General features: G+C 40.3%; 10 protein-coding genes, 1 long non-coding RNA gene and 6 pseudogenes across 34 annotated transcripts; 7 read left to right on the forward strand and 10 right to left on the reverse strand.

Moving 5' to 3' along the window:
- Positions 1 to 2,631: 2,631 nt before the first annotated feature.
- On the forward strand, positions 2,632 to 39,740 carry RIMKLB (ribosomal modification protein rimK like family member B). Of its 6 annotated transcripts, XR_009451150.1 has the most exons (11): positions 2,658 to 3,029; positions 18,954 to 19,185; positions 24,464 to 24,694; positions 26,738 to 26,824; positions 28,325 to 28,528; positions 31,327 to 31,472; positions 35,674 to 35,888; positions 37,356 to 37,483; positions 38,012 to 38,089; positions 38,773 to 38,932; positions 39,563 to 39,740. XR_009451150.1 is itself a non-coding variant. In XM_059682149.1 (7 exons), the coding sequence occupies exons 2-6, from the start codon at positions 19,011 to 19,013 to the stop codon at positions 31,788 to 31,790; spliced, it is 1,161 nt and encodes a 386-aa protein (XP_059538132.1). In that variant the 5' UTR covers positions 2,632 to 3,029; positions 18,954 to 19,010; the 3' UTR covers positions 31,791 to 31,798; positions 35,674 to 35,810. The 6 variants fall into 6 exon arrangements, 2 of the variants coding, with proteins under 2 accessions (XP_059538132.1, XP_059538131.1); XR_009451148.1 differs by lacking the exon at positions 37,356 to 37,483 and having other exon boundaries at positions 2,659 to 3,029; XR_009451151.1 differs by lacking the exons at positions 37,356 to 37,483; positions 39,563 to 39,740 and adding an exon at positions 39,212 to 39,387 and having other exon boundaries at positions 2,659 to 3,029.
- A 22,047-nt stretch (positions 39,741 to 61,787) lies between these two features.
- A2ML1 (alpha-2-macroglobulin like 1) lies at positions 61,788 to 100,617 on the forward strand. Of its 3 annotated transcripts, none has more exons than XM_059682151.1 (36): positions 61,788 to 61,985; positions 62,443 to 62,626; positions 62,995 to 63,157; positions 63,717 to 63,769; positions 69,446 to 69,466; positions 70,238 to 70,397; positions 70,932 to 71,016; positions 71,706 to 71,832; positions 72,295 to 72,409; positions 72,726 to 72,835; positions 74,178 to 74,345; positions 75,903 to 76,130; positions 76,989 to 77,049; positions 77,564 to 77,709; positions 78,132 to 78,281; positions 78,929 to 79,123; positions 80,392 to 80,485; positions 80,786 to 80,912; positions 81,519 to 81,747; positions 82,186 to 82,312; positions 83,933 to 84,054; positions 84,710 to 84,761; positions 85,125 to 85,208; positions 86,664 to 86,840; positions 87,005 to 87,086; positions 87,967 to 88,123; positions 90,304 to 90,378; positions 90,559 to 90,721; positions 91,431 to 91,645; positions 94,031 to 94,246; positions 94,429 to 94,556; positions 94,713 to 94,803; positions 95,904 to 95,972; positions 97,439 to 97,541; positions 99,745 to 99,786; positions 100,195 to 100,617. In XM_059682151.1, exons 1-35 carry the CDS (start codon positions 61,840 to 61,842, stop codon positions 99,783 to 99,785), a joined length of 4,464 nt encoding a protein of 1,487 aa, XP_059538134.1. In that variant the 5' UTR covers positions 61,788 to 61,839; the 3' UTR covers position 99,786; positions 100,195 to 100,617. The 3 variants fall into 3 exon arrangements, with proteins under 3 accessions (XP_059538134.1, XP_059538135.1, XP_059538133.1); XM_059682150.1 differs by having other exon boundaries at positions 61,789 to 61,985; positions 100,190 to 100,617; XM_059682152.1 differs by lacking the exons at positions 94,429 to 94,556; positions 94,713 to 94,803 and having other exon boundaries at positions 100,190 to 100,617.
- A 21,083-nt stretch (positions 100,618 to 121,700) lies between these two features.
- On the reverse strand, positions 121,701 to 126,865 carry LOC132227256 (uncharacterized). Of its 3 annotated transcripts, none has more exons than XR_009451153.1 (2): positions 126,401 to 126,865; positions 121,701 to 122,431 (listed from the first exon to the last, which is right to left on the reverse strand). It is a non-coding gene; the product is annotated as an uncharacterized LOC132227256 (long non-coding RNA). The 3 variants fall into 3 exon arrangements; XR_009451152.1 differs by having other exon boundaries at positions 121,701 to 122,435; positions 126,401 to 126,829; XR_009451154.1 differs by lacking the exon at positions 126,401 to 126,865 and adding an exon at positions 123,290 to 125,884 and having other exon boundaries at positions 121,701 to 122,435.
- Positions 125,384 to 150,240, forward strand: PHC1 (polyhomeotic homolog 1). Of its 6 annotated transcripts, none has more exons than XM_059682156.1 (15): positions 125,384 to 125,404; positions 129,144 to 129,301; positions 130,377 to 130,487; positions 131,439 to 131,519; positions 132,035 to 132,184; positions 132,774 to 132,929; positions 138,750 to 139,245; positions 140,895 to 141,679; positions 142,422 to 142,569; positions 143,040 to 143,251; positions 144,055 to 144,169; positions 146,309 to 146,417; positions 146,632 to 146,782; positions 147,183 to 147,414; positions 148,204 to 150,240. In XM_059682156.1, exons 2-15 carry the CDS (start codon positions 129,188 to 129,190, stop codon positions 148,356 to 148,358), a joined length of 3,015 nt encoding a protein of 1,004 aa, XP_059538139.1. In that variant the 5' UTR covers positions 125,384 to 125,404; positions 129,144 to 129,187; the 3' UTR covers positions 148,359 to 150,240. The 6 variants fall into 6 exon arrangements, with proteins under 6 accessions (XP_059538139.1, XP_059538137.1, XP_059538138.1 ...); XM_059682154.1 differs by lacking the exon at positions 125,384 to 125,404 and adding an exon at positions 126,031 to 126,256; XM_059682155.1 differs by lacking the exon at positions 125,384 to 125,404 and adding an exon at positions 126,819 to 126,939.
- M6PR (mannose-6-phosphate receptor, cation dependent) lies at positions 149,387 to 161,678 on the reverse strand. Of its 8 annotated transcripts, none has more exons than XM_059682162.1 (9): positions 161,457 to 161,671; positions 160,461 to 160,525; positions 156,533 to 156,734; positions 155,127 to 155,293; positions 153,421 to 153,530; positions 153,025 to 153,155; positions 151,184 to 151,310; positions 150,600 to 150,718; positions 149,387 to 149,602 (listed from the first exon to the last, which is right to left on the reverse strand). In XM_059682162.1, the coding sequence occupies exons 3-9, from the start codon at positions 156,709 to 156,711 to the stop codon at positions 149,566 to 149,568; spliced, it is 870 nt and encodes a 289-aa protein (XP_059538145.1). In that variant the 5' UTR covers positions 156,712 to 156,734; positions 160,461 to 160,525; positions 161,457 to 161,671; the 3' UTR covers positions 149,387 to 149,565. The 8 variants fall into 8 exon arrangements, with proteins under 8 accessions (XP_059538145.1, XP_059538143.1, XP_059538142.1 ...); XM_059682160.1 differs by lacking the exon at positions 160,461 to 160,525 and adding an exon at positions 157,058 to 157,230 and having other exon boundaries at positions 161,457 to 161,670; XM_059682159.1 differs by lacking the exon at positions 160,461 to 160,525 and adding an exon at positions 157,058 to 157,233 and having other exon boundaries at positions 161,457 to 161,670.
- A 385-nt stretch (positions 161,679 to 162,063) lies between these two features.
- Positions 162,064 to 178,055, forward strand: LOC132227258 (small ribosomal subunit protein eS24-like; annotated as a pseudogene).
- On the reverse strand, positions 171,747 to 380,149 carry LOC132227257 (alpha-2-macroglobulin-like). 3 transcript variants are annotated; one of them, XR_009451155.1, is made up of 37 exons: positions 380,017 to 380,149; positions 302,314 to 302,497; positions 301,015 to 301,174; positions 300,801 to 300,853; positions 299,881 to 299,901; positions 299,437 to 299,605; positions 298,925 to 299,009; positions 298,274 to 298,394; positions 297,371 to 297,485; positions 297,114 to 297,223; positions 294,723 to 294,884; positions 292,379 to 292,606; positions 291,851 to 291,914; positions 290,351 to 290,493; positions 289,371 to 289,520; positions 287,702 to 287,866; positions 285,768 to 285,882; positions 283,958 to 284,084; positions 282,742 to 282,970; positions 281,586 to 281,712; positions 281,107 to 281,228; positions 280,653 to 280,704; positions 276,240 to 276,323; positions 275,608 to 275,784; positions 275,199 to 275,286; positions 274,234 to 274,390; positions 273,885 to 273,959; positions 273,212 to 273,392; positions 270,904 to 271,127; positions 266,950 to 267,168; positions 266,660 to 266,787; positions 264,589 to 264,679; positions 263,494 to 263,562; positions 261,844 to 261,946; positions 261,315 to 261,356; positions 260,886 to 260,973; positions 171,747 to 171,884 (listed from the first exon to the last, which is right to left on the reverse strand). XR_009451155.1 is itself a non-coding variant. In XM_059682167.1 (36 exons), exons 1-36 carry the CDS (start codon positions 380,100 to 380,102, stop codon positions 260,957 to 260,959), a joined length of 4,443 nt encoding a protein of 1,480 aa, XP_059538150.1. In that variant the 5' UTR covers positions 380,103 to 380,149; the 3' UTR covers positions 260,747 to 260,956. The 3 variants fall into 3 exon arrangements, 2 of the variants coding, with proteins under 2 accessions (XP_059538150.1, XP_059538151.1); XM_059682167.1 differs by lacking the exon at positions 171,747 to 171,884 and having other exon boundaries at positions 260,747 to 260,973; XM_059682168.1 differs by lacking the exons at positions 171,747 to 171,884; positions 380,017 to 380,149 and adding an exon at positions 305,517 to 305,672 and having other exon boundaries at positions 260,747 to 260,973.
- Positions 171,832 to 237,197, reverse strand: LOC132227261 (alpha-2-macroglobulin-like). Its single transcript, XM_059682169.1, has 36 exons — positions 237,021 to 237,197; positions 231,632 to 231,815; positions 230,659 to 230,818; positions 230,445 to 230,497; positions 229,483 to 229,503; positions 229,039 to 229,207; positions 228,526 to 228,610; positions 227,874 to 227,994; positions 227,012 to 227,126; positions 226,752 to 226,861; positions 224,152 to 224,313; positions 220,489 to 220,716; positions 219,969 to 220,032; positions 212,435 to 212,577; positions 211,451 to 211,600; positions 209,804 to 209,968; positions 207,411 to 207,525; positions 205,028 to 205,166; positions 203,780 to 204,008; positions 202,628 to 202,754; positions 202,149 to 202,270; positions 200,926 to 200,977; positions 196,770 to 196,853; positions 196,140 to 196,316; positions 195,731 to 195,818; positions 194,271 to 194,427; positions 193,918 to 193,992; positions 190,837 to 191,017; positions 187,747 to 187,970; positions 178,699 to 178,917; positions 178,409 to 178,536; positions 176,291 to 176,381; positions 175,549 to 175,617; positions 173,904 to 174,006; positions 172,316 to 172,357; positions 171,832 to 171,973 (listed from the first exon to the last, which is right to left on the reverse strand). Exons 1-36 carry the CDS (start codon positions 237,101 to 237,103, stop codon positions 171,957 to 171,959), a joined length of 4,452 nt encoding a protein of 1,483 aa, XP_059538152.1. The 5' UTR covers positions 237,104 to 237,197; the 3' UTR covers positions 171,832 to 171,956.
- LOC132227259 (small ribosomal subunit protein uS8-like) lies at positions 176,388 to 266,653 on the reverse strand (annotated as a pseudogene).
- Positions 244,016 to 245,236, forward strand: LOC132225964 (eukaryotic initiation factor 4A-III-like; annotated as a pseudogene).
- Positions 264,687 to 265,620, reverse strand: LOC132227260 (small ribosomal subunit protein uS8-like; annotated as a pseudogene).
- Positions 380,150 to 398,688: 18,539 nt separating the features above from the next.
- On the reverse strand, positions 398,689 to 437,628 carry LOC132226022 (ovostatin homolog 2-like). The gene is made up of 36 exons (XM_059680923.1): positions 437,481 to 437,628; positions 437,020 to 437,203; positions 436,343 to 436,499; positions 435,071 to 435,123; positions 434,672 to 434,692; positions 433,901 to 434,069; positions 433,322 to 433,406; positions 429,368 to 429,485; positions 428,265 to 428,376; positions 427,705 to 427,814; positions 427,211 to 427,369; positions 425,707 to 425,934; positions 424,645 to 424,699; positions 424,061 to 424,206; positions 423,567 to 423,716; positions 420,672 to 420,842; positions 419,751 to 419,895; positions 416,758 to 416,854; positions 416,083 to 416,311; positions 415,568 to 415,697; positions 413,407 to 413,522; positions 412,764 to 412,815; positions 411,893 to 411,976; positions 410,989 to 411,165; positions 410,067 to 410,148; positions 409,303 to 409,459; positions 407,364 to 407,438; positions 406,360 to 406,525; positions 404,735 to 404,946; positions 403,387 to 403,596; positions 402,816 to 402,940; positions 401,409 to 401,499; positions 400,969 to 401,037; positions 400,247 to 400,349; positions 399,210 to 399,283; positions 398,689 to 398,820 (listed from the first exon to the last, which is right to left on the reverse strand). Exons 1-35 carry the CDS (start codon positions 437,543 to 437,545, stop codon positions 399,231 to 399,233), a joined length of 4,356 nt encoding a protein of 1,451 aa, XP_059536906.1. The 5' UTR covers positions 437,546 to 437,628; the 3' UTR covers positions 398,689 to 398,820; positions 399,210 to 399,230.
- A 33,467-nt stretch (positions 437,629 to 471,095) lies between these two features.
- LOC132225966 (zinc finger and BTB domain-containing protein 10-like) lies at positions 471,096 to 473,080 on the reverse strand (annotated as a pseudogene).
- Positions 473,081 to 477,260: 4,180 nt separating this feature from the next.
- LOC132226024 (killer cell lectin-like receptor subfamily F member 2) lies at positions 477,261 to 492,817 on the forward strand. Its single transcript, XM_059680924.1, has 7 exons — positions 477,261 to 477,412; positions 478,309 to 478,407; positions 483,854 to 483,919; positions 489,175 to 489,329; positions 490,148 to 490,260; positions 490,914 to 491,057; positions 492,716 to 492,817. Exons 1-6 carry the CDS (start codon positions 477,274 to 477,276, stop codon positions 491,044 to 491,046), a joined length of 705 nt encoding a protein of 234 aa, XP_059536907.1. The 5' UTR covers positions 477,261 to 477,273; the 3' UTR covers positions 491,047 to 491,057; positions 492,716 to 492,817.
- A 4,692-nt stretch (positions 492,818 to 497,509) lies between these two features.
- LOC132226025 (C-type lectin domain family 2 member D-like) lies at positions 497,510 to 510,337 on the reverse strand. The gene is made up of 5 exons (XM_059680925.1): positions 510,205 to 510,337; positions 506,239 to 506,382; positions 504,623 to 504,786; positions 501,216 to 501,319; positions 497,510 to 497,809 (listed from the first exon to the last, which is right to left on the reverse strand). The coding sequence occupies exons 2-5, from the start codon at positions 506,321 to 506,323 to the stop codon at positions 497,686 to 497,688; spliced, it is 477 nt and encodes a 158-aa protein (XP_059536908.1). The 5' UTR covers positions 506,324 to 506,382; positions 510,205 to 510,337; the 3' UTR covers positions 497,510 to 497,685.
- Positions 510,338 to 518,830: 8,493 nt separating this feature from the next.
- LOC132225967 (tripartite motif-containing protein 75-like) lies at positions 518,831 to 523,356 on the forward strand (annotated as a pseudogene).
- Positions 523,357 to 533,682: 10,326 nt separating this feature from the next.
- On the reverse strand, positions 533,683 to 541,893 carry CD69 (CD69 molecule). Its single transcript, XM_059682170.1, has 5 exons — positions 541,681 to 541,893; positions 537,814 to 537,936; positions 536,313 to 536,512; positions 535,861 to 535,964; positions 533,683 to 534,724 (listed from the first exon to the last, which is right to left on the reverse strand). The coding sequence occupies exons 1-5, from the start codon at positions 541,736 to 541,738 to the stop codon at positions 534,613 to 534,615; spliced, it is 597 nt and encodes a 198-aa protein (XP_059538153.1). The 5' UTR covers positions 541,739 to 541,893; the 3' UTR covers positions 533,683 to 534,612.
- Positions 541,894 to 548,539: the final 6,646 nt, after the last annotated feature.

Genomic DNA, 548,539 nt, shown 5'->3' on the forward strand with positions numbered 1-548,539 from the left:
CTCTTTACACTATCTTAACTTTTTTTTTTTTTTTTCTGATTTGATTCTCAGCTTCATCTACTCTACTGTTGATTTCCTGTAAATTCTTCATTTCAGTTAGTGTATCCTTCGTTTCTGACTGGTTATTTTTTATGTTTCTGAAGTTCTCACTAAGCTCATTGAGCATCCTTATAACCAGGGTTTTAAACTCTGTAGCTAGTAGATTACTTGTCTCCATTTTGTTTAGTTCTTTTTCTGGAGTTTTGTTCTATTTTTCATTTAGAACATGTTTCTTTGTCTCTTCATTTTGGCAGCTTCCTTGTGTCTTTCCTATGTATTCGGTAGAGCTGTTACGTCTCCCAGGCTTGGTGGAGTGGCCTAATATAGTAGGTGTCCTGTGCGGTCGAGTGGCACATCCTCCCTGATCACCCCACGTGGGCACTCAAGGTGCACCCCCTACAGCCCTGTGTGAGCTGTGTACACCCTCCTCTTGTAGTTGAGCTTTGGTTGCTGTTGGCATGGCAATGGGAAGGATTTACCCCCAGGTGGATCACCTGCAAGGACTGGCTGTGACCTCTGTGGAGGATCAATTGTGCTGGGGCCCACCCTACAGAGCAAGATGGACTTCAGCAGTGCCTGTTGAGCCCGCCCTGTGAGTGTGTTGCTTGTGGATGTGGTTAGTGATGATGCTTTGACATGGTCTGAAGTTGTCCACTGGGTGTGCTGGCTCTAAGGCCTCCTGGGAGGTGCAGGCCATGGTCAGCCATTGCGTGAGTTCTGCCTGGGACCACCCATCATGAGCTACAAAGTGATCTGCAGAAGGCAGCTAATTGTGCTAAGCTTGGAGGTGCCCAAGCTGTCAACCCAAGCTGGCTGTTGCTAGTACCCGGCCTGGAGCCACTTAGTGAGAGGTATGAGAGGCTTGGGGCATGTTGAGGCCAGATGCTTCTTGTTTGAGGAATTTTAGGAGAATCTGAAGCATGAGCCAAGTCAGGCCATTTGTATGGAAAAGCCACTGGAAACAGTTTGGGTGAGCCCTCAAGTTGTGTGGGGGCAGGGCCTCAGGGAATCACCAGGGTGGGGCAAACAGTGTGAGCCAGGTTGATGTAATCTCAGATATGGTGCTGGCCTTGATGTTCCAGGAGACTGAATATCAGGGTGGAAGCAAATAGCAACAATTTAGTTTTGTCTACTTTCCCCACTTTCTTCTGAAGGTAGTACATTGTACATTCCCCCCTCTAAGCATGTCCTTTGTGCAAATCATTAACCATCCTAGGTTACTCTCAATGGCATAACATAGCAGCAGTGAACACATAGTAGTGCTTGCTTTGTGCCAGGCAGGAAGTGCTACATACTCTAACTCGTTTACCCCTTATAACAACTCAGTGAAGCAGGTAACTATTTGTATAAAGTGTTTTTACAGTGAACTTTTGCAGTTGAGCAGGTTAAGATTCAGAGAAGTTACGTCAGAAGATCACAGAGGTTAAGTGGAACTTGACATCTGATGCAGTCCAAAAGTTTCACCCGAGGTCCCTCGAGGAAAATCATCAGAAAAAGCAGACCCAAACGACCGTGAAAGGAGCGCTGAAGAATGCATTGGCTAAGATGACTGCGAAGGGAGACGTGACCTGCAAGAAGGCAACATGGCTAGGGCGTTCTTTCTATAGCTGGGATCTCTGGCGGTAATAAATGACGACGGGCTATTTGGAAACGAATCCCCTTGCGAAGCAGGACAGCCCTCGGTTGCCTTTGATTTTATTCTGTATGACCCAGAAATGTGGTAATGTAGTTGAACATATTCATACTCTTAGCCTCCTTTTATGTTCATATAGTTTGAGAATTTACACAATGCTCTTACATAGGTTATCTCGCTTCATTCTCGCATCTTTTCGAGGCTCAGAGGAAGTTAAGTGGCTAATTTGCCCAAGGCGTCTAAGCTGGCTGTACCACATGACCCTGCCTGCATCTGTAAACCGTGCCTCGTGCGAGCTCCGAGAACAGACGGTGATGTAGTTAAAACTTCGCCTCACCATATGCAGAGGCCTTGTCCTGGCTCCGTCCAGGGCAAAGGACATTAGGGCTATTGACGATCTTTGTCCCCAAATCTTTGCCTCTGGATTCCAGGCGGAGGCCGGCGGAGGGGATGAGCGGGAGGTTGGGCGGGGAGGCGGAGGCGGGGACCCTGCGTCCGAGAGGCTTGGGGTGCACAGGGCGGATGAACGCGGCCGGAGAAGGGACCGTCCAGGCGGGGAGGGTGTACAACGGAAGGGATTCATCTCGCGGTTTCCAGCCGGGAACAAACCTCGCTCCCCCACCCGTTTCCCTTCCTCGGTGAGGACCGTTTGGGGCGGGTGGGGAAAGCGCGTCCTCGAACCGCTCTCGCGCGCGCGCTCCCGGTCAGGGCGCGCGCCCCCTCGCCTCGCCACATCCCCCAGAGGCCGGCGATGGCGGCCCCGTGGGGACCGGGAGCCCCGAGGGCGGGTCCCGGCGCAGGTGTGAGGCCGGCGGAGGCGGGTTCGGCCCGCCGGCCTGGCCTCCTGCCCCGCGGCCGCCAGCCGCGCCGCCGCGCAGCCGCGCCAGGAGGGCGGGGCCCGGGCGCGCGCGGGGGGCTCTGCGCGGCTCCGCGGTCCGGGGCGGCGCGGGGCGGCCTCGCCGGCGTCGTGCGCGCCGAGTGAGCGGGGCCGCGCGCGCGCGGACGCCGGGCGAGTGAGGGCGAGGGGAGCGGCTGGGTGTGAGTGCGTGTGTGTGTGTGTGTGAGTGTGAGTGTGTGAGTGTGAGTGAGTGGGGGCGGGCGGGCGGGAGCGCGTGGGCGTGGGAGTGGGGGTGAGGGCGAGCCGCCGCGACCTGCGAGGCTGCGAGAGGGCGGGCGAGTGCTCGAGGGCGCCCGGCCTGGCTGCGGGAGCCGCGGCGGCGGCGGCGGAGAAAAGAGGCGGCTCCCGACCCCCTCCCCCTTCCCCTCGGACCTTCATCCCGCCCGGCAGCCCGCGCTTCTCCTCAGAGGCCCAGCCCCGCTCCGCCGGTCAGGATCCAGGGAGGAGCCGCCGAGCCAGGTGAGCAGCCCCGGCGCTTCCCTCCCCTGCCTCTCCCGGGGTCGGGGTCGGGGTCGGGGATGAGGTGGAGGCGCGCCCGCCCCGCGTCCGGCTGCCTCCGTGGGCGAGTTGGGCCGAATGGGCTCGGCGACCAGCTGAGGGCGGGAGGGTCGGCCCGGGCGGGTCGGCCTGGGGAGGGGACCGGGCCGTGCGCGCCCGCGGGGGGCCCGGGGTGGCTGGGGGCCGGGGTGGATCCGGAGCCTGAGGCGTGGGGAGCGGGGTGGAGCCGGGGTTGGGGTGCTGGGCGGGGGTCCGGGATGCTGTGTGCGAGGCGCGACCTCGGGTGGGTCCCCCGTGGCGAGGGGGTGTGGTAGCCCCGGGGACGCGCCGCCGCCGGGCCCCCTGCCTCCGCCGGGGACTCCTGCGCCGGGACCCGAGGAGGAGGAGGAGGGTGGGGGCTTCCTCCTGCAGCCTCGTGTGCTTCGTGCCCTGTTCTTCCTTTCGTGTGGATTTTAGGGAGTGTGACAGGCACTCCTCTTCGGGAGCCCTCGTGTAGGAATGGGGTGACTAAATAGTTGCTTGGTTGTTGGGTGTTGTTGTTTTTTTTTGGTGTTTTGGGGTGGTTTTTTTGTTGTTTTTTACTGTCATGCAATTCTTTCCTCCCCCTGATCCCTTAAAAAAAAAAAAAAGCCCAAAACGGGGTCATTTCAGATTCACTTTCCTGCGTCTGCTAGCAGGTTTGTATTTATGAATAGAGACGGGACGTTGATTCTCTTCTGTGCGTGGGGTTATGCTAACCGTGGTGAACGTAACTTGGGTGTAAACTCGGTGCTGTTAATTTTCCCATGATTATGAGATTGTGCCCACATCTCTGTGGAGTTGGGTGAAACTGTAAATCTGTGCGGAAAGTATATGGGCATCTTAGTAGGGAAGGCAGTTCTTTTTGTGTGTGCGTGTGGGCTTGACATTCTTCTAATATTTATGGGTGTTTTTAATAACTGTAGCCATTAAGACTTAAATGCTGTTTAAATCTCATTTTAAGTCTTTTACAACATTGGGTAAATTTTCCCTGTGTTTTTTTTTTTGTTTGTTTGTTTTTTTCTTAAACAATTCATGGTCAAAATAAAGACATGACAAGATACTCATTTGGAATAAAACACGGTCTGAAATTTCCCAGGCTTTTAGCATGAAAACCTCTAATTTCCAAAATTAAAGTTATAGTCAAATTTTTTCCTCATGGTTGCTGTGATTTGGTTGGCGTGTCCAAGGGGAGGAGGTCTGTGTTGTTTTAAGGTGACCTTTTTGTGTATTGTTTTCTATGTAGGTTATGGCTATTAATTTCCTTCTTTCATGTCATAGGGTTTGTTGTGAGTTTGGCAACGTGGCTGTTGATGTTTTTATCATTTTCTGTCTCCCTTTTCCCCCCTCTGTCTTCGCTTACCCCCCCAGGTGCTGGGGTCTGTCTGCTGGTCGGGAGGGGGGGGGGCGGGGCAGTCCCATTCTGAGAACAGTCACATGCAGTTCTCCCCTCGGTCCGGAGCCGCCGGTCCTTCCCACCTTGTCACATGCAGTTCTCCCCTCGGTCCGGAGCCGCTGTTCCTTCCCACCTTTCCCCCTGCAGCGGGCCAGGATCTGCATATCTAACCTTCAGGCTTTGGGCTCCCAGCTAAAATTCCACTTTTCTTAGTGTCCTTGGAGATAGCTTTAACAGATTTTCTCATGTTTCCTTGGAGCCCCACATGATAGCCTCTGGGGTGGTAGGGGACAGTGAACTCAAGGCTATCCTTTTTTCCCCTTTTCTCTTCTCATTCGGTTCCTTTTTCCTCTCCAGAGGGAGATTACCAGCAACATCTTAGAAATTCTCTACCCTTTTCAGCTGTGTCATGAGGAAACATACTAAAGTGAACACTCGCCCCCCCCCCCCCCTTTGGCCAATGAATACCAATGAAGCTTCAGGCATTAGTTTGTTGGGGCACAGGATGAGCCAACTCATTTAAAATACCTCGTAAGCCCTCCTTGGCTCAGTGTATATCCACCTGGGATTTGCTACTGGGGTAACACTGATTTCTCAAAACTTCTGCCCATCCTGTGAGCTGAGAGGCCCAACACCAGGGGGATGGATGGGGACGGAGCAGAGTGAGTTGCTCCCCACTTCTGGAAGGAGCTTTTGTCATGTTCCCTTGGGGAGCAGGCGTAGAGACCTAAACTGAGTGAAAATGGCTGGAGGAAGAACTTCTGTACCCACGAACAACATGTGAAGAGTGAGAGAAAACCAAACCTAAAGTAAGGAGGGTGAGTTTTTGTTGCATGTTGCTTGCTGTTTTGCGGGTTACTTTACTGATGTAGACTTGTAGAGAACTTATGGCAGGTTTGTTTAAAAAGAGTATTCTCTGCAGGTGGTGCTGGAAGCCGGTCCACCCTTGCTGCTTGACACAGTCGCTGCAGGGAAGAAACATCAGCACAGCTTATGTTTCAAGGGACCTGGCGTCTATGGCATACTGTTCTTAATATGTTTGCTCCCCTTCTTGCCGCTATGTGTTTTAACCAAGGTCACCTCTCCGAGAAAGGTTGTTTCCCCAGGTAGGGGTTTTTCCCTGGAGTTAGGGAGGGAATAAAACCCCTTAACTAAGTGCCAGGCGGGCAATTAATCACTTTAACTACGAACAATCATGCTTAAGCTACGTAATCTTTATTTAGAATAATCTCCTTCAGTTACTCCCTTGTAGCTTAATAGAACAATAGAGAGTAACCTTGGGATGGAGATAAGAAACGCCCTAACCTTTGGAATAGAATGGATAGGATTAAAATCAACTGGTATAAATTCAGATGTAACAGGACAATAAAGATGAAACCTGGCTATGATGATCAACTGAATGCAGCCTCCGTGTCATTCCTTCTTCGCCAACTCTGTCCACACCTTTCGGAACCCCTGGACCTGCTGGGGTTGGACCCCAACAAGGTGGGATTAAGTTATAAGTGTATGAGACAAGGGCCTTTAGAAGCTAATAGTTACATTATTTTAAAATCTGAGTGAGTAGATTGTGATAGGAACAATGAAAAAAAGTATTATTTTTAAATGCTAGCTGTCCTAGCATGTACAGTTGTTTCAAGAGAAGTTGAATAGGGGAGATTAGATACAGATGTTGGGGCAGTTGCCTTTCATTATTTGGGAATTTTCCTGTTTGTCTTATTAAGGGTTGTTAAGAAATCTTAAAGTACCTCCAAAAATATCTGTACATAACGTATTTTAGATTCATGTGCCATATGCATCTGTGAACATGTTAGGTCTGCAAAAGAGAAGTAATGACTTTCTGGCTTCATAGTAACTAATGAACCAATGTCACGGTGTTATTTTCAATGTTTGTTTGTTTTTTTTCCTTTTAAAATTGGCTTGGAGGACAAAAGCCACAGAGCTCCGCAGTTCTCCTTCCTTAGAGCCTGGGTCTGCATGGAACCCATCTGCTTATATCTTTTTTCTTACTCTTACTGAAATTGCCCCCCCTCCCCAAACTTTAATTGTTAACAGTGCTAATTATTTCAGTTGTATAATGATGATGGAAAGTAGCATTAGGCTTGCATTTCTTTGTTTTGAGAAATGTCAGTTGGGGTACATATTTGCAAGGTATTTAATATTGAAAATACCGCTGGTTTTTTGAGATCCCTTCATAATTCAATTTAGCAAACAGCTTTAAAATATCTTCTAACCTCCTGGTATATGAGGTTCTGTGTTGCCCACTGGGGATAACAGCAGAGAATAAAACAGAAATTCTGTATTTATGGAGATTACAGTCCAGTTTCATGATCCCTGTACTTTTCATCTGTCATTCAGTTCCCCCAGCAATGTCTGGAGGAGTCTACTACATTCTTACGTAAAATGTGTACCAATTTGTGAATTGAAGTGTAAACACTGATATGCCTGATTCATTTAGAAAGTGGCAACACAGAACCAGGCAAACAAACAAACCTTCTCCTTACTTAAATGTCTTTAATCTATTCAGCCCCTTACATATTTCATTCTCCCTCTCCCCTATCCCCTTCTGATATTTGCTCTTGGCTTCATGTTCTTAGTAATAAGATCTCCAAAATGGAATATGAATTTGCTATATAAGATGAGACCAGTTCTCTGTTATTGACTTGCTGTTCTATGTTGGATAAGTCTTGAAAGCTACATGTTAAAACTTCATGCAGATTTGCCCAAAAAGCAATTTTGGAATTCCCTGATGCTTTGGAGTTATCAGTTATTAGCCATATCTGGAAAGCCTTCAGCTTGAATATATTCATAGCTTTCCAACTCCTTTTTCAAAGTAATGTCCAAATGTTCAAAGAAAATTTGGCCCAACATGTAACATGTCAAATGTAATGAACTTGAAGCTACACTGCATTGTGTCTCAGGAATGTTTTTCAAATCTTGTGCCATGTTCCAGAGATACTTTGATAAAACATTCCTCTGTTAAGTGAAATCATTATAAATTTTATTTGCATTCCAGAGAAAACTACTTTTTTTTTTTTAAGTTTAACATATTTTATATACCACAGACTGTTTTGGGAATTTTAGTAACTAAGGTACAGGTAATTAAGTAATACTTTTCTCACCCTTTGTGAAAATCTGCTTGTTAATGTGCTTATATCATTTTTATTTTCTTTTCCAATTTTCCTTTTATTATGGTAAAATACACACAAGATAAAATTTAACATCTTAACAGTTTTTAAAGTTCACAGGTTAGTGGTTAAGTACATTTGTATTGTTGTGCAACCATCACCATATCCATCTCTGGAACTCTTTTCTTTGCAAAACTGAAAAAACATTAGTTCCTTATTCCCCCCAAACCCCCAGCCCCTACTTTTTGTCTCTGAATTTGACTATGTTAGATACCAGATCATAATGTCCTCAGGGTTCATCATGCTGTAGCATGTATCAGAACTTAACTTCTTTTTAAGGCATAGTAAGTATATATTGCATTTTGCTTATTTATTCATCTATTGATGGACACCTGGGTTGCTTTCACCTTTTAGCTGTTGTGAATAATGCTACTATGAACATGTGTGTACAGATACCTCTTTGAGACTCTGCTTTCAGTTCTTTTGTGTATATACCTAAAAGTGGATTTGCTGGATCATATGGTAATTCTATTTTTAATTTTTTGAGACACTGCCGTACTGTTTGCTATAGCAGCTGCACCATTTTATTGCATTCCCACGGACTTTTTGCAAGGCTTCCAGTTTCTCCATATCCTTCCCAATACTTATTTTCTGTTTTGTTTTGTTTTTTGATAGTGGCCATCCTACTATTGTGAAGTAGTTTCATCATTTTGATTTGCATTTTCCTAATGTTCAGTGATGTTGAGCATTTTTTCTTTCTCATGATGTAACATCAGATAATTTTTAGCTTTGTGAGAGCTGGGTCTGTTTCTGTTTTGTTTACCATGGTATTTTTAGATACAGTGCATTGTAAGCACTGAAATGTGTTTTTTTTTTAAATTTAAATTCTTTATTGTTTAAAGTATTAAATATGTATCCTTTTTCCCCCATTGACCTCTCCCTGGCCACTCCCACCCCCCAGCACATGCCCACACCCCTCTACTGTCAGTGTCCATTGGTTATGCTTATATGCATGCATACAAATCCTTTGGTTGATCTCTTACCTCCCACCCTCCCCTGCCTGGGCACTCTGATATTAATTGAAGGTATTACTTAATTGAATACTTAGTTTTATATGTTTACAACTACTTTTTGACTTTGAATACTTTTTTGGGGCGGAGAGGGGAGAAGTATAGAAATACTTCTAGGAATGTTGTGAAAAGGAGTATAAAAGTAAAATGAGCCCATCCGGCATGACTCAGTGGTTGAACGTTGACCTATGAACCAGAGGTCAGGTTTCGATTCCCAGTCAGTGCACATGCCGGGTTGTGGGCTCAATCCCCAGTGAAGGGCATGCAGGAGGCAGCGATCAATGATTCTCTCTCATCATTGATGTTTCTCTCTCTCCCTCTCCCTTCCTCTCTGAAATCAATAAAAATATATTAAAAAAACAAAATGATCAAATGTAAAATGATCTTAAGTGTAAAAAGCAAGTTCCACTTAGAAAAGTACCACTGCTTGCTGACATACACAAGCTTTTGATGTCAAGGTAATAATTTTCTTTAGCTTTTGAGCAAGGTATGGTAGAGTATATTTGTTAAGGTAAGGTTTAGTGGCCTATAATAAAGAATCCCCAAAGATCAATGACATAAATAGGGGGATAGCAGTTTATTTCTCATGCAAAAGAGTAAGTAGTCAGTCAGTGCAAGGCCATGACATACACAGTTGTTAGGGATTCAGGCTCTTCTAACATGTTGTGCTTTTCCAAGGTTGACTCCTGTCCTCATGGTCCAGATGATTGTTAGGTTCGTAGCCATAACATCCACATTCCGGGTAGCAGGATGGAGCAAGGACCAAGGAAGAGCACTCCTCTTAAGTAGGCTTTCTGGAAGCTTAAGTGCAGTATTTTTCTCTTAGCTCTCCTTTTTGTTTAATCATAATCATGTATACATAGGTGAAGATGTAGCTAATCTGACCACATCTACTTTCAGGAAAGCCTACGGAATACAGTCGTTAGTTACATGGCATTGTACGCAGCTTCATATCAGATATCTTATTACGAAGGAAAGTAGAAAATGGAAGCAAGTGGGAATCTCTGCCATAGAGTATATGAAATTTGAAGCATTCTGGGTTCTACCACTTTCTAGTTGTGTGAATTTAGACACCTTAACTAACATCTCCGCTAGAATAGCTTCACTTGCCAAGTGAAGACAATGAAGTGTCAAAGGGATGATTGTGAGAATTAAATGAGAAGATACAAGTAAACTGCCTAATGCACGCAGTATGACTGGTGAGTATGAACATATACTCACTCAAAATGTCGATTTATTTTCTTATCTAAACTCCCTATGATATCTTTAGGTATAGTGGAAAAGAGTACAAAGAGACCAGAAAACCTGACTCTGTCCTGCCTCTCCTATTATGATATCGTAGACAGGCCAGTTTTTTTTTTTTTTTAAATGGGACAGGATATGTCTGTATGCCTCACAGCATTTATGTGAGATTAAATGAGAAATATATGTGGAAGGTATTTTGTGAGCCATAAATGGAGACTATTCAACCTTATCTGTATGCATTGTTTTGCCTTTGTCCTGCACATATTTTTTTTTGTATGAAGAAAGGGAATTTATAGGTACTTATATACATTGTTCAAAGTGTTGCCTTCTGTACCTTCAGTGCTTTTTTTGTTTCTGTGTAAACATTCAGGTTTTACGATTATTTTTCTTTAATCATCTGATAAAGAACCATCTTGAGTTTAGTTAGGAAAATTATTATCCTCCCATTTTTTTTTTTTTTTTTGCATTAGACCAACAGCTTTATTAAAAAAATTAAGACAGGGACAACATAATTTAAGGAGATAAATAAGAAAGAGGACAGCGAAGTCTCCCTACTGCCACGATCCTGGCGGCGTCAGCCTCAGTTGGGGCATCCGGGAGCCCTGCAGCCGGAGCTATCCTCCCATTTTTTTAATTCATAATCATGTATACGTGGGTGAAAGTGCTATAAGAAGGAGAAATATGAGAGAATGTGTCATAAATTTTGGGAAATTAGATGTTCTCTTTTTGAGATAATACTCTTTCGAGTATAAGGGGGGTATCATGGGGACTGTCATATCTTTTCTGTCACTGGTAAAGTCAATTTTGATTAATATCTAGTCTCCTGTCCTACTTTCACAGCATTTCAGTCTACCTTCAAGTTAAGGTAGTAAAGAATATGACATTTTATGAACTCAGAACACATAACCAGTGATATTATTTTATAACTAGAGGCCCAGTGCATGAAATTTGTACACTGTTGAGGTGGGGGGTGGTTTTCCTCAGCCTGGCCTGCGCCTTCTCTCAGTCCAGGAGCCCTTGGGGTATGTCCGACTGATGGCTTAGGCTGCTGTGGAGGTGGGAGAGGCTACTGCCACCGTCACTGCTCTAGCCAGCTGTGAGCCTGGCTTCTGGCTGAGTGGCACTCCCCCTGTGGGAGCACACTGACCATCAGGGGGCAGCTCCTGTGTTGAGTGTCTGCCCCCTGGTGGTCAGTGCGCATCATAGCAACTGGTCATTCCGCCATTCGGTCGATTTGCATATTAGCTTTTTATTAAATAGGGTAAGTGGCATCTTAGCTAAAGAATGCTATTATATACTAGTAGAAAATACCTAGTTTCAAGCAGACATTCTTTTGTGATCATTTATTGATGAACATTATTAGTGAGTAATGGGGTAACTGGACTAACACTATTTGGTAGGTATTTCTGAGACTCTTCTGAGCTTTTCATCTTATTTATTTATTTTCTGTACCTTTAATATCTTAAAAAAAAAAACCCATCCCCCTCCCCAAACAGGGTGGTTCTCCTTTTCCCCATCCTTTTTTTTTTAAAATTCTTTATTGTTGAAAGTATTATATATGTTTCCTTTTTCCCCCATTGACCTCTCCCTGCCCACTTCCACACCCCAGCACAGGCCCTCATCCCTCTACTGTCTGTGTCCATTGGTTATACTTTTATGCATGCATACAACTCCTTTGGTTGATCTCTTACCGCCCCCACCACCCCACCCCCACCTTCCCTCTGAGGTTTGATGGTGTGTTCGATGTTTCTGTGTCTTTGGATCTGTTTTTGTTTATCAATTTATGTTGTTCATTATATTCCACAAATGAATGAGATCATGTATAATTTATCTTTCTCTGACTGGCTTATTTTGCTTAGCATAATCCTCTCCAGGTCCATCAATGCTGTTACAAATGGTAAGAGTTCTTTTTTACAGCAGCCTAGTATTCCATTGTGTGGAAGTACCAGTTTTTAATCCACTCATCTGCTGATGGGCACTTAGGCAGTTTCCAAATCTTAGCTATTTGTAAATAGTGCTGCTATGAACATAGGGGTGCATATATTCATTCTGATTGGTGTTTCTGATTTCTTGGGATATATTCCTAGAAGTGGGATTACTGGGTCAAATGGGAGTTCCATTTATATTTTTTTGCATTTGTGTTTTTATTTCCATTCTTTCTCATTTCTATGAGCAATTCAGATCTACTTCTGATGGTCTGTTGGAGGGAGGGGAGGGGAGGGGAGGGGAAGGGAGGGGAGGGGAGGGGAGGGGAGGGGAGGGGAGGGGAGGGACGGGACTCAACTCGTGCATGTACCCTGACCCGGAATTGAACCGTGACCTCCTGGTTTATAGGGCGATGTTCAACCACTGTGCCACACTGGTTGAGCAAGCTGGTAACGTTTTATATATATATTCCAAATTGTTTTTTATTTGAGGCAGATTGAAAGAATTGGGGACATTAAAACTCATTGAGAGAAAAAGCCTTGATAAACAACAGCTCTTTGGTTAAAACCTGGGACATCACAAAGTTGGCATTAAAAGGTACTATTTTATTAAATAACATGACAGATAAAAATAGAGAGGGAGAGAGAGAGAGATATTAATTTTAAGGAACTGGCTCATGTGATTGTGGAACTGGCCAATTCACAATCTGTGGGGCTGTAAACAGGATGGTTGTAGTCTTGACGCAGTTTCTCTGGGAAATCTCAGTTTCTCTTTTTAGCCCTTCCTCTGGTTGGATGAGACCTACCCACATCATGATTGTAATCTCCTTTACTCAAAGTCAGCTGATTGTAGATGTTAATCACATTTACAAAATACCTTGACAGCAACATGTAGAGTAGTGTTTGACCAAATAATTGCACACCATTGCCTGGTTGGAGAGAGATTTAATAGGTCAATGATATATTTGAGTTTCAGTGGTAATAGTTGAAACCTGGCTGAGGATGACATTTCTAGAGAAAGGAGAGAAGAGTTTAAGAAGCCCAGAGAGGGTTGCAAAAGTAGAGCTGAGAGGAAAAAAGGGTCACAGAAAAAGAGACTATGAAGAAGTGCCTGCAACTCAAGATACACATACTAGTATTTGTTATTTTTCTCTATAACCTGATCCAATTTCAAATCCAAGACAGAATGATGTCATTGAAAGCACATCTGTAGTAATTGCCAAATGGAGTAAATTTTAGTTTGTATATTAGAATTCATTTTTTTCTTCTCTAATTTTACTCTTAGTCTTTTGATTCTGGGTTTATATACTATGTCTTATCTAGAATAAAGAATTTTCCTAATAATGGTAAGCGATGCCTTAATGTGTTCAAATGATAGATTGTGATTTTGCTTTTTTCCTCCCAGAATAATTACCATTGGGAAGGGACCTCACAAGAAAAATGAATCAACCGCTTTATTTATGATTCTCTGTTAATTAGCTTTGTCTAGACTTGTGGTTGGCATACCGCGGCTCGCGAGCCACTTGCGGCTCTTTGGCCCCTTGAGTGTGGCTCTTCCACAAAATACCACGTGCAGGCACGCACGTACAGTGTGATTGAAACTTCGTGGCCCATGCGCAGAAATCGATATTTTGTGGAAGAGCCGGTATTTTGTGGAAGAGCCACACTCAAGGGGCCAAAGAGCCGCATGTGGCTTGGAAGCCGCGGTTTGCCGAGCTGCAATTTGCCGACCACTGGTCTAGACTGTTTGAAGATGACAGTGATTTGTTAAAAACGGTGTGCCCATCAGAAGTTTACATGGGAATACTGGCTCTAATATAAAAGTAAATTCTTTTTGAATTTCTTTTTATTTCAAAACTCTTTTAGCAGTTTATTAGTAGCATTTATTTGCTATTGATATATACATTGTTTTTCTTGATACTCTGAGAGAAATAAAGAAATAGAGTATGGAAACTATTTCATCCGAGTTTATATTCTAAGAGGAGAGATTATATTCTTGTGTATATATATGAACATTTGCAAATGTTGGAGAGTAAACTCTTAGAGATATCTTATTGGGTCACTAAACTTACTCCTTTAAATGTCAGAGGGAAAAAAAAACACCCACTTTATTTTATAGACTCTTTTCTGTGTTTAAAAATAGTGGATATAATTTGAACTTTTTTTAAAAAAAGACTTGGGACTATAATTTTTTGTGTGTATAGATTTGGGCTTCTGGACTGTTCACTGTTATGCTTTTGACTTATTCTTTTTTTTTTTTTTTTTTTGCATATAAACAACAGTAATTATTTTCACACAGTTCTCAAATCTGGAAGTCCAAGATCATGGTGCCAGCCTGGTCAGATTTTGGCCAGAATCCTCTTCCAGGTTGCAGACTGTCAGTTTCTCGTTGTATCTTCACATGGCAGAATCTGCTTTTCACTTCTTACAAGCTTTTTTGTGTTTTCTTTTTCCTTGATGGTAGTGGATGGGAAAAATAGAAAAGTAGATGTTTTAAAATAATGGTTAGGGCAGTGGTTCTCAACCTTCTGGCCCTTTAAAACAGTTCCTCATGTTGTGACCCCCAACCATAAAATTATTTTCGTTGCTACTTCATAACTGTAATGTTGCTACTGTAATGAATGTAATGTAAATATCTGATATGCAGGATGGTCTTTGGCGACCCCTGTGAAAGGGTCGTTCGACCCCCAAAGGGGTCGTGACCCACAGGTTGAGAACCGCTGGGTCAGGGGGAGAAGGCCATCAGAGGAGGTGCCACCTATTGGTCTCTTTCTGGGCCACAGGAAGGCATTGTTGCCAGGCCATGGGGGTGGGGGTGGGGGTTGGGATGATGAGCCTCTGCTGTTGGGGCTGGAGAGTTTCACCTGAGAATATTTTGGGTCTGGTTAGGTGTGAATCACAGTGGAATAGTCTTAAAAAGGCAAGCAGCCTCCTCAGCAGCAGCCCTGAGCGCCAAGGATGGCCAGCCTCTCATCCTCTGGAAACAGGAGTGGGCCATTGGGTGGAGGAGAGGTTGTTCCCTTTCATTTCCTGCCAATAAACTGGTCTCAGGAGATCACTAAAATTATAGTGGATTAAAAAATCTGGACAGGTGTCACTTAAAGATACCAGTACCAATGAAACAATAATTAGCAAGCCGAAGGTTGTTAAGTAGTAGTTGTGTCCTGTACAGACTGAGGATGTCATCTACTTGGTGTACAGAAATAGAGAGTTGGAACACACTGTTGCATACCTCTACGAATCTTTACATGAAAATTAAGGTATAACGCAAGCATCTTTTGAAGCTGATAAAGAAAATGTATTCCACATGACCAAAGATACCTCAGTTCCCAGTTCCTGCCATTTTCGCCTACCATTTAGGCAGGCTTTGAGAAACCACAGCCGTTGACACTGATGTCAGACCTCTTCAATGCAGCCTCTACTTCTTTCACAGAGTTTCCTTCTGTAGGGAGAGAGCATCCTTTCAGTTCCAGATTCTGGGGTGCAGGCATCCCTTCTGAAAGGATGTATTCCCGTTGTAGCAAGTGAAATGATACCTTCAGCTTTGCTTCACTTCTCAAAGACAGGGAGGGAACATCATTTTCTTTGTTTGAACCCTAGGATCAAGAGACTTTGAGCCCATTAAAAAGAAAATGAAAGCCTAGCTGGTTTGACTCAGTGGAGAGAGCATTGGACTGTGGACTGGAAGGTTCTGGGTTCGATTCCGGGCAAGGGCACTGTTGTAACGTACCCCGCGAAACACAGAAGGACGCCTCAAGAAGTTGAATTAAAGAGTCACATTTATTGCAATCCGGGACTATGAGGGGTCATTTCCCAAATCTCATAGTAACAAGATGGTTGCAGCTCCAGGGTTATATAAGCAAAAAATCACAAAGGTATTGATTACATCCCAGGGTTTGGAATGAGGAACCTGGCTCGCAAAAACAATTTACAGAGGCAGAATTAAGCATGTTAATTATAGATTTGGGTCTCGGAGTCACTGAATTGACAGAAATACATTATCTAGAGCCCTTGGGTAACTTGGGTTAAACTTAGGCATGTTATCTAAATTACAGTTTTGGGTCTAGAGCCCTCTGACCTTGGGATAATTGTGCTGTCCTTCCCAGGTGAAGGAAAAATGTGCTTTCTAAGACCAGTATGACCACAACCCATGGGGTATTCACATTACAATCAATAAGGCATTTAATCGAATGGGATGATTTATATAATTCAGAAAATCAAAATAATTTGTCCATTGTTAAAGCAAATAGGTACATAAGCCAAACAGCAGGGTTAAAGTTAAACTATAATTTCTACCTGAGATGGTTGCTACCATACTTCACACATGCTTGGATTGTGGGCTTGACCCCCCAGTAGGGGGCGTGCAGGAGGCAGCTGAACAATGATGCTTCTGTCTCATCATTGATGTTTCTCTATCTCTCCCCCTCTCACTTCCTCTCTGAAATCAATAAAAATATATTTTTTTAAAAAAGAAAATGAAAGGAGATAGAGAGCCTAATCTGGACCTGCAGTTGTTTGTTGCATACCAGTATAGAAACACCCAAACCTTATGTGGCCATGAAGTCAGACAAGATGGGATGCTCATGTGCATCATCTGTCGGGATTGCTGCACAGCAGTGTGAGGTTGCAGTCTTGGAGTGCTTTTATTGTATGACTAGAATCACTGAAAATACCATGGGTGTTACTGTTGCAGCCTGGGCATTTTCTGAGAGCTGACATGTAAGTATCGGCAGAATGTTCCTGCTTTCCAGTTGCCCGTGGCTGTAACATCTCATCCTGATTTCTCTTGGGGCTATAATGGCTGTGCAGTTTATACAATGAAATTCAACCATTGGTGAACAGATGATGTTCAAGAACTAAATGTCAGGGGAGGCACAGACATAGCTTTGGAGTTTTGGAAGTCAAGGACAGGGTGTTTCTAAAACTACCCAATACAAACTTTTTTTTTTTTTACGTTTTCTTTTTTTATTATTATTATTAGTTAAGGTATTACAAATGTGTCCTCATCCCCCCCCCCCCCATTAACCCCCAACCTCCCTCCAGCCCCCCCCGCCAATATAAACTTTTTAAGAGCATTCTTATAGTTTATCTCTCAAGGGCAACTGGGATCTCTATATTGGGTACTCTGGTGTGACTTTTGTGGGTCTTTTTCTCCTGAGTGAGACCCTTCCTAGTGGCCTGGAAGGCTCTGTAAGGCCACATCCTGTCTTCCCAGTGTGCAAGTTGAGTTATTACCATATCTTACCTAGGACCCTAGTGGGTATGTTCTTGATCACAGCTATGGAAAAAGGGTACAGCGAGCCAAGAGGCTCGGCGTGAGGCATCCTCTTTGCTGGTTACTTGGGTCTTGGCCTGATGTGTCACCACAGCTGAGAGCTCCTCCCTCCCTTGTGTTTCCATAGCTACAAGCCCTCTCTCTTCTGTGTATCTCCCACATTATTTCTTCCCTGCTTTCCAGTGACTGATGCCTTTGAGGCCATAGGTCATGGGGCAGGCATGGCAGGTCAAGGGGTGTGTGTGTGTGTGTGTGTGTGTGTGTGTGTGTGTGTGTGTGTGTGTGTGTGTCTGTCTCTGTCTTTCCCACCATGTTCTGGTCTTAATCATGTGCGCATCTCTGGTCTTAATCATGTGCGCATCTGTGGAGCAGGCCCTTCTGGCTGAGACCCTGGAGAGGGTGTGAATGGTGCGTGAGGAACCAGTTTCAGCTGCGGGAATGCTGGAGGCCATCCATTTGTATGGCCATTGTTGCCTCTAATCCTTGCCCTTGTTCTTTCCTTCTGTGTTAGGTTTGCCTATCATCTGGAATAGTACTGGAAAAGAAAGTTTTCTTTTGTTATGTTTGTTAGTAAAGCTTACAAGTTTTCATTTCTCAGAAAATGATTTTCAACTGCTGTCTTGCTCATGATATAAACTCTGAGAAGCAAAACTCTACTTGCAGAAGAAGTCCTTTTTTTTTGTTCTAGTAAACAAGCTGTGTTTACTTTTAAGAATTCTATTTAAAGAAAGAATAAAAACACTGAGTAAAAGCATGCTTCCTGATTGAAATAAACAAATTTTAGTGAATGGACTTTGGCATTTATTTTGTTTTTTAAAGTTTTTTTTCCTACATTCTCAAATTAGTCGATTAAAGTTGCTGTGTAAAATTACTTCAGTGTTGATGCTCATCCAGCAATGTTGGTGCTACTATCTCATTTTTTAAAATGTCTATAAAAATGTTTATAATAAAATATACATATAACCAAATAAGGAAAGAAAATTCAATAAACTACAGATACATGAATATATATGACAGGAACTTACAGTGATGGGAGAGCTATGGGAATATATTATTGATAATTGCAGTCTCTATTTTGTATCAAGAAGGGACTTGCATTTCGGGGGAGGGGATAAATCAGTAGGTGATCAGAGTATATCCTGGACCCATGGTTGGCAAACTGCGGCTCGCGAGCCACATGCAGCTCTTTGGCCCCTTGAGACTGGCTCTTCCTAAGCCTTAGAAGTAACCTAATTAAGTTAATAATGTACCTACCTATATAGTTTAAGTTTAAAAAATTTGGCCCTCAAAAGAAATTTCAATTGTACTGTTGATATTTGGCTCTGTTGACTAATGAATTTGCTGACCACTGTCCTAAACAATATATAATATTAGAGGCCTGGTGCATGAAATTCATGCCCGGGGGGGGGGGCAGTCCCTCAGCCGGCCTGCAATGACGCCAGACACCCCTCCCTCCACACGCCTGTCCGCCCCCCCAGCCCCCGCCACTATGGGCGCCACCATCTTTGTCATGGAGTGATGGTTAATTTGCATATTACTCTTTTATTAGGATAGGGGATGGCATTGAAAGTTTCTGATAAGTGACCTGTTGTAATTATATAACTACAGTGCTAGCTTCCCCAGTGGGAAATGGAGAAATCTTATTTCAGGGGAGGTTATCAGTTTCCATATTTCTAGTGGTACAAATATTTTTAATTTGAATGAAAGGGGAAAAGTCATATTACCCTATTAACCTGCTTGTGTAGTTAGTATGAATCACAGCATTTATTGGCTGAAAGCCAGAAATTAAGTAGACTTCTTGATTTGTATGTTTATTTTCTCTTCCATCTAGAAAGAGTTTACATCCAGGAAGAAATAATCCAGGAAAAGGAAGAATAAGCAGGTCAAGATGTGTAGCTCCGTGGCTGCCAAGTTGTGGTTTTTGACAGATCGTCGAATCAGGGAAGACTATCCACAAAAAGAGATCTTACGAGCATTAAAGGCCAAATGTTGTGAGGAGGAACTGGACTTTAGGGCCGTGGTGATGGATGAGGTAGTGCTGACAATCGAGCAAGGAAACCTGGGTAAGTCTTTAAGTAATTTTGTAGATTTTTACTTGGAATATGGTGACACTGCATGTTTCAGGAATAATTATGACAGAGGCATATTTAAGAGCCTTCGCATACTAAGTATTACCTAATCTTGACTCTAGCATATGTTCTGGAAGAAATGGAAACACCAGTATTTATTAAATCCCTTATTGTATTATTTAGGAAAATAGTTGGGAGGGAAATTAAAGATAACCTACTAGTTTCCTTCTGTTATTACTGACTTTTAGTTTTAAAATACCTTATAATCCATGGGGGGGGGGGTGTCCTTGTAGTAAATTAAAAATCCATGTGTGATTCACTTTTTATTTAATATTTTTATTGGTTTTTAGAGAGGGGGAAGAGAGAGGGATAGAGAGAAATATCAGTGAGAGAGGACCATCATCAATAGGCTGACTCCTGCAGGGCTCCCACTGGGGACTGAGCATACTGGTTTGGTGGTAATGAACTCCTTTAGCTTTTTCTTGTTTGTGAAGCTCTTTATCTGACCTTCCATTCAAAATGATAGCTTTGCTGGGTAGAGTAATCTTGATTGCAGGTCCTTGCTATTCATCATTTTGAATATTTCTTGCCACTCCCTTCTGGCCTGCAAAGTTTGTGTTGAGAAATAAGCTGACAGTTGCATGGGTGCTCCCTTTAGGTAACTAACTGCTCTTCTCTTGCTGCTTTTAAGATTCTCTCTTTGTCTTTAACCCTTGGCATTTTAATTATGATGTGTCTTGGTATGGGCCTCTTTGGGTTCCTCTTGTTTGGGACTCTCTGTGCTTCCTGGACTTATACTAGTAAGTCTGTTATTTCACCAGGTAGGGGAAGCTTTTTGTCATTATTTCTTCAAATAGGTTTTCAATATGTTGCACTCCCTCTTCTCCTTCTGGCGCCCCCATAATGCAAATTATGGTATGCTTGACATTGTGTGTCCCAAGGGCTCCTTACACTATATTCATATTTTTCTTTTTGCTCTTCTGATTGGGTGTTTTTGCTTCCTCATATTCCAAATCCTTGATTTGATTCTTGGAATCCTCTACTCTACTGTTGAATCCCTGTAAATTATTCTTTATTTCAGTTAGTGTATGCTTAATTTCTGACTGGTCTTTTTTTTGTCTTTGACATTCTCATCCTTGAAATTCTCACCAAGTCCCTTGAAGCTCTTATTAAGTCCCTTGAAGCTCTCATTAAGATCCTTGAGTAACCTTATAACCATTGTTTTGAACTCTGTATCCAGTAGTTTGCTTTTTTCCATTTCTTTCATTTGTAACATGTTTTTTTTGTCTCCGCATTTTGACTGCTTCCCTGTGTTTGTTTCTATGTATTAGGCAGAGCTGTTACTAGTATGTTGCCTGGAATTGGTAGAGTGGCCTTGTGTAATTAATAGATGTCCTTTAGAGCCTAGTGGCTAAGCCTCCCCAGTCACCCGAGTTGGGCACTCTAGGTGCGCCTCTGTGTGGGCTGTGTGCTGCAAAGTTTTGTTGTAGTTGAGCCTTGATTGGTGTCACTGGGAGGAATTGGCCTCCAGGCCAATTGGCTGTGAGGACCAGCTGCATCTACAGTGGAGGAGACACCCCTATGGAGCAGGACTTGCTTAGAGTCTACCTCTTGAGTGTGTCACTTGTGGATGCATAGAGTTGTAATCTGGTATGGTCTGAAGCTGTCCACCAGATGCCCTGGCTCGGGTCTCCAGGGAGGTGAAAAATCAGCCACTGCCTGGAGCCACTGGATATGAGCTACAGAGAGATCTACAGATGGCTGCTATTTGTATTGGGCTAGGAAGTGCCCAGGTGAGGCCCAGCTGTGAGGCAAGGCAGGCTGGTGCTAGTGCAGGGTCTTGGGCCTTTTATTGATCGGTTTGGGTCATGCTGGCTCCAGCTGCTGCTTGTTCAAGAGATTTTTTAGCAAAGTTTGAAGCCTGAGCCAGGACAGGCCACTCATAAAGAAAAGCAGCTGCAAACAGCTTTGGTGGGGCTGCAAATTGGATGGGGTGAGTTCTCAGGGAATCACCAGGGCAGAGTGAACAGTGTGGGGCACACTGATGGAAACTCAGATGTGCCTGCCAGTCAGCTCTGCGATGGGAGAGGTCCAGCACAAGAATGATAACTCCTGTGAGTATCCTTGTCTGGGAGAAAGCTGCCCCCGAGTTCCTGCCCCAATGCCAGACAGTCCAGTTCTTCCCTGTATGTCCCTGGATTCCCCCAAAGCCACTGCCTGGCACTGGACTGTAAAGGAATGGACACTGTGTAAGTTTCGTCCGTGGGCCTTTTAAGAGGAACACCTGGGGCTCCAGCAGTCTCACTCAGCCACAGTCCCTACTGGTTTTTATAGCTAGAAGTTATGGGGACTTCTCTTCCCCGTCTGGAACTCTGGTCTGGGGGGGGTCTGGTGTAGGGATAGGACCCCCTGCTTCTCATGGGAGGCCTTGGACATATCCCTCCTGATTAAAGAAATGTGGGTATTGGACCAGCCTGTTTGGCACGCCTCTGCCCCTCCTACCTGTCTCAATACGCTTTCTTCTTTACTGTTAATTGTTGTAGGACTTCCATTCAGCCAGATTTCGGGTGGTTCTGATGATGGTGGTTCTGTATTTTAGTTGTAATTTTGATGTGGTTGTGGGAGGCAGCCAGTGCTTACCTGTGCCACCACCTTGGTTCTCTTTTTCAGTCTCTTTTAGTAATACTTTGTAGTTTTTAGTCTATAGGTCTTTCATATCCTTTGATAATTTTATTCCCAGGTATTTTATATTTTTAATTATTTTTTTTTTCTTCATTTCTTTTTCTAAATTTTTGTTGTTAGTGTACAGGAAGACTGGATTTTTGTATATTGATTTTTGTATCTTATCAAATGCTTTTTCTGTATCGTTGATAAGATCATATGACTTTTATCCTTCCTTTTGGTAATGTGGTATATTACATTGACTGAACTATCCTCGTACCCCTGGAATGACCCCCTTCCCCTTGGTTGTGATGTATTTTCTTTTTGATGAATTGTATTCGATTTGTTAGTATTTTGTTTATGGAACAGTCTCTCCTCCACAGGATAGTACCTTGTTGCCTTATTTACCAATCTATTACCAACTTATAGACAAGCATTTGACACGTGGTCATTGCTTAGTATTAATTGAATGAATGAGTGTCCATAAGTAAGGGATGGGTCATCTGGCATATTTATAAAATATAATTCCATTCAGTCCCCTTAAAAAAAGAAGCAGATAAAACTATATATGCACTGATATAGAGAGATGTGTATAGTTTTAAGTAATGAGAGAAAGTGACACAAAGTAATACAAAACACTTCATTTTTCTAAAAATTTTGTATATATTAGTCTGTGTTAAGATTAACAGTCAGGAAAATAAAATACATACTGTTACCACTAAGTACCTATAATGTTGGATGGGAAATGAATATTTTATATACTATTTTTGTATTTGAACGTTATAAATAAGTATATGTACTGGTTTTTCTTTTTAAAATTTATCTTTATTGTTGAAAGTATTACATGTCCCCCTTTCCCCCTCAGTGACCGCCCCTCCCTGTTTTTTTAAATGTTATTATATTATTAGTATTTTGTTTTTATTGATTATTAGAGAGAGAGGAAAGGATAGAGAGATAGAAACATCAATCGGCTGCCTCCTGCATGCCCCCTACTGGGGATTGAGCCCACAACCTGGATATGTGCCCTGACCAGGAATTGAACCAGTGACCTCTTGGTTCATAGGTTGATGCTCAACCACTGAGCATATAGACCGGGCTGTTTTTGTTTTGCTTTTTTTAAAAATAAAAATAGGTTTTAAGGAGAAACTTAAATATTTTGTTTTATTACTTGGGACCTCATTTGTTTTATTATATGGTATTGGATAAAATTCAAGATTCTTCTCTTTAAAATTTTTTTTCTCAATATAAAAGCACTAGTGTTCCAGTGCATGGATTCGTGCACATTAAAAGGAAATTAATTAGAAGAAATATTTTAATATTGCTTTTCACGTCTTGCTAATGAAAAGAAAATAGGATTCTACCGAGTCTCCTACCTACCTACTCCAGGACTTCTGTGAGGATCCAATGAGATTAGGCGCGGAAAACACTTCACAAACATTTGGTTAAACTGTGAAATGTTTGCACCTAGCTATAATGCAAGTCGGGTTCCTGGGCTGAAGAAACTCCAAGGAGGCTAGTCGCTAGGGAGAGGAAGCCAGGCGTTGCTATGTGACGTCATTACCCGGCGCCCACAGTGATTGTTTCAGGCTGGGCTGAGCTCTGGGCCGAGTTTTGCACCATGGGGCCTTGGCAGCGTTGGCTGCGATTTGGTGGGCTGTTACTCCGGGGTGGTGGTGGGGCCTGTGTCCCACTTGGGGGAAGCCGAGTGTTGGTTTGTCGGCGCCGTTTATTTTTAAACGGCCAGTGCGTGTCATGGCAGCTCCTGCATTGAGCGTCTGCCCCCAGGTGGTCAGTGCGTGTCATAGCTACTGGTCAGACAGACACTTAGACTTTTATATATATAGATATGTCATCACTTTAAAAAGAACATAAAGAATACTATACAGAGAATTACGTGGAGCAAAATGTTCAAGTTCCCTATTCCACCTTCCTCTTCCTGCCTTGCCATCCACTCACAGGCAGAGATAGCCATTTATATCATTTATCCTTTCATACATTTCCTATGCATATGCAAACACAGATAAAACTTATTCTCAGATTTGCTTTTTTAAAAAAAAGTTCAGCATCTGGAAATTTTCTATTTTTGAACATGATTATAACATTGTTTTTAATGGCTATGTTGTATTTGTTTGTTTGTTTGTTTATTTATTTATTTATTTGTTTGTTTGTTTGTTTGTTTGTTTGTTAATCCTCATCCAAGGATATTTTTCCATTGATTTTTAGAGAGTGAAAGGGAGCAGGAGAGACAGAGAGAGAGATATCAGTGTAAGAGACACATCGATTGGTTGCCTCACACACACACACCAACCAGGGCTGGGAATTGAGCCAGCAACTGAGGTACGTGCCTTTGACTGGAATCGAACTTGTGACCCTTCAGTCCTGGCTTGGGCATATTTCTTTGTATTGAATCCTGCAATTATTTATTTAACCAGTGAAGTTTTTCTCATTAAATTTTCTTTTTCTTAGAAAGAAATAGAATTGAAGGTGGGATGTCTCTTTGTCCCAATGATATATTAACAACATAGTACATTTAGTTTTGTGACTCGAGCTGTTCCTGTATTTTATTGTATATTTCATTTTCACGGTTTTGATCTGTTCCTGTATATTTCAGGTTTGCGGATCAATGGAGAGCTAATTACTGCCTATCCCCAGGTGGTGGTAGTGAGAGTACCAACCCCTTGGGTGCAAAGTGATAGTGACATCACTGTTTTACGCCATTTAGAGAAGATGGGATGCCGGTTGATGAACCGACCTCAGGCCATCCTGAACTGTGTTAATAAGTTCTGGACCTTTCAAGAGTTGGCCGGCCATGGTGTTCCTCTGCCCGATACTTTCTCTTATGGTGAGTTCACTAATAAGAATTTATAGCCTTAAGTTTTAGAGAACTGATAGTTTTGAAAGCCATATTAAACTAACAGGGTTATGTGATATAAGGAAATATGTAAACATGAGAGAACTTATAGAAGTTTTTATAAGTTAGTTTCATGATGTGGGTAGAACAAATTCAGAAAACTTTGCTTGGAAAGGGCCAGATAGTCAATATGTGACCCTCAGTAATGCTGTATGAGTGTGAAAGTTGCTATAGGAAATGCCTAAACAAACAAGCGTAGCTGTGTTCTAATAAGACTTGATTATAAAAAAAGGCAGTGGGTCATATCTGTCCCATAGGCTCTAGTTTGCCAGCCTTTGTGGTAAAAGGTAATAGACTTTGATGACATCTCTGTTTAATTTCTGTTTATCTTAATTACCATTTTCATGGTAATTCTTCATAAATATTTTCTTTTTTCTTAAGAAAATGACACTACACCAGGTATGCTTTAAACTAGTGCTTCTAAAACTATCCGTGGTAAAGGATCTTTTTTGTTCTTTTAAAGACCAGTTTGCTGTGTATCAATACCCTTACAAAGTACAATAAAAATCTCACAGCAATGCCAGATTTCTATAAAAGCTTCTAGTGCTTACTCTTTTTGTATTTATCTGGTCACCTATCAATAGCAAAGAAGTCAGAAGTTGGGCACAGGTTACTAGACTGCACTGTGAATAAGCACTGCTATAAACAATATTGTTAATATATTTTCTTTCTTTCCTGTTCTTCTAGTTTGGAAAGGGTAAATCAGTATAGTTTTTCATTAAGATTATTTCTCCAAATAAATGTCCAGTAGAATGGCAGGAGAGTTAATGAGGCTTTAAAAAGAAAGCCCTTTCCTCTTCTTATTTTTAATATTTTAAAGAAGGAAACTCTTCAAGTCTATATGATATGTGATACAGTTGCTGTTTTTAGCAGTTGCACGAGAAGAGTCAAAATGAATAGTTTGAGAATTCTGTCTTCCTGATGTTTATATCATGGCTCTATAATTCTGATTTTAAGAGAGTGGAAAGAAGGAAAGGGTTAACCAACTGAAATATTACCGATGCTCTGATGTTGAAGGCTTCATATTTGGGCATGGATCATCTTTCTCTAAGCTGCTAATTTATGATATTGCAGTTAATAAACTTTTTCCTGTTTTAGTTTTTCTATATCATCATGTTATTTTTTTACAACTTCAACCCATTTTTTGTGCTTTAATTTTGCTGCTATATCATTTGTTCCTTGGCAATATGAACAGTAAGAAGCACGACTTAGCACATTGGTACTGAGTAGTGTAGAAAGAACTCTGATTAATTAATAAGAGGTAAGAAAAATTAATTTGTGTGTTTGAGACAGAAAGTGTGTGTACATATGCATACACCATCTTCAACCTTGGATAAGTCTTCTCAACTAACTCATTTTTCTGTTTCTTAATCCAAACAGGGAACTGCATATACTAAAGTAGGTCTTGAGGTTTCAGTTATTTGTATGGTGGAAAAATAAGGGATACAGATATGAAAAGCCCTAACCGGCGTGGCTCAGTGGATAGAGCATCAGCCTGTGGACTGAAGGGTCCCAGGTTTGATTCTGGTTAAGGGCATGTACCTTGGTTGCAGTCACATCCCCAGGAGGGGGTGTGCAGGAGGCAGCTGATTGATATTTCTCTCTCATTGATGTTTCTAACTGTATCCCTGTCCCTTCCTCTCTGTGAAAAATCAATAAAATATAATTTAAAAAAATGTGAAAAATGGTATAGAATTAGGAAACATTGTTTTAACTAAAGTATACTTAATTTCTTTAGGTTGGATATTAGAATATTTATAGTTTAAGATAGCTCTTACCCATTTTAAAACGTGTGGTTGTTTTAAACAGATATTTAACTGTATTTTCAACTTTTATTACTTTCTCCAAGAAAAATAAAATTTAGTCATGAGGTTCTTAACTTCTACCTTCCGTGTGTTGACATTAATATAGATAAAATTTGTCACACTCTACCTCTATTGATGTTGTTTTTAAAATTTTTTGTGCTCAAATCAGGTGGTCATGAAAATTTTTCTAAGATGATTGATGAAGCAGAAGTACTGGAGTTCCCAATGGTAGTGAAGAATACACGAGGTCATAGAGGTGTGTATGAGTTGTTGCTATGGTAACATAATTTTGACATTTACTTTTGATAATAAGGGTGATTGATTATACAGAATAGATTTTTTTCTTAATTATATCTAAGCAATCATTTTCTTTGTCTTTGTTCATGGTTATTGACTAGGTAGTAGCTTTTGAAGCAGGGCTTCTGAAGAAAAATTAGAGGGAAATTATTAGGTGCATGGTACCTCAAACTTATAGAGGGCTACTGTGAGTTGTTCAGCTTGGCTTGAAGCTATTTCTATTCATTTACTGATTATCCTAGAGGATTTAAGACACATACTTAATTAGATTGAGTCCCAAGTTCATACCTTTGACTTATTCAAGAGTTCAGGGACTTTCACCGACTCCAATCATTCTCCTTCCCAATTTATGTAGTTTGAAGACTTAAATGTATAAGGCAAAAATATACAGCTTTAGAAGACAGTGCATACAAACATCTTAATGGCTTTAGGTTAAGAAAAGATTTCTTAAGGCATAAAATGATTCATAAAATCCAAGTACTTCACAAGGGTGAGTGCCTTGACAGGGATAGCTGGATAGAGGTCAGCTGGGACTCTTGACTGCAATACTCAGTGTGGCAGCCAGGAAATCTGTGGCTCTTACAGTGGATGCCCCAAAGAAGTGGCATGAGCTTTTATGACCCGGCCTCAAAAGTCAGATAGAATTGCTTCTGCTGTATTCTGTTGGTTGAAGCAATCACAAGCCCTCCTAGATTCAGAGGGATGGGACATAGATTCCCCCTCTTCTTCTTTTTTTTTTTTTTTAATTGTTTTATTGCTTAAAGTATTACAAAGAATATTACATATGTCTCCTTTTTTTTTTTTTTTTTTTTTTTTTTTTTTTTTTTTTACCTCCCTTGACAATCCTCTGGCCTCCCCTACCCCTATGTTTTCAAAAATTTGCAAATCAATGGAATGGACTAGAGAATTTAGAAACCAGAGTTAAGTATGTTGTGACATACTGCTGTTTTAATATACAAAGTGAGCAAAGTAGGTTTGAGTTCATGAAACACAGTTAATAAAGATATTGTAATAATCATAACCTGCATATCTTTTTCCATACGAACAACAATTAGCCTACTTTTGCACACACCTGTATACAAATGAAGTATATTAATATATTGTACAAATTAATGACATGTTTTAACTTAGAGGGAAATGTTTTGCTAATAAGTGAGTGGCAGTATTGGCTAATCTGGAGGAACACAAATTTTATATCTCTACCTCACAATATATACTGAAATAAATTCTAGATTACTGTAAGAGTTTGGATGGAGATTGAGAGACTCATGGACGGTGATTATTAACTTTTTTATGTACAATTATTGCATTGTCTTACTAATTGTAACTCTATTACTTTGGTTAAAAAGTAATTGGATCTAAAAGAACAGACTGGGACACAAGAAGATGGAGGCAGTGGATATCAACCTACCCACAGATTGACGACTTACACATATTTTTTATTCTTTTTCAATCACAGGCAAAGCTGTTTTCTTGGCTCGAGATAAGCACCATTTGGCTGATCTAAGCCATCTTATTCGCCATGAAGCTCCATACCTGTTCCAGAAGTATGTTAAAGAGTCTCATGGACGGGATGTACGTGTCATTGTTGTGGGAGGCCGTGTGGTTGGCACCATGTTACGCTGTTCAACAGATGGGAGGATGCAAAGCAACTGCTCACTAGGTAAAAATGATGACGGTGTCCTTCTAGTATATAAAGTAATATTTCAGCATGTCCAATGAGTATTTGTACATAACTACAGATTTTTACTTAATAAGTTGAAAAACACATTATCTTTAACATCTAAATATGATTAATAGACTATGACTATACTACATATACTTTTGAGGTTGTTCTTTTTTTTCAGTAATGAAATTGGATTTCTCTGAATCATGAATTTATTTTCACTCAGGCTCAATTTGTAACTCAATGCATACATGTATGAAATGTGTGATTAGATTTAAAGATACCCTCTTTGTTGATATACTTACTTTGTTTATAACTGGAATTCATTTAAGATAGATGTGTCCTAACTCCATTGTTCCAAATAAGATTGCTGATTTTGATTTATCTAAATGTGTATTTTCTGAGATCTCTTACTGTTGAAATGCCACAGAACTTAGTCTGGGTTTTTTCTCTGTTTATTTCACTTTCTTGGTAATTTTATCTCACTCCTGGCTTTAGATACTATCTATATGTTAATATTCTCAAGTTTATATCTCTATTTTAGGCTTTCTCCTTGAACTCCAGGCACATATAAATAACTGCTTACTCAGTATCTCCGTGTAGATGTCTAATGGATATTTATTTTATTTTATTTATTTTTAAGCCTTGTTGAAACAAGGCCACCAAAAATTTTGGTTGCCTCCAAAAAAATTGGGAGAGAGAGATTATAGACATTTATTTTTAACATGTCCACAACTGATCTAAGTCCCCCTCTTACTTGTGTTCCATATCCAGTTATCACTTAATGGCAATTCCACCTTTGCAGTTTATACCAATATCTTTAGAGTCACCTTGTTCGCTCTCTTCTCCCTTTTTCTGTTTTCCGAATGAATAATTGGTTGTCCCAGAACTCTTTATTAAATAGTCTGTTTATTACTGATTTGTAATGCCATCTATTTTATGTATTAAATTTCCATATATGTATTGGTTTGTTTAAGGACCCTCTTTTCAGATGCTGTTCTTTTCCTGTGTGAATGAATATCAATCTTAATTCCTTTGGCATTATGCCTAGGTATCTGATAGAGCAAGAGCCCTTCTATCTTGTTCTTCAGAATTGAGTGCCCTTATTATTTTATCCCCAGAGAGGCCTTTTTTATGATGAATATTCTCTCATATTCAGTATGAACTGTTGTAGCAGCATTTTGTATATAGCAATGAAAAAACAGATAAAAATCCCTGCTTTCACGGGCTTTGTGTTCCAGTATTTTGCTGAAACATTTAATAGTTTTAGTCATAGTCTATATTAGAATTTCTCTTGTTTCAAAATCCTTATATAGTATTTACATGCTCTATTCCTAGGTAGTCTTTTTAAAAAAACAAACCATTTAGAGTTGGTTGTACCTATATTGCAAGAATCATTACTCACCACTGTGTACTCCCCAGCTTTAACTTCCCATATCTTGAGGTCTCTCTTCTTAGTCATTTTCTTATGTTAGTATTGTTTCTTGATTATTTTCCCTGGTAGGGGGTGTGAGTGATAGGTATATCCCCTCTTATGTTTTTCTTTTTTTATTGTTTGAGATTGGATTCTTAGGTTACAAGAGTCAATTTTCAATTCTACTGCTTTATAGGTTACATTGTTACAGTTGAATGGCCAAATTGTCTTTTATTTTTTTGGTAAATCATTTATTCTTTCTAAGTCTTGTCTTTTCTTTTTAGCTCAGATTTTTTCAGGATTTATTTATTTATTGTTAATCCTCACCCAAGGATATTTCTCCATTGATTTTTAGAGAGAGGGGAAGGGACAGAGAGAGAAACATGGATGTGAGAGAGACAAATCGATTGGTTGCCTCCTACACACACCCCAACCAAGGATTGAACCTGGGACCTCTCCCATGCATGGGGCATTGCTCAACCAACCGAGCCACACTGGCCAGGGTAATAGCTTGTTAATTTTTTTGGTTGTTGTCTCATCATGGCTCTGCTTTGGTTGTTTGGAGAAGCAGTCATTTAATTCATGGGCTAATGTGCCAGGCTCCTACTGAGGTACTTTAAAGAAGCCTTTCTGTTTCCTGGACTCCCCTCCCTACTCTTTCAGCTTCAGTGATAGGAAGGTCTCAGCTCACCTATACAGTTGCTTTTTGACCTCTTTGGGATCAAAGACATTAGGCATATTCATGTACTGCTGATGTCAGTTTTCCTCTTGTGGATACACAGAGATATTTGAGCCAAGCTCTCCTCAAAATTCTTTGCTGTCTAGTCCTTATGTCAGAGCTTCCTGAAGCTAGTCTCCAAGTGAGAGAGTCTAATTCTAATTCCTTTCTCTCAGATACCAGCAAACTTTAAGACTTCACCTATATTCAGTCAGCTCCCTTATGCCCCGAATCCTTTTGGCTGAGGAATGAGTACTATAGAAGAAAAGTGCCATGTTTAGGTTCCTTTTGTTATAAGATTTTATCCTATCCTCCATCCATATTATGCATCCCTGTTATTTTTGTCGTAATTGTAGTTATGCAAGAGTTCTACTTGGTCTATATTATTGCTAGTAAGGTAGGCTTCCGTGAAAGTTGAATGTCTTCTTCAGAATAAATAGCATATTGAAAAAGTATGAAATTAGGAATTCTCTGAGAGACTGGGTTGGAAAGGGATTCCCTAATGAAGGAAACTTAGATTTCATAAGTTCCAATTTTACATGAGAATAGCACCTTTGTTTTCACTACTCATTTATAAGAAAGGGCTAGCCTTAGAGGCCAGCTTTATTTTACTCCAGAAATTTATCATTTTGGTAACTTCTTATTTTTTTTCTCTTTTGCCAGGTGGTGTGGGGATGATGTGCTCTTTGAGTGAGCAGGGGAAGCAGCTAGCTGTCCAGGTGTCTAATATCCTGGGGATGGATGTGTGTGGCATTGACCTGTTGATGAAAGACGACGGCTCCTTCTGTGTCTGCGAGGCCAATGCAAATGTAGGTTTCATCGCCTTTGATAAGGCTTGTAATCTAGATGTAGCTGGTATCATAGCGGACTATGCCGCCTCCCTTCTGCCCTCTGGCCGGCTCACCCGGCGTATGTCCCTGCTCTCCGTGGTGTCCACGGCCAGTGAGACTAGTGAGCCGGAGCTGGGTCCCCCAGCCAGCACTGCTGTCGACAACATGAGCGCAAGTTCCAGCTCTGTTGACAGCGACCCTGAAAGCACCGAGCGAGAACTGCTCACCAAGCTCCCAGGGGGCCTATTCAACATGAACCAGCTGCTAGCCAATGAAATTGAACTCCTGGTGGAGTGACTCCACTGGTAAATAATTAACCAACAAAACCCTGTAAAACTTGCTTTTTCTTTTTTTCTTCTTATTTTTTTAACCAACTTGCAATGCTGTTCATGGAATATGCTCAGGAAGATGAGAGAAAATTGAGTAGGATTAGTTAGAAGAGAAGAAAGAGGGAGATAGACAAGACCTCTGCTAGTAAGATGTTACTGTCTTGCATTTACCGATGATACAGATAGGCTAGGCAGAAGAGGTGAGATACAGAAAAATGTCAGGTTCTCATAGTTACCCTTTTAATTACTCAAAAATGTGCGTGTTCTCAGGCCATAAAGAACATACAAAATTTTTTCATGATTCCTTGCTTTTGTTTTTGTACAGTTGGTATAAATTTCAGAGTAGCATAACTTTACATTGTGTGGCAAAGATTTATAATGGGTTTAGGAAAACATCTATCTAAATTATAGGAATTTTTTTATACAAATCTGAAAATTCTGCCTTTACCATATTAACTAGCAGCTTTATATTCATAGTTTATGATGTCTTGAGGGGGCTCTTATTGGGATTTATTATTTCTGTTTTTAGTTTTTCCCTTAATTTGAGTGGGAGGGCAATGTGAATATGACCCAATAAAGGTTTTTTAAATGACAAAATTGGCATGTTTGCATGATAAGGGGAAATGAACAGTATTGCAATGTCTGGTACACAAAATATCATTTACTCCAATGTAGATAAAATTACACTAGTTTAAAATATGTGCATTGACTTGTATTTGTTAGTGTTTTAGTCTTTTTTGAAAGATATATACTCTGTTAATGTTGCATTTTTTAAAACACCCTAATCTAACATTCCCTAATCTATACCTGCATCTTTAACAATGGCCAAAGTGAAGAAAATGCTACCTTTTTTGTTAATAAGACACTGACTTCAGACATGCACATTGAAAGCCTTTTATTTTTGTTCCCCTTTTTTCTTTTAGTGGTTGGGCATTTAAAGAATTAGGACAAGGAAAAATATTTTGGGTGGCAAATCAAAGGCCTATTAGTTCTTAAGCATAAGCTGAAGTGATTTCTAATTTTTCAGCATTATATTGCATTTTTCACATTTTAAGAGGGAGTATATATGTGTGTGTGTGCACGCATGCATGTGTATGTGTTTTGCTTTTTGTTTACACCAACCAGTCAAAAAGGATAGATTCTAGAAAATGGAGCATGATGGGAAACACTTTTTAAAAAAACTTTAAAAGCAGATTAGCTGTTTTCATAACTGTACTCCACTGGGGTAGAGGTACTCACCTAAAAACATAAGGAAAATAGATGCTTCTTAGGTTTTTTGTGTATATGTTGTTTGTTTGTTTGTTTTTCTTTGTTTCTGGACTGTTCAGTGTATGATTTATTCAAGGCTACATGCTTTTTTCTTCAGTGCTTCTGACTCTGTTTCCTCCTGTTTACACATAGGTTTTGGGGTGGGGTAGACTGGGCGTTTTTGTTTGGGGACTTAGCAGTATTGAGTCTCTTGTAGCCCTACTCTGAAACCTTCAGTACTCTCCACCGTTTATATTCCTTTACTTTCTGGATTTATAAAAGCCCCAAAACTGCATATAATATGAGCCTTTACAACCTGGGTAAAACTATGCCAGTGATGGTTTTGAAGGAGTGTTAAGAAATGGAGGTGCTCCAGAGCTCAACGTAATTTTTTTTTAAACGGCAAGTTCCATCTCCCTACAATCCTCTGAAGCTTTCACCCAAGTCCTTTCTTGCCTCTCCAGTGCTTTTTTCCTTCAGATGGACCTTAAACTTAATTTCTTGGACACTACTAGAAAGACTTCGAGGCAATAATAAAGATCAGTATTAACCAGCTCTAATGATCTAACAGAGGTTTGATCATGCTTACTTGTACAGTTTTCCCCCATTTTAAAAAGGAATGTAATAAAATTTTTTTCCATAGAACTAAATAATATTGAAATTGAGTGAAAGGTTGATTGTTGACAAATAGAATAGTACTTCTACTCTGTGCAGTGTTTCATTTCACCTGAAAAATATATACATAAGAGGAGTTTCTAATTTATTTTAGGATATTCTCATCTCATCTAGAAGAATTTGACTTGCACAGGGTTATTTTGGGACTTACATATATAAGTACCCCTGACTCATTAACAGAAAGAAGTACTCGGTACTTCTTTCACTGAATGACCATACTTTGGAGGATGTATCATATTTGGGATAAAGAAATAAATGAGGGAGAAAGAACTGTTTAATCATCATTCATATGTTTGTGTAGAGACCATCTGGTTGCCACCTAAATTAGGTTACACATATTTTAAGTAGTTATATATTCACATGTATATAGATTAATTAATTTTAAAACACAAATACCCTCTCTATTTGATGAAGAACTCAAGGTTTATGTTGGGTGGGATAAGGCACCAGGAAAAATGTAGGTATCTTTTTTAAAAATTTTACCAAATTAACCAAGAATAAGAAATAATCAGATTATTTCATCTTTGGTTTTATTCAGTATTCATCTTTTGTGCATTCACATTATATTAAAACATAGCTTTACCAACCTATTTCTAGATCACATACTCTCATGTTAGAATGAAAAGGGAAGAAATGATCATCTTAGACTTTAAAAACATGAATATTTTATTGAATTTCTTCAAAAATTAAGGTAAAAGATATGAACAAATTATTCTGGAAGAACCCAAATGAAAACAGCCCAAATATTTAAGTGAAAGTTAAATATATTTTCATATTGTTTAATAAATTTTGTTTATTAATCTTTATTGCTATTATGAGAGGTAAAAATGTATTTATTAAATATGTATAATCATCATGCCAAAATTTGGATTACTGTAAAATTATTGTATATTATTAAAATTGTAATTCTGAATTGTATTTTAAAAGTAATTCTTATATTGTTTTTATGTTACTCATGATGAAAACTGGACTATATATATATACATATATATATATATTTACACATATATAAACATGAACTATTCCATTTAAAATTTTAATAGTTTTTTTTTGTGCCTAAAATTAATTGGTCATTTCTGCTGGCTTTTACTCCACTGAACTTTAAAACTTTTCTGTATGTGCTATCAATAAGAAAATATCCTGGGACATCATAAAAATCCATCAAGAGACTTGCTTTCATCAAGCACTTTATCAGACTTTTGAGAAATGATTGGAGGCATTGAAAGAAGTAATTGACTTTCAAAATCATCTCTTCTTTTTCTCAAGAAGAAAATGGAAAAACAAATTCTCTTCATTCAGTGAGTCCCCAGTTTGGGGTCTGGGAGCCTAGAGACATTGTGAAATCAAATCTTATTTTCTCCTGGCTCACTCTTTTTGAGAAGGTTAATGGGCTATATGGCTGGTGAGACACGATCCCCTCCTAAGAAAATGTAGGTGCTCAGACAGGTAACCTCTGCTGCTACTGTTTTTTTATTTGTTTGTTTGTTTGTTTAATTTCATTTAAAATTTGTTTTTGTTGTACTAGGATATTTTTAAATGTAATATATCGCAGGATTTATAACCAGGTTTATTGCTTTCTTTCTTTTTATTAAAAAAACAAAAAGTTTCATTTAAGATACATTTAGGCGCCTTTTAAGCTTGGATTTTGGAATGTTTCAGTAGTGGACAGAAATCTGGTGTTGGAATCTTCTAGTCCTCCAGGTTTAATTTGAAGTTTTTAGTTTTGTTTTGAATTTTTGTGTGGTATTTTATTTCCTTTATATCAATGCCCTTTAGCCATGATGTTTTGGGGTGGCTGCCTAACTCTAGTGAAAATTCTTTTTATATTAACGAAAATTTGGTGTTTGAAATTCCTTAATGTTTTGCATTTTTTAAATTGTTTTTAAAGAAATATTCTAACTGCTTTTACTGTTACTGTTCTTTGCCAGCCTTTTCAGGAGCCAAAAATAACAAAAACAAACAAACAAAAAATATACCCAGAGAAAAAACTTTCCTTCTTCCCCCTTCCTGATGATGAGTGAGAAGTATTGAGAACTTTCGGGGTCAGTGCCCTTCTAAACTCCCCTTCCCCCAATAATGCAGCTGTATAATGAATGCTAAATGCAGCGGTTTGGATTCAGGCACAGCCCCAGCCTGCTTACAGGTAATTTGACTCTTTATCCTTTCTTTTCCATCATGAGGCTAACTACTTTCCTTTTAAAAAATTTCTTTATGTGCTTTCAAGCTAACCATGGGTTTGTAATAGCTCTCATTAAAAAAAAAAAAAAAAAAAAGCGTTACTATATCTAGCAAATAATTTGATTAAAGAAGAACATTTGGGAATAAAATTGGAATTGGTTGGGATGAACTCAGGACTTTGATTGGGGATGTGCTTAAATTGTATAGATAAATCCATTCCTTGCATATATGTCTATGATTACTTCAGCGTGTGACTTTTTGGCTTTGTTTTTTGTTCTGGGTTTGTTTGTTTCTTCCGTTGTGCTACTCTGGCTTAAGCTTTTTCAGGGGTTGGTGTTCCGAGTGCACAGTGAGCTCACAGTATAAAGACATCAATTAGGAGTTGACAGGTATGGAAAACTAGAGTTTTGAAAAGGTAAACTTAGGTTCTAGATTATATATATGGTAAAAATTCACCAAAGCGTTTAGTTGACTTTAGTGCTTCTCTTTCTGTGACATCATAAAAATGAAAGGGAATGATGAGACAAAGGTGGCAGAAAGAATTGTAAGAGCAGCATGACTTCAGAACTAGTTATCATTTCAGACACCAGTGCTAACAAAAATAGATGTAGATGTAACTTGAGATTATCATAAAACGATGGTTCAAACATTTAAAAATTACAGGTTTGAACAGATTGGAGGACATTTCTGAAGCACAAGGTTGTTAAACAGATAAAGGCCATAAAGTTAGTCGCAGGAATGGGAATACAACTTGTCCTTTCTATTTTTTAATATACTATCCCCTTCTCTGTGTACCCTAATCCAACATACGAGTTATTTTGGGAGATAATCCTCTTTCTTATAGGTGAAATTTTAGTGACAGTAGTCAGGACCTTTTCAAGACAATACTTCTACGTAATTTTATCCTGTGGCTTTAGATGTCCTATTCAAAGAGACTGTCCAATAAATCACTAGTTAGTGAGTTGGAAATCATGGCTCATAATGCTGTTTCTACAGCTGAAGGTATAAAATAAATCGTTAACCTGTTGTGCTGTATTTCACTCATATAAAATAAGAACAGAAACTTTCATAAGCATTTTAAGACAAAAATACTTAATCTGTGAACAGAAGTTTACTAATGAAAGAATCCCAGCTGCACTCCTGTAGAAATTTATGATGTATGCTAAAAAAAGGCTTGTATAGGAGAAACTTGTTCTCTTGTTAATAAGAATGGCCAGCTTTAGAATGTGTGGAATATGATTGCACGGGGCATGTAGAATTTAGCAGCCTTCGTTCTGCTGCCTCCATGAAGATCACTGACTTGATAAGAATGATCTCGCTTTTTAGGTTTTACCATAATCACTTATTAGGTGGGCCTTTTATAGCATATATGCCTGGCTGCTATTGTGGGGTTTGGGAACATGAGGGGTGGGGTGAATTGTTGTTGTTTTAGGTTTCAGTCAGACAGACATCCCTGTGCCCCAGTTCCCAGAAGCACAGCAGGCCTCTAGGATCATCCGTGGGAACGGCGCAGTCCTGACATCACCAACTCTCCTGCTCAGGCTCATCCCATATACAGAGGTCAAAAGGGTGGGGTTTGAGATGGGGGAAGGAATAGAAAGTAGAAACTGTCACGGTAGTGCTACTGTTGGCTAGCCTTTGGTGCTTATGTCAGTGTTTTATTTTTTTAAGTTAGTAAAACTACATATTTTTATGTTGGGGTAAAGGTAGTGGGAGGTTGGAACAATAACAAGCCTTTACTAGTATTACTAGTTCATTATTGAATACTGTTCTTTAGTAGCTAATACAAAGTAAATTTGAAAACTAGACCCACAGTGACAAAGAGAATGGGAATAGAAATGAATTTCAGGATTTTAACAAACAGAAAACATTCATGTGGTGTTAATTTCCAGTTCTACAACTGCTATTACATTTGTTATTCTGTCATGCTTTTTTTTGCCCTAATTCTTTTATGTATGTATACAGTTTGAGGAAATGTGCACTTGTGGTCAGTTCTTTTAAAAGGACTTAATGCATTTATTACTCTTTTGTAAAAAATATTCCCAATGCTTATATGGGCATACAAATGCTACCCTATTTTAAATGTAGGTGGCGTATGTGTTCGTGTTTTAATGTATTCAGAGCCATTGGGCAATAAGCAGTCCAGAACATTGAAAACTCAAGCAGGTAAAGTACCTAACACCCTTAGTGTCTAGAATTACTTTTAAAAAATCCTTTATAGTTGCATCTGCCACAATTCTTTTGGTAGCCTCTGAACTGAAAATTTGCAGGAGTTGTAGACTAGTTAGAATGTTAAGTTATGCATTTATTCATAAAATTATAGGGATAGATGAAGGAGGAAAGAAAGGGCTCCTTTTTTTTTTTTTTACAAACATATCTAGCTTTATTGAGTTATAATTGACATACAATAAATTGTACATATATAAGGCGTATAACTAGATAAATTTTCACACATGCACACATACGTATAAAAACATTATCATATCAATATAATGAACATATCCATTATCTCTAAAAGTTTCCTTGTGTCCCTTAGTAGTCCCTCCTTTCTTATAGTCCCTGTTTAAGAAAGGGCTCCTTGAGACGGCAACTGTTGTGTTTAAATCTTTGCACCTTTTTAATTGTTTTATTTTTATTTTCCCAGCTTAGCATGAATGAACATTGATCATACATTGTTTGGTTTTCAGTGATTGGGATTTTTTGTTGTCTTGGAATTTGGCGGGGAGGTCTTGGGGGAAACAATGAGGAAGTTTGTGCACATGTGAAATTATGAAATGTTTAATAAAGGAATTTTTCTGTCTAATCTGAATAATAAGCAAGAACTTTTTCTGTATACCCTTCTGCTGCAGTAGAGAAATAACTGTTAGGTGGCAGCAGAAGAAGGAATTCTTCAGATTGATGGCTACTGACAAAATCTGCATAAAAGAGATAGAGCATATTATACCAAGTGAAGTAAAGTTGGCAAAAAAATGGAAACTGGATTAAGATTTCTAGATTCAGCTCTAAATGGTAAGTTATTTTCAATTAAGAATGTATTTTCAGTACCGGTGTTATAAGTCACTGTGATGTGTAATCATAAATGCCAATAGGTCCTTGCCTTAGGATGAATTTCTTCTACTTTGAAAAAAATTGAGCTTTATATAAAATTAGGGACTTATCTCTAGTTAATATATGTAAACCCTGTTTTCAGCTTTAAGTAAAATTGATGGATAAATTTTTAATATATTTAAAGAAGAGGGGGAAGAGAGAGAAGCATCCATCAGTTGCCTCCTGCATTCGTCCTTACAGGATCAAACCCACAACCTGGGTATGTGCTCTGATTGGGAATCAAACCTGCCATCTTTTGGTGTATGGGACAATACTCCGACAAACTGAGCCACACTGGCCAGTGCACGCTTTTAGTTTTTAATGATAAGAACATTAAATATCTTCCATCTCAGAATCAGAGTATATCTTTTCCAGCTGAGGTCACCAAGGTAAAGTGAGGTAATAAAAAAAAAAGTTGTGATTTTTTTTTTGTGTGTAATCTAAACAATTTGTAATATTGTGATGTTAGTTAATTTTTTATCTTTACTTTTTTTCTCATCCAAAGACTGTTTAAATCTAAGTTAAGTGGGTTGTCTGTGTTTTCCCCCCTAGGTTCTTTTGAAGTAACCAGTGGTATTTTTTGCTTATTACTTCATTCACAGAATGGATGAAGATACGTTCAACTGTGTTTTTTTCAAATGGAGGATAATATACAGTACAAGGAAGCAATAGCTCTAACCTGTTGATTCATTGTGTTTTCAAAAATAAAAACACCGGAACTGGAAATGAAGTAGCATGGAGTACGATTTGTTTTTTTGGCAGCTGTTTCTACCCACTCCATCTCATATGCATTCACTTCAGTGCATATATCTACACTTGAAGTCTAGTTCCACATATATCATTTTCAGTATTCTTTTCTTCACTTTTTAAAGATGAAACTGCTTTGGTTTTTGATAGACTAATCTCTCTACAATGTATTCTAAAACACTCCTTTTGGCGCACAGATATGTATCACATGTTTTAGAGCTTCCGTGGGTACTACATGCTGCTCTCAGCCCACAACAGCTGCCGGGTTCAAAATGCCATGGCCCATTACAGAGAACTGCCAGGAGCTACGGAGGAACTGCCAGGTAGTCTTCCTAGTAAGAGGCATATTTGAAAAAAAAAAGGAGATCTGACATTATGGAAGATGGTTGAGTCAAGAACATAGATTTTTCTCCTTACACAAAGAAAGCTCTAAACCTTTTCTACTGCAAAGATAGAAAACGTGGTGGAAGGCACACACAAGGAATTAGAAGGACCTTTGGGATTCATTTGTGTTCTCTCCTGTTTTTACTTACACTGTATAACTCATCTCTAGAATGTCAAAGGAAAGAGATTTTTTTTAATTCAATTATATTGGTAGGCAGACAAGTACTTTTAGAAAAAATTATAGCTACTTGATTTTCTTTTAATTAAGAATGATGGTATTGAAACAGTTCTGGAGATGGAAAGTGATAATGGTTATACAACAGTGTGAATGTCCTTAATGCCACTGAACTATACACTTGAAAATGCTTAAAAGGAGAAATTTTGTTATGTATGTTTTACTACAGTTTTTTAAAAAATTAAACATTTGCAACACAGTTCTACCATTTAGTTTATAAGGTGCCAATTTCATCACATCTTTCATCAGCATTAAAAATCTTGACAAATTAATTTTAAAAAAGAATGATGGTATTCTATCGCAATTCTCATAGGAATTCTAACACGAATAATATTTTCCGAGTGCATATCCAAACTCCTGGAGTCCTGTTATTAGACATTTTTGTCCTTTGAAATCATGTTTTTGAGGCATTTCAGGCCGAGCTTAATATCAGGTCCTGCTTCCCACAGTTTGAGTCACTTGATCCCCATTTCAGCCCAACCTCTAAGTTAAATTCTGGTCTTTGGTAAAACACATCAAATATCTCTTGTCCAACAATAACACTTGGCATCAAATGACTTTTGTTACTGGCAAGATTCTGATACTATACTCCATTTTTGGTAATTCGATTTCTGTTTTGTCTCCTATGGCTGAGTGCCTGTTTTTGTAACCTTCCCTATATCCTAAATGCTCTGTGATTAAACTCAGACTTTCACTTAAGGGTATTTTAAGGGTCTACTATGTCCATGCACACTTTTAGGTGCTGGGGTTAAATCAGCGATTAACATAATCTTTGCCATCATTTACTTTACAGTAAGTTAGGGGAAACAGACAGCAAATTATAAATGTTACTAAGCTGGAAGTGTGCCTGGAATGTTTGAGGAACAGCAATGAGGCCAGTATGTGTGGAACATTGAGAGCAATAGTAGAGCAGAGAGGTAATGAAGGGTCAGGTCAAACAGAGCCTTAAAATAACTGCCTTAAAAAAACGTTCTATTTTGAAAAAAATTGAGAGGCATTGGACAGTTTTGAGCAGAAAAGTAATATGATCTAACAACATTTTAAAGGGATCATTTTAGCCCTAACCGGTTTGGCTCAGTGGATAGAGCGTTGGCCTGCGGACTCAAGGGTCCCAGGTTCGATTCGGTCAAGGGCATGTACCTTGCTTGCGGGCACATAACCCAGTAGGGAGTGTGCAGGAGGCAGCTGATCGATGTTTCTCTCTCATCAATGTCTCTAACTATCCCTCTCCCTTCCTCTCTGTAAAAAAATCAATAAAATATATTTAAAAAATAAAGGGATCATTTTAGCTATATTGTTGAAAACATGCTCTGAACAGTCAGAGAAACAGGGAGACTTCTGTAGTAATACCCGCAAGAGGACTTCTGCTACTGGCCAAGATGAAATAACTGAAGAGACTGAATTTATCCTGGCATCTGAAACAATGAAAAAGTAGGACATGATTTATGAAACAATGGTTTTCAAATATTGGACATCAGTTAGCACAAGGTGTATTTCTTAGAGGTGGACAACAACTAGGGTGAACCCTGTGATTGCCCCAGGTTACTACCAGGGGAATTTTGAGGCCACAGTGCAGAAGAAGGCAATCTAACAGGAACGTAGTGGTCTCAATGAGTTGAAGAAATGGAGTTGAGAATTAGAGGGCCAGCATAGCTAGAACTCTCAGAGCAGAGTGCCAGAGAGGAAGGAGAGGCACACGGAGTGAATACAGAGATCTGCAGAGGTTCTCCCTGAGTGTTTGGGTGAGTACTGAGCACTTGGATATAAAGAAACTGCCCAAGGGCAGAGGAAAAAGAAGAAAAAACAAAAACACCTGAAATTATCAGTGGGAAGTCCCTGGAGCTCACAAAAGGACAGGAATAGTTTGTATTCCCACCAGCCAGAGTGGAAACACTAAGTATATCATGGGACAAAAAGTAGGGAACTCAGTGAACTTTCCATTTCAGTTATTTTACTTTTCAACTCCAGAATCTATTTGAGTCCTTTTAAAAATGTCTGCCCTTTTTTGCTCAGCCGGCATGGCTCAGTGGTTGAGCTTTGACCTAAGAACTCGGAGGTCACTGTTCAATTCCCGGTCAGAGCATACGCTTGGGTTGCGGCCAGTCCCTCAGTGTGGGGTGTGCAGGAAGCAGCTGATCAATGATTCCCTCTCATCATTGATGTTTCTATCTCCCTCTCCCTTTCTGAAATCAATAAAAAAATATATTTAAAAAATTTCTACCTTTTTATTGATATGCTTTATTTGGTTAGACATTGTTCTCATGCTGTCTTTTTATTCTGTAGACATGGTTTCCTTTAGCTCTTTGAATATATTTAAAATAATTTATTTAAAGTATTAGTAAGTACAACATCTGGGCTTCTTCAGGGACTGCTTCTCTTGATTTCTCTTTATGTGCACAAGTCATACTTGTTTCTTGTAATTTTTTTGTTGAAATCTAAATATCTCAAGTAATGTGACATCTCTGGAAATCAGATTTTCCTGCCTATTTTGCTGCTTGTAGTAACTTATGGGTTCAGTGACTTTTGGACTAATTCCATAGAATTTTTAATGTCAGAGTTTTTCAAAGTCCCTATGGATATCTCATTCTGCAACTTTTCATTTTAAGCTTTTTGGTTAGTCTGTTTGTGTCCTCATCTCAGACAGCTGTGGTGTTTAAACCTAGCAGACAGTTCAAATAATGACATTTCTTAGGAAATAAGATCCTCTCTGCTCCCCCCAGGATTAGGAATGCAGGCTGTTATTTCTCAAGGCTACAGTAGAAGTGGGGAATGGGGGATAGACTAAGGTAAATTAAAATGCCACAAAGCTCACTGCTCTCACCAAGATCCAGCTGTTTTTCTTAACTAAATGTCCCTTTGGTTGCTGCAAGCATATGGTTAATTTTGAGTTCTAAAGCTGATTCTGACCATTTGTTTTTTATTTTTTAATCCTCGCCCAAGGATCTGTTATTTTTTTAAATTATTTTAATATACTTTTTTTATTGATTTCAGGGAGGAAGGGAGAGGGAGAAAGAAACATTAATGATGAGATAGAATGATTGATCAGCTGCCTCTTGCACCCCCACCCCCACCCCACCCCCGTCCCCTCTTTGGGGATTGAGCCTGCAACCCAGGCATGTGCCCTGACCAGGACTCAAACCATGATCTATTGATTCATAGGTCGATGCTCGATTACTGAGCCACATTGGCAGGGCGAGAGGGAGAAGGAGAGAGAGAAACATCAAGAGAATACATCAATTAGTTGCCTCCCTTACATGCCTCATCTGAGGATTGAACCCGCAACCTAAGTATGTGCCCTGACTGGGAATGGTACCCAAAACCTTTTGATGCTCTAACAGTCGCACAAGCCAGCACCTGACCATTTTTTGCCAGGCTTTTTTTCTTTTATGTAGGGATAAACTTTTGGAAGTCTTTACTGTATGATTTTTTGCTGAGATCTTTTGCTTTCATTTTTCATTAATTTATATTAAATACCTACCATTGCCAGATACTGTTGTTTTTAAAAAAATATATTTTATTTTTTATAGAGAGGAAGGGAGAGGGATAGAGAGCTAGAAACATTGATCAGCTGCCTCCTGCACACCCCCTACTGGGGATGTGCCTGCAACCAAGGTACATGCCCTTGACCGGAATCAAACCTGGGACCCTTAAGTCCACAGGCCGACGCTCTATCCACTGAGCCAAACCGGTCAGGGCCGCCAGATACTGTTTTAAATGGGCTGAGAGGATACAGCATGTTCTCTGGGCTCACATGTTATATAACCACAGTAATAAAATAGTGGCTTGTGGTATAATGTAATATTAACTAATATCTGCTATGAAGAGTTTGTAGCCTACTTGTTCTTCCCCTTTTTAAAAGAGTTTTATTATTAACTAGAGGCCTGGTGCATGAAAATTCGTGCACCGGGGGGAGGGTCACTTAGCCCAGCCTACGCCCTCTCACAGTTCAGGAGTCCTCAGGAGATGTCCTACTGATGGCTTAGGCCCGCTCCCCATGGGGAGCGGGCCTAAGCCGCAGTCTGGCCTCCCTCTGTGGGAGGCGAGGACAGGGATCAGTGGACAGTGCCACCCCCATCACCCTGCTATTGCCGCCCAGCTTCCCTCTGCAGGAGGTAACCGGACAAGCCATCAGGGGACAGCACAGCCCCCATCACCCCACTGCTGCTGCTGCCCGGCCTCCCTCTGCAGGAAGTTACTGAACGGGCGATCGGGATGGTGCCAGCACCCCTCCCCCCATCGCCCCTCCACCGCCACTGGTTGTGTGTCCCTCCCCATCCCCCCATCACCGTTCCCTCCCTCTGTCTGCTGGCATATGCCTTGGCTGGCCTGGCACCGCCTGCTTGCCAGCACCACCCCCCTCCGTTTGGTCAATTTGCATATTATGCTTTTATTATATAGGATTTTTTGTTTTCATGTAGCTAAGCAAGTATTTTGCTTCCTTGGAAATACTTATTTCAAGTTAAACCATTCCTTTTATACCTACCAATTCCCCAAGCAACTCTATTTCATTAAATGTATTTTAAATTTCTTTATGAAAAACCAGAGGCCCGGTGCACAAAAATTTGTGCACTCGGGGGAAATGGGGGTCCCTCAGCCCGGCCTGTACCCTCTCGCAGTCTGGGACCCCTCGGGAGATAACCTGCTGGCTTAGGCCTGTTCCTGGGTGACAGAGGGCAGGCCCAATCCCTAGGTGCAGCCCCTGGTTGGGCTCAGAGCAGGGCCGATTGGGGAGTTGGGGCGCCGCCCCTGTCACACTCAAGGCAGGGTCAATGGTGAGGTTGTGGTGCCACCCCCTGTCACGCACAGAGCAGGGCCAATCCGTGGGTTGGGGCGCTGCCCCGTCACGCACAGAGCAGGGCCCATCAGGGGGGGTTGGGGCTCCTTACCCTGTCACGCACAGAGCAGGGTCGATCAGGGGGTTGGGGAGCTCCCCCCTGTCACGCACAGAGCAGGGCCCATCAGGGGGTTGCGGAGCTCCCCCCTGTCACTCACAGAGTAGGGCCGATAGGGGAGTTGGGGCACTGCCACTCTCACACTCAGGGCAGGGCCGATGGGGAGGTTATGGCTCTACCCTGTCACACACAGAGCAGGGCCGATCAGGGGGTTGGGGAGCTCTCCCATATCAGGCACAGAGCAGGGCTGATCAGGAGGTTGGGGCGCCTTCCCCTGTCATGAACAGCAGGGCGGATAGGGAGGTTGTGGCCCCGCCCCCTGTCACACACAGAGCCGCAGAGCGATCATGGGGTTTGGGCACTGCCCCCTGTCACGCTGGTCCCGGTGCCGGGAGGCCTCTTGGCTCCGCTGATCCCGGTGCAGGGAGGCCTTGCGGCTCCACTGATCCCGGTGCTGGGAGGCATATTACCCTTTTACTATATAGGATAGAGACCTGGTGCATGGGTGGGGCTGGCTGGTTTGCCCTGAAGGGTGTCCTGGATCAGGGTGGGGGTCCCCACTGGGGTGCCTGGCCAGTCTGGGTGAGGGGCTGAGGGCTGAAGCTCCCAACTGCTCCTTTTTTTCTTTTTTTTTTTTATTCTGGGCCAGCTTTAGCTCTGAGGCTCTAGCTCTGAGGCCTCTGCTGCTGAAAGCAGGTATCTGGTTTGTTTGGGTTCTATAATTGAAACAATGTATAACTCCAGCTCTGAGATCCAGGCTGGCTGAAAGCAGGTTTCTGGGGTTTTGTTTAGCTTCTATATTTGTAACAATGTTTCAAACTGCAAGCTCAGAGGCCAGCAAGGCAGGTGGGGAACGTTGGTTTCCTCCATCACTGAAGCAAGCAAGCCTCATGTTAGTTTCAAGCTGCCTGGCTGCCGACCGCCATCTTGGCTGGCAGTTAATTTGCATATCGCCCTGATTAGCCAATGGGAAGGGTAGCGGTCATACGCTAATTACCATCTTTTTTTTTTAAGATATATTTTATTGTTTTTTTACAGAGAGGAAGGGAGAGAGATAGATAGAAAGCTAGAAACATCGAGGAGAGAGAAACATTGATCAGCTGCCTCCTGCACATCTCCTACTGGGGATGTGCCTGCAACCCAGGTACATGCCCTTGACCGGAATCGAACCTGGGACCTTTCAGTCCGCAGGCCGACGCTCTATCCACTGAGCCAAACCGGTTTCGGCCCATGTTTCTCTTTTATTAGCTAGGATATTAAGTCAACAAGAACAAATTTTTGTTTTGCTTTACTCTTTGCAGGAAAAAAAAAGTGCTATTTGTAATAATATTCATTTTTTAAGATTACTATTTTTATAGTCATTTAACTAAAAACCAAAAACTATGTTTTAAGTTAATACTGAAAAGTTTGGCCTATGTTGAATTTATAGATTTAACCTACTTGTTTTTTTAAGCAGCCAGTGAAAATGTACTGAATGCTTCCCAAAATACTAGTTTAAAAGTGTACCATGTAAGTGAATTCAGAACTATTAAGGAAATGTCTCATTTCCCATTTGGCTTTTAGGATTTATGTGTACAGATCCTCAAATTTCAAGTAACAGACATTTACTAAATAGCAATAAAAGTTCAAAAACAGCCGAAACCGGTTTGGCTCAGTGGATAGAGCGTCGGCCTACAGACTGAAAGGTCCCGGGTTCGATTCCGGTCAAGGGCATGTGCCTGGGTTGCGGGCACGTCCCCGGTGGGGGATGTGCAGGAGGCAACTGGTTGATGTTTCTCTCTCATCAATGTTTCTAACTATCTCTCTCCCTTCCTCTCTGTGGAGAATCAATAAAATATATTTAAAAAAAAAAAAGTTCAAAAACAATAAATAATCTATGAGGTATGTGGGCTATGCTTAATTATCAGATTTATGAGCATTTGAATACCAAAGTTTTGTTTTTATTTTTAATTTATTGACTTATGCTTCTGTCTGTTCCAAAAAGGATTTGTGGTCACTCTAAGTATTTTGATACTTCTCTCCTATAAAAGTTTAGAGCAGGTAGTACAAGGAATGCGATTCCTTCCAGATTGCCACTTTGCCATCTCTAGAGAATGGCCTCATCCCCATAGTTTAAAATGGTGACTTATTCTAAGTAGTAGGATGAGAAAGGAATTAAGTCAATAAAGGGTCCAAAGGGCATGCACTGGCGGACATTCAGTAATGTGCACTGAAGCTGCTCTGAAACACTCTACTTCTCTGTTCAGAGGTTTGATTCTTAGTCATGTGGTCACACTGTGCTGATAGGGAGCCTGAGAAATGCATCTTTTATGATGAGTGGCTATGTGTCTACCTAAACATTGATGCCTATGGAATGAGAAGCCTTAAAGAGTGGAATGGAAGGGCTGCTAGAAGTCTCAGCTATGTTGGGCATAAAGGAATATTCAATATGATTATTTTTTTGTAAAAATGGCATCATCTTGCCCTAGCTGGTTTTGCCCAGTGAATAGAGCATCAGCCTGGGGCCTGAAGGGTCCTGGGTTGGATTCCAGTCAAGGGGCATGCCCAGGTTGTGGGCTTGATCCCCAGTAGGGGATGTGCAGGAGGCAGCTGATCAATGATTCTCATCATCAATGTTTCTATCTCTCCCTTTCCCTTCCTCTCTGAAATCAATAAAAATATTTTTAATAAATGGCATAATCTTAATGTATTTATTACTATCTTTTAAAAAAGGAATTGTTTTAGGATAAGGCATGTGAAAGCTATGGGAAGTCACACAAATTATTTGTTTAATTTATGCCCAATTTTTTTCCAATTTAGTATTTTGGTTGGGATTGAAGAAAACAGTACTAAAAGACATTGGATTTTCCTATTGCAGATATTTAAATAAATATTTTGGAAATTAAAAAAAAAAAAAAAAAGAAAAGAAAATGTACTGAATGCTTCCTATGTGTCCAACATTGCTGAGATTCTAGGAAACCTTAGCTCCCCTCTCCCATCAACCCCTTATAGTCTCCTTTTGCAGAAGAAAGTCTATACTTTACAGGAAGCACTTCTATCTGTTTTCCACTTCCTCGCCTCAAAATAGAACGGTTAAATTCCGAAAGGGTGGTTTGATAGTAATTAGCAAGTATCTTGTACGGGGAATGCTATGATTGGGACTGAGGGGGAAGGGCTTATCTTTCACAAAGGAGTTTTTTTTGTTTTGTTTTTTAATTTGGGAAAATTTAAAGTTATAACGTAAGAGTAAAAACATAATGAAAACCTAGATTAAAGAGGTTCATTGAGGCTTCTCAGTTACATACCATACTCCATTGAATTTTTCCTTATAACTCTAACCCACCCACAGATCTGTCTTCTACGAATAATATTTATCATCAGTAGCACACTTTAGGTACAAAATCGTATGCTGTTCTGTGGCATTTCTTTAGTATTTTTTGTTTGTTATTGCACTTTTCATATGGGAAATATATATATTTTTAAATACATTTTTATTGATTTCAGAGAGGGAGAGGGGGAGGGAGATAGAAACATCAGTGATGAAAGAGAATCATTGGTTGGCTGCCTCCTGCACACCCCACACTGGGGATCGAGTCCACAACCTGGGCATGTGCCCCAATAGGGAATCGAACTGTGACCTCCTGGTTCATAGGTTGATGCTTAACCACTGAGCAACACCAGCCAGGCCATATGGGAATATCTTATGTTTTGAAATATTTTCCTTGAAGTTAAATAAAAGGTCTTCAAATATATTCTCTATTTCTAATCGTGTCCAATATTTTAAAAGTAATATATATTATATATAGAGAGAGATATAGAGAGATTTATAATTGGCTCACATATTTGAGGAGGCTGTCAAGTCCAAAATCATAGAGGAGGTTGGGGCAACTGGACCCTATCTCCAAATACAGACACATTCTCAGACATGGAAAGTTAAGACTTCAATATATGAATTTTGAGGGGACACAATTCAGCCCATAACAGTGATCAATATTTGTTGAAAAAGTCCTTCTTCCTAAGTGTAATCTGAGCATGTGATCTCTATGATTCTCCTTTGCCTCTTTGAATGTGAACTTTTAGTTTTTTGTTTTTTAAAACTAATTTTGTACTTTTGGAAACAAAATTATTCATTTTCTTTCTGGGTTTGGATGTGGTTGGGTGGCAACTTCACTGAACTTTGACACATTGCATAGTTCACGGGAATGAATTTGGAAAAGGAAATGTGAAGCCTATAATTAGTAGAGAAGGGTGGAGGAAACACTGAGGCAAGCAAGGAGTGGCCCTAGCTTCAGCTGGAGTCATCACACTGGTTCCTCCCTCCCTTTTCTCCAAAACTATTACTTGCATTGATTAGCCCCTGCTCTACGCAGGTAGAGCCCCAGATCATCCGTTCTGGAGTGGGACAGAAACAGGCCCCTCTCTTCTGACCTCTGGTATGAGGAGAGCAGGAAGCTGACTTGTTGAGAATATCATCTCCTAGGGCAGTGATGGCGAACCTTTTGAGCTCGGCGTGTCAGCATTTTGAAAAACCCTAACTTAACTCTGGTGCTGTGTCACATATAGAAATTTTTTGATATTTGCAACCATAGTAAAACAAAGACTTATATTTTTGATATTTACTTTATATATTTAAATGCCATTTAACAAAGAAAAATCAACTAAGAAAATGGTTCGCCATCACTGTCCTAGGGAATAGTGCCGAGGTATTTCCCAGGAACTTACCAAGCCAAGTAGCTTTTGGAGAGCAAAGTATTAAAAGAAAATGTTAGCAGATGGAAGACTAAAAACTATATGTGAAAAAGTAGAAATAATCTAGAAATGAGAAAATAACATCTTTGGGTAGAATGATGCGACTAAAAATAGCTAATCTAATAAAAGACAAACATGCAAATTGACTGCACCTCCGCTATGCCCCAAGCCACGCCCACCAGCCAATCAGAGCGACTATATGCAAATTAGCCCAACCAAGATGGCGGCCGGCAGCCTCGGAGCTGGAGCAAGCAGGAGGCTTGGTTGCCCCGGCGATGGAGGAAGCCAAGCTTCCCTCCTGCCCTGCCAGCCCTGAGCTCCGCTCAAGGCAACAAAGTTTCAATTATAGAAGATAAATAAATCCCAGATACCTGCTTCCAGCCAGCCTCCACTGGGAACTTGGGTGGATTTGGGCCATTGCCAGCCTGCAAACAGTCATCAGCCCCTCACTCAGGATGGCCAGGCACCCCAGCAGGACCCCCCACCCTGATCCGAGATACCCTTCAGGGCAAACCAGCTGGCTCCCACCCATGCACCAGGCCTCTATCCTATATAATAAAAGGGTAATATGCAAACTGACCCTGACAGCAGAACCACTGGGAATGACTGGTCACTATGACACACACTGACCACCAGGGAGCAGATGCTCAGTGCAGGAGCTGCCCCCTGGTGGTCAGCGCACTCCTACAGGGGAGCTCTGCTCAGCCACAAGTCAGGCTGATGGCTGCCAGTACAGCAGTGGTGGTGTGAGCCTCTCCCGCCTCAGCAGCACTAAGGATGTCTGACTGCAGCTTAGGCCTGCTCCCCACTGGCAAGTGGACATCCCCCGAGGGCTCCTGGGCTGCCAGAGGAATGTCTGACTGTCAGCTTAGTTCCGATCCCCCAGGGAGCGGGCCTAAGCCAGCAGGTGTTTATCCACCGAGGGGTCCCAGACTGCGAGAGGGCACAGGCCAGGCTGAGGGACGCCCCCCCTCCCCAGTGCACAAATTTTTGTGCACCGGGCCTCTAGTAAATTATATAAAAAAGGATCAGGGAAACTGGAATTATATAAAAAAGAACTCCACACATACCAGAACATTTTTAGCTATACTGATGAGTGCTTCTCATCACTAATTTTTTTGTAGATAAATTGGAAATTTATGAGTACTTCTGAATAACTATTATATACATACACATATAGTTATGCCTAAGATAATAAATAGCATAAAATAAGCTATTATAATATTTAATTAAAATATAATTGGTATAATTCTTACTCCAGAAATACTTTTATTGTTTACAAGAAAGGTCCACATGCAAGAAGGATTCTGATACACAGAACAAAACTCAATGAGCTTAACGCTTTACAGAATCACTAACATGGCTATTTTATCTGTATGTGCCACATGATATGCCAGGAATAGGTTTTATGCAGCCTAAATTTTGGAGGTTATTAAATCCTTCACATTCCCCCCACCAAATTCCAGGCAGATTATCAGGCTGACAGCTAGATTAAATGGATTTTAAAGTGGATCAGAAGAGATAAAAATAATTGGTGGGCCAATTTGACTGACGGAAGAGCAGTTAGCCTCCTAACAGAGGAGTTGGTGTCATTGGAGCCGAGTGAGTCCCCTTATCCAGAGAGCAGAAACAGAGTGCAGAGACAAGACTTGGCTAAAATGAAGCTTATATTCTGGGCCTTTGAATGCTAACTAACTACTCCAGGGTGGAGATTAAATTTTACATTCATGGTTTCCCTTATGCATCAATGCTTCTATGGAAGTATTTTTTTTAAAAAAAAAAATTATAGATGATAAAACAGAGGCAACCTCTCATATTTTCTGAGCAACTCATCAAGGGACAGTTCATCTGGATTCATTCCACAGAGAGCTCATTATTGTTGGCATCTTATTTCTTCTACCCCATATGGCTACTATTTTCATTTTACTCCTGGTAGCGGAATGCCAAATTAAAATTGCTAACAATAAGCTCAGAGAAGTCCTGGGAGGAACAGACTTCAAAAGAGAAAGGATGAAGAGAGAAAGGAAGACAGTTTCATGGCCTCTTTCTATTGGACATTGGTGAGAGAAATGCAGAAGAGAGGTTGACATTCTGCACCTTTATTATCAGAATCGTGCTCCACACTCCAGGAAGGTGTTCTGCTTAACTGCTCTCAGATCCAGCCTTACAGCAGCAGTTCTCAAAGTGTGGTCCCTGGGCCAGCAGATCAGCATCACTGGGGAACTTGTTCAAAATGCAAATTCTCAGGCCCCACCACAGATGGAGGAATCAAAAACTCTGGGACAGGGGCCCAGCAAAATGTGTTTCGACAAACATTTGGTCATGTTTTCCATATATTTTTTAAATGCCTTCCTTATTAATAAATCAATTGAGACTGTATGTCATGTTAGCTGCAGAAAATAATTAATTAATGATTCCACTAATCATAAAAATCATGATAAACAAGAGCCTCAAATAGGGAAGGAACACTGAAGGAGTTTAGATCAGGAGCAGAGGGGACTAATGTGTAGGAGTTAAGAGATGGATGGGATGTGGGATCATCTTTGCCCTTGGCTCCTCACTTATGCATTCATACTGAGTACCTAGACTGGGAGAAGATGGATAACCTTTAATTGTCACTCTGAAGAGTTTCACAGTATGGGTGGGAAAAAAGAATTCAAATGAAGAGTGACAAGACGGCTAACGCTGTGGTCATGCTCACTAAGTCCCGAAGTTTGGGGCACAGAAGAAAGAGGAATTAGTTCTATCTGGAGCAGTGGAGAATATGAGCTGAGTTAGAAATGCCGTCATGGAGTTTCTAGCTGCATCCGAAGGACAATGAGAAATTCTCCAGGTAGAAAAGGAGAAACGGCAATCCAGGTAAAGGGAATGGATGGCATGGACAAGAGCACATGTATGAAGCAGCTGTCTTTCAGGGTTTTTCTGTCTGCTTTGCTGTGTTTCTCTGTGCCTTCTGCAGATCATGTGGAACCCTCAGTGCACCCTAACAGGAGCAAACATCTGTCCATAAATCTCTTTTTTAAAAAAAATATATTTTATTGATTTTTTTACAGAGAGGAAGGGAGAAGGATAGAGTTAGAAACATCGATGAGAGAGAAACATCTATCAGCTGCCTCCTGTACACTCCCCACTGTGGATGTGCCCGCAACCAAGGTACGTGCCCTTGACCAGAATCGAACCTGGGACCCTTGAGTCCTCAGGCCGACGCTCTATCCACTGAGCTAAACCAGTTAGGGCCATAAATCTCTTTTTTTTTTTTCCTTTTTATTTTTATTTTTTTTTAATTTTTAATTAAATCTTTATTGTTCAGATTATTACATTTGTTCCTTCCCCCCCCCCCATAACTCCCCTCCTCCCAGTTCCCGCCCCACCCTCCACCCTCACTCCCCACCCACTGTCCTCATCCATAGGTGCACGATTTTTGTCCAGTCTCTTCCCACATCTCCCACCCCCCTTTCCCCCCCAAGAATAGTCAGTCCATTCCCTTTCTATGTCCCTGATTCTATTATAATCAACAGTTCATTCTGTTCATCAGATTATTTATTCACTTGATTCTTAGATTCACTTGTTGATAGATGCATATTTGTTGTTCATAATTTGTATCTTTACCTTTTTCTTCCTCTTCCTCTTCTTAAAGGATACCGTTCAGCATTTCATATAATCCTGGTTTGGTGGTGATGAACTCCTTTAGCTTTTCCTTATCTGTGAAGCTCTTTATCTGACCTTCAATTCTGAATGATAGCTTTGCTGGATAAAGTAATCTTGGTTGTAGGTTCTTGGTATTCATCACTTTGAATATTTCTTGCCACTCCCTTCTGGCCTGCAAAGTTTCTGTTGAGAAATCAGCTGACAGTCGTATGGGTATGCCCTTGTAGGTAACTGAGTTACTTTCTCTTGCTGTTTTTAAGATTCTCTCTTTATCTTTTGCTCTTGGCATTTTAATTATGATGTGTCTTGGTGTGGTCCTCTTTGGATTCCTTTTGTTTGGGGTTCTCCGCGCTTCTTGGACCTGTAAGTCCATTTCTTTCACCAGGTGGGGGAAGTTTTCTGTCATTATTTCTTCAAATAGGTTTTCAATATCTTGCTCTCTCTCATCTTCTGGCACCCCTATAATTCTGATGTTGGTACGCTTGAAGCTGTCCCAGAGGCTCCTTACACTATCCTCGCATTTTTGGATTCTTTTTTCATTTTGCTTTTCCGGTTGGATGGTTTTTGCTTCCTCGCATTTCAAATCATTGACTTGATTCTTGCGCTCCTCTGGTCTGCTGTCGGGCGTCTGTATAATATTCGTTATTTCAGTCTGTGTGTGCTTAATTTCTAGTTGGTTCCCCAATATAAGATCGAGGGTCTTATTAGTTTTCGTGTAGATCTCATTAAGTTTATCGGCAGCTTCTAAACAGTTCTTGAGAGACCTTAAAAGTGTGGTTCTGAACTCTATTTCTTCCATTGACAATTTTGTCCTGTTTCTTTGTCTCCGCATTTTGTTATGCTTCCTTGGTGCACCCCCTAGTGGTCTTTGTTCGCAGTCTTATAGATAAATCTTGATTGTTGTAGCTAATTCCAGGGAGGGTTTGACCTCCAGGCCAAGTGGCTATGAGAATCAGCTGTGTCAGCAGTGAGCGAACTTCTGTCCTCTAGGGAGGTGCTAATCTAGCCTTTGCCTGAGGCTATCCGGCAAATGCCTCTGTGCAGGGCTTGGGCGGGGCGGGTTGCACAGGATCAACAGGGTGGGCTGGAGAGAGCAGTTATGGCGGCTCTCAGTCCTGTCCCCAAGGGCTCTGCCTGTCTGAGTCCCAGCACCCGCTGCAAAGCTCGGAGAGAAAGCTGCCCTCGCTCTGACCAAAGCCAGACAGTCCCGCTTCTCCCGTTTGAGTCTGAGTCCCTAAAGACTCGCCCGGATCTGGTGCTCAGAGTCTGCGACTCCCTCCCGATTGAAAACAACAACCGCGCCCTCCGCCGCCAGCCCGCTCCGCGCACTCCGCACCTCAGAATTTGAGTTCAGCACTGCGCCTCCTCTGAGTGTCCGTGTGCGTTTCTCTTTCCTCCTAGTTGTAGGACTTCCACTCAGCCAGCGTTCCTGTGGTTCTGGGTGATGTCCCTTCCGTTTTTTGGTTTCAGTTTTGAAGTAGTTGTTCAAAGCAGCAAACTCCGGCGTTAACCTATGCCGCCATCTTGGTTCTCCATAAATCTCTTTTTAATGAAAGTTACAAGCTTTTAAAATGTAAGAAATACGAGAACTAATTGACTTTGTACTATTTTTACCGCCCTCAAGATCTTTCTTTATTGTTATTTTAATTGTGGTAAAAAGTACATAATATAAAATTTACAGAAGCACAGAGAGGTTAATAACTTATCATGGGTCACATAGCTAATAAATGGCATTCCCTGTACAGAGTCCTTGCACCATTATCTCTCTTCCGTAAGAATAGTGTCATCTGGTTGCCAGAGCAGTAAACAGCTGTTTTAAATCTCCCTCAGCAGTAATGCTGACTTCCTAGAAATACAAGCTAAATACATTTACTGCAAATAAGCACCTCTCCCTAGCTCAGGCATTACTGTTGTTCCATTGCAATGGCTAATATATTACCGGACATATAGATATCCCCATAGTTAGAACCATACCAGTCTCCATTCTAGCTTCTCTCTTACTAGTAGATCCACAGGATTAGAAAATGTTCAATAGAATCCCAAAGTTAACAAATCTTATCTGATGGAATGAAAGGGCAAGGGTAAATTTACGGCTGGAGAGAATAAAGACATCTTTCCTGGGATTTTAGAAAAGCTGAGAGAACTAGACATGTGTAATGGTGGCCCTGAACAAGTTAAAAAGAAAAGAAGGGAGAAAAATTTAGAGTTAGAAAATTAAAAATAGGAGATAAGGAAAATGTGCCAAAGGAATTATGCTAACATTCTACAGTGTCTCTTTATTTTTAATTCCCTTTGTCTTGACTTTTTTAAAAAAATCCTCACTCCTGCATTATAACTCAGAATGAACTATTTATTTATTTATTTATTTTGCTTTAGGCAGCCATTTATCTTTTAAAGTGATTAAAGTTGGTTTTCAATGTATTTGATATTTATTTTATTTGATAGCATTTCCAGGTATCTTAATTGGTTATTCCTTAAGTCTACTATAGTAGCACAAAAACAAACGAGTGTTACTGTGCTCCAATAAACCTCTACATTCAAAACCTATGGCAGGATGAATTTGACCTGCAGGCCATAGTTTGTCACCTTGAGTCATATCTTTTTCCTTAAGAACTCCCTTTAATATTCTTTGTTTTTTTAATAGTATGTATAGGATCCTATCATTTTTCAGGGTTCGGCAAACTTTTTTTTTCTTTCAAATCCTCACCTGAGGATATTTTTCCATTGATTTTTAGAGAGAGTGGAAGAGAGAGGGAAAGACACAGGGAAATGTCCATTGTGAGAGAAACACATTGATTGATTGACTCCCGCACATGCCCAACCACGGCTCAGGCCGGGGAGGAGCCTGGAACCCAGGTATATGCCCTTGACCAGAATCGAACCTGGGAACCTTCAGTCTGCAGGCCAATGCTCTATCCACTGAGCCAAATCGGCTAGGGCAGCAAACTTCTTTAAAAAGTATGTTTTTATTGATTTAAGAGAGAGGAAAGGAGAAGGATAGGAACATCAATGATGAGAGAGAATCATTAATCAGCTGCCTCCTGCACGGGGATTGAGCCCACAACCTGGGAATGTGCCCTGACCTGGAATCGAACTACAACCTCCTGGTTCATGAGTTGATGATCAACCACTAAGCCACACGGGCCAGGCAAGAACTCTCTTTAATATTGTTGGTAACACAGATCTGCTGATAATAAATTCTCTCAGCTTTTGTTTGTCTGAAAAAGTATTTTCCCCCTTCATTATTATTTTTTAAGCATATTTTTTAATTGATTTCAAAGAGGAAGGGAGAGAGAGCTAGAAACATCAATGATGAGAGAGAATTATTGATTGGCCGCCTCCTGCACGTCCCACACTGGGGACTGAGCCCGCAACCCAGGCATATGCCCTGACCGGGAATCAAACAGCGACCTCCTAGTTCTTAGGTCAAAGCTCAACCACCAGAGCCATACTGACAGGGCTCCCCCTTCACTATTGAAAGGTATTTCTGTTGGATACAGAATGCTGGATTTTCTTTTACTATTTTAAAGTTGTCAATCCATTGTCTTCTGGCTAACATTGGAGAATTCACTATAATTCTCATCTTTGTTCTATATATAATGTGTCTTTTCTCTCTGGCTATCTTTAAGACCCCCTCTGATTTTCAGCAGTTTGAATATGATGCTATTAGGTGTACTTTATTTTGGTATTTTTTTCTTACTTGGAATTCTCTGTGATTCTTGGATTTGTTATCTCTTCTCTTTTTGATGATGTCCATTTTCCCCCTTTTTTGTGTTTCAGTTTGGATCATTTTTTTTTCTTTTCTTTTTTTAAATTAATCTTTATTATTGAGATTATTGCAGATGTCCCTCTTTTTTCCTCTGATAGCACCCCTCCACCGGTACCCTCCCCACCCCAGGCCCTCACCACTCTATTGTCTGTGTCCATAGGTAATGCATACTAGTATATGTATATAAGATCTTTGTCTATTTCTTCCCACACCCCCCCAACCCTCCCTTCCCTCTGAGAATCATCAGTCTGTTCCATTTCCATGCCCCTGATTCTATTCCATTCACCAGTTTATTCTGTTCATCAGATTTTGTATTCATTTGATTTTTAGATTCACTTGTTGATAGATATGTATTTGTTGTCACTTTGTTGTTCATATTTTTTATCTTTACCTTTTTCTTCTTCTTCCTCTTCTTAAAGAATATCCTTCAGCATCCTATATAATAAAAGCCCAATATGCAAGTTAACTGAACAGTGGAACGACGGCGGTACAACGGGTCGCTATTACGTGCACGCTCAATGCAGGGAGCTGCCCCCAGCCTGCAGGCCCCAGGCCAGCCAAGGTGGGTGCCAGTAGGGCCCCCTGATCGCCCTGCCGGTCGTCCCACAGATCGGCCCTGATTGACAGCCAGGGAGGGCTAGGGGCCCTTCCTGTGCACGAATTTCGTGCATCAGGCCTCTAGTTTCATATAGTACTGGTTTTGTGGTGATGAACTCCTTTAGCTTTTTCTTGTCTGTGAAGCACTTTATCTGACCTTCAATTCTAAATGATAGTTTTGCTGGGTAGAGTGTTCTTGGTTGTAGGTTCTTGCTTTTCATCCCTTTGAATATTTCTTTCCACTCCCTTCTTTCTGCCTGCAAAGTTTCTGTTGAGAAATCAGCTGACAGTCATGTGGGCACTCGCTTGTAGGTAACTAACTGTTTTTTCTCTTGCTGCTTTTAAGATTCTCTCTTTGTCTTTTGCCCTTGGCATTTTAATTATGATGTGTCTTGGTGTGGTCTTCTTTGGATTTCTCTTGTTTGATATTCTCTGTACTTCCTGGACTTGCAAGTCTATTTCTTTCACCAGGTAGGGGAAGTTTTCTGTCATTATTTCTTCAAATAGGTTTTCAGTATCTTGCTCTATTCTTCTGGCAACCTCCTAATTCAGATGTTGGTATGTTTGAAGTTGTCCCAGAGGCTCCTTACACTGTCTTCATATTTTTTTTTTAATTCTTTTTTCTTTTTTCTCTTCTGGTTGGGTGTTTTTTTCTTATTCATATTTCAAATAATTGATTTGATTCTCAGGACCCTCTAATCAACTGTTGAATACCTGTATATTATTCTTTATTTCAGTCAGTGTATGCTTAATTTCTCACTGATCCTTTTCCATTTTTTTGTCATTCTCACTAAGATCCTTGGAAGACTCACTAAATTTCTCTGAGGTTTCTAGAAGATTCTTGAGTAATCTTATAACCATGGTTTTGAACTCTATATCCAGTAGTTTGCTTTCTTCCATTTCTTTCATTTGTGACATGTCTCTTTGTCTCCGCATTTTGGCTGCTTCCCTGTGTTTGTTTCTATGTATTGGGTAGCTACTAAGTCTCCTTGAGTTGATAGAGTGGCCTTGTGTAGTAGATGTCCTATAGGGCCCAGTGGCTCAGCCTCCCCAATCACCTGAGGTGGACACTCTAGGGGCACCCCTTTGTGGGCTGTGTGCACAGTTTTGTTGTAGTTGAGCCTTGATTGCTGTTGGTGTCACTGGGAGGAATTGACCTCTAGGCCAGTTGGCTGTGGGGACCAGTTGTGACTACAGTGGGAGAGCTTCTGTGCAGGAGACACCCTTATAGGGCAGAACTTGCTTCAGTGGGGCTTTGGTGCTCACTGAATCTGCCCCTTGAGTGTGTCACTTGTGGATGTGAAGTGTTGTAATCTGGATGGTCTCACACTGACCACTGGTACACTGGCTCTTGGGTCTCCAGGGAGGTGCAAAGTCAGCCATTGCCTGGGGCCACCCAGCAGGAGCTACAGAGAGATCTGCAGATTCCTCCTCTTTGTATTGGGTTTGGAAGTGCCCAGACAAGGCCCAGCTGTGAAGCAAGGCAGGCTGGTGCTGGTGCTGATTTGGGGGCCTTTAATTGACAGGTTTGGGTCTCCCTGACCCAGCTGTAGCTTGTTTAACAGAGTTTTAGGCTGAGAATGGACAGGCCATTCATATGCAAAAGCTGCTGTGCACAGCTGGGTGGGGTTGTAAATTGGTAGGGCGGGGTCTCAGAGAATCACCAGGGCAGAGCAAACATAAATAACTGCCAGTCAGCCCTGCACTGGGGAAGTCCCAGCACAGGAACAATGACCTCTGGGAGCACCTCCCTCTGGAAGAAAGCCGCCTCCGCATTCCTGCCCCAATGCCAGACCATTCAGTTTCTCCCCGTAGGAGTCTGAATCCCCCAGAGCCTCAGCTGGCGCTGGAGCTCAGAGGAAGTGGGCGCTTGTAAATTCAGTTCATGGTGTCATCCTTTTAAGAGGAGCAGCTAGGTCTCCAGCAGCCTGTGTGTCACTCAGCCCCAATCCGCACTGGTTTTTACAGTCCATAGTTCTTATGGCCTCTAGTTCTTTCCCCAGCTCTGGGACCCTGGACTGGGAGTCTGGTGTGGGGCTGGGACTCCCTGCTCCTCCAGGTGGCCTCTGCAGAGGCGATCTCTCTCCCAATTAAAAAAGCGGCACACCTGGGTACCAGACCAGCCCGTTCTGTGCCTCCACACCTCCTACCAGTCTCAATGAGCTTTCTTCTTTACCTCTCTTAGTTGTAGTACTTCCACTCAGCCAGCTTTCCTGTGGTTATGGATGATAGTTGTTCTGTATTTTGGTTGTAGTTTTGATGTGGTTGTGGGAGGCAGTAAGTACAGGCATTTACCTATGCTGCCATTTGGTTGTCTGCACTTATTTTAGTTTGGATCATTTTTATTGATCTGTCTTTAAGATAGATATTGACTGATTTTTCCTCAGCTCTGTCAAGTTTACTTACGAGCCTGAAGAAGAAGCTGCTCATTCTAATAGCATAACGTTTCTACAGAGCCAAAGCAGCCCTCCCCAGTCTCTCCCCTATTGTTTTCTATCGTAGGCCCTTCGTTGTTTCACTGCCCCAGCTTTAATACATGTACTCTCAAAATCACCTGGATTCCTCTTGTGAAATCTTTTCTGCACAGAGCCAAGAACCCACACACCACTGGCCAGCCCTAGGCATTCCCGCTCCTGGCTTGGTCCCCTTACTGGTAACGGTAAGAGACAAGCAAATAATGTTACCGGAAAGGGACCAGGATTGAGGCACAGTGTGGAATGTGTAAAACACTTGTTCCTTAGTTAAGGAAGATAAGATCTTGTGACATTATCTGGCTGTAAGTTACTCAGCCCTTTAACTACCGGTCTCAATTTCCTCGTGCCAAGGAATTTTCCTCGCTTTTTTCCGACAGCATCAAGTCTCTAGTTCTAGACCATAAAGTCTTCAGAATTTCTGTTTCCTTCAGTTCTTTCTTCATATCTTATCCACCCCAGTTACTAAAAACTCTTTTTTGTTCATATTGGTTTTAGGTGGTTTGGTCATTGGTCCAGAAAGTATTCTCACTGATTTATACTCTAGGCCAGTGATGGCGAACATTTTGAGCTCGGCGTGCCAGCATTTTGAAAAACCTTAACTCTGGTGCCGTGTCACATACAGAATTTTTTTTTTTGATATTTGCAACCATAATAAAACAAAGATTTATATTTTTGATATTTATTTTATATATTTAAATGCCATTTAACAAAGAAAAATCAACCAGAAAAATGAGTTCGCGTGTCACCTCTGACACGCGTGTCATAGGTTCACCATCACTGCTCTAGGCGGCTTTTAAGTCTTGCATTGTAACGAGCACTACAAAGAAACTCAATGTAGATTCATTTTCTTTTTTGCATGTATGCATGTTCTCTTTTCTCATGAATAAGCATTTCCATAGGAGTTGCTGGGTCAAAGAATATGCAAATCTGAAAAGCTTTTGATGCTCAGTGTGAAATTGCCTTCAGAAAGTTTTGGATCATTTTTATTGACACACTATTGAGTAGTGTTAATTTTTTAAAATTCCCAATTAGATAAGAGGTATCCTGGTTTCCTATGGGTACTGCTCCCATACCTGTGATCCCAAATACGTCTTAATAGAATAATAAAAAAGGTGGAAAGATCAAATGGGTATGAGAATTTGGAATGAAACCAGAAATAAAGGGCGGAGTCCAACATTTGTTCTGTGAACATCACCACTGTGAATTCTTAGCTCTGGCGTTTCCCAAACAGGTATGGACTGGCTGAGCCAGTATGAACGTTTCAGGGAGAAATTAACTTAAGGAAGTGAATAGAAGCCTTACCCTCATTTACCACCTTCACCTGAGGCCCCAGTAGGTGATTGGCTGGGGCTTCAATGGTAGCTCCACTCCCAGCCTGGGGAGTTAAAATATATGCTCCGGACGGGGAGCAGACCTCATCCGCGTTACCCACAACAATGTGGGCTCAACTCCTGCTGGGAATATTGGCTCTATCACCAGCTATTGCAGAACAACTCCTTCCGTAAGTGTTTGAAGTCAGAGCTTCTTTGTCTACCTTTCTCAAACCTAAATATGGGGGGAGGAGATAACCTTTGGTTTATTGTAATTTCTTTCTCATCTTTTCCCTTCTTAGTTGCATTTCTCCTTTACCCAGAGAGAAAAGTTGAGGCCTAAGAGGAAGTTAAAAAAAATATATTAAAATTCAGTAGGGTCCCTGTACTCTGTTCTCTGTCATAGAACTAATTTCCTCCTTGGTATACTAAGCATAGACCCTCAGTGATGGCTTCCTGATTGTGGGAGGTTTAAAGGCTGTGCACTGAGTTATTTGTCCTCTTCTTCTTTATAGGAAATAAGGTTTATGGAGGCAGGGGCTCAGTCTGTTTAATTCACTGCTATATGCTGAGTGTTTGTGAAAGGGCTTAATTGCCCACTGAATGGATGAATCATTAAGTCCTCAAACCCTTTTGCTTCTTTAACAGAAACTACCTGGTGACATTACCAGCCCAACTTCACTTTCCCTCTACTCAGAAGGTTTGTTTGGATCTGAGCCCTGGGTACTATGATGCAAAATTCACTGTTACTCTGGAGACCAAGAACAAGGCCCAGAAGTTGCTAGAACACCGTGGAATGAGGAAGAGGCACTTACACTGCATGTCCTTTTTGGTAAGCACAGAGTTAGCCCCAACTCTAATCCCATACTTGCCTATTCTCCTCCCTAGATACTCACCATAATCTAACTTTGTTATCTTACGTTTGTCAAGGCCCTTAAACCTATCTCCCCTAAACCCGACTTCAATTCCTGGCCATCACTCATCCATAATTTCCCTGACCTTGCATTTCTTCTTTTTGTTCCCGATCTTAACCTCTGACTATTGTTCCCCTTTCCCCTGGCAACCTGTTTTGTGGCTCTACCCTTGCTGCTCCCATCTGACTCAGTCCTTTCCTTTTACCCTCCCATTCTTGGGTTTGCAACCAGAAGATTCTGTGCCTCCGTCTCCTCCTCCTCCTCAGAGCTCCCCTCTCTTGGCCAGGTACCACCTCCTGCAGGTGGCACAGAAGAAGTGGCTACAGTCCGGGTGTCAGGAACTGGAAAGAACATCAGCTTTGAGGAAAAGAAAACGGTTTTAATTCAGAGGCAGGGGCATGGCACCTTTGTGCAAACTGACAAACCCATCTACAAGCCGGGGCAGCGAGGTAAGAGGCACACATACGGGGTTGGGCAAAAGGCTGGGGACACCGCGGCGGGTATCCTTCAACAGGCGCTTTGTGATTTGGCGGCAGGCCTATGGAATAATGAGCGCAGAAGCGGGGAAGGTCTGGGGTGGGGATGCTGGGTTCCACAAGCCAAAGGGTAGTGGGTGGAGTGGCTCCTGTGTGTGTGTTTCTAAAACAGGCGAGAACGTTCTTCTGGAATAAAATTTGTAAGTATAACTGGATTGCTGGGTCCTTCCGCGAGCTGCTTGTATGTGAAGTATGCAAATACACATTTGGCTTGAGCTCCTGTCGTTGGTGTTTGCTGCTTCTTACTTCGAGGGGCATTCCACCCTGAGGTTTCAGAGTCCGCAGTGGTGAAGAGAAATCGTTTGAGGGCTTCATTTTTTCTCGGACTAGGTTTATTTAAATAATAATAGTAATAAAAAAACGACGGGGTTTTGCTGACTCAGAAGTATGTGTGAGGAAGTAGAAGGGTGGAAGGAAGAAAGGCCTGAAAGAGGAAATCTCCCCTGTGCTAATGACGCCTGTTTCCTTCCAGTGCACTTCCGCATCGTCACCCTGGACAGCAACTTTGTTCCCGTGAATGACAAGGTGAGAGTTTAGTTGGGAAGAAGGGAAGGGAAAGGGGTAGGACAGGCTGAGAGAACAGGGGAGAGAAGAGGTTCTTTCCAAGGGTGTGAGGAGGCGAGGCCCTCTGAGGTGCAGCGTGCAGGTGGGAACTGAGGTGCCAGCCTAAGACCTCCTAGCCCCTGTCTGCCTGAACACAAGCAGATGCGTCTAGCTCTCGGGTCCAGGAGCCGAGCGCATCAGTGGGGTTACATTCCCGAGCGAGGGTTACATTCCCTGCTGTTTTAAAAAATCGTTTTTGCAAACTTCAAGACTTTTGAGGGATTACAACACGATGCTTTGCAGTTCAAATCTGAAGACATAATTCAGGAGTGTGTTTAACAAAAGGAAGAGATGAGTATATTCAACCCCCCCACACACACCTTTTTTTTTTTTTTTTTTTTTTTTACTATGAGGCAAGGTAATTTATAACTTAGACAATTCTCTTAAGGCAACATTTAAAAATACCAAATTATAAAATAGACAGTTCTCTGAAGGCAACATGTAAAAAGTGCCAAAGGTAAAAAAATATGGTAACATTTGGTGAATGCTTAAATTTTCCTTGAACAGCTCAACTGCTAGAATCATAAGTCTTATGAGGGGTATGATCTCAATTCAGAGCTTGTGTTGTTTCTACATGCTTGTGAAATACTTTGCTCTAACACACTCCTGCAGTCTTCTTTCGCCTTCAGACACAGGCCATGATTTCAAAAGACACGTTTAATGATAATTATAGGGAGAGCATTATTTTTATGTCCCTCTCCATGTTCTCAGAGCTTCTGTTTCCTTTCCCTGTGTACAGGAGGCTATGGGCTTATGATCAGTAGCCTCCCCCACCACTGCTTTCTTTCCCAATTTAGAATTCTTTTTAGTTTCTCCTTCCCATCACCTGTATCCTTTCTTTATCAAAAGTTTGGTAGAGCCCTAGCTGGTTTGGCTCAGTGGATAGAGCGTTGGCCTGCGGACAAAAGGGTCCCAGGTTCCACTCCGGTCAAAGGCACATGCCCAGGTTGTGGGGCTCGATCCCCAGTAGGGGGCGTGCAGGAGGCAGCCAATCATTGTTTCTCATTATTGATGTTTCTATCTCTATCTCCCTTCCTCTCTAAAGTCAATAAAAATAAATTTTAAAAAAGTTGGGTAGAATATTGAATCGCTATTGTTTAACAAACTGTTGATTCCAGAGCTAAAAAGAGGACATGCTAAGGTGAAAGTGTAGCCACAGCCAAAGTTATCTCAGACTCTACTGCCTTCAAGGTTGATCTCATTAAGCACCCCTGTTATATTATCTTTCCTGTGATCATTTCCTGAGAGGTGCTCTGATTTCTACAGTGATGCTCTGTTTCTGATGTAAAATTACTCCTTCCTCTCCACTCCATTTCTCTAGCCAGCACCCCCATCCCAAGTTCCAGTTTGAACATTGAAAATTTGAAATGCTTAATTTGAAACACTGAAACTACCCAAAGGAATTTTACTAAGAAACGGGGAGTATACAGAGCACAGGGTTTTAGCCTCAGGCAACTAAAATATACTTGAGATGAACTGACCCTGACTACTTTGGTTGCTACATCCATTCATTCAGAAACCTCAGGCAGCTTCCAGTTGGAAACGCTATCATCCTAGTTCAGTGGTCTGCAAACCGCGGCTCGCGAGCCACATGCGGCTCTTTGGCCCCTTGAGTGTGGCTCTTCCACAAAATACCACGTGCGGGCGCACACGTACAGTGCGATTGAAACTTTGTGGCCCATGTGCAGAAGTCGGTTTTCGGCCTGGGCGAGTCTATTTTGCAGAAGTGGCGTTAGAAGAAGTGGGGCTACGTTCGCCAAGGTCGACCCCTCAGGTTGAGGACTTTTTTAAATTTTATTTTATTGATTTTTTACAGAGAGGAAGGGAGAGGAATAGAGAGTTAGAAACATCAGTGAGAGAGAAACATCGATCAGCTGCCTCCTACACACCCCCTACTGGGGTTGTGCCCGCAACCAAGGTACATGCCCCTGACTGGATCGAACCTGGGACCTTTCAGTCTTCAGGCTGATGCTCTATCCACTGAGCCAAACCAGTCAGGGCGAGGACGTTTTTAACAAAGGCCAGCTTAGGAGTACCCTAATTAAGTTAATAACAATGTACCTACCTATAGAGTTTAAGTTTAAAAAATTTGACTCTCAAAAGAAATTTCAATCGTTGTACTGTTGATATTTGGCTGACCACTGTCCTAGTTGAACACTTGTTTCCTTTGAGAGGAAAGCAAACTGGTAACTGGTGTCCTCCCTCCCTCTTGACTCCCTGTGTGAGAAAAATACTTTGTTATCTGAGGAAGTGTTCTTTTTCTGGAATTTATAGGATTCCATAATAATCTCAGTGATAGTTGCCTCCTTATCGCCTATGTAGCCCTGGTTTGTGGAAGCCCTGTCCTTCTTTGACCCGGAACTAGAGCAGAGTAGGCCACCCCAAAATGTGCTGCTGTATCATGGGGGCTATTTTGAGCTGAAGGCAGTTAAGACTCTGCAGCCCTAGCCAGTTTGGGTAGAGCATTGGCCCTTGGACTATAGAGTCCTTGGTTTGATTTCAGTCAAGGGCACGTACCTTGGTTGCAGGTTTGATCCCCAACCCTGGTCAGGGTGTGTGTGGGAGGCAACCAATTGATGTGTCTCTCTCACATCCATGTTCCTCTCTCTCTGTCTCTTCCTCTCCCTTCTACTCTTTCTATAAAAATAAATAAATAAATAAATAAATAAATAAATAAATAAATAAATAAATAAATGGAAAATATCCTCAGGTGAGGATTAACAAACAAAACAAAAGACTACAGACTCAAGAAAAAGTTTATTTCTCCCTTAACTGGCTGAAAGAGTTCAGATGGGGAGCCTGTACCAGAGAGAGCTATTATCAGAGATGACTTTTTGTAGAAAAAAAGCCTGAAAGACTTACCTGCATGCCAGGGCAAACATCTGGTTACCAAACATCTGCTTTTCTTCTCTTCCTGTGAATTGCCCTCCTCTGCTTGGAAGCCCCAGACCCCTATTCCATTCCTTAGCTCAGGGTGGCATCTCAGCCTCAATTGCCTGGCTCCTTTTCAGTCTCATTGTCTTTGTGGTGCTCCTATATGGATGTAATTAAATTTGTTTTTTTCACTATTAACCTGTCTTAGGTCAATTTAATTATTAGACTAGCCAAAGAGCCTAGAAGGGAAGAAGGGAAAAATTTTCCATCCCTACAATCTTTATCTCTCATTTCTGGCTTTATTGAGGAATTGCCATTATCCTTGATATCAAGGCTGATGTTTGTATTTAATGACACTCTGCTTCTTCACTGGTCAGCATCACATGGTACTTAGAGAAAGAATCAAAGGCAAGCACCAACTAGGTTCCATTCCATCTCCCTTCCAAGTGAGATCCAAACTTGTACCCTCTCTAAGACCTCCATATCTAAATTCAGCTTTCAATCTCATTTAGTTGTAAGTCCTTTTAAAAGTGTGTAATATTGCCCAGCTGGCATGGCCCAATGGTTGAGTGTAGACCTATGAACCAGGAGGTCACAGTTTGATTCCGTGGTCAGGGCATATACCCATGTTGTGGGCTCGATCCCCAGTGTGGGGCATGCAAGAGGCAGCCAATCAATGATTCTCTCTCATCATTGATGTTTCTATCTCTCTCTTCCTCTCTGAAATCAATAACAATACATATTTTTAAAAAGTGTGTAATACTAACTGGAAAGTCCTGAGTCCAGAAAATGTATAGTCTCTAACCAGATTTTTAATTATATTCACACCCTAGATGTTGTAATTATCTACTTCCATGGCCATGATTTTGTAAAATCCTAACAATTACAGTTAAAGAATTAAAACATCTCACACAAACAAAAACAATACAGTAAAAAAGATAATTCTCTCATAAGAAAATTAACTTGAGCCCTAGCCGGTTTGGCTCAGTGGATAGAGCATCGGCCTGAGAACTGAAGAGTCCCAGGTTCGATTCTGGTCAAGGGCATGTACCTTAGTTGCGGGCACATCCCCCGTTGGGGGGTGTGCAGGAGGCAGCTGATTGATGTTTCTCTCTCATCGATGTTTGTAGCTCTCTGTCCCTCTCCCTTCCTCTCTTTAAAAAATCAATAAAATATTTAAAAATAAAATAAAAAAAAGAAAAATAAAATTATCTTGAGCTGTCATTTTGTTTTCAACTTTTAATTATTAGAATTTTCAAACATAACACCAAGGTTCAATATTTTTTATTTTGCTACATTTGTTTTAATATATTATTTTTTTAATATATTATTTTTTGCTAAATAATTTAAAAGTAAGCTTCAGACATCATAACATGTTACTTGTAAATACTTTAGCATATATCTTCTAAAAAGAATGTCTTTAAAAATCATAATGTCATTACCACATCTAATAAAATTAATAATTATTATTTAGTATGCAGCCCTAAATCTGTTTTTTTCAAATTTTCAAAGTAGGAGCCAAAAAAACAAATTTATGTATTACATTTAATTATTATGTTTTAAATTTTTCTTAATATAAAATAATCTCTCTTATTTTTTTTATTATATTGACTTTTTTTGCGAGAGAAAGAGATCAGGTTAGATAGCTTTTAAAATGTCCTCGTTTTGAAATATGACACTGATCTTAAGGAAGCCTACTTGTCTTACAGAATATTTGACATTCTTAATTTGTCTGATTATTTCTCCTATTGTGTAATCTAACTTGTTCCTCTGTCTTCTGGAAGTAGGTGTGAGGTCTTAATTAGATTTAAGCTAAACATTCTTGGCAAAAATACTTGGTAGGTAATGCAGTAAACCTCAAATGTGTCTCTTCAGGAAGGAAGCACATGACGTCTCTTTCCCACGATTAGTGATGATGAGTTTGATTACTGGTGAAGGTGGTGACAGCTTAATTTCCCCAATGGAAAGCTATGTCTTTTTTCCGTTTGAAATTGGCAAGCACTTTTGGGGTGATACACCTAGCACAACGACCTGTTCCCCACCAACTTAATGGTCTTAGCATCCATTTTCTTGAGGAAACTATACATAATCCTTCAATGGAACACTTTTAAACATTTTTGTTAATATATTTTATTGATTTTTTACAGAGAGGAAGGGAGAGAGATAGAGAGTTAGAAACACCGATGGGAGAGAAACATCAATCAGCCGCCTCCTGCACATCTCCTACTGGGGATGTGCCCGCAACCCAGGTACATGCCCTTGACCGGAATCGAACCTGGGACCTTTCAGTCCTCAGGCTGACGCTCTACCCACTGAGCCAAACCGGTTTCGGCTAAACATTTTTTTTTTTTTTAGAAATTGTTTTTCAATGCTTGAAAATAAGGTTCCCACCCAGTGGCATTCAAATAGCAGAGGAGGGGGTGGAATATAGTTGGCTCCAAGAAGAGCTCGGTCGTAGAGCACCGAGGGATGCTGAAGTGTCTGAAGCTCCATTTCTTTAACTATTTTGGAGACCAGCAACCCCTCTGAGGAAATCCCTTCTCTCTCCTCCACTAGCCAATAAGCGTTTGCCCCATTGTTAATCTAATCAGAGCAGCACAGAGCCATCTGAAAGGAAGGAGTGGGCAATGGCGAAAGAAAGGCGCCTTTGTGAACTTGCTTTCAACAAACCTAACCTTGTTGCGTATCCTGCTTTAACCCACATTATCTGGTTTTCCTTTGCAGTATTCTATGGTGGAACTGCAGGTAAGTAGAAGTTTCTTTTGCTTTTCTGTCAGTGGTGGAGAAGGAGAAGTGAGAGTTTGGTGCTAAACTTGGAAGCCAGACAGAACTCTGAGATCTTGGCCCAGTGCCTGGGACTGCCCAGCACTGAGTGCCCACAATTCCACCTACGCTGTGCCTGTTCTCTGGCCTCTGCCCGCCCCCGTCCTCTCAGCCCCAAACCTCTGTAAGGAAAGTCACCAACCTCTGCTGGGACTAACCCTTCCACTCTGGTTCCTGTAACTTCTTTGTGCCGCACCAATTCACCTGGCTCCACACTCCTCTTCATTTTCAGTGATGAGCTCTTGTCATAGACACTCGACAGCTGACTATGACATGAATGCCTGTGAGAAGCGTTAAGGAGAAAAGGGCCTAGGAGTGCAAATTCCCCAGAGCATCCCCTCCATTTCTCTGTTAGATTACCTATCTCTCATGTATCTTACAATCAATCCCTTCAGCGTTGTCCCTTAATAGACACCAAGAGTAGAGTAAACATTCTTTGTAAAGGACATCCTAAATCCCTTTCTGAAGCTGGTCATAACACCTTAGAAGACTCAGTCTGATTATTTGAAGGACCCTTTTCTTCCCAAATGGGGGCTGAGCCTATCTCGTGCAGTAATGAAGAGAATAATAAATAAGCCAGGTGCGGTTTGGACATGGGGAGGCCATGGGGAGAATCCTGTACCCGCTCGTTGCAGTGCAAAGTGGAAGCCAGACAGACAGGTACATCAAGAGGTTTCTTTTCCATGGACACAGGATCCAAATAGCAACAGGATTGCACAGTGGCTGGAAGTGGTGCCCGAGCAAGGCATTGTGCAGCTATCCTTCCAACTGGCACCAGAGGCAACGCTGGGCACCTACACCGTGGCAGTGGCTGAGGGCAAGACCTTTGGCACCTTCAGTGTGGAAGAATATGGTAGGTGGGAGAACGATGAGCTCACAGTGTTGGATGTAATCTGGTTACAAAATCACCAATAGTAAAGTAAAAACCTGCCATTGGGAGGGGTGTTTATTCATTTTTTTTTTTAAAGATATTTTACTGATTTTTTACCGAGAGGAAGGGAGAGGGATAGAGAGTTAGAAACATTGATGGGAGAGAAACATCGATCAGCTGCCTCTTGCACACCCCCTACTGGGGATGTGCCCGCAACCAAGGTACATGCCCTTGGCCGGAATCGAACCTGGGACCCCTCAGTCCGCAGGCCGACGCTCTATCCACTGAACCAAACCGGTTAGGGCTATTCATTTTTGAATCAGTGCTAAACCAGCTAATAACTTCAGGAGTATTTCACCTTAATAAAGCCCCCTCTTGATTAATTAATTAATTAGTTAGTTATTTAATTAATCAATCAATCAATTAATTAATTACTGTTTTTATACCCCACTGTTCACTACCATATGGTTAAGTTCTTCTCCTATTCCGTTTCCATTTTCTTTCCACTCTCTCCAGTGCTACCTAAGTTCAAGGTGGAAGTGGTCGAGCCCAGGCAGTTATCAACCATGGAGGAATCTTTCTTAGTAAAAATTTGTTGTAGGTAAGAATACGGCTCTAGATCTGGTGGAGATTAAAGCTACATCGAGAAGTATGCTGAGGAGTGTTATGGAGAAATGGAGGTGGTGGTTAAAACTTGGGATTTTTAAAAAATATATTTTATTGATTTTTTTACAGAGAAGGGAGAGGGATAGAGAGTTAGAAACATCGATGAGAGAGAAACATCAATCAGCTGCCTCCTGCACACCCCCTACTGGGGATGTGCCTGCAACCAAAGTACATGCCCCTGACCGGAATCGAACCTGGGACCCTTCAGTCTGCAGGCCGATGCTCTATCCACTGAGCCAAACTGGTTAGGGCAACTTGGGATTTTTTATTTAGTCTAGGGTCAGCACTTCTCCAAGAACACATTTTCTAATTGTGTTTCTGCTCTTACTTCCCACTGCTCACTCAGTCAGCATTAGGGATTTTGAGTCTACTCTGTGCTGAACGGAATGTTGAATCTCATGGAGAAATAGGAGTAAGGAAAAAGAAAGCTGCTGTTCTGTCCTTTGGATGGTACTTACTGTGTAATGGCAGTACTCTACGGCTTTGAGTAAAGCAGGGAAGTGAATGCCAGAGTACCTGCAGAGGCTGGAGTGTGGGAAAGAAGGAAAGTGGTGTTTTGGGGGATGAAGGTTGGCCCTCAAGTGGAATTTCCTAACTCTGACTCCACGTGCTTCTCTGGTTTAGGTACACCTATGGAAAACCTATGCTAGGGGCAGTGCAAGTATCAGTGTGTCAAAAGGCACATAATTACTGGTTTGGAGAGGCAGAAAGGAAACAGCTACCTGACAAATGCAGGAACCTCTCTGGACAGGTGAGTAAATGGTATTTAGAAAAGGCACCTTATTTACATGTCCTAAAGAGTAAATAAGCAGCAATATAGAAAAGTGCTAAAAGCCCAGAGTAGAAAACATTTCACACAATTGTTATCCAAGTTCCAAAGAGCAAAGGGGTCATTTTATCCAAAATAGATAAAGTCTTTTAGAATCTGCCTTGTAATCAAGAAATGAACTTAAACCCTTGGGAGATAAAGTTTTCCCATTCTACAGTTGGCTCTTCTCATCTTCTCATATTTTGTAGCTTCAAAGTCATTTCATGATTATATATGTGTAGGTATATACTCTATGTTATAGGAGAGTTTTTCTATCTTAAGGATGGAGAAACTAAAGCATGAAGATAAGAAATTATTTCCTTCTATGGTACATTATGAAATGGAAGTTGGGATCAGATTATTCATCCTCTATTTCTCCCTCCCTCTCTCTAATTGACTCATTAGACGGACAAAGCAGGATGCTTCTCAGCTTCTGTGCACATGTCCACCTTCAACCTCACTGGCTATATGTACAGACACAGCATCAATATTGTGACTACTGTGGTGGAGGAAGGGACAGGTAAGTGGATACTTCTTGGTTCATTAAGAAAAAAGAAAGGAAAGGGACTGTTTCAGGGATACACCTACTCAGAGGATTCAAGACCTACCTTCATTAGTGTTTGGGAGTGACTTCTGGTTCACGGAGGGAAATGCCAGATTCCAATCTGCCATCTAGTACCTATTTCCTCCAAACATTTGGGGAAGAGGAGTTGGTTTGGATCTTTGGCTAGAAATATATTAAGCTTTATACTTCATCCTTTCAGAGATTTTGTATTTAACATGAAAATGAAGATTTCAGGCATTTAGATTAATGTACATCTGGTTTCCCTCCGCAGGCGTGGAGGCCAATGGCACTCAGGAAATCTACATTTCTTCACAAATAGGATCAATGACCTTTGAAGACACCAATAATTATTATTACCCCAATTTTCCCTTCAGTGGGAAGGTATGTTGTAGTCTGTCTCTGCACAGACAAAAATAAATGCTTAACTACTGCCTCCTTTCTGTAGACATATCAAAATAAAACTACCAGCATTGTTCTAAGTACTCTATGGCTATTCACTTATTCAATCTTTACACCAATCCTATGGGATAAACACTATTATTGGTCCCATCTAACAGATAAGGAGACTGAAGCAAGAGAGGTTAAGTGATTTTTTCAAGGTTATATAACCAGTAAGTAGTAACTATGATAAAAACTAGGCAGCCTGCGTTCAGAATATATACTCTGAACTCCTTATGTTGTGCTGCCCTTAATCTCACATGAGATATATCTTTTTAAAAAATATATTTTATTGATTTTTTACAGAGAGGAAGGGAGAGAGATAGAGAGTTAGAAACATCGATGAAAGAGAAATATCGATCAGCTGCCTCCTGCACATCTCCCACTGGGGATATGCCCGCAACCCAGGTACATGCCCTTGACCAGAATCGAACCTGGGACCCTTCAGTCCGCAGGCCAACGCTCTATCCACTGAGCCAAACTGGTTTCGGCGAGATATATCTTGAATATTGATGTGACTTCAGTGCCCTTCCTAATGCCAAAGGCTCATATTGTAATATTCAAATATTTGAATTTTAGAGCTGTAAGGTATTTGGAGAAATCATCTAGTCTGAGCTCCTGCATCTAGGCAAGGTTAATATCAGGCTTTCCTTGATAGAAAGCCATTTATAGATCCTTAAGCATTTTTTAAAGAAAGTTTAAAATTTTCTTTGTTAATGTCTTCTGTCTAATACCTAAAATCTACCCCTCTCTCTAGCGTATTCTTCTGCATTCCTAGAACAACTGGTCAACACAATAATGTACATATTTAGATCCATTTATTCCTTAGTCATCTTTTCTCTAGATCAAGAGCAGATCCAGATTTTCTTAGAGTCTAATGTTATATAATTTGGGAGTGGGAGAGGTTAAATCATCTGTAAAATAGGGCCAATAATAGTGTCTATCCCATACGATTGCTGTAAAGATTAAGAAAAAGAAAGCAAAAAAAAAATTTTAATAATAATAAAAAGAAAAGGAAAGCAAAATATTCTACAGAGCCTTAGGAAGAGCCTGTGTATCTAATGAAGGGCCCTCATGCTTCATGGCAAATATACTTCTGCTCCAGGCTAAGCTGCTTCTGTTTGTTTCTCAATTCCTTGTAGATCCTAGTTTGCAAATCTTGAATACATTTAGCTTTTTCTGGACTCTTTTCTGAAATGTATTCTTAAGGGTTTCTGTTATCACGTCACTTTACCTCATACTTGAACCTACTCCAAACCTAACTCTAATGACCTTTGCCACTCAGATAAGAGTTAAGGGCCATGATGGGTCCCTTCTCAAGAATCGTGAAGTGTTTCTGATGATTTTGGGCATAAATGCAACCATCAACCATACCTTAGTTACTGACAACGATGGCCTCGCTTCCTTCAAGCTGGATACGGTTCGTTGGAATGGAACAGACATTTCTCTGCAGGTAAGCACTGGAGTGGGCCAGCTTCCCAGCAAGGAAGACTTCCTGAAGGAAAAACTTCAAAATGTTTCTATTTCTTTTCTTCCTCTACCACCCCATTTGTAATTCCATCACTTGCCAATTCTGCTGCCCATTTGGCAAAAACTTTTTCTCTTTGCTTTTAATATTAATTAAATAAATGACTCTTCAGATCAAAATTGCTCTTTATACTAATTCATCTTATAACTTATTCCCATATTCTAATTTGAAATCAGAATAGGGAGGCAAAAATGGTCCAGAGTTGTCTTCTTCCTCCTGTCCCCTTACTCATCCTATATAATAAAAACCTAATATGCAAATTGCCCCCTCGACTGGGAGTTCAATCGGGAGTTCAACCAGGAGTTCGACCAGGGGGCGGGGCCGGTGGCAGTGGCAGCGGCAGTGGCAGGCGGCCGGCAGAAGGGTCTCTCCAGCCGGCAGCCGCTAGGGACCCTACCTGCGCACGAATTTCGTGCACCGGGCCTCTAGTTCAGCCGTGGGCAAACTACGGCCTGCGGGCCGGATCTGGCCTGTTTGAAATGAATAAAACTAAAAAAAAAAAAAAAAGACCGTACCCTTTTATGTAATGATGTTTACTTTGAATTTATATTAGTTCACACAAACACTCCATCCATGCTTTTGTTCCGGCCCTCCGGTCCAGTTTAAGAACCCATTGTGGCCCTCGAGTCAAAAAGTTTGCCCACCCCTGCTCTAGCTACTCATAAAAATGGCGAAGAAGAGAACTATAGATTTTGATACTTATAAGGAAGACTACTTGTATCAATTATCAACTGACACAATGCTGCTTAACAAACAACTTTAAATTTTAGCATTATGCAATAAAAAGCATGTATTGTTTGTGCATCTGGGGTAGTAAGTTAGGCAGCACAAAGTATATTCTCATGTCAACAATGAGATGCAAGAGCAAAAGTGGACATGCGAGTGCTTTTTCAAGCCTCTGCTTATCTTGCATATGCTAACGTCTATTTCCAACAAATCACCTGGGGGCCCACTGTAATATTACACAGTAAATGATGTTGATGCAAGGAGAGATGAAAAATTAAAGCCATTAATGCAATCATTTAGCTACACTACTTAAGCAAACATATGCTATTTGTCTGTGGCTAATAGGACTATTTTTTTTCAGGCATCCCTTGATCACTCTACACAGAAATAATTATTTTCAATCCTATTATCCTCTATACCTCGTTTTTATGTCCCTGGGATATAGTCTCTAATTTCTCTATAATCTTAGTCATGCTTACCTATTCCCTAGGCATCAATCTGTAAAAGTATTTCCCATTACTTGACAATTATAATTCAGTCCTTGTTTCTCTCTCCTACATAATAAAATGCTGCTGCACATAGCCCCTATTATGGATTCCTCAAATATCTTTGGCTGGACTTACACTGAAATATCTACATGCCATTCTTACACAGTGAAGATTTGAGAGAGAACTATTTGAAAATCATAACAAATGACTGTGGCTAAATATGGTTAGGGTACATGCCAAAAGAGCTTCTTTTCCCTCTCTTTCTCAGGGCAGGTTCCAAATGGAAGATTCAGTATATAATCCAGAACAGGTGCCTCGATACTATCAGGATGCCTACCTGCACCTGCAACCCTTCTACAATACAACACACAGCTTCCTCAGAATCAACCGGCTAAATGGCACCTTGCAATGTGGGCAGCCCCAGGAAGTGCTGGTGGAGTATGACATTAATCCAGCTGATGCAAACCCTGACCAGGAAATCAGCTTCTCCTACTATGTGAGACTGGGAAGTGAGGGTTGGTGAAAATGTGTCAAGAAGGAAAGGGAATGGGGAGAGTGAACTGGAGAAATTGGATAGACTATCCAAGTAGAGAGAATGCAAGCAACATAGGTAATTTCAAAAAATTTAAAAGCCACACTAAAAGAAATGGAAAGAACAAGCAAAACTCAATTTTTAAAATATATTTTATATGATTAGTGTAGGTGTAAAGGAAGGGGGAAATGAGGAATAAAGAGATTGTGAGCAGGATCCCAGGGAAACTGTGCGGGGAAATAAGATGAGGAATGAACAAGAAAATGTTGCTGGCCAGGGATGAAAGGGAACTGGGTACGTGGGTGGGAGGGAGGGTGAGAAGAGGCCGAGACTCAGAATAAAATTCATTCTGTGTTTTATTGACCAATATTTTACAGTAGATGATACAGGGTTAAAATTAACATTGATAACCTTGTTGGAGAAATAAAAGCACAACTTGGAGCCTGAAGGAAGTATATAAAGATAAGTAGCTTTATTGGTCATCTCGGTGATAGTGAGGATTAGATTCCTGTAAAGCTCAGGTTTGATGGTACAGAGTCTCTTCATTCACTTATCATCCCCTTAAAGTTTCTGAGAGACTTTCTCCCTACTGAATCATCCTAGTATCTTCTATCATCCCCATGGGCTCATTAAGCTAAAACAATCATCCTGACACAACAGAATAAGGAGGATTAGGTGGAAAATAACAAGTATTGAGTCAGGCTCTGGAACTATGAAAGGAGACTCTCCTTATAGAGAGATGCAGGGATGTTCCAGAAATAGGGTCAAGATTAATCTCCCATAACATTTATGTTATTGATGATTTTTTTTTCTCTTTTGTAGTTAATAGGGAAAGGACGTTTGGAGATGGAAGGGCAGAAACACATGAACTCCAAAAAGAAAGGTGAGTGTTCATGCTTGTTTTGTTTTGTTTTGTTTTGTTTTGTTTGTTAATCCTCACCCAAGAATATTTTTCCATTGAATTTTTAGAGAGAGTGGGAGAGAGAGGTAAAGACAGAGACAATGTGAGAGAAACACATTGATTGGTTGCCTCCTGCATATGCTTCTACCAGGACCCAGGCTGGGGAGGAGCTTGCAACCAAGGAACATGCCCTTGACCAGAATTGAACCTGGGACCCTTTGGTCCACAGGCCAATGCTCTATCCACTGAGCCAAACTGGCTAGGGCCATGCTTCTTTTGGAAGAGAAAACAGTATTTTAAACTTTCAGGAAACAGTTCTTATCCATAGAAGCAATGAGAACAGAACAGTAATAATAACCATAGAAGAATAGGAAAATGAGAAGTTACTTGCACCATAAGGCTTGCTGCTGGCCCAATGGGAAATGCAAACATATGGTTGGATGTCATGGGTAGGTGAGTACACTCTCATCCCTGTGTATGTCCTCTTCTCTTTCAGGATTGAAAGGCTCCTTCTCTCTCTCACTGACCATCAATTCCAGGCTTGCCCCTGATGCTTCTTTGGTGGTCTATGCCATTTTCTCCAGTGGAGGTGTTGTAGCTGACAAAATTCAGTTCTCAGTAGAGATGTGCTTTGACAATAAGGTAAAATGGCAGTTGAGGAGGGTGAAGAAAAAAATCTGGGAATAGAGAGAAATCTTGTGTATGCTAGGGTTGAGATAAGGCAGGGGCTGGGAAATAAGATAAGATGCCATATTGTATTTATACCTTTAGTATATTTCATTGAAAAAGTCATGTTGGGAATCACATATATAGCTATTCTAAATATAGCTATTCCATATGCGTTCTTAAGTTTTAAACATCTATATCATTCTGCTGTGCTGCTCACTTTTCTCAACTCTATCATAAGACACTGGTTCTCAAGGACTAGACTTTACAAAGGAAAATCAGTATAAAAGTGAAAGAGTGGGCTGGATACCATAGTTAAAGCTGATGATCCAAGTGATATTTTTGTCTTGTCCTCTCCAGGCCTAACTGATTCCCAAGTTATATTTGTCCTTCTTCAGGTTTCCCTTGGCTTCTCACCTTCCCAGCAGCTTCCAGGATCAGATGTGGACCTACAGCTGCAGGCAGCTCCAGGGTCCCTTTGTGCCATCCGAGCTGTGGATGAGAGTGTCTTACTACTTAGGCCAGAGAGAGAGCTGAGTAACCACTCTGTGAGTAGTCGGCTAATAAGGTGGGAAGAGGGAGTTAACGGGGAAGACAATCTGGGTCCGTTAGAACAGAGGATAAATTTCAGGGAGTGGGAAAGAAAGTCTTAGGAAAATAGTGCACCACTATAAGGTAGTAGAAAAGCGGGTATGAAAATAAAGGTGGAAATAATGGGAAGAGAAGAGCGTGGTTAATATGGACATAGAGATAAAGAAAGAAAATGAGCCCAGCTGGTATGGTTCAGTGGTTGAGTGTCGACCCATGAACTAGGAGGTTGCGGGTTCAATTCCTGGTCAGGGCACATGCCCAGGTTGTGAGATCAGTCAATCCCCAGTAGGAGGCATGCAGGAGGTAGCCAATGGATGTTTCTCTCTCATTGGTGATTCTATTTCTCTCTTCCTGTCTTTCTAAAATAAATAAAAAAGAAAGGATGAAAATGAAATAGAAGATAAGTGTGATAGACTATGAAAAAGGTGAGATAGAGGTTAAAATTTAAAAAGTAAAGGAAGAGGTTGTGATGAAATAAATATAGGAAGAATTCTGGAGTAATGAAGATAAATAATATGGGAGCTGTGGCACCAAAATCTGAGAGAAGTTTCTCAACTGATTACACTGTGTCAATACTTTATTTCTTTTTCCCCTTTTATTTCAGGTCTATGGGATGTTCCCATTCTGGTATGGTTACTACCCCTATCAGGTGGATGAATATGATGAGTGTCCAGTGTCTGGCCCAACGGACCTTCCTCAGCCCCTCACTGTCCCTGTGCCTGAAGAGCGTTGGAGCAGGCGTTCAGTTATGCCGAGATATTGGTTCTCTAGAGGCATGGACCTTTTCAGGTTTTTTCAGGTAGATGGTCTTATCTATTTTGTTTTTATAAAACAATGGTAGTGGGAGGGGGGAAGGAAAGTCCATATTTTTAAAAATGTTGTGTTTTTTTTTACTGATTTCAGAGAGAGGAAGGGAAAGGGAGAGAAGGATAGAAACATCAATGATGTTAGAGAATTATTGATCAGCTGCCTCTTGCACACCCCTTACTGGGGATCAAGCCCACAACCTGGACATGTGCCCTGACTGGGAATCAAACCCGCAACCTCCTGGTTCATGGGTTGACCCTCAACCACCGAGCCACAACAGCCGGACTGAAAGTCCATATCTTAAAAAGCAGAGAGAATCATGTGTGCAGTGGCAGGGATAAAATCTTGAAAAAACCTCCTGATATCTAAGGCAGCCTCTCTTAGTTCTTATGCTTGAAGAAGTTGCCCTGTTTCATTGGAAGAGAACCACCATGAGAGGCTGAACACCTAGTCTTCTCAATTGGTGGTCCCCAAAGATTGATTTTCATGGATCAGTCAAGAAGGAAAATGAGAGCCCTAACCGGTTTGGCTCAGTGGATGGAGCATCAGCCTGCGGACTGAGGGGTCCCGGGTTTGATTCCGGCCAAGGGCATGTACCTTGGTTGCGGGCACATCCCTGGTGGGAGGTGTGCAGGAGGCAGCTGATCGATGTTCCTTTCTCATCGATGTTTCTAACTCACTATCTCTCTCCCTTCCTCTCTGTGAAAAATCAATAAAATATATACATATATATAAAAAAAGAAGGAAAATGAGGAAAGGCAGACCAGCAGTGTCTTTTTATTATTATTATGTAAAAAAAATTGCACCTATTTTATGAACAGAAGTTGAGATGCTATGGCCCAAGTCTGACCAGGAGGCCTCTGACAGGAGCCATGTCTTGTTGATCTTTAAAGCATGCTCTCTAATGCCTGATCCTTCATAATGCTCAATGTATGTTTGTTGAATTGATTGAGCTAATATGGTCCCTGGCCTCTGAAAGTTCAGAGTCTAAATCAAATAATAATATTTTTGACTAATATTTGAAAGAAGCATTAAACATATCTAACAATGAAGTAAGTTTACTTGAAAGCCTTTCACCCTAGGCTGGAACAGAAGTGAACCAATTTTGGCTAAGTATTGGGTAATCATCACCAGTCTCACCCTTAATAGGACACAAATGTCTTGGCTGAGTCCTTTGAAGGTACAATTCCTAGGCAGCGGCCCTTGTATTAAGGCAGAGTACTTAACATTTTATTCTCTCCTCTCTTTTGTGCCTATCAGAACATGGGACTGAAAATACTGTCCAACGCCAAAGTCAAGAAGCCAGTTGATTGCAGTCACCATTCTCCAGAATACAGCAAAGTAGCTGGTGGAAGTAAGCTACCTTTGTGACTTGTGCCGTCACTGAGATGTTTGGAATCATGGAGCTCTGAAAGCTCCCTCTTTGCCTCTGGTCCTTATCCTGAGCCTCTAGCCTCAGAATAATGGTTGTGAGTCATAGATGTAGGCAGTCTCCCAAGGATATCTCTGTCTGGGGAGGGCTTTTGAAATCTGAAGGCCTTATCTATTCATTCCCTGGCCAAATGTCCATGTCTGTCACTGGCCTTGTGACTGGTAGTCCCTTCAGATAAGTTTATCTCACAACAGAAGTCTTCTAACATTCCCCTGTTCTTAGGCTCCTTAGAAAGTGATCGGAATACTCCACTGGCTTTTGGGTCCTCATCTTCATCAATTCCATCAGAGGATTCTCAGGTTCGCCAGTACTTCCCAGAGACGTGGCTCTGGGATCTGCTTCCTATTGGGTAAGTGATGCCTCAATGGTACAGCAAGATAATACAGTGTGGACTCAACAGAAAACTCAAGATAAAATAATTTTTATGAATATAACTCTAAAGCTAAGAAAAATTGAATGGGAATATGAGAATGTATTTCTTTCCTGAATTCTTATACAATTATATACAATCACTCAAAAGAAATTCACATTTTCACAGTACAGATAGTGCATTTTCACTTCAGATCCACAAAATCTGAAAGGGACATATTGGCATTAGTTTAGTTCTTGCTCACTGCTTATCTGCTCATTTCGATAAGTGATAAGAACATGTGCCTTCATAGACTCAGAGGGCAGTGGCCTCTCTTTCAGATACATTTGCACACACACACACGTCCACCCACACATACAACCTCCAACATACTCAGGCATCCCGCTTCTCCCATATTTGTGCATCTTCATTCACCTGAGGATTCACACTCTGAGATTCACATGGTCCCCCAATTCTGTTGCCTCTTTGCTTTTCCACCCAGGCACAACATTAGCAAATTCACTTCTCAGCTGACTTTGTAACTTAATTCTCAAATGCTCTCTTTCATTTACTGTCTGCCTCATCTGGGTTCTTGTTTTCTCACAGTAACTCGGGGAAGGAGGCTCTCCACCTCACTGTTCCTGATACCATCACCAAGTGGAAGGCCATGACTTTTTGTACCTCCCAGTCCAGTGGCTTTGGTCTTTCACCCACTGTTGGACTAACTGCATTCAAGCCGTTCTTTGTAGATCTGACTCTCCCTTACTCAGTAGTTCGTGGGGAATCCTTTCGTCTTACTGCCACCATCTTCAATTATCTAAAGGATTGCATCACGGTAAGAATGGGGGGTACAGCTCTAGCCGGTTTGGCTCAGTGGATGGAGCATCATCCTGCGAAATGAAAGGTCCCAGGTTCGATTCTGGTCAAGGACACATGCCCGGGTTGTGGGCTCGATCCCCAGTGGGGGACTTGCAGGAGGCAGCCGATCCATGATTCTCTCTCATCATGGATGTTTCTATCTCTCGCTCCCTCTTCCTTCCTCTCTGAAATCAATAAAAAATATATTTTTTAAAAAAGAATGGGGGGGGGGTACAGGAAACAGGTACCAGCCTAGGAACCACAGCCCCAACTGTAAGTTTCCCCTAAATTGGAAGCGTACCAGTTTTCCCTGGGAAAGAGATGCGATGGCGGTGTCTCAGCCCGCATGTTTTCCCAAGTCTCTGTGTTCTGTCTCCTTTACTTGTACCCTTTATCTCTTAAACATCCTCTTCAGGTTCAGACAAACCTGGCCAAATCCGAGGAGTACCAGGTGGAATCACGGGCAGATTCTCATGCTTCCAGCTGTCTCTGTGCTGATGAAGCGAAAACCTATCACTGGAATATCACAGCTATCAAACTGGGTAAGAGAAGGATGAGAACGCCATCTTTTCCTCCACTGCATTTTCTTTGTTTCCTCTTTCCTTTTTTCCCCATTTTCCTAGCCTCTTTTTTCCTCCTTCCTACATCTCTGTTATAAATAAATAAGCAAGTACCCTTTGATAGATAACCTAAAGAATTATCCAAACTGGGTTATTTTGAGTGTGAAAGGGGGAACTTTTTAATATTTATGCTACAAAAAAAATGTATGCCAGGACAAGGGATATATGGTCATGTTGCTAATCTGGACCAGACATTACTCAACTGCTCTACATGTGGTAAGTCACTTAATCACCACACTAATTCTAGGAGATGTCTTTTGCTCATGGATTAAATCCTTGCAACTCAAAGTATAGTTTTCCAATAACTAATACTAGTTATCTATTGCTGCTCAACAAATCACCCTACAATTTTGTGGCTTAAAAGAACAAGCATTATTACACAGTTTCTGTGGGTCAGTAATCTGGGTGCAGCTTAGCTGAGTGCCTGTGGCTTAAGGTCTCTTGTGAAGTGCCAGTCAAGCTGTCAGTCAGGGCTGTGTTCTCATCTGAAAACTTGACTAGGAGGCGATCCATTTCTAAGCTCATTCCACACTCTGTTCCTCACAAGCTGCTAGACTGAAGGGTACGGTGCTCTCCTAAGTTGTTGGCTAGTGGTCTCCATCAGCTTCTCATCACATGAATCTGCCTACTGGGTGCCTCATGACATGACAGCTGGTTTTCTCCAGAGCAAGGGGTTCAAGAGAAAGGGTGCACCCAAAACAGAAGCTGCAGTCTTTTTAAAAATGGAATCTCATTACTTCTGCCCTGTCTTCTGAATTAGAAGTGAGTCACTAAATCCAGCTCACATGTAATGAGAGGGCATTACACAACAGTGTAAATATGAGGATGTACAGCCCTAGCTGGTTTGGCTCAGTGGATAAAGCATCAACTTCTGGAATGAAGGGCCCCAGGTTCGATTTTGGTCAAGGGCACATGCCCGGGTTGCGGGCTCAATCCCCCAGGAGGGGCATGCAGGAGGCAGCAGATCAATGATACTTTCTCTCTCTCTCTCTCTCATCATTGATGTTTCTATCTCTCTCCCTTCATCTCTGAAATCAATAAAAAAATATTTTTAAAAATACGAGTATGCACAGATCATTGGGGGCCCTTAAAGGCTGCCTACCACACTGCACCAGCATCATTGATGTCACCTGGAAGCTAGTTGGGAATGTAGAATACAGGCCTCTACCCCAGATCTACTAAATCAGTGGTTCTCAACCTTCTGGCCCTTTAAATACAGTTCCTCATGTTGTGACCCAACCATAAAATTATTTTCGTTGCTACTTCATAACTGTAATGTTGCTACTGTTATGAATCGTAATGTAAATATCTGATATGCAGGATGGTCTTAGGCGACCCCTGTGAAAGGGTTGTTTGACCGCCAAAAGGGTCGCGACCCACAGGTTGAGAACCACTGTACTAAATCAAAGTTTGTAGCATAACAAGATCCCCAGGTGATTTGTATGCCATTAGGTTTAAGAGCACTGGTCTAGAGGGGAAGAGACCTCATTGGTACCTCTGGCAATAGGTATAATGCTTTCCTTTATCCTTCTTTCTTCTCAGGTCATGTAAACTTTACTATCAGTACTAAGATTCTGGACAGCAACGAACTCTGTGGGGGCCAGAAAGGGTTTGTTCCAGCAAAGGGCCGGAGGGACACACTCATCAAACCAGTTCTGGTCAAGGTGTGTTTTCTGCAGGCCTAGCTTCAGAGGTACAGATAGCCATCAACCCAGGGATGTTCAGTATGTGCCTAACATACCAGTGAGTCTCTCACAGCAGCCTTATTCCAACTCTAATCAGTTAGCTCACCTTTCTTCTTCCCTGGTCCCTTTCTACTGTTAATGATTTGCTTAACCCACACCAATGGTCTAGGAAAAAGCCTAATGCACTTTACTAGTGCCTGGTACTTCATAGTCACTCAATAAATGCTGGTTTCTCCTATTAAAATCACTAAAGTTATCATTAGCTACTTTTTTTTATCCTATCATGAACCCCCATGTAATTCTGCTTCTTAGAAGTAAACTTCTCAGTTTACTTAGAAGTCCCACATTCTAAGTTTACTTAGAAGTAAACTTCTAAGAAGCAGAATTACATGGGGGTTCATGATGTCCTTAGGTCTTGTCCTTGCCCAGAAAGAATTTTACTGAGATGCCCATCCCTGGGTTGAAGTGGAGTCCTCCTGAGCTACAAAGAGTAGCTCCAGCTCTGATAGAAGCCCGGAGGGCACAGGGAGGACCTCTCCTCCCCATTTCCCTTTCCCTGCCTGTACCTTCAGTGCCACCTGCCCTGACATTCATCCTCATCGTATTTACTCATCTACGTTTCTTTTTATGTCAGCCTGAGGGAGTCCTTGTGGAGAAGACACACAGTTCCTTGCTGTGCCCCAAAGGTGGGTGAACTCAGAGAGGGGTTGGTGGTGAGGATTCCCTTAGGCAAGAGATTTTCTTAGGCAAAAGGAGGAATATACAGGACAAAAAGGTATAGCAGCATCCAGGGGGTGCCATCCTCAAAGGGGCCAATTAGCTGGGAGGCAGGAGGAGGAAGAGAAAATGTACAACACAACCATGACTCTCTTTGGAATATATTTTCAGCAAGAATCACTATGAATAGATTTAAAAATCTGTCTCCATCCAACAGAAAGCCCTGGATCCAGGAAACTCTTCTGAAAAGTTTTTCTATGGTCTGGGCTTGAGAACCCCACCATTTCCACCTTCTACCTTCTATTGTTTCACCTTTTTGTTGTCTCTCACAGGAAAAGTGGCTGCAGAATCCATCTCCCTGGAACTCCCTGTGGATGTTGTTCCTGATTCAACCAAGGCTTATGTTGCCGTTCTGGGTAAGCAGTTAGAGTTTCTTGGCTCAAAACAGAAAGGAGGCTGCCAAGGAGTGGAGTGGGGTGGGGCATGTGAACCTACCTGAAGGAAGGTGTGGTGGATTAGAAGTGATGAAGGAAGAAGAACTTATTTTATATAGTGGGGAATATGGCCAGGTACAGCCAGATTGGACAGCCATAGACTCTAGTTAAAAACAGAAAAGAATCTGGGCAGAAGGAAGTTGAAGGTCTTTGAAGCTTGATATGTATTTAGGTTTAGGTGATCTATCAATTGGGTGGAGGGGAGACAAACTGTTCACAGCAACCATTTAAAAAATGAGCACTTGGTCTAGGTGAGTATAGTTTGGGAAAGGTTCAACCATATTTACATAGGCAGGACACTTCACTCCTTTGGGCAAGAAGAGGGAGTGAGTAGAAAAGCATGATCTTGGAAAATCATATCAAACTGAGTTAGGATCTCAGTTGTGCCATTTAACAGCCATGTGACCTTGAATAAGTGAGTGAACAATTCCAATCCTCCTTTTCTCTCAGGAAGGCAGTGATAATAACCTATCTCTCAGGATTGGTGTAGATTCAATACAAAGTTCCCAGCATATCTAGCTTATAATAGAAACCCCTAAAATGGTAGGTTCTTTCTTTACTCTCACCCCCTTTCAAGATCCCTTCCAGGTTAAGATTTGCCCATTTTGACTGTATTTGGTTCATATCTCCGGGATAGCACTCACAATGCTATAATTGAATTACAGCTCACTGCCTGTCTTCTACAGTGCACTGTGAACTCCTTGAGGACAAGGGCCATGTCTTTTTTATTTCTGTTCCTAGTACATTTCCTACAACATAGTTGACATTCAGTACATATTTATGCATTTGAGTTGTATTCCACAGCTCAAATGCAGATAGATGTTCATGAGTCATTTAGTTCAGGCTTCCTGGCTTATGAAGTATATGGAGTGGTCAATAGATATAACTTGGAAAGCAGTATCAGGATTGTGTATATTTGGGAAGGATATGGTGATTTGGAGGGTGGTGTACATATATATAGTGGAGGAACTTAGAGATTGAGTCTAAGTATTGCCAGTTTTGTTACATCACTCACATCTCCAGTGACCTGTTTTTTTTTTAAAGCCCAAAACTCCCTCAGGTGGCCTATGTACCTCTCCATATACTACAGTACCTTGTACATTCCCAATATTGTACTACTATATACATTGTACTACTATATTATACTACTATATTGTATTACTATATTGTTTACAATGATTTATAATTGCAATGTATTGTAATTTTTTGCCTCTCTGATTATGAGCTCTTTGAAGTAGAGACATGTTTGACTTACTGTGATCTCCAAGATCACCAAGTAGATACTGAATGACAGATAATAATGTTAAGTGAATGATATAAACTTTTATGGGTTCCTTCTTCTACCACCACCTTCTTTCTCTCTCCTTTGGATCCCAGGAGACATTATGGGAACAGCCCTGCAGAACCTAGACAATCTGGTGCAGATGCCAAGCGGCTGTGGGGAGCAGAACATGGTGTTGTTTGCTCCCATCATCTATGTCTTGCAGTATCTGGAGAAGTCAGGGCTGCTGACCAAGGAAATCAGGTCCCGGGCAGTAGGTTTCCTGGAGATAGGTGAGTTGGTTTAATATTTCTTCTTGGTCACCTTGTCTAGGGCCGATGATAGCTTGATAAGATACAGGGAAGTTCAGTCGCTGAAATGTCCCACATCCTTGAAAGCTATAGGGGGTGTTTTTTGAAGTTGTCACTGTGATCTAAAACTATATCTGGCTTCCCAGGGTACCAGAAGGAGCTAATGTACAAACACAGCAATGGCTCATACAGTGCCTTTGGGGAGAAGGATGGAAATGGAAACACATGGTAATATGTCCCAATTATCAATTCACCAGATGCCTGGTGCACGAATTCATGCACAGGTGGGGTCCGGCTGGCCCGCCCTGATTGGGGCTGATTGGGCACCCCTGATCGGGGTGGGAGGGCTGGTCAGGGGCAGGGCCAGCCAGGGGGAAGGGCCGTGGGCAGTTGGCTGGCCAGACACACCCCCAATTGGGGTGGGAGGGCTGTTCGGGAAGGGGCTGGCCGGGGGAGGGGCCATGGTGGTTGGCTGGCCAGCCCTGCTCCCTGGTCAAACTCCTGGTTGAACTCTGGTGGAGGGGACAATTTTCATATTAGCCTTTTATTATATAGGATTCTATACCCTAAGAGCATAATTTCTTTTTTTTTTTTTAAATATATTTTATTGATTTTTTTACAGAGAGAAAGGGAGAGAGATAGAGAGCTAGAAACATCAATGATGAGAGAAACATCGATCAACTGCCTCCTGCACATCTCCCATTAGGGATGTGCCCGCAACCCAGGTACATGCCCTTGACTGGAATCAAACCTGGGACCTTTCAGTCCACAGGCCGATGCTCTATCCACTGAGCCAAACCGGTTTCGGCCATAATTTCTGAATGGAACTATTCCTCTACCTGTCCCCTTAATGCCATTCCTTCTTGCTCTATCCTCTACCTCTTTCATTCTGTTTATTTCAGCCACTTGTATGGTCTTCTCCCTGACCTTATGCCTCCCCAGTTCTTGTCCTCATTAATGCCTATAAATGCCCCCCTTTTCCAGGCCTTCTAGGGCATTATATTTCCTCAACTTCCCTCTGGAACCATGCACCATAATAAACTATAGAACTATGGCACCTTCACCTAGAGATCCCCCTTCACGCCATGCTTCCCTCTTTACCCAATAGGCTGACAGCCTTTGTCACCAAATGCTTTGGCCAAGCTCAGGAATTCATCTTCATTGATGGCAAGAACATCCAGGATGCTCTCAAGTGGATGGCGGGAAATCAGCTCCCCAGCGGCTGCTATGCCAATGTGGGAAAGCTCATGCACACAGCTATGAAGGTACAGATCTGCCCAGGCCCTGCCCCCACACTGTTTCTGGGAGGTACTTGTACCTCTGACTGAGCTGAATCAGAAGAGCACTGGCCTGGGGACTGGTGCTGTCAGGTCTCAGTCTAGCCTCTTGGTGACTTGGTCAATATACTTAGCCAGTCTGAGCCTCAGCTTCCGTGTCTATAAAATGAGAGTATGAACTAGAGCATGGTTCTCAAAGTGTGGTTCCAGAACAACAGCATCAGCATCACCTAAGAACTTGTTTGAAATACAAATTCCAGCCCTGGCCCCAGAGCTACTCTGAGAAACCCTGGGGGTGTGGGCCAGCAATTTGTGTTTTGAGAAGCCCTCATGACTCTGATACTTGCTACAGTGTTGGGCTTTTTTTTTCTCTCAAGGTTTGATTATTTTTATTATTTAAAATATTTTTTTTTTTTACTTTTCAATGCATTAGTCTCAGGTGTGTAGCACAGTGGTTAGACATTTATATAACTCTTCCCCCCATAAGTCTTGTATATAGTCATTACAATATCATTGACTGTGTTTCCTAAGCTGTACTTTACACCCGCATGACTATTTTGATACTTGCTAATGTTCGATAACCAGTGGGCTAGAAGATCCCTGAGCCTTTTATTATATCTCTAAATCTGAAGCGAAGTGATTTGCTTTGGTGGGCGCTATTAGGCAGCCCAGTCATTTGTAAGGGGTTTTACTCTCTGTGGGGCCCTGTTCTTAAGTACTTTATTTATTTGATATATTTTAATGTTCACAACAAATCATTGAGCTAGGCACTGGTATGCCCTCTTAATCACATTTTACAGATGAAGACACTAAGGCTCAGAGATTAAATAAATTGCTCAAGGTGAATGCTAAAGAGTGGTAGGACTAACTTGGACCCAGCAACTGGACTCCAGAGACACTGCTCCTGCCCATTACTCCATTGTCTGTCCCTCCCAAACACAGGGGAGGTGCTGATGTGCAGGATAACTTGTTCAATTCAGAACATGCCAGTGAAAGAAAGATTTGCATGAATTTTCCTAAAGGAATTATTTACAGTGCTGTTGAAGGACCTGGATTAAAAATCTGGAGCATTGAAAAAAATCTCAGTATAAGATTTGTTAGTATTCCTTATGCTGAATGTTGTCTGTACTTCCCAAGTCTCTTCCTTCTCTTATGCCCTGTGTGATATATACCTGGGAGTTGTACATGCCGGAAATTGAACAAGATCTCAGAGGTTTTGGTCCTCCTTTCTGATTAGAGCTACCGGCCTGTTGACTATCATATGTACAGTCAATTTTAGTGATTTGCATAGGAGCTCCAGAGTTAAACTCCCCGGATTCAAATCCCAGTCCTGCTTACTAGCTGTGCAATCTTGAACAAGCTATTTAAATACCTCTGTAAGTGTTTTTCCTTTTATCTCTAAAATGAGAAAAATAATTCAGATGAAATATTTTTTAAAATTTGTTAAATCTTTCTGTGAAAGACGTGAAACAGGGAAGGTGTCACTTACGCTCCCCTGGAGAAGAGGCTGGGCTTTGTGCTACTTGAGGGGACATCCATTTGAGGAGGCTCAGATTCCATAAGAATCCGAGAATAAGAAGTCTCTTTTTACCACCCCCCTCTTTTTTTAATCTCTCTTTGTTTCTTGGGTTTCCTCAATACCCTCTCAGAGCTGAAGACCTCCTGTTACCTCCCACAGGCTACTGTTTAAGGCTGTGCAGTGGTTGAACTCCGCCCAGTTCTCCCCCATTGTGTGTCCTGGAGTCAGCCTGTGGAAAGGAGTGCTTTTGTTTTCTTCTCTTTTCAAAGATATTTTTATTGATTTTTAGAGAGAGAGAGAGAGAGAGAGAGAAACATCGATGTGATAGCAAAATGTCGATGGGCTGCCTCCTGCATGCCCCCTACTGGGTATCAAGCCCATAACCCAGGCATGTGCCCTGACTGGGAATCAAACAGGTGACCTTTGGTGCATGGAACAACGCTCAACCAACTGAGCCACACCAGCCAGCGCTTTTTTTTTTTCTTTTTCTTTTTTAAATAATTCAACCATTTGGATGGGGGAGGGGGCAGTGGCAGGTAGGTAGACACTTTGAAAAAAATTTTTTTTCTTTATTGATTAAGGTATTACATATACAATTCTTGCATGTGCTGGCTGCCCCCTGACTTACTGTCTCCCTGTTTCCCTTTAGGGTGGTGTTGACGATGAGATCTCCTTGACGGCATATATCACAGCTGCATTGCTGGAGATGAAAAAGACCACAGATGTGCGTTTCTCTGGCTCCTCTTCTTTATATTCTTCTTATCTCGCCTATGTCTAGATAAATTCACCTATTTTTTGTCCCTACTCAGCCTTTTAAACTCAAAGACAATACGATGATTTCCTCATCCCTTCCCATTTTACAAGAAATGCCTTATAAATTCAGTTCTTCACTTTCACTTTTTAGGACCCAATGGTGAGTCGGGGACTACAGTGTCTCAGGAATTCTGTCTCCTCCACCACCAACCTCTACACACAGGCCCTACTAGCTTATACTTTCTCTCTGGCTGGGGCGATGGACATCAGAGACACTCTTCTGGAACAGTTAGAGCAGCAGGCTATTATCTCAGGTGTGCTGGCCATGTTAAGAATTTTTGGAAATTGTGAAAATATGCTGTGAGTTATCTATAATTTCCCCTCGTCTCCATAGTCCCACATATATTCAATTCTAGGATTCATTTTATTAAAAGTTATTGTCATAAAATCATTGTTGAGAGTTTTGTGGGAAAGCCCATGTAAGTCCTCAAAGGCATTGCTATACTTTTAACAGGAAGAGGAGATAGATGGTATGAGCTAGTCGGAAAACTTCCTGGCATTGTAACATTACCCTTTTGCAGGTATGAAACAATTCTTTGGTGTAAGATCACTCTGATTAAGTAAAAAAAAAAAAAATGCTGAAAATTAATAAAATTTTATTAGCCAAAAACATGCCCCAAATGTGTAAGATTCTTTTAGGAAGTTTCTACCTACGTATCTCTGTTAGAATTAGAATTTATAGGGCTGTTTTCATATAATTGCTAGAGGCATTTACTTTGGGGAATTATGTGTGAGTGTACACACACACACACACACACATACACACACACACACACACACATACACACATACCTGCATATATATTAGGGCCAATAAATCAGAAGATCTTGAGAAATAATTTTTTGTAACTCATAATTAATTTTTGTTGGTATTTTATCTGCTTTAAGGTGTGGCATTTACGAAGTGAATATGGGAAAGTCATTTCCTCCCAAGACCTTCCTAATTATGCTTCTTCCCCCATAGGAGAGTCCATTCACTGGAGCCAAAAACCTACTCAGCCATCGGATGCCAGTCCTTGGTCTAAGCTGGAGGCTGTAGATGTGGAACTTACGGCATATGTATTGCTGGCTTGGCTTAGCAAAGCCAATCTGACTCAAAAGGAAATAGCCAAAGCCACTGGTATAGTGGCTTGGTTGGCCAAGCAACGTAATGCATATGGGGGCTTCTCTTCCACTCAGGTAAATAGCCTGCTCTCCACTGCCACTTATCAGGTAGGATGAGATCCCATGTGGAGATGGAGGAGAAACTATTGCTCTTGTCCTCTAGGTCCAGGCACTTATAATTCTATAGAGAGGGAGAAAAAGCATGTAAAATATATAGAAGGAGTCATAAATTGGGTCTTGTGAATCATAATAGTGCTATCTGCATTTAATGCTCGCTCTTTGCAGAGTATAAAGCATCATGAGATTCATATTTTATATGTAAAGAGGACATGTATAAGTATGGATAAATTTATATATTAAATTAGAAAGCCAATTATGGGAGCTGTAAGCATAAAAGCCAGCTTTACCTCTTTCTATAATTTCCTAGTAAGATATATCGGTAGTCCAAAAAGGTTACAACCTAGAAAGAAAGCTAGGAAAAGTTCTATATATTACAAAGCAGGGTTTGGTTATATAACATAAGAAAGATACAAAAGGTATAAATATTGAATTTCAAAAAGGAGAGGGAGCTCTCATCAGCTTGAGGGATAAGAAATGTCTTCACAGGGGAATTGCATTTGAGGTAGATCTAAAAGGATATGTAAACTTTTGGTAGGCAGCTACTGAAAGGAAGAGGAATTTGCAAAAGTATAGTGTTTGTTGTGAAAAACTGATTTGGCTGAAACCCAATGGGACTTAGGTTGGAAAGGTAGGGTAGGTTCATATTACTGGTATGAAGAGCCTTACATATTAGACTCAAGATTTTGCCTAATTCTGAGGAGCTATTAAATTTTTTAACTTTGTTTCAGAAAGATTAATCTGTTACTTGGTGTATGGGATGATTTAGAGGTGGGAAATACTGGATTTGAAGAGATCAGGAGATTATTTCATTTATTTAGATTAAGGGTTAGGAGAAATTGAATTAGTGGGGTAGCAATTGGGGAAAAAGTTATGATAAATTTAAATAATGTCATAAAATGATCAGATGATCACAAAGAAAGTCATCATTAATGTATTTGTTCTACAAATGTTATTAAAACATACCATGTCCAGGTTACCGAAGATACAAAAGTAAATAAGAAAACACATTTCTTGTCCACATAGAGATTATATTATTTTTGATATTAGGGCCATTTTCATTGAAGTTATGACATGTAAATTATGCATGGAAGAATGAACAGATTTTAACAGGTAGAGTGTCTGGTAAAGATGTTAAGTGCACTGAGCTTGAGTATGGTAATAATTTAATTGGAATTTTAAAATATTATATGGTACACTGCCTCCTTATTTCAGGGAAATTCTTGGCCAAAGATCAGGAAAGACTTCCTTCTTCTTGTTGAGCCCTAAATAACTACAATATATAATTTTAAAAAGCAGTGCATCAAGTCTTTAGAATTCTCAGTGACAGATGTATGCCAGAATTGTTTTTTACTATAACCCTTGGCTATTCTACGAAGTCATGTATCACCCACATCAGTTTTTGAGCTGATGTGTGGTCCCATTACTTGAATTGTTTCACATGTGCAAGCAATAAAGCCCTCCTTGGTCCTAGTTCACAGAGGGTAGACAAAAAGTAGTTTGTCGATTGTCAAGCTGCAAAAGAATGACTTGTTCACAGCTTCCCCAGGAGGGTGACATGTCTTCTTCTTTTTATGTGACAGTGTAATATCTAAATACGACCGTTGTCTTTCATTTGGGACAGGAGGAAGTGGGTTCCTTTATTCAGTAATAGCTATCGTATTAAGTGTTGAGAATGTAGAAATTCTCATAACACAGAGTCAGAGAGGACAGTACTCATTCTCCCTCGCCTCCCATCCCCTCGCAGTTGAAATTTATATAAATAAAGAGAAAATGTTTTCAGACTGGAAAGGTTCAAGCTACATGATGCCAGGTCCTCTTGGTGACAGATGACCTGTCTCATTCCCAGATGAGAAAAGAGGGTTGTCACATGGCATAATGGCCAAGAATCCTTGGCCTGCGAGGAGGGATTTCCCAATGCTCTCTCCAACTGTGCCATAGAAGATTATTACACAGTTAAATAACTGAAAAATGTGCACTATCTAGGGCTATCAACTTGCTGCTGTTTCTTCCTCAAATAAGGAAACTGCAAAATATATACTGTTATCCACTTGCTTCTAACAGTAGTTCTGAAGCTAGGTTTCATTGCTGAATATGAATATATGAGATTAGCTAGTGACTTATGGATGTGCAATAATAACTCAATTGAGATTTCATATACAGGTGAGATATTATGATTTCTATGTCAGCTTCCCCAGTGTAGGTGAATGTGGTTCTTAGATACATAGAAGATATATCAACTAAGCTAGCACACCACCACCAGCTGTAGAGGTTCTAGGGTTGTTTGAGGTTAATTCCAATGCCTCACAAAATGGTAAGCATATGCTTGATTGTTTTCCTCAGGACACTGTAGTTGCTCTCCAAGCTCTGGCCAAATATGCCACCACTGCCTACGTGCCATCTGAGGAGGTCAACCTGGCTGTAAAGTCCACTGAGAATTTCCAGCGCACTTTCAGTGTTCAGGCTGCCAACCGGTTGGTATTCCAGCAAGAGACTCTGCCCAATGTCCCTGGGGTGTACACCTTGGAGGCCACAGGCCAGGGCTGTGTCTATGTGCAGGTAAGCAGCGATCCATGTGAGAACAAGTGTGTCTTGGGAAGGTGGCTCTGAGGGCATCTTCACCTCCAGTGAGAACAGTCCCTCTCTATCTGTCTACCTTGTTTGTAAGGAAAATAATTTAACTCTGCAATATCTAAAGTTCTTCTCAACTCAAATTTGGTTATCTTGTTTCTTCACACTAGACAGTGCTGAGATACAATATTTTCCCTCCTAAAAATGTGGAGACCTTTAGTCTTAGTGTGGAAATGGGAAAAGCTAGATGTGATCAACCAACTTCACCTCGATCCTTGACTCTCACTATCCGCACAAGGTGAGGAAGGCGGAAGTTGTGGTGGGGGCACCTGGATCATAGAAGCTGAGTTGAGATTGTGTGTGTGTGTGTGTGTGTGTGTGTGTGTGTGTACTGGGGACAGTATGCCGAGAGGGAAAATCATGGGCTCACACACTTGCTTCTTTCTGCCCTCAGTTATGTGGGCAGTCGCAGCTCTTCCAATATGGCCATTGTGGAAGTGAAGATGCTTTCTGGGTTCAATCCCATGGAGGGCACCGATCAGTTAGTAAGTCACTTCTCTTTTCTTCATTTACTAGCCCCCAGGGGACCTAACTTTATCATAAAAAGCTGGTGAGCCCTAGCTGGTTTGGCTCAGTGGATAAAGCATCAGACTACTGACTGAAGGGTCCCAGGTTCGATTCTGGTCAAGGGCACATGCCTGGAATGCAGGCTCGATCCCCAGTATGGGGCATGCAGGAGGCAGCTGATCAATGATTCTCTCTCATCATTAATGTTTCTATCTCTCTTTCCCTCTCTTTCTCTGAAATCAATAAAAATATATATATTTTTAAAAAGCTGGTGAGCCCTAGCCAGTTTTGCTCAGTAGTTAGATCAGCCGTGGGCAAACTACGGCCCGCGGGCCGGATCCAGCCCGTTTAAAATGAATAAAACTAAAAAAAAAAAAAAAAAAAAAAAAGACCGTACCCTTTTATGTAATGATGTTTACTTTGAATTTATATTAGTTCACACAAACACTCCATCCATGCTTTTGTTCCGGCCCTCCGGTCCAGTTTAAGAATCCATTGTGGCCCTTGAGTCAAAAAGTTTGCCCACCCCTGAGTTAGAGCATTGGCCTGCAGACTGAAGAGGTGTGGGTTTGATTCTGGTCAAGGGCATGCACCTTGGTTGCAGACTCAACCCCTGGCCCTGGTTGGGGCACGTGTGGGAGTCAACTAGTCTCTCTCACAATGTGTCTCTCTCACATCGATGTTTCTCTCTCTGTGTCTCTCCCCCTCCCTTCCATTCTTTTTGAAAAAAAAAAATGCTGTTGAAATGGGCATTTTACTAGTGTGTGTGTGTATATATATATAATATATATATAATATATATAATATATATTATATATATTATATATATTATATATATTATATATATTATATATATATTATATATATATACACACACACACAACTCATGATTGTAATATTTAAATGGCTGCAAAGGTGCATCAGATATATGACATGGAACCTGTAATAGGTTTGTTCCTTCTCTTACCTTTTCCACCGAATACATTGTTTCCTTGACCATGACAGAGCTTTGGAAGCTTTCCCTAGGGGACAGGGAAGGCTCTGGCTCTTAAACTCTTTTTTCTCCTTTCTTATTCAGCTTCTCCAGCAACCACTGGTAAAGAAGATTGAATCTGGAACTGACACACTTAACATTTACTTGGAAGAGGTAGGTAGCCAAGAACTGAAACAACTATATTTTCTACAACAAAAAAATAGTAAGAAGAATGTCAGATTGTTTTACATTTTTGCTTTGCCATCTGGCTTCATTGAAGAGAATGAAGTTCTATCTGAATCTGTAGTCAATCCGCTGCATTATCACACATCAAATAGCCCCTGTACACATGAACATCAAAGAGAATGAGAGTCGATAAAAGCATTATTCCAAAAATAATCCTGATCTCGCAGAACCCTAGATATAGTCTTGGGGTTCCCTGAGACTTCCTGGACCACGTTTTGAGAGGCACTATACCTTAAAAAATTCCTTTTGGAAATCTCTTCCTATTAGGCATTTGTAATTCCATATCTAAATGTACAACACGAATCTTATTTTCTGATTATATTAGATTAATTTATACAATTATCTTAAATTCTCCATTTATTCACATATTTAACAAATATTTATTGAGCAACCAATCTATGCCAGACACTCTTCAATGTGATGGAGATGCAGCAGTAAAAATAACAGACATGATCCCTGTCCTCATGGAGTTAATATCCTAGTGAGAGACAAAGGATGCAAATTAAAAAATACATATATATGTGTTCACACACATTCAGTAGTAATTTCGATAGTAAGTGCTATGAAGGATAAGGGGATAGAGTGATGGTGGGAGTAGACCAGGATGTGACTATTTTAAAATAAGGTAGTCAGGAAAGGCCTCCTGAGGATGTCATTTGATCAGAGACCTGAATAAATAGAGAAAGAAAGAAAGAAAGAAAGAAAGAAAGAAAGAAAGAAAGAAAGAAAGAAAGAAAGAAAGAAAGAAAGAAAGAAAGAAAGAAAAGGAAGGAAGGAAGGAAGGAAGGAAGGAAGGAAGGAAGGAAGGAAGAGGGAGGGAGGGAGGGAGGGAGGAAGGAAGGAAGGAAGGAAGGAAGGAAGGAAGGAAGGAAGGAAGGAAGGAAGGAAGGAAGGAAGGAAGGAAGAGGGAGGGAGGGTGGGAGGGAGGAAGGAAGGAAGGAAGGAAGGAAGGAAGAAGAAGAAAGAAAGAAAGAAAGAAAGAAAGAAAGAAGAAAGAAAGAAAGAAAGAAAGAAAGAAAGAAAGAAAGAAAGAAAGAAAGAAAGAAAGAAAGAAAGAAAGAAAGAAAGGAAGAAAGAAAGAAAGGTAGGGAAAGCTGTTGGAGAAATATCTGTTTCTTTGCCACGTCAGTTAATTTAGTGGAGGAGTCATAGGTTAAAGTAGACCGAGGACGGAGGGAACCATTTTACAGAAGGGCCAGGAAGCTGTAAGATCCTGAGAAGAAAGAGCCAGACAGTCAGCAGGAGGCAGTACCTTTCAGCCTGGCGTAGGTCAGAAGGGACAGATAGAAGAGTTTCAGAAAATCTGTGTGAAGAAAAAAATCTTTTAACCTCCACATTACATAGATTATTTCCATTTTAATTTTAATGTAACATGGTGTCCATCTTCCCCATAGCTCAGTAAGAAGACTCAGACCTATACCTTCACCATCAGCCAGAGTGTGTTAGTCACCAACCTGAAACCAGCAACGATCAGAGTCTATGATTACTACCTACCAGGTGAGGGCTGAGCTTCACCTGCATCTCCCAACAGAATTCTCCTCATTCTTTAAAATATCTTTCCTGCCCTGGCTGGTGTGGCTCAATTGGTTGGAGTGTCAGGTCACTCCAAAGGGTTGCAGGTTAGATTCCCAGTCAGGCACAAGCCTGGGTTGCAGGTTCAATCCCAGTCGGGGTGTGTGCGGGAAGTAGCCAATCATTTTCTCTTTGCATCCATGATTTTTTCTCTCTCTCCTCTCCCTCGCCCTTCCTCTCTCTTTAAAATCAATAAAAACATATCCTCAGGTGAGGATTTAAAAAAATACTAATAAACTAAAATATCTCTCCTAATTTTACAAATATTCCTTTCCACGGCAAGTATCATATAATTATACTAGAGGCCTGGTGCACGGATTCATGTACCAGTGGGGTCCCTTGGCCTGGCCTGCAGGGATTGGGCCGAAACCGGCTCTCTGACATCCCCTGAGGGATCCCGGATTGTGAGAGGGCACAGGCCAGGCCAAGGGTCCCCACCGGTGCACGGGGGCCGGGGAGGGACGGCGGGAGGACTCCAGGGCATGTCTGGCCCGTCTCGCCCAGTCCCGATCCTGGTCAGCCGGACCCAGCAGCAAGCTAACCTACCGGTCGGAGAGTCTGTCCCCTGGTGGTCAGTGCACATCATAGCAACTGGTTGGACAGTGGGAAGGACACTTAGCATATTAGCCTTTTATATAGATTATCTGATCTCTTAAGATACTTTAATTTAATTATATGCCATTTAAAAAAGTCTTCGGCATTAGAGATATTTTGTAGGATGTGGTCAACAGACCAAAAGAAAAATGTGGACCATTGTTCTCTAAGGGCTAACTGTTAATATTCTTGCTGTGATTAATAATTTACCATAAAAGTGCAAATATTAGTGTTTGGAACCTTCCTGTAATTCTGACTATAACCTGTAGGGATCCTTTGAGAAGGACTAAAACAATAGCTTTTATGAAATACTAGAGGCCCGGTGCACAAAAATTTGTGCACTCGGGGGGGGGGAGGGGGGGTCCCTCAGCCTGGCCTGTGCCCTCTCGCAGTCTGGGACCCCTAGGGAGATAACGACCTGCTGGCTTAGGCCTGCTCCCGGGTGGCAGAGGGCAGGCCCAATCCCTAGGTGCAGCCCCTGGTCGGGCTCAGAGCAGGGCCGATTGGGGAGTTGGGGCGCCGCCCCCTGTCACACTCAAGGCAGGGTCGATGGGGAGGTTGTGGAGCAACCCCCTGTCACACACAGAGCAGGGCCCATCAGGGGGGTTGGGGCTCTGTACCCTGTCACGCACAGAGCAGGGCCCATCAGGGGGTTGGGGTGCTACCCTCTATCACCCACAGAGCAGGACGGATCAGGGGGTTGGGGCGCCGCCACTCTCACACTCAGGGCAGGGCCGAGGGGGAGGTTATGGCTCTACCCCGTCACACACAGAGCAGGGCCAGGGGCGGGGGGGGAGCTCCCCCCTATCAGGCACAGAGCAGGGTGGATAGGGAGGTTGTGGCCCCGCCCCCTGTCACACACAGAGCCGCAGGGCGATCAGGGGGTTTGGGCGCTGCCCCCGTCACGCTGATCCCGGTTCTGGGAGGCATATTACCCTTTTACTATATAGGATTGAGGCCTGGTGCACGGGTGGGGCCGGCTGGTTTGCCCTAAAGGGTGTCCTGGATCAGGGTGGGGGTCCCCAATGGGGTGCCTGGCCAGTCTGGGTGAGGGGCTGAGGGCTGTTTTCAGGTTGGGGGTGACTGAACTCCCAAGCGCTCCTTTTTTCCTTTTTTCATTTTTTTTTTTTTTTTTTTTTAAATTCTGGGCCAGCTTTAGCTTGAGGCTTGGCTCCAGCTCTTCGGCCTCCGGCTGAAAGTAGGTTTCTGGCCTTTGCTTACAATGTTGGGAATCTGCTGGCTGAAGTTGGGCGTATTTGTTACAGAGTTTCTTAAACTGCCAGCTCAGAGGCAGCGGCAGGCGGGGAACGTTGGTTTCCTCTGTCACTGGGGCAACCAAGCCTCATGTTAGTTTCAAGCTGCCTGGCTGCTGGCCGCCATCTTGGCTGACAGTTAATTTGCATATCTCGCTGATTAGCCAATGAAAAGGGTATCGGTCGTACGCCAATTACCATGTTTCTCTTTTATTAGATAGGATTTTCTTTCTAATGTGTGAAGCCTGCAATGTAATAAAATACGTCATTTCATTTCACAGATGAACAAGCAATAATTCAGTATTCTGATCCCTGTGAATGAGGTAAGCCCAGAAGAGAGAAGAATGGGTTTGGGGGTAGTGTGGAAATATTCAGAAGTTAAGGGGACCTTCTTCTGAGTTACTGTTATTGTCTTTTGGAAGCTTATTTTTGATAGAAAGTGGGCTTTTCTTTTTTTGTCCTAAACTCTTGAAGAGGGAGTAATAATCTCCATAGCTCACATCATAGAAAGTTAATAATGCCATTTGTATGAGGGGTTCTATGTGATTTTTAAAAAACAACATGTTTTTATCTGATTGGAAATGAATGCATTTTTCTAATTATGTAAACACATTATATATTTTTGTGCATTTGTGAGGTTTTTTTCAAATAGGGAAACGCTCCTTTATAACTGTAAAGACTTTCTGAGGAACATGTTCTTCCATTTTTGTTTTTGTTTCCCCCTAGGACAGAAGTTGGGAAGAAACTGCATCAATCCTCTGTGACATTATTGGATAGCATTCTTCTGCCTCCTAAACCAGAACTCATTCCATCAGATAATTGGATTTCTCTGATTGTCTAGTGAGTGGGTAACAGATGAGCCCGCCTGGAGCTCAGCTACTTCTGACTACTTCACCGATACTTAGATGCCAAAATAAAGGGTTGGGGGAGAAGGGCTAGGAATGGTCACACGAAGTAGCAATCACAGAGGAAAGATTGCTGGGGGAGATGTGGTTTAGCCAGTTAGGGGGCGCTCCAGAGAGGAGATGGTGGTAGAGAGTGGTACAGGGAGGATAAGGATGTCTTCCTAGAGGTGAAATCTAAGGGAAGATGTAATTTAGGGTTTTGGGAGTAGACTAAATAAATAAATAAATCTTCTTTTCTTGAAAAGAAAATCTGTGTACTTGTATCTGTGAATATTTCTGTGGATACCAAAACTCACATTTTGGTGTTTTTTTTTAAACCTTTTGACCCATCCCAGGCCAGTGTGGCTCAGTGGTTGAGCATTGACCTATAAACCAGGGGGTCATGGTTCGATTGCCCATTAGGGCACATGCCTGGATTGCAGGCTTAATCCCCAGTTGAGGGGGTGTGGTTGTGCCAGAGGCAGCCAATCAATGATTCTCTCATCATTGTTGTTTCTATCTCTCTCTCCCTTTCCCTTCCTCTCTGAAATCAATCTATATAAAAAGCCAGTGAATGGAGCACTGTAATGACCAGAATGACCGGTTGCTATGACACCCACTGTGGCCAGCAAACTGGCCCAATCTGGGGTAGGGCTGACTAGCCAACCTCCTGTGGCCCCTCCCCCGGCTGGCCCTGCTCCCAATTGGCCTCTCCCACCCCATCAAGGGTTGGGAAGCTGCTCAACCACCCATATAGCCCTTCCCCCTGGCTGGTCCCATCCCTGATTGCCCCCCTATCCCAGTTGGGGGTGGGACCCACCAGCCAATAGCCCACGGCCCCTCCCCCTGGCCCTGATTGGGCCCTGATCAGGGCCGGGCCAGCCAGACCCCAACTATGCACGAATTCATGCACTGGACCTCTAGTAAAAATATATTTCAAAAAACTATAACCAAATCCTTTTGACTCACACTTCTCAAAGGATCATGTTAAAGATTCAGGGAGGAGTCAGAGTAGAGAATCCTAGTTGAGCAGCTGCATACAGTAGTGGCTGTCACTGTAGGGCATACAGTGATTGATATTTCTGCATGACCCCCCAGTGCTAACACACATGGGAAACCATCGTTGTATAAGCTCTTCCTTGGTGCAATGGTTTTATTTTGGAAACAGGTTTGGAGGCAAAGGGATGGGGGAAATATGGGTGATATTTAAACAGAGAAGATTCTCTAAATAATTACACTCTTTACCCTAGATATCCACCCTCTAATATTGCTCTTGAAGACAATATACTCTGAATGACAGAGTCAGGGAAACATAAGTCCATGATGTAGAGATATCTTCCTGTGCCCAGGGCCTCATAGACTATTCATTCCCTGTCTCCTCCACCCAAGACTCTGCCCAGGTCCTCCTAGGAGTTCCCGAAGTGAGAAGAGAAGGGGGACACACCTAAGCAGGCCACCCCAAAGCTTGCCTTACCCCTCAGGTATCACAGAAAGAGAACAGAGATAACTCTAAAGAACACTTGGTATTATAGTACTTATAGTAAGTACTCAACACATACATTTACTTATGCCAGGTACTTTATCAGGCCTGGTAATGCAAAGATAAATAAAATGAGGTTTTTATCCTCAAGGAGCTCACAAACTGTGGAGGGCAAAAATAAACAAATTAAGTTAAAATGCAGTGTGCCAAAATATTGGGTGTCTCAAAATAATGTATATACATACTTTGACTAATTATAAAGGCAGTGTTTATTAAAATACATTTTGTCTTCAAAATTGAGCTATCAGCTGTTAAGTGTATAAATATATTTTGGGGACACCCTGTATATTGATAGAAGAAAGTACAAAAAACTATGGGAGTATATAGGCCTCATCTCCAAATGCAATCATATTGAGGATTAGAGTCAACATATGAATTTGGGAGGAACACAATAGAGTCCATAACACATCTTCAAGGAGATTTTGGACTGACTAATCAGAACCACCAATTTTGTTTTCCGTGAAGCAAACATGAGAAAAAACATGAACTTTACACATTTTTTTAAAATTGCAGATCTCCTAAAAGAACATTTTAAAAGCATGCATTCCCTTGAGTACTTTCAACATCAAGAATTTCCATCTTAAATTTAAATAGTTGAAAGGATTTGATTTCTGGATATTATAATGTTGGGAATAATAAAACTGTTACATCACTTAAGAAATGTTATCCAATGTAATGTAAAGCCCATACAACTTGATACCCACTAGCCATGAAAAAATTACACAAATAAGTTCAATAGTCAGAATTTTGACATTGTTCCTTTTTCCCCTTCAATTTATATTTCCATCCATTTCATGATGGAATTTTCTTTCTTTCTTTCTTTCTTTCTTTCTTTCTTTCTTTCTTTCTTTCTTTCTTTCTTTTTTTTTTTTTTGTTTCATTCTACTACATTGGTATTACCTTTTTTTTTTTTTTTACTTCAGCTTTTCATTCTTTATTTTATTTTATTTTATTTTATTTTATTTTATTTTATTTTATTTTATTTTATTTTATTTTATTGCTTACAGTCTTACAAAGGGTATTACATATGTGTCCCCTTTTTTCACCCGCCCTTGACAATCCCCGGGCCTCCCCTACCCTCCAGTGTCTTATGTCCATTGGTTATGCTTATATGCATGCATACAAGTCCTTTGGTTGATCTCTTACTCCCCTCCCTCCTGCTCCCACCCCTCCCCGGCCTTCCCGCTGCAGTTTGACAATCTGTTTGAGGCTGCTCTGCCTCTGTATCTATTATTGTTCAAAAGTTTATAATGGTCTCTATTATCCATGAATGAGTGAGATCATGTGGGGAATTTTCTTTCTAATATATTTTATGCTTAAAAGTTTTATTGATTCCCTATCAAATGTTCTGTAACAAAAATACATACATAACTTGAAGTAGCAAAGAGTTTATTTGTATTTTATAAGACTCAAAGATATTCAAGAATTCTCATGGATTGTCTTAACAATAGAATTATTAAGAAACATAATGAGCCCTACCTGGTTTGGCTCAGTGGATAAAGCATCATCGGCCTGTGGATCTAAGGGTCCCAGGTTCGATTCCGATCAGGGGCACATGCCTGGGTGGCAGGCTTGGTCCAGTGTGCAGAGGAGGCAACCAATCAATGATTCCCTCTCATCATTGATGTTTCTATCTCTCTCTTCCTCTCCCTTCCTCTCTGAAATCAATAAAAATATATTTAAAAAAAAGAAAATAAAAGAAACACAATGAATCAGAACAGAACAACTTTTGCCTGGTCGGTGTGGCTCAGTGGTTGAGTGTTGACCCATGAACCAGAAAGTCCTGGCTTAATTTCCTGTCAGGGCACATGCCTGGGTGATGGGCTCAATCCCCAGTAGTGGGTATGCAGGAGGCAGCCGATTGATGTTTCTTTCTCATCTATGTTTCTATCTATCCCTCTCCCATCTTCTCTGTAAAATCAATAAAAATATATTTTAAAAATAGCTACACTAATAAAAGAGAAACATGCAAATTGGTGTCACTCCACTATGCCCACTAGCCAATCAGAGCAACTATGCAAATTAACCCAATAAAGATGGCAGTTAATTTGCATACGCAGGTGCAGAGTGAAGAACGAAGGCTCTGGCCAGCCAGAGTGAAGACTGAAGACTGAAGCCGCAGCGGAGAAGCCACACCTCGCTGCAGCCGGAGGGGAGAAGCCAAGCCTCACTGCAGCTGCAGCGGAGAAGTCTAGCCTCAAGGCTTGGCTTCTCCGCTGTGGCCGGACCAAAGGCCTGGGTCCCCGGTGCCGGAGGAAAACCGGTGCCAGCAGCCAGGGGAAGGAAGGCCTATTGCATGAATCTTTGTGCAACGGGCTTCTAGTCTATCTAATAATAGGGTAATATGCAAATTGGTTGGGACACCATCATGTAATGACCTATCAGCAGGCTGCATGCGCAGCAGGGGTGGGTGGGCGGAGACTTGCAGGGACGGGGGCGGGGGAGGCGGGGCCGGCGGAGGGCGGCCTGTACTTCCCACATGGCGGCAGCGGCTGTGAGTGCTCCCAATGGCCACTGCCACATGCCCAGAAGGACAATAGGTTCCCTCTGCCAAGTGGCAGCAGAGCCACTCTGCTGGGAAACCTCCGCATTGGCAGTGAAGGCTGGTGAGCGAGGGAAAGTCCAAGCTCCACAGCTAAGAGCTCCTGGACCAGCCACGACCCACCTTGGCCTCTGGCACCACAGGTCAGGGGTTCTGAGAAAGGCAGCTCCTTCCTGCAGCTCCTCAAACTCCCAGGCCGCCTCCATCGCCCTCAGCGCCCCTCGGGTCAGGGTTGGGAATCGGTGGAGGCCTCTAGGTGTCCAGGCAACCAATGTAGGGAATTTCCTCTAGCAGCTGGACCCAGTGACCCAGGGCCCGAGGGAGACCTGTACCCTCCCCTGCAGCCAGGAGAACCCTGGAAGACGCAGTCTGCCCATCACTGGATGAGCACACCTGATTGGTTAAGCACAGGGAAGTTTGTGGCCAATGGCCACTGCCACTTTCCCAGGGCCAGCCCGGGGCTCCGGCAAGATACCAATGGCCACTGCTGCTGCACAGGCCCAAGGCTCAGGCAATGAGGCCCAGGTGAGCCTCAGGCAAGTCGCAGTGGCTGCGATGGCCAAGGCTCAGGCAGCCTGCGGCTGGCAGTGGCAGCAGCAGAGGCATGATGGTGGCATTACCTTCCCCTGATCGCTGAGTTGCCTCCTGCAGAGGGAGGCCAGAGGCAGCAGCAGCAAGGGGGTGATGGGGGCGGTGCCTTCCCCTGATTGGCTGGTTGCCTCCCGCAGAGGTGACATCCCCTGAGGGCTCCCGGACTGTGAGAAGGGGCAGGCGAGGCTGAGGGACCACCCCCTCCCAGTGCACAAATTTGGTGCAGAGGGCCTCTAATATGCAACTTGTTTGGGACAACCTCACTGTTAAGCAAGCTGTGTTCCCGCTCCCTACACCAGCCCAGAGGCATGAGGCTTGCATCCCTGCCCCTGGCAACAGGCCCAGGATGTGAGCCTTATGTCCCCACCCCCTGCGTCAGCCCGGGGACTTGAGACTTGTGTCCCCAACCCCAGCAATGGGTCTAGGGATGTGAGGCTTGCATCCCTGCCCCCCTGTGCTGGCCCGGGGGTTCACAGGCACGTGGAGAGGCCCTTCCGCTGCAGGCTTGGCCAGGGGTCCACAGGTGTGCGGAGGTCCACAGGCCTCCGCCGTGGCCCGGCTTGGGTTCTCTCTCTCTCTCTCTCTCTCTCTGTCCCTTCCTCTCTCTCTGTCAAATTAATACATTTTTAAAAATTAAAAAATAAAGCTTATCTATCCCTAGCTGGTTTGCTTCAGTGGATAGAGTGTTGGCCTGTGGACTGAAGGGTCCTGGGTTCAATTCCAATCAAGGGCACGTACCTTTTTGCAGGCTCTTCCCCGACTCAGGGCCCTGGTCAGGGCTCGTGCAGGAGGCAACCAACCAATGTGTTTCTCTCACATCGATGTTTCTCTCTGTCTTTCCCTCTCTTTCCACTCTCCCCAAAAATCAATGGAGAAGTATCCTTGGGTGAGGATTAAGAAAAAATAAAAATAAAAAATAAATAATAAAACTTATCTATAAGGAGGGAGGATAGTTAATATGACACTAATTTTAGAAAGACATTTAAAAAAATATTATTTGGCATTTAGAAAGTATTCCATAAGTATTACGTGTTTTTGTGAGGCAAGATCCTGGGCATTCTTTCCAGGAGTTAACATTTTCATTCTCATTTAGGTCCTCTGCTTTGTCACTGAGGCCCTCCTGTCATCCCTTTCCCCAGTCCAGAGTGAGCTCAGATGGAGGCAGCTTACACCTAGGCAAGGAATGATACATTTAGGCCCGAGAGGAGAGTACACAGTGGTGTCTTCTGCATTTTTTGTTTACGTGTTTAAATTTTGTTCTGTTCTATCATTTATGTTGGAATAGATAAGACATACCAATGTAAAGATTCAATGGTACAAAAGAACATCTTTCACATCTTTTCTTTCCATTCCCTCTTCAGAAGTAACCTCTATTAGTTTTGTGAAAACACTGCCCAAACACCCACTGGATAAAGCGGGGTTTATTCAAACCGTAGTGAGGGAGGACACTGCATTGAAGGAGCCTTGGTAATGTCTGGGAGGGGAGGATGAAGTCAGGATATTTATGCAGTTTTGGGGACTGGTTTAAAGGGGGTGTCTTTCAGTGTAGGGGTTTGATTAAGACTGGGTGAGAATCATGGTTAAGTTTGTGGACATAGTAAGGTGAGGGTTTTGAAAAGTCTTAGAGAATAATTATTTGATAACTGTCTATTGAAAAGCTAGTTTTTCTGGATGTTTCTGAAATGAACAATACAATTATTTGCAACTTCTATCTTCTGAGCAGGAGTTTCCAGGAATATTAAAGTCCTGTTGATGAAGACAGTGGAAAAGTAAATGCAGACTGTGTGGGTGTCAATGGTTCTCAGTTTCTTGTATATGTTTTCAGAAATATCCTGTGCATATTCACTTTTACATGTGCAAATTTAAGAATCTTTTACCTTATAATGGTTGTTGTAGAAATCCAGAAATTGAGTATGAGATAGTCCTTAAATAATTGCTATCCAATAGCATTTGCTTCGCAGTTATATGCAATGTACTTTTTTCAGAGCATGCATATTTTAAGCATTTGCATTGAATAGAATTACTGTTTGAAGTATTCTAATACTATTTCCCCCCTCAGCAATTTATTTAACAGATTATGGTTTTGGCAAAACCACTGGGGCACTCTAGCTAATTCTTGGTTTCTTCTTTCCCATCATAAAGTGTAGTTACAGGGCGGTGTGTCAGGGGAGAGAAATATTATTCCACAGCACTGAACTAGAAAGGCAACCGGAGAGGCCTTCATGAAACATATTAGTTGGGCACTGACTGAATGCCAGGTACCGTGCCAGGCACAAGATGAACATAACTATACTTTCTGCCCTTGAAGGGCTTGGAGCTTAGTGAGGAAGGTGAATACCGAATGTATAGCTATGAGTAGAATGAATGTAGCTAAGGGCAGGGCTTATGGGAAACTAACCTAATCTCAGGGCTGAAGTCAGGATTCTTAGAAGTGATTCTTGCTCTGCAGGCTGAAGGATAAGCAGGAATGACATAGGGATAGCGGTGAGGTATGGAAGGACTGTTCCAGACAGAGCAAATACCTTACGCATCCTCTGGAAATTGAGGTTGTTTTCCTGTTTTCTGCATCAGGCATTTGTTCTATGCATCTTGTGATAGTGCTTCTAAATATTTTGAAGGGAAGTAAGTGTACACATAAAATTTCCCAGGTCCAAATCATCATCCTGAATACATGAGAATCTATCCTGTGACTAAAGTCCCTCATCAGTGTAAGCCTTTCATGTTAGCGGTCTTAAGGGAGAGCCAACTCTGGACTATTTCTCAGTTTTCAAGAGATGCAATGAAGATCATTGTCCGAATCCTGGATAAAGTTCAAGAACTGCCCTCTATGGGCAGAAAAGAGAATTACAATTTTTTTTTTTTTTTTTACAATTTTTAAAAATTAAAAGTTTGCCCAGCATGTATGGCTCAGTGGTTGAGCGTTGACCCACATGCTTGGGTTGCAAACTTGGTCCCCAGTAGAGGGAGGGCAGGAGGCAGCAGATCTATGTTTCTTTCTCATTGATGTTTCTCTCTCTTTTTCCTTTCTCTCTCTCTGAAAATCATTAAAAAATATTTTTAAAAAAATAAAAGTTTTGCCGAAACTGGTTTGGCTCAGTGGATAGAGCGTCGGCCTGCGGACTGAAAGGTCCCAGGTTCGATTCTGGCCAAGGGCACATGCCTGGGTTGCGGGCTCAATCCCCGGTTGGGGGCGTGCAGGAGGCAGCCAATCAATGATTCTCTCGCAGCATTGATGTTTCTCTCTCTCCCTCTCCATTTCTCTCTAAAATCAATAAAATACATTTTTTAAAAAATAAAAGTTTCTTTAGAAATCACCTAGAAAGATCTCTTCAACTGAAAAAATCAGGAAACTGAGACCCAGAGTGCAGACTTCTTTATGATACTCAAGCAACACAGGAAATCTGAGGGGTACAGACATTGAACAGGTTACAAACTCACAGAAGATCTGATGTGCTGGTAGGTCTCCCCAGCAATTAGCTATTTGCAAAGTGTGGGAAATAGAGACGATTTAAAATAAAGGATAAGGTATCCTCGGCACCTGGTTATCTACTTACTTATTTACTTTTTTAACCAGAAAAAAAATGTTACTCTGGAGACATTCTAAACCAATGCCCAGAGGTCTTTTACCTAGGGGATGGGGCGTTTCTTTAATTAGGTCCCAATGTTGTTCCCTTGGAGGGACTCCCAGTTCATGTTCTCTGTGATTATGGCTGCCCCCTATGGGAGCTCTGTTTTTCCCTTTATCCTTCTTGGCCACGTCTGGAGATGGCTTTGGATTACTGAGCAGGTTTTATAACTTGGCTCGTTGCCTGCAGAAGATTAAGAATCCAGGAGTCATTTATCAGTGACAATTTTCTTACCCCACATTCATGGTTTCAAAATTTAGTTAGCTTCTTATCTATTTTACGATTGCCAGCTCCATGTGTCCGTAGATGCATTTATAATTCTTTCTTTCAAAACTTAACTCTTTCTCAACTTAACTGTGAGTACTTTAAACCTATTAAGCTTTGGTGGAGAACTAAACACTAAGCCATTTTTTTTTCTAACTGAAAGGATTTGCTGGGTAATACATTAATCCATCTGAGGTTTTAACAACTAATATGACTACCATACTTTGATTTGATCTTTGCCATACAACTAAGGTCTAGTTGGCCTGCCTTTATCAAAAGCTTTCCTATGGGAGTGAAGGCATGTGCTGGGCATTGGGAACAGCCAGGGAGAGGTCAATGGGGGAAAAAGGAGACATATGTAATACTTTAAACCAGTGGTTCTCAACCTTCTGGCCCTTTAAATACAGTTCCTCATGTTGTGACCCAACCATAAAATTATTTTCGTTGCTACTTCATAACTGTAATGTTGCCACTGTTATGAATCGTAATGTAAATATCTGATATGCAGGATGGTCTTAGGCGACCCCTGTGAAAGGGTCGTTTGACCGCCAAAGGGGTTGCGACCCACAGGTTGAGAACCACTGCTTTAAACAATAAAGAATTTAAAAAAAAAAAAAAAAGCTTTCCTATGAAGTTGCCTCTTCCAAGCTCATAAGTCTTCAAACTTATAGACTTGTTCTTGCCCCTACTATTCCTGATTGAAAACTGGCCAGTTCTTTGTTATGGTAATCTTCTGTAGTGCCTTGTCAAATTTATTTAAATGAAGTAACCAATACATGCTACTGACATTCTATTTTCCAACTTCTAGAGCTAAAAGATCATTAAACAGCTGATCTGACTTTCAAGTTATTGTAGAAAAAATAAGAACATATCATCCCAGACTTTTGGTTTCCACTAAATTTCTTCATCATCTGCTGACTGGTCCTTCAGCGAAAGTTACATATTTTAGGAATTTAATGAGAACAGCACCTTTGTTTTAGTACCAGAGTAAGGACTGGTTAGGTTGCCAAAATGAACAACCTCAAAACTTAGCCCTTAAAGTAAAAGTACTTATTCCTCATTTACGTGTCCACTGAGGGTTGGATAGTGCCTATGTTCTTCGTTCCAATAACCGAGGCGATTGAACAGCTGCTATGGTGAATGTTGCTCTATATTGTGGCCGAAGGAAAGAGAGAACAAGGTTAATCCTGTGCACTGGCTCTTGAGACTTCTGCCCAGATGTGATGCATATCATATCCACTCATATTCACAAGCCACATGGCCATATATGACTTCAGGTGGGCAGGGAAGTATAATCCTACCATATGCCTGGAAGGAGAAAAATCTGGAACTTTTGTGACCAATCTTAAAGACTTCTTCAATATGGTATAAACAGTAAGAGATTTAGAATTTGATATTAGGGTTTTGACCCCTGTTCTTATATTTATGTTATCATCACAAGTCATTTTGCATATCAATTTCGGTAACCTCATTTAAAAAATTAGAGAAAGTAGTCCTTAATTCAATGAATGCTTGAGAGGATTAAATAAGATATCACATGTAAAATTACTTAGCCCAATAAGTAATTTCCTTCTTTTCTTCCACTTACTGCCCAGAGATAATGTATCATATGGTTCTAATACTTTTAGTAAAGAAAAATTTGTATGTATTGGTTGGCTGCTTCAACTTACATCAGTAATTTCCTTCTACCCTACCATATTATAAGCTTTTTGAGAACAGGGTCAATGTTTTAGAGTTCTTCTGCACCTCTTACACTGCCTCGCACAATGTCAAAAACATAATATGTATTAAAATTACACGTGTTGATTATTTGCTCCTGAAAAGTGTCTTACTTCAGTGGGTTAACTCTTAAATAAAGTCTTCAATAAATTTTAATTTTCTCTCCTAGAACTTTTGTTTCATAGCCTTTTCCAATTAATTATTTTATTTTATAATTACAATATCATGGTGACACAAATGATCTTACACTTATTCACAGTAAAAAAATTGAAATAAGGGGAGCTTTTGTGGATTCATTTTACATTTAACCTTTTGACAAAAAGAACCTCAGAGGCCTACAACCTAAGAAACCACTGACATGCTTTTCCCATGGTTGCCAAGGGACAAGGAGGGTCAGTCAGTGGGAAGGTGCTGCTTATCTACAGTGGTTCTTCTTTGGATCTGGCTCCTCCCTAAGGCCTTCCAGGAAACCAATCAGAGGCAGAGTTTGAATACAGGCTCACTAATAACTCCCCAAACATAGATGAGACACTGTAATGATGACCTCTCAGGATCAATGAGAAATGAAATGGATAACAAGTAAAAGTCATCTAGCATAGTTAATTAATGTAAATATCTGTTGAAGTTGTCATTTGGCCAGTTTGATCAAGAGATAGGATTCTTAAAGATTGTCCCTCTGATTCCTTCACATTCTGACCAAATCCTACTTCAAACATTATTTTTCTCTTTTTTTTCCCCCCTCTCTTTCTCCCTTTTGCTAACCAGATGGGGACATGGCATTCTTGAGTAAGTATAATCTTCTTATAGAGCTCTTAACACCATCTGCTTGCACTGTAGTTGTTAATATCAACAATCAATTATATTGAATGCTTTCCAAGGACAATCAGTGGACTAAATGAATTCTGTGTAGCATTCACTTAATTCTCATAACAACCCTGAAAAGGTAGGCAGGCCCTTCATTTTACAGATAAGAAGAATGAGATTTACAGAAGTTATGTTACTTGCCCATGACCATGTAAATGGCAGAATTAGTAAGTAAGGAGCAGAGTCAGGGTCCAAAACCAGAACTCAAAGTTTGTGCTGTTGGTCACATGAAGCAATATATACACTTGACTTTGTTTTCTAATTATATTAAGTTACTTGAAAGGAGTGAACATTTTTTTCATTTTATTGATTTTAAAAATTTTTTAGAGAGACAAATGTGGGTGGTGGTGGGGGAGAGAGAGAACATGGACTGGCTGCCTACCGTACACACCCCGACCAGGCACCAAACCCAAAACCCAGGAATGTGCCCTGACCTGGAATTGAACCGACTGCCTATTGGTGCACAGAAAAATGCTCCAACCAACTGAACCACGCCAGGCAGGGCAGGAGTGAATATTTTTGTGTATCTTAGTATGTTTACAAAACCTAGCACAATACTTTGAACAAAGGGAATAATTAAATCATGGGCGATATTTACTAATTCTCGAAAGGGTGTTATGTTTGTGCAGAGAATAATAGATTCAGGTATATGAATTTAGGTTTTCTGAGTGGTACATTTGACGGGTATCAGAATATGCTACTCCAAAACGTGCCACATTGGCATAAAGATCATATTGAGCTGAAGGCAACTGAGAAACAACAGATGCAAGAAAAGCTCTCTATCGCCTGCTGTCTGCCAAAAATCAGGGCATAAATGTCCCTTGGTAAAGGTGTCCCCCTTCCCCTCACCATACCAGGAAGAAGAGAACAACTGATTCTGGGGAGACAATAAGGGGAAGATGGCACTTAAATGGGTCTGCACAAATAAACCTTCTTAAGGTAATTCTTATTTTCCATTTGTTTCTCCCATATATTTACCTTCTCACAATTTACTGCACCTAGAAGCCCAATAAATTTGTGGGAAAGTGCTTTTCTTTGTCTTAGCACTTTCCCACAAATTTATTGCCCTTGTGAAAATGATAATATAAGCTCCCAGGCCTAACTGCTTTTTGGAATTTTGGGTTTTTTTTTCCCCCATGTGCATACAAAATAAAAACGTTCCTCCTATTAATCTTTTTGTCAGCCCAATTTGCAGGCCCTAGCTATAGAACCTAAGAGGGGAGAGGAAAGATTACTTTTTCCTCTCCTACATACTCAAAGCTAAGAAATCAGACTGTTTTTGTGACTCTCAGACAGTGAAAAAATCACCTTTAGCAGGACTACAGAGCCATTAGGTCCAGAAGCCATTTCCCGGCTGGGGTCAATGTTGTTGCTTTCTCTACTTGAGTCATCATTATACGTTGTTCCCAAGACAAAAATGAGCGACACGCTGGCCATTCATGTGATCTTACAGTTGATACTTCAAAAATCTAAACTTGTCTTCATCTATATACATGTCAAGTTTGAATGTATTGGGGAAATGGTTGAATTATAAAGTGTAGAATTACTAACACTGAGCACATCTATACAGACCCTGGGGCAATACTCTCAAACTTCACACTAATACTCTTTTAATTTTTAAAAGTATTTTTTATAGTATATATATATATATATATTAATATATTTTATTGATTTTTTACAGAGAGGAAGGGAGAGAGATAGAGAGTTAGAAACATCGATGAGAGAGAAACATCGATCAGCTGCCTCCTGCACATCTCCTACTGGGGATGTGCCCGCAACCCAGGTACATGCCCTTGACCGGAATCGAACCTGGGACCTTTCAGTCCGCAAGCCGACGCTCTATCCACTGAGCCAAACCGGTTTCGGCTTATAGTATATATTTTTATTGATTTCAGAGAGGAAGGATGAGGGAGAGAGAGAGAAACATCGATGATGAAAGAGAATCACTGATAGGATGCCTCCTGCATGCCCCCTACTGGGGATGGAGCCCACAACCAGGGCATGTGCCCTTGACCAAAATGGAATCCAGGACCCTTCAGTCTGCAGGCTGATGCTCTATCCACTGATCCAAACTGGCTACGGCCCCACTAATACTCTTGATGCCAGAATCCATTTGGGCTTACTTTTTCTATTTAGTAATTTTGGTTTATGTGCAGAAAACTCATTCATAGTCAATTATATACTATTCTCAACCTAGCTAGCATTTTGTAAACATATAATGTTGGTCCAAGAAAAACAAAAGCTCAGCATAAATTTATTACAACAAACAAAACTATCACCTGTGTGTATTCTATTAATAATACTTCATCTTTCTATGGGAAGTATAGCTTATCTTCCTCTAGCAGGTGTCCATAAGAGATGCGTTTTATGGGGGTGGAGGTGAGAGGATTGGTGGTAGTGTGTATAAAGGATTAGAAAGGCAGAGAGGGACAGAAAAAATTTAAAAGATGAAAAAAAATTAAAGATGAAAAATAGCCCTGGCTGCTGTGGCTCAGTTGGTTGAGCATCATCCTATGCACCAAAAGGCTCCTATTTTGATTCCCAGTCCGGGCATATGCCCAGTTTGTGACTTTCATCCCCAGTTGGGAGGCAACCGATCGATGTTTCTCTTACTTTGATGTTTCTCTCTCTTTAAAAATCAATAAAAATATTTTTAAAAATCTTAAACGATGAAAAAAGACTATAAAATTACAAGGCATAGGTTAGGAAGTCTTCTAAAACATAGGTTTTAAACTATTCAGCTGCCACAGCATGTTCAAGAAATATTATTTTTACATGCCATCCCTACCCTGCCTGACTCATCTCTATAAGGGGCCTAGGATTATAGCTAATTCTGGCTGCCAGTATTAATTTACTCACTTAAGAAAATATAGGAGTACAACCTCAATGGTTAGCAACTTTGTAATAGTTATCCTATATAATAAAAGCCTAATATACTAAGTGTCTGACCATTCATTTGACCGGTCGCTATGATGCGCACTGACCACCAGGGCACAGATGCTCTGACTGGTAGGTTAGCTTGCTGCTGGGGTCTGGCTGATCGGGACTGGGCTGGACATGCCCTGGAGCCCTCCTGTGGTCCCTCCCTGGCCGACCAGCCTCCCGTAGTCCCTTCCCAGTCTGTGGGGATTGGGTTGAAACTGGCAGTCTGACATCCCCTGGGGGGTCCTGGATTGTGAGAGGGCACAGGCCAAGCTGAGGGACCCCACCAGTGCATGAATTCATGCACTGGGCCTCTAGTTGATATATAAAACACAAATGCAATTACCTAACAATTGCACTTTAAGGTTCTATTTTACCGTTGTGCTTATGTCTATGTGTCCTGATACATGCTTAAGGACACTGTGATTAGAAAATACTATAAATAATGAAAATGTCCATCAATGTATCTATATTATATAATAATGAAAATGTCCATTTGATATATCAACACAAGGAGATACTAAGCAATTGTTTTAAAAATATGGCAATAGTACACATTCTCTTATAGAAAGATCTCTTAGGTTTATTCTTAGGCTAACAACCTTGGAGGCATGTGTGAGCACGTGCACGCGCATGCATGTGTGTGTGTGTGTGTGTGTGTGTGTGTGTGTTTCTTTTTTCTCACATCCCACATCCATTATGTCAGTGAATCCTGTTGACTCTAGCTTCAAAATTTTTCTAGCATATGGGTTACCATTCTCACCATCTCCACTGTTACCACTCTTCTCCATTGCAAATGCCTTCTTACTGGTCTACCAGCTTCTAGCCTCACCTCTCACGCCTGTTCTTAACACAGCAGTCAGAGGGCTCCTGTGAAAAATGGAAATCAGATACTATTACTCCTCTACTCACATCCTTCCAGTATTTCTCAGACTAAAAGCCAAAGTCAGTTTTTAAATAATCACTATCTGCTTTCTCCCTCCCTCACCCTCTCCTCCCTGGCACTTTCACACTTGTTTACAGTGCTGACCTCATCTCCAACTCCTGTCTTCCTATCTCACTTTGGTCCAGACACAATGTGCTTGCTGTTCCTTTAGGGGAGGAAAAAGTTTTTCTCGACCCTCTTAGGATCCCTGGCTGGGTCTGAAAATTAAACTGACAAAGACAGGTTAACCGAAGGAAATCATACAAATGTATTCAATATAATTTTGATGTGACTTGGGAGCCTTTATAAGGAAAGAAAGGCCTGAAGAAATAGCTAAACCTGAGTATCTTTATACTAGATTTGATGAAGACTAGACAGTTGAGGAGAATATGATAGTTCAGAGAGTATGAGGTAAGTACAGGGGAAACTTGGTAAGGCCTGTTTGTTCAGATTCTTCTCAGCATCCCTTTGATGTCAGAGATAAGCATGTTCCTCTTTTCCAGGTATACGGAGGGCACATCTCACATGAGGGTTTATGATATGTTTCAAGGGAAAATGGTGGGTAAAAGGTCTCCCTGATCTTCCTCTTTCTACTGTCCTCTAAAACCCATTTATCTTAAAAACACCCACCATGCCAAGGAGTCATATTTTGGAGTAGTGTGTCTTGAACCTCATCATTCCTCTAACACAGTGGCACATGATCCCTCTGCCTGGAGCAAATGTATCTGTGAAGTCTTCCCTGACAACCTTATTTAAATTCTAAGCCTCATTTACCAGCTCTCCCAACCCCTTTCCATTTAAAAAATTTCCTCAATTGCACTTATCTAACATTCTATAAATTTTAGATTTACTTATGATCCCCCCCAACCCCCCAACCCCCCCCCCCCACACACACACTAAAATACAAACTCCATGGGGTAAGAATTTTTGTCCAGCCGTAACCGGTTTGACTCAGTGGTAGAGCATCAGCCTGCAGACTGAAGGAAGGGTCCCAGGTTCTATTCTGGTCAAGAGCATGTACCTTGGTTGCGGGCACATCCCCAGTAGGGGGTATGCAGGAGGCAGATGATCGATGTTTCTCTCTCATCGATGTTTCTGATTCTCTATCCCTCTCCCTTCCTCTCTGTAAAAATCAATAAAATATATTTTTAAAAAAATTTTTGTCCATATTGTCTACTGATGGACATTCATGATAGAAAAAAGTGACTGTCTTATAGCAGTTCCTTAAACTATTTTGGTTAAATCTGAATAAATGGATGAATTAAATGTAGGCTATCAATTAAAGAAAAAAGTCAAGGATGATTCCGCCCTGGCCAGTATTGTTCAGTTGGTTGGGTCATCCTATGCACCGAAAGTCTGTCAGTTCCATTCTGGGTCAGGACACATGCCTGGGTTTCAGGATCCATCCTCAGTAGGGGGTGTGCAGGAGGCAGCCAGTCAATGTTTCTCTCTCTCTCTCTCTCAAATAAATAAATACATAAATTAAAAATCTTTACAACAGAATGATTCTTAAAACAAAGGTTTTGTTGTTTGTTTGTTTAGGATGTTGTTGTTTTCCCCACTAGACAACTGAAATTGCCATTTTCTAAGCTGGGAAGTCTGAGGGAGGAGCAGGTTTGCCATCCACATGTCTAAAACTTAGTCAAGAAGGAAAGCTCAGCCCAAGCCGGTTTTGCTCAGTGGATAGAGCATCAGCCTGCAGACTGAAGAGTCCGGTCAAGGGCACATGCCTGGGTTGCAGGCTCGAGCCTCAGTAGTGGGTGTGCAGGAGGCAGCTAATCAATAATTCTCTTTCATCATGGAAGTTTCTATCTCTCTCTCACTTTCTCTCTGAAATCAATAAAAATATATTAAAAAAGGAAGGAAAACTCAGACAGAGTGCTCTGATGGGGAGATATAGTCTCCCTGATTCTGGCAACTCTTTTTTTTAAAAAATATAGTTTTTATTGATTTTAGAGAGGAAGGGAGAGGGGAGAGAGAGATAGAAACATCAATGATGAGATAGAATCACTGATTGGCTGCCTCCTGCACAGACCACACTGGGGTTTAAGCCCACAACCTGGGCATGTGCCCTTAACCGGAATCGAACCTGTGACCCTTTAGCCCACAGGCCAACGCTCTATCCACTGAGCCAAATCAGCTAGGGCTCTGGCAACTCTTAACAGTTTCTTTATTCAGATTTATAGTTGTCAAAAAAAATCTAAAAGTTAGAAGTGGAACCTAGAGCAGGGGTGGGCAAACTTTTTGACTCGAGGGCCACAATGGGTTCTTAAACTGGACCGGAGGGCCGGAACAAAAGCATGGATGGAGTGTTTGTGTGAACTAATATAAATTCAAAGTAAACATCATTACATAAAAGGGTACGGTCTTTTTTTTTTTTTTAGTTTTATTCATTTCAAACGCAGGCCGTAGTTTGCCCACGGCTGACCTAGAGCTTACCACTGGACTTGATTGAGCCTTTTGCTGACTTTCAATTGACTGGTTACTTTACAACTCTGAAGAAGCAGAGAATTACTCATAAGTGCAAATAGTTTCTGCCACGTAGAGGAAAAGATAATTCTTAAGGGTATGGTTCATGAACCAATTTTGGATCCAAACCAGCAGTCTTCTCTACCATTCTCTTATTAAATTGCATGTAAATACCCAGTTTCTTAAATGCACTTTGAACTAATTTTAATATCTCACTGTATTTTTCATGAATGGAGTTATATAAAATCCTTGACACATGTTCATTTTATATTTGCATGAGAGTTATCAATTCTACCTTTTTGAAAATTATACTTTCATAGCATTTTTCACCCAACTGAAAAGCTGTCCCTCAAAATGATCCCAAGCACCTACTCACAGATTAGTCCAAGCGTGTGATACAATACATTCTCCAGCAAAAGAGCAATGCAGTTGGCAATTGGCTGGACTTTAGGCAGCACAAAAGGTCTAAGATTAGCTGCTGCTTTTTGAAACAGTGATTAGCTTATGTGTTAGTTTTCTATTGCTGCTTTAACAAGTTAGTGGTATAAGACAACACAAAATTCTTACCTTACATTTCTGTATATCAAAAGTCTGCATGCCACTGGGTGAAAATCAATGAGTCATCAGGGCTGTGCTCTCTTTTTGGAAGCTCTAGGGAAATACCCCCCCCCCCCCCCCCCCCCCAGCAATCCCCAGCTTCTAGGCTTCCTAGTTTGGCCTGCCCTTCCATCTTCAAAGCCAACAACGGAAGCATGAGTTCTTCTGACATCACATTACTCAACCTGTCTCTTCTACCTCATCTACACTTTTAAAGATCTTTGGGATTACTTTGGGCTCAGCCAGATAATCATATATAATAAAAGTATGATATGCTAAGTGTCTGACCGTTCAGCTGACCATTTGACCAGTCACCGTGATGCGCACTGACCAACAGGGAGCAGACGCTCCGACCAACTTACTGCTTACTGCTGGGGTCTGGCCGATCAGGACTGGAGGAGAGGTCTGGACACACCTTAGAGCCCTCCTGCAGTCCCTCCCCAGCTGGCCGGCCCCCATCGGCCCTGATCGGACTGGGTGAGATGTCCCCAATAGGCCCCGATCGCCAGCCAGGCTGAGGGACCCCAACTATGCATGAATTCGTGCACCGGGCCTCTAGTCTAGGATAATCTCCCTATTTTCAGGCCATCTTTTTATAACCTTAATTCCATCTGCAGCTTTTTTTTTTAAAAAATATATTTTATTGATTTTTTACAGAGAGGAAGGGAGAGAGATAGAGAGTTAGAAACACCGATGGGAGAGAAACATCGATCAGCCGCCTCCCGCACATCTCCCACTGGGGACGTGCCCGCAACCCAGGTACATGCCCTTGACCGGAATCGAACCTGGGACCCCTCAGTCCGCAGGCTGACGGTCTATCCACTGAGCCAAACCGGTTTCGGCCCATCTGCAGCTTTAATTTCCCTTTGCCTCAGCATAACACATTCACAGGTTTCATGAATGACAACATCTTTAAGGCCATTATCTGCTTACCATCCTAATATATATAAAGAGCTAGGTGCCCTCACGACTGAATGGGTGACCAGTCACCGTGAAGTGCATGGAGCACCTCTCGGCGCCCCCCTCCCCCCAGCCTCTGAGTCACTCACCGTGAGGGGGGGCTGGGGACTATTGAGCAGTGGTGGCGGGCTGCTTTACCGGATGGCCATGAGCTTAGCGGAGCAGTCACCCGGGCGGCAGCGAGTTTCACGAAGCCGTCTCTGGGCCGGGGGAGTTTCGCGGAACAGTCTTGGAGTTTGCGAAGCAGGCTAGGGGTAGGGGGCAGGCTAGGGGTAGGGGGAGCCTCGCGGAGCAGGCTAGAGGCCGTGAGCATCGCAGAGCATCCTGGGGCGGGGAGCTTCATGTAGCATCACAGGGTGGCAGAGGCCATGCGATGGAGGCCAGGCTAGACCTAGGGACCCTAACCACACATGTGTGCGCTGGGCCTCTAGTAATTTAAAGCAGAAAAGGGAGAAAACAGACAATTTAGGGAAATAACACATATACATCTCTATGTTTGCTGAGACATCTCCCTAGTGTCTTTTGTGGACTGATAACCAAAGCTATTTCTATTGTTTACAAAGTCAGAATGGGCCTTCCATTGCATGTATTGACAATGGCAAATGCCAACCTTCTTTGTGCAAACATTTATGTGTTGGCAAAGCATTTTAAATAGACCTGCATCACTCTACTTTCACACTGCGAATGATGTGATGTAGTTATGAACTTTGGGGTCAGACAGACCTAAATTTAAATTCTGACTCTATTGCTTACTACTCCCATGAACTTGGAACAATTTGTCTAACCTTCCTGAGCTTTGATTTCCTCATCTGTAAATTAAAGATTAATAATAGCTAACAGAGAAAGATTATTGAGAGGGTTAAATGCAATAATGTCTGTGAAGCCATGAACAGAGAGAGGCTCTAAGTATATTTTGAATATTTTTTCCTTTTAGACTTCTTCCCAGGGGTTTAGCTCTCTGGGCTTAGGATACAAACCCAGATGGTATAAATAAATCAATTTGTACCTAAGTCCTGGAAAAGTAGACCAAAGACACACTTGAAGTCCCAAAAAGGTATATTTTGTACACAGGAAAAATGGAATACTCTTTTCAAATAAAATGATAGCAATAAGGGGATCAGAATATGCTGCCCTCAAATATACCACTTGGCATAAGTATTATTTTGAGCTACAAGCAATTGAGAATTAACAGATGCAGAAAGAGTTCTCTGCCTAATAAATTTCCCTTTGAAGAAGGTCCCCTCCAGTTCCCCACCCCCACCCCCACCCAGGGATAAGAGCACTTCTCCCAACAACTTAGCATTTTATGCCCTGAAAGCCCCAAATCTTTTTCATTTCTTAAGAAGGGTATGGAAGCTCCCCTAACAGTTTGAGTTTTCTTTTCTGTGAACGCCCATACAAGTAAATATTCATAAAAATTGTGTGCCTTTTCTCCTGCTAATTTGGCTTTTTATAGTTTAATGCACGGACCCTCATTAATTGAATCTAAGAGAATAGAAGAAAAGTGTTTTCTCCTCGACAGTAAATTCATTAACTCGTAAACTTATTATCTAATTGTGAGTTTAGGACGTTATGATGCAGGCTGAAAAAAAAAGTGATTTAGGTACATTTGGTGATGATAAGAAATATACTGGGTTACTAAAGGAAACTAATAGTAGCTTGAACTATGTCAGACACTGTATGAAATACTGTATAAACATTTCATTTATTCTAAAAAATACTGGGTGTGATTCCAATTTTACAGAAAGAAAACCAAAGCTGAGAGGTGCATGATTTGCCCTTAATTGATGGTAACTGTTTAAACTGTTGATGCTTTTGTTATTGTCAACCTTACCCTACTGAAGGATGTAGGAGTGTATGTCTCTTTTGAAGGTAGTGATACCTGGAATATTGGGTTGAACCAATCAACATAGTAATTTTAAACTTCTGTTCTAAAGAAAGGGAGTATGGTGGGTGTAGGGTAGGAAAAAGCACTCCTCAACCCTTAGGGTCCCTGGCTGAGTCTGAAAATTAATCTGACAAAGACAGATTAACAGGAGAAAAGCATACAAATTATTAAAAGAATGACTAAAGGAGCCCTAGCTGGTTTGGCTCAGTGGATAGAGCATCAGCCTGTGGATCAAAGGGTCCTGAGTTTGATTCTGGTCAAGGGCAGGCTCCTCCCCAGCCCAGGCCCTGGCAGGGTTGGTGCAGGAGACAACCAATCCATGTGTTCCTCTCACATCGATGTTTCTCTCTTTCCCTTTCTTCCACTCTTTCTAAAAATTAATGTAAAAATATCCTCGGGTGAGGATTAACAAAACACTAACAAAAAGAACTGACTGAAGGAGACAATTTAGGTGACAAACTTTATTTAACACTTTATGAAGTGGACAGTCTCCATTAGGAGAGTGCAAGGCAGGAAGCTTTGTAGGATAAAGAACAACGAAAAAGGTGGTAATATACAGCCCAGAGTTGGCCTGGCATTTGGGGACTGGCCGACTGGATAGACTGTTTCTGGCCAAGTGGAACATTTGCAGGGACATGAACGTTATGTAGGTTTCAGTTTGCCGGCCGGGAACTCTAGGCAGGAGTGGCTCCATCTTGGGCCTGCAAATTTATTTCAACAAAACTTATTTAAGTTGAATGTATATGTAACACAAGAGAACCTTCATGAAGAAATGAAGAACCAAAGCAAGTTAGATTGGTGTATTTTTTAAAATATCTATTTTTATTGATTTCAGAGAGGAAGGGAGCAGGGAATAGAAACATCAATGATGAGAGAGAATCATTGATCGTCTGCCTCCTGCATGCCCCACACTATGGGTCCAGCCCACAACCTGGGCATGTGCCCTGACCTGGATTCGAACCATGTCCTCCTGGTTCATAGGTCACTCAACCCTGAGCCAAGCCGGTCAGGCTAGACTGGTGTATTTTTATGCTGGGTTGGATGAAGTGTGCATAGTCATGAAGGAATATCATAAGTTAAGGAGCATGAGGTAAGTGGATTCCTCTTGGTGTTCTTTTGTCTTCAGAGATAAGGATCCTCCATTCCTTCAGGGGAACCTCTCAGAGGGTTTTTTGACCTGGCTTAAGAAAGAAGAAAGAGGGAAGAAGTCAGAGTGATTTTCCTGTTTCTATCTTTTTCTCAAACTTCTTCCGTTTAAATAACTAATATATGAAGGAGGTATATTTGGGGCATGTCCTGAACACCATCATGGGTATTAGTGGTGAGGAATGAGAAGTCTCCTTATATGTTTTAATTCCTTTTTTCTTCTTCTTTTTTTTTCAGTTGAAAGAAAGGAGAGCATCTAGGAAATTAATTTAATTAACAAATATTTTTGGACATCTATTTGCCAAGTGTTATAAAATGTTCCCCTTCTACATTCATCTTTTAGTCTTCCATTTTCTCCACTCAAAATTAAGGGGCTTGGATAATTTTAAAGTTCTTTTTTGCTTTAAATATCTAAGAGTCTGTAAAGCCCCATTATCTTCATTTCATCTCCCAACTGGACGTTAAAGTGGCATATAGAATTGTGGTGGGATGGGGCGGGACCTGCATGATGGTTTACATCCCACATTGCTGCTGGTTAGAGTAAAGGTTTGGATTTCTCCCCCCACCCCCTCCGTTCTTCATCCTACCCACATTTGCATAAAAATGTGATCACCCAGGTTTACTTGCTTGGTTACTTGTAAACAGACACATTCCAAGGATACTAACACCTCTAGGGTTAAGGAGCACCTCTTCCTTCACAATTCATTGCACAATGCTGGGCTTAAAAGAGAAGCTTGAAACATTCAATGCTCAGTTGATATACAAAATTACATTAGCCTATTTTCTATTCTATTTGATTTAGTTGCTTCTAAACTGTTGATTTCCTTTCAAATCCTGATTTTTCCTTATTTAGATAAGTTTGCTGGGGGAGGGTTTGATTTCCACTCACCAGATAGAATGCATTTCCTTTTCACCTATTTAGGCTAATGACTTTCAGTGTTATGCAGAGTTAAGAAATTATTTAGCTTCCATTCACAGGAACTATTTGGTTTGAAAAAGAAAAGACTAATTCCAGCAGGATCTTTAAATGAAAATGAGAAAGTTTAGAAAAATATAAAAAAAGCCAGTTGTGCATTTTCTAGGAATCACAAATTGTTTTGTTCCATTTAGGTGGAGAAGCAATTCCGTACCTGTTTCCCAGCTAATTCTGCCCACGACTGTCTTATGAACGGAGGCTTTCTACTACTTCATTTTACTGTTGGATACATTTCTTTTTCATACTGAATTTTTCTTTGGGAAATTGCTTAAACCTATGACCCAGAAAGACTCCTGTGTCTTGGAGAATAATGAACTTGAAAAGAATTACGGCAAAATACAGAGTAAAGCCTCTACATAAGTTAAACCACTGGCTCATAATTAATAAGGCATGCTCTGTGACAGAGTATCCCAAGCCTAGATTTTTATCAGTCAGTGAACACAATTATACTTCATCACTAACTTATCCCCTGACACCATCTAAATTCGTAACTTTTAGTAGATGTAGGGGCCGAAGATTCAGGAAATTAAAAAAAAAAAATCCTTAGAGGTGGGATGTGACTAAATGAATTGGTAGTGGGTTCTGCTCCATATCTAATGGGGCTGAAATGGCCAGGTCCCCATTAGGTATGCAAGTTCCATAGGCGGTTGGAAAAAAAGACACCGGTGGCATCAGGACTCCTTATCCTTGAGATGTATTACAGGCCTTCTGTAGACACTTGGTGATAATTCTCCCACGGAACCCATGAAAACACATGAGTAATGTTTCTTGGCCTGCATATCACATAATCGGAAAATTATCTATAGGTACAACTTGTTCTTGGTCCTCGGATATTCAGCGTGGGCTCAGTATATCCATTCTAAGCCTCCACAAGGAAGCTTTCAACTTTGACAGGCCACAAATCTAAATGACGAATGCTTTCCCTAGTTTTCACCACTAATTCTCTGCCAGAATCTTTTTCAATTCATCCCCAGCCAAAGCCTGTCATTCACCCTGGCAACATACCCTTTCACCCCCCTACACCTCAGGTCTGCCCTTTTCCAGCCTTTGGCTGCCCTCTCCTTTCTCCCCTCGCATCCTTGTCTGACTGGTTCCTTGACGCCTGGCAGAGATTCTTCTCTGGCACAAACCTGGCTCCTGCTCATTAAGAGTCTACACACCCCTCTCTCAATGCAGATCTAACTTATAGACAAAGGGAACACTTCTCTATCTTTTGTGAAAACAAATCACGCCTTGGCTTTTAAAGGCGAGAATAAAGAGTGGGCTGACAAAGAAAACAACGGGATAGCGCAGAGGTGAGAACAAGATATGAGGTTAAAAATAATGAGTGGACTATGCCAACAGCAGAGGAAGCGTCACCCCTCGTTACTAAGCCGCAAGGTGTCCCCCGGCCCCTTCGGTGAAGGTTAACGAGGGCGAGGATCTGCGCGCCGCGCGCTGGTGTAACCCGAGCTTCCAAAGCAGCGAGTGGCACATCGCAAGTGCCCTATGGATACTTGCCAAGCGCTCAAAGTTTAAAAGAATAAAACACGCATACACGACAAAGGCTACCGCCTGAGCAAATGCTTCAGCGGTTCTCCACCTGGGGGTCGCGACCCCTTTGGGGGGTCCAACGACCCTTTTCACCGGGTCGCCTAAGACCATCGGAAAACACATACCTAATTACATATTGTTTTTGTGGTTCATCACTATGCTTTAATTATGTTCCATTGGTAACAATGAAATTGGGGGCCCCCACACCATGAGGAACTGTATGACAGGGTCGCGGCAGTAGGGAGGTTGAGAACCGCTGGGTAGGTGCTCCCAGGTCCAGCCCCATTGTCTACCCTTCGCGCCCCGGCCTTCTCCCCGGTTTCTGTCCTCCTCTTTCACACCCACATTTCGAACTAAGACCGCGCGAGGACACACAGCCCCGGGAGGACAGACTTGAGCGTGCCATGCGCAGCCAGTTGTGTGGGGAGGCGGCTTGGAAGCGAGGGCCCCCGGCCTCGGGCAGCGTCCTTTCCCGCCTTCTCCGTCCGAGTTGAGGTGAGCGACGCGGCCATCGGCACGCTCCCTCCTTCTGCTCGGCCCTGGCTGTTCTTTCCTGCTCGCTCCTTCCCCGGCCCATCGCTGCCCCGGGGTCGCTGCCTGCCCTTCCTCCCCCGCTGCCTGTTGGTCCCTTTGATTCTTTCTTTCCACCCCCTATTCCCAGACGCTCCAGGAAAATCCCTGATGTTCCCCTTTCTCCACGTCACTTCCCTCCCTTCTCCATCTCCCTCCGTTTCTCGGAGAGGTGCCTTCCCCACTAGAGGCCAGCACTCGCTCAGTCTCGCCCCTGCGTCCGCGGAGCCGCACTCGGAGAGAAAGAAGGAGGGAAAAAAAAAAAAGAGGAGAAAGGGACGGCGAACGAGGGGGGAAAACACCACCCCGGGCCGGCAGCGCGGAGGCCCGGGAGCGCCGTCGCCATGGCAACGGGCGCCGGCAGGAAACGAGGGACCCGCGGAGGGAGGGGGAGGAGGGCGCCGAGGGGAGGGGGGCCGGGGGAGGGGTCCACTGCCCCGGAAGCACCTCCCCGCCAGCCCCCTCCTCCAGCCCGGCCCGCAGCCCCCGGCCGGCCGCCCCCGCCTCTCGGCCCGGCAGGAAGTGACAGGCCCGGAGCGCGTCCCGGAGGCCTGGCAGCCCGCGGCCGGGCCGGACCCGGAGCGGCGGGAGGGGCGGGGTGCTGCGGCCGCGCCGGGCGCCTCCCACCCCGCCCTCGGCGCCCCCGCCCCTCCAGGAAGGGGAGGAGGCGAGGGGAGCCCGCCGCCGAGGCCGACGAGCCCCCCGCCCAGCCTGGGGTCCCCTGCCCATGAGGTGGACGCCCCCCGGGAGCCCTCGGGTGCGGAGCCAGGCGCGAAGGTAACCCGGCGCCCGCGGGCTGGGGAGGGGCGGACCCCTGGGGGCTGGGCGGCGCGGGGAGGCTGCTCCGGCCGCCCCGCCGCGGGCGTGTGTCGCCCCAGGTACCTCCCCCGTCCACCCCGGCGCCCCCCACCCCGGCCTCACCTCCAGCGCCCGGCTCGGTCCTCCGACTCCGCCCGTCCTCGCCTTTCTGCTGCTCCCGTCGCCCTGCGGGATGCTGTCTGTCCGGCACCCTCGTTGCTTCTGACCGCTCGCGCTCCCATTCATTTCTCCTCCTCGGACTTCGGGTCTCCCCTCCGAGCACGCTCGCTGTCTAGTTAGCTCCCCGCTTCTCAGGGTGCGCGGGGTCCCGCAGCCTCCGGTCCCTCGGCTCCTGTCTGCCGCGCCCCTGCCCGGCGCCCCGCGATCGTCAGCACGTCTCCCCGCTCACCCGGGCCGGTGCGCTCCGGGGCCGCTCCGTCTGCCCCCTGCCCCGCTGCGTTCGATTTCTCTTCGGAACCTCCTTGTCATCAGGGTTCTCTGTACCGGCGAGGACCCCGGGCGTCTACTCTCCCTGTTCTCCAGGTCACTCCCATTTGTTTGGCACGGTCTTCCCCGGACCACCCCCTTCTCCCGCCACCCCGTCCCGCGCCCCAGCCTTTCTGCACGACAGTTTCATGCTTCGGGACCCTGATTCCCTTCAGGTAACTCCTGGTCCGTCGGCCCTGCACCGGGTCCACGTCAGTTCCCTTTCCTAGCCCCTCGCCAGGGGGATCTGTGCTCCTACCCACCCCACCCATCACACCCCACCCATCACACCCACAGACTGACTACCTTTCAGGGTCACCGTGGGCTACCTTTCAGGGTGACCGTGGGCTAGCTGTTCTGGGGACCTCTGATGATCAGCGTCTCACTCTTTCTCCCCCTTTAATTCTGAAAACTTAAAAATTCACCGTGCCGCCCAAACTTTTTGTCGTTTTTCTTTTCTGTGCTTCTGTCTTACAATTCCAACATCGATCCCTGAACGACTAGATTTATGTGCCTGGGATCCAGGACTCCCGGTTTTGATAACTAACTGCCCTTGATTTTTATTAAAGACTTCAAAGCCCGTCCCTTTCCATCTCTATACTGTAGTCATGTCACAGCCGGAAGAAATTAATAGGAAGGATTGTATTCTGGGGGGAGTGAGGGCCCGATCGTATGGTTTATTAGCATTTTCACCTATGAACATAGGAATTAGTGTCCCCCCCCCCCCCCAGCTAGTCAAGGGGTCTCATGTCTCCGAGTCCAGTGAACTGAGTCCCGTGATAGATACAACTGTGCGTGCTGCCTCTAATCCTTACCCACTTTTTTTCTTCACATGCTGATAATGAGGATTCATGGGTCTGTATCTGTTTAGTGCTTTGATATTTTGGCAAAAGATGTGGGGAGAAGGTAGACTGGAGTTGAAGCTGATATGATTTCTCCTGTGTTCGTCCTGGGTTGTACTCATGTTTTCAGTGACCTTTGCTATTCCTAAATGAAACCGAAGAGATGCGTAGTTCTTGGGGGACACTGATGCGATCAGGTAATATTGGGAATGGAATAACAAGAAATCTCCCCAACTCTGTTTAGTAGGCCAAGCGGGTTGATTTTATTTACTTTGTTGGCCTGTTTTGGAGGCAGTCATTAAGATAAACCCGTCATAATAATACTGTGACAGCCCTTAGCACAAATCCTGGTTTGATGTTTACATTTGTAAACCAAAGAGTGCTCTGCTGACCTAATATTTCTAGTGGCCCCAGTTCCTCAGAAGTACAGAGTATAGTGTCCAGGTTTAACAAAAGAGAAAAAATAAGAATGAACAGAGACAAACCTTGTCATTTAGTGCTGCTTTGGAGGTATACATGTCTTGTTTCTTTTTTATTTTTTTGCCTGGTTTTTACCAGTGAATGTGAGTGTACACCCCAGAGGGTGGATTGTGATCACTTTAGTAGACTAAAAAAAAAATTAAATCTTACTCTCTTAATGATTTTCATTACTGTCTATTTAATGTTCAGTACCTGGGAGTCCTTTGTTAAAATGACATGTTACATTCAGTTGTGAAGCCTTTGCAAATGGGGAAACTGAGGTATAAGAAGGGCAAGTGTTATTAGGAACCTGAGCTGGAACCAGGCGGCCATTTGGGCTCTCCGGGCTGTAGCCTAGCTCTCCTCCCTCCTAGTTTTATGACTTTCGTGATGTATTTAGCACATCTGTATCTTAGGCCCCCTCCATACAAGGAGGACAATGAGTGCTCAAACTGAATGACACTGCCTTAATCACAGACTTTTTCTGGTTTTGAAGAAGAAGCATGTGCTAGTGTAAAGACTCCACACTCACTTCAGAAAACCTCACTTCAGAAAACCTCATTTCCACAGTTGTCAGGTGGGGATGTGATTGTTTACCTAACGGCACTGGGAGAGAGAATGAATGTGAAGAGAGAGCCTGGCCCTGTGAGAGGAGGCACCTAGTGGCTTCTCGGTTATTAAGATGATGCTGATAAGAATGAGATAAGCATAAGTTTTAAGCAGATGCAGATAAAAATGAGATAGCTATAAGTTTTAACGGGGAAGATTTTAAATTATTACAAAGTGTTACAGGAATGTAAAGTGGCCTTAGTATTATGAGGTGCTGCTGTCTTATATTCTGGCTGTTTTATGTTAATGACAGCTATGACGGAATATGGAAAGGTTGTTTATTTTGAGACACTGCATAACTTCAAAAGAGGGTGTGTGTGTGGGGAAGAGTGTATTGCAGATTTGGTAGTAATAACACTAGAAATTGTGGATTATGGAAGAAGAGGAAGATTCTTATATCTAATTTAAATAACATGAAATAAAAGTTTGAGATCAGGTGTAAATGTTAATCCTTTGCTCCTCTTATCTAGGTCTTGAGTCAGAGCACCAGCCTTGGGGACCCTGGACCACTGTCATGGAGACTGAGAGTGAGCAGAACTCCAACTCCACCAATGGGAGTTCCAGCTCTGGGGGCAGCTCTCGGCCCCAAATAGCTCAAATGTCACTGTATGAACGGCAAGCAGTGCAGGTGAGGCTCAACTCTGAGGGGCTGAGATCTGTGAGCATTGGCTTGGGGTAGGCAAGGGTGCTGGAGGATAATTGCCCTTAGTTGCTTTCCAGGACACTGGGGGAGTTGAATTAGGTGATGACTAAGGTCCCTGCTAGCCCCGAGAATCTTAGGAATTTATAACTATCTGAGCAAGCAAACAGAGAATGAGATTCAGTCTTTAAACTAAGGTGTTATTTTTTGTTTTGTTTTGTTTTTATACCATTCAGTTCATAGAGCTAGATTCTAACCATTTCTCTTCATGGATTGGCAGGTTTTTAATCTTCAGTCGTTGGTATAAATCATTCTGAGTAATGGAGTGTAAAACTCTTTAGACTAAAGCTGTATTTTTAGACAAATAGTAAATCCCATGTTTTAAAAAATCTGGGAATGGGCCTTTTACTTAAATATTTAGGTTACTAGAATAACTATGCACATCATAAGAATAGCTCTCATTATTAGAGAATATTAGTTAACACTAAAACTGAATTACCAGTATCATGTTTATAAGCACCCATTAGCATTATACTGTAGCTATTTGAAAATGCCAGTTGTTTGAAAATTTTACCTGATAGAATCTTCCATAAGCTACTACTTACTCTTATTTTTTCATCATTTTCAACCCCTTAGGGCTCTATTACCTCTATTGTACCCCTAGAATATGGTCTTTTATTTTCTTCTCTTTACATTAATTGACATCTCATTGATTTTTATCCTGTCTAGTCCCAATTCTTTTTCTTGCTGTATTATGTATTTCCAGATTCCATTTTGGGAAATAAGCGTTCATGTGAGTTACACTGCTTTACTTTTCTTTATATACAAGAATAGAATAGAGCATAGCAGAATTAATTGCTTCTCCACTTTTTGAGGATTATATGAACTTACTGGTTCTCATATAAACAAATTGGACAAATCAGAAGTTGATGATTTAGCCAGACTCCAATCTTCCTTTGTTTCTCTACTTGCCACGAGTCCCTTTCACAGGATCACAGCGATTTGTGTAGAATAGGAGTTGGGAGTGAGTCTGAGTGGGCTGATCTTCTCTTTCTCCTCCTAGGCTCTGCAGGCACTGCAGCGTCAGCCCAATGCGGCTCAGTATTTCCACCAGTTCATGCTCCAGCAGCAGCTCAGCAATGCCCAGCTGCATAGCCTGGCTGCCGTCCAGCAGGTGAGAGGTCAGCAGCCAGCTGGCCCAAGAGGGAAGGGAATGGTGCTACAGGTGGGTAGGGACGTACTGCATCCTCCACTAAGCCAAGCTGGAAACATAGTCTCCTCCTCCAAGTTCCTCCTGTGGGAGTGTGAATGGATCTTAGCTTCAGGGGCTGCAGTAGGAACTGTGGAGGAACTCCCTTTCAGGAGTAGGATGGCTATGTCTAGACCTGCACTGTGCAGTGTGGTAGTCACCAGCCATGTGTAGCTTTTGCTCAAGATGTGGCTAGTTCAAATTGGGGCTGTGCACTGAGAATTTGGATTTCAAAGCCTTAGTAAGGAAAAAATAGTAAAATATCTCAGTAGTTTACATTGGTTACATGTTGAGATGAGATATATTGGCTTACATAAGATAAAGTGGAAGAGGGTATAGGAGGATAAATGGTGATGGTACGGCGACTTGTCTTGGGGTGGTGAGCACACCATACAAGATGATATATTATAGAATTGTACACCTGAAACCTATATAATTTTATTAACCAATGCCACCCCAATAAATTCAATAAAAAATTAAAGTGTACTTTGCCTATTTCTTTTTTCTTTTAAAAAATGTGCATACAAGAAAATTACATATGTGGCTCGCGTTATATTTGTATTGGACAACTCTGGGTTAGGCTTACCAGTGACTCACGATGGGACCTGACCAAAGGTTCTTCCACCTAAAAGAAAGTGGGAGGAGGACAGCTTGCCTGGCTGTCCCAGGAGGGTTATGTGGGAGTTGTTGGGTTACCACATGTGGTAATGTGAGGGTTATGCGCATAGTGAATACACTTGTGCTTGCTCCACAATAGTCTCTCAGTTCTTATTGGAAATGTCTGTTATGTTTTGTGCCTCTGATTTATTACTGGAAGATTCACAGGCTTTTCCTTTGTTTTCTCTGCTCTTTCTTATTTTCTTTCATCTCTAACAGGCCACCATTGCTGCCAGTCGGCAAGCCAGCTCCCCAAACACCAGCACCGCGCAGCAGCAGACTGCCACCACCCAGGCCTCAGTGAGTGCTGCTTCTGCCCACTGAGCAGCTTCTCTCTGGGTCTTTGTCTCTGGGTTAAACTTTGTGCAGCTGATCTGGGAGTGTTTATTGAGCCATCGGTGGTATTGACTGCCCTTATGTAGAGCATGTTTGTAAAAGGCAAAGTGACCCACTTGGATCTGCATGAGTCTTAATGAGGAGGTCTAAGAAAGGAGAAAGAAAATCCTGGGGAAGAAGCAGACATAGTAAAGGGAAGGGACTAATCTCTGGACCCTTCAACGACAAGTAAAATTTGTTCCGTTTCGTTCCTTTGCCTTCTCAACTGTAACCCTAGTGATTAGGCCCAGTTTGTTTACTTTGGTAATACCGTGGAGTAGCCAGGATGACAGTTGTGGGTAGGAAGGTATTCATTTCCCCGGACTCTATGAAAGTGAGATATTCTGTTCTTGACCGGGTCATCCTGAATTTATCAGTCATTTACATTTCCTTTTATGTCTCCTAAATCCTCAGTCCTGGTTCCTTTCTGTACCGCACAGATCAATCTGGCCACCACGTCGGCCGCCCAGCTCATCAGCCGATCCCAGAGTGTGAGCTCTCCCAGTGCTACCACTTTGACCCAATCTGTGCTACTGGGGAACACCACCTCCCCACCCCTCAACCAGTCCCAGGCTCAGATGTATCTACGGGTAAGCCACAGACACAACTGCCAGTGTCCCAGGGACATAATGGTTCTGTTCCCTGGCGAGGACTTGAGCAAAAGTTATTTTATTTAACCATAGTTACCCAGCTGTTTTAAGACGAGCTGATCTACTTCTTACTTACTTACCTTTAGAAGCAATGCTCAGTATTCACAGGTAGCCTGCAGATGACATTGAGATCCCAAGTTAGAAGATGCTCACCTTAACATTTGACCACATTAGCATCAGATACTCTGATCTTTAGACCTGTGGCTCAAGTACACAAATCCTAAGTGTTCTCTTAGCCTATCTACTTACTGTACATAAAGACTTGTTCTGAAATTCTCATTGTCTCAACTTCTTTCATGTTTGACTCTTTGTTATCAACCTGTAGTTTTGTGCACATTCCAGGTTTTCTTCTGGATGATTCATCACGTATGGAGAGTAAGGGTCTCCTGGGTTGGTGTGGAAAGGGGCAGGACTTCGCTGTTTCGTATCTTCTGTTTATTTTGTCTTGTGGTCCTTCCCTTCCGTTTCTTCTGTCTTTCTTCTTTTCCTCTTGTTCTCTTTCCTCTGCTCTTCCTCCTCTCCTTGCCAGCCACAGCTGGGAAACCTATTGCAGGTAAACCGGACCCTGGGCCGGAATGTGCCTCTAGCCTCCCAGCTCATCCTGATGCCTAACGGGGCAGTGGCTGCAGTCCAGCAGGAGGTGCCATCTGCTCAGTCTCCGGGAGTTCATGCAGATGCAGATCAGGTCAGTGGCAGCATTGACCTGTGGACGGGCACTGGGGAGGATGAAGGGAACGACCACAGACCAAGGCCCACCCTTCTGCCTCGTTACCACTTTTCAGGATTCTTTTTTTTTGGTGTTTTTTTTTTGCCTTTAATTTCTATAGAACTTGAATCCCTTACAACTTTTGAGTTATTTGAATTAGGAAGGAAAATAGATTTGATTGAAAATAGCCCTCTGGATCTGGGAAGTCTTATTTTTAACATAGGGCAGATTTCCTTAACATTTTTTTTTTTTTTTTAGCCCTTGATGGCTCAGTTTATTCAGGAAGTCTTTAATTCTCTCTTCTTGTAGTACTGTCTCTGGAAGATGAGGGATGGTTGAGGGAATTCTGTTCCATAGATGTTAAGCTGACATGGCTGAGTTGCTGGCAGAATATTTGATTCCTTCTCTTTATGCGTTCCTGTAGCTCTCTCTGCTTCTGCTCACAGTGTAGTCCCAGTGAAATCTTTCTCACCATTGCTTCTCACTATACCTTATCTCCCTGCCCCCAAATGTGTGTATATATATAAAGTGTTAGTGTTGTATACATATTTTGAGCCGAATTTTTATCTTCTTATGAACGGGATATAAACTGGGCTCTCATAATACTTATTTTTATTTTAGTTTATCAGTTAGCAAGTAAATATTGAGTTTTCTATTGCTGTGCTCAGATGTATATTAGAAACTTAGGAGGGCTGAAAATAAGTATGTGTCAAGTCTTTATAAAGGGCTTGGAGAACCAAGAAGTACGAAAGTAAATTGCTCTAACTTTGAGTGACACAAGTAGAGAAGAGTGGCTGCATTACTTCTCAGTGACTCGTGGGATACTTGAGCAAATTTTTAGAGGATGGGTATGATTTGATTTGGAATAAAAGGAAACTGTTCTGGAGACAGAACAGTAATGTGTAAAGGTATAATTTCACATACGTGACTATGAGTTGGGGTGAGTGGATTAAGAGGCGACAATATGCTTGATTGTAGAAAAGGTCATGTTAGGGAGAAATCTGAAAGCCAAGAAACTCCATAGGTAAGAGGGGTCATTGCTGGTTGTTGAATAGCTGATTAATAGGATAAGGCAAGTACTTTAGAAAGAATCACCTAGAAACATGTGCCTGGAGAAGAAAGAGAAATTAGGGAACCTACTAAGAAATGATTGGGGTCGCCCTAGCTGGTTTGGCTCAGTGGATAGAGCATTGGTCTTCGGACTGAAGGGTCCCAGGTTCCATTCCGGTCAAGGGCCCATGCCCTGGTTTTGGGCTTAATCTCCAGTAGGGAGTGTGCAGGAGGCAGCCCGATTGATGATTCTCTCATCATTGATGTTCTATCTCTCTCCCTCTCCCTTCCTCTCTGAAATCAATAAAAATATATTTTGAAAAAAGAAAAAGAAATGCTTGGGGTCATTTAGTAAGAAGGTAAGACCTTTGTTTTAGATTCTGGTAATAGCAGTAGGATCAGAGGATGAGGTTGAGACTGCTTTCCTATCCAGTGGTTTCATTTATCCATCTGCTTGTTGAGTGTCAACATGTGGAGGGACAGAGTAGTGGTTAAAAATCTGAATCTGATGTTTGGCTCAGATTCCAGCTTCATGACTCTCATAACCTAACATCTTTCGCCAGTTTCCTCATATATAAAACACCTATGAAATTATAAAGTATCTACCTCAGGGTGTATTGTGGGGACTAAATGAGTTGATATGTGTAAGTGTTTGAACAGTGTCTGGACATAATGAGTGGTAAGAGTACAAACTATCATTATTATATATCAGACATTCCTTAGCCTTGAATGCCCAAGAAAGTCATAATCCCTAGACTGATAGAGATTACAAATCACTGAAGCACCAGACATTGAATAAATAATCACCTGATGGTTTGCTAATTGCTTCATTAGGAAGTACTGAGTGCTCTGAAAGGGAGTTAATGGAGCCTTGGGAAGGCCTCCCTGAGAAGGTGACAGTTAAATTGGGTCTGTAGAAGTTGGTCAGGTGAAGACATTGAAGGAATGGTGAAGGCAGAGGACTCTCATGTCCAGAGATCCTAGGAGGGCAGGAGTAGTATGTATTTGAGGAATTGAAAGAAGACCTGTGTTCCTGGAGTTTGGCAAAGAGGAGCGGAGATGATGTTGGAGATGGTCAGAGAAACCTCATCTTGCCGGACCTTGGGCGCTGTGTTTAGAATTTGGAGCTTTATCTGAAAGGCAGTGGGAAGCGTTGGAAGGATTTTAAACAAGGAAGTGACAGGAGAGATTCGATTTTTGATTTTTTAAATTTGCAAGACTGTTGGCTCCTCTATGGAAGATAAAAGGAAATGGCTTGAGTGAATATGGGGAGAGCAACAACCGTCATAGGTGGTAGTTGTTGAGATGGACAGAAATGAATAGATTTGAGAAAAACTTAGGAGGTTTTTAAAAAAGGAGAACTCATTCAGTGGTAGAGAGTTGATGGAGATGCCTGAGATGAGCTATGGCACTGCAGAGAGATGGCTGGTAGTGATATTTATGAGATGAATGTTGGAGAAGTGGATTTGGGGTGAAGTTCACTTTTGGAAATGCTGGCTTAGAAGTGCTTGCTACCCAGAAGAAGATACTGGATCAGCAGTTTTTTATGTGGTGCCTGAGCTCTGAGTTGGAGGTAAACATACAAGAGTAGTAGGCATATAGATAATTGAAATCAAGAGAGTGTTTGAAATTTCTTAGGGATATGGTATGGATTGAGAAGAGAAAAGCCTTTCAGATGGAGCCCTGAGGGTTAGGATGAGCCCTTAGAAAAGAGAGCAGTTCGAGGTTGAGTAAAGGGTGGTGGCTGGCAAAGGGAGTAGGGAAGAGTGACTGACAGAGAGACAAGAAAATCTGGATTGTGTGTCATGAAGACAAAGGATCAAAATGGAACAAGAGTGGCAAGAGTCCTTCATCAAGTGCAGTAGAGATGGCAAGAAAGATGGAGTCACCGACATGGATGAGAGCTATTTCAGTGGAGTCACGGCGTGAGGCAAATGACTGGATAGTGGGAATAGTTGCAGTGAATGTAAATAGTTAAGAGTTTAGCAGTAGCCCGGCTGGTGTGGCTCAGTGGTTGAGCATCGACCTATAAACCAGGAGGTCATGATTCAATTCCTGATCAGGGCACATGCCTGGGTTGTGGGCTCAATCCTCAGTGTGGGGCATGCAGGAGGCAGCCTATTGATAATTCTCATCATTGGTATTTCTCTCTCTCTCTCTCCCTCTCCCTTCCTTTCTGAAATCAATAAAAAATATTTTTAAAGAAAAAAAAGAGTTTAGCAGTAACAGGAAAGAGGATGAAACTGGGGGCGGGGAAGTGAGGTTCCAGGATGCTGATGGAAGGAAGCCAATAGAGGAGAAATTGAAGAGACAGGAGAGATTTGATTATATAAGCTTCTTGAAAAGTAGGAAGAATAGAAGGAGAGAAAGGAGAAGTAAGTGATGGGTGCTTATGCAGCTGAACGTATATATAGATTTGGTGGTGGAATTGATGAAGCATCATGCTCATATAATGGTTTTATTGTTTCCACAGGGGTGGGTGAGAGGAGAAAGAGGAAGTGGTTCTTATGTATAGGGAAAGTAGCAATGTTTTAAGTAGCCATTATGGAAAGGAAGCTGACTAAAAAAAAAAAACTGTCTAATTGCCAGATAATAAGTGCCCCAGCACCCAATCCTGATGATTCTTGTAAACCATTCTCTAAAGCTATCATCTCTTCTTCTTTGCTCCTATTGCCCGAATCCAGGTTCTTTTCATTTTTCACCTGAATTACTGTACTAGTTTTCTAATTGGCTTCTTGACTTCAGCCTTTCTCTACTTCTAATCCTCTTCCACATTACTGTCAGAACAAGTTTTCTTAGAAAATATATGTTGTTACTAGCATTTTAAAATTGTACCTCTGATATGCAGAATTTGATCAATCATAATCCTTGGCTCATGACATTCTCTCATTAATGGTCCATTCAAGGTGCACTTTTATTTATTTACTCAGTAAGTTTTAAAATACAATAAGCAATCCCAGTTTCATCTACTGCCTGCCTCTACCCAGGGTGAGGACATTCTGATTCCTACTAAATTCATCCTTCCGTTGTGTCTCTTTTTATATGGTTTTATTGTATTTACATATAATAAAGACATTTTTATAATGGAAAATTTTAAACATATAAAAAATATGAATTTCTACGTACTTACCATCTAGCTTCAACATTGATGAACACATGGCCAATATTTTTAGGCCTTTCACACACACACACACACACACACACACACTCAGGGGTGGGCAAAAGTAGGTCAATAATAACAATAAATAATATAACAAATAAATAATACAAGAATAAACTTTTTAATACTCATAACTGTAAAACTACTTTTGCCTACCTCTGATATAAAAATAAAAAATAGTATAAAAAATATATGTTTTATTTTAAAGGTATTTGTGCTCTTCTCAATCCATAAAGTACTGTATGCAGTCTTTGAGAATGCTTTCTTAATAGCTTATTGTCATGATCCATCCATATTGTTGTATGTCATTGTACTTTATTAATTTTGATTTCTATATAATAGTCCATTGTGTGAATATATTATAGTTCATTTATTTTCTCTTCTGATAATGGCCATTTGGGTTGTTCTAGGCCCTTACTACTATGAATAGTGCTGTTGTGAACATTTTTATACATGCCTCCAGGTGTACACAGCAAGGGTTTCTCTTTAGGAATTCCTGGGGTGTAGGGTGTGTGAATGTTCACTTTAAGATATGATGCCAAACTGTTTTCCAAAGTTGTTGTACTGATTTCATTTACATTTCCGTCAGCAGTGTTTCAAAGAATGGTTTCAACTGTAGATTTCATCATGTTTATTCTGATTAATATTCTCCAATAGCTTCCTGTCATCAATTAGGTACTCATCATTCCTTCTCTCTATTCATATTTTGGAGTACTTACTATGTGTCAGGAACTGTGCTAGGTGCTGGGAATATAACAATGAAGACGATAGATACACGTTCTGTTTCCAAACTGAAGTTCAGACTCTCCTTATTTTAACACACCAAGCCCTTCATGATCCGGCACCTTTCTACCCCACTACCCTCAGCCTACTTTCCTGGTTTCATTTCTTGCTACTCCCTCTAACTCCAAACATAAAGGAAATATTTATAATTTCCAAAAATACTATTTTTTTTCTTGGCTCAGTGGTCTTGCAAATGTTACCTATATTTTCAAACCCTCACCTTCACTATTACCGATTGGGCCTCAGGTCAAGCGTCACCTGTGTTAGGAAGCCCTCTCTAATCTTTGTATTCTGGGTTACTCTTCCCATTCTGGGCTCCCACAGCACTGTGTGCATACCTGTGCATAGTGCCATATTGTTATTGGTGATTTTCTTGTCTTTCTTTTCTAGTAGAAAGTACTCATTAATAGCAGGGATTGTGTCTTTCATCTCTGCATTCCCAGTACCCAGTGTAATACCTGAAGCATAGTAGGTATTTGGTAGATATTAAATGAATGAATGAATGAATGAATGAATGAATGGAAAGAAAAGGGAAAATCTGAGACACTTTGATGGAATAAATGACTGTACTTGGTGATACATTTGATACTGAATAAAGGAGACTGAAAATAAAATTTGATATAAGAGTTTTTCCCTGGGTGACTGGAAGGCCTTTAATGTATATAATTGGGAAATTGAGCATACAAGTTGAGGTGGGCTGTGGAATATCTGCTGCGATCCTTGCTGCTTCTGAATCTGTCACTGAAATCTTTGACCCTAGTGCCTCTTGTTCACCTTTTCTCAGTCTTGTTCTTCTTATCTTTCAGGTGCAGAACTTGGCAGTGAGGAACCAACAGGCCTCAGCCCAAGGCCCTCAAATGCAAGGCTCTACTCAGAAGGCCATTCCTCCTGGAGCATCCCCTGTCTCTAGCCTCTCCCAGGGTTCCAGCCAGGCCCTAGCTGTGGCTCAGGCTTCCCCTGGGGCCTCAGGCCAGTCCCTCAACCTTAGTCAAGCTGGTGGAAGCAGTGGAAATAGCATCCCAGGGTCCATGGGTCCAGGCGGAGGTGGCCAGGCGCCTGGAGGCTTGGGTCAGTTGCCTACCTCAGGAATGGGGGGTGGTGGGAGCTGTCCCAGGAAGGGCACAGGAGTGGTGCAGCCCTTGCCTGCAGCCCAAACAGTGACTGTGAGTCAGGGCAGCCAGACAGAGGCAGAAAGTGCGGCAGCTAAGAAGGCAGAAACGGATGGGACTGGTCAGCAGAACGTGGGCATGAACCTGACACGGACAGCTACACCTGCTCCCAGCCAGACCCTTATTAGCTCAGGTAAATGGTCACTTCTCATGTCATTATTCTCAGAACCGTTTGAAAGCTCAGAATACATTTCTTTCTTTGCCTTTTTCTTGCTTCTTGTCACATCACCCTTGATCATATTAGTTCAGGGAGGCAGGAGGACAGGTAACAGATCTTTTCTGTTTCCACCAGGCAGCAATCATTTTACAAGTTGCCTTAGACCCTGAGTTCTTCAGTTTACTTACTTTACCTATTCATTTACCCAGTTCTTATTCAATTGCGTACTATGTTCTAGGAGGGCTAGAGTTACATCTTTGAAAAATAGATCCCCTGTCTTCATGGAGCTTAGAATCTAGCATAAAGGATGAATACTCTCCTCATCGGCGTTTGATGGTGGTTAGGTGGCCCAGTGTAGAGCAGAGGTGACATAAATGTCCTAGGGCACTTAGGACTAGCAAATAGAGCCCTGGTTTCATATAGTCAACTTGTGCCTGGCTGGTGTGGCTCAGTTTTTGAGCATTGACCTATGAACCAGGAGGTCACAGTTCCATTCCCAGTCAAGGCACATGCTCAGGTGGTGGGCTGGATCCCCAGTGTGGGGCATGCAGGAGGTAGCCGATCCATGGTTCTCTCTCATCATTGATGTTTCGATCTCTCTTCTTTTCTCTCTAAAGTAAAAAAAAAAAAAAAAAAAATACACACACACACACACACACACACACACAGTCATCTTGTGATCATCTGTGTCAATGATAAGGGTGAAGAAGAATAAATAATATAACAACCCAAATAGTTTATACTTGCTTTCAGACTCTGGTTAGATACAGTTAGGTATGTATACCTTCCTTGGTAATGTTTTTCTTTTTACTTGGTAATGTTTAGTTTTACCTTCATTTTACCTTCCTTGTTTCTAGCACTTTAGTTATTGCTACATATGGATAATTTATTTACAAAAGTTAATTATCGGTTGTAGTGCTAATAACTTAGTATTTACATACTATAGCAGTTCTGTTTTCAGAGTGCTTTCATAACAAATATGTTTTCTGGACAATCTGGTAGGCGTATGAGGGGGGGAGTGAGGTTGTCAACTCATTTACAGTGGTGGAAACTGGGTAAAGTCAGAACCTTTGGCTGCTGACTCTGAGACTTCTCATGGTGGGGACCTAAGTTGATGAGTCTTAAAAATTAACATTCATGGGAAGGTGTTGGCATATTTACTTCCAAGGACATTTATTCTTTCAGTGACTGTTAAGTGTTTCTAATGTGCTGGATTAGAGGGATGTAAAAAGGAATAAAACATGGACTCAGCCTTGAGGACTCAGAGTCCAATCACATAGAAGATGGGCCAACTTACTTGACTGAGTTCAAAGTAACTGGATTTAAGTATAGCAAAGAAAATAAAAGTTAGATACATGTAAGAAATTACTGGAGGTCATTAAATGATTGAACAAGGGAGTTCTTCTCTTGAGATCTTTAAGATTAGAGACAGTAATATCTGATAATGTCTGACTCAGGAAAGAGAACGAATGAGGTGATCTCTTAGGACCTTCTAGGTTGGATTTCCATCCATTGTGTGATTCCAAAACTGGGTACGGTTTGGAAAGGCGATTTTTACTTCCCATAATGATGATTATTTTTTGCTTTTCTTCCTTTTTGTTCCATTCTGGGCGTGGTTCCTATAGCCACCTACACACAGATCCAGCCCCATTCCCTGATTCAGCAACAGCAACAGATCCACCTCCAGCAGAAACAAGTGGTGATCCAGCAGCAGATTGCCATCCACCACCAGCAACAGTTCCAGCACCGTCAATCGCAGCTACTCCACACAGCCACACACCTCCAGTTGGCCCAGCAGCAGCAGCAGCAGCAACAGCAGCAGCAGCAGCAGCAGCAGCAAGCCACAACCCTCTCTGCCCCTCAGCCACCACAGGTCCCACCTACTCAGCAGGTCCCACCTTCCCAGTCCCAGCAGCAAGCCCAAACCCTGGTTGTTCAACCCATGCTTCAATCTTCACCCTTGTCCCTCCCACCTGACCCAACTCCCAAGCCACCCATCCCTCTCCAATCCAAACCACCTATAGCACCGATCAAGCCTCCTCAGTTAGGACCTGCTAAGATGTCAGCTTCCCAGCAACCACCACCCCATATCCCTGTGCAAGTTGTGGGCACTCGACAGCCAGGTACAGCCCAGGCACAGGCTTTGGGGTTGGCACAGCTGGCAGCTGCTGTGCCTGCTTCCCGGGGGATGCCAGGTACAATGCAGCCTGGTCAGGCCCATTTGGCCTCTTCGCCACCATCATCCCAGGCTCCTGGTGCACTGCAGGAGTGCCCTTCCACACTGACCTCTGGGATGACCCTTGCTCCTGTGCAGGGGACAGCACATGTAGTAAAGGGTGGGGCTACCGCCTCCTCACCTGTTGTAGCCCAGGTCCCTGCTGCCTTCTACATGCAGTCTGTGCACCTGCCGGTGAGTGACGTCTGATGGTTTTGAGGGTGCTGTCACTCTCTTTTTTTAATTATGAAAAATTGATTGATTGACTTTAGAGAGATAGGGATATGTTGCTACACTTATTTATGCATTCATTGGTTGCTTCTTCTATGTGCCCTGACCGGGGATTGAACCCACAACCTTGGCTTGTCAGGTTGACACTCTAACCTACTGAGCAACCCAGCTAGCGGGGCCACTGTCACTGTTAAGAGTGGACCTGTGGCTGAGTAGAATTAGAGCTTCACATAGTAGGGGAATGAAGAGTTTAGAAGGTTTTTATTCCTTTGTGAGAGATTAATGGAAACTTAAGATACTAGTATTCTTTTTGTAAGAGAGAGCGATGTTAATGTATATAATATCTGAACTTCATACTCCTAAATCTGCTACTGAAGTCATTCTGGGTTTTTGGATCTGTACTGGGTTTGATCAAGATAGCTGTAACCACCTAAATAATCTTTAGAAAACAACAGTTCTTAGTTGGGCCATAATGAATCCAGGGTCTCAAGGTCTGTGTCAGGACTAATGAACGTTGCATTTTCTTTTGTCCTGAGGTGGAAGTTACACTTCTTGGGAATGACCAGGAATTTTAATGTACCATGAGAAATATACAAATTGGGGAATCTGGAACTAAGGAAACTTTATCTGAAAATATGGAGTATTTATGGTTCCTTATCTTCCTTTACTTAAAACTCTTGATTTCTTTTCTGTTCTTTTCTTATAGGGCAAGCCCCAGACATTGGGTGTGAAACGCAAGGCTGAGTCTGAGGAGGAAAGAGATGATGTCTCCACATTGGGTTCAATGCTTCCTGCCAAGGCATCTCCGGTAGCAGAGAGCCCAAAGGTCATGGAGGAGAAGAGCAGTTTTGGAGGTGAGAGACTGACTTCTGCAGTGCTGTTGGAGTACACAGAGATTAACGTTCTGAGTGAGTGAGCTAACAGATAAGTCTGGTTCTGTAGAGTATGGGTCTGCAGTTGGTGGACAAATGAATAGATTGAAAAAAACAGAATCCAGGGTGAATGAGCAAAGGTGAACATGCAGCCCGGATGGTGTGGCTCAGTGGTTGAGCATGGACCCATGAACCAGGAGTCACGGTTCGAATCCTGGTCAGGGCACATGCCCATGTTGCCACTCGATTCCCAGTAGGGGGCATGCAAAAGGCAGCTGATCGATGATTTTCATCATTTATGTTTCTATCCCTCTCTCCTCCTCCCTTCCTCTCTCTGAAAAAAAAAAAAAAAGGTGAACATGTATTATTGTGGAAGATTAGGCTGGCTTGGCTAATAGAGGGGTCAGTTACGTTATCCCATATCTATTCCTTAATTTGTGTTTATTTTCCAGAGAAAGTTGAATCAGTGACCAGTGTGAATGCTAATACCCCAAACAGTGAACTAATATCCTTGGCACCTGCGCCATCAGCACCACCTCCTACACTAGCCATGGTGTCCAGACAGATGGGCGACTCAAAACCCCCACAGGCCATTGTGAAGCCTCAGATTCTCACCCACATCATTGAAGGCTTCGTCATCCAGGAAGGAGCAGAACCTTTCCCGGTGAGGGCGGGGCCGGAAGGTGGGGCTTTCAAGTGGGGACTTAGACTGACTGTTGCCTTTTCAAATGCCACTAAATCAGAAGGCTCAGAACTAGTTAGTTACTAGAGAATGGTTCAGTTCTGCTGTTCATTTGGTGAGTTGTAAAAGGAAGGGAAAAAGAATAATATGTGGATCAGAAAATGAAAATTTTGGGAAGAAGAGAAGAAAAGGCAGGAGGTGACCTTGAAAGCTGTAATATTTTATTAGACCAGGGGTCCTCAAACTTTTTAAACGGGGCCAGTTCACTGTCCCTCAGACCGTTGGAGGGCCGGACTATAGTTTAAAAAAAAACTAGTCGGCTGCTAAGCAACAGATAGCGGCGGCAAAAACACCCGGCGGGCCGGATAAATGTTTTCGGCTGGCTGCCGCATGTGGCCCGCGGGCCATAGTTTGAGGACCCCTGTGTTAGACAAACTAGGTTTGGTTTATAATGAAGAAAATTGTGGTAGAAAGTTAATGGACTATTCTAAGTACCACAAGTTGCAAAACTAGAACATAGGTATCCTGATTCCTAGTGCATTCCCTCAACTGAGGAAGGAAAAGGACAAAACAGGGAGCCAGGGTAAGACTCTGTTCTCCAGTGTTTGTCTGAAAAAAGCCTCTTAGAGACTCTTGATTCCCGTATTGAAAATGATTCTCTCTGAAACAGACTTGACCATTAGCTTAGAAATCCAGGCAAAGACTTATGGTGAGAAACGCTGGGAAAGCTATGGAGAAGCAGAAAGGAATTAGGCTAACTTAACTGTGACCTTCTTCTGGGACAGGTGGGTTGTTCTCAGTTACTGAAAGAGTCTGAGAAGCCTCTACAGACTGGCCTCCTGACAGGGCTGAATGAGAACCAGTCATGTGGCCCCTTGGGAGGGGACAGCCCATCTGCTGGTAAGTATTTACTTAGAGACCCGTCTGGGGAAGGAGGCTCATGCAGATGTGTTTGAAGACTCAGTATAAAATAGTAATCATCAGTTTAAAGTGGGACTTACATAATGTCCATCCAGACACAGATACTATATCACATACTAGAATATGTAGAATCACACAAAAGGAGTTCCACAGGATTAGGGAGATTTTTATCAGGCTAAAGTAAGCTGTTAAATTATCTTATATAATAAATGGCTAATATGTAAATTGACCAAACGGTGGAATGACCGGTCGCTATGATGTGCACTGACCACCAGGGGGCACACACTAAATGCAGGAGCTGCCCCTTGGTGGTCAGTGCACTCAACAGAGGGAGCACCTCTCAGCCAGAAGCCGGGCTCATAGCTGGTGAGTGCAGCGGTGGTAGTGGGAGCCTCTCCCACCTCCATGGCAGTCGGACATTCCCTGAGGGCTCCCGGACTGCGAGAGGGTGCAGGCCAGGCTGAGGGACCCCCCATCCTCTGAGTGCACAAATTTTGTGCACCAGGCCTCTAGTTTAATATAAGGGTATATTTTTCAAAAGATAATCTAAATAAAATAGGATATTTCTAAATCTCCAGTTCTCTTTAGGTTTTATAATCTACTAGAGGCCCGGTGCACAAAAATTTGTGCACTCGGGGGGGCGGGGGGTGAGGGGGGTCCCTCAGCCCGGCCTGTGTCCTCTCGCAGTCTGGGACCCCTCAGGGGATGACCACCTGCTGGCTTAGGCCCGCTCCTCGGGGGATTGGGACTAAGATGGCAATCAGACATCCCTCTGGCAGCCCGGCAGCCCTTGGGGGATGTCCACCTGCCAGCGGGGAGCAGGCTTAAACTGCAGTCAGACATCCTTAGGAGGCAGGAGAGGCTCCCACCACCACTGCTGTACTGGCAGCCATCAGCCTGGCTTGTGGCTGAGCAGAGCTCCCCCCGTGAGAGTGCACTGACCACCAGGGGCCAGCTCCTGCATTGAGTGTCTGCCCCCTGGTGGTCAGTGTGTGTCATAGTGACCAGTCATTCCCAGTCCTTCTGCTGTTAGGGTCAGTTTGCATATTACCCTTTTACTATATAGGATAGTGGCCTGGTGCACGGGTGGGGGCCGGCTGGTTTGCCCTGAGGGTGTCCCGGATCAGGGTGGGGGGGTCCCCACTGGGGTGCCTGGCCAGCCTGGATGAGGGGATGATGGCTGTTTGCAGCTGGTCACACCCCCTTCAGGGTAGGGGTCCCCACTGGGGTGCCTGGCTAGTCTGGGTGAGGGGCTGAGGGCCATTTTCAGGCTGGCTGGTGACTGAAGCTCCCAGCCTCTCCTTTTTTTCTTTTTTTTTTTTTTTATTCTGGGATTTATTTACCTTCTATGGCTGTCACTGGAACTGAGAGCCGGCTTTAGATCTGAGGCCGGCTCCAGCTTGAGGCCTTGGCTGCTGAAAGCAGGCATCTGGGTTTGTTTGGGTTCTATAATTGAAATACTGTTGCCATCACTGCCGCTCTAAGCTCCGAGGCAGGCTAGCTGAAAGCAGGTTTCTGGAGCTTGTTTAGCTTCTATAATTGCAACATAGTTGCTTAGACTGCAGCTAAGAGGCTGGCAGTGGCAGGCGGTAAAACTTGGCTTCCTCTATCACTGGAGCAAGCAAGCCTCCTGTTCGCTTCAGCCGCCTGGCTGCCAGCTGCCATCTTGGTTGGCAGTTAATTTGCATATCACCCTGATTAGCCAATGGGAAGCATTTGGGGGTATGGTCAAGTTGCATGTTTCTCTTTTATTAGATAGGATATTAAAGACTCTTATTTACATTTCCTTTCTGCTTTTGGGAACTTTCTGGGGGAGGGATATCTTTCTAGGCATTAGTAATTAGTTCCTCTCTCCTGTTCAGAAATGCAGTCTTGGCTGAAATCTGAGGGTGTGATTGGGATAAAATTTGTAATCAAAATAGAAATAGTCTAGCTTAAGGATAGGAAGACTAAAATGAACATGCCTTTGGGATTCTGGAATTCGAACTTTATGTTTTAGGGTGGTGTAGGTCTTTGGGGGCAAATTCTGAGAGTAATTAGAGTCCAGTTCTGAGCCTACTGATGGTTTGAGCAGCAGCATAAACCCCTGCAGCTTTCGAGTGATGCCTTGTTTTTCAGAGCTAGATAAGAAGGCCAATCTCCTGAAGTGCGAATACTGTGGGAAGTACGCCCCTGCAGACCAGTTTCGAGGCTCCAAGAGATTCTGCTCCATGACTTGTGCCAAGAGGTACTGGGCACTCCCCCTCACTTTCAGCAGTGGTTTTTTCATCTAATATTATAACTCTTCCCTAGGATCATCAATCTCACAGCTGATACTTGAGTGTCTCCTTTGTTTTCATAGTCTTCCCCAAATCAGCTCTTAAAATACCAATTCACAAGCTTAGGGTAACAAGGTAGTTTTCTGTAGCACCTTTGATCTCTTACATGTGCCTGATCTGTAGGTATAATGTGAGCTGTAGCCACCAGTTTCGGCTGAAGAGAAAAAAAATGAAAGAGTTTCAAGAAGCCAATTATGCTCGTGTTCGTCGGCGTGGACCCCGCCGCAGCTCCTCTGACATCGCCCGTGCCAAGATCCAGGGCAAGCGACACCGGGTGAGCTGCTGTCCCAGTGCCACCGTTAAAATGGGCCTAAAAGTGTGAGATCAGAACTCTGGTTTTGCATTGATTGCCTTACTCCACATTCCAAGATCCTGACTTTTCTTTCTCTCCTGTGATTACTGGTTTATACATCCATTAATCCTTATATTACGTTTGAGTAGGGAAAATCTAGATCATTGGTAGAAGGGGAGAATCAAGAGTTGATAGTTTATACTTGAAAGGCACTTGAGAGTAGACAGGTGACTGACTGGACATTTGCAAGTGAAGTACAAATTACCTCCCTTGTGGTGAGATTCAGTTTTCCTCCATGCCCGATATGAACCCGAACCCAGGGGGGTTGGGGGGGCAGAGGAAACTTACTCAGGATCTCACTGTCTTTCGGTTTTCTTTATAGGGTCAAGAGGACTCTAGCCGGGGTTCAGATAATTCCAGTTATGATGAAGCACTCTCCCCAACATCTCCTGGGCCGTTATCAGTGAGAGTGGGGCATGGAGATCGAGACCTGGGGAACCCCAATACAGCTCCACCTACCCCAGAATTACACGGCATCAACCCTGTGTTCCTGTCCAGCAATCCCAGCCGTTGGAGTGTAGAGGAGGTGTATGAGTTTATCGCTTCTCTACAAGGTACTGAGGGCCTATCCCAAAGAACTCAGGTCACATATATACTTAGTTTTCCTGAGCTCTTCACACAGGCCTCGAGAACAGGGAACATAACTGACTTTTAAGCAGTAGAGGCTTGAAGGCTGTACTGTTTTTGATATTTATTCAAGTTACTTGCCTACAGGCCCGTCTACTAATTCCATCTGGATTGTCATCTTCTGTTATGTCAGCAATTTCAGTGTATTTCATCTCGTATGATTCAGCTTTCTTACCATTAATTTTTGGATAAAGCACATTTTTATGTGATTGTGACACCTACCATGGATAGACTTTTTCAGTGGAGAGGGGGATTAGAAAATAAGGGGCCATTATTGCCCATTCTCTTCAAAGCAGGAATGTTTGAGCTGTTGTTGACAAAGGGATGGTTTTCTCCAGAAATCTCCCTGCCCTTCTTGCTATTTGTCTGAGTTCTGTGCTCTTAAACGTGTCACAAAGGCTCGTTTGAACTTTTCTTGCCAGTGTAAAAGAAAACATTTATTTTTGTCCCCACCCTTTCCCCCTCCTAAGGCTATTTGAATGAGGTTATTTCTCTGGTTGGAACGTAGTTCCTCCATGATCTTGGCTTTCTTTTAAATAGCCAGTTGCTGGTTTCCTTTTCTTCCAAAGCTTATCATCTCAAATCTTCATATTACTGAATTTAGGACACGTACTTTGGGATTAACCATTGCTACGTTTGCATGTTTTTCATCGAGTTTCCCCCTCCTATGTGGTGCTACCTTATACTTTCTCATACATATTCCCATTTTCTTCTAGGCTGTCAAGAGATTGCAGAGGAGTTTCGTTCCCAGGAGATTGATGGACAGGCCCTTTTATTACTTAAAGAGGAACATCTTATGAGTGCCATGAACATCAAGCTGGGCCCAGCCCTCAAGATCTGCGCCAAGATCAACGTCCTCAAGGAGACCTAAGGTGGCCTTCTTGCACAAAGCAGCCTAAGGCAGACACTCCCCACTGTCCAGGCTATAACCTGCCTGGTGCCCGCAGACTTTACAGGGAATAAATAACTTTTCCAATTACATAAATCTGTGGAGGGGATTTCTAAGACAGGGAAAGAATGTGCAAGAATTGGTTGCTGGTGCTACATGGTGGAGCTTGGACATTTTCTCTGGGTTCTACTTTATTTTCTAAAATCTTTACAGTTCTTACCATTTTCACCTACCCTAATCCAATCTTTATAAAAATGAACTCTATAGAGAACTAGTACTGCTCAGCCTTTTTCTGGAGTGGGGTAGCCAGGGTCTTAGTTCTCCAATAAGATACAGTATGGCAAGGCAAGGCAATGGGTGGAAGGTAGGTGTACCTCCCCAATGGGAGGAGGGGGGGTCTTCTAGCTTGACACAAGCGGTAAAATCCAATACTCCCTCTGGATTGTCGGACTGTAGCTATGGCCCAGTTTTCTTTGTCATCATCCACTCCCTTACTATTGAACATTTTCTCCTCCATCCATGGCAGGCTCACCAGCTAGTGTAGGCACTTGGCTGGCATCATTCTGATTTGCTGCAGGGACTAAGTGTTTGGCACACATGTGGCTGTCGTCATTCTTCCTGTATCCTCCCTACTCCCTTCCAATTTATCTGATGTCTTCTACCTTTTTAGTTCCAACTCTGCTGTGTCCAATAGCTTTATAAAACAGGAGTGTGTGGAGCTGAGGTCAGGAGGATAAATGCCTGCCTTAGGCGCTATTCCTTATACAACAAAAATATTCAGTATTTTTTTCCTCTTCAGTAAAAGGATAAAAATTGGTCTCAGTTGTCTCTTACTCTAATCCAGTGTCTTTAGTCTCTACCTTCTTTCACACAAATGACTAGGCCAATATGTGTTTTTTTTTTTTTTAATCTTTCAAGTGTTTTTGTACAAAAATGTTAGGGTTTGTTTTTTTTTTCATTTTTAAAACACTAGAGTGTGGGGAGGGGTGTGAACAAATAACAAAAAGATGTTTTCTGTAACATTATTTTCCCTGTTTATAAAGAAAAAAGTCATTCCAACAGTATTTAAAAGTCCAAGGATGAAATAATATCATTTTCTCCTCTAAGGCTATAAAAGGCCCCTGCCTGTTGATTCCATCCTCTGGTGCCCTGTGGAGCCAGGTTACTCTTCAATGGCACAGGTTCACTATTAAATAAAGATCAGGCCAGGTTTCTGGGCACATGGCCTAAATAGAAAGGTGGAGAGCATTAAAAACTCCCCACAGAAATGTGGGCAAGAAGATACTTCCCTGAGCCAGAAGCAGGGACAGGCATAGTAGAATCCCACGCCTAGAGCAGAGAATGCAGAGCCCTAGATGTCCTGCTTCTACCTCCATTCCCTTTCCAGAAGATTGAAAAAATAGTCAAAATGACAAGCCTGTGAAGAAAGTGCTACCTGTTTAGAAACACTGGTAAGAAAGGCTTTACCAACTTTTACTCCAAGTGGGAGAGATCACTTTCAGTTTCCCTGTTTAACGATCAGACCTGTGGGTTAGGCATTTTGGCTACATGTGAACTAGTAACTACAAGACCACAATCCAGGGCCAATTCCAGCTACAAAGTTACTAAAATGCCAATGAATGATGTGATGGTACCTTATACTCCTCTAACTGGGAAATTTCACTTTTTCCCATCCTAACCCCACAGGTGGGAGAAGCAGGTCTACCACATCCCCAGGTTCAGACCAAATGACTACTTGGACTACAACCAAGTATTGACTGCAAAGCAGTTCCAAGCAGCAGGAACTTACATGCAAATTCTCATGGAGACTATGAGCATGAAAGCAATCAAACCTTGTATAAATAATGTTTCTTTCCTTTTTTTTTTTAATTAAAGAATTCCAGTGTCTTAAAAACTTGTGAAAATGTGTTTGAAAAGGCCAGCAAAGCTGCCACATGCTTTTGCTCATAACTAGTCCTACATGTACCTTCCTATACCAAGACATAGTGCCTTTTGTCACAGGCCTTATTATAATTATAGTACCTCTCTAGAGGGGAAAACAAAAATAGGGAACAATAGGGAAGGCATTTCTATAGTGAGAAAAGGATGTAAACCAAAAGCAAATTGAAAGCAAGAGCAACATTTAGGGTGAGATGAGAGGCTGCAATAGACTGCTTAAGAAATCTGGCTGAGTATGCTTTGGTTTGGGGGACTGAAGAAGCTGGGCGTATAAAGTGCATTCACATTGGTAGTAAATGATCATCCCTTTCTTCTGAATCCTCCCCCAGCTGATCATCCCCCACACCACGATATGTAGCAGGCACATTTCGGGGTTTAGAACGGCACACAAAGTCACAACCATCCTGTAGGGAAAGAAACAAAGGAAGAAAATGGTCATTTGGAATAACCAACTTTACGGTAAGGCAGAGTATATTTATGGTCTAAGAATGTGGCAAGCACTAGTTTTCTCCAGGTATAATGAAGAGAAACCCTCAAAGCTCCAAGGATCAGCCTAAATTGAATGTGGAGGGAATAGGAGAAAAATTCTAATTAGGTCTCACCTTCTTCCTATCTAGGCCCCTGAACAGCTATATCAGATTCTTAAATCTAAGCAACAGTGTTGCTCTTCCAGCCAAGTCTTCGCAAGGCCAGACAGTAAGAGGCTATACTACTCAGTACTAGGGGCAACCAACTGACTTGCTGGGCCCTTTTGTGGTTTTAGCATCCAAGTCCTGTGTCTCAGGAAACCTCAGTCTGGGCAAACCAGGTGGTTGGTCACTCAACCTTGTATGCAGGCTACAGGCCCGGCCAGCTGCCCTGTTACTTACTGCTACCAGGTTGCCAACATCCTGCCAGAAGGCTAAGTGGGGAAACTGCTCCATTCCCTTGGCTCCCACCACCAATCGCTGGTATAGGAACCCCCCGATGATATAGACAGCAACCAGTGATGCAAACCTGTTGAAGAAAGAGCTATACTTAAAAACCAAGAAATAGTAAAACTCAGGTACTAAGGATAATCTCTGTTCTCATTGTTAGCTGTTTCGTAAGCTGTGTTTTGTAAAAAGAAGGGGGAAAAGGTAGTGAAATTAAAAGGGGCTGGGTAGCTTCCCTAGAAAACCAATTAGAGCACTGTCAGTCTGAGAAAAGCAAACTGCTCACAAAAAAAATGACTGACTTCTGCCAACAGTCACTCTTAGATACATGATTCTGTCTGTCCAAAAGTTCTAATAATCTAATGCAGCAATTTTTAACCATCTCATGGAACACATAGCTATTACTAAAATTCTGCAGCACACCAGAAACTATTTTTTGAAAATCTGACAAAAAAAGGGGTATAATTTTGATTCATTCATACCAGAGGACTAATGCTGTGTTTGTTGTTTCATTTTTAAAAAAACTTAAAAATAATTTTTAAAACATCCTCACTGAGGATACATTTAAAAAAAAAAACTGATTTAGAGAGAGGAAGAGAAGGGAGAGAGAAACATCAATCAGTTGCCTCCTGACCGGGGATCAAACCTCCAACCTAGGTATTTGCCCTGACCAGGAATTGAACCCACCACCTTTCAGTGTATAGGATGATACTCCAACCAACTGAGCCACACTGGCCAGAGCTAAAAAAAACCTGATTTTAGAGAAAGAGGAAGGGAGACGGAAAGAAAAAGAGAGAAACATTGATGGTTGCCTCCTCTATGCACCTCTTCAGGGATGGAACCTGAAACCTGGGCATGTGCCCTGACCGGGTTTCGGAATGACCTTTTGGTGCACAGGACGATGCTCCAAGCAACTGAGCCACATCAGATAGGGTGGCTGTCATCATTTAAAAAAAAAATTTATTATTTTTTTTATTGATTTCAGGGAAGAAGGGAGTGGGGGAGATAGAAACATTACGATGAGAGAGGATCACTGATCAGCTGCCTCCTGCATACCTCCTACTGGGGATCCAGCCTGAAACCTGGGCATACCAGTATACCCTGACAGGGAGTCGAATCATGACCTCCTGGTTCATAGGTCAATGCTCCACTAGTGAGCCACCCCAGCTGGCTGTTGTCTTTTTTTATTTGCTAATCTAAGGGAAAAGAGGTCAGTGCCCTTGATTAGTCAGGTATTGCATGTTTTAAAAATTCTTGTGGCACACAAGTGTATCACATGGCACACTGGCTGAAAATTACTATTCTAATGGATAGTATTAAAAACTGTCCAGCCCTCCAGTAGGGGGGGGGGGGGGGAAAGCACCTTCAAATGTGAATATTTATTGGGGACAAAACAAATCTCATTTTTAAAAACTTGAATAGTCAGAGGTTAATGAGGATTTTCTCACAAAGTTCTTCACCCTCCAATTATCTCTCTCCCTCTCCCTCTCTGACACACACACACACACACACAGAGCTTATGCCCATATGCATCCAAGAAATTATGAGTTAAAAAAAAAGGGAGCCATGGCTGGTGTGGCTCAGTTGGAGTGTCGTACCAGTCAGGGCACATACCCAAGTTGTGGGTTTGATCCCCGGGGTTGGGACTTGTGTGGGAGGCAATCGATCGGTGTTTCTCTTTTGCTTCCCCTCTCTCTAAAAATCATTAAAAACATATACTCAGGTGAGGATTTAAAAAAGAAAAAAAAGAAAAAAGGGAAAGGCTTGGACTGATAAGGGAAAAAAAGAGTACTTACGTGACAAGTAAGATAGAACCCACACTGAGGTGGGAGACCTCTGGGGAACAGGCCAGGCTACTCTCCATCTCAAAGAGGTAGAAACAATCTTGGACTTTGCCTCGCTCCTCAGATACAGGGATAAAATTGTCCTGATGATGAAAGGACAAAACACATTTAAAATGTTTTGACTCCATCTAAATAAAGAAAAACCCCCCACTAAACTCCAAAACATTTGTTTTCCTGGTCCAATAGCCTATTTTCCATGTATGAAGATGGGTGTCTAGATACAGGGAGGAATTGAACCTCGAGTTTTCCCTAATCCATCCCAAAGTATCCTGTCCCCTCTGGAAAGTCTCTCCCACCTCAGGTCAGTCCTTTTCTCTCTTTAGGCTCATGTGCCCCAGGGCGCCTCACCGCTAGGGTGTGTCGATTGCAGGAGATCATCACCACTGCACGACGCTGCTCCTTGCCACAGTGATTGTCATATTCATCACCCCCTTTATAGATCAGCATAATCCAATTACCTGAGGAGGGACAAGGAAAATGGAGCTTTGGGGGTGGGGGAAAAGTAGAGGCAGACCTGGATACTGTGGTAAGATGGAATTGGGACATTCAAACAAATTGGTTTTAATTAAAATAACCCTCATCAGTATGAACTCTGTGTACTGGAAATGCCAAGCTAAAATTTGGCTTTATGTTCCCTTGCTTTGACAACTAAGAATCAAATATTCATACAAGAATCTTAATTTTCACCTTAGCCAGTTTGGCTCAGTGGATAGAGCATCGGCTGCGGACTGAAGGGTCCCAGGTTCAATTCCGGCCAAGGGCACATGCCTGGGTTGCAGGCTCGATCCCCAGTAGGGAGTGTGCAGGATGCAGCTGATCAGTGATTCTCTCTCATCATTGATGTTTCTATCTCTCTATCCCTCTCCCTTTCTGAAATCAACAAAAATGTAAAAAAAAATTTAAAAAAATCTTAATTTTCCACATTAGAGGTAGGCTCCTGATAGTGCAAAACTAATTGTGATTCATTTCTTAACAATGGTGCACATTTGCTGACCACCTGCTAACATCAAAGGAAGCGGCCCCTTACAATTAGTGGGTGGTGGAGAAAGCCCAAGATTTAAATTAGCCACAGATTAGTTCAAAGTGGATGTTTTTTAAGATTGGGAGGCATTTCTTCTTCTTCTTCTTTTTTTCTTTTTCCAGTATTTACTGTGTTCAAATTTCTTTTGCAAAATATTTGATTCAAAAAGTCATGTGAGCTCAATAAGGTAAGGATTCTGCTTCCAATTTTGCATATATGAAAACAGTAAAAAAAGGTGAAAAGATTTCTGTCACTAAAGTCAATATGATACGAGTCAAAACCTAGTCTTTTGTCATTTATATTTAGCAAATAGCACTGGGGGGATAATTTATCTGCTTAAGGCAGGGGCGGGGAACGCCTTGCTTGAGGGCTGCATAAGGGCAGGGAAATCATTTGGTCTGGCCCCATCAAGGCTTTAGGGGTGACTTAATTAAATGTTTGACCAAATACAGGAGACTAACTTTTAAACTGATAATGGCCTGCAAATGATATTATAAATATCCAAATGGCCCTTGACAGAAAAAAGGTTCCCCCACCCCTACCTTAAGGGAAAGAATTAGATTATAGGTGCTCATGTAATCTTTTCCAGCAATAAGACTGACTTTTGAGAAATGTTATCACCATCATTATCACAAGTTGGTGGAGAAATTTTGTAGACTGGTTGGCAAAACTTGATCTCTTATAACTTAACTGGCAAAGTTTGATTAATCTGATGAGAAAAGGTCGTGGTTGATATTTTCAAGCCTAGCATGAAATACGCATTAAGTATTAAAAGGACTCCAGGCTATATAATTCCACTAAATTCTTCTTTTTTTGCATAAGCTTTTCCCTAACTTTAAAACAAACACATAAATGTCCTGAGCCCTGGCTCCAGAGGAGCTGAGCTGTGGGACTAGGTACCCTGTGGTTTATAGTCTGAGGTATGCTGAACCACACATACCATATGATATTCTGAAGAGACGGGGAGGGACATATAGGATTGCCTGAGAGACTGATTTGGGATCAATTAATCAGTCAACAGTGAGAGTCTTACTTCCATTGAAGATGTGAGTCTCGTTGATTCTCCCCACTACTGTCTCCTTCCCGTTACTTTTGTTGATCTGCACCAGGCCTGCCCCGGAGGAGTGGTTACCAGCTTCCCTGCACACCCTGAATCTGTACATATACGTGTCTTGCCCCTGGCCCACAGTGCTCTCAAAGCTGTCAGGAAGGGAGGAGAAAGAAGAAGAGAAGAGTTACTAGCTATGAGCCCTTCTTCCTTTTACCCCCCAACCTCTGACCCCCAAAAAGGTGCATTCAATTTATCTGATGTCATGGCTAAATGTAATAGTGAATATTTGCTGAATCATGAAACAATGACCCTGACAGCCTTCCTGCATATTCACCAGAAGAATGATGAATAGAGAGAAAACAGCCACAGTACCTAAGACTTGGCATTAAAATACGCCATCCAGACAGTTAGATACTCCTAGAGTATCTCTGCTCTAGACTATGCTAAAGTGTTAGCTACCATTTCCCTGTGAATAAGGGTCTATGTTCTTGGGATACTCCCTTGTTCCTTAAAGGTCATCTTCAGATTTATATACCTGAAGATTCTTGACACTGATGATGATGTGTATAGGCATAAATATGCTTATCTGATACTTCTAAAGTCCTATTTCATGAAAGCATTTAATAATGCTTTTTAAATTCCTACAAGCTGGTCTCTTGGATCCAGCCTTAGAAGCACTACTCTTCTGCATTAGAGAAATGCACAATGCTACTAAAAACTGGGTGAGAATTTGCTCTGTATCATAAAAGCAAGCATGATAGCACCAGCTATCCCTGATAAAGCTAGAGAGGAGGTTATTATACATGTATCCCCTCCATATTCAATGGTAATGCCAAAATAAAATCAGTAAGAGTTGAAAAAGATTCTTTTAAAAAAGCCCTTCTTTGCCCTGGTTGGTGTTTCTCAGTGGTTAGAGCACTGACTCACACACTGAAAGGTCTTGGGTTTGATTCCCCGTCAAGGGCACATACCTAAGTTGCAGGTTCGACCTCCAACTCCCTTCAGGGCATGTGTGCATCAGGGCACTTGCGGGAGGCAACCGATCGATGTGTCTCTCACATCGATGTTGCTTTCTCTCTCGCCACTCCCTCCCTTCAATTCTCTACAAATCAATGGAAAAAATATACTGGGGTGAGGATAACAACAAAAAAGCCCTTCTCTGGTGAGTATCACCTCTAACCACCTGCCTCCAAGAGCCCCTGGGGCCCGGGGTACTTCGGGTGGGGTGGGGGAGTTTGGGGTCTGTCGGGTCCTGGGGTCCAGATCTGGGGACTATCTGAAGTTGGGGAGCTGGGTCTGTGGAGGTGGGAGTACCAGAGGTTGTCTGGAGAGGCGAGGTGGAAAAATAACGATTTTCTCTAGCTCTTTAAGGTTCTTCTCATTTTTACCTTTTGTTAAACAGGGGTGTCATCCTCTTCAGTACAGCCAACTCTCTCTCTGATTCTCTGCCCTTTTCTCCTACCAGGTCGCAGGTTTTTTCTTCTGCCTGCCAGGATTCTCTTACCGTGATGGCCAGGAGTAGCAGCAGCAGTGGTCCAGTCCCCCAGCAGCGGTAGAAGGGGGACATCCTTTTGGGAGAAAGTGTATATGCTGGGAGAAGGGGGGAGGATCAGAAGAGAAGGAAAAGAGATAAAGCATATGAATGTGTACTAAATGGAAGGTATTTTTTAAAGCCTTTTCATCTTCCACTTATCACCTCATATTTTACAATAGCCGGTTTTCTTCATTATTGTGAATTTGGTTTTGTTTCTTGTATCTGCCTATTTCAAACTTTTAGCTGCCATCCAAGTTATTATTTTCCTGTCTCCTAATATTCTGAATTGGATTCTTAGGTCTCTAGGCTTCTTCCCTCCCCTCCTCGTCCCCCCCAAACTTATTTTGAAAGCCTCTTTCTAGCTGACACCATTGCTCACCTGCTGTCCTTCCTGTGCCCCTTCAGGACAGGGACACAATGTACATTCAGCAAAGAGGACAGTGCTGGCCTTGATGAGGAGTTACTGTCTACAGGCTGTTGTTGATAATTTCTGCAAGGTGTGCTTAAAAAAGAATATCTCAACTTCCAAAGCAGTTTACCAACTCCTCAGTTCTACTGGGAAAAAAGACACATATTTTGTTCTAGAAACTGTCAGAAGGACCAAAAAGGTACAGAATACTTAGGTACTACCAATGTATGAAATTTTGATTATGCAGAAAGTGTAAGAGTCTTTGACATATGCAACAAATAGATTTTAATAGCTCTTTGCCAAAAGCAACTGCACCAGGAAGCTCGTATATATAACCTTCAGTCTAATTCAGTCAGAAAGGAAAAAGAATTCTGACAGCCTGAGTAGAGACATCCTTGCCTCTTTACTGTTCGGTGAAGTTAGATTGCGGTATCTCAGTTAAAGTTTAATACTTTAAACTTTGTGCAGTTCCACTATACCAGCCATGCAAGATTTAATCTTTAACACAAGAATATGCTCCTGGCAGGATCAAACAAGTTTTGCTGGCCACATATTTAAAGGGAAGAGGTTGAGGCCAGAGGGATGGGGGCTCTGCCTGGAACTTGCCATAAACATAGAAAATGAACAGCTGAGAAGTGTGTGCAGGGGCTAGAGTTCATAAATATTACTTAGACCAGTGCCCTCCCTAAGATAACACTGAAATTATAATCTGACGCTTGATAGGGTCTGTAACACTCAAATTACACTTTAACACTTGAAAGGGTCTGTTTGAAAGCTATGAAGAAAGATATAAAAGAAAGAGACTCAGTACTTTGGGCCCTGTCTTATACTGATACCAGAGGCTCAGTGCACAACATTCTTGCACTGGGTTGGGGGGTGGGGGAGGGTCCCCTCAGCCCGGCCTGCTCCCTGCTAAGCTGGCAGGCGGACATCCCCTGAAGGGTCCTCAGCGCTGTCGTGGAGGCTGGAGAGGCCCCTGCCACCACCGCTGCGCTCGCCAGCCATGAGCCTGGCTTCTGGCTGAGCAGCGCTCTCCCTGTGGGAGCACACTGACCACCAGGGGGCAGCTCCTGCGCTGAGCATCTGCCCCCTGGTGGTCAGTGCGCATCATAGCGACTGGTCATTCTGTAGTTCAGTTGATTTGCATATTATGGTTTTATTATATAGGAAGGAGGATATAACAGGAGCACCAAGTCTTCCTACATATTTACCAGAAGAATGATGAATAGAGATAAAACAATCATAGTACCTAAAACTTGGCATTATCTACTTTAAAGTCTCATCTCTGAAAAATCATCCAATTATTTAATTACTAGAGGCCCAGTGCACGGATTCGTGCATGGGTGGGGGCCCTCAGCCCAGCCTGCGCCCTCTCGCAATCCGGGACCTTTTGGGGGATGTAGCAGTGCTGAACTGACAGGCAGCCAGGGAGGAGCCCCGGCCAGGGCCAGGTGTAGCTCCAGACATGAGCCCTGCTTCTGGCTGAGCAGTGTGGAGCACACTGACCACCAGGGGCAGCTCTTGAATTGAGCATCAGCCCCCTGGTGGTCAGTGCGCATCATAGTGACCAGTCGTTCGGTATTAAGGGTCGCTTAGGCTTTTATATATATAGATACGAAGAACATTCATTAGGTGAAAATGAGTAGTTTGAACAAGTCTTCCAAAACTCAACTTAAGCTATACAAGTCACAAATTTCAAGAGTTTCTAGATTTCCAGTAAGTACAGTTATCTTTCTACACTACACATTCCTGACAATCCTTGGGGGTCGACAAGTCACTTTATAATTTAGTAAATCCAATCCACTTGTTGCTTGTACTGCTCTACAATAGAAACATGAGGCTCTGTTTCCCAAACTCATTTTATCTATCTTCATACCTAGGACACACTGATTTACCCTTGTAAAAAAGACTTCACTCTGGTATCATTAATGACCCTTTAGGCCACTGCTATTTGTTAATTTCATAGCAGTATCATTAATTTTTCTGATACAAAAATTTAATTCTTTCAAGTCTTTCTCATTTATAATAAAATGCTTCCAATATTACAAGTCTGGACTTTGGTTCCAATACTCTTTAAAATCCTCTAATTCTCTTCCATGCTTGTCCACTACCTTCATTGCCTTTTTAGAATAAAAATCTTGAAAATAGGCAGGATTTAAAGTGTACCAATAAGTTTAAAGATAGGAAAATGGAAGCTCTGAGCTCTGAATGAATTTTCTCCACTCCCCTGAACAAGTTTACATTTGACCTACTCTTTCCCATACTCCACTAGGACCACAAATGCATGGAAAGTTGTCTCCCTGACTCTGTGTGCTCCAAACATTAATTCCCTACCGTGATATTAATAAGGTGTTTCCACAGACTATTTATAGCCAGCTATAAAGACCGAGGGCCCCATAAACGCATTGAAGCACCAACAGGAAACGGTCTGAGTGCTTGCCTTCTGCCAGGCACTGTTTGAAGCACCTCACATACATTAATTAATCCTTACAAAAGCCCTATGCAGTAAATACAATTACTGTCCCTATTTTACAGATGAGAAGACAGACACAGTCGAGTGAACCAGGTAAGTCTGCCCTCAGAGCTGATGGTCTATATTTAATTGCTACATGCAGACCCGTCTCCTTTCACATCAGTTTTTGTGGGATCACAGAAGGCAGCCAAAGCTTTGCTTTCTTTTTGACAAAGCAAGAAGAGGAACGGGAAGGGGTAGTGAGGCCTCACACAGGAGGTGGAATAAAGAACTCAGACCTCAAACTCCTACCTTCCCTAAATTAACGCATTGCTCAACACCCACACGACCGGCTGAGTTACTAAAGAGAAACAAAAGCTATCTCTTATTAGATTGATTTAGCATGCCATTTTCCTTATACTCTCTAAAGACCTACTTTAAAGGTTCAACACGCTAGGCTTGCAAGATTTTTCTTCTCAGGACCCAGTTTTCCTAGAGGGATGTTCAAACAGGAAGCTGTGTTCTTTGGCCTCAAAGTCAGTTCCTCGTCTGTTAACAGTGGACTTCTTTTCCCAGATGAGAACAAGGAATCTCACAAAACTGGGAAAGGATGACAGGCCGACCGCCCTGCCCTCAGCACTAGCTGAGTTGAACGAGCTTTCACTTGTTTATTGGTTCAAAAAGTTAGGATGAGAATCCATTTACATCCTTCTCCTTCTTCGCTTGAGGTTCGACTACATGCTGGGCTGAGCTGTTCTCTCTGATTCGGTGACATGTGCTGAGTGCTTTATCGCGATTATGTTCCTTAATCTTCACAACCCAGGAAAGTAGATATAACTTCTCCCATCTTAAAAACGAGCAAACTGATGCTTTACAGAGGTTACGTTCCTTGCCCACAGGTTATTTACAAGTATTACATACCTGCGAAGTTACTGGGGTAATTTGGGCGGTTCGCGGCATAAAGGCAGTTAGTTGCTGGACATTTTCTGATAAACACGGGGGTGCAAAAAGGTATCAGGAAGAGCATGACATCCAGGGGCCAGGCGGCCCCCCTTTAATGCGCTACAATTAGAGCCTCAAGGTGCCGGTGTGTCTGGGTATTTTGGAAGCGTGGGGGCAGGACTGCAGATTTTTGAAAAGTTCCCTTCCGTTTTCTCATTATATGACAGCTCTACCTGGCCAGGCTAAACAGATCTTCATCAGTGGGATGATCAAGAACTAAACCAGGAACTGGGGAGCAGTTCGTTCCCATCACGGAGTCTTCCTCACCCAGGACCAGCCACGAGTTCCATTTTCTCAACGACATTTCCACTGCCGTCTCCCTGACTCATTGCTCATGTCCACACCCGTCCTTCCCGTCCGCCCCCTGCACCCTCCGCTTTCAGAAGGGCAGCCCAGTGAGCGAGAAGGGCCCGCGCTCAAGAGCCCGAGTACGAGGAGCTCTGCGTCTCAGGGCAGAGGCTCGCGACACAGAGAAACGCCAGCACCCTCCCGGCCTGGCCCCCCTTCCCCACGCGCACACGCATCCCCGCTCAGACTTCTCCCAGGGGCCTGGGAATCCTAGTTTCCCCAACTTTCCAACTGCCGAGGGCCAATGCTGCTACTCTACCCTCCTCGCCGTGCAGGCCAAGCTTCCGGTAACTCCTCAGGCGCGCTCCACACCGGGGGACTTTCCTTTCCCCGCCTCCCAAACACACGGACGTCCCCTCCATGGTCGCGGGGGGTCCCTTCCCATCGCTCCCTTCCCATCGCTCCCTTCCGACTCCGCGACTCCTGCCCTCTCGCCGACGCCTCCACGCTGCTCAAGGGCTCCTTAGCTGTGTTTGGGGCTAGAACCCCGGACAAGGGAGACTTGGTGGTCCCGGCCCCTGTCACACGACGCCGAGATGTGAGCGCTCACCAACCCCTCATACTCACGTGTCGTGGGCAAAGGGAGTGGCCAAAGTTCAGACTCCCAAGGGGAGTCCCTGCCTGGGGCTGGGAGACAGGGCCAGCGAGGGGCCAGCCGCAGACCCCGGTCCCAGGGAGCTTGTCACCGCCAGCGTTCCCCACGGCGCCTCGCGGTGCTCCACTCCGGGAACCGGAAACAGGAAGCGCCGGGCGGCAGCTGGGCAACTGCTCCTCCCACTAGACCCCGCGGCTGGTGACCACGGAACCTTCTTACCACCTTTCCCCTCCCTGACCATCCTGGACGCTGATTGGACAGTATCCTGGGCGTCAGGCTCCGCCCTTGTCCTATCAACTCCAATCACTATCGAGATTTTCAAGTTTAGTTCCACCTTTTCGGGTTGCCTTTCTACCAATGGGTCCCAGAGTCCCGCCTCCGGGCTTCTCCGCTGGGGGGGTGAGGGGCGGGGGGCGGGGCGGAAAAACACGCTCGTCGCTCGTCACGTGTGGTCACGCGCGATCACATGCCCGGCCCGCTTCCGGGTGGGTCTGCTTGAAGAAAGCACGTGTGAGGGTGGAAGCGGAAGTACGGTGGGGCCCCGTGCTCCAGGCCTTAGTGGGAGTTGTAGTTCCCGTTCCAGGTCTCGTCCTCGCGGTACTTCCCCAGGTGATTGGCCGCCTGCGGGAGGCGCTGTTTCGCCGTCTGCCGGCCTGGAGTCTCGCTGTCACCAGTGTTGGTGCCTAGAAGCTGTGAGGAGTGATTGGGTCGTGGCCGTTCTGGCTTTCTTAGCGACAGCTTTGTTCTTTCCTTTCTACAGTTGAGTACCTTGGGGTGTGCTGTTATTTTGTTACTCTTATCTTTAGCATTCCCTTCCCGTCTCCTGGCATTTTGCGTGACAAACACTCTGCAATCACTTCTGTTCGCAAGGTTTCTTCTGCATCCTCAACCCACGTTTGTCCATCCTGTGCGCACTTCCGGTGTCCTAAAGAGCAAGGAACTCGTTTTTATTTAGTCTCTGTGCCTTTGCTAAGATCCTTTGCGGTTTCCCTCAGTGTTATTAGCCGCCTGTTGGAATCCCACGGATTCCCAGAACTCGGTTCAAATGCTGTCGCTCCCGTGACTGCCTGGGTTCACTCTCTTCAGAATTCTTCACTCCGAGATGCCCGCTCACTGCTTGTACATGGCTCTACTAGCCTGATTTTTTTTTCTTTTAAAAAATCTTTATTGTTGAAAGTATTACATAGGTCCTCCTTTTCCCCCATGAACTCGTCCAGCCAAATCCTCCCCGCTTCCCTCCCTCCTTCCCAGGCCTTCACCTCCCCATTGTCTGTGTTCTAGGGTTATGTTTATATGCACACAAGTTCATTGGTTGATCTCATCCAACCCACCCTCCCCTGCCTTCCCTCTGAGGTTCAACAGTCTGTTCATGCATTGGATCGGTTTTTGATCATCGGTTTATTTGGTTCCTTAGATTCCACATATGAGTGAGATCATGTGATGCTTATCTTTCTCCGACTGGCTTATTTCACTTAGCATAATACTCTCCAGGTCCATCCATGCTGCTGCAAATGGTAAGCGTTCTTTCTTTTTTATTGCCGCCTAGTATTCCATTGTGTAAATATACCACAGCTTTTTTTTTTTTATCTGCTCATCTGATGGGCACTTAGGCTGTTTCCAAATCTTAGCTTTTGTAAATTGTGTTGCTATGAGCATAGAGGTGCATATATTCTTTCTGATATGTGTTTTAGGTTTCTTAGGATATATTCCTGAAGTGGGATCACTGGGTCAAATGGAAGTTCCATATTTAATTTTTTGAGGAAACTCCATACTGTTTTCCATAGTGGCCGCACCAGTCTGCATTCCGAGCAGCAGTGTACTAGGGTTCCTTTTTCTCCCCATCCTCGCCAGCACTTGTCATTTGTTGATTTGTCACACCATTCTGACAGGTGTGAGGTGATATCTCATTGTTGTTTTGATTGGCATCTCTCAGATGATTAGTGACTTTGAGCATTTTTTCATATGTCCCTTGGCCATCTGTATGTCCACTTTGGAGAAGTGTCTATGATATGTTTGAAAGTGATAGGGAAGAAAATGTAGATCAGCGGTTCTCAACCTGTGGGTCGCGACCCCTTTGGGGGTCAAACGACCCTTTCACAGGGGTCGCCTAAGACCATCGGAAAACACATATATAATTACATATTGTTTTTGTGATTAATCACTATACTTTAATTATGTTCAATTTGTCACAATGAAAATATATCCTGCATGTCAGATATTTACATTACGATTCATAACAATAGCAAAATTACAGTTATGAAGTAGCAACGAAAACAATTTTATGGTTGGGGGTCACCACAACATGAGGAACTGTATTAAAGGGTCGTGGCATTAGGAAGGTTGAGAACCACTGATGTAGACTGTTCTTGCCTGGTGAACTCCATTTTCTCCGTGAAATAAAAGACAAGGTCACATTGTAAGAATGGAGGAGGAAGTGATAGGTTTGGGATGTACGGAAGTCAGAAGTTTGGAATTTCCACAAAGGGAAAAGAGACATCTGGTTAGAGGCAGTTTTGCTGGTCAGCACTGAGAGCTCAGATGAAGCAAGAGACCCTACATTTTTAGTGACTTCAGTTGTCACTATTGCATGACTGTTGGCAGCAACCTATGTCAGGCTAGTTGTAATAAGCTGTAGGGGATGCTGAAGTGAAGAATATGCTGGATAGAAAAAGATTTGGGAGTAATAGTATATTAGACGGTGAAATAGGTACTGCAGTGAACATTTCTGTTCATTATGGCCCATTTCTCTATGATAGATTCCTAAAATGTATGCCAAGTTAAAAATGTTACCAGATACTACCAGATTACTTTGTGAAAAGATAGAAGCAATAGGTGAGAATACTGATCCTCCCCCCTTCTCAGTTCCATATATTCTCAGTTTTAAATTTTGGCTTATTATTATTGCATACGGGAGAGGGGCATGGTATGTCCCAACTGTGTTTTACTAACTGCTAGTTTGTTTGAGTATCTTCTCAAGTTATTTGTATTTTCCTCTGAATTACCTGTTGTTGCAAGTAATTTCCTTCTATTATTTGTTTTTAGACATTATGGAGACTTTTTTATTCATGTATTTTAAGTTTTAGTAAAGTCAATCTCTCACACTCCCTTGCTGCCCCCATTGTGGATTCTGGTATTCCCCATAGAATCTCCTACCTAGGATCAGACATACATATTCCAAAATTTCTTTCAAGTAAGTTTATATTATTATTATTATTATTATTATTATTATTATTATTATTATTATTATTTTGTTTCACATTTTAATCATAAATTCATTTCTGCTGTTTTGAGTGTAGGTCTAACTTGGAATTGAGAAGTATTCTGAGTTCTGGACCAAGGTCCCGGATTATTGTGAGGGAGGGAGCAGGTGTGAGGATAATAATGACAAGAAGGAGCAGAGTCTGGGACAGATGGCACAGGACTCAAAGGAGCCATTTTTTTGTGTGTGGTAAAATATACATGACATAAAATTTATTATTTTGACCATTTTTAGGTGTATAATTCAGTGACAATTATTTTCATAATGTTTTGCAACCATCACCACTATCTAGTCAAGGAGCTATTTTTGTTGTTGTTAATCCTCACCTGAGGATATTTTTTCCATTGCTTTTTTGAGAGAGTGGAAGGGAAGGGGAGAGACAGAGAGAGAAACATAGATATGAAAGAGACACATTGATTGGTTGCCTTCCAGATGCACTCAACCGGGGCTGGAGCCTCCACTGGAGGTGATGAGAAGTCTCGTGTTGTACAGAGAATCCTTAGACACTCCCTATAGGCCTTTCCAAACTGATTTAGGGACAGTTACCAACAGCGCATATAAGGGCAAAATAAAGACTGATTACAGAGGCAAATTCCTTTGTTTTTGTTGTTGTTTTTTAAAAAATTAAAAGCAGTTGTTTTTTGTTGTTTGTTTTTTAAAATATATTTTTATTTCAGAGAGGAAGGTAGAGGGAGAGATGAAACATTAATGATGAGAGAGAATCATTGATTGGCTGCCTCCTGCATGCACCACACTGGGGATCAAGCCTGCAACCCAGGCATATGCCCTGCCCAGGGAATCAAACAGTGACCTCCTGGTTCATAGGTTGATGCTCAACCACTGAGCCATGCTGGCTGGGCCAGAGGCAGATTCTTTGAAAGAATTTGTGGCGGAAGAGCTGGTTGGAGTGTTCCCTGCCCCACCCCTACCCCTCAAGCCAAGTGAAAAGGGAAGCTAGAGGACACATAGGAGAGCTTGGGCACTGCTTGCTGGACACAGAGTCTTACTTCCTGTCTAGGGGAGGAAAGGTCATCCTGGGGACAAGGTCCTACCCTACAATTGTTCTTTGTCAGGCATCCAGGGCTCTCTGCACTGGTGACCCTTCTGTATCTGGCCCATCATCCTTGCTTTGCTCATGTCTGTCTAACTGCCTACCACATATTGATCTGTGTCTGGGATCTCCTAAAACCCACAGAAGTGTCCCCTGAGAAATAATTAGTATGTGGGTATTGTATCAGTCAGGATTCAACAAGAGAAGCGGATTCAGTAGGAAATATATGTTAAGAAATTGATTGAATGGAGTTGGCTTATGCAGTTGTGGAGTTCGCTAGGCAAGTCCAAAATCCAGAGGGCAGGCTGTCAGGAAGGGCAGACTAGCATCTCCAGCAGGGGCTGAAGCTGCTGTCCACAGGTGGAATTTCTGTTTCACCAGGGAAGCTTCAACTCTGCTCGTAAGACCTTTCATCAATTGAATGGAACCCACCCAAATTATCTATGAAAGTCTCTCTTACTTAAAGTCACCTGGTTGTAGATTTTAATCACATCTACAAAATACCCTCAAAGCAACATCTGATTAGTGTTTGAGTAATGGGGGACTGTTTGCCTAGCCAAGTGTACACACAAAATAATGGCCAGATAAAAACCAGCCAGAAAAACTTTGCCCTTTTCTTCTAATCTCTGTTTCCTGAGGGTGGAGGGTTGCCTCACTTCCTTACTGCTGGTCTGTTGAAACAAGGATCAGAACTGAGGGAAGTGTAGGCAGAAATTTTGAATAGGTTATAAGATTGACATTTTGATTTATATTGGATTAAAATTTTCTGGTATCAATTTGTACACACAAAAAAATCAGGATAAACCAAATGGTCTTACTTTGGTTTCTGCATGTGTATAATTTTATGTTTTTTTTTAAACATTAAGCATTTTATATTCCAATTATACTAACTTGTTTTAATTTCTTCTCTTTCACTAAGTCATCACTTTTAGAACTGATGTGTAATAACCTCATTACTGTATTTAATTTCCCTCTTGTGGTCAAAGCCAATGATTGCAGTGATAATGACAGTTGCTAAAAACTCAGCCCAAGGCTATTTCAGAGGGCACTGAGTTAAGATATTCTTTAGTTTTTGTGTGTGTGTGTTTTAAATGGTCAATCAAGGGTAGAATATCCGCTGTTCAATCACTAGAGGAAAGAATATTTTTTAATTATCTTGATTCTAGAATAATTCATGCATTGTTTTTACCTTAGATATGAAGAGTTCATTTGTGTCCTGTCATTCCCTTTGTCACTACAGTGGGGCCTTGACTTAGGAGTGTCCCGACTAACGTGTTTTTTCGAGATACGAGCCGTCTCTCAGCCGATTTTTTGCTTTGAGTTGCAAGCTAAAATTCGGGTTACGTACGAGCCAGCTTCAGATACTCCACCGCTAGTTGGTGCAGCGAATGTCACAATGATTTGACATACTTGAGGTACGAGCTCCGTCACGGAACGAATTAAACTCGTAAGTCAAGGCCCCACTGTATACATTTTTAAGGTAGAGATCTAGAATAATTTAATTAGCAAGATTGCCTAGACCCTGTATTCAAGGTCACTGCCTGTTAGAATCCTATTATCTATCTATCTATCTGTCTATCTATCTATCTATTTTGATTTCAGAAAGGAAGGGAGAGGGAGAGAGAGAGATAGAAACATCAGTGATGAGAGAGAATCATTGATTGGCTACCTCCTGCACACCCCCTTCTGGAGATCGAGCTGGCAACCTGGGCATGTGCCCTTGATTGGAATCAAACCTGGGACCCCTCAGTCTGCCAACGCTCTATCCACTGAGCCAAACTGGCTAGGAAAGAATCGAATCATTCTAATCCTCGAATGATACTGAGTGGGTAAGAAAAAAAAACCAAGTAACATTCCATAGCAAGGAAAGTGGAAATATCAGTGGTAGGAAGCTCATTAGTGAAGAAAAGAACAAAAGAAGGTAAAGCAGAAACATATCATATCTATACTAATAAAAGGGTAATATGCTAATTAGACCGGCAGACCTTCTGGGAGACCTTCTGGGTGTCCTTCTGGACAAAGCCATTGTGGCGGGGCCTAGGCAGAAGTGGTTAGGGGCGATCAGGCCAGGAGGGGAGGGCAGTTGGGGGTGAGCAGGCCAGCAGGGTGGGCAGTTAGGGGCGAGCAGGCTGGGGAGGGGGGCAGTTGGGGTGATCAGACTGGCGGGGGCGGGCAGTTAGGGGTGATCAGGCCAGAAGGGGGGTGCAGTTGGGGGCAATCAGGCCGGCAGGCAGAGTGGTAAGGGGCGATCAGGCAGGCAGGCAGGCAGGTGAGCAGTTAGGAGCCAGCGGTCCGGATTGCGAGGGGGGATGTCCGACTGCCAGTTGTCCCACAGGGATCGGGCCTAAACTGGCAATCGGACATCCCCCAAAGGGGTCCTGGATTGGAGAGGGTTCAGGCTGGGCTGAGGGACCCGCCGCCGCCCCCCCCCCCCCCGCATGAATTTCGTGCACTGGGCCTCTAGTAGTAGTAGTAGTAATAGTATGAATATCCAAGTACCTTTTTTCTTTTTTTTTACTCTGCATTGAGTTTCTCTTAGAGAGGAATGCTGTTTTACTCAAATTTGTATCATACCATGAAATATAAATATTTTGGGAATAAATCTTCTCAGTTCAGGAGATACAAGTAATGATTTGCAACAAATATACCCTTTAAGTACATTTGAAGTCATGATTTCCATATGAACAAAGAAAAAAATGATGGAATGTATTATAATCCTTTTATCCTATTTCCTTTAGCCACACCTCTAATTTCTTTTATATTCTATGCTCTGGATTGATGCTTAATTGACACAAATTATAATGTTTATTCATCTCTGAAGCATGTTTTCTCCTGCCCTCTTGTCTGAAGTGGGTTGGAGAGGCAGCATAGTTTGAGGTTATGAGTGTGGACTTGGGAGGCAGACTTCTTGGTATTAAATTCTGGTCTTGCCATTTACTAGCTGAATCAGTTTGTGCAAGTTATATCACTCTGTGCCTCTGTTTTCTCACTTGTTATAATAGTACTTGATTCATAGGGTTGATATATTAATACGTGTTAGGTTCTTAGAATAGAACCAGGAACAAAAATGACAGCTTTTATTTTATTTTTTCTTAGCCTGGAGACAGAGCTAAGGATGCTTGAATTTCAAAGTCCTTGAGTTTTTAGCTTATACCATCCAAGATACTGTTAAACTAAATCAAATGGAGACAAGGACTCGTAGGACTTCCCCAGAGATCTTACCTTTATAAAATCCTGAAGCTTTGGCACCTCCATCCATATATTTACTCTATCTGAATACCTCCTTGAGCTTATATCTAGTCTTTGATCCTGGCTCAAAGTTCCAGAAAAAAGGTGATCCAGTCTAATATTTGAGTGCTATATAGTCTTTCTTCTAAGAAAACTCTCTTCTACATGTATCATCACCCCTTCAAAGTTTTCAATCTATCATCCTTTATTGATTCTGAAACCCAAGGTTAACTGACTATTTATATTAGTCAATGGTAACTTTGGCTCTGAGAACACATAACCCCCAATTCAGGTCATGTCCTAGTTAATTATGCTATCTCCTATTTAACTTCGTATTTCCTTAATTCCCTTTAATGTGGAAAGTCTTTTCTAGTTAAGTTAGTATTTTCTTTTCTTATAAAATTTACTCTTTGACTTTTTTTTAAATTAAATCTTTATTGTTCAGATTATTACAGTTGTTCCTCTTTTTCCTCCCCATAACTCCCCTCCACTCAGTTCCCACCCCACCCTCCGCCCTAACTCCCCACCCACTGTCCATAGGTGCACGATTTTTGTCCAGTTTCTTCCTGCATTCCCCTCATCCCTTTCCCCGCTAAGAGTAGTCAGTCCACTCCCTTTCTATGCCTCTGATTCTATTATAATCACCAGTTCATTCTGTTCATCAGATTATTCACTTGATTTTCAGATTCACTTGTTGATAGATGTGTATTTGTTGTTCATAATTTGTATCTTTACCTTTTTCTTCTTCTTCCTCTTCTTAAAGGATACTTTTCAGCATTTCATATAATACTTGTTTGGTGGTAATGAACTCCTTTACCTTTTTCTTATCTGTGAAGCTCTTTATCTGACCTTCAATCCTGAATGATAGCTTTGCTAGATAAAGTAATCTTGGTTGTAGGTTCTTGGCATTCATCACTTTGAATATTTCTTGCCACTCCCTCCTGGCCTGCAAAGTTTCTGTTGAGAAATCAGCTGACATTCATATGGGTACTCCCTTGTAGGACACTGACTTTCTTTCTCTTGCTACTTTTAAGATTCTCTCTTTGTCTTTTGCTCTTGGCATTTTAATTATGATGTGTCTTGGTGTGGTCCTCTTTGGATTCCTTTTGTTTGGGGTTCTCTGCACTTCCTGGACTTGTAATTCTATTTCTTTCACCAGGTAGGGGAAGTTTTCTGTCATTATTTCTTCAAATAGGTTTTCAATATCTTGCTCTCTCTCTTCTTCTGGCACCCCTATAATTCTGATGTTGGTACGCTTGAAGTTGTCCCAGAGGCTCCTTACACTATCTTCGTATTTTTGGATTCATTTTTCATTTTGCTTTTCCGGTTGGGTGTTTTTTGCTTCTTTGTATTTCAAATCGTTGACTTGATTCTTGGGATCCTCTAGTCTGCTGTTGGGATTCTGTATAATCTTTATTTCAGTCAGTGTATGCTTAATTTCTAGTTGGTCCTTTATCACAACCTCGAGGGTCTCATTAGATTTCTTGTAGGTCTCATTAAGTTTATCGGCAGTTTCTAGGAAATTCTTGAAAAACCTTAAAAGTGTGGTTTTGAACTCTATATCCAGTCGTTTGCTTTCCTCCATTTCTGTCATTTGTGTCCTTTTTCTTTGTCTCCGCATTTTTTATGCTTCCCTGTGTTGATAAAGTGGTTTTCTGTGCTGAGTATCCTCTAGGGCCCAGTGGTTCAGCCTCCCCAATTACCTGAGGAGGACACTCTTGGTGCACCCCCTTGTGGTCTTTGTGCACAGTCTTGTTGTAGTTAAGCCTTGATTGTTGTAGGTATCACTGGGAGGAATTGACCTCCAGGCCAATTGGCTGTGAGAATCAGCTGTGTCTGCAGTGGGAGAATTTCTGTGCTGGAGACACCCCTCCGGGGCAAGACTTGCTTCAATGGGGCTTTGGTGCTCACTGAGTCTGCCCCCTGAGTGTGTCCTTTATGGTTCCACTGAGCTGCAAACTGGATGGTCCCACTCTGACCTCTGGGTACACTGGCTCCTGGATCTCTAGGGAGGTGCTAATCTAGCCTCTGCCTTAGGCTATCCAGTAAAAGCCTCCCTGCAGGGCTTGGGCGGGACAGGTCCCACGGGATCAATAGGGCGGGGCTAGCATTTATGGCTGCTCTCAGAGGCTCCGCTTCTCAGTGTCTCGGCAATTGCTGCAAGCCCCTCGGAGAGAAAGCTGCCCTCGAGTTCCAACCGATGCCAGACAGTCCTGCTTCTCCTGCATGAGTCTGGGTCCCCTGAGACTCACCAGGAACTGGAGCTCAGAGCCTGAGACTCCCTCCCGATTGAAAACGACAACCGCGCCCTCAGCCGCCAGCCCGCTCCGTGTGCGCCTCTGTACCTTAGTATTTTACTTCTGCACTGCACCTCCTCTGAGTCTCGGTATGCTTTTCTCTTTCCTTCTAGTTGTAGAATTTCTACTCAGTCAGCCTTCCTGTGGTTCTGGATGATGTCCATTCTGTCTTTTAGATGTATTTTTGAAGTGGTTGTTCGAGGCAGCAAACTCTGGTGTTTACCTATGCCGCCATCTTGGTTTCTCCCACTCTTTGACTTTTTGAAGGGTATTCCCATGACCAAACACATTTTACACTATTTTAGTACATATTTTAATATTTTCTTCTTTTCCCTGCAACACCTACAGGAAGCCTACTCTGTACAACACTAAGCCTACTCTATGAACAACACTGTAACATTCTTCATTTTCTGAAGTCGCTCAGCCCTTGATTGCTATACATTTTTATTTCATGAATTTTATTTTATATGGAAATGTAATAAATGTTTATTGAATGACTACAGATACCATGATAAAGATTGACTAGAAAAAAAGGTGTATTCATTAAGCTTCAGAGTTACAAAAACTTTTTTCTTCCATGGAGACCCGACTTTGTGGAACAGGAACTCCAGCAAAGCCATTTTCATTGAGGTAGTCTTCACTCATTTCCTTGATCTGTGTGTGATAGTGGAAAGAATAAAAAATTAAGATAAACTTGGATTTTCTGATCAATGAAGATTCCTTTTCTTAGATCTGGGTAGTATAGTGTCTAAGGAAACCAATTAGTATAGTGGGCAACAAGATCCATTACTTATAATGATCAAATCAGCAATCCTCTGAACTATCTGAGGTTTAACCAGCAGTGTTCTCTCCAAATAAATGCAATTTTCTATAATAAGTTACACCATGAGCAATATGATGTCTATGAAGAATGTTGAGCCAATATTTTATGGAGGAGATTTGAGGAACAAAACAAAGGGGTTCTGACTGCATTTGGAAGGAGTGTGAATTACTTACCTTTGCTGCAAGGAGCATTGTACTCAGCAATTGCAAACTCATCTGCATAAAAACAAAATCATTAGGTGAAGTGAGAGATAGCAAACATTTATGGGATATAGGTTAGTGAAATGATATTATGGGAAAAATTGTATTTTGTCAGAAACATCAGCAGCATTCATTTGATGCATTGTTGGCTGCCTTATATTGTTAACTTTTCAAATACAGTACATTATGTTTCCTTTACTCTGTACTCCTGAAGGACAGTTCAATGTTGAACTTATTTAAATCAAATATTGTTGTACAGTTGATTTAGCTGAAGAAAAGGGAACTAAATTTCTTACAGATATTTTGTATTAATTGCTATCTTTACATTATAGGCAGTTTCTATAATCCTATCTAATAATAGAGAAACATGGTAATTAACCGTAACTTCCCTACCCTTCCCATTGGCTAATCAGCGAGTTATGCAGATTAACTGCCAACCAAGATGCGGCCGCAGCCAGGCAGCTGAAGTGAACAGGAGGCTTGCTTGCTCCAGTGAAGGAGGAAGCCAATGTTCCCCGCCTGCCACTGCCGGCCTCTCAGCTTGTACTCTAAGAAACAATGTTGCAATTATAGAAACTAAACAAGCCCAAGAAACCTGCTTTCAGCTGTCAGAGCTGGAGTTGCAACAGAGTTTCAATTATAGAACCCAAACAAACCCAGATACCTGCTTTCAGAAGCCGAGGTCTCAGAGCTGGAGCCGAGCCTCAGAGCTAAAGCTGGCTCTAGGCTCAAGTGACAGCCATAGAAGGTAAATAAATCCAAGAATAAAAAAAAGAAAAAAGGAGAGGTTGGGAGCTTCAGTCACCCGCCAGCCTGAAAACGGCCCTCATCCCCTCATCCAGGCTGGTCAGGCACCCCAGTGGGGACCCCCAGCCTGATCCGGGACACCCTCAGGGCAAACCAGCCGGCCCCCACCCATGCACCAGGCCGCTATCCTATATAGTAAAAGGGTAATATGCAAATTGACCCTAACAGCAGAACAACTTGGAATGACTGGTCACTATGACACACACTGACCACCAGTGGGAAGACACTCAATGCAGGAGCTGCCCCCTGGTGGTCAGGGCACTCTCACACGGGGGAGCTCTGCTCAGCCACAAGCCAGGCTGATGGCTGCCAGTACAGCGATGGTGGTGGGAGCCTCTCCTGCCTCCTCAGCAGCGCTAAGGATGTCCGACTGCAGTTTAGACCTGCTCCCCACTGGTAAGTTGACATCCCCCTAGGGCTGCCGGGCTGCCAGAGGGATGTCTGATTGCCATCTTAGTCCCAATCCCCCGGGGAGCGGGCCTAAGCCAGCAGGTGGTTATCCCCCGAGTGGTCCCAGACTGCGAGAGGGCACAGGCCGGGCTGAGGGACCCCCCTCACCCCACCGAGTGCACAAATTTTTGTGTACCAGGCCTCTAGTGTATGTATAGAAGGCAAAGACAGGAGAATCAGATTTGATAAAGACAAAACGAAGTGCTAAGAACTATTAATGTAATGAATTTCCCCTACATGTTTCTGAAATCTAAATTTCTGTGATCAGGAATTTAATTTGTATGTAAAAATTGCTCACACTCACCTGTCTCATAGTAATCATAGACTTTCACTATGGCCGGTTTGAGATCTCTTACTGGGATATCTTGGAGAACCGTGAAGGACAAGCTCAGAGTCTGATTTGTCACCTAGAAAGCAAAAGGGAATTAAATGAGCTTTCTTCTCTTTTCTTTGAATGACTTTAAATATTCATTTGTTTGGTGAAAAAACTTTTTAAATTATTATTATTTTTATTTCTGCTTAATCATCACCCGAGTATATTTTCCCATTGATTTTTAGAGAGATTGGAATGGAGGGGGAGAGACACAGAGAGAGAAACATTTATGTGAGAGAGACACATCGATTGGTTGCCTCCATCATGCACACTGAACAGGGCCGGGCATCGAGCCTGCAACTGAGGTATGTGCCCTTGACCACAATCAAACCTGGGATCCTTCAGTCCACAGGCCAATATTCTATTCACTGAGCCAAACTGGCTAGGGCAAAACCCCATTAAAAAAAATCAACTAACAGGGTTCTTAAATTGTGCAGAAAGCTCCCCAATTGTTTCTTAAACAAATAAAACAATTCATATATCCCCATCAATGTTTTGTTCATAGAGGTGAATGATATATGATTTTTATTGATTGGATAGCTATGTTTATTTTTGAATATCCAGAAATTTGGCACCATTTAATTTCTCTATCTTGCAGAAATACTTGTGTTGACTCAAAAAGGAATATAAAAGGTCAAGAATTGTAACCTTGTTTAAGTTTCATAAATTTGTAAATTATAATATTCATCCATCTATAAATAAATAAACTATGTACAACATATAAATATAAAATTAGAGTGGCTTATTGGTGAGCTGATCTATTTACTTTATGGCCCACGTCCTTGCTGAAATTGACAGTATTTTCCCCTTTTATATTGTTGATGTATTATTGATATAATAATTGACAAACCCAATGGTACTTCCTTACATTACTCAGAATAACTTGAGGATATAATAAGCATATTTGGTAGAGAATTTCTTGCTTATAAAGTCCTAGAAATATGACTATCCCAATATTATAATAAGCCATTTCTTTCCATAGCCCCAGATGAAATATAAATAAAGAAGGAGAAGAGAACATATACTGGAATTAATGTTAGAATTCTCAAATATTTAGCATAGAAGTGATGTCTCAAAAATGTCTTCATTCATTTCCTAGATATCTCCCTTAGAAGGATTATCTTTACTGGAGGCCTGGTGCATGAATTCATGCACCAGTGGGGTCCCTTGGCCTGGCCTGTGGGATTGGCTGAAACCGGCCCTCCAACATCCCCTGAGGGGTCCTGGATTGCGAGAGGGTGCAGGCCAGGCTGAGGGACCCCACCGGTGCACAATCGGGGCTGGGGAGGCACACGGGAGGTTGGCCAGTCTGGGAGGTACTGCAGGAGAGCTCCAGGGTGTGTCTGGCCCATCTTGCTCAGTCCCAATAGGATGGAACCCAGCAGCAAGCTAACCTACCAGTTGGAGCATCTGACCCCTGGTGGTCAGTGCATGTCATAGTGAGTGGTAGAGTGGCCTTAGCATATCAGCATATTATGCTTTGATTGTTTAAACCGAAGACTGGACGACCGGACACTTAGCATATTAGGCTTTTATTATATAGGATTTTTTGCAACTAGAGTGGCAGGACTCTCACCTTATCTAGGTAAATCAAAACATGGTTGTTGCTGACTTCTGTTCGGCTCACATCATCAGATCTTTCAAGCTGAAGAACATGAAGACATTGCAAATGTTAATAAACAGAAGGAAGTCCCTGGGAAACCCAGAGAAAAGAAGAATTTTTATTACCAAATTATATTAAGCCTGAGGATAATATTTCTTTTAATATTTTTTTGTAAGTAAAGACAATAATGTTGTACAATTAAAAATAAAAGTTAATTGGGATGTAGGGTTTAATATGGCCTATGTGTAAAGTTGATTCATCTAAAGAAAAGGAACTAAATATTCTAAACTTGGGAATTGCATATATTTCAAGGTTTAATTCACATTCTATTTTTTAATCAGGAGGTGATTTTTGTTTTTGTTACTTCTTTTGCTTGCTCTAATTTATAGCAATCTCATTTTGTCTGACCTTCTGTAATAGTTATAGTTTATGTCAATCTGTCATTTCCATATATTTTTCACTGGTTTATATGTAGATACTTTACCTTCAAGATTCTGAGCTACATGAAAGTAGGAACCTGTTGACATTATTTTTCTAGTAGGTGTGGCTTCCAGCAGTGTGTTATGCTCATGGAGGCAGCAATACAAACATGCTACATTATATTTCTAAGTTTGGAGAAAGTACCAGTCTTTCATAGAGGTTGATTTAATAGGGTTATAATATATTGCCTTAGTCTAGAAAAATAGAAAACAAAAAATAAAATCGAGACTCCTACCATTTTCACAGTTGGTTTCAGGGGAATGAAGCCAGATACCATCTTCACATCAACAATCGCCATGTTGGAGGCAGGACGGTTCCCAGTGTAACTGAAGATCCAGGGAAGGAAGGAATTGGGGTTTTCTTTGTTATTAAAGAGTCTTTTTTTTCTATTTCCACAGTAAGCACTCAACAGCCCTAAAAGGTTCATGGGAGTCTTCCTAAGTGTCTTACTCAAGTGGTTCAGAAAACTGGCTCTGCATTAGATTTTTAGGGAGCCTGTTCATGCCACAGATCAGGCCTACTTCTAGACCTGATGAATCAGAATTCCACATGTGTGGACTCTGAGGATGTGTGTTTTCAGAAAGCTCTACAAGTGATGCATAGCTGGACTTGAGACCTCTAACCTGTGTCAGTTATTTGATACATGTACTTTATCTTAACTTTTTTCCTGAATAGTATCTCCAACCAGGTTTTAATATTCTTGGGTACAGACACATTTTCTTTTTGTCCATTGAGGCATTTTATTTGCACATATGTATGACATTCTCAGAAAAATATTCCCAGGATTTTCCCTCCTTTGTGTTTTCATCTTGCTTCTTCATGGTCCATGATGCCCGCTGAGGTTGTCAGTACAATAAAACCAATTGATGGGATGGAAGCAGGTTTTCCTGCCATTTTTCTAGATCTTTGCGTTGCATATAACATCTGGGGCCGATTACTCCACACTTGTTTAACCTGCCTGTGAGGTTCACAGTAATTTTCCCAGCTCTATAGTCATCAGTAATTTTAAATTTGCCAATGAAACCATGTTGCATCATCACAGTTAGGAACTGGAGCATGACTTTGGAGCATGGCCTACTAAGAATGTAGCATTTGCCTCTCTTTTCAGCATTGTTGATACTCCTGAGAGCATCAGCCAGGACATTCATGTGCACCCTTATGATGGCATAGAAGGAAGGCAGGAAGAGTGACAGATACATTTTTTATAAGCCCTGTAGCTCTTTGAGTACTGTTGTGTGTGTATGTATCTCTATATCTACATATCTATATATCTGTATATCTATATATCTCCATATATGTATTTTCCCCCAAACTGTTTTTTTTTGGTATATAGTCTGAAATTTAATGATTGCCAGTAGAAATTTTTACTAGAGAGGCATGATTTCCTTCTATTCATGCTTTTCAAGAATTCCTCATCTCACTTTTTCTCCCTGGCTACTTGAAGATTGCTGCCATCATGAACGACACAGTAACTACCCAGACCAGGAAGTTCATGACCAACAGACTACTGTGGAAACAAACGGTCATTGACATCCTTTACCCTGTGAAGGCAGCAGTACCTCAGACAGAAATTCGGGGAAAACTAGCCAAACTGTATAAGACCACATCATCGTTGTCTTTGGATTCAGAATCCATTTTGGTGGTGGCAAGACAACTGGCTTTGGCAGCATTTATGATTCTTGGATTACGCAAAAAAAATGAACCTAAATATAGACTTGTAAGACATGGCCTGTATGGGAAGAAAAAGACCTCAAAAAAATACAAAAAGCAAAAAACAAAAAAACAGGGAAAGGAATGCAAGAACAGAATAAAGAAAGTCAGGGGGACTGCAAAGGCCAATGTGAGTGCTGGCAAAAGTGAACTGGAGATGGGACAGCAGAAGGAGTAAAGATTCTTCAGTGACTTTATTTGTGGTGACTGTGCAGATTTTAATGAAGGGATTAATAAACTAAATACTTAAAAAATAAAAAAATTATTCCTCATGTCTTTTCTGGATAAGGCAAGAATAATATAGGGTTTCACTACAGTAGAATAAAATTAGGATGAATCATTACATTATAATGAAATGAGAAATCCAGGTCAGGGGCAAGGGATAATGATCTACCTTTACTTATTATTGAGGGAAATTAATAACCTTTAAATAATGAGGTATGACAATAATGGATTCTGAAAGTAGAGGAAGGACAATGTAAACCTCATCACTGAGAAGTTCTGTATCAACATAAGAACGTATTACTTTTTTGGTAAATGTAGTACAAACATTCACCATCCCAGTCCTCGGCTTAGTGAGGAGTTCCAGTAAGAAGATTGGTTGTTATACACAGAATTAAGTGATTCAGTCAGAAAGTCTTACCTGACATTCAGTGCGACCTGGAAGGTGGTGTGGGCTTTGGGTCCTTCACATGTTTGGGGCAGAGTCTGTACCCCCAAAGCAAATGGGAACTCTTCTTTTTGGGGGAGAATATTATATTTCAAGGATGTCTGTGGAACATCAAAGACAAATATTTGTGTTTTCCCCTTCCCCATTATTTCTCCCAATTTTCTCAACACTTTTTGATTTGTTCCATCATTTCCTGAATTAGAACTTTTCAGGGAGAATGGTTACTAAGAACCCTCTGTCCTCATCTGCTCCAAGAGTCTCACCTGGAGGTAGACACACCCTTTTCCTGTTGCTGTCATGCTGTAATCTCCAGGCACCTTTGGCAATGAAATCTGCTGCAGTAACAAGCGGTTGTCGTTGTCCACTTGGAAATTTGTGGAAAATGTCCCTGAAGATTGAATGGTCACCTGTACAGCCTTCCCAGTCCTGGTGAAAGTAGCTGCTCCATATTTGGACAAAGCATGGAGAGCCACCACTGTGTCCTGAGAGAGACAAGTGAGAGAACCTCTTAGGTATGATAACCCTTTGAGGACTCAGAGGCCCAAGTTAACTGCCACAAAAGGGCCTTTGATTTCCTATTTCCCTCACTACTTAAACACTGGAGTTCTAATTTCATTACTTGTTAGAATCCTTAAATAGATGACAGCACCATAATATTCACATAGCTTCCATGGACTATATGCCCTAAATTTTATTTCATTTCTCATAAAATTGATCCTTTTCCTTCTATAAATACACTTGGGATATAAAATGTAGAAAATATACACATAAATTGGAATCATTTATAGGCATTAGCTATTTGCCTAAATTTTTTTTATTTTGGTGAATAATATTTTTTATTCATCAAATAGTTTTTTTGTCAAATATTATAAAGCTTAGTCATAACTATGCATTTTTCTTTTGTATTCTTTTTTATTGTTTAAGGTATTACATATGTTTCCTTTTTCCCCCATAGACCCCCTCCCTGGTCACGCCCACTCACCAGTGCATCCTCCCCTAGCATCTGTGTCCATTGGTTATGCTTATATGCATGCATACAAGTCCTTTGGTTCATCTCTTACCCAACCCCCACACCCTCCCCTGCCATTCCTCTGAGGTTTGACTGTCTGTTCGATGCTTCCCTGTCTCTGGATCTATTTTTGTTCATCAGTTCATGTTGTTCACTATATTCCGTAAATGCATGAGATCATGTGATATTGGATTATTCTTAAGTATTAATTACTGTACACATTAAAAGTATAGATTATATATATAAGAGGCCCAGTGCATGAAATTCATGCACTGGAGGCGGGGGTGGTCCCTCAGCCTGGCCTGGGCCCTCTCGCAGTTCAAGACCCCTTGGGGAATGTCTGCCTGCTGGCTTAGGTCCACTCCCCGTGGGGATCGGACCTAAGCCGGCAGGCGGATATCCCTCTCATAGTCTGGGAGCCCTCGCTCCTTACTGCCTGCTTGCTTGCTGCTCCTTACCTCTCAGCTCACTGCACCTTAGTGCTGCTGTGGAGGTGAGAGAGGCTCCTGCCACCACCGCTGTGCTCACCAACCATGAGCCCAGCCCCTGACTGAGCGGCGCTCCCCCTGTTGGATTGCACTGACCACCAGGGGGCAGCTCCTGCATTGAGCGTCTGCCCCCTGATGGTCAGTGCACATCATAGCGACCGGTCCTTCTGGTCATTCCTCTGTAAAGGTCGCTTAGGCTTTTATTTTATCTATATCTATATCTATATCTATATCTATATCTATATCTATATCTATATCTATATCTATATCTATATCTATATCTATATCTATATCATCTATATCTATACACAGTATATATATATAATACACTTTTTTCACTTTTAATGACATATTGAGAAAAACAGTAAAAATAAGTTGAGTTAACACTCTTGAAGCATTTGAAAACTTAACAATTTTGGTTATACCAAAGTTCAGCTGTGCTGTAGCCCCCAAATTAAATTCTCTGCTGCTGAGGTCAGTGTCTCAAAGAGCTCTTGAAAGAGTCCTTTGTAACCATGATCAAGGTGATGTTTCAGTTTCTTCAAAGGAAATAATTATAATTATCCCTTGATTTATTGGCATTTTTATTTGGCTTTTCTTCTTTTTTTTTTTTACTGGAAGTTTGAATTCTCCTTTTAATATTCATATTTTTAATTCTCATCAACATTGAACCTGGGTGACATCCTGAAATTATATATATAAAATCCAAAGCTACCATTATGACTGGTCGACTGAATGACCGGTCATATGATGATGCACTGACCACCAGGGGGCAGATGGTTAATGCAGGAGTTGCCCCCCTGGTGGTCAGTGCACTCCTACAGCCAACCTCTCTCGGTCACTCCCACCAGCTGGCCAGTCCCGATCAGCCCCAGTTTCTGGCCAGGCCCAGGGACCCCAGCCATGCAGAAATTCATGCACCGGGTCTCTAGTATATTTATAAGAAATAAATGCTGACCATTCTAACAACATTTTTTAGTTTTTTTCCATTCATATGAAACAATACAACATTAAGTATAATGAAGAAAGCATAGAATGGCATTTTGTAATGGGTGTGTAGGCTAACACCTAAATTCTCTGAAGATAAAAACTTTTTGCTGTGTAATTATTGATAAATTTTCTAGATATAAAGTTATATTGTTAGGATCAGGAGGTTGGATGAATAAAGATAGTTCTTTATGCTTCTGATGAATAAATGGGTAGAGGAAGCATAAAATGTGTCAGCTTTAAAAGAAACCAGTTAGGGAGCATTCTCTCAATCCCTTGAGATTTTGCTTCTCGGCAATTGTCATCAGTTTGGCTCAAGTAAATTCATAAAAAATTCTTACAGGTTTGGATGTTCCTTATGTTGACATTGACATGGCTTAATGCAGCAGGATTACAAAGAAGCCCACCAGAACCACCTTGCGGACACAGACCCATGCTTGGTACCAGTAGGGGCCCATGGTGTCCCACTGGCTCCTTGTTGTGCAACAGCTGAACTTGGATGGGGAATTGGCCTCTGACAAACAACAGGAACATAGCTAAGACAAGAAAGAAAGAAAGAAAGAAAGAGAGAGAGAGAGAGAGAGAGAGAGAGAGAGAGAGAGAGAGAGAGAGAGAAAGAAAGAAAGAAAGAAAGAAAGAAAGAAAGAAAGAAAGAAAGAAAGAAAGAAAGAAAGAAAGAGAGAGGCTTGTGTAGCCCGCCCCCATCCAAGGAACAGCAGCATCCTGATCACCACTCCTTCTTTCTGAGGAACAGCAGCTGTGTGTGAAACCTTCCCCCACCAGCCAGAGGAGCCACCACAACTGTGAACAGCAACCACCAGAGGAGCTGCTACCAACTGAGGAGCAGCTGCTACCACAACCGCCTGAGGAGCAACTGCAGCCCGAGGAGCCACTGCCACGCAAGGAGCAGCCACTGAAAAACTCAACATCTAGATATGGAAATACGATCAAACATGGGTAGACAAAGAAATCCCCAAAGGAAAGAAAAGGAGGACTTGCCAGAAAAGCAGCTAAGTGATACAGTGGCATGCAACATGACAGAAAAAGAATTCAGATTAAGGGTCCTAGAGTGCATAAACCAGATGGAGGAAAAAATCAACAACTTATGCAAGAAGCAAGAAGAGACAATGAATTATCCATAAATTATGAAAGAACCAACAAGAAATAAAGATGAAAAAATGAAAAAAATAAAAAAATTATGTAAGAACCAAGAAGAAATGAAGAGTGATATAGCTGCAATAAAAAACACCATTGAAAGTTTCAACAGTAGACTAGGAGAAGTGGAGGACCGAATTAGCGAATTAGAAGACAGGGAAACAAAACACACCCAAACTGAACAGCAATTGGAGAAAAAAATTAAAAGACAGGAGGAGAGCCTAAGGGAGCTTGGGACAACATGAAACAAAACAACATACGAATAATAGGGGTGCCAGAACAACAGAAAGAGGAACAGGGTTAGAAAACCTATTTGAAGAAATAATATCAGAAAACTTCCCAGAGGTGGGGAAGAAAAAAGTCAAACAAGCACAGAGAGTCCCAAACAAGGTGAATCCAAAAAGACCCACACCAAGACACATCATAATTACCATGGCAAATGTTCAGGACAAAGAGAGAATCTTAAAGGCTGCAAGAGAGATACGGAAAGTTACATTCAAGGGATCTCCCATTAGATTATCCAGTGATTTCTCAACAGAAACATATCAGGCCAGAAAAGAATAGATGGAAATTTACAAAGAGATGCAAAGCAAAGGACTGAATCCAAGAATACTCTATCCAGCAAGGCTATCATTCAAAATTGAAGGGAAAATAAGAAGCTTCACAGACAAAAAAAGGCTAAGGGAGTTTATCACCACCAAGCCAGCAATGCAAGAAATGCTAAAGGGACTGGTGTAAAAAAAAGAAATAAAAAGCTCAGAACGAAAACAGCCACACAAAAAAAGAAATGGCTACAAACAAGTACCTTTCAATAATAACTTTAAATGTAAACGGACTAAATGCTCCAACCAAAAGACATCGAGTGGCTGAATGGCTAAAAAACATGACCCATACATTTGATGTCTACAAGAGACCCACATCAGAAGAAGGGACTCACACAGACTGAAAGTGAAGGAATGGAAAAATATCTTTCAGGCAAATGGAAATGAAAAAAAAAACTGGGGTAGCGCCGAAACCGGTTTGGCTCAGTGGATAGAGCATCCGCCTAGGGACTGAAGGGTCCCAGGTTCGATTCAAGTCAAGGGCATGTACCTGGGTTGCAGGCACATCCCCAGTAGGAGATGTGCAGGAGGCAGCTGATCGATGTTTCTCTCTCATCGATGTTTCTGACTCTCTTTCCATCTCCCTTCCTCTCTGTAAAAAATCAATAAAATATATTTAAAAAACACACACAAAAAACTGGGGTAGCAATACTTATATCGGAAAAAATAGACCTCAAAGTGAAGGCCATAACAAGAGATAAGGAAGGCCACTTCATAATACTAAAGGGATCAATACAACAAGAAGATATAACCCTGGTAAACATATATGCACCCAATGCAGGAGCACCCAAATACATAAAAGTACTCCTGGAAGATATCAAAGGAGAGATTGACAACAATACAATCATAGTAGGGGACTTTAATACACCACTGACATCACTGGATAAATCCTCTAGACAAACAATCAACAAAGAAACAGCAATCCTAAATGACTCACTAGATCAGATGGACTTAATTGACATCTTCAGAACACTTCACCCCAAAGCCACGGAATATACATTCTTCTCAAGGGCTCATGGGACATATTCAAAAATAGACCACATATTCGGTCACAAACAAAGTCTCCCCAAATCCAAGAAGATTGAAATCATAGCAAGCATCTTCTCAGACCACGATGGTATAATATTAGAAATAAACTACAATAAAAACAACCCAAAATACTCAAACACTTGGAAGCTGAATAGCATGTTATTAAATATTGATTGGGTTACCAATGAGATCAAAGAAGAAATTAAAAACATCCTGGAAACTAATGACAATGAAAACACAACAATCCAAAACCTATGGGACACAATGAAAGCAATCCTGAGAGGGAAGTTTATAGCTCTACAGGCCTATCTCAAAAAACGAGAAAAAAGGATAGTAAATCATCTAACTCTACAACTCAAAGAATTAGAAAGAGAGCAACAAGAAAACCCCAGAGTGAGCAGAAGGAAGGAGATAATAAAGATTAGAGCAGAAATAAATGACATAGAGACCAAAAAAACAATACAGAAAATCAATGAAACCAAGAGCTGGTTCTTTGAAAGGATAAACAAGATTGATGAACCTCTAGCCAGGCTCACCAAGAAGCAAAGAGAGAGGACCCAAATAAACAAAATCAGAAACGAAAGAGGCGAAATAACAACAGACTCCACAGAAATACAAATGATTGTTAAACAATACTATGGACAACTCTACTCCAACAAACTAGACAACCTGGAGGAAATGGATATATTCCTAGAAAAATACAACATAACAAAACTCAATCAGGAAGAATCTAAAAATCTCAATAGGCCAATAACTATGGAAGAAATTGAAGCAGTCATCAAAAAGCTTCCAGCAAACAAAAGCCCAGGACCAGACGGCTTCACAGGGGAGTTTTACCAAACATTCAAGGAAGAACTAAAACCTATCCTCCTCAGACTACTACAAAAAATCCAAGAGGAAGGAACACTTCCAAGCTCATTCTATGAAGCCAGCATCACCCTAATACCAAAACCAGGGAAAGACAACACAATGAAAGAGAATTACAGGCCAATATCCCTCAAGAACATAGATGCCAAAATCCTCAACAAAATCTTAGCAAATCGGATCCAGCAGTACATCAGAAAGATCATACACCATGACCAAGTAGGATTTATCCCAGGGATACAAGGGTGGTACAATATCCGAAAATCAATAAACGTGATACATCACATAAAGAAATTGAGAGAAAAAAACCACATGGTCATATCAATTGATGCAGAAAAACAAACCCACAGCCAACATCATACTCAATGGACAAAACTAACACTATTTTCCCTAAGAACAGGAACAAGACAGGGATGCCCACTCTCACCACTTCTGTTTGATATTGTACTGGAAGTATTAGCCATTGCAGTTAGACAAGAAAAAGAAATAAAAGGCACCCAAACTGGAAAAGAAGGAAGTAAATCTGTCCTTATTTGCAGATGACATCATATGATACTTAAAAAACCCTAAAGACTCCATCAAAATCTATTAGACTTAATAAATGAATTCAGCAATGTAGCAGGATACAAAATTAACGCCAAGAAATCTATGGCATTTCTATACACCAATAGTGAACTTACAGAAAGAGAGACTAAAAAAGCAATCCTATTTACCATTGCACCAAAAAAATTAAGCTCCCTAGGAATAAACTTAACTAAAGAGGTAAAAGGCCTATACTCAGAAAACTTCTGGATGTTAAAAAAAGAGATAGAGGAAGACATAAACAGATGGAAGAACATACCATGTTCTTGGATTGGTAGAATCAACATTATTAAATGTCCATACTACCCAAAGCAATCTATAAATTCAATGCACATCCCATTAAAATACCAACGGCATATTTCTCAGGCCTAGAACGAACTCTCCAAAAATTCATCTGAAATAAAAAAAGACCCCGAATAGCTGCAGCAATCCTGAGAAAGAACAAAGTGGGTGTGATCTCAATACCAGATATCAAGCTGTATTACAAAGCCACTGTTCTCAAAACTGCCTGGTACTGGCACAAGAACAGACATATAGATCAATGAAATAGAATAGAGAGCCCAGAAATTGGCCCGAACCAATATGCTCAATTAATATTTGGCAAAGGAGGCAAGAACATACAATGGAGTCAAGATAGTCTCTTCAATAAATGGTGTTGGGAAAATTGGATGGATACATGCAAGAAAATGAAACTAGATCACCAACTTACACCATACACAAAAATAAACTCAAAATGGATAAAAGACTTAAATTTATGATGGGAAACCATAAAAATACTAGAAGAATACAAAGGCAACAAAATCTCAGACATATGCCGAAGCAATTTCTTCACTGATACAACTCCTAAGGCATTGGAAACTAAAGAGAAAATGAACAAATGGGACTACATCAAAATAAAAAGCTTCTGTGCAGCAAAAGAAACCATCAACAAAACAACAAGAAAGCCCACTTCGTGGGAAAACATATTTGCCAATGTCATGTCTGATAAGGGACTAATCTCCAAAATTTATAGGGAACTAATACAACTTAACAAAAGGAAGATAATCCAATAAAAAACGGGCAAAGTATCTAAATAGACACCTTTCAAAAGAGGACATTCAGAAAGCCAAGAGACATATGAAAACATGCTCAATGTCACTAATCATCCGAGAGATGCAAATCAAAACAACAATGAGGTACCATCTCACACCTGTCAGACTGGCTATCATCAACAAATCAACAAATGACAAGTGCTGGAGAGGATGTGGAGAAAAAGGAACACTTGTGCACTGCTGGTGGGAATGCAGACTGGTGCAGCCACTATGGAAGACAGTATGGAGTTTCCTCAAAAAACTACAAATGGAACTCCCATTTGACCCTGTGATCCCACTTCTAGGAATATATCCCAAGAAACCAGAAACACCAATCAGGAAGGATATATGCGCCAAAACAGGTTTGGCTCCGTGGATAGAGCATGGGCTTGCGGACTGAAAGGTCACAGGTTCGATGCCGGTCAAGGGCATGTACCTGGTTTGCGGGCGCAACCCTAGTAGATGTGCAGGAGGAAGCTGATCGATGTTTCTCTCTCATCTATGTTTCTAACTCTCTATCTCTCTCCCTTCCTCTCTGTAAAATATCAATAAAAAAAAAGAATAGAAAGGATATATGCACCCATATGTTCATAGCAGCACAATTCACCATAGCTAAGATCTGGAAACAGCCTAAGTGCCCATCAGTAGATGAATGGATTAGAAAACTGTGGTACATCTACATGATGGAATACTATGCTGCTGTAAAAAAGAAGGAACTCTTACCATTTGCAACGGCATCGATGGAACTGGAGAGCATTATGCTAAATGAAATAAGCCACTCAATGAAGGAAAAACACCACATGATCTCACTCATTCATGGATAATAAAGACCATTATAAACTTATGAACAATAATAGATACAGAGGCAGAGCTGCCTCAAACAGATTGTCAAACTGCAGTGGGAAGGCCGGGGAGGGTTGGGGGGCAGGAGGGAGGGTGGTAAGAGATCAACTGAAGGACATGTATGCATGCATATAAGTATAACCAATGGACATAAGACACTGGGGGGTAGTGGCGGCCGGGGGATTGTTAAGGGCAGGAAGAAAAAGAGACATATGTAATACTCTTTGTAATACTTAAAGCAATAAAACAATTAAAAAAATAAGAAAAAATAAAAGAAACCAGTTAAAGGAGACCTAAGAATGAAGAGCTGTTCAAGGAGAGATTATTGGGTTTTGGGTAGTATTTCTGGGAACTTTGAAAGGAACTCTTAGAACTTCCAAAAGGTTGGTAGATTTTTAAATTCATCCTGCTATGGTATTGACAGTGGAGTCCCATTATTGCCTTAGGGGAGGTAGAGTAGTTACTGGAAAAAAGAGACTGTGATAATAATACAGGGAGGGGTGCCAGAATTCTATACATTTTCTGTTTAGCTCTCTTTGACTTTCATTTCCCTTTATTTCTTAGAATTCTAATATTTTCCTCATTTCAAAGTCTCATCTTTATGTTGTATTCTTGGATATGTTTATATCTTGTTCAAAACTTTTTGTACCTGAGGTGAAGAAGGTTTTGGGAAACTACAAACCTGGGTGGAAGAGAAGCCCCCTTGAGAATTCTGTTGCTTTGTGATCCACTTCACAATGTGTGATGCGGAAGTCAGCTCCTCTGAGGTTGGGGCAGGCTGGGCCATGAGGTGAGCCAGGAGCACATAGGATGTCATCTCCACCTCAGCAGAGGGAGCCTGGGGTTGGTAAAAATGTTCCATTGGTGCCTTGGGTTTCTGAGGTCGTGTCCAGTGAACAGAATTATCTGGGGATGAGAAAAATCAATGTATGAGTGACTATATATCCACATTTAATTTAAGGTTAAAGTACCTAAGCCAGAGCTGAAATGAGGATTGCATTCCTATAATAATCTCGTGAACTTTATCTGGTTGATTTTCCTTCTATGTAAATCTGAACATGGTTTGTGTTAGCTGGGTTTAAGGAGGAAAATGTTGCTGGAATGAGAAGCCCATATTCATCTAAGCTTTCAAAAGGTTGCTATAGTGGGGTTGGTGGGAGAGCAAAATTGCAGAGCATGTTCTCTCACTGGTGATCATATTTTTTTATTTCTGATATTTTGCAGACCTTATCTGGGGTTTGTTAAATTTTCTATCAAGCCTGCCCTTAGAGGTTTCTTATGAGGATCATGAATCACTTGAGATAATAGAATTCATACTCATTCGATCGGAAAAAAATACAGTAATCCTTAAAATACCAAAGATGGACAAGGATGTGAAATAATGGGAACTGATTTGCACTGCTGTGGGAAGTGAACTGCTCTTTGGAGAGCAATTTGGCAATATCCAGCAAAGAGAAAGATGTGCTTAGCCTACTATTCAGCAATTACACTTCTCAAAGAATAACTTAGAGAAATTCACACACATGCACAAGGAGACATGTATGTATTCATTGCAGTGTGGCTCGTTATAGCAACAAGTAAGAAAGAAGAAAAGATCCATGAGGAAAGGCACTCCATATATGCCGGGAGCCGGTCCATCCTTGCTGTTTCAAGGGACCTGGCATATATGGCATACGGTTCTTAATATGTTTGCTCACCTTCTTGGCGCTGTGTTTTAACCAAAGTCACCTCTCCGAGAAAGGTTGAATCCCCAGGTAGGGATTTTCCCCTGAAGTTAGGGAGGGAATAAAACCCCTCAACTAAGTGCCAGGCGGGTAATTAATCCCTTTAACTACGAACAATCATGCTTAAACTACATAATCTTTTCTCCCTGGAATGGAGATAAGAAACGCCCTAACCTTTGTAATAGAGATTGATAGGATTGAATCAACTGGTATAAATACAGTTGTAACAAGACAGAAAGACTCAGAACTCAGGAGACAGAATTCAGAAGACAGAACGTTCTCTAGAGACAGAAGAACTTCGCTGGAGAGAGCATGCTGGAGGATCCTGGACAGGGACTGGCCTCGGAGCCTAGAGACAGAGCCTAGCGGGAGAACATGGCAAGGGATCCTGGACTGAACCTGACTACAGAGATTGGCAGGAGAACCTGACTGGAACCTGGACACTGAACCTGACTGGAGAGCCTGGACAGAACCTGGCTGGAGAACCTAGCGAGGGAACATGGCTACAGAACCTCGCTGGAGATCCGAAGCAGAACCTCTCTGGAGATCCGGGCTGGAGATCCTGGCTAGGCTGCTGATCAACTGAACGCTGTCTCCGTGACATTCCTTCTTCGCCGACTCCGTCCACACCTTTGGGGACCCCTGGACCCGCTGGGGTTTGGACCCCGGCACATATAGACCATGACCTTTTATGTATTGTAATATATTGTTCAGCAGTGAATATTAATGAGCTAGAGCCCAGCTGGTGTGGCTCAGTGGTTGAGCTTTGGCCTATGAACCAGGAGGTCACGGTTTGATTCTCAGTCAGGTTATATGCCCAGGCTGCGGGCTCGATCCCCAGTACTATGTGTCATATACTCTACCAGGAGGCAGCCGATTAATGATTGTCTCTCATCATTGATGTTTCTATCTCTCTCTCCCTCTCCCTTTCTCTCTGAAATCAATAAAAAAATAAAATTAATGAACTAGGATTACAGGCACCCATATAGAGGACTTCTACTAACATAATGTTGAACCTAAGAAAAACAAAAAAATAAACATCTAAGAAAACAAGACGCAGAAATAATCAAAAGTATGATACTGCTTATCTAAAGATGAAAAATGTAAACATTTTGAATATTATTTAGGGATACATTTGCAATAAAAATATTAAGAAATCCACAGAAATTGTAATGAGAAGTTCAGGATAATGATGCCCTTTGGAGTGGGAATGGTATACAGGGAATTTTTCCTACAATGGTAATATTTTATTTCTTAATCTTGAAAGGAAGTATAAAGGTTTTTGCTAATTATTCTTTATGAATTCTTGTATGTCTGAAATATTTCCCAATACAATTTTAAGAATTAACAATTAATGGCACTGTCGAGGGGGAAAGTTAGAATATGTTTTCTTGAATATCTTATTATCATTTGCATTTTATTTTCTATTTCTTTGATCTCCCCCATATAGACCATTGTTTACAAAGAAGTATTATGTGAGCATAAAAAGATTTGTCAACATTATCAGTCTTGTAAAATGAGCATAGAATACCAGAAGTTGTTCACGTTGCTACTTCCTTCAGTCCTTTCTTATATTTGAGATGATATGATGCACCAGGTAAAGGTTGGATATATATATTAATAAGTGTTATCTTAATCATAGTAGCTCATACTTTTATAGCACTTACAATGTGTCATATACTCTACCAAGTGCCTTACATGGATTAAATCATTTAACTCTGACAAACAACCCTATGAGGTAAATACTATTGTTATCACCATTTTACTGATGAGGGAACTGAAATACAGACAAGTTAAGTGACTCGCTCCAGGTTACATAAGTAATACATTTTGGAGTGGTTTCCAGGGGCCAAGCTTCTCACTATTACAGTATACTGCCTCTTTTTTGATGTGTGATTTGATTAAGAAATCCTAGATTTTATAATAATATAGATTAAAAAAGAAGGAAGAAAGGGGTCACAGGAGGTAGGTGGAGGGGATTTTTGCAATTTAGTAGTATTTGATACAGAGAATGTAGGATGGGAGAAAGATTTCAGGTACACACTCACCTTCCTTCACTGCTTCCTCATTAAGTGACGTGAGTACTTCATTCTTCTTTTCCTGGTTACCTGCCAGAGCAAAAGCATAGGCCAACAGTGCCTTGGTGTAAACATGGCTTCCATGGCGTCCTTCCTTTGCTGACTTCCAGGCTGACTCCAGGCAGAACATGGCATTACGGACAACAGGGTGCTGTGAAGGGGTGACAAGAAGGGAACTGAGCTGTGTGAAGAGGGAGGCTAGCGTTCCCAGGTAAATGCAGACTGTAGAACAGAAGTGAAAAACAATTTCAGATGCATTTGTCTATCCTCATTCTTATGGAAGGCAGCTATGCTCACCACTATACCACCAATGCCTTCTATCCTCATTCTTATGGATAGAGAGAATTATAGTTTGTTTTTTTTAAAATATATTTTTTATTGATTAAGATATTACATATGGGTCCTTATCCCCACGTTACCCCCTCCCCCCCCCTGCTCATGCCCTCCCTCTCCCCCCCCCCCTTGTCCGTGTCCATTGGTTAGGCCTATATGCTTGCATATAAGTCCTTTGGTTGATCTTTCCCCCTTACCCCCACCCTCCCCTACCTTCCCTCCAAGGCCCGACAGTCCAATCAGTGCTTCTCCGTCTCTGGATCAGTCCTTGTTCATCAGTTTATGTTGTTCATTATATTCCACAAATGAGTGAGATCATGTGGTATTTATCCGATCTCCAGTTCCATCCATGCTGTGGCAAATGATAAGAGTTCCTTTTTCTTCTTCCTCTTCTTAAAGAATACCTTTCAGCATTTCATATAATGCTGGTTTGGTGGTAATGATCTCCTTTAGCTTTTTCTTATCTGTGAAGCTCTTTATCTGACCTTCTATTCTGAATGATAGCTTTGCTGGATAAAGTAATGTTGGTTGTAGGTTCTTGGCATTCATCACTTTGAATATTTCTTGCCACTCTCTCCTGGCCTGCATGGTTTCTGTTGAGAAATCAGCTGACAGTCGTATGGGTACTCCCTTGTAGGTAACTGACTTTCTTTCTTTGCTACTTTTAAGATTCTCTCTTTGTCTTTTGCTCTTGGCATTTTAATTATGATGTGTCTTGGTGTGGTCCTCTTTGGGTTCCTTTTGTTTGGGGTTCTCTGTGCTTCCTGGACTTGTAAGTCTATTTCTTTGACCAGGTAGGGGAAGTTTTCTGTCATTATTTCTTCAAATAGGTTTTCAATATCTTGCCCTCTCTCTTCTTCTGGTATCTCTATAATTCTGATGTTGGTACGCTTGAAGTTGTCCCAGAGGCTCCTTACACTATCTTCATATTTTTGGAATCTTTTTTCTTTTTTCTTTTCTGGTTGGGTATTTTTTGTTTCTTTGTATTTCAAATCTTTGACTTGATTCTTGGGATCCTCTTGTCTGCTGTTGGATCTCTGTATATTATTCTTCATTTCAGTCAGTGTATGCTTAATTTCTAGTTGGTCCTTTTTCATATCCTCGAGGGTCTCACTAGATTTCTTGAGAGTCTCACTAAATTTATTGGCGGTTTCCATAAAATTCTTGAAAAACCTTATGAACGTGGTTTTGACCTCTATATCCAGTCATTTGCTTTCCTCCATTTCTGTCATTTGTGACCTGTTTCTTTGTCTCCGCATTTTTTATGCTTCCCTGTGTTGGTAGAGTGGTTTTGTGTGCTAGGTGTCCTGTAGGGCCCAGTGGCTCAGCCTCCCCCATTACCTGAGATGGACACTCTTGGTGCACCCCCTTGTGGGATTTGTGCACAGTCTTGTTGTAGTTATGCCTTTATTGTTCTAGGATCACTGGGAGGAATTGACCTCCAGGCCAATTGGCAGTGAGAATCGGCTGTGTCTGCAGTGGGAGAACTTCTGTGCTGAAAACACCCTTCTGGGGCAAGATTTGCTTCAGTGGGGCTTTGGTTCTCACTGAGTCTGCCCCCTGGGTGTGTCCCTTATGGACCTGAGGAGTTGTAATCTGGATGGTCCCCCTCTGACCACTGGGTACACTGGCTCTTGGAGGTTACCCAGAAGGAGCTATGAAGAGAACTGCAGATTCCCCCTCCTTTTTTGGAGTTTGGAGGTGCCCTGATGAGGCCCAGCTGTGAAGCAATGCAAGCTGCTGTGGGGCCTTGGGCCTTCTCTTGGAAGTTCTGGGTCTGTGGCCCAGCTGCAGTTTGTTAGGTAATTTTCAGGTTGCAAAGTGCCAGGGCATTCATATGCAAAAGCCTCTGCGGCAGCCTGGGTGGGGCGGGGTCTCAGGGAATCAAAGGGCGGAGCAAGGAACTATGGCGGATTCTCAGCCCTGCCCTAAGGGGCCACACGTGTCTCAGTGTCCTGATAATTTAATTGCTGCAAGCACCTCTGAGGGAAAGCCACCCTCAAGTTCCGAGTTCTGCCCGCTGCCAGACAGTCCACATTTTCCCCCGTATGAGTCCTGGGTCCCCAGAGACTTCCTGGAACCAGAGTTCAGAGCAGTCGGGAGCTTGTGACTCCCTCCCGAATCAAAAAGACAGCCGCGTCCTCAGGTACCAGCCCCTTTCCGCACACTCTCGAGCCTCCGTACCTTTGCTCTTTACTGCCGCAGCTCCTGACCCTCAATGTGCTTTTCTCTTGCCTTCTAGTTGTAGAATTTCCACTCCGCCAGCCTTTCTGTAAGTTCTGGATGATGTCCGTTTTGTCTTTTTATTGTTATTTGAAGTTGTTGTAGGAGGCAGCAATTTCGGTGTTTCCCTATGCCGCCATCTTAGTTTCTCTGAGAATAGTAATTTTTATCTGTTATTCTCACATTTATAAGGCAGAAACATAGGCCATATCTTTTATATTTCGAATTCATTGTGTGTGTATGTGTGTGTGTGTGTGTGTGTGTGTGTGTGTTGGGGAGGGGGATGGTTAGGGCATAAATAGCCCAGGAGCATCACTGGGAAAGTGTAAATCTTTTTAATGGAGTGACCTACTTCTCTATTGAGCTGGGAAGCATTGAATTTCATAGAAGGAAAGCTGACACTTGGCTTTTAGTAGGGTAATAGTTCAGACAGCAAGTTAGGATTTTCATGGCATCCAAACTCAAGCTTCAGCAGGGGAAGGAGGTGGTACCTACAGTGATGGGAAGAGGAATCTCCAGAAGGGCAATGGTGATATAGGCAGAGAGGGTCTCTTCATCTTCTACTCCACCCTGTAAATATGCACAAGAGAGATCTGAGTAATTTAACTTCTGACAAGACTCTTAGTCAGCTCTCTGTTTTCTACTGTCATGGAATTTATCCTTTCCCATATTCATCCCAATGGGGCAACATGTCATAATCAACCTAAATGCTATCCCCTCTTTCTTGCTACTATCCAGGTTTTATGTTCTTCTGATGCCTTCCCTAAGGAATCCCTAGGTTACCACCCACTCTTCTCATCCTTGATTTGCCTCATCATGGGCAAGTCAAAGGTGTGAGGACACTTCACCTTAATGGCATTGTTGAGCAGTGACCCAGAACTTCTGAAACAGCCATTGTCCTTCTGTTTTTGGGAGAGCCAGGTGAGGGCTTGATTAATGTGTGCTTCATCGATGAAGATGTAACGTTGAGCCTGAGCAAAAGTCTTCAGTACAAAGGCGGTGAGCCTGAGGGGAGAGGAAGGGATGATGATATTTATGTTGTTACATAAATGGTTTTACAACCACTTTGCAGCAATAGGCTTCATAGGACACTTTTTACATTGATATTTGTGAGGAGCCTGAGCTCAGGCCCTTTTCCTAGAACTCAGTCCCTGTTCAGGCACCACTTGTTACGGCCAAAGGTGATCCTGAGTTGGGGGAGGAGGGGGTGAAAGGATTGAGAAAAGACAGACAAGAGAATGAAAGCTGGGTCTCGGTGGGACGCTGCTCCCTGATGAGGAGACAGCACCAGCGCCCACAAGCCGTGTCTTTATTTTATAGCAGATGCCACAAGGCAAAGTAGGGGTGTGACCAAGTTGTTTACAGCATTCTTGAGAGTTTCAACCTCACTTAATTACTTGCACCCGAAATCTATCACAAGGCATGTGGGGCTACATGTTTGGACCATAGCTTCAAGCTTACAACCATAGCTGTTGGCTATAATTGTGCTGGGAGGGCCCTGCCCTCCAGCTGGGACTTGCATGTGGCAATGAGAGGACCCTGTCCTTTCATTAGTCCGAAACTTGAACTTGGCCAAAGCACTGTAGCCGTGCCCCATAGATATTAGTCATATAACAGGAATTCTTGTGTATGTAGAGCTCCCATCTCCTTTGAACTGCTAGCTCTAATGAATTTGCTAGGTCATATATTTCCTTGCTGACCCACATCCTCTTTGCTACAGAGAGTCTAAGTACTTCTAATGTTACTTTAAAAGAACGTATTTGAGTAAGGCTTTAAATCTTTCTTTTCTTTAGAGATTTCCTTTGGTAGATGGCAGAATCTTCTCATATACAACTCTTACATGCAATAACAACCTCTAAGAATGCTTTGCCTTAGAGGTTGAAAAACTGTTTCATATCATAGGTCCTTTTCATTTCTTTCCTTCTATTGGTGAATTTATTCTCAGTCAATTTGAGTATGATCTAAAAAAACATAATATAATCTGAAGTGAACGTGAAATTATATGATATGTTCATTGGCCATATCATAAAAATGCTCTTGGTTATGGGAATAGTTTTTAGAAAAAAATTATTTTAGAAAGAAGACCTTGATGTATTATTAACAGGATGAATTTGGGTGTCAGGTGTAGCATACATGTATTTGAATCTCAGCTTTTCTGTTTGTTACCTTGCTAATCTTGGTGTATTTATCTAGTAGAATCAAGTATAGGCTTAATAATACATATTTGATAAGGTTACTGTGAATATAATCATGATAATATATGTAAATGAGCTGGCACAAAAATAGCTCAAAAAACTCTTTTTCTTACCAGGTATTGCCTGTGCTCCTGCCATATGTCTCCCCAAACGTACTATAGGAGCCATCAGAGTGCTTGTAGTTCAGCTGTCTCTGGTAACCTGGAGTGGAAGGTTCATGAAACAGTATGAAAGATTGTACATGCTGTAGCCAGAGAATTATCAAAATGCTTTGGCCTTGTGATATTTTTAAAAATTTGCTGTCATATGTTAGAAGGTCCTCAGTCCAAAACATTTTATTGGAGTTTGGACCCTGGATAGTTACCATGAAATTAACTTTCATAGTATTTTTATCATAAGAACTATCATAGTATGATAAGTGAATGTATCATAGTATTGATAAGTAACTCAAGCCTATTGGGAAACCCAATCTATTGTTGAAGTAATACTGTGAAGTTTTCACTCATTCATTTAGTCACTCACCAGTATTGAGGAAGCCAATGGCCTTGGACTTGACCTCTGGAGTCAGTTGCTGTGTTTCATTTAGATAATTCAGAACATAGATATTAGGAGTGAAGAGGACCATATTCTGTTCTCCACAGCCATAGGGCATTTTTAGGAGATTTTGTGTGTTTCTCATGGCAGAGGCTAATATGTCTCCTAAAGAATGGGAGAGATGGGAAGTCATAAAGCTTATCAATTATAACATCAGAATCATAAATAAATAAATTATTAGCTGGGGTAAAGAAATGAAGATTTTTAGGAAAGGTAAATTTTCCAGGGATAGAAGTATGATTGGAATCAATAAACAAGCCTAAAAAAGGAAAGAAGGAAGAAGTTTAAATTACAATTGTTATTTTGAGAAAGCATTTATGGAAAAAAATGTAGTAGAAACTGTCAATATCCATAATAATAAAAGTGTAATATGCTATTTAGACAAGACATTCTTCCAGAAGACCTTCTGGATGAAGCTAGGGCTGTGAGGCAAGCCCGGGTCCTGGGTGTCAGAGGGAAGCCCGTGCCAGCAGCCAGGGGAAGGAAGGTCTAATCTTGCACGAATTTTGTGCATCAGGCCTCTAGTACTAGATTAATCTACTTGGGCTGAGGACTTACCCAAAACTGAGAAGGAGGCTCGGGCAGAGTCTTCTACCACATTTGGCGGCACCTTCAGAGATACTTGATCAGGCACCTCAGCACCTAGAGAAAAAAACAAGTCAGTCATAATGAAAACTATTTCTGCTATATACCCTCCTGAAGAGCTCTAAGACCAAGAAGTCAGAACTATGCTTTACCTAAACTTCTGAAAAACTGTCTCTGTTTGAATATTCCAGTTTTATATAAGTGGTCCTCCCCCAACCACTTTTTCTATTTATGTATAGAGTTGCATTCTAAAAGAAGCAGACACATTTACTAGTGCCCCTGATATCATCCTATGGCTGATACGAGATCATTATCACAAAATAATATATTTAATGTCTGTCCCCAACCTCCGTACTCAACAGTTATGACAGAAAAAACACACAAAACCCCCTGATGTATACATAAACAAAATAAAAATATCAAAAATTTCCTAAATTCTATAATAATGCTCTGTCTTAACTTTCACCAAATATGAAAATAGTATTTTTATGGAAGTACTGGACATAGGGGTGGGGCAAAGATGAACAAAATTTGACTCATTGAAAATAAATAAGATAATTGCTGCTGATAAGCATACATTTGCTGCCATTCTAATGTTGGTGAATTACATGAAGATGAAAAAAAGTGAAGTGTATTTATCTTAATGCTACATTTCTTCCTTGTAAAATTAATAAAAACTTTTGTCAAAAGGTACAAGGTTTTAGTAATTCAAGATGCATAAGTTCTAGAGGTCTACCATTTAGCATAGTGCCTGTAGTTAACAATATTGTATTGTATACATAAACATTTGCTAATAGGATAGATCTTATATTAAATGTTCTTTAATCTATACATATATAAAAGCCTAAGTGACTGGTCAGTTGACCTGTCGCTATGACACGCACTGACCACCAGGGGGCAGACACTCAATGCAGGAGCTGCCCTCTCATGGCCAGTGTGCTCCCATAGCCTACCTCCCGTGGTCAGCCAACCTCCCATGGTCCCTTCCCCCAGTGGCCAGCCAGTCCGAGGGAACCCACCCGTGCATGAATTCATGCACCGGGCCTCTAGTCTATATTTATAAAAGCCCAGCGACCAAACGGCAGAATGACCAGAATGACCGGTCGACCAGTTGCTATGATGTGCACTGATTTCTAGGGGGCAGACGCTCAATGCAGGAGCTGTCCCCTGGTGGTCAGTGTGCTCGTACAATGGAAGTGCCGCTCGGCTAACTGGAATGAGCGGCTGCTCCTGCAGTGGGAGCAGCCGCTAACAGGTCCAGGGTGAGGCTGAGTCTTTGCACCTATCAAATACTTGAGACAATCCAGACTTTGGCCTGACCCCAGCTGATGCAGGCCCTCTAAGGTATGTTCTGGAAAGAGTGTGAGGAGCTGGCATAGGTGTTTGGCAAAAGGGGACATGACTGTGGATCCCCTGGGGAGGCTGTCCTGATGGCTGAAGATCCTGGAGCATGGCTGCTTTGAACATCCTCCATGGTGTCAACGACCTGGCATCACACATCAAGGACATTTACTGAGTGGCTTTGGGGTGCAAAGCTCTACACCAGGTTCCCCAAGGACACAGAACATGCCTTTACCCAAGATATTATCCTGAAATATCAACTCAGATTAATTTCCTCATTTACTCATTCAGCAGCTGCTCAGAGGATGGGTCCACAGCCACTTGGCTCACCCGGATGAGTGGCTGCTCCCTCAGCAGGCTGATCCCCACAAGCCACGCCCCCCACCAGTGCATGAATCCATGCACCAGGCCTCTAGTGCAAAATAATAGAGTGGGAGGAAACTTTTCGAGATGATGGTTAGGTTTATGGTAAAGGTTGTGGTATATAGTTACATCTTCAAACTCATCAAGAAGCCTACATTATGTATGTTTTAAATTATATTAGTTATATAATTAAATTTAAATTCAATCATGTAGTTAAGTATATAATGTAGTTATGTATTTAGTAAATATAGTTATATTAATTATGCATACATTATTTGTATGTTAAAAAACTATTACTTAAAAAAAAAGAAAACTTAGATAAGGAAACAGACATAAGTAAACTAAAAAGACAAACTACCAACCAAAATAAAATAAAATATTTGTAACCCTAGCAGTTTGACTCAGTCAATAGAGCGTCTGTCTGTGGACTGAAGGGTCCCAGGTTTGACACCAGTCAAGGGCACACGCCCGGGTTGCTGGCTTGTTCCAAGTAGGGGGCATGAAGGAGGCAGCCAATCAATGATTCTCTCTCATCATTGATGTTTCTATCTCTTGCACCCTCTCCCTTCCTCTCTGACATCAATAAAGAAATATATTTAAAAAAACCAAAAAACCAAACATAGTTATTTAAAAAAGGAAAATAATTGTAACTTATTCAATAGATAAAGAGTCAGTCCTACAGTTGAATCAGAAAAAGGACAAACTACTCCAACAGTTTAGAAGAGTCAAGGATATAAATGCAATTCGTAAACATGTACAAATAAGCTCATCCTCACTTGTGATTAGAGAAATATAAGTTAAAACAACCAAATTTTTGGTTAAAATGAAAAACTTTTATGGTAGTAGATGATGGTGATCATTGTGGGGAATGTAAATTGGTGAAAATATAAACATGAATTTAAGTAAAAAATTATTTTGTTAAAACTAAGAATATACTTACTGCCTTCTAATCAGGAATTTCACAGTTTGATATCTACTTTGTACACAGGGCACCTGCATTTGTGTATGTATGTACAGATGGGGCAAAAGTAAGTTTACAGTTATGAAAACGTGGAACACAATTTATTCTGTATTATTATTGATCAACTATTGAATTATTTTCCATAGGAACAACTGTAAGTGTACTTTTGCCCCACCCTGTATGTACACATGCATATATTTATTTATCCATGCATGTATTTATTTATTCCTTTATTCTGATGAATAATTGGAAAAAACTATTTGTGAATGACTATAAAAACCAACACAACTGTGATATATTATAGTATGAAAATAAACGGGACTTAAAGGAATTACCTAGATTTATAATTTAACATGGATAAATTTTGAAGACAAATTACTGAGTAAAAGTAAGCAAGCAAAAGAATGAAACTTACGCCATATAAATACACAAATTCGTGTACACATATTATTTCTAAACATACACGGATGATCATTGAAGTATTGAGAAAGGCTGTAAGGGTGATATTAACCTTAATATGAAGTTTTTTTCTTAAAGGAGAATTCATTTTTATATTACACAGGTAATTAAAGTTAGTTATAATAAAACTAACTGATGATTAGCTCTAGATAGATGTATAAGAGTTAAATTAAAATGAACTCAGAATTGGAGGAGAAGCCATGATAAAAGGATTTGGTGATAACACTAAATTCATTTTAATGTATAAATAAGGCTAAACAGCCAAGCAATTATATTTTTAGTACACATTTTATATATTTGAAGTCTTGACAATATAAAAATCATAATGGATAGAAATTAGTAGGAAGATAGAGAAAGGCAAGGAACATATATGTGATGTTGATTTGACATCACTTTGAGGTAAGAACACATTGTGTTGATATATTTCCTAGTGTACTAAATTTTATAAATGTTTTTGTTTAGACTAGACAATTCTCCACCAAGATAAAGTTATGTATTTTACTGTCAGTCCCTGCCAAATGACTGCCAGCGCCTTAGGTACAGGATTGGCATCATACAAATACTGACGTAACAGTAATGGTACAGGCTATGACAACTTCTTCAGGAAATAGCATGCCCCATTATCAAATGCTGTTGGGGGCCTGATTTTAGCTACTCATATATTGTATTACTAAATATTCAGGAAAATATATCCTTGGCAATATTCTGATTCTACCCACGTTCTACCTATAGCTACATCACACATTGGTCAGAAAGACATTTTAGTGGTTGCACAGCTGCTGTAAGAGAAGAAGACTCAAAATTCATGAGCTATGGATATTCTCCTGATCAAATTACTTGACCTCTCCAAGACCATATTTATCATTTGTCAGATGGGTTGAATGGCTCTTTGGGTCTTACTTAACTAATAGGGTGCATGTAGAAGTAATATATAAAATTCTTTGAGCTTCAAATGTTATACAAACTTTAGTTAAGGTTATTTTAATTATTAAGGCTGATTCTTACCTGATGGGCAAAGCAGGGAGTTGAATGTTGCTTCTTTCTCTATTCCTTCAGGCTTTATATGGAAAGAAAGGAAAATTAGAGGAGAGAATGAACTGACTTTCAGGACACTTGTATTGATAGGGCAACCACAAATTTCTTGATAGTAAAGAGAAGAACTAGAACTGATTGTTCAAGTATACTATATAAATAAATTCTATAAGCAAAAGCAATATGAAGGAGACAGATTGATAGATGAGAAAGTGAGAGGAAAATGTGAAAATAAGAGAGAGAGATGGAAAGACAAATAGAGGCAGATACTGATATATATATATATATATACACTAGGGGCCCGGTGCACGAAATTCGTGCACTGGGGGGCGGGGGGGAGTGTCCCTCAGCCCAGCCTGCCCCCTCTCACATACTGGGAGCCCTCAGGCGTTGACCCCCATCACCCTCCAATCGCAGGATCGGCCCCTTGCCCAGGCCTGACGCCTCTGGCCTAGGCGTCCGGCCCGGGCAGCGGGGACCTGCAGTGGCAGCGGGGACCTGCAGTGGCAGCGGGGGGGTGCCGCTATCGGCGGGCTCCGCCCCTGCCCCTGCAGGATGCCTCTGGCTGAGGCGTCCGGCCCGGGCAGTGGGGACCCGCAGCTGCAGCGGCCCCGCGATCGTGGGCTCCACTTGAGGCCCAGGCAAGGGACCCCTAGCTCCTGGGACTGCCAGCTTCCACCGTGCCCAGCTCCCATCGCTGGCTCCACCCCTACTTTCTGCTATCACTGGGCAGGGCGGAAAAGGCACCTGATTCTCCGATCATGGCTGGGGGGCAGGGCAAAGGCGGCCCCAGGGCCGCCTTTGCCCTGCCCCCCAGCTCTTAGCTCCCCCCTGGGTTTCCGATCACTGTCAGTGGTAGGGGGCTTCTTCCTGCTTTCCCTTTCACCTCCCTGCATTGTGCCTACATATGCAAATTAACCGCCATCTTGTTGGCAGTTAATTTGCATATAGCCCTGATTAGCCAATGAAAAGGGTAGCTCGTATGCCAATTACCATTTTTCTCTTTTATTAGTGTTGATATATATATATATATATATATATATATATATATATATATATATATATAAAAGAATATTATGAAATATCTCATGACCATATATTTTGTAGCCCTTCTTACCTAAAAGTCATAATCTCAACTGAATTCAGCATTGTTTTCATTAACACATTGTTACCTATATATGGGCAGGCTTACTCACTTCCACTAAAAGGGGCTTGATGATTGTGTCTTTCTTTCCATATTGAGGGACCACAGCCACCTCAGTCCCACACAGTTCTTGAGACTCCAGTGCCTCTGCGTTCACGGTGAAATTCACAGACCCTGAAAGAAGGGCCAGTAGACATGAGCACGACCTCCCCTTTCTTCCATCCTCTAAACCCCTAGATTTAGAAATGTTCTATACCTCTCCCCCTTTTTATGTTGTGTTTTAAAAACATGGGAGCAGGAATAGAAGCAGCACAAGCTAGAGAATAATGATACTGAGCATCTGAGGTAGAAATGGAGGTGAGGGAAGTAAAAATATCCTTCTACACCTCCTAGAATAAAAGACAAAGAAAAAAAATCCTACCATCTGGGGAGGGGGTGTCTTTGCCTGAGGGAAGTAGAAGTAGATATAAGAATCCCACTGACATACAATCTTTGAGTAGGATTGAGTAGTTTTAGGGATCTGTCTGTCACCTAATGACTTTGGAGTTACTGCCCAGGTCACGGTTTGTCGTCCATTCCCACAGATGCAGTGAGAGTCTTGTTCCTTCTCCCCTGGGACAGCCAGGAATGCAGGAGAGGCTTCTAGGTGCACCCTGACCTGAAATCACATGTGAGACAGAGACGAGATCAGAGGAAGAAGGGGACCAAAGAAGAATGGGGTGAAATAAAGCATTTTGGAGAGTGGTTAGATTTCAGGTTGCCTAATATTGAAGACCTTATAGGTAGAATTGAACTTGAAATATTCGTATTTTGGTATTATCTGCTCTTTCATGGGACCAGAGGTGAGGAAAAGTCATGATGACATGTGCTGGTGGGAGCTCTATTTCTTTGACTGAAATCTTGACCATTCTCTCAGCTTTCCCAGTAGAGTACACGAGATTGGTAAACAGTTATGATTTCAGTGGATATAAGATGCTCAAATAATTTTTAATTAATGACACATGAAAAGTTAAATATATGGGAATGTAGAGATTGAAACCTTGAAGAATCTAAGACATGTACATGACGCCTATTGATTTTTGATGTCCATATCAGAAATCTTCATACGACACAAACTTCCTAACCTTAGAAGATTGTGATGAGTTAGAAACTTGAGACAACATGGGTGGACTTTCACAATAGGATGCTAAGTGAAATGTCCGTCACAAAAAGCTAAGAACCATATAATCTCACCCATATGTGCGATATAAAATTGAAAATCAAGACACAGACAATAGTATGGTAGTTACTAGAGGTAAGAGGGTGGGGGTAGTAAAGGAAGCCAAATATATGGTGATGGAGGATGATTTGACTTTGGATGGTGGGCGCACAATGCAATATACAGATCATGTATCATAGAAATGTACACTTGAAATCTATGAAATATTGTTAACCAATGTCACCCCAGTAAATTTAATTTAAAAATATTAGAAAGGAAAAAAAAAAGGACTCAGAAACTTGTTTTAAGTTGCAATCTGGTATTTGCATATATCAGCAATTATAGTTATGAATATGCATATGAATATCTAATAGTACTCTTCTTCTGATAAGCACATTTTCCACACAGGAGTTTGATAGTATTCCTAGGAATGCAATTTTAATTTAATTAACCCTGTGTTCAATTTAGGAAAGCGAGGTCCTTACCCGGATGCAATTGGGAAGGTAGTTTAGGACAGTAGCCTTGAGTGTGAAGGCCTCTCCACGGATCACAGAGTAGGGCATTGTGAGTTCCACAAAGAAAGGCTGGAAGGCTTGGAGAGTGGTGGGAAGAGAGAGGCCAATTCCAGTGTCATCGGACAGGCAGAAGGCCCCTGCCTTCCACTCAGTGATGGTATCAGGGACTATTACTCCTACTTCAGCCATGCCTGATGAGCTGGGGAGGATGGCAATGTGAAGAACAGAAAGTAAGCAGTTAAATAAATCCTTTCTAGGAACCCCTATAAATGACTCTATTGTCATGATTTGGATGCACTCAGAAGAAATACTAATAATGAAGAGTGTAAGCAAGGCTTAAAATAGAATAATATAACTCCTTTTCTTCCAAATCTAATAATTTTAAAGTCTGGTCTATATTAGAATCTCCTATAGACATATAGCTGCAGTATAATCTATTATAGACGATCCTATATAATCTTATATAATCGAAGCATAATATGCAAATTGACTGAACTGCCAAACAACGAAATGATCATCCGGAGGACCACCTGGGACCACGCTATGACACCCATTTGCACCAGGCCAGCCAAGGCAGGTGCGATGGGATTGGTTGTGGCTCGGCCATTGCCCAATGATCACCCAGCAGAGGAAGGCCCAGGTCACTGACCTGCCGGCTGTGACGGGTGGGCGGGGCCTCTCTCTGTGAGGGAAGCACAGGTCCTGGGTGCCAGAGGCAAGTCGGTGCCAGCATCCAGGGGAAAGAAGGCCTTCTCTTGCACAAATTTCGTGCATCAGGCCTCTAGTATAGTTATAAACTAAATATGTAATTTGAGATTGTTCTTAAATTTTGATCTCTAAACTATTGTTCCACTTGAGGGCGAGTTTATAATTTTCAATTCTACCACTATTGTGTATAGTTTGCCTTACTGATTCTGTTCTTAATTCAAGAATTCTGATCAATAAAGGGCCTCTCTAAAGTGTTAATCCATGCAGTGCTTGGTTTTATTTAGTCTTCATGCCTGTTTTTTTGACATTTTTGAATTAAATTTGTGCAAAATTTCTTAGCTCTGATGCAATTTATTAGTGAGGTGCCATAGCAGAGGTAGTTATGTCCAATTTCTCCTAAAAACAACAATGTGTCCAAAATAAATACTGGGACTTTGAAAAATTAATTAAAAATTGAAAATTATGAGGAATATCTACTGTTGTATCTTATATATAAAGGAAGTTACTTACTCTACTACCACCAAGTCCCAGATCCACGTCTCAGGAAAGTATTTTCTCACAGTCTCTGTGATAGGCTCTGTGACAGGCTCTGTGACATGCCCTGAAGCACCTCCTAAATCAACTCTGTTGATTCTCATTTCCATTGCGTCTATGGTGGGTGAGGGAGGAGACAAAAACAATAAATATAAAGATCAAGCTTATAAGAAACTGTGATAAGTGCTACAAGAGAAATAAACATGGTGATGAAATAGGAACCAGGAGAGGACACTTGGGTGTTAAGGAAAAGCTTCTTTGAGAAGGTAATGTTTTAGCTGAATTCTTAACTATTGAAATAAGCTAGGAGTGAAGTGGGGGAAGAGAATCACAAACAGAGAACATAGAGACAGAGGCAGAAAGAGCCTAGCATTGTCTGTGGGGCAGAAAGGAGTCCTCTGTGGCTCCTGCACATTGTGCAAGTGAAGATTTCTATGACATGGGGGCGGGAGGAGGGAGGAATCAAAATTTCCATTTGGTATGTTTCTCTGTGGGAGAAAAGAGAAATCATATCCAGACATCATGGCAGGGGCTTTGTGGAACAGTTCATGGGAGTGAAGGGATAAAGGATTACAAAAAGAGTACCTGGGTTGCAGATTAGATCCCGGCCCTGGTGGTGACACGTGTGGGAAGCAACCGATCTGTGTGTCTCTCTCACATCTCTTTCTCTCTCCCCTTCCACTCTCTCTAAAAATCAATGAAAAAATATTTTCACTCCTCGGGTGAGGATTAAAGAAAAAAAAGCTCTTTATTTCCTAATGTTTCAAAAAATCAGAATTAGGATCTCTTATCCTGTTTACTATAACTTCAAAGCACACAGGAAAAATATTTGTGCATATATATATACTTGTACATAAATAACTATAAATCTGATAAAAGATTATAGAATATAATTTATAAATAATAATACAAATATACAATAATTTAAATTCCAGATAGACAATTCATCATTGAATTTTTTCTTTAAAAAACCCCTATGTTCATAGCAGCACAATCCACCATAGCTAAGATCTGGAAACAGCCTAATTGCCCATCAGTAGATGAATGGATTAGAAAACTGTGGTACATCTACACGATGGAATACTATGCTGCTGTAAAAAGGAAGGAACTCTTACCATTTGCAACGTCATGGATGGAACTGGAGAGCATTATGCTAAGTGAAATAAGCCAGTCAATAAAGGAAAAATACCACATGATCTCACTCATTCATGGATAATAGAGACCATTATCAACTTTTGAACAATAATAGATACAGAGGCAGAGCTGCCTCAAACAGATTGTCAAACTGCAGCGGGAAGGCCGGGGAGGGTTGGGGGGCAGGAGGTAGGGTGGTAAGAGATCAACTAAAGGACTTGTATGCATGCATATAAGCATAACCAATGGACATAAGACACTGGGGGATAGGGGAGGCTAGGGGACTGTCTAGGGCGGGGGGATAAAATGGACACATATGTAATACCCTTTGTAATACTTTAAGCAATAAAAAATAAATAAATAAATAAATAAATAAATAAAATAAAATAAAATAAAATAAAATATTTTTATTAATTTCAGAGAGGAAGGGAGAGGGAGAGAAAGAGAAAGATCAGTGATGAGAGAGAATCATTGATTGGCTGCCTCCTACATGCCCCCTACTGGGGCTCCAGACCCCAACCTGGGCATGTGCCCTTGACTGGAATCAAATCTGGAACCTTTCAGTCTACAGGCCGATGCTCTATCCATTGAGCCAAACCAACTAGGCCGAATTTTTTTCTTGATATTTGACAAACTCTTTGGTTTGTACTCAACCTGTTTTCAACCATGATTTGACAATCAGACTAGAAGCAAATGCTTCATTACTATCTGACTCATCAAAGAAATAGCCCATGTCATTGACAAATGGGTGATTTCAACACGAATATTGCCTGATGTTATTGGGACATTAAGGAACTTCTTCACTTGATTGGCGAGAATGTAGCCCGACTTATGAACATTTCTGTTTCTGTTTATACTGATCTTATGCCCGAAAACTTTCTTTTTGAACGCCACATATTTTTATGTACTAGATACAAATTCTTTATGACTGGCTTTTCTGATTCCTCAATCAGAATCAATCCCTTCTTTTATTCTGCACATATGCCCCTGTCTTTCAACACTTTTCACAATCTGCCATGTGATCTCTTCAGTTTTGCACATGTGGGGGCTTGATGCAATCAGAACTTTTGGGGTCGTATTGCTATGTAACCGTGATATATCTGAATCACAAGTGTTATTTTGGTTAATTTTAATCACATTTTATCTTTTAATAATTCCTTTTATTTGGTTCAATATATTAGGCAATTTATTATTATTATTATTATTATTATTATTATTATTTTACCTGAATAAGCGTATACTTCTTCATCATCAGGGCTTGCAAAGGATTGGGGATGATAGTATGAACACACTCTGGGTTTATGAATCTTTGAGTTGGTGAACACCTTTAAACCCATATCCTGTGAAGAAAATTATCACCTAATTAGTACATAAATATTATAAAAAATATAGGCACATACTCTTAAAAATTGAAATTAATAAACAATCCAATTAGTTTAATATGAAACTTAAAAATTTTTTTAGAAAATATTTTTTATTGACTTCAGAGAGGAAAGGAGAGGGAAGGAGAGATGAGAGAGAATCATTGATCAGTGGCCTCCTGCACACCCCCTACTGGGGATCTAGCTCACAACCTGGGCATGTGCCCTTGACCAAATCAAACCTGGGACCATTCAGTGCATAGGCCGACGCTCTATCCACTGAGCCAAACTGGCTAGAACTAATACTAAATTTTTAATGTTTACATTTGTAGAAGGGATATTGGTGTACTTACCGAGATAATTTCATTTTTTTAAAACAATTTGAACAGTAATTATTTTATACTAGAGACCCGGTGCACAAAAATTTGTGCACTTGGGGCGGGGGGGGGGGGAATCCCTCAGCCCGGCCTGAGCCCATTTGCAGACCAGGACCCCTTGAGGGATGTCCACCTGTCAACTTAGGCCCACTCCCCAGGGGATCAGGCCTAAGCTTGCAGTCAGACATCCTTCTGGCAGCAAGGGAGCCCTCGGGGGATGTCCGACTAAAGGGTTAGGCCCCCAAGGGAGCTATGATGAGGAAGCTGGGGTGACAGAGGAGCCACGCTGTCCTGCCCCGCCGCCCTGGGTCGGGTCGCACACGGGATGCCCGGGCGGGTCAGCTGATCGCTGCTGCCCCACCAGGCTGCCCCGGGGTTGGGTCACACATGGGACGCCCACCGCCCCGGGTGGCAAATAGCAGGCCCGGATGGAGGTGGGGCAGCCGGGATGGCTCTGACCCGCCCTGCCTGCAGTATGCAAATTAGCCGCCATCTTTGTTGGCAGTTAATTTGCATATCGCACTGATTAGCCAATGGGAGGCATAGCAAAGGTATGGTCAATTACCATGTTTTTCTATTATTAGATAGGATATTTGATATTTATAAGTATAATAAGGAAATGAATTTTAGTAAAAAGAAGAAAACTTGACTAATAGTCCCAAATGTTACAGTACTGGCTCTTTGCTATTAGTAAATCTGCTACTTATAGTGACCTTGGAGAAGTCACTTGACCTCTCTATGTCTCATTTCCCTCAAATATGATATGAAGGTATTAAATAAATAATTTTAAAAATATATATAACTACAGGCCCGGTGCACAAAAATTTGTGCACTCAGGGGGTCCCTCAGCCCGGCCTGTGCCCTCTTTCAGTCTGGGACCTCTTGGGGGATGTCCACCTGCTGGCTTAGGTCAGCTCCCCTGGGGATGAGGCCTAAGCTGGCAGTCAGACATCCCTCTGGCAGCCTGGGAGCCCTCGGGGGATGTCCACTTGTCAGTGGGGAGGAGGCCTAAGCTGCAGTCGGACATCCTTAGCGCTGCTGAGGAGGCGGGAGAGACTCCCCACACCACCGCTGTGCTGGCAGCCATCAGCCTGGCTTGTGGCTGAGCAGAGCTCCCCCTGTGGGAGTGCACTGACCACCAGGGGGCAGCTCCTGCATTGAGCATCTGCCCCCGGTGGTCAGTGTGTGTCATAGTGACCAGTCATTCCCAGTCCTTCTGCTGTTAGGGTCAATTTGCATATTACCTTTTATTATATAGGATAGAGGCCTGGTGCACAGATGGGAGCCGGCTGGTTTTCCCTGAAGGATGTCCTGGATCAGGGTGGGGTCCCACTGGGATGCTTGGGCAGCCTGGCTGAGGGGCTGATGGCTGTTTGCAGGCTGGCCACACCCCCTTCAGTGTGGGAAGGGTCCTGCTGGGGTGCATGGCCAGCCTGGATGAGGGGCAGAGGACTGTTTTCAAGCTGGTAAAGCCCCCCAGTGGGGACCCTCACCCCATAGGAGTTTGGCCAGACTGAGTGAGGGGCTGAGGGCCATTTTCAGGCTGGCCACAGCAGTAGGCTGGAAGCAGGTATCTGGGATTTATTTATCTTCTATAATTGAAACTTTGTAGCCTTAAGCAGAGCTCAGGGCTGGCAGGGCAGGGGGGAAGCTTGGCTTCCTCCATTGCCGAGGCAACCCAAGTCTCCTGTTCACTCAGCTCCATGGCTGCTGCCATCTTAGTTGGGTTAATTTGCATATTCGCTCCTGATTGGCTTGTGGGCATGGCTTGTGGGCGTGGCTTTTGGGTGTAGCAGAGGTATGGTCAATTTGCATGTTTCTCTTTAATTAGGTAGTTTGTAAACCTGAGGAACTGATCATCTACAATAGAAGGAATTTACCTGTAGGAAGCTATACATATCTTTTTCATTTGTACTTGACATTGGGGAATAGATGATTCCATTGATGTGGATCTGGTCATGGACACAGTCTACATTAGTTTCCTCCTGTTGATTCAAACTTTCAGGGAAACCAGTGAGGTCCTTTACTGGTAGCAGGTTATAAACCTGTACAAATGCAAAAGTTTATTTTTCTTAAGTGCAAGGATAAAAGAAAAGAATAATTGCCATTAGTTTTGAGTATCTTCATTGCTTAGATATTTTATAAAGAAGACTAGAGGCCTGGTGCATGAATTCATGGGGTAGAAGTGGAGGGACCATGGGAGGTTGGCCTCTGGCCCTGAGGAAGGAGCTGGCCCTTGGCCCCCCTGGGAAAGGGGCCACGTCCGCCACCACCCACCCCTGGTTCCCTGTCCCAACCTGGGCCCGAGGGCCCCAGTGGGGTTGGGAGAGGAGGCGACAGTCATCGGGCCAGGCGTGGAAGGAGTGGACGCTGATGCCACCATTGGCGCCCCACCACTGTACAGTTTCCTACTTCTTCCCCCCCCCATCCTTCTCTCACAACTGTGCTGCCACCACAGCAGTTGGGTGGCCCGCCCCCGGGGAAGGCAGAGGATGCGAGCAAGACTGACCCTTGTGTCAAGGGCTGACTTTCAATAGATCACATTGAGGGAGCTGCTCTGCTACATAAGAAAACCTGACCCAGAAGCAGGTCTCTACTAGTGGTTTAGCACCAGGGGCTGATGGGGGCTGGCTAGCTGGGGGGAGGGGCCATGGGAGATTGGCTGTGAGAACGCACTACCAGGGGGCAGCTCCTGCATTGAGCATCTGCTCCCTGGTGGTCAGTGCGCATCATAGCAACTGGTCGACTGGTCGTTTCAGTCATTCTGTTCTTTGGTCATAATGGTAATATATATATATATATGTTTTTGAAAATAACAATTTTAGGAAAAACAAACCCCCAAATATTGCCATCTAAGCAAGGATCATAATACTTTGTTACATAGTTCAAAAGCAAATCTTAAACTCCATGTTAGAATGAAATATGACTATTAAGAGAAATTGAGATCTGCTCTACTTGAGACATTGTACAAAGCTTTAAGACGGTAGAGTAAAATGATAGCTTTGTCTCTACCTGATGGTTAGCAACTGACTCAGTGCATAACAAAGTTAATGGACATATGTTCTAAACAGGTACACGAAGAAGTATATATCCTCTAATAGGGTAGTATTTTCTTAGGCATTATTCATGGGAACAAAATGCTGCAGATCTTTACAAATACCTAAAACTTTAACTGTAAAATACTGGAAATGGTGTTTTCAAATTCATTTGAAAAGGAAGAGTAAGACATATAAAAATGCATTATATTAATAGTAGTTTAAAATTGATTAGATTAACAAAGTAAGTAATGAAATTAGACACTTATCCATCTTCCTTCTCTGCTTATTTTTCCCCAAAGCAATCTATATATAGAAAAGCCTAAGTGACCAAACAACCAGAACAAGTGGTTGACCAGTTGCTATGACGCACACTGACCACCAGGGGGCAGATGCTCAATGCAGGAGCTGCCTATCTACTCAAAAAGGCATTTCTTCTTGCTTGGAGACCCTTTTACCTGGCCCTTCCTGACCCAGGCTGAGGGAACTCACCGAGGACGGGGAGAGCTCTGCCTCAGGCTTCATGAGCAGCACGCTTTGGTCCACTGCACGGAGGGCACAGAGCGACTGAGGAGAAGCTGTGACTCGCAGGCGGATGGGCGAGGCTGGAAGACTTACTGCTGGGTTGAAGGTCAAATCCACCTGTGAAAGTGGAGAGGAAGATCAGAAAAACAAATTTTCTAACTTAACCATGTATTCACCAGCATTTTCTTTCTTTCTTTTTTTTTTTAAATATTTTTATTGATTTCAGAGAGGAAGGGAGAAGGAGAAACATCAATGATGAGAGAGAATCATTGATCAGCTGCCTCCTTCATGCTCTACACTGGGGATGGAGCCAACAACCCAGGCATGTTCCCTGTCCGGGAATTGAACCATGGCCCCCTGGTTCATAGGTCGATGCTTAACCACTGGGCCATGCTGGCTGGGGCACCTGCTTTTTCTGAGTGCTGCTTACATTCAGTGCATAAGCACTTAGTTTGACTTTGCGGTGGTTGGTTGGCACTGTGTGAGACCCGAGGCTTTTGGTCCCCTACACATTGCTTTGGTTTCCAAGAATCAGCTAAGCCATTATAATGACATCTAATTATTTTTACAACTTACTAAATTTGAGATGCCATTTTTACCTTTGATACACAGTGTAATGTTCATTCACTGCAAGGTAGAATGCAAATAGTTCTAGATGCTCTTGTGTTTATCTTTTGGCTCTTTAGTAATTTTAAAAATGTATTTTCCAGCATTTCATCAAAAAAGAAGGGAACAAGGTACTCTGAATCATATCATATGGTAAGGGATAATACATGAGAATTCTGCACCAGGAGTCCAGTGACATGGCTTCTTAATGTGACTCTGCCATTACCTTGCTGAAGTCCTGTGGGCGTTCATTTAACCCCTTTGGTCCCAATGCTCGCATGTAGAAAATAAGAACGATAGGTACCTGTTATTTAATGTGAAAAATTTATGGTATGAAGCACCCACCTTGTTGGCCAGACAGTTTTCAACCTCATATTTTGCAGAATCCCCGACCACTTCCCCATCAGGTAAAATGGCATAGATGAGCAATCGAGCAACTGGAGCCATGTCTGGTTCCACAGGGACCGTCACAGAAAAATGGCCTTTCACTGGAGCATAGAGACAGTGAGAAAGGGATTACGGGTTAGATATATCTCCAGGGCTAACATGGATGGTTTCTATTGCACAAAGCCATTTAGGAGCCTGATTGGTTAATACCATTGCTATTAGTAGGTGTAATAGATATATTAAACAGCATGTAACAAATAGATGACTATCCCTAATAACTCTATATCTCTAAGAACTCTAGCTTTAGGGAAAAAGAAGCCTTATTAAAAGTCCCCTTTTCTCTCTTAAATGATTTATCACCAATTTTAAAGTTCTTATATAAAGTTCTGATGCTATCTAAGCTTATGGAGATATCTTGGTTGCCATTTGGTCTAGACATTAGAGAAGAGAAATAGAAGGTGAAGCTTTGAATTATAACATTAAGAGTCTAACACATTGTATTTATCCTTATGTACTTTTTAAACCTCCATGAACAGCATATTCTATCTTTTTTTTTTTCTTAACAGGAACATGGTGCTTCTTTGGAAGTTATTTTTTGATGTCTACATAGATTCTTTAGAGGTTGCATCAGACTTCTGTACATCTTCTGTGTTGCTATGAAAAAGCAACAGGAGAGTAAGTCACTGTTAGTTTTCTAGTAGGTGTTCTTTCAGACTTTCTTGGAATAGGAGAAACCATCAGAGATTTATTTTTTTTTTAATTTATACAACCAGTTCTATTTAGATATGGAAACTTGACAGGTTTTCCTCTCCTTTGTTCTTTATTTCTTTTTTTTTCTTTTTCCCCCCCCATAACTCCCCTCCTCCCAGTTCCCGCCCCACCCTCCGCCCTCACTCCCCACCCACTGTCCTCATCCATAGGTGCACGATTTTTGTCCAGTCTCTTCCCACATCTCCCACACCCCTTTCCCCCCCAAGAATAGTCAGTCCATTCCCTTTCTATGTCCCTGATTCTATTATAATCACCAGTTCATTCTGTTCATCAGATTATTTATTCACTTGATTCTTAGATTCACTTGTTGATAGATGCATATTTGTTGTTCATAATTTGTATCTTTAGCTTTTTCTTCCTCTTCCTCTTCTTAAAGGATACCTTTCAGCATTTCATATAATCCTGGTTTGGTGGTGATGAACTCCTTTAGCTTTTCCTTATCTGTGAAGCTCTTTATCTGACCTTCAATTCTGAATGATAGCTTTGCTGGATAAAGTAATCTTGGTTGTAGGTTCTTGGTATTCATCACTTTGAATATTTCTTGCCACTCCCTTCTGGCCTGCAAAGTTTCTGTTGAGAAATCAGCTGACAGTCGTATGGGTATTCCCTTGTAGGTAACTGAGTTTCTTTCTCTTGCTGTTTTTAAGATTCTCTCTTTATCTTTTGCTCTTGGCATTTTAATTATGATGTGTCTTGGTGTGGTCCTCTTTGGATTCCTTTTGTTTGGAGTTCCCCGCGTTTCTTGGACCTGTAAGTCCATTTCTTTCACCAGGTGGGGGAAGTTTTCTGTCATTATTTCTTCAAATAGGTTTTCAATATCTTGGTCTCTCTCATCTTCTGGCACCCCTATAATTCTGATGTTGGTACGCTTGAAGCTGTCCCAGAGGTTCCTTACACTATCCTCGCATTTTTGGATTCTTTTTTCATTTTGCTTTTCCGGTTGGGTGTTTTTTGCTTCCTCGCATTTCAAATCATTGACTTGATTCTTGCGCTCCTCTGGTCTGCTGTCGGGCATCTGTATAATATTCGTTATTTCAGTCCGTGTATGCTTAATTTCTAGTTGGTTCCCCAATATAAGATCGAGGGTCTTATTAGTTTTCGTGTAGTGCCGGGAGCCGGTCCATCCTTGCTGTTTCAAGGGACCTGGCATATATGGCATATGGTTCTTAATATGTTTGCTCACCTTCTTGGCGCTGTGTTTTAACCAAGGTCACCTCTCCGAGAAAGGTTGAATCCCCAGGTAGGGATTTTCCCCTGAAGTTAGGGAGGGAATAAAACCCTCAACTAAGTGCCAGGCGGGTAATTAATCCCTTTAACTACGAACAATCATGCTTAAACTACATAATCTTTTCTCCCTGGAATGGAGATAAGAAACGCCCTAACCTTTGTAATAGAGATTGATAGGATTGAATCAACTGGTATAAATACAGTTGTAACAAGACAGAAACACACAGAACTTATAAGACAGAACTAAGGACACAGGGCTTGGAAGACAGGACCAAGAGAGACAGAGCCTAGGCACAGAACCTACACAGAACGTTCTCTAGAGACAGAAGAACTTCGCTGGCGAGAGCATGCCGGAGGATCCTGGACAGGGACTGGCCTCGGAGCTTGGAGGCAAAGCCTGGCGAGAGAGCATGGCAGCAGATCCTGGACTGAACCTGACTGCGGAGATTGGCAGGAGAGCCTGACTAGAACCTGGTGACTGAACCTGACTGGAGATCCTAGGCAGAACCTCTCTGGAGATCCAGACCAGAACTTGGCTGGAGATCCTGACTGGAGATCCTGGCTAGGCTGCTGATGAACTGAACACTGTCTCTGAGTCTTTCCCTCTTCGCCGACTCCGTCCACACCTTTGGGGACCCCTGGACCTGCTGGGGTTGGACCCCGGCATCTGGCGCCCGAACAGGGACCCCTAGGTAAGCGCCCCACACTCGGGACGGATAGGACTCCACCGTAGGAAGAGGGTGGATAGTCTTCGCCGACTCTGTCCACACCTTTGGGAACCCCTGGAACAGGATTCCCTTAGGTAAGCCGCCCCATTGAGAACCTCCACACTCGGGACGGATCAGACTCCACCGTAGGAAGAGGGTGGATAGTCTTCGCCGACTCCGTCCACACCTTTGGGAACCCCTGGAACAGGATTCCCCTAGGTAAGTCCCCCTCCCCCATTGAGAACCCCCACACTCGGGACGGATCAGACTCCACCGTAGGAAGAGGGTGGATAGTCTTCGCCGACTCCGTCCACACCTTTGGGAACCCCTGGAACAGGATTCCCTTAGGTAAGCCCCCCCATTGAGAACCCCCACACTCGGGACGGATAGGACTCCACCAGGGTGCTACAGACCCCCCTATAGAGGATAAGTAGGGTAAGAAGGTGGATAGTACAGAACTTAGATTGAGAAGATGTGCCATACTGAGTCCAAAGAAAGAAGACTCTGTATTGATCCTTAGATTGAGAAGATGTGCCATACTGAGTCCAAAGAAAGAAGACTCTGTATTGATCTTTAGATTAAGAAGATGTGCCATACTGAGTCTAAAGAAAAAAGACTCTGTATTGATCTTTTAACATATGTGCTTGCTAGCAGAGGAATTAAGGTTACTCCCAGTCAGACAGAACGTTTTATACAAGAAGTATGTCCATGCTTTTCTGAGGAAGGAAAGGTAAATGTAATGGCATGGGAGAAGGTAGGCCCAAGGAGCCTTAACCCCACTGCAGCCTTTCTACCCTGGGTAAGTGCAGGATTGGCAAGCTCTCCCTGGGATGATAGATCAGGACTCAGGTAATAGCAGAAAGCGCCAATCCTACTCTTAAAATGGATACAAGAGAGCATTTCAGGTTTTTCTTTTTAATGCCTGCTTTTAAAAAATAAAAAAGGGGGAATTTGCCAGGAGCCGGTCCATCCTTGCTGTTTCAAGGGACCTGGCATATATGGCATACGGTTCTTAATATGTTTGCTCACCTTCTTGGCGCTGTGTTTTAACCAAGGTCACCTCTCCGAGAAAGATTGAATCCCCAGGTAGGGATTTTCCCCTGAAGTTAGGGAGGGAATAAAACCCCTCAACTAAGTGCCAGGCGGGTAATTAATCCCTTTAACTATGAACAATCATGCTTAAACTACATAATCTTTTCTCCCTGGAATGGAGATAAGAAACGCCCTAACCTTTGTAATAGAGATTGATAGGATTGAATCAACTGGTATAAATACAGTTGTAACAAGACAGAAACACTCAGAACTCAGAACAGAATCAAGAAGACAGAACCTACACGGAGCCTAGAGACAGAAGAACTTCGCTGGAGAGAGCATGCCGGAGGATCCTGGAGAGGGACTGGCCTCGGAGCCTAGAGACAGAGCCTAGCGGGAGAACATGGCAAGGGATCCTGGACTGAACCTGACTACAGAGATTGGCAGGAGAACCTGACTGGAACCTGGACACTGAACCTGACTGGAGAGCCTGGACAGAACCTGGCTGGAGAACCTAGCGAGGGAACATGGCTACAGAACCTCACTGGAAATCCGAAGCAGAACCTCTCTGGAGATCGAGACCAGAACTTGGCTTGAGATCCTGGCTAGGCTGATGATCAACTGAACGCTGATCTCCGTGTCATTCCTTCTTCGCCGACTCCGTCTACGCCTTTGGGGACCCCTGGACCTGCTGGGGTTGGACCCCGGCATATGGCGCCCGAACAGGGACCCCTAGGTAAGCGCCCCGCACTCGGGACGGATAGGACTCCACCGTAGGAAGAGGGTGGATAGTCTTCGCCGACTCCGTCCACACCTTTGGGAATCCCTGGAACAGGATTCCCTTAGGTAAGCCCCCCCCCCCTTGAAAACCCCCACACTCGGGACGGATAGGACTCCACCAGGGTGCTACAGACCCCCCTATAGAGGATAAGTAGGGTAAGAAGGTGGATAGTACAGAACTTAGATTGAGAAGATGTGCCATACTGAGTCCAAAGAAAGAAGACTCTGTATTGATTCTTAGTTTGAGAAGATGTGCCATACTGAGTCCAAAGAAAGAAGACTCTGTATTGATCTTTAGATTAAGAAGATGTGCCATACTGAGTCTAAAGAAAAAAGACTCCGTATTGATCTTTTAACACATGTGCTTGCTAGCAGAGGAATTAAGGTTACTCCCAGTCAGACAGAACGTTTTGTACAACAAATATGTCCATGCTTTTCTGAGGAAGGAAAGGTGCCGGAAAGGTAAATGTAGAGGCATGGGAGAAGGTAGGCCCAAGGAGCCTTATCCTTAACCCCACTGCAGCCTTTCCACCCTGGGAAAGTGCAGGATTGGCAAGCTCTCCCTGGGGTGATAGATCAGGACTCAGGTAATAGCAGAAAGTGCCAATCCTACGCTTAAAATGGATATAAGAGAGCATTTGAGGTTTTTCTTTTTAATGCTTGCTTTTAAAAAATAAAAAAGGGGGAATTTGCCGGGAGCCGGTCCATCCTTGCTGTTTCAAGGGACCTGGCATATATGGCATATGGTTCTTAATATGTTTGCTCACCTTCTTGGCGCTGTGTTTTAACCAAGGTCACCTCTCCGAGAAAGGTTGAATCCCCAGGTAGGGATTTTCCCCTGAAGTTAGGGAGGGAATAAAACCCTCAACTAAGTGCCAGGCGGGTAATTAATCCCTTTAACTACGAACAATCATGCTTAAACTACATAATCTTTTCTCCCTGGAATGGAGATAAGAAACGCCCTAACCTTTGTAATAGAGATTGATAGGATTGAATCAACTGGTATAAATACAGTTGTAACAAGACAGAAACACACAGAACTTATAAGACAGAACTAAGGACACAGGGCTTGGAAGACAGGACCAAGAGAGACAGAGCCTAGGCACAGAACCTACACAGAACGTTCTCTAGAGACAGAAGAACTTCGCTGGCGAGAGCATGCCGGAGGATCCTGGACAGGGACTGGCCTCGGAGCCTGGAGGCGGAGCCTGGCGAGAGAGCATGGCAGGGATCCTGGACTGAACCTGACTGCGGAGATTGGCAAGAGAACCTGACCAGGACCTGGCCACAGAACCTGGCTGGAGATCCGAAGCAGAACCTCTCTGGAGATCGAGACCATTCCTTCTTCACCGACTCCGTCCACACCTTTGGGGACCCCTGGACCTGCTGGGGCAGGACCCCGGCAGTGTAGATCTCATTAAGTTTATCGGCAGCTTCTAAACAGTTCTTGAGAGACCTTAAAAGTGTGGTTCTGAACTCTATATCTTCCATTGACAATTTTGTCCTGTTCCTTTGTCTCCGCATTTTGTTATGCTTCCTTGGTGCACCCCCTAGTGGTCTTTGTTCGCAGTCTTATAGTTAAATCTTGATTGTTGTAGCTAATTCCAGGGAGGGTTTGACCTCCAGGCCAAGTGGCTATGAGAATCAGCTGTGTCAGCAGGGAGAGAACTTCTGTCCTCTAGGGAGGTGCTAATCTAGCCTTTGCCTGAGGCTATCTGGCAAATGCCTCTGTGCAGGGCTTGGGCGGGGCGGGTCGCACAGGATCAACAGGGTGGGCTGGAGAGAGCAGTTATGGCGGCTCTCAGTCCTGTCCCCAGGGGCTCTGCCTCTCTGAGTCCCAGCACCCGCTGCAAACCTGGGAGAGAAAGCTGCACTCGCTCTGACCGAAGCCAGACAGTCCCGCTTCTCCCGTTTGAGTCTGGGTCCCTAAAGACTCGCCCGGATCTGGAGCTCAGAGTCTGCGACTCCCTCCCAATTGAAAACGCCAACCGCGCCCTCCACCGCCAGCCCGCTCCTCGCACTCCGAACCTCAGAATTTGACTTCAGCACTGGGCCTCCTCTGAGTGTCCGTATGCGTTTCTCTTTCCTCCTAGTTGTAGGACTTCCACTCAGCCAGCGTTCCTGTGGTTCTGGGTGATGTCCCTTCTGTTTTTTGGTTTCACTTTTGAAGTAGTTGTTCAAAGCAGCAAACTCCAGCGTTAACCTATACCGCCATCTTGGTTCCGTATCCCCGATGTTTTTTTCCCAGAGATTTATATTGCTCCATATTCGTTCATGGGAAGAGTCTAACTCAATGGTGGAAGTACCCAATTAAATTCTCCATAACTTGTAACTATCTTTGAAAAGGAAAAATTAGGTACAAATATAGGGTGTCCCAAAATTCATGCAGGAATTTTGGGACACCCTATATAAATACCTCACCACAAAACCTAGTACATAGAAAGCACTCCCAAATTTTACCTTCAATCCACTGATTAAAACTATTTTGAAATGTTGTTTTGCAAATGTGGTTCATGAATACTTATGGTTTGAAAGTTTGGAATAAGTGGATTATAAGAAACACTACATCTACATTTTAAATAATCTGAACAGAATACACTGAAGGAAAAGACATATTGGGTGAAAAAAGAAACATTTTTCTCCTCTCAACTTCTTCTTTTTTTAAAAATTGTATCTTTATTGATTTTATAGAGGAAAGGAGAGGGAAAGAGAGATAGAAACATCAATGAGGAGAGAGAATCATTGATCGGCTGCCTCCTGCACATCCCATAATGGGAATCAAGCCCGCAATCCAGGCATGTGCCCTTGACCGGAATCAAACCTGCGACCCTTCAGTCTGAAGGCCGACACTCTATCCACTGAACCAAACTAGCTAGGGGTTAGACGTAGATTGCCTCTATTTGAAACGAATCCTGGTATTTCTGCAGTGTAAGGTTGAATGTGTCAGAATGAGGTGGAATTATGAAAATACTCACTGTCTTCCTGCTTCACAGGCAGTACTTGAAACCCAGTTCGGACAATGCCTCCCTTTGCCATTATCTGGAAAAAACCCCCAAAAAACAAAGGCAATGAAAGGATCTTACTTCAATTCTTGCCCTCTATGTGACATGCTTATTTTCTTTGAACCCCTGCTAGCAAGAATTAATTAACCCTGTAGGGCAGTGGTTCTCAACCTTTCTAATGCTGCGACCCTTTAATACAGTTCCTCATGTTGTGGTGACCCCCAATTTCATTGTTACAAGTTGAACATAATTAAAGCATAGTGATTAATCACAACACAATATGTAATTATATATGTGTTTTCCGATGGTCTTAGGCGACCCCTGTGAAAGGGTCGTTTGACCCCCAAGGGGTCGCGACCCACAGGTTGAGAACCGCTGCTGTAGGGAGTCAAGCTTTCAGAAGAGAAACAAACTTTCTCAAGAGCTTCATAAATTTTGCCCCACAGACAGCGTTTGTCTATAGATGACTCAGGGCCGTGGTCCGCCTTCTCACCAGGTAATAGAACGTGAGTTCCCTTAGCTCCTTCAGGACCTGTCCATTCAGAACATAATGTGCTTGGATGGTTTGAGTTTGGCCACAGCGCAGTTCATCAGGTATGGTCTCAAGGTGGACAAAGCTCTTGCTGGGAGAGAATACACGAGTAGCAGTGTGATAAGCGTCTCTGTGCTCTTCTGCCAGCCATTGGTGGTCATAACAGTGGCTCTCATCCTTGTATTTGACCTAATGAATTAGGAAAAACAGTATTATTGTATAGTTTATATCTCACAGAGAATCAGTGTTCTCACAAAACTGTATTAGTTGACTGTCCTACCTAAGCTAGTCCCGAGAAGTCTTTTGCTCCATAGTAACAAGTGAGAGAGAAGCCCCCTCCTTTTTTGGTTTATCTCTATTGCAGGCATGGTTTGTGCCTTTACACTGAATAGGTTCCTAGGGTTGCTGTTGATATTTTTGAAGAACATAAAGGGAGACATCCTTTGCTCTGACTAGCTTCCTTGACATTTCTTTGGCCACTTTATTGTGCAGACGGAGACACTATGAAACCTCTTTGAGGAGACTTAAATAATGTCCAAAAACTGAAGAATCACATTCACAAATTGAAGTCAATGCCTCATTCATGCTGAGTTGCAAATATGTATTATGAATAAATTTAATATTGCAAAGTTAAGGTTCTGAGAATACAGTCTATAAATAGCATTAGTTCAAGAGTTGAGGTGGTAAATTGGCTGAAGTCTACCTCTGTCAGGCTGTCTTAGAAGGATTCTTTTTAATGCTTCTTGTGATTCTGGACTCTTAAGCTCCTTAGATATTATTTGGGTTGTATTTCAATTTTTCTCCATGGAGAAGTTGTTAGTTTTTTTTTCTTCTTCAGGCTTCCAGTACCCTCATCTTCACCTCCCAAGTGGCATGAGTGAATCTTTGTTCAGACAACCATTTTGTTCATATCTCAATGTATATTCCAGTGATAACATATAAATGCTCATTGAACAGAGTAAGCATTTAACAATAATATTTTCATTTTTTTAGGACTAGCACAGTGCCTAGTACAGAGAAGGTATTTGAGATAGTTCTTAATAAAATAAATGAGTAAACATTCAATTTTCACTTATTAAAGGTATAGGCTTTGATGACAACTATTTACAGCTTAATTAATAAAATATTATTTATTCCTCTTTATATTTATACTAGGGCCCCGGCGCACGAAATTCGTGCACTGGGTGGGTGGGTGGGGGAGTGTCCCTCAGCCCAGCCTGCCCCCTCTCACATACTGGGAGCCCTCAGGCGTTGACCCCCATCACCCTCCAATCGCAGGATCGGCCACTTGCCCAGGCCTGACGCCTCTGACAGAGGCGTCAGGCCTGGGCAGGGGACCCTCATTTCCCCCCATCACTGGTTCTTCCCCCAGCCCAGGCCTGATGCCTCTGGCCCAGGCGTCAGGCCTGGGCAGGGGACCCCCAGACCCCTCCGATTGCTGGCTCTGCCCCTTGCCCAGGCCTGAGGCCTTGGCCAGAGGCGTAGACCCCCATCACCCTCCGATTGCCTGATCGGCCCCTTGCCCAGGCCTGACGCCTCCGCCAGAGGTGTCAGGCTTGGACAGGGGACCCCCATCTCCCCACCGATCACTGGCTCTGGCCCCCGCCCAGGCCTGAGTCCTCTGGCCCAGGAATCATGCCTGGGCAGGGGACCCCCATCTCCCTCTGATCGCTTGCTCCACCCCCCGCCCAAGCCTGACGCCTCTGACCCAGGCTTCAGGCCTGGGCAAGGGGACCATCATATCCCCCAATCCCCGGCTCTGCCCCCCACCCAGGCCTGATGCCTCGGCCAGAGGAGTTGACCCTCATCACCCTCCGATCACCAATCACTGGATCGGCCCCTTGACCAGGCCTGAGGCGTCCGGCAGAGGTGTCAGGCCTGGGCAGGGGACCCCCAGCTCCCTGCGGTTGCAGGCTCTGCCCCTGCCCAGGCCTAACACCTCTGGCTGAGGCATCCGGCTCGGGCAGCGGGGACCCGCAGCTGCAGCGGCCCCACGATCGTGGGCTCCGCTTTAGGCCCAGGCAAGGGACCCCTAGCTCCCGGGACTGCCAGCTTCGACCGTGCCCAGCTCCCATCGCTTGGTCCACCCCTACTTCCTGCTATCACTGGCCAGGGCGGAAAAGGCACCTGATTCTCCGATCACCTTTGCCCTGCCCCCCAGGTCTTAGCTCCCCCCTGGGTTTCCGATCACTGTCAGTGGCAGGGGGCTTCTTCCTGCTTTCCCTTTCGCCTCCCTGCATTGTGCCTACATATGCAAATTAACCACCATCTTGTTGGCAGTTAACTGCCAATCTTAGTTGGCAGTTAATTTGCCTATAGCCCTGATTAGCCAATGAAAAGGGTATCGTCGTACGCCAATTACCATTTTTCTCTTTTATTAGATAGGATGAGACATTCCAACAGGTGTGGGTTTTTATCACTATTACTATGTAATATCTATTGTGTAGCCATATACACATAAATGTATATCTACATCTTCATTGCTGAATAGAGGACTGTATGCTATAAAAAGCAAACTATATGGGTATGGAGAGTGTGGAGAAAATTAGACTAGCAGGACAAAGGTAAGTAAGGACAATAATTTATGGAGTTAAAATGCTAATGATGTTAGAATGGGCTTTTACAGCAACAATATTTAACAGCTAAAGGGGCTCACTAGATGCTTTAATATGTAATATCTCTAATCTCACAACAATTCTAAGAGTTGTGTCCATTTTACAGATAAGAAAATGAAGTATAGAGGTTTTTAGTTATTTGCTCTTAATAAGAGTTTAGACAGGATTTTAATCTTATTTATTTCATTCTGGAACCTACACCGTTTAAAAAAAATTGTGGTAAGAAACACACAACATAAAATTAACAACCATTTTACATACAGTTTGGTAATGTTAAGTAGTGTGCAATGGATCTCCAAAATTTTTTCACCTTGTAAAACTAAAACTCTACATCCATTAAACAACAGCTTCTAACTTCTCCTTTCCAGTCACAGGAAGCTGCCATTCTATTTACATTTCTATGACTTTGACTATTTAAGATACATTGTATAAGTGTAATTACACAATATTTTGTGTTTTTTTGTGTGACTGGATATTTCACTTAATGTAATGTCATCAAAGTTCATCTATGTTATAGCATGTGACAGGATTTCCTTCCTTTTTAAAGCTGAATTCTATTCCATTATATATATATACCACATTTTATTTATCTTCATCTGTTTAAAGATATTTGTGTTGCTTTCACTTTGTGGCTATTGTGACTAGTGCTGCTATGAACATGGGTGTGCAAATATGCATTTGAGACACTGCTTTCAATTCTTGTGGCTATATTCCCCATAAGTGAGATTATGAGATCATATGGTATTTCCATTCGTAATTTTTTTAAAAATTGCCATACTGTTTTCTATAGCACCATTTTATATTGCCAGTAATAGTATACAAGAAGAACCCACACTTTTAACCACAAAATATTTTTAATAAAGTTTTTCAAAGTTGACCTTAATTTGGTTTCTAGTTTCTAGTGTTTTTCTCTCCATAGGACTAAATAAACTTGGAGATCTCATCACTTTAGGTTGGATGCATTTTTCAAGGCTACTTCGTGTTATTGGTAACTTCTTTCCAAGCTTACCCTGACAGAGAGGGAGGAATCCTTAACGTTGGTGGTGTTGATGGAGAACTGCGCTAGGCCAAACTGATCCGTGGTGGCATTGGAGGCATGGTTAGCTTCATTTGCTGTGATGTAGATGAGTTTATTTTGCATGGGGACACCTTTCCCATCCACGAGGCGCACCTGAAGATGAAAAGCTGTGGATCAGTTATATGGCTAATCTCCAATAGGTACCCAACATATTCATTTTATCAGAAGTATTTATATGAGTGCATCCTATATGTTGAACACATTTTCAAGCATTGAAGCTATAGCAGTGAACACAACAAAGGTTCTTCTACCGCAGAGCTTACAGTCTAGTAAGGGACAGATGTGAAATCAATCCATAAGTAATATACACTTATTTAGTAGTAATCAGTCCTAAGAAGAAAAATAAAGCAGTATTGTATGGAGCCAGGTGGGTATTTGAAACATCATGGGGACCACTCTGTAAAATACATGATGATCCATCCACTATGCTGCATATCTGGAACAAATACAGAGTAATATTGAATGTAAACTGTAATTGAAAAATTAGAAAAAATAAAGCAGTGTAAAAGGATAGAGCATGATGGAGATCATAATTGGGGTGACCTGACAAATGTACTCTGGGTCTATGTATCATATATCTTGCAGAGTCACAGAGCACAAGAATCATACAGCATTGAAAAATTTTAACCCACTGCCAAATTCAATTGAGCTCCTCTTATTGTGTGGGGGACAACTAACTTTCTATGGTGTTGTGTTCTGTATAATGAGTGTACAAGTGAGCAATGAATACATTGTCTGGTATGCTTCTCTAGTTGTTTTATGCATGATATCTGCTTGTCAACCTAAATTTTCAATCTTTTGGAAGGTAGGCAGATTTTATGAGGCACTTGCCATGCAAAAATGTAAAACTGAGAAGAAGCACACCACCCTAATAAAGGCTTAAAGTCACATTACTGTTAATATTAAACTCAGCAGAGGAGTAGTCTAGTTCCTATTGTGAAGATGTTCATTCCTTTCCAGGATAAGCTACTTATTATGGTAGCAAGAAGCACAGAGGCAGACTTGGATCAGTATGTGTAACTGATTAACAAAATCTAAGTTTGTCACTGAACTGTCGGCTACATGTACAAAGAGGATAAAATTATTTTTTTAAAAAAATATATTTTATTGATTTTTTACAGAGAGGAAGGGAGAGAGATAGAGAGTTAGAAACATCGATGAGAGAGAAACATCGATCAGCTGCCTCCTGCACATCTCCTACTGGAGATATGCCCGCAACACAGGTACATGCCCTTGACCGGAATCGAACCTGGGACCTTTCAGTCCGCAGGCCGACGCTCTATCCACTGAGCCAAACCGGTTTCGGCAAAGAGGATAAAATTCTGATTCTTCTCTTCTAATGAGTCTTATGACTAATGGAACACTTATTTAGCAGGACTGAAATATCGAAAATGTACAATATACCTGAGAAATTTAAAAACATGAAGTGTACTTTCATTTTAGCATGTGACCAAAGTTTCTGAATATGTTTGCTGTCATAACATAATCAAAACATTCTAAAATTTACTCCTTCACTCCTTTGTTGAGTCTAGTCCCTCTGTCTTTCACACTCTCCGCAGCTGAAATTTTATAACATTTCCATTAAGAATATGACACACAGTCATTATACATGAGATACACCCAACTGTTATCTCAGACTCCTGGAGTCAGAAAGGTCCATTTGCACATCTGCTTATACTAGAAAGATAACAATAAAATATTTCTCTGTAGATCTGTGAGAAATTTTATATTTTTAAAAGCGGGGAACCCTGCCAAAACTGGTTTGGCTCAGTGGATAGAGAATCGGCCTGCAGACTGAAGGGTCCCAGGTTCGATTCCGGTCAAGGGCATGTACCTGGGTTGCGGGCACATCCCCGGTGGGGGATGTGCAGGAGGCGGCTGATCGATGTTTCTCTCTCATCGATGTTTCTGACTCTCTATCTCTCTCCCTTCCTCTCTGTGGAAAATCAATAAAATATATTTAAAAACAAACAAACAAAAAAACCCCCAAAACAAACAAACAAACAAAAAAAGCGGGGAACCTTAAATAGCAGTATTTTACCCTTCTGTACACTGTTTTACTTGCACTTATAGAAAAAGTATTATAAATACAATATCCATGAAAGAAATACTAGGTATAGTAGCATCTTTTATGCTCAAAATAAAAATTAAAACCATCTATTCATTCATTGCCATGTGAAATTAGTGTTGGAAGGATAATGTTTGTGGCCACCATGAATTCTGAGATGCTTGTGAGAAAATATCATAAAAATATGAGATGCCTGCTAAGCTTTGGGAAGGAGATTGAATGACACCACACAATGCTGTTCCAGAAGTGACAAAAAAAACTTGCTAATTTTGCGGATGCTTTAGAATGATTCTATAGATTTCATTTACAAATTTACAGAGGAACAGATATATTTGTGTGTGGTTTTATACCTTTGCTTGTATTTATCAGCAGGTAACAATAACCAGGTGTAGTTTTAGCAGAATATGCTGTGCTTATTAGATGATGATGCAAAGTTTGGTTTGTGAACTGAAAAATACTCCACCTGTCCAAAGAAGGGGATCCCTAGTCTGAAGTGTGGGTCCACTTTCACAAATGAGAGTTGGGTGATAGTTCTTGTTATTTCACTGAGCCCTCTTCCAGTTAACTCCACCTCTGAAAGAAGAAGAAAAAAGTAAGTCATTTTTTGGAAGGACGATCTGCCTGAACTTCTTATCCTACCTTCCCCCTTTCAAGTCATACTTTGGCAAAGGATATAAATCAATGTCCATTTCCTTTTCTCCCATCCCCCCATGGTATACAAACCTGTTCCTTCTTCTTTGATCTTGGCTTCCACTTCAAGTTCCATTTTCAAACCTTCTCTCTTCATCTGGAAGACCTTGGTTTTTACTTGCTGAGAGACGCAACCCTGGCTGTTTAGCTAGGAGGGGATAGAATAAAATACAAGAACATAATACTAGACAGACCAGGGGTCAATTAATCTGGTGGGATATTTGGGAGGGGCAGGGAATATAATTTAGGTATTTCCTATAAGAATACAATACCTTTAGGGATTGGTTATTATTACAATTTACAACAGTATCAGGTTTATAATTGACAGGTGTGTTCCCCAGTATTTGAGATTTCTTAGTGTGAATGAGATAGAAATGCCCTAAAATTTTGGTGATAAATCTTACTGTAATAGGCGACTTACCCTTCACCAAAATCTGGCTCCCCTTCCATAGTGTACAGCTATGGCTAGAAAGTTGCCGCCTATCTGGGAATTGTGTTTCCTACCTCACTGGTATGTAGGTGGGGCCATGTGACAAGTTCTTGTTCATAGAAAGAATGAAACTGACATTCTTCCCAGAAATGGTGGTTAAAAGGTATGCTTTCCCCCCTCTTTCCTTCATACAAATGGATGTCAAAGATGGCTTTGGATACCAGTTATTGAAGTTGACTCAGCTTCCATCATTCTGTGTGTTTGCTGCACCAAGAACATCCATAATGGACAATTATAAGAAATACATAATTCCTACTGTGCTAACCCACTTATTTTAAAACAACTATTATACCTAGCATAGAATTCTCTTATCGGGTGCTGTCTTCCTGAGTTAGCATCATGTTGTGACTCACTGCTTATTAACAATGCCTTCATCATTAGTCCCTAGAAGAGTTTTCCACCTACCTTCTGACTTAATTTCTCACAGAGAGCTTGTGACTCTCCACCAAAACAGTTAGAAGGATCATAATACTTTCTGCACATGCTCATGGTCACACGTCCTGGGACTGGCTTTCCATACGTGTATCTGTCATAAGAACATTGCCAAATGAATCAAAGTATACATTGAAAATCCACATTTCCGACCTATTTATATTTCCTCTTTTAACTACCGTATATTTACTCCCGTCTCTTCCCTCTAATCTGCACTTTCCATTTGCAGGCTCAAACATTATTGAGCACAGTCAAGTAATGACCCTTCTCTTCTAGAATTCTTCAGTGCAACATGCTAAAACTTACTATAGTCTTCTTTTATCATGCCTTTTTCTCTTAATTTCTAATTTTCATCTAAAAAACTATCTTTTGTAGCCTAGTCTCTGTAAGAACAATTGCCTGTGCCGTGATAGTTACAATAATGCTGGTAAGATTGTGAAAGAAAATAAGAAGGGAAAATAGGAAGGCAACAGGAAAGGAAAGTTCTAGAGGTGAGATGCTCTCATGTATTTCAAGTATTTTTGCTGTCACTGCTCCTAGAAACACTAGCCAAAATATCCCAAATGGTGAGTCTTTTTAAAATAATTTCCCCAAAAAAGATTTAAAAAAACCCCCCAAAACTCACAGGCCACACACTGACACATTCACCTCTTCGTCAAAGATAGTGATTATCTTTGGCACTGTTACTTGCACTTCAAACTTGGGAAGCACTGTTGATAGGAGATAAAGGATGTTTGTGATTAGTTTTCAGCTTCTGGGGAATTAGTACTTTCAGGTTCTTTGTAACACTTCCCTAAGAGTATTTTAGGCTCCCGAAGAGGCAGCTCTCTTCTCCAATACAGCTACCTTGCTCAAATGGAGACAGTTCGAAGAACGATTACAGACCCCTGTAACCTTACTAAAACAAGGATATTTTCTATTTCTTGGAGATGAAAAAATTGCTATAAATATAACTAAGCTATATAAAGTCCTATTGACAAAGCATTAATTGTCTTAATGGGAGTAAGGTATATAATTGGTTCTACTCCAACCCCAGTCTCACCCAGGAAAAGTGAAAGGATTCAAAATAAACTCAAATTCCAGGCCCTAGAAGTTTAAATATGAAGAAAAATATTCCATGATTTTCCATAATTCATACCAAATTCCTCCACGGTGAAGGGGTGCTCTGCCGTTTCACCTGATTCTTTCTGTACCAGCACCTTATAGGAGCCCAGAAATGGCTCTGATGAGAGGGGAAAGGCCAATTGCTTGAGGCCACTCTCTAACTTGACCTTCTGCCATTGTGCGATGCGATTTCCTTTGGGGTCCTATAGATACATTAATTGAAAATTACAAAAGAGCTTAGAGCATTAGAGACAATTTAGGGAATCTGTAGAAACTCTTTGTTATCTACAAAGAGGAAAATGGGATGGTCATAAGGAATGGGGAGGGGAGATGAGTTAGAACCATCTGTGTTACATGAGTTTGAAGGCTTTTCCCTTAATGACAAGTTTCTGGGATATTGTAAGAATCTCTCAAATAAGAACATTTTCCCTAAATTTATTACTTTACATGTAATTATGGAATGCTTCGTCTCACTTACCTCAATGGATACTAGTGGAATCTGAGAGAGAAAAAAGAAATAAAGGAGTTTAGGATTTGTTCACAAGTATTCTCAGTTCTGATTTATAAGCAAGGTAGTTTTATCTAGAATAACTTTACCCGTAGTAAAACACATAAAATACTTACAGGTTAAGTTTTACAGAACTTTTAACTAATCATTTAAAAGCAATTAATAAATAATGATAAGAACGTAATAGGCTGTCAGCAACAAATACATAGATGCACCTACCATTCATTAGAAATGGGATTTACTAATATTACTTAAATGTGTATGGCATCCCAGGGAAGTATACTCTTTTGCTTTGAAATTTTATAGGCTGAGAAGTAAAATACCAACAGAACTATAAGTAACTATGTTCAGACCCAAATATTAAGATGGACCACAGAATTCTTAGGTAGTTCTAAGAGTAAAAAAGAATGACAATAGCTCCTCTGCTATCAATGTTTATTCCTTAGTAAAAAGTAATATTTATTAAGTGCCTACCATGTGCTGTGTGTCATTATAGGTTCTGGGAATATTGCAATGCACAAAAGAACAATATATCTGCTTTCAAGGAGCTTACTTTCTAATAAGGAATAGATACAAAAGTATATATGTGCATACAGTTGGTATATATATATATATATATATATATATATATATATATATTTACATTAATCTGTATGTATATGAGATTAATTGAGAACTTTCTAAGTTTAATTGAGTGACAATTGCCTAAGTTCAGTACCAAGACAAAAAAACTTAATTACTCTATTCAACAGGGATACTGCTTAAAATGAGGATCTTACATTAGTCTAATGCCAGAAATTACTATCCTCAATACCAGATTTCTCGACTCCCTGATTCTCCCCCAGCACCCAAAACAGAATCCCAACCAGGTTACAAAGAAAATAATGACTATATATATATATATATATATATATATATATATATAGACTCACCAACTCACTCAGGGGGTGAAAATTTTCATCCAATGAGACAACACGAAACTTCACTGAAACAGAAATATTTTTTATCACTAGAAATCTTAAACCAGGCCTATAGGCTGGTAAGACAAACCATTAAGAAGTCAGTATTACAGGGCTTTTGATTGGGGAATACATAGGGGAGGATCTTTCCTTTTTGAAGTTGTCCTGACTGTTGGCCTCTTTGTACCTGTCTGTCCTGGTTTGTAGATAGGTTTGTCTGTCTGGACAAAGACCAGGCTCTCTTGGTTTTTAACCAGCACTGTGGTCTGCCTTCTGAATTCGTGGGTTGCTCCTTTCACTTGGACAGAAAGAAACATTACCTCTTCACTGGATGGAGATTTTGGGATCTGAAATACAGGAGAGATCCAGAGAATCCATTCAGTCTTCAATGTGTCCTCCTCCATCCCTGTTGCACTCCTCCCTGGAGATATTGCTCTTTTACTTAACTTCACTCCCTCATTATTATCACAGAAAATTGGCATGGACAGAAATTATTTTTGTCATTTTACAAGTAGGGAGACAGGACATAAGATGGAGGAAAAATACCTCAGTAAGAAAGGACATAAATGAGATTCACATCACCTTATAGATCAGTCTTGATTCAGTTATTCACTGAACTTGAGCAAGTTTTTATGTGTGGACAGAGCATGGTAAAAGCATATTTAGGCCCATGAGAAAGAAAACTACAATATTTTATTACTATAGTTTGTGGGCATTTTATATATGGGCAACGCTGAAGAGTTACTGGATATTTGCTCATGGTAATTTCTATAACTTTCACTCTTAGAAAGAGTATGGGGTGATGTATTCCTGTCAGCCCACCACTGGGGGCTTATGTTGAATATTGGCCTAGTTTGCTTTATTAATCTTTTTTTCTCATTTAATTTTAAGAAGTCACCTTTTCCCTTTGTCTAGTGCATGCTGCTTTTCTTTTTGCTAATAGAAACTTTCTTTGATCATTAAGTTGGTTTAAGTATGCTTATAAATATTTGTATCTCATAAATTCCTGCATAGATGCTTACTTTCTACTCTTAGTCACTACATTTCATTCCTTTCTGAAGTCCTTGCCTGCCTCTCAAAGGCTTATCTTGACTGAATTCTGGATCTCTATGACCCTGACTAATAGAAACAAGTATATTAAGCCAAACAGCCATACTCACAGTGAAAGAGACACAGCGGAATAAGTCCTTTTCTGCCACCAGGTTAGTGAAGAGGCTCTCATTCTTCCTGAGAGAATCCAAGGAAACACTTACAGTCACTGTCTCATTGAGGTGGCTCAGAAGGATGCAGGCCTTCTCAGGGGTCTCAGTGTGGAGCAGGGAGGGGACCAGCGCCATATACTGCCTGGAAATGGGGAAGTCCAATTAGAGGAGAGGCATTGGTATCAACAGCAATATTTTCCATAAAAATTATGAGTACTATCATTAGTTCTATACCAAGAGACTATGCATTGATAAGCATGAAATTAATCTTTACTATTGAACAGTATATATGAGAATTATTCCCCTGCCCATCACCAGTGCTATGGCAGTGAACATTTTGCTTGAGGTGAGCCTTAAATAGATTAAAATTAGTAGGTTTACCTTCCTTTAAGAAACCCCAAAATGTAGGCATCTGAATTAAAATTAAACAATATACTAATTATATATATTTATGTTGTAAATCTATTTTACATTATGATTTTGTAGAAAACAAGCAAGCTTTCAGGTGAGACACTGAAAAACCAATCAATTTACAGAACTTTCATTGAGTATCTATATTATATCTATATCTGTATCTAGCTATCATCTATCATCTATCTATCATCTTCATAGCCCTGAGAAAAATGATATGGCAAGTACTTGCTTTCAACTTTACAGATGTGGAATCTGAGACTTAAAACAAGTGAGTCATTAATTTAAAGCTTCAGTTGTGGTAAGCAACTAATGAAATCTTAGGGTGTTACATAACCCTGGATGTTTGCATTTTAAATATTTACCTTTCAACTCCTGGCTAGACCATGCTCCACTCAAAAATGGTCTTCTAAGTGATTGACTTTTGAGTCTTGGTAACTCATGAGCAAAACAGAAACGTTTCCAATACCCTCATATATACTTTTATTGACCCTGTAGTTTTCAAATATTTTTAAATTGAGTTTATTAGGTGACATTGGTTAACAGAACCATACAGGTTTCAAATGCCCTCTTCCACCTCCTCCAGCCCCCTTTCCTTCTGGCTATCACTGGACTGTTACAGCTTAATCCTTTCACCAAGGATTTTTGTTTACAAAACTCATAATAATTTTTTTCCCTTTTCTTTTTTTTTAATTAAATCTTTATTGTTCAGATTATTACATTTGTTCCTCTTTTTTCCCCCCCCATAACTCCCCTCCTCCCAGCTCCCACCCCACCCTCCGCCCTCACTCCCCACCCACTGTCCTCATCCATAGGTGCACAATTTTTGTCCAGTCTCTTTCCGCATCTCCCACACCCCTTTCCCCCCCAAGAATAGTCAGTCCATTCCCTTTCTATGTCCCTGATTCTATTATGATCACCAGATTATTTATTCACTTGATTCTTAGATTCACTTGTTGATAGATGCATATTTGTTGTTCATAATTTGTATCTTTACCTTTTTTTTCTTCTTCCTCTTCTTAAAGGATACCTTTCAGCATTTCATATAATACTGGTTTGGTGGTGATGAACTCCTTTAGCTTTTCCTTATCTGTGAAGCTCTTTATCTGACCTTCCGTTCTGAATGATAGCTTTGCTGGATAAAGTAATCTTGGTTGTAGGTTCTTGGTATTCATCACTTTGAATATTTCTTGCCACTCTCTTCTGGCTTGCTTGGTTTTTGTTGAGAAATCAGCTGACAGTCATATGGGTATTCCCTTGTAGGTAACTGGGTTTCTTTCTCTTGCTGCTTTTAAGATTCTCTCTTTGTCTTTTGCTCTTGGCATTTTAATTATGATGTGTCTTGGTGTGGTCCTCTTTGGATTCCTTTTGTTTGGGGTTCTCTGCGCTTCCTGGACCTGTAGGTCTATTTCTTTCACCAGGTGGGGGAAGTTTTCTGTCATTATTTCTTTAAATAGGTTTTCAATATCTTGCTCTCTCTCATCTTCTGGCACCCCTATAATTCTGATGTTGGTACGCTTGAAGCTGTCCCAGAGGCTCCTTACACTATCCTCACATTTTTGGATTCTTTTTTCATTTTGCTTTTCCAGTTGGGTGTTTTTTGCTTCTTCGCATTTCGAATCTTTGACTTGATTCTTGCGCTCCTCTGGTCTGCTGTTGGGTGTCTGTATAATATTCTTTATTTCAGTCAGTGTATGCTTAATTTCTAGTTGGTTCTTTATCACAACATCGACGGTCTCATTAGATTTCTTGAGGATCTCACTACATTTATCGGCGGTCTCACCAGTCTTTTCGAGGGCCTTACTAAGTTTATCGGCAGCTTCTAGACAGTTCTTAAGAGACCTTAAAAGTGTGGTTCTGAACTCAATATCCTCCATTGACAATTTTGTTCTGTTTCTTTGTCTCCGCATTTTTTATGCTTTCTTGGTACACCCCCTAGTGGTCTTTGTGCACAGTCTTTTTGCCTTTAAGCCTTGATTGATGTCGGCAATACCGGGGGTGATTTGACCTCCAGGCTAACTGGCTATGAGAGTCCGCTGTGTCTGCAGTGGGAGGGCTTCTGTGCTGGATCTCTAGGGCGATGCTAATGTAGCATTTGCCTGAGGCTATCCAGCAAATGGTTCTGTGCAGGGCTTGGGCGGGGCGGGTCCCCGGGGATCTACAGGGCGGGCGAAGCGAGCAGTTATGGCTGCTCTCAGTTCCTTCCCCAGGGGCTCTGCCTCTCAGAGTCCCAGCAATGGCTGCAAACCTCGGAGAGAAAGCTGCCTTCGAGTTCAGACCGAAGCCAGACAGTCCCGCTTCTCCCGTTTGAGTCTTGGTCCCCAGAGACTCGCCCGGATCTGGAGCTCAGAGTCTGAAACTCCCTCCCGATTGAAAACAACAACCGCGCCCTCCGCCGCCAGCCCGCTCCGCGTGCGCACTCCGCACCTGAGTATTTCACTTCAGCACTGTGCCTCCTCTGAGTCTGGGTATGATATTCTCTTTCCTCCTAGTTGTAGAATTTCCACTCAGCCAGCCTTCCTGTGGTTCTGGATGATGTCCATTCTGTCCTTTAGTTATATCTCTGAAGTGGTTGTTCGAGGGCAGCAATCTCCGGCGTTAACCTATGCCGCCATCTTGGTTTCTCCCAAAACTCATAATAATTTTTAAACAGCATCCAGTCCTTACATATGTTCAAGAAAACATTGAGCCTGTAACCTGGGCATGTGCCCTTATCAGGAAATCTAACCATGACCTCCTGATTTATAGGTCTATGCTCAACCACTGTGCCACAGCCGCTGGGCATTATGATGATATTTTAAGATAAAACATATTCTTGTATAAGTTTTTCATGGAATTTTAAATATCATAGAAATAAGATACCCAATATAACTTATTTTAAAAATAAATCAATGCTCAGCTGGTGTGGCTCAGTGGTTGAGTGTCGACCCATGATCCAGGAGGTCACAGTTCAATTCCTGGTCAGGGCATATGCCTGGGTTTCCAGGCTTGATCCTCAGTAAGGGGCGTGTAGGAGGCAGCTGATCAATGACTGTCTCTCATCATTGATGTTTCTATCCCTCTCTCCCTCTCTCTTCCTTTCTGAAATCAATACAAATTTTAAACATATTTTAAAAAAATCAAAATATTTTTGTTTTATTGATCAGAAATTTAACATCTTTCCCCTTTTCCTATGTAAATTTAACTCTTCTTTTAAATGTAATGTGACTCTAAAGTTGTAAATATTGATCATTTTCTTCTGGATTCAGTTATTTTCAAAGGTCTTACTCATATAACAAAATATATCAAAATAAATTAATATATTGTAAATTACAGTGGGGCCTTGACTTACGAGTTTAATTCGTTCCCTGACGGAGCTCATAACTCAAATTATTCTTATGTCAAATCACTGTGACGTTCGCTGCGCCAACTAGCGGTGGAGTATCTGAAGCTGGCTCATAACCCGAATTTTAGCTCGCAACTCAACTCAAAGCAAAAAATCGGCCGAGAGATGGCTCCTATCTCGAAAAACTCGTTAGTCAGTACACTCGTAAGTCAAGGCTCCACTGTATAATGCATACATATTAGATATAACATAAAAAGAATTTTGAAGCACATCTTTAAAAGAATGATGTGTTTTTTAAATGTATCTATGAATGGGTATTCCTTGTTGCAAGAATTAAGAAAGGTCTAACATTAATTCTGTTGCTATTTTTGGTTTGTATAGATTTGCCATGAAAAATTATTCATATATAAGTAAGTATATACAGATAAAACAATTATATCCTTATTACCAGTTCTTGTAAATCTTCTACATTAGATGCTAGAAATCACCCCGTGCCCTGTTATCAAGAATTGCTTCACCCAGCCGGCATGGCTCAGTGGTTGAGCATTGACCTATGAACCAGGAGGTCACAGTTAGATTCCTGATCAGGACATATGTCAGGTTGCAGGCTTGAACTGCAGTGGGGGTGTGCAGGAGGCAGCTGATTGATGACTCTCTCTCATCATTGTTTCTATCCCTCTCTTCCTTTTTCTTCCTCTCTGAAATCAACACATATATTTTAAAATAGAATAAAGCAACACCAATTTGTTTAAAAAAAGAAAGAATTGCTTCTAATCATCTGTCAGCTGGTTATTTCCTTTAGGTCTACCTTCAGTTTTGTTGAAACAAAAAAATTGTCACCACATGATCTACTAAAGGATTTTTTCACCCTTTCCTTAGAATCCTTTGATTTCTCAAAAATCAACATCAGTATTTCAAATTGTTCCTTTCTTTGGCACCCTGAAGATTTTTATACCCCAGGACAATGCTCCACAGTAGCTAACATTTGACTGAGGGAGAGATTTGTTTTTCTCTCATAAAGTGGAAGACGGGTAATTAAGAAAGGAAAGGTGAGGAAGGATAAATAGCACGGTCTCCAGCAGATCAATATGAATGTGAGAATCTGAAAGCTGATTCCATTAAAACTATCCATTTTTAATGCCCCTTAGAAAGTCCTAGTATATTCATGGATAATTTAGAAATTCAGAGTTCCAGAGAATTTGAAAAAAATAAATAGTTAAGAAAAAGTAAAGAATGAATAAACCAGATTCATAAAATATCATCATTGAAAGAGACCTTAGAGATAAGAAGGTGACAGTTTCATAAGGAAGACAAATGAATGATATAAAGAAGAATCTAAAATAAAGGAAAGAATTCTTTTTTTAACTCTTAAAAGTGCATTTTAATGAACCAAGCAAGAGTTTAAAACATATATATGTGTATGTGTATGTGCATATATATATTCACACACACACACACACACACACACATACATACATATATATATATATATATATATATATATATATATATATATATATATATATGTTTGTTCCACAGAGTATTTCAATTCAAAGCAGAAAAAAAAGGAAGAAAAGGACTCTTTAAGTTTATGCTCTATGGGAAACTCACGGTTGTCCAGAAACTGAGGCATCTGCAGGCAGGAAGACCAGGAAAAGGACAATAAGACTTGGATGGAGTTTGTTCTTCTCCATGCTGCTGGGAGAAGGGACCTGAGAGACCAGACTGTATTGTGCCTGAGTCCCTGTAGTTGGTCTGGTCTCAAGCCTTCCTCAGAGCAACCAGGCTTTCTGTTGCTCTCTGAACAAATAGGAAGTTCCACCCCCACCAGATGTCTAAACAAACTAAAAGTCTCTGAATGTTCTCTGGAAGGGTCATTGCGCCCAGAGGCCTAATTTCAGTAAAAGGGTCAAGGTTAATTCCTGGTGGGCTAACTAGAATTCTTTGAGGGATAAAACCCACATTCCTGTAAGTGCTCACTTTCTCTGGTTTTACTATAAAGCAGCTAATCGGCTTTTAAATCCCTTCTCTCTTTTACTCCCTCCTTCCATTTCCCCACAGCACTTTTTATGGCATTCCTCACGTCTTTTGCATGAACAGTTTGTAAGGGAAACAACAATTTAAGCAATACTGGACAGGCTCAAAGTAGATATTTTCCTGCAAGTCAGTGAGCCTGCAAGTCTTCTGTTTCATATGCCTACCTTAAGTGTTGAAGCAGTTTCAGAATTCAGTAGTCCTCTATGGAAATGACAATGGATTCAATGAATAGGTTTTTGACTTTAGGGATATCAGTGGATTGCAGATGAAGAGCCAGTCCTGGAAGAATGATAACTGAAAATATTTTCCTGTATTAAAAAAGTGAAAAGATGAAAGGAGAGGTAGCCAGACCTCAAAAACGAACTTGGACCTACTGTGCCTAACAAAGATCTCAGTTGCCTTTACCATCAACTATGCAAACACATTTTGTTACTGACTTTTAAATATGCTGCTCCTTATCATCTTTAATCACATAATCCATGTGTTCATCCAACTATTTGTTTTTTTTTTAAAATAAGTATTTTACAGCCTAGTCGGGGTAGGTATCATGTAAAATCATGGAGGTAGAATGGGCATTGATACATTTATATAGGCGAGAGATGATGGCATTTTGAACTAAGGTATTCATAATGAGCTGGAAAAGAGGTTGACAGATGTATATTATATTTAAAAGGTAAAATTATAATATACAATGAATATAGGAATGTGACTGATAAAGAAGAATGTGCTTTTCAATTTTCCTGGCTGGTCACTGAGTGAATTGTGTTGCCTTTAACTGATTGAGTAAAACAGGAAACAGGGTGGGAACAGAAGGACAGGGTGGCGACTGAAAGTTGGAAAGATAGAGTCTAGTTTTAGAAAGTACTTGTGGGATATTCAAGTATTAATATTCACAGGGGTTTTATCATTTTCATCTAGAGTTTAGAGCAGTGTGGTCTAATAGAAATAAATGTGACCTTTTATGTAACTACTTTTTCTAGTAGCCACATTAAACAAACAATAAGAGCCCCACCAGTGTGGCTCAGAGGTTGAGCATTGACCTATGAACCAGGAGGTCACGGTTCGATTCCCAGTCAGGGTACATGCCTGGGTTGTGGGCTCCGTCCCCTGTAGCCCATGTGTAGGAGGCAGCCAGTCAATGATTCTCTCTCATTGATGTTTCTATTTCTTTTTCCCTCTTTCTTCACACACCAAAAAGATGTCTTCTTTCAAAAAAGTGTCTAATAGGTTCTTTGGCCATTTTTGATTGGATTATCTTCCTTCTGTTAAGTTGTATGAGTTCCCTATAAATTTTGGAGATTAAACCCTTATCAGAGATAACATTAGCAAATATGTTCTCACATGCAGTTGGTTTTCTTGTTGTTTTGTTGATGGTTTTTTTCGCTGTACAGAGGCTTTTTATTTTGATGTAGTCCCATTTGTTTATTTTCTCTGTAGTTTTCATTGTTGTAGGAGTTGTATCGTTAAAGATATTGCTACGACAAAATATCTGCTATTTTCCTTCCTATGGCTTCTTCTAGGATTTTTATTTATCCATTTTGAGTTTAATTTTGTGTATGTTGTATGTTGGTGATCTAGTTTCATTTTTTTTTTCATGTATCTGACCAATTTTCCTAACACCATTTATTGAAGAGACTGTCCTGACTCCATTGTATGCTCTTGCCTCCTTTGTCAAATAGTAATTGAGCATAATGGCTTCGGTCAATCTCTGGGTTCTCTGTTCTGTTCCACTGGTCTATATGTCTGTTCTTGTGCCAATACAAGGCAGTTTTGAGAACAGTGGCTTTGTAGTATAGCTTGATATCTGCTGTTGTGATCACTCCAATTTTGTTCTTCTTTCTCAAGATTGCTGCAGCTATTCGGGGTCTTTTTTTTTATTCCAGATGAATTTTTGGAGATTTTGTTCAATGACTTTGAAGTATGCCACTGGTATTTTATTTTATTTTAAATATATTTTATTGATTTTTTACAGAGAGGAAGGGAGAGAGATAGAGAGTTAGAAACATCGATGGGAGAGAAACATGATCAGCTGCCTCCTGCACATCTCCCACTGGGGATGTGCCCGCAACCCAGGTACATGCCCTTGACCGGAATCGAACCTGGGACCCCTCAGTCCGCAGGCTGACGCTCTATCCACTGAGCCAAACCAGTTTTGGCAACCATTGGTATTTTAATGGGGATTGCATTGAATCTACAGATTGCTTTGTGTAGTATGGACATTTTAATGACATTTATTCTGTCAATTCATGAACAAGGTATATTCTTTCATTTGTTTATGTCTTCCTCTATCTCTTTTTTCAGCATCCTGTAATTTTCTGAGTACAGGTCCTTTACCTTCTTGGTTAAATTTACTCCCAGGTATCATTTTTTAAAATTTTAAAATTTTTTATTTTCTTTATTGATTAAGGTATTACATATGTGTCTTACCCCCCCCCCCTTACCTTCCCATCCCCCCCCCACTCATACCCTCACCCCCCTGGTATCTGTGTCCATTGGTTAGGCTTATATACATGCATACAAGTCCTTTGGTTGATCTCTCCCCCTTACCCCCACCCTACCCTACCTACCCTCTGAAGTTTGACGGTCTGATCGATACTTCTCTGTCTCTGGATCTGTTTTGTTCATCAGTTTATGTTGTTCATTAGATTCCACAAATGAGTGAGATCATGTGATATTTATCTTTCTCTGATTGACTTATTTCGCTTAGCATAATGGTCTTCAGGTCCATCCATGCTGTTGCCAATGGTAGTATTCCTAGGTATCTTAATATTTGTTGTCGCAATGGTAAGTGGGATTGTTTTTTAAGTTTCTCTTTCTGTGAGAATGTAATGAACAACATAAATAGAACCAGAGTCATAGAAGCATTGAACAGACTGTCCAACCTATGAGGAAAGGCCACGGGTGAGGGGATAAGAGATCAACCAAAGGACTTGTATGCATGCATATGAGCATAACCAATGGATACAGATGAGGGGGGGTGTTAGGGCATGTGCTGGGGGATGGGGGTGGCCGGGGAGAGGTCAATGGGGGGAAAAAGAGACTTATACAGAGGTACAGAGGCGCATGCGGAGAGGGCTGGCAGCTGAGGACATAGTTGTCTTTTTCAATCGGGAGGGAGTCTCAAGCTCTGAGCTCCAGTTCTAGGCGAGTCTCTGGGGAACCAGACTCATACGGGAGAAACTGGACTGTCTGGCATTGGTTGGAACTCGAGGGCAGCTTTCTCTCGGAGGTGCTTGCAGCGATATTTTAAACAATAAAGAATTAAAAAAAACCACACACACACCAAAAAGACACAGATTAATTTTAATATTGTTTTACTTAGCTCAATATATCCAAAATATTATTTCAACATTTAATCATTATAAAAATTAATGAGATACTTTACATATTTTTTGTACTAAGCCTTTGAAATCTGGTGCAGGATCTCTACCTACAATACATATCAATTTAGACCAGCAACATTTCAAGTGCCTAATCACCCAGGTAGATACTGGTTACCATATTTGACACAGTAGACTTCTCAAATTATAGGTCACCATTATAGTGGGTTATGATAGCATAATCGCTGAGTCATGACCAAGATTTTAAAAGATGTACTAGAATATAAAAAAAGAGAGAATATGGTTTATCAAAAAGTGTAAGTAAAAATATTGATTTGGAAAATACCTGTTTCACATAATTTTAGCAGAAACTGCTGTTGCATCCTACTACCCCTTCTCCAATTCTATTAATAATGGAACTTCAGGAGAAACCAAGATGGCGGCATAGGTAAACACCGGAGATTGCTGCCTTGCACAACCACTTCAAAAATACAACTAAAAGACGGAATGGACATCATCCAGAACCACAGGAAGGCTGGCTGAGTGGAAATTCTACAACTAGAAGGAAAGAGAAAAGCATATTGAGACTCAGAGGAGGTGCAGTGCAGAAGTAAAATACAGAGGTACAGAGGCGCACGCGGAGAGGGCTGTCAGCTGAGGACACGGTTGTCTTTTTCAATCGGGAGGGATTCTCAAGCTCTGAGCTCCAGTTCTAGGTGAGTCTCTGGGGAACCAGACTCATACAGGAGAAACTGGACTGTCTGGCATTGGTCAGAACTTGAGGGCAGCTTTCTCTCGGAGGTGTTTGCAGCGATTGCCAGGACACTGAGAAGGGGGGCCTCTGAGGGCAGGACTGAGAGCAGTCATAACTATTGATACCTTGGGACCCCACCCCACCCAGCCCAAGACATCCATGGAGGCTTTTGCATATGAAAGGCCTGGCCCTTTGCAATCTGATAATTACCTATCAAACTGCAGCTGGCCCAAGGCCCCAGGGCAACTTGCATTGCATCACAGCTGGCTCTTGCTGGATAGCCACAAGCAGAGGCTAGATTAGCACCTCCTTAGAGATCCAGGAGCCAGTGTGCCCGGTGGTCAGAGTGGGACCATCCAGATTGAAGCTCCTCAGATCCATAAAGGACACACTCAGGGGGCAGACTCAGTGAGCACCAAAGCCCCATTGAAGCAAGTCTTGCCCCAGAAGGGTGTCTCCAGCACAGAAGTTCTCTCACTGCAGACACAGCCGATTCTCACAGCCAATTGGCCTGGAGGTCAATCCCTTCCAGTGTTACCTACAACAATTGAGGCTTAACTACAACAAGACTGTGCACAAAGCCCACAAGGGGGTGCACCAAGAGTGTCTACCTCAGGTAATTGGGAGGCTGAGCCACTGGGCCCTATAGGACACCTAGCACAGAAAGCCACTCTATCGACACAGCGAAGCATAAAAAAATGCGGAGACAAAGAAACAGGTCACAAATGACAGAAATGGAGGAAAGCCAACTACTTGATATAGAGTTCAAAACCACACTTTTAAGGTTTTTCAAGCATTTTCTAGAAACCACCGATAAACTTAATGAGACCCTCAAGAAATCTAGTGAGACCCTAGAAGTTGTGATAAAGGACCAACTAGAAATTAAGCATACACTGACTGAAATAAAGAATATTATACAGACTTCCAACAGCAGACCAGAGGATCGCAAGAATCAAGTCAACGATTTGAAATACGAAGAAGCAAAACCACCCAACTGGAAAAGCAAAATGAAAAAAGAATCCAAAAATACGAAGATAGTGTAAGGAGCCTCTGGGATAGCTTCAAGTGTACCAACATCCGAATTATAGGGGTGCCAGAAGATGAGAGAGAGCAAGATATTGAAAACCTATTTGAAGAAATAATGACAGAAAAATTCCCCTACCTGGTGAAAGAAATAGACTTACAAGTCCAGGAAGTGCAGAGAACCCCAAACAAAAGGAATCCAAAGAGGACCACACCAAGACACATCATAATTAAAATGCCAAGAGCAAAAGACAAAGAGAGAATCTTAAAAACAGCAAGAGAAAGACAGTCAGTTACCTACAAGGGAATACCAGTACGACTGTCAGCTGATTTCTCAACAGAAACCATGCAGGCCAGAAGGGAATGGCAAGAAATATTCAAAGTGATGAATGCCAAGAACCTACAACCAAGATTACTTTATCCAGCAAAGCTGTCATTCAGGATTGAAGGTCAGATAAAGAGCTTCACAGATAAGGAAAAGCTAAAGGAGTTCATCACCACCAAACCAGTATTATATGAAATGCTCAAAGGTATCCTTTAAGATAAGAGGAAGAAGAAGAAAAAGGTAAAGATACTAATTATGAACAACAAATACACATCTATCAACAAGTGTGCCGGAAGCCGGTTCATCCTTGCTGCTTGACACAGTCGCTGCAGGGAAGAAACATCTGCACAGCATATGTTTCAAGGGACCTGGCATATATGGCATACTGTTCTTAATATGTTTGCTCACCTTCTTGGCGCTGTTTATTTTAACCAAGGTCACCCCTCCAAGAAAGGTTGTTTCCCCAGGTAGGAATTTTCCCCTGAAGTTAGGGAGGGAATAAAACCCCTTAACTAAATGCCAGGTGGGTAGTTAGTCACTTTAACTATGAACAATCACAATTAAGCTATATAATCTTTACTCCCTGGAATGGAGATAAGAAACGTCCTAACCTTTGGAATAGAAATTGACAGGATTAAAATCAACTGGTATAAATACAGATGTAACAAGACAATAAAAACAGAACTTGGCTGGAGATCCTAGACCAGCCGTGGGCAAACTATGGCCCTCGGGCCGTATCCGGCCTGTTTGAAATGAATAAAACTATTGAAAAAAAAGACCATACCCTTTTATGTAATGATGTTTACTTTGAATTTATATTAGTTCACACAAACACTCCATCCATGCTTTTGTTCCGGCCCTCTGGTCCAGTTTAAGAACCCACTGTGGCCCTCGAGTCAAAAAGTTTGCCCACCCCTGTCGTAGACAGAACTTGACTGGTGATCCTGGCTAGAGATCCTGGCTAGGCTGCTGATCAACTGAACGCTGTCCCCCTGTCCTTCATTCTTCGCTGACTCCATCCACACCTTTGGGAACCCCTGGAACTGCTGGGGTTGGACCCCAAAAATAAGTGAGTTGCAACTTGGTAGGGACTGCTGAATTTCATCTATCCATATCTGGTAACTAAAATTTAGTTGTTAGACGCAGGATGGCGAACTTGGGGTCCGCGTGAAAGCAGCTGCTCAAAGAGGAGGACCGGACCCAAGTGGAATTCGAGACCAGCGAGGAAGTGGATGTGACTCCCACGTTGGACAGCATGGGCCTGCGGGAGGACCTGCTGCGCAGCATCTACGCCTACGGGTTTGAAAAGCCATCAGCCGTCCAGCATCGTGCCATCCGGCAGATCATTAGAGGGAGAGACGTCATCGCGCAGGCTTAGTCTGGCACGGGCAAGACCTCCACCTTCAGCATTTCCGTCCTGCAGTGTCTGGACAGCCAGGTCCATGAGACCCAGGCTCTGATCTTGGCCCCCACGAGAGAGCTGGCCGTGCAGATCCAGAAGGGCCTGCTCGCGCTGGGCGACTACATGAAGGTGCAGTGTCACACCTGCATCGGGGGCACCCACGTGGGGGAGGACATCCGGAAGCTGGACCACGGGCAGCACGTGGTGGCCGGCTGTGTCTTCGATATGATTCCACGCAGAAGTCTGAGGACACATGCGATCAAGATGTTGGTTTTGGATGAGGCCGATGAGATGCTGAATCAAGGTTTCAAAGAACAGATTTACGACGTGTACCGGTACCTGCCCCCGGCCACGCAGGTGGTGCTCCTCAGCGCCACGCTGCCCCATGAGATCCTGGAGATGACCCGCCAGTTCATGATGGACCCCATCCGCATCCTGGTGAAGCGTGATGAGCTGACGTTGGAAGGCATAAAGCAGTTTTTCATGGCAGTGGAAAGAGAAGAGTGGAAATTTGACACTCTCTGTGACCTCTACGACACGCTGACCATCACGCAAGCCGTCATCTTCTGCAACACCAAGAGGAAGGTGGACTGGCTGATGGAGAAAATGAGAGAAGCCAACTTCACGGTGTCGTCGATGCATGGGGACATGCCGCAGAAGGAGCGGGAGTCCATCATGAAGGAGTTCTGGTCCGTCAACAGCCGGGTGCTCATCTCCACCGACGTCTGGGCCCGGGGCCTGGACGTCCCTCAGGTGTCCCTGGTCATCAACTACGACCTGCCCAACAACCGGGAGCTCTACATCCACAGAATCGGGAGGTCGGGGCAGTACGGCCGGAAGGGCGTGGCCATCAACTTCGTGAAGGACCATGACGTCCGCATCCTGCGGGACATGGAGCAGTACTACGCCTTGCAGATAGATGTCCCCTCAGGACTGTCCAGAGCAGTTTCTGTTTTTGTTTTTTAATTAAATCTTTACTGTTCAGATTATTACAGTTGTTCCACCCCCCCCCCCATAGCTCCCTTCCACCCGGTTCCCACCCCACCCTCCGTCCTTACCCCCCCACCCCCCACCAACTGTCCTCATCCATATGTGTACGATTTTAGTCCAGTCTCTTCCCGCACCCCCCACACCCTTTCCTCCACCCCCAGAATAGTCAGTCCACTCCTTTTCTATGCCCCTGATTATATTATATTCACCAGTTTATTCTGTTCATCAGATTATTTATTCACTTGATTTTTAGATTCACTTGTTGATAGATGTGTATTTGTTGTTCATAATTTGTATCTTTACCTTCTTTTTTTTTTAGAAGGTTTTTTTTAATTTATTTATTTTTTATTGCTTAAAGTATTACAAAGGGTATTACATATGTGTCCACTCCCCCCCCCCCCCCCCGCCCTAGACAGTCCCCTAGCCTCCCCTATCCCCCAGTGTCCTATGTCCATTGGTTATGCTTATATGCATGTATACAAGTCCTTTGGTTGATCTCTTACCCCCTACCTCCTGCCCCCCAACCCTCCCCGGCCTTCCCGCTGCAGTTTGACAATCTGTTTGAGGCAGCTCTGCCTCTGCATGTGTTATTGTTCAAAAGTTGATAATGGTCTCTATTATCCATGAATGAGTGAGATCATGTGGTATTTTTCCTTCATTGACTGGCTTATTTCACTTAGCATAATGCTCTCCAGTTCCATCCATGCTGTTGCAAATGGTAAGAGTTCCTTCCTTTTTAGAGCAGCATAGTATTCCATCGTGTAGATGTACCACAGTTTTCTAATCCATTCATCTACTGATGGGCACTTAGGCTGTTTCCAGATCTTAGCTATGGTGAATTGTGCTGCTATGAACATAGGGGTGCATATATCCTTTCTGATTGGTGTTTCTGGTTTCTTGGGATATATTCCTAGAAGTGGGATCACAGGGTCAAATGGGAGTTCCATTTTCAGTTTTTTGAGGAAACTCCATACTGTCTTCCATAGTGGCTGCACCAGTCTGCATTCCCACCAGCAGTGCACAAGTGTTCCTTTTTCTCCACATCTTCTCCAGCACTTGTCGTTTGTTGATTTGTTGATGATAGCTAGTCTGACAGGTGTGAGATGGTACCTCATTGTTGTTTTGATTTGCATCTCTCAGATGATTAGTGACTTTGAGCATGTTTTCAGATGTCTCTTGGCTTTCTGAATGTCCTCTTTTGAAAGGTGTCTATTTAGGTCCTTTGCCCATTTTTTGATTGGATTGTTTATCTTCCGTTTGTTAAGTTGTATGAGTTCCCTATAAATTTTGGAGATTAGGCCCTTATCAGATATGACATTGGCAAATATGTTTTCCCACACAGTGGGTTTTCTCGTTTTGTTGATGGTTTCTTTTGCTGTGCAGAAGCTTTTTATTTTGATGTAGTCCCATTTGTTCATTTTCTCTTTAGTTTCAAGTGCCCTAGGAGCTGTATCAGTGAAGAAATTGCTTCGGCATATGTCTGAGATTTTGTGGCCTTTGGATTCTTCTAGAATTTTTATGGTTTCCTGTCGTACATTTAAGTCCTTTATCCATTTTGAGTTTATTTTTGTGTATGGTGTAAGTTGGTGATCTAGTTTCATTTTCTTGCATATACCCGTCCAATTTTCCCAACACCATTTATTGAAGAGACTATCTTGGCTCCATTGTATGTTCTTGCCTCCTTTGTCAAATATTAATTGAGCATATTGGTTCGGGCGATTTCTGGGCTCTCTATTCTATTCCATTGATCTATATGCCTATTCTTGTGCCAGTACCAGGCAGTTTTGAGAACAGTGGCTTTGTAATACAATTTGATATCTGGTATTGAGATCCCACCTACTTTGTTCTTTTTCAGGATTGCTGCAGCTATTCGGGGTCTTTTTTTATTCCAGATGAATTTTTGGAGAGTTCGTTCTAGATCTCTGAAGTATGCCGTTGGTATTTTAATGGGAAGTGCGTTGAATTTATAGATTGCTTTGGGTAGTATGGACATTTTGATGATGTTGATTCTACCAATCCATGAACACGGTATGTTCTTCCATCTGTTTATGTCTTCCTCTATATCTTTTTTCAACGTCCTGTAGTTTTCTGAGTAGAGGTCTTTTACCTCTTTAGTTAAGTTTATTCCTAGGTAGCTTAATTTTTTTGGTGCGATGGTAAACGGGATTGTTTTTATAATATCTCTTTCTGAAAGTTCACTATTGTTGTATAGAAATGCCTCAGATTTCTTGGGGTTAATTTTGTATCCTGCTACATTGCCAAATTCATGTATTAAGTCTAGTAGCTTTTTGATGGAGTCTCTAGGGTTTTGTATGTATAATATCATGTCGTCTGCAAATAAGGACAGTTTTACTTCCTCTTTTCCAATTTGGATGCCTTTTATTTCTTCTTCTTGCCTAATTGCAATGGCTAACACTTCCAGTACTATGTTGAACAGGAGTGGTGAGAGGGGGCATCCCTGTCTTGTTCCTGTTCTTAGGGGAATTGGTGTTAGTTTTTGTCCATTGAGTATGATGCTGGCTGTGGGCCTGTCATATATGGCTTTTATTATGTTGAGGTATGATCCTTCTACTCCCACCTTACTGAGAGTTTTTATCAAAAATGGGTGTTGAATTTTGTCAAATGCTTTTTCTGCATCAATTGATATGACCATGTGGTTTTTTTCTTTCAATTTGTTTATGTGATGTATCACGTTTATTGATTTGCAGATATTGTACCATCCTTGCATCCCTGGGATAAATCCTACTTGCTCATGGTGTATGATCTTTCTGATGTACTGCTGGATCCGATTTGCTAAGATTTTGTTGAGGATTTTGGCATCTATGTTCATGAGGGATATTGGCCTGTAATTCTCTTTCATTGTGTTGTCTTTCCCTGGTTTTGGTATTAGGGTGATGCTGGCTTCATAGAATGAGCTTGGAAGTGTTCCTTCCTCTTGAATTTTTTGTAGTAGTCTGAGGAGGATAGGTTTTAGTTCTTCCTTGAATGTTTGGTAAAACTCCCCTGTGAAGCCGTCTGGTCCTGGGATTTTGTTTGCTGGAAGCTTTTTGATGATTGCTTCAATTTCTTCCATAGTTATTGGGCTGTTGAGGTTTTTAGATTCTTCCTGATTGAGTTTTGGAATGTTGTATTTTTCTAGGAATTTGTCCATTTCCTCCAGGTTGTCTAGTTTGTTGGAGTAGAGCTGTCCATAGTATTTTTTAACAATCATTTGTATTTCTGTGGGGTCTGTTGTTATTTCGCCTCTATCATTTCTGATTTTGTTGATTTGGGTCCTCTCTCTCTGCTTCTTGGTGAGTGTGGCTAGAGACTTGTCAATCTTGTTTATCCTTTCAAAGAACCAGCTCTTGGTTTCATTGATTTTCTGTATTGTTTTTTGGTCTCTATGTCATTTATTTCTGCTCTAATCTTTATTATCTCCTTCCTTCTGCTCACTCTGGGGTTTTCTTGTTGCTGTCTTTCTAATTCTTTGAGTTGTAGTGTTAGATGATTTACTACCATTTTTTCTTGTTTTTTGAGATAGGCCTGTAGAGCTATAAACTTCCCTCTTAGGACTGCTTTTATTGTGTCCCATAGGTTTTGGATTGTTGTGTTTCATTGTCATTAGTTTCCAGGATGTTTTTAATTTCTTCTTTGATCTCATTGGTAACCCAATCAATATTTAATAGCATGCTATTCAGCTTCCAGGTGTTTGAGTATTTTGGGTTGTTTTTATTGTAGTTTATTTCTAATATTATGCCATCATGGTCTGCGAAGATGCTTTTTATGATTTCAATCTTCTTGAATTTGGGGATACTTTGCTTGTGTCCCAATATATGGTCTATTTTTGAATATGTCCCATGAGCACCTGAGAAGAACGTATATTCTCTGGCTTTGGGGTGAAGTGTTCTGAAGATGTCTATTAAGTCCATCTGATCTAGTGAGTCATTTAGGATTGCTGTATCTTTGCTGATTGTTTGTCTAGCGGACTTATCCAGTGAGGTCAGTGATGTATTTAAGTCCCCTACTATGATTGTATTGTTGTCGATCTCTCCTTTGATATCTTCCAGGAGTTTTTTTTATGAATTTGGGTTCTCCTGCATTGGGTGCATATATGTTTACCAGAGTTATATCTTCTTGTTGTATTGATCCCTTTAGTATTATGAAGTGGCCTTCCTTATCTCTTGTTATGGCCTTCACTTTGAGGTCTATTTTGTCCGATATAAGTATTGCTACCCCAGCTTTTTTTTCCTTTCCATTTGCCTGAAAGATATTTTTCCATCCCTTCACTTTCAGTCTGTGTGAGTTCCTTCTAATGAGGTGGGTTTCTTGTAGACAGCAGATGTATGGGTCATGTTTTTTTATCCATTTAGCCACTCGATGTCTTTTGGTTGGAGCATTTAGTCCGTTTACGTTTAAAGTTATTATTGAAAGGTACTTGTTTGTAGCCATTTCTTTTTGTGTGTGTGTGTGGCTGTTTTCTTTCTGAGCTTTTTATTTCTTCTTTTTACACCAGTCCCTTTAGCATTTCTTGCATTGCTGGCTTGGTGGTGATAAACTCCCTTAGTCTTTTTTTTGTCTGTGAAGCTTCTTATTTCCCCTTCAATTTTGAATGATAGCCTTGCTGGATAGAGTATTCTTGGATTCAGTCCTTTGCTTTGCATCACTTTGTAAATTTGCGTCCATTCTTTTCTGGCCTGATGTGTTTCTGTTGAGAAGTCATTTGATAATCTAATGGGAGATCCCTTGTATGTAACTTTCCGTCTCTCTCTTGCAGCCTGTAAGATTCTCTCTTTGTCCTGAACATTTGCCATGGTAATTATGATGTGTCTTGGTGTGGGTCTTTTTGGGTTCACCTTGTTTGGGACTCTCTGGGCTTGTGTGACTTTTTTCTTCCCCACCTCAGGGAAGTTTTCTGATATTATTTCTTCGAGTAGGTTTTCTAATCCTTGTTCCTCTTTCTGTTGTTCTGGCACCCCTATTATTCGTATGTTGTTTCGTTTCATGTTGTCCGAAAGCTCCCTTAGGCTCTCCTCCTGTCTTTTAATTTTTTTCTCCAATTGCAGTACAGTGTGCGTGTGTTTTGCTTCCTTGTCTTCTAATTCACTAATTCGGTACTCCGCTTCTCCTAGTCTACTGTTGATACTTTCAATGGTGTTTTTTATTGCAGCTATATCACTCTTCATTTCTTCTTGGGTCTTACTTAAGTTGTTGATTTTTTCATCTGTTTCTTCTAGCTTCTTGCATATGTTATTGATTTTTTCCTCCATCCAGTTTATGAACTCTAGGACCCTTATTCTGAATTCTTTTTCGGTCATGTTGCATGCCTCTGTATTACTTAGCTGCTTTTCTGGCGAGTCCTCTTTTTCTCTCCTTTGGGGGTTTCTTTATCTACCCATGTTTGATCTCACTGACATATCTAGACGTTGAGTTGTTCAGTGGCTGCTCCCTTGGTGGCAGTGACTCCTTGGGCTGTGGTTGCTCTTCGGGCGGTTGCGGTAGCAGCTGCTTCTCAGTTGGCAGCAGCTCCTCTGGTGGGTGCTGTTCACAGCTGTGGTAGCTCTTCTGGCTGGTAGGGGGAGGTTTCATGTACAGCTGCTGTTCCTCAGACAGAGGGTGTGGTGCTCAGGAGGCTGCTGTTGTTTGGATCTGCTGCGTTGATTTAAAGGCACAAAATACAACACAACAAGGCACCGCGTACCAGGCACCACTCTGTCAGGTGTTTTTTTTAAACAGAAACAAACAAACATAAAACACCAACAGTAAATAAACACTTTTACACCAGTGTGTGCCACATTTATACCACAGAATACCCTGCATTCACCAAATCAGTTTCAATTGCAGAGATACAGAACAAGTCCCTGAACAGAGGCAGTAGAAAACTGTGTAGGAATGCTTCTTTTTTTCAAAGGCAAACCCTTAGCCGGTCCGAGTTTTGACTTCCCTCCCGGGAAGTCCCAGAGACGGAGAATACCGTCTAGAAGCCGTTCCTCCAGATCAGTGGTTGGTGAACCGCGGCTCACGAGCCATATGCGGCTCTTTGGCCCCTTGAGTGTGGCTCTTCCACAAAATACCTCGTGTGGGTGCACACGTACAGTGTGATTGAAACTTCGTGGCCCATGCACAGAAGTCGGTTTTCGGGTTGGGCCTCTTCTTTTTCTTAAAGGATACCTTTCAGCATCAACACTAATAAATGAGAAAAATGGTAATTGGCGTACGAGCTACCCTTTTCATTGGCTAATCAGGGCTATATGCAAATTAACTGCCAACTAAGATTGGCAGTTAACTGCCAACAAGATGGCGGTTAATTTGCATATGTAGGCACAATGCAGGGAGGCGAAAGGGAAAGCAGGAAGAAGCCCCCTGCCACTGACAGTGATCGGAAACCCACGGGGGAGCTAAGAGCTGGGGGGCAGGGCAAAGGCGGCCCTGGGGCCGCCTTTGCCCTGCCCCCCAGCCATGATCGGAGAATCAGGTGCCTTTTCCGCCCTGGCCAGTGATAGCAGGAAGTAGGGGTGGAGCCAGTTATGGGAGCTGGGCACTGTCGAAGCTGGCAGTCCCAGGAGCTAGGGGTCCCTTGCCTGGGCCTAAAGCGAAGCCCACGATCGTGGGGCCGCTGCAGCTGCGGGTCCCCGCTGCCCCGGCCGGACGCCTAGGCCAGAGGCGTCAGGCCTGGGCAAGGGGCCGATCTTGCGATTGGAGGATGATGGGGGTCAATGCCTGAGGGCTCCCAGTATGTGAGAGGGGGCAGGCTGGGCTGAGGGACACTCCCCCCACACACACACACCAAGTGCACGAATTTCGTGCACCGGGCCCCTAGTACTATATAATAAAAGGCTAACATGCAAATCAACCAAACGGTGGAATGACCGGTTGCTATGATGCACATTGACCACCAGGGGCAGATGCTCAATGCAGGAGCTGCCCCTGGTGGTCAGAGCGCTCTCACATGGGGAGTGCCATTCTGCTAGAAGCTGGGTTCACAGCTGGGCCCTTTCACAGGGGTTGCCTAAGACCATCAGAAAACACATATCTACACTAATAAAAGAGAAAAATGGTAATTGGCGTACGGCGCTACCCTTTTCATTGGCTAATCAGGGCTATATGCAAATTAACTGCCAACTAAGATGGCGGTTAACTGCCAACAAAGATGGCGGCTAATTTGTATATGTAGGCACAATGCAGGGTGGCAAAAGGGAAAGCAGGAAGAAGCCCCCTGCCACTGACAGTGATCGGAAACCCAGGGGGGGAGCTAAGAGGTGGGGGGCAGGGCAAAGGCGGCCCTGGGGCCGCCTTTGCCCTGCCCCCCAGCCATGATCGGAGAATCAGGCGCCTTTTCCGCCCTGGCCAGTGATAGCAGGAAGTAGGGGTGGACCAAGCGATGGGAGCTGGGCACGGTCGAAGCTGGCAGTCCCGGGAGCTAGGGGTCCCTTGCCTGGGCCTAAAGCGGAGCCCACGATCGCGTGGCTGCTGCAGCTGCAGGTCCCCGCTGCCTGAGTTGGACGCCTCAGCCAGAGGCGTTCTGCAGGGGCAGGTGTGGAGCTCGCACGATCACGGCGCCCCCTGCTGCCACTGCGGGTCCCCGCTGCCTGGGCTGGACACCTAGGATAGAGGCGTTAGGCCTGGGCAGGGCCAGAGCCTGCAACCGCGGGGAGCTGGGGTTCCCCTGCCCAGGCCTAATACCTCGGCCAGAGGTGTTAGGCCTGGGCAGGGCCAGAGCGGGAGATCGCGGGGAGCTGGGAGTCCCCTGCCCAGGCCTAATGCCACGGCCAGAGGCGTTAGTCCTGGGCAGGGGCAGAGCCTGCAACCACGGGGAGTTGGGGATCCCCTGCCCAGGCCTGACACCTCTGCCGGAGGCCTCAGGCCTGGTCAAGGGGCTGATCCGGTGATTGGTGATCGGAGGTTAATGAGGGTCAACTCCTTTGGCTGAGGCATCAGGCCTGGGTGGGGGGCGGAGCCTTGGATTGGAGGGATATGATGGTCCCCTTGCCCAGGCCTGAAGCCTGGGTCAGAGGCGTCAGGCTTGGGCGGGGGGTGGAGCAAGCGATCAGAGGGAGATGGGGGTCCCCTGCCCAGTCATGATTCCTGGGCCAGAGGCCTCAGGCCTGGGCGGGGGTCAGAGCCAGTGATCGGGGGGAGATGGGGGTCCCCTGTCCAAGCCTGACACCTCTGGCGGAGGCGTCAGGCCTGGGCAAGGGGCCGATCAGGCGATCGGAGGGTGATGGGGGTCTACACCTCTGGCGGAGGCATCAGGCCTGGGCAAGGGGAAGAGCCAGCAATCGGGGGGGTTTGGGGGTCCCCTGCCCAGGCCTAACGCCTGGGCCAGAGGCATCAGGCCTGGGCTGGGGGCAGAACCAGTGGTGGGGGGAAATGAGGGTCCCCTTCCCAGGCCGATCCTGCGATTGGAGGGTGATGGGGGTCAACGCCTGAGGGCTCCCAGTATGTGAGAGGGGGCAGCTGGGCTGAGGGACTCTCCCCTCCCCCCCCCACCCAGTGCACGAATTTCATGCACCCGGCCCCTAGTTGAATATATAATTACATATTGTTTTTGTGATTAATCACTATACTTTAATTATGTTCAATTTGTAACAATGAAAATACATCCTGCATATCAGATATTTACATTATGATTCATAACACTAGCAACATTACAGTTATGAAGTAGGAATGCAAATAATTTTATGGTTGGGTCACAACATGAGGAACTGTATTTAAAGGGCTAGAAGGTTGAGAACCACTCTTCTAAGGCTTTTTTGGTTTTCGTTCTGAGATTTAGGTATTTTATAAATATTGAGTTAATGTTTGTATGTAGTATGTGGTAGAGGCCCAAATTCATTCTTTTGCATACAGATATCTAGTTGTCCCAGCACCATTTGTTAAAAGGACTATTTTTTTTTTCCCCATTAAATGGTCCTGGCACCCTTGTCAGAAATCAGTTAAACATAAATGAATGGACTAATTTCTGGACTCTGAAGTCTATGTCATCATACTGACTTTTAAGTTTAACTTTATAAATCATTTATAGAATTATTTTATGAAACATTTTATCTCCAAAGCTTCCAACATTATTTGTCATGTATTCAGTTGATTGAATGCACGGGGACATGCCACAGAAGGAGCGGGAGAATCCAATTTGCTGTGGAAAAATTTACAGAAATTTACTAAAATTTACAGAATCAAATTTGCTGTGGAAAAATTTACTAAAAATCAAGAAAATGGTTTTATAGCAACATTATGACATGGTAGATATGTTATAATTATATAATTTTTTAGACTCATTTCTAAAGGTATAAATTTATGAGACATTAAGGAATCAATTTCAATATATCTGAAAAGAAAATTATAACAAAAATATTAGACACTATATAGCATAATATAAAATATGAATGGATACATGAAAAACAGATACAATAAGAATAAAACAACATAATTGTGCATTTGATATTCTCTGCCCTCTCAAATATTATTCTCTTCTGTTATATTCTCTTACATAGTGAACATTTCTTTGAGAGAAGCATCATATACATATAAAAAGCAGAAAACCATGACCTGGTTGACATTGCTGAGGTTAAAGATCCATAGCAGAAAGTAGATTTTTCTCTTGTCAATATTCAAGCCACACCCTTCTAAGCATTCATTAATTATCATGTGTGAAGTTTTGGTTTCTAAATTTTTTAAAAGGATGTCTGTTTTCCAGATTTGTCATTGGAAGCATCAGCTCATTTTGGGTATCATTTTCACAATCCTCATATTCATTTTAAGGTCTTTTATTATACAACTAGAGGCCTGGTGCACGACATTCGTGCACTGCAGGGGAGGGGGTGGGGTCCCCTCAGCCTGGCCTGTGGCTTCTCGCAGTCTGGGACCCCTCGGTGATGTCCAACTGCCAGTTTAAGAAGCTGGTCGGACATCCCCTGAGGGTTCCTTAGTGCTGCTGCGGAGGCGGGAGAGGCTCCTGACAAAGCCGCTGGGCTCGTCAGCCGTGAGCCCAGCTTCTGGCTGAGCTGCATTCCCCCTGTGGAAGTGCACTGACCACCAGGGGGCAGCTCCTGCATTAAGCATCTGCCCATTAGTGGTCAGTGCACGTCATAGTGACTGGTCCTTCCACCGTTTGATCGATTTGCATATTAGCCTTTTATTATATAGGAGGATACTAGAGGCCCGGTGCACAAAAATTGATCCCTCAGCCCAGCCTGTGCCCTCTCACATTCTGGGACCCCTCAGGGGATGTCCACTTGTTGGCGTAGGCCTGCTCCCCAGGGGATCAGGCCTAAGCTGGCAGTCAGACATCCCTCTGGCAGCCTGGGAGCCCTCAGGGGATGTCCACTTGCCAGCAGGGAGCAGGCCTAAGCTGCAGTTGGACATCCTTAGCGCTGCTGAGGAGGCGGGAGAAGCTCCCACCACCACTGCTGTGCTGGCAGCCGTCAGCCTGGCTTGTGGCTGAGCAGAGCTCCCCCTGTGGGAGCGCACTGACCACCAGGAGGCAGCTCCTGCATTGAGCATCTGCCCCCTTGTGGTCAGTGTGTGTCATAGTGACCAGTCATTCTCTGTGGTTCTGATGTTATGGTCAATTTGCATATTACCCTTTTATTATATAGGATAGAGGCCTGGTGCACAGGTGGGGGCTGGCTGGTTTGCCCTGAAGGGTGTCCTGATCAGGGTAGGGCTCCTGCTGGGGTGCCTGGCCAGCCTGGGTGAGGGGCTGAGGGCCGTTTTTAGGCTGGCCACACCCCCTGCAGGGTGGGGGACCCCACTGGGGTGCCTGGCCAGCCTGGGTGAGGGACTGATGGCTGTGTGCAGGCTGGCCAAGCCTGCCAGTGGGGACCCTCATCCCATGGGGGTGTGGCCAGCCTGGGTGAGGGGCTGATGGCTCTTTACAGGCTGGCCACAGCCCCTTCAGTATGGGGGTCCCCGCTGGGGTGCCTGGCCAGCCTGGGTGAGGGGCTGAGGGCTGTTTTCAGGCTGGCCACAGCCACGGCTGGAAGCAGGTATCTGGGGTTTATTTAACTTCTATAATTGAAACTTTGTATACTTAAGTGGAGCCAGGTCCTGGAACTCTGAGCCCCTCCTTTAGTGGAGGCCATGCCTGGAGGCCACACCAGCTGGAAGCAGGTATCTGGGATTTATTTATCTCCTGTAATTGAAACTTTCTAGGCTTGAGCGGAGCTCAGGGTTGGCAGTGCAGGCATGAAGCTTGGCTTCCTCCATTGCCGGGGGCAACTCAAGCCTCCTGCTCACTCCAGCTCCGTGGCCGCTGCATCTTAGTTGGGTTAATTTGCATATTTGATTCTGATTGGCTTGTGGGCATGGCTTGTGGGTGTAGTGGAGGTATGGTCAATTTGCATGTTTCTCTTTTATTTTATATACTAGAGGCCCGGTGCACAAAAACTTGTGCACTCTGGGGGGAGGGAAGGTCCCTCAGCCCGGCCTGTGCCCTCTCACAGTCTGGGACCCCTCGGGAGATAAAGACCTGCTGGCTTAGGCCTGCTCCCAGGTGGCAGAGGGCAGGCCCAATCCCTAGGTGAAGCCCCTGGTCAGGCTCAGAGCAGGGCTTATTGGGGAGTTGGGGCGCCGCCCCCTGTCATGCACAGAGCAGGGTGGATCAGGAGGTTGTGATGCCACCCTCAGTCATGCTCAGGGTAGGGCCGATTGGGGGCACCGCCCCCTGTCACACTAAAGGCAGGGTCGATGGGGAGGTTGCGGCGCCACTCCCTTTAATGCACAGAGCAGGGCCAATCAGGAGGTTGGGGCGCTGCCCCCTGTCACTCACAGAGCAGGGTCCATCAGGGGTGTTGGGGCTCTGTACCCTGTCACGCACAGAGCAGGGCAGATCAGGGGGTGTGGCGCTGCACCCTGTCACACTCAGGGCAGGGCTGATGGGGAGGTTATGGCTCTACCCTGTCACACACAGAGCAGGGCCCGTGGGGGGCGGTTGCGGCACCACCCACAGAGCATGGCGGATCAGGGGGTTGGGGCGCCGCCACTGTCACACTCAGGGCAGGGCCGATCAGGGGATTGGGGAGTTCCCCCCTATCAGGCAGAGCAGGGCTGATCAGGGGGTTGGGGTGCCTTCCCCTGTCACGAACAGAGCAGGGCAGATAGGGAGGTTGTGGCCCCCCACCCCCACCCCGTCACACACAGAGCTGCAGGGCGATCAGGGGTTTTGGGCGCTGCCCCCTGTCACGCTGATCCCGGTGCTGGGAGGCCTCGCGGCTCTGCTGATCCTGGTGCTGGGAGGCATATTATCCTTTTACTATATAGGATAGAGGCCTGGTGCATGGGTGGGGGCCGGCTGGTTTGCCCTGAAGGGAGTCTTGGATCAGGGTGGGGGTCCCGCTTGGGTGCTGGCCAGTCTGGGTGAGGGGATGATGGCTGTTTGCAGCTGGTCACACACCCTTCAGGGTGGGGGTCCCCACTGGGGTGCCTGGCCAGTCTGGGTGAAGGGATTATGGCTGTTTGCAGCTGGTCACACACCCTTCAGGGTGGGGGTCCCCACTGGGGTGCCTGTTCAGTCTGGGTGAGGGGCTGAGGGCCGTTTTCAGGCTGGCGGGTGACTGAAGCTCCCAAACGCTCCTTTTTTCCTTTTTTTTTTTTTTAATTCTTGGATTTATGGCTGTCACTGGAGCTGAGAGCCTGCTTTAGCTGTGAGACCTCACTGCTGAAAGCAGGTTTCTGGCTTTGTTTACTTTCTGTATTTGAAACTTTGATGTGACTCCAGCTCTGAGATCCCAGCTGACTGAAAACAGGTTTCTGGGGTTTTGTTTAGCTTCTCTCTTTGTAACAATGTTTCTTAGCAGCTCAGAGCCCTGCAGCGGCAGGCAAGGAATGTTGGAGTCCTCCGTCACTGAAGAAAGCAAGCCTCCTGTTCGTGCCAGTAGCCTGGCTGCCGGCCGCCATCTTGGCTGGCCGTTAATTTGCATATCACCCTGATTAGCCAATGGGAAGGGTAGCGGACGTATGGCTAATTACCATGTTTCTCTTATATTAGATAGGAGATATATATTTATTTATTTATTTCAGAGAGGAAGGGAGAGGGATAGAGAGATAGAAACATCAGTGATGAGACAATCATTGATCAGCCACCTTCTGCACACCCTCTATTGGGGATTGAGCTGGCAACCAGGGCATGTGACCTTGATTGGAATCAAACCTGGGACCCTTCAGTCTGCCGATGCTCTATCCACTGAGCCAAACTGGCTAGGGAAGAATCCTATCATTCTAATCCTAGAATGATACTGAGTGGGTTAGAAAAACAAAAGAAGTAACATTCCATAGCAAGGAAAGTGGAAATATCAGTGGTAGGGCTCATTAGAGAAGAAAAGAACAAAAGAAGGTAAAGCAGAAGCATATCATATCTTTACTAATAAAAGGGTAATATGCTAATTAGACTGGACAAAGCCATGATGGTGGGGCCACGGCAGAGGTGGTTAGGGGCGTTCAGGCCAGGAGGGCAGGGCAGTTAGGTGTGATCAGGCCAGAAGGGGGGCACAGTTGGGGGCAATCAGGCCGTCAGGCAGAGTGGTTAGGGGCGATCAGGTAGGCAGGCAGGCATGTGAGCAGTTAGGAGCCAGTGGTCCGGATTTCGAGAGGGGATGTCCTACTGCTGGTTGTCCCACAGGGATCGGGCCTAAACCGGCAGTCGGACATCCCCCAAAGGGGTCCTGGATTGGAGAGGGTGCAGGCTGGGCTGAGGTGCCGGGGTCCAGTCCCGGGGGGTCCAGGGGTTCCCAAAGGTATGGACGTAGTCGGTGAAGAATGTTATACATGGAGACAGTGTTCAGAACTCTCTAGCTCTCTTTAGTCTCCGTGGATCTTCCTGTGCCTGGCTGAGGCCACAGAGAAAAGATCCCGAGGCAAGCTGAGCCTTTATTTTTATAGTCAGAGGTAAACAAGGTAGTGGTTACCAAAGTTACACTGTTCTTGGGCGTTTCACTTGTTTTTGTTCTTGTTGCGCTTCCCTCAGCCCATAAGCTTCCCAGGTAAGATCTAGGGTGCATCATAAGGTCAAGCCTAATTATGCTTAAGAGGACTGTGCCCTCTAAGCTGGGACTTGTTTGTGACTTTGCCAACCGGTCAGTCCGAGGTTTAACCCTATAGAGGCTCCCCACACTGAGGGACCCTCCTCCCCCATGCATGAATTTTGTGCACTGGGCCTCTAGTAGTAGTAGTAGTAGTAGTAGTAGTAGTAGTAGTAGAATAATTATCCAAGTACCTTTTTCCTTTTTTTTTTCTTATTACTCTGCATTGAGTTTCTCTTAGAGAGTAATGCTGTTTTATTCAAATTTATATCATACCATGGAATATAAATATTTTGGGAATAAATCTCAGTTCAGGAGATACAAGTAATGATTTGCAACAAATATACCCTTTAAGTACATTTGAAGTCATGATTTCCATATAAACAAAGAAAAAAGTGATGGAATGTATTATAATCCTTTTATCCTATTTCCTTTAGCTACACCTCTAATTTTTTTAATATTTTATGCTATGGATTGATGCTTAATTGACACTAATTATAATGTTTATTCATCTCTGAAACATGTTTTCTCCTGCCCTCTTGTCTGAAGTGGGTTGGAGAGGCAGCATGGTTTGAGGTTATGAGTATGGATTTGGGAGCCAGACTACTTGGTATTGAATTCTGGTCTTGCCATTTACTAGCTGAATCACTTTGTGCAAGTTATATCACTCAGTGCCTCTTATTTCTCACTTGTTATAATAGTACTTGATGCATAGGGTTGATATATTAATACGTGTTAGGTTCTTAGAATAGAACCAGGAACAAAAATGACAGCTTTTATTTTATTTTTTCTTAGCTTGGAGACAGAGCTAAGGATGCTTGAATTTCAAAGTCCTTGAGTGTTTAGCTTATACCATCCAAGATACTGTTAAACTAAATCAAATGGAGACGAGGACTCCTAGGACTTCCCCAGAGATCTTACCTTTATAAAATCCTGAAGTTTTGGCACCTCCATCCATATATTTACTCTATCTGAATACCTCCTTGAGCTTATATCTAGTCTTTGATCCTGGCTCAAAGTTCCAGAAGAAAGGTGATTCAGTCTAATACTCGAGTGCTATATATTCTTTCTTCTAAGAAAACTCTTCTACATGTATCATCACCCCTTCAAAGTTTTCAATCTATCATCCTTTATTGATTCTGAAACCCAAGGTTAACTGACTATTTATATTAGTCAATGGTAGCTTTGGCTCTGAGAACATGTAACCCCCAATTCAGGTCATGTCCTAGTTAATTATGCTATCTCCTATTCAACTTTGTATTTCATTACTTCCATTTAATGTGGAAAGTCTTTTCTAGTTAAGTTAGTATTTTCTTTTCTTATAAAATTCACTCTTTGACTTTTTGAAGGGTATTCCCATGACCAAACACATTTTACACTATTTTAGTACATAATTTAATATTTTCTTCTTTTCCCTGAAACAACTAGATGAAGCCTACTCAGACCAACAACACTGTGACATTCTTCATTTTCTGAAGTCGCTCAGCCCTTGATTGCTATAAATTTTTATTTCATGAATTTTATTTTATATGGAAATGTAATAAATGTTTATTGAATGACTGCAGATACCATGATAAAGATTGACGAGTAAAAAAGTTGTATTCATTAAGCTTTAGAGTTACAAAAACTATTTTCTTCCATGGAGACCTGAGTTTGTGGAACAGGAACTCCAGCAAAGCCATTTTCATTGACGTAGTCTTCACTCATTTCCCTGATCTGTATGTGATAGTGGAAAGAATAAAAAATTAAGATAAACTTGGATTTTCTGATCAATGATGATTCCTTTTCTTAGATCTGGGTAGTATAGAGTCTAAGGAAACCAATTAGTATAGTGGGCAACAAGATCCATTACTTATAATGATCAAATCAGCAATCCTCTGAACTATCTGAGGTTTAACCAGCAGTGTCCTCTCCAAATAAATGCAGTTTTATATAGTAAGTTACACCATGAGCAATATGATGTCTATGAAGAATGTTGAGCCAATATTTAAGGAGGAGATTTGAGGAACAAAACAAAGGGGTTCTGACTGCATTTGGAAGGAGTGTGAATTACTTACCTTTGCTGCAAGGAGCATTGTACTCAGCAACTGCAAACTCATCTGCATAAAAACAAAATCATTAGGTGAAGTGAGAGATAGCAAACATTTATGGGATATAGGTTAGTGAAAGAGTATTGTGGGAAAAATTGTATTTTGTCAGAAACATCAGCAGCATTGATTTGATGCATTTTTGGCTGCCTTATATTGTTAACTTTTCAAATACAGTTCATTATGTTTCCTTTACTCTGTACTCCTGAAGGACAGTTCAGTGTTGAACTTATTTAAATCAAATATTGTTGTACAGTTGATTTAGCTGAAGAAAAGGGAACTAAATATCTTACAGATGTTTCGTATTAATTGATATATTTACATGATAGGCAGTTAATATAATGTATGTATAGAAGGCAAAGAGAGGAGAATCAGATTTGATAAAGACAAAATGAAGTGCTAAGAACTACTAATGTAATGAATTTCCCCTACATGTTTCTGAAATCTAAATTTCTGCGGCCAGGAATTTAATTTGTATGTAAAAATTGCTCACACTCACCCGTCTCATAGTAATCGTAGACTTTCACTATGGCTGGCTTGAGATCTCTTACTGGGATATCTTGGAGAACCGTGAAGGACAAGCTCAGTGTCTGATTTGTCACCTAGAAAGCAAAAAGGAATTAAATGAGCTTTCTTCGCTTTTCTTTGAATGACTTTAAATATTCATTTGTTTGGGGGAAAAAGCTTTTTTTAAATTATTACTATTACTTTTATTTTTGCTTAATCATCACCTGACGATATTTATTTTCCCATTGATTTTTAGAGAGATTGGAAAGGAGGTGGAGAGACAGAGAGAGAAACATTGATCTGAGAGAGACACATCGATTGGTTGCCTCCCTCATGCACACTGAACAGGGCCGGGCATTGAGCCTGCAACAGAGGTATGTGCCCTTGACCAAAATCAAACCTGGGATCCTTCAGTCCACAGACCAATGTTCTATTCACTGAGCCAAACTGGCTAGGGCAGACCCATTAAAAAAATCAACTAACAGGGTTCTTAAATTGTGCAGAAAGCTCCCCAATTGTTTCTTAAACAAATAAAACAATTCATATATCCCCATCAATGTTTTGTTCATAGAGGTGAATGATATATGATTTTTATTGATTGGATAGCTATGTTTATTTTTGAATATCCAGAAATTTGGCACCATTTAATTTCTCTATCTTGCAGAAATACTTGTGTTGACTCAAAAAGGAAAATAAAAGGTCAAGAATTGTAACCTTGTTTAAGTTTCATAAATTTGTAAATTATAATATTCATCAATCTATAAATAAATAAACTATGTACAACATATAAATATAAAATTAGAGTGGCTTATTGGTGAGCTGATCTATTTACTTTATGGCCCACGTCCTTGCTGAGATTGACAGTATTTTCCCCTTTTATATTGTTGATGTATTATTGATATAATAATTGACAAACCCAATGGTACTTCCTTACATTACTCAGAATAACTTGAAGATATAATAAGCATATTTGGTAGAGAATTTCTTGCTTATAAAGTCCTAGAAATACGACTATTCCAATATTATAATAATCCATTTCGTTCCATAGCCCCAGATGAAATATAAATAAAGAAGGAGAAGAGAACATGTACTGGAATTAATGTTAGAATTCTCAAATATTTAGCATAGAAGTGATGCCTCAAAAATGTCTTCATTCATTTCCTAGATATCTCCCTTAGGAGGATGATCTTTACTAGAGGCCTGGTGCATGAATTCGTGCATCAGTGGGGTCCCTTGGCGTGGCCTGTGGAATTGACTGAAACTGGCCCTCCAACATCCCCCGAGGGTTCCTGGATTGCGAGAGGGTGCAGCCCAGGCTGAGGGACCCTGCCGGTGCACTATCGGGACCGGGGAGGGACACTGGAGGTTGGCCAGGCCTGGAGAGACTGCAGGAGAGCTTCAGGGTGTGTCCGGCCCATCTTGCTCAGTCCCAATAGGCTGGAACCCAGCAGCAAGCTAACCTACCAGTTGGAGCATCTGCCCCCTGGTGATCAGTGTATGTCATAGTGAGTGGTAGAGCGGCCTTAGCATATCAGCATATTATGCTTTGATTGTTTAAACAGAAGCCCGGACGACTGGACACTTAGCATATTAGGCTTTCATTATATAGGATTTTTTGCAACTAGAGTGGCAGGACTCTCACCTTATCTAGGTAAATCAAAACATGGTTGTTGCTGACTTCTGTTCGGCTCACATCATCAGATCTTTCAAGCTGAAGAACATGAAGACATTGCAAATGTTAATAAACAGAAGAAAGCCCCTGGGAAACCCAGAGAAAAGAAGAATTTTTATTTCCAAATTAAATTAAGCCTGATGATAACATTTCTTCTAATATCTTTTTTTTGTAAGTAAAGACAATAATGTTGTACAATTAAAAATAAAAGTTAATTGGGATGTAGGGCTTAATATGGCCTATGTGTAAAGTTGATTCATCTGAAGAAAAGGAACTAAATATTCTAAACTTGGGAATTGCATATATTTCAAGGTTTAATTCACATTCTATATTTTAATCAGGAGGTGATTTTGTTTTTGTTACATCTTTTGCTTGCTCTAATTTATAGCAATCTCATTTTGTATGACCTTCTGTAATAGTTATATAGGTTGTCCCAAAATTCACGCAAGATTTGCAATTCAATTCAATTGCAAATATTGTGGGAATTTTGGGACCCCCACCCTGTCATTTTCACTGGTTTATATGTAGACTAGAGGCCTGTTGCACGAAGAGATTCATACAATAGGCTTTCTCTTTCCCTGGCTGCCGGCACCGGTTTTCCTCCGGCACCTGGGACCCAGGCCTTTGCTCAGGCTGGAGCCGCCTTCAGTCTTCTCTGCTGCTCCAGCCGGAGCCGCCTTCAGTCTTCACTTCGCTGCTTCACGCCTACATATGCAAATTAGCCACCATCTTTGTGACAGTTACTTTGCATATCATGCTGATTAACCAATGGGAGGTGTAGCGAAGGTACGGTCAATTACCATGTTTGTCTATTATTAGATAGGATACTTTACCTTCAAGATTCTGAACTACATGAAAGTAGTAACCTGCTGACATTGTTTTTTCCAGTAGGTGTGGCTTCCAGCAGTGTGTTTTGCTCATGGAGGCAGCAATACAAACATGCTATATTATATTTCTAAGTTTGGAGAAAGTACCAGTCTTTCATAGTGGTTGATTTAATAGGGTTATAATATATTGCCTTAGTCTAGAAAAATAGAAAACAAAAAATAAAATCGAGACTCCTACCATTTTCACAGTTGGTTTAAGGGGAATGAAGCCAGATACCATCTTCACATCAACAATCGCCATGTTGGAGGCAGGACGGTTCCCAGTGTAACTGAAGATCCAGGGAAGGAAGGAATTGGGGTTTTCTTTGTTATTAAATAGTCTTTTTTTTCTATTTCCACATTAAGCACTCAACAGCCCTAAAAGGTTCATGGGAGTCTTCCTAAGTGTCCTACTCAAGTGGTTCAGAAAACTGGCTCTGCATTAGATTTTTAGGGAGCCTGTTCATGCCACAGATCAGGCCTACTTCTAGACCTGATGAATCAGAATTCCACATGTGTGGACTCTGAGGATGTGTGTTTTCAGAAAGCTCTACAAGTGATGCATAGCTGGACTTGAGACCTCTAACCTGTGTTATTTGATACATGTACTTTATTTTAACTTTTTTCCTGAATAGTATCTCCAACCAGGTTTTAATATTCTTGGGTACAGACACATTTTCTTTTTGTCCATTGAGGCATTTTATTTGCACATATGTATGATATTCTCAGAAAAATATTCCCAGGATTTTCCCTCCTTTGTGTTTTCATCTTGCTTCTTCATGGTCCATGATGCCCGCTGAGGTTGTCAGTACAATAAAACCAATTGATGGGATGGAAGCAGGTTTTCCTGCCATTTTTCTAGATCTTTGCATTGCATATAACATCTGGGGCCGATTACTCCACACTTGTTTAACCTGCCTGTGAGATTCACAGTAATTTTCCCAGCTCTGTAGTCATCAGTAATTTTAAATTTGCCAATGAAACGATGTTGCATCATCACAGTTAGGAACTGGAGCATGAGTTTGGAGCATGGCCTACTAAGAATGTAGCATTTGCCTCTCTTTTCAGCATTGCTGATACTCCTGAGAGCATCAGCCAGGACATTCATGTGCACCCTTATGATGGCACAGAAGGAAGGCAGGAAGAGTGACAGATACATTTTTTATAAGCCCTGTAGCTCTTTGACTACTGTTGTGTGTGTACGTATCTCTAGATCTACATATCTATATATCCGTATATCCATATATCTCCATGTATGTATTTTCCCCCAAACTGTTTTTTTTGGTATATAGTCTGAAATTTAATTATTGCCAGTAGAAATTTTAACTAGAGAGGCATGATTTCCTTCTATTCATGCTTTTCAAGAATTCCTCATCTCACTTTTTCTCCCTGGCTACTTGAAGATTGCTGCCATCATAAACGACACAGTAACTACCCAGACCAGGAAGTTCATGACCAACAGACTACTGAGGAAACAAACTGTCATTGACATCCTTTACCCTGGGAAGGCAGCAGTACCTCAGACAGAATTTCAGGAAAAACTAGCCAAACTGTATTAGACCACATCATCTTTGTGTTTGGATTCAGAACCCATTTTAGTGGTGGCAAGACAACTGGCTTTGGCAGGATGTATGGTTCTTGGATTACACAAAGAAAAATGAACCTAAATATAGACTTATAAGACATGGCCTGTGTGAGAAGAAAAGACCTCAAAAAACCCCACCCAAAAACAAAAAAACAAGGAAAGGAATGCAAGATGTTAGTGCTGGCAAAAGTGAACTGGAGATGGGACAGCAGAAGGAGTAAAGATTCTTCAGTGACTTTATTTGTGGTGACTGTGCTGATTTTAATGAAGGGATTAATAAACTAAATACTTAAAAAATAAAAAAATTATTCCTCATGTCTTTTCTGAATAGGGCAAGAATAATATAGGATTTCACTACAGTAGAATAAAATTAGGATGAATCATTACATTATAATGAAATGAGAAATTCACTTAGAAGCAAGGGATAATGATCTACCTTTACTTATTAACGAGGGAAATTAATAACCTTTAAATAATGAGGTGTGATAATAGTGGATTCTGAAAGTAGAGGAAGGACAATGTAAACCTCATCACTGAGAAGTTCTGTATCAACATAAGAACGTATTACTTTTTTGGTAAATGTAGTACAAACATTCACCATCCCAGTGCTCGGCTTAGTGAGGAGTTCCAGTAAGAAGATTGGTTGTTATACACAGAATTAAGTGATTCAGTCAGAAAGTCTTACCTGACATTCAGTGCGACCTGGAAGGTGGTGTGGGCTTTGGGTCCTTCACAAGTTTGGGGCAGAGTCTGTACCCCCAAAGCAAATGGGAACTCTTCTTTTTGGGGGAGAATATTATATTTCAAGGATGTCTGTGGAACATCAAAGACAAATATTTGTGTTTTCCCCTTCCACATTATTTCTCCCAATTTTCTCAACACTTTTTGATTTGTTCTATCATTTCCTGAATTAGGACTTTTCAGGACGAATGGTTACTAAGAACCCTCTGTTCTCATCTGCTCCAAGAGTCTCACCTGGAGGTAGACACACCCTTTTCCTGTTGCTGTCATGCTGTAATCTCCAGGCACCTTTGGCAATGAAATCTGCTGCAGTAACAAGCGGTTGTCGTTGTCCACTTGGAAATTTGTGGAAAATGTCCCTGAAGATTGAATGGTCACCTGTACAGCCTTCCCAGTCCTGGTGAAAGTAGCTGCTCCATATTTGGACAAAGCATGGAGAGCCACCACTGTGTCCTGAGAGAGACAAGTGAGAGAACCTCTTAGGTATGATAACCCTTTGAGGACTCAGAGGCCCAAGTTAACTGCCACAAAAGGGCCTTTGATTTCCTATTTCCCTCACTACTTAAACACTGGAGTTCTAATTTCATTACTTGTTAGAATCCTTAAATAGATGACAGCACCATAATATTCACATAGCTTCCATGGACTATATGCCCTAAATTTTATTTTATTTCTCATAAAATTGATCCTTTTCTTTCTATAAATATATGTGGAATATAAAATGTAGAAAATATACACATAAATTGGAATCATTTATTGGCATTAGCTATTTGCCTAAAATTTCTTTTTTGGCGAATAATATTTTTTATTCATCAAATTGTTTTTTTTTGGTCAGAAATATTATAAAGCTTAGTCATAACTATGCATTTTTCTTTTGTATTATTCTTTTTTTATTCTTTAAAGTATTACATATGTTTCCTTTTTCCCTCATAGACCCCTCCCTGGTTATGCCCACCCACCAGCACATCCCCCTCTAGCATCTGTGTCCATTGGTTATGCTTATATGCATGCATACAAGTCCTTTGGTTCATCTCTTACCCAACCCCCACACTATCCCCTACCTTCCCTCTGAAGTTTGACTGTCTGTTCGATGCCTCTCTGTCTCTGGATCTATTTTTGTTCATCAGTTCATGTTGTTCACTATATTCCATAAATGTGTGAGGTCATGTGTTATTGGATTATTCTTAAGTATTAATTACTGTACACATTAAAAGCCTAGATTACATATATACTAGAGGCCTGGTACACAAAATTCGTGCACTGGGGTGGTGGTGGTCCCTCATCCCGGCCTGCACCCTCTTGCAGTTCGAAACCCTTTGGGGGATGTCTACCTGACTGCTTAGACCTACTCCCTGCGAGGATCGGACCTAAGCCGGCAGGCAGACATCCCTCTTATAGTCTGGGAACCTTTGCTCCTTACTGCCTTCCTGCTTGCTGCTTTTTACCGTTCAGCTCACTGCTCCTTAGTGCTGCCGTGGAGGCAGGAGAAGCTCCTGCCACTGCTGCTGTGCTTGCCAGCCATGAACCGGCTTCTTACTGAGCGGTGCTCCCCCTGTGGGAGTGCACTGACCATCAGGGGGCAGCTCCTGCATTGAGCGTCTGCCCCCTGATGGTCAGTGCACATCATAGTGACCGGTCATTCTGGTTGTTCTGCTCTAAAGTTCGTTTAGGCTTTTATTATATATATATAATTTTATTATCCTATCTAATAATAAACAAACATGGTAATTAACATTACCTCCGCTATGCTTCCCATTGGCTCTTCAGGGTGATATGCAAATTAATTGCCAACCAAGATGGTGGCCGGCAGCCACACAGCTGAAGCAAACAGGAGGCTTGGTTGCCCTGGTGATGGAGTCAGCCAAGGTTCCCCGCCTGCCGCTGCACGGCTCTGAGCCTGAAAGCAACAGCTCCAAAATGCAACTATGTTTCAATTATAGAAGCTAAACAAACCTCAGATACCTGCTTTCAGCCAGCTGGCCTCGGAGCTGGAGCCGCAACAAAGTTTTAATTACAGAAGATGAATAAATCCCAGAATAAAAAAAAATGACAATGGAGAGACTGGGAGCTTCAGTTGCAGGCTCCGCCTGCCTGAAAACAGCCTTCAGCCCCTCATCCAGACTGGCCAGGCACCCCAGTGGGGACGCCCACTCTGAAGGGGGTGCGGGCAGCCTGAAAACAGCCCTCAGCCCCTCATCCAGGCTGGCCAGGCACCCCAGTGGGGATGCCCACTCTGAAGGGGGTGCGGGCAGCCTGAAAACAGCCCTCAGCCCCTCATCCAGGCTGGCCAGGCACCCCAGTGGGGACCCCCACCCTGATCCGGGACACCCTTCAGGGAAAACCAGCCGGCCCCCACCCGTGCACCAGGTCTCTATCCTATATAGTAAAAGGGTAATATGCACACTGACCCTAACAGCAGAAAGACTGGGAATGACTGGTCACTATGACACACACTGACCACCAGGGGGCAGATGCTCAATGCAGGAGCTGCCTCCTGGTGGTCAGTGAGCTCCCACATGGAGGAACTCTGCTCAGCCACAAGCCAGGCTGATGGCTGCCAGTACAGCAGTGGTGGTGGGAGCCTCTCCTGCCTCCTCAGCAGCGCTAAGGATGTCCGACTGCAGCTTAGGTCTGCTCCCCGCTGGCAATTGGACTTCCCCCGAGGGCTGCCAGGCTGCCAGAGGAATGTCTGATTGCCAGCTTAGGCCCAATCCCCTGGGGAGCAGGCCTCAGCCAGCAGATGGTCATCCCCTGAGGGGTCCCAGACTGCCAGAGGGCACAGGCCGGGCTGAGGAATGCCGCCCCCCACCCCCAGTGTACAAATTTTTGTGCACCGGGCCTCTGGTATATATATATAATATATAATATACTTTTTTCACTTTTAATTACATATTGAGAAAAAGAGTGAAAATAAGTATAGTTACCACTCTCGAAGCATTTGAAAACTTGACAACTGTGGTTATACCAAAGTTCAGCCGTGCTCTAGCCCCCAAATTAAATTCTACTCTGCTGTCAGTGTCTCAAAAGAGCCCAATGTCCTTTGTAGCCATGATTAAGGTCATATTTCAGTTTCTTCAAAGGAAATAATTATAATTATCGCCTTGATTTATTGGCATTTTTATTTGGCTTTTCTTTTTTTTACTGGAAGTTTGAATTCTCCTTTTCATATTCGTATTTTTAATTCTTATCAACACTGAACCTGGATGATATCCTGAAATTATATATTTAAAAACCAAAGCGACCATTACGACTGGTCGACCAAATGACCAGTCATATGACGATGCACTAACCACCAGGGGGCAGATGCTCAATGCAGGAGCTGCCCCCTGGTGGTCAGTGCACTCCCACAGACAACCTCCTGCGGCTGGCCAACCTCACTCAGTCCCTCCCACTGGATGGCCATTCCTGATCGACCCCAGTTGCTGGCCAGGCCCAGGGACCCCACCCATCCACGAATTTGTGCACCGGGTCTCTAGTATATTTATAAGAAATAAATACTAACCATTCTAACAATATTATTTAGTTTTTTTCCCATTCATACGGAACAATACAACATTAAGTACAATGGAGAAAGCATGGAATGGCATTTTGTAATGGGTGTATAAGCTAACAGCTAAATTCTCTGAAGATGACACTTTTTGCTGTGTATGTATTGATAAATTCTTAGATATAAAGTTATATTGTTAGGCTCAAGAGGTTGGATGAATAAAGACAGCTCTTTATGCTTCTGATGAATAAATGGGTAGAGGAAGCATAAAATGTGTCAGCTTTAAAAGAAACAAGTTAAAGGAGACCTAAGAATGAAGAGATGTTCAAGGAGAGATTATTGGGTTTTGGGTAGTATTTCTGGGAACTTTGAAAAGGAGGCTCAGAACTTTCAAAAGATTGATAGATTTTTAAATTCATCCTGCTATGGTATTGACAGTGGCGCCCCATTATTGCCTTAGGGGAGGTAGAGTACTTATTGGAAAAAAGAGACTGTGATAATAACACAGGGATGGGTGCCAGAATTCTATACATTTTCTTTTTAGCTCTTTGACTTTCATTTCCCTTTATTTCTTAGAATTCTAATAATATTTTCCTCATTTCAAAGTCTCATCTTTATGTTGTATTCTTGGATATGTTTATATCTTGTTCAAAACTTTTGGTACCTGAAGGTGAATTAAAAGGTTTTGGGAAACTACAAACCTGGGTGGAAGAGAAGCCCCCTTGAGAATTCTGTTGCTTTGTGATCCACTTCACAATGTGTGATGCGGAAGTCAGCTCCTCTGAGGTTGGGGCAGGCTGGGCCATGAGATGAGCCAGGAGCACATAGGATGTCATCTCCACCTCAGCAGAGGGAGCCTGGGGTTGGTAAAAATGTTCCATTGGTGCCTTGGGTTTCTGAGGTCGTGTCCAGTGAACAGAATTATCTGGGAATGAGAAAAATCAATGTATGAGTGACTATATATCCACATTTAATTTAAGGTTAAAGTACCTAAGCCAGAGCTGAAATGAGGATTGCATTCCTATAATAATCTCTAGAACTTTATCTGGATGATTTTCCTTCTATGTAAATCTGAACATGGTTTGTGTTAGCAAGGTTAAGGAGGAAAATGTTGCTGGAATGAGAAGCCCATATTCATCTAAGCTTTCAAAAGGTTGCTATAGTGGGGTTGGTGGGAGAGCAAAATTGCAGAGCATGTTCTCTCACTGGTGATCATATTTTTTTATTTCTGATATTTTGCAGACCTTATCTGGGGTTTGTTAAATTTTCTATCAAGCCTGCCCTTAGAGGTTTCTTGTGAGAATCACGAATCACTTGAGAAAATAGAATTCATACTCATTCGATCAGAAAAAAATACAGTAATCCTTAAAATACCAAAGATGGACGAGGATGTGAAATAATGGGAACTGATTTGCACTGCTGTGGGAAGTGAACTGCTCTTTGGAGAGCAATTTGGCAATATCCAGCAAAGAGAAAGATGTGCTTAGCCTACTATTCAGCAATTACACTTCTCAAAGAATAACTTAGAGAAATTCACACACATGCACAAGGAGACATGTATGTATTCATTGCAGTGTGGCTCGTTATAGCAACAAGTAAGAAAGAAGAAAAGATCCATAAGGAAAGGCACTCCATATAGACCATGACCTTTTATGTATTGTAATATATTGTTCAGCAGTGAATATTAATGAGCTAGAGCCCAGCTGGCGTGGCTCAGTGGTTGAGCTTTGGCCTATGAACCAGGAGGTCACGGTTTGATTCTCGGTCAGGTTATATGCCCAGGCTGCGGGCTCGGTCCCCAGTACTATGTGTCATATACTCTACCAAGAGGCAGCCGATCAATGATTGTCTCTCATCATTGATGTTTCTATCTCTCTCTCCCTCTCCCTTTCTCTCTGAAATCAATAAAAAAATAAAATTAATGAACTAGGATTACAGGCACCCATATAGAGGACTTCTACTAACATAATGTTGAACTTAAGAAAAACAAAAGGTAAACAAATAAACATCTAAGAAAACAAGACGCAGAAATAATCAAAAGTATGATACTGCTTAGCTAAAGATGAAAAATGTAAACATTTTGAATATTATTTAGGGATACATTTGCAATAAAAATATTAAGAAATCCACAGAAATTGTAATGAGAAGTTCAGAATAATGATGCCCTTTGGAGTGGGAATGGTATACAGGGAATTTTTCCTACAATGGTAATATTTTATTTCTTAATCTTGAAAGGAAGTATAAATGTTTTTGCTAATTATTCTTTATGACTTCTTGTATGTCTGAAATATTTCCCAATACAATTTTAAGAATTAATGGCACTGTCAAGGGGGAAAGTTAGAATATGTTTTCTTGAATATCTTATTATCATTTGCATTTTATTTTCTATTTCTTTGATCTCCCCCATATAGACCATTGTTTACAAAGAAGTATTATGTGAGCATAAAAAGATTTGTCAACATTATCAGTCTTGTAAAATGAGCATAGAATACCAGAAGTTGTTCACGTTGCTACTTCCTTCAGTCCTTTCTTATATTTGAGATGATATGATGCACCAGGTAAGGGTTGGATATATACGTTAAGAACTGATATCTTAATCATAGTAGCTCATACTTTTATAGCACTTACTATGTGTCATATACTCTACCAAGTGCTTTACATGGATTAAATCATTTAACTCTGACAAACAACCCTATGAGGTAAATACTATTGTTATCACCATTTTACTGATGAGGGAACTGAAATACAGACAAGTTAAGTGACTCGCTCCAGGTTACATACATAATACATTTTGGAGTGGTTTCCAGGGGCCAAGCTTCTCACTATTACAGTATACTGCTTCTTTTTTGATGTGTGAATTGATTAAGAAATCCTAGATTTCATAATGATATAGATAAAAAAAGAAGGAAGAAAGGGGTCACAGGAGGTAGGTGGAGGGGATTTTTGCAATTTAGTAGTATTTGATACAGAGAATGTGGGATGGGAGAAAGATTTCAGGTACGCACTCACCTTCCTTCACTGCTTCCTCATTAAGTGACGTGAGTACTTCATTCTTCTTTTCCTGGTTACCTGCCAGAGCAAAAGCATAGGCCAACAGTGCCTTGGTGTAGACATGGCTTCCATGGCGTCCTTCCTTTGCTGACTTCCATGCTGACTCCAGGCAGAACATGGCATTACGGACAACAGGGTGCTGTGAAGGGGCGACAAGAAGGGAACTGAGCTGTGTGAACAGGGAGGCTAGCGTTCCCAGGTAAATGCAGACTGTAGAACGGAAGTGAAAAACAATTTCAGATGCATTTGTCTATCTATCCTCATTCTTCTGGATAGAGAGAATAGTATTTTTTATCTGTTATTCTCACATTTATAAGGCAGAAACATAGGCCATATCTTATATCTTTTGATTTCATTGTGTGTGTGTGTGTGTGTGTGTGTGTGTGTGTGTGTGTGTGTGTGTGTGTTGGGGAGGGGGATGGTTAGGGAATAAAGAGCCCAGGAGCATCACTGGGAAAGTGTAAATCTTTCTTAATGGCGTGACCAAATTCTCTATTGAGCTGGGAAACATTGAATTTCATAGAAGGAAGGCTGACACTTGGCTTTTAGTAGGGTAATAGTTCACACAGCAAGTTAGTAGTTTCATGGCATCCAAACTCAAGCTTCAGCAGGGGAAGGAGGTGGTACCTACAGTGATAGGAAGAGGAATCTCCAGAAGGGCAATGGTGATATAGGCAGAGAGGGTCTCTTCATCTTCTACTCCACCCTGTAAGTATGCACAAGAGAGATCTGAGTAATTTAACTTCTGACAAGACTCTTAGTCAGCTCTCTGTTTTCTAATGTCATGGAATTTATCCTTTCCCATATTCATCCCAATGGGGCAACATGTCATAACCTAAATGCTATCCCCTCTTTCTTGCTACTATCCAGGTTTTATGTTCTTCTGATGCCTTCCCTAAGGAATCCCTAGGTTACCACCCACTCTTCTCATCCTTGATTTGCCTCATCATGGGCAAGTCAAAGGTGTGAGGACTCTTCACCTTAATGGCATTGTTGAGCAGTGACCCAGAACTTCTGAAACAGCCATTGTCCTTCTGTTTTTGGGAGAGCCAGGTGAGGGCTTGATTAATGTGTGCTTCATCGATGAAGATGTAACGTCGAGCCTGAGCAAAAGTCTTCAGTACAAAGGCGGTGAGCCTGAGGGGAGAGGAAGGGATGATGATATTTATGTTGTTACATAATTGGTTTTACAACCACTTTGCAGCAGTAGGCTTCATAGGACGCTTTTTACATTGATATTAGTCATCTAACAGGAATTCTTGTGTATGTAGAGCTCCCATCTCCTTTTGACTGCTAGCTCTAATGAATTTGCTAGGTCTTATATTTCCTTGCTGACACACATCCTCTTTGCTACAGAGAGTCTAAGTACTTCTAATGTTACTTTAAAAAAACGTATTTGAGTAAGGCTTTAAATCTTTCTTTTCTTGAGAGATTTCCTTTGGTAGATGGCAGAATCTTCTCATATATAACTCTTACATGCAATAACAACCTCTAAGAATGCTTTGCCTTAGAGGTTGAAAAACTGTTTCATATCATAGGTCCTTTTCATTTCTTTCCTTCTATTGGTGAATTTATTCCCAGTCAAGTTGAGTATGATCTAAAAAAACATAATATAATCTGAAGTGAACGTGAAATTATATGATATGTTCATTGGCTATATCATTAAATTGCTCTTGGTTATGGGAATAGTTTCTAGAAAAAAAATTATTTTAGAAAGAAGACCTTGATGTATTATTAACAGGATGAATTTGGGTGTCAAGTGTAGCATACATGTATTTGAATCTCAGCTTTTCTGTTTGTTACCTTGCTAATCTTGGTGTATTTATCTAGTAGAATCAAGTATAGGCTTAATAATACATATTTGATAAGGTTACTGTGAATATAATCATGATAATATATGTAAATGAGCTGGCACAAAAATAGCTCAAAAAACTCTTTTTCTTACCAGGTATTGCCTGTGCTCCTGCCATATGTCTCCCCAAACGTACTATAGGAGCCATCAGAGTGCTTGTAGTTCAGCTGTCTCTGGTAACCTGGAGTGGAAGGTTTATGAAACAGTATGAAAGATTGTACATGCTGTAGCCAGAGAATTATCAAAATGCTTTGGCCTTGTGATATTTTTAAAAATTTGCTGTCATATGTTAGAAGGTCCTCAGTCCAAAACATTTTATTGGAGTTTGGACCCTGGATAGTTACCATGAAATTAACTTTCATAGTATTCTTATCATAAGAACTATCATAGTATGATAAGCGAATGTATCATAGTATTGATAAGTAACTCAAGCCTGTTGGGAAACCCAATCTATTGTTGAAGTAATACTGTGAAGTTTTCACTCATTCATTCAGTCACTCACCAGTATTGAGGAAGCCAATGGCCTTGGACTTGACCTCTGGAGTCAGTTGCTGTGTTTCATTTAGATAATTCAGAACATAGATATTAGGAGTGAAGAGGACCATATTCTGTTCTCCACAGCCATAGGGCATTTTTAGGAGATTTTGTGTGTTTCTCATGGCAGAGGCTAATATGTCTCCTAAAGAATGGGAGAGATGGGAAGTCATAAAGCTTATTAAGTATAACTTTTCAGAATCATAAATAAATAAATTATTAGCTGGGGTAAAGAAATGAAGATTTTTAGGAAAGGTAAATTTTCCAGGGATAGAAGTATGATTGGAATCAATAAACAAGCCTGAAAAAGGAGAGAAGAAAGAAGTTTAAATTACAATTGTTATTTTGAGAAAGTATTTATGGAAAAAAATGTAGTAGAAACTGTCAATATCTATAATAATAAAAGTTTAATATGCTATTTAGACAAGATATCTTTCCAGATGACCTTCCAGATGAAGCTGGGGCTGTGAGGGAAGCCTGGATCCTGGGTGGCAGAGAGAAGCCCCTGCCAGCAGCCAGGGAAAGGAAGGCCTACTCTTGCACGAATTTTGTGCATCAGGCCTCTAGTACTAGATTAATCTACTTGGGCTGAGGACTTACCCAAAACTGAGAAGGAGGCTCGGGCAGAGTCTTCTACCACATTTGGCGGCAGCTTCAGAGATACTTGATCAGGCACCTCAGCACCTAGAGAAAAAAACAAGTCAGTCATAATGAAAACTGTTTCTGCTATATGTCCTCCTGAAGAGCTCTAAGACCAAGAAGTCAGAACTATGCTTTACCTAAACTTCTGAAAAGCTTTCTCTCTTTGAATATTCCAGTTTTTTATAAGTGGTCCTCCCCCAACCACTTTTTCTATTTATGTATAGAGTTGCATTCTAAAAGAAGTGTACACATTTATTAGTGCCCCTGATATCATCCTATGGCTGATACAAGATGGTTATTACAAAATAGTATATTTAATGTCCACCCTCAACCTCCTTACTCAACAGTTATGATAGAAAAAGCACATAGAACGCCCTGATGTATACATAAACAAAATAAAAATATCAAAAATTTTCTAAATTCTATAATAATTCTCTGTCTTAACTTTCATCAAATTTCACCAAATATGAAAATAGTATTTTTATGGAAGTCCTAGACATAGGGGTGGGGCAAAGATGAACAAAATTTGACTCATTGAAAATAAATAAGATAATTGCTGCTGATAAGCATACATTTACTGCCATTCTAATGTATGTGAATTACATGAAGATGAAAAAAAGTGAAATGTATTTATCTTAGTGCTACATTTCTTCTTTGTAAAATTAATAAAAACTTTTGTCAAAGGTACAAGGTTTCAGTTATTCAAGATGCATTAATTCTAGAGGTCTACCATTCAGCATAGTGCCTGTAGTTAACAATATTGTATTGTATACATAAACATTTGCTAATAGGATAGATCTTATATTAATGTTCTTATCATCTATATATATAAAAGCCTAAGTGACCAAATGGTCAGTTGACCTGTCGCTATGACACACACTGACCACCAGGGGGCAGACACTCAATGCAGGAACTGCCCCCTCATGGTCAGTGTGCTCCCATAGCCTACCTCCCGTGGTCAGCCAACCTCCCATAGTCCCTCCCCCCCAATGGCCGGCCAGACCGAGGGACCCCACCCGTGCATGAATTCATGCACCGGGCCTCTAGTCTATATTTATAAAAGCCCAGTGACCAAATGGCTGAATATCCAGAATGACCGGTCGACCACTTGCTATGATGTGCACTGATTTCTAGGGGGCAGACGCTCAATGCAGGAGCTGTCCCCTGGTGGTCAGTGTGCTCCCACAGTGGGAGTGTCGCTCGGCTGACTGGAATGAGCGGCTGCTCCTGCAGTGGGAGCAGCCACTAACAGATCCAGGGTGAGGCTAAGTCTCTGCACGTATCAAATACTTGAGACAATCCAGACTTTGGCCTGACCCCAGCTGATGCAGGCACTCTAAGGCAGTGATGGCGAACCTATGACATGTGTGTCAGAGGTGACACGCGAACTCATTTTTTTGGTTGATTTTTCTTTGTTAAATGGCATTTAAATATATAAAATAAATATCAAAAATATACATCTTTGTTTTACTATGGTTGCAAATATCAAAAAACTTCTATATGTGACACGGCACCAGAGTTAAGTTAGGGTTTTTCAAAATGCTGACACGCCGAGCTCAAAAGGTTCGCCGTCACTGCTCTAAGGTGTGTTCTAGAAAGAGTGTGAGGAGCTGGCATAGGTGGTTGGCAAGACGGGACATGACTGTGGATCCCTTGGGGAAGCTGTCCTGATGGCTAAAGGCCCTGGAGCATGGCTGCCCTGAACATTCCCGATGGTGTCAAGGACCCGGCATCACACATCAAGGACATTTACTGATTGGCTTTGGGGTGCAAAGCTTTCCGCCAGGTTCCCCAAGGACACAGAACATGCCTTTACCCAAGATATTACTCTAAATTTCAGCTGAGACTAATTTCCTCATTCACTCATTCAGCAGCTGCTCAGAGGATGGGTCCACAGCCACTTGGCTCACCCGGATGAGTGGCTGCTCCATCAGTGGGCTGATCCCCACAGGCCACACCCCCACAGTGCACGAATCCATGCACCAGGCCTCTTTGGCAAAATAATAGAGTGGGAGGAAACTTTTCGAGATGATGGTTAGGTTTATGGTAAAGGTTGTGGTATATAGTTATATCTTCAAACTCATCAAGAAGTCTACATTATGTATGTTTTAAATTGTATTAGTTATATAATTAAATTTAAATTCAATCATGTAGTTAAGTATATAATGTAGTTATGTATTTAATACATATAGTTATATTAATTATGCATACATTATTTGTATGTTAAAAAACTATTATTTTAAAAAAAAGAAAACTTCTATAAGGAAACAGACATAAGTAAACTAAAAAGACAAACTACCAACCAAAATAAAATAAAATATTTGTAGCCTTGCCAGTTTGGCTTAGTCAATAGAGCGTCGATCTGTGGACTCAGGGTCCCAGGTTTGACTCCAGTCAAGGGCACATGCCTGGGTTGCTGGCTCATTCCCAGTAGGGGGCATGAAGGAGGCAGCCAATCAATGATTCTCTCTCATCATTGATGTTTCTATCTCTCACTCCCTCTCCCTTCCTCTCTGACATCAATAAAGAAATATATTTAAAAAAAAAACAAAAAAAACAAACTTAGTTATTAAAAAGGAAAATATTTGTAACTTATTCAATAGATAAAGAGTCAGTGTCCTACAGTTGAATCAGAAAAAGGACAAACTATTCCAACAGTTTAGAATAGTGAAGGATATAAATGCAATTCGTAAACATGTACAAATAAGCTCATCCTCACTTGTGATTAGAGAAATATAAGTTAAAACAACCAAATTTTTGGTTAAAATGAAAAACTTTTATGGTAATAGATGATGGTGATCATTGTGGGGAATGTAAATTGGTGGAAATATAAACATGAATTTAAGTAAAAAATTATTTTGTTAAAACTAAGAATATACTTACTGCCTTCTAATCAGGAATTTCACAGTTTGATATCTACTTTGTACACAGGGCGCCTACATTTGTGTATGTATGTACAGATGGGGCAAAAGTAAGTTTACAGTTATGAAAATGTGGAACACAATTTATTCTGTATTATTATTGATCAACTATTGAATTATTTTCCATAGGAACAACTCTAAATGTACTTTTGCCCCACCCTGTATGTATGCATGCAAATATTTATTTATCCATGCATGTATTTATTTATTCCTTTATTCTGATGAATAAATGGAAAAAACAATTTGAGAATGACTATAAAAACCAAGCAGAACTGTGATATATTATAGTATGAAATTAAACGGGACTTAAAGGAATTACCTAGATTTATAATTTAACATGGATAAATTTTGAAGACAAATTACTGAGTAAAAGTAAGCAAGCAAAAGAATGAAACTTATGCCATATAAATACACAAACAAATTTGTCTACACATATTATTTCTAAACATACACGGATGATCATTGAAGTATTGAAAAAGGCTGTAAGGGTGATATTAACCTTAATATGAAGTTTTTTTTAAGGAGAATGCATTTTTGTATTACACAGGTAATTAAAGTTAGTTATAATAAAACTAATTGATGACTAGCTCTAGATAGATGTATAAGAGTTAAATTAAAATGAACTCAGAATTGGAGGAGAAGCCATGATAAAAGGATTTGGTGATAACACTAAATTCATTTTAATGTATAAATAAGGCTGAACAACCAAGCAATTATATTTTTAGTACACATTTTATATATTTGAAGTCTTGACAATATAAAAATCATAATGGATAGAAATTAGTAGGAAGACAGAGAAAGGCAAGGAACATATATGTGATGTTGATTTGACATCACTTTGAGGTAAGAAGACATTGTGTGGATATATTTCCTAGTGTACTAAATTTTGTAAATGTTTTTGTTTAGACTAGACAATTCTCCACCAAGATAAAGTTATGTCTTTTACTGTCAGTCCCTGCCAAATGACTGCCAGCGCCTTAGGTACAGGATTGGCATTATACAAATACTGACCTAACAGTAATGGTACAGGCTATGACAACTTCTTCAGGAAATAGCATGTCCCATTATCAAATGCTGTTGGGTGGCCTGAATTTAGCTACTCATATATCGTATTACTGAACATTCAGGAAAATATACCCTTGGCAATATTCTGATTCTACCCACGTTCTACCTATAGCTACATCACACATTGGTCAGAAAGACATTTTAGTGGTTGCACAGCTGCTGTAAGAGAAAAAGACTCAAAATTCATGAGCTATGGATATTCTCCTGATCAAATTACTTGACCTCTCCAAGACCATATTTATCATTTGTCAGATGGGTTGAATGACTCTTTGGGTCTTACTTAACTAATAGGGTGCATGTAGAAGTAATATATAAAATTCTTTGAGCTTCAAATGTTATACAAACTTTAGTTAATGTTATTTTAATTACTAAGGCTGATTCTTACCTGATGGGCAAAGCAGGGAGTTGAATGTTGCTTCTTTCTCTATTCCTTCAGGCTTTATATGGAAAGATAGGAAAATTAGAGGAGAGAATGAACTTTCAGGACACTTGTACTGATAGGGCAACCACAAATTTCTTGATAGTAAAGAGAAGAACTAGAACTGATTGTTCAAGTATATTATATAAATAAATTCTATAAGCAAAAGCAATATGAAGGAGACAGATTGTTAGATGAGAAAGTGAGGGGAAAATGTGAAAATAAATTAAGAGAAAGAGATGGAAAGACAGATAGAGTCATATATATATATACATATATATATCAATATCTATAAAAATATTATGAAATATCTCATAACCATATATTATGTAGCCTTTCTTACCTAAAAGTTATAATCTCAACTGAATCAACATTGTTTTCATTAACACATTGTTACCTATATATGGGCAGGCTTACTCACTTCCACTAAAAGGGGCTTGATGATTGTGTCTTTCTTTCCATATTGAGGGACCACAGCCACCTCAGTCCCACACAGTTCTTGAGACTCCAGTGCCTCTGCGTTCACGGTGAAATTCACAGACCCTGAAAGAAGGGCCAGTAGACATGAGCACGACCTCCCCTTTCTTCCATCCTCTAAACCCCTAGATTTAGAAATGTTCTATACCTCTCCCCCTTTTTATGTTGTGTTTTAAAAACATGGGAGCAGGAATAGAAGCAGCACAAGCTAGAGAGTAATGATTCTGAGCATTTGAGGTAGAAATGGAGGTGAGGGTAGTAAAAATATCCTTCTACACCTCCTAGATTAAAAGACAAAGAAAAAAAGTCCTACCATCTGGGGAGGGGCTGTCTTTGCCTGAGGGAAGTAGAAGTAGATATAAGAATCCCACTGACATACAATCTTTGAGTAGGATTGAGTAGTTTTAGGAATCTGTCTGTCACCTAATGACTTTGGAGTTACTGCCCAGGTCACGGTTTGTCGTCCATTCCCACAGATGCAGTGAGAGTCTTGTTCCTTCTCCCCTGGGACAGCCAGGAATGCAGGAGAGGCTTCTAGGTGCACCCTGACCTGAAATCACATGTGAGACAGAGACGAGATCAGAGGAAGAAGGGGACCAAAGAAGAATGGGGTGAAATAAAGCATTTTGGAGAGTGGTTAGATTTCAGGTTGCCTAATATTGAAGACCTTATAGGTAGAATTGAACTTGAAATATTCGTATTTTGGTATTATCTGCTCTTTCATGGGACCAGAGGTGAGGAAAAGTCATGATGACATGTGCCGGTGGGAGCTCTATTTCTTTGACTGAAATCTTGACCATTCTCTCAGCTTTCCCAGCGGAGTACACGAGATTGGTAAACAGTTATGATTTCAGTGGATATAAGATGCTCACAAATAATTTTTAATTAATGACCCATGAAAAGTTAAATATATGGGAATGTAGAGATTGAAACCTTGAAGAATCTAAGACATGTACATGACGCCTATTGATTTTTGATGTCCATATCAGAAATCTTCATACGACACAAACTTCCTAACCTTAGAAGATTGTGATGAGTTAGAAACTTGAGACAACATGGGTGGACTTTCACAATAGGATGCTAAGTGAAATGTCAGTCACCAAAAGCTAAGAACCATATAATCTCACCCATATGTGCGATATAAAATTGAAAATCAAGACACAGACAATAGTATCATAGTTACTAGAGGTAAGAGATTGGGGGTAGTAAAGGAAGCCAAATATATGGTGATGGAGGATGATTTGACTTTGGATGGTGGGCGCACAATGCAATATACAGATCATGTATCATAGAAATGTACACTTGAAATCTATGAAATATTGTTAACCAATGTCACCCCAGTAAATTTAATTTAAAAATATTGGAAAGGAAAAAAAAAAAGTGACTCAGAAACTTGTTTTAAGTTGCAATCTGGTATTTGCATATATCAGCAATTATAGTTATGAATATGCATATGAATATCTAATAGTACTCTTCTTCTGATAAGCACATTTTCCACACAGGAGTTGGATAGTATTCCTAGGGATGCAATTTTAATTTAATTAACCTTATGTTCAATTTAGGAAAGTGAGGTCCTTACCCGGATGCAATTGGGAAGGTAGTTTAGGACAGTAGCCTTGAGTGTGAAGGCCTCTCCACGGATCACAGAGTAGGGCATTGTGAGTTCCACAAAGAAAGGCTGGAAGGCTTGGAGAGTGGTGGGAAGAGAGAGGCCAATTCCAGTGTCATCGGACAGGCAGAAGGCCCCTGCCTTCCACTCAGTGATGGTATCAGGGACTGTTACTCCTACTTCGGCCACGCCTGATGAGCTGGGGAGGATGGCAATGTGAAGAACAGAAAGTAAGCAGTTAAATAAATTCTTTCTAGGAACCCCTATAAATGACTCTATTGTCATGATTTGGATGCACTCAGAAGAAATATTAATAATGAAGAGTAGAAGCAAGGCTTAAAAATATAGTCATATAACTCCTTTTCTTTTAAATCTGATCATTTTAAAGTCTAGTCTATATTAGAATCTCCTATAGACATATAGCTGTAGTATAATCTATTATAGACGATCCTATATAATCTTATATAATCGAAGCATAATATGCAAATTGACTGAACGGCCAAACAACGAAATGATCATCCAGAGGACCACCTGGGACCACGCTATGACACCCATTTGCACCAGGCCAGCCAAGGCGGATACAATGCGATTGGTCAGGGCTCGGCCATTGCCCAATGATCGCCCAGCAGAGGGAGGCCCAGGTCACTGACCTGCGGGCTGTGGTGGGTGGGTGGGGCCTCTCTCTGTGAGGGAAGCACAGGTCCTGGGTGCCAGAGGCAAGTCGGTGCCAGCATCCAGGGGAAAGAAGGCCTTCTCTTGCACAAATTTCGTGCATCAGGCCTCTAGTATAGTTATAAACTAAATATGTAATTTGAGATTGTTCTTAAATTTTGATCTCTAAACTATTGTTCCACTTGAGGGCGAGTTTATAATTTTCAATTCTACCACTATTGTGTATAGTTTGCCTTACTGATTCTGTTCTTAATTCAAGAATGCTGACCAATGAAGGGTCTCTCTAAAGTATTAATCTATGCAGTGCTTGGTTTTATTTAGTCGTCATGCCTGTTTTTTGGACATTTTTGAATTAAATTTGTGCAAAATTTCTTAGCTCTGATGCAGTTTATTTGTGAGGTGTCATAGCAGCAGTACTTATGTCCAATTTCTCCTAAAAACAGCAATGTGTCCAAAATTGAAAATTATGAGGAATATCTACTGTTGTATCTTATATATAAAGGAAGTTACTTACTCTACTACCACCAAGTCCCAGATCCATGTCTCAGGAAAGTATTTTCTCACGGTCTCTGTGACAGGCTCTGGGGCAGGCCCTGAAGCACCTAATAGATAATTACTGCTGCCTCTCATTGACATTGTTTCTATGGTGGGTGAGGGAGGAGACAAAAACAATAAATATAAAGATCAAGCTTATAAGAAAATGTGATAAGTGCTACAAGAGAAATAAACAAGGTGATGAAATAGGAACCAGGAGAAGACACTTGGGTGTTAAGGAAAAGCTTTTTTGAGAAGCTAATGTTTTAGCTGAATTCTTAACTTTTGAAATAAGCTAGGAGTGAAGTGGGGGAAGAGAATCACAAACAGAGAACATAGAGACAGAGGCAGAAAGAGCCTAGCATTGTCTGTGGGGCAGAAAGGAGTCCTCTGTGGCTCCTGCACATTGTGCAAGTGAAGATTTCTATGACATGGGGGCGGGAGGAGGGAGGAATCAAAATTTTCATTTGGTATGTTTCTCTGTGGGAGAAAAGAGAAATCATATCCAGACATCATGGCAGGGGCTTTGTGGAACAGTTCATGGGAGTGAAGGGATAAAGGATTACAAAAAGAGTACCTGGGTTGCAGATTAGATCCCGGCCCTGGTGGTGACACGTGTGGGAAGCAACCGATCTGTTTGTCTCTCTCACATCTCTTTCTCCCTCCCCTTCCACCCTCTCTAAAAATCAATGAAAAAAATATTTTCACTCCTCGGTGAGGATTAAAGAAAAAAAAGCTTCTTATTATGTGTCAAAAAATCAGAGTAGGATCTCTCATACTGTTTACTATAACTTCTATTAATGATGTGCTGGTAAATATTTAACAAAGCACACAGGAAAAATATTTGTGCATATATATACTTGTATATACATAACTATAAATCTGATAAAAGATTGTAGAATATAATTTATAAATAATAATACAGATGTACAATAATTTAAATTTAAATTCCAGATAGACAATTTATCAGTGAATTTTTTCTTTAAAAAATATTTTTATTAATTTCAGAGAGGAAGGGAGAGGGAGAGAAAGAGAAAGATCAGTGATGAGAGAGAATCATTGATTGGCTGCCTCCTACTGGGTATCGAGCCCCCAACCTGGACATGTGCCCTTGACTGGAATCAAACCTGGAACCCTTCAGTCTGCAGGCCGATGCTCTATCCACTGAGCCAAAACAACTAGGCCGAATTTTTTTCTTGATATTTGACAAACTCTTTGGTTTGTACTCAACCTGTATTCAACCATGATTTGACACTCAGACTAGAAGCTAATGCTTCATTACTATCTGACTCATCAAAGAAATAGCCCATGTCATTGACAAATGGGTGATTTCAACACGAATATTGCCTGATGTTATTGGGACATTAAGGAACTTCTTCACTTGATTGGTGAGAATGTAGCCCAACTTGTGAACATTTCTGTTTCTGTTTACACTGATCCTATGCCCGAAAACTTTCTCTTTCTTTTTGAACGCCACATATTTTTATGTACTAGATACAAATTCTTTATGACTGGCTTTTCTGATTCCTCAATCAGAATCAATTCCTTCTTTTATTCTGCACATATGCCCCTGTCTTTTAACACTTTTCACAATCTGCCACGTGATCTCTTCAGCTTCGCATATACGGGGGCTTGATACAATCAGAATTTTTGGGGTCGTATTGCTATGTAACCTTGATATATCTGAATCACAAGTGTTTTTTTGGTTAATTTTAATAATTCCTTTTATTTGGTTCAATATGTTAGGCAATTTATTATTATTATTATTATTATTATTATCATTGTTTTACCTGAATACTCATATAGTCTTGCAACACCTGGGCTTGCAAAGGATTGGGGATGATAGTATGGACACACTCTGGGTTTATGAATCTTTGAGTTGGTGAACACCTTCAAACCCATATCCTGTGAAGAAAATTATCACCTAATTAGTACATAAATATTATAAAATATATAGGCACATACTCTTAAAAATTGAAATTAATAAACAATCCAATTAGTTTAATATGAAACTTAAAAATATTTTTTAAAAATATTTTTTATTGACTTCAGAGAGGAAGGGAGAGGGAAGGAGAGATAGAAACACATCAACGGTGAGAGAGAATCATTGACCAGTGGCCTCCTGCACATCCCCTACTGGGGATTGAGCTCACAACCTGGGCATGTGCCCTTGACCAAATCAAACCTGGGACCATTCAGTGCACAGGCCAACGCTCTTTCCACTGAGCCAAACTGGCTAGAGCTAATACTAAACTTTTAATGTTCACATTTGTAGAAGGGATATTGGTACACTTACTGAGGTAATTTCATTTTTTTAAAACACTTTGAACTATTGTTATTTTATAATTTGATATTTATAAGTATAATAAGGAAATGAATTTTAGTAAAAAGAAGAAAACTTGATTAATAGCCCAAAAAGTTACAGTACTGGCTCTTTGCTATTAGTGGATCTCCTACTTATAGTGACCTGGGAGAAGTCACTTGACCTCTCTATGTCACATTAGCCTCAACTATGATATGAAGGCATTAAATAAATAATTTTTAAAATATATATAACTAGAGGCCCAGTGCACAAAAATTTGTGCACTCGGGGGCAGGGGGTCCCTCAGCCCAGCCTGTGCCCTCTCGCAGTCTGGGACCCCTCGGGGGATGACTAACTGCTGACTTAGGCCTGCTCCCCGGAGGATCGGGCCTAAGCTGGCAGTCAGACATCCCTCTGGCAGCCCTGGAGCCTGCAGGGGATGTCCACTTGCCAGCGGGGAGCAGGACTAAGCTGCAGTCGGACATCTTTAGCACTGCTGAGGAGGGAGGAGAGGCTCCCGTCACCACTGCTGTGCTGGCAGCCGTCAGCCTGGCTTGCGGCTGAGCAAAGCTCCTCCTGTGGGAGCGCACTGACCACTAGGGGGCAGCTCCTGCATTGAGTGTCTGGCCCCTGGTGGTCAGTATGTGTCATAGTGACCAGTCATTCCCAGTGGGTCTGCTGTTAGGGTCAATTTGTATATTACCCTTTTATTATATAGGATGGAGGCTTGGTGCACTGGTGGGGGCCGGCTGGTTTGCCCTGAAGGGTATCCCAGATCAGGGTGGGGGTCCCACTGGGGTGCCTGGCTAGCCTGAGTGAGGGGCTAAGGGCTGTTTTCAGGCTGCCCAAGCCCCCCAGTGGGGATCCTCACCCCATGGTGGTGTGGTCAGCCTGGGTGAGGGGCTGAGGGCCAGTTTAAAGGCTGGCCACACCCTCTTCAGGGTGGAGGTTCCCACTGGGGTGCCTGGTGAGCCTGGGTAAGGGGCTGATGGCTATTTTCAGGCTGGTCAAGCCCCCAGTGGGGACCCTCACCCCATGGGGGTTTGGCCAGCCTGTGTGAGGGGCTGAGGGCCATTTTCAGGCTGGCCACGGCCGCTGGCTGGAAGCAGGTATCTGGGATTTATTTATCTCCTATAATTGAAATTTTGTAGCCTTGAGTGGAGCTCAGGGCCAGCAGGGCAGGGGGGAGCTTGGCTTCCTCCATTGCTGGGGCAACCCAAGCCTCCTGTTTGCTCAGCTCCATGGCTACCGCCATCTTAGTTGGGTTAATTTGCATATTTGCTCTTGATTGGCTTGTGGGCGTGGCTTGTGGGTGTGGCTGTGGGTGTAGCAGAGGCATGGTCAATTTGCATGTTTCTCTTTTATTAGATTAGATAGTTTGTAAACCTTAGGAACTAATCATCTACAATAGAAGGAACTTACCTGTAGGAAGCTATACATATCTTTTTCGTTTGTACTTGACATTGGGGAATAGATGATTCCATTGATGTGGATCTGGTCACTGACACAATCTACATTAGTTTCCTCCTGTTGATTCAAACTTCCAGGGAAACCAGTGAGGTCCTTTACTGGTAGCAGGTTATAAACCTGTACAAATGCAAAAGTTTATTTTTCTTAAGTGCAAGGATAAAAGAAAAGAATAATTGCCATTAGTTTTGAGTATCTTCATTGCTTAGATATTTTATAAAGAAGACTAGAGGCCTGGTGCATGAATTCATGGGGGATGGGGAGAGAGGGACCACAGGAGGTTGGCCTCTGGCCCTGAGGAAGGAGCTGGTCCTTGGCCCCCCTGGGAAAGGGGCTGCGTCCACCACTGCCCACCCCTGGTTCCCTGTCCCAACCTGGGCCCGAGAGTCCCAGTGGGGTTGGGAGAGGAGGCGACAGTCATCGGGCCAGGCGTGGAAGGAATGGACGCTGATGCCACCGTTGGCGCCCTGCTGCTGCACAGTTCCCTACTTCTTCTCCCCCCTCATCCTTCTCTCACCACTGTGCTGCCACAACAGCAGGTGAGAGGCCCGCCCCCAGAGAAAGGAGAGGACACGAGCAAGACAGACCCTTGTGTCAAGGGCTGACTTTCAATAGATCACATTGAGGGAGCTGCTCTGCTACATAAGAAAACCCGACCCAGAAGCAGGTCTCTACTAACTGTTTAGCACCAGGGGCTGATGGGGGCTGGCTAGCTAGGGGGAGGCGCCATGGGAGATTGGCTATGGGGATGCACTGACTACCAGGGGGCAGCTCCTGCATCGAGCATCTGCCCCCTGGTGGTCAGTGAGCATCATAGCAACTGGTCGACTGGTCGTTTCAGTCATTCTGTTCGTTTGGTCATAATGGTCACTTAGAGATATATATATATGATTTTGAAAATAACAATTTTAGGAAAAGCAAACAAACCCCAAAACATTGCCATCTAAGCAAGGATCATAATACTTTGATACATAGTTCAAAGGCAAACCTTAGACTCCGTGCTAGAATGAAATATAACTATTAAGAGAAATTGAGATCTGCTATACTTGAGACATTGTACAAAGCTTTAAGATGGTAGAGTAAAATGATAGCTTTGTCTCTACCTGATGGTTAGGAACTGACTCAGTGTTTAACAAAGTTAATGGACATATGTTCTAAACAGGTACACAAAGAAGTATATATCCTCTAACAGGGTAGTATTTTCTTAGGTATTATTCATGGGAACAAAATGCTCCAGATCTTTACAAATACCTAAAACTTTAACTGTAAAATACTGGAAATGATGTTTTCAAATTCTTTTGATAAGGAAGAGTAAGACAGATATAAAAATGCATTATATTAATAGGAGTTTAAAATTGATTGATTAGATTAACAAAGTGAGTAACGAAATTAGACACTTATCCATCTTCCTTCTCTGCTTATTTTTTTCCATAGCAATCTGTATATAGAAAAGCCTAAGTGACAGAATGACTGGAACAACTGGTTGATCACTTGCTATGACACACACTGACCACCAGGGGGGAGATGCTCAATGCAGGAGCTGCTTATCTACTCAAAATGGCATTTCTTCTTGCTTGGAGACCCTTTTACCTGGCCCTTCCTGACCCAGGCTGAGGGAACTCACCGAGGACGGGGAGAGCTCTGCCTCAGGCTTCATGAGCAGCACGCTTTGGTCCACTGCACGGAGGGCACAGAGCGACTGAGGAGAAGCTGTGACTCGCAGGCGGATGGGCGAGGCTGGAAGACTTACTGCTGGGTTGAAGGTCAAATCCACCTGTGAAAGTGGAGAGGAAGATCAGAAAAACAAATTTTCTAACTTAACCATGTATTCACCAGCATTTTCTTTTCTTTTTTTTAAAAATATTTTTATTGATTTCAGAGAGGAAGGGAGAAGGAGAAACATCAATGATGAGATAGAATCATTGATCAGCTGCCTCCTGCATGCTCTACACTGGGGATGGAGCCAACAACCCAGGCATGTTCCCTGTCCAGGAATTGAATCATGGATCGCCTCCTGGTTCATAGGTCGATGCTTAACCACTGGGCCATGCTGGCTGGGGCACCTGCTTTTTCTGAGTGCTGCATACATTCAATGCATAAGCACTTAGTTTGACTTTGCGGTGGTTGGCACTGTGTGAGACCCGAGGCTTTTGGTCCCCTACACGTCGTTTTGATTTCCAAGAATCAGCTAAGCCATTATAATGACATCTAATTGTTTTTACAACTTACTAAATTTGAGATGCCATTTTTACCTTTGATACACAGTGTAATGTTCATTCACTGCAAGGTAGAATGCAAATAGTTCTAGATGCTCTTGTGTTTATCTTTTGGCTCTTTAGTAATCTTAAAAATGTATTTTTCAACATTTCATCAAAAAAGAAGGGAACAAGGTACTCTGAATCGTATCATATGGTAAGGGATAATACATGAGAATTCTGCACTAGGAGTCCAGTGACATGGCTTCTTAATGTGACTCTGCCATTACCTTGCTGAAGTCCTGCGGGAGTTTATTTAACTCCTTTGGTCCCAATGCTCGCATGTAGAAAATAAGAACGATAGGTACCTGTTATTTAATGTGAAAAATTTATGGTATGAAGCACCCACCTTGTTGGCCAGACAGTTTTCAACCTCATATTTTGCAGAATCCCCGACCACTTCCCCATCAGGTAAAATGGCATAGATGAGCAATCGAGCAACTGGAGCGATGTCTGGTTCCACAGGGACCGTCACAGAAAAATGGCCTTTCACTGGAGCACAGAGACAATGAGGAAGGGATTATGGGTTAGGTATATCCCCAGGGCTAACATGCATGGTTTCTCTTGCACAAAGCCCTTTATGAGCCTGGTCCGGTTAATACCATTTCTATTAGTAGGTTTAATAGATATATTAAACAGCATGTAACAAATAGATGACTATCCTTAAGAACTCTATATCTCTAAGAACTCTAGCTTTAGGGAAAAAGAAGCCTTATTAAAAGTCCCTTTTTCTTTCTTAAATGATGATTTATCACCAATTTTAAAGTTCTTATATAAAGTTCTGATGCTATCTAAGCTTATGGAGACATCTTGGTTGCCATTTGATCTAGACCTCACATTAGAGAAGGGAAATAGAAGGTGAAGCTGTGAATTATATTAAGAGTTTAACACATTGTATTTATCCTTATGTCCTTTTTAAACCTCTATGAACAGCATATTCTATTTTTTTTTCCTTAAGAGGAACATGGTGCTTCTTTGGAAGTTATTTTTTGATGTCTACATAGATTTTTTAGAGGTTGCATCAGACTTCTGTACATCTTCTGTGTTGCTATGAAAAAGCAACAGGAGAGTAGGTCACTGTTAGTTTTCTAGTAGGTGTTCTTTCAGACTTTCTTGGAATAGGAGAAACCATCAGAGATTTATATTGTTTCATATTCGTTCATGGGAAGAGTCCAATTCAATGGTGGAAGTACCCAATTAAATTCTTCATAAATTGTAACTCTTTGAAAAGGAAAACTTATATACAAATATAAATAACTCAGCACAAAACCTAGTACATAGAAAGCACTCCCAAATTTTACCTTCAGTCCATTGATTAAAACTATTTTGAAATGTTGTTTTGCAAAGGTGGTTCATGAATATTTATGGTTTGAAAGTTTGGAATAAGTGGATTATAAGAAATACTACATCTACATTTTAAATAATCTGAACAGAATACACTGAAGAAAAAGACATCTTGGGTGAAAAAAAAGAAACATTTTTCTCCTTTCAACTTCTTTTTTTTTTAAATTGTATCTTTATTGATTTTAGAGAGGAAGGGAGAGGGAAAGAGAGATAAAAACATCAATGATGAGAGAGAATCATTGATCGGCTGCCTCCTGCACATCCCATAATGGGGATCAAGCCCGCAATCCAGGCATGTGCCCTTGACCGGAATCAAACCTGGGACTCTTCAGTCTGAAGGCCAACACTCTATCCACTGAACCAAACCAGCTAGGGCTCAACTCCTTCTTTATTGGGGTTAGACGTAGATTGCCTCTCTTTATTTGAAACGAATCCTGGTATTTCTGCATTGTAAGGTTGAATGTGTCAGATTGAGGTGGGAATGTGGAATTATGAAAATACTCACTGTCTTCCTGCTTCACAGGCAGTACTTGAAACCCAGTTCGGACAATGCCTCCCTTTGCCATTATCTGGAAAAAACCCCCAAAAAACAAAGGCAATGAAAGGATCTTACTTCAACTCTTGCCCTCTATGTGACATGCTTATTTTCTTTGAACCCCTGCTAGCAAGAATTAATTAACCCTGTAGGGCAGTGGTTCTCAACCTTTCTAATGCTGCGACTCTTTAATACAGTTCCTCATGTTGTGGTGACCCCCAATTTCATTGTTACAAGTTGAACATAATTAAAGCATAGTGATAAATCACAAAAGCAATATGTAATTATATATGTGTTTTCTGATGGTCTTGGGCGACCCCTTTGAAAGGGTCATTCGACCCCCAAGGGGTCGCGACCCACAGGTTGAGAACCACTGCTGTAGGGAGTCAAGCTTTCAGAAGAGAAACAGACTTTCTCAAGAGCTTATAAATCTTGCCCCACAGAGCTTATAAATCTTGTCTACAGATGACTCAGGGCCATGGTGGTCCGCCTTCTCACCAGGTAATAGAACGTGAGCTCCCTTAGCTCCTTCAGGACCTGTCCATTCAGAACATAATGTGCTTGGATGGTTTGAGTTTGGCCACAGCGCAGTTCATCAGGTATGGTCTCAAGGTGGACAAAGCTCTTGCTGGGAGAGAATACACGAGTAGCAGTGTGATAAGCGTCTCTGTGCTCTTCTGCCAGCCATTGGTGGTCATAACAGTGGTTCTGATCCTTGTATTTGACCTAATGAATTAGGAAAAACAGTATTATTGTATAGTTTATATCTCACAGAGAATCAGTGTTCTCACAAAACTGTATTAGTTGACTGTCCTACCTAAGCTAGTCCCGAGAAGTCTTTTGCTCCATAGTAACAAGTGAGAGAGAAGCCCCCTCCTTTTTTGGTTTATCTCTATTGCAGGCATGGTTTGTGCCTTTACACTGAAGAGGTTCCCTGGGTTGCTGTTGATATTTTTGAAGAACATAAAGGGAGACATCCTTTGCCCTGACTAGCTTCCTTGACATTTCTTTGGCCACTTTATTGTGCAGAGACACTATGAAACCTCTTTGAGGAGACTTAAATAATGTCCAAAAACTGAAGAATCACATTCACAAATTGAAGTTAATGCCTCATTCATGCTGAGTTGCAAATAGATATTATGAGTAAATGTAATAGTGCAACGTTAAGGTTCTGAGGAAACTTTCCATAAATAGCATTAGGTCTTGAGCTGGCAAATTGGCTAAAGTCCACCTCTTTGGAGTTTTTTGGATTCTTTTTAATGCTTCTTGTGATCCTGGACTTTTAAGCTCCAAAGGGATTATTTGAGTTGTATTTCAATTTTTCTCCATGGAGAAGTTGTTTGTTAGTTTTTATGTTCAGGCTTCCACTACCCTCATCTTCACCTCCCAAGTGGCATGAGTGAATCTTTGTTCAGCCAACCATTTTGTTCATATCTCAACATATATTCCAGTGATAACATATAAATGCTCATTAAACAGAGTAAGCATTTAACAATAATATTTTCATTTTTTTAGGACTAGCACCGTGCCTAGTACAGAGAAGGTATTTGAGATAGTTCTTAATAAAATAAATGAGTAAACATTCAATTTTCACTTATTAAAGGTATAGGCTTTGATGACAACTATTTACAGCATAATTAATAAAATATTATTTATTCCTCTTTATATTTATATGAGAAATTCCAACAGGTGTGGGTTTTTCATCACTATTACTATGTAATATCTATTGTGTAGTCATATACCCATAAATGTTTATCTACATCTTCCTTGCTGAATAGAAGACTGTATGCTATAAAAAGCAAACTATATGGGTATGGAGAGTGTGGAGAAAATTAGACTAGCAGGACAAAGGTAAGTAAGGACAATAATTTATGGGGTTAAAATGCTAATGATATTAAAATGGGCTTTTACAGCAACAATATTTAACAGCTAAAGGGGCTCACTAGATGCTTTAATATATAATATCTCTAATCTCACAACAATTCTAAGAGTTGTGTCCATTTTACAGATAAGAAAATGAAGTATAGAGGTTTTTAGTTATTTGCTCTTAAAAAGAGTTGAGCCAGGATTTTATTCTTATTTATTTCATTCTGGAACCTACACCTTTTTAAAAAAATTGTGGTAAGAAACACACAACATAAAATTATCATTTCAACCATTTTACGTACAGTTTGGTAGTGTTAAGTAGTGTGCAATGGATCTCCAAAATTTTTCCACATTGTAAAACTAAAACTCTACATCCATTAAACAACAGTTTCTAACTTCTCCTTTCCAGTCATAGGAAGCTGCCATTCTACTTTACATTTCTATGACTTTGACTAATGTAGATACATTGTATTATTGGAATCATACAGTATTTGTGTGTTTTTCATTTTGTGACTGGGTGTTTCACTTATATATGTATATAACACATTTTATTTATCCATTTATCTGTTCAAAGATATTTGGGTTGCTTTCACTTTGTGGCTGTTGTGACTAGTGCTGCTATGAGCATGGGTGTGCAAATATGCATTAGAGACACTGCTTTCAATTCTTGTGGCTATATTCCCCATAAGTGGGATTATGAGATCATATGGTACTTTCATTTTTAATTTTTTGAAAAATTGCATACTGTTTTCTATAGCACCATTTTATATTGCCAGTAATAGCATACAAGAAGAACCCACACTTTTAACCACCAAAACTTTTTAATAAAGTTTTTCAAAGTTGACCTTAAATTGGTTTCTAGTTTCTAGTGTTTTTCTCTCCATAGGACTAAACACACTTGGAGATCTCATCACTTTAGGTTGCATGCGTTTTTCAAGGCTACTTCATGTTATTGGTAACTTCTTTCCAAGCTTACCCTGACAGAGAGGGAGGAATCCTTAACGTTGGTGGTGTTGATGGAGAACTGCGCTAGGCCAAACTGATCCGTGGTGGCATTGGAGACATAGTTAGCGACATTTGCTGTGATGTAGATGAGTTTATTTTGCATGGGCACACCTTTCCCATCCACGAGGCGCACCTGAAGATGAAAAGCTGTGGATCAATTATATGGCTAATCTCCAATAGGCACCCAACATATTCATTTTATCAGAAGTACTTATATGAGTGCATCCTATATGTTGAACACATTTCCAAGCATTGAAGCTATAGCAGTGAACAAAACAAAGGTCCTTCCACCGTAGAGCTTACAGTCTAGTAAGGGACAGATGTGAAATCAATGCATAAGTAATATACACTTATTTAGTAGTAATCAGTCCTAAGAAGAAAAATAAAGCAGTATTGTATGGAGCCAGGTGGGTATTTGAAACATCATGGGGACCACTCTGTAAAATACATGATGATCCATCCACTATGCTGCATATCTGGAACAAATACAGAATAATATTGAGTGTAAACTGTAATTGAAAAATTAGAAAAAATAAAGCAGTGTAAAAGGATAGAGCATGATGGTGGGTCCGTGTATCATATATTACTCTTGCAGAGTCACAGAGCAGAAGAATCATACAGCATTGAAAAATTTTAACCCACTGCCAAATTTAATTGAGTTCCTCTTATTGTGTGGCGGACAACTAGCTTTTTATGATGTTGTGTTCTGTATAATGAGTGTACAAGTGAGCAATGAATACATTGTCTGGTATGCTTCTCTAGTTGTTTTATGCATGATATCTGCTTGTCAACCTAAATTTTCAATCTTTTGGAAGGTAGGCAGATTTTATGAGGCACTTGCCATGTAAAAATGTAAAATTGAGAAGAAGCACACCACCCTAATAAAGGCTTAAAGTCACATTACTGTTAATATTAAACTCAGCAGATGAGTAGTCTAGTTCCTATTGTGAAGATGTTGACTCTTTTCCAGGATAAGCTACTTATTATGGTAACAAGAAGCACAGGGGCAGACTTGGATCAGTATGTGTAACTGATTAACAAAATCTAAGTTTGTCACTGAACTGTCAATTACATGTACAAAGAGAAGGATAAAATTCTGATTTTTCTCTTCTAATGAGTCTTATGACTAATGGAACACTTATTTAGCAGGACTAAAATATCAAAAATGTACAATATACCTGAGAAATTTAAAAACATGAAGTGTGCTCTCATTTTAGCATGTGACCAAAGTTTCTGAATATGTTTGCTGTCATAACATAATCAAAACATTCTAAAATTTACTCCTTCACTCCTTTCTTGAGTCTAGGCCCTCTGTCTTTCACACTCTCCACAGCTGAAATTTTATAACATTTCCATTAAGAATATGACACACAGTCATTATACATGAGATACACCCAACTGTTATCTCAGACTCCTGGAGTCAGAAAGGTCCATTTGCACATCTGCTTATACTAGAAAGATAACAATAAAATATTTCTCTGTAGATATGTGAGAAAATTTATATTTTTAAAAGCTGGGAATCTTAAATAGCAGTATTTTACCCTTGTGTACACTGTTTTACTTGCATTTATAGAAAAAGTATTATAATATCCATGAAAGAAATACTAGGTATAGTAGCATATTTTATGCTTCAAAATAAAAATTAAAACCATCTACCATTCATTGCCATGTGAAATTAGTGCTGGAAGGATAATGTTTGGTGCCACCATGAATTCTGAGATGCTTGTGAGAAAACATCATAAAAATAAGAGACTGCCAAGTCAGTCTCAGTCTCATATTTTAATACCACAGGATCTCACTCATTTATGGGTAATTAAGACCATTATAAACTGATGAGCAAAAATAGATACAGAGGCAGAGCAACATCGAACAGACTGTCAAACTACAGCGGGAAGGCTGGGGAGGGTATGAGTGGGGGTGGGTAAGAGATCAACCGAAGGACTTGTATGCATGCATATAAGCATAACCAATGGACATAAGACACTGGGGGGTATGGGAGGCCAGGGGAAGGTCAAGGGGAGAAAATAAAAAGGAGACATATAATACTCTTTGTAATACTTTAAGCAATAAAACAATTAAAAAAATATGAGACTGCCTGGTAAACTGTGGGAAGGAGATTGAGTGACACCACACAATGCTGTTCCAGAAGTGACAAAAAAAAGTTTCTAATTTTGCGGATGCTTTAGAACGATTTTATAGATTTCATTTACAAATTTACAGAGGAACAGATATGTGGTTTTAATTTGTATTGTATTTTGTATTAATCAGCAGGTAACAAAAATCAGGTATAGTTTTAGCAGAATATGCTGTGCTTATTAGATGATGATGCAAAGTTTGGTTTGTGAATTGAAAAATACTCCACCTGTCCAAAGAAGGGGATCCCTTGTCTGAAGTGTGGGTCCACTTTCACAAATGAGAGTTGGGTGATAGTTCTTGTTATTTCACTGATCCCTCTTCCAGTTAACTCCACCTCTGAAAGAAGAAAAAAGAAAGTCAGTTTTTGGAAGGACGATCTGCCTGAACTTCTTATCCTACCTTCCCCCTTTCAAATCGTACTTTGGCAAAGGATATAAATCAATGTCCATTTCCTTTTCTCCCATCCCCCCATGGTACACAAACCTGTTCCTTCTTCTTTGATCTTGGCTTCCACTTCAAGTTCCATTTTCAAACCTTCTCTCTTCATCTGGAAGACCTTGGTTTTTACTTGCTGAGAGACGCAACCCTGGCTGTTTAGCTAGGAGGGGATAGAATAAAATACAAGAACATAATACTAGACAGACCAAGAGTCAGTTAATCTGGTGGGATATTTGGGAGGGGCAGGGAACATAATTTAGGTATTTCCTATAAGAATACAATACCTTTAGGGATTGGTTATTATTACATTTTACAACAGTATCTGGTTTATAATTGACAGGTGTATTCCTTAGTATTTGAGATTTCTTAGTGTGAATGAGATAGAAATGCCCTAAAATTTTTGGGGATACATCTTACTGTAATGGGCAGCTAACCCTTCACCAAGTCTGGCTCCCCTTCCATAGTGTACAGCTATGGCTAGAAAGTCGCCGCCTATCTGGGAATTGTGTTTCCTACCTCACTGGTATGTAGGTGGGGCCATGTGACAAGTTCTTGTTCATAGAAAGAATGAAACTGACATTCTTCCCAGAAAAGGTGGTTAAAAGGTATGCTTTCCTCCCCTCTTTCCTTCATACAAATGGATGTCAAAGATGGCTTTGGATACCAGTTATTGAAGTTGGCTCAGCTTCCATCATTCTGTGTGTTTGCTGTACCAAGAACATCCATAATGGACAATTATAAGAAATACGTAATTCCTACTGTGCTAACTCACTTATTTTAACCTTCTCTCCTTTCATACAACACAAACTCACTTATTTTAAAACAACTATTATGCCTAGGATAGAATTCTCTTATCGAGTGCTATCTTCCTGAGTTAGCATCATGTTGTGACTTGCTGCTTATTAACAATGCCTTCGTGATTAGTCCCTAGTAGAGTTTTCCACCTACCTTCTGACTTAATTTCTCACAGAGAGCTTGTGACTCTCCACCAAAACAGTTAGAAGGATTATAATACTTTCTGCACATGCTCACGGTCACACGTCCTGGGACTGGCTTTCCATACGTGTATCTGTCATAAGAACATCGCCAAATGAATCAAAGTATACATTGAAAATCCACATTTCCGATCTATTTATATTTCCTCTTTTAACTACCATATATTTACTCCTGTCTCTTCCCTCTAATCTGCACTTTCCATTTGCAGGCTCAAACATTATTGAGCACAGTCAAGTAATGACCCTTCTCTTCTAGAATTCTCCAGTGCAACATGCTGAAACTTACTATAGTCTTCTTTTAGCATGCCTTTTCTCTTAATTTTTAATTTTCATCTAAAAAACTATCTTTTGTAGCCTAGTCTCTGTAAGAACAATTGCCTGTGCCATGATAGTTACAATAATGCTGGTAAGATTGTGAAAGAAAATAAGAAGGGAAAATAGGAAGGCAACAGGAAAGGAAAGTTCTAGAGGTGAGATGCTCTCATGTATTTCAAGTATTTGTGCTGTCACTGCTCCTAAAAACACTAGCCAAAATATCCCAAATGTTGAGTCTTTTTAAAATAATTTCCCCAAAATAGATTAGAAAAAACCCCAAAACACTCACAGGCCACACACTGACACATTCACCTCTTCGTCCAAGATAGTGATTATCTTTGGCACTGTTACTTGCACTTCAAACTTGGGAAGCACTGTTGATAGGAGATAAAGGAAGTTTGTGATTAGTTTTCAGCTTCTGGGGAATTAGTACTTTCAGGTTCTTTGTAACACTTCCCTAAGAGTATTTTAGGCTCCCGAAGAGGCAGCTCTCTTCTCCAATACATCTACCTTGCTCAAATGCAGACAGTTCGAAGAACAATCACAGACCCCTGTAACCTTACTAAAACAAGTGTGTTTTCTATTTCTCGGATATGAAAAATTGCTATAAATATAACTAAGTTACATAAAGTCCTGTTCATAAAGCATTAATTGTCTTAATGGGAGTAAGGTATATAATTGGTTCTACTCCAACCCCAGTCTCACCCAGGAAAAGTGAAAGGATTCAAAATAAACTCAAATTCTAGGCCCTAGAAGTTTAAATATGAAGAAAAGTATTCTATGATTTTCCATAATTCATACCAAATTCCTCCACGGTGAAGGGGTGCTCTGCCGTTTCACCTGATTCTTTCTGTACCAGCACCTTATAGGAGCCCAGAAATGGCTCTGATGAGAGGGGAAAGGCCAATTGCTTGAGGCCACTCTCTAACTTGACCTTCTGCCATTGTGCGATGCGATTTCCTTTGGGGTCCTATAGATACATTAATTGAAAATTACAAAAGAGCTTAGAGCATTAGAGACAATTTAGGGAATCTGTAGAAACTCTTTGTTATCTACAAAGAGGAAAATGGGATGGTCATAAGGAATGGGGAGAGGAGATGAGTTAGAACCATCTGTGTTACATGAGTTTGAAGGCTTCTCCCTTAATGACAAGTTTCTGGGATATTGTAAGAATCTCTCAAATAAGAACATTTTCCCTAAATTTATTACTTTACATGTAATTATGGAATGCTTCGTCTCACTTACCTCAATGGATACTAGTGGAATCTGAGAGAGAAAAGAGAAATAAAGGAGTTTAGAATTGTTCACAAGTGTTCTCAGTTCTGATTTATAAGCAAGGTAGTTTTATCTAGAATAACTTTACCCGTAGTAAAACACATAAAATAATTACAGGTTAAGTTTTACAGAACTTTTAACTAATCATTTAAAAGCAATTAATAAATAATGATGAGAACGTAATAGGCTGTCAGCAACAAATACATAGATGCACCTACCATTCATTGGGAATGGTATTTACTAATATTACTTAAATGTGTACGTCATCCCAGGGAAGTACACTCTTTTGCTTTGAAATTTTATAGGCTGAGAAGTAAAATACCAACAGAACTATAAGTAACTATGTTCAGACCCAAATATTAAGATGAATCACAGAATTCTTAGGTAGTTCTAAGAGTAAAGAAGAGTAAATAGCTCCTCTGCTATCAATGTTTATTCGTTATTAAAAAGTAATATTTATTAAGTGCCTACCATGCACTGTGTGTCATTATAGATTCTGGGAATATTGCAATGCACAAAAGAAAAATATATCTGCTTTCAAGGAGCTTACTTTCTAATAAGGAATAGATACAAGAGAATATATGTCCATACAGTTGATATATATCTAAATATATATATTTCATATCTGTATATATTTGAGATTAATTGAGAACTTTCTAAGTTTAATTGGGTGACAATTTCCTAAGTTCAGTACCAAGACAAAAAAAAGTAACTACTCTCTTGACCAGAGATACTGTTTAAAATGAAGATCTTTCACTATTCTAATGCCAAAAATTACTGTTCTCGATACCAGATTTCTCCTCTCCCTAGTCCTCCCCCAGAACCCAAAACAGACTCCCAGCCAGGTTACACAGGTAATAATGATTCTGTATAGATATTAGGAGACTCACCAACTCATTCATGGGGTGAAAATTTTCATCCAGTGAGACAACACGAAACTTCACTGAAACAGAAATATTTTTTATCACTAGAAATCTTAAACCAGGTCTATAGGCTGGTAAGACAAACCATTAAGAAACCAGTATTATAGGGCTTTTGATTGGGGAATACATAGGGGAGGATCTTTCCTTTTTGAAGTTGTCCTGACTGTTGGCCTCTTTGTACCTGTCTGTCCTGGTTTGTAGATAGGTTTGTCTGTCTGGACAAAGACCAGGCTCTCTTGGTTTTTAACCAGCACTGTGGTCTGCCTTCTGAATTCGTGGGTTGCTCCTTTCACTTGGACAGAAAGAAACATTACCTCTTCACTGGATGGAGATCTTGGGACCTGAAATACAGGACAGATCCGGAGAATCCATTCAGTCTTCAATGTGTCCTCCTCCATCCCTGTTGCACACCTCCCTGGAGATATTGCTCTTTTACTTAACTTCACTCCCTCATTATTATCACAGAAAATTGGCATGGACAGCTATTATTTTTGTCATTTACAAGTAGGGAGACAGGACATAAGATGGAGGAAAATACCTCAATAAGAAAGGTCATGAATGAGATTCACATCACCTTATAGATCAGTCTTGATTCAGTTATTCACTGAACTTGAGCAAGTTTTTATGTGCGGACAGAGCATGGTAAAAGCATATTTAGGCCCATGAGAAAGAAAACTACAATATTTTATTACTATAGTTTGTGGGCATTTTATATATGGACAGCACTGAAGAGTTACTGGATATTTGCTCATGGTAATTTCTATAACTTTCACTCTTAGAAAGAGTATGGGGTGATGCATTCCGGTCAGCCCACCACTGGGGGCTTATGTTGAGTACTAGAGGCCTGTTGCATGAAAAGATTCATGCAATAGGCCTTCCCTTCCTCTGGCTGCCAGCACCAGTTTTCCTCCGGCACCTGGGGCCCAGACCTTCACTCCAGCCGGAGCCTCCTTCAGGCCTTCACTACTCTGGCTGGAGCCGCCTTCAAGCTTTCACTGCTCCAGCCGGAGCTGCCTTCAGTCTTCGCTGTGCCGCTTCGTGCCTACATGTGCAAATTAACTGCCATCTTTGTTGGCAGTTAATTTGCATATCGCTCTGATTAGCCAAAGGTGGGTGTAGCGAAGGTATGGTCAATTTGCATCTTTGTCTATTATTAGATAGGATTGGCCTAGTTTGCTTTATTAATCTTTTTCTCATTGAATTTTAACAAGTCACCTTTTCTCTTTGTCTAGTGCATGCTGCTTTTTTTTTTTTTGCTAATACAAACTTTCTTTGATCATTATGTTGGTTTAAATATGCTTATAAATATTTGTATCTCATAAATTCCTGCATATATGCTTACTTTCTACTCTTAGTTGCTACATTTTATTCCTTTCTGAAGTCCTTGCCTGCCTCTCAAAGGCTTATCTTGACTGAATTCTGGATCTCTATGACCCTGACTAATAGAAACAAGTATATTAAGCCAAACAGCCATACTCACAGTGAAAGAGACACAGCGGAATAAGTCCTTTTCTGCCACCAGGTTAGTGAAGAGGCTGTCATTCTTCCTGAGAGAATCCAAGGAAACACTTACAGTCACTGTCTCATTGAGGTGGCTCAGAAGGATGCAGGCCTTCTCAGGGGTCTCAGTGTGGAGCAGGGAGGGGACCAGCGCCATATACTGCCTGGAAATGGGGAAGTCCAATTACAGGAGAGGCATGGGTATCAACAGCAATATTTTCCATAAAAATTATGAGTACTATCATTAGTTCTATACCAAGGATAATGCATTGATAAGCATGAAATTAATCTTTGCTATTGAACAGTAAATATGAGAATTATTCCCCTGTCCATCACCAGTGCTATGGCAGTGAACATTTTGCTTGAGGTGAGCCTTAAATAGATCAAAATTAGTAGGTTTACCTTCCTTTAAGAAACCAAAAAATGTAGGCATCTGAATTAAAATTAAATAATATGCTAATTATATATATGTATGTTGTAAATCTATTTTACATTAGGATTTTGTAGAAAACAAGCAAGCTTTCAGGTGAGACACTGTAAAACCAATCAATTTACAGAACTTTCATTGAGTATCTATATTATATCTATATCTGTATCTATCTATCATCTATCTATCTATCTATCTATCTATCTATCTATCTATCTATCTATCATCTATCTATCATCTATCTATCTATCATCCTCAACAGCCTTGAGAAAAATGGTATGGCAAGTACTTGCTTTCCACTTTACAGATGTGGAATCTGAGACTTAAAACAAGTGAGTCACTAATTTAAAGTTTCAGTTGTGGTAAGCAAGTAATGAAATCTTAGGGTGTTACATAACCCTGGATGTTTGCATTTAAATATTTGCCTTTCAACTCCTGGCTAGACAATGGCGCCACTCAAAAATGTTCTTCTAAGTGATTGACTTTTGAGTCTTGGTAACTCATGAGCAAAACAGAAACGTTTCCAATACCCTCGTATATACTTTTATTGACCCTGTAGTTTTCAAACATTTTTAAATTGAGTTTATTAGGTGACATTGGTTAACAGAACCATACAGGTTTCAAATGCCCTCTCCCACCTCCTCCAGCCCCCTTTCCTTCTGGCTATTACCGGACTGTTACAGCTTAATCTTTTCACCATTTTTTTCACCAAGGATTTTTGTTTACAGAACTCATAATAATTTTAGACAGCATGCAATACATATTTTCAAAAAAAACGTTGAGCCTGTAACCTGGGCATGTGCCCTTATCAGGAAATCTAACCATGACCTCCTGATTCATAGGTCTATGCTCAACCACTGTGCCACAGCCGCTGGGCTTTATGATGATATTTTAAGATAAAACATATTCTTGTATTATTTTTTCATGGAATTTTAAATATCATAGAAATAAGATACCCAATATAACTTATTTTAAAAATAAATCAATGCTCAGCTGGTATGGCTCAGTGGTTGAGTGTCGACCCATGAACCAGGAGGTCACAGTTCAATTCCTGGTCAGGGCATATGCCCGGGTTTCTAGGCTTGATCCTCAGTAAGGGGCATGCAGGAGGCAGCTGATTGATGACTCTCTTTCATCATTGATGTTTCTATCCCTCTCTCCCTCTCTCTTCCTTTCTGAAATCAATACAAATTTTAACATATTTTAAAAAAAGAAATCAAAATGTTTTTGTTGTAATGATCAGAAATTTAACATCTTTCCCCTTTTCCTACATCAATTTAACTCTTCTTTTAAATGTAATGTGACCCTAAAGTTGTAAATAGTGACCATTTTCTTCTAGATTCAGTTATTTTCAAAGGTCTTACTCATATAACAAAATATATCAAAACAAATTAATATATTGTAAATTATAATGCATACATATTAGATATAAAATAAAAATAATTTTGAAGCACATCTTTAAAAGAATGATGTGTTTTTTAAATGTATCTATGGATGGGTATTCCTTGTTGCAAGAATTAAGAAAGGTCTAACATTAATTCTGTTGCTGTTTTTGGTTTGTATAGATGTGCCATGAAAAATTATTCATATATAAGTAAGTATATACAGATAAAACAATTATATCCTTATTACCAGTTCTTGTAAATCTTCTACATTAGATGCTAGAAATCACCCCGTGCCCTATTATCAAGAATTGCTTCACCCAGCCGGCATGGCTCAGTGGTTGAGCATTGACCTATGAACCAGGAAGTCACAGTTAGATTCCTGATCAGGACATATGTCCAGGTTGCAGGCTTGAACTGCAGTGGGGGCATGCAGGAGGCAGCTGATTGATGACTCTCTCTCATCATTGTGTTTCTATCCCTCTCTTTGTCTTCTTTCCTCTCTGAAATCAACACAAATATATTTAAAAAAAGAACAAAGCAACACCAATTTGTTTAAAAAAAGAAAGAATTGCTTCTAATCATCTGTCAGCTGGTTATTTCCTTTAGGTCTTCTTTCAATTTTGTTGAAACAAAAAGATTGTCACCACATGATCTATTAAAGGATTTTTTCACCCTTTCCTTAGAATCCTTTGATTTCTCAAAAATCAACATCAGTATTTCAAATTGTTCCTTTTTTGGCACCCTGAAGATTTTTATAGCCCAGGACAATGCTCCACAGTAGCTAACATTTGACTGAGGGAGAGATTTGTTTTTCTCTCATAAAGTGGAAGACGGGTAATTAAGAAAGGAAAGGTGAGGAAGGATAAATAGCACGGTCTCCAGCAGATCAATATGAATGTGAGAATCTGAAAGCTGATTCCATTAAAACTATCCATTTTAATGCCCCTTAGAAAGTCCTAGTATATTCATGGATAATTTAGAAATTCAGAGTTCCAGAGAATTTGAAAAAAAAATAGTTAAGAAAAGGTAATGAATGAATAAACCAGATTCATAAAATATCATCATTGAAAGAGACCTTAGAGATAAGAAGGTGACAGTTTCATAAGGAAGACAAATGAATGATGTAAAGAAGAATCTAAAATAAAGGAAAGAATTCTTTTTTTAACTCTTAAAAGTGCATTTTAATGAACCAAGCAAGAGTTTAAAACATATATATGTGTATGTGTATGTGCATATATATATTCACACACACACACACACACACACGCATATATATATATATATGGTTGTTCCACAGAGTATTTCAATTCAAAGCAGAAAAAAAAAAGGAAGAAAAGGACTCTTTAAGTTTATGCTCTATGGGAAACTCACGGTTGTCCAGAAACTGAGGCATCTGCAGGCAGGAAGACCAGGAAAAGGACGATAAGACTTGGATGGAGTTTGTTCTTCTCCATCCTGCTGGGAGAAGGGACCTGAGAGACCAGACTGTATTGTGCCTGAGTCCCTGTAGCTGGTCTGGTCTCAAGCCTTCCTCAGAGCAATGAGGCTTTTTGTTGCTCTCTGAACAAACAGGAAGTTCCACCCCCACCAGATGTCTAAACAAACTAAAAGTCTCTGAATGTTCTCTGGAAGGGTCATTGCGCCCAGGGGCCTAATTTCAGTAAAAGGGTCAAGGTTAATTCCTGGTGGGCTAACTAGAATTCTTTGAGGGATAAAACCCACATTCCTGTAAGTGCTCACTTTCTCTGGGTTTTACTATAAAGCAACTAATCGGCTTTTAAATCCCTTCTCTCTTTTACTCCCTCCTTCCATTTCCCCACAGCACTTTTTATGGCATTCCTCACGTCTTTTGCATGAACAGTTGGTAAGGGAAACAACAATTTAAGCAATACTGGACAGGCTCAAAGTAGATATTTTCCTGCAAGTCAGTGAGCCTGCAAGTCTTCTGTTTCATATGCCTACCTTAAGTGTTGAAGCAGTTTCAGAATTCAGTAGTCCTCTATGGAAATGACAATGGATTCAACGAATAGGTTTTTGACTTTAGGGATATCAGTGGATTGCAGATGAAGAGCCAGTCCTGGAAGAATGATAACTGAAAATATTTTCCTGTATTAAAAAAGTGAAAAGATGAAAGGAGAGGTAGCCAGACCTCAAAAACAAACTTGGACCTACTGTGCCTAACAAAGATCTCAGTTGCCTTTACCATCAACTATGCAAACACATTTTGTTACTGACTTTTAAATATGCTGCTCCTTATCATCTTTAATCACATAATCCATGTGTTCATCCAACTATTTGTTTTTTTTTAAAATAAGTATTTTACAGCCTAGTCGGGGTAGGTATCATGTAAAATCATGGAGGTAGAATGGGCATTGATACATTTATATAGGCGAGAGATGATGGCATTTTGAACTAGGGCCTATTTACTAGGCTATTCATAATGAGCTGGAAAAGAGGTTGACAGATGTATATTATATTTAAAAGGTAAAATTATAATATACAATGAATATAGGAAAGTGACTGATAAAGAAGAATGTGCTTTTCAATTTTCCTGGCTGGTCACTGAGTGAATTGTATTGCCTTTAACTGATTGAGTAAAACAGGAAACAGGGTGGGAACAGAAGGACAGGGTGGCGACTGAAAGTTGGAATGATAGAGTCTAGTTTTAGAAAGTACTTGTGGGATATTCAAGTATTAATATTCACAGGGGTTTATCATTTTCATCTAGAGTTTAGAGCAGTGTGGTCTAATAGAAATAAATGTGACCTTTTATGTAACTACTTTTTCTAGTAGCCACATTAAACAAACAATAAGAGCCCCACCAGTGTGGCTCAGAGGTTAAGCATTGACCTATGAACCAGGAGGTCACGGTTCGATTCCCAATCTGGGCACATGCCTGGGTTGTGGGCTCCGTCTCCCTAGCCCGTGTGTAGGAGGCAGCCAGTCAATGATTCTCTCTCATTGATGTTCCTATTTCTTTCTCCCTCTTTCTTCCTCTCTGAAGTCATTAAAAATACATTAAAAAGCACACACCAAAAAGATGTCTTCTTTTAAAAAAGTGTCTAATTGGTCCTTTGCCCATTTTTGATTGGATTATTATCTTTGTTCTGTTAAGTTGTATGAGTTCCCTATAAATTTTGGAGATTAACATTAGCAAATATGTTCTCTCATGCAGTGGGCTTTCTTGTTGTTTTGTTGATGGTTTTTTTCGCTGTGCAGAAGCTTTTTATTTTTATGTAGTCCCATTTGTTTATTTCCTCCGTAGTTTTCATTGTCGTAGGAGTTGTATTGTTAAAGGTATTGCTACGACAAATGTCTGCTATTTTGCTGCCCATGGCTTCTTCTAGGATTTTTATGGTTTTGCATCTTACATTTAAGTCCTTTATCCATTTTAAGTTTATTTTTGTGTATGATGTAAGTTGGTGGTCTAGTTTTATTTTTTTGCATGTATCTGACCAATTTTCCCAACACCGTTTATTGAAAAGACTGTCCTGACTCCATTGTATGCTCTTGCCTCCTTTGTCAAATATTAATCGAGCATAAATGGCTTGGGTCAATCTCTGGGTTCTCTATTCTGTTCCACTGGTCTCTATGTCTGTTCTTATGCCAGTACCAGGCAGTTTTGAGAACAGTGGCTTTGTAGTATAGCTTGATATCTGCTATTGTGATCCCTCCAACTTTGTTCTTCTTTCTCAAGATTGCTGCAGCTATTGGGGGCCTTTTTTTATTCTAGATGAATTTTTGGAGATTTTGTTCAATGTCTTTGAAGTATGCCATTGGTATTTTAATGGGGATTGCATTGAATCTACAGATTGCTTTGTGTAGTATGGACATTTTAATGATGTTGATTCTGTCAATCTGAACACAGTATATTCTTTCATTTGTTTATGTCTTCCTCTATCTCTTTTTTTCAGCATCCTGCAATTTTCTGAGTACAGGTCCTTTACCTTCTTGGTTAAATTTATTCCCAGGTAACTTTCTTTTTTAATTTTTAATTTTTTTATTTTCTTTATTGATTAAGGTATTACATTTATGTCCTGATTCCCCCCTCACCCCTTCCCCCCCCCCCCCGACTCATGCCCTCACCTCCCTGGTATCTATGTCCATTGGTTAGGCTTATATGTATGCATACAAGTCCTTTGGTTGATCTCTCCCCCTTACCCCCTCCCTCCCCTACCTTCCCCCTGAGGTTTGACGGTCTGACCGATACTTCTCTGTCTCTGGGTCTGTTTTGTTCATCAGTTTATGTTGTTCATTAGATTCCACAAATGAGTGAGATCATGTGATATTTATCTTTCTCTGACTGACTTATTTCGCTTAGCATAATGCTCTCCAGGACGGTCCATCCATCCATGCTGTTGCAAATGGTAGTATTTCTTGGAATCTTAATATTTGTTGTTGCAATGATAAATGAGATTGTTTTTTAAGTTTCTCTTTCTGTGAGAATAGAATGAACAACATAAATAGAACCAGAGTCATAGAAGCATTGAACAGACTGTCTAACCTATGAGGAAAGGCAGGGGGTGAGGGGGAAAGAGATCAACCAAAGGACTTGTATGCATGCATGTGAGCAAAACCAACGGACACAGACGAGGAGAGGTGTGAGGGCATGTGCTGGGGGATGGGAGCAGCCAGGGAGAGGTCAATGGGGGGAAAAGGAGACTTATGTAATACTTTAAACAAGAAAGAATTAAAAAACACACACACCAAAAACACAGATTAATTTTAATATTGTTTTACTTAGCTCAATATATCCAAAATATTGTTTCAACATTTAATCATTATAAAAATTAATGAGATACTTTACATATTTTTTTGTACTAAGTCTTTGAAATCTGGTGCGGGGTCTATACCTACAATACATATCAATTTAGACTAGCCACATTTCAAGTGCCTAATCACCCAGGTAGCTACTGGTTACCATATTTGACACAGTAGACTTCTCAAATTATAGGTCACCATTATAGGGGGTTATGATATAATCACTGAGTCATGACCAAGATTTTAAAATATGAACTAGAATATAATAAAAGAGAAAATACAGTTTATCAAAAAGAGTAAGTGAAAATATTGATTTGGAAAATATCTGTTTCACATAATTTTAGCAGAAACTGCTGGTTGCGTCCTAATACCCCTTCTCCAATTCTATTAATAATGGAACTTCTGCCCTAACTGGTTTTGTTCAGTGGATAGAGCGTCGGCCTGTGGACTGAAGGGTCCCAGGTTCGATTTCGGTCAGGGGCATGTACTTTGGTTGTGGGCACATCCCCAGTAGGGGGTGTGCAGGAGGCAGCTAATTGATGTTTCTCCCTCATTGATGTTTCAAACTCTCTATTCCTCTCCCTTCCTCTGTAAAAACGTCAATAAAAAAATAATGGAACTTCTGAGCTTAAGCTGGCCACAACTGTCTTTTATTTCTCTCTGGAAGTGGGCATTGCTAAGTTCTGCTGATTGCAGTGAGAGAGGAAGTGATGTATGCAACTCTCAGTTCATGACTTAAAAAAGGATGGGTTATTCATAGCAGCACAATTTACAATACCTAAGATCAGCAAACAGCCCAGGTGCCCATCAGTAGATGAGTGGTTAAAAAAGCTGTGATACATTTACAACATGGAATGTTATGCAGCAGTAAAAAAGAAGGAACTCTTATCCTTTGAGACAGCATGGATGGCCCTGGAGATTATTATAGTAAGCCAAATAAGCCAGCCAGAGCAAGACAAGTAGCAGATGATCTCACCCATATGTGGATGGAATCTAATGAACAAAATAAAGTCATGAACAAAATAGATCAAAAGACATAAACCATGGAACAGACTGAGGAATCTCAGAGGGAAGTTGGGGGAGGGTGGGTAGATAGAAAGAGATTAACCAAGTAATTTATATGCATATATACATAACCCACAGACACAGACAATAGGGCAATAGGGTGGTAAAGGCCTGGAGCGGGGGTGTAGGAGAGGTCAATTAGGAAAAAGAAATACATTTGTATAACTTTCAACAATAAAGGTAAATAATAAAAAAGAAAGGATTAGATTTGGTGCTACTCCTTTCTTCTTTCCCACTGGATGTAATGCAGACAGGATGATTGTAGTCAGAGCTTCCACCATAGGCCATAAGGTGCGAGCCACATGACAAAAATGGCAGAATATCAAGTAAGACACTCTTTCAGTCCCTGGATCATCTAGACTGAATTTTCACTTAAAAGGAAAAAGAGTTCTCTTATATAAGCCATTGCATTTTGAGATCTCTTTGTTAAAGCAGGAGAACTTGTATCTTAACTAACATATTTTCTCTTTCTTTATCACTCTCTCCATCTCAATTATCTCTATCCGTTGTAATTATGACTATCCTAGGTCACAATGTAAAAAATTTACATTGTGAAAATATGATTACAGTGTTATATTTATATTGTGAACTGACAAATGAAAATGTACAAAATTTATTATCATAGGTTAAAGTTAAAGCAATCTGAACACTACCAGTTTATAAGATTTAGCCTACTTATATAGATTAAAGATTTATCAGCTCATTGGGAGAGCTGATGCTATTGAAATAGATGATAAGACCCAGGTAGGATATGTTGATGAAAAAAGAAAGAGTACAGGGCAGAGACCAAGGAATTCCACTGTCTCGGCGAACAAGAAGGGACAGAGCGAAAGGGAGAAGTACCCAGGAAAGTAGAGATCTGTGAATCCCAAAGAAGGGACAATATTAAGAAAAAATAGTCAAGAGAAGATTTTTACTAATCAGAGTAATTGGGGCTTTAGCCAAGATGTTCAAATAATAATTAAAAAAAGCATTTCAAAAGTTTGCATGATTTTATAATGTGTTAATTCAAAATATAACAGAATTTAAATTGTTTTTTTTAACAAACTAGAAATAATTACTTATTTGTCAGATTAGTTACTTAAAGTAAGAGGGGGACAATAACAGCATTCACTTGGTGCCTTATGACGAATTACAGAGATGATCTGTAAAGATGGTATTGCTAAATCCCTAAATTGATTGCTAAATCTATTCATCTCAAATGCTACAATGAAGTAAAATAATAGGCTGTGATTATTTTTCTGTTGCTGGATTTAGGAACAAGGAGAATATCAGAACCCAGCTATTTCAGTGTCTGGGTAAGGCAGAAGTGTGATTGCAGGTTGTGGAGTGAGAGGAACGTGAGGCATTTGTCTGAAGGAGAAGAGAATAACAGGGATGTGCGCATGAGAGGAAGTTTTCTTTTAAGAAGAGAGAGATTTGAACAAGTTTAAATGAAAATGTTGCTTCTATAAATGCTGAGTGGGAGGAGCAGAGGAAAGGGCAGAGGTTGAACATGGTGCTGTGAGAGAGGACTCTGAGGATGCAGGAGGTGGCTGTATTAAAAAAGCGGATGGAGGCATTATCCACAGGAGAAGCGGCACCACTTCAATATAATTATAGCTACAGAGGAAAGTTTTATCTAAAGTGCTCCATTCAGCTCTCTCTTTCTCTCTCTCTGGAACATGCCCTCGCCTTTCCCACTTTTTCTTCCATGAGACATAGTTTTATTTGCGTTTCTTCTTCTAAGCCACGAGGGCCCTTCTTTTGAACTCCATAACTTGTTTTTTAAGCCCACGCAGCCCAGCTGGCTCACTTCTTCCACAGCTCATAGCTCCCATCTCTGTGACTTTCTAAATAAACTTTTGCTTTTAAAGTTAAAGAAAAAAGGGCTCTGTTTACTAAGACGAAACTTTATCTTCTTGGGAAGAGGGAATACAAGCTTGACTGGATCAGTTCTCAGGACACCTAAGTCCTACTTCCTGACTCAGCCTGGATAATGGCTCTCAGCTCAGTTTCCTTGTAAAAAAAAATATGGGAGTAATAATACCTGTGCCATCTGTCACCTTCACGGGTAGTACACAAGCAGCTATCTATATGTAACAGAGTTTTAAACCTGTAAATCTTATTGTATCAGTGAAAGTTAATATTTGTATTTTGAATCTTAATGACTGAGGAAGAGGTCTATTTCATACCTACTCTGGGCTTTGGTATAAAATGGCATCCAAATAAAGAAACTTAGGTTTCTTAAGTAACAAGTCCTTGACAGAAAAGAGAGAGCACAACTTGGGCAAGTTCTATAAAACTTTGAAGTATTTAGCGAAAAATTAGGTAGAAAGCTGAGGTAAAGGAGTAAGAGAGAAAAGAAAAAGAAAGGCAGTTCATAGAAAATAAAGTAAGGAGAACACATGCCATAAAGAACAGAGGAGGATTCTGTGGGAATTGAGAAAAATTGGATTAGAATGTATATGGGCCTTAATAGAAATAGGAAAAAAAATTTCCTTGTATTGATGTAGTGGTTGGCAGAAACTGAATATATCTTCTCTAATGGTACCAATTGTTACACCTAATTCTCTTTGCCTGAGAAAAGAGAACATTTAGACTAGTGTAGTTCCTAGCACTAATGATAATGAGGGACATTTCAGCTGTTTACATATATTTTACCTATCTATCATCTATCTATCTATCTATCTATCTATCTATCTATCTATCTATCTATCTATCTATCTATCATCTATCTATCTACTTATTTATCCTCACCTGAGGATATGTTTACTGATTTTAGAGAGAGGGGAAGAGATTGAGAGAAAGAGAGAGAGAAATATTGATTGGCTATATTATCTTTGCTTGTTACAAGATTTCATTAGGCGGCTAGCTTTTTTATGTTACCAGCTAGTTATAAGCTCCCTTCCTGCCCCTCCTCTCTTTCTTTTTTCCTTTCTCTTATTTCATTTAAAGATGATTGCAAGAAGCAAGACTATTTAGTTGCTAAAAACTACATAGTCTGGAATATTGTAGGCATTTAATAACAATCAATATTTATTAAATACAATTATATTAAAATCATTATTAAATTGATGCAAATATATATTACTAGAATCCCGTTACATGAAGATTTGTGCAATAGGCCTTCCTTCCCCTGGCTGCTGGCACCAGTTTTCCTCTGGCACCTGGGACCCAGGCCTTTGGTCTGGCCACAGCGGAGAAGTTAAGCCTCGAGGCCAGGCGTCTCCGCTGTGGCCGCAGTGAGGCTTGGCTGCAGCCACAGTGGAGAAGCCAAGCCTCTTCAGTCTTCAGTCTTCAGTCTTCACTCTGCGCCTGCGTATGCAAATTAACCATCATCTTTGTTGGGTTAATTTGCATAGTTGCTCTGATTGGCTGGTGGGCATAGCAGAGTGAAACCAATTTGCATGTTTCTCTTTTATTAGTGTAGATTGTTGAAAGCTATTGCCTATTCATCACCATTAGTTGATGATAAATTCATTAATTTATTCAGTAAACATTATAAATTCTATTGGTGACAATGTAAGCACAAATATTTGGTCAGTGTTTGAGAAGAGATATATAGAAGAAAGTATTTTTAAAATTTTTTCAAATATTTCTCTATTTATAAAAATAATGCACACTTACCATAAAAACATAGGCATAAAGATAATAGAAAAAAATGAGTTTCTACTCTATTTTCAGTTCATAAAAATTATTGTATGTAATAATATATATAAAAGTTAAGATGTGGATTTTTTTCTTTTTTAAAACCACCCTAACCTTTATGAAATGTACAGTTCAGTAGTATTAAACATATTTTCATTTTTGTAGAACAGATTTCCAGAACTTTTTAACCCTGAAAGCTGAAACTGTATACCCATTAAAACAACAACTCCCTTTCCCCCCTACCCTAGCTACTGATAACTGCTATTCTACTTTCTGTTTCGATGGCTTTGATCCTTAAAATACCTCCTATAAGTGGGATCATACAGCCTTTTTGTGGTTGGCTTATTTCACTTACATAATGTCCTCAAGGTTCATCTAGGCTGCAACATGTGACAGCATTTTTTTCCTTTTTAAGGCTAATATTCCATTGTATGTCTGTGTCACATTTTGTTTATTCATTCATCCATCAATGGACATTTAATTTGCTTCTGACTTTTGGGAATTGTGAATAGTGTTGTTATGAATATGGTTGTGCTAATATCTTTTTGAGACCTTGTTTTCAATTTTTGGGGAAATATATATGTATATATATCCAGAAGTAAGGATCATATGGTAGTTCTAGTTTTACTTTTTTGAGGAATTGCCATATTGTTTTCATAGTGTTTGCTTTTTTAACATTCCCACTGACAGTGTACAAGGTTCTAATTTTTCCAGTTTTTTGATAGTAGCCATCCTAATGTGCATGAGGTGATATCTCATTGTGTGTGTTTTGTGTGTGTCCTCTTCTGCTATTTATTTCCAGTTTATTACTTTATTTTTCAATTACAGTTTATATTCAATATCATTTTGTATTATCATACAGCATAGCAGTTAGACAATCATGTACTTTAGAGAGTAATCCCCCGCCCCCCAATGTTTTAAGTACTCACCTGGCTCCACACATAGTTATTACAATATTATTGACTATATTCCCTATGCTGTAGTGTACATCTCTGTGACTGTTCTGTAACTACCAATTTGTACTTCTTAATACCTTCACTTTTTTCACCCAGCCGTTAACTTCATTCTCCTCTGGCAACCACTAGTCTGTGTTCTATATCTATGAATCTATTTTTATTTTGTTCTTTATATTCTATATGTAAGTGAAATTATGTGGTACATGGCTTTCTATGACTTATTTAACCTACATGATTCCTCTCCCTATCCAACTTTAAGGCATGGGTGGCTGTTTGACATAGTCTGGCCAATGACATATAAATTGAAAACTTCTGGGTAGGCTTACGGAAAACTTTTGCTTTCTTACTAAAAAGAGGAAGTGTGAGTAGGCACACCACTGAATGTTCTCCTTCATTGTTCCTGCATGGGAAATGGGTGAAATGCTTGAAGTTTTAATGGTCAACTTGAGATGACGAAACAACAAGCAGGAGGAAACATCTGCGTGCTAAGCAAGTCCAAAAGATAGAAAGGGCCTTAGTCTCTGCCAGCATTATTGGGCAATAGCATCAACCTTGGAATGTCAACTTAAGCATGCCTTCCTTATTTGTTTAAGTAAATGTTAGCTGCTTTTCTGTTATTTATTGCCAGAAGGATTCTTAGCTGTTACATAGACATCTGCAAAATACATTCTAAAGAGATAGCTGGGAGTGACCAAAGACATGGGATTGTGAAACAGCCTGGGGTGTTGCGTGATCTGCAAGTACAGAAGGCATCCAGCTTGGCTGGGGCTTGGAGATAAGACTAGAAGAGAGATATTTAGAACCTGGTGAGCTACAAGAAAGAATTTGGATTTTATTCTTTAGGCAGTTATAGAGACAATGAGGTAAGTTAGGCATGGGAGAAACATGATCACTCTGGTAGGAATATGGCACAATATTGGAAAAGGGCAATGTAAGAGGCAAGGAGAACATTCAGGAACCCATTTCAATGATCAGGCGAGAGAAATGAAGGCCTAGAGAAAGGCTGTAACAGTGGAGAGAGGGAGAAAAATGTGGATTTGCAGTATAATTGGCATGGCTTAATTACTTTAATATCAATGGGCATATAAGAGAGAGAAGTTATATTACTGTACTTTATCACATCTAAGACACCATTGGTATAAAGAACACCATTATCTAATATGCTACTTAAAAGAAAACCTTCATCTAATTAATTTATGATACATTACTGATGGTCAAACACATCCTGATTAAAAAGATGTGAAAAGAGGTGTATCTTAGAAACATTGAAAGTTGGTAATAGCTAATCTTTCTAGGTACTGTATATTTTGATTATTTTACTTAATGTTTTCAAAAATTTATGTACTTTTCCATTTTATGTACTTTTCCCATTTAATAGTTATGTACTTTTCCATTTTAGAGATGATAAATAGAGGATAACTCTAGGTTCCTCATTAGGGCAAATGCGTGTATGACCTTGCTAATAACAGATGTAGAAAAGGTAGGAAGTAGTATTAGATATGTTGAATTTGAGCTCTCTGGAGGTAACCAGTGAAGCTCTTCTGTAGAGAGTTGGATATAAAGTTCAGAAGTTAAGGGAAAAAGAGATTGATTAACTGAGTCATTCATTTATTTAGTCAATATTTAATGGCCTGCTATGAACCAGGCTCTGCATTGGGTACTGGAAATATTGTGACAAGCAAGCAGTCAAGCGGAGAATATGGGTATTATTTAGTCAGTTCACATCTATTTTAATGCATACTTTGTACTAGACAGTATTTTGTGGTTAACAAAGACCATGTATCTCTGCCATGGGGGAGTTTATATTCACTTGCATCAAAACTAAAGAATATGGTTGGTGAAAAACATGTGAACATGCTGACAGATTTAAGTTCATGACTTTGAACTTTGGTACAAACACAGTGCCTCCTTGCAGTACTATTGTATTGCTCAAGTAACTTCATTCTCCTGCTCTCCCACCTTTTATTATCTCTGCAATATTACAAATGACTTCCTTCTTGTATTCTTTCAGCCAATGACATTGCTTATTTCACTGTGAGAATAGAAGAAATCAGAAGTCAAAGTTCTGATCATTTTCCCCCAATACAAAAACTACCAGCTTCTTGGCATCAGTGCCTGAGTACTCTGTCTTCTCTTGAGTTATCTTGGATGGGCTATCTGGGCATCTAAATCCAAACCATGATTTCATTTTTGTACTGGACCTTATTCCTTTTTGCACACTCAAAAACTTCATTACTAAAATTACTTTCCTCATTCTACTACACCATGAAATTTTTCCTGTTAATATCATTATTCTCATATAAATATATATTCCATCTGTGAAAAAAGAAAAATCCTTGTCTATACATTTTCCTCAACCTACTACCTAATGTCTTTGCTCCCTTTGCCACAAGATTTGTCCAAACTTACTGCTATCACTTCTTTTTTTAAAAAAATTCCTTTTTAAACCTACTCCCATAAGGCTTTATCTTCACCATTGGACCTAAACAGTTCTCTTTAAAAATATATGTATTTTTAATTGATTTCAGAGAGGAAGGGAGAGGAGAAAGAAATAGAAACATCAATGATGAGAGAGAATCATTGATCTGCTGCCTACTGCATGCCCCCCACTGGGGATTGAGCCGCAACCAGGGCATGTGCCCTTGACCAGAATCGAACCTGGGACCCTTCAGTCAGAAGGCTGACTCTCTATTCACTGAGCCAAACCAAGTAGGACTCTCTTTTTATTCTGCCTTTCAGAATTAACTGACATATTTGCTCACTCTATTCTTGAAATCCTTCTTGAAGGAATTTCTTCACTTGGGTTTCAATACACCACAGTTCTTTGATTTTCTGTCAAATATTTTCAGAATCTTTTGCTGACTTCCTGACATTTAAACATTGCTGTGTCTCAAAGTTCAGTCCACTGACTTCATCTCTTCTCAAGTCATACTCTCTCCTTACCCTGCTTTTTATTTTTAATAGCACATTTCATTATGTACATGACTATATAACATTATAAATAAGTCTGCACAATTATGTGACAGAATATAACATGTAATTATGTATATTTGCAATATATACAGTATATATACATAATGCCTCAAATAGTATCAAGTTGTTCATAATAGGTGCTCAATATATGTGTTGAAAGAACAAATGATTAAAATCAACATATAAAATAATACTGTGTGTTGACAAATAAGTGCTGATTTCTATGTTTAGTTTTTCAAAATGATTCCAATGTCCACAGAGTTGCCCTTCCCAGCACTGTACTATTTGTAAAACTGATAAGCATTCCTTTTGTGTGTTTAGTCACTTGACAGAACATGTAGAACTGAAAAAGACTAAATATTAAGGACGACGTGTTCTGTTCTACTAGGGAACATTTTCCAAGTTAAACATTTATTATTTATTAAATATTTAATATTTATTAAAAACATTTTTATTATAAACATTTAATATTTATTAAAATTCTAGGTATAGTAATTTGATTGTAAATTAAACAGTGAACTCACTAACAAATATGTGGCTTACATTTCTCTCATTATTTTGCATAAAGATATCATGATTTCTTTAAATTCCTTGCCAATATCATGTTATAAAATGGCTACCTCTTCATTTGTACTACCACTAATTCATTTAAGTGATTCTTTTCCTTTCCTTCCACTTACCCATTTACAACATTTATTGAGCCTGCCCAGAGTTCAAGATGAATAACTCTTCCCCCAAATACATGAGGTTCTTTCTTTGTAAACTGATGAAGATGTAAAATCTTGATATACACAGAGCATTGACATTTGGGGTCTGGACATGACTTGAATAAACTTTGCAGTCAGGGTGGCTCTGGTGGAGCAATTTCTCACAGCAAAGCACAATGCCAAGTACAATAATATCAATAGTGTTTTTGAGCACAGAGAAACAAGGAACTCAAAATTCTTTTTAGAAACTGAATATAACATCGACATTCAAACCTGGCAAAGGTAACACAAAGAGACTAATTTCACTTGTAAATACTGATAAAATCTTAAATGAAAACTTAGTAAACATAACCCAGCAGCACATTAAAGAATTACCAATTTTATCCCAAGCCAGTTTGGCCCAGTGGATAGAGTGTCGGCCTGTGGACTGAAGGGTCCTGGGTTCTATTCCCATCAAGGGCATGCACCTTGGTTTCAGGTTCCTCCCCAGTCAGGCCCTGGTTGATACTCGTGTAATGGGCAACCAATCGATGTGTTTATCTCACATCGATATTTCTCTCTGTCTTTCCCTCTCTCTCCCACTCGCTCTAAAAAATCAATGGAAAAATATCCTCAGTTGAAGATAAAAAAAATAAAAAAATAAAGAAAATTAAGAATTACTGATTTTACACCATGACTGAATTAATTTCATTTTCATAGATGTAGGAAGGTACTTGACAAAATTAAGCATCTATTCTTCATAAAAATACCCAATAAGAGTAAACCAAGAGTAAACAGTTTCATAACTATGTGTTTTACATGTACATACTAGTATATTCTTACCCTATAAGCTAGTGTCATGCTCACTAAGAAAACATTATTTACAGTAAATCAGAAATAGGAAAAGAAGGCTATTTCACTACTCTTCAAGTTTGTTCTACAGGCTTTAGCCAATACAAATAAAATAAAATAGAGATAGTAAGTATAAAGGGAAAAGGTAAAATGATCAATATTTGAAAATGAGATAATTTTATACCTTGAAAATATAAGAGAATGAACCAAGAAATCACTTCGTTAAATAGAAGAATTCAGTAAGACAGCTCACTAAATATTTGCAAATACAAACAAAATCTACCTATCAAAACTCTAATTATCCACACACAATTACACAAATCAGTTGACACAGCAATTACATAGTTAAGGAATTCAGTCTATGGTCATATTAACACACTTGTGAAAACATTATGTTCCAGGTCATTCATTTCAGTTGTTTGTAGTAGGATAGCCTGGAAACACTCAAAATTTACAAAACCAGGGAACTGGGTTAATAAATTATGGGGCATCCACACAATGTAATGCTATGAAGCTGTTGAAAAAAAAATATCTATGCACTGATGTGGAAGCATGTCTAAGGTATACTATGTGAAAATAAAAAGTATGTTACCTTTTATGTTAAGGTAAAAATAAGAATTAATAATAATATAGGTGTCCCAAAATTCACGCAAGATTTGAATTTTGCTTGAGCATTAACAACAACAACAAAAATAAAAGCCTAATTTTACTTGGTTTATTGAATCAGATTCTAATATCTGTTGCCCTTTGATTTCAATCCCTTCAATTTGATAAGCATTACCAAGTACCAATTATGGCCCAGGAGCAGGGACAATGAAGACCAATGAAGACCAAGGCTTTGCGTATGTGCCATCAAAGTCATGGAGGCCATTTACCCTATGTGCAATTCCATACGCAACCCTATACTGTATACTTTATGAATCAATAAAAATTTACAATTTTTAATCATAAACCTGTGTTTTCTATCGAAATTCTTGCGTAAATTTTGGGACACCCTATATTTGTTGTGGAATCAACAAAGAAAGTTTGGAAAATTACATAAAACACTATTTGGGGGGTGCTCAGCAAAAAGTGGGCAAATTAGGAACAAGGGTGAGAAGATGACTTTCATTGTGTATCTTTCTTTTTTATAAAATTTATTTTTTATTTTTTAAAAGATATTTTTATTGATTTTAGAAATGAAGGGAGAGAGAGAGAGAGAGAGAGAGAGAGAGAGAGAGAGAGAAACATCAATGATGAAAGAGAATCATTGATTAGCTGCCTCCTGTTTGCACCCCCACTGGAGACTAGCCCCCAACCCAGGCATGTGTCCTTGACTGGAATCAAACCTGGGACCCTTCAGTTCACAGGCCAACGGCTCTATTCACTGAGCCAAACCAGCCAGGGCTCCTTGTGTATTTTTCAGTGTTCTAGTATTTGAGCCATGTGACTGCTACCCATAAAAAATACAAATTAAAAATTTCAAGGAAAACAAAAACTGACTTGTAAAGTTGGATGAGATGTGAAAATTTTTATTCAAACGATCTGAAAAACATCATTAACTGCACAAAACATCAATAAATCCACAACCAAAACACAAAATTGTGATCTACAATACCACTTTGTGTAAACAATAAACTCATTTCACAATCACTTGCACCATTACTTTGTATGAGGTGCTCTGTAATTCATGAAGATAAAAAGCCCAGAGAAAACTTAATCTAGTAATCAACAGATGAGTAAATAATGACATCACTGTGTATTCAGTGCCTTGAAAGACTTAAATATAGTGTTGAGAAGGGGTTAAGGGACACCTGCCTCTGACAAGGGAGGAAGTTCCTGCAGATGATACCATGGCTTTGAATTTAGAAGGAAGAGAAGTTATTCAGATGATAGAGTTGGAAGAAGAGATAACACATAGACATGTGAAAAGGCATGATCTCATGGATGCACTGTATGTAGTCAAAAACAGATGTGAAGAGCCGAAAAGGAGGAGGTGGGAACAGACAGGGAGGCAGGGGCCAGAATGTAAGGATCTGGGGGCTAAGCAAAAAGCCTTAACCTAAAGATTCTAAAATAGAGAAGTGATATAGCCAATTTTGTGCTTCATCTTGGAGGCAATGTGGAAGACAGAGTAAGAGGGATCCAGAAAAGGAAGTGATATTTGCATCCATCTTTCCAAATGCCCTGCTGCGAATGAATCTTAGTTTTCATTGGAGCTTTCCTCACACTGGGGCTTGTAAAGCAAAATATTTTGCAAGATTGCTTTAGTCTTTGTTTGAAACTGATTGCTCCTGATATGACCAGGCCACTCTCCAACTCGTGACGTCTGGTCTGCCCGGTGCTTCTATGCTCTATGTGGACACAGGAATGTTTGCCTTCACGGGGAGCTCCGTGACCCAGAGTCTGCCTTACCCAGCTATTTAACTCCGAGGTCCTGTCTTTTCCCCTGGGTGCAAAGATGGAGGGGACCCCACGGGCCACTCTCCGGGGTCCCACAAACCTCCGCACACCTCCTGGTTTGGGATTCTCCCTGCCAACTAGGCTTCTACGCTCGCTTTCCTGCGAAGGATCTCTTTCCATTCTTCTTCAGGAGAACCTGGAGTAATTTGCTCAAGGAGCCAGGCTTTCACAAAGTTATTTTAAAGCAACTTCTGCTACTAACCTTGAAAATTCTTCAGACAAAGTAACACAAGGGCCTGGCTACGCTTTTGAAATAGGAAAGGAAAAATGCCAGAGGATCAGAATCAGCACGGATCACATTCTTTCCAAATCCTTTTCTATCAGTAAAAACAAAACGCCAGTTAATGTTTTAGTCCATTATCCTTCCATGTTAGGCAAGGAAGAAAGCTTGGAAAACAAACCTGTCACTTATTTGGGGAAAAGAAAAGGGAGCATGTTTAGGTTTGGTTAAAGTATAGTTATGCAACTTTTTTTTTTTTCTTTTTTGAAAGAAAGAGAAAGAAAAAGATAAACGGAGGTGGAAGCTTGTTATCATTTTGGGAATTCCCATTCTCACATACATATCTCCATAACCTCACATTGTTGATTAAAAACATGCAGAGACGTTTGATACTAGGCTCCCAGGTCATAATTTTCTGATGCAATAGTGGATAAAATCACCCCCCTCCCTAATTTCTTCTTTGATAGTCATTGCCACACCCTGCGTGTATTCTTTCTGCTTGTTCAAGTAAAATTATGGTCCTGGAAATCTGGAATTTTAATCCTAGGATTCTCTAAAGAGCACTAGCATTAAGAGACGACTGTTTTTCTGGAAGCAGTGAGATATTGATAAAATGTTAATCTCTGTTTCCTGTTGTTCCAACTTCTTATGTGAAAATGGATCAGCAACACTTAAACTCACGAGATAGGGATCAAAATGTATAGTGAGTAGTAGTGTATGCATTATTTGAGGGAAGAAGCTAGTACACCGTTTATTCTATTCTGTTTGGAAAACATGAAGGTGAAATTAAAAAGTGGCTTGGAGAAGGAGAGCATTTCTTAGACTTCTGGCTGACCTAGCCTCCTGTCCCTCCTCTTGTTTTTCCACTTAATGCCTATGATTGAGCAATCTCTTGTTTCTTACCAAATTCTTTCTCACATTCTAATTCAGATTGTTTTTGGATCATATTTAATGATTATTTCCAAGTTTTTTTTATGGTGAAACACTGTGTCATTTGATTCTGGTCTACAAGAAAGCCAAGCAGAGAGGTTTCTCACACTGCTGGCCTCAGGGAACAGGGATATGTCATCCCTGTCTGCGCTTGCTCACCCTTTTCACCCTGCCTGTATTCATGCCATGATTAGATTGTATTCCATTAATTAAACACAAAAATTATATATGTCTCAGATATAGGATATAAGTGGCGTACTCATTCAGATATTACAAAACAACTGAAACTGCTTTATCTCTATTTATAAAGGATTCTCTCCCCTTTTTAAGAGTCCCCGTGTCCCACTATTTCAAGCCATTAAAACTCACAAATAAGCTTTGTAGCTCAATTAATGGCTATCCTCAAAGCTTCTGCTATCAAACCTGGCCATTTCGCCAGCATTAAGTATATAATAGGCATACCCTCTATTGTTTCAGCCTTTCCTTTATCCTGATAGAATTCATTTTATCCCTAAACATTTTTCAGATTACCTTCTCTGTTTTGTTTCATCAACTGACACAATATAAACACTCATAGTTGGGTAAAGACAATAGCTTATACAATACTAGAGGCCCGATGCAAGAAATTCATGTAAGGGGCTTGGCCCTCGAAGCCCCAGCTGCCTCACAGCCCCACAGCCCTGTCCCCCGTGCACTGGTTGTTCTGGAAGGTCATTCCAGAAGGTCGTTCTGGAAGATCATTCCGCCGTCCAGTCTAATTAGCATATTAGCTCTTTATTATATAGGACTAGAGGCCTGGTGCACAAAAATTTGTGCACTCGGGGGGAAGGAGGGGTCCCTCAGCCCGGCCTGTGCCCTCTCGCAGTCTGGGACCCCTCGGGAGATAACGCCCTGCTGGCATAGGCCTGCTCCCGGGTGGCAGAGGGCAGGCCCAATCCCTAGATGCAACCCCTGGTCGGGCTCAGAACAGGGCCGATTGGGGAGTTGGAGCACCACCCCCTGTCATGCACAGAGCAGGGTGGATTGGGAGGTTGCGATGCCACCCCGTCACGCTCAGGGTAGGGCCGATTGGGGGGTTGGGGCACCGCCCCCTGTCACACTCAAGGCTGGGTCGATGGGGAGGTTGCGGTGCCACCCCCTGTCATGCACAGAGTAGGGCCAATCCGGGGGTTGGGGCACTGCCCCCTGTCACACACAGAGCAGGGCCCATCAGGGGGGTTGGGGTTCCTTACCCTGTCACACACAGAGCAGGGTCGATCAGGGGGTTGGGGAGCTCCCCCCTGTCACTCACAGAGCAGGGCCAATCAGGGGGTTGGGGCGCCGCCACTCTCACACTCAGGGCAGGGCCAATGGGGAGGTTATGGCTCTACCCTGTCACCCACAGAGCAGGGCCCGTGGGGGCGGGGGGGGGTTGGGGTGCTGCACCCTGTCACACACAGAGCAGGGCCGATCAGGGGGTCTGGGCGCCACACCCTGTCACACACAGAGCCGCAGGGCGATCAGAGGTTGGGGAGCTCCCCGTATCAGGCACAGAGCAGGGCTGATCAGGAGGTTGGGGCGCCTTCCCCTGTCACGAACAGAGCTGCAGGGCGATCAGGGGGTTTGGGCGCTGCCCCCTGTCACGCTGATCCCGGTGCTGGGAGGCATATTACCCTTTTACTATATAGGATAGAGGCCTGGTGCATGAGTGGGGCTGGCTGGTTTGCCCTGAAGGGTGTCCTGTATCAGGGTAGGGGTCCCTACTGGGGTGCTTGGCCAGCCTGGGTGAGGGGCGGAGGGCTGTTTGCAGCTGGTCACACACCCTTCAGGGTGGGGGTCCCCACTGGGGTGCCTGGCCAGTCTGGGTGAGGGGCTGAGGGCTGTTTTCAGGCTGGCGGGTGATGGAAGCTCCCAACCGCTCCTTTTTTTCTTTTTCTTTTTTTTATTCTGGGCCAGCTTTAGCTCTGAGGCTCCAGCTCTTAGGCCTCCACTGCTGAAAGTAGGTATCTGGTTTGTTTTGGTTCGAAACAATGTATAACTCCAGCTCTGACTCCAGCTCTGAGATCCTGGCTCGCTGAAAGCTGGTTTCTGGTTTTTTTTTTTAGCTTCTATGTTTGTTACAATGTTCAAACTGCAGGCTCAGAGGCCTGCAAGGCAGGCGGGGAACGTTGGTTTCCTCCGTCACTGAAGCAAGCAAGCCTCATGTTAGTTTCAAGCTGCCTGGCTGCCGGCTGCCATCTTGGCTGTCAGTTAATTTGCATATCTCCCTGATTAGCCAATGGGAAGGGTAGCGGTCGTACGCCAATTACCATGTTTCTCTTTTATTAGTGTAGATATCTCTTATGTTTTCTTCTGGTTCTTTTAAAGTTTTTAAAGTTCAATTTTGGCGTAGGCCCAAATCTATGCCTTTTTTTAAAAAAAATGTTTATTGATTTTAGAGAGAGGAAGGGAGAAGGATAGAGAGATAGAAATATGGATGAGAGAGAAACATCCATCAGCTGCCTCCTGCATGCCCCCTACTGGGGATCAAGCCCACAGCCTAGGCATGTGCCTGACTGGGAATCAAATCAGTGACCTCCTGGTTCATGGGTCAATGCTCAATCACTGAGCCACATCAGCCAGGCCCAAATCCATGCTTTTGTGGGAATCATACATTCTGCATGATTCTATTTGTAATGAAGCTTACAGATGGGAAAAAATAATTTATGGCTATAAAAGTCAGAATATATTATTACCCTGGGTGTCAAGATGAGTTTTGACCAAGAGTGGACATGTGAGAGTCTTTCTGGGATTCTGAAAATGTTTTCTAAGATTTAATCATAAATAAAAATTTATCAAGCTGGGCCCTCCATATTTGTACACTTCATGGTATATAAAATCAAAGTCCATAATAAATATTTTCATACATAACTAGCTGTTTATATAATAAAGAAACCACATATACTTTTTCAACAAGAATACAATGAACTACCTAGAAAGGAGTACAAGAAATGTGTATATTCTATATGAGAAAAGAACTTTAAAATAGCACTGAAGCACACACAAGAAGACTTGAAAAAATTAAAATTAAAAATAAAATATAAAACACACTCTGTTCTTGGATAGGCCGGTCAATCTTAAAAAGCTGACAATTCTCCCTATATTAATGTACACATTTGATGAGATTCCAGTAAGATACCCAACTTTTGTGTTAAATAGAGAAGCTGATTCAGGTGGAAAATTAAATAAGGACATAATTAAAAAACGCAGAAAAATATATGCAGTAAGTGGAAACTAGTTCTTTAAGATAGTGAAACACACTATAAAGTCTTGATTATTGAAAATGTAGTCCTGGTACATAAATACACAGAGAGATCAAAAAACAGACCAAAAATTCCAGAAATGCCCACCAAAACATGTGTGAATATAGTATATGCTGCAGGGGGCAATAAAGGTGTCCTTTCAAATTAGTGTGCCAAAGATAAACTGCTCAGTAAAAGTTTCTGGGACAACTGGATAGATTTATATCTATACTTCACCTTTGTGTGGGATTACATTATTTTTTCTTCATTATTTACTGTCTTTCCTGTAAGAGAGCTATATATTTCTTTACACTGCTATGTTTGTTTCCTTGTGGGAAGAGTCATCCTGCCCCCATCCCACAATTGAAGTCAGGTTTGGTCCCATGACTTGCTTTAGCCAATCCTATATAATAAAAGGGCAATATGCAAATTGACCCTAACAGCAGACCCACAGAGAATGACTGGTCACTATGACACATACTGACCACCAGGGGGCAGATGCTCAATGCAGGAGCTGCCTCCTGGTAGTCAGTGTGTTCCCACAGGGGGAGCTCTGCTCAGCCTCAAGCCAGGCTGCTGGCTGCCAGTACAGGGGTGGTGGTGGGAGCCTCTCCCGCCTCCTCAGCAGCACTAAGGATGTCCAACTACAGCTAGGCCTGCTCCCCGCTGGCAAGTGGACATCCCCTGAGGGCTCCCGGGCTGCCAGAGGGATGTCTGACTGCCAGCTTAGGCCCAATCCCCTGGGGAGTGAGTCAAAGCCAGCAGGTGGTCATCCCCCGGGGGATCCCAGACTGCAAGAGGGCACAGGCCGGGCTGAGGGACCCTCCCGAGTGCACAAATTTTTGTGCACTGGGCCTCTAGTAGAATTATAAATGGACATGACATACACCTTATCTGAGCTGAAGGTTTAGGAGCCATTGCTTGATTCAGCTATTCTCTTTCTCTCCTTTCATTAGAATAGTTTCTCATCAATGATACTTCAAGGTAAAGTCTGTTATTATCCCCATTTCTTTGTGAAAAAGCTGAAGGAGAAAGTCTAAGTAATTGCCCTAGTCATTCAGCTGGTGAGGCAAGGATGGAATCAGGATTTGAATCTAGACAGTCTGGCTCCAGTGTCTAGACTTCAACCTCTGCACAGTGCTGCCTATCTCCAACACATTCTAACTTTAATTATTTTAGTCTCTTGTGAAGTCCAGTTTTGTTGTCTTAGCTTAGTGACAAAGACAAATATTCCTTGTTTCCTCTCAAGAAATATTTATCCCTTCCTACTCATCAATACTTTTCTCCCCAGCTTCCTAGCTCAGTGAGTGATTTTTTCCCCCCTAAGATTTCTCAGAACATAAATTATTTTCAGTTATTGTCTAATTGATTTTATATATTAAATTCACAGTGGTAATATAAGCAGTTATATTTCACATCTGTACTGTTCACATTATTTAAGACAATATAACTCATTATGTAAACATGTTTGATTTATAAATGATGGAACGAACAGCTTGATTAGAAGTATATATTTATTCAACAAGCCTTTTTGATGTCTCTTTTACAGAGATAAACAACCCAATTCTTTCTAAATTCAAGTACAGGACAGGGAATCCAGGAAAGGATGTAGTCTAAATGTGGTCCTCAAACATTGTCTTGCTCTGCATCTATGGTGAGAAAAGAAACATAAAAGAGTTGTAGGGTTTTTTCAGAAATATTCCCTCAGTTGAATCTGAGCAGTGAGTGTGAGCTAAAGCTGGGGTTAGCAAACTTTCTCTGAGAAATGCTAGATGCTAAATATTTTGGCTTTGCAGGCCATATGGTTTACGTCATAACTACTTAACTCATAATAGCAGCCATAGAAAATAGATATGAGTGTGGATCTGTTCCAATAAAACTTCATTTATAAAAATGTGTTGGGTTAGATTAGGCAGGAGAATCATAATAGTTGGCCCTTGAAATGAAGGAAACCAATTAGCTGTGATGTGAAATGTTGTCTATTATTGCTGGCTATCCCACAAACAAACATAAATAAAACTTATTGACTTTTCTTATAATGGAATGAATATCTTAAATTGGAGAGCCCACCTACAGGGTAAGTACCATTCTCCAGTTTTCTCTTTGTGTGAGAATGTGCCATATAAATTGTCTCAGATCTAGGAAAACACTTGTAAAGAATTTTAAATTTAGAAGAACATTTAGGGAGCAAAGTCAATGGAGTATGATGTTGATCATGGCATGTGATTTCTTACCTGTGCTGCAGGGGGCAGTGTACTCAGCAATAGCAGACTCATCTAAGAAATATTAGGTGAAAGGAGAAACAAAAAACATCTATGAACAAGAGGCCATATTGAATCTATTTACTTTACTTTTGGTGAAAAGTATATCATATCAGGATTGTTAAAACTCTATTCAAATAGGCCAGAGTTGAACAGGATAGCTAACATATTTATTACCCCTTTACCCCCTCTCCCCCCACCATTGGGAGTGGAGGAGGGGGATTGAAGACTGTTTAGATAGTATTCAAATTTTAAATTCTTAGGAAGATGACCATTGTTGCTCTCTTTTTTTCTTGTAGCTCTTTCTTCCATGAACTCTCTGCTTATACTCACTTTATCCAGCTTGCTTCCTGAATCCCTTTTCTAAGATTATTGCCCTAGCCTAAAATGCTTTTGTTATTATTTTTTATAGAAAGTGGAAGAGAGAGGGAAAGGCAGAGAGAAATATAGATGTGAGAGAAACACATCAACAATTGGTTGCCTCCTGAATGCGCCCTGAAGGGGAGGAGCCTGCAACCAAGGTATGTGCCCTTAGAGGGAACCAAACCTGGGACCCTTCAGTCCACAGGCCAGTGCTCTACCCACTGAGCCAACCGCCTAGGGCTTCACTATTTACTTTAGAAGGTGTACTTATCCATTAGGATCCAACTCAGGTCTTTCTTCCTCTGTCTTTTTTTCCTGTTTGTCCATATTAAGCACTAGTCTTCTGTGCTATTTTCACTTCCCCAATTTCTTATCCCTTAGCTTGGTAACACTCATTTATCATTTATCATTTAACTGTCTTTTCTGGTTACATTATCTTTCCATGTGTACTATGTTCTTTATGTCTCTAAACTATTTGAGAGCAGTCACCAAATATCTTTCTTTGTAAATTCTTAAGTTTCTGACTCAATAAATATTAATGGATAAATTTGTTTGTAGGTGGTTTCTACAGTATATAGCTTGGAGGAAAGGGACAAATAGATATAATATTGATTGAATGGTCTAAAACCAGGGTTATTGTCATCTATTTCTTGGTTTTACATTGAGACTATTTAATTTTCTCAGTTTTCTCTCACTTACGTGTCTCATAGTAATCATAGACTTTAACAATCGCTGGCTTTAGGTCTCTTACTGGGATGTCTTGCAGAACCGTGAAAGAAAAGCTTAGTGTCTGAGCTGTCACCTAAAAGGAAAAGTGGGAGTAATAAAGAGGTTAGAAATCCTCTTCTCTCTTCTTTGAGTAAAACATATTCTTTATTGTTCTCTGACTCTTCTTCACCTGGATCTTCTAGGTAAGCAAACATTTGTGGATGCCAAGATGGGTTTAGAAGGCAACTTTGGGAACTCTTTACAATGAACAAATCCCCAAGATATTCTCCTAAACAACAGAGACAACCCATATGCTCTTGTAGTCCTCTGTAAGAAATTAACCGAGTCTATGTGAATGTGTTTTAAGATGCAGAGACTTGTACCACCTGTAGTTATAATACAAAACTATTTTTGTGTGGTTAGATAAAACATTCCCTTTGATTTGCTATTGACTTTGAAGATACTCATGAGATCTACATTTTATTATATATAGTGATATATTTATCAGAATATTAACAGTATTATTAATCAACCACAGTGGTGTATTTATTCTTTTTGGTGGGTCTTTAAAAATAACACACATGTTAGACATTTATTCTGTTGATTTTCTACTGGAAATCATAGAAATATTCATATTCCAATTGTAACATAATTAAAAAGAGAGCAGACATTCTATGGATTTAAAAGGAGATTTTCCTTTTATTCTCTTTCGCATAGATTAACTCTCTGGAAGGGTGTTACTAATTATTGCTTTCCTTACATTACTTATCTTCTATTGACAAGACCCACTTAGAAAGTCAACTGATGTATATAGCCTCAGCTCAAATGCCAGAGCTCTCACCTGTTCCACATAAATGATGACATGGTTATTGCTCACTTCTGTCCTGCTCACGTGGTTAGATCTTTCAAGCTGAAGAAAATTAGAGAACTCAAAAAGTTAGACAATAGATATGAGAACACTGAGACCTAGAGCAGATTGTAGAAAGGGACAAATGTTTATTCTTTAAATAACATGAGGGCTAGAATGCCTATGACTCATCTTCATGATTAAACATCAAGGTACATTAGCTATACAAAAGTTGGGTGAGTGGAAGGAATCACATATGCAAACAGGCTTCAACGTTGTCATGTCTTGATTGAAAAAAATCACTTGGAATTCTATCAAGAGAAGGAAGCCAGCTATTTTCAGGTCAGGATTTTCATTATCCTTCAACATTCAAGTAACATGTTAGACTCTCTGGCATCTTTGCCGATTCAAGCTCACATTAGTTTTATCATTGCCAAATTTTGTGTGTGCATATTAGTCAATTTGGTATTTAATCATAGTCTGTTTTTCTTGCTTGTCATTTTATTGTTTCATGCCCATGTGCTTTCAGTTCCTAACTGGACCATGAGTGGCCTAAGGATAAGATATCCCCTTGCAGTTCTCTGGTATCACACAGGACTCTTAGCTTAGAGCCAAATAAATAGTTACTGAATTTAATTTCATGGGTTTGGGGAAAAACAGTTTTTGAGGCAGGGTGATATGGATAGAGCTTTGATATTGGTATGGTCTCATTTGAAGATACATAACATCCTTTTGTATGGGATCTACCTAGGCTTAAAACACACCTACCATTTTTACTGTTGGTTTCAAGGGAATAAAACCAGATACCATTTTCACATCAACAATCACCATATTGGAGACAGGGCGGCTCCCTCTGTAACTGTAGTGTCAGAGAAAAAAAAGGAGTTAGAATTTATTATGTGAAAGAAAGCCAAAGTTCCTCTTTCAAGACCCACCAAAAACCTGTCCATCTTCATGAAGTTTCCCCTAAGATTGTGACCTACAGAACTCTGTGTTTCCTGGACATGTATGATATCAATATACATCAGATTTATAGCTTACTAAAATCATAGATATTCAAGGCTTAGTCCCACATGATCAAAACAGAATCTTTGGGAGTGGAGTTTGGTAATCTGCTTTTGTAACACATCTACAGGTTTTGGACATTCTACCTATACTACTCATTTGTTATTTAATATTTCTTACTTTTATATTTTTAGTTAATTTAAATGTAGCATGTCTCCAAAGAGCGGCTCCCAAATGTAAGGACAGATAAATTCAAATGCTTTATACTTCAATTAAATTTATGTTTAATAATTGGGTTGGTTGTCTGAAATATCATTTATTTTATAATATTAATGTCATTAGTATTAGATACAAAGCAATATAATTTGGGCTATGTTTTCTTAGTACTCCTGCAAAGTTTTTGATGGCTCATGATAGGGCAACATCTATATTTTATATGTAATAAATACTTTGTATTTAATATTAACATTTATTACTTATTCATTTGATTAGAAAAAACAAGGTAGAATATAATTATTCAGAAGAGGTAAGAAAGATTTACTTCAACTTAAGGTAAAAATATTTGAAAAAATAATTTATTATTTTGCAATGAGTTAAATAAAAATTAGTGTAAACGATTACTAGGAATTAATTAGAACATTTTAAAAATTTACAGTTTTTATTAAACATATTTAAGACTAGACTGCTTTCAAATGCTTTTAAAGCATTATTAAAACTTTAAGACAAAACATTTACTAGAGAAAAAGATAATTTCATAATGATAGAAGACTAACTTCATTAGTATATATATATATATATGTATATATATATATATATAAATTTTAAATTACATTTATCTACTAGCATAGCTTCCAAATATATTAATGATTGATGGTTCCAAGTAGCTTTTAGACTCAGGATTAGCTGACTCAGTCAGAAGGTCTTACCTGACATTCACTGAGATCTGGAAGCTGGTGTGGGCTTTGGGTCCATCACAAGTTTGGGGCAGAGTCTGTACCTCCAAGGCAAACGGGGAATCCTCCTTTTCTGGAAGGATATTATATTTCATGGATGTCTGTGGAACACCAAAGACACCATCAGTCTTTCTTTTCCTGGGAAGCCTCACTTTTTCATCATTTAACTTCTCCAGATTTGCCCTTTACTTGTCCAGGAAGCCAAGAGCAGAGCTTCCTTTTCAGAGGAGAGCTTCAAGTTGATTTTTTCCAATATAATTCTAGAGTCTCACCTGAAGATACACACATCTTTCCCCAGTCACTGTTATGGTGTATTCCCCAGGCAGCTCTGGCAATGAGACCTGCTGCAGTAACAGGAGGTTGTTGCTATCCACTTGGAATTTTGTGGAAAAGGTTTTTGAATCACGAATGGTCACTTGTGCAGTTTTCTGAGTCCTGATGAAAGTGGCTGCTCCATATTTAGACAGGGCATGGAGAGCTATCACTGTGTCCTGGAAGAGATGAGGGGAGAAACCACACCCAAAGAGTAAGTTTTTGATGGCTGGGATTTTCCTCAAAAGTCTGTGTTAGCTACCGCAAGGGCGTGATGGCTTTCCTCCCCTAAAGTATACACCTGCTAATTGCTTTTTCTTTTTCTCTGCCTTTAAGGCATAATCAAAGTCATGCTATAGTTTCTCCAAATGAAATAAAAGAGTATCAATGCAAATTAGATTCACAATTTAATTTCACTTGTGTTGGTATTGTCCTAAGGGACTATTTCTATGCCCAGAAGTTGAGCCCTGCTCTTTCTCATCAATACTTCTCTTTTTTATATCTTTCAAAGAATAGGTTTAAAATTAAAAAGTTAAGTCAAAATAGTGACTGTCATTTACTAGACAGTAATTTAGATAGAAAAATGACAGAAATTTGCTGAGAATAAAAAGTGTAGTATAAGACAACTTGCACTTTCCCAAGTTTCTTTTCCCCTTTATATATTCTCCACCCCCCCAAGTCACTGCCTTATTGAATTTTATTTTTATTTTTTAATCTTTATTGTTAAAAGTATTACATATGTCCCCTATCCCCCGCATTGACCCCTTTTAGTTCGCACCCGCTCCCTGCCCTCCACTCCCTGCCCCCTGCCCCCTGCCCCAGGCCTTCACTATCCAGTTGTCTGTGCCCATGAGTTATATATATATATATATATATATATATATATATATATATATATATATATATATATATATATATATATAGTTTTACATATATAACTAGAGGCCTGATGCACAAAATTCTTGCAAGGGCCTTGGCCCCGGCTCCCTGCCCGCAGCCGCAGCCACGGCCGGGGCCCTCTTCCACCTCTGCCTCCTCTGCCTCGGCTCCCATCCTCTGCGTCTATGTCCGGAAGGAAGGACGTCTGGAAGGCTATTTGGTCTAATTAGCATATTATGCTTTAAGTATTATAGATATCCCTAAAAAACAAAAGTTACATTATGTACATCCAAAATACTGAAAGATGTGTAAGAGTGGAAATCCAGATGGTTAATACAATCATTTTTGCACTCAATAAAACATTTCCAAAAATGTGGTATGAAAAAAATAATTTAAGAGATTTAGCTTAAAAACAATCAATTTTAAGGAGGTGGGCGTGTAAGAAGACAGGTCTCAGGGCAGTTAGAAAGGACTGGAGAGCCTGAGTTCCTTGGAGTGATTAAATAGAACTTCTTATTCATTCTATGAAGATCAAAATGAGATCTATGTGGTCACTTTCCTTTTAATCACACAATGTTCTGGTTCATCTTAGAGAATTTCTTGCAGCATTAACACTGATTCTCAACCAGGGTTGATTTTGTCTTGTCTTAACTGTGAGTAGAATGCTACTGGCATCTAGTGGGGAGAGACCAGGAGGCTGTTAGACATCTTTCAATGGCCAGGACAGCCCCTCACAATAATAATTATCTGGAACAAAATGTCAACAGTTTTGCCATTCAGAAACCCTATTCTAGAGTGTGGCTATTGACCGATGTGTGCTAATGATATAATATAGCTTTAGAGAGGAATGGTGCTTATGGTTAAGTAGCCAAATTGATGGGATAATGCAGGGCTTAGTGAAAATTGTTTGGGGGAATGACTTGGGTCCTTTTCCTTTTTCTCCTACTGTTTCTAAATATTTCTAAATAATTCTTTCAAGGTTTAATGATTCACCTTCTCTTTTCTTTGTAACTGTTCTGTTTTCAAATTGGTCAACTGTCAAGTGAACCTGGAGGAGAAGACTATATGGGAACCACAAACCTGGGTGGAGGAGAAACCCCCATAGGAATTCTGTTGCTTTATGATCCACTTCACAATGTGCAATGCAGAAGTCAGGTCCTCTAAGCTTGGGGCAGGCTGGGCAGTGAGGTATGCCAGGAGCACATAGGACGTCATCTCCACCTCAGCAGAGGGAGCCTGGGGTTGGTAAAAGTACCCTTCTGGTGCCCTGGTTTTTTGAGGTCGTTCCCAGTGGACGGTGTTGTCTTAAGGGTGAGAAAAAGAGAGAATTATAACTATTGGTAGATAATAAATGAACATATATTCATATCATATGGAGTTGAAAATAATAGAGAGATGAAGTAAGGTCCTCTCTGTCATTTCCATGCTGAACTCAAGTTTAGTCCTCTGGGCCTAAGACCGAGAATGTTGTTGGAGGAAGAAGCATAGTGCACACTTGTTAATCTCTTAAATATATATATATTTTTAATTGAAAGAGAAACAAGACAGAGTTTTCTTGCTATTTGTGATATTTCCTGGGAATTGGAGTATGAATTGGATATAAAGCCTACCTATTACATTCCTCCAAAGAGAACATACAGATGGCCAATAAACATACGAAAAGATGCTCAACATCACTAAGCAGCAGAGAGATGCAAATTAAAACCACAATGAGAGATCAACTCACACCTGTTAGAATGGCTGTCATCAATAAATCAGTAAAGAAATGTTGACAAGGATGTGGAGAAAAGGGAACAGTCATGCATTTTTGATGGGAGAGAAGATTGATGCAGCCACGTTAAAAAACAGTATGGAGAGTATGTACCCAAAGAAACCCCAAACACTAATTCAAAACAATATATGCACGCCTATGTTCATTGTAGTGTTATTTACAACACCCAAGATATGGAAGCAACCCCAATGCCCATCAATAAACAAGAGGATATAAAAGCTGTGGTATACATATGTACATAATAGAATATTATTTAGCCACAAAAAAGAATGCAATTTTACCATTTGTGGCAGCATGGACAGACCTAGACAGTATTATGCTAAGTGATAATGGTCAGAGAAAGACAAATATTGTATGATTTTACTTATATGTGGAATCTAAAGAACAAAATAAATGAACAAACAAAATTGAAACAGACTCATAGATACAGAGAACTGACTGATGTTTGCCAGAGGGGAGGGAAGTTGTTATTGGTGGTGGGGGGGAGCTGCTGAAAAAAGTGAAGGGATTAAGAACTACAAATAATTAGTCACAAAATTGTCCTGGGGAAGTACAGGATAGCATAAGGAATATGGCCAATATTGTAATAACTATGTACGGTACCAGAAGAATGCTGGAAATATCAAGGGGACCCCTTTGTAAAGTACGTGATTCTTTAACTACTATGCAGCACACCTAAACTAATATAAAATTATATTGAATATAAAGTGTAATTGAAAAAAATAAAACCTACTTATTGAGCTCATAGGACTTTTGTAATAATCTGGCAAAAAGAGATGAAAACACTTTGAAAATGTTATTGCAATTTCTTTAGTATGGCTTTTTGTTGTACCTTTTATCATCCAAGTATGTAGGCACTTATCCTATAAAAATATATATTTGTTTAATATATTGCTTTCAACAGGTAGAGATAAAATTCCATCATTTACCTGCAGCATTATGTATGGTATAACATATGCAATCCCAGAGAATATATTTTTATTAAAGGTGTTTTGACCTCACAACAGATAATTTGGCTAAAGAATTAAAAAGCTTGTTGCTTTCAGCAGGAATATATTCCTCCTTATAGAATTTGTGTAAGTGGAAGGGGAATTTTTTTTTTTAACCATTTGCTCTCACCTTCTTTTTTTTAAAAAATATATTTTATTGATTTTTTATAGAGAGGAAGGGAGAGGGATAGAGAGTTAGAAACATCAATGAGAGAGAAACATCGATCAGCTGCTTCCTGCACACTCCCCACTGGGGATGTTCCTGCAACCAAGGTACATGCCCTTGACTGGAATCAAACCTGGGACCCCTGAGTCCGCAGGCTGATGCTCTATCCACTGAGCCAAACTGGTTAGGACTCTTTTTAAAAAATATATATTTTATTGATTTTTTACAGAGAGGAAGGGAGAGGGATAGAGAGTTAGAAACATCGATCAGCTGCCTCCTGCACACTCCCCACTGGGGATGTGCCCACAACCAAGGTACATGCCCTTGACCAGAATCGAACCTGGCACCCTTCAGTCCCCAGGCCGACGCTCTATCCAGTGAGCTAAACCAGTTAGGGAATGCTCTTACCTTCTTTCACAGCTTCTTCATCCAGAGAGCTCAGTATTTCTCCCCTCCTATTTTGGTTTCCTGCTAGGGCAAAAGCGTAGGCCAACAATGCCTTGGTGTAGATATGGCTTCCACGGGGCCCCTCCTTTGCTGTATTCCAGGCAGACTCCAGGCAGAGTAGGGCCGTTTGAACAACAGAGTTCTGTGAAGACAAAGAGGTGCTGGTGTCAAACTAGGATAAGTAGAGGATAGAACAAGTTCTGAGTTGGATATTGCTTGACAGATGTCATTCATGGTTTTCAGCCAGCCAAGTAGACAGCCAATATCCACTATATTTAAGCTGAGAAACATTTTAAATTTCTTAACTTTATATTTAGTTTTCAAAAAATAAGGCCAGGGAACATGTGTTTTTAGGATTAGTTTTGGTACATAGTCCAAGGGCATTATTGGGCAAGTATAAATTCCCTTTAATGGAATTGACTGAAGAGCTCATCTGGCTGAGAAATGCTTCATCATTGAGCAAAATGAAAGCTGAGACTTGGCTTTTAGTGCAGAGGTGTTCCAGACATCAGGCCTGTAATTTTCATAGTAGGAAGTGGGACTGAGGTGAGTCTTACAGTGACTGGAAGACCACTCTCCAGAAGAGCAATAGTGATGTAGACAGAGAGGGTCACTTCGTCTTCCACTCCTCCCTGTAAATGACAGAGAGAGAGAGAGAGAGAGAGAGAGAGAGAGAGAGAGAGAGAGAGAGAGAGAGAGAGAGAGAATTTTGATTAATTGTACTTTATTAATTGCACTTCTAAATTTTAGTATATTCTCTGGTCTTTAATGCAACTTGTCTTCAGTATCTTCTCTATCAAGCAAAATAACACCCTCATGCAAAGCACCATTTCTTTCTTCTTTATAATTTTCAGGTTTATAACTCCTTCCTAGATGCCCTCTCACATTACCTAAGACTTCATCTTTGCAATTTTCCTGTGCCTTCTTTCTCCTATCACGTTTGGAACAATGTTAATATTGATGTATCATGGGGTTCAGCATAAGTACTCACAGCACTTCACCTTAATGGCATTGTTGAGCAGTGACCCAGAGTTTCTGAAACAGCCATTCTCCTTCTGCCTCTGGGAGAGCCAGACGAGGGCTTGGGTAATATGTGCTTCATCAATGAAGATATAGCTTTTAGCCTGGGCAAAGGTCTGCAGTACAAAGGCTGTGAGCCTGAAGGATGAAGAAGAGCAGGCTTCTGAGACCATTTATTCTCATACAGCACCTTAAAACTCTGTTTTGCACACATAGACTCCCACTCTCCCCCAATTCACCCTCATGAGAATGAAAGAGCTATTACTGAAAGTTTGGAAACTTTTTCTGTTAACCTGTTAGCTTCTTTCTATTTTTTTTTTTCCTGTGGCATGTTGTTAGATGTCTTACCAAGGATTCTTGCTTCCAAAAGCATCACTTTAGAGATTTAGGTTTCTCCTAGTTTTCTTGGGGGTGGTTAAGATATTTGCTCTCGTATTCTTGACTTTCTGTATTTATTTGTTTCCATTGATTTCTTACTTTGTCTTCTGCAACTAATATTTTATTGGTCTGTCTTCTTTTACTGGTCTGTTTCAGTAAATATTTTTCTCTACATCATCCTGCCTCTCCACTACTTTTCAGGTTGTTGATTTCCTCTTGTTTTCTTGTATGGTCATATTTAGTTCAGATAGATCAATGGCTAATTAGATGAGTGGATGATAGATGGACAGATGAATAGATGAATTGATGGACAGGTGGATAAATGAATAGATTGATAAATTAAAAAATAGATGGATGGATAAATAGATAGATGATAGCTAGATAAATAGATAGAGAGGATCATCTAGTAGAAGGTGGTAAAGTATGCACTGTGAGTAATGGCTGCCATTTTTCTAGCCTGTTTCTAGCATCTCAGCACTGTTCAACAATTTATGAGGGGAAATAAGAAGTTTGTAATGGTTCCTTAGCAACATGAAAAAGAGAGGCTTGGTGTGTTGATATAAAAATAATCAACTTCAAATGTTCTCAGTTTTGCCATTTATTAGTTGTTTATACTAGAGACATTCATCCATAATGAACATCATTTCCTCTGTAAAATGAAGCTAATAGCTCTCATTTCACAGGATTATTGTAAGAATTAAGTAGGCAAATAGACAGAGTGAGGCAAAAGGAGGTTTACAGTAATGAGTATGCAAAACACAGTTTATTCTTGTATTATTTATTAATTATTGTGTTATTTTCCATATGAACAACTGTAAACCTACTTTTTGTCCCACCCTGTATGGACATGCTTTGAACTCATAGTTGAAACTCAGAATAATTTTCTTTTCTTACCAAGTGTTGCCCTCATTTCTGCCAGACTGATCCCCGAAAGCGCTATAGGAACCATCTTGATGTTTGTAGTTCAGCTGCCTCTGGTAACCTGGAATGAAAGTATCATAGAAAGACAGGCTATCTCCAGGTGCAGGCTGACAGTATCCAGACTCCCCTGACGTTTGATGGCTCATGGGTATGATCTGTCATAGTGTTATGGCTATCACCCATATGTCAAAATGCAACATTGTATCAGATGGTGGGAAACTTTTCATTTCTACAAAAATCACTACATTAGCTTGATCACTGGTGATAAAATGCCAGTGTAGTGGGGAAAAAAGCCCATTATTAGTAGAGTAACACGGTAAACTTTTCTTTGTCTCACTTACCACTGACGAGATAGGCAATGGCCTTAGACTTGATCTCTGAAGTCAACTGTTGGGTTTCACTCAGATAGTTCAAGACATAGATGTTAGGAGCAAAAAGGACCATGTTTTGTTCTCCGCAGCCATAGGGCATCTGGAGGAGATTCTGTGTATTTTGCATAGCAGAACCTAGTATGTCACCTGGGGAATGTGAGATTAAATGTCAGAGTTATTTAAGTTCATATGTAGCCAACATTAGTAAACTCCAATGATTTTCATATTGAAAGTCAGATATTTTATCATTTGGACAAGGGAACATTTATATTTAGAAAAAGTGAGCCTTCCAGGATCCTATATAAATTGACACATTAATAAGTTGATATTTAGAACACAAATATATAGATAAAATGTATGGTTGGCAGTTCTTTTGTCACAAGTTTTCTAGATGCAAGATAACTCACCCAAAACTGAGAAAGAGGCTCTGGCAGATTCTTTGACCACATTTGATGGGAGCTTCAGGGATAATTGCTCAGATATTTCAGTACCTTTGGAAACAAATAATCTATATGAAAGGATGGCATCCGTTATAGTAGTATAATCTAGTGGTTACTTAACCTCTTCCTACTTTAACTTGCACACGTGATGATTCAGTGAAATAATACATATAAAATGTGTGAATTAGAAAGGCCTTGGCAACATCTTAAATCTCAATGCATGTGAACCGTTATTATTATTGTTATCAATACATTCAGCAATAGCATTATTATGGCTCCTTGAGGAACCCTGTGTCCAAGAAATAAGAATTTTGACTTATGGTGAGATTACCTTTAATAGTCCAGCTTTTCTTGGAACTACACAACTTCCCGAGTCCCTTTCCCTCCCGTTTTACCATCTTCTGTGTTGCTGTGTGCACAGTAGCTCTCTTAAAGAAGGCTAGGAGCTGATGAGGGTCTAGAGTTTTCTGAATTACTTGTATAATTCTCTGATTTGGTTGGTCTCTAATGTTAAGCCTTAAATTGGTCCTTCTTAAGTGTCAAGAACAGTGTTTTATATACTATGAACATAGATCTAGTGCTAATGTGCCAGTATAATTTACAAGCTACACAATTTAATGTTTTTTAATGATATGGTAAAATCCTGATGCAAAGTGGAGTTCTTTTTTTTCTATGGAAAACAAGTTTTTAGTAAGATGAGCAGAAAGTGTCATATGCTTTATTATCAACTATTTTAGAGAATATTAACTGTGATTCAAATTTGTCATGACTCTGCTTTCTTTCTACCTCGTGCTGTGGCACTCTAAGCCTTTGCATCCTGCCTCATTGATGAGCAGCCACTGGCTATGGAGATAAAGGCTGAAAGTGGGGAGGCTAGGGGACTGTCTAGGGTGGGGGGATAAAATGGACACATATGTAATACCCTTTGTAATACTTTAAGCAATAAAAAAAAAAGGCTGAAAGTGAACCAAGCAAGCCCTAGTAGTAGTCTTGCCTGTACCCACAAGCCACATTAACCTGCTCTCTTGGGCTCAGTGTTCCTATTTGTAAAATATGTACAAAGAAATACTTAGTATTATGCCAAATTGAATGGAACATTCTGAAAATTATGGGCGATAATATGTAAGACTATGCATTGTAACTTGAAATATATACCCTCGGGAGGCGTTGTTCTCACAATGATTATGAAGATTGACTCTTACCTGAAGTACAGGCCATAGAATTGAAAGTCTTTTCTTGCTCAATACCTTCAGGCTTGGGTGAAAAGAAAAAAAAAAATAGGAAAGAGGGCTAAGTATCGAGGTTACTAAAAGACAACCATAGATTGTTTACTTTGAAGGGTGGTGTTTACACTAAATGATGCTATCAAATCCTACTTGTTATCAAATTAGTGTAAATGTGTAAAACATTGAACAACAAGGGATATTGGCTGAGGAGAAAATGAGGGATACTAAGGGCAGAGAGTCAAATGTAATAGGTGAGAGAAATATTTGACTCATCTAGGAGAGGTAGAGATCAGAAAAGGAAAAGGCTCCTAATAATGTTTTTTTTTTAAAAAAACTATGCAATAAGTTAACAAGTTTACATAGCAAAGTTTCTCATAATATATGCTTTAAGGATAGGAAATTCCATTAGTCTTATCAGATGAATTCTGTATGATACTAATTATCCTTTGTTACCTCAAGAATGTCCATACTGTTTGTTTTTTTTATTGTTATGGCCTCAGAAGCATATGTCAAAGTAATACAGACTTACTTCCACCAATAGGGTTTTGATGACCGTGTCTTTCCTCCCAATCTCAGGGACCTCAGCAACCTTATTTCCACAAGGCTCTAGGGACTTCACTGCCTGGGCGCTCACCGAGAAGTTCATATTCCCTAAAACAAAGAATGTAGAGAAAATGAGTATCCATCTTGACAGTAGTCCAAGCCATCCCTAATAGCTGAAAATGACTCTATGCTCTGCAATCACCTCAAAGGCTGCACTTTAACCTTACAATGCGCTGGAATAGGAAAGGTGAAAACAAAATAAAACAACAAAAAACCCAAGGCTAATGTACACTGAGAAACCAATGCCCAAGTATTGTGATTGTGAGGCCCAGGTGTTGTGGGAATAGCGGTAGGGTACCATTGTGGATAGAAAAAAAAAAGAATATGATGTAAGCAGTATTCAGAGATCCATTGTTGACTGGCAAACATTTATGGGGGAGGATGTCACTCACCCAGAGTTTTGGGAGTTATTGCCCAAGACAAGGTTTGCCGCTCATTTACACAGATGCAGTAGGATTCTTTCCCCTTTTCGTTTTGGGCTGCCAGGAAGGCTGTAGAGGCTTGCAGTTGCACACTGACCTATCACCCACAAGTGGGGCATAGAGATAAATATTATCAGAATATGGAGAGACACTGAGTCATGGAATTGGGGCCACATGTGAGGTGCTGCACTAAATTGGGATTTAGAAAAAGACTATGAATTTCACATGTGCTTTGAAAAGCATGAAAATGGCAATGACACACATCAAGACTGATTATTTATTAGGAGGAGCTGGCATTTAGATTATATATCTGACATATGCAGATATTGCCTCTGGGAGAAGTACCTACTGGTTCCTACCTGATGGTTCTTAACTCCTGTGTAGATTTTCTTCCTTCCTCCCTCTCTCCACTTCCTCTAACATATATTACATGTCTATTTTATATAAGACATAGAAAATTTTGAAGGAGAGGATCCTGACCTAGAGGATATTGTATTATAAAGGAGATAATCTCTACACAAAACTATGTCATAATTTTCAAAGACAGAAGTGCTATAAGAAAAGTTAAAAGTACATATTGTGGGAGTTTAGAGATGAAGGCTTGAAGAACAACACCAACAAAATTAAGAAAACTAAATTTTGTGTCAGCATCAAGAATTTTCCCACCAAAGAGCCTGTCTTGTGTCAGGATTCAGCAAGATTCAGAAAAAAGAAAAAAAAAAAGATGTGGATTGGAGATCTGTGGTTTTAGTACCTGTAGCTCATATGTTATTGTGTTATCTTTCTGATCATGTCCCATCTTGCTTAGCACTATTTATTTGCAATGCTAGCACATAATTCCAAGAATTATCTAGTCTTGGGAACAAATCATGAGCTGAATGACCAAAGTTCTATCTACCCTTTCAATTCACCCTCATTTTTCTTACCCGGATGCAACTGGGAAGGTAGTTTAGGACAGTAGCCTTGAGTGTGAAGGCCTCTCCACGAATCACAGAGTAGGGCATTGTGAGTTCCACAAAGAAGGGCTGGAAGGCTCGGAGAGTGGTGGGAAGAGAGAAACCAAGTCCAGTGTCATCGGACAGGCAGAAGGCCCCTGCCTTCCACTCAGTGATGGTATCAGGGACTGTTACTCCTACTTCGGCCACGCCCGATGAGCTGGCGAAGATGGCAATAGGAAGAACAGAGAGTAAGCAGGTAAATGTCTTTTTTCAAGTGAGAATCAATATGTGTAAAGGGACTGTCAAGAATGAAACCATTAAAGGGTTCATGCGGACACTAGATTATGTACTGGGGACTGAGGTGGGAAAACAAAAGGGACTAAATGGTGTCTCTTTCCCTTATCTGTCTATGGCCACATCACACATGCATATATTTTCAATAGAAATATTTGAATATGATTCAGTTTGGTCCGTAAGCTATTCTCACTATTGTCCATTTCCATAAAGCATATTTAAGATTCATGATCCAACAAATAACTATCACTCTTATGCAGTCTGATTTCTTTATGTGCTTGATCCAATCTTGTTTATGCAAGACTCCTGGATGGCATTAGGCGGTATAGAATTTGAATATTCTATAGGCAGTCTTAGGAATAATTATTTTAGACTTGTTGCTCTGAGAGACAATTATACTAGTGAGCCCATACAATAAAAGTGTTTTTCTTAGGTCTTGTATGAAAGGGTAGGAGGTTAAGACAATTATTTAGAACTTTTCAGAAGGCTTACCTTCAAGTTGAAAATGCTGGGCTGGTCACATTGCCTCACCCAAAGCAAAAAGAGGAGAGAGATGTTACTTACTCCACCATTGCCAGCTCCCAGATCCAGGTCTCAGGGAAATAACTCCGCACTGTTTCAGAGACTGGCTCTGGACTTGGCATATTATTTGCAGGTATTGCAGCAGCTGCACCAATTGGAGGACTATACTGCAACCCTACACCTCCAAAACCTAATAAAAGAAAATAATAATCTAGTTAAGGGAAAAACATCCATTTATTTTATGGTTCATCTATAAGGCTTAGGAGAACAAATTTTCCATTTTACTGCTCTGATTGTCTCCTGAGAGTTGTAGAACTTTGGAGATAACTTGTTGAGTCCACATTCTTTGAGCAGAGAGGAATGTTTTTAACAGGTAGAAATTCCATGTATGTGAATGGAGGCTGGAAGTACAAGATCACTTGCAGATGATTTTATGGTTTGTAGGGGAAATGATAGGTTTTCAAGGTCTGAGAGTACTGTTTCCTTTATAGAAAAACTGAGCCGAAAAGGTAAAACTCTCTTTAGATAACATGAGTGGTGGCTATATTGAAAATTTTTTGAATTACCACTAAAGTGAATAGAATTTAAGAATATCAATTCTGTGTACTATATTGAAGCTTGTAAATTTATTGCTCTCTTGATAACAAGGCTAGATTTTTAGATTTTATTCTATTTATTTTATGGAAAGGAGAAATGAAGAACTCAAGATGACAAAAAGAGAGATATTTCCATTTGGAATAGCTCTATGATCAAGACAAAGAGTATTTACAAAAGGGAAAGGGTAGATAAGCTCTCACCTTAGAGCATCGGTTCTCAACCTGTGGGTCGCGACCCCTTTAGGGGTCAAACGACCCTTTCACAGGGGTCGCCTAAGACCATCAGAAAACACATATATAACTACATATTGTTTTTTTTGTGATTAATCACTATGCTTTAATTATGTTCAATTTGTAACAATGAAATTGGGGATCACCACAACATGAGGAACTATATTAAAGGGTTGCGACATTAGGAAGGTTGAGAACCACTGCCTTAGAGCCTCTGAAAGGCAAAATAGTGAAATAGTTAAAAAAAATAGGTCTGCAGTCAGAGTACCTGATTCAATTCCCATTCTCCCATTTACTTATTGGCTGAGCTACTTAACTTTTCTGGGTTCAGTTTTTCCATTTCAAAAATTATTATAACCACAAAAAAGAAATGGTACTATGTGAGGCGATGGAGTATTAGCTAATGCATCAATGGTAATCATTTCACAAAAACATATCAAATCAACACATTGTACACCTTAAACTTACACAATGTTATATGTCATTGATATCTCAATAAAGCCAGAAAAACAAAAAAGGAGAAAATGGTGATAAAAATACATTCTTACCTTAAAAGATTGCTGTAAGAATTAAGGAAATCTATCTACTACCATCTATCTTTATTCTATCTATCTATCATCTATCTATCTATCTATCTATCTATCTATCTATCTATCTACCTACCTATTTTTATTTAATCTGTCTATCTATCTATCTATCTATCATCATTATCATCATCTATCATCTATCTATCATCATCTATCTATCATCTAATCTATCTACTTTTCACTTCTGTCTTGAAACATAATAAGCACTCCATAGGTATTTTCATTTACTCGAGTTGCTTTTTATGAATGCAACACTCTTCTAAATAGCCATTTAATTGGTTCTCTTTCTTCAAATCTTTGCTAAAATTTTACTCTCCTGGTAAGACATTCACTGGTCACCCTATTCTCTATTTAATTTTCCCCGTAGAATTTGTCACCTTCTAATAAACTATTTAATATACTTGCTTATTTTTTGCATACTCCCCTAATGCCCATTAAAATATAACCTTTATACAATTGAAGATTTCTCTTAATATTTGTTATATGTCCACAAACTAGGTTAGTAAGTATTCAATCAAAATTTACTGACCACATGAATAATAACTTTCATATTTATAACTTAATTCTTACGTTTCAGGCACTAATCATTTCTATCATTGTCCAACATGATTTTACGACCCTATTTGGATTAACCTTCCTCTCCCTCATTCTCTCTCTCTCTCTCTCTCTCTCTCTCTCTCTGGCCCTAGAAACAGTATTAAAGTTATTTTTTCCATATTTACTGTTCCCTGACATCAAACACTGAAGTTGCATGGTGACTTCCCAAACAGTCATGGGAATGGATTTATGTTCTTCAAATTATTTTCAAGAACTTTCACAAAATATTCTAGTTTTCTTAGCTCTTCCATTGCTGCACATACCAGAGTTATTTATATCTACTTATTTTAATCTTCTTTGTGTATTCATCACATTTTAGAAGTGTTTTGTTTGTTTGTTTTGTTTTGTTAATCCTCACCAGAGGATATTATTTCCATTGATTTTTAGAGAGAGTGGAAGGGAGGGGAAAGACAGAGAGAAACATTGATTGGTTGCCTTCCCGCACATGCCCTTGACCAGGGCCAGGGATCAAACCTGCAACGGAGGTATGTGGCCTTGACTGGAAATGGAACCTGGAACCCTTCAGTCCACATGCCGATGCTCTATCCACTGAACAAAACCAGCTAGGAGGTGCTTGCAGCAATTACCGGGACACTGAGACACGCAGCCCCTTAGGGCAGGGCTGAGAATCCGCCATAGCTGCTTGCTCCACCCTTTGATTCCCTGAGACCCCGCCCCACCCAGGCTGCCGCAGAGGCTTTTGCATATGAATGCCCCGGCCCTTTGCAACCTGAAAATTACCTAACAAACTGCAGCTGGGCCAGACAGACCCAGAACTTCCAAGAGAAGGCCCAAGGCCCCACAGCGGCTTGCATTGTTTCACAGCTGGGCCTCATCAGGGCACCTCCAAACTCCAAAAAAGGAAGGGGAATCTGCAGTTCTCTTCGTAGCTCCTGCTGTGTAACCTCAGGCAGAGGCTAAATTAGCACCTCCTTAGATCCAAGAGCCAGTGTACCCAGTGGTCAGAGTGGGACCATCCAGATTACAACTCCTCAGATCCATAAGGGACACACTCATGGTGCAGACTCAGTGAGCACCAAAGCCCCACTGAAGCAAGTCTCGCCCCAGAAGGGTGTCTTCAGCACAGAAGTTTTCCCACTGCAGACACAGATGATTATCACTGCCAATTGGCCTGGAGGTCAATTCCTCCCAGTGATCCTACAACAATCAAGGCATAACTACAACAAGACTGTGCACAAAGCCCACAAGGGGGTGCACCAAGAGTGTCCACCTCAGATAACTGGGGAGGCTGAGCCACTGGGCCCTACAGGACACCTAGCACACAAAACCACTCTACCAACACAGGGAAGCATAAAAAATGCAGAGACAAACAGGTCACAAATGACAGAAATGGAGGAAAGCAAACGACTGGATATAGAGTTCAAGGCCACGTTTATAAGGTTTTTCAAGAATTTTATGGAAACCGCCGATAAATTTAGTGAGACCCTGGAGGATATGAAAAAAGACCAACTAGAAATTAAGCATACACTGACTGAAATAAAGAATAATATACAAAGATCCAACAGCAGACAAGAGGATCCCAAGAATCAAGTCAAAGATTTGAAATACAAAGAAACAAAAAATACCCAACTGAAAAAGAAAAAAGAAAAAAGATTCCAAAAATATGAAGATAGTGTAAGGAGCCTCTGGGACAACTTCAAGCGTACCAACATCAGAATTATAGGCGTACCAGAAGAAGAGAGAGGGCAAGATATTGAAAACCTATTTGAAGAAATAATGACAGAAAACTTCCCCTACCTGGTGAAAGAAATAGACTTACAAGTCCAGGAAGCGCAGAGAACCCCAAACAAAAGGAACCCAAAGAGGACCACACCAAGACACATCATAATTAAAATGCCAAGAGCAAAAGACAAAGAGAGAATCTTAAAAGCAGCAAGAGAAAGACAGTCAGTTACCTACAAGGGAGTACCCATATGACTGTCAGCTGATTTCTCAACAGAAACCATGCAAGCCAGAAGAGAGTGGCAAGAAATATTCAAAGTGATGAATGCCAAGAACCTACAACCAAGATTACTTTATCCAGAAAAGCTATCATTCAGAACTGAAGGTCAGATAAAGAGCTTCACAGATAAGAAAAAGCTGAAGGAGTTCATCACCACCAAACCAGCATTATATGAAATGCTGAAAGGTATTCTTTAAGAAGAAGAAGAAGAAAAAGGAACTCTTACCATTTGCCACAGCATGGATGGAACTGGAGAGTGGATAAATACCACATGATCTCACTCATTTGTGGAATATAATGAACAACATAAACTGATGAACAAGGACTGATCCAGAGACGGAGAGGCATTGATTGGACTGTCGGGCCTTGGAGGGAAGGTAGGGGAAGGTGGGGGTACGGGGGAAAGATCAACCAAAGGACTTATATGCAAGCATATAGGCCTAACCAATGGACACGGACAACGGGGGGGTGAGGGCATGGGGGGGGGGGTAGAGGGTAACGTGGGGATAAGGACACATATGTAATATCTTAATCAATAAAAAATATATTAAAAAAAACCAGCTAGGGCTAGAAGTTATTTTTTTCTGTTACATCATATGCCTGAAATTCTTTTCTTAGGAACTTCCAGCATATTTCCTTCTGCCTCAAACTTTTATGGTTTAAGCTCTTTAAACTTCTTTCTGTATAATTTTCATGTTTATTTTCTTTTTCCTTAATCTTCCTCATTTATAAAGCATCTTAGTTACCTGAAAAAATATTTCCCATTGCTAAGAAACTGTTTGGAATTGGTGCTATTTTTGAAGGTTATATTTGGAGAAAAACATGGTCCTTTAAAAGTGAGCTGACAGCATTGTTTTCTTTATGATAAGGCTGGTTTACAGATAGATATTAATATCACATGGTTAATTCGATAGGCTCAATGTCAAGGAACACAGAAAACAAATTTTAAACAGTCCATATTCTTAATTTGTTTTGGTACATAATATTTATTTTATTGGGATTTTGAAATGCCCTAGAGTGCCTTTAGTCACATTACTTCAGTTTATATAATGAAGGATTTGAGGCTTAGAAGCTTAGAGAAAAGGCATTACAGGTCCACTTCACTCATAGAACCTCAGATTTATAATCCCAAACTCAAAAGATGTTAATCTTTATTAACAGACTAGAGGCCAGGTGCACAAAAATTTGTGCACTCGGGGGGTTCCCTCAGCCCGGCCTGTGCCCTCTCGCAATCTGGGATCCCTCGGGAGGATGACCACCTGCTGGCTTAGGCCTGCTCCCCAGGGAATTGGGCCTAAGATGGCAATCAGACATCCCTCTGGCAGCCTGGCAGCCCTCAGGGGATGTCCACTTGCCAGCGGGGAGCAGGCCTAAGCTTGCAGTCGTATATCCTTAGCGCTGCTGAGGAGGCAGGAGAGGATCCCACCACCACCACTGTACTGGCAGCCATCAGCCTGGCTTGTAACTGAGCAGAGCTCCCCCTGTGGGAGTGCACTGACCACCAGAGGGCAGCTCCTGCATTGAGTATCTGCCCCCTGGTGGTCAGTGTGTATTATAGTGACCAGTCATGCCCAGTCTTTCTGCTATTAGGGTCAGTTTGCATATTACCCTTTTACTATATAGGATAGAGGCCTGGTGCACGGGTCAGGGCCGGCTGGTTTGCCCTGAGGGGTGCCCTGGATCAGGGTAGGGGTCCCGCTTGGGTGCCTGGCCAGTCTGGGTGAGGGGCTGATGGCTGTTTGCAGCTGGTTATACCCCCTTCAGGGCGGGGGTCCCAACTGGGGTGCCTGGCCAGTCTGGGTGAGGGGCTGAGGGCCGTTTTCAGGCTGGCAGGTGACTGAAGCTCCCAGCCTCTCCTTTTTTTCTTTTTCTTTTTATTCTGGGATTTATTTACCTTCTATAGCTGTCACTGGAGCTGAGAGCCGGCTCTAGCTCTCAGGCCGTGGCTGGCTGAAAGCAGGTATCTGGGGTTTATTTAGCTTCTATAATTGAAACATAGGTGCTTTTGGAGCTGTTGCTTCAGGAGCTCTGAGCCTGGCCACGGAAGGTGGGGAACCTTGGCTTCCTCCATCACTGGAGCAAGCAAGCCTCATGTTCGCTTCAGCTGCTTGGCTGCCGGCCGCCATCTTGGTTGGCAGTTAATTTGCATATCGCCCTGATTAGCCAATGTGAAGCATAGCGGAGGTACGGTTAATTACTCTATTTGTCTATTATTAGATAGGATAGACATCAAGGGGTATTTTGGAGAAAGGGATAGCCAGAATACCTTGAGAAAGAGATGAAAAAGGGTTGGATAATAGGCTGTACGTGTACCTGGGGATTGGACAGATGTTTTAAGAGGAAATTGAAGTTCCTAGAAAAGGGCTGCTTTATTTGATGTTTTATTTTGGCATTTTCTGGCGCTGGATTATGAGATATTTCTGCAATGTTTACACTGTTGTTTTTTTCACCAGTGAGACCTTTCTCTTCCTGTCTAGTCTTTTATATATAGCATATTTATGAATGCCTTTTTTGATTCTATAATTAGAATCATTCTCCTTTTCCATTATAAATTTTGTTTTTCCTCTCTTATATACAGTAGAATCTTGAATTCATATGATTCTGCACCCTAAAGCATCTGACTCAACAAACAACTCCAGTCAATTCAGGCCATGTCATTTACCAGCTAAATGATCTCAGTAAGAAGCATCTTATCAGAATCCTTGTTTCTCTATGTGTAAATAAAATAAGGCTACATTATGTATCTCATTTTACCTTTTTTATTTTTTACAAAGTAATATTGCTGGATGTGACAGGAAATTAAAAGCAACTTTTTTTTTTTTTTTTTTTTTTTTACCTCCATATGGTACAGGCATTCCTGGTGGTGGTGCAGCAGCTAGTACATGTCTCATTGTACATGACCTCTGTTTTTGGATTTTAGAGTTGGTGAGTACCTTTAATCCCATACCCTGTAAAAACGATTAGACTGCATGAAATACTTTTTCCTTAGAATTAACTTATTAATTCCAATGCCCTTAACATTATATTAATTCCATGGACATATACACACTCAAGAAATATAGAATGGTAAAATTATAGTACTTTATGATTTTTTAGAATTGTGTAATTGGGCATCTTTTTCAAATAACTAAATATAACTAAAAATATCTCAATGAAATGTCAGGTTAAACAATTTATTCAATTATTGATATATATATAAAGTTTTATTTAAAGATATATATATATATATATATATATATATATATATATATATATATATATATATAAAGTTTTACTAACATTCAAACTTTCATAAGCTAGTACCTTAGTAAGTAGTAAGGAATTTACCTTTAAGAAGCTATACATATCTTCTTCTTCATCATAATTAATATAGTAATTAACGGAGGGAATATAGAAGCTTCCACCAATAGGAGGAGTAGAACGAGTATAACGACAGTTTGCTTGTTCTTCCTCCTCCTGGCCCAAATTTTCAGGGAAATAAGTGAGATCCTTTACAGGTAGCAGATTATATACCTGTAACAGTAGAGAAATTAAAGACAGAACTTACTTGCTCTTGTTTTGAAATATACAGTAAACTGAGAAAAGTATGATAATTATCCCTTCTTGAGTACCTTCATGCTATTGGTACCTTAGAGAGGTTAAAAATTTTGTGTATTTTGAACGGTGTATTTTTTTTTAAAGAATTTTACTTTATTTTCCCCGTCACCATTTATCTCATCTGTACCCTCTCCACCTCCTTAACAGTGTTTTTTGTTCTAAAAATGTAAAATCTACTTGGGAAAATAGTTCCATGGAATAATAGAATCTTAAATTACCAAGGGCTAATAAAAACTTCACTGTAAAGTTTAGAAATAAGCCGAGACCGGTTTGGCTCAGTGGATAGAGCGTCGGCCTGCGGACTGAGGGGTCCCGGGTTCGATTCCGGTCAAGGGCATGTACCTGGGTTGCGGGCACATCCCCAGTGGGAGATGTGCAGGAGGCAGCTGGTCGATGTTTCTCTCCCATCGATGTTTCTGACTGTCTATCTCTCTCCCTTCCTCTCTGTAAAAAATCAATAAAATATATTTTAAGAAAAAAAAAAAGTTTAGAAATAAAACTAGACCAAATATGGGAAGGAGATCTAACTTGCTTCTGTGTTAGATGACTAATCAATGCTCTGAGAAATTTAGGTAAGAACTATTGCCATCTATAAACTTCTATTTCTATTGAGCTTTGTTCTTAGATAGAACCACACAGGTAAATCAATGACTACATATCATCTATAATCAATAGAAGACTCTCTACACAATTGTAAACACAGGTCACTTTTAGGAACAAGAAGGATGACAGAGGAAAGAACCCAGAACCTACAGAATGGAACTAAGAGGCCTGGATATTGATTCCTGGTCTAGAGTAAGACTGAGTCATATCAAATAACTTGCAACATTTGCTTGGCTGGATCTCAGAATTGCTATGGACCAGGAACTCCTGTGTGCCTCCTGCTCCCCCTGCCCTTTAAAAAAAAAAAACAGGTGTGCCCTTTCGCAGATGATTGATGACAGAGTCCTTTGAAAGAAGATGTGGTATATATATGCCATGGAATTCTACTCAGCCATAAAAAACATGAAATGTTGCTATTTGTGACAAGATGGATAGATCTTGAAAGTATTATACTAAATGAAATAAATCAGGTGAAAAAGGACAAGAACTGTATGATTTCACTCATATCCTATATAATTAAAGCCTACTATGCAAATCGACTGAACAGTGGAAGGATCAGTGGAATGACCGGTCACTATGATGTGCACTGACCACCAGGGGGCAGACGCTCAACACAGGAGCTGCCCCCAGCCCACAGGCCCTAGGCCAGCCAAGGCGGGTGCCAGTGGGGGCATCCAGATTGCCCCACCAGTCACCCCATAGATTGGCTCTGATTGCTGGCCAGGCCTAGAGACCTACCTGTGCACGAATTTTGTACATCAGGCTCTAGTCTTAGATATAAAAAAAACAGCAGCAAATGAGCAAACAAAACAAACATATAAACCAACAAAAAATCTAAAACTCATAGATACAGACAACAGAATTATGGTTATCAGAGGGGAAGGAGGGTGGGAGGAGAATGAATTGGGTAAAGGGATCAATCACAAGTTGACAAAAGGAGACTAGACTTTGGGTATTGAGCACAAAATAGAGTATACAGTTGCCATAGTATAAAGTTGTACATCTGAAATTTATATAATGTTATTAGCTAATGTTACCCCAATAAATTTAATTTAAAAAATAGGAAAAGAAAAAGAAACCCTCAGGAGTGTCAATATGCCACTTTTCACCATTATATGCTGGGTGTGTGTGTGTGGGAGGGGGTAAATAACTTTGTACATTTTAGTTAAAGGTCGTTATAGCTAGAGAAACTGTACTTGAGGAACTATACCTAAGGGATATCATATGCACCTAGAACCAAGTTAAATGATGTGGTTCAGTTTTTAAGTTGTTACTATTTGGGAATGAGTATTTTAGGGAGAAAAGTGAGTGTATTTTGCATGCGGGAAGATCATGAATCACAGGGAGTCTGAGGGTAAACTGTGAAGAGAGCCTCCCAAATTGCCCCCAATAATCTCTGCCTTCTGATACTCATGCTTTTGTGTGGTTCCTCCCATAATGGGTAGGGCTGACATCTATAACTAAGAAGATTTTGTGGAAATGATGGTGTATGAGTTCCAGGGCTAGGTCATAAAAGATATTGCAGCTTTAGCTTCTCTCTTTTGAGTCACTTGTTTGAAGGAAATCACCTGTCAAGTTATGAGGACATTCAGGCAGTCCTGTGGAGAAGTCTGTGCGGTGAGGAACTAATGCTTCCTGACAACTGAAGGAGAAACACATCTTGATAGTCGATTTTCCAACCTCAACCAAGTCTTCAGATAACTAAAGCCCTTCCAACATGCTGACTGCAATCTCATGATCTCACAAGCCATAGTATAAAGCCACTGAGTTAAGTCACTCTGGATTCCTAATCCACAGAAAGTGATAATAAATGTTTATTGTTTTAAGCCACTAAGTTTTGGGGATAATTGTTATGCATTAGGAGATAACCAACATAATAATCTTTGTTCTTGAGTAGAAGAGCCAAGTAAGTACACAAATGAGCATATATTCTCTATATGAGCATGCACTCTCTACGTTATATGAGCTCAACCAATGTTTTCCAGGCCATTTTCAAAACAAGTGAGCTTAAAGATTTTTATAACTTCAAGAACCCAAACCTTCCATTTTGTTCATAATTCTTTCCTACTTCCATAACACTCAGGCTTTGTTATGTAACTGGAACAATTGTTAAATTTATATGACTAACCTTAGCAGGTTTGACTTAGTGGACTGTGGACTGAAGGGTCCCCGGTTTGATTCTGGTCAAGGGCACATGCCCAGGTTGTGGGCTTATCCCTAGTAGGGGATGTGCAGGAGGCAGCCAATTCATGATTCTCTCTCATCATTGATGTTTCTATCTCTCTCTCCCTCTCCCTTCCTCTCTGAAATCGATAAAAATATTTTTTTAAAATTATATGATTAAACAGAATAGGGTAGACATAAAATATTGAGGAGCAGATGAAATTCCTTCAATACAAACTGGAAAAAAAAGAGCTTAGAATAGACTACCGTAAATAGGGAATGTAAAAAAACAAGACATGTCTCCAAAAAAAGTACCCAGAGAAAATTCTGTTGTTCAGGTTAACTCCTTAACGCCCTCTTCTAACTCAAATAGAGAAATATGGTCATTGTCTTCTGTGTAATAATTATTATGCTATGAGGAGATTTTAAAAATTATGTATGTATGTATTTATTTATTTATTTTGAGGAGATATTTTGACCTATTAATAAAATACAAAGGTTGAGAAGAATTTTGATTATACTTTCCATTCTGAAGAATGTTAATTTTGTTGATTAAAAACAGGATCATGATCCTTGACATAACCATCTCACAGTTTAAAAATTTTATACACACAATTGAAGTTTGAGAAGTAGAAACTAGAATAAAACCCAAAAGAAGCTGCAATATTACTGGTTTATCTTCCAACATTGATACTTACCAATACTTCCCCAAACAGGCAAGTTAATTGATCCTTTTAAATATTGATGACTGAGGCAATGAAAGCTATAAAATTTGCCATCGATAACTTTTTGATAATGATAAATCCAATCCTATCTAATAAAAGAGAAAAACGCAAATTGACCATAACCTTGACACCCTTCCCATTGGCTAATCAGCAGGATATGCAAATTAACTGCCAACCAAGATGGCAGCGGGCAGCCAGGCAGCTGAAGTGAACAGGAGACTTGCTTGCTCCAGTGACGGAGGAAGCCAACGTTCCCCGCCTACCGCTGCCAGCCTCTGAGCTGCACTCTAAGCAACTATGTTGCAATTATAGGACCTAAACAAGCTCCAGAGGCCTGCTTTCAGCCAGCTTCGGCCTCAGAGCTTAGAGCTGCAGTGATGGCAACAGAGTTTCAATTATAGAAGCCAAACAGACCCAGAAACCTGCTTTCAGCCAGCTTCGGCCTCAGAGCTTAGAGCTGCTGTGATGGCAACAGAGTTTCAATTATAGAAGCCAAACAGACCCAGAAACCTGCTTTCAGCCCTCAGAGCTGGAGCCGGCTCTCAGCTCCATTGACAGCTATAGAAGGTAAATAAATCCCAGGATAAAACAAAAAGAAGAAAAGGAGAGGCTGGGAGCTTAAGTTGCCCTCCAGCTTGAAAACGGCTCTCAGGCCCTCACCCAGACTGGCCAGGCACCCCAGTGGGGACCCCCACCCTGAAGGGGTGTGACCGACTGCAAACAGCTATCAGCCCATCATCCAGGCTGGCCAGGCACCCAAGTGGGACCCCCACCCTGATCTGGGACATTTTCAGGGCAAAGCAGCCGGCCCCCACCCATGCACCACGCCTCTATCCTATACTAAAGGCAGGGCGGGACAGCGCGAGCTGCCATCCGGGCCCCATGTGCAGCCCTGGGCAGCGGGGCATAAGCCCCACCCCCAGCTGGGACACCTGTGTGCCACCTGAGCCCCCAGCCAGGACCACCGTGCCGCCTAAGCCCCGCACTGCTAAGCCCTGCCCCCAGCCGGGACCCTATGACTATTGGAGAGCAGGAAAGTGCCGCTGGGTCCTGGGTCACTGTGGTGATCTGGCCATCGGTAAGTAGAAAAGTGCGGCCTATAGGCAGCCCCCAGCTGGGCCTGATCCGGGAGCAGGAAAGCAAGCCTGGTGTGCGGACAGCCCCCAGCTGCACCTTCTCCCTGGTCGCCATGAGGATCCGGGAGCAGGAAAGCAAGCCTGGCCAGTGGGCAGCCCCAAACTTTCCCTGCTCCCCAGTTGCCATGGTCATCCGGGAGCAGGAAAGCAAGCCTGGCCTGCGGGCAGCCCCAAGCTGGGCCTGAAACGGGAGCAGGAAAGCCCGGCCTGTGAGCAGCCCCCAGCTGGGCCTGCTCCCTGGTCACCATGGGATCCCGGAGCAGGAGAGCAAGCCCAACCTGCGGGCAGCTCCAAGCTGGGCCTGCTCCCCAGTCGCCATGGCGATCCGGGAGCAGGAAAGCCCAGCTTGCAAGCAGCACCCCCATTCTGGCCATAGCTGAAGGGAGAGTACAACATGCAGTGGTGGCCAGGAGCCTGAGAGATCAACACAGAGGGGCTCCTGCTCCAAGCCTCCAAGCTGGGCAGGCCCCCAGCAGACACACACACACACACACACACACACACACACACACACAGGGCAACTGCTTCGAGCCTATGTGGCACAGCTGGGGGCAGGCCCTAGAAGACAGACAGATACACACACACACACACACACACACACAGGGGACGCCTGCTCCGAGCCTCTGCTGCCAGACTGTGGCCATCAGCAGGACATCCACTGAGGGCTCCCAGACTGTGAGAAGGGCAGGCTGAGCTGAGGAAACCCCACCCCCCCAGTGCACAAATTTTGTGCACCGGGCCTCTAGTCTACACTAATAAAAGATAAACATGCAAATTGACCATACCTTCGCTATGCCTTAAGCCATGCCCACCAGCCAATCAGAGCGACTATATGCAAATTAACCCAACCAAGATGGCGGCCGGCAGCCACGGAGCTGGAGTGAGCAGGAGGCTTGCTTGCTCCAGTGATGGAAGAAGCCAAGCTTCCTGCCTGCTGCGGCCTGGCTCTGAGCTCCACTGAAAGCAACAAAGTTTCATTTATAGAAGCTAAATAAACCCCAGATACCTGCTTTCAGCTGGCCGTGGCCATGGAGCTGGGGCGAGCAGGAGTGGGCTGCCCCTGGTGATGGAGGAAGCCCAGCTTCCCTCCTGCCCACAGAGGCCCGGCTCTGAGCTCAACTCAAAGCAACAAAGTTTCAATTATAGAAGGTAAATAAATCCCAGAATAAAAAAAGAAAAAAAGAGAAGCTAGGAGCTTTCTTAGTCGGGGGTGGGGTGGGGAGGGAGCTTTCTTAGCCTGAAAATGGCCCTCAGCCCCTCACTCAGACTGGCCAGGCACCCCAGTGGGGACCCTCCACTCTAAAGGGGGTGTGGCCAGCCTGAAAACAGCCATCAGCCCCTCACCCAGGCTGACCAGGCAACCCAGTGGAACCCCCACCCTGATCTGGGATACCATTCAGGGCAAACCAGCTGGCTCCCACCCGTGCACCAGGCCTCTATTCTATATAATAAAAGGGTAATATGCAAACTGACCCTAACAGCAGAACAACTGGGAATGACTGGTCGCTCAGTGTAGGAGCTGCCCCCTGGTGGTCAGTGAACTCCTACAGGGGGAGCTCTGCTCAGCCACAAGCCAGGCTGATTGCTGACAGTACAGCGGTGGTGGTGGGAGCCTCTCCCGCCTCCTCAGCAGCACTTAGGATGTCCAACTGCAGCTTAGGCCTGATCCCCGCTGGCAAGTGGACATCCCCCAAGGGCTCCCGGGCTGCCAGAGGGATGTCTGACTGCCAGCTTGGGCCTGATCCCCCAGGGACCGGGCTTAAGCCAGCAGGTGGACATCCTCGGAGGGGTCCCAGATTGCAAGAGGGCACAGGCCAGGCTGAGGGACCTCCCATCCCTGAGTGCACAAATTTTTGTGCACCGGGCCTCTAGTAACATATAATTTAATTGACTTATACTGAAAAATTCAAAATATGAGTAATTTAGTTCTACATATAGGTTAGAAAAGTAGCCTCTGAATTTTCCCTTTTTGCTGATTGATTTCTCTTCAAAAACCCTGTTTGAAAATATTTTTTCCTAATACCAATTATTAACCAGTATTTCACCTTTTATTTTTCTGAGCCATGCAAACCTTTTATTATAGTCTCTCTCAAGTCACTGCTCTATAAGGACAAGGATTGTGATATGTTTACTGGTATTTCCCTAGCTCCTACAACAGACCCAGTACACCGTGTGCTGCTGCTGCTGACGATAACAGCAATAAATCAGCATGACACTCCAAATATTACCACCATGAATTATATAATTCTAGAAAAAAGGAGAGACTTAAAATTTTAGTCTGTGAATCATCATTCCTGACAATGGTATGATAGGTCATGTTCTTTTTTAATTGAAAATAATTTGTGAATCATTTATTACCACTTTTACAGACCCCAAGTACTCTAGAGACATACACTGTTAGGTCCATTGAAAGTTTTGTGACGTGCTTGTATTAATTTTATAGAATTAATTACTCCAGTGACCAAAAATGATTTAATTTGTTTTATTTTTGGCCAACAATGATTTTACTTAAGCAATTTATTAATTTCTTTTCTTTTTTTGGGGCATGACCTATATAAGTATTAAATCTTAACGAAAGTTAGCTTTCATTAAGATTATTGTAAATCATGAGTTAACAGGTTTAGGTTTGATTCTTTATAGGAATGGAATTTATGTCAAGGAGGAGATTGCAGTTTGCGGGCAGTTTCAGAATGACATCTCAGCCATGTCACTTCTGGGTAAGCTGGCACAAGTCTCAACTGTTACAAATCTCAGTGCTTTTTTAAAAAAAAACATTCTTTTTTAAAAGTACATATTTTTATTGATTTCAGAGAGGAAGGGGGAAGGAGAGAAATAGAAACGTCAATGAGAGAGAATCATTGGTTGGCAGCTTCTTGCAGGCCTCCTACTGGGGCCTGAGCCTGCAACCTGGGCATGTGCCTTGACAGGAATCAAACCCGGGATCCTTCAGTCTGCAGGCCCATGCTCTATCTACTGAGCCATACCGGCAAGGGCTACAAACCTTAGTTTTTACATCATAAAATAGGGCTGTTGCTTACTCTCTGGGATGCTGGAAAGAGTAAATGAGAAAATGTGTGGGAGAGCTTGAGATACTATATAATATTAGACAAATGGTAAATATTTTTATTATATTCTTGCATTTTACTCTCAACAGGGCCTTCTCTTTGCTCTGAGCACCTCATGCAGCCCTTTCTAACCCCTGAGGCTGAAGGAACTCACCGAGGACGGGGAGAGCTCTGCCTCAGGCCTCAGGAGGTGCACGCTTTGGTCCACTGCGCGGAGGGCACAGAGCGACTGAGGAGAAGCTGTGACTCGCAGGTGGGCCTGCGAGGCTGGAAGACTTACTGCTGGGTTGAAGCTCACATCCACCTGCGAGACATGAAGGAACAGTCATCCCGCACTTCTGCTTGTGTCATCCTGCAGTGACCACATTTCTGGGCCATCCTGACATTTAGCTTTAATGACTACGCTGGGAAGCATCAGACAGGAAGGAACCTCTTTTGTCATCTTGCCTTTGCTGTTGGAAAGGCTGTGTTGCCCTAAGGAGGCAACGCAGGGTCATAAGGGATAGATGCCTTGCTTGAATTTTACTAGTAGAGGCACATCATTACCTCTGATTCATAATACAGTTTTCTATTTGTTCTTCAAGTTTTTGAAACGTTTGACTCACAGCATCTTACATACCTCACACAATTGGATCAGTGGAATTGGGCACCATGGATACAAAGTTAAAGTATGTTTTATGTGGAAGCAATTTTCTGGACTTGGAAAATTATTGTGCTAGCTGCCTGGAAACTTTTGGACAACTCCTTTTACTTTGCTGGATTCATTTTTTTCCCTCTCTGAGGTTAAATAGGCAGTACCTATGATACCATTTGTTTCTGTTCTTGTGATTTTTTTGCTAAAGACACTCACCTTGTTGGCTAGACAGTTTTCAATCTCAAAACTCTGTGAATCTCCAATAACTTCTCCATTTGGGAAAATGGTAAAGATGAACAATCGCGCAATGGGAGCAATGTCTGACTTCACAGGTAAGTCTAAGGAGAAGCTGCCTTTCACTGGGCATGGAGAGAGTGAGACACAATGGTCAGAGGTCAGGACGCTGTTAGTAGGTCTTATCCAACTTAGAACTGTGCCCATGCATTCAATGGCTTAACCTCTTTAATGCCATCCTAGTGAAGGGGTAAAAATTAATAGGCTAATGTCTCCCTTCACCACTTCCATTGTAGAATAAGTTCAAGTTCCTTACATTCACACTTATCTTTACCTGATTTTATACCTTATTTATGCCTAAACAAACTTAAATCTGCTCAAAAGTATTCTGCTGATAGATACACATTTAATTAAAGCCTGATGGACTCATTTAAAAATTAAGAATAAGAAATTTATTTCGTGATGAATAGCAACCATTTCTTTCAGATTTCAGACAAGTGATGATTTTCCATTTAAAGATAGAGCTGTAATTTGTAAGATATAATCATAGAGTTTAAAATTTTTTCAAATATATGCCTTTTTTTGTTGTTGTTGTGAAGAGAAGACAACAAAATTTAATCTTTTTTAAAGAATGCTTTAGTGGTGCTAAGTACATTCACATTGCTATGAAACAGATCTCCAGATCTTTCTCATCTTGCAAATTGAAACTCTATCCCTATTTAACAACTGCTCTATTTCCCCTTTCCCCAACTTCCTGGGGACCAGAAAGGCAGTACTATGGCATTCATGTTTTTGTACCATTGGAGAGATCAAGTTTCAGCTTATAATTCTAAAAAGAGTAAGTTCCCCTCTAAAAAGAGGGAAATTTCAACCCTTGTATTTGCTATCTTGAGCTAACCATACAAGGTAAGAATAGATTGAAATATTATAAACATGGAACGAGAAGTTATGGTACATAACTTTCTATTTTTTTTTGGCAGAGAAAGTTTTGGAGGGAAAAATAACCTCTTAGTAATGTTTTGGCAGAGGAAACTTTGGAAGAATAACCTTTTTGTAATGTTTTGGCAGAGAAAGAGAGCTTTGGAAGGAAAGTAACCTTTTAGTAATGAAAATTGTGAAGGCTTCATTATTAAAAACCTGAATTCTGAATTTCAAACAGATTTTGAAATAGTTCTGAAATTAATAATTTGTATCCTGATATTAAAACACTATGCAAAATAGCATATAAAAAAGAATTATATAAGTAAGTTAAACTTAAGTAATTCAAAAGGTTGAAAACTTGTGAAACAAGTTTTTTTTTTTTTCATAATCTAACACAGTGAAGAGTTCTCAGTAGCTCTTTAGTGGAGAACAAATTGGCAATTAATAATGTAATTATGATGTGTGATTAAAACAGTTTTATTCTAAATAATTGTGATTTAACTACTTATATAGAGAAACACTTTCAATTATTGCTTCAGTTACTTTCAATACATTTTTTGTGATGTGTTCATTAAGTAAATAATTAATGGAGTTTTCTTTATATTACTAGTCAGAGATTATTTCTTTTATGAATTATGCACAAATTAAAATATCAGAAAAAATTAGATAAATAGTGTTTTTAGACACACTTCTTTCTGTAAGTGTGTTACATGCTTCATTGTTAAAAGAAAGTAGAAAAACAGGCAACAAGATGGAGTGAAGGGGAACCTTGCAAGCAATAGGGTCCAGATCGCTGTATCGATCTCTACATAAATATTGTGGAAAATGATATTCAAAACTGCAGCGTTCTTTAATGTTTATTTCAAACAATTATTGAAAGTGCTGATTAATAGCTTATTTTAAATTAAACCTTCTTGAATATTGTTTTGATATTAAAAACAGCCTGGTAAGGAAAGAAACCATAAAAGTAAAGAAAAATCATAGACTTGGAACAAATCCTAAGCATTTTTAAGTTTAGCACTGGGGTTGTGTGGAGTTTGGTGAAATACTTGCCTTTGTTTAGATTAATTACAGGAATGTTCATGGGTTCTTGTTTCAGTGATTTAAACCTTGATATAGATTTAATTAGAATAGAAAATAATACTGGTTTCCTTTCTCCTAACTTATTCATGAAGTGCACTCAAGTTCATGGGTGAAGCACTCAATTTCATGCCCGCAGCACAATATGCATCCTCATAAAGAGCCTAGCTCAGAGACTGCACAAAAAATAACGTCCCCCTCCATGATACTTAACTCTCTTCTTCTTTGCAATTCTAAGATTAAAGATGGTCAATGTACATTTGTTGTTAGGGTTAAAAATAGAAGAAAGCACCCTAACTGGTTTGGCTCAGTGGTTAGAGTGTTGGCCTGCGGACTGTAGGGTCCCAGGTTCGATTCCAGTCAAGGGCATGTACCTTGGTCTGCAGGCCGAGGCTCTATCCACTGAGCCAAACCCACTAGGGCTTTTGTCCCCTTTCTTAGTGTAAAGGGATAATGGGAATGATTTCCCCATTTGTGAACCGTCACTGAGTAAGGGTAGATGTGTTGGCAAGGAAACGGGGAGACTGATTGGAAGATACTCACTGTCGCCTGGCTCTACAGGCAGAGCATGTGTTCCTGATCTGACGATGCCTCCCTTAGCCATGATCTGAAATGAAAAATCAGCAGAGAAAAGAACTTTGCTGACACTATTTTCAACACCGTATTCTCCACATAACCTATTTTTTTTTAAATCAGTTTCAGAGAGGAAGGGCAAAGGAGAGAGAGATAGAAACATCAATGATGAGAGAGAATCATTAATCAGCTGCCTCCTGCATGTCCCCCTCTGGGGATTGAGCTTGCAACCCTGGCATGTGCTATGACCAGGAATTGAACCATGACCTCCTGGTTCATAGGTCGATGCTCAACCACTGAGCCACACTGGCTGGGCCACATAACTGACTTTTGATTGTTGAGTCTGCTAGAGAGAATCAACCTCACGAAAATCAAGAATCAAGGGAACCTGGATGAGAAAGCAAGATAGTAGTGCAGACATACTTTTTACATTCCTGGCCCCATTCACCACTCTGTCTACTGATAAACTCCAAATATATCTGTGGCTTTACTCTTACCAGGTAATAGAAAATGAACTCCTTCAGTTCCCCAGGGACCGGCACCTTGAGTATATAGTGTGCCCTGATAGTCTGTGTTTGGTCACAGGGCAGGGTACCAACCACAGGCTCCAAGTCAATGAAACTTCCACTTAAGGAGAAAACATGTCTTGCAGTGTGCTGAGCAGCCCGGTGTTCTTCTTGTAGAAACGCCATCCTATAACACATGTCACCTTTCTCATGGTAGGCCTGATAAAACAGAAGAATAAAGAATCAATATTGTCTTGAAGGTCTTCACTTTAGCTTCCCACCAAAATGAAGTTTCAATTTTGTGTCTTCTACTCTAAAATATATTTTGCATTTCTCTTGTTCTTGCTGACTGCCAACTAAACATATTGTCAATCTCTTAATTTGCACAGATTAAAAGAAAATAATCTACATATTTATCTCCTTTGTCCTGATTCTGCCAACTTATTACTCATTTGACTCTTGTGCAGCTCAGAGCCAGGGGAACAATAATGGTCCAGTTAAAAAGCTAAAAATCTTTAATAGGAGTCTCTTTTAAGTTGGTTTAACTAAAATCACATTATATATATTAACAAAATCTCTTATTACACAGGGGTCTCAAAATAAATAATCCTCAGAAAATTAGCATCTATGCCTCTTGTGATTATTGAGAGAGAGGGTGAGAGAGATCATCTGTTACACTTTTTTTATGCATTCATTGATTGATTCTTGTATGTGCCCTGACTGGAGATTGAACCCACAGCCTTGGTGTATCAGAATGATGTTCTAACCAACAGAGCTACCCAACCAGGGCTTTATAGAGTTTTTTTATCCTCTTTATTAGGCAATATATAAATGTGTGTGTGTGTGTATGTGGGGGGTTCTCATCATTTTAAAAATATCTAAGTAGACATGGAAAAACAAATTACGTGAATCCCCCATTGAAGAACTGATATTGTTGAGGAAAAAAATCCAATGAGATATTTAGATAATACATAAATTTTAAGAACAATTTAAAAATTTTTATTTTATTGTTGACAGTATTATAGATGTCTCCCATCCCTCCCTTCTCTTACCCCTTCCTTAAAAATAATTCTCAGGGACTTCTACAATATCTTTTCTAATGTCTTTATTATTTCCAATGACATTTTTATATACCCAAGTTTATTCCCAAATTGCACAGCTTCTTATTTCTCTCTCTTAAATACAGCCTGTGTCCTTCTTCACTTCTGAATAAATGACTGTTTTACCAAGGCTCTCTTTGTTCTCAGGTTTCATTTTCTTTCATACTTACTGTAATAAAAAGGTGGTTAGTCAACATATTGGTAGTATTGATTGAAAACTGTGCAAGACCCTGCTCATTGGTAGTTGCATTGAAAAGATAATTGGCTTCAAGTGCGGAGATGAAAACGAGTTTATTGGGAATGGGCACATTTTTTCCATCTACCAGGAGCACCTACAGAAGAAAAGTAATTGTTAAGTTATGTGGCGAATACTGAGAAGGTAGAACTCATGGGGACAGACTGCTTTGCTCCCATGACTTAAAAACAAAAACCAAAGAATAAAAAACAACTCTTTCATATTGATTACAAAAATGTTTCTTTGCATTTGGATCCTCATCTTAATTTTCATTTTCTGAAACAAATCTGCACAAGAATGTGTGGGGTTTTTTTTTTTTTAGAAAAATTCAGTAAGTATAAAACTGCTAAAATTAATTGTAAATATGAATAAAATCAATATTATTTATTTATTGTATTATCTTAAAGTATGTACCTGAAATATGAAAATCATACAATAATAATAGTCATAAACTGCACACTATTGTAATTCCAATATTTAAAAATGAAATAATTTATTCACTTATTTTAAACAGAACAAGAAATTGACAGCCATAAATTGAGAGTCATTTGTGAGAAACTGTCTTAAAATTCTGATGCTGGCTGGATAATGGCAAAAATATATTCATTTATTGTAAAATGGGTGGGATAAGGGGCTTGATGTAATAACTAACTTATATTACATTAAACATCTTTATTAGTTACATATTCAAAAAAGAAACAGTACCTCTGATTCTCTTAATACTGTAGTGTATGTTGATGTATTTTATCAGTGATATTACAAAGGAAACTATCTATTTTGGTTTTGTTCAATGACTTGGGTCATATTAATTATTTGCTAATACTAACTAGGTTTGGATTACATCAGTGTGTCCTTGACCTAGGAACAACTGGACACTTCATTTACCTCTAAATTGCAATACACTCTACCTGACCAAAGAAGGGTATTCCTCTTCGAAAGTGTGAATCCACTTTCACAAACTCGACTCTGGTTACAATGTTTGTGATTTTACTGGTCCCACTTCCAGTGAACTCTAGGTCTGAAAAATATAGGTAGGAAAGAGTAAGTATTCTTGGAAGTTACTTTGGCTCTAAAATTTATTTCCACCCTAGCTGGTTTGGCTCAGTAGATAGAGCGTCGGCCTGTGAACTGAAAGGTCCCAGGTTCAATTCCAGTCAAGGGCACGTGCCCAGGTTGTGGATTCTATCCCTAGTAGGGGGCGTGCAAGAGGTAGCCGATCAACGATTCTCTTTCATCGTTGATGTTTCTATCTCTCTCTCCCTCTCTGAAATCAATAAAAATATATTTAAAAAATTCATTTCCTACATTTGTTATGACTTTTATTTTGTTACGGGAAACAAATCAATATTTATTGCTTTACCTCCCAAATTAAGTTAATACTCAAACCTGTTCCCTCTTCTCTAATCGTGGCTTCCACTGTAAGTTCCATTTCATAACCCGCATTCTTAAGTTGGAACGAGTTTGTGTTTACTTGTTGGGTGATGCAGCCATTGCTGTTGAGCTGCAAATACAAAAATTGATAAATGTCACACAGATTCAGACCAATAGTCACTAAATCTACTATTTCCTTTCTGGTATCAAGAATTTTTTGGGTTAAACATATTAATCAACCTTTAGGAATTTAATATTCATATTTGATTTACAATCTCTATGATTTGTCATCAAAATGAGAATTTTGTTGACTATTAATAGGGATTTCATCTTTGGTGGTGAATATTTGAAGATCAGCTTATTCTGATGCCCATTAGTAAAACGGGGTAGCTCAATGGTTGTCAACAATAGTACACAGAGAGAACACTGCATACTAACCTGGTGACTGAATTCCTCACAGAACTCTTTCTTTGGACAATAAAAAGAATGAAATAATTTTCGGCACATGCGCACGGTTGCACGTCCTGGCACAGGTTTCCCATAGGTGTATCTGTCACATAAGAAATAAATCAGGAACTGAAGAAAGGTATCTACATTTTCACTAACAACCCAGCACAGAGTAATTATTTTCTAAAAACAACTTTATTATTTTAGACTCATATCAAGTAGGAACATGTCTGGAAAATGTCTCTATAAAGATATTACCCAGTAAGGCATTTGAAACTTTACTTCAATGCACATCCAAATTGCCTTGGGATAATTTTATGTTTTCATTTTTATTATTCTTTTTATTTTGTCATAAAATCAAATCTTGCTCTTTATAACAAATTTAAAAAATCTGTGATGAATAGAATAAAATAAATAATAAGCAAACATAACACACAGAGATAGATAGATGATAGATAGATAGATAGATAGATCGATAATATAGATAAGAGAGACAGAAAGCCTAAAAAAACCAATCATGGGCCATATAAAGTTTCTTATGTGTGCAATCTATACTTAATTATTTCTCTATATTTTAAATACAAATGGAATAATTGATGTTTTTTTTTGGGGGGGGGTCACCAGTTTTGCTTTTCTATTTGCAAATGCCTGCAATATAACTTCAAGTAAAAAATATAATCAGAGCAACCTCTATGAAAAACTGTATGAAAATGCCTCAAAAAATTATAAATGGAGAGAGATTATTTCAGTGTTTAAAAATGTGTTCCTTTACTGCACCAAGAGGATCTATGCAAAGCATTATTCTCTTAAAATATTCTCTTAAAACTGGCCAAAGGAGAGAGTAAATTAATTAATCAATGTACCATGAAGGACCAATAAGACAAAGCAGCAATGGGACACTTATAGGCCAATTGACCTATTGTTTTCCATAAGCTAACACCATGGGACAGAAGGAGGGTCTAGGTTTTTAAAACTTTGAGCTATTTATAGATTTCCCATGGCTTATTTAAAAATATTAGGAAAAAAACTGTAGGGGGAGGAATCAATGAAACAAAATTGGCAATATTTTATAGTGTTTATAATAGGTGACGGTCACAAGTGGTTATATTTTACTGTTCTGATTACTTTTATATTCAATCAAAAATTTTCATGGCAGAGAGTTGGTAAAAAAAAGAAAGTACACATGAGTCATAATAACTAAAAGCAATGTATAAAGACATTCTTAGGAAAATCTGAGAATTTTTAGGAAAATCAAGGATACTTGAGTGTAAACTCAAAATTAGTATTGAGTAATCACTTTTTATTTTATTAAATGTGACAATGTCATCATTATTGCATAGAAAAATGTCACTAATTTTTAAAGGTCTATACTGTTGTAGCTGCATGAAAATGTCATGATTTTTGTAATTTATCCTGAAATGTTAAAGCAAAAAAAATCAGCAAACATGTTTATTATTTATTAAATCATGATTGTGTCTACATTCCTTGGTGCATTTGAGAAATTTCTACACTCTTTGGTGCATTTGAAATATTTAATAATATAAATAAAGAGAGGTCACTGAGATAAACTTTTAAAAGTGCCAAGTAAAATTAATTTATAATTGTGTACTAGCTAAATAATCACTCAAAATTGAGGCAAAATATGAAATTTTAGACAAAAACAATTTAACTCACATTCCACATACTGATATGTCCATTTTTTCATCCAGGATACTGATTATCTTTGGGACTTGAACTTTGACCTCAAACTTGGGAACCACTGTTGATAGAGATAAATAGAAAGAGGGGAGTTGGTAAATAATTAATGGAAATACAAATATTTTCATGCCTATAATATTTTCCACAAAAATAACCTGAAAAGTTACGTTCAGTTTTCCATCTATCAACTTCAAGATGATTAGGTTTAATAATTCATGCAAAAATCTGACTTTGTGACCACAACAGATCTCAGTGATGTTAACAAATGATGATGTTACACTGAATTAAACATTTTGATACTTGATAAAGTGTAACTTGCTACTATAAATCACCAAGCTCTTATAAACTTTTGTGTTCACAGAATAATGATGGCCTTAGAAAAAGATATAGCTGACTCTACTCCAAGTTTAACATGCCTGTGGGAAAATAAAAAAATCTAAGTGAATTCACACTATGAACCAAACAGTCATGATCCTTTCATTTTTCATAATCCATACCAAATTCCTCCACGGTGAAGGGGTGCTGTATATTTCCGCCTGATTCCTTCTCTACCACCACCTTGTAGGAGCCCTGAATCAGCTCTGATGAGAGGGGAAACGCTAACTGTTTGAGGCCACTTTCTAACTTGAGATTCTGCCATTGTCCAATTCGATTCCTTTTTGGGTTCTAGAGGTAAGAAAGGAGCATGGGAATAATTATTTAGTCATGATAGCCCTGACAAAACACATGACTTTCAGGGTAGTAATTGGCATTGCCTTCAGGAAAGACAAACACAGAAGAAAGGTGAACCACAATAAACCTGACATCCGAGAATAGGAAAATTTAGATCTGAAAGGTTTTTTTTTTTTTTTTTTAAAAACAGTTCATCTGTCTGGAATAGTATCAGAATTTCCTCTTCCTTAAATGCACTGACTTCCTTATAAGATATTATTTCTGATGCTTACCTCAAGGTATACCAGTGGAATCTATATGAAAAAATGAAAGAAGAGATGTGATTAGAATTTCACCAAGGCTATGATTTCAGATTTATGATTAAACAGCTTACTAAGGAAAAAGAATGTTTGTAGTAAGATATATCAAAATTTAACTAGAAACATAAAAGAAGTGGAATTTCTTAGAAAAATCAGTAAATAGTTCTAAGAAAAGCATAACATATTTTTACAAAAATCATCATGTTGTCATTTCTTTGAAAAATATTATTGTTGAATGATACTTATTAATATTTATTAAGTTACGAGAGGCCTGGTGCACAAAATTTGTGCACTGGGGGGGGGGGGCGGGTGAACCTCAGCCCAGCCTGCACCCTCTCCAACCTGGGACATCCCTCTCACAATCCAGGACTGCTGGCTCCCAACCGCTTGCCTGCCTGCCTACTTGATTGCCCCTAACCACTACTGCCTGCCAGCCTGATCACCCAATAACCGTTCCCCTGCTAGCCTGATCGACACCTATCTGTTCCCCTGCTGGCCTGATTACCCCCAACTGCCCTCCCCTGCAGGCCTGGTTGCCGCCAACTACCCTCCCCTGCAGGCCTGGCCCCTCCAACTGCCCTCACCTGCCGGCCTGGCCCCCACAATGGCCCTACCCTGCAGGCCTTGTCACCCACAACTGCCCTCCCCTGCAGGTCTGGTCGCCCACAACTGCCCTCCTCTGATGGCCTGGTCACCCCTAATTGCCCTCCCCTGCTGGCCCAGTCACCCCTAACTGCCCTCTCCTGCAGGCCTGGTCCCCCCTAAACCATCCTCCCCTGCAGGCCTGGTTGCCCCCAACTGCCCTCCCTCCCTTGCAGACCTGGTCCCCTCTATTTCCCTTCCCTGCCGGCCATCTTGTGGCCACATGGGGGTGGCCATTTTGTGTGTTTGAGTGATGGTCAATTTGAGTACTGGCCATGACTAATTAGCATATCAGGGCTAATTATCATATCCCTCTCTTATTGTGTTGGAGTGATGGTCAATTTGCATACTGGCCATGACTAATTAGCATATTTGGTCATGACTAATTAGCATATATGGGTTAATTAGCATACCCAGATACGCTAATTAATATTATTCACCAATATTATTTAGGCACTAAAATCCTCCTAGTGAAGACTATGACTATATTATTTACTTACATAAATTAAAAATTGATGTTAATAAAGTTACATGTCATTATGATTTAGACTTAACAGGAAGAAAATTCCCAGAATTATTTGGTTAAAATAAACCAAGAATACTTTTTTTAATTTCAAGATTGTCTAATATCTATCTTTTAAAAATAGCCTTGTTTCTTTGCCTTCATATTGAAAGCTACTTGAAGGAAGGGACACACAATGAACAGAAATGAAGACTTTATATATAATGAATAGTATATGATGTATGTATAAAAATTATAAAATATGTTATCATATATAATAAAATTATATATTTTACTAGTGACCCAGTGCACAGATTTATGCACATGAAAGGAAATTAATTAGAAGGTGGCCAGCAGGGTGGGACTCGGCAAGATGGGCTGGACATGGCCTGGAGCCAATCTCCCACGGTCCCTCACCAGCTGGCTGCACCTGGGGTAGTGTCATGGCTTGAAAGGTGTCTGTGGAGTGAGCAGGGTCCCTCTGGTAGGTGGGGTCCCCCGGCCTGGCCTGTGGGAATCGGGTCGAAACCTTGAGGAGTCCCGGAGTGCAAGAGGGCACTCTGCAAAGTTGCTGTCATAAAGGGTGTGGAATGCAAATGCAAGTGTAAAGTAAACCAGATTTGGGCTGACAGAGCCCCAGCAACAACATGACCCATGGCCGAAGGTGGAATCGGGCTCCCTCCTCTCTGGTTTTGAGGTGCATCACCCAAGAACCGCCCCTGCCAAGTCACTGTAGCTCAGCAGCTCCTATGTTGAGCGTCTGCCCCCTGGTGGTCAGTGCATGTCATAGCAACTGGTTGGATGGAGGGAAGGACACTTAACATTTTAGCCTTTTATATATATATATATTCAGAAGAAGTAAAACTCTTTGGTGCTTTAATTAATTATGAATTCCTTCAGAGTATGGGTATGGGTAATACATAACTTTTTATTGTACCTGTTCATTATACTTAACGTAGTGTTTTGAGAACAATGAATGTAGCTGACTGTTTCCAGACTGGTTTATTACTGTTGTAGGAGAAAGAGCTTTCTCATCTCTTACTCCTCAATTATGCCTTGTAGAGACTCTAGACTCTAGACTCTAGATTTGTAGTAAAGCTGGAATCTAGGTTCCAAAAGGAATAGCTTTCACTTCACTTTTCCTGGACCTTCCCATCCCACCTTGGGTGAGTGCTCTCATCCCACCAACCACCACCCACCCAAACTAGAGATATTGAGATACTTACCCGTTCATTTAGGGGGTGAAAATTTTCATCCACAGAGACAATGCGGAATTTTACTGAAAAAGAAATTTTCTGGTAAGTCTCAGACACGATAAAGCCAGTAATTTAGGTAATAACACAGAAGACTAAGAGATCAAGATAATGGTGACTTTGTCAGGAAACCTGCTGAGGAGGTGGAATTTCCCTACATACCTGTCTGTCCTGGTTTATAGATGGGTTTGTCTGTCTGGACAAAGACGAGACTTTGATCGTTCTTTACCAGTACTTTGCTCCTCTTCCTGAAGTCTTGTGTTTGTCCCTTTATGTGGACAGTGAAGAAAGCCACCTCTGAAGAGGGTGAGATTCTTGGGAGCTAAAGAACAAAGATACCACTGAGGAACAGCACAGTCTTCTCCCTTTGACTCCTTCAACCATTACTATTTTCTGTCTCTCATTCAGCTTCAGAAAGGGTGCGGTAAGTATGAATATTTCTCCAGGTATAAGACTAAAGATATTAATATAAGGTATAGGGGAACTATATTAGTAAGAACAGCCATCAGTGGGACCCAAGTTCCCAGATAGCTCATCTGGAACTCTATTTGTTAAATTACTCTTTTTAACAGAGTATATGTTTTCTGAAGGAATGGAGAGAAGCATCTCTGAAAAAGTATGGGAGACGATAGGAGCTAAGTATTCCAAGTTGAGCATCCTCACAGAGGTACTGGGTATTTTCTTGGAGTACTTTGAACCATTTACATATTCCAAGGACAAAGACACGTAATATCCCACTGTGAGAGAAAACTTCTGCTGCATGCTGTCCTTTTATGAGGTATTTGTACAATCTGTTTCTAGGCATTGTCCAACTCTGGCCTGAAAGAGATGGTTATATAACAAAGCTAGAAAGAACCTATAAGTCATACAATTTCTGTGGCTAATACATTTATTTTTTACTAGAGGCGGGGTGCATGAAATTTGTGTGTGTGTGTGTGTGTGTGGGGGGGGGGGCGGTTGTCTGCACCCTCTCCAATCTGGGATCCCGCTCGCAATCCAGGACCACTGGCTTCTAACCACCCACCTGCCTGCCTGCCTAATGCCCCCAACTGTCCTCCCCTGCTGGCCTGGTCACCCCCAACTGCCCTCCCCTGGTTGCCCCCAATGGCTCTCTCCTGCTGTCCTGGTCACCCATAACCCCCTGCCAGCCTGACCTTGCCCCTAACTGTCTCTGCCTCGGCCCCCACCACCATGGCTTTGTCTGGAAGGAAGTTGGACGTCTGGAAGATGGCTAGTTGACCTGGTCTAATTAGCATATTACCCTTTTATTAGTATAGATTTTTTAGGAAGTACATTGAACTTTGGCAAGTAGAAAAATATTTCCCCCTTACCCTGGTGAAAAAATTCAAGCTTTGTTCCTCAATAGCTAAAAATTCATCACCTTGGTTCTTTCTGAAATCCTCACTAACATTTGAAAGTCATTCTTTGGGATTGAACACTAGTTCTCCATTACCATGGAGATATAATGTATCAAATAGGGACGGGCAGCTAGTACTCACCGTGAAGGAGACACAGCGGAATAAGTCCTTCTCTGCCACCAGGTCAGTGAAGAGTCTCCTGTTCTCCCTGGGAGACTCCAAAGAAGCACTTACAGTCACTGTCTCATTCAGGTGGCTTAGAAGGAGGCAGCCTTTCTCAGGGGTCCCAGTGTGAAGCAGAGAGGGCACGAGCACCATATACTGTCTGGGAAGGGAAGAAGGCTAAATCAGAGAAAAACCAGAGGACAGCAAGTATTTTCAACCATCATTGTGTTTTCCATAACAATACGTACTTATTGCTACAATCAGTTCTATACTGTCTCCTCCATCTTATTTGCATAAGAATGATACCTTTTACTCATTAGTAGTGCCTCATAAGTTGACTTTGAAGATATTTCAATTTTATAGGCATTCTTTGTTTTAAAGAGCCTTAATATATAAATTCTTGAATATAGACTCATAAAAGTACACATATATAATAAATTGTGGCTGATTACTCACTTTATAAAACAGTTTACATTAAAATTTGTCTAAGTAAACATCACTTGTGCATGAACACCTTGACTGAATTTACACAAATTCAACTGAAAGAACTTCAGGGAACATATATCTATTACATAAAATAATACATAAAAATGTAAATCCTCAAAATTTTAATGACTCCATGCTTGTAGGTTTAAGTCATTTATTTATAGAATACCATTGAAATTAAGAAAAACAGAATGATTTTTATATTGTTTTATTGCCCTTTCCCTTCTACCACCAACATGAGCATTTATCCTTAAAAAAATACCACGGGCATTTGACATAGGAAACACAATTTTATTACTTTACAAAGTCAATAGGTGGGAGACTGGGAATAGGTAATAATACAGACAGATTAGTTGTTGAATCTGGAGGTCAATTGAAGTCTCCACGTGGTCTTCTCCGGAGGAGCAATCTTTCTGTATATGTTTTAAATTTTTTCTTGGCAAATTTATGTGCCAAACATCTTTAGAACCATTCTTAAATCATTAAAATCTATCTCAAATTCTTTATTGCATAAGTGCTAATGTTTTGTTATAAAGCAGAGAGGCTCAAAGCAGTTAAACTACCCAGGGTCATTCAGACGGTACCTCTCTGCTAATCCCTTTCTTGCATTTGGATGTCTTTGATCTACTGAACTTTTAAAGATGCAATAGCCTAAAAAAAAAAAAAAAAAAAGGTGTAATAGCCTTCCACCAGGCTTACTGCATCAGTAGCATCAAAAACAACCATATGGGAGCAGGCAGTGGCAGTGCCCATTTGTACACATCTTTCTCCTATTCTAAATTGTGTCTTGAGCTCTTTCTATCCAATTCAAAAGAACGAATTAGGGGCCAATGTCTAGGCCAAGCAAGCATGTGAAACTCAGAGGCTAACACGGGCCAAATAAACAAGGTTTAAGCTTATGTGGGCCACAAAAAAACAAAAGCTTCAATTTTCATAGAAGCGTAGGTTTATTTCGATAGAGACATGCTGAATGCAAAGGGCTGAAATAAATGAGTAACATTAACATAAAATAATAGAATATTTTAATAAAAATTATTATTTTTTCTTGAACATTAACTTACCAGATACTAAATAACTGCACAAATTACTAAGCATAATGCAAATAAACCTAGTTTTCTTGTTCTCCAAAAGCAAAATATTTCCTGTTGCTCATACCAAACAAGTCAGTACAAGACTAATGATGTGGCCATCGGCTGCTAACATACTCACTGCTGGTATTAGTGGAGAGAAATGGTGTGCCTGCACATAAGGCGCATAAGGGAAATGAATGCAACACGATTATCGTAATCAGTCATTAGCGAACATTGTAGTTCATTATTAAAAATTATGTATAATGGGATATTGTAAAAATTAAGTTATGAAATTTTTATTAAAATGTTTTTTACATACTGTTATATTGGCGGGTCTGTAAAAATATTCATTGTGGGCCAGTTTGACATGCTTGTTCTAGGCTGATCAGATTGACATATTTCTCTGAAAATTTTATTATTTACCCCAAACTTCTAGTTAAATTCATCATTTATTAGCAACTCCAGACTATGGTTAGGAAGCAGAAGATAACAAATTTTATCTGAGTGGCCCATATATTGGTCTATTACCTTATCTCCTCCTTCTCCCTAAATTGAATTGTAATATTATTCTCTGGACTCTGCTTACAGAAAAGACTTGAAGACTAAAGTCATGCCTACTATAATCCATCATTTCCAAAGGCTTTACTTTCTCTTTATATTTTAAAAACACTTTATTGAGGTATGATTGACACACAAAAAGCTGAACATATTTAGTATGTACTATTTCATTAGTATGTAGTTAGGTATATAACTCTGAAGTCATCAGAACAATCTTTGCTATAAACATATACATCATTTCCAAAAGTTTCCCTCCTCTTCAATTATTATTATTATTATTGTTATTATTATTATAACTAGAGGCCTGGTGCACAAAAATTTTTGCACTCGGGGGGGAGGGGGGTCCCTCAGCCTGGCCTGTGCCCTCTCGCAGCCTGGGACTCCTCGGGAGATAACTCCCTGCTGGCTTAGGCCTGCTTCCAGGTGGCAGAGGGCAGGCCCAATCCCTAGGTGCAGCCCCTGGTCGGGCTCAGAGCAGGGCTGATTGGGGAGTTGGGGCACTGCCCCCTGTCATGCACAGAGCAGGGCAGGTCAGGAGGTTGCAATGCCAGCCTCAGTCACGCTCTGGGTAGGGCCGATTGGGGGATTGGGGCACCACCCCCTGTCACACTCAAGGCAGGGTCGATGGGGAGGTTGCGGCGCCACACTCTGTCATGCACAGAGCAGGGCCAATCAGGGGGTTGGGGCACCGCACCCTGTCAGGCACAGGGCAGGGCCGATCAGGGGGTTGAGGAGCTCCCCCACCGTCACTCACAGATTAGGGCTGATAGGGGAGTTGGGGCACTGCCCCCTGTCACACACAGAGCAGGGCGGATCAGGGGGTTGGGGCGCCACACCCTGTCACACTCAGGGCAGGGCCGATGGGGAGGTTATGGCTCTACTCCGTCACACACAGAGCAGGGCCCATGGGGGGGGGGGCGCCGCACCCTGTCACACACAGAGCCACAGGGCGATCAGGGGGTTGGGGAGCTGCCCCCTACCAGGCACAGGGCAGGGCTGATCAGGGGGTTGGGGCACCTTCCCCTGTCAGGGACAGAGCAGGGCAGATAGGGAGGTTGTGGCCCCACCCCCTGTCACACACATAGCCACAGGGCAATCAGGGGGTTTGGGCGCTGCCCCTTGTCACGCTGATCCCGGTGCCGGGAAGCCTCACAGCTCCACTGATACCGGTGCTGGGAGGCATATTACCCTTTTACTATATAGGATAGAGGCCTGGTGCATGGGTGGGGGCCGGCTGGTTTTCCCTGAAGGGTGTCCTAGATCAGGGTCGGGGTCCCCACTGGGGTGCCTGGCCAGTCTGGGTGAGGGGCTGAGGGCTGTTTTCAGGCTGGCAGGTGACAAGCTCCCAACTGCTCCTTTTTTTCTTTTTTTTAATTCTAGGCCAGCTTTAGCTCTGAGGCTTGGCTCCAGCTCTGAGGCCTCCACTGCTGAAAGCAGGTATCTGGTTTGTTTGGGTTGTATAATCAAAACACTGTTTTAACTCCAGCTCTGAGATCCCGGCTGGCTGAAAGCAGGTTTCTGGGGTTTTGTTTAGCTTCTAAATTTGTAACAATGTTTCAAACTGCAAGCTCAGAGGCCGGCAGCGGCAGGTGGGGAACTTTGGAGTTCTCCATCACTGAAGCAAGCAAGCCTCATATTCGCTTCAAGCTGCCTAGCTGCCGGTCGCCATCTTGGCTGGCAGTTAATTTGCATATCACCCTGATTAGCCAATGGGAAGGGTATCGGATGTACGGCTAATTACCATGTTTCTCTTTTATTAGATAGGATGGGAACACAATGTAAGATCTACTCTCTTAGCAATTTTTAGGTATGCAGTACAGTATTAATTATAGGCTCTATAAAAATTATCATTTTTTACCCACATCTACTTTTTCTTCCTAGTTTTTTGATATTAATAGAAAAGACATCATCAGTCTATTATAATTTTACTAGGGGCCAGGTGCACGAAATTCGTGCACTGGGTGTGTGTGTGGGGGGGAGTGTCCCTCAGCCCAGCCTGCCCCCTCTCACATACTGGGAGCCTCAGGCGTTGACCCCCATCACCCTCCAATCGCAGGATCGGCCCCTTGCCCAGGCCTGACGCCTCTGACAGAGGCGTCAGGCCTGGGAAGGGGACCCTCATTTCCCCCCATCACTGGTTCTGCCCCATCCCCAGGCCTGATGCGTCTGGCCCAGGCGTCAGGCCTGGGCAGGGGACCCCCAGACCCCTCCGATTGCTGGCTCTGCCCCTTGCCCAGGCCTGATGCCTCGGCCAGAAGCGTAGACCCCCATCACCCTCCGATCACCTGATCAGCCCCTTGCCCAGGCCTGACGCCTCTGCCAGAGGTGTCAGGCTTGGACAGGGGACCCCCATTTCCCCCGATCACTGGCTCTGACCCCTGCCCAGGCCTGAGGCCTCTGGCCCAGGAATCATGCCTGAGCAGGGGACCCCCATCTCCCTCTGATCGCTTGCTCCACCCCCCGCCCAAGCCTGACGCCTCTGACCCAGGCTTCAGGCCTGGGCAAGGGGACCATCATATCCCCCCAATTCCCAGCTCCGCCCCTCGCCCAGGCCTGATGCCTTGGCCAGAGGAGTTGATCCTCATCATCCTCCGATCACCAATCACCGGATCGGCCCCTTGACCAGGCCTGAGGCCTCCGGCAGAGGTGTCAGGCCTGGGCAGGGGACCCCCAGCTCCCCGCGGTTGCAGGCTCCGCCCCTGCCCAGGCCTAATGCCTCCGGCCTGGGCGTCCGGCTCGGGCAGCAGGGACCCGCAGTGGCAGCAGCCCCGTGACCGTGGGCTCCGCTTTAGGCCCAGGCAAAGGACCCCTAGCTCCCGGGACTGCCAGCTTCGACCGTGCCCAGCTCCCATCGCTAGCTCCACCCCTACTTCCTGCTACCACTGGCCAGGGCGGAAAAGGCGCCTGATTCTCTGATCATGGCTGGGGGGCAGGGCAAAGTCGGCCCCAGGGCTGCCTTTGCCCTGCCCCCCACTTCTTAGCTTCCCCCTGAGTTTCCAATCACTGTCAGTGGCAGGGGGCTTCTTCCTGCTTTGCCTTTCACCTCCCTGCATTGTGCCTACATATGCAAATTAACCGCCATCTTGGTTGGCAGTTAATTTGCATATAGCCCTGATTAGCCAATGAAAAGGGTAGCTCGTACGCCAATTACCATTTTTCTCTTTTATTAGTGTAGATTCCATATACTACTTTTATCTTTAGCCAAATTGAGATCACAATTTAAAAAATTCATTCCATACATATTTGATATTTCAAGTAACTATTTCACAAAGGTTTGGTTAGCATTCCTTCAACAAATATTGAAATTGGAACCCATCAAGGTTGAGTTATTTCCCCGATATTTCACTCGTACTGAGCAAATAAAACGTTATAATGTATTACTTAATCATGAATGTTTGCATTTTAAATATTTGCCTTGGTAGGGGTGATTAAATTTTGCACATATTAAACTGGTGACTTCATTTTTTAGTGTCCCCACCCCCCTACCCTCTTCCACCTCCACCTCCCTGCCCCCGCCATCACCACACTGTTGTCCATGTCCATTTGTTCTTTTAACCTTATCTTTTTCATCTTCCTCTGTAACCTCTATGTCTCTAGGCAATAGCTCTTATTTATTACATCTAGGGCTAATGAGGGATGGTTAAGGTGAACTTCGCTATATAGAGAGCAGAAAATACCTCTTCTGTTATGACAGCTAGGCCATGAAGCTTGTTCTTTGTTAAATGGCGGGAAAGATATAAAGTAATGGTTTTCAATGGGCAGGATAGTTCTCTGTTGTGTTGGACTGAAAACACAGATTGCTTAACATTTCTACCCCAATAAATGCCACTTGCTTCTTCTATTTAGACTGTGCTCAGAAAACAGAACAGCCCTCACATATTTCCAAAAGCTCTCTGATTGGAATGCAATAATGCAATGCATGATGGTACCATCCACAGTTTTGTAAATGAGGTAGAAGAATAATGAGAAATACACCCCTTCTGGTTACTGGGAAATTATGCATTGAAGAAGCCTGAAGAAGGTAGGAACTTGAGCTCGTCAGAGTTCTGATTTTTTACTTCTGTACATTGGCCTGGAGAGGATCAACTGTCTTAAGTGGATAAAAGTAACACTCAGGGAGGAAGATCCCTTCATCTCTCTCCCCATTTGGTGCTCTGGAGGCTGCTCTGTACCAATCTGGGATGTAGCTACATCAGAGTTCTCTAGGAGTACAGTGTGGGTAGGCAAGGGAGGGTTAGAAGTTGAACTTCCCAGGATCCTTCAGTTGCCTATATGTTGTTATTGGACCCAAGGATTTCCTAGCTCTCCAGAAGGAATGTAAAGGCAGCTGGCTGAGGCCAGTGAGGCCAGAGGCCTCAAATGGGTTACTAGCAAAGGTGATCCTGCAGCACAGGCTGTGTTGGAACAACAGCCATAGAACAGGAGGCAGAATGATGTCGAAAGTTGGGAGTTCTACGTGATAAGAAAGAGCTGAAGTGAATCAGAGTCAGCTAGAGAGAACTTCTGGGACTTGATAAAGGGACCAAACTGAGAGAAACTAGTTGGCGAAAGACTCAAATGATGAATGTTAGCAGGTAAGGATAAACCAGATTGATATTGGCTAAGACGACAAAGAACTCAGAGACCAAGGGCCCTGCCCCTTCTTCTCCACCAGTAAGTAAGAGCGATCACATTCTTCTGGACACTGCCTTGGAGAGGAACTGAGAGGTGGAAGAGAAGACTTACAGCTTTTGGATTTCACCAACTTTATAACTGAAGAGAGTTAAAATTACTTTCCCCCTGCATTGACCATTTACTGAGGGTTCTTGATGATGAATCAATAAGTTATCGAAAAATAAAGGAACTATATTTTGTCTATGCATGTGATCTACCATGTGAGCTAAATTACAACCCACTATCCACTTTAAATATTTTTATAGTTAATTCTTTCTATCCAAAAGAATGAGTCTGTGGAGCCTCAGGTTTTAGTTTATAATGAAAACATGCCTCCTAGTGATGACATTGTGTAGATGACTATTATTTTAAGAGTACAGAATAAACAAAAGGAAAAATATATTAACCATTTATGATTCCTCTGTTATGATTAGAGGATATTTTAAGGAATGGAAAGGTAGTGTTTAATAGGAAAGACAAAGCAAAGCTATAAAGGAGAGACTAAAAGAACAGACTTGAGGAAAAGACTTTGAGACTTACGGTTCTGCAGAGTTTGAGGCATTGGTAGAAAACAGGACAAGGAGAAATAGTGTGAAACCTGAATGAGGAAATCTGTCTTTCCCCATCACGAGGGAAAATCTCAGGGCCGTATTGTGCCTCACTTCCTGTCTTCAGCCTGGTCAAATTTACCAGGCTTTATATGGCTGCTATTTTGCAAGGCCACTATAAAGATTTCAAATAGATCTCAGAATTGGACACAGATTTCCAAAGAGGGTGGTTGCTCTCAGTGATTGCCTCATTTCTGTCAAGGTTGATTATTTGTTTTCCAATGGAAAAAAGAGAGTAGTTTTTTTTTTTTTTTTAAATGCCTGGTTCTTTTTTCTCCCCCCCCCCCTTTTTTTTTTCTTTTCATAGTGTGAAATAGAAAAGTAAAAGAAGAAAGCTGGATGGTGGTAGAATAGGTCTGCAGGAAGTGTTTTTTCCCCTTTACTTATAACATTGAATCTGAAGTGTATAGCTAGGTTATTTTTAATATTTTCACAGTGTTATATAACCACCATCACTATCTAATTATTTGTGTCTGGTTTCTTTCACTTAGCATTATATCTTTAAGGTTCACCTATGTTGTTGCATGTATCAGTATTTCTTTATATGGGTGGCAATTATTTCATAGTATGAATGTACCATATTTTGTTTATTCATCAATTGATAAAACATTTGAGTTGTTTTAACTTTTTTGTTATAATGAATAATTCTGCTATGAACAGTTGCGTAAAACTTTTTGTGTGAATATGTTTTCAATTTTCTTGGGTACAGAAATAGGAGTGGAATTGCTGGGTCACATGGGAACACTTTTTTAGAATAGATTTTTATTATTGATGTCAGAGAGGAAAGGAGAGGGATGGGGAAACATCAATGATGAGAAAGAATCATTAATCAGCCCCACACTGGGGATTGAGCCTGCAACCTGGGCACGTGCCCTGACCGGGAATCGAACCATGACCTCCTGGTTCATAGGTCAATGCTCAACCACTGATCCATGCCAGCCAGACTCACGTAGGAACTCTAGTTTAAAATATTGAGTACCTGCTAACCTGTTTTCCCCAGAAGCTGCAGATTTTTTACATTGCCACCTGTAATATTTGGGGCTTCTATTTTATCGATCAGCTGCCTCCTGCACATGCCCCACTGGGGATGTGCCCACAACCAAGGTACATGCCCTTGACTGGAATCAAACCTGGGACCTTTCAGTCCGCAGGCCGACGCTCTATCCACTGAGCCAAACCGGTTAGGGCTTGTATATCTTCTTTAGAGAGGTTTCTGTCCAATTCATTCACCATATTTTAATTCAGTTGTTTGTTTTCTTATTGTTGAGTTGTAAGAGCTTTTTATATGTTCTATGTGCTATATATATATTAGATATATGGTTTGCAAATAATCTCTCATTATGTGGCTTGTTTTTCTCTATTGATAGTATTCTTCGATGCACAAACTTTTTAAATTTTGATAAAGTAAAAGTTTTACCCATGAACCCTCAATTTTATTCTATTGATCTATATGTTTACCCTTTTGCCAGTGCCGTGCTCTCTATTACTGTAGTTTTGTAGGAAGTTTTGAAATAAGGAAGTGTAAGTCTTCTTTATTTGTCCTGCTTTTTCAATATTGTTTTGGCCATTCTCAGCACCTTGCAACTCCAAATGAATTTTAAGATGAATTTGTCCATTTTTGAAAGAAAAGATGGATTAAGTTGTAAGGTTTTTTAAGTGTAAACCAATATTACATGTAAAAGCTTCTGGACAGAAGTGAGTTATGTGGTCTTAGTAGTTGCTCAGTACTGAAGTCTCAAGATTTGCAGACAAACTCAAGGAGCTAAATAGCTAATTAACCCTCCTATGCACCTATGGAAATAATTAGTCCAAACCTAATTAGAATACCATCTTCTCTTTTAAAATATCAAGACTAATCTTTGGAGAGAATACTATTGTGAATATGTTTTCAACTTTTTTGGGCATATAAGTTTTCTGAGAGAAGACTGTCAGAAAAATTATCAGGAACTTAGAAAAAAGGCAAAAGAATTGGAGCACTTTCTTTTAATTAATCCAACTTTGGGGCAAGGACCACTTAAGGAGTATCTGAGAATAGACTTAGTTCATTTAATTATTTGCTACAAATGAAAGTTTCCAGACTAAATGAAGTTACTTTCAATTTTTGTCAGGAACATATGCAAATAAAAATAATTTCTGTCCAGTGGAACAGATAACCCCAAAGATTTTGTAGCATATTTGATGTTATTTAATTTTACACTTAACCCATCATTCTTATCCTAACAGGTTTTTTTGGATGCTCTTTGAAATGGTTATTTCATTAATTAATAGGTTAAATTAAATTTTTTTTGACGTGTGTTCATTTTAAGTTTGCCTGGCAATATAAATTTTCACACATATATGAACCTAGCACAGTTAATACTATCCATCTTTGAGTCCCACTATGAACTACACAATATTTTATAGAAAAAGTGATCTTTAGCCCCGGCTGGATAGCTCAGTTGGTTAGAGTGTTGTCCTGATATGCCAAGGTTGTGGGTTTGATCTCTGATCAAGGCACATCAGGAAGCAACCAATGAATGCATAAATAAGTGGAACAACAAAATGATCTCTGTCTCTCTCTCTCTCCCTCCCCCCCATCTCCCTTCCTCTTTCTACCTAAAATCATAAAAACTGATCTTTTACTCTAAAATATTTGATAAAGACATTCCCTTTTGTTTTCCTTTTTTTTTTTTTTTAATGCCTGGTACAAAGAAGAAATTTGTTTTCACCTTCAGCTGCTCAGTTCCAGTGAATAGATAATTTGGGGGCCAAGTGTTACTCAAGTGTAATGATGATCAAAGTATTTTGCATGGCTTTTATATTAACAGACTTTGAGCATCAACGGTCATTTACTGGACTTGACAAGTTTCATTTTTATCAGATTAAGTACACTTTACATTGGCACAGATTTTCTCAGGCAAAAATTTGTTCAACAATACCGGGAATCCTTGCAGAACTTTTGCCTTTGGTGCCTTAAATGTTCTTAATTTTAATGTCATTTTGTTAATTTTGATTCTTAAATTCTAAAAGAAAAATAACTGAGAATATTAAATAAAAATCATAAAGAAATTCTCACATTTCCTTATATTTTTAAAATGACGAAGAAGAATGGTCTTCAATAATACTTCTACTTTATATTAAAGACCATTCACACATTTCTTGAGGGCATGTACAAGATGGATTAAACGCTACAAATCAACCTTTTCACCCAAACATGCATTGCAGTCCAACAGCAGTTATGACTCATGGATTTTTAAATTTTATTATGAATTATTCCATTTTTCTTATAATGAGAAATGAACAAGAAAACTCTCCCTAGAGAATTTTGACAACAAGAAGAGTTTCATTTGTTTTTTAAGAAAAGCTATAAGGATGGCTGAGGGCTAGAAGTGAAAAATGGACCCATATCTCAGATGATATTTGTTTGTTTGTTTGTTTGTTTTTAGTTATGGGACAAGACATTTTCATTGTTGAATAAAACAGTGAAAAAATTTCATTGCTTTCTTTTTCCTTCGCCCAATCACTTGGGACCTTCTCATTTATTTGTTCTGATTTAAAAGACAAAGAAGAATGAAATAAGTAAATTGGGCCAATGAATGAAAACATGTTATTTTAGTTGGGTATTATAGTAATTGTCATAACAAACTGGGTGGCTTAAAACAAGGGAAATTATTTTTTCATAGTTCTGGAGGCCACAGGTCAGAAATCAAGGTATTGACAAAGGTGCTCGCAGAATCATTGTTCCTATGCTGGGATGTCCCTGGTCGCAGAGCTGACTGGCAACCATTTCTGTTTTCTCCCCCTGGTGATTCCCTAAGATCCCACCTCATTCAATTTACAACCCAACCCAAGGGGTTTTGCATATGAATGGTCTGTTCTTGTTGCAGCTGGGTTAGGGATCCCCAAACCTATCAATAAAAGGCCCAAAGACCCAGCACCAGCACCAGACTGCCTTGCTTCACAGCTGGGTCTCATCTTGGCATTTCCAAACCCGATACAAAGAGGAGGAATCTGTAGATCTCTCTGTAGTTCCTGCTGGGTGGCCTCAGGCAGTGGCTGACTTTGCACCTCCCTGGAGACCCAAGAGCCAGTGGACCAGTGGTCAGTGCCAGACCATGCCAGATTACAACTCTACATATCCATAACCGACACACTCAAGAGGCAGACTCAGTGAGCACCAAAGCCCCACTGAAGCAAGTCCTGCTCCAGAGGGGTGTCTCCTGCATAGAAGCTCTCCCACTGTAGTCACAGCTGGTCCTCACAGCCAATTGGCTTGGAGGTCAATTCCTCCCAGTGACACCAGTAGCAATCAAGTCTCAACTACAACAAAACTGTGCTCACAGCCCACAGAGGGGTGCAACTAGAACTCCCAGCTCAGGTGACTGGGGAGGCTGAGCACTGGGCCCTATAGCATAACTACTACACAAGGCCACTCTACCAACTCAAGGAGACATAGCAGCTCTGCCCAATACATAGAAACAAATACAGGGAAGTAGCCAAAATGCAGAGGCAAAGAAACTTGTCACAAATGAAAGAAATGGAGGAAAGCAAACTACTGGATATTTAGTTCAAAACCACAGTTATAAGGTTACTCAAGAATATTCTAGAAACCTCCAAAAAAAATGGAAAAGGACCAGTCAGAAATTAAGCATACACTAATTGAAACAAAGAATATTATACAGGGATTCAACACTGGAGCAGATGTTCCCAAGAATCAAATCAATGATTTGAAATATGAGGAAGCAAAAAACACCCAAACAGAAGAGCAAAAAGAAAAAAGAATCCAAAAATATGAAGATAGTATAAGGAGCTTCTGGAACAACTTCAAGTGTACCAACATTTGCATTACAGGGATGCCAGAAGAAGAGATAAAGCAAGATATTGAAAACCTATTTGAAGAAATAATGACAGAAAACTTCCCTATCTGGTGAAAGAAATAGACTTACAAGTCCAGGAAGCACAGAGAGTCCCAAACAATAGGAACCCACAGAGGACTACACCAAGACACATCATAATTAAAATTCCAATGGCTAAAGACAGAGAGAGAGTCTTAAAAGCAGCAAGAGAAAAGCAGTTAGTTACCTACAAGGGAATGCCCATATGACTGTCAACTGATTTCTCAACAGAAACTATGCAGGCCAGAAGGAAGTGGCAAAAAATATTCAGAGTGATGAATAGCAAGGACCAACAACCAAGATTACTCTACCCAGAAAAGCTATCATTTAAAATTGAAGGTCAGATAAAGAGCTTCACAGACAAGAAAAAGCTAAAGGAGTTAATCACCACCAAACCAGTATTATATGAACTTTTGAAGAATATTCTTTAAGAAGAGGAAAAAGAAGAAGAAGGTCAAAATTATGAACAATAAAATGGCAATAAATACATATCTATAACAATTAAATCTAAAAATCAAAATAAATGAATAAGTAATCTAATGAACAGAATAAACTGGTGAATAAAATAGAATCAGAGGCATGGAAATAAAACAGACTGATGATCCTCAGAGGGAAGGGGTTTGGGGGAGCAGGAAGAGATTAAATAAAGATCTTATATGCAAATGTGCATTATCTATGGACACAGACAATAGGGTGGCGAAGGCCTGGGGCAGGGCGGAACTGGGTGGAGGGGAGCAATGGGGAGGAAAAAGAGGGACATCTATAATACTCTCAACAATAAAGATAATAATAAAAAAAGACACAGGTTTGGGCCTGGCCAGTGTAGCTCAGTGGTTGAGTGTCAACCTGTGAACCAGGATGTCATGGTTTGATTCCCTGTCAGGGCACATGCCTGGGTTGTGGGCTTGATCCCCTGTGGGGACTGTGCAGGAGACAGCCAATCAATGACTCTCTCTCATCATTGACCAGAGGCCCGATGCATGAAGATTCATGCAAGAATGGGCCTTCCTTCCCCTGGCTGCCCGCACTGCCTTTGCTCTGGCCAGAGCCGCCTTTCTGCCTTCCCACACTGCCCAGAGGCCCAGAGTGGCTTGGGGAGTGCGGAACTCCTGTGTCCTGCCACGCCCCCTGGCTGCTCGGTGCCTGCACACGTGTGCGCTGCCCACAGGCCTGCCATTTTTGTTGGGTTAATTTGCATATTCACTCCTGATTGGCTGTGGGGCATCACAAAGGTACATATAATTTACATATTTGTCTATTATTAGTGTAGATGTTTTTATCTCTCCCTCTCTGAAATCAATAAAAATATATTTTAGAAAAAGACAAAAAAAGGACACAGATTTGGTTTTTAAAGAGATTTGAGTCTATAAATTAGAGGAAAATAAGCAATTTTTAAGAATGTGGAATTGTATATGTTGGAAGAGAGATATTTGTGCTAAAAATTTGGATAACTGGATGTAGCCTGAAGAAGAGAGAGCAGTTCTGCACAAATGGGCTATGTATCTGGAGGTCAGCAGAAACTTGCTTTCTTCTTCCCAGGAAATAAACTCTCATAATGCGAATCTGAAATATTCTCTTGCTAAAATTTTTCAATGGTTCCTATCAACAAATAAGAAATATTGTTTTGCCTTGGCTGGTTTGGCTCAGTGAATAGAATGTTAGCCTGCGGACTGAAGGGTCCCAGGTTCGATTCTGGTCAAGGGCACCAAAAAAGAAAAAAAAATATTGTTTTGTTCTTTCATTATCTTGTAATTTTATTTTTGCCCATCTCTTTATACTTTTCCCACATATACATTATTTTATGCTTTTAACTTATCTTATTTTGTATGTCCATAAAGTTAATCTTTAATTTTGACTTTGTAGTTTGGTTCATATTCAGAAATTAAGTCAGAATTAGCATTCACTTCATGTGAATTGAATAAATAAAGATAAAATATGAGTAAGTAGGGATGGCTAAATACTGTAAAGTACTGACATGCATAATCATTATAAAGGCATTCACATCCAATGCTGTACTGAGTACCCAATATGACTAGGGGGTTAATTAACTTGATAAATGGATTTCAGAGTTTTACTTGGAATAAATAATGAGCTTATTAGTACAAAGAAAACATGAAAACAGAGAAACAAGGAGTCTATGAAAGAATAGACCATCTAGCTAATTAATGGGATAGAATAAATCACTCAGAAACAAGCCTTAGAATGTATGATAATTTAGTGTGTGATAAAGGAGGCACTTTTTATTAGCAGAGAAATATATAATTGGTCAATAAATGAAAATGGGACTATTAGAAAGCTACATGAGAAGAAAATCTCTTTTCTTTTCCCTTTCTTTCTTTCTTTCTTTCTTTCTTTCTTTCTTTCTTTCTTTCTTTCTTTCTTTCTTTCTTTCTTTCTTTCTTTCTTCTTTCTTTCTTTCTTTCTTTCTTTCTTTCTTTCTTTCTTTCTTTCTTTCTTTCTTTCTTTCTTTCTTTCTTTCTTTCTTTCTTCTTTCTTTCTTTCTTTCTTTCTTTCTTTCTTTCTTTCTTTCTTTCTTTCTTTCTTTCTTTCTTATTGTTGACCTTATTACAGATGTCCCCTATTCCCCTCCCCCCGCTGCCCCCAGGAAAGTCCATTTTGATACTCACTTATCCACGCAACAATAATTTGAGATGAAATTAAATGTAAAAACTTGAACCAGGCCTTTTGTTCTCACATATGCAAGATTTCATCACCACAAAGATCTCTCTAATGCTATACCTTTATAGTCACACCCTTCTCCCTTGCTCTATCATTCATAAGCCTGGGAATCACTCATTTTTTTTTTCATTTCTGTAATATTGTCATTTTAAGAATGCTATATAAAAGGAATTATATGATATGACCCCTTGAAATTGGCTTTAATTTCACTTAGCATAATGTTTTTGAGATTCACCCAAGTTGTGTATATCAGTAGTTTGCTCCTTTTTATTGCTGAGTAGTATTTTGTGATATGAATGTACATACCACAGTTAGTTTAATTATTCACCTATTGATCAACATTTTAGCTGTTTCAATGCTTAGAAAATTGTGTGCTTTTTCTACCTTCCTGTGGGTTACTTGAACATTTTTTGCAACTCCATTTTATTTGAAGTGATTTTGAATGCACTTTTTTGTATAATATTTTAGTGTTTTTAAAAACATTATGGGGAATAGGTACATATTTCAGAAGGGAAATATAACATTGATAAAGAACAAAAGAACAAATCAACATACAAATTGTATCTATTTCCAATTTCTATTCCTTCTTTCTCCCACTATCTTCTCTCCTGATAAGTCTTTGTTCTTCGTTTGTGGGGAATTTCATTTGATAAGACCCGTACATTTCCATTTTCAAGCATTTCCATGTTCAGATTCTATACAGTAAAAGGAAAGGTAGAAATATTAGGGAAATTTTGTGTTCTACGAAAGAAATAATGTTCATATTTTATTTATAAAGAATAAATATTTAAACTTAATATATTTTAATTATATTTAGTGATAGAGCTGTTGTAGTTTTTTCTTTTTATATTTCATTTTATTTTATTTTTATTTTATTTTATTTTTATTATTATTTTTTTTATTGCTTAAAGTATTACAAAAAGTATTACATATGTCTCCTTTCCCCCCCCCCCCCCCCCCCCCCGCCCTTAACAATCCCCTGGCCTCCCCTAACCCCCAGTGTCTTATGTCCATTGGTTATGCTTATATGCATGCATACAAGTCCTTTGGTTGATCTCTTCCCCACCCCCCTCCTGCCTTCCCACCCTCCCCGGCCTTCCTGCTGTAGTTTGACAGTCTGTTCGAGGCAGCTCTGCCTCTGTATTTATTTTTGTTCATAAGTTTATAATGGTCTTTATTATCCAGAAATGAGTGAGATCGTGTGGTATTTTTCCTTCATTGACTGGCTTATTTCACTTAGCATAATGCTCTCCAGTTCCATCCACGCTGTTGCAAATGGTAAGAGTTCCTTCTTTTTTACAGCAGCATAGTATTCCATCGTGTAGATGTACCACAGTTTTCTAATCCATTCATCTACAGATGGGCACTTAGGCTGTTTCCAGATCTTAGCTATGGTGAATTGTGCTGCTATGAACATAGGGGTGCATATATCCTTTCTGATTGGTGTTTCTGGTTTCCTGGGATATATTCCTAGAAGTGGGATCACATGGTCAAATGGGAGTTCCATTTGTAGTTTTTTGAGGAAACTCCATACTGTCTTCCGTAGTGGCTGCACCAGTCTGCATTCCCACCAGCAGTGCACAAGTGTTCCTTTTTCTCCACATCCTCTCCAGCACTTGTCATTTGTTGATTTGTTGATGATAGCCAGTCTGACAGGTGTGAGATGGTACCTCATTGTTGTTTTGATTTGCATCTCTCAGATGATTAGTGACTTTGAGCATGTTTTCATATGTCTCTTGGCTTTCTGAATGTCCTCTTTTGAAAGGTGTCTATTTAGATCCTTTGCCCATTTTTGATTGGATTGTTTATCTTCCTTTTGTTAAGTTGTATGAGTTCCCTATACATTTTGGAGATTAGGCCCTTATCAGATATGACATTGGCAAATATGTTTTCCCACGCAGTGGGTTTTCTTGTTGTTTTGTTGATGGTTTCTTTTGCTGTGCAGAAACTTTTTATTTTGATGTAGTCCCATTTGTTTATTTTCTCTTTAGTTTCCAATGCCCTAGGAGCTGTATTGGTGAAGAAATTGCTTCGGCATATGTCTGAGATTTTGTTGCCTTTGGATTCTTCTAGTATTTGTATGGTTTCCCATTGTATATTTAGGTCCTTTATCCATTTTGAGTTTATTTTTGTGTATGGTGTAAGTTGATGGTCTAGTTTCATTTTCCGGCATGTATCTGTCCAATTTTCCCAACACCATTTATTGAAGAGACTATCTTGACTCCATTGTATGTTCTTGCCTCCTTTGTCAAATATTAATTGAGTGTATTGGTTGGGGCTGATTTCTGGGCTCTCTATTCTATTCCATTGATCTATATGTCTGTTCTTGTGCCAGTACCAGGCAGTTTTGAGAACAGTGGCTTTGTAATACAGCTTGATATCTGGTATTGAGATCCCACCTACTTTGTTCTTTCTCAGGACTGCTGCAGCTATTCGGGGTCGTTTTTTATTCCAGATGAATTTTTGGAGAGTACGTTCTAGGGCTGTGAAATATGCCATTGGTATTTTAATGGGAAGTGCGTTGAATTTATAGATTGCTTTGGGCAGTATGGACATTTTAATGATGTTGATTCTACCAATCCAAGAACATGGTATGTTCTTCCATCTCTTTATGTCTTCCTCTATCTCTTTTTTCAACGTCCTGGAGTTTTCTGAGAAGAGGTCTTTTACCTCTTTAGTTAAGTTTATTCCTAGGTAGCTTAATTTTTTTGGTGCGATGGTAAATGGGATTGCTTTTTTAGTCTCTCTTTCTGAACATTCACTATTGGTGTAAAGAAATGCCTTAGATTTCTTGGCATTAATTTTGTATCCTGCTACATTGCCGAATTCTTTTATTAAGTCTAATAATTTATTGATGGAGTCTTTAGGGTTTTTTAAGTATAATATCATGTCATCTGCAAATAAGGACAGTTTTACTTATTCTTTTCCAATTTGGATGCCTTTTATTTCTTCTTCTCGTCTAATTGCAATGGCTAATACTTCCAGTACTATGCCGAACTGGAGTGGTGAGAGTGGGCATCCCTGTCTTGTTCCTGTTCTTAGGGGAAATGGTGTTAGTTTTTGTCTATTGAGTATGATGTTGGCTGTGGGTTTGTCATATATGGCTTTTATTACGTTGAGGTATGATCCTTCAATTCCCACCTTGCTGAGAGTTTTTATCAAAAATGGGTGTTGAATTTTGTCAAACGCTTTTTCTGCATCAATTGATATGACTATGTGTTTTTTTTTCTTTCAATTTGTTTATGTGATGTATCACGTTTATTGAACCTTGCATCCCTGGGATAAATCCTACTTGGTTGTGGTGTATGATCTTTCTGATGTACTGCTGGATCCGATTTGCTAAGATTTTGTTGAGGATTTTGGCATCTATGTTCATGAGGGATATTGGCCTGTAATTCTCTTTCATTGTGTTGTCTTTACCTGGTTTTGGTATTAGGGTGATGCTGGCTTCATAGAATGAGCTTGGAAGTGTTCCTTCCTTTTGGATTTTTTGTAGTAGTCTGAGGAGGATAGGTTTTAGTTCTTCCTTGAATGTTTGGTAAAACTCCCCTGTGAAGCCGTCTGGTCCTGGGCTTTTGTTTGCTGGAAGCTTTTTGATGACTGCTTCAATTTCTTCCATAGTTATTGGCCTATTGATATTTTTAGATTCTTCCTGATTAAGTTTTGGAATGTTGTATTTTTCTAGGAATATGTCCATTTCCGCCAGGTTGTCTAGTTTGTTGGAGTAGAGTTGTCCATAGTATTTTTTAACAATCATTTGTATTTCTGTGGGATCTGTTGTTATTTCGCCTCTATCATTTCTGATTTTGTTGATTTGGGTCCTTTCTCTGCTTCTTGGTGAGCCTGGCAAGAGGTCTGTCAATCTTGTTTATCCTTTCAAAGAACCAGCTCTTTGTTTCATTGATTTTCTGTATTGTTTTTTTTTTTTTTTTTGGTCTCTATGTCATTTATTTCTGCTCTAATCTTTATTATCTCCTTCCTTCTGCTCACCCTGGGCTTTTCTTGTTGCTCTCTTTCTAATTCTTTGAGCTGTAGATTTAGATGATTTACTACCATTTTTTCTTGTTTGTTGAGATAGGCCTGTAGAGCTATAAACTTCCCTCTCAGGACTGCTTTCATTGCATCCCAAAGGTTTTGGATTGTAGTGTTTTCATTGTCATTAGTTTCCAGGATGTTTTTAATTTCTTCTTTGATCTCATTGGTAACCCAATCATTATTTAATAACGTGCTATTCAGCTTCCAAGTGTTTGAGTATTTTGAGTTGTTTTTGTTGTAGTTTATTTCTAATATTATGGCCTTGTGGTCTGAGAAGATTCTTGGTATGATTTCAATCTTCTTGAATTTGGGGAGACTTTGTTTGTGACCCAATATGTGGTCTTTTTTGAAGATGTCCCATGAGCACTTGAGAAGAACGTATATTTTGTGGCTTTGGGGTGAAGTGTTCTGAAGATGTCAATTAAGTCCATCTGATCTAGTGAGTCATTTAGGATTGCTGTATCTTTGCTGATTTTTTGTCTAGCGGATTTATCCAGTGATGTCAGTGGTGTATTAAAGTCCCCTACTATGATTGTATTGTTGTCGATCTCTCCCCTGATATCTTCCAGGAGTTTTCTTATGTATGTGGGTGCTCCTGCATTGGGTGGATATATGTTTATCAGGGTTATATCCTCTTGTTGTATTGATCCCTTTGGTATTATGAAGTGGCCTTCCTTATCTCTTGTTATGGCCTTCACTTTGAGGTCTATTTTGTCTGATATAAGTATTGCTACCCCACCTTTTTTTTTTCATTTCCATTTGCCTGAAAGATATTTTTCCATCCCTTCACTTTCAGTCTGTGTGAGTCCCTTCTAATGAGGTGGGTCTCTTGTAGACAGCAAATATATGGGTCATGTTTTTTTATCCATTCAGCCACTCGATGTCTTTTGATTGGACCATTTAGTCCATTTACATTTAAAGTTATTATTGAAAGGTACTTGTTTGTAGCCATTTCTATTTTTTTGTGTGTGGCTGTTTTCTTTCTGGGCTTTGTAGTTCTTCTTTTTACACCAGTCCCTTTAGCATTCCTTGCATTGCTGGCTTGGTGGTGATAAACTCCCTTAGTCTTTTTTTGTCTGTGAAGCTTCTTATTTCCCCTTCAATTTTGAATGACAGCCTTGCTGGATAGAGTATTCTTGGATTCAGTCCTTTGCTTTGCATCACTTTGTAAATTTCTGTCCATTCTTTTCTGGCCTGATGTGTTTCTGTTGAGAAATCATTTGATAATCTGATGGGGGATCCTTTGTAGGTAACTCTCTGTTTCTCTCTTACAGCCTTTAAGATTCTGTCTTTGTCTTGTACATTTGCCATCGTTATTATGACGTGTCTTGGTGTGGGTCTTTTGGGGTTCATCTTGCCTGGGACTCTCTGTACTTGTGTAACTTTTCTTCCCCATATCTGGGAAGTTTTCTGACATTATTTCTTCAAATAGATTTTCTAATCCTTGCTGCTCTTCTTGTCCTTCTTGCAGCCCTATTATGTGTATGTTACTTCATTTCATGTTGTCCCGAAGCTCCCTTAGGCTCTCCTCCTGCTTTTGAATTTTTTTCTCCAGTTGCTGTTCAGATTGAGCTTGTTTCTCTGCCTTATCTTCTAATTCACTAATTCGGTCCTCTGCTTCTTCTAGTCTGCTGTTGAAACTTTCCATGGTGTTTTTTATTGTAGCTATATCACTTTTCATTTCTTCCTGATTCTTGCATAGGTTGTTGGTTTTCTCATCCATCTGGTGAATGAATTGTACAACCATTATTCTAATTCTTTTTCTGTCATGTTGCATGCTTCAACTTAATTAATGTCCTTTCTTGGTGACTCCTCATTGTCTTTCCTCTGGGTGTTGTTTCGTCTCTTCATTCTTATTATCTCCCGATGGTTCAAACGTCGAGTTGCGTGGGCCTGGGCCGTGTGCAGTGGGAGCCTCCCACCACCCTAGTGTCACTGAAGAGCTCTGACACTAAGATGTGTGGTTGTGGTGGGTTGGTGGGAACCAGGTTCGCTCAGAGTCAGTGTTGTCAGCGCTCAATGTGGCCTCCTACGCGCCCTTAGAATCAGGGACCCTGCCTGCACCGTACTGAAACAGAGATCCCCCTGAAGCGTGTTGAAAACCAGAGCCCCCTAGCGTGCGCCAGGAGTCAGAGTTCCCTAGAATCCAGTATCAGAGTCTCTGTTGCTTCGCGCGACCTTGCCTTGAGAATCAGGGTCCCTGTGTGCCCTTGCACCAGGAATTGGAGTCACTGGCTCTTAGTATGAATGCACAGGAAATCAGGATCTCAGGCACAGGTGAAAAGAAACACAGTCAAGTCACTGGTGCTTGGTGCTGCCACCTGCCAAGAGAATCGGGGTCCCTGGGCCTGTGATATGTGGGACAAATTCCCGGTGTTCGCGCGATTGCTCCCAGCCCAGGGCTCCGAAGCCGGCCCTAAGCGGGATCAGTTCCAAGGTGCTCGCGCACTTCCAGGCTAAAGTTCCTGGAGCGCTGAGGTCCCGGCAAGGGGTGGGTCTATCAGTTAGTTACTCTGGCGCTGCCCGCAAGCCTGCGGGAAGGGGGGTTGGGCTCTGTTACTCACGGATCTGCCGCGGGGATTTCTGAACTTTTGGTGTCCGTAGGTCTGTAGCTGTGGTCACAGGTCTCTGTCCCCAGTGGCTGCAGGGTCCTGGTATGCGTCTGAGATCAGACTGGGTGGTGCTGAGGCCAGGATCCTAGTCTCAAGCAGCTCTGTTTCCCAAGATGGCGTGGTCACCGTGCCTGTCTGTGTTCAGCTCTTTAGATGGAAGAAATGTTGCAGGAAGAAAGTATTAGTAGCTTGAATTACTTCCCTCCCTAATATCTATGTTAGTTCTACAAAATCACACATAACTGTAAATGAACTTGTGAGGATTATGGTAGTATAGGGATGAAGCATGAGTTCATTGCACCAGTATTGGATTTGCCATGAGCCCAATATTGGGCACAGCATCCCAGTAGCATTGAGGGAAAACCATAGACTATAGAACTTTCTCCAACTGAACTGCGGTGACCTAATTGCCTGTGAATATTCCAAATAAAATCTATTGGATAAAATTTAAATCTGTAGGGATAACCACAATCTTGGTTTCACTTTATCTTCTAAGCAACAATATTTAGTAGAAAAAGAGTCTCACATAAAAGCCAGAGTTAGTCATCTACCAATGTCAGTAAACTGAGTGGCAACCTTCTGCTCAAACATCTTACCAAAGTGAAAATCTCCTGAACGTTACTTTCCAGAATCATTCATTGGGCATTCCTTTGAACCTACTCAAAGGGGAGGTTATCTCCCATAAAGGTTTGCTTTTCACAACATTGTGTCTGTCTTCAGAATTTGTTGTTACTATTATTTTATCTGTTGCCTTTAGGATTCTTAATATTTGCCTGTTTACTTTCTTTTTTTCAAATATTGTTTTCAGAGAAGAAGGGAGAGGGAGAGAGAGATAGAAACATCAATGATGAGAGAGAATCATTGATCGGCTGCAACCCTCCTCCCCCTCCCCCACACTGGGGACTGAGTCTACAACCCAGGCACTTGCCTTTGACCAGAGAGAGAGAAATCCTATTGGTTTTTCCTTCAAACTACACCTAGAATCTGATTGCTTCTTACCACCTCCTCTCCTACAATCCTGGCCCAAGCCACCTTTATTTTTTACCCAAATTATTGCAATGGCCTCTGTCAGGTCTTTTTGCTGCTACTTTGCATTCCTACAGCCTGTTCTCTGCACAGAAGGTCGGTGATCATTTTTAAACATAACCAGATCAGGTCACTCCTCCATGCAAAACCCGGCATTAGTTCCCAGTTTCACTCTGCGTTAAAGCTTAGGTCCTAATAGTGATCCTCAGTTGCCTACTTACTCTATCTCCCCATTCTGATTTTCATCTTCTTATCTTGTTCTATATGCTCCTCTTGCTTTCTCTTTTCTGGCCATAATGACTTAGCTGCTGCTCCCCAAACACAGAGGACACACTTATACCTAATACCCTCACATTTTACTTTTTCTATCTACGCCCACTGCCTGGAATATTCTTCCCTCAGACATCTATTTAGCTAACTCCTTCACCTCCCTTAAGCTTTTGCTCATATCCGACTGCCACAATAAAGTTGACCCTAAATTTCCTACTTGGTATTTTAGTCTTTTTTTCTTTTCTGATGAATTATCAATAGTAACTAATAAGTGTGAGAGATGAGAGAGGGAAGGAGTTAGGTTGATACTCATATGATTGTTTGGTGATGATATTATCACACACTGGATAGGAATCTCAGTAGAATATTCTTTGGGTGTAGATGATGGATCCCATTGAGGTGCCTTTTGGACATTTGGTTAAAGAATATAGTAGGTAATGGCATACATGGGGCTACATGGAGATATAGAGGCATTTATGTTGAAATCATAAAAATACAGATGATAATTTAAATCACAAAATTTTTAGTATGTATAGTAACAACAGAAGAGGGCTTGCTACAATCATTAAGAGATATTATTTAATATTTGGGAAAAGAAATTAGAACCAAAAAAGAGATTAACAAGTTTCCAGAAAGTGAGAAGAAAAATGTGTATATTATGGGAAAGAAACAAACATCTTTAAGTGATGATAGAAAAAAAAAAATAAAGGGAAAGAATCTGAAACTAAAGAAAAGAGAAAGAAGACAAAATTGATGAGATGAGGAGGGGGCCAAAGAGGAGGGGGTTTCTAGAAGATGGTAAAAGGGATTTAAGTATTTCAGGTATTAAATGTATATATAATTTATTTCAAGATGCAGAATAATGTGTGATTACTATGTAAGAACATGACAGATGGAATGGATTCCCATGGTCTAAAGTATATTTGTGTGGAGGGAAAAGAGGAGCAAGTACCAGATGATGCTTTGAAACACAAACCTTACTCAAACCAGATTTATACAGCCTCCACTAACTATTTCATGGTGGTCTAATTTACTTCTTAAACACACACACACACACACACACACACACACACACACACAAAGTTTGGAGTTTCCTATTCAAACTCTTAAACTGGAATGCTCCTTATGCCCAAGTTTCTGTTAAAATTGGAACTAGGGAAATGACTGATTTTCTGTGAAAAATAAACTAGAGAGAGGTTTCAGGGAAAGGGTAAGTAACAGAGCTATATTGTTCATCTATAGTTTTCAGTTTTTTCAAAGATATTTTGGCCTTGGTTCCTTATTACCTTCCATTCGCATTGTAACACCAAGAAATTTTGCAAAAGTAAATAGTAAACTGAAGACTTACTCTGTGCTTTGAGGTACAGCAAGTAGTTGACTCTGCATACCTTCCTTGCTTGCTTATCATTTGAGGAACAATATTGCTATGTGCGTGGACTAATACTCACTACATGTCAAATAAAATGCAGACTAAGAATTGATCACTTACTTTGGAAAAAAATAGTTTCCCACCAAGAGAAATGATTTCCCTTAAAGCAAATTCCCTTCATTTTTTCTTGAACCTTTAGCACAGAATATGCTAGAAGAGTCACATTTTTTCCTGGAGTGGAATCTTTGAATAGCTATAGAGCCTGGGGTGTTTATATTTTATTTTTAAAATTTTAGCTTTATTATTGAAAGTATTGCAGATGTCTCCTTTGTTTCCTCCCATTGACCCACTCCGCCCTGCTCATATACCCCCTAGGGTCTTCACCACACTATTGTATGTGTCCATGTGTTATGTATATAAATCCTATGGTTAATCCCCCACCCCCCACCCCCACCCCGCGAGATTTGTTAGTCTGTTCCATGCTCCCATGTCTCTGGATCTATTTTGTTTATCAGTTTATTTTGTTCAAGCCTGGGGTGTTTTAAAAAAAATAAGAAGAATGATGTCTTTTTTTTTTAATCCTCACTTGAGGATATTTGTCCATTGAGTTTTAGAGAGAGTAGAAAAGAGAGGGAAAGATAGAGAGAACTATAGATCTGAGAGAAACACATCAATTGGCTGCCTCCTGTTCACACCCAGACCTGGACCAGGCCCGCAACCGAGGTATGCACCCTTGACTGGAATCAAACCTGTGACCCTTTGGTCTGCAGGCCGATGCTCTATCTACTGAGCCAAACCCACCAGGACAAGAATAATGTGATGTCTTATCTACTCGTCTGATGCAGCATGTTTTGGTAAAACAGGAGAACTGAGATGGTGTGAAGAAATTATTAACACAGTAAAATAAACTTCTGTAGCGTCAGACATGGATGGACCTTAACAATTCATCTGTGATAAGCCATTTATTAAGAGCCAGCTGTAATTTAGCTATTAGAAGGGAGGCTACAAAAATAAATAAGTCTAACTGTCTTCTATTAAAAAACTGTATTTTAAATTTGTGGAATATTGATGGGACACTCTGTTTTCAAATTTCTTCACTCCAAAACTGGAACATTTACTTATGGATTTTTCTTGTCTGCAGCAGTAGCTCAGCAGTCAGAAGCCTGTGTTAAAGTTAGTAGTGAAATTGTTTTCATTTCCATTCCCATTTTCTCCAGTTTCTTCCTGCTCACTTTTCTCAACCTGAATTCATTACATGGATAGTAGTGTTAAGTTAAGCAAAGGACAGACTTGGAGTATCACTTTTCAGTAATAAGTGATAAGCTCAGAAAAAAAAAAAGTTATTATGATAAAATAAATTGGATTACCTTCTCAATCATGAACATAAATTCACTAAGTCTATCCATCAGTCAATTTGTGACTCTCTAAGCAATGACCCCTCATTTTTTGATAATCTTTTACTGAAATGTTTCTGTGTGTTTTTGTTGTGTTTTGGCTTTTATTTTCGTTTCCTTGAACTCACATGAAATTCTCTTAAATTTAGTCTCTTTCTCTACTCCTCAACAACTCTGAATTTCTCTGCATGTTGGGGAATCCATATTTTCTGTATGTCATAATGTCTAAAAACTTGAATTTAGTATTGACAATAACATATAGTTTGCTACCAAATGAAGTCCTGTGTTTTCTAGGATGAAAATTATGAATGAAGTACTGAAAAAAAAGAAAGTCATAGACTCAAATGTGAAATCACAGCATTTAATAGGTAATAAGGAAATAAAATCTGAGAAGTCATAACAGGTTACAGACTATGAGTGGTTTTCTTTCAGGTTGATTCAGAAGGATAAGTTTTTTCAAAGCAAATAGTTTTCCACCTGGGATTTAAAAACATAATAAAATATAAATAAATATATAAATATACAAACATACCTATATACACACACAAATACACCCACATACACATTTAATATATACATGTATAAATATATGTGCATGCATATATAATGACCTACCAACTTATAAAACAAAAATGAGAGATTTTTTAAAATGAGAAATTTGTAAATGGCATAAACATAGCTACACATTCTTTCAAGCTATTTTAAAGAAATTAATAAAATCTTAATGACTATGAGAATACTCATCCAATATCCAAACCTCCATTAATACCAGAGACTTCCTTTTGTGTCATTCATCGTTCTATCTTTAGGTTTTCATTTGCTTACCAGATGTGTTTTCAGTGTTTTATGATATACAATTTCCTTACCTTTTCCTGTGCTTTGTTTTCTCATTGGGAAACTGAAACACTGTTGACATTGTAAAAAACAATGGCATACTCTTCTGGAAAATAAAGGAAAAATTCATCCTTATTAAATCTCCAACTTTCTATAATCAGTTAAGTCAGACAATTGTAGATACATTAGGTCTAATCTTTTGAGTAATTTTGCAAGAGAGCCAATCACTTCTGTTTTTGAAATCCAACAATATCTTATTAAAATTTAAGCCACTTGCCCTAGCCAGGTGGCTCAGTTGGTTGGAGCATTGTCCCTTATAACAAAAGGTTGCAGGTTCCAATCCTGGTCAGGGCAAATACCTAGGTTGCGTGTTTGATCCCCCGGTTGGGGAATGTACTGGAGGCAACTGATCAATGTTTTTCTCTCACATCATTGTTTCTCTCAGTCTCTCTCTCTCTCTTCCCTCTCTCTTCCTCTCTCTCTAAAAATTAATAAAAATATATCTTCCAGTGAAGACTAAAAAAAAAAGTTTAAGGCACTTGATGAAATATATTCTATTAGTAAAGAACAGAGCCAGAATTCAAATACTTCCTGACAAACTTTGTATGACATTCAACAAGGAAATGATGTCACTAACAATCCAGGGAAATTTTGTGTGGTCTCTATGACATTTTATAATTGGTTTGGAACCTAATCTAGCAACATTTCCCTATAACATTTCAGAATATTTCCCATTCCCCTTCTCAAATTAAAATTCATAGGGAGCATAAAATGGTAAGTCTTGCCAGTAACAACAAAAGGCATTGACACTTAACATAGTTGATGTTTCAAGTGACAGGGATGCTTCCGCACATTGTGTCTAAAGGATTCTAGGTTTGAAAAATTCTGTAATTGGAAACTGGCCCACTCAGCAGATATATAATGAAGTAAAAAAAAAAAATCAGTACAAAACCATTTATTGTATAGTCTTTGTAGACTGAAGGTGATTTTGGAAAATTTGGCAGCTCAGGCACTGTTAGATTTAGATATTATGTTCGGTAACATTAGAGCATGGTTGTTGCTTGCCTACCTTTTTCATAATAATCATAGGCCATAACTGGGGCTGGCTGAATGTTGGACACAAGGTTGCTTTGCTCAACAGAGAAAGTTAAACTCTTTGCTGTACTAGAAACCTATAAAGACACAAATTACAAATACATCAGAGTAGATTTGGAAACAAAATCACTGAGAAAATATCTCCAAGAGTTCATGATCTACCCAATTAAATAGATCCAGAGTATTAATATCTTATATAATTTTATGTAATAACTTAATCTTAAATAATTAGGTAACATTAAATTGTATATAAATTTAAGTTCCACTGCTTATATTGAGGTGCGAGAAATTTAGTTGAAAGCAATAATGTAGGCATTCATGTGAATGGTAATGATATACACATAGAAAGAATGATTCTAGAACTCATGCCACCTTCACTGGAGTTCAAGTCAAAACTATAAGAGAATTATACATCTACTCTGTGACCAGACTATGTTAGATGCCATGAGGAGTGAAAAACAGGGAAATTATGTTTCTAAACTTGAGAATTACCTAGTCAGGCAGTCAAGACACATGAAATAACATTAGAGTTAACAGGGTTAAGATGAGCACTGGGATAGAAGACCACTGATAATCTTTAATGTCCCATATTTTTTGAGAAACCCTGTCATGTATATCTACAAGAAATAGACTCATCCAATTACACTCAGAAGAAAAAAAAGAACAAACCATGGAAAAAATTATTGCTCAACTTACATTTTCCAAGTAGAAAAGAACATGGTTATTCTTGACTTCAGTCTTCATCACTTGGCCATTTTTTTCAAGCTTTCAAGAAATTGTCAGGGAAGGATGGGGAATAAATATTAAAGAGTATTATTTTGGTATTGAATACTTTATAATTCTTATTTAACCAATTGTCAGGAACCTATATTATGGAATGTTCCCTTGTGCCATTATGTTTGCATAAGCATAGCTGAATTAAAGTAAGAAATAGATTATAAGCTATGAAAAATAAAGTTTGTTAATTGCTATAAGTTAATAACACCACCCCTCCACTGTTACAGCAAAAATGAAAATGTGAACTATGAATAAATTTGTTTAAATGAAGAATTCCACAGCTTGGTTTCGCTAACCAGTTATTTATCCTGTACACTATTGCTTTTCCTGTGCTGAAAGATTGGACTTTTGTTATTTACCTCCTCAGTGCATGACATGACTGGAGTAAATCCTGAGAGCATTTTTACATCAACAAGGGCCACTTTGGAGATATTGCGCATTCCAATGTATCTGAAATTTAAAACAAAGCACATTGTAGACATCAGTTTAGAAAAGTGTTGTGGGTACAAACATACTAATTAGCCATAGGTCTGGAGGAAAGGCACAGCTGAAGAAAAAAACACCTGATAAAAGTCATTCTTTTTATTTATTTATTTAATTTTTAAAAATATGTCTTTACTGATTTTAGAGAGAGAGAGGAAGGGAGAGGGGTAGAGAGATAGAAACATCAATGAGAGAAACATCAATCGGCTGCCTCCTGCATGCCCCTCCTGGGGATCTAGTTCACAACCCAGGAATGTGCCCCAAGTGGGAATCAAACTGGTGACCTATTGGTTCATGGGTCAATGCTCAACCACTGAGCCACATCAGCTGGGCAAGAAAGTCACTCCCAAATACCTTAGAATAGGCATAACTAGAATGATAATGGATAAGATGAGACAAAGCAACATAAGTTGGAGTAAATAATGAATTATTTGAAACTAGAATCTAACCAAACCCTGTTTTTAAGATTACCTGAAGTCTCAAAGACAGAACTTATAAACAAAGCTTGTAAATTGATATTATATATACTGATAGTAGCCTTAGATTTGGACAAAACTTAAAGAAAATCTTTGTTTAGAAAGTGAGATACTGGTAGAATCATAAACATGTCCCTAAGAGATCTAGGCTGTGTTCTTAACACTGTAGAGGATTGTTGGGACATGAAGTTAAGAGTCTTACAATGTATTTTGTTCTTATTTTAGCTCTGGTGTTCATGTCATTATCATTTGGAAATCCTAAGAAAATCCTCCAAACTAATTTTTCGCAGTGTTTCTTCATACATTAACTAAGGTTAAAACTCTTTGGTGTCTACATATTATATTTTAAGATACTTATTTTGCTTTCCTACTCTGAAAAATCTGAAATTTTACTCTGTAAGTTATAAAATAGAATTTGTAGGTTTTGTCCTCTAGGCCTCCCTGTGCTTGTTTTTAGGTGGAAAAGTAGTATCTCTATTCTCCAAAACTGACAGCTTTTCCATACAAAAAAAAAAAAAAAAAAAAAAAAAAAAAGGAAGCATTGTTGCAGTATTAGTGTGCCAGAAGCTTGCAAATTTTACTTGCACACAATAAAAATTATATATGCATAATGCTAGCTCTGATTTAGTTTAAGATGTACTAAATTGTGGTGTCTAGACAGAAAGCTATAAAGTGACTATGCTATAGAAATTATGCACCAACAAGTAAAATCATCATTGGTTACTATCGTTCATATTTTGTTATTTTGCTACATATATATATATCCCTCTCTCTAACCTGGGAGTTGATATTAAAATGGACACTTACTTGACAGTTACTGTCAGCTCAAAATTACTCTGGAATCTATCTGAACAGTTTTTCTTTAGCATTTCCAAGGAAAGGAAAAATCCAGATTCCTTCTCAGATGGTAGCACATTATACCTAAAGGTAGCCTAGGAAAGATAACAAATCATTAAAAAAATCCATCCACTTTTTCTGTAGTAAAACCTGAAGGACTTATTGTTTCTCTTATTTACATGAGAAATGTACTTTATTTTATATCTCTACTTATCAGGAAATAAGGCTAAATGTAATTGTTTAGTTTTCAGAATACACACGAATCTTTAACAACATAATTTAATAAAAATATCAGAATAATTTTTAACGGTGACATTCCTCAAGAAACTTCCCAGTTATCCAGTTATCTTTAAGATTAAATACCTCTTCATAAAATAACTTGCATTTTCAGCTATTGAGTAGAGCATATCAGTGAGAGAATGAGTAGAAATAATGATGGAATTATGTAAAATGGTAAAATAGCACTTCATATATAACTGAACTGATAGCCTGACCTTTTTACTGGCAACTTTCATCTCCCTCTCAGGTAGACTTCCATTACCTGAATAAATACAAAGCCTTGTCCTTCTACATCTACTGTGTATTTTCCATATGCTTTTGTTAGTTCTGAACGTTGGACCAGTAAGCGGTTGTCTTCGTCAACCTGGAAAGTCTCACTGGATTCTTTGTTGCTAATGGTGACATTGTTTTGACCATTAGAGAATGTTAGCTTCATGTAACGGGTTACGGCAAGAAGACAGACGGCAGTGTCCTGCATGGAAGAGTACAACCTATAGTACCAGCTCCATTATGCTGCAGTATTAGTTATCATTAACAATGAAATTTAAATCAGTCCATGGCACCATTCCTAAGACAGGTCAATCTCTCTATATAAAAGCCTAATATGCAAATTGTCCCCACAGGTGTTAGATAGGGAGACCGATCACTCATTATAACATGTGCTGACCACCCGGGGTGGTGCAAAACAAAGGAAGGCCCTGATTGCCGGCCAGGCCTAGGGACCCTATCCGTGCATGAATTTTGTGCACTGGGCCTCTAGTAGAACAATAAGAAGCAATATCCTAAAGGATAGGATAGGAACATATATTTGCTTGTGCTAGTTGCTACCATTTAAACTGATTTTCTTCTACAAATCTTAATCAAATTGTATTTTTCTAAAGGATTATATAAAGTATAATCTCTTTTTTTGTAAGTATCGCCAAAAACTTTCTGAAAAATCGAGATGTTATAATTAACCTGCCTTGGACAATGCTTATACCCAACTATCTTCAAAGAGAGAAATCTGAACCTCAGAATGTAACTGTATTTGGAGATAGCTATTAGGAGATTCACAAACATGGTTTTAGTCAGAAGCTAAGACTGAAAAAAAGTAAAGAGGGAAGTGAATATTTTCCCTGTGCAAATAAAACTGCATTACTTTGCATTTAAAGTTATGTTTCCTGCTAAGGAAAGATATACATAATTGTTTTTCATAACTTTTTTTTTCTGTTATGCACTCATTTCATCTGTTTTTCCCAAAGTGCAGACAACCGAAATAAAGAAAAATACTTCTTCTTGGTTGATATGTACTTTATAACATCATCAGCTATCTAAGATCATCAAGACTCTGGTGTTTATGACAACAATCTTTTCTAGACTTACATTTTATTTTTACTGTGGAAATGGAGATATAGATCGGGAAAAATTTCTTGAAAAGGAACCTCATTTTATTAACCTGTACATAAATAATTCTTAGTAGAGTCCCTAATACACAAGAAGTGACCGATAAATCATTTTTAACTGACTGTAATAGGATTTAAACAGCAAATATCCTTTAACCTTGCAGGTATTTTCTATGATTATCTTTGCTGTCAAATATTGTTATTAATACCAGACGCACAACCAATTACCTGGGTGGAAGAGAAGCCTCCTTGGGAATTCATTTGTTGAGCAACCCACTGCACAATCTGACTAGCATAAGTGAGGTCAGGAGCGTTTTGGGAAATGATGGCCAACAGCACGTAGCAAGTCTTCTCAGTGTCGGCAGAAGGTGCCGGAGGAATAAAGGATGGGGGTGCTTCTGTCTTGGATTTCTCAGCTCTTTCCCAATATATTACATTATCTGAGAAAAAGAAAGAATTTTAACACAGTCCCTATAAAGAGAACTGATTACACATAAGAATGATGCAAATTCCATTCTTGGCCTCTGTTATGGACTGAACTGTATCCCTCAAAATTCAGATGTTCAAGTCCTAAATGCCAGAACCTCAGACCATGACTCTATTTGGAGATAAGGCCTTCAAAGAGGTGATTAAGTTAAAACAAGGCCGGTAGGGTGTGCCTTAATCCAATCTACTTAGTGTCCTTAAATGAAGAAAGTTGGATACATGAAAGGGACACCAGGGGTGCATGCACAGAGAAAAAACCCACAATGTGAACATGGAGAGAGAAGATGGTTATCTACAAACCAGGAATAAGGCTTCAGAAGAAACCAAACCTGTTGACACCTTGATCCTGGAATTCTATCATCTTCTAGAACCATGAAAAAATAAACTTCTGTTATTTAAGCTGTCTAGTCTGTGGTATTTTATATGGCAGCCTTATGAAATGAATATAGCAACTTCTTAAGGTCAAAAGTGGTATGTGATTAAGTTTTACAAGCAGTTTTTATTATCTACTAGGGGCCCGGTGCACGAAATTCGTGCACTGGGTGTGTGTGTGTGGGGGGGGGGGGAGTGTCCCTCAGCCTAGCCGGCCCCCTCTCACATACTGGGAAGCCCTCAGGCGTTGACCCCCATCACCCTCCAATCACAGGATCATCGGCCCCTTGCCCAGGCCTGATGCCTCTGGCTGAAGCGTCCGTCCCGGGCAGCGGGGACCCGCAGCTGCAGTGGCCCCATGATCGTGGGCTTCGCTTTAGGCCCAGGCAAGGGGCCCCTAGCTCCCGGGACTGCCAGCTTCGACCATGCCCAGCTCCCATCGCTGGCTCCACCCCTACTTCCTGCTATCACTGGCCAGGGCGGCAAAGGCGCCTGATTCTCCGATCATGGCTGGGGCATGGCTGCCCCCCAGCTCTTAGCTCCCCCCTGGGTTTCCGATCACTGTCAGTGGCAGGGGGCTTCTTCCTGCTTTCCCTTTCACCTCCCTGCATTGTGCCTACATATGCAAATTAACCGCCATCTTGTTGGCAGTTAACTGCCAATCTTAGTTGGCAGTTAACTGCCAATCTTGGCAGTTAATTTGCATATAGCCCTGATTAGCCAATGAAAAGGGTATCGTCGTACGCCAATTACCATTTTTCTCTTTTATTAGTGTTGATGGTATGGCCACTATGCTTGATTTACTTTATTTCACTCATTTAAAAAGAAACTAGTAGAAAATATATAGTATTCTTTAAAGACAAAGGGCCATTTGGAAATTCCATAAGGGAAATAGAAATATACTAGTCAAGAGAGTGTTCCTAGATGAATGCTAAGGAAGTTTCATCACTTTATTCCCAAGGTCATCTCTATTAGAAAAAGTAAATAATAATTACTTTCTTTGGTAGCAGATTGATCCAGGACCTGGAGTAAGGATTCCACCTGCTCCTCTTTTCCAGCTAATGCAAAAACATAAGCCAGCATTGCACGATTATAGTCATTGGTGACACCATTTTCCAATGCCTCCTCCAGGAAAAAGAGCCCGTGTCTCAGAGCAGGAAACTAGTCATGTAGAAAAACAACATATTTTAAAATTATATATGCACACTTCACAATCTTGCTGAATAAACTAATCATTCTTTATATCTTAGGTTATGTATCCTTAAAATATATTTTATATACAAACCTGTCCATATGTATGCATATGTATTTTTCTTTATAAGTGTCAATAAAATTAATTTTGGATGGATTACTAGTGTTTGAGAAATAAAATTTAAATAATCTAAAAATGCCTTTTCTATATCTGATCAGTCATATTTCAGATAACAATATAAATTTCTTACATGTGGCAAAGAATACACATTTACTTAAGATGAGTTATTCTAGTACTTAAAATAGAAGCTTATATTTCTAAAGATGATTTTTGAGATAGACAATGATCCTGAAAGTTCCTAGTATCTTTTTTCAGGAACAGAGTGTGCAATCAGATAATTTAACCTTTGGATTGGGAGGCAGCCAAGATGAACAACACTTAAGTTGAAATGTTTACACATTGAATTGGTTTAAGAAACAGAATCTAGGTTATGGTTATACTTAGTGCACGGGTTCTTAATCTAAAATTCATGGCTGAACTTCAGAAGATCTGTAAATATTGGAAGTGGTATGGAAAACTCTTTTGTGTGTAGATATGTATATTCTCCCTAGGGAAAAACTCAATAGTGTTCATCAAAGATTTCTATGAATGAAAAATAGTTTGAGTAACATCAACTCAAAGAGAGGTAATGATTGAAATGTTCTTTTGATGTTCCATATGTTGTAAGAATTTCAAATCACTCTTATTTCACAGTCTATTTAATATGCATGCAGCTGACTGAAACGAAAAGATGATGGGAATCCTTACAGTAAAATTGAGCCCAGCTTCAAGGAATGCACCAACAATATATGCAGTGAGTAAAATGTCCTCTTCCTCCTCCTCCTCTTCCTCTCCCTAAACACAAAGGAACAATGAGTCCTACAGGGTGGTGGAGCACAAAAGAGCAGCTATCCTTCTGAAGTGAGACAAAGTATAAAAGAAACACTGAAAACAATTACCATTATTCATAAACACTTGACAATGTGTAATTTTTAAATTAACTTGTTAATAATCATGCTGTTTGAATAAAAATTCATCAAGATCCAATGTAATAATGAAATAAAACATACAATTAATCTCAACTATACTTAATCACATATATAATTGCGGTATAAACTTAGAAAAACATTTATAAGTTATGTGGTTTGCAAACTGTGCATAAAAATACTCTGGGGAACTTATGAAATAAACCAGTATTCAAACAAGAGATTCTGATTCAAAAAGTCTGGAATACGGTATAGGGAAATGAATTTTAATGGGTGTTCTAGTGATACTGAAGCAAATAACATTCATAAGGCATTTGGGGTCCACTGATCTAATATTAAATTCTTGTTTTATTTATTTAAGCAAAAGGTGACTTCTCTTTAATATATATATATATATATATATATATATATATATATATATATATATATAGAGAGAGAGAGAGAGAGAGAGAGAGAGAGAGAGAGAGAAAGAGAGAGGGAGACACTTCTGAAGAGCTCAGTTATCAAGGTGTAAATAACTGGAGATGTCAGGCCCTAAAATAAGATGTGGGGACCCAAAGCGCACACTTAAGCTGTTGCAGGCTGTATCACCCTTCCTCTGCAGTGCAGGTTTTTATTTTTCTCCTTTCCTCATTCTCTGACCCAATTCAAAATGGACACACACAGAGTCATGGAAAAAGGATTGGGTAAGATCAGACAAACTGATGTAGGGACCAGTAACGAAGCCATTAAGAAGAAATGTGGAGATGTTTTAGAAGAGAACATGAAAAATTCTCTTTTCCCACATAGGAACAAGTGCTATTCTCTATCAGGGGCCTCCTATTGTGAGGAGTAGGTTTGACATAATTCAAAGACATTTTTCCATACTACATAATCGCAAGGCAATGTGAAAACAATTCACATTAAAATTAAATACCATCCAGAGTTGCTATTGGCCTATATTTTGAAGTGGATTAGCTTTACATCCCAAAAATCCAAAAATAGAAGTGGTGATTATGAGGAAGGACACAAGAGAAAAGCCCAGGATATCCCAGAGGCTATCAGGGCACGATAAAATATCACGAGCAGGGATTTATAGAGGGAAATACAAATGTTAGGAGAATCAAGGACACAGAGGAGGGGATGGAGGTGGGCAGCAGTCTACAAAGTCAAACAGGAGGGAGAATGCTAATGATTTTCCTAAAGATGGACAGAAAAGGGAAGGAGTGATTATTGTCAAAGGCAGACATCATCTCATCTGCCTTTTGACTTAGGGCAAGCTAGGCCTTCATGCTTTGACTTGAGAAGGTATTGGGAGAGTGCTTCATTGAAACAATGTAATTTACTAGATATTCCCCCTAATTGTTTTGGTCACCCACGAATAGGAATAGGAATGAATTACTTACTCAAGGCCCCTTCCTTTAATATATCTTCTGGCTCCAAACTTATGAATGTTTCCTCTCTAAGTTCCTTTTCTCTCCCCATCCTCCTCTTAGTTTATATCTTAGAATAGATTGCTTCTATGGAAGGGCTAAAGACAGTACGGCAAATAATAAATTCCTGGGGAGCTAGATCTAGCAGGGATGCTGCTGACACACCACAGGCCAACAATGACTTCAGCAGACTCAGAAAAGGTAATATTCACAAGAAAAAAAATTCATGTTCCAGGCTAGTTCGGCCAGAGGCAGGGAAGGTAGGCAAAACAAAGGAGCAAGAGAAACATGCTACTGTTAATCTCTCACCTCCCAGGCATTGTGGAAAATCTTGCCATCACTTTTAAAGGCACCGTTGCTTTCTTGTTTGCTTGAAAGCCAGATGAAGGTCTGTTGTTGAACTTGTTCATCAATGAAAACATATTTCTTCATTCTCTCAAATGTCTTAAAAGTCAGGGCACTGAGCCTGTAATGCACACCACCCGTTGGACAAAAGTTGAATAAGAAGGAAATGATAATGTCAGCTACTCCACACATTCATCAGCATTGTCCCCTTTGGGTAATGGGTGCATCCAATTTGGCTAATGTTGACTAATGAGTATTGATAGCGGCTCTTTCCTTTGGGGCAATAAGATGTTTTGAATAGCAATATGTGAAAATAAGAGTAGGTAATTTCCAGCGTGTTTATACACACAGTTCTCGATACATAGTTCATTAGATTATCCTTATGTGGTGAGAGAGTGGGTGTAACTTTACTAGATGCTTTGGGGACATCTAGTTTTCCTCTCCTGAATGAACATGGGACTCTGAGAAATGCAGACTAAGTTGTGGCATTTTCCATGGCGTTAACAAGCTATGGAAGTAGAGGAGCTCTCATTAAATTTGCCATGAGACTCTAGGTATACTGCATTAGAACTGGAATAACCAACTGTTTTACTATTATCTGATTCGCCTCTGTAAATTCACTTTGAAACCCACTTTGCTTTTATATTTCCACTGAACTCAATTGCTCTCATTCTCTCGTAAGCCCTCCTCAGATCATTTTTACATTATTTAAAATTTTCACATCTCACCATATGCTTCCTTTCTGATTCCTCTGCCAAAACATGCTATATGAGCCATCAATGTTCTTGAAAGACAGCTGCTTTTGATAGCCTAAAATACAACATTGTAGGAAATTATTTTTTTAATATAAGAAAGTTAGAAGAAAAAGGATGATGTAGTATATGAGCCTTGTGCTTTGGTGTTAGATAGACATAAATTACTAGATGAATTTCAATTTAACTTCTGAAACTCAGGTTCTGTATCTATATTGAGAAAAAATAACTTCTATCTTATCAGAGTTTAATGCCGCTATGTGACAATATGGTTATAACTGTAAAATAATAAAATCACGCCCCCCCCCCAAAAAAAAAAATAGATATTACATGTGACTGAGCCTAGCTCAATAATTGACATTTACAAAATTTCCTTAAGGTCATTTTGTTTGTGTTAGCTTTCTGAAAAGAAAACCCAAATAAATCATACCTCTGACTTTTCCTTAACATCACATTTTTACAAAGTTTATGCATTTTTTCTGCACACAAATTCAATCACTTGATTGCAATGAAACACAATTGAAAGATAAATACAGAAGTTGATAAATGAACCATTTCTAGCTACTATTAATAACAGCAACAGTGACACACAAAGTAGCTTGGCAAGAGATTAGGCACTAAAAAAACCTGAACTCATAATTTGAAATGCTGCAGTGTTACATTGTGAAACCAAATGACCACACAGGTATTCAAGTCTAAAAAATCTCAAAAATACCAAAAACCAAACCAAACCAAACAAAAAAACCAAACAAAAACATAGTTCAAACTCAGAATATACCTCAGTTCAGATCCATTTTCCCCCCATGGGACTACCTCATCATAACAGCTTTTTGAGATCTTGGTATCAGGAACAACTGATTTCCTCTATTATGGGCAGAAATTACTTGAACCTTCTCACCGTCAGATAAGAAAGAGGATGCCTTAGCTTTAACTTCCTCTGTCAATTGTTGAGTAGATTGCAGGTAGTCAAGGACGTAAGTATCAGACGCGAGCAGGGCAATATTCTGCTCTCCACTTCCACTGGGCATTTGCAGGAGGTTCTCCAGATTCTGCATCGCAAGTCCTAGAGCATCCCCTAAGAATAGGAAAAGCAGAAAGTTACTGTCACTTTAAGTTGGCATCTGAGCATTAATAACTACAGATTAAAGAGGCATAGTGAAAATAGAAAATATTTAAAAATTGAGCCTAAAAGGTGGAAACAAGGAAAATTTTCATGAAGTAATTCTGAAAAGGAGACAGATATGAAGGGTCAAACTAATGGGGTTTCTGGTATGAAAACTGTTTCTGAAAAATCTCATTACCAGAAAAGAGAAAGTTAAAAAAATTGTGTTTGCTTGCTTCTTTGTTTTTGAGAAATTGACCCTATGAGCTATGAACTGTAATTCATCCCTTTCCCCAAAAGTGTTAATGCTAATGATAGATAAACAAGTTTTACTGTTGAAAAACAAAATTCTCCTATTACTGGGGATATTTCCAGCATTTATAACAAGCAAAGGTTATTCTGATTCTCCAGAGGGGAATTTAATATTTCATATTACTATAATACAACTCTTTGTTTTCTAAACACCAACTATCATCCACCAGAACAAATGTTTCCTAGAGACACGGATTTGAAAATGATGCTATAATTCCTTCAGATCCTCATATGAACACAAGTTTAGAGAATAATCCTCAATAATAATTCTGCTCCCATGGATAGCATAAGAAAAATCTCTCCATCTTGTTATTTTAAGAAAGTTTTACAGACCACCTCAGTCAAGACTTTTCAAATCATTGTGAAACACAAAATTTGACCAACTTACCCACAACAGTGATGAAGGCCCTGGCTGATCCTTCTACCACATTATCTGGCAAATCCAAAACCACTGACAGGGAGACATTAGTGCCTGGAAAGAAAATATTAATAAAATAAACAATGTGATGGCTTCCTTTCATAAACAATAGAAAAAGACTTGTGGGACAAACATATGATAAAATATATTCCTTTTAAAAAAAATTTACAAGTTGCTTGTTAGAAGACATAAATTGAGGTTTTGATCTAGTTTAGAATAACAATACACTCAAAAAATGCTATATGCATCTGTATGTTAGATAATGGCCACTATTCCCCATTAGTTTAGTGCCTATACTACTTAAGTATAAAAAATGTCAAAAACCGCTGACTATGACATATAACATAGCACACACACTAGGTAAATCTTGGAGATACCTATTAGTCATTAAAATCATATCACTATCAATCAGATAAAACAGTGCTGTGAGGCCATTAAGCAAGCAATTGAGGGGCAGTGATTGTTTCATCCCAAGAGTACAAAAACAAAGGTTAGATTATGTGTAATTTGGGCATAATCTTGATTTACCACTGCCCCACAGTTTGTCATAACCAAACTGAGAAGCAGAAAATATATAAAATAGGAAAAATAGTTTGAGGCAGACCAATGATTTGGGTGAACTAAAAATAAAATAAAATAAAATAAAATAAAATAAAATAAAATAAAATAAAATAAAATAAAATAAAATAAAATAAAACACCATAAACACTATAGTTTTTTTTATGGCAAAAATTATACTCTAAACTTAGGAAGTGAAAAAAATAATCCCCCATTAGGTATTTAGAATGAAATCTCTGGGGTACTCAACATGACAAATGTTGATAACTAAATATCCTCTTACCTTTTGTATGGATAAAGAAACTTTGAGTCATTTCTTTTTCAATACCTTCAGGCTGTCAAAGAGCAAACACAAACAAGCACACAGTCATGAGTCTGGGTGGTCTTTCCATGAAGGAAACGTAATCAAGCATCCGCTTACACAGGTACGGCTGGGCCTGTTGGCCCTCAGGAGAAGATCCGTTCACTGCCCCCTCTGCTTATATCTGGAAGCCACTGCACATTATCAACATCCTCTTTAGGCCCTCTGCCCCATGTTTTGGATAAAGATAACTTCGTTGTCATTTGGGGACATGACAGATGGGGATACTGTTTAGCATCTCCAATAGACAAAGTTTTTTTTTTCAGGTAAGGATGATGGAAACTACATAGGATCGTAAGGCAAGTAGACTTGCCTTGGGTTGGAGTCAATCAAAAAGGAGAAGGGAATAAAAATAAGTGTACAGGAGACATCATGAGTTAGGAGCAGACAAAAAATCACCAAGCTTGTGTTAAGTGATGTTTTGCTATTCTGGGTCAGATGACATATCCTGTGTCAAAAGTAACTATGGGCAATTAAGTCTCTTCAGAGAGAATGTCTTTTAATATTTAACCTATTAGATACTACTTCTCACCTGGAAGAGCTTGATAGCTTTGCATGCACATACCTCTACCAACAAACTTTTGACCACAGTATCTTCCCAGTTTAGATTTTGCTGCTCATCTTCATTTGGGCAAGCACTGCTTTGTCTGGACTCAGCAACTACAGTGATATTCACTTTACCTGGAAAACATTCCCAAACATACATTAAATTGACCAGTGGACCCTTCTATGATGGGAAATGATAAAGAGTTTGTGAACCATATTTTCAATTGGAGGAACTGAATTCTATCATATTTATGCTTAGACTAAAATACATTCTTTCGCCTGACAGGATATAATTTGGTATATTCTGATTTGCCTGTTTCAAGATTCCTTATATTAAATAAGTGATTCATTTACTTAATTAGAACTTGAGAAATTTTAAGGAAAAATAATAGTTCTGCAAAGCCAAGTGAGGAGTTTCCTTGATATTGTTTATGTTATAAGTGACTATATGTGGACATAACATCAGATTACCAGGGTCCTAACTTACCCTGAGATCAAATAAACAAAAACAGGAAAATATGACATTGTGGAAAGGGCATTGGATTTAAATCAAGTGCGGGCAAGCAATCTATTTTTTTTTTAACTCCCTGTAATATCAAGATCACATAATCTCCAGTTTCCTTAATTATAAAACAATAAGAGGATTGAGAAATATAATTCTTTTAATATTACCTATTTGCCTATTTACCAATATGTATAACCAATATACTGCTCTTATTTGTTGTTGTATTTTGTTTCTTTTTAAGAAAGCCTTTGATATTTCCCCCTTAGAACTGTGTCCCCCACTTAATGCCATAAAGCCATACAAGTTAGTACAGTATTCTAACTCAATTGTCAGGGTAAAAATTTTGGAGACTTTGTGTAGTTAGAAAAATTGAGAAACAAAACTAAAAGGAAAAGTAGTTTTAGGCAGATAAATATCACAGATGAACTAAAACGATCTCATAAAAATATTGGTTGTTGGTAATGGAAGGAAATTTGACTTGGGGTGGTGAGCACACGATACAGTAGACAGATAATGTATTATAGAATTGTATACTTGAAACCTATAAATATTTTTAACCAATGTCACTTTAAATTTTTAACTTTTAAAAATATATTTATTGATTTCAGAGCAGAAAGGAGAGGGAGAGATAGAAACATTGATGATAAGAGAGAATCATTGATTGGCGGCCTCCTGCATGCCCCCTCTGGGGATTGAGCTGCAACTCAGGCATGTGCCCTGACCGGAAATCAAACCATGACCTCCTGGTTCATAGGTCGACACTCAACCACTATGCCACACCAGCCAGGCACCTTAATAAATTTTAAAAACTCAGAGAAATAATACAATAAATATGGAACATGAAATAAAGAAAATTTTGATGACACTTAATTTTTTAAATTAGTGATAATGATAATCATGCATCTACCACATCTATCACTCCTTGTTTTTTAGAATCCTTTTAGCTTTTCCCTTCCCTTATTTTCAAGAAGATACTTGCAAATTTATTTTTCTATGTTGCAGGTAATATATACACCAAGACAATGCTTTTCAGTGTTTGATCTCCATCTAAGTGTTCAGGGTTTTTGGTGTCTCATGATATCCATAATAATAAAGGCATAATATGCTAATTAGACCAGATGTCCTTCCAGATGACCTTCTGGGACAAGCTGGAGCTACAATGAAAGCCCGGGTGCCAGAGTAAACTTGGTGCCGGCAGCCGGGAAGGAAGGCCTAGTCTTGCACGAATTTCATGCATGGGGCCTCTAGTATTTAACACATTTGCAAATCCTGACAATTGTAATTGAGGAGCAATTTTTGTATAAGTGACATGGGTTCATGCTGCTAGGTGAGGAAGGAATAAGTGAGAAGTGAAGGAATTGGTCAGCATTAATGAAAATATGGCCTTCATTTGGGATAATATATATAGATTTTATAGGTCATGCAATTTAGCATTTCTATTGTATTTTGATCACATTAGGCTTTTATACAAATGAAAGGCAGTTTTGTTTTACGCAAACATTAACAACCAGATATTAGTTAATAAAAATAAGACTTTTTAATTGGGAATTTTATAAAAAGTAGTATTAAAATTGTGATGGAGAAAATTGTTTGTATAGACAATTTAAGAAAAATAGGGTCAATAAAAATGGGTTGGTTTTCCACCAGAGTTTGGCATAGGTACATAGCTGCTTACCCAACTTCTTAGGTATAAGAGTCCAGACATATGTTTTCCTCTCTCCAGCTTGAATAACCTCACTGTCATTGTTTTTAGGGGTGCTGATATATGCCTCAAAATTCTCAGATTCTTCCAGTTGAACAGAAATCTAAAAAAAAAAAAAAAAAAAAAAGTCATGGCAATGAGGGTGGCATGCTAAATGCTTTGCTATTATTACTCCTCTTCCCAACTAAGAAAATTCTGCTTTACCTATTTTAAGTTAGCAGAGATAAAACATACCAAACGACTCCTCTTACACAAAGATAAAGTCAGAACACACATCACTATGAATTGACATTCTCAAATCAGTATTTAAACCACTGCTGTGAATTAAAGCAGTTGTTTTCGTTTGAGGACTATGGAAACAAGTAAAAACCTTATAGTACCATTTTGCGTTGGAGAATGAAAAGAATGTGGCCATATTCCAGGAAAATATTAAGTACCTTTTTTTGCCCTTGTTAGATTTGGTCTCCAGAGCAAAGGGAACAACTTACCTCTGCACATGTATTCAGGTAGCTGAAGACATTGACAATCACATCAGATTCTTCGTTTCGAACGACTGAAAAGGGTAGGGTCACTTCAACGAAGAAAGGTTGGGAGGCTTCCAGAGCAATTGTGGATGAAATGCCAAACCCTGCATCACCATTCACACAGAAGGCATTTGCCTCCCATCGAGTTATAGTATCAGGGATGCGGAATGAAACATTTGCTGAACCTGAGGAACTACAAGGACAGATTATTAGCAAAATGAGATTTTTGTCTAAACTGGGACCTAAAAATCAGCCCAGAGCAAGCAAAAATAAATAAATAAATAAATAAATAAATAAATAAATAAATAAATAAGTAAGCAAGCATTAACGAAGGGTTACAAATGAGTTATAGCTGTATTTCTCTGAACTTTAACCTTACAAAGGTCACATTCCTTTAAACAAGGAATTGTGTTTTTTTCCCCTTTATTAAATTGAGGCATATTGCATCTATATGCATGAAATTAATAAATGAAAAAAATGCTGAAGAAAAAAATGTAGGCAGCACATACAAATGAATGGTATTAGATAATTTTACAGATGTGGTACTGCTTTATATACCCAGAAATAATGTTTAATAAATAATAACAAAAAGAAAATAGAAATAAAGACACATCAGAAAGAGAATTGTTGAAAGCTCACTCGACACTGACGAGGTCCCATATCCATGTCTCTGGAAAGTTCGTTCTTACTGTTTCTGTTATAGCCCATTCCACAGGGCCTAAGTCCTCATTCGCGACTTCACCAGGTAAAAGAGAAGAGAAATGCTTTATTTTGGAAGAATGAAAATACGTGTTTCAATGACACACACCTATAAGCTACGTCTTTAACCATATATGCTCAGTGTGAAGCAGTATAAGAATTTGCTCCTGAGGCTCATTGTCAATAAACGGGTATCTCATTCTAGGTATCAGCATTTTGATGCTCATATCTCTCCCATTATTAACAACAAATAGCCTACAGCAGTGATGGCGAACCTATGACACGCGTGTCAGAGGTGACACGCGAACTCATTTTTTTGGTTGATTTTTCTTTGTTAAATGGCATTTAAATATATAAAATAAATACCAAAAATATGTCTTTGTTTTACTATGGTTGCAAAGATCAAAAAATTTCTATATGTGACACGGCACCAGAGTTAAGTTAGGGTTTTTCAAAATGCTGACACGCCGAGCTCAAAAAGTTCGCCATCACTGGCCTACCTCGTTCCTCCACAGCCAAGTTTAGAAAAATTGATGCCTAGTCACTGAATCCAGTTTCTCATCTGACACCCTGGTGTTGGCCAGAAAGCAGTCTGGTAGCTGCCAATTCTGCTAGGCTCACATGACTTTCACTAAAGCTTCTAGTGACATTAATACTGTTAACTCTGGACTTGCTTGGTCTCTGGGTTATTTGACATTCTTAATCACTGTATCCTTTTCAAGAGTCACTAGTTAACTTCCGTAATACCAGCTCCTTCTAGCTGACTTCTTATCTCCTTTGCCATTTTTGTTTGAGGATGTAATCTTCTTGTCCTTGATTTGCTCCTAAGAGCTCTGTTTCAGGTCCTCTTTTTTCCACTGTGCACCGTGTCTGCACTGATATTCTCACAAATAGCTTCGTTACAATACTCATGCTGCGGTGTCCTAATCTGTCCCCCAACTGGACCTCTCTTCTGAGCTCCATGTTGTGCATGCAACACCCTTGTGCATGTTTCTTTTGGGATACTTCACAGGCATTTCAAATTAAACTGTCCCAAAAGTGAACTCATTATCTCTTCCCCTGCTTTTCTCCAGTATTTCCCATCTCCATGACAGGTACCAAAATAAATCTACCCACTTACCCAAATCAGAAATTTAAGAATTGTCTTTGGCATTCGCCCTCCTCCCCATTCTGCATTTCTTATCATAACCAACCAAATGGAAATAGTTTTTTTTTATTAATAGTCCAATCACCACTGTCTCTCAACTCTATTACTAGCTTTTATAACATTTCATACAGACAATCTTAGACAGCAGAAGTTCCAATCCCTTTTTCTAGAGCAGAGATCTTTTGAAAACACATATTAGATTATCTGCTTAAAACTTGTCAATAGTGTAATACTGCATTAGAATTAATTTCAAATTCTTTAAATGCCCTACAAGATCTTTATGATCTGTCTGTTTATCCCTTCTGCTTTAGCTATCTTGACCCTTGCCTTTGAACCACATCTTCTGTCATTTTTGGAGTGCTTTTAATTTCCTACCTTGTTTTTCGTAGACCTTCTTTCAGGCCTTAGTATAAATGCAACTTTTTCCAGAAGGACATAATAGGCCCTTGAGAAATTTAGGTCATTTCTATTGACCTTATTTCCACTTAATGTACTCTTCCCAGGTTTTTGGAGTTACCTGTTTCACTGTAAGGCATCCCTGTTAGACTAAACTTTCCAGGAAAGCAGAGATTAAGTTATTGCTTTTGCAATATGTAACTAAATTTCTGATCCCAATAAATATTTGTTGAGTGAACTAATAAATGAACAACTAAAGAAAGAGATGAAAATGAATGTCTTTGGGTTTCAGTCCATTTTAGGCAAAGATACTGAAAAGTTTAGATGCGTCTGATAAAGCTCTGTTCATATGGTTTAATCTAGTAGCAGAAAAGTAGGCAGTTTCAACCTCTTGACCAGGACTTCAAAATGGTTTCAATTTCTGAACTTTCCAGGGCAGTGATGGTGAACCATTTGGTTGATTTTTCTTTGATAAATGGCATTTAAATATATAAAATAAATATCAAAAATATAAGTCTTTGTTTTACTATGGTTGCAAATATCAAAAAATTTCTATATGTGACATGGCACCAGCGTTAAGTTAGGGTTTTCCAAAATGCTGACATGCCGAGCTCAAAAGGTTCACCATCACTGTTCTAGGGCCTCTTGAACTCAGCAAGTCTATCCTTGTATAAAGTTGTCAGGCCTTTCACTTTTCTCAAGTGGTGTTTCTGATATCCATCTTCAGGATCAACCCCACTTAAATTACTACTCCAATCCTCAATGGTAGGCCAGAGGGATTTAAAAGATGTTACTCAAGTGTTTTCAGATCTGGAATACAACTTTGATTTGGGTTCTGTTCTGATGACCTTGTTTCATTTTGCTTCCCGGATGAAATTTCTGTGTTGTAAATCTACCGAATTGCCTTATTCATCTAAGATTATGACTGAGTTTTGTGCTTCCAGGTCTTCCACTGGTAAATGGACTAGTATTTGAACACACTGCTCTGATGCCATCTGTTTGGTTATCTGGGGATCAAAATATCCTCTGCCTTGAATTCTGTGAATTATGGTCTACACATAATAAGGATATAACGCCCCATAAGGACCCCTCATTCTCTTGTATCATACTCACTTATAATGACTGTCCTTCCATGTCATCACACATTACCTGCTCCTATACGCTTCTGATATTATGTTCTACCAATAAAAACAAACTTCCTCTCATGTTTGAAGCCAGTTCTTCCTATTAGCCTAAACCATTCCCATCCTGCACTATTCTGCCTATTTTGCAGGATGTCTAATTGTAGCCAAAAAAGTGGCATAATTCACAAGTAAAATTCTATTTTTTATAATTTTATCCCAAATACTCCTTTGGCCATCTCCCAAACACAAAATTCTAGATTACTCACATGCAATTTTAGGTGGGGGGGCACTGTACATCGGTTCACATAGGGGTCCAATTAGCAATGATCTCTCGGAGAATGGCCTCCACTCTACTGAACATATTTCTGGCTTCCGATAATGGAGATTGGTAAAGGCTTTCAGACCCATGGACTTCAAGTAAACAAACAACAAAAGATAAGTTGTGCATTTCCTTCACACAAGACCTAAAACAGGTCCATCAGCTACATTATAGTGTTAAATATACAGATTTCCTCTCCTAGCAAAGGTCTAGGATGTTAGAAATTAAATCACTTGTATTTAACGTATGAAAAATATCTACTTTGAATAAAAAATGACAGTCTGATTTATCCACCACTTATTATGTGCTAGAATCTTGCTAAGTATTTAACATCATTTTTCATTTAATTTTAAGGGAAAAATACAAACAGCACTACTATGATCGTAATCAATATCAAACATATACACACTCACACACAGATATACCATGTATAGTTAGTAATTTGAAGATCTGGGGCTTAAACTAAAGTCTGTCTGATTCGATGCCCTTTTTCCTTTATATCTGTGACTTCAATGATGAAGATCCTTTCATGGGGTCTCAGCATATCTAATTGGTAGCCCAGACACTATTCTAGACTCTTTATTTGACTATTTCTGCATAAGGTTTACCACAACAAATTGAAGACTATGTCATTACTTCAAACATGAGGTTTTATATTTTTAGCTGCCACTTAATTTATTTTCAACAAAAGAATCAACAGAAATGAATATCTCTTTTTTGTAAGACAACTTTTGAATGTTCTTTAAGCAGATTACTGATCCCTATCTCAAAGAATAGGAAAAAAACTACATAAATAATAAAACATAGATATGCAATATGAGCATTAAAATTGAGATAAAATAAATAAAAAATTTTAAAATGTTCTTACCCTGATAATATCATAGGTGTCTCCATCTTCATAGTTTCCTGCAGGTATGTAATACAAACCATTGTAAAACATATCCTTCTGAGGAATGCAAGGGTCTTGTTTGCCATCGTCAAGGTTGAGACCATGATAGAAATAACCATAGAGTTCTATATTTGGAAGCAGGTCATACAACTGTGGAAAAAAAATCACATGGTTTTCAATGATTTTAAGCACTCATTTTATTTCTATAAAATTGGAAAATTTGTGCCATAACCATTTATTGTGGTTTTGTTTTTTTAAAAAATATTGAATCTATTTAATCCAACACTTTTGGGTCATTCTTCCACCAATTATCAAGAACTGGAAAAAAATGAATTCCAACAAAACTGCTGCAAGGTAAAAGAGAAATAAACTCTAAATTATTAGGAGCTTAAGAAAAAAGTAGTCTGAAAGAAAATGTTAAAAAGTAGCATAGGAAAAAAAGAGAATAAAGATGAGAGAAAGAGTGAATTAAAACAAGTCATAGGCAAAGTGGTTGAATTGGAAAGCAGGCAGAGAAGATGCATATTTATAAAGTTTTAGTAGAGGGGGAAAGAAACAATGGAAAAATTAAAATTTAGAATTATAATTCAAGATGAATTCTGGAAATAAAAGATCTATGTTTACACATTGTATGGGTCACTGTGTACTTAGGAAAATTTCCCCCAAACAATAAATTCTGACAGGTATTTTATTAAAACTATTTTAAAATTTAAAATTTAAAATTCAAAGGAAAAACAGCCCTCAAGGCTTTCAGGCAAAAAAGATTCAATAACTTACAAGGTCAAATGAGTTAGACTTATGTCAGAAGTCTTAAAAGCAATATTCAAAGCAAGGCAATAGGGGAGTGACATTTTTAAGATACTTAAAGAAAGCAGAAACCTAGAACTTAATATACAGATAACCTGCCATTCTCATAACAAAACTCGAGTAAAACACTTTTACATTGGAAAAATTATACAGTTTATGTCTTGATTCATGGTTATTAGATATTGCTATTAATTGTTTTTTATAGGTTTTTATTTAAAACTAGATTTACTATAGAACGTTAAAGGCAAAATACAAAATTGCATTTTTTCAACAAGATCTTATTTGTGAAATATATATGCCTCTCTCACAGGAGCACACCTATACTTTACCCCTCCCCTTCTTTTTCCACTCAGGTGAGTTTTCTTTGCCTTTCCCTTTTCTAAGCTCCAAAGGGCCCTTCTTTTGCCTCTGTAACTTGTTTTCTAAGCCTTCACTGCTCAGCGGGCTTACTTTCACATCTGTTACTTTCTAAATAAACTTTCACTTAATACTAGTAATTTGAATAAAATAAATAAAAATTACAACAAAAATGTACATATGTCTAACTTGTACAATTATGAGTGATTTTTAAAACATTTTCTCTTTTATCCTTTTATTTTGCACATTTTCTACAATACACTGGTGCTGCAGTCTGAATGTTTGTGTCTTCTCAAAATGCGTATGTTGAAATCCTAATGCCCAATGTGATGGTATTAGGGGGTGGGACCTTTAGGAGGTGGTTAGGTCATGAGGGCAGAGCCTTCAAGAATGATATTAATGCCCTTATAAAAGGTCCTCAAGAAGTATCCCTTATTCCTTCCACCAAGACACCAGGAGAAGTCTACCACCAGGAAGAGACACCGCACCTGATTGTGCTCGCATCCGGATCTCAGACTGAAATATCTGTGATCTGTAAGCTACCCAGTCTGTGGTAGCCCAAATGCTACAGAAACCCAACTGGAGTAGGGTAATAGGCATAATTTTAATAATACATTTTTGAAATTATTAAATTAGTTTTAAACATGATCATAAATTCCTAAAACAAACAAATAAAATTGAAACAGACTCAAAGATACAGAGAACAGACTGATAGATGCCAGAGGGGAGTGGGTTTGGGGGGCTGGTTGAAAAAGGTGAAGGGATTAAAAAAGTACAAATTGGTAGCTACAAAATAGTCACGGGAGTGAAGCACAGCATAGGAAATATAGTAAAAATTATTGTAATAACTGTATGGTGCCAGGTGGTACTAGAAATAATGGGAGGACCACTTTTTAAAGCATATGACTGTCTAACCACTATGCTGTACACCTGAAACTAAAACAAAATAATATTAGAGGTCAGGTACAATTAAAAATAAACTTAAAAAATTTCCATGTTTATATGTACTTGTGTGAAAAATAAAGGGAAAATATCCAACAGTTAACTGAAACAAGTTGGTGTGAAATTCTGGGATTGCTGGTCTGAAAATGCTTATGAAAACATAAGATGAATAAATAGATTATGACTTTAAATTGTAGCCAAGCATATCTTTTGTTGTTGTTGTTGTTAATCCTCACCTGAGGATATTTTCCTATTGATTTTTAGAAAGAGGAGTGGAAAGGAGGGGAAGAGACACACAGAGAGAGAAACATTGATGTGAGAAGGACACATCAGTTGGTTGCCTCGGACCCTGAACAGGGCTGGAGATCAAGCCTGCAAGCTAGGTCTGAGCATCCATTGACTGGAATCAAACCGGGGACTCTTCAGTTCTGGGGCGGATGCTCTATCCACCGAGCCAAACCCGCTAGGGAGACAAGCATATCTTTCAACACAGAGATTTAACGCTAGGTTTCCACATACATATAATTCCCTCTATTACCTTTTTTCAAAATCACAGTGTTATATGATCCCTACCCTGTTATAACTATCTACTGAATTCTGTATTGTTTTAAGTGCTGGGTCTGATGAGAGAAATAATTAAGTATATAATCCATGAAGGAATAAAGGAAGAGAATATTTGATTTTTCAACACGTTCCATCTCAAAAATATCATCTGAAGGGTTAGACTTGCAGGAGTTTAGATAAAAGTTGGGAAATCAGAGAGCTCACACTGTCAGCTGACAGCTCTTGTTCCGATTTCAGGAGAAGGACACTTTTATCCACAGCCCGGAGTGCGCAGAAGGAGTCAGGGGCTGCTTCTAGATAGAGGCTGATGTTGGAGCCGGGGAGTCCCTGTTCCTCAGAGAAGTTGATGTTAACCTGAAGGTGAGGAGAAAAGAATGCGAGTAAGATAACTTAATATGAATATAATTTGCATATTCTCCGTTTTTCCCCAAATACATCTTTATAGATTTCTGTACTTATATTTTTCCGGCCTACTATCACCCTCGCTTCCCCTCCAGGGGCATCCTCCCATCATCTCAGGATTGACATTGCTGCCAAAATTTATTCATTCTGTTTGGCGATTCTATTATCCCCTGATAATTTAATTACACCAACATTTATTGTGAGAGTCCCCTGTAAAGTTAATAGGAGTGAGATGGCAGGGAGAAAAGTGCTCACCCCTCTCATTCAGGACCAGCAAGAAATAGAAAAAACATCACCTTGTTTTTAAAGGATTTCTCAATCTGGAATTTGACAGTGTCAGCCACGATTTCCCCACTGGGGTGAATGGTGTAGACGAGCATGATGGCCACAGGAGCCAGATCAGCGCTGATGTTGATCGGGAACGAGAACTGTCCATTCCAGGCTGTGTGAATAGGAGATGTCATCGAAGGGTGCAATGCCAGAAGGCCCCTGGCTCACTGGGTACACTTACATAAAAGGGAATGGCTTATGGCTAGAGAGAGCAAATTGGGCCTTACTCTAAAGACAAATGAATTAAATAATGGAAACTCTATATACCAATATCAACACTGCCAAACTGAGTCAATAATGAGATTTCGGTTTTGGGCATCACTTTTCTATAATGTATTTAATAACCTGGCAATAATAGAAACTGCCTGAAATCTCCTTCATCAAATATTTAGTAAGTTATGTTGGACCACGCTAACTAGTGCCCTCCATTACAAGTGGTAATGTTAAGCACTCTTCTAACCTAACCTTTTGACTCTAGCACTATAACATGTTCTTAAAAATAAAGAAAAATGAAAGTGGAGTACATATTTAAAAAATGTATTGTAAACACCTTTGTCTCTGATTTCCGTTTGTCCACTGAGCAAGATAGCCCCTTTTGCCATCACCTGTGAAGCAAAAAGAAAACACAATAGCTGAAATCATATTATTTAATATTTCATAAAATTATTAAATAATGAACAATCTAGTGATAATTCTATAATTCTGAACAATCTAGGGATATGTCTGTAGGATAGGATATTTTCCATGAACAAATAGTAAAAATGGAGTTTGCAAAACTTGGAAAAGAACAGAGAAAGTCACCTCAGTTTATTGAGAGTATATTATGTGCTAGAAACTTGTTAAATAGTATGCAGTGCACTGAGTAAGAGTTGCATAAAGCTCTGAAATTGTCTAGCCTGCCTGGCTTTGAATAAGCCGAGTCATTTCAATTCTTTGCCTTTGTTATTTTATTTGTAAAATTGAGCTACTCAGAAGGGTGATTAATGAGTTAACACATGTAAAGCCCTCCTAACACTGTCTGACACAAACTACTGGCCCTAGTAGATGTCTTACTATTTGCAATTACAAATATTCAGCTGAGGCAGCTAAGGCTTGGGAAGTTTAAATAGTCTGTCCAATATCAGCCAACTTGCATGAAAACTAGGAGAAGGTGGAGGATTTTAATTAGGAGTCAGAATTTCCAAGTCTGTAGCTTTCACCTTTCAATATGCCTTCTAGAGACAAGATGAATAAATACAGGGACAGAACAAAAAGGGCTAATTTCTTTTAATATTTATCAAAATCAGCTTTCTACCTAGTTTCTGGTATCTGCCTACTATTTTACTCTCACAAAGGGGCATAACTACTTACTTGATGTGAGTTATAATTAAAGTCTTAAAATAGCAGACTCAGAAGAATAAGTTGTTCAACCTTAGGGAAATTGCCTGAATCTTTTTTATGTGTTTGTTTATTTGTTTCTGAGGTTTTTTTTTAATGGTGCCAATAGCATTCACCAGCAAAGTGAAGCTGGGTTGGCCTCCTCAGACTGGCATGCATGACTGATGGACACGTTCTAAACTGTACCATGCTAAGCAGACAGACAAGATCCAAGAATCCACCAGCCAAGACTTACCAAATAAAAGAAGTTTATATTTGACTCTTCCCTGTATGCTTCACTGTTTAGGGAGTAATGCACATTAACAATCTTTTGTTGATTGCATCTAAGCTGTTTCGGTTCAGGAACAATCTTCAGGAAGCTGTTGGTTCGGGAGTAAAAGCGTGGGACTGATATACTGGCATCCAAATACTCAGGCGTCAACCATGTGGGAACATAGCAGTTCTTCGGGTGAACGAATGTGGCCTGATAAGAAAAAAGAAAGCAAAGGATCTTAGCGCTATCTTTCAAGGACAGTAATTACTACCGAATGAAAGACTTCTGATCCCTTCAAAGCAGAGAAAACCTCAGCTTGTGGCTGACTTTAAACAAAGTTATTGGAAGTTAAAATAATATAAGCACTCTCCTCTTTCTGTATACAAAACATGACCATAATTGTATGTCTGTTTCATTAGGCTTACAATGAAATATTTATTTTTACTTTGTAATTGAAGTCAGAGATGAGCCTTAAGGTCCTGTGTCTTTCAGTTACACTTAAACATTGATAAATTGTTTAATTGTAAAATTCTGTTTAAGAAGCAGAAAAAGAGAAATCATAGTGTCAAGACTCCTAATCTATGCATAAAATGATCAAAGGAAAAGAGTCAAATAATTTTCATGAGCTATTTCTAGTTTCTCAGAGGAAAATAAGTTGTTATAGAATCCTATATAACAGTGGTTCTCAACCTGTGGGTCGCCAAACTGTGGGTCGTAACCCCTTTGAGGGTCGAACGACCCTTTCACGGGGGTTGCCTAAGACCATCAAAAAACACATATATAATTGCATATTGTTTTTGTGATTAATCACTATGCTTTAATTATGTTCAATTTGTAACAATGAAAATACATCCTGCATATCAGATATTTATATTATGATTCATAACAGTAGCAAAATTACAGTTATGAAGTAGCAACAACAATAATTTTATGTTTGGGGGTCACCACAACATGAGGAACTGTATTAAAGGGTGGTGGTATTAAGAAGGTTGAGAACCACTGCTATATAATAAAAGTCTAATATGCTAAGTGTCCGACTGTTTGACTGTTCGACCAACCTTTTGACCAGTAGCTATGATGTGCACTGACCACCAGAGGGAAGATACTCTAACCAGTAGGTAGGTTACCAGTAGGCCGATAAGGACTGGGAGAGATGGGCTGGACACGCCCTGGAGCCCTCCCATGGTTCTTCCCCGGCTGGCCGGCCCCAATCGGCCACAATTGGGACTGGCCGGACACACCCTGCATGAATTCATGTACCAGGCCTCTAGTTTATAAAAATTATGGGCTATTATTATCTCATCCTCTTGAATAAGTATTCTCTTGTATTATCTAATGAACAAGCAAATATATAAAACACCCTAACTTTTGAAAACTCTGTTAAAATACATTCTCAATATAAGTTATATTTTAAGAAATTCCTAACGTTCAAAATTCCTAACATTGGAATTTTCTGTGGGATCTTGTCTACTCTTTGATGTCTTACTTTCAGGTTGAACTCCGGATCAAATATATCTGAAGTGTCAATGGATAACTGAGCTTCACCATTCTCGTCTGTGGTGTAATTTCCTATAAATTTGTCATTGAGCTCCAATTGCAATAGTTTGTTCACCATCGGGACATTATTAGGACCAGAAAATTTAAGCTGTACAAAAAAAAAAGAGAGAGAGAGAAGCATTGATTTTTCAAATTCAAAATGTCACATCTCTACTGAGAAGAAATGTTCTATTCATAAATGTAATCATTTATTGTAACTTTCTTAAATTCTGACAGATGTTCCAGTAAGTACATATAAAATATGGAAACAGCTATACTTTTATCTATCATTTTCTTTTAGCCTAGGACTTTTCCCAGTATGTCAGATGTAGTAATGTTGCAATGTGCTATGAAAGTAGGAAAAACATGTTTAGAAAATTTCAAAGGGCAATCTATGGTCCAAGAAAGTGAAATGAGAACCTATATATTTTTAGTCAAACCTACTGTGCCAAAAAAAGGAATTCCTCTTCTATAGAAAGGGTCCGTGTTCTCAAAGTTCACTGTCCCAAGAAATGAAGAGATAGAAACAGGAGCTTTTTCACTGATCTGCACACCTGTAACAAATGAAAAATACTGTCAAGGAAGATGAATCAATTGATGTGGAATCTTATAAATTTCTCACTAACTTTTGCACCTGTGATGTTCCCAGTTGTATTAGATCAGAGATTGACAAATTTATCTTGTAAAGGATCTGACAGTGATTATTTTAAGCTTTTGGACCACACGGTCTCTGTCACAACTGCTCAACTTTGTTGTTGGAGCTCTTAAGTAAGGCAAACAAACTATTCCAAGTTGAGTGCAGCATTTACATAATACTTTTATTTTAAATATTATTAGAAAAACTTATTCAGAAACAACCTTCAAGTTGACCTATTAGCAAATGTACTCCACTTTGCTCTATTGAGCAATTAATGATCTGTAGTTGGTGAGTGTTACCAGCTCAATAAACTTCTTTCCAGTAAGCTGCGTATGACCTCAGGTTGCCAATAAAATACAACCATTACCTGTCCCGGTTTCTGTCACAGTTACAGTGATATGAAATAACATGGAAAATCCAGAACGGTAGAGTTGGAAGACTTTTGTATTTACAATTTGAGAAACACAACCATTTTCCAACTGAAAAATAAAGAGAAGATACAAAGAAAAAGTTAGGGATCCAAAAGTCTTTAAAGAATATGGAATTTCAGCACAGATTCTTATCTCCCTCCACCACCCAATGGCTCCATTTCACAAACTTGTTGAAATGACTACAGAATTACCAAAGATGGCGGAGGTAGTTTTCATCACTAATTAAAACAAAGTAAGGAGCTATTGTATATTTCACAGATGTCAGGGTTATTCTCCTGGAAACAATGTGGAAGGGAACAAGTTAAAAAATAATCTGGTGAACAAAATAGGAAGAACAGACTGACAGATCTCAGAGGGGAATGGGGTAGAGGGGGGACTGGATAAAAGAAGGTGAAGAATTAGTCAAAGAACATATATGCAGAGCCTATGGACACTGACAACAGTGTGGTGAAGGCTGGCGGGGCGGACAGAGGGAGTTGGGGAGAGGGAGTGGGGAGGGGGAAGTGGGAGTGAAGGTGGGCAAAGAGGAGGAAAATGGGGGACATTTTTAATAGTGTCAACAATAACAAAATTTGAAAAGATAAGCATAGAACTGAATGATATTTAAAAAAATGAACTTCAAATCTAAAGTAATAAATGCAGATACTCTGAATTGCAGATGTTTGCAAATGACCTTTTTTTTCATAAGAACAGTTCTAGGTTGCATGGGGAATACTATGAAGGATTCATTTATTTAAAGGATAATTAATGATTCTCCAAAGAAGGATCAGGGAGGTCACCTAGACAAAATATTATAACGCAAGGGAGCCAATAACAGCTTTCAATTCTAAAAATGTATTATAGGTGGGTAACAATTTACATAGCCTAGAGAATAAGAGACTATTGTTAAACATTGCATTTTCTTTCTCATTCTTTACCTTACCTACCTGCAACCTCTATTATTCACAAGATAAAAGGTGTTATATCCCTTTTATAAATGAAATCAAAGAAAGAATAATAATAAATTGAACTTTTTTGAAATAAAGATTATGAACTGTACCTGCACAATAAAATGTTCACAAATTTCATTGTTGTCTCTTTCACAATCTCCAAAGGAAAAATATTCTCTGCACACCTTGATTTGGGCTTTTCCTTGCACAGGTTGGCCAAAGGTGTACCTAGTAGGAGAAGGTGTATTGGTAATTATTAATGAACAAAACCATGGTAATAGTTTATGGTCTTCTTCAGAAATTACATATGAAATCTCTAAACTGTGACTACTTCAATGACCAAATTGTATTAGGAATTCTCACTTCTTGGTGAGATCATCCCCATAGAATTTAGGTTAAATTAGGTATTTGATCAGGCAGCAGGATTCAGCTGCTTTTTAAATAAAATTCAAGGTAATGTAGACTCTAAAATTTCAGTGAATAGGATTTAATGATTAAGTTTAGTCTTTAAAATTATATTTTAATCTGATAGAAATATAAAAATTGTTTGCATCACTTTTTTTTCTTTAGCAGAAAACATATCCCTAAACTAAATATGCTTTGACCAAAAGTATAGTGTCTTTAAGGGGTGGGGAATCCATATCTCATTTTCTACTAAAACACACAAAAAACATCAATACAAGTTCTTTAAAAGTTTAACCGAAGACAAATACAGTTAGTTTGAGTATTGTTTTGATTTTGTTAGTTGAGAATTAGGTCCACTAAGTTTCTGAAACACAGATAACAAATGTGAAATTAGCATATGGCAAAACTCAATGTAATAAATTGATCAATTAGAATATATTTTTCTAATTGGTGGATCTAGTATATATTCAGTGTGTACATTATGATATATTATTCATTTTTCTTGGGGACCCTGAGATGTAGGTATATTATCTCATTTTATAGATTAATATACTGAGATTAAGTAGCACTTTCCCACATTATAACTGATGAGATTAAAATTCAAACTCAGATCTTCCTCAATCCACAGTCCATTTTCTTTCCATTCCATTAATTTATTTCTCTCTATTTAAAAATCCTAATGCTTCTGAGATTTTGACTCAATTCAAATAATCAAAATCCTCTGTCAGACCCTGTCAGCATGACTCAGTGGTTAAGCGTCAACCTATGAACCAGGAGGATTCAATTCTGTGGTCAGGGCACATGTCCAGGCTGCAGGCTCGATCTTCAGTGTGGAACTTGCAGGAGGCAGCCAATCAATGATTCTCTTCCATCATTGATGTTTCTATCTCTCTCTCTTTCTCTCCATTACTCTCTGAAATCAATAAAAACTATTTTAAAAAAATCCTCTGTCAGCTCTAAATATTAGTCACATGTGAGAAGCAAGGTTAAGTTCTACCTGAAATAACTTATTTCTTCTTACTGTCTTTTATTTATGAAGTACAATTCTTATTGTAAGTGCTAGTGGCCTGGTGCATAGATTTGTGCCCATTGAATGGAAATTAATCAGAAGAAATAACAACACGATATAACAACAACAAAGACATGATATAAAAACAACAAAAACATGATATAAAAACATTGATAAAACAATGACTGATAAACTGATTAAACTTATTCTAATATCTCCTTATATACCACATTAAGAGTAAAAATATTCTCAGAGTGCTTGACTAATTTCCCTTAGGATGAAGTATTTACAACTTTGTCACACGCTCTTCGAACTCTAGAAAAAGCAAGATATAACTGACCGTGTCTGAAAATTGGTTCAGGTAGGAATATTCCTACTCTGTCTAGATTGGCACAGTGAGAGCTTTATATGTATTGCGCATGCGCAAGTCAATGTTTATTTTTAAATTGCCAGTGTGCAGCATATGTGCCGGCCGGCTAGCTGGCCGGCCAGTTGGACAGATGGATGGTTGGTCACTTAGCCATATATATATGGGCTAACATATGTCCTTGAAATATGTAGTTTAAATTTTCATACAGGTCAAAATAAACATTCTCTCTTCGTTTTTGACTCAAAAGCTTTTGCTGGATATTACTTCAGTTTACTAATATGCCTGTGAGCAAGTTTTCTTCCTTCTTAAAAATGCAACTTATCTCTGAAGTTTTTGACTAAAATAATCTAATTTCCTTCTTTTTTTTCTTTGTTGGTTCTAAGCTTAGTCCCAGGGAATACTAAAGAAACAATGCACAGACACAGTTATACAACTTGAGGTAAGCAACTGACTCACTGATGTTAACTTCTAGACATAGCCTGCCCTGAAATAACCTTGTAGCATCCACAGCTCCTATCTCAATTGCCTGGTCCTGTTGCAGGATATTATTATTGCTAATACTAAAGTACTATTTAATGTCAAATCTAAGTAGAATGTAGCATTAAAGAAGTTTCAAAATGTTCCAATTTCATATCAATATTTAGCTTAGCAAGTCTTTTATATAGGTGATACTTGATAAATATGTTGGTTCTTCTGGTATGTGTTATTAGCATGCCACTGGGCAGATAAATTATAGCTGCTAATCCCACTGACAATTTTGGTTTTGTGTAGGGTTTTTAAGTGAAGCCAACTTAGGTTCCTGGATTTCTTCAAGCTTAAGTTGATTGTCCTGTTATCTTTTAACACAGATAGTCTGTGATCTCTTATATATTACATTTATGAAATTCTGGAATATGTTCAGCTACTCTTTTTGAAACTCAAAAAGTATTATGTTTCTTTTTCTAGAGTTCAATGAACATTTTAAATAATATAAAAAAGATAAAAACGTTTTTCAAGATTCTTTGTGGCATCCATGAGCACTACCCTAACTTGTTTATTAGCTAGTTAATAAACTAAGATTTACCTAATGTATCTTTAATATACTGCTTAAAATATTCAAAGGCAAGTAATTTGCATGTCATCAATTAAACAGTGTTTAAATATGTGGGAATATTAATATTTTAAATTTTGTTACATAAAGTACAACAGAGTTTTTGGTTAAGAGAGTAGTTCTGAAGTCAGATAATGTAGGCCTAAACCCAAGTTCTGCCATCAAAAAAGCTCCATTAATGTTGATAAGTTATTTCAATTCTCTGTGACTTATAATCTTTCCATATAAAATAAAAATGATAATAGCGTCTATCTCATAGCATGGTGGTAAGAATATAATAAATGCAATGCTTAGCACAGTAATTGGCACTCACTAAATATTATCTATTTTTAATTATTTTTTAGAAATTTGAGAAAATACATTACACTTTTTAAAAAGGTACATATCATTAGAAATAATTTTCCAAAAGTAAAATAAAAATTTCTCACATGACATAGAAACCTTTTTTACATTAAAATTATTTAAATTAACTCAAATAAATTGATAAAGTGCCTTCTTTTTCACCAAGACATTTCAAAAGTTTATGTTCTTTTTTAAAAAAATTGAAAACTCCCAAGATAATGAAGATTCAATGAGACAGGCAGTGTTGGAATTGTACATTGGCACAATATATTGAGAGCATTATGGCAATCAAAAGACTAAAAGAATGTTACACATTTCATTTTGGTAATTCCTATTCTTGAAATATTTCTTAAGTAATTTTTAGTTCAGAAGCTACTTCTTATACACTTACTGGTATACACAAAGACATATGCTATAATACTATTTATTATTAGAAAAAAGAAATGGAACAGCCTACATGTTATATAATAAAAGTGGTTAAGTAAATTTGGTATAGCCATGGAGACATTTATGTAGCAAGAAACTAGAATTCATGAAAATATTGGCATATATGGGAACATGTTTCTTAATTATAGTGGGTAGAAAAGTATGATTGCAATTATAGAAACTTCATGAAAGACTAGAGAAAAATAAATTCCAGTATCAATGGCATTAGTGGAATTAATTATAGATAATTTCTTATGTTTTTCTTTATATTTTTAAAATCTCTTATAATGCCAATTCATTACTTGTCTGATAATTTTAACATAAGCATACAAATAATTAAAGTTACATGCTTAATTTCATTTCTCCTTCTCTCTGAGCCTTGCATTGACGTGTGATGTCAAATATCCTGAATAAATACTTACTTAGCACATGCATCCACTTGGAATTCCTCATCTGAAATAGTTACTGTTTGTGGTACATTGACTTTTACTTCAAACTTAGGCAGCACTGGAAACAAAGAGAAATATAGTTCAGCCCCTACAAATACTGGAGAGCAAAATTTATTACAATTACCGAGCTAGGTATGGTTCTGTGCACCATATTTTCCTCTGTGTACATCTGTATAGACCATGTTTCAATTGCCCCAAATTCTGTTGCACCAGTAAGTGATGGTGTCTCATTAATGATGAATTATTTCCCTTTCCTTTCTCTTCTCTATTTTCATAACTTTATATTTATTTGTTGTAACACTTCCCAGAAGATTGTGTAGATTTTATAAAATGAGATATTTCTTACGAAGTAAAGGCAGGGGTCAGAGAAAAGGATGAAGGCAAGGAGTGAGGAGCAAGAAAGATAATACAGCAGAAAAGGCCAAGAAAGGAAGATGGGAGAACACCAAGCGAAGCTTCACCTACTTTTTCTAATTCTAACATAAAAGCTACTTTGTCGAGTCCTCTGAAAGCTTAATTTATATAGAACAACTATAAGTAGCAATTGGTTACCATATCTATTAACGGTAAACGGGTGTGTCAATGTCTTTCCTGATGCCCTATTCACAATGATAGAGTATTCGCCAAACATTGGTTCTGAAATCAATCTGAATGAGAGTTGCGTAATATTTTGAAAAGGAGCCACATTTTTCCATTGAAAAATCCCATTGTTTTGAGGATCCTAGAAAATAAAGAAGAAATAAAAACAGAGGTCATAAAAGAGTATTATCTTTTCCTTCTTCATTTGGGTACTTTCTGGAATTATGGGAAGTAAAGCTTTTCCATTGTATTGAACTAACTAGAGGCTTCAACTACATTTAGATGCCATACTGCACAATATCAAAGATCTGAATTAGTAGAAAGAGGCTCCATTAACTTTTCCCTGGAAACCAAAATTCTATTTTATAATAATAAAATCACCTTCTTAGCTAATTTCTAAATTTGTTGGTGTATATGCTTTCTATTTCCTTAAAATAACATATGGCTAAATTAGGATTAAGAAGGGCCAGCAGCCAAAATTAAGCAATTTTAAACATAAAACTCCTTTAAAAAGAGCTCAATCTTTCCTTTTCCTTGGAAACGTAAGTTACTGCCCTGCCACACAGACTGTACTAAAGGCGACCCTTTGTTTAGTTCTTCATCTGGCGTCTTACATTGTGTATTTAAAGATTTTCTCCGCTATTTCAGCTATCTTAACTTGTAACTATGCGTAATGAAAACTAGACACAAATCACTATTTATCTGACTATTTAAAATAATAGAAATGAAAAAAAGATTTCTTACCTGAAGTGTGATTAAAGGATACTGCAAGAGGAAACAAAAAGTAGGTTAATATTGTAACAGTGTAATAGTGCACTGTTTTTTGGCCACATATTGCATTTATAAAGATTATTTGACTTAATTTAGATATTGAGACTTCGCTCTCGTTTTCACAGAGGGCAAAGGTTTCATGCAGCCCATTCTTACATGATGAAAAGTCTTAAAGAAATAGAAATTAACTCATGATAAATGAAAGTTTTATGTTTAAATTTGAGGTTTAGCAATGAAACTATACCTATATAGTTCTCTATGTTAGAATCTATTTTCATACTTATGAAAAACTTCCTGATGACACTTTCCATAGCAATAGATGTGTTTAACTTGCTTAAATTTCAGTGTATCATTAGAAATTATTGAACTTACCAACTCCTCGACAGGTTTGAACTTGGTATTCAGTGTCACAATACGAATTTGAACTAAAAGAAAAGAGGGGCGGGGGGGGGGCAATATTTTTTCTTGTTATTTCTCTCCTAGGTATAGTTGTTTACAAATAGACATAGAAATAAATTGCCTTCCTATCATAGAATACTGCTCTCCCTTCTCCCCTAGCTCTGATTTGATCCTATCTTATTGCTCCATTGTAATTCCTCTGCTGATGATGCTGGTTGCTGCTAAAGCTGACACTAGCTACTGCCACCACCGGAATTTGTGGCAGAATGAGTCATAGAAGGAAAAATGTGAAATATGTATGGTAGGAGTTAAACATAATTTTTCTGGGAAAAATGTATTGATGTTAACAAACATTACAGTATATTTGAGCAGAATTCTAGAAAACCATCTTAGCTATTTTTTTACACAGGCCTGTCCATCATAGCATTTTAGTAACTCCAGAGAGAGAATATAATGCAGCAAAAAAATCTCACTATATAAATTCTGTTTCAATTCTTTTATTTCTTTTCAATAAATCAAACAAAATCTATAGTTGCTCTCATTTAACCTTCTATTTTACATCTCTAAGATCAGAATTTGCTTGGCAAAGGCCAATAAATCATTAACAAAGTCAAGACAAAACCAAATTCTTTTGAGTCCTTGGTTAGTGTTCTCTATGCTATCTTCTACTTACAATAACAAAGAAAATAGAAGGGCTTTGCTTTGGTTTTCAGATTTATGATTACTTCTACTGAAATTGATAATAATAATAGTGATAATAAATGTCATTTATGGAGTCTTTACGTGTACTAGGTACTGCTTTACATTGACGATCTGGTTTTATCCTCACAATATTTGTATAAGTGAGATATTTTGATTATCTTCATTCTACAGATTTAAAAAGTTGAGTCTAAATAGAGATTTAACTAGCTTACCCAAAAGGTAAATTATGAAGCAACAATTCAAACCAAATAATTTTGTTCTACATCCCATGCTTTTAACCATTGTTTTATGTATGCCTGTCACTAGAATTTGTACAAAGTAAAAGTGGCATGCAAAATTTTAAGAAGCAAAGCATTCAATTACTGGAGCTTGAAGGAATTATTGTATAATTGACCTATTCAACCAGTAAAAATTCTAGAGATCCATGATTCTATAACATTAAGGATAAATTTAAGACTAAAATTCCTATGTTTGGGTTGCCCTAAATTTGAAGAATGTGTTCATAAGGTCAAGGATACAAAGGAAACGTGAATATTGACTTACCATTCTCTCCAGGTTTGTAGATGGGTTTATCTGTCTGCACGAAGGTTACTGTCTCTTCAGAAACGAGTGCTACGGACCGCCTCTCAAAGATTTCAATAGTATCACCCTTAGCCAACAATGTCACAAAAGCTAACTGTTCAGAGGACTTTTGAGAAACCTGTTTATGTCAAAGAACAGAGAATGGGACAATTATCTGTAGACATTAAAAAGGTGAACAGTGCCTTAATTTGGGTTCTCAGTCTGAGAGCATTTTAAGCTCATTATTTCTTAATGAGAGACTGTGATTACTTGTTTTAATTTCTTTATTTTTTTTAGTATGAAAACAGTTCTTAATAAACTTCTTTTTATATCTTCTTGCCTTCTATTTTGTTTTGGTTGCCCCGAATTCCAATTCTGCTTCCCTTTACCTAGATTCTGTTTTCTCATATTGTTGAACAACTCTATCAAAAAGCAGTAAATACATTTAATCATTCCATATAATAGAAAACGGCAATATCTCACACATTTTTTCCTATGTTAATTTTCATTTTGTTTATTGCCTCAGAAATTCTCTTGTTTTATTCCCTAGCTTCCATAGTCATCTGAAATCAAGATTTGTTATCCCTCTAAAATGAAATTTTAAATAATAATTTCATGTTCCCATCCAAAGTTCTGAAATGGCAAATTCAGTGCCTCACCTGGAAATCTGCACAAGCATAGAAGTTCTCCTCCTCCACGGGCTGGTCAAAAATAGTGACACTGACTTCATCATACTCTAGGACAATACTCAAGGACACAGACTCATTAAGGTTTAAAAGGTGGAGACAGGCTTTTTCTGTAGAGTGACTCTGAATCACAGAGGAGACCCATAGGACATATTGCCTAGGCAGGAGAAATGCAGAACACGCATAAAAGGCAACGTTAGCTTATTGAAATGGCCCTGAAATATACACATCTTTCATTACAGTGAATGCTAAGTATACAGAGAGAGGTATCTTAAAAAATATGTCAATTCCATTTATACACTTGTTTAAAAATTTATAAGGCAAACCAGCACTCAGTCTCAGAAGTGGTAAAGTATCGAATGCTAACACAGAACAGGTTTAATGAGGCCTCCGCTAGTACTTTAATATGAATAGAGAGTATAATATTCCCTTACGGTTCTGAAGCCACAGCAACAGTAAAATGAAGCCAAAGGGTGCTCAGAAGCAGGGTGAGCACCATTTTATCCCAATGCCCGAACAAGAAAGAGTTCACTATAACTATTATCTCTGTCTCTTTGTCTCTCTTTTTTCTCTTATTAGAAGACAGCTCCCTCAACTCTCCACTGTCTTTCCTTCCTTCTACTCTGCCTCTCTCTGTATAGTGTTGCTTTTATAGCCACACAATGAAGGATCAATTACTTTTTTTGGAGCAAGTATCATTAAGAACCATCAATCACACTTAGATCGCCTTTCCCATTATTTTCCAGGGGGTTGTTACTTAATATATGACTTCCTTCTTAAATTCACCAATGCTGCTGTTTTTGGAATTAGCTGTAGAGGCTGAACAGGAAGAAAGAGGAAAACAAAGAAAGCAGTTGTGTGACACTTAGTAGTTCATTAGTTTAATTTAGTATCTTGCTCACAGGGCTGACCGCAGTACCAAAAGCATTAATTTGTAGGAATTAGCACATGAAAGAAAACTGCCCCTCTAAGGAGCTGTGGTTAGGACAATTCCCGAAAGGTAAAATTTCCAGGCTTCTGAGAGAAGTAGCATATCTGATGTTGCCAAAACCCAGGTACAAATAGATATTTCAATGCAGACTCATTTTACAGATAATTGAAACTGTTAAGTCATGCTTTTATAATTTCATAATACAGAATACAGCAGTTAAAAAATTGCTATGCATTCAACATTTACTATGATTTTCTTTTTTTACAATGTTCAATATCTTTTTGTACCTTAAATATAAGAAAAAAAAGGAAAGAAAATGTGTTGAATATGTGTGCATGCATACACACATACTAGTCACTTCTGGTAGAAAAGAAAAAGATTTAACATCATTTTGATTGTAAACCATTTCTACCAGGAAAATGAGTCATACCAAAGTAGCTGGCAAACTCTTGACAGCGTCCAGTGTGATAATTCTCCCTTCATCATGTTTTCTTTAGCATCCTTTCTAGTTCAAATACAGATGGAGTTATTACACTAGGTAACAGAAGACAGGAACTGGTGTCAGTCTTTTAGAAATAGGCTTGCAACAGTGCAACAGCAAGTACAAAGGGAGAAAAAAGGACATAACCAATTATAACAGATGAGAGCTGTACTGGAAGGTAAAATACAGGCAACCATGAGACCTAGGGAATGTGACGACAAGGGCTCGTTGATGACCACCTTTCACATTCCGGTGCAGAACTGTGCTCATGACAACTCTGACGATGTCCACTCGGTTGAATTAAAACATGGCTCCCTCCCCTTCCTGTTTAGGACTTTGTGGGGTTTTTACAGCCTTTCCTCTAAAGTTGCTAATCCTCAATTGTTGACCTTCCTTACCAGTTTTAAGATTTACTTTCTTTCCACTGGATCGTCAAGCTGTTAGCTCTTTTTTTGACCAATACCTTTCCCGCAGCCCCTTAGACTTATTATTAGAATCATTCTCTACACTCCGCCCTCCATACTCATAAGATAAATTAAGTCACTAGCTTCCAAAACAATGGAAGCTCCGAACTTCAACTCATCAGCATTCAAGACAAGCAGCACCACAAGGCAGATTGTTTATAAATCAAAGCAACCAATTCCTTATTCTCAATGGTGAAAAAAAATAAAGTAATGAAACTTCTCTAAAATAGTTTTATTTTCCAAATGTATTTTTTTTTTCTGAGTAAATGACTCAATTTATCTTATCTGGTCAACATGGTCCTGAGATTATTGGACTCTTATTCCAGAAAATTCAGATATGAATCCAACAAGATCTATTGAGTACTTGTTTATTATGCTAGTTTCTAGAGAAAACAAGATCAATAAGACACAGTTCTCTAAAAGAGTTTGCCTTCTAGTAGAGAAGGAGAGAAAGAAAAGGGGAAAGGGAGAGAGGAAGAAGAAAAGCAAGGAAAAAAGGAAAGGAGGGAAGAAGTATGGAAGGGGGGAAAGAGAGGGAGAATGATAAAGATAGGGGGAATGTTTTGAAGAGGGAGGCTGCTTGCTGAGTACTTAATAATTAACAGGCAATGTGCTATATGCTGATATTGACAGTATCCCATTTAATCTTCATGAAAATACAGTTTTAAATTTATTATTTATTCTCATTTTACAAATAAGAAAAATAAAGCACCAGAAAAAGTCATTAATTTTCATAGGGTCACTCAGACAGTAAGTGATTGGGAAGAATTTCCTTTAACAACTATAAATTAAGTGAGATTAAAGGATATTTTCATAGGTAAGAATATGATAGGACATGGATTAATGTACTATCTTCTAAATTCTCAGTATGTTGCTACTGAGGAAAGGGATATATAATAGAAAACAGATATTACATCATCATTACTTGACAGACTCAATACTATTTACATTATTAGTGGTTCCTACTATGGGAATACTTCTATTCACATATTCATCTAGTACATATTTATTGATTATTTACTATCTTCTAGAATTATGGTATATGGCTGGGATGAAGAGATGAATATAAGTTATTAGAGTTATTCTATCAGGAAAGGCAAATTCTAAATAACTAACTGAAAAATTAATTTTTTCACTACAATTATGGCAAGTGTTGGAGAGGAAAATGAACTATAGGGCATCATGAGAATGTACGTTGGGAAGGACTTAGTATTGAACCAGGTCCTGATGATAAATAGATGAGTAAGGCTACTTCTTTTCTTAGAATAGTTCACTGTTCACCCAGCAGGATATATAAGCATAAATTGCAATGCCATGTGATACAAAGACTGTTCAATGGAAACTATGAGCCATGCTCAATGGAATCACATTCAAAAGATATATGTGGAAGCTGAAACAGAGTGAAATATGGAGGTTTGAGTTGGAAATATTCACATGATGATGACTTTTTCAGATAGAGTAGAAACTGAAGAAATTATTACTGAAGTAACAGCTTTTTGAAGAGAACTATGATTATAATCAAATATTGGGTATGTTTTTAAAATAATAGTAGGTTCAGTTTTGAAGAGCAATGAGTATAATAACTCTGTACTTCATAGAAAACAGAAATGAATGAGAGTAAAATAGCAGTCAGAGAAGTATGAGTTTGCTCAAAGACTATCCTAGGTTACAGAAGTTAGAGCAATATTAAATACCATATATTTACTCTAATGCTAGAACTTGAGGTGGTTTTGAAATGTGATGAAGAAGAGAGAGAGGATGAGATCGACACTGATATTGAATGCTGTTGCAATTAGACAAGAGGAAGACAAAATGAACATATAGATGAAGTGACGATTTAAGTTTAGCATGTTAAGTGTGGAGTTACTGCAGTACAACAGAGATATGATACCCAGTAGACAGAAGAAATAAAAAATATGCTGCTCCGAAAAACGTTGAAGATGTGGATAAAGACTCTGAATCATTACATCACACATATGATGCTTAATATCACAGACATTGCTAACATTATGTGGAAAAAGCATTTTCAAAGGGAAAGAAGATAACCAATGGTGAGGGAAAGACTGGTGAAGATCTGGCTGGCTACTCTGCCACTCCAGCTGGGTGCTATTCATCAGGCACGGGACAATATTGGCTTATTTTCCTACTGTCACTGAGTTGAATCTGAGGCAATGCCTGGAAGTGTCATTTTGACATTATGTCTTTTAAAAGTTCTTGAAATAATGGGGATCCATTTTCTTGATTTTTCCACCTGCATAAAAAATGGTAGTCCATTGTAAGTTTCAAAAATTTGAAATCTATTTCACAGTTCCTGAGAACATCTTGAACTTCTAGTTCACCTTTATAAAGTGTTTAAGCAAACACTACAAATAAGAGTATTGCCCAAGATTAGTAATGTATAGGCTGTCAATTACGTTTTAAACTAAACTAAACTAAACTAAACTATACTAGGCTATTCAGTTCCTGATGTTGTAATCCATTAAAAGGGAAATCACCTTTTCCTTATAAAGGAACAACCAGCTTGACAAGTGAAATTGCTCTTCTTGTTCTCAGATCTTTATCTTGTACAACACTGATTGATTGTTAGAATTGCCAAGAAATTTCTAATCACACAATAGCAACCTGTGGATGAGTGACCAAAAAAATAAAAAATAAGTAAATAAATAAAAGGAGAAATAGGTGGATAATGAAGGGCAAACTAAATACTTATGATGTGACTGGGTTTATAGAGCCACTTATTATTTTTTTTTTTAATGGGCAAAGTTCAACACTGTTAAAAATAGGATTTTATCCCAAGTCACTTAGAGTTAGTTTTTATATTTCAATTTGCCTAAGTGAGCACCACTAATCCTAAATACTATTACTTCATCCAAACAGACAAACAAATAAAGAGAAATGTAAATGGAGTCTTACCAAATGTTACCACCAATATGGTACTTCAGACATCTTTAGTTTTATAACTTTTTTCTTTACTAGAGAAAATATTAAAATCCTGGGACGAGGGATAGATAAGGTAAAGAAAGGATGTGTAATAATGATAAAAATATGATATGGTATTCATAATAATGTAGTTCATCACTGAAACTACCATCTGCCTGGGAATTGCTGCTACCATCCTTGGACTTTAACCTCCATTCAACATAGAGGTTTATTCATTAGCTAAACAATATTAATTAGATGTGTTTTAGATTTTATGATTCAATAGAAATAAAAAAGTATATATAGTTCATTTTCTTCAAGAATAGGGTGATATAGTTGATGCGATAAGCCCCAAATCAACTTCAAACCATGTAAATGCAATAATAGAGAAAGAAACATTTTTAGGAAGTTTTCTACCTGGAGAATGGCAGAATCAAAGGGGATTGCACCAAAGAGGTGTCACTTAAGGATATTCAAGTTTTTATTTTGTTACTATATCAAACGCAGGAGCCTTAATCAATGTTGTACTCCATGCCTAGGACTATTATTACACTTTAACTTGAATAAGGTAGATGATGTGGCAATACATGAAATTTGAAAGAGGTTACTGAGCTGTGGGGCCAAAAACATATTTAATTTGGAGCCTGGACATTAAGTATGAGTGATGAGGTATTGTCTGATGGTGGGGCAAAGGTATGGATACCTTAATGTGAAACTATCTTAAAATCAAAGACTGCTGAGGCAACTTGATAGAATATAATAGAATTTACTATGGGGTAGTTTACTCACAATGATGTAAGGTCAGAGCAGACAGATGACCCAGCAATCTGTACAGATTATTCTTCATCAATAGACTCTTGTTACAGGACTTTTTCTTTTTATATAGCACTAGAGGTCTGGTGCATGAAATTTGTCCATGGGGGGAGGTCCCCTTAGCCCAGCCTGCACCCTCTCCAATCTGGGACCTCTTGGGGGATGTCTGACTGTTGGGGATTGGGCCTAAACCGGCAGTCAGATATCCCTTTCACAATCCTAGACCACTGGCTCCTAATCTCTCACCTGCCTACCTTTCTGGTCGCCCCTAACTGCCCCCTCTGCAGCCTGGTCACCCCTAACTGCCCCCCCTGCAGGCCTGGTTACCCCCAACTGCCCCCCCCTTGGCCTAGTTGCCCTTCACTGCCCCCCCCAACAGCCTAATCACCACCAAATGCCCCCCTGCCGGCCTGGTTGCCCCCAACTGCACCCCCCCTCCCGCCAGCCTAGTCGCCCCACACAGCCTGATGTTCAGTTGCTTGGTCATCCTTCACTAACCCCCCTGCCGGCCTGGTTGTGGGCAGCCATCTTGTGAGGGTGTGATGGTCAATTTGCATATCACCTCTTCATTATATAGGATAACTCAGGTACTAATGATTGAAAAGACAAAGGGACAAAGAATGCTATACCTACTGGTCATCTTGTGATGGATGATTGTTTATAATCAATACTATCACCTGTTTGATATTTATCTCAGTTGTCATGCCATTCAGGTCATCACCAACAAAAATATTTATGGTTACTGTTTAAAGAATATAGATAATCATCAACTAGAAGGCTCTGGTGTGTCAGCTAAGGACAGTGAGGTTGGTTAAAGGTCACAATATGAAAAATTAAAGACATCTGGGACATAGATATGGAGTTGGTTTTGTTCACAGCCAAATCTTTAAAGGTATGATTTTCACCTTCTTCCCAGAATGAAAGTGATAAAAGTTAGCCAATCTGTGATTCTGGATTCTCTAAACCAGTGGAACTTTCTCTCCTGTCAACTCCTGGATTGATAAAACAAATTAAGATGGGACTTCTGTGAAGTAGAAGGGAAGTGCTGGAGGTTATATTCTTATATTCTTGTGCATCTTTTCCTTTACTTGATAAATGAAAAGATAGTAACGTAAAAGTGAAATAATCTTAACTGAGTGGGTCTGACCTACTTCACTGTGACCATCTGAGCAATCTTCAAACTACCTTGAGTAACCCTTCTGGTTTGGACACCTAACTCACTGTGATTACCATTTTGATATTTAAAATAATATTTTTATATATGACTCTTGCCATATTATTTTATGTAACTTTACAACTCAGTCTTTCTGCCACTTTCTAATATCACAGTGGTGCAGTGATGATGCATTTAATGTAAATATATTGTGTTGCTACGGCCTGAGTCATATTTTCAAATTACTTTTTCACAGCTTATTTTGCCTGGGGCCAATCCATATTTCCTTATAACTCTGACTTTGTGTCTCTGATGATAAATACCATGCATTTTAATCTGAATTGCTGTTATGACACTCATGGAATAAGGTATGACATAATTCAAGAATCTGGTTCAGCCCTAACTGGTTTGGCTCAGTGGATAGAGCGTCAGCCTGCAGACTCAAGTGTCCCAGGTTCGATTTCGACCAGGGGCATTTGCCTTGGTTGTGGGCACATCCCCAGTAGGGAGTGTGCAGGAGGCAGCTGATCGATGCTTCTCTCTCACTGATGTTTCCAACTCTCTATCCCTCTCCCTTCCTCTCTGTAAAAAATTCAATAAAATATATATTTTAAAAAATAATCTTGTTCAATTGCCATTCTCTACTAAATTCATTCCTAGATGATCATGAACTTTCAGGGATACCTCCAAGACATGTTACCAAATTGCTAACTGTACATAACACCCCGGAGTTCATCATTTCCCTCTTGTTTTGGACTCCTGTCAATGCCTACTACCTAACTATTACTTGAAAAGGCCTCCAGGCAAGATATGAAAAGCAGGATAATTTGTTTAAAAGGGTTTGTCATTCATTTAACAAATAATTACTAGACAGTTACTATTTGCCAAACCTTAAAAAAGGCACTAGGAATTCAACAATTCATTAATAAGGTATATGTGATTCCCACTCTAAGAGATTTACAACCTAATGGGAGAGAAAATTTCAAGACCAGTTATAATATAGTGTGAGAAGTGCCTTGATGGGAGCAGTAGAACACATAAGTCAGGTGCCTACCAGAGATCTAAGCAGCAGGGACAGCTACCACCTTGAAAGTGTGATACCTCTTTGTTGGAGTAAAGTCATAGGTCCCAACTGAAGTTAAAAATGTTCTACAACTTAGAAGTAAGAAAGAATCTGTCGAGTAAAAGGATTCAGTGTGACCAGGGCAACTAGAATGCAGAACCAGAGATAAGATGTCCTAAACTTGAGGCAGCAAGCAAACTGAGGTGTCAAATCATGAAGCCATTTTGCTTTTATTTTTGCTTATCAGAAAAAATAGATTTAGAAGGAAAAATATGAAAAACAGCATTTATGAAGCTTTTACTACATGCCAGCTACTTTCATGTACATTTTCTCCTGGAAATGGAGCCTGGAAAAACAGCAGTAATGAGGAATGCACTGGATTAAATGGTCACCAACTCAGATTCATGTGGCTTCAAATATGTGTCAAAGTCCTTAGTTGGAGTCATAGAATCCAGGAAAGAAGACACTGTTGTCCTTTTAAGAAGCGTTGCTCTGAACTGCTGTCTTATCAATACAGGAGTTTCTTTACTCCTTTGATCTCCTAGATCAGGTTTCTCAATCTTTTTTTAAAAAAATATGTTTTTATTGATTTCAGAGAGGAAGAGAGAGGGAGAGAGAAAGAAACATCAATGATAATAGAGAATAATTGATCAGTCACCTCTTGCACACCAGGGATTGAGCCCACAACCTGGCCATGTGCCCTGACTAAGAATTGAACCGTGACCTCCTGGTTGAAAGGTCAATGCTCAACCGCACCAGCCAAGCAGTTTCTCCATCTTGGCATTACTGACATTTGGGGCTGGATAATTCTTTGTTGTGTCGACTGTGCTGTGTGTTGTAAGATGTTTAGCAGAAGCCTTAACCTCTGCTCACTAGTTGTCAGTAGCACTTCCCCCAGTTACGACTACCAAAGATATCTCCAGAAATGGCCAAATGTCGGGGGCAAAATTATCCCCAGTTGAGAACCACTAGAATAGTGCTTCTCAAATGATGTGAGAATATCAGAGAATAAGGTATTGGTGTTGTTGACAAAGTTTGCATTAGTCCTTGGGGAAATAAGGAAACTACAAATTAGGTTCTTCATTCTGAGTTTACATTCTTCTTACATGTTTGATATCAAATGTCCTTTCTTTAATAGAGTAATGGTAAAAACAAATGGTTGTATTTTTAAATTTTAATTCCTTACTTTGCAAAATAAAATAATCAGCCATCTTTTGTCAATTTTCTAACTTTCATTTTGTTATTTTGTTGATCTATAAAATCCGTAATATATTCTACAAAGAAAAGTTAATGACCACCTCATCAAAAAAGAAATATACTTATAGCATCGGGGAAGAAATACATCTGGACTAATTCTGACTAAATAAGAAATAGAAAAGTTTGCCTTAAAACCCCATACATTCCATTTTTATCCCCCCCCTGAAGAAACTTCTTCTGTCATTATAATTTATTTTAATAATAATGATGAAAGTGCTAGCTAATCTGGGGTGTGGGTATTATAATGTAAAGTGAGTGTATGTTAAAAAATGCTTCAGGGCCAAAGAAAGGTCTCTTTAGTAACAGCATTTCAGGCACGGGCAATTGTGGCGATATTAGGGGCAGGGAGTCTAGCTTAAATTATACTAATTTTGCTGCTAAGATTAGTCCTATAAAGTAATACAATTTCCACAGAAATTTAACAAACTCAGTACACCTGCATACTGAGGGAGGAAAAAGAATAAAGTAATATTTCTTTATAATACTTAAAATTATGCTTTTGCAAGTTACAAGCACTCCTTTAATAGTTTCCAATTGAGATTTGAAACAATATTCATAAAGCATGTTACTCTTTTAAGATATTAATATGTTCCAGGGCATTATAGAAGATGGGATAATATAATTCATCTGTGTGAAGCAAGAATAGTGACTGGATTTCCAAGTCCTGTGGGTGAATCTATCTCCCAAGATCTGTGATATTGTAGAAATTTTCACAAAGCACCAAAATACTGTTTCTGGATAGTCTGTAGCCTCACATGTTTCCATATTCCTGAGTCTTGTGTTTGGTTACTTATCCTTCCCTTCCAATTTCTTCCATGCACAAAGATCTGCATTGCCAACATACGAAGTTGCTTATTCTTCTCAAGACAATTATATCTTGAATTTGGCAGCAAATAGAAGGGTGCTAAGAAGGTATTAGAGGAAAAAGAGTGTGGCAGGGGATATGTTAGCAAAAGAAAATAAAGGATTAATTTTAGACCAGGACATCTTTGGGGTGGGAGAGATGGTAAGGCAAGTGTTTTATCATGTAGATTGTCTCCTCTTCTTATGGGCAATGGAGAGGGCCTACTTGACAGTTTATCTCATTGGTGTTGACTAGAAAATTCCAGACCAGTTGATTAAAATTATATTTCTGCAAAAACTTGAAACTGCAGTTAAAATCAGGTACTAAATCTAGGTTTGGTATCGTGGACTTTTAGCACAAGTGACACTATTTTGAGCCTATGGTTTCTTTTTAACAGCTCTTGCATTTACAGACTGATTAATCTTGGACATGCTGAAACCTCTTGGAAACTGATTTTCTCATCTGCAAAATTAGAAAAATAATAGCACCAATCTTATAGAGTTTTTATGAGGACTAAATGTGTTTTATGAGGATTATAAATATTGAGAACAATCCTTGGCACTTAGTAAAAACAATAAATCTTAGGACATAAAGGGTGAAGTAAAACATTGGATGTAAGCAAATTAAAACTTTTTGACCTGGCCTCATGTTTGCTTTTGTAGAATATGGCCATTGTAAAGTAAATAGTCTCTATGATTCCTCATTTGTTTATTCATCTTATCTCTGTGATTAGAATCAATTGTTTAGAGAAGCAGTGGCCATTTGGTTGGTTCCAAGGCAGCGATTTGTATTGTTCAAGGAAGAATAATCAGTTTCTTGCTGTGACTGGACTCTGTCCAATTGTTCTGGAATTGTGCAAATTAGTCCAACAATATTTGATTAATTTAGTCCAACACAAACATGGAAAATTGCTTCCTGAACAACTCCATCCACCAGGACTGAAAAAAAAATTCAAATGTAATTGAGCTCTCATAAAACCAGGCATTTTCATTTATAAACTTAAGATTGTATGAATAAGAAAGCAAATAGAAGGATTAGAAAATATCCTAAAGTCAACAAATCACTAGGCTTGCTGTTGAAAGCCTTTTAAAGATCCAAATAATGTGTTTCCTTTTCCCATTGACCAGTGATAGTTTCCAGGTATTATAAAGAAGTAAAGGGATGATTTTCCAATCTATGTCCCATGTCAAATGAAAAAGAAATGAAATATATTCATTGTAAAATCTTTATTATTCTAGAAAGCCCTGACCAAGAATAATGTGCTCTTTAAAAAAAAAAAATCATGCTGTTGAAGAAACAATACAACTATACAAATTAATCCCTTTTAAATCAAAACTTTTGGTGGCCCAGCTAAGCAAGTCACTGTATTATTGGTGAATTCTTTCACTTTTCCAAGTTTTATCCTATTATATCAATAAAATTGAGAACATCGCCTATGACTTCACTCCACATCTCTCACAAATTTTCAAATATATTTCAATCCATTTTTCTCAACTTCTTTCTCATGTCAGAAGATTAAGTGTCCCTTCTGTATTTAAGATCAATTCTTCCACCTGTATTTTAGATTACACTTTGTCCATGTCTTTGAAATCTTACATTTTAAACAATTGGTCAATGTCTGAAACAAGCTAATATTTTGAATCAACTAGTTTTTGACTCATCGTATCTATAAGGATACCTAGTCTTGCAAATGCCTTTGCCATATGCAATTGAATAAAAAATGTTAGCCTCAATAGATAAAACTACTTCCCCTTTCAATACTTAAGCCAAATCACATTTACTTCCCCCTCTATTGCAACACACAAGACTGTTGATTTTAGCCTAACTGATGAATACTATCGAGATTAAATCGGAGAGTCCTGGGGCTGAGCAGTAGGAGAAGACCTTGCATGGAGCCAGTGAACTGATGAAGGTCAAGCTTCTGAATAAGTGAAGGGTGCCTCTTTGAAATTGTGGAGAACTGCCACTCTTTGCTTTATCTGAATTTCATTTACACAGTTTTAGAATAAGACACATTTTTTAGTTAGAACTTGTTTTCTTTTTTCAGGCCCCATTTTATAATAAACAAAGTCTAAACTCAATAAAATTCAGTAGCAAAAGCAAATTAGTTTTTTTTAATATCTATTTTTTATTGATTTCAGAGAGGAAGGGCGAGGGAGAGAGAGATAGAAACGTCCATGATGAGAGAGAATCATTGATCAGCTCCTTCCCTCACACTCCCTACTGGGGAATGAGCCCACAACCCAGGCATGTGCCCTTGACCAGAATTGAACCCAGGACCTTTCAGTCTATAGGCCAACACCCCATCCACTGAGCCAACCAACCAGGGAAAGCAAATGAGTTTTTTAAAACAAGTTTGCTGTACTTCAGACCAAGTGGACTTCTCTCAATTTCTCAAATAGAAAGGTCTTTCTCACCCGTGAGGTTTAATTTATTTTCATACTGTATCTGAATTTAAAAATATAAATTCATTATTTTAGGACAATATTATCTCTTACTGGGGAGAAATACTTTTGACAACCTATTAGGGCTTAAGAACACTAATATCTATAAATCTCAGAGGACTATGTATTTACTATGCTTTGACCATAACTATTTGTGCCTTCCCTATTCTTTTCAGATTATATTAAATTTTAAAAATTATTGGAGGGTGTCAAATATGTTACAAGGACTGACTGGAATTCTTGAAGCACAGAGATGAGTACAAAATGATCCTAGCCCAGATTAGCTTAAAAATATGTATCGTTGTGCTCTTTGTAACTGCAGTTATATAATTTTGTTGTCTTGTTGCAATTCCCATTATGCAGGGTGTGACAAAAGTAGGTTTACAAGTACACTTGTGAGTGTGTGAACCAGTTTACTCTTTATTAATTATTGTATTATTTTCCATATAAACAACTATAAACCTACTTTTGCCCCACCCTGTATAATTGAAGTACAGATCTCTAAGCACAGTGTTGGCTTAATAGATGCTATTCTAATCAAATTGGATTTCATGTTAAATAAATTTCTCTAAACTTGTCCTTGTATACATGTTCTCTAGTCCAAATCAACAAATCATAACCCCTGCATCTAGAGGTGATCAATCTACTGCATCGTGATGCATGGACAGGGTCCATAAATTCATCTTGGCTTTATGTTCACTCCTGTCCCCAATGCGCTTCAGTAAATATATTTTTTCTTGAGAGTTTGTATATGTTACACCAGAGGCATGGACATGTGAGTCCCCAAATGTCCAGAGAACAGCGTCCAATTCAGTGGAATTTTTAATCATATTAATGCAAATATATTTCTTCCCTGAGTTCTAAAGCTTCTATATCAGAAAGGTCCATTGTCTGAGAAGGGAAAAGAAGGGTTTTACAAAAGCCACTGCCAAATCCACAACTTGGCTCCCAGAGTCATATATTTCCATCTCCTCCAGAAAGAAGAACAAACTCTCTAATATAACTCATTCTTAAACCTCCTTGCAACAATCCCTCAGAATGTCCTGTTCTAAATTTATAATCATCTTGCAACAGATTTGTTAAGGCTCATAAAGTGGCATGAATCTTTACCTCAGGCCATTCGGTGGACTTTTTTAATACTTTGGTGATTATCCAACATATATCTTTCACTTCCAAGAAATAAGAAAATTCCATTTCTAGATTACCTTAAAGCCAGGGAACAGATAAATGATGTAGGTTCTATCAATTACATGCATTGTTACGGATTTGGAATCAGAAGTGAGTGGAATGAAGAGACAGTGGAGGAAAGTGAGCATGAGTGGCAATTTCTAGTTCATTGAGGATAAAATAAGAAGAATGCTTTTTTGCTTCTTGTTCAATGTGTTTATTCCATAAATCTAAGAGTCAAAGGTGGGGATTCTGATCATGGCTAGTTACATCAATTTTAACCAACCCATTGGGAACTAGATAAACAACCAGAAGATAGATCTAGGCTCTGTTAGGCCTACTATGAAGCTAACTTGCATCAAAACTCCAGTTCTTGATAGTCAAAAATCCTCCTCTCTCAGGTATTACCAGCGTGGTAATATAAAATATTTTTACATTTTTCTTTTCCAGAACTCATGTATTTTATAAACTATTCAGGTTGTATATCTTTAAAAAAGGTAGGAGGAAGTTCATAGGTATGGATTATTCACCCAACTAAGGTGGAAAGCAATGAAAATTATGTAAATATTTATAGATAAATTTCAGCAGTCTATATCACACATTGGTGAAAAGATAATCTCTTGTTCACCATTAATGAAGCACCCATTGGCAGCAAGCATTTGGGGACCACATTTCTACTGCTTATTGTCCAGTACTGAGCTGACTACTTCCAAGAGTTCTAGGAAAGTAAAAAAGGAATGACAAGCCCAGGACTCTAAATTAACCCTTCATATTCAGACTTCTGTAACAGAATTAATTCCTAAATTATTGATGAATGTAATAAATTACCTTCTCTCTATGCACTCAGAATGGTACTATGTATGTGCCATTCTTGCAAATACTGAGAAAATAGTCATGTAAATATTTCTCTGTAGGACTTAATTCTCTCATATTACCCAGTTGAGAAAAGTTGCTCTAAAGTTTTGGCTGAAGATACGCACAGAAGACAATGTCTCCAAGATGGCAACATAGGAGATTCCTAAAATTCCCTCCTCCCATGGATGCACCAAGAATAAAGTTACACATAAATCAATTCTCTTTGGGAAAAATCCAAATTCTTCTGAGTAACTCCTACACATAATATAGAGAATTATCAACATTGATGAACATGGTGATTAATATAAATGATTGAACATTTCTGGTTCATTGCTTATAAAAAACATGAATTTATGCACATGATAATTAACATGATTTGTCTCTTCATTAAGGACATTTTAATAGCTTGTTAAGATAGTAAATTCAATAAATATAGATGTTGTGCTATATTATAAATATTATCAACACTAATAAAAGAGAAAAATGGTAATTGGCGTACGAGTTACCCTTTTCATTGGCTAATCAGGGCTATATGCAAATTAACTGCCAACTATGATTGGCAGTTAACTGCCAACTAAGATTGGCCATTAACTGCCAACTAAGATTGGCAGTTAACTGCCAACAAGATGGCGGTTAATTTGCATATGTAGGCACAATGCAGGGAGGTGAAAGGGAAAGCAGGAAGAAGCCCCCTGCCACTGACAGTGATCGGAAACCCAGGGGGGAGCTAAGAGCTGGGGGGCAGGGCAAAGGCGGCCCTGGGGCCGCCTTTGCCCTGCCCCCCAGCCATGATCAGAGAATCAGGTGCCTTTTCCGCCCTGGCCAGTGATAGCAGGAAGTAGGGGTGGACCAAGCGATGGGAGCTGGACACGGTCGAAGCTGGCAGTCCCGGGAGCTAGGGGCCCCTTGCCTGGGCCTAAAGCGGAGCCCACGATCGTGGGGCTGCTGCAGCTGCGGGTTCCCACTGCCCGGGCCGGATGCCTAGGCCAGAGGCGTTAGGCCTGGGCAGGGGTGGAGCCTGCAACCGCGGGGAGCTGGGGGTCCCCTGCCCAGGCCTGACACCTCTGCCGGAGGCCTCAGGCCTGGTCAAGGGGCCGATCCGGTGATTGGTGATTGGAGGGTGATGAGGGTCAACTCCTCTGGCCGAGGCATCAGGCCTGGGCGAGGGGCGGAGCCGGGGATTGGGGGGATATGATGGTCCCGTTGCCCAGGCCTGAAGCCTGGGTCAGAGGCGTCAGGCTTGGGCGGGGGGTGGAGCAAGCGATCAGAGGGAGATGGGGGTCCCCTGCCCAGTCATGATTCCTGGGCCAGAGGTCTCAGGCCTGGGTGGGGGCCAGAGGCAGTGATGGGGGGAAATGAGGGTCCCCTGCCCAGGCCTGACACCTCTGTCAGAGGCGTCAGGCCTGGGCAAGGGGCCGATCCTGCGATTGGAGGGTGATGGGGGTCAACGCCTGAGGGCTCCCAGTATGTGAGAGGGGGCAGGCTGGGCTAAGGGACCCCCCCCCCCAACACCCAGTGCACGAATTTCGTGCACCGGGCCCCTAGTCTAGACTAATAAAAGAGAAATATGTAAATTGGTCATCACTCTGCTATGTCCACCAGCCAATCAGGATGAATATGCAAATTAACCCAACAATGATGGCAGGTTAATTTGCATACATAGATGCAGAGCGAAGACTGAAGACGACTGAAGACTGAAGACTAAAGAGGCTTGGCTTCTCCATTGTGGCCAGACTAAAGGCCTGGGTACCGGGTGCTGGAAGAAAACTGGTGCCAGCAGCCAGGGGAAGGAAGGCCTATTGCGCGAATCTTCATACAATGGGTCTCTAGTTATTTTATAATTACTATAGACATTGTTACATTTAATATGCTATATTTCTATAATTGTCTCCTAATTTGTCTCCTTGCCTCTGACTTTGCTTCCATGGTTATTTGTCTACAAATAACAGAAACCAAATTGATCCCCAAAAACTAAAATGAAGCCAGATTATGTTCTTACTCTTCTTTAAACCCCATAATGGCTTTCCATTTCCCACAGAGGAAAAGCTAATGTCCTTACAATAGCCTACAGTTATTATTTCATGAGCTGACCTTGTTATCTCACTGTGCCTTCATTTACTCAGCTCCAGCCATTTTTACTTTCTTGCTGTTCCTACTTTTGTTACCGGCCATATTTTTGTTTTTCTCGGGCCTTTTCCTTCTCTCTAGGTCCTTTTCTCTTTCACCACAATATTCTATTGTCTAAGTTATCTCCTTGATATTCTATTGACTAATTCTCTCACCCCCTTTAAGCCTTTGCTCATTACATACGTCTAATTTTGACCATCTTATTTAATAGCAGTCTAGCCACCACCATCCCTCACATTGTTCACACTTTCTTACCTTTTTTCTTCCTTTAGTATTTATTACCTTTGACAACGTTCACTTAGTTTTGTTGTTTACCATTAATCTGACCATTAGAAAACGTAAACTTTATAAGGTCTGGGATATTTCTGTATTCTGTTCACTGATGTATTCCAAGTGACAAAAATACTGGCAGGCATTGTAGGTCAATCAGTATTTCTTTAATGAATAGTTGACCCTGAACTTTAATGTACTACAAGTATAGATTAAGAATATCTAAAGAAATGTTTTTAAGTATATGTAAAACATATAGAAACAAAACTATGATGGGAAGGTTTGCCAACATACACTCTATTTGCTGGGTTCACTTAACTAAAAATTCACTAGGATATAACAGACTATAATACAAATAATAGAGTAGATTTATGAGATATTTAAATTATGTACTTCAGAGAACATATTTCTTTTTCAAAAACACAAAGTACAGGGTTAAATATTTTGTCATGATTTTAGAAATTATTAAACATTTTAAACAAAAAACCCCTCAATACTTGGAAGAAAGGAAATCACTCCTAAATAATTCTTGAACTGAAAAGAATTTCAAGTAACCACAGAGTATATGTAATAAATGATATTAACAACATTGCAGATCCAACTGTATGAGATGTGGCCAAAGTCCTACCCAGAGAGAATGTCATTATCTTGAATGCTCTTATTTTTTATGTCAAAAAGTAAATTTATATTTGTCACTTATTCAAGATCACACAATTCAGATGGCTGGATTCCATTCATTGAATCCATTTATTTTTCTGTTGGATAAGCTGTATGATACTCCTGTTTAGAAAAGCCTTTTAGAAAAAAAAACAAACTAATAATCCATCTGTCAGAGCCTCTATCTCATCTCTGTTGTGAACATAAAAAATAAAAATAAATTTGTGCTGATATTTAAAATTACATAGTGTCTGCACCAACACTAAGAGATAAGATTTCATAAATTGATACATTTTATTGACAACAAATATAATAATCACTTCAAGAACCTCTTAACACCAGGGAATTCTTTTTTATTGTTTTATGAAAACAAAAATAATAGGTTTTTATAATGAAGCATCATTAGGATTAACTGCCTCATGATTTGAAGTTAAAGATGAAGAAACAGTGTAAAAATACTGTTCCAGTGATGAATAGGTGTACAACAAATTACCCCAAAACATAGTGACTTAAAACAACTGCAATAATTTTATTATCTCTTACATGCTCTGAGGGGGGGTGACAGGACCCTTTATTAGAGTTTCTAGTGCAATTGCTCTCACAGAGTGACTGGGTCTGAAGCCATTGCAAAGCCTTCCTCACTTACATGCTTAGTAGTTGAGGATGGCTGTCACCTGGAACTTCAGGTGGGACTTCTGTCCAGAATACCTACAAATAGTCTTCTTGGCCTTGGTTGCTGAGTTCTAAAAGTAAGCTTACCAAGAGCTTCTCAGTGTAGGCAGACACTTCATTGAGCTTTACAATCTAACTTTGAATGTCACATTTGTTGAAGTAGTGAAAACCAAATCACAGACCCTTCCACTCGATGGAAAATGTCAAAGAATTTTGGGGCCACATTTTAAAATTGACATGGACATTATTAAAAAACAATCAGATCTGAATCTATAATACAGTACATTCTATAATAAAATTGGCCTAGACCAGCCGTGGGCAAACTACGGCCCACGGGCCGGATCCGGCCCGTTTGAAATGAATAAAACTAAAAAAAAAAAAAAAAAAAAGACCATACCATATTTTGTAATGATGTTTATTTTGAATTTATATTAGTTCACACAAATACTCCATCCATGCTTTTGTTCCGGCCCTCTGGTACAGTTTAAGAACCCATTGTGGCCCTTGAGTCAAAAAGTTTGCCCACCCCTGGCCTAGACTCTTCAATGAATGAATGCCATGGTAGAAAAAGAGTAGATGATAAAGAATAATGAGGAGTATTTTTTAAATTAAAGAAACCAAAGTGATGTCAAAAATGAGTTTGAAGGCTCAAAATGGAATCGTTTGTCCTAAGCCCCATATCACCAAAGAATTTCAGTTCTCTCAGAAATGGAATCTTAAAGCAGTCAATCAGGAATCACCTGGTTAGTGCTAGTTAGGTAGTCTGTTTGATAAACCCCTGTGATCCTAAAGGAAAGACCATCTAATAAAGGGGGAATATGCAAACTGGCCATCACTCCATCACAAAAGATGGTGGAGCTCATACCCACAAGATGGTGACACCCAGTCTGCTCAGCCCCGCCAGGGGAGCAGCAGGCAGGTGGCACAGCCAGACCCACACCCATCAGTCCCCCAGTCCTTTCAGTCCCGCTGGCGGTGAGCTGACAAGCCGGCCCTGCAGAGAGCAGACAACAGGGCCACCTTGCACGTCGCCATGGTGTTGAGCAGGCAGGCCCTTCAGAGAGCAGAGAACCTTGGGGAGTGGGCCTAAGCAGTGAGTAGGACATCCCTTGAAGGCTCCCGGATTGGAGAGGGTGCAGGTTGAGTTGAGGGAAAACCACCTCCATGCATGAATTTCGTGCACCAGACCTCTAGTGCCTTAACAAATATTCTTTTTTTGCCTAGTACAACATCCTTGTTTCTGCTCCCTTCTGCCTACAAAAGTCTTTTCATTTTCTTACAGCTCCTTGAGCTCCTTTTTATCTGCTAGATTAAATGCTGCTCAATTTGAACTTGTTTTTGGTCAAAGAAACTCTTAAAGTTTTTAATTATCATTTAGCAGTGACAGTAATCAAAATACAAAGTGTAAAACTGGATTAAATCCTGGATTAAGAACATAAGGGCTTATAAAGATATTTTAGGAAAATTTGAGTATATTTGAATTTGAAATTTTGAATTATTTTTGTTATTTTTTAGATTTATTTATGTGTGCAACTTACTTTCAAAGCATTCAGAAAATAAAAGGCAATAGAATGCAAGAGAGATTGGTAAAATATATGTGAAAAAGTTGTAATAAGTTTGGGAAAAGATACTCTAGGTAAGGAAAATACTGGTTTTATTGACCCATTCCTGAACTTTTGATAAACATGAAACTTTCCCTTTAAAAATTGCACTTTTACTATTGCAGTTGTGCATTATAGTCACAAGGGGGCAATAGACTCACTTTTATATAAGAACACTATACTGTCAAAGGAGAATCCAGAAAAAAAAAATATTTCTTAACATAACATTCTCAAATGCTGACTCTAGGAGGAGAAACATGTAAAAATCTCAGAAAACAAGAAATCCTGGAAAAAACAAACAAACACTATACTTGAGAAGTTAATATTCAAATAGACATGCTGGAAAGTGGAAGAAACACTGAAACAGGAAGACACAGCAAGGATTGATCATTTTGGAGAAATCTATGTTTTAGACCTGGCTTTTTTGATGCTTAATTCTGTGACCTTATCTAGGCAACTTTCACATGTAAAATGAGCAAATTGTACTTGGGAATCTTTGACTTTCTTTCCAGTGGTAAAAAGAATAGGTTCTCTTTTAGGTTCAACCTGAATATGGTAACTCTCTAATAATGTACATCCTGAGTCTTCGTCCTCTGAGACAATACACTAGAAGGAAATTACTGATAAACTCAATTGACATTCTATTGCTGTGATAGGTTTCTATGGAGAAGGAAACCAAATCATCAGCATTTATGATAGCACTAGAGGCCTGGTGCAAAAAATTCATGCTCGAGTGTGTGTGTGTGTGTGTGTGTGTGTATGTTTCCCTCAGCCCAGCCTGCACCCTCTTCAATCTGGGACCCCTCGAGGGATATCCGACTGCTCGTTTAGGCCCGAACCCACTAGGATCAGGCCTAAACAGGCAGCTGGACATCCCTCTCACAATCCAGGACTGCTACCTCCCAACCGCTTGCCTGCCTGCCAGCCTGATCACCCCCTAACCACTCCCCTGCCAGCCTGATAGACGCCTAACTGCTTCCCTGATAGTCTGATTGCCCCTAACTGTCCTCCCCTGCTGGCCTGGTTGCGCCCAACTGCCCTCCCCTGCAGGCCTGGTTCCTACCAACTGCCCTCCTCTGCCGGCCCGGTCACTCCTAACTGCCCTCCCCTGCTGGCCATCTTGTGCCCCCATGGGGGTGGACATCTTGTGTGTTGGAGTGATGGTCAATTTGCATATTACCTTTTTATTATATTGGATATTTGAGCAATATTTTGACAATCTTCTTGAAAGAAAAAAATCATTTAATATTTTTACTAATTGACCCATATGATGCCTAAGGGATAATATTTCATTACACTCCCACCTGACAGATGTATGGGATTAAATAGCCTTCAGAATGTACTGGATATCCTGAAAATAGAAAGGAAAGAATACAGTTCTATGGAAGGATCCAGGGGACAGGAAGACAGGCCATTTTGTGCCAGAGAATCATGGGGTATGGTTATTTAAAAAGGGAGGTTATTTGGAAGCTACTAGACTTCCTTTTTCCTGAAAAACAACTTCCAAACTCACTTTCCGATTTTCTTTCATTGAAATGAAACAATAGCTACTCAGAAGGAGCTGTGAGTGATGAGACAGAAACACAGTCTCCAACTGCTCAGAAAGCTCTTGTCCACTTCCTCCACGCAATCAATCCACTCTCAAATTACATTTGCTGCTTAACGCCTATTCATTTCAAATTCATCTCAGGCTTTACTTCCTCAGGTAACCCTTGCTGACCCCCCTAGAGAAAGCACTTTAAGTGGAAAGAACTATTTGTTTTATTTCACAAGAGTCAAATATAGTAACAGGCCTGTCATTGCTCAATGAATGACTGACTCAAAATATCCTTCTTACAATAGGTTATTTGTGCGTACGTTTTTATGTTACAGGAAGGAATAACATAAACCTATAATCGCAAAGAAAATTCCTTTTCTAATTAGTGAAATAACAACTACGAACATTTTCAGTCATGTATTCAAGTTCTCACCAGTTCATTCATATCCTGGACCGTGGCCATTGCTGTATGTTTCTCTTTACAGTGTTCTACTCTTCAGGCCTGTTTCATCTTTCTCAGAAACCGTTAGCATGCTTCTTCATAATGCTTTGTCTATGGTGGACAGAGTTGAGTTCTAGAGACCTCTCTGGGGGACAATGAGAAGATAATGAGAAGACTGTCAGTGTGGTGTGCTCTGAGCAGAACTGTGAAGAATGCTGCATACTTCCCTATTGCCCTTCAACACTGTTCCTTCAGTGTGCTCCTTCCCAGTTTCTACTTCCCACTTTGAAACTCTTCTCCTGTCCTGCTCCTGCTGTCCTCTACCTGGCCCACCTTTCTCAACAATATCACGGGTCTCCAGTTTTTCTCCATCACTAGCCAGTCCATCCAACTCACTTGTAATGGACAAAATAAATACACAAACTAAGAATAGACTCACAGACAGTGAAGTTCTCAGAGAGGAGTGGGGTTGGGAGGTGGGGTAAAATAGGTGAAGGGATTAAGCAAACAAACAAAAAAACAAAACCTCATAGACAATAGTATCATGATAAGCAGAGGGAAGAGGAGGGGAGAGGGCAGGTAAAAAAGGACAGAATGGGGGATAAAGGGTGACCAAAAAAGACTTGGCTTTGGGTGGAGAATATATAATACAATATACCAATGATGCATTATAGAATTGTACACTGGAAACCTACATAATTTTATTAATCAGTGCCACTCCCCAATACATTCAATAAAAAGTAACAAAACAAAACAATCAAACTCACTTGTCTAATGCCCTATTCCCTAAGAGTGTGGCTCTCTCGCAAGAATAAGCCAATCATTGTTTTAAGCTAATCCGTCATCCAGGGTCTGCTGGTCCGCCCTGGCAAGAGATGTCTCTAATTCTCCTCTTCACTTTCCTCCTGTTCTCTCTTGAACCGACTTGTGTAGATGGCTTTTTCTATTGTTGTTATACCACTTCATCAAAACTGCTCTGGTCAGCTCTAATCAGTTTGGCTTAGTGGATAGAGCCTCGGCCTGCGGACCGAAGGGTCCCAGGTTGGATTCCGGTCAAGGGCATGTACCTTGGTTGCAGGCACATCCCCAGTAGAAGGTGTACAGGAGGCAGCTGATTGATGTTTCTCTCTCATCGATGTTTTTAACTCTCTATCCCTCTCCCTTCCTCTCTGTAAAAAGTCAATAAAATATATTAAAAAAATAAAAAATAAATGTAACTCAGTTGTCAAACAAGAATAATTTTTTAAAAAAACACAAAACTGCTCTGGTCAAAGTCAATAGTGACCTCCATGCTATTGAAATCCAGTGCCAGTGTCTCTGCCTCCCTTGCCCAGATGCACCCAGCCTCGCCCCACTTCTGGGAGGGGGTCGGGAGGAGGTGGCACCAGGTCCCCATCTCCTGGCTGGAAAATGATTCAGGGTGGGGAAAAGCCTTATAGCTCCTAATGAGCTCTTGGGAGCCCAGCCTGCCCGCGGGGCTCGGGAGATGTAGGGGTGCCATACAGAGAAACTATCGCTTCCTCCCTATACAAGTTTCAGGTTGAGAGCCGAAACAGAAGCATGCAGACATCAAAAGGGACCCGTGGGAGGAAAAGCCGCAGGAGAGTGTGTGCAGGCCTTGCAGGCCAATAGACTATTAAGACCAGCATGTCCCCACCAACCCACCCATCCCTCCCCACCGTCATCGCTCACCCTGTGCTCTTTCTCCCCTGCGTCTGCCACCTCCACAGAAAGAGAGAGAGGAAAAAAAAACTAAAGCTGATGCACCACTTCCTCCAGCTGAGACCAAACACAGGGGCTGGCAAACGTAGGTTCACAGTTGTTGTTGCCGGCCTTCATTTTGTACACATTCTTATAGTCTACTTGCTGCACTCAAGCACACTTTGGCCCAGTGTGTTAACCTACTTTTGCCCACCCCCCTATATGTTGTTTCTTCCACTGAGGGTTCTGTAAATTCCTCTCCGTTCATCACAGAACAGAAAACAAAACATAAAGACAATGATCTCTCTACTGGGAATATTATCAAGTCTTCTGCTATTCTCCTGGCAGTAATACCTACATGGACTTGCTGACCTTCCCGTTGCACGATGTCATCAAATCCTTCAAACTGCACAGTTGATCTGCGCCGATTGTAAAGAATCTCATTATCTCTCCATCAAATAATCCAGTTGGGATGTTGGAAGTGGAAGGGCTAATTTAAAAGTAAATTCTGGATGAAAAAGAACCCTACACATATAATAGGGAAAACTGAAAGGCATGATCAATTTAAGAAAACCTGGAAGTCCTGCATTTAGATGGGTTGAGGTAGCGTTGCCTCAATCCGGAGGGGGCACCTTTTGTAATTCTTCAACTCAGCCCAGGTACCTTTAAATAAAAGCCCCCTGGTTGCCTACAACCCTGCTAGGGTGTGCTTTTCTCATGCTTACACTGGGTATAACATGGTTAACAGCGGTCTTGTCTTAGCCCTTCAAAGTTCACAGGGGTTGTTGATCTCCGAGTTAAATTCTCTCCAGTCATATCTGGAAAGACAGCTTTGAATCCTGGGGCTTACTTGAGGGAGGCGCATAAAAAGGCTGAACCTCCAAACTCAAGCAGGAGTTGGTTGATTATGAAATGTCAGCCTCTTAATACTGGGAGGGCTCCTCTGACTTGCCTCAGACAGCGGTTCTCAACCTGTGGGTCGCGACCCCTTTGGCGGTCGAACGACCCTTTCACAGGGGTCGCCTAAGACCATCCTGCATATCAGATATTTACATTATGATTCATAAGAGTAGCAACATTACAGTTATGAAGTAGCAACGAAAATAATTTTATGGTTGGGGTCACAACATGAGGAACTGTATTTAAAGGGCCAGAAGGTTGAGAACCACTGCCTCAGAAGGTAAGTGATTTTGCCAAGAGCACCAGCAGGTAGGCCACAGGGCTCCCCCACGATGGAGGAACCAGGCTGCCTGGTGGGGATCTCTGACTCTCTGCTTATTACCTCGGTGACGCTGGGTAAGCTACTCACCTTCTGGTTCTTCAATTTTATCTTCTGTAAAATGGGATGTGGGTTATGTGCAGCTGTCATCTACAGACAGTTTCCTTTTCCTCTGAGGCTTGTCTCAAGCCTCCATAAAGCGTTAGAGGTCATAGTTTGTGCCTTCAGTGAAGAAGGACCATCTCAGAACCTGATAGCAAAGGACTCCAGGCACCTCACACTTCCTCGCTCCAAAGAACAGACCCTTAGGGACAGACTTCAGTGGCTTTGTTTGGACGATGTTCAGACCTTTCCAGGGTGCTAACTGAGGTTTCAGAACCCTTTTCAGTTGAGAAATGGACAATTTCATGAGACTAGTAACCCAAGACCCAGTGAAATAAAAATTGCTGATATAAGTGAATGCACTGACAAGGTAAATTGTACTGTGGTTGTTTGTTTAAAATACTGTTGATGTTGTTTTAATGTTTGATCGTCTGGACCTATAAGGAAACCTTTCTCTTTCTTCTTAAGCTGTCTATAACTGTTAACAATTCAATAGATTATCAGTCTCAAGAACTTCTCTTAAAACAAAACCTCTTAATAATCTGGGCCAAAATAATGATATGTAATAGACATTAGCAAAGAGTGATGCCAGATATTACAAAACCTAGATATTATGAAGGAGAAAGAAGATAAAGCTAATTTCAGCTTTTCCCAAAGAAGCAGGAACGATCTGCAAGTGCTCCTTAAATTCTTCTAATAAAGTAAGTCTTGTCTGACTTTTATGAAGTTCAATTAATTTCTAAACTGTGTATTTCAAACTGCCATCAGATCCACTGAAAAAGACACACAGTCCATTGCTTCTAATGCTCACATGGGAAAACTCCCATTGGCCACTAAGGAACTTGTTTAACTCTATCCTATGTTACTATGGTTGTAGAAGTTTCTTCCATATTCTGACATGTGTATTTTAAAATTTAATGTATGGTACCATTTTTGTCTTTCTTCAAGTCATATGTATTGCGGGGCATTTTTAACAAGAGGTTGGAAAGAAATTACTTTTCATTGGAAATCTTGGTCGCTTTTAGACATGTGGTGTTATTTGCTTTAAAGGTGTCTACATGATCTCAGTAAAAGATTTAGAAATGACCACACTTCTAGCATTGCTCCCCTATTTTCAGGTTCTCTTTAAACACCATCATCATATCCAATCTTGCTTCACCTGAATCATAACCTCTACACCACTTGCAAACACACATACTGAAGAGGGCTATTGTTTGTAACAGCTTTAAAATGCTTTGCTACATGTGGCTATTGTTAAAAAAAAAAAATTAGATGGAATTCCTTTCATTCCACATCTGGAAGAAAACTGTCATAGACCAATACTGCCTAATCAACTTTTGGAAATGACGGCATTATTCCATATCAGTGCACTCGAAACTATAGCCATTAACCACGTGTGGCTATTGAGCACTTGAAATGAGGCTAGATCTTTTATTTTATTTTATTACTAGGGGCCCAGTGCACGCATTCATTCACCTTAAAAGAAACTGTGGGCTGTGAGTCTTTGGTAGGCAAAGGGGCAGGTTGGCCCATCCTCCATGTCCCCACCTGGCCCCTCCTGCCACAGCCCCCAGTCCCCTGTCGGCCAGCAGCCCTGCTCCTGCCGTCGCTCCCATGCACTGATGGTGCCAGCCCTGTTCACACCCATTGACAGTGCAGAGTGATTAGGACCAGCGCCAGCAGCGGGTGCAAGCAGGATTGGCACCTGCAGCAGGTGTGAGCGCCAGGCAGGACCATGGCACATGGGAGCAAAGAATTTTCAGTAACCACCAGAGGCTCGCCCTGATGACAGCGCCCAGTGCCCTGGCTTGGTCTGGCACCCCCACTCACTTGCTCCACCATCCCGCCACGGCCAATGCCCGTTATGTTCTGCAAATGCCCCCTGGTGATCAGTGCACGTCATAGCGACTGGTTGTTTGGTTGTTCTTTCAGTCTATTTGCATATTTGCCTTTTATTATATAGGATAATTGATTATAATTTCAGTAGTCACCATGGGATTAATGGCTAGTATATTGGATAGCAGCTCTATGAGTGGTTGGGATTTGGGCATTAAAGCATTTAGAGAAGAATTTTTCACTGTCAATGTTTTTGTCAGGAGTGGAGTGGCAAAATCAAGAAATAGTTCAGAAAAAGCTCATGGTTACTTCTTCTGAAAAAGTGGTACATTTACTGATCATAAATGTGTTTTTTGTTATGCTTACACAACTTAACACCTGAACAAGGGTTGATATCAAACGCTCTGTGCTTGTGGTCAATCAGAAGACACTGAAAGAATAGTGCCTCAACAACAGTTTTAATTAGGGGAAACGTATAATAAAAAGTGTAACTGTGCCCTAACCGGTTTGGCTCAGTGAATAGAGCATTGGCCTGTGGACTGAAGGGTCCCAGGTTCGAGTCCCGTCAAGGGCATGTACCTTGGTTGCGGGCACATCCCCAGTGGGGGGTGTGCAGGAGACAGCTGATCGATGTTTCTCTCTCATCGATGTTTCTAACTCTCTATTCCTCTCCCTCCCTCTCTGTAAAAAAAAAAAAAAAAAAAAAAAAAAAAAAAAAAAAAAAAAAAAGTGTAACTGATGGTTACAAGATGGGCTTTGGAGAGTAACAGGTAATCTCCATTATAATAAAATCCAGAATATATGTGCATATAGTAACTCTCTTCTTTCACACAATATTATGTTTGGAGACTCAATTTTATTGTACCATGTAGCTATATAGATCATTAATTTTTAATTACTACAATAGCAATTAAATGTATTTTTTATTGGATGAACATTTGATGTATTTCATGTTGTTTGGGGCTTTAAAGAAAATAGCTACAATGAACATTCTTCTCATATACCCTGGTAAATATAATCAGAAGTCCTACACTAGTTTCTATAGGAAAAACACCTAAGAACAGAATTTCTTGTTCCTTGGGAATGCTTATCTTCTATTTTATTAGATAACTAGAGGCCCAGTGACAAAATTTGTGCACAGGTGCAGTCCCTAGGCCTGGCCAGGGATCAAAGATTGAGCATCTGGCGTGGAAGGGCTGACCTCTGGGCCTCCCGGTCAGGTGCCCTCCTCCACCTGAGTCACGGTGACCAAGTCCTCAGGTGGAGATGCGGTGAGCACAGCCAATGCTGCAGGCATGGAGCAAGGCGGGCAGCATGCTCTCTCCCAGCTGGTCTTGCAGACCAGCTCCTGCATGAATCCATGGGGAGTCCAACGGGCTCCTGTGGTCCTGGCAGCTGCAGCCTGGCTCATCTGGAAGAGGCCACACGCAGGCGCCCTGCACCTGAGCATGGGGGCTTCCCCAGCACGTGAGCCCTGGCATCCTGGGGGAGGGTAGCAGGGGAAGTGAGAGTGAGCTTGGCAGATACCCCGCATTCTCACTTTACCTCTATCCCCTGTCACCCCCATCCCCAGGTAGCCCGCGAGAGGACGCAGCCCCCTGGCCTGGTGCCGCGGGAGGTTGGTTGCCGCCCCCCACCCACTCCCTGTTCCCCATCCCAGCCCTGGGGCGGCTTGCTGCCAGTGCTGCATTGCCCATGCCCGCCATGTTCCGCACCGCCCCCTAGTGGTGAGCTCATGTCATAGCAAGCAGTAGAACTCTATTGAACTCCAGGTCGAACAATTTGTATATTAGGCTTTTATTCTATAGGATACTAAACATTTCCAAAATGGTGTCCATTTCCACCTGTGAAGGGTCATTTTTACTGTTGTTTCACAATCTTTTAGATATTTGGTAATGTTAGACTGTGCTAAATTTTGCCAATCTAAAGTCTATATAATTATATTTCTGGGTGGTTAAAATTCACTTTTTTTCTGATTATGACTGAGAATGATCAGCTTTTCATATGTGTACTTGTTATTTGGATATACTTTTATTGTGAAAATCTTTTCAATTTTTTTTTGCCCATTTTTGCTTGTGGGTAGTGTATATCCTATGTTTTATTGGTGTTTTGGTGTTTTTTAATGTATGCGATGCTAGTCCATTATCTTTTATAAGTGTTGCAAATATTTTTTCTCATTTTGCACCTATATTCACCAGGGATATTGGCCTATAGTTTTCTCTTTTTGTAATGTCCTGTGTGGTTTTGATACCAGAGTAATGCTGGCTTCATAAAACAAAGTTTGGGAGTATTTCTTCCTCTTCAATTTTTTTGGAATAGCTTGAGAAGAATTGGCATTGATTCTTCTTTAAATATTTAGTATGACACCTCAGGTGTGTAGCATCAACTGCATAGTCCTTAGTGAATGTTGTGGGGGTTCATGATGGCTGAGAAAGCTGTTGAGTTCCTTAGTGGCATCTCCAGGTCTAGTAGCTAGGAACCAGGTCATCTGCAGGAGCCAGTTGCAGATGCATACATAGTGGTGGGAGCCAGAGCCAGCAGCAAGAGCTGGGGCCAACTGCAGGTTCACTGGTAGCTGCAGGAGCCCTGGATGTTGGCATGCATTACTAGGTTTTAGAACAGGTGCATGGAAGTAGAGGCCAGTGTTGGGATTCAGGCTGGGGGCATGCAAGTACACAGCTGGAGGAGTCAGTGGACAGGGACCAAGTCAGATCTAGGCCCACAAGCAGCCGCGAGGGCCTTGGTTGTGGAGGATGTGCACTTCTACAGCTGCGGGATCTTGCCATGAGTGCACATAAGTAGGTGGAAGCCAGCGATGGGAGTCAGGGCAGTGGTGCTCAGGTGCACATCTGGAGGGGTTAGCCCTGAGTGTACACACATTGGGAGGAGGCAGCCCTGGGGGTCTGGGCTGGTGCTGGCTGCCTGTGTTGGTCCTGAGCTTTAGCAGGGTCAGAAATGGCAGGGTCAGAAATGGGGCGAGGGAGCAGGAAGCATTCAGGCGAGAGTCTGTGCTCATGAATACCTGCAGGACAAAAGAAACAAAACAGTGAAATCTGGAGTGGGTTTGCGGTGGCTGAGCTAGACTTGTTTTCTTCAGTGGCGATTGTTCCTGGAATTCTCTGCAGAGGAGGTCATGGGGAAAGCAGTCACTTCTGCTCTGTGGCTGATACCAGTAGCCCCTGCCACTAGTATCTGCTCCTAGAGTCTTCCTTGTTCCTGCTTGGCCATCTCAGTGACTCTCAGAGTAGCTGGTCTCTGGTTAGGGTGAAACTGAAGGAGGTCGCTCACCCCTGCTCTTTGCTTCCCAGGGTGCCGGGGTCCAACCCCAGCGGGTCCAGGGGTCCCCAAAGGTGTGGACAGAGTCGGCGATGAAGGAAGGACATGGAGACAGTGTTCAGTTGATCAGCAGCCTAGCCAGGATCTCCAGCCAAGTTCTGGTCTGGATCTCCAGAGAGGTTCTGTGTCCATGTTCTCTTGCTAGGTTCTCCAGCCAGGTTCAGTCACCAGGTTCTAGTCAGGCTCTCTTGCCAGCCTCTGCAGTCAGGTTCAGTCCAGGATCCCTTGCATGTTCTCTCCAGCGAAGCTCCTCCATCTCCAGGTTCCGCGTAGGTTCTGTCTTCTCGGCTCTCTTCTAAGTTATGTCTCTCTCTGTCTTGTTACATCTGTATTTATACCAGTTGATTCAATCCCATCAATCTCTATTCCAAAGGTTAGGGCGTTTCTTATCTCCATTCCAGGGAGTAAAGATTATGTAGCTTAAGCATGATTGTTTGTAGTGATTAACTACCCGCCTGGCACTTAGTTAAGGAGTTTCATCCCCTCCCTGACTTCAGGGAAAAATTCCTACCTGGGGAAACAACCTTTCTAGGAGAGGCATCCCCTCCCTGACTTCAGGGAAAAATTCCTACCTGGGGAAACAACCTTTCTCGGAGAGGTGACCTTGGTTAAAACACACAGCGCTAAGGGGAGCAAACATATTAAGAACCGTATGCTATATATGCCAGGTCCCTTGAAACAGCAAGGATGGACCGGCTCCCGGCACCAGGGAGGGGAACTCTTTCTAGCGGGGGAGTTTCCTTTTGGTGCTGAGTAATGCCAGCCTGCAGGATGTGATGATGTAACCATATGAAGCTGTTATTCCCATTTCTTTCAGTCATTAGACTCCCTCTCCCCCTCCCCCCACCACACACACTGCTTTACTGAAGTTTTTTAAGTCGACCCAGATCTCCCCCAGTGCTGTTTTGTTAGTGGATAGCTATCTAATCATTGATCTTTGTGGGCTATCTGAAGTTGGGGGTCTCTTTTACCACCATTATGGTGACCAGGACTCTGCTTTCTTACTATCTATGGATTGAGGGCCTTTCCCAGCTTTTAGTAACTGCTGCATTCCTTCCCTTTATCCATCTCCAATGCCAGAAAAAGGTGGGTTGAATTCTTTGAATCTTTTTCACATTCCATCCTTTCTGACATCTTCTGACCCTTTCAAGGACTTAAGTGCTTCTTCAGTAATAGGTATTGGGAGGATATTGTTCTGGTTAAACCAAATTCACAGCAGGTCATTCAAAAGATGATTATTCGCACAACACTTGCTGGTAAAGTTTCTTGTGAGATAAAGGGAAATTAAGTAAAGACTTTTAGGTGGTATAGAAATGATATCTTGTGGAAAATTTTAAGAAATGATATAACCACATGTTTAAGGGTCCAGGCTCTGTGTCAGACTGCATGAATCCACATTCTAGTCCCAGTGCTACATTAAGTAACCTGTTCTATCTGCTGCTCAGTTTTCTCATCTATAAAATGGGGATAGTAGCCCTCACAGAGTGGTTTGAATGGTTAAAGGAAATAACACGTGTGCCTTTAACATTGCAAATACTCTATATAATTTTCAAATTTCTTATTACTTAAATAGATAATCCTATCTAATAAAAGAGAAACATGGTAATTAGCCGTACCTTCGCTACCCTTCCTATTGGCTAATCAGGGCAATATGCAAATTAACTGCCAGCCAAGATGGCGGCCGGCAGCCAGGCAACTTGAAGCGAACATGAGGCTTGCTTGCTTCAGTGACAGAGGACTCCAACGTTACCCGCCTGCCGCTGCTGGCCTCTGAATTTGCAGTTTGAAACATTGGTACACATCTAGAAGCTAAACAAAACCCGAGAAACCCGCTTTCAGCCAGCCCGGGATCTCTGAGCTGGAGTTGAAACAGTGTTTTAATTATAGAACCCAAACAAACCATATACCTGCTTTCAGCAGCCAAGCCTCAGAGCTAAAGCTGGCCCAGAATAAAAAAAAGAAAAGAAAAAAAGGAGCGGTTGGGAGCTTCAGTCACCGGCCAGCCTTAAAACAGTCCTCAGCCCCTCACCCAGACTGGCCAGGCACCCCAGTGGGGACCCCCACCCTGAAGGGTGTGTGACCAACTGCAAACAGCCATCATCCCCTCACCCAGGCTGGCCAGGCACCCCAGTGGGGACCCCCACCCTGATCCAGGACACCCTTCAGGGCAAACCAGCCAGCCCCCACTTGTGCACCAGGCCTCTATCCTATATAGTAAAAGGGTAATTTGCCTCCCAGCACCGGGATCAGCATGACAGGGGCAGCGCCCAAACCCCCTGATCGCCTGCGGCTCTGTATGTGACAGGGGGCGGGGCCACAACCTCCCTATCGGTCCTGCTCTGTTTGTGACAGGGGAAGGCGCCCCAACCTCCTGATCGGCCCTGCTCTGTGCCTGATAGGGGGGAGCTCCTCAACCCCCTGATCACCCTGTGGCTCTGTGTGTGACAGGGTGCGGTGCCCCAACCACAACCCTGCCACAGGCCCTGCTCTGTGTGTGACGGGGTAGAGCCATAACCTCCCCATCGGCCCTGCCCTGAGTGTGACAGGGTGCGGTGCCCCCACCCCCTGATCCACCCTGCTCTGTGCATGACAGGGGGTGGCACCCCAACTCCCCAATCGGCCCTGCTCTGAGCCCGACCAGGGGCTGCACCTAGGGATTGGGCCTGCCCTCTGCCACCCAGGAGCAGGTCTAAGCAAGCATGTCTTTATCTCCCAAGGGGTCCCAGACTGTGAGAGGGCACAGGCCGGGCTGAGGGACCCCTCCTCCCCGCCCTGAGTGCACAAATTTTTGTGCACCAGTCCTCTAGTGTAAATCATAAAATATTTATTTTTATTATTTCTAAATAGGTGAATAGCTAGCACATCCTTTTCATTTCCTGGCTCCAATCATCACTGTGTTGGTTTTATTGACCCCATTGTGTCTTTGTTTTATTTTCTACATATTTTTTTAAAGTTCCATTTGTCAAGCATTCTGCTAGGTGATGGAATTCCAATGATGAAAAAGAAACTACCCTTAATACTTACACAGGTAACTCCAATACTCATACTGTAAGTAAGGACATAAAAATTCATAGTTACTACATGATCTTGAGTTCAACCTGGACTTTTTACTCTGCTCTTTCAATTATTACAAATTCTATTGCAATAATGGTGATATCATTTTTGTTTTTTTGGGTTGTTTTTTTTTTTGGCAACTATCTTTTTCTTTACTTATTTGCCATATTCTGCCCTCTATTTGCCCTACTCCCCTCCAGCCCCTTGGAGAATAATCTCTTTTTTTTTTATAAATCATAAAACAAATCATTTTATTTATTGTTTCTATGATTCTTCTTTCGATCAGATTTCTGTCTTTTCAAATAGGACTGAGGTATAGTACACTGGCAAACATAAAAAAAGGCAAACAAGAATAGTGCCAAGAACAGATACCCAAAACCGAATACCATGTCAGAAAACATCATATCGAACCATTTTATCAGATTAGAGCAGCAAGAGGAAGTGACTTCTAAATCATAATCCTTTAGTGGTATTTATCAACTTCATCACGGTAACTTTGCAACATCATTCTTCATTTGTGAAGTAGTAAAATTCATGTCAAAAAGGAAGGGGGAATGGAGGAAGTCAGTTAGTTCATTCCAATAAATTACCTCTCCAGTTCTTATAAACATGCCCATCAGCACAAAATTGAGAAATAATACCTAAGACTAGAAGAGACTTGGTTTAACTTATGAAGCAAATCAAAATGGAGAATACAGAAAAGTACAACCAATGGGGTTGAAAAGGCCCCTCACTAAAAATCTGTATTAAAAAAAAATAAAATTAATAAAAATAAAAATAGAAACAAAACTCTACTAGTACAAACTAGCCTGAGTGGTTTGGTGGGCAGTGTAGTTGGGCCAGCTGTCACTGTATTCTCATAACTGGATTTTCTTCATTCTGGTTAAACTGGTACGTAAACGTCAGTTATTTACAGACAGGTAATCCATTTTCATTAGGACCCAAAGAGTTACTGTATATCCTATAAATAAAAAATATTTTTACTTTGATAACTGACTGAAGATGTGGGGACTCCATGTAATCCAACTGCAAGGTTGGTTGCTGTCCAGTCCTGTACAAATATTAAAAAAAAAAATTGCTATAAGGCTTTGACCTTAGAGTTTTCACAGCAACTTAACTACCATCCAGAATGTACCATATTTGCAAGCCTTCAAGTTCAACAATTCAAATTGTCGTTTCATGTTACGTCCCAATGCAGCATCCTTGAGGTGTGGAGTAGGCCAGTTAATCATCCTGAGACATACAGACGTCTCCCAACTCGTCCCGTCGTGACGGGTGGTTTTGATCTTCTCCCTCATCAGCCAGTTCTTCTTAGGGTTCTCCCCCTTTGTTCTCCTCGTACTCTTTATCCCGAGGGAAATCTGTCTCCTGTCCCTGATCTACACCTTCTTGCCTTCCTGGCCGTGGTTTATCTGCACATTCTACACAAATACCACAGCGTCGAGATCCATGTCTGATTCCAACACTGGCAGCTAATATGAAGATCTTCTTACACACCATACATTTGTATTAAATATCCCTTTTATGCACCAGGGAATGTCTTTTTACATGCTCTCTGTGAGTAAACGGTTTTCCACAAATCTTACAGCTAAAGGGTCTGACTCCTGTATGAATGAGCAAATGCCTTTTTAGTTTTCGTCTGCATTTGGCTACATAGGTACAAGGAGGGCATTTTAACTTGTTCATGTTTAGAGATGATTCACCATTTTCCCAAGTTTCTTGTTTTGGCCAAGATTCAGGCAACAATCCATACTTGAAATCGTTTGCAGCACCTGGTAGCAAGCCATACTTGAAATCACTTGATGGGCCAGGCATCAGGCCATACTTGAAATCATGTGAAGTACCAGCATCGCCTGCATCCTGCCCCAAGCTGGCTTCTGCCAGCACGTTTGAGTTCACATTCCTGTCACAGTCCGGCCCCGGGAGCAGAGCACCGTCCAGATCCGGTTCTTCCTTAATGAACGACATATCTTCTTCTGGATGGGCGACAGGTGGCTGCATCACGGAGCAATCTTCTAAACTTGTTTCATTATTAGGTGGTATATTATAAATAAATCTCTTTGAAGTTTGGTTTTTCCTCCTTGTTTTGTTGCCAGTGTCTTGAATTCCCTGGGAGCCCTTATTATTCCAAATAAACACTTTTGTTTGACTTGGGGCTTCACTTTCAGCCAATTCAGGTGAACCATCTTGGACCCAACCACTGCCATTCATTTGGTAGTTCTCTATTTGGCCCTCGTTGACATTGCAACCATCATTTTCAGTTTTTGCATTACTTGCCAAGTTGGTAAGATTCCGTGTTGCCCAAAAACTGGCAATTTTTTGATCCCGCGATGAAGACAGACCATCTCTACTGACTGGTTTCCTGTTGTTATAGTCCACAACCGCAGGCTCCGGAGCTTCAGATTTAAGGCTTATATTTAAGGCGTCTTTAATGAAATTTCCGCACGTCTGAACAACTTCACTCATTTGCAGATAGCTGGCCATGGCCATCACTTCAACGGCATTTTGGCTTGTGAGCACCAGGTTACCAGAGTACAGGAAGTCCACGATGACAGAGAAACCTTGAACTGCAGCAATATCTAAGTGGGTAGTATTGTTTTGGTTAGGGTTTTCTTTGTTGGAAAAGCAATATTAAGTCTTAAAGAAACAGCTGCCTGCAACCAGGATGTTCTTATGAGCTTTAAAGATTTTTCCGCTCACCACAATGCTGACAATTGTCGAAGAAGTTGATAGCAATACGAGTTTTCATTTGGCCTCCTATTAAAGTCACAGTATCCCTCTTCTGAAGGTATTTCTGATTCCTGGGCGTTGGCTTCGTGGAGCTTGTGCTCTGTGGAGACGTGGTGCCGCAGGAGCAGGGTTTTCTTGTAGGTGCGGGTCCCTCGAGACAGGTTGTCCTGGCCCCCCCGGGGGGGGGGGAGGTCCCCGCCGCTGCCGTCCGTGGGGGTCTTCTGGCACCAGCCGCAGGACATGAGGCTGGTGTCCTTGCAGTAGCGCAGCCAGGGGAAGTCCTGCAGCCAGGCCGCCTGCAAGGAGCTCTGGAGCTTCTGCAGCTGGGACTTGGGCCGCGCGAGCGGGAGGTGCGCCATTTATTGGGGTCCAACCCCAGCAGGTCCAGGGGTTCCCAAAAGTGTGGACAGAGTCGGCGAAGAATGAAGGACACGGAGCAGCATTCAGTTGATCAGCATAGTTGGTTCTCCAGCCAGGTTCTGTCCAGGATCTCCAGCCAGGTTCTGTAGGAGAATAATCTCTTCAAGTAAGCATACTGTTAAAAGATCTCCTTCAATCCCAAACCTTCTCTTTTCGATATCAGTTCTTCTGATAATATACCCAGTTCTCAAGCAGTCAGTTTGCTGCTTCCTGTCTATTTACATGCATGTTGGTCTAAATTATTATCATGAAAAATTTTAAACACATGAGGAAAGCACAGGATATATATGATAAATTTTTAGGTCAACCACAGACTACAAGATATGCCCACGAAATGCCATTGTCATTGCTGAGAGGAAATAAGGTGCCAGTAAAGGAAGAGACTGTGGTTGTCCTTCCACAGATGCTTTTCTCTGATGTAGAAAAACTAGACATTCGCACACAATACATCCTATGTACCAAGAATATTTACAACCTTTATCTCTAGGTGCTTTTTCTACTGTCCCAGTAGATATAATATCTTTGCTCTTATTGGTTTGTGTTTTTACTTACTTTTAATGTCTTTATCTGCTTTGGTATTAACTGATGGCTTCATAGAATGAGTTATGAAATATTCTCTCTGTTTTATTTCTTTTAAGAGTTAGGCATTATATCTTTCTTACATTTTTTGTAGAATTCACAAGCGAAACCATCTGGCCTTATTTTTGTTTTTTATTTTGTAAGGCTATTAATTACTGATATAATTAATTTAATAGAGGTGGGCTATTCAATTGATCTATTTCTCCTTTTTGAGTTTTGGTAATTTGTGTATTTCCAGGAAGTGGCTTATTTTTCTATCAAATTTGTGGGAGTAAAGTTATCTGTGGTATTCCTATGCTGCCTGTTTAATGCCAATGAACTATTTTATATCTGATATTGGTAATTTCTCTCTTCTCACTTAGCCTGACTAGAGCTTTATAAATTTTATTAACATTTTCAAAAGATGTCATGAATGTCTAGTTAGACAACCCTAAAGTATTAAAATAAATAAATCTTGGAAATAAAAAGTGTGCACAGAAAATTTATAGATACAAAGTTAATATACAAAAATTATTTACATTTGTATATAGTACCAGCAATGGACAATTAGAATTTAACATTTAAAAATATCATTTATAACAGCACCAAAAAATATCAAAATAGGTATAAATCTAGCAAAATACATACAGAATCTATATTTGGAAAATTATAAAACACTGATAAAAATAAAATTTAAAAAATTTAGATCAATGGAGAGATACTCCATGTTTTAGACAGGAAGATTGAGTATTATAAGATGCTAATTCTTTCCAACTTCAGACTGTAATCCCAAACAAATCTCTTTCAGACTGTTTTGTAGGTACTGATAAACTGGTTCTAAAAATATAGAAAGTCAAGGGCTCTACACCAGTGACCGCATGCTGAGGAAAAACAAAGTTAGAGGACTCACTACCTGATTTGAAGATTTACACACACAAAAAGCCAGTCTGAAAAACTATATTCTGTATAATTTTGTTTACATGACATCTAGCTAAGAAAAACACTGTAGGGAAGGTAAACATTGTCAGAATTTGAGAGTAGTGTTGAAAGTGAAGCAGAGGGAACATTTTTAGGGCAGTGAACCTATTCTACATGATACTATAATGGTGGGTTCGTGACATTATGCTTTAGTCAAAACCCATAGAACTTCATGGCAGAAAGACTGAACCTTAATGAATGCACATAAAAATAACTTTGGAAGCTGTTGGCCCCCAGTGTGGAAAATGGAAACTTCCAGAAGAATCTGAAATATATTGTAAATGTATGAAATGGCCTCCCTGAAGGGTGTGGGAATGAAGTTTGATGATCTAAGCAACCTTAAAAATGAGTCGTCTTAACTTTTAAGACTAATGACAAAGAGAAGGGTACATAAGCACTGTAGTTGGTAAAGTAATTTTTCACTAGGTGTGGAATAACAATGCTGAAACCGCTAAATATGTATACTGGAATTGAACAAGTAAGTGACTGAATAGTGATGGTGGTAGACATGTTTCTCACTCTTGGAGTGGGAGGTTATAGAAAGGCAAGGAGGAGACTAGCATGATCCATGTTATAATGTATAGGGGTAGGCAAAAGTATGTTTACCGTGGTTCTTATAGGACAAAAAATGCAAGTTAAATCACCAGCCATCATTACCTAAAAGATAAATCATAGGTACTCACAACTGTAAACCTACTTTTCCCACCCTTGTGTTAGAGTTGTAGACAATAATATGAACTCATGGAGCCAACTAAAAGCATTTCCAATGGCCAAAGTTGGAACAATGTGAGAAATTAAATGAATAAAATAGTAGTGAATTATAACTCAAAAGATAAAACAAATATGATTGAGTTTTTAGTGAAAAAATTTTTAAATAAATAAATGGGAGACTAGACAAATGTCACCTGAAGAATTCTAAATAATTATGTAGATACTTTGTCCTCAAAGAAGTGGAACATGCCCTAACCAGTTTGGCTCAGTGGATAGAGTGTCAGTCTGCGGACTCAAGGGTCCCAGGTTCGATTCCGGTCAAGGGCATGTACCTTGGTTGCGGGCACATCCCCTGTAGGGGGTGTGCAGGAGGCAGCTGATCGATGTTTCTCTCTCATCGATGTTTCTAACTCTCTATCCCTCTCCGTTCCTCTCTGTAAAAAATCAATAAAATATATTTTTTAAAAAAGAAGTGGAACATGACTCTTGACTTAAGTGTGAGCTATAAATCTTGACTTCCTCCCAAAGAGTACAGTATGGAAATGGGGATAAGAGTAACTTTACAGTAAATAGACCTGAAAAATACTACCATCGTCAAGTGATTGAAGTTAACATCATGTCATCCGTGATAAGCCATGGTGATATTTTGTGCCCTTCATAAGATATGATAAGAATGGCAATGTATCTCTGTCTTCTTCCACTGAAAACCTATAACCTAATGATAACGATGAGAAAAACATTAAACTACTCCAATTTGGGAACAGTCCACAAAATGTCAGATCAACATTCCTCAGATATTTAAAAAATAATCAAATACAAGGAGTGAGAAACTGTCACAGCCAAGAGTTTCTTAAGGAGACCTGAGAACTAAATGCATTGTGATATCCTAAATGGGAACTTTGAATAGAAAAAGGCATTAGGTAAAAACTAAGAAAAAAGTATTAGGTAAAGAGTGAATGCAAAGTAAATAGACTTTAGTTAATAATAATGTATCAATGTCGATTTACTAATTTTGACAAATATACCAAACACTAGGGGAAGTTGGGTATGGCTATATGGGAACTCTGACATTTAGATTTATTAATAACTTCACAATTTATTTATAAATCTGAAATTATCCTAAAGTAAAAGTTATTTAAAGAAAGAAGTTTCTGCTTTTTGTGTCTGGACTTGGGAGTTGGTCCTGTGTTCTTGGAACAATGGCACTCAGTGTAATGACACTGTTACAAAAAGATGCTAGAGTGCAAAGGAAAATTCCAAGACGTATGGGAGAATATTTGCTGGAAAATTACCAGGCTAAAATCTGACAATCTTGCCAGCATCCTGGGGGTTGATGAATACTAATGAAGCTGTCACTGGCTGCCAGATTCATTTTGAATGAAGATTCGCTCTCTGCCTGTTGAACGAAGCCAAATTGCTGTGACATTTCTGTCTAGTGTTACAAGGTTTACTTGCCTGTTGTATGGAAAACTGGTGATCAGGAAGAGCTCTTCATTTTATGGACATGGAAAGAGCACATGCAGATCAAGTTTATCTGGAGTATTTTTTAGTCATGTCACATTGTCCTGGAGACTCATAACCTGTTAACTAGTAGATTTCATCGTAGCTCTGTTTCTAGGAATGCATGTCAAACTAAGTATTTATAATGGATCCCCTCCCCCCCCCAAGTTAAGGAGCCTTGTAATCAAATAATTGGATGAATGTCTTACCTTTGGTCAAGTATTTAAATGTAAAATGTGTAATTAAAGCTGAGTGGACGTTAAAAAAATAAAAAAGAAAGATGTTTTCCTCATTCTTTAACCACATCCTTTGTAATCTTACATGTAGGTTTGGGGTTTGTTCAGTGCCACAGTTCTTATGCAGGAACTCTGCTTTTGATTAGGTGATGTCTCTCTTTCCATCCAATTCAACGATGGATTACTCTATTTATAGGACATTTGGACAGGAGCAAAACACAGAGCGATCAACGACTCAGAACCCAATGAAACATCCCTATCATTGCCAACACAAGTGGACATGCAAAGGTAGGAATCCATAACTCTCCATTAGACCACAGATTCTAGAGCTAGTATGCTTTATGGGTCTTTTAATCCTAGGTTTTTAATAAGAACTTTTAAGAATTTGAACTAGAGTCTATTCAGAAAATTTGTTACCTTATTTTGAAATAATATGTTCACATAGATGTATCTGCACTAGAGTGTGTGGTTTTCTATCTCTGTAACGCTTATATCTAGCACAGTTCCTGGCATGTAGTTGTATGTTTATGAATACTATTAAATAGAATGTAATAGATAGGATTTGACTTGACCTGTGTTGAAGATTGTGAAGGTGTTATAATGTTTATTTTATTGAAGCAAAGTATATAATTATAAAGACTATCATCCTATTTTTGTTTTATGAGCTGATATAAATATACAACTTTATTTCAAACAACATTTGGGGAGATGGCTACAATTTTTCTTATGTTTCTCCATTAGACATTCACTTTTACTATTATTTGATTATTTTTATACCACTTATATTTCACCTTTCTGTGCCTTAACTCCACTGAATATTATCTGTGTAACCCAATCAAGATATAAATGAAGGTAAATGAAAAATTTTTGTAGAAATGGTTTGACTAGCCAATTGATCAGCTAATATCCACCCATTTGGTTGTTGTACAAGTGGTACAGAAGTGTTAACATAAGAAGAATATTTATTTAAATAAAGCATATTGACCTTTTATTTAAAATCAATAAATCTTATTCATTAATGATAATTAAATATGTGTGTATGTCAAGGAAATTTAAATAAAAATTGTAGATTTCTTCCCCAACCTTCAGACAATGTGTACCCTCAGAATTTTTATTTCTGTAAAACATTTTCAAGTTCATTTAAAATGTCAAAGTATTTCAGAAAGAAAAATTAATCATTACAGATTACCCTGAATGTCCAAAGTGGCATCAGACTGCTCTGAGACTGATGAGCATTGCACTGCTTATTCTCATTGCTACAGTGATAGGACTAATTATTTGGGGTAAGTAAATTGAAAGCTATATATTCCACATTTTCTTTGGCATTTACCTTTATTTCTCTAACTTTTTCAGACTAATTTTTAATTTTTACCTGATGATTTCTTTCATAATTAATTTAATTATGTTAGTAATAAATGCCAGAGTTGATTATTTTATTGATAACTAGAGGCCAGTGCATGAAATTTGTAAATGGAGGGGGGGTCCCCTCAGCCCAGCCTGCACCCTCTCCAATCCGGGACATCCCTCTCACAATCCTGGACCGCTGGCTCCTAATCACTCACCTGCCTGCCTGCCTGGTCACCCCTAACTGCCCCCTGCTGGCGGCCAGGTCACCCTTAACTGCCCCCTCCCTGCCAGCCTGGTCGCTCCTAACTGTCCCCACTGCTGGCCTGGTCAGCCCTTATTGTCCCCCCTGCCAGTCTGGTTGCCCCCAACTACCCCCCCCCAGCCTGGTTGCCCCTCATGGCCCCCCTGCTGGCTGGTCACCCCACGCAGCCTGCTGTTCAGATGTTTGGTCAAGCCTCTCTAATGCCCCTGCCTGCCTGGTTGCCCCACACAGCCTGCTTGTTCAGTCATTTGGTCATCCCTCACTAACCCCGCTGCCGTCCTGGTCATAGGCAGCCATCTTGTGAGGGCATGATGGTCAATTTGCATAGCACCTCTTTATTATATAGGATTATTAATTTTTCCCTATACATAGGAGGCAATAAACTAATTTATAAAATCTATTCTGCTCTTAACTTTACTTAATTGGTAAATATTGTGGGCTTGACAGTCATAAATCTATGAACTGAAGTTTTTTTTTTCTTTTTCAAAAAAATATGTTTTTATCAATTTTTAGAGTGAGAGGAAGGGGGAGAAATAGAGAGATAGGAACATTGATCAGAGAGAAACATTATTGTTAAGCTGCTGCCTGCATATCCTGATGGGAGATTAACCCCAAAACCCACGCATGTGGCTTGACTGGGAACTGAACCAGTGACCTCTTGGTTCCTGGGTTAATGCTCAACCAATAAGCCATACCAGCTAGGCTGAATTTTTATATTTTGGTAAATTACTTAGTTCTATGAAAGATGATTTAGCCCTTTAAAAAAACCTTTTGATTGTTTTTCAACCTTTGTCTATGAGCAAGTGTAAAAAAATTTTTGACTCTACAAGTGATTTAATTTTTAAAGTTTTGACAGAATATATGAGATGCTTGAAAACTTAAGGCCAAGTAAAATTTAATATCTGTTCCTACAAGGGTCAGTCTGGGAGCACTCAGTGCAGGTGATCAAGGAGACTTTACCACAAGGTCCCACAGGACACCTACTACATAAAGTCATCCTACCAAGACTGGAAGTCATAGCATATCTACCTAAAACATAGAAACAAACACAAAGAGGCAGCTGAAATAGGAAGACAAAGAAACATGAAAGGGCAGAAGAAATCTCCAGAAAAGGAGCTAAGTGAAATGGAAGCAAGCAAATGATCAGATATAGAGTTCAAAAGATTGATTATAAGGATGTTCAATGAACTTAGTGACAACTAAAAGAAACTTTGAGAACTATAACATGAAAAAGCATAGAAACTATAAAAAGAACTGATCAGAAATGAAGACTACAATATCTGAAATGAGAAATACATTAGAAGGAATGAACAGTAGGTTGGATTAAGCAGAGAACTGATTCAGCGATTTGGAAGACAAGGTAGAAAAAAACACCCAACCAAAGCAATAAAAAAAATAATTAAGAAAAAATGACAATAGCTTAAGGAACATTTGTGACAACATGAGCTAAATGAACATCTGCATCATAGGGGTACCAGAAGAAGAAGAGAATTAGCAAGGAATTGAGAACCTATTTGAAGAAATAATGACTGAAAACTTCCCTAACCTGATGAAGGAAAATTACACACAAGTCCAGGAAGTGCAGAGTTTGAAACAAGATGAATCCAAAGAGGCCCACACCAAGACACATCATAATTAAAATGGCAAAAGCTAAAGACAAAGAGAGGATCTTAAAAGCAGAAGAGAATGTCAGTTAGTTACCTACAAGAGAGCTGACATAAGGCTGTCAGCTGATTACTCAGCAGAAACAATTCAGGCCAGAGGTATTCACATAAAATATTCAAAAATCTGAAAATCGAGGACCTATAACCAAGACTACTTTACCCAGCAAGACTATCATTTAAAAAATTGAAGGAGAAATAAAGAGCTTCCAAGGCAAGAAAAGCTTAAGAAGTTTGTTGCCATTGAACAAGCGTTACAAGAAATATTAAAGTGTCTACAAGAAGAAGAAGAAGAAGAAGAAGAAGAAGAAGAAGAAGAAGAAGAAGAAGAAGAAGAAGAAGAAGAAGAAGAAAATAGTTAAAAGAATGAAACGGCAATAAATCTGTACCTTTCAATAATCACTTTAAATGTAAATGGCTTAAGGGTTCTAATCATAGTGCTTAGGATAGTGGAATGAATGAGAAAACAAGACTCATACATGCTGTCTACAAGAAACACCTCGGAATGAAGGATACACACAGACTTAAAAATAAAGGGATGGAAAAAGATATCTCATGCAAATGTAAATGAAAAAAAAGAGAAAAAGCTAGAGTAGTAATACTTATATCTGATAAAATAGACCTTAAAACAAAGGGTACAGCAAGAGACAAAGGACTCTACATAGTGATAAAAGGAGTAACCCAATTAGAAGATATAACACTTGTAAACATTTATGCAACCAACATAGGAGCTCCTAAATATAAAGCAAATCTTGATGGACATAGAGAGATTGACAGTAATACAGTTATAGTAGGGGACTTTAACATCCCAATGACATCAATGGATAGATCTTCCAGACAGGAAAAACAAACAAACAAACAAAAAACAAGGAAACAGCAGCTTTAAATGACACCTATATCAGATGTATTCAATTGATATCTTCAGAGTATTTTATGCCAAACCAGCAGAATGTACACTCTTTTCAAGTGCACATGAAACTTTTTATGGTATAGACCACCTCCTTATACTACCTTTTTATACCATATATACCAGTGGTCAGCAAACTCATTAGTCAACAGAGCCAAATATCAACAGTACAACGATTGAAATTTCTTTTGAGAGACAAATTTTTTAAACTTAAACTACATAGGTAGGTACATTGTTATTAACTTAATTAGGGTACTCCTACGGCTTAGGAAGAGCCACACTCAAGGGGCCAAAGAGCCGCATGTGGCTCGCAACCTGCAGTTTGCCGACCATGGATATATACCATATATAATAAATTCAAAATCGATTAAAGACTTAAATGTTAGACTCGAAAACACAAAAATCCTAGAAGAAAACATAGGCAGTAAAATCTCAGACATTTCTTGTAGCAATATTTTTTCTAATATATCTCCTTGGGCAAAAGAAAGCTCTAGTGAGGGTGGGGGTGTGGGGGCATGAGAGGATTGAGCAAAAAAGAAAAAAATGAAAGAGAAATCATGGACATGGACAACAGTGGGGTGATTGTGCAGGGAGGCTGGGGAGATGGAGGGGGTGTGGAGGTGGAAGAGGGCACAGAGGGGATAAATTGTGATGGAAAAAATTTAAAAAGTTAAAAAATGAGCAAAGGACCTAAATAAACACATCTCCCAAGAGGAGATACGACATTTGAAAAGATGCTCAACATCACTAATCATCACCACATACCTGTCAGAATGACTATCGTCAATAAATCAATAAACAAGTGTTGGTTAGGATGTGGAGAATAGGAACCCTCATGCACTGTTGGTGGGAGTGCAGATTGATGCAACCACTGTCGAAAGCAGAATGGAGTTACCTAAAAAAGTTAAAAATGGAATTGCTTTATGACCCAGTGATCTCACTTCTGGGGATATATCTGAAGAAACCTGAAAAACAAATTTGAAAGAATAAATGTACCCTTATGTTCATTGCAGCATTATTTATAATAGCCAAGGGAAGCAGTCCAAGGGCCCATCAGTAGATAAGTGGATAAAAATGTGGTGGCGCATTTACATAGTAGACTATTACTTAGCCGTAAAAAAAAAGGAAATCTTGCCATTTGGGACAGCATGGATGGACCTAGATAGTATTATGCTAAGTGAAATAAGCCAGTCAGGGAAGGACAAATACCATATGAGTTCACTTATCTGTGGAATATAATGAGCAAAAAACCTAACAAAATAGAAACACTCATAAATACAGAGAACAGACTGACAGCTGTCAGAAGGGAAGGAGTGGGAAGGCTAGTGATAAAGTTGAATGTATTAAGCCCCCCCCCCAAAAAAAAAAGAAGCAAACAATCCCCCCCCCTCCCCCCGGCATAGACAGACAACAGTATAGTGAGTATCAGAGGGAAAAGGGTGTGAGGAGGTAGAAGAGGGTAAAGGGGGGATACATGGTGATGGAAGGAAACTTGACTTGGGTGGTAAACATACAATACAATCTATCTATATAAAAGCCTAAGTGACCGTTAAGACGGAACTACTGGAACGACCAGTTGCTATGATGTGCACTGACCACCCCCGGGGGGCAGATGCTTAACACAGGAGCTGTTTTGAGCCCGCAGACCCCATCACCAATGGGGCCTGCTGGCCAACCTCCTGGTTCCTTCCCGCAGCCGGTAGGCCCCAATCGCCTGATCAGGGCCGGGCCCCAGGCTGGGACGGGGAACTGGGGATGGGTGGTAGCAGACATGGGTGGCGAGGGAAGGGGGGGGGGAGGCGGAGAGGTGGGAAACTGTACCATGGTGGTGCGTGGGCCGTGAGGGAAGGAGGAGGCAGGGAGGCAGGGAGGCAGGGAGACAGGGAACCCGATTGGCCCTGATTGCCGACCAGGCCTAGGGACCCCACTTGTGCAGGAGTTTCATGCACTGGGCCTCTAGTATACAGATAATGTGTTATAGAATTGTACCCCCTGAAATTTACATAATTTTATTAACCAATATCACTCTAATAAATTCAATTAAAAAGATTTTTTTTTTTAAAGATGAGTTCTACTGAATAAGAGCTATGGATAATTAAATCTGTTATTCTTTCTATTTGTTATGACTTTCTGCGTGTTAGGGATTGGGATACACACTTTATATACATTTTCTTTTAGTTTTAAAACAAGTCTGTTTGTTAAGCATTTCCCTTTTATATATGAAAGTACTTAGAAACAGAGAGGCTTCATAATTAGTTCAAGATCACAAATAATTTTAACCTACCATAGTAAACAGATGCAAATTTAAATATGTTTTAATTTTACTTAGATCATTTGTTTTATTTTTTGTTTTTACTTACTTTTTTACAAGTGGAAATCTATCTCTAAATAATCAATCCTTTGTTAAATTAGAGGGTTGAAATACTATAAACAGACTTACGTTCAACCAGAAGTTTATGCATTCACTTGTAGGCTCATTTTAATGGATAATTAAAAGCCACAGTTTTATAATTATAGAAACCTAATTAGTGTTATTCTTTTTCTTAAATTAGTATGTCACCCAAACTTACGGTCCTTCAGTGAAAATGGAACCAGAGAATGTAATACAAATTTCACAAGTAAGTGATTCTATTTCATTCTATTGTAGGGAAGAAAAAACTTTCCCTCTACCCTCTAAAGTTAAAACTTGGGGGACTGTGAATTAAACTGACAAAAGGACAATTAACAGGAGAAAAATGTTTATTTATGTGCATACTGGAACTAACAAAAGAAGTGGCTAGCTCAAAATGCTTGAAGTTAAAGCCTCACATACCTAATTTAGGAGAGGAAAAGGAGGGGAAGAGATGACTTCCATGGGCCAAGCTCCTTTCTTTAGGAAAGGTAAGTGTTTTTTCTTTTAGAAGTACAAACTGTAGGAAGTATGTGACAGTGTCTGTTAGTGCTGGTGAAATTAGTCTTTCTCTCTTCTTCATGACCATAAAACTTCGCAGAGAGTGGGCTTACTGTGGGTTTCCTCTCAGTCTTTTTCCTGAGAATAAATCACCCCAAAGACAAAATTTATGGCCCCCTCATTTCTCAGAATTTTCTGCTTTCAGTCAGGTCAGAGTAACTCAGAGGAACATCTGCTAAATCTCAAATGTCTTTAGCTTAAAGTAATTCTTATACCAAAATGAAATATTTTTGTCTGGTGTATTCAGATACTGTTCAATATTTTGAAGATGGTTTTTTTTTTTTTTTTTTTTTACTTCAATCTTTCCTTCCTATTCGGCTTTCTGTAAATCTGCACAGGTTCATAGATGATGCTTACTGCTGACTTGTTTACCTTACTGTTGCTAAAACTTTTCTCAAATACCACTGTCTCCAATAGCCAACTTGCCCCTACTTCAAGTATGTAATCCCCTTGGCCACAAACCTACCACTGGCTATCTCTTCCCATTTTCCAAATTTTTAATTTATTTATTTGACTTTATATACTATGAGATTCATGCATTCGGGGTTGCTAGGGGGGTCCCTCAGCCCGGCCTGTGCCTTCTTGCATCCAGGAGCCCCAAGGGGATGTCCAACTGACAGCTTAGGCCTGCTTCCCATGAGGAGCGGGCCTAAGCCGGCAGTTGGACATCCTTAGTGCTGCTGTGGAGGTGGGAGAGGCTCCTGCCACTACACACGCCAGCCCTGAGCCTGGCTCAGGGATTCTGGCTGAGAGGTGCTCCCCTGGAGGGAGCGCACTGACCACCAGGGGGCAGCTTCTGCATTGAGCGTCTGCTCCCTTGTGGTCAGTGCATGTCATAGCGACCAGTAGTTCTGCCATTTGGTTGATTTGCATATTAGTCTTTTATTATATAGGATTAGATGTATACAAAATACTTATTTTACTGACAAGATGACAGGAAATTTGAGAAAAATTTCCTGCTTTCAAGAATCTCATGATCAATGTGTGGGATTGTAAGGATAGTTATATGGCACTGCACCTGCAGTTTGAACCAATACAATCTTTTCTAACAGAGGTCTACAGTAGCTTCCTGAAAGAGGCATTATTTATATGATTTAATGGAAAGTAATCTAAATAGTGTATTAAATCTAGCTCACAAATACAGTAAAGGTTAGAATGTAATAGTTGCATGAAAATTTAAGATGAAATGAATTTTTCAGGATGTTGTGCATAGAAATTTAAGGAAGAAGTTCATTGTCTTTTATCATTTGAGATGATTTGGTGAAAAATGTGAGACACATTGGCCTACACTAGTTTTGTTGATAAGATTGCCCTTTACTTCCCAAGGACATTATACTAGTACTTACAGTGCTTATTTTTTTATCCATTAGATGCCACATCTATACGATAGTGATTACTGTTTTTGTACTTATTATTTGTTTTAATATGCAATTAAGATGTTTTAGGTCATTCTTTAAAGTTTACAATATCAAAAGATTTAATTGTAAGGTCTTTGGCGATCACTACATCTCATGAAGAAGGGAGTTGCAAGGAGCTATCTGTTCATTGTCCAGGCTTCAGCTAGCAGGATCTTTCTATAATGCAGATCAGTGGCAAGGGCATTCCTGTTGTTAATACTCTATAATCACTTTCTGTAGTCCTTAGAATAAAGCCAAAGCACATTAACATATTCTACAATGTCCTCTGAGTCCTCACTTCCTACAATAGCAGCCTACTTTCTCACAACACAGAGCTCTCCTTTGTACTAGTCTCTATGAAGTAATGAGGCAGCATACTCTCTCAACTTATTCATGCTGATCAAGCCCATCTCTCTCTTTTTTAAAATAAATCTTTATTGTTGAAAGTATTACATATGTCCCTTTTTTCTCCCATTGCCCTCTGCCTTCTCCCCCTCACCCCCAAGCCTTCACTACCCATTGTCTGTGTCCTTGGGGTATGCCTATACCCATATAAGTTCATTGTTTGATCTCTTCCCCCACCCTCCACCCTCCCCTGCCTTCCCTCTGAGATTTGACAGTCTGATGTTTCTATGTCTCTGGGTCTATTTTTGTTCATGAGTTTATGTTGGTAATTAGATTCCACATATGAGTGAGATCATGTGATACTTATCGTTCTCTGACTGACTTATTTTGCTTAGCATAATGCTCTCCAGGTTCATCCCTGCTGTTGCAAATGGTAAGAGTTCTTTCTTTTTTTACAGCTGCATAATATTCCATTGTGAAGATGTATCATAGTCTTTTAACCCTCACATCTGCTGATGGGCACTTAGGCTGTTTTCAAATCTTAGCTACTGTAAATTGTGCTGCTATCAAAAAGTACATCTCTTTTGAATATTTGTTTCTCCATTTCATCTTCTTACCTGCTGAACCCTTCTAACACACACACACACACACACACACACACAGTTCAGATTATACATGCTAATATAATATGATAAAAATCATGATAAAATCATGGTTGACTTTAGTTGCACTTCTTATATAATAGGGAAATTAAATGTAAAAACAAATGTTGGATATTTATAATTTTTGTTCTATAAATTGCCTATTATTCATCTTTTCCCCCTTTTAAAAAAAAACATTAGGGTGCTTATTTTTTCTTATATGTGCTTATTGTAAAATAAAAGTTAACATTTTCTCACCTGTCCAGGTGGCTCAAGTTGGTTGGAGCATTGTCCTGTAAACCAAAGGTTGCAGGTTCAATTTATGTCAGTGCACATACCTAGGTTGCTGGTTCAATTCTTGGTTGGGGACATATGGGAAACAACAGATCTCTCTCTCTCTCTCTCTCTCTCTCTCTCTCTCTGTCTGAATAAAAGTTAACATTTTCTCATAAGTTACAACTAACTTTTAAGTAAAATATCTACCCCAAACTATAAATGTTTGCACAGTCTAAATACAAAGAATTATACTAAAATATATTTCCAGTCCTTATGTTAAGTTTGGATAATTAACAAATATATTCTCATTAACTATCAATGGCTATAAGAGTGATAGAATACAATATTCAGGCTCCATCCCTAATAGGGAGCGTGCAGGAAGCAGCCAATTGACGATGTCTCTCTCCGATGTTTATGTCTTTCTATCCCATTCCCTTCCTCTCTTTCTAAAATAAGTAAAAACATATTTTAAAAACAATATAAAATTTAAGTAATGTGCATGTTTATGGTTACCCTTAAGACTTTTTTTTTTTTTTTAGTCTTCACAACACATCTCTTTAATAGGTCAACAAAGTACTTCCTTATTGTGGTAATTCTGATATTCCTCTCCATACATGTACTTTTCTAGGCTTTTCTGGACCATTTGGAAGCCTTCTCTTGATGGGGGGGGGGGTTAATCCCAGAATTATGGCACTCAAGAATTATTTATTGACGCCAGGCTGGTGTGTCTCAGTGGTTGAGCGTCGAACCCATGAACCAAGAGGTCACTGGTTAAATTCCTGTTCAGGGCACATGCCCGGGTTGCAGGCTAGATCCCCAGTAGTTAATTTTCAATAGTTTAATTTATTTTCTTTGTACTGTTCTGGCAGAAGCATGGACTTCTCTATTGCTGTGGTATGTGACTTTCAGGCAAGAAAAAAAAAGAGTGAAGTGAATAATTGATGCTTTGCTATAGAAGCTAAATGCTACCATCACAAAGGGCATATCATGGTCAATGTCTGAATAAGCATGAGACCTTAAAGTTTTCTATTTCTGTCAATAATTTATTATACTGAATATCAGGAAAACTGACATTTTTCTCTAGCTTTGGTCTTCGGTGTCTCGTTGGATATTTTTCCTGGCCAATGCAGTTAAAGCCTAGCTTATTCATACACTATTTCAATGACCACTTTGTTGTTACTACTTATAAAATAAAATGCCTTGGGAAAAGGGTTGTAAAGAATCAAGATGCTTTGCTGATTCAAAACATAAACTTAGTATTAATCAGCTTAACAATAACCCACAACCGTCGGACCAACTCATGAACTTAGTATTAATGTTTTCCTGAAATAATATGATTTCTCATATGGTCTCCCAAAAAGCTCCCATAGTCTTTAATGGTAATAACTAACTTTTCTATACAGTAGCTTATATTTTCATGGTTATCTCATTTAATATAAGAATATCAGGTAAGTTTTTATAAAAATTTGTGGCTATTTTAAATATAATATGCAATATTTAAGATATAAACATTTAAATAGAATACAATCAATACTTATATGCCGATTATTCAACTTAAAATAGAAAATGTTAGTTCAGTTGAAACCTGTTTGTACTCATTTCTGAGTATAGATTTATTTTAATACCTATTCCACCTTTTCCCTTTTTACAGAGATAAGTCTGGTGGCCATTGAGGCACATAGATAGTGGGGTCATGTTGAACAATTTGTTTTACGAAGTCGCTAATACAGTGTGTTATGAAATACATCCTTTTGCAGTTAAAAAGGACTCTAAAAATGACTTTATTTTTCCACAGTAGTTTTCTTGTGATGCCGTTCAAGCTCTCTGTTTTACTTTAAATTTCCCTATGCCCACCACTTATTAGTTGTATAACTTTGAGTAAGTCATTCAACCTTTAGTTTCCAAGTTTATATTTAACTTTACTTAACTTTAACCTTTAGTATCTTTATTTACAAAATGAGGAACATGGAGTTAATCATTTCATGGATTTTGTATGTTTCTTATAGAAAAAAACATTTTATGTATTCATGTACATAAAAATTCAGAGAATTACTTGATGTAGTAATAACTCAACAAATAATAACTGAATATTTCTTGCATGTATCTCTTCTAAAGACTATTAATCAGTAGAGAGGAAGTTTATTTCTTAAAAGTGGGACAAATAGTTAACTTTAAGAAAACAGTTTATAAAATTAGTGCAAAAACTGTTTTTTGATATTCACACCTTGTTCTCATACCTACTTTTTCCTATGTTTTCTTTTCAGGAAATCCTAGACTAAACTTATGCCCTAATGACTGGGTGCAGGAGAAAGGGAAATGCTATAGCTTTTTTAAAACTTTTAATTCCTGGACCGATAGCCAAAAATTCTGCTTAAGAATGAAATCACAACTCTTGATGATCCAAGACAAGGCTGAACTGGTAAGAGCTAATTCACTATGAGTGAAAAAATATACTATGGGAGAGAAAAAAATTAAAAAAATGAAAACTGGGAGAAATCGGTACATTTCATAATCCAGGAATTATAGATGAATAGTTACAGCCATTTGAATTCCTGTCATATGGCAGGAACTATGGTAGACGCGTTACAAATGTTATATAACTTAGTGCTCACAGTAACCTATGACATAGGTGACGGTATTTTCCTCATTTTCATAAGAATCTGCAGAACTTGACAGTTTTTATAAACTTGTCTATTTCACTTCCTAAGTAAATTACAAAGCTAGGATATCCATGGCATCCTTTTTGGAGAGAAAGGTAGGAGCTCTTTGAGGTACTCATCAAAAGCACTACAAATATTTGGCAATATCCTAATATGTTGGGTAGGAAATATAGGGCTCTTGTTTCATTTGTGTGAAGTTTCACCATAAGCCTCAGTTTTCTACAAGATTGCACATTGGTAGACAGAGCAATCCATGTACAGTTCTTGCTTCTTTAAACAGACTTCTTCATTCCTCGTTTTTGCTTCATATCTTCTTTTCACCCTTTCATCAGTTGCTGTTCATATCACCATCCTCCTGAGTTCCATTAAGCAGTGCATGCTTTCATTAAAGTCATGTATTTTGAATTTCTTCCTACATTGATTTCCTTGCCTACATATGTAGAAAACATCTTTAACTTTCTTAAGATTTTCCTGATTAGGGAGATAAATATCAAGACCTTTTACAGATGGAAAAAAGTAGAAGAGACTGTTTTAACAGGTGTAACTCACCTAATTTCCTCTGTATCCCTTTTCACAGGATTTCATACAAAATAGTATACAAGATGGAATCTACTTTTGGATTGGATTGAACATTACATATCCACAAAAGACATGGACCTGGCTGGATGGCACTCCATTAAATCCACAGTTGTGAGTGTTTGACATTTGAATATCATTGGGATATATAAAAGCTCAGCAGCCAATCCCTACGGGGGCTTTCAGAAACTCTAGATAGACAACTGGTTCTTATACTGGTAGGTTGCAGAATTTGATATTTGTTAATGTGTGGGTATAGGAAGTTTTCCTTAGAGAAATGAAGGCTTCTAAGCTAATTTATTTTCATATTTGCATTTTCTTTTAGTTTATCTATAACACTAGAGGTATAAATAGAAATTGTAGTCAATATAAAATTGTCTAAATTTAAATTCTTATGAAATGTTTCTCAAAAGGTATAGAATAATCCTCAATTTACTAAAAGGATTCTAATAATTAAAAATTCTAAGGAATAAGATATTAGACTTCAATAATCAAATGGCATTTGGAAACCAGTCTTTCTTATTCACATTTTTACTCCACATAGTATTTCTATTTACAAATGACCATTTTGGGTTAAAAAGCTATTTGGAGCAATTTCTTCATTAGATAAGTCTTTGTTTACTGCGTATTTCTTGTCTGAATATTACAATGCCTTAGACCTCCAGCTTGGAGAATAGTACATTCTTTTCTAAGAAGAGAGAAAACACACAAAATACACACAATTGTGCTTTCAGCAGAGTGAGAACAATGTGCCTTTTCCTCTACAGATGTGCAGTCAAGAGCAAGGATGAAGACAATGCCTGTGCTGTGATAACAAAGAAGGGTGTTTTTTCTGAAACATGTCAAACTCATAGTTACCATATTTGTCAAAAGGTGATTTCTTCAGACGATGACCTCTAAATTGATCACAGGTATGCTTTCCAATAAAAAATGTCCACAGATATTCTTTATATATGCAATTTTGTAAAAACACTTTGTTTCTACAAAAAAAAATTTGGTGATATTGATGATACTGGTGTCAATTTGTGTCATTATAAATACAGGCAATCAGCCTCAACTGAGTTCTTGGTTCTACCTGGTCACTCAAACTGTATTTCCATAGTCATCTCCCATTCATGAGAGTGGCTGTTTCAGACAGAAATTATTCTTTTATCTCCTCAATGATTCTCTCCCTTCACCTCTTAGTCACCATTAACAGAGGAGTTTATTTTTTTGGTCATTTTTTTTTTAAGAGAAGACGTTAGACGATATATTCCTGAACTTTCTACCATTGAGTCTACGAATTTGTCTGCATCTTAATACTTTTTCCTCTTCTCCTGTCTCCATTAAAACAGTATTCCTCTTTCTGTCTAAATAAAACCTACAAGTCTACAGTCAAAATTACATCCCTTTTAATTTTTTCAAGAAAATCCCTTTGTTGATTACCTCCTCTCTAATCCCTTGTTCTTGTTTCCTTTTCTATCAGCAATTACAAGAAAACTTGCCCTCAACCACATGTGGTTTCTAGTTTCTGCCCATGGGTTTTACTACCTCTTATAAGTCAAACTTCCTAAAAATGTTGATTTTCCTTTTTCCTCTTCCTACTTTCCACTTCAAGTTCTGAAATTTGGCTTCTGCTTTTTCTACTGTTTCACCAAAGCACTCTCACCATGTCACCAATGACTTTCTTCTGGTTAAATATAATGAGAACTTTTTAACTTTCATTTTAACTATCAAGTTTGCTCATTGTTGACCTGTGTTTTCGTTTAGAAATATTCGCTAACCTCAGGATCTATGACATAAGACCTTCTTGAACTTCTATTTCTCCAGCTATTCTTCCTCAGTCTTTTCTGTTGTGTCTCTTTCCTCTTCTGTTCCTCAGAGTTTGTGTGGATCCTCGATCACACACAATTCTTGTCTGAACTCATCCACTCCATAATTTTAATTTCCCTCAATTTATTGATAACTCCCAAGACCTCATTTCTAGTCTAGATCTTATTACAGTGGAGTACCTATCAGGCATCTCTATTTGAACATCTCAAGGCCCCTCAATCTCCACTAACTTAATGACAGGAACATTCCCACACCAGTCTAAGCTGGAGTCCTTGGAGTCAACCATGACTTCTTCCATTTTTTTTCACCCTCAGTATTCAAACACTAATTTAAGTCCTTTCAATTTTACTACATATGTATTTCTGAAATTCACCCTCATATCTCCATATTACCCTAGATTACTGCAATAATCTTTTTGTTTGTTTCTAGTATCTTCTGCCAGTGTCCATTCTGCATATTATGACGTAGGACTCTCTAATCCTCATATCAGGTTACATTAGCCATTACCTAATTCCATTCAGTGGCTTTTCACTGCTTAAACCCGTTTTTGGCTTCTACCAGACCCTGCGTGTCTAGGCTCCTCTTCATTCCTCCCCCACTTCCATGTATGTAATGATGCAGACACACTAAACTTTTCCGTTCTTTAAATGTGTCATGCTTTCTCAGGCCTCTAATTTTATTGTTTGACACAGTTTAACAAACTTTGTTTTGTTTTTTTTTCCTTTATTACTCACCTTTTTAACTTTTTATTTTTCAGGTGCCGATTAAATGTCACTTAGAGGAATATACTTCCTTGGCCATTCTCCACTCCGACTACATTATATGGAGTTGGTATATATTTTCACAGCTCCCTGTACTTTACTCCTGAAGTCTTTTATGTCATTTTCTGCTCCTGTTGGTCTTGGTCCTTTTACCTTCTTTGGAAAGTTTATACTATGTTAACTCTTTTTCAGCTTATCTGACACATTACCTCTAACAACCAAAAAAAAAATGATCTAATGTTAGGTAGGTTAAAAGTGTGAAAATAAGAAAATGACAAGTTATATGGGCACACTTGCCACTCCCAACATGTTTCTCTCTGACAGTATGTTAGCATGGTAAGGTGCATCTTATCTAATGACACCCTTTTCAACGTTGGTTGTTGATTTCCTAAGTAGCCAGTTCGGCAGAGTGAATGAACATGTTTGAACACCCCTGGCAAAGGAGCTTGAACTCTCCATACTACTTTTCTTCTTTATTGCTCTGTGGGCTCCCTTTCTGCCACTATTATTATTTTCCTACTGAATTTCTTTGTTAATTCCCAGAAAATAGTTTGATTATTTCCCCAAAGACAGGCAAATTGTGTTTAATAGTTAAAATGTACATTGAATGATATGTCAACTCAAGGGTGTAAGACTGAGGTGCATGTTGGGTATTGCTTTGGACAAAACCAAAAACAGAACTTCAAAAAGATAAAAAAATCAATCAATAAGCCCTTAATAGTAAATTGTTCATAAAGATTACATTACTATTCTGGGACTATATGTCCATAGATATCTTACATCAATTGATTTAGCATTCCCATTTCCAAGTAAGCATCTCTTAAGTAAAATAAAGTATCTATATTTAATCTCACAAAATAACAAGATTGTGTTCCTGATATCTTTTTTTCCTCACTTATACCCAATTATTCTGAACACTTTGGCTTTCCTACTAATTACTATAAAATTAACATGATACTTTCATACTTTATTTATACTTAGTATATATGCATACACATATATACATTTACACTTAAAACTAAGTGCACATCCTATGTAATAAAAGGGTAGTATGAAAATCAACTGAACGGTGGAATGACCGGTCACTATGATGGGCACTGACCACCAGGGGGCAGATGTTCAACTCAGGAGCTGTCTCCTGGTGGTCAGTGCACTTCCACAGGAGGAGTGCCACTCAGCTACAAGCCGGGATGACAGCTGGTGAGCGCAGTGGCCTGCTTCCACAGCCCGCCTTTGCAGCAGGGCTAAGGATGTCTGACTGCACCTTAGGCTTGCTTCCCCTGGAGTCATCCAAGCAGTCATTTGGATATACCTCCAGGGCTCCCGGACTGTGAGAGGGCATAGGCCAAGCTAAGGGATCCCTCCCCACCCCCACCTGCAAAAGTGCACGATCATCATGCACCGGGCCTCTAGTATATATACAATACTTAAAAGTATAACAAAAATTTTATTCAAGTATAAAAAGCTTTAAATCTTAAACTTGTCTTTCCAGAATTTTAGAGATATGTACTTCTAGGCATAATTACCTATTACTATCCCACAAGAGAGATATGAGTATATTTGTGATTTTATTGAAAACACACACACACACACACACACACACACACACACACACCAAAACATCAATTGGTTTTAAACTAACAACTTTATTTTAGTATTAATTAATAAACTCAAGACAGACACTTTAAAATCTATGTTATCCATAATAATAAAAGCATAATATGCTAATTGTCTAAGCCAGACAGCAAAACGACCTTCCAGATGACCGTCTGGATGAAGCGGGGGCTACGAGGGCCAAGACCCTTGTACAAAATTCATGTAAGGGGCCTAATGTTAAATATTAAATAGCATTAATGACAATAAAAGTAAAGAGTCATAACAAAAGATTTTTGACATTGTTGCTCCATTATAAAGAGGGCTAATACAATGTAATCTAATAAAAGAGAAACATGCAAATTGAACGAAACTCTTCTATGCCCAAGCCGCACAACTAGCCAATCAGAGCGACTATATTCAAATTAAACCAATCAAGATGGTGGCCAGCAGCCACGGAGCTGGAGCAAGCAGGAGGCTTGGTTTCCCCGGCGATGGAGGAAGCCAAGCTTCCCACCTGCCCTGGCTGGCTGTAGCCTCCACTCAAGGCAACAAAGTTTCAATTATAGAAGCTAAATAATTCCCAGATACCTGCTTCCAGCCAGCCTCCACTAGGAGCTTGGGTGGCTGGGGGCCGTGATCAGCCTGCAAACATCTATCAGCCCCTCACCCAGGATGGCCAGGCACCTCAGCGGGACCCCCACCCTGAAGGGGCTGTGGCCAGCCTGCAAACAGCCATCAGCCCCTCACCCAGGCTGGCCAGGCACCCAAGCAGGACCCCCACCCTGATCCGGGACACCCTTCAGGGCAAATAAGCCAGCCCCCACCCATGCACCAGGCCTCTATCCTATACAATAAAAGGGTAGTATGCAAATTGACCCTAACAGCAGAACGACTGGGAATGATTGGTCACTATGACACACACTGACCACCAAGGGGCAGATGCTCAATCCAGGGGAAGCTCTGCTCAGCCACAAGCCAGGCTGCTGGCTGCCAGTACAGTGGTGGTGGTGGGAGCCTCTCCTGCCTCCTCAGCAGCACTAAGGATGTCTGACTGCAGCTTAGGTCTGCTCCCCACTGACAAGTGGACATCTCCCGAGGGCTCCCGGGCTGCCAGAGGCCCAATCCCAACAGGTGGACATCCCCTGAGGGGTCCCAGACCGTGAGAGGGCACAGGCCAGGCTGAGGGACCCCCCTGAGTGCACAAATTTTTGTGCACCTGGCCTCTAGTGAAGATATAATTGAAAGAGCAAAGAAGCATTAATATGTTTTCCTATTTGAGCTTAGACAATATTCAGTATGAGAAGTTTTGCATATCTTATATTTCAGAGTATTGCTACATCTCTATCTTCTGAAATGCCTATTTCTTCTTCTAGACAACCTTCTGGACAACCTTCTAAATCATTTCTTGGTCCATCAGAGAGATTTTATATTTCCATTAGAGTTATTCTAAATTTTATATTTGAAGGCAATATTATCCTGGGTATAAGTGTTCAATAACTTTAGAGCAATAACCTATGGAATCAAGAATAAACTTCCCTTAGCATGGAGTATAATTTCCCCTAAATATAACCTTCCCTCCCTCCCTCAAACCCAAGTCTTGTTCTTTGCCCTCTCATACCTCTCATTCCCATGCTTTCAGACTATTATACTTTCTCAATTATGCAATACTTGGTACCCTCACAAACGTTCTTCCAGAGAATTTTCTCCTTGGAAAACCACCACTTTCTTTAATTGTCAGCTTAAAAGTATTTTCTCTGTAAGAATTTTGCTAGGATCCTCTTTCTCAAGTTTTCTCCATGTGTTGTCACTGAACCTTTCATATATCTTATATGGATTTATTTTTGAACTTCTTACTCTCTTTGGTAATGAAATGTTGAAGGTTCATCTATTCAGTGTCTAATTTTCTAAACTAATTGTAGATTTAATACCAAGTTCCTTGTCATACTTTTCTTACATTCTAGTTTTCAATAAAAATAATTTTATTTATTCCTGATACAGGAGAACGATGTAGTAATAATACTATACAGTCTGGTAAAGTAAAGACCTTAAGAATATAGTCAAAATAAAGACCTTAAAAACAAAGTCATGAGTTTTCTAAAGACTCATGAAATGGTTGATTTCAATTCGAAAGGAAATTTCCTCCCCTGTCAGGGCACATGCCTGGTTGCAGGCTCGATCTCCACTAGGGGGCGAGCAGGAGGCAGTCAGCGAATCAATGAAGTTTCTCTCTCATAAATGTTTCTGTCTTTTTATCACTCCCCTTTCCTCTTTTTAAAAAATCAATATAAGGAATGAGGGAAAAGGGGGAGTACAGGGAGGAAAAGAAAGTAAAAATGAAGGTGAAGAGGGAGGAGAAAAAGATGGAAAACTTATTACGGTCTATAAAAAAAGATAAGAAACTTTACTAAGTTAGTTCCCAAATTACTACTAGTCCCATCTTCAATATGTGTTCTGTTATAATTATTCAAACTTCTATCAATGAATATACATTAAGTATCCATAGGATGCAGATCACAGATTTCACAAGAACTTTTAGAAAAGGATTGTTTTACAAAGGGAAATTGGTAATGTTGAGTAAATATAAAGACAATATACTCTAAGAAGTATACAGTATGATGCAGAACCTAATTTGTTTTCTCAAATAGAGAGAAAACTGAGCAGCAAAATTCAAACCCAGTCCCCCCACCCATCTACCCACTGAATGTTTATTATCCATTTTCCCTTTATGCAATAAGTTATTGGCATTCAAAAATAGAACACTGCTAGTTCAAGACTGGTTACTCAGAAGCTTGAAGGCCCCTGACATGATGTTCTGAATGTGAAATCTTATTATTGCTTTAGTTTTTTGCTGTGAGGTTGGTGTGTGAAAGAGATTTTTTAATATAATAAATCAACAAAATTAAACACTGTTATTGTGTTTGAATTACACTGAATTCATGAGTGAATCTCATAAAGTAATGCAAATATTGCAAAATCAAAAGAAAACCAACCAATGGTTATTGATAATAAAAGTAGGGAGACTGCAAAAATATCATCGTTTTTTATAAAACAAGTAATTTTAAATGACATTAGTCTGAATTCATGATTACATCTTAAAATGTCATTTAAATTGTTCATTCATATTTTAATGTATTACATATAAGAAATTTTATTCTATAAAATTTGGGAACTTTTATAGATGCTGAGGTGTATACTTCTTGAATGCCAAGAATTTAGTAAATTTATAACAAATTAATTTAGAGATTTAGAGTGAAACATCAATAAAAATTTCTAAACATTAATTTCATGTACTTTTATGTTAATATAACATATTTCTTATAAGGAAAATAAAAGCTATATTTTATGTAAAAGATCTTAGGTCTATGATGTCTTAACTTCTTGGAATACGTGTGTCCGGTTTGCTGCAAATCCATTTTCTAACCAAATGGGTACTGGAACCACTAATCCCAGATTTGTGTAGATAGGCACATTCTCCCTTTCCGATTTCTTGAAACCTGAAAAAATATACCAAAAAAGAAAAAGGATACAGAATGAATGCTTATTGGAAGACTTAGAGAAAATAATTTCCTCTGATGTGTGCTTTTACTCTAACCCCAACACCATATTATTTGAATATAAAGCAAACTGAATTCATATGCTTTGCCTGGCCTAAAATGTTACCTGTATGATGAAGTGTAGGGCTTACTGTCAAACTAGTGGCCCAGTGCACGAAATTCATGCACATTAAAAGGGAATTAATCAGAGGAAATATTTTAATATTGCTATTTGCCCTTTCTCTATAGTAGAAGTGTGAGAAATGAAAGAAAATTAGTAAAATGTATATGAAAATAATATATAAATTTATTAATAAATAAACAGTAACAAAAGGATATAACAACAACAGAGGCATGATATAAAAACAACAAAAACATGATATAAAAACAACAGTGATGCAAACACTGACTGATAAAGTGATTAAACTTATTCTAATATCTCCCTGTACACCACATTAAAAGTGAAACACTTTCAGAGTGCTTGACTAATTTCCCTTGTGATGAAGTATTTAGAACTTTAATATCACATGCTCTTTGAACTCAAGAGAAAGCAACCTATAACTGACCTTGTGTGAAAACTGGTTCAGGTAGGAATATTCCTACTCTGTCTAGAGTTTGTCCTGTGATTTATTAATAGTCATCGCAAATGCTGGCATCACAGGAAACTGTCGTCAAATCAATTTAAATGGGACCCCAGTGTCAGATGGGGACAAATCAATTCTTGGAATCAGAACTACCTTTCCCTCTGCAGATCCTGTTAATACTTCAGCTTCAATAATGATAGGTTGTAATCTTTTGATAATAAATCTGGTACCATTACAAAGACCCCATTTACTATTAAAATTTCCCAATAGCATGATGATTACACCCACTTTCAATTTTAATTTATGACATGGCATTCTCAAAGGAGTAATACCATTCAGAAATTTGATGGCAAAATTTTTCTTTTCAGCATCTTCTGTTGAATCAATGGAATCATCACTCAAATATGTGTGGAAATCTCTATCGAGTATATCTGAAATTTCTTCATTTAATTTTTGAACGTGCCCATTTTTTGACAAAGAATTGCATGTTTAGATATATTTTTATATATAGATATTATCTATAGATATACTATTTCCAAAGGTAGCTTCAATAATAGATCCATTACAAATCATTTCACAGGGGATTTCAATAATATCCATTCCTAAATGAAAACTGCTATCAAGTTTGCCATCTCAAAGTTTTACTAACCATTTACTATAAGCAGAATCCTCTGATCTCATATTTGTTGTAAGAGGCAACTTTCTGAAACATCCCCAAACATTACAGTACTTTAAACTCATTTGTACTATGGCCGATCACATAGCATGCAGTACAATACTGACACATTGTCGAAAATCCCCTCCAAGAAGAACTTTCCCACCAAATACAACATTCAAATTCATAATTTCTCTTAATAATCTGTCTGCCGGGAGCCGGTCCATCCTTGCTGTTTCAAGGGACCTGGCATATATGGCATACTTTTCTTAATATGTTTGCTCACCTTCTTGGCGCTGTGTTTTAACCAAAGTCACCTCTCTGAGAAAGGTTGAATCCCCAGGTAGGGATTTTCCCCTGAAGTTAGGGAGGGAATAAAACCCCTCAACTAAGTGCCAGGCGGGTAATTAATCCCTTTAACTACGAACAATCATGCTTAAACTACATAATCTTTTCTCCCTGGAATGGAGATAAGAAACGCCCTAACCTTTGTAATAGAGATTGATAGGATTGAATCAACTGGTATAAATACAGTTGTAACAAGACAGAAAGACTCAGAACTCAGGAGACAGAATTCAGAAGACAGAACCTACACGGAGCCTAGAGACAGAAGAACTTCGCTGGCGAGAGCATGCCAGAGGATCCTGGACCGGGACTGGCCTCGGAGCCTAGAGACAGAGCCTAGCGGGAGAACATGGCAAGGGATCCTGGACTGAACCTGACTACAGAGATTGGCAGGAGAACCTGACTGGAACCTGGACACTGAACCTGACTGGAGAGCCTGGACTGAACCTGACTGGAGAACCTGAGCAGAACCTCTCTGGAGATGGAGACCAGAACTTGGCTGGAGATCCTGGCTAGGTTGCCAGTCAACTGAACGCTATCTCAGTGTCATTCCTTCTTCGCCGACCCTGGAGAGAACATGGCAAAAGATCCTGGACTGAACCTGACTACAGAAATTGCCAAGAGAACCTGACTAGAACCTGGTGACTGAACCTGGACAGAACCTGGCTGGAGAACCTAGCGAGGGAACATGGCTACAGAACCTGGCTGGAGATCCGAAGCAGAACCTCTCTGGAGATCCAGACCAGAACTTGGCTGGAGATCCGGGCTAGGCTGCTGATCAACTGAACGCTGTCTCCATGTCATTCCTTCTTCGCCGACTCCGTCTACGCCTTTGGGGACCCCTGGACCCGCTGGGGCTGGACCCCGGCATCTGTCTATGATGTTTATATGACTAAATGCCATGATTCATTCATCAATAATGAGAAGTTGGGCCTTTTGAATAGTTTTAGCAACTTCACTGTTTCTATCGAGTCTAGAAATTGAAGTTTCATTTAATGGAATGGGTAATTTATATTGGGAATGAAAGGTGCTTCCACCAAGAAGTAAATTTGCAGCAATTCCTGTAGATGCTGTGGGTAAAACAGTACCACCATGACCTCTAATATAATGTATTGAAACTTTATAAAGATATGTCTCCACGTTCCAAGGGCCGTTTCCTGCCTCAAACCTCGCCTTCCCGGGAAACAGCTCTGAGAGGGCGCAGTCCTTGGCAATGTGACCCAGGACTCATTCCAAGCTCTGAAAGCTGGTTCCTGCCTCAAACCTTGCCCTTGCGGGAAACAGCCTGAGAAGGGCACAGCCCTTGGCCAGGTGACCCAGGACTCAGTGCATCCACGGTCCAAGGGCAGGTTCCTGCTTCAAACCTCACCCTCACGGGAAACAGCTCAGGGAGGGCACAGCCATTTCCAAGGCGACCCCTGCAGGACTGACTTTCTTCCTGTTGGTTGAGCTTCAGACATGATGCGTTACACCCAGGGTTTTTATATAAATAGATACATTTTAAATATGTGTTGCAAGATATTCTTTTTATTCAATATTGTTGAACATCAATTTTAAAAATCTAAAATGGAAATAAATATACTCACTTCCCAGAGTTACTGTGAGGGTCAAATGATATGATTATGAAGCATTGTGTTTACAATATTATAGATGTTAAGTAACTTGTATAATACTTTATATTACCACATTTTCTCTAGGTTCATTTTATAACCCATATTTCTCCATGGTGGGAAAGGCTCAGAATCCCAGTGTTAGGTGTGTAAATTATATACTCAGGACATACCAATCACTGTAGGTGCTTCCATCTGCCCACTTCCAGGTCTGTCCTGGTTTTCGGCTCAGTCCAATCCAATAGTGAGAATGTTCAGAATATCGCTTCAGGAAATCCTTTGATAAAGAATATTTACAGAGTAAACAGAAAATGCCTTTTTCTGTTGGATTTTCTTTCACCTAATTCATTATACTCTTTATCAAAATACAGACTTCCAGATTTGGAAATAATCTTAAAGGTGAAACTGTCCCTATTTGATTCATGGGTTAGTTTTGGGTTGTGTTACTTCTATAACAACTTCTATAATAAATTGTATTGGGTAGATTTCTCTCTTTTCTAAAATAATTTTATATAAGAGAAAAATTATCTGTTTTGTGAAGGCTTGGTCAAATTTGGCAGTAAATCATCCTAGCATTGGTGCCTTTTATGATGGGAGAATTTTGGTTAGTCATAAAATATGTTGAATATTTATTGGTTTGTTCAGGTTTTATATAGGTTCATAATTTACTTTAATACATTATATTTTCTGACAGTATTAACACTAACCAAACTTTTTTTTGTTTTATTTGGGTTTGGTCAATAGTTGCTTTTCATATCTTTTCCTCTCACTTTATCTCCTTCGTGTCTGTGTGTATGAGCATGCACACACGTGTCTACATGCTTAGCTATGTCTGTGTAAGTAGCACCAATTGGACTCTGTTATTTTATTAAAATCAATCTGGTATATTTGTCTTTTAAGAGATAAATTAAAAACTTTTACATTTTATCACAATTGCCGTTATATTTGAATTTATCAATTCTGTGTTTTCTGACCATTTTTCTTCTCCTTTTTTTAACCTTTTCTGAATTCTTTTGGATTTATGATTTTTCTTTCATTAAAAAATGAGATATTTATTTCTAATTTTTATGCAATGACACTAGGAGGAAAATTCTATTTGGATTTATACTATTTCTATGTCTTTATTTGAATACTTTAGTTTACTTGAACTATTTTTTTACTCTTTCATGCTTACCATTTAATTTTTCATACATATCATACATATCCCAATTTTAGGCTGTCTAAACAATCCTGTCTAATAATAGACAAACATGGTAATTAACTGTACCTCCAACACGCTTCCAAAGGGCTAATCAGGGCAATATGCAAATTATCTGCCAACCAAGATGGTGGCCGGCAGCCAGGCAGCTGAAGCGAACAGGAGGCTTGCTTGCTCCAGTGATGGAGGAAGCCAAGGTTCCCCGCCTGCTGCAGACCGGCTTTGAGCTGCGCTCTAAGAAACAATGTTGCAATTATAGAGGCTAAACAAAAACCCAGATATCTGCTTTCAGCAGCGGAGGCCTCAGAGCTGGAGCTGCAACAGTGTTTCAATTACAGAAGGTAAATAAATCCCAGACACCTTTCAGCAGCAGAGGCCTTAGAGCTGGAGCCGGCTCTCAGCTCCAGTGACAGCCATTGATGGTAAATAAATCCCAGAATAAAAAAGATAAAAAGGAGCGGTTGGGAGCTTCAGTCACCTGCCAGCCTGAAAACGGCCCTCAGCCCCTCACCTAGGTTGGCCAGGCACCCCAGTGGGGACCCCCACCCTGAAGGGGGTGTGGCCAGCTGCAAACAGCCATCAGCCCCTCACCCAGGCTGGCCAGGCACCCAAGCAGGACCCCCACCCTGATCCGGGACACCATTCAGGGCAAACCAGCTGGCCCCCACCCATGCACCAGGCCTCTATCCTATATAGTAAAAGGGTAATATACAAATTGACCCTAACAGCAGAAGGACTGGGAATGACTGGTCACTATGACACACACTGACCACCAGGGGGCAGATGCTCATGCAGGAGCTGCCCTCTGCTGGTCAGTGAGCTCCTACATGGGGGAGCTGTGCTCAGCCACAAGCCAGGCTGATGGCTGTCAGTACAGTGGTGGTGGTGGGAGCCTCTCCTGCCTCCTCAGCAGTGCTAAGGATGTCCGACTGCAGCTTAGGTCTGCTCCCCGCTGGCAAGTGGACATCACCCAAAGGCTGCCGGGCTGCCAGAGGGATGTTTGATTGCCAGCTTAGGCCCAATCCCCTGGGAAGCAGGCCTAAGCCAGCAAGTGGTCATCTCCCAAGGGGTCCCAGACTGTGAGAGGGCACAGGCCGTGCTGAGGGATCGCCCTCCGAGTGCACAAATTTTTGTGCACCTGGCCTCTAGTCTATATATATAAAAGCCTAAGTGACCGTTATAGTGGAATGACTGGAATGACCAAAACAACTGGTCTCTATGATGTGCACTGAGCATGCAGGCAAGTGAGCAGTTAGGGGCAAGCAGACAGGCGAGGGATTGGGGGCGAGTGGTCTTGGATTGAGAAACTGCCGGTTTAGGCCCTGAGGGGTCCTGGATTGCGAGAGGGCGCAGGCCAGGCTGAGGGAACCCTCCCTCTGTGCACAAATTTTGTGCACTGGGCCTCTAGTTATTTAAATCATTGTTTAGACATTATTTGTTTCTTTAAAGTTTTAACATTTATTAGCATAAAATTATTTTTAATATTATATGCTTTTAAATCTCAGTTGTTTGTATTAGCATGGGTATATCTTTTCTCGTTTTCTGTGATCAGTCCTGTCTATGCAGAGAAATAGTTTTGCCTTTGTGTATCCTCATTGATTATTTTCTTGTGCTCTTTTTCTGTATTTTCTCTTATGCTTTTTAGTTAAACTATTTATTTCCTTTGTTCTACTTTTATACCGGCCTGATACTTTCCCATAGTTCTGCTTTATTTTCATAATTTTCTATTTTAATGAATGAAATGTATAATTTCATTTATATTTTTCAGCTGCCCTCATATATTCATTTAAAAATCTTCACCAGAGTGTTCTTCAAAATTGATTTCATACTGGGTCAATCCCTCATATGTCTATTCTTCATAGAGTAGGTGTTCAACAAATGTTAAATATATCCCCATGCTCTGTAAGATCTTAACTTTTCTGTTTCTTACCACCTGACATTCTACATCTCTATTATTTCTGGTTTAGGGGCAGTTTGTATTGCATGATTTTACGTTTCTTCATTTACCCATTCTGTGCCCTCATGTTCCCAGATATTAATTATATTACTCATTTTATAATTCTTTCCAGTATTTTTGACAAATGGTTTCTTATGACTCTTTACTTACTATTTTTAAATATAGTTCCACAAAAGGCAACTTTCATTTGGTATAAAATAGATAGGTGAACAAAAACAAACAGGTGAACAAAAACAAGTAGGTGAACAAAATAGGTAGGTGAGCCTGCTGTGAGATGCTTCTTATGGCCTGAGTTGATGTGGAAAATAGGGCTTCCCCTATGCTGGGTAATAAGGTCTGTTCTGGAACATTTCCACTTCCAGGAGCACTCTTCAGACCAGCTCTAATCTTGGAAAGATAATTATAGTTCAAAAGCATTGCCTTACCAGTTCTTTTGTGGTGTTGAACACAGCAAGAGTTGCTGCATGAGAGACACAGAAGTTTTGGCTTGCTGCCCAGGTGGTTGTATTTTCAGAAAAATAGAAGCACTTTCCTAGGTAACCAATCCAGCCATCCAGGCATTTGTGTTCAGTGGAAGATTCGTGTTTTTCTACAAAAAAAAAAAATGATTTTAAAACATATTAAGTAGTTAGGGGGTAAAAAGTCCTGAATTTAAAACAATTATCCATGTGAATGAAATCCACCAGAATTGCTTTGATTCTTCAATCTGAAACACTTCATTATTCATGCTTTACATTGTTCCCTAAGAGAGAACAACTCCTAATTTTATGTATTTATTTTATTGCTAGGTTGAAAGAAATTCTTGGTGAATGCTATTCAGGTAGTACTTGTGGCTCATATTTAAGGCTTGGTGCTCTTCTCAAGTGACATACTATTCCTAGGCAATCAGACTCATTCCCACACATTATATGTACTCATATATTTACACACACATACATAAATATGTGTGTGTATATATATGCACACAGCATATGTACATATATACATCTAGGTACATATATAATTATGCATATACATATATTTATATATCTGACTGCCTTCTTCATAGAATGAGGTTGATTAATAATCTACATTCTATATAAACATATTTAGACATGCATATGTGCACATGTATGTATACATGTATATAGAATGTGTTTCAATGTATTAGTTTATAAATGTATACATTAAATGCATATGTATAATACAAACATTCATGTATAAATTATATACACATTTATATATGTACACCTATATTATAATATACTTATGCATATATTTTCAAACATCTCAAAATATTCTGAGTTATTTATAGGAGATATCCATAGTTCACTATCATAAAGGAGAGATCTATCTTGCTGCTTTTATAGTTTAAAAGTAACTTATATTTTGTGTAAAAATGTGCTTATTAGGAGATCAAGAATTTTCCTCTTGCCCAATTCTTTATACCCATATGCTTGGTTGTGAATTATGAATAGGACTTAGAAATCTGGCCCATTATTTTAAACTTCATAACCAGAGAGAAAGATTACGTTTTGTATCTTGAACTCAGTTTTCATCCTTATAGACATAGAGCTCAACTAGAAACAGCTTAGGAAAAAAATTACTCACATTTATATATTTGGGCAAAGTAGTCCACAACTAGATAATCTTCCACAAACTTCTTACTATCAGTCTACAGTGAGATAAGGACCCTGTGACACATTATTAACTAAATCACTAAATATACTGCTTAGTCTTTTGATATTTTTTTCAAAATGATACTTTCTTAATGAAGGAAGCTGTGTAGTGATTTACATTTTACCACAAGCTCCTTACATTATAAAGACTAAATAATACTGGTTTCAAAGGAAATTTCATATACATTAAGTTAATTTTATCCTCACAATATTTAATATAGCTATTATTCTCATGTTATAGAAGAAAAAACATATGCTTATTCTGTATACATAAAGATGTCTGAAATGACCTTTAATTCTGAACTTAAGTGTGAAAGGTACACATATGATGAAATTTTTATAAGAGAGTTAACATGAACATGTTTTGGACATGGAAAACTCACCTGTTAAAATTGTGGTCAATGTAATTATTAGAATAATCAGAAAGAAGGTGATGATGGTGATGATTTTAGAGGTACTAAGTCTCATATTATTCCTTTTTAGGTGTTCTTGTGACTTTACAGTAAGGTTGGAAGAGGTATCATAACCTATAGAAAAATAATCAGTTCTTCATTACTAATAAGTGAGTGTAGAATGTTTTGGAATTAGAGCAATATACATAAACTAATCAAATATAATAAATTAAAATATAACATACCATTTACAGTGGCATAAAATATTAAATACTCATAGATAAATCTGACAAAAGACACATAAACTGTACACTGAAGATTATAAAACATTGCTGAAAAAATTGCAAGCATAAATAAATAGAGGGAGATACTATTTCCATAAGTTCAAAGACCCAGTATTGTTAAGATGCCAATTCTACTCAAATTAATCTATAGATTCATCACAACCCCAAACAAAATTCTGAACATTCTATTTTCTTTTGTAAAAATTTATAAAGTTTATATAAAAATGGAAAAAACTAGAATGGCTAGAACTGAAAACTGAGTTGAAGGATAAACATAACCTGATTTAAAGACTTATTATAAAGCTACAGGTGTCAATACAGCATGGCATTGTTATAAAAATAGACAAATGGTCTAGGATAGACCCAGATTTTTGTCGGACACAAAAAAGGATAGTCATTTTGATAAATGTTTCTTGAATAATTGGATATCCATATGCAAAATGAATATATCACATTCCATATACAAAAATTAATTCCAAATGGGCCATAGGAGTGAATGTAATACCAAAAACTATAAAATTGTAAAACAAAGATTTCCTGAATCAAATCCAAAAAGCATAATCTATAAAAAGTAACAAGTTGGACTTCCTAAAAACTAAGAATATCTGCTTTTCAGAAGATAGTGTGAACAAAAATAAAAAGATGAAACAGAGATTTGGAGAAAATATTTGTGAAGCAAATGTCTGATACAGGACTTGTGTCAAGAATATATAGAGAACTCTTGATACTTAATAAGGAAACAAACAATATATTGTAAAAAAATCTGAGCAAGAGTTCAGCAGACACTTCACGAACTAAAACACACAGATGGCAAAAAGATGTTCATCATCACTAGTCATTAAAAAAGGCAAACGAAGCCAAATGTTGAAATCACTACAAACCTTTTTTTTTAATATATTTTATTGATTTTTTACAGAGAAGAAGGGAGAGAGATAGAGAGTTAGAAACATCAATGGGAGAGAAACATCGATCAGCTGCCTCCTGCACATCTCCCACTGGGGATGTGCCCGCAACCCAGGTACATGCCCTTGACCGGAATCGAACCTGGGACCCTTCAGTCTGCAGGCCAACGCTCTATCCACTGAGCCAAACCGGTTTCGGCCACTACAAATCTTTTAAAATGACTAAAATTAAAGTGGCTGACCACACTGAGTATTGGGGAAAATATGAAAGAACTGGAAATCTCATCCAGTGTTGGTAGAAATGTAAAATGGTATGAACATTTTGGGAAGCAGTATAGAAGTGTCTTTAAAAAAACAAATATGCACCTATTCTATGATTCATCCATTCTACTCATAGGTGTTTCCCCCCAAAATGGAAGCCTATGTCCATACAAAGACTGGTAAACAAATTTCTATAACAGCTTATTTGTAATAACCCCAAACTGGAAACAATCCAAATGTTCCTTAATGGGTGAATGCATAAATAGGTTAAGGTACAGCTACATGAGTGAAAACCAGTCGGAAAAATAACGGGAGGAATGAACTATTGAGATCTACAAAGCATGGATCAATATTAAAATAACTATGCTGGATAGTAAAAGCAGAACCAAAATGAGTACACACTGTATGAGTCCATCTATGTAGAACTTCAGAAAATGGAAGTCTGTTATAGGGACACAAAATTGATTTGTGGTTGTCACAAATCATGAGTGCATGCTGAAAGTGTCAGTAAAAAAGATTACAATGGTGTATGGAGAAACTTTTAGTGTTGATGGATATGTTCATTATCTTGACTGTATTTGTGGATTCATGAATGTGTCATATATGTCAACATTCATAAATCATACACTTTAAATATGTGCATTTTCATGTATGTCAATTTATCTAAATAAAGCTGTTAAATAGTACAACGATCAGTTATCTTTTACTCACACAGTGTGTACTGTTTACCTGGGGTAACTGAAAATAATTTGATCGAGATAGAAGAGATGAAGAGCATAGAGACAGTAATTTCTCAGGTGGATAAGGATTCAGAGTGGAAGGCAGGGACTGGCAAAATATAAATGTGCTTACATCACAAACCACATCTAGAGCCTGTCACAGACATGCTTCTTACCTGAAGACTGGGACTCTCCTATACTTGTCAGGTTTAGGGCATCATCCATGTAGCCTTCTGAGTAAAAAAAAAAAATACAGACTGGTCACGGTCAACACACTGGATTCAAGATCCCTGCTCACTCCCTGGGTTTAGCTTCGATAATGTAAAGGAAGACAATTAAAAACAGAATACAATGTTAAGACAATCTAAAATGAAAATGCAACATTAATATAAAATATTATATTAATATTTTAATATTTTAATATTAAAATAATAATAAAACATTATTTTTATTAATATAAAAATATTGGAGGTAATAGAAAAATTAAGAAGAGAGGGAGTAATAGAAAAATAGTAAGAGAGGTAATAGAAAAATTAAAAATTAAGGAAGTCTCATAACTTGAGGGCGCACCACCACCACCACCACCACAAGAAAAAAAAAATATGTCAGAGGTTCCTCAGAAATCACATAATTTCTTCCCTCTTGGCATGTTGCCATTCAAAGTTCACTCTACCTCATTGCAGTTTGAGAAGTCACTGGAGGTAGTTTGGACTCTGAAATGATTCTTCTGATTGTTGGATTCAGTGCAAAGAACGTGAGAGTCAGTGGTTTATGAAGCCACCAGTTTGATTTTTCACAGCAGCATCCTGAACTACCAAAATGTTTAGGTAATTTTGACCACTAGGGATTCCCAGCCACGGAATCAATTCTAAAAAAACTGAGCATGGAATGGAAAGTTAGACTTCAGTGAAAGAAATAGGAATTTGTTTTAATGATAATAATAGGAAAAATAATACCTAATATTTAATGTGTTTTTACTCTATGGTAGGCCTATTCCTGAGCTCTTACATTTTATGATTTAATTTAAACTCAATAACATTACCAAACAGGAGCTTAAATGTTTCATTAATTTACAGATGAGGCAATTTCCTTAAAGTAACAGAGATGTTAAAAACTTTCTTAAAGGAACGGAGCCAATATGTGGCAGAGCTTAGATACTAACAGGCTCTGTTCATTCAACCACTATTATACTCTACAGCTTGTCTCTATTCAGGACTTTGCCACGAGTGTTCTTATATGCTGAACGTCTACTTCCAGATGTAGGAAGCAGCCCACAAGTTAAACAACAACAAAAAATGTTCTATTTGCATTATGCTAAGATGATTGTAATCATTTAATATCATTTGACAGAGGTGAGGATGAAATACAAGGATGGCAGCCTATATTTCAAAGTCATCTCCTTGAGAGACAAACAGAGAGTAATGGGTTGGTATTTTTCAAAAAGCTGGGCTATAAGGTATGGAGTTCTCTCTAATTTTGTATTTTGAAGTTTTTAATGTATGAATATTATTTCACATCTCCAAAATAATTATTTTAGGAGGCAAGCAGGTGTGTGTGTGTGTGTGTGTGTGTGTGTGTGTGTGTGTGTGTGTGTGTGATGAGAGAAAGAGAGAGAGAGAGAAGAGAGATTGGGGAAACCTGTGGATAGATTCTTCCCATCAAGTCTTTATCTCTAGTACAAATTAATCCTAAAGTCTAAATGCCATTTTAAAACCATAAACTTTGTTACCAGGTAGCCATGGCCACATTAACGCTAATTACAAACCATACCCCAAACCCTGGCTCACTCACTTGTCTGTGCTGCATTGGCTGAGAGCTGTTTGCTAGAAGCTGGGAACCACACGGCTGTCTCAGGCTGCCGGTCTGGCTGTGCTTGTTATTCTGAGATCCAGGCTGAAGAGGCAGCTTTTCCAGCTCTTCTCAAGGAGATAGCAGACGTCTAAGACAGTAGACCCAACCGCTCAGTTATATAAGCGTCGGAGCTGAAATTTATTCAATGTCCCTGCTGACTCAGTCAGGGGTACACTTCACTTCCAGTAAGAGGAACTTCACTCTCTTGCAATGGAATTCCATAATTACAGTACTTTCCTTATTTCTCCTGTGTGTTATCACTTTTATTTTTTTTCTTGACTTCTAGTTCTTTTCTATGCCCACTTCATGCTAGTCCTGCCATGTCTTTCAAAAGGAAATGCAAAAGGAAATGCTAGAGTAGAACAACCTACCTTTGGAGAAATAAAATTATATAACAACTAGAGGCTCGGTGCACAAAATTTGTGCACTGGGGGGAGGGACTCAGCCCAGCCTGCCCCCTCTCACACTCTGGGAGCCCTCAGATGTCCTACTGACTGCTTAGGCCTGCTCCTGCTGGGGCCAGGTGGTGACTTGGGCACGCCCCTACCTTCGCTCAGGGGCTGCTGGGGCCCAGTGGCAGCAGCAGCTTGGGCACAACCCCCTGCCTCCACTCTGGGGCTGCTGCGGTCAGGCCTCCCCACTGTGTGTAGTTCTCTCAGGCTCCAGGCCATGCCTGCATGTTGTTCTCTTAGGCTTGGGGCAGCGCCCTGCCCCTCCTCCTGAACTTGTCATGACCATTACAGCGTCCTGGCCTAATTTGCATATTACTTCTTTTTATAGATATATATATAATAAAAGAGAAACATGCAAATTGACCACACCTTCACTACGCCCCAAGCCATGCCCACCAGCCAATCAGAATGACTATATGCAAATTAACCCAGCCAAGATGGCGGCCAGCAGCCACGGAGCTGGAGCAAGCAGAAGGCTTGGTTGCCCCGGCGATGGAGGGAGCCAAGCTTCTCGCCTGCCAGGGCCGGCTGTGGCCTCCACTCAAGGCAACAAAGTTTCAATTATAGAAGATAAATAAATCCCAGATACCTGCTTCCAGCCAGCCTCCACTGGGAGCTTGGGCGGCTGAAGGCCATGGCCAGCCTGCAAACAGCCATCAGCCCCTCACCCAAGATGGCCACGCCCTCATGGGGTGAGGGTCCGTGCTGGGGGGGCTTGGCCAGCCTGCAAACAGCCATCAGCCCCTCACCCAGACTGGCCAGGCACTCCAGGGGGGAACCCTACCTGAAGAGGGTGTGGCCAGCCTGAAAATGGACCTCAGCCCCTCACCCAGGCTAGCCAAGCACCCCAGGGGGGACCCCCACCCTGAAGAGGGTGTGGCCAGCCTGAAAACAGCCCTCATCCCCTCACAGAGGCTGGTCAGGCACCTCAGCGGGACCCCCACCCTGATCTGGGACACCCTTTAGGGCAAACAAGCTGGCCCCCACTCATGCACCAGACCTCTATCCTATATAATAAAATGGTAATATGCAAATTGTCCCTAACAGTAGAACAACTGGGAATGACTGGTCACTATGACACACACTGACCACCAGGGGGCAGATGCTCAATGCAGGAGCTGCCCCCTGGTGGTCAGTGCACTCCCACAAGGGGAGCTCTGCTCAGCCACAAGCCAGGCTGCTGGCTGCCAGTTCAGTGGTGGTGGAGGGAGCCTCTTCTGCCTCCTGAGCAGCACTAAGGATGTCCAACTGCAGCTTAGGCCTGCTCCCCGCTGGCAAATGGACATCCCCCGAGGGCTGCCGGGCTGCCAGAGGGATGTCTGACTGCCAGCTTAGGCACAATCCCCCGGGGATCAGGCCTAAGCCAGCAGGTGGTCATTTCCCAAGGTGTCCCAGACTGTGAGAGGGCACAGGCCGAGCTGAGGGACCTCCCGAGTGCACAAATTTTTGTGCACTGGGCCTCTAGTATATATCTACAAAGTTGCTACGTATAAGTAAACAGAGCCATGATATTAGAGGTGGAAGGCCCTGTTTCAACCATTGTATTTTATAAATGAGGAAAATAAATTGAGCATAAATGAGTTAAGTATTTAATGTTGCTCAGCAACTAGTACAAAGTTCTGATTCTTCATTTGCTGATTTATTTTTTCTCCACCCCTGTCTAACTTTATAGATAAATTTGATTTTTGAAAGCCTGTTCTCAACTGTTATAAGACATTCAAATCAGAAACTGGGATCTTATATTCAACTTGTTCCAAGTTTTTACCCTTAAATGAGATTTATCAGAATTATACATAATTAGCTCTTCAATGTATATCTTTTTTTTATCCCATTGTAATTTTACTGAATATTCTAATCCCTTATTATTTTTTAACCAGGCATTTATGCTAGCTTCTTAGCAATTACTTTACCTCCATTCCAATCTCTACCATTTCTTTCAATCCAACTTTCACATTACTGTCAGAATTGTTTCCTTCTAGAATACAAATCTATTTATAAACATCATTGCTTAATTTTTTAAAATTCTATTACCTGCAAATCAAAATTAAGCTTCTTAGAATGACCTTTGGCAATTCAAATGTAAAAATACATTATCCTGCTTATCTCTCTTCTTCCTTTTCCACACTGTATTTTGCATTTTTTTTTAAATGTTCACATTCTTTCACTTTTCTATGCCTTATTCAATGGTCGGCAAACTCATTAGTCAACAGAGCCAAATATCAACAGTACAAAGACTGAAATTTCTTTTGAGAGCCAATTTTTTAAAACTTAAACTATATAGGTAGGTCCACTGTTATTAACTTAATTAGGGTACTCCTAAGGCTTAGGAAGAGCCACACTCAAGGGGCCGAAGAGCCGCATGTGGCTCGAGAGCCGCAGTTTGCTGACCACATGCTATTACTTGTACTTAAATTACTGGTGGCTGGTGGAGGTCAACAGCTACACCTAAGTGCCTTATCAGGGTCATATTCTTTCTTTACCTTTTTTTGTGATGACCAATTTTCATACAGATATAAAGGACCACTTCTTCCTGAAACTGGCTTCAGTATCACTGTCATTGCTTCTAGTCCCACATACGACTTCCCCAGCCTGGGCAAGTGGACAAGCAGGATCAGACACGTCAAGGGCTGTCCAGTTCCAGAGCCAATTCAACACATCACTCTACTCAGATGTTCCAGGTGACCTTCATGTGTGACATAACTGTTCTGACTGCACCACTTGGTTAACCAGAGGAATAGGCAATTCAAACTCTGGATTCAGTGAAGATGGAAGTGAAACCAAAGCAAGGCAGACATAGATTTGTGGATCTTTCATGAGAAAGTAGCCAGCATTTTTGTTGTCATTGCTATTTTCATCACCCTGTGCTTCTTCACACCTTGACCTTAGGCTAATGCTATTGCAGATGAAGGTCTTTTCTTTCCCAGAAGCTGTTTCCATCAATACCTTAGTGCCCCCCTCGCCCCCCCAATTCAGGCACTACTATATATCTTGGAGGGCGAGATAGGGCTGTTTCACTGAAGTGGGCCCTCATGTAGTGCTGCAGTTCCTTTTCTATCTCATTTTCCTGAAGGAGAAAGTACTTCTACCACCTGTTCATGGGTCACAATTTCTCACCTTCTCTGAAACAACTACTCTTCTAATCCAGACTGAGGCGAAGACCACAACCCCTTCCTTTTGGAATAATTATGCCTCTATCTCTTTTTAATGAACAGAAAAGTGAGTGTCTAGTTTACATAGAGGAGAATGGTGAATCATTTGAAAGAGTTAAGATGGTCCAGGTAATGGTAGGCCTTGAAGAAGAGAGAAGGTTTTGGTAACAGGGTTTTTCTTTTATCTTCCTCTTTTCCAAAAGAAAAAAATAAGTTTGAGGTCAAGAATGTGGTATTTAATCCAAAACCTAAAAAAAAAAAAAAAAAAAAAAAAAAAAAATTGTCAAAGTTTTGAAATACATTGAGCATGAAATTATTTTTTCTCCAAATCTCTTTCAGCTATTTTTTTTCTTTCTTTCTCAGTGGACATAGACCAATGTAAATCTTTGTTGCATAGTAATTTCTTTTTGTTACCTGTGGCGTTTTATTTTTAAAAAATCTTTATTGTTGAGAGTATTACAGATGTCCCCCTTTTTTCTCCCCACTGCCCCCTCCACCTGGTTCCTGCCCGCCCCAGGCCTTCGCCACCCTATTGTTTGTGTCTATAGGTCATGCATATGTGCACATGAAATCTTTGGTTAATCTCTTCCTGCCCCTCCCAATCCCCTTCCCTCTAAGATTTGTCAGTCTGTTACATGTTTCCATGCCTCTGATTCTATTTTATTCATCCATTTATTTTGTTCATTAGATTTCTTGTTCATTTATTTTGATTTTTAGATTCAATTGCTATAGATATGTATTTATTGACATTTTATTGTTCATAATTTTCTTCTTCTTCTCCTCCTCCTCTTCCTCCCTCTCCTCCTCCTCCCCTTCTTCTTCCTCTTCTTCCTCTTCTTCTTCTTCTTCTTCTTCTTCTTCTTCTTCTTCTTCTTCTTCTTCTTCTTCTTCTTCTTCTTCTTCTTCTTTTAACTTTTTTTTACTGCTTAAAATATTACAACGAGTAGTACATTTGTCTCCTTACCCCGCCCCCCGACATTCCCCCAGCCTTCCTTACCCCCCAACTGCCGGGATCCGGTCCATACTTGCTGCTTGACACAGTCGCTGCAGGGAAGAAACATCTGCACAGCATATGGTTCAAGGGACCTGGCATATATGGCATACTGTTCTTAATATGTTTGCTCACCTTCTTGGCGCTATGTGTTTTAACCAAGGTCACCTCTCTGAGAAAGGTTGTTTCCTCAGGTAGGGATTTTCCCCTGGAGTTAGGGAGGGAATAAAACCCCTTAACTAAGTGCCAGGCGGGTAGGGTAGTTAATCACTTTAACTATGAACAATCAAGCTTAAGCTACATAATCTTTACTCCCTGGAATGGAGATAAGAAACACCCTAACCTTTGGAATAGAGATTGATAGGATTGGAATCAACTGGTATAAATACAGATGTAACAAGACAGCAGGACAGAGAACCTAGAGACAGAACCTGGCTACAGAACCTGGATAGAACATGGCAAGAGAACCTGACTAGAACCTGGGGACAGAACCTGGCTGGAGAACCTAGCAAGGGAACATGGCTACAGAACTTGGCTGGAGAACCTAGACAGAACCTGGCTGAAGAACCCGGCTACAGAACCTGGCGGCCAAACCTGGCTGGAGAACCTAGAGAGAGAACATGGACACAGAAGTTGGCTGGAGATCCTAACCAGAACTTGGCTAGAGATCCTGGCTAGGCTGCTGATCAACTGAACACTGTCTCTGTGTCATTCCTTCTTCGCTGACTCCGTCCACACCTCTGGGGACCCCTGGACCTGCTGGGGTTGGACCCCAGCACCCAACATTTCTTATATTACTGGTTTGGTGGTGGTGAACTCCTTTAGCTTTTTCTTGTCTGCGAAGCTCTTTATCTGTCCCTCAATTCTAAATGAGAGCTTTGCTGGGTAGACTAATCTTGGTTGTAGGTCCTTGCTATTCATCACTTTGAATATTTCTTGCCACTTCCTTCTGGCCTGCAAAGTTTCTGTTGAGAGTTGAATAGGTGCTCCCTTATAGGTAACTAACTGCTCTTCTCTTGCTGCTTTTAAGATTCTCTCTTTGTCTTTAACCATTGGCATTTTAATTATGATGTGTCTTGGTTTTCACTTGGGACCAATTCCATCATAATCTCTGAATGGATATTAAGTCATAGTAAATTCTATGTGCAACCACTAGTAAGGGATATACATTCTTCAGTTTGTTACCACATCTTCTTTGCTCACATGACCTCCTGACCTTTGTGAAAGCTTGAATTTGTCAACTCTGTTTAATCACATTCTAAACTCAAACTCAAATGACAGCTTGGATTTCTGTGTTCCACAATTTAAAACTCATTCGTTTTAATTTTACCTGTACTCAGAAAACTGTTAACCTTTTAAATGTGGGATCCAAAGTTGGAAATAATCAATGAATAACCTGGAAATGATATAACCTCTCTTATTATAGTTCTCTTTGTGCTAGGAGCAGGGGAGAAGTGTTTTTTTTCTTTTTATTTGTTTTTGTGGATGAATGCATTTTACAGTAAAAACATAAGCCTGCTAACAAAATAAATGTAATTACCCAATGTAACAATTCCATGGAAGGCTCAGGAGAATGCTCACATTTTTGTGATATTCTTTATTCATTTTATGCTTTCCTCCTTCCATGAAGTTCTTCCAGAACACCCAGTCTGTACTATATGGTCACTACACACTTAGCCTTCTCCATTCCCATTTTGAAAATTGTGTTTTATTTCATGTTGATGTCAGGAAAGCAAATAATTGTGAAGATAAATAGTCTCACCCCACGTTAGTATTTCAGAATATTGATTGGCTTGGAAGGGTGCAATCCTCTGATATTAATTCTACAGAATGAGACCACTGCAGTGTAACTTATATTCAGCCATTCTCCTAATTAAAGGCTGGATAGTATTACGTTAACGTATGGATGTGAGGTGAGGACTTGTCTGACTGAGGATTCCTCTGAGAACGTGTTCCTATTGAGTGACAGGCACCTGTGAAAGGAGAAGCAGCCGCACTTGGTGTTTCCCCTCCTGTCCCAGTAAGAAGAGGGACTTTCAAGAGTGGCAATGGCATTTGTGAATCTTCATGACAAGAAGTGACACCAAACATTTATGTCTTCATTACTGAACTGTCTTCCTGTAAATATCCCATCCATGCCACGCCCCTATCTTCACTCATTATGAGTCAACCCTCTGGTTTAATAGAAATAAACCGTATCCTTCTGCAGTTCCCATATTTCTTCTATTATATCCTGTTCCAGGATTTAAAAAAGGACATCATTTTATTTCTTGAATCAAACCAAAAGTGGGTATTCTTTCGTCCAGTGCACACTGGTTATAATGACTATGCGGTGCAGCCTACCCGAAGGTGATTACCGTCTTCACTTGCTGAGTATAGACAGAGACCCCCCAAAAGCTAGTAACCTTTGAAGTCCTAGCAAAGGTCAGGGCTGTGCACCACCCAGTTAATTTAGACACCACCCAGTTAATCTAGATAATGGTAGCTAAAGCATTATCCCCACCGTAGCTCACTGAATTCCTTAGATACTTATGTTGATTATTGTTGATCAGATACTCTGCCCATTCCTGAAAATTGTCTACCGATGAGCTAATCAGATACTCTGTCTATTCCTAGAAACTGTCTGCTGATCTGTGTGTCATTGAAATCTCCTTACCTAAGGCTACTCCAAGCTCAGTAAAAGGTTGGAGTGGCCTGAGCATCAGTGGAAGTCCTTCCGGACTTGCCCGCCTGGTCCCCCAATATTGCAAAATTATCTCGTGTCATTTCTCTCTCATTTGTGTGCGGCCCCTCTTTCAGATACCGAACCCTACTCCACGCAGAACGTGGAGGGAGTCTTACACGACAATGCGGGTTCATGTAGTTATAATTTGTAAAACTTGGTGGGACATTCCTCACTTTATTGCACATAAGACGGATACAGAGTTCTGTTACTCAACTGTGTGCTATGGGTTTGAATGTACGTTTGCCCCCAAACTTATGTGAAAATCCTAATACCCAATGTGATAATACCGGGAGGTGGGATTTGGGGGAGGCGACTAGGTCATGAGGGTGGAGCCCTCATAAATGGAATTAGTGTCTTATAAAAGAGACTGCACAGAGCTCCCTCACTCCTTCCAGCAGGTTAAGGACAAAAGCAGAAGTCTGCGACCTGGAAGAGGGCCTCTGCTGACCGTGCTGGCAGCCTGATCTCAGACTTCCTCTAGAACTGTGTGAAATGCGTTTCTGTCTTTCATAAGGCACTCAGCGTGGGTATTTTGTATGGCAGCTCTACCCAACTAAGACTGTGTCCCGAGACCCTTTTGTGTTCCAGAGAGGTGTTTCAAGACCACCTTGGGAGGAGAGAGGGAGTGACGGATGAGAAGGAGCTATACATGGTCATCTCTCGATCTGGCCCTCTTAAATCAAAACACCTCTTCTTTTTTAGTGTTATACCTATTGGTATTCCACAGGAGACTTGTGTCCAAATAGGATTCCACTACTTAGAAAGTTTATGAGTCACAGGGGAATTCTAGTGGCATTAGAGGTGAGAACAATAGATTCAGTAACAGTCCAGTTGATTTTACTCTATTCCTATATCAATCGGGGTCTAGTCAGGAGCCTAAAACCCACAATAATTTGAACTGGGAAATCTTAATACAAAAATTATTAATGGAGGGTTGGAGTAATGGGGGCATTGGTTAAAAGGAAGTAAAGAAAACTCTAAAAAAATACGGGGATATCAGACACAGGAGTAGCCACTACCCCTCAAGCTGAGACAAAACACTGAAGAGAGAGGCCTCCCGGTACTAAACTGTGGACTGAAATCCTGACCTTCGGAGAGAGGACACAAGCATGGCTCAGAAGATAATGGAGATGTGAGCTGAGGTGCCAGGCAACAAGTCCTCCCTCGAGTGCCGGGGAAGGTGTCCACAGGAAGGTGCTGCAGTTGGGGAGGCACTAGACTTACATGGGAACCACACCAGGGTCCCCGGATGGTCAAGGCCAAAGGGAGCACAGAGGCCTTGTTACCAATGCGCCAGAATGGTCAAGGCCGCCCCGGCATAAGCCTGACCGGGATGTCCACCGACTCTGAGCCTGGGAATTGTAATCTGGCTAAGATACCGAGCGGGTGCAAGGACACACGGTACACTGTGCCCTTTGGTAGCCAAAATATGATTGCTGTCACTGGAATCAGGGAGAGAAACCCCTTTCTTCCTGAGAGTTTTTCTAGTCCCCTCAGCTGACAGAACTTAATGTTGTGTCAGCTGGCAAAGGAGACTAAACGGCAAAGCCATTTAGTCATTGTAACAGAGCAGGTAATGAAGGGTAGATTTGAACCTAAGAAACGATAAACTGATGATTGGCCCAATTCTTAGACCAATTATTTATATGAACTCCCAGAATTCTTGTGATAGAAAACATGACATAAAACTGAATTCTCTTAACTCTTAGAATTATCATCTGGACCCTAAATAAAGGACAGTTTTAGAGGTTTGGCTGGTGTTTCCAAGCACCTTGATAATAGGGATATTAACTTCACTCACTTACTTATTAATTCATCCAGTTGAAGGCCTACTGTGTTCACGACATTGTGCTTAGTGCTACAGGAGACACAAAATATACAATTCCTCAGGAGAGTAATAAGTGTGAAACAAGGCTCTTCACATTCAGTCAACTGATCTCAGAAACATTCTAAAACATACTTTGGTATGACTCCAAATCCAGAGAGCTGCCAATAGAACAGATATTTGGCAGGTGCCTTAAAAACAAAACAAAACCAACAAAAACCACATTTGTTTCTGCTAAAACTTATTTTAAAAGTTTTTGAGTCAACTTACAAAAACATACACTTAGAGAAATGCTTAATTAGAGACATATTTATTATCAGGAACAAAGAGAAAGAGGCAGCTTCATAGAGTGCCATAAAGCTAAAGAGATGTGCGATGACTACACATTGAGTTCAACCTTGAGATTTCTGGTAGCCAGAACCGAAAGGAAAACATGGTTACTTACATAGCCCCCACTATTAAAATCATAAAGCATATCAATTCCGTAGGGGATGTGTAATTTATTTCCCTAACACCCAAAATGTATTTCTCACATGACTTTTTCTGCTTTGAAATATATTAGATCACAGACAAATTTTTATTTGATTGACACATAGTCAATCAAAACACAATGGTTCCTTCAGAACTAAAATAATTGTTAATGATTGCTATCATTAATATCGTGGGCTAAGACACCTCGGTGATACACATGATGAAGTTGCTATAATGCTGGTCCAAGGCAGACTGTGCACTATGTTCAACCAGGGTATTTGATATATGATTATGAGTTTTTGCCACACAGTAGCTTTCAACAGAAAACAACAATGCTGATTTTGAATGTCTGCCCAAGTTCACCATCGTATCTAGAACTCTAATTTTCACTCATCTGACTTTATTATCTGGCTCTTAGGTGCAATTTAACTGAACATTAAGCATGGGCTCTGAAACCACATTGCCAGCGTTCAGATTTAGCTCTGCCACTTACTAGATGTGAGAACTTGTAAAATTTACTCAAATTCTCCAGAAGAATAATGTTCTTTATCTTTAAAATGGGAATAATAACAGTGTCCCATAGATTTTTGATGGGGTCCAAATATAGTCATTATTTTTGAAGCAGTTAGAAATATGCTCAACTAATAGTAAGTGCTTATTTAAATGCTGATTTCTTTTTTTTAGTATTTGAGTTTGGGGCCCCACAGAATGAGTTGTTTAAAATAAATGTGTGACTATTTTACACTGTTATTTTCTATTTGTTCAATTTCCATCTGAGCTATACTATTCACTTCAACTTTTCCAACCATCCCGATAAAATGAATTTCTAATTTGTATCTCTGTAACCAATTATTTTCCACAAAAGTATCCAACCTTTAGTGTCCAAGTGAACCTTGTAGTGCCTTGATCATTTGTCCCACTCTTCCTCCCTCCCCCCTCCAGCTAGTGTGGCTCAGTTCTCAGTCCCGGTTCTGTCCCCGCTGTTCCTACTATAAAGCTCATTACCACAGCCTGTGTGCGAGTTTTATAATTCACTTTTATATTTAGAGTGGCGATGTATGATTCTATGCTTAATGAAAACAGTGATACATGAGATGTATTAAGACTAGATACACATTTTCAATGCTTATCTTTTTATTTTTTCCTTCAAAACTTTAGGCTAATTTAACTTTAATCGGGCTAGTTAGAAATCACAGGAATTATGAGGACGAACAAATGGCGATCTGACTAGGGACAAATGAGCTGTGTTTTTGCAACACATCCATAATTTGGAAACCCAGAATCACCTCTCTCTAAATCTCAGTAAATCCTCAATTTGGATTTTGAAACTATTGTAAATTCTGTTAAACTTACTAAGGGACTGATCTATTTGCTTGTCTTTTGGAGGGATTACATACTCAAGTTATTACAAAGGATTGATAATGAGTATTTCTGATTAGTACCAAAAGTGAGAAAAAGACTTTCTTAAAAGCCAATTGAATAAAAAAATTCCTTCAAAACCTTACATTTCTTTTACTTATTATTTTTCCATTAGTTATCTAATAGTTAAGTCTCCTCGATAATTTTCTAACATAAACATCACATTACGGGAGAGAGGATCTGTCCCCGAGCCCCCTGCTCCAGATTCGTTGCAGGCGTGGGAACAGCACCAGGCGCTGACGGGTGGGCTCAGGCCAAACCTGGGTTCAGCATCCTCGGTACTTGGGTTCTGGCAAGGAAAGAATTTGCAGCCAAGGCCTCAACCTGAATGTCACAAAGATTTGAGACTCAACTGCGGTCAGAGAAGCGAGACCTTCTGTGCCATCTTGAGGAAACAACTGTTTTTCTGACCAAGGAAGCTGCTTAGTTGGCCTCGTTTTCTCTGATCTTCCAAATCAGGAGGAGCGGGGCTGTGACTGGCTGCGGGTTGGGGCAAGGGCTTCTCTTGGCAGCGGAAATGAAAAGGTCGGGGACTCCCAGGACTCAGAGGCCACAGCAAAGTGAGGACGGAGGTTCCCGGTGCATCCACTCCTCACCGCAGAGCCCAGCTTCCCGAAGAAACCCACCTCAGCCAGGCCTTCACCCAGGGCCCAGTGGCGGCTGAAGCAGCTCTGGCAGGACTCCCGGCAGAAGTCATCTGTCCCAGCCGTCTGGCTGCCTGAGAGAGTCTGTCACCATCGAAGGTGGGCACCTCTTTTGTCACTCCTGCATCCAGCAGTCCTGGGCTGGTCTACAGGACAGCTTCCCTTGCCTGTGTGCCGTCACTCATGCCAAGAGAGGTGCTTGAGGAGCAACACCCAGCTGGGAAGGGTGGTTGACATGGCCAAGCTCCTCCAGACCACCAGGGGCAAGAAGAAGAGGCAGGAAGAGGCGCTGTGCGAGAAGCACAGCCTGGCCCTAACCCTCTTCTGTGAGGGGGACCTAGAGCCCTCGTGTCCCCCGGGCACTCAGCCTCCTGACTCCCAGGCCCACCAGGAGGTCCACGGAGGAGGCTGCCTCTCGTCACAGGCAAAGGCTCAGCGCTTACACTGAGCCCCTGAAGAAGCAGGTGGCAGACGCTCAGAAATTGATAAGCATTTGAAGCACAAAGAGCTTCGAACTGAGAGAGAAGGCGGAAAAAACCAAAGGCTGGAATTACTCTCTGAATTTGAGCACCTGACGCAGTTTTTAGAACGTGATCAAGAAGCAGTTCTTTCAAGATTAGATGATGAAGAAAAGGCTATTGCAAAGGAACTCAGCGCTAATATAACTGCATCTTCAACTCAGTCCTTAGTAGGACTTTGAGTGTCCTACTAAGTAAGGAAGTAGAGAGCACTGTGTTGACGGAAGTGGAATTGCTGTTACAAATCAAAAGTTTCTACCAGAACTCTGAGGGGTTCAGCCCGTCAATGTTTCCAGTCCAGTTACGGAGGGAAGGCTGGCATTTTCCTTTCCAGTATTCTGCTTTGCAGAAAATTACAAAGACGTTTAGAGTAGATATAATTCTAAGCCCTGAAATGACACACCCTAACCTGACTGTCTCTGAGGATAAAAAATGTGTGCGATATACAAAGAGAAAGCAAGATGTTTCTGATTTTCCAAAAAGATTTACAGTCAACACAGTTGTCCTGGGGTTTCCATACTTTCATTCTGGCAGGCATTTCTGGGAGGTAGAAGTGAGAGACAAACCCCAATGGGCTGTCGGGGTTTGCAAAGATCCTCTGCCCAGGACGTCGAGGAGGAGCCTGTCGCCCTGTCAAGGACGCTGGCGGATTAGGCGGCAGGGGAATGGCTACTATGCCCTGGGAGCTGGCATCATCCCTCTCTTGTCAGAAGCGAAGCCCTGAGGCATCATCATTTCCCTGGACTATGGGATGGGGGAGATCTCATTTTATAACATGATTGACAAATCTCACATCTCTACTTTCACTGACACTTTTAATCGAACTCTCAGGCCTTATTTCGATGTAGGATTTCATTCAAAACCTCTTAGAATCTCTATAGAAACAGACTGTGAATGAAAGCTTTCTAAGAGGCTGGACCAGTTTAATATTTTTTTTTTTTAAAGGAAGGTGTGTGTGTGTGAATGAATACAACAGTGGGTATCATATTAATATGAGAGTAACTCTAATCCCCCTTCGCTGGAAGGTGAAAGGAAGAAATGTTTGGTAAACACGGGTGGTCCTGTTAAACACATGAGTCAGGAAGAGAGTTTCATTTTGTTTCAGCAACACAGGACAAGGTCTGAGGACTGTCCACCTCTTCTCCCAGGTCCCGCTGCACTCTTTTGGGATCTTCTACAGCTGTTTCCTTAGCTTCTTTACTCTTGAATTTGCCTGGAGTCCCTGAAGCCCCTTTCCCTCCAGGGAATTCTCTGACCTGGTTCCATTGGGATCCCTGCCATTATTTCACTGAGCCCAGAGGGCAGAAATTCTAGTCCTCTGTAAACTACAAACCAGGGTCGGTCTTAGTAGTTTTTGTATGGATGGTGCTAGCACAGTGTTTGCCTGATGAATAGCTTGCTTAACATTTAAATTGCTTTTGTGGTTCTTCCCTTTGGTTAGTTCCAGTACTTGTTTTCATTTTCTTTTATAGTTTGCAATGTTCATTATTGTGTTTAAAAAGAGTGTTGGTGGTCACCTAGCAGACACATTAGAACCCGAGCATCCTAACACCCACTACACCTTTTCCTCTGTAAACTGAAGTTCATCCCATAAACCTTATAAACTGACTGACTAGATCCAAATTGAATTTTAAAATACATAAGAACTAATCCATCTAAAAAAACCAAAACATTACAACTGAGTGGTTGTCACTCAGAGGATCCTATAAAACTCAGACTCCTTCCCCATTAGTAAGCTATAGTGGATAAAGTCAGTTATTGATGTTAATAGTTGCCTCTCAGTATCTCAGAAGAGCCTAGAGCAGTGGTCGGCAAACTGCGGCTCGCCAAACTGCGGCTTGCGAGCCACATGCGGCTCTTTGGCCCCTTGAGTGTGGCTCTTCCACAAAATACCTACTTCTGCACATGGGCCACGGAGTTTCAATTGCACTGTATGTGTGCGCCCGCACGTGGTATTTTGTGGAAGAGCCACACTCCAGGGGCCAAAGAGCCGCATGTAGCTCGCGAGCCTCGGTTTGCCGACCACTGGCTAGAGCAGGGGTCCTCAAACTTTTTAAACAGGGAGCCAGTTCACTGTCCCTCAGACCGTTGGAGGGCCGGACTACAGTTTAAAAAAAACTATGAACAAATTCCTATGCACACTGCACATATCTTATTTTGAAGTAAAACAAAACGGGAACAAATATAATATTTGTATTTGCATGTGGCCCGCGGGCCGTAGTTTGAGGACTCCTGGGCTAGAGCAGTGGTTCTCAACCTTGGCTGCACATTAGAATCACCTGGGAATTTTTTTAAAATCCCGATTTCTGGGCCTCATCCTCCGGAAATTTCCCTTCAGGTCTATCAATTGAGGTTTATTTTCAGACTCAGAATTCCTTACTAGAGTGCTGTTCTGAGAATGACCACAAGAGGGCACCGTTGCAGCTAATCCCTTACTAGGTTGCTGTTCTCAGAATGTCCACAAGAGTGTACTATTGCCCTGGCTGGTTTGGCTCAGTGCAGAGAGCAGTGGCCTGGGGACTGAAGGATTCCGTGTTCAACTCTAGTCAAGGGGACATACCTGGGTTGCAGGCTTGATCCCCAGTAGGGGCGTGCAGGAGGCAGTCAATCAATGATTCTCATCTTGGATGTTTCAATCTCTCTTTCCCTCTCCCTTTTTCTCTGAAATCAATAAAAATGTATTAAAAACAAACAACAACAACAATAACAACATCAAAAAGAGTGTACTATTGCAACACCACCCTACAGGGCGAGAACCCTCTAGGACTGTCAATTGGGTTTTCTCTTCAGAATCACAGAATTTCTTACAAAGAGTGTTATTTTCAGAATGTCCACGAGAGGGGGCTACTTCAACTAATCCATTACTAGGGTGCCGTTCTCAGAATGTCTAAAAGAGGGCACTATTGCAAAACCTCTCTGCAAGGGTGAAAGCTCTCTAGGTCTATCAATTGGGTGTTCTTTTTAGACTCATTACACTACTTATTTTTGTTAGTGTGTTTAGGGACAAGCTAGGCAAGTCCCTAGAAATATCTAGAACATTTCCAGAGAATTGGTCTAGAGATAAAACCCCTGTTAGTTGTGTTGTGAGGGGCTGAGAAGAGGGATGTCCTGGATTCCCAATGTTACAGGATGTCTGTTGTTAAAGTGAGGGCACTGACTGAGAAGGAATGAGATCTTAAAAATTAGAATAGAGAATATGGAAATATTCCAATCAAGCTATGGGCATAGAACCCTACATTCTAATGAGCCCTTTTTTGCCAGGGGAAGTAGCCCTTCTATTTCTGTCTAAGGAGGTCAACTTTTGTTTTTTAAGAATCTTGTAATGCCCTCCCCTTAGGAGAGTTTTAGGGCAAGTTAACAGAAGTCTAACTCAAATCCTAAAAGCAGAGGGCCATGTCCCCTCAATCAATTCCAGACTTTAGCCAGTTTACAAACCAGGATTTGCTTTAATTAAGATTTGTGGCAGGGGCAAGCCCATTACAGAAGGACTCTGCTAAAGTGAAAAAGTTTGTGTAGTTCATTTTTCCCCCACTTTTCTTCAAAGAGACCTATAACCATTTGCCTGGGTACCTGTGTACCGAGGAAAGGGAAATAATCAGGCTTCAGTGGAGTTATTGGGCACTGGCTCTGAACTGACGCTAATTTAGAAGACCGAGAATATTGTTGTGTTCCCACGATGGGGTTCTGGCTTAGGTAGGCCTCACAGTGAGTCCAGTGGGTTCTTGAACCAACCACGTATGTGATCAGTGCCCCAGTTCCGAAATGTATAATTGGAATAGATATACTCAACAACTGGCAGAATCCCCACACTGGTTCCATGACCTGTGGAGTGAGAGCTTGTTATGATGGGAAAGAACAGGTGGAAGCTACCAGAACGCCTCTTCCAATGGCAATCGTTAGCCAAGAGCTTTACCACATTCTTGCAGAGATAAGTGCCACCCTCAATAACTTGAAAGCAACTGGGGTGGTGATTTCTAACAAACACCCATCCAGCTCACCTACGTATCTGATGTGTACAGAAAAGAGATGAATCTTGGAGAACGACAGTAAATTATTGTAAACAAACCAGGTAGTGACGCCTATTGCAGCTGCTGCTTCAGTCATGGTTCTGTTGCTGGAGGGAATTGACACATTGCTTGATAGCTGGTATGCACCTGTTGATCTGACAAACTATCCCTACCCCCCCCCCCCCCCCAGTCCCTGCTAGCAAAAACTACCAGAAGCAGTTTGCTTTCAGCTGGCAAGGACAACAATATACTTTCACTGTCCTACCTTGGGGATATATCAACTTTCCTATATAATAATTTGGTCCATCTTTCTAAATATATAACTGTTAAGAGGTAAAAGGGAATTTTTATGAAAATATAGCGAATATATAAGAAAAATCAAAGAAGCCTTCTTAGCAGAAGTGACCAAAATACATCGTTATACATAACAATGCTGTTCTTGTCTTGGATTACACTGAGTGGCCAGATTATTATGACCACCCCATCGCTACTTCATTGACGCTTCCAAAAATACTGAATATTGAAAACTTCTACAGCAAATACTCTCAAGGTTTTTTTATTATTAGTATTTGCATAACTAATTCACTTCATTGTACGGATGGGGTGGTCATAATAACTGGCCGGTCATAATAATCTGGTCACTCAAGTGTACATGAGTGGGGGTTCCCACTTACTCCCAAAATGTGATGAATTTGTGAGCTCGGGTTGGGATGAAGACTGGGGAGAGGTGGATTTCTCTGCAAAATAAATGAGAAGAATATAACATGTTAGGGGAAGATCTGAGGACCCGAGAAAGAAAGGGACCGGAAATATGAGGAATTTTATGGATGAAGATTAGAAAGTTGAGGCCCTAGGGAGCAGATAATCCAAAAGAGATTTTGGGGGAAATTATTAAGAATTGATTTTTAATTTGTTTGCACTGGGGTGTGATGTGCATTTCTTTCCCCATGTGTCACTCTGAAAGCAATGTCAGTTTTTGCTAATATTTGTGAAAGACAACAATTTGGTAAGAAAATTTTAGGCCCAGACGCTACCAGAAATTGATTCTATTTTGTTCCTGTATTCTTCCCTCTTTTATAACATCAATTATGTAAACACAGAGACACATCAAAATGGAAACTCTTAGAAAATGATAGAATATTATCCTTCTTGGGGGATAGATTGGGCAAGGCAGGGGCTAGTGTGGATAAAAGTTCTTAGCCCTGAGGTAGAGGGGTAGAGGGCTCCACAGTAAAATTCCAAGCACAGTGATGTAAGGGCCAGGGTGTATTACAGGAGTTCAGGATGTCTGCAGAACGGGAGTCCCTTACCAAGGTGAAGCAGTCATCCTCTCCCATCTCAAGTGTCATTGGAGGCAAAACTTGACTTGGCTTTTGAATAAGTGGTTTAATTTTTTTTATGTCTTTGATTCCTTATTGAGAAAAACAAACAAAAACTGAATTCCTTACCACAGAATTGTTGTGAGTTTCATGTGGAATAATGTATTTAAAATCACTATGCAAACGATAAAGCAACACACACACACACACACACACACACACACACACACACACACACACACACACCTTACCATTATCCTCAGTGACCATTTAACCTCGTATACTAATGTTTGGGGCTATCAATGTCTTAATCCCTGAAGAGTCTTCCTCCAAGGCCAGTTCTACTTAAGCCTCATACAAGAAGCCTCTGGTCTCGGGCACTTGTGCTATAATCTCTGGGTTTCCAAGCTTGGAGAGCTTGCCCTAAAATAGCAGAGATGGCCCAAGACTGGCTTTCTCTTTGGGAAAAGTGGTGAGTTTGTTTCCATGCTTCCCTGTATCTTTCCATCTAGCATGACCTATGAAGTTCCAAGGCCCCAGTGCAGCTTGGGATGACACTGAGTAGGAGAAACCATAGAAAAGGCAACGTGAGGATAAAGGGGATTTGGTAAAGTCAGGAACATGGAAAAATGCGACTTCTGCTAGGACTTCCAGGCCTTGTGCTGTTCCAGCTGGAGTGTGTCTTCCATCTCCTACACACCAGCTCTCGCCTAAGGGCAACTCTCAGTCACTCTTTTTAAAAATTTTTTAACAAATATTTCTTTTTCTTTATTGATTAAGGTATTACATATGTGTCCTTATCCCCCCATTGCCCCCCACCCCACTCCCGTTCATGCGCTCACCCCCCTGGTGTCTGTGTCCATTGGTTATGCTTATATGCGTGCATACAAGTCCTTTGGTTGATCTCCCCCCTACCCTCCCCTGCCTTTCCTCAGAGATTTGAGCATCTGATGGATGCTTCTCTGTCTCAGTAACTCTTACAGCAAGATCACTGCGATAGCAAGGGTGGAGTTTGAGCTGCAGTGGGGGCTTTCTTCTTCTTTGTTTCTGACATGCACTCTTTGAGCAAACACTCTGTAGGTCCAGTTTCTAACCACCCTGTGCTTAGCCCTCTCAGGTTCCGGTCTTTTTGTCACCTTCTTGTCCTGAGGACTCTCTGGAGACCCTTCTCTCCTCAGTGATTGCTCTCTCAGCTCTCATCTCCCTCTACTTCCATCCTTCTCTTGTCATAACCTCTCCCTGGGTTCTGCTCCCTCAGAGCTTCTTTGGCTCACATTATTGGCCTTCTCCCTGCCACGGGTACCAGCTACTTGGTCATTAGCCAGCTCCATTCTCACGGATCAGTTTCCTTCTGTCCCACCAATGACCTTATAGCCTCTGCCTTCAGAGTCTTCTTGGACATTGGATTCGACTAATTCTTCATGTATTCCTTGTTCACCTTTGTAATTGACTTTACCTCACGTCTGTCAAAATGGCTAGTGAATCCTATCCATTAACAACAAGTGCTGGTGAGGATGTGGAGGAAAGGGAACCATTGTGCACTGCTGGTGGGAATGCAGACTGGAACAGTATGGAATTTCCTCAAAAAATTAAAAATGGAACTGCCTTCTGACCCACAATTCCACTTCTGGGAATATATCCAAAGAAACATGAAACACTAATTCGAAAGAATATATGCACCCCTGTGATCATTGCAGCATTATTTACAATAGCCAAGATCTGGAAATAGCCCAAGTATCCACCAGTAGAGGCATAGATGAAAAAGCTGTGGGACATTTACACAATGGAATATTAGTTGGCCATAAAAAAGGAAATCTAACCTTTTGTGACAGCCTGAGCTTTTGGTGTTCTATTCAAAAAATCATTGCACAGACCAATATCTAGAAGTTTTTTGTTATTTTTCCCATTAGAACTTTCATGGTTTCAGATCTTGTGCTCAATTTTTAAATCTATTTTGAGTTAATTTTTGTGTGTGGGAAATGATGACGATCCAATTTCATTATTTTGGAGATTGACCTCCAGGTTTTCCCAACATTTAAGAGATTATCCTTTATCCATTGTGTATTCTTGACACCTTTGTCAAAGACCAGTTGTGTGGGTTTATTATGTAGTTATCTATTCAGTTCAATTGTTATACATGTTTATTTTTATTCCAGTGCCATACTCCTTTGATTATTGTACCTTTGTAATCAATTTTGAAATAAGGAAGTGTAAACATTACATCTTTGTTCTTCTCACTCAAGATTGTTCTGCCTATTTGGGGTCTTTTGTCATTCCATATTTTAGTTCTTTTTAAAATACATTTCTGCAAAAAATGTCTTAGGAATTTTGATAGGAATTGCACTATTTATAGTGCACTTTGGGTATTATGAGGATTTTAACAATATTAATTCTTTTAATTCATGAACACAGGATACCTTCACATTTGCTTATGTCTGCTCTAATTAGTTTCATCAATGTTTTAAAGTTTTCAATGCATGCCATTCTTCTCTTTGATTAGGTTTATTTCTAAATATATTATTCTTTTTGATCCTATTGCAAGTGAGATTGCTTTCTTAATTTCTTTTTCAAATAGTGCATTGTTGGTGTATAGCAATGCACCTGACTTTCAAATATTGATTTTGTATATTGCAACTTTACTGAATTCATTAAGAGGTTAGTTTTCATGTTGTTTCTTACCACAGCACCTACGCAAACCCACACAGGAACCAAAGTAAGCTTTTGGAGGTGGTGAGTATGTGTATTACTTGGATTGTGGTGATGGCAACTCATTTGTCCAAAGTCACCAAATTGTACACATTAATTAGGTATCATTTTTGGTATAATGATTCTTCTTCAAAAAAGCTGAAAAACAAAACAAAACAGAATAAAAGTGCGTTTTAGATACTACTATTTGGAGTGCAGATGATTTTTATTTCTATTGTGGGACAGAAGCTAGATAAAATGTCTCTATAATTAAACACAAAAACTGATTACACTATCTATAACACTGTGCTTACAAATAAAAGTCACAATTGTTCCCGGTTTAAATATATCTTCTGGCCCAGGAGAGGACAAAACAAAAAGTGCAACAATTTATCCCGCCACTAGATGACACTGCCGCTGTGGGTGCCCACAACGCGGGGCGGGGGAGTCATGGGGGCGGAACCAAAAGACAGGTTAGCACAGCAAAGGGAAGATTCATGAAGCAAACTTGTAATTACTAGAAAGTAATCATTTCTAATTAGTTACTAGAAAGTAAAGTTGTACTTTAAATCATAAAATTATTTCCTTTAATGATCGTGTATTTGGGTTTATTTAAAATAGACGTTTTTCTGACAAGAGTAAAAAACTATTCATTATAAAACACTTTGAATCTATAGAGAAGCACAGGGAAGAACATAAATATTTCCTATATTTCACTACTCAGGGAAAACCATTTTGTTTACCTTTGAAATTTTTCTTTCTTTCTGCTTATAGAAAAGCAAGCATATGATTAATATTTTTTGGTATGTTGACAATTTTTATTGTCGTATATTTGTACCCAATAAAACGTGGAACTAAGGTATCTATCTATTCGTTATGTTTTGACAGATGTGTATGCTTATGAACACCACCCTAAGAAGATGTAGACCAGAAAGTACCTCATGCCCCTCACACTTCCTCCCGCCTCACTTACAGAGGCAACCACTCATTTCTGTCACTGTCCCTTAGTGTTGCCTGTTCTTGAATTTCATATAAAAGGAATCATACATCAGGTTCTATTTTATGCCTGAATTTTTTTTTTTATCGCAACATAATGCTTATTAATGGCATGGAATCTTACTGTATATATATAATTTTAACTGGTTTAGCAATAACAGTTTGAGTATTCTCCCATATAATTAAACATTCTTCATTATTATTTTTTAATGTTGGCATATTTTTCATCATGTGGTAGACATACTTAATTAAATCTTTAGTTTTGGACAATTAAGTGGTTCTGACTTATAGCTAGTAAAAAAAAAAGCAATTTGATAAATATTTTTGTGATTATGTTTTACACATCCAAGATTATTCCTTTAAAATTCACTCCCCCCCCCCAAAAAAATTGTCATATGAAAGAAAAGGATGAATCTTTTTAAGATTACTGATACGTATTTTTAAACTGTTTTCCAAAGATTAAACTAAATCAGTTTATATTATCCTCAGCAGTCTCTCTGGTCATATATTTTTTAACATTTGTCCAGAATTTTTTTTAGCAATTTAATTTTAGTTATTATACATTTCCATGTGTAAAAATCTTGTCAAATTTATAAAAATTGAGAACAAGCTTAGGAAAAGCATTGCCATATTCATATTATAAAATTTTGAGTCAATTGAAGACTGACTACAGTATCTAGCTTTTTAATGGCACCTTATCATTTTTAAAATACTTTTAACTTTATTGAATTTCTAAAATTATGTAAAATAAGCCAGTTAAGAATTCTTTCCCTTTTCAGAGGAAGAAATTGAAATTATCTTGGAAAAGCAAAATAAAACACTGATCACAATAATTATCTTCAGCCAGGAATGTTTTCAGTCATTTTTCATGTATTAACTAATTCAGTTTCCAGTTACGTTTAACTACATTTCTAACTAATTCTAACTTAAACAGCTATTCCACTAGTTAATGGCAGAGCTGAACTCAGGCAATCTTTCTCCTGGATCTGGCTCTTAACAGCAACACTTTCCACTTACACATTTCATGGAACACAAATCACAAGACATTTTTTCCAACATGACTCAGAACAGTAAATGACTAAAATATGTAGAGCATTTTGGAATTGAACAAGATGCTTTTAGAGCATCGGTCATTAGGACCAATTATTCTCTTATTGAAGAGATAATCTATACTAATAAAGGGGGAATATGCTAATTAGACCAGGTGACTGGACATCTTCTGGATGTCAGACTTCCTTCCGGACAAAGCCATGGTGGCGGGGGCCAAGGCAGAGGCAGTTAGGGGCAATCAGGCCGGCAGGCAGGCAAGCAGTTAGGAGCCAGCAGTCCTGGATTGCGAGAAGGATGTCCAACTGTGGTTAGGGGCGATCAGGCCAGCAGAGGAGGGCAGTTAGGGGTCATCAGGCCAGCAGAGCAGGGAGGTTGGGGGCCATCAGGCTGGCAGGGCAGGGCAGTTGGACATCCCCCAAGGGGCCCCGGATTGGAGAGGGTGCAGGAGTCGGGCTGAGGGACCCCTGCCCCCCTGCATGAATTTCATGCACCTGGCCTCTAGTGAGGTTATAAATAGGTCCCCACAAAATGACATTAGGTATCTCCTACTTTCTCTATGCTTCTTTTTATTTAAATTTGTTTATTAGTTCTAACCATCTCATAAAAATTTTTTTAAATTGATTTTTGAAAGAGGGAAACATCTGATGAGAGAGAAAGATTGATCAACTGCCTCCTGCATACCCTCTACTGGGGATCAAGCCTGCAATCCAGGCAAGTGCCCTGATCAGGAATTGAACCAGTGACCTCTCAGTGTAAGGGAAAACGTTCAATCAACTCATTCACACCAATCAGGCTTATGTTTCTTTAGTATGAGGGTGATAAACAATAATGAATAAGAAAATAATAGAGACAAAACATTTTAAATGGCATAGATTCTTTTCAAGTCAATTATAATATTTACTGAGCATCTGCTTTTATACAGAAAAATGGATAAGGCCTTTTCAGGAACAGACATGTAAAAACAATTCAAAAAGTAGAAACCACATTATAAAGCTAAGGCATTACAGTAGATAACTTTTTGAGAAAATGTTATAGCATCCTGTTTTTCTTATTTCTAGTATGACACAATTTTTAGTGTATTTTCAGGGAGCAAACACTTCTTAGAAGTAATTTTGTTTCCATTTTTATTTTAACATACATAAAAGCAGCTCATGATTGCACTGAACACAAAAGACAAACAAACAAACACTTTATTGCACTACAAACACCTCACATGAAGTCCTGCATGTGATAACATTGATTAGGAGAAACACAAATATATAATCAGATATTATATTATTCTAGGTTTGAACAATACAGAATTTTTTCTAATAGGGATTTGCCACATCAAATATTGCACACTTTTTAACACTTATCTGTTTTACAAATATTTCTCATGTTCTTTGGTTTTGTTTTTATCTTTGTAAAACATGGTGTATAAAGTTTTAAAGGCAAAGAATTAAGTACCATTAAAAAAGACATTGAAGAAGTAAAAACAAACAAACAACATAAATACGTGGTCATCCCAGTCTTTTGGGAGAAAAAAGTGACAAAGTAGCCTGGCAAACTTCTCCAAAAAGAGAGAAATATTACAAAGCTTGGTTTCATAAGCATTTGTCCACCTATAAAAGTTCTATGAGTTCAACAAATGTATTTAGACTAAATAACCGTGTTACCAGGTAACATTTCTTTTGTTTACATTCAGTTTTTAATACTGCCATCTAATTCCTTCTAATAGTGCAAATGCGTGAAGGACACTCATCGTTGGTAGTCATTCGGCAATAAATAATAACTCTAAACCTAGCTATTGTATTATTTTTGAATTTGAAAAAGTATAAAGTGCATTCAAAAGGTTTAAAGTCATTTTTCTCAATCTTGGACAGAAATATCCATCAACCTGTGATGTTTTCAGGTCACGGCGAGGGTATTCTGCAATGCAGATAGTCCTGCAGTTCCCCTGCCTTTTGTTCCACAGTCTTGTTTGGAAGAAAGTTTCCAAAATCATGCCAAGTTTCTTCACAAAGTCCTTACGGCAAACACCGGACCATAGAGCAGCATCCATCGACACGGATTGCCTTGAGTTCCATGATGTGATAGTCTATAAGCAAATATGGCTCCTCACTGTTTGAAGGGTTTGCTACATATCCAATGTAAATTCCTTCCACATTCTGTGCTGCTGACCTCTGTGCTGTTCAGAAATGCACAGTTCTCTGACCCTGTGAGGCTGAACCTGCCAAACAATAAAGAAACGGAGAATTACTTTCAGTTCATCGTTTCCGTTCAGTTACACGGAACATAAAAACTTTGTGGTAGTAGTGGTCTCTGCATTATTTATTTATTTACTAATTTAGTTAGTTAGTTATCATAAACTAATCTAGAGAGAGAGGAGACAGGGATTGAGAGGAAGAGTAGGCGGAAGGAAGGTACAAAGCTAAGAGTAAAGTGTATCCATTTGGGCCGGCCAGCATGGCTCAGTGGTTGAGCATGGATCTATGAACCAGGAGGTCAAGGTTCAATTCCTGGTCAGGGCACATGCCTGAGTTGCAGGTTCGATCCCCAGTAGGGGGCGTGCACAAGGCAGCCGATCAGTGATTCTCTGTCATCATTGATGTTTATATCTCTCTCTCATTCTCCCTTCCTCTCTGAAATCAATAAAAATATGTGTTTTAAAAATAAAATTAAAAATAATAAAATAAAGTCAGCATCTTTAATTCTGGGGCAAGTTTTCTTTCAGGTCCACAGAAGCTGCTAATTAAGCATGAAAATATTGTTCTTTATCCCTGTGGAGATGAGGACAGGGAAAGAGTAAGAGGAAATTGTTTTTCAAAAACTAGTTCGTCAGCATGCCGAAACTGGTTTGGCTCAGTGGATAGAGCGTTGGCCTGCGGACTGAAAGGTCCCAGGTTCGATTCTGGTCAAGGGCATGTACCTGGGTTGCGGGCACGTCCCCAGTAGGAGATGTGCAGGAGGCAGCTGATCGATGTTTCTCTCTCATCGATGTTTCTAACTCTCTATCTCTCTCTTCCTCTCTGTAAAAAATCAATAAAATATATATTTTTTTTAAAAACTAGTTCATTAGTAAAATATTAATATGAGATTGGAAATGTTAGATTTTATCATCACAATCATTTCTGGAATATTTCTGAGTCTTCTATTCACACTAATTTTATTTTTCTGAGATCAAATTACTAGAAGCATTTGTTGTATGAATTCCAAGTAGAGGAAAAGAGCAAAATGACCATATGACAGCTTTTCTTTAAAGAATTCCAAAGAGTATAAGCATACAAAAGAGAACAGTGGAGACAGGGACAATGGTTTCCCTGAGCTACCAGCCTGGGAAAGATAAAGAAACATCTTGAAACTTACCCGTTGTTAAATTCTTTGCCATTTGACCATTTCCATGTCTGACCAGCATCATTTTTCAGCCCAATCCAGTGTTCAGCTCTACCCACATATCTTTTTAAAAAGATCTTGAAGAAATGACAAAGGGGGTGCTTGTTAAACAGCCGTTATGGGTAAGTAGATGTAATACATTCTCAAAAGCAGTTTCTCAAAAGCTGCGTCTGAGGTAAAATAGCTGATCATTCATTAGCTCCGTATTGAATTGACTCATTCGGATTTCTAGCCTTTGAGGCCAGGCATCCAAACCAGATTTACAAGACTAAATAGAACCCTCGTCTGACCTCAGACTAAATGTTCCTACATGGGTACAGATACAATGTCTTCTTCACTTATAAGGAAACAGAAGGACATCACCGATTATCTCTATAAAAGAAAACAGCAATATTTTATGAAAATGTGTTTGAATATTATCTTACCATGTCCTTTTCAGAATCAATGACAGCAAGGGTCGCACCGTGTTTGAAGCAAGAGTTCTGGGCCAAGGTCCAATTCCTTGTTATATTGGAAATAAAGTAGCATTTCCTCTGGTATCCAATCCAATCATCTGAGCATGAAGAAACATGGTTGTTTGATGGTTCCGAAAACATATATCGCGCTGGACAATTGTACTGGCCCACTGTGGACAGGAAAATTGTTTTAGTCACAAAATAAGTTAAATACCCACAGCATGCAAACCTCGTTCTTGGGGTAGGTGATAAAGTGAAGGCTGAAAGGCAAAAAGGCAAATTCAGAGAAGCATGCGAAGACAGGTCCTCACCTCATCAGATCTCCCATTGTGCCTAATCATCATGGACAGGGTATACTAGTAGGAGAAAAGAAGGTGGCTCTTTGGCCATAATGTCCGAAAGTGGCAACAAAAAAAACCAAAAAAAAAAGAAAAAAAAGAAAAGGAAAATCTTAAAAACAGCCTTGGACTAGAAAGGGCAATGTGCTTTATAAATTTCAAGAAGGGTTTTGAATCTGAATTCAGAGGTGGAAGGATTTAAACTTTCAGGCGACAAACACTCTATTGGAAGACGAAGGAGAGAATGATTTGCAGGGAAGTAATTCAGAACACAAGAAGATCTATGACTGGAAAAGTTTCATAAAATTATAAATACAATGTTTGTAAAAGACACAAATGTATCTTGGTATAGCGGTATACTTTGAATATCTTATGACAATTGACTCTGGGAGTTTCTAGATACAGTCATAAGTATTCATAGCTACAGTTTGGCAGTCTTTGAGTTGAAAGACAAAAGACTGACCAAATCTTGATTAATCTATGGCTTAGATATTATTTTTTCTGTCAATATGAATGTGAAGCCCACATTTTTCCCAACTAACTGTTGATTTATTTAGAATCTAAATCAGCTCCTTTCATTCCATATTTAAACCCATAGTAATGTAATTTTCTTCCACAATAATGCATAAATCATAGACACTTTTCATACTTATAGAAAAGCCCCAGAGTTGTGGAGACAAAGGAAGGATATAAAACTGGAACTCATAGACACAGACAACAGCTTGGTGGTTATCAGAGGGAAGGGGGTTGGAGGGCAGTAAACCATAAAGGAGGCTAAATATATGGTGACGGAAGATGATCTGACTGTGGGCGGTGGGCACACATGCAATGTCCAGATAATGTATCATGAAAATGTACACTTGAAACCTATATGTTCTTATTAATCAATGTCATCCCAATACATTTAATAAAAAAGAAAATCTCTAGAAAACTCTAAATGGTATTATATTAATAGCCCAAGGAACGTGGAATTGTATTAATATTTTTTAGGAAATCCACTATGTATGATATATGGATGCTGCTAAATTGCTCAGAACTGCTGATTAATTGGACCAAGGAATCCCACTGATGTCAGCTGAGATGACAACAGATACAGCAAAGAGACTCGATGGATTCATGAAGTGCAGACCCACCTGATAAAGCGATGAGAGCTATGATCAAGACGGTGATGATGACCACGTTCAGGACAGCACATGGGATAGGAACTTGAAGGGACCCTTCATGATGTGTGGCAAAGTGAAGGCTGGCAGCATTATCTGAAGAGAGAAGGTTGTTGTGAGTTCAGGCAGACTACAGAAGTAAGATGGGGACATTTGATATTTTCTTGCAGTATTTAATTTAAAAAGTAATGTATCTCCCTATCGTCTATAAAATTTATGCCAATTTCCCCCAAATTTTGAATGAATTTGGATAATTTTTGGAGGGGTTAGAAATGAAACAATATAGGCATAATGATGAGAACATAAAATATCTTCCCAATATATGTACTTAGTAGCTATGAAAATTCTGTGTCACCATAGTTTTATTGCTTTACTCACAATAAGAACATTTATTAAACACCTGATTACCCTAGATGACATATTAAAAAAAATCATAATCATAATCCCTTAACCTCTCTGTATTTACTATTTACTGTTTAAGAGTAATGATGTAAATGAGGATAAATGGGGAATAGTATAATAAAAAATATTGAATTGATATATTAATATCTATAACTGGCATGACAGAAAATAAAAACAATTGATAATAATTTTTGGTAAAGTTGGTACAGATGTGAAACAATTGAAATTTTTATAAGTTTCATTTTACTGTTGGAAGAGTAAAATGAAAAAAAACCCAAAACTTTAGGAAACTGTTTCTTACACAATTAAGCATACACCTACCATGTGATCCAGCAATTCTACTCCTATGTATTCTCTCAAAAGGAATGAAAATATGTCTCAAAAATGCTTTGTATAAAAATGTTTATAGCAGTTTTATTCTTAAGAGCTAAATTCTAGAAATAACCTAATTATACATCAACAAGAAAACTGAAAACAAATTATGCTATTATCCATAAAAGGACATATTAAAAAAAGAACAACTGATACATGCAACAAAATGGAAAAATTAAAAAAAGTTGAGTGAAAAAATCCGCCTACAGTTACATACTGCATATTTTATTTAATGTAACATTTAAGAATTGCTGAACTAAACTATGGTGACAGAATTCAGAAAAGTGAAAGCTGTTATGTGTGTAGGAAAGGTAATCTGAGTAGAAAGGAATACAGGGGAACTTTCTAGAGTGATGACAATTTCAAATGTTGGAGTTGTAATTATACCTCATTAAACTGCACACTTATGATCTATGCATTCATTGTATGTAAACTATACCACAATTAAAATATGAGAATGAACAGTAAAATATTTGAATTTTCAAGATAATTTAAAATAATAGAAGAAACCTAACAGTATTAAAGACCAAACATTGGGAAGAAGTTATTTTTTCCCATTTATCCTTTGTTTAATGCTAAAACAAAGTAAAATTTTGATTTCACCAATAAAAATATTTCTGTGGAAGGATTTAGAATATAAGTATGATGTCAATGATGATTCTTCGTTACACAGACACACACACCAAAGAAAATCTAGAAGGAAATCTGTTTCAAAATGTAAATAAATTCATTGAGAAAGGAGACAACGGGATCCTGTGGCTCAGAGCTTGAACTTGAGTTTTGCCAGGAGGAGCTGTCATTTTTAAAAACTTTGGCCTCACAAGAAATACACAGTCCCTGTTATGTTCTGAGAAACTGAAATACAAAATTACTATGAGAATGATATTAAAATTTACCATAAAAACAGTCTCAAAATGAGAAAATATCATGTTTTTGCATTTAGATGACTTGTATAATTAAGAGCACATATCTTGAAATGCACATATTTTTCCTTAAAACATTTCTCTAAAGTTAAAGTGGGCTAAGAGATGTTGCTTTCTTTACGAGGAATTTACCGTGTACTGAATGTCAGGATCAGCTTCTGCTTCTGGGGTTGTTTTTCCCAGTGTAGATCTGCATTCAGATTTTTCAAGAGATGCCTTTACTTCTTTCCTATCTAGTTCTATTTCTCTCAGCTTCTCAAAGCCCATCTTCTTTTTTTCCCCACCAGAATCCAGCTGTTACCAAAAGGAGCCCAGGGTAGGTAGATAGCAAGTTCAGAGCTCTCTGTCTAGTTTCACTTCTCATCATGCTTCTTAGCCTCAATGCAGCAGCACAACTCTTGTTCCTGAGCCAGTATTAACTCAGCCAGATAGCTCAGGGACTCCAAAGTCCACTTCAGTCTATTGGCTTAGCCAGTGGGTAAACTGTGCAGATGATTTTCAGATTGTACTTTACATCCATTAGTGAGGGCTGTTGTTGCTCAGTTTGGTTCATCACCTAGGTGACAAAACACTGCCCCCAAGAGTGTACTTCCGCTCTGATTACAGTCCTGCCCATTAATGGAGAAATTGAAAATAAGTCCACCGTTACATATTGAGTCACCTAAGGGTTATGCCCAGTGTTTTTTCATACTAATGTAGTATGTATAAGGCAGCATCAACTAAACATTCAACAGAAAATGGGGATGATCTCAGGAAAAGTTAAGAATTCCTGAATTAGGACCTTTTTACAACTAGGCCTTCTATTTATTGAGTAGTTTAATTATTACAATTTTTTTCTTTTTGGTAGTTCAACTAGTCCATAAAGTTATAGTTATGTGGTTACCAGAAATTTTGTATAGTTTGCACTTGCTACCCATAGTTGATTTTGTGTTCCAAAGTGAAAGATGGGTTTATGGGAGGTAATCAAAGCTTTTCTAATGTAAAATAGTTTAGTGGATGCACACACTCTTAAAAACAATCCTTCCTCTTGATTATTTCAGCTCTGCTATCCACAACGCATTCATTCCTTAATTACTGCTGACAAAAAAACTGTATTTCTTACATATTAGGTTTTGGGGTACCTCAATAATTCAAAAAGGAAGAGGTATAAGTGAAAAAAAACCCCAAAAGAAAGCCACATAGAAATAAGTTATAGAAAAACAATGGGAAAATTCTGGTATAACAAATAGTATAGGTCTCTGGAAAGAATAGACAAATAGAAGAGAGGAAATAGTATACAGCTATGATAATCATATTTTGATGAAAAAAGAAAGAAAAATGTGTGATTCATTTGGAATTTGGAGCCAGTGACTGGATGCGTGAAACTGAAGGATGAAATGTAGAAAAAGAGTGCCATAAAGATTATAGTAGCAGAAGATGGCATTTTCAAGAATTATTTCATGAATAAATTACTGTTAGACACTGTAAGTGTAAAGATGGCTATTCTCTCAAAGACTGGAAACCTTTATTTTCAGCAACTAGAAGATGCTGCATTAGAACGCAAGACGGGGTGCACAGAAAGCACACAAAGACACAAAGTGCAGGCAGTCAAGAGCATAATTGCTTATGTGCTACACAGGGTTTTTATAAAGAGTGTCAGTGCTTCCTGGAATATGCGCAGATGGATACGGAAACACGATAGAGAGTGCCCTGGGCCAGAGCAGGGAGTTTTATAATTTCACCTAAAAAACGAGATAATATAAATTGAAACAAAGAAACACATCTTTGAAAACCTTCTCAAATTCACCTTTGTGTTTCCTCTCATCTCAGGAATCCTGTCTTTTCATAGATAAAGAAATATTTACTTCTTCCCATTTTTCTCTTTTATCTGGACTGAAATACAATGTAATCAAGTTCTTCAAATGACAAAAGCTCATTTTCTTCCCTAAGTCCTGTTAAGGGGAGGGGGGGGAGGGACACACAAAAGTAGCTTTACAGTTGTTGTTTTTTTTGGAAAAATAATACAGTAATTAATCAAGTAATAATATCAGAATAAGCTCTGTGTTTCATGTACTTACAACTGTAAACCTACCTTTGGCCCTCCCGGTATATATCATCTGTATAGATAGCTATAACCAGTATATGAGAACAAGATCTGACTTACTTTGTCGTCCTCTCTCCAAGGAGCTGTTCTCTGTTAGGGAACAATCTTCAGAGTTCATCTTTATTCCAGTCAACACCCTCTGGTTAATCTCAGGTCAAGCCAATCTACAGCGAATGCCTTTGCTGGAGCTCTAGCTCAGTCTCTGAGAGAGCTCATCATTTATAGTCACATATCTGTCTCCGCCCCCTTCCTCTTGACTTCTAATCACTCCACCACTCCAGTTCCCTTTAATTTATGCCCCAGTGGCCCAGACAATTTACAATGTGTTGTTGTGGTCAACTATGGGTTTTCCCTACTGTCTGAAATGTGCTTTCTCACAACTGTAGGTGTAGCATGAAAAGACACGTGGGATTTCCCAGAACCTGTGACATCCTTCCTTAAATTTATAGAAAACAAAAGTAGTTTGGGAAACGGTGTATCTAAAAAAAAAACCTCAAAGTTCGAGATTCCTATTTTTGAGATGGAAATAATAAATAAGAGTAATATTTCTCTGGAATTCCATTCATTCATTCATTTAACTAATATTTATTGGACATCCACTAGGAACCTGATACTGTTTAGAGCTAGAGGATTTATTGTTTAAGAATTTAAAGATCTCCATCCTCCTGCATCTCTCTTCAGTGTGGGAGAGTTTCCTAGGAAGCTATAAGTCGGCTTTCAGAATTCTGTCATTCACTTCTTTCCTGGGGACTAGCTTTTTTTCTTTGCTTTCTTTCTTTTTTTTTTTAAAGCTATCATTTAGTAAGTAGTGCTTTAATGCAGGAAATAGAAACTCTGTGGTCTGGAACTTCCTTTCTATGTTCTAAAATTGTTTATCTTGAATTATCTGTTTCATTTATCTCCTGTTAATGTTTTTTTAAATCAAATTTTACTGTCATTTAAACCACTCTGTTTTCCCTCAGTAGCATCTTATCCTCTTATTTTTCCCTATGTACTAGATTGTTTTTTTCATATATCTGAGGTTTAAGCCATTTTAAGTATGATTACTATAAAAATATATTGCCATAGTATGAGTATCATACAGATAACTTATTAAAATCAACATAAAACAAACGCAAAATGTCCATGTATGGTGACTTAAGGAGGGGATCAAAATACCATTCTGGTTAACAATGGTGCCAAGAATTGTATCATTAATATCACTTCTTCAGAGTAGAGACATTCTGTTTGTACAATCAGGCCTTTGAGAAAATGTTTTGCTTAGGTGGGTTGGAAACTATCATCTACTGTAGGTTGGTTAGGCCATCATATTTATTTGTTTACCTAAGACATGAAGAGGTACATATTGGTCCTAAAGTCTCTCTTTGCTTTCATTCTGTTTTTCAGTCAATTTCCTAGTATGTTTTCCAAATAGCAGCTCAAGGGTTTGTTTTATAATTACTAGTAAATGATATAATTTTGGTGAGTTGTTCAACTCTTCTCCTCTTTCCACCCTCAATGGCTTCTTATCAGCCTTACCATAAAATTCAACCTTCTTATATTTAAATAGGTCCATGATCTGGTCCCTGGCTACTCTCCACTATTTTTTCCTACTAGCCACTGCTTTCTCTCACAGGAACCTCTTTGCTGTTCCACAAAAATGTCAAGCATACTTCCACTATAAGGTCTTTGCCTTTTGTCTAAATGGGTCTTCCTCCACCTACTTGCATGGCCTGCTCTCCCTTTAATTCAGTTCCCTCACTGTTAAAATTTCCTCAGCCCAGAGAGGTCTTCATTTGCCTTTCATATGTAGTAAAATAAAAATGTCTCACTCTAATCTTCCATAAAGCTTTATCTTTCTCTATTTCATTTGTCAATATATGATATTATATTATCCTATATCCTATATAATAAAAGCCCAGAGACCGAAATAATGGAACGACCAGAATGACCAGAGACCAGGACACCACTGCCCCTTGCCCCGGCTGGCCCCTCCCCCCCCCCACCAGGGAGCGGTTAGGGGTGAACAGGCAGTCAGGCGAGTGGTTGGGGGTGATCAGGCAGGCAGGTGAGTGGTTAGGCGCCAACAGTCCCAGATTGTTAGAGGGATGTCTGACTGCCTGTTTAGGCCCAATCCACAGGGTGGGATTGGGCCTAAACAGGCAGTCAGACATCCCCCAAATGTCCTGGCTTGAGAGAGGGTGCAGGCCAGGCTGAGGGCACCCCCCCCACCCCCATGCATGAATTTCGTGCACCGGGCCTCTAGTAGTGTTTATAATCTACTTTCCTTACTAGATTGTAAGCTACTTGTGGCAAAACTTTTCCTATCTTGTCCCTTCTGCCTTTAATACCTGACATAGTACCGGGAACCTAGTGTGTATGCTCAGTATATACTTGTTGAAAAAGTGAATAAATAAATCAATAAATGTGAATTCAAAGAAGAATATGTATAAAAACATATGACTTGAAAAATGCTGAGTGTTACCCTGGGAGACTTGTGGGACTGTAGGGTTAAGAAATATGTAATTTTAGACTGCCACTAGATAGCAAGCACACATTTGAATACTGTTGATGAATGTTGGAGGTGTTAAATTTGGTACTTAAGGGAATAGCTAATGCATTTGCTAATTTCTTTGGGTAAAAACAACTTAGATCTTTTATTTATTTATTTATTTATTTTTAATTTATCTTTATTGTTGAAGGTATTACAGATGTCCCCTTTTTGGCCCTGATTGAGCCCCTCTAGCCTGCTCCTGCCTCCTCCCCAGGCCTTCCCTGCACTATTATCTGTCCACGGGCTATGAATATATGCATGTAGGTTCTTTAGTTAATATCTTCCTGACCCTCCCCCCCTCTCTCTAAAATATGCCAGTCTATTGCATGCTTCAATGTCTCTGGATTTATTTTGCTCACCTCTTTATTTTGTTCATTAGATTCCACGTATAAGTGAAATTATGTAATACTTGTCTTTCTCTTACTGGCTTATTTCGCTTAACGTAATACCCTCCAGATATTTTAAATGTGTATCTAACACTAGCTATACATAGCATGTTGTGGCTGTGATGATGCATGAGAAAATATTAGTCCTATACATCTGCAACATGATTTGATCTCCTCCAAGTCTGGGGTACAGAGAAGGAAAACATCCTTACACACACAATAATCCTTACCATAAGTGCTTTCCACATGCAAAGCAGGACTTTTCAGCAGCTGATTAGACTAATGTAAAAATCATGGTCCAGTTACACCACTTACTAATGTACCTTTTCTTCTCTAGTAATTCTCATAGAAGTGTGAAAGTATAATTTTCTTAGCTGGACACCAACTATCTTTGAAGTTTGAATATTCTAGAATAGTTAGGCTGGTTACCATAATGAAAATAGTGTATGTTTTATAGATAAATAACCATTTCCCACAATTTTCCCTTTACTCCCTATAAGCCACAATATGTTGACCTTCAGTCTATTCGTTGCAAAAGCTAAATTTATTTTTACTTTACAGGGTATATTCTCGCTTTTGTTCTCTCTGCCGTCAGATTTTTTTTTCATAGCAAACTCTTTCTTCTCATTCATGCTTACCCCACTTGTCCCTCCTCACCAGACCATCCCTGACCAACTGTACAAATTAATTTCCATTAGTTACAATTTATTACCTCACTCTCTTCTTTTAGTTTAAAGAACATTTCCAATGATAATATATTCTATAAACAAAGAGTGAGGTAATAAACTATGACGTATGAGAAGTAAAAATCATCACCATCATCATCATTATTATTTATTCCCTAGCTAGAAAGTAAAAAGAACATTAAGAGCAGAAACATTTCTGTCTTACTTAACAACAAATTTCTAATGTAATAGGGCCTAGAACATAGTAGTTCAACAAGTGTTTATTGGGTAAATTCATGAAAGAATATATGTGAATTTCAACCAAAGCATTTGTTCACTGTGCACCTCTTGGAAACTTACACAGCTCCAGTGATTTTGGCTTTATCTATAAAATAAAAATATTAGCATCCAGTCTGGCTAGCGTGGATCAGTGGTTGAGCATCAACCTATGAACCAGGAGGACATGGTTCGATTCCCCGTCGGAGCATGTTGCGGGCTCAATTACCAATGTGGGGAGTGCAGGAGGCAGCTGATCAATGATTCTCTCTCACCATTGATGTTGCTACCTCTCTCTTCCTCTCTGAAAAAAATGTATATTTTTAAAAAATATTAGCATCCAACTTATAAGTTTTTCTGTGAAAAAACACACATTATAAATTAGAAAATTAGTTTTCTACCACAGTGTTTGGTATATAATATACATTTAATGATATATAAATGAATAACACTTTAATAGAAGTCATGAAAAGGGAAAGTTCCTCATTGGATGTAAGGTACCAAGAAATAAAACTGAGAAGTTATACCATAATTGCTGATGTAATGCAACTTAGCTCTTGTCTGTCTAGAATACAGACAGACAGGAAGCTGTGATGTCCTACAGTCACCTCTAACAGCTTTCATGACACTTAGGTACTTGCTTATGTGCTCAAACAGTCTTTCTTCATCACCCCCAATCAGGTGGAAAAATATTATATATGTATATATATACATACGTATGTATATATGTGTGTGTTTATATTTATAAACCTATACATATATTATTTATGGTATGTATGATATATATGCCATTGGGCACAGAAAAAATGATAACTAGTGATCTTATTGTGTTTTTTTTTAAATATCTTTTTATTATTGATTTCAGAGAGGAAGGGAGAGGGAGAGAGAGATAGAAACATCAATGACGAGAAAGAATCACTGATCGACTGCCTCCTGGTAGGGCCACTGGGGACTGAGCACCCAACCCGGGCATGTGCCCTGACTGGGAATTGAACCCTGTCCCCCTGATTCATAGGTGGGCGCTCAACCACTGACCCACGCTGGCCAGGCCACCTAGTGATCTTATTGTAAGAAAACAAATATCCTTACACATTACCACATTGAGTACAATCTGTTACCTTTGTTCTTAATCATTCCTGTGTCTTCGGGAGCAGCCACTGTATTTTGTTGAAATCAGCACGTGCGCAGGTGGGAGTAGGCAGTCATTGCAAAGGTAAAATCCAGCCAACGTACTAAACACATGTTATCAGTAGCCCTTCAAGGTATGCATTGGCCCTCATGCTATTTACATCCTCCACAATAGTCTAAACTTTATTGTAAAAGAATAAGTTGTTTATTACTTCTCCCTTCCCTCCTACAGTAATTTTTTAAGTGTAAGAACTCTTCCTTAGATTTGAGAAAGCAATCAACTTCAATTCCTGTAAAGAAGTGAACACTGAATAGGGGTTGCCCAGCACAGCTCTTGTTGACACCTGCTCCCCTGACGTAATTAGTAAAAGCATGTCATTTCTCATTTCGCTTGCAACAGTGTCTTCCTGTGTACATTCATTTATTTACTCAGATCATCCATCGTTATTTGTTAAATGAAAGGAAGTTATCTGTGCATGTGAAATTACAGCAAGTAGGACAAAAGAAGGTACTGAGGGTCAGGATGCGGTGTGGGAGAACTTTGGGGGTCAGAAGGTTTTTCAGTTGTTCCTTATTCATCTAAATACGGAAGCAAACTTCCTGTGTGGTCAGCTCTGAAGGATTCAATTCTCCAAAGCAAAGAAACACATAATGAAAACTGACGAAATAAAACTAGTGCAAATAAACTCTTTTCAATCTCCTTATAAAACACATGACAAGAATATGTCACTATCAGAGATACTTTATGTCTTATTTCATAAATAATATATCAAAAATTTAAGGATATCCACCAGGCAGAGATTATCATGGACATTTTATAGTTCTGTTGAGGAAACTGAGGCTTAGAAAAATTAGTGCCTGGGCAAAGTTGGAAGAAGCCACTCAGGACACCAGAACTCAATGTAGCTCTCCTTATGACCTTATATGAAGAATCCGGGGGAAGGTCCCAGGAAGGAAATGAAGTAATGTGAGCTAAATGCAAAGCGATGCAGAGAAGACAGGATATACAGTCCTTATCAGGCAGCAGCTCAGCAGAAGGCTTTTAGTGGCACCTGTTCACAGGGACCGCAAACTTCCGACCAAAGACAGTTTCCGAAGGCAACCTGTTCATCTTTTTTTTTTTTTCTTTTTTCAATTTCCTTTCTGTTTCAATGAGTGATCTAGGTTTCTGAGTGGCTTTTAATCTTCTTGGGAACCAAAACTTCAATTTATATTGTTTTATTTTCTATTAAATTGATACAAATTGGTAAAAATTAGTTTTAAATCACAGGTGTGTTCATGCTTTCAATTGGTTACCATGAAAGGCCAATCAAGGTAACCATGAGTAAGTGGGGGAATTTCCAACCTTCTCTCCTCTTTGAATTGATTCTTTGAACTTTCTAACTTTCCTCTTTGGTGGATTTTCCTTAAAAAACAACAGAAATAAGTTGGTTTGGAAAGTATGAGCTAGTACATTTCTCCTGTCTAACTTGAAATAGCGCCCACATCTAAAAGATCTGACAATTTTTGAAAGTAAAAGGTATAAAAGAACTATATAAAATATGAGATACAATGTTTAACCACACCATAGGACTTTACATAAATTAATTCTAGGCTTCTTACTTGTACAAAATATTTGGGAGGATTATTTCCAAACACAATGGTGTGGAAATGGCAAATGTAACGTATAGAAATTTTAGGTAGGCCAGGGCCCATGCCGGTAAGTGAATTAAAATGTATACATTTCTATTTGAATCTTGACAGATGTACAATGAACTTGAAAGAACTGTTTATCCCACCTCCTCCAGGTTTATTAGTACCTACTTACATAAAAAGCCTCCAAGTAAAATATATTCAAGGATTGTTATTCTTCTTCTTTCCAACCAACTTCAAGTTTAAATGTATTAAAATATTTCTGATGGATCAGACTGGCCTTTTCTGAGGCAAGATGC

This window comes from Myotis daubentonii, chromosome 2 (assembly GCF_963259705.1).
Source record: "Myotis daubentonii chromosome 2, mMyoDau2.1, whole genome shotgun sequence".
Classification (NCBI taxonomy): domain Eukaryota; kingdom Metazoa; phylum Chordata; class Mammalia; order Chiroptera; family Vespertilionidae; genus Myotis; species Myotis daubentonii.

Excerpts from the sequence above, each read along its gene's own strand:
- RIMKLB (XM_059682149.1), top strand. The coding sequence starts at position 19,011 with ATGTGTAGCTCCGTGGCTGCCAAGTTGTGGTTTTTGACAGATCGTCGA. Across the intron at positions 26,825-28,324 it reads GAATACACGAGGTCATAGAG|GCAAAGCTGTTTTCTTGGCT; the intron begins GTGTGTATGAGT and ends TTTCAATCACAG. Across the intron at positions 28,529-31,326 it reads GCAAAGCAACTGCTCACTAG|GTGGTGTGGGGATGATGTGC; the intron begins GTAAAAATGATG and ends CTCTTTTGCCAG.
- A2ML1 (XM_059682151.1), top strand. The coding sequence starts at position 61,840 with ATGGTAGCTCCACTCCCAGCCTGGGGAGTTAAAATATATGCTCCGGAC. Across the intron at positions 72,836-74,177 it reads ATTTTCCCTTCAGTGGGAAG|ATAAGAGTTAAGGGCCATGA; the intron begins GTATGTTGTAGT and ends TTTGCCACTCAG. Across the intron at positions 91,646-94,030 it reads GGGGCTTCTCTTCCACTCAG|GACACTGTAGTTGCTCTCCA; the intron begins GTAAATAGCCTG and ends TGTTTTCCTCAG.
- PHC1 (XM_059682156.1), top strand. The coding sequence starts at position 129,188 with ATGGAGACTGAGAGTGAGCAGAACTCCAACTCCACCAATGGGAGTTCC. Across the intron at positions 129,302-130,376 it reads ATGAACGGCAAGCAGTGCAG|GCTCTGCAGGCACTGCAGCG; the intron begins GTGAGGCTCAAC and ends TTCTCCTCCTAG. Across the intron at positions 146,418-146,631 it reads TCCATGACTTGTGCCAAGAG|GTATAATGTGAGCTGTAGCC; the intron begins GTACTGGGCACT and ends CCTGATCTGTAG.
- M6PR (XM_059682161.1), bottom strand. The coding sequence starts at position 156,711 with ATGTCCCCCTTCTACCGCTGCTGGGGGACTGGACCACTGCTGCTGCTA. Across the intron at positions 155,294-156,532 it reads ACACCCCTGTTTAACAAAAG|CTTTGAGAGCACTGTGGGCC; the intron begins GTAAAAATGAGA and ends CCTTCCTGACAG. Across the intron at positions 149,603-150,599 it reads GATGATCATTTACTACCAAT|GCCATGTGCCCAGAAACCTG; the intron begins GTGAATGCACTT and ends CTTTCTATTTAG.
- LOC132227261 (XM_059682169.1), bottom strand. The coding sequence starts at position 237,103 with ATGGAGAAGAACAAACTCCATCCAAGTCTTATTGTCCTTTTCCTGGTC. Across the intron at positions 207,526-209,803 it reads ATATGTATAGCTTCCTACAG|GATATGGGTTTAAAGGTGTT; the intron begins GTAAATTCCTTC and ends TTTTCTTCACAG. Across the intron at positions 172,358-173,903 it reads CTATGATTACTATGAGACAG|ATGAGTTTGCAATTGCTGAG; the intron begins GTGAGTGTGAGC and ends GTTTTTATGCAG.
- LOC132227257 (XM_059682167.1), bottom strand. The coding sequence starts at position 380,102 with ATGGGGAAAGACAGATTTCCTCATTCAGGTTTCACACTATTTCTCCTT. Across the intron at positions 297,486-298,273 it reads GTGAGAAATTAAGTCAGAAG|CTAAACAGCCAGGGTTGCGT; the intron begins GTAGGTGGAAAA and ends ATCCCCTCCTAG. Across the intron at positions 281,229-281,585 it reads AGTAACTCCAAAGTCATTAG|GGTCTGTGAATTTCACCGTG; the intron begins GTGACAGACAGA and ends CCCTTCTTTCAG.
- LOC132226022 (XM_059680923.1), bottom strand. The coding sequence starts at position 437,545 with ATGGTGCTCACCCTGCTTCTGAGCACCCTTTGGCTTCATTTTACTGTT. Across the intron at positions 409,460-410,066 it reads AATCAGAAAGGAAGCATATG|GCTCAGTGCCCTGACTTTTA; the intron begins GTGAGATGTGAA and ends TGTGCATTACAG. Across the intron at positions 399,284-400,246 it reads CTATGATTATTATGAAAAAG|AAGAGTATGCCATTGTTTTT; the intron begins GTAGGCAAGCAA and ends TTTATTTTCCAG.
- LOC132226024 (XM_059680924.1), top strand. The coding sequence starts at position 477,274 with ATGTCTCTCTTTCCATCCAATTCAACGATGGATTACTCTATTTATAGG. Across the intron at positions 477,413-478,308 it reads ACACAAGTGGACATGCAAAG|ATTACCCTGAATGTCCAAAG; the intron begins GTAGGAATCCAT and ends TAATCATTACAG. Across the intron at positions 490,261-490,913 it reads ACTCCATTAAATCCACAGTT|ATGTGCAGTCAAGAGCAAGG; the intron begins GTGAGTGTTTGA and ends TTTCCTCTACAG.
- LOC132226025 (XM_059680925.1), bottom strand. The coding sequence starts at position 506,323 with ATGAGACTTAGTACCTCTAAAATCATCACCATCATCACCTTCTTTCTG. Across the intron at positions 501,320-504,622 it reads TCAACACCACAAAAGAACTG|GATTTCCTGAAGCGATATTC; the intron begins GTAAGGCAATGC and ends TCTTTATCAAAG. Across the intron at positions 497,810-501,215 it reads GGAAGCACCTACAGTGATTG|GTTTCAAGAAATCGGAAAGG; the intron begins GTATGTCCTGAG and ends ATATTTTTTCAG.
- CD69 (XM_059682170.1), bottom strand. The coding sequence starts at position 541,738 with ATGAACTCTGAAGATTGTTCCCTAACAGAGAACAGCTCCTTGGAGAGA. Across the intron at positions 537,937-541,680 it reads CTTGGAGAGAGGACGACAAA|ATAATGCTGCCAGCCTTCAC; the intron begins GTAAGTCAGATC and ends TTCTCTCTTCAG. Across the intron at positions 536,513-537,813 it reads AGCTCTCATCGCTTTATCAG|TGGGCCAGTACAATTGTCCA; the intron begins GTGGGTCTGCAC and ends TCCTGTCCACAG.